This window comes from Ochotona curzoniae, unplaced genomic scaffold (genome assembly GCF_017591425.1).
Source record: "Ochotona curzoniae isolate NIBS_2020 unplaced genomic scaffold, NIBS_Ocur_1.0 contig_21, whole genome shotgun sequence".
Lineage (NCBI taxonomy): Eukaryota > Metazoa > Chordata > Mammalia > Lagomorpha > Ochotonidae > Ochotona > Ochotona curzoniae.
In genome coordinates this window covers 605,082-1,181,797 of record NW_024465322.1, presented here as the reverse complement: position 1 = coordinate 1,181,797, position 576,716 = coordinate 605,082, and the positions used below count along the sequence as shown (strand labels likewise).

Genomic DNA, 576,716 nt, shown 5'->3' with positions numbered 1-576,716 from the left:
AACTACACACCTTTTTAAATACACCTTTGGTTCCAATATCTAATTTTCTATTTGTGAAACCTAGAATTGGAGTTTCCACATGGTCAACTCAGGGCTCATTGCCTCTTGGGTTTGTACAGCTAGAGAATGCTATTGGCTCTAGATGAGCAAGAGAAAAATTTTAAATCTGCACACAAAGCCACCGTTCTAAAGGTGCACTGAGAAATACAATTACCTCTGTGGCTCAGCACTTCTTGCAGCTTTTTGAATTGATGAAGCAAGGCAGTATTATTTCTCCAGGGGCTGGAGAGGGCAGTTTACAACCACCATTCTCTTATGTCTATAGCATGTGCAAGATTCTGTCCTTTCCATTTCAACTGCATTTCTGCCAACAAGCTCATCCCCCAGGCTTTACTTTAAAGGTTTATCCGTAGTTGAAGTTGGGGTTGGACCACAAACTTTGAAGGATGAAAAGCCCCCATGAAAATCGGCCGTGGCTCTCTCCTTACAAATGCACCTGGCATTCTCTCCCAGGTCTTGTGCCTGATCCCTTTAAGTTTGCTTTGTGCTGCTGTAACAGAATACCCAAGGACAGGTCATTCATCAGGAGCAGCAATTTGGTGGCTCACAGTTTAGGAGGGAAAGAAACTCAAGAGCCAGCAGCTGCATCTTCCTGCTGTCACAGAGTATTACGGAAGGGATCCAATGATTTGAGAGTGAACCCCTATAATGTAAGGGCAGGACCCAGCCTCTCACCTGCCTCCATTAGCTCCAGGCGTCTTTGTCCATCCTTCAGGATTAATCATGTATCGAAGGGAACTCAGTAAGATGAGTGAGTGCACCAAGTTCGAATCACCAACTCCGGAACTCATCCAATTCCCCAATAGACCAAAAAAATAAATAAATAAATAAAATCGTTGGCCACTCTTCTCTGGAGGGGTTTCTTTAGGGGAATTCCTGATCATGGCAGGGAAATTCCTGGTTTGGGAAAGAAAGTAACTCCTACTGGCATGTAACACAGTCAGACTAACGGAAGCCCATCTGGCTGCCATAAATTCCCAAAATAGCACACCGTCGCCAACTAAAGCAAGGTTGTAAGCACCACTGGCCAACGAGGAATGGAACATAAATGGGCATGTCTCTCTTGGCCCTAATTTTTAAATATTTCTTTTAATTTTATTGGAAAGTCAGATTTACAGAGAGAAGGAGAGGCAGATCTTCCATCCGCTGCTTCACTCCCGAAGTAGCCGCAACAGCTGGAGCTGAGCTGAGCCGAAGCCAGGAGCCAGGAGCCAGGAGCTTTTTCCAGTTCTCCCATGTGGGTGCGCAGGGTCCCAAGGCATTAGGCCATCCTCGGCAGCTTTCCCAGGCCATACGTAGGGAGCTAGATGGGAAGTGGAGCAGCCCAGATACAAACCTGTGCCTACAAAGGGATCCCAATACATACAAGGCAAGGACTTTAACCACTAGGCTACCATGCTGGCCCCTTGTCCCCAATTTTAACCTTCAAGAATCTTCACCCCTAATTCCTCAAGAAACCTGGGAATTAAGCAGTAGCTACATGGCCCCTTGCTCTGGACTTTGTGGTAAATACCTACTTTTTTTTTTTCTACCAGCCTGGTGTAACTGACTTTTTCTTCATTAGAAAAGTGAATCCAAGTTTGAGCACTCTGTATCAATCCCTCCAGCTAGTACGGCAAGTTGTACTGCAACACGGGAGAGCACACACTTGCTCAAAGAGCAGGGAGAAGAAGTCCTGAACTCATCTTTGATAAGGATGCTCTTCCAGAAATAGCAAACCCATAACCACGACAGCGGAGTGTGTGATTCTGCCCTTGTGACCTAACTACCTCTTGCAAGCCCCACTTCTCCACACGGTTGCACTAAGTTTCCAGGATGAGAGCAATGGGAGCTACCTTCAAACCTGGGGCTCGGTAGTAGGTTTGACATGGTGTGAATAGGTAGGTAGCTAGTTTGTTCTAAGGGGAAGTCTTACAACCCTGCGATGGAATGTTTGCTGCTTAACTTGTCAGACAAAAAATAAGTCTACCTCCCCCAAATGCCCCATGGCTCATCTGGAACCAAGAAGGGGAGACACCGTGGTTATGTGGATGTTAAACTCCCTGTGGAGGTGCCATAAAATTCCCAGATGGTATAATGTGTGTTGAATCAACTGACTCATAAAAAAGGCTGAGAACAAGGGAGAGCCTGTTTTTTTGCTCCGGTGGGATTAGCTTGTTTTCAGGTTGCTTTTCTTTGTCTGTCTCTTTGGGCAACTCTTTGGCACACACAAGGTGGGCCTTTCTCCATGTGGGGCTGCCCACATTCCCACCTAAACCTATTCTTTTTCTCTTCTCCTGTTAAATAAGTCCTGTCCCTTGAGCTTTGAGCATTACAGCATCCCGCCTTGAAAGCCCGACCTCTGTGTGAGGCAAGAATTTCAAATAAAAACTGAGATGCCCAGGCATACACCTGCTCAACCTTTCTCTCTCTCAGTCTTTGTTTCAAAACTTAAACGAGCCATACCTTTTTCTATCATTTTTTAAATGCTACGGTTCTGTAGAGCCTTTAAAATGAAATGTTGATGTTGCATATTTTATGTCACTTCTCCGTTTAAAATAAGTGCATTATAAACTAAGGTTCTAAATTGTGAACGTAGTACATGTTATTATTTGTGGTTTTGGCTCTGTCACTGTGTGTAGCACCTTGGGCAACCTCTTATGCTTTTAAGTTCTCATTTTTTTTTTCCTCTGTAGAATTGGCGTGAGTCAGGAGGTATTCTTTTTTTCTTTTTTTTTTTTTTTAATTCTAGGTGGCGTGTCACACACCAGGATTTTCTTAGTGCTGACACAAAAGAGACCCACACAAGCATGGGTTGCTCCCATGAAGCGCAATCGTCATCATGGGTAGACAGTGGGCCCATGTGGGACAGTGGACAGAAGCTTTGCCCGAAAGGAGAAGGGGGCAGCGAAGGCAAGCAGGGAAAACGTGCCTGGCAAGCCCTCCAGCTGTGGTCCACTGTGGAAGAAGTGGAGAGAGAGTCCCTCCCTGTTGTTGGTCTTTTTTTTATGAGACTGGGGGTATGAAGCCCCCTGGGAATTTCATGGCAATTCCACTAGTTCCATGTGGAGCGGAGTATCCATATTTCCACCATGTCTCCTTAGGTTCTCCATGGAACAGCACTTGCATCCTGGGGAAGGGGGCATTTTTTTTCCCTCCACAAACAGAGGAGGATAGAATTACGTGTGGGTTTGACTTCCAGCTCAATATACCTAGCTGGCTGCCTGTCTATTCTGTAACAGAACGGAGTGGTGATTTTAACAGGCTCTGGCAGCTGTTAGGGTACAACGCAAAGCGATCCTATGTAAAAGATTATAATACCCTTTGAAGGTGTTTCTTTTTTGTCATACAACACCCTTTGACATCTATAGAAAAAGGCAGCAACCATAACTACTTTTCTTGATTTTCAGATAAACTCTGAGCTTCTTCCCCACTGATGTGCCTTGGAATTCTCTGCCTTATGTGTTTTTCCAGAGTTCTGACTATTTCTGGCTCACAAGTCCGTAGCTCCGCTTTGTTGAGAGCAATGCACCCGGTCCCCACCAAGGAGCAAGAATGCTTTTTGCTCTACCAACCCTCACCTGCTGACTCTGAGCTGCACAGCAGTTAGCATTGTTGGCAGCTTCTGGGTGAGCCCTTTTGTGCTTGAAGAGGAGGACAGATTCCTCCAACTGATGTTGCACAGAGCTCCGAGTGAGGCGAGCTCAAATGCAGCTTGACCTCTGTGCGGCTCCTGGCTCATATCCTGTGTGGATAATGGCAGTATTTTCTTGTTTAAACAAATTTCTCCCTCGTCCTACTTTTCTGGAAAATAATGAAGTTAAATGTTCTATAGACAGTAGAGGAAAAAAAAAAGGGGGGGCACAGGCAAACTTAATGTTGATATCCACGCCTCAATGTGTTCCTACCAGCTATTGGAATCCTTCAGCTTCTTAAAAATGCACATATTTAGAACATGTGTCAGAAAAGTTGCGATGATGATTGAAGAAGGTAAAATTAAACCCTGGCATGGAATAAGCAGTGTCTCACGTTAATAGATCGTCCTCAAATAAAATGAAAAACGTACACTAGGATGACACTGGGCAGTTGCACTCTAACCAAAGGAACCTCTAAAAAATCGGTAGTGTTCACACCGTTGGGAAACTTCTCTTACTGCCCTGACAATAAATCTACTGAAAATGTGATCACATGCTTGAGCACAAGATTTCAAAGATTAGGAACTTGGAAAAGTTGAAGGAAGAAGATTAAACAAAAAGCAACTTTAAGACCTGCTGAATAATTCATAATGTGGGGAGGGAGGTATTCATAAAATGGAAAAACTAATAACCAGCTTGGCAGGATCCATGATGATAATCACACTGAAAGAACATAGGAGACCAGCAGAAAATGGCACTACAATCCCACTCCAGAGATTATTGGCACTTTTCAATGAATACTTTCAGATTCACACTTCACACCAACCACCTAGGATTCTCTGAGCGTACCAGATATCATGTATCAAATTCTATTTTTATACCCAAATATACACACACTTTGATTTTTTTTTTTTTTTTTTGGCATTTATTTGAGACACAGTAAGGTTTTCCACTTGCTGGCTGCTCCCCAGTGTGGCTGTTGTATGCGAGGTCTGGTGGAAGCTGGGAGTCAGGTACTCAACGTGGATCTCCCACATGGGCAACAGGAGCCCAGTCCCTGAATTCATCACCTTCTTCTTTCAAACAGCAAGAAACTGGAACTGAGAGTAGAGCTGACCTCCAACCCACATAATTCAATGTGATATGAGCGCAGCTCAACTTTAATAGGAGGACAAATGCTTACCCCCATGTAATATTTTTATACATTCTTTCGTGTATTTGTAATGCGATTTTTACGTGTTAAATCATATTTGCATGAAGCTGGAACAAAAAAGATACCTTTGTGGCTAAAGTCCTCACCTTGCACACGCTGGAATCCCAGCGGCCATACTTCTCATCCAGCCTGGTAAAGCAGTCAAGGACGGTCCAAAGTTTTGGGATCCTACACCTGTGTGGAAGACCTGGAAGAAGCTCCTGGTAGCTGGCTCCTGGCTTCAGATCAGCTCAGCTATGACTCTTGCGGCCACTTGGGGAGTGAACCAGCAGACTGAAGATCTTCCTCTCTGTATATCTGACTTTCCAATAAAAATAAATCAGTCTTTAAAAAACACAAAAACAATAGCTTTGAGGAAGTTAACAGGTAAAAAAAAAAAGGACTAAAAAAGAAATGAAAACACAGAAACATCACGTGGGCATGTGGAGAACTGCGTTTATACTGTACATGTATTAATCATAGGATGACTCATGTTTAGTTTGTAAGTGGATTTGGGAAACACAAGTGATTGTAATTAGCAAAGTAGGAGGCTAATAAAGAAGAATCATGCTTTAGATCTTTTCTGTTGCTCTTACTTCTGAGTTCATGAAATGCTTTCAGAAAACTTCTCCCAGATCCTTTCTGGGGGAAATTTTTAGCTTTGTAACCCTTCTCCTTTTTTTACCCTTTTCTTTTCTCTTGTAGTTTTGACTTCTCTTTCTTTTCCTTGGTTCCTCCTTTCACAGGCAGAAAGCTTCAACACATGAGAGAACACTGTATATGCAAGTAGGATGGAAAGGTTTTGATGTTGAACTGAGACCACCTTTCTGTTTGGAGGCAATCACTTTTGATTTTTCTATTCATGACTCAAGAGATCCAGTAGATGGTACACATATGTCAAGAAAAGCATTCTTGAAATCCTCCAAGGTAACTGAAGTTCCCTCAAATTGAGCAGAAAAGAATGACTCATCGACAGAGAAGATTGCTTTTTGGAATCTTTTCAAATGGGAATATGTGCTGGGAGATGTTTCGGGAGAAAAAGAAATATAATTGATAAAGATCATAGAAGTCTCAACGCGTGTGATAACCACTGCTTCTTGATCACAAAGAACATATGTATGTCAAGGTTTTTGTGTACTGCGTTTTCCAGAACCCTGCTGCCTGCAGGTGGACAGAAAGGACTGTCCCCATAACGTTAAGGGAGATTCTGTGCTATTGTTATCGGAGAACTATGCCATCCATGTTTCCTTATGCACCTGCCCTTCTGATGTAGAGTAGTATTTCTTCTTTTTTGTTGTTGTTGTTGTTGTTTTGAAGATGTACTTATTTATTGGAAAGCCAGAGTTTCAGGAAAAGAGAGAATTTTCTGTCTGCTGGTTTACTCCCTGTCAGGAGCAGTTCTATTACCTTGGGGCAGGATTAAGAGCCTTACTCCAATCTGCCTTTCAATGCTTCATTCTTATGTAAACAACACACTAATTGAAGCTCTACTTTGTTGCGGACCTCACCCACTGATTCACACATTTCACTTTCAGCACTAAGTCTCTAATCGTCCCCCTAGGCGAAGGTCCCAGGAATGTCTTAGTTTCAGTTCGGAGGGTGTTTTATAACTGCGCTTATGACTTCACAGTCCCTGAGGGACCATGAGGGAAGAGAGCTGGCCATCTCCCAAGCCAGGGTGGTGGTAGTGAGGTGTGGAGTTCTCTTAGGCTCCAGCTCAGAGCACCTGAGTCTTGTCCTGTAGGAGTTAGGAGTCAGTGGAGAGCAATTTGCCTGTTCCAACTGAGCCCACTTTTCTAAGATCTATTTATCTTTATTGGAAAGTCAGATATACAGAGAAAAGAAGGGACATAGAGGAAGATAGTCCATCGATGATTCAATCCCTCCCAAGTTGCAGCAATGGCCAGAGCTGAGTCAATCCAAAACCAGGAGTCTCCTTCCTGGTCTCCCACCATGGGTGCAGGATCCTAAGGCTTTGGGCCATCCTCGACTGCTTTCCCAGTGCACAACAGGGAGCTGGATGGGAAGCCGGCTGCTGGGATTAGAACTTGCACCCATATGGGATCCCGGCGAATGCAAGGCAAGGTCTTTAACCACTAGTTTACTGCACCAGGTGCAACTCAGCCTCTTTTCATGTCCACTGGGACTCTATCTCTTCTTCAGCTTTTCTTGTGGCTCCTCCTTACAGACTGGAAGATGAGGGAGAGCAAACATTATCTTGTTTTACACCCATTACTAGCTAGCTTTAGTTCACAAGCAAGTTTTGACGTGCCTGTCAGGACTGCACCTTGCTGTATGTTACACACCGTTATACTTCACTAACTCAAGTTTTGCACGTTTCACATACAGGTTAAGGCAGAAGGCAGGGGCTTCATCTGCGTTTCCCATGTGTGTAGCAGGGGTCCAAATCCTTGGGCTGTCTCCCACTGCTTTCTCCAGGTCTTTATCAGGGAGCTGGAACGGAGGCGGAGGCGCCCAGTCTTAACTCTCAAACAATAGTAAGATCTCCATATTATTATTTTTAATTAGACTTTTACATTGCGTTATTTCCTTCCTTCTCCTGTCCTTGTTGTGTCACGGTACATTTGCATAAAAGAAAGTTAAGCCTGTAATAGTGAAATGGATGACTATGGAATAGGAGGAAGGAAGGGGTGTGGAGAGGCAAGGTGCGTGAGAACCTGTATTGAGAAAAAAATAAATCTTTGTATTTTAAAATAATAATAATGGTGATGATGATGATAAAAACAACTGGAGAAGCCTAGACGTGAATAGGAGTCCATTTGGGATGCCAATGGAGGGGGTGGCAGCTTTTCTCATTATGCCACAATGCTAGCCCCCAAGTAAACCTTCACTGACCTCTTAACATCTCCGTCATTTACACAAACCCAAAGAGCTATAGATTTTGTACAATCCGTCTAGAAGTCTCCTCGCAGCACGTCCCCCAGCAATCGTTTTCGACGGGGTCTGAAGTCACAGAAGACGCCTGTTTCAGAAATGGCCTTGTCCTCTTGTATCCTTTGTGTATCGTTTGTGTAGTCATTCTATGAGCACCACCACAAAGTGGCTCTGCCCCGCTCCTGAAATGTCTGACTGGCAATCCAACCTTGTTTTTTCTGCAAATTCTTTCTTTCCAACCAAAAGAATGTGAGAATTTCCTCTTGGGATGGGTCTTTTGACAACTGAAGACAGCCAGGGAACTCATTCTTGAACTCTTTCTTCTTTGTTCTGCAAGATTTTAATTTTTTTTTTTTTTTTTACCATTTTAAAAAGCTGGATTTCTAGGTACTTCCATCATTTTTGTTTTGCAAAATAGAAATGTTTTAGAACACAGCTACATATTCTAAACTAAGATTACACACGAATGCCAAGTCATCTAAAAACTCAGAGTTCAAAATAGACAATATATTTGTACAAATTTTAAAATGTTTGCAAAAATTGATACCAAAGTGCCACTTTTCTCTGCCTCATTTCATTGTAATGCAGTCAGCCCGCCGATGTCTCTGAGTTCAGAATGCTTATCAAGTTAAAACATTCTGCGAAGTAAGGAATAATCTTTTGAAACGTTTTAATATCCACCAAATGACCTATTTGCAAGTAGGCAGTGAGGGGACTGTTGTTGGTGTAAATTATTTCCACCCCCACCCCCGGGATGATGACATCAACCCTTCAAGGAAAGAAACCCACATAGAAACCCACATGCCTGCTTAATGTAAGCCATACTCATTTGCTAATGCCTTTACCTAACAGCAAACTGCAAACGTATTTGTTTTTTGTTGTTATGTTTTAATTCCTAAGAGCCACAGCATGCCTTGTAATTGACTGTCGCTGTCCTGCAGCGATGGACTTGGTGCACGGAGCCGATAATAACACGCGTGGACTCTGACTGATGGTCAAAAGCCGAAGTTTATTAGGGGCATCAGACTTTATACTCTGAAAGTCCGTATGGGGTAGGGGAGGAAGTATCGAGCTCATAAACAAAACCATCAACTGTTTTCGCACTCTAGATTGGAATTCCTTTTGTCTTGTATATCGGGCTAGGTGTTCTCATTTACATGCTGTTTACTCGACCCGTAGGAACTATCTCCCAACAGGTATACAAAAGGTAGCCATTTGGTTGTTTTCATGCAAATACTGCCCAATGAACTGCAATCCTGTGCTGCTGGCCTTCCAGGGACACAATGTCCTCCTACAATTGACAATTTAAAATTTAGTGTTTCTTTTCCAAGTGTCTAGTGAGTGCAATGCAATAAATCATTTTATGTATTTTTATTTATCCATCATTTATTTGACAGAGACAAACAGCCTTGCCATCTTCAGTTTCACTCCTCCAATGCCTTTCACTGCTTTAGAGGCTGTTCCAAGCTGAATCTGAGAGTTGGAAACACAACCCAGGACCCATTGCATGGACAGTTACCACTGTCTCACAATCATGCATTTGCAACGAGTTAGATTTGGGAGTTGAAGACGGGACTCCAAGTCAGGCACTCTGATATGGGCTATAGCATCCAAACACCATCCCCATAGACCATTTTAAAATAACTCCACTTCATAATTTAAGTCGAAATCACAAAATCAGGTTTAAGTAAATAATCCTTAACCTTCACTGTGCAGTTATTACCCAAATTCCGCATCTCTTATTAACATTGAGAGGTCTCTTCAGAAAAAGGAAAAATGTGTGACAAAATATTCACTGCAAATATTTGCTGCAGTGCAAGTACTGACCCATGAGGTTCACATGCCAATTGGCATGTTGGTCCCGTACGCTAGGACCTGGATTTGATGTCCGACTCTAGCACCTGACGTCTTCTCAACGCAGCTCCCATCAGCAAATAGTGATGGCGGAAGTGTTGACTCCCCGTCACCCACAGGAAAAACCTGAATTTAGCTTCTGGCTCCTAGCTTCAACCTGGGTTAGCCCATGTCCATGATAGGCATGGGGGGAGTAAACCAGTGAATAAGAGTTCTGTGTCTCTCCATCCATTTACCTGCTTTCAAAATAAAATATAAAGCAAAATACTTGAATATATTAGGACCCTGTGTGTGTGTGTGTGTGTGTGTGTGTGTGTGTGTGTGTGTATTCAGGTGTATTGAGAGAGTCGGGTCCTAAGCAGATTTGGAGTAAGGTTACATATCCTGTGTTTTTGTGTTAATACTGCTATTGTTGTTCACTGTTTAAGCACACATGTGCATAAAGCCAGCCCATAATCCCATGATGCTTTTTAACTATATTCAGCCATTTCTTTGCTTTGCTGGATAGTTTCCGTTTTGTTTAGGTGTGCTTTAGGGAATCGTGTACTCTATGATACAGTGACCTCTTCCCAATCACTACAAATATTGCATTTACTTGAAGAAACATTTCTGCCTTCACAAATAATACATGCAATCAAGCTATTTGTAAAACATAACCTTCCCAGAATAAAACCTTTTTTGAAAAGGTATTATTATTATTAATTATGATTATCATTATTATTATATACTTGGAAACCAGAGTAACAGAGAAAAAAAAATGGCCAATGTGCATCCATGGCTCCAAATCTTACAATAGCCATGACTAAGCTGTGCTAAGCCCAGGAGGCAGGAACCGCATCCGGGTGTCCTACGTAGAAGGTAGACATCCCACGCCTTGGGCGATCCTCTGCTGCCTTCCCAGGCTCTTTAACAGGAAACCGGATCAGAAGCAGAAAAGCTAGTCTCCAGTTTGCATTCTGATAGGAGATGTCAGTGTCCCAAGCAGCCATTTAACCTGTTCCTAAAACAAAAGTCTTTATCTAATATTTACACTGAGAAATGATATGTTGGAGATGAAGTCGCAGATTGCTGTTTTAGAATGCTTCAAGAAGAGTGCGTTCATTGGAGACTAATAAAACAAAACAGAGATGTAACCCCCAGGTTAGTAGGCAGAGGAAATGCACATGAACGGGAATCTGTACAAGAAGAAAAAGGAAGATAGATAAACTATATTTAACGCATAAAGTATCTCCAAGTATTATGTGGCAGCTCCCACATATTTTTAGGGGTGTTCCCTCTTATAGGCTTCCATAGTAAATCCTAAGAGTTGTTCAGGACCAGGCTACTCAAAAAGAACAGAGTGTAAATTTATAATGCAATGGCATTCTGTAAGATAGAGGGGAAAATGAAAGATTTAGAAAAATCAACCCTGCAGTACTTGCTTTACGATGATCAGCATCATCAATGAAAAGATGTGGGAGTTGATGTACTGCTTGGGATACGCATTTCCAGGCGCCACTTCTAGTTTCAGCTTCCCTCTAATTTGCATCCTGGGATGCAGCAGGTGGTATAGCCAATCATCGCTTTCCTGTCATTCACAGGGAGGACGCTGCCTCTGCTCTGGATTCCAGGTCTTTGGCTTGGCTCTGCCCTGGTCGATGCAACTATTTGGGGAGTGACTCACTGGATGGAAGATCTCTCTGTATCCATCTCTGTTTCTTTTCTTCTTTCAAGTAAGAAACGAGAAAAACAGAAGATATTGTATTTTGTTATGGGCTACCGTGCCTCAATCATTATTTGAACTTGGTAGCTATGCCAGAATAAGCGCTATAGCAACAATTCGAGGTGGAGAGAGAGGAAAGAAGCTATCATTTAAAACAGTCAGTGTTGCTATGCGCTCTGTTGGTTCGGATCATCAATGAGTCTCATTTAAATCTAGTGTTTGATTCCTGTTTCTTCTGAGTTTCATGTGTATGTTGAAGACAATCCCCAAATTAACCAACTGAATGATTTACACTTATCTGTGTAAAATATAATAATGAAAAACATTTTGTCAGCCAAGACCATATTTTATATATACTGGCAAATACAACAGGATTATTCTTGCAAATATAAAAGTGACCAAATGAGGGCCAGCAGGTGACACAGAGGGTTAAGCTAGTGCTACTGACACTGGCATGCCATATTAGATTGCTGAGTGGAGGCTTGGGAATTGAGCACCACAACACTCTGCTTGGGAAGGCCACGTGGAGCTCCTGGCTGCTAGTTTTCACCTGGTTTATTCCCATTTGCTATGCCCATTGAATCGGCCAATCAGCAGCTATAGCATTATTCTGTCTCTTCCACTCTTTCTGATTGCCCATCTTTCAGATAAATCATTTTTAAACAACAAGGTGACTAAATGGTCATCTTTTATAATAGGAAATGGAAGTGCATAGAAAGTTTATTATTCGTTTTTCTTTATGTTTATGAAAACTCACTTGCATTGCCTTGGAAAGGAGTTGGAACAGAATCAGTTTATCTGAGTTCTAAAAATGAGATGTCTTGTGACAAATTATAGAGGATGTGTCTCATTGAAATTGGTGGTGTCTGCATTCAGATCCTAGGATGAATACAAATGCATCGTGACCATAAAAGAGAAGGAAAACATTCTGATAAAATATTTTATTATCATTAATAAAAATAAGGATATAATCATGGTTATAAAAATAATAGCTTTATTAACTACAGAAACTTTATAATACAAGTCATAACCACAGTGTTTCCTTTTTTTGGGTAAGCATCTTGCTATACGACAGGCAGCTTATCAATTTTGTATTTACACACAAAACAAAGTCATAATATCCACAGTATTCGTTTTCAGTTTCTTAAAGACAGAAACTTTCTGTGCAAATGGAAATGAACCCATTTAAGTTTCACTGTCAAGATCTGAGTCCAGATCTTGACCCAAGATCAAGAGTCCAAAGAATTCAAGGAGCCAGAGAATTTTAACTTTTCAGGTACTAGTAAATTCTTGATTTTGGACTCATTTGAACATCGCAAAATTTCTTCATTTTTGGAGATTTTTTTTTGAAAGGAGATTTATTTTAAAAATACGTATTTGAAATACAACGTGCTTTTACTCTCATTTTGCTTTTCAAATGAGTTTATCTATAAAGAGTGAGGTGTAGTCCATTAAAAGTCATTTTCTAAATAGTAAATCAATTTAAAGCTCTGTATTCCAAATGCTCATTAAAATTTTTTATCTCATCATGTCCATATGGTGAAATCAGCATTTAAGGAATAGAACGCTGAGAAAAAAAAATGTCTGACAGCAATTTCTCATTTCTTGACAGTGTTCTTTTCAAGAGAACGTTGCGGCTAAAACATTCGCTTTGGAGAGTACCATTGGTACCAACAAGAAGTATTCACAGGAATAAAGGAAGTACAATTTTGCTATCATACGCCATTACCATTATTTTTCTTGCCTTCCAGTGTTTCACAGGTCCCATAGTTGGAAACACTTCGAAAGCAAGCAAGAGCCTGTTAATACTAAAGATGGACTCGCTGTAAACCCTTTTACTGGGGACCTGCCCACAGCAAACAGGTAGAAGTCATTACACATTGTACAATAAAATTAAGGAAGCATACAAAAAGATTGTCATCCCTTCTGCACGGCAGAGGCCTCGTGACAAATACTTAAATTTGACATTTTAATTCCCAGGAGACATAACAAAATGTCTACCATTAGAACAGCATATAACCATTACCTCAACAGCCAAAACAAAACAGCATTTAAGAGATCCTTAATGTGGATGACACCAACTCAAATGAATTTTTTTTTTTGGATGACCTGGGCATTTACATTTTATAACTTTATTCAGGAAAGAAGATACCCAATACATAGCATCTTTCAGCAGAGAGAAGACGTGAATATTTCACATCCAGCTTTTGTTGTCGGCTGTGCCCAACACCCTCTATTACAAAGGAAATCCAAAGACAAATTGCTTTGTACACCATATTTGATGGTTTATTGATGTAGGTGTTTTCATTTGTCAATAGAAAAAGAAAATAAAAGGTCTGAAAATTTAGCTGCACCTTATGTTTAGGCCATCTCTAACTCTCTTTCCAGGGAAACATGGAGAAAAAGACATGGAATATTTGGAAATATGAGTATTTAAGATGATTGCATTTTCATAAAAGTTTTACAAATATCATTTTTATATGTGACTTAATACAACGTGGCCAGTTCAACAAGAGGAAGGGATGAAACGTAAGGTTTTGACAATATACCTTGGAAATGGCAACATTTCCAGGAGAGCAAGACAATCAGATAAAAGAATAAAAATTGGCAGTAGGTTGGCTGTCCCTTTGCTTTTATTTCCCATCTCTTGACCCTAGGATTTTATCACTAAAGAATCAAATGAAAAAGGCACAATTCATATAAGATTTATACTGTATAAACCTAGCGCTCCAGTGAATTTTAAAACGTGTTTGCTCAAGATTGAGCAGAGAATGCTCCTGGGACAGTATTTAGATCTTTGCCTTGACAATAAATCATTGCAGAAGATCAAGGCAAAAAAAAAAAAAAAATAAGCCCACAGCATTCCGATTATGTGCTTGAAGTTCTGTTGTTCTGTGCAGAAAGACTTGATGAAATTTCAGAGCTATCCTATTACTTGTTGTCATCACATAACACAATAATAAATATGGCAATGTGGCTGTTATCATGCAGAATACACAGCTTACTTGAGTGTCTCCTACGGCACCAGGAAAGAATTATGTCAAATGGGCTAAGAAATGAGGCTAGGTTGATAAAATACAATCAAGATGAAACTCTAGATAAACTCTGTTTTCTGTCCTCCCTCTCACACACTTTTTCCCTAGCCTTGAAATGAGCTTTGTTACTTTCAAAGATTTCCAGCTTGAAAAAAAAAAATATCCTCTATTTTTTTCCTCCAAGATTATTTCTTAATGGATGACTTTATGAAGAACTATTTACAGAATTTCGAGAGATAAAGAAATTGTCCTCTTAAATAATGTTTAAAAAAAATATACAGATAGCGACTTTAGTGCCAATCTCAGCAGCAAGAAATGAACCTATTTAAATACATTTTTAGGGACCCAAAACACTTTCAACTTCCTCAGTAAGATGCACGGCCCAAGCACTTAAGGAAGATAGATGAATAAATACCTTGCATACATATTTGGCCCTAAATTTGCAGGAAAGGAATATTATAAATACACATATCATCTCATTGCTTTAAGAGTTAGAGACAATAAGAAATAGTCAGGATGATAAATACAGGTAGACACCTAGAGTTAGTGTCATTTGTGGGGCCACAATCACATTTGAGATGTCCAAAAGCTGGGTCAAGTCCAGCTAAGATACAAGTTGCGCCATGCACCTGCCAGTTTTTCTTAAGACATCGAATGGCCTTCGGAACTTCTTTCTTGAAGAAAAAATGAAAATAAAAAAAAAAAAAGCAGGCACATACTTCCATAACGTTTGGAGATGACAGCAGCTAGGTCAGGGTCTGACTGTGGTGTGTACACGTGGGCTGTGGGTTCTAGGAACCGTGTGCCCGGGCATCAAGATGGCGAGCTGCCTGATGCAGATAGAGGAAGGATCCATAGTATGTGACATTGGAAAGGTAATTTAAGATTGAGTTACAGTTTGTGAATACAAGGTGTTGATTTATTTATTTTTTTTTGAGAAGGCTAAAGTGTTCTTTAGTTATTGGTTATTCGTGATTAAGAAGCTAACCTTGGTAAGCAGTGTAGAGAGATAAATCTTTCTCATTAAACCCTTTATCATCCAACAATGATAACTTTGCTTATTTTTTTTTTTAAAAAAATTCCATTCAAGTATCTTCAGGAGATGTGTTACTGCACTTCCGTGTACCTTAATTCACTTCAACATTTACAAAATAACACTGATAAACAAAACAAAAAAATCCATATATATACACATACATATATATATATTAAAGAGTATGTTAACAAACATGACACTCAAGTAGTTGTTGTAGGATTGTTGTGACTCTTTCATTCCATGGCCTCTGCAATGCTCGTGGAAAGAGAGCTGTGTTGCTGGACGCCTCAGACACACTTCAGCTATGGCTGTGGCACCTTATACGTTAATAGAATTTTGTGTATCCACTTTGCGTAATAGGCGACTCGGACAAAGATACCCGGACGATTTGGAACGGCACAACCACGACCAGGGACGATGACGCCAAGAACCAATCTCATTTTATGTTGTTCACAAACAAGTGGGCCGCCGTAATCCCCCTAGAAGAGGAGCCATGCAATCAGAACAAACTAAGGTTTTAGAAATAGAAAGACTAATTCAGCAGCTTTATCTTATACTGACTTGTATTTCAGCGACGAACGGATATGAAAAGGAATAAGGGCAACTGAGACGAGCAGAGATTCAAATCGCTGTGCTAAACTTTGTTCTACCGAGTCTGCCAACAGGCAAAAAGTTTAAAGTGCTATATTATCTGTGGTAGTCACTTAAGAAGTACTTGCCTTTTCCAAAAAAAAAAAAATAATAATAATAATAATAATAATCAACCATAAAATGTCCTTGGTTTTATTGGGCAAGAACTAAAAATTAACATCTAACCATTGATATCACTAAAAAGGCAGCTTTCATATTTATTTTACTCTTCTGATGCTCAAACTATGTCAAACATCGGAACTATGGAAACTGTAGCAAATGGACAAATTCCTTTGTAACAGCATAGTTTTAACGACTGAACGCCTACTCCAGTTCCCTCCCCTAACCCTGTCCCAGGTAATTTTAACGACTGTAAAAAACCTTACTGTTAATAAAATAAAAGTGTTTTTCCTGGCAATGAATGCTCTTCCATTGGCTGATGGTGCAAGTAGCTAGTGTATTTACTTGCTTTCTGAAGTACAACTTCATGTCACGGAATCCCTCTCTTGTGGCAGGCGACACCATCGCACCAACAGTATGTGTAAGTATATATATTGTTACACATATCATCATTGCAGCTCTGTCATACCTCTTCCAAAGAGCATATAGTTTCCTAAAACTGCAACAAGCGCTTTTGGTTTCCTGCAATGAACAAGAATACTCGGGACCATTGGAATGTCTCCCCATCAGGGAAACAAACATCCCAACCTTTGCCAAAAAAAAAAAAAAATCATTGTGGAAAGAAGAGAACCATCAACACTTCTTGATGAGAAAAAAAAAAAAAAATCAAGGTGGAGATGATAAAGCCTGGCATCGCACAGCAAAGCGGAAGTGCTCTGTCTCACAGCCTGTGCAGGAACCACGCCTCACCGCATCACCAGCAGGTGCAGGAGTGGCCGAGTGGCCGAACATGAGAGCGCCCAGTACCACTCACTTCAGAGACTCACCGAGTGCGAGGCTGTTGTTAGGGCACAAGCATTGGGTAAGATTCTCTTTCAACGCCTAACTTGAAACAGGAGAGTCAGGTGCTATAGAAAATGTTTTGAGTATTTTTTTGAGAAGTGAGAGAATAGATCTGAAAGCCAGTCTTGTGGACAAAGGTAAAAACCACGAAAATGGTGAAGTAAGGAAGCTGAGTTGGCGTGCATAGTAAACCCGACAAAAAGCTGTTTCTTTCTGAGAAGATTCATTGCATCTTCATCGGAAAGTCAGATACACAGAAAGCAGCAGAGACAAAAAGGAAAATCTTCTGTCTGTTGATTCACCCCCCCCCCCCAAGTTGGCCGAAACGGCTGGAGCTACGTCCATCCAAATCCAGGAGCCTGGAGCCTCTTTCTGGACCCCCTCGTGGGTGCAGGGTCCCAAGGCTTTGGGCCAGCCTTGACTGCTTTGTCAGGCCACAAGCGGGGCCACTGGGACACAAACCAGCACCCTTATGGGATCCTGGCACATTCGAGGTTAGATCTTTAGCTGCTAGGCTACCGCACCAGGCCCCAAAAAGCTATTTCTGTGAAGTGACTGTCTAGTTGCTTTTTTGGTAACTTCACAGAAGCTCGGATAAGCACCCGACCTTCCCGGAAGTTGTGGCAAGATTCTGTGCAGCCAGAGAGAAACATCTACGCAGCAGAAACATCATCGCTCACGAGACGTGATGGATTTCTCTGCCTTTCTCTCCCTCTCAAAATGTACTTTTTTAAAAATGTTTTCATGGTAGAATCTTCACCTTCATAAGTCTTTTGCCAGAAGGACATCAGATTTGAAAGCGTTTATACACACAAAATCTAACAGTGGCATTTCAAAGTCATTTTTTGACAACGTAGCTCACTCAATATTTCCTTAGCAGAAATAAAAACCTCAGAGCATGCATTTGACACCTGCGATGCCCCAGGTCTCAATCGTTCACTTACACACCCTTCCAAGAGCCATGCTTGTTTTTTTTTTTATTTGTTGCCTCATGCCTTGCTGTCCTTCAATCCCACAAGCCCGCATCTCCAAGGCCTGCAGAGCAAGTCTCTTCCGTCCAAAATGCGTCTAAAATAACCGCTTAACAGCTTGTCTATGTAAAATTGCGATAGGAACGCTGCCAAGTTGAAAGAACGGTTGCCTAACAAAGCAAAATATCCCAAATTCTTCCAGTCAACAATCTTTGACCTTTAGTTTAGTTTTCTTTTTGTTTTTTTTTCTAAAGAGAGTTCTTTTGGATACTGCCACAAACGCCAACTTAGCCAAAAACATGTTGCAAAGCTTACAACGAGGCATGTATATTTTAGCAACACCGTTAACGCGGATCACTTAGGGAGAATTTGGGGGGAAACAATCAGATAAATTGAGAAAAATGTCACAAAAAATGCGAGTTCGTATAAAAAATGGAGTTGGATATTTTTAATTTGGACGGCTTTCCCTCAGGGCTGTGGTTTATCGGGTTAATGTCCTTTGCAAAACGAAAGGCATCAATTTTCAGCGAATAATGTATGGGTTGAATGCGACCGCCTGGGATCCCGTATGGGCACAGGTTCTAATCCTGGCAGGTCCACTTCCCATCCAGCTCCCTGTTTGTGGCCTGGGAAAGCAGTCGAGGATGGCCCAAAAGCCTTGGGATCCTGCTCCTGTGTGGGAGACCCGGAAGAAGTTCCTGGCTCCTGGCTTCAGATCGGCATAGCATCAACTGTTGCGCTCACTTGGGGACTGAATCATCGGACGGAAGATCTTCCTCTCTGTCTCTCCTCCTCTCTGTGTATCTAACTTTCCAATAAATCAATAAATTTTAAAACAAAATTGAGGATATGCTTATGTTGACCTGGGAAAAATACATATGCAGAAAAATTTAAAAAGCATGTGGTGTTACACTATCAATCACTGGCTATTGCTTAAGGAACTTCTGTTGTACCTCACAGGGTCCTGAGCCAATCTTCTCGGCGCCAGCGCATATCTCAGACTCCTTGAGAGTCACTTTGCCTTGATGCTGCTGTGTGCATTTGTCATTCCCCATGATGTAGAGATGAGCCACTCGCAGCAGGTCATCAGAGTTGATTACTGGATAGGCGCAAAAACAGACACGGTTAATGAGCACGCAGACAGGATGACAATAGAGAAATCGCTTCACGCTTTCCAACCAGCTTACATCCGGTGTAGCCCCAGCCATACACACTGCAAGCGGTCTTTTCAGGAATTGTGCATCCATAATTTGGTAGATCAATTGTACTAACAAAATCATCCAGGATGGCAGGCCTGAAAGAGAGAGAGTAAAACCCATCAGTAACCTCAAACGAATTCGAGGAAAATTAGCATTTAGATCATAGTGCTCGTGTTTAACCTATTTAGAAAAGCGCCTTGCTTCTAAAAAAAGAAGAAAAAAAGTGGGAAGAAATATCTAATAGACAGAGAAGAAATATGGAGTAAGTCATAGAAAAGTGAGTCATTTATCGGGTAAGCGTTCAGCTGTATTCTTTTTTTTTTTTTTTTTTAAAGATTTATTTTTATTATTTTTTCATTGGAAAGGCGGATATACAGAGAGGAGAGACAGAGAGGAAGATCTTCCGTCCGATGATTCACTCCCCAAGTGAGCGCAACGGGCCGATACTATGCCGATCCGAAGCCAGGAGCCTCTTCTGGGTCTCCCACGTGGGTGCAGGGTCCCAAAGCTTTGGGCCATCCTCGACTGCTTTCCCAGGCCACAGGCAGGGAGCTGGAAGGGAAGCGGGGCTGCCGGGATTAGAACCGGCGCCCATATGGGATCCCGGGCGTGCAAGGCGAGGACCTTTAACCACTTGCGCCACCGCGCCGGGCCCTCAGCTGTATTCTTAAAGATGAGTGTTCTTCATTTGAAAGTCATCACAGAATTACACACGATATTTCAGTTTCAAAACAGGCTGATCAGAGCATTGGCCCAACTTCACGTAGCCAAATTCGAAATTGTTTTAAGTGCAACATATCCAAATGCACACACATACACATATATGTACCGGAGATGGTACCCACGCCTCCAGAACATCTAGGCCAGTGGGAAAGAATTTTCATATAGCTAAAGAAACAACTTTAATGATTCTAATCCAGCTTGAGTCAGAAAATGGTTCCATAGGAACCCACCTCGCAAGCTTCAGTAAAACCAGGTCGGATCCTTCCGGCCCGTACACCAGCTGGGAGACATTGAGAACCTGCCTACGCTTCTCATCGCCCCTTCCATGGACATCGTGAATTCCCAGCCATGCTTCGTAATCCTTCAAGTCTTTGTTTCTGGGGAAGAATAACAATGACAATGTAAATACCTAATTACAAATTGTGTAGCGTTATTCGCATCTCTGCTTCATTACATTTGCTCGTAAGACCAGATCAAAAGATGTCTCTAGGGACTCAACCCCGCTCTTGGCTGTGCTTCTTAGAGTGTGAGTCACTTGTGAAAAATCCTCACCTGATTTATAACTTAGTGCACATACTGTTCTGTCTCTATGATTCATATATCTGCTGCATTCAAAAAGGCTGAAGTTTAACACGGACAAAAATCAAACTCAACTTGATGAGAAGCAGGGAGTTAGCTTATGCAAGCTCATTTTTGTGGGTTGACCATACGTTGGAAAAGAGGGGCAAGGACTGGGAGAAGACAGTGGATAATTCTGACAGCGTTCTATCCTGGCACAGTGCGTGTGGGAGGTGAAGCCATAGATGAATCTAGAATGTAACCAGTTCTTTACTGTAAGGGTCATAGGCTCTGATCACAAAAAAGATAAGATATTCCCCAGTATGAAAAGTCCAAAGAAGTCAATACTATTAAAATCAATTTGAAAAAGAAATGATTGCATTCACCAGCGCCCCCCACCCCACTGCTGTTGAATCGCTATAAAAAGAACATACATTTTAAGATTAAATGTAACCATCAAATTTGTCCCAAGCAAATAGTACTTTCAAGATCACCTGACCTGGAAGGGAAGCATTGTCTCGCAGTGAGCACCCAGCTTTCTTTTATCAAAGATCCTCCACAAATATGTTTATTTCTAGGGGAAAGAGGAAAGAGAAATGAGCAAACGATGGGCAGCAAGAGTGGCCAATTCATGCAAAAGCTGTGACTCTGGTTGCCAAACATGAATAGACTGGAAAGGAACACATAAACGTCCACCCAGTGGAGCAGTCATCCTGTTCTTAAAAGTGTTTGGTCATTGCAGCAAATACTTTTCTCACGTCGTGATCATCATCTTCCGAGATCAACTTTACTTCTGTATGAAAGACCCCATATTCATGCACTGTTGTCCGTTGCTGACACACGTACATCTAGCTTTGTAAGAGAAAACATATGCTACAGACCTAGGAAAAGTACAAAGAAAAATATAATCGCCTGGGCTTGCTTTAAATTCAGCATTTGGCTATAAGAAATGCAAATTTAACCTCTTAGTAAAACCCCAGAAACCATTCAGTGGTAGCTACATATTGTTCTGTTTCTGGATTGTTCTTTTCCTAGCCTGAATTTATATTTCAATGTTAAAATACAGCTGAGCTTGAATCAAATTCTTTATTCCATGTAGCATCAGCAATATAATGTTTCATTTATACATGGAAGGCAAATCATCAAAGGGAATTCCATAAAATGTTTATGGAGAATAACAAGTTCTAGGACACATATTTGCTGATACCCCAGATCTCTAAATTCATACTTTCTTGGAAAAAGGACATGTTTTCACAACTTACATTTCCAAGGAGTACAGCTGTTCAGTGCTCAGAGGGTCATGGAAGTTTCCCAGACCGAGCCCACAAATATTTATGACTTTTACCACACAGGAGGATAAGAGTATAGATTGGCTTTTAATTTCCTTTCCACTCAATATGTTGTGTTTTTTTTTTGGAATAAGAACTAAACAGCTGTTGTTATTAAAGAACTGGGATTTTTAAAGACAACACAAATTGAAGTATATAGCTCTCCAGTGGGTTGGGGAGGGAGAAAAGATTGGGGGCTGTCATTCCTGCTTTCCTAAGAATGGGGACAAATCAAGGATACGCCTTGATTTGAGAATCCTTCCTCTAATGTCAAAAATGCAGAATTATGGTTCAGTGGGCCTAGAAGCTGGCATGCCTACTGCAACAGCTGTGGGCCTGAATATTGCCCAGGTCCAGCTCCTGCCTCTTAGCTTCCTGATGAGGCACACGCTGGCAAACTTTGGCGTTCTTCCAGATTTCAGCATCCCTACTACCCGCGTGGGATGAGTGGATTGAGTGCCCGGTTCCCGGCTTTAGCATCACAGTCCTTGAGGGCACTTGGGTAGTCAACCAGCAGATAGAAGATCTCTCTATTTTGCTTTTCTCTGTCTATCTGTCTCTCCCTGTTTCTATCTCTGTGTATATGTGTATGTGTTTCTCAATTAAATATAAGGAGAAAAACAAAGTAAAGGCTTTGTTTCTTGGGGCTAAGAAAAAAAATCACAACTCACAGATGTGGATTCTTAAAAAAGAATTATGTAATAAGGAAAATTACATTTTTTGAACTTTATTGAATTTCCATAATAAAGTATATTTTCTACAAAAAAAGGAAATTAAACACTCCCAATCCTTTATTCTTTATTTGTGTCTAGTTTTTTTATCCAATCAGGTTTAATATTCTGGTTAGCTTCCCAATTCTATTTCAGTACCATATTCCTAGGACAGTTAAGCTATAATTATTAGATAAATATTTATGAAACCTTTCAAGTAATTTCCTGAGAGAAGAATGTATGGAAGGAGGTCATTATACTATTTCCTACAACGCTTGGCACCCTCTAAAATCCTGTGCATTCAAGAATATAAACTCCACATTTGCCAGAAAGTATGCACTTCGGTTTCAATTGTTGCTATTCCATTTGGATAACATGGTGACTTCAATTATCTACTTTATTCTGGAGGACTAAGGGTGATGGGATAAAGAGTTAACTGCAAGAAGAAATATGCAAGTTGCAGTGGATATTGGTAAGACACAGGTTGGGCCACCTGCATCCCATTTTAGGATGTGTTAAACTCTATTGTTGATTTCAGCTCTCTCCTAACACCAATGCAGCCAGGAAACTCAGTTCTCAGGGGCTGATTTCATGCTGGCCCAAGCCAGGCTGTTGTAAGTATTGGGTGAGTGAATCTGTGAATAGCAACTCTCTCTGCATCTCTGCGTGTTTGTGTCTTTCTGCCGCTCCTAGAAACGAATGCGTTTTTAATGGGGATTTAAATAAATAAGTAAAAAAAAAAAATCAATACCTGGGACTCTGAAGATGAAGGCAATGTTTAGGCATAAAATGTTGAGAGTGTAGGCTACAGCATGTAGTGGAAACAACAGCACTTGGAGAAATATGGGATATCCAGAACACAAGCAAAAATGTAGCAGGAATTCAGGTGCATTTGGAAGTTATATAAAGAAGTTATGAGATATATATAGCTATATACATCTGGGTGTGTGTACCCAAAATATAACTATATATATAAAACCACACAGAGAGGAAGATCTTGTGCCTGCTGGTTCACTCCCTAAGTATTCCCAGCAGCACGGACTGAGCTGATCTGAAGCCAGGAGCTTCTACGTGAATGCTGGGTCCCAAAGGCTTTAGGCCATCTTCTCCTGCTTTCCAAAACAGGGAGATGGGTGGGAAATGGAGCAGCCAGGACATGAACGGGCACCCATATGGGATCCCGGTGCTCTCAAGGCAAGAATTTAGCCACTAAGCTATTGCACCGGTCTCTTTGTATCTGATTCTTACAGCATCGTTACTTAACTTCCGAATCACAGTTTTACTTTCAAAATGGTTTTATGTGAAACCTGCTATTGATTATATTTTTTAAATTATTGAGCAATAGAGAGACACAAAAGAGAGAGAACGGAGGGAGAGAGAAAAAGAGAAACAACTCCTTAGTTGCTGTATTCCTACATAGATGCTCACAAATGGGCAGGCGTGGGATCCAGGAGCTGCAATGAGGCCCATCACTGGAGCCATCAAGTGTCTCTTCATAAGCAAGATGGATCGAGAAGCAGGAGCCGGGCCTTGAACCCAGGCAACCAGGTGTTGGGTGCGAGCAGCCTGGCCACTGTCTTAACTGCTAAGCCGCACGTCCATACCTGTCACTGATTTTCAGAAACGCTGGGACCTAGACATGTTAAGATACTTTTGTCTAAACTAGCTACCATAATGTCAAGCCCTTGCAGGTATTAATAATAGATTGCTAACATTTTTCGTAACGAATGCCTTAGAATGAAAAATTGCCATCTTTCATTGGAATGACCAGGGAAAATCAGAAGTTAAAAATAAATACAAGGTCTGTGATTTGATCATACTTAAACACGATAAAAATGAAGCCATGATATCCTAGATTGAAAATGAATAGAACATACACGAGAACCATAGCGGTGACATTAAGGTACGTGACAGTCCTCTGGCTAGCTGTCTCCTCTCAGTAAGAACCAGGGCATCCCTTGGAATAAGAGTCAGGGGCAACAGATCCAGGGCTTTTGTAAACACCAAAACAGGCAGGAATAATTACCTGTGTTTCAAACTAACCATCCATCCCACATTTGTTCTAGTTGGAATCCCATTGACAACTCGCAACTGCTTTGTTTTGGCACAAGATATCACAGGATCTGAAACGAGAACCGCACACAGCATTTTGAGATGCAACATGTCTCTGGCTGCTTCAATGCGACCCCAGCCAGACGAAACAAAATACTCTAACACCATCTGAAGAGCAGTTAGGACAGAGCGGATGTTACGTAACCACAGTGCCACATCAAGCCACAGACGTGCCATTCTCATTCTTCTGTTAGCGAGTGACACGTGAAAACGAATCAACTCAGGGCAAACAGGAATGCTGTGAGAATGACAAGTGGCTTTGGGCACAGTGCACTAAGAACAAATTCTCAAGCTTCAAGCTGATGTTGTACCTGCCTGAGCATCCTCAACATAAAGTGATAATCATTCGTAGTAGCTATTTCTAAATGTTAATAGAAACCGATAGCCTGAGGTGGAAAATCTGTTGTTACTTCCGAATTTACACAGTAGGAATACGATTATATTGAAATGCAGTACCAGCTTTAGATTGATAAATATTGTGCTCCGTTTACATAGCTAGTGCATCGAAACCATTTATCCGATGACATGGTGCAAACTTATTCAGAGTAGTATCTAGATTCCTCCAGAGGCTCATCTCACTTTGTCTCTACCTCTGCCCACAAACTAGAAGGGATTTCCACTGCTCCCTCAGCCCCCATGGGGCACAGCAGGTACTCTTTGAGTACCATCCTTCATCCCCAAAAAAGCAAGTGAGGATCAAAACCAAATCTCTCCCACAAGATTCTTCACTAGAGGATTACCGGAACCTCTTAGATGATACAATTCTTTGCCCAACAGACTTCCAGTCATGCAAAGAACTTCAAAGAGAAAGCAGAGAAAAGGATCCAGTAGCACCCCAGTCTGCTGGCAAGTTTTCATTCTGTCTCTAACTCCCTGATTCCTTTGAAGGATGGCATAGATAAAGGTGGTAGGTTCTCTCTGCTGCACCTTCAATGATAAGTAAATGCAAAGGCTTCTTTCACAGTCCTAGGTATTGGTCACAACTGACACATTTCTGATATAGAATTGAATTCTGTTATCCAGTGTGAGCTCGCCTTAAGAAACATGACATCATCCACACATAGCACTCAGCCATGTTTAGCTGAAAATGCCTCAATTCATCCTTATGACAGGAGTCAACAGCTATTTTTTTTTTCACAAAGAAAACGTCTTTCCCGGCACCCATAGATTCAAGTTGTGAAGGTTACTTACGATCTAAATTAACTATCGTGGGAGAAGTATCGCCTTCGCCTGTAAAAATAAATATGCAAACATTTACATGCTTCACATACAGACGTTTGTACTATAAAATAAATGTGTTGAAGCTCCGCTTTTCCTGAATTTGGGCCACTTATATAAATATGGTTGATGTCTTATGAAAATCTGAAATATAGTCTTAGTAATTTTGTACTAGAATGGACAACATTCTAAGAATGTGCCTGTTAGGATTATATGAGGAGAGAGCCCTATGTTTGGGTACTCGGGTCTTTGTGCGTGACTGCGTACCAGACGGTGGTCAGAGTCACCTGGCTAGCAGCAAGAAGATATCTTTTCGGCTAACAAACTCAAGATTGTGCCAAGCAGGAGTTTCAGCAAATGGATTTAATGCTCAGTATTTTTATTTTCAGTTGATGGAGGACAATAGAAACTGGACACACTGCAGAAATGTCTGCAAAGAAATCAGTGTCACTGATGGAAAACGAAGAAGAAGAGGAAAAGAGTGGAAACTGCACAAGAGTTCTAAAGCCCCACAGCCTACCCCTTGTTCATGTGCAACTAAAAGAGAAAGGCTCGGACGATGCTAGGACTGGGAAACATTTTATATAGTGAAAGCTGAGGTGCAAGACATTTCCTGGAGTGAATTGTCTGCCTGTACAGAACTGGGGGCACAGAGTTGAGGCGGGGACTGTCCACACTCAGCTGGCCGCGAATCCCATCAATGCCCTGGACTCGAATCAACCAGCAATAGTCACGTGCATGGATTCTTAAGTCAGATTCTTTATGTAGGCTTGCTTAGCAGTTACGGGATACAGAAGAGTTAATATTTGCTTTCAAAAGGGCTTTTATTTATGCTCAAGTTTCCAGAAAACCTAGGTTTCTGAATAAATCTGGAATTTTGACAAAGCACTCTATATTATTCTGGTATGCACTTGAATGAAACTTGAAATATCTACTTTATAGATACTTATGGTATCACTAACACATTTCATTTTCCTTGTGTTATTTTCTGCACCATCATGGTCACATTCTATAGATTAAAAAAATGTGATGTAAATATGATATCTGGTGCAGCTGAAATTTGGGAAAGGGAATCGCATCAATGACAAAAGTTTTATCTATGGCAAAGCATAGGTGTGTGTGAGTGTGGAGTGTGTGTGTGTGTGAATATCTGTTTAATATCAAAAATAAACATGCGTATTTCTGAAAACATAAAAACATTTTTACGATATTCTTGGGGTTGGACTCAAGTTTAAATCTTACGAATAACATTTTTCTCCACGCAAACATCTACGTTCCCTTCCATATATTTATATGAAAAGGTTCCATCACTCTGTGATTGTTCACATCATTGTATTCCTTGGTGCCTGAAGCCAGTGTTGCGATCCAGCTCTAAGCCAGAGCAATGTAACACTGGCATTGAGTATCAGCAGGTATGCTTAGTTGGAGTTCTGGCTGCTGCATTTCCCATTCAGCTCCCTGAACCTGGGAGGCAACAGAAGATGACCCAAGTGCTGGGGCCTCTATTATCCAAGGAAAGATCTGCATGGAGTTGCTACTGCTCTCTTTGGCCTGGCTGTTGTGGTCATTTGAGAGCAAAACAGTGCTTGGGTAAGATTCTCTCTCTGTCTCTCTCTCTCTGTGTCTCTCTCTCTCTGTGTCTCTCTCTACGTCTCTCTCTATGTCTTTCTCCCTCTCTCTGTCTCTCTCTCTCTGCCAATCTCTTCCCATCTCTCTCCTCTTCCTCACCCTGCCTTTCAAATAAGGGCATAGTATATGATATAGGACTTTACATACAAAACAGCTCAATAAGATTACAAACTTATGGATAAATGGAAATAGCAACAGAAGTTAAGTTTTTTAGTGCTTAATCTTATGCAATAGCGCTATCCTTAATAGCTGATATTTCCGTTGTACAACTTAAGATGAAAACAGAAAAAGAATCTTCAGTAGGCTAAGTGACTTGCCTAAGACAGTTACAGAGTTAGTGAGCTGGAATTCTTTCTCAGAAAGTTTGAGTCGAAGCTCTTAAGCACCGTAGTCTCAGAAGTTAACACTAAAGATTTCTAAGACACAGGAAGAATTCAGTATTTATGTAAACATACATAGGCACTTTTAATTTTATTTGGCATACTTGAAAATATATGTTAATGTATAAATATTCTAGAAAAATAGGAAGGCATCTTTTGTAAAAGAAAGGTACAGTGTGGAGATGGTTAATAGAGTTGTCACAGTTAAATAAATGATAAGAACTCCAAACTCCTAAAGATAAATTTTAGTAGCCTTTCACCAGGAAGAAAAGCCTAAATAAATCCTGACTATAAATACTGGTTGCAAAATGACAGTGCAAAAATATGTATTGGAATTAATGTTTGATATACATCGAAATAAAAATGAGTTATCTGCAATAGCAATTAATCAAATACTAGCAACACTCTAAACTCTTTCAACAGCACATTACTGACTTTCAGTTTTAAAATACTAGTGGGAAAGTTTTTTGAGAACTTCGAAATCGTAAAATCTGTGTTCCTTGAGTTTAAGAACCAAATCACATTGTCCTGAGGTTCAACAGAAATTTTACTCTCTCCACAAGCTAGATTGGGCAACTGTGATTCTTTTCCAAATCAGGAATTCTGTAGGGAAAGTAATATGTTTAAAAGCCAGATAACCAACTTCTCTCCCTTTCTTATTACATCACTGCACATTCTTTGGAGGACTTGTTTGTTTGTTAGTTTTTGTTTTATTTAAATGGCATAGAGTCAAAGACAGAGTTGTTCCAGCCAGTGGTTCATGCCCCACAAAACCTACAATCACCAAGGCTGGGCCTGGCTCTGAAACCTAGTGCTCAAACTCAATCTGAGTTACTCGCATTGGTAGCAAGGAGTCAAATCTTTGGTTATCATCTGCTGGCCCAAGGATGTGTGTTAACAGACAGCTGGAAGTGGAAGCGGAGCTGGAAGTGGAAGCGGAGCTGGAAATGGAAGCAGAGCTGGAAGTCAAACCCTGTCTCTTGTTGTGGAATGTTCTTGGCCCAAGCAGAGTCTTCTCTCTTGGGACAAATGCCTGCCTACCCTCATTGTATATTCGGTGAATGTTTATTACTTGTTGGCTTAAATTCGTTATTAAAGGAGCCCAATATGGTGGCCTAGCGGTTAAAGTACTCTCCTTGAATGTGCCAGAATTCCATATGGGCACCAGTTCTGATCCTGGCAGCCCCGCTTCCCATCCAGCTCCCTGCTTGTGGCCTGGGAAAGCTATCAAGGATGACCCAAAGCCTTCGGATCCTGCACCTACATGGGAGACCAGGAAGAGGCTCCAGGTTCTTGGCTTTGGATCGGCTGAGCTCGTGCCATTGCAGCGGCTTGGGGAATGAATCAACAGACGGAAGATCTTCCTCTCTGTCTCTCCTCCTGTCTGTATATCTGTCTTTCCAATAAAAATAAGTGCATCTTAATAAAATTGTTGTTAAAAATGTTTAGCAGACACATAAAAGTTGCAAGCATCTGTAGGATGTCATATGATGTTTTGATGCATACTGGAATTATGAAGACATTTATAAACCTATCTTTCAAGATCTCACTTTTAAACAGAATAATATTAGCATTATCAATTTCCCCTCTACCATGCAATACAAAGTTTTTTGCATTGCTCTTTCCCTTAGTATCTGCTAACCACCCTTTCCTCATTCTTCACTCCCTTTTTCCTCCCTAGCCTGTGATTGCTGTCTTTATCCTGTTGACTTCTAAAAGATTTGTTTCAAGCTCCTCAGTTATAGAGACCTCACAAAAATATTGCCGCAGCAAAGCTAACATTGAGAAAATGTAAGATTTTAATCCTTAACCTTTGTGGACGACATTCTCTGGGAAGCAAAGCCCGCTTGTTGATTTTATCATCAAACATGGAAGATATTTTCCCGGAGAGCACATTATTAGAATCTACGCAACTTTAATATGGGAAAAGAGACACAATATTAGGGGGAAAAAACATTAATTAAATTGAAAGGATATGATCATACCGTATGATATGAAAATATAATAGGAAATAGCGTTTCTTTGCAACTATGGATGCTGAATTGTATTTTGTTGTAAAGAATTTCTAAGCTTTTAGAAACAGGTTGAGCAGTTCTAAGTCTTAATCAAGGGCATGCTGGGTCAACACCATATGCAACTCTTTTTCCTTTTCATGCTGCAATTGGATGAAACATGACTAGTTAGCATTTTTCTTATTGTGACAGAAACCACCTTGTTCATTTGACCAGAATGATGGAAAATTTGGGCACAGGTTTACATTTTTTTTTTTAATAATGAGCATTTCTGCAGCCGAGTGCTTTTGTCTTATTTAGTTTTAATGGACATATAACAGCTTCTATATAGGAAGTACAGCGTGATAATTCCGTGCGTGGGTATGGCATCCAGGGATTCGATCAGAGGAACTGGCATGTCCATTTCTTTTTTTATGACGATGACTTTGCGGTCATGCTCAAGTGGCTGGCTCCTGGCTTGCCTCACAGGACATAAGAGAGTCTTACCAAATTGAAAGTACGTATATTCATTGAGGGCATACTGCCATGCGCGTCCGTGGTTCTGGAGATATTTTTGATGGTTGTAATTTGGAAAAAGGAATTGTCACTTAGCATACCGTGGCTACGCAAGTGACATTAGCAATGCCCTCCGCTGCGTTAACATAATCTCTCCTGACATATCAAATTAGCCAATCGAATGTCGAGAGAGTGGAGGCTAAAAGTTTGCGCTCCTTACGAATATTTCTGGTATCTTTGATACAATCTCCAATGTGATTTCCAGAGAGAATTTGTAATGTGTTTCTGATCATCTTGGAAGATTCTTAGCAGAGACTGGCTGAGAGTTATGCTATATTCAAAGCTGCACTAGAAGCCCAAGGTCTGATGAGGTCTGATGGGGCTAGACAGTTTTTTCTAGCCTGATGGTGTCAGTAACTCGGGTCAATAATTGCTTCTGGATTGCAAACAGGATTCTTTCTTAGAGGAGAACATTTGCTTTAAATATCAGTAAAATTCTTTCTTTTCTGGAAGGCAGAAGAGGGATACAGACTGTGTGTGGTGTGCGTGCGTGTGTGTGTGTGTGTTATCTGGAGAGCATCCTCGTTTGGGATCAATGCCAAACGTCCTATATTATTTATTTTTCTGATTAAGTTATCGTTCTAAAGGAGACACAGCACCTTTAATATATGCCAAATGACACTCAGCGCGGTGTGTACTTACAGCGGGAAAGAGGGCAATAATCCCAAGGGATCAGAGGGTTCCCTGTGTAGCACCAGGGGCCGTGGGCATCATCGTCGGGATTCCGGCAGTAATTCTTGGTCAGCTTACTGGCATCTGGCTCCCAGAAGATATGGCTGCAGAAAGAACAAGCTCTGAGCATCACAAGCCACTTAGGGCACCCAGGAGACACTGTTGTATAACAAACCATCATGCCAACCCTTTTCTTTCCTGGTGGATACGACACAAAATTCACAATACCATGTAAATTTTCATTACTTGGTTTGCATTTTGTTTGGTTGCTATTTAGAAGCGCTCTCTTGTTTTCTTGCGTTCTTGCTTCCTTTTCTTCAGATGTGTTCATCTCATTATTAATTTCAAAAGGAAAGTGACAGAGAGAGGTGATGACAGAGAGAAAAGAAATCGCATATCCACTGGCTCACTCCTGAAATAGCTACAGCAGTCAAGGCTGGGCCAAGCCAGAATAAGGAGCCAAGAACTCACCTTGGCCTCTGAAGTGCGTGGCTGGCATCCTAACCATTTAACCCATCACCAGTTGCCTTGCCAGCTGATTGTGCAGGAAGTTGGATAAGCCGTGACTCCCGCTGGCACTCCAATATAAAATATAGGGGTCCCAAATAGTCGATTATGGCTCTACACTCAGCAGGTGTTTCATTATGATACGTCTTATCCCTTTATTTCTATTTAATGATAGCATGACAACAATCTCTCTGAACACAGACATAAAGAGTGAACATATGGCAAAGATGAACATGGCAAAAACACATTAGGAGATGCAGAGAACTGTACAAAGCATCTCTTCACGTGTGATTGGCATATTGACTTATCACCAGCAGGATTAGTCCAAAAATGTAGAAGAGATACTGGAAAGGACATGATAATGTAATTAAATTCTGAAATCTCAGCGGCCATATAGTCATATGATTTCCTGAGACAGAAATCAAGTAGCAGTTGGTGTTCAAATTTACAACAAAGGAAAAGCAAGATGCTGTATTTTCAGGCCATGATGCTTCGTGTAGCCTGAGCATTTAGATTATCTTCAATCAGAGAAGGTAGACATCCTACACAGTTTCAAAACTGTATTTCGGAGTTTGTTTCGTGTTCCTATTAACTGACACATTTGAGTTCACTGATGTGTCCTTGTAAATACAATCAGAAAAAAAAATCCTGCACAGGAATGTGCGCTATTTTTCCAGACACAAGTTCTTGTCCCAATAGTACAAGCAAATGGTCCTGAATGTGCGTCAGCATCTTAAGATTTTACCATGCTACCTGTGCACACACTGAAATCTAGAAAGTCGAAAGAATTATTCTGATGCCACATGGTCCCATGGCACTTCCAGAATGAAACATCCCAAACCACCATGCCCTTCATGCTTGCATTGTTTGTTTTCCAACTTAATCACTTATTGTGAATACAAGTTGCTTCCAATGACTTGCACTGATTTCCAAACATCAAAGCTGAACTCAGTGAATTACAAGTTGCTACGCTTGAACAGCCCTTGCATATTTCCCATGGTGTGCTGGTACACCTTGATCTGGTATTCCTAGCAGAGTGCGGGTTAGGAGTGGGGGAGTCAATATCTGTAGCTGTGGCTGATTTATGTGTCATAAATCCTTCCGCCAAGAATATTTCAAGCTTCAGATGTGGGGGGGGGGGAAGGCAGCATGGGGAGTTTTGGGGATAATAGTTACAGAATCCATGAGAGCTAGGACTGCCCCCACTCGCCACTGCGTGTTTCCAAAGGAGGCTTTTGCAACAACAGGGTGAGGAGGGCATTTGGCACGGGGATTAAAATGTGACTGGGACACCTGTATGCCATATGTTGAGCTTGGAGTTGAGTCTCTCCTCCAGCTCCCTGCTAATGCACACTCTGCAAACAGGAGTTGATGGTGCAATCACTTGGATTCTTAGAGTTTGAGTTCTGGGTGTATGATGTTCTGGTTGCTGTGGGTATGCTGGAAAGTAAATCAGTAGTTGGGACATTCTCTCTTTCTCTTTCTCTCTCTCTTTCTTTCTGTCTCTCTCTCTCTCCCCCTCTGCCTTTAAAAGAAATACATGAATAAAATTCTAAATAAATAAAAGAGCAGGTTTAAATTAAATTAAAACATATTTCAATCACATTGTTTCTTTAAATTCATGAGTGAATTCTTTTCATCTGCAAGTTTTTTACACCCCATGTGCCGTGATCATGGAGGTTTCTTTCCCTGAACACACTGGCCAAATTTTAGCCTTAGAAAGTAGAGATTTTTTTTTCCAGCACAAATAGATTCCTCTAATTTTGTGAAATTAAGATCAAACCAACACAAAGCGCTTTGGTAATAAAAAAGCTTGAGTGAATAAACCAAGTATCTACAAATATGCATATATTCACATTGATTTCTCCAAACTACAGCTAATGATGAGACTATAATAATCATAGAATGCACACTATGACATCACATCCATGACTTCAATATGCATTGTCCCTGGAAGGTATGCGGTTGCCTCCTTCAAGTGACTGTATCTTCCTCAAATGTGAAACCAAAGATGTGCCCCTTTTTTCATTGATGTGATACACAGTGCAGACAGAAAATTTATAAAGATACATGATGCATACAATACATGGTGTATATGCTGCATAATTAGACATTTGCTACGAAAAGAGTCAATGTTACGAGCAGTTGTACAGAAAAGTCAATCTAATGTTTTATCAGCTTATGCTGGATATATAAAATAATAGAAAGAGACAGGAATAGGTATGCTTTCTGATTTCACTCCATCCTCTATAGGGAAACAAAAAGATCTACACACCGATGCAAGTCTTCCATATTCTTATCCCACATGGAACATGTCAGTCCAGATCTCGTTTGTGATAAATTGCCCATATAATTCTTTCCATTCCCACGATAACAATCTAATTAAAAGAAAGGGAAAAAAATGTTTTTTAAATTAGGGAGGATAAAACTAAGACTCTTCTTTAAGTGTATGAAGATTGACGTACACTGAAAACAAATACTCCAAAATCTGTAAACATAAAGCAAGTTTAGAGATGGCAGATGAAAACACCTGTATTTCCAGCCCAATTTCTTCATTAAATTGGGTGCTTGTGCAAATGTATTATTATTATTATTTTAGTGTTTATTTACTTGAATGGCAGAGAGAGAGAGAGATTGTCACCTGCTTGTTCACTCTACAAATGACCACAATGGCCAGAGCTCATTTGATACTGATCCTATTCTGTTCTAATCTATTACCAAGCCACAGACTGTTAAAAGGTTTACTTATTCATTTGCTTTTGTTTTAAAATATCTGTAAGATTTATATATCCCCTTCATCGAACTACAAAGTGAGAGTGTAAAAGAGAGAATGACAGAGAAGGAAAAAAAGAAAGATCTTCCATCATCCACTGGTTCACTTTCCTAAGGCCACATGGGCAGAGCCAGGTCAAAGCCATGAGCTCTGAACTCCAGCCCAGTCTCTCAGAGAGGTGGCAGGAGCTCCACAACGTGGGCCATGACCAGCTGAACTCCTAAGCACAATAAGAAGGCACTGGATCAGGAAGCTCAGCAGGTGGCACTTAGGCAGGTACTCAGACATGGGATGCAGGCATTACACAACTCAGGTGGCATCTTCATGTGCTATGCCACAAGGCCAACCCCGGAAGTGTCCATCTGATCAAAAGAAATGTAATTTTAAAAAAATGTGTATTGCACTTCTGTATTTGAAAAGAAATCCTCATACTTTTAAGCAAACTATTTATAAGGCAACTTTACGAAACTATGGCAGGTTTTTAAAACACTGTAGATTTGACTGTAAATGATTATCTGGAAGTATATGTCTGTGCTAGGAGTGGACATTTGAGGCACAGGCTAAGGTGTTGCTTCCAAGGCCGCTCTGCCATCACAGAGTGTCTAGATTCAAATCTAGCTCTACTTTCAGCTTCACTTTCCATTCACCAACAAAGTGCAAGACAGCAGATGAGGCTTCCTGTATCTGGGCTCCTGTTTCCCAAATGACAGGCTCAGATAAAAATCAGGGCTCCTGGTTTGTCATGACCCGGCCCCAGTTACTGCAGGCATTTGTGAAGAACAATATGAGAAAATTTCTCAAAAAAAATACAGAAAACAAAGCAAAACCACTATATGACCTAAAATCACATTACTGGATATATATCCCGTCTACCAAAATGACAGCTATAACCGTACGTCCATTGCAGCGGGATTCACAATAGCTGAAAACATGGAAACTGTGAGTTGCAAAATGATGACGTGATAAAGAAAATTTGGTGTGCATATGCAATAGAATGCTACCCGGCTACTGAAAACAAAATCTCGTCCTGCACAATTCTATAAATGGGACCAGAGATCATTACGCTAAACAGAATAAACGAAGCACAAATGCTACATCATCTACCTTTATATGTGAATTGTTAGAAAGTCTGTCTCAAAGAAGCTGAGAGTAGAACGGTGACTGCCGGAGACTCAGGAGGAAAGAGGGGCTGGGGAAATGGACGGAGGTTAAGCAGCAGGTGTAACACTGCAATCGCTAATGGGAATAGTCCCTGGCGTTCCATTGCATTGCTCCGTGATTACAGGTAAAAATAACACCCTGTGTGTTCTTTTAAAGGTCAGAAGAAAAGAGTTCGGATGTTTCTCTCCTTCAGCAATAATAAATATTTCAGGAGATAGACATGGTCCCCCTGATTTGCACATTGCACAAGGTACACATGGTTTGAAAGTTTACAAGGAACTCGCTACATAGTACTTTTTGTATGTGTCAGTTACAAATAAAACTACTGAAAGATGATAATGATAGAATAGAATTCCTCAGGGAGGTGATTATTTGTAAGAAAGAGTGACCAAAAAAAAAAAAAGGAGAGAGAAGGAAAAACAAAGAGCTAGAGTGAGAAAACGAGAGAATCTTCCATCTGCTAATTCAGTCCTTAAACGCCCCACAACAGCTGAGATAATCCCGGACTGGAACGAGGAACTCAGTCCAGGTGTTGCACATGGGCGATAATGGCCTTGGCCATCAAGTACGAAGCTCTCAGGTGCATCAACAGCGAGCTGTACCACAGTAGAGGAACAGAACCAGAGAAAAGAACTCAGATACAGAAAGTGGCGTTCAACGTGACAGCTTTACCTGCTGCACAAGAAAACCCGCTTCTAAATGAGTGATGTCATGATTTGCTAAGCAAATACATCGCGGAAGAAATACAATCAGATTACTTGAGTCTTACATGCTCATATCCCTAGATGACATTTAAGGGCTCGCTAAGGCACGTGGACTGAAAGAACAGATAGGATAGGATGCGACATGGACAAAATAACTTAGTCATTGCAGTTCCTGATTAAATTGCTTTCAAAAGCATGAAGTTGCAAAATCCACTGCTTCCATACACAAGGAGTCTAATGGTTCAAATCTTTCCCCTTGAGGGAAGCACTCTGGATTGGTGAATTAAAGTCACTGCTTCCGACTCTGCCATCTCAAATCACAATGTCAGCTTAAAGCCTGTCTCCTCTGCTTCTGATCCAAATTCCTTGCAATGCATCCTTGGAGGCAGCAAGCAATTTGTCCAAATACTTGTATCCCCACCAGCCACACCGAACATACAGAAGGAGCTCTGCTCCAAGCAATGGCCTTGCACAGAACTGGCTTTTGCAGCCATTTAGAGAGTGAACCAGCAGATGGAACTGCTTAATGTACTATTTTTCATTTGATTCTGCTAGCATGCAAGTGTGCATATGTGTGGTTTGCTGGGAGGTATTTATCATGAGCAACAATCGCAACTCCAATAGAATGCACTGAGTTCTCCCTCTCCATTTCACTGAAGAATTGCACGTATCGCTTTTTATTTGAAAGACAGACACAGAGAGTTCTCTTGTTTGCTAATTTACTTTGTGAATGCACTCAAATGGGCCAGGCTGGAGCCAGAAGCTTAGCTTGGGTTTCGGAGATGTACGGCAGGGATCCAAATTCTTGCACCATCTGCTTTTGCAGAGTGCACATTGGCAGGAAGCTGGAAAGGACAACACAGCTAGGAATTGAATTTAGGCACTTGACTATGGAATGGGAGTCCCCCTGCAACACCCTCATCTCACTTTCGGATTTCCTTTCGCCCGTAGCGAGCACTCTGACCATGGAACATGAGTGTTTTCTCCTTTCATCATTTCTAAAACACATAAAACAATGTCAAAGCTGCAAATCGTACTACTACCAAACCTAGTATTTAAAATTCAAAAGTGTACTGGTAGTTATTTGAATGCTACAATGTACTTCAATGAAGCTGTTGTAACAAGAAATTATCTGAATATTTTTGCCTTCTCTGTGACAGATGAGACAGGTGTACTATCATATTATTTGGTTTAAAATGTCTAGGTATGAATTGTGCAACAAGATGCTTTGGAGCTTTAACTCTATCTGGAAAATTTGGAGCTATATTAGCATCGAGATGATAACAAATTCCTGGCTTTCTTGTGTTTTTGATGGAATAGATTTTTTTTAGTAAATCATGTACAATTTCAATAAAATTGTTCTATTGACGTTTTTCTATCTATTCTAATCAATTTAACTGGACTGAATGTTTCTAGCATATTAACCATTTTCATCTGTATTTTTACCTGGTGCAGAATAATCCCATGCCTTCTTACTCTCTTGCTTTGTCATTTTTCTTTGGATAATTACCATTTGTGTGTTTTTGTATTCTCTTTTTCTTGAGTCAATTAATTGGTTACTATCAATATACTTTTTTTTTTTTAATCCTTGACTCAATAATTTGCTCATTCATTGCATTTTCTCTACTTCCGTAGGGCTTTACATTTGCCTTTTGTGAATAATTTAGGACTGAAATTAACCATCATAGTTGAGATTATGTAAAGTAATCTTGGTTAAAGAGTCAGAATTTTCAGAATGGCATTGTGGTGTAGCAGGTTCAAGTGCCACTTAGGGTAGCCGCACCCTAAATCGGAGTGCCAATGAGAGTCTTGGCATTTTACTTCAGATCCAGCTTCCTGTTAATGAACCTGGAAGGCAGCAGTTAATGATTCAATCGCTTGGGTCCCTGCCAGCCACATAGGAGACCCAGATGAAATTCTTGGCTTTTAGCTAATGGCTTTGCCCATCCCTGGCTATTGCGAACATTTGAGAAATAAATCGGTGAGTGGAGCTCTCTCTGACTCTGCATCTATGTGTGTGTGTGTCTGTGTGTGTGTGTGTGTGCGCGGATATGTTTGTCTTTGCCTTTCTTACTCTTTCCACTTTCAAATACATAAAATAAATAACCATTAAAAAATCTTAACTTTCCATTCATCGGACACCAACAAGCATTTAGACATCATTATAATCTGCAGCAAATCATTTGCCTTGTAAACCTGTTTCAATATGGCTTCCTAAAACAGTTGTCTTCAACAGAAATTATATTTCCAAGTACACTAAGGATTTATAGCCATTTTGATTTTCCTTATTTTTAGGGTGCAAGAATTGAGTTTTGTTTGCTGTATAATCTGCAATGTCTAGAAATAATCCTACCGTTAATAGACACTGAAATAAACAGGTGCTAAGCAACTGAACATACCAAGGAAATCCAAGTACACACTTGTTTTTCTCTGCTAACCAGAAAAATTTGTGACTCAAGAAGCCAATCCCTCAGCAGTTAAAATGTACCCTGATTTGTACTTGTTCCTCTAGAATTGTGTCATGCCCACGCTACAAAAGATCAACCATTACCTTGTCCACTTGACACGTCACATTTTGGAATCTGGGAGCAGTAGCCAACTCGGATGTTTGGGTCAGTGGTGAAGCACCAGGGTGACTCAGCCCCATCTGGATTGCGGCAATAATTTTCTCGCAGGTCCCTAAGGAGAAGCACATCCATGTAAATTGAGTTCTTACATGGGTAAAGTCAACAGTACCACATTTTGAGAATCCCAGGTTAAATGCTGTTTATAAATACAGCTGCAAGTTCTTGCCCTGAGGAAAGCGAAGACTTATTTTAAGGCAGTATACACAATGGATATTTCCTTAATTCTCAAAATAAATGCTGTCACATGTTAAGGATCTACCATAGGCAGAAAGTTCCACACAAACTTTACGACTCCATAAAAAACTAATAAGCGATCATGACATTATTCTACGTGGGTGCAGGGTCCAAGAACCTGAGCCATCTGCTAGTGTTTATCACGGCATATTACCAGATAGATGCGTAGAGCGAGGAGCAGCTGGGACACAAACCAGTGCCCATGAGCGGGAAAGCCGGCATCACAGGGGATGGTCCTGCTTAGGCTTTTGTTTTGTTTTTTAATTACAAAATAATTCTTGACATCATTGAATCCTTTGCAAACATTCCTGCAAAACTGAAGCCTAAGGAAGTTACAGAAAAATCTAACCACAAACTTATCGTGGTAGTCCATTGGCATCTCTATGTTAGTGATGTTTTCATTGCAAATGTATACTTCCCAGTTGAAAGACTGGCTATGCTCGTGCCCTCTCTATTTAGAAGGATTTAGGTGGTTGACTAACAAAACTAAAGGGCACATAAAATAAAATTTGGGATTAATTATTCAGGCTCCTAAAACACACTCTCTAATAGTAAGCATGCCCATAGGTTATTTCTTAGATAGTTGATTAGTAATTTAACACGGTTAATAATCATCATATTGGGCATCATAGTACTTGCATCACTTAGCTTTGATCTAAAGTACTGCAAAACCCGAATGGACCATGTAAAACTGAAATATTGAGGAAGAAGCTTGCTTTTGGTTAAAAAGAGAATAAATAATGTCAACCAAGTCCCTATGGATCCTGTCACTGCGTTATTCAAGGGTGTGAGAACAACGGGTTTTCAATAACGAGGGCCATTGTAGGGTAAGAGTTCATGGTTATGACTCATGGTCAAATTTTAGCATTCTTATAAAGATATTAACTAGCATAGATGAACAATCTCTACTATTCTTGGACACATCTAATATTAATGCTTGAAAAATCCATGTCAATATAAAAGGCATTAAGTTTTATATACACTTCACATATTTACAATTGCATACATATTTATGGATTTACGTACATTTTTATGTACTCCTGCTCAATTGAGTGTTTTAAACTGTTTCATTTAAAGTCAAGTAATTCATTCATTAAAGATGCTTTATTACAATTCTTAGGCCTGCTCTTTAAGAGCAGAAGAAACTCGTTAAGCTGTATTACATTAAAGAGGAGTCAAGGTTTGCCCAAAATTTTGCTTCCTATTTTATTTCCCTTCACTTAAAGAAATAATTATTTGCAGCTACTCAAATGAGTTGATGATTCTATGATTCACTCAGATTTCTGACAGACTTGCTCATTAGAGTACTACAGAAACTCTATTTGTAAGTGGACTAAATGTTGTAGCAAATCCAGTTTAAGTGGATCCAAGACACCTGATCATTTGAACTCAGTGTAGCAGATCATAAACATGAGAGTGACCCCAGCACTTGAACAAAAATGGCAATCAAGGGTAAGCTTATTTCGCTTTGAAAATTTCAAAACCCATGTTTAAGAAGAATATTCCATTCAGTGAAAATGCCTGTTATGAAAAAAAAAATGTGTGGATTTCATGCACTTCTTTGTTCTAAAATAAACTTTCTAAATTCCATCTTTTCTACGAATTTTCAAACAAAAAAAAAACCTCTCCTAGGAAAGAGAAAATCAATATTCAGAACACGGAGTCAAATCTTGTCAGTTTAATAAGAGCAAAATTCACTATTGCTGACATTGTCTTTGCCTATTCTGGTCCAAGAACCAATCTAAGACAGGAGAGCTAAAATTCAGTAAAATTTGACAGTAAGACATTTGATCAATACGTTACAATGGTAAGGCTTATGCATTAAACTCCTGCAAAAAAATATTTTTCTGAGGAAGTTCGTCGTGTATCATCACATACGCCGTTGAGTATTAGTCGCTGTCAAAAGTTAACAAAACGTGTGAATGGCATTTGCAGCTGTCTCTTTCGTCTCTTTCAATTACTCTTCTCTGATTTTCTTTCCTTTCTCTCTTTTGGTGTATTTCTTGAGGTGCGAGTGGGTCAGGAATGGAGAGTGAATGGTTAGTAAGGAAATGAGAGAAATAAACCTAGAAGGACAACCATAAATTTTGTTATTCTAAAATAATGAAAAACAATCTTAACAGATGGCCACTTAGTGTCTTAACGAATAAATAACCGAATTAGCTAAAGCACACACAAAGTCCACAAAACATCACCCTTCTCCAGTGGATGGACCAACCTGTATTTATGTGCTCTGCCCTAAAACGTTAGAGTGTCTTATTAAAAGCCAATTACATAAAGCCAATAAATATTATTTATAGGTGCTAGTTCAGGAAACATCGTGACTGACATGGGTGTCATAAATTTGAAAAGCAATCATTTGATTTTCTTCATAACAAGGTGGACAATTTAAAAACACATGGCACGGTGGCTGTGTCTGTCCAGCAAAAATCACATGGTCGAAAAAACAATCTAGCCAGCAAGAAGAACACAGCCAAGGAATGACCAACACTCAAGGCCTGGGACTGATTCATTTTTACTTCCCCAATGAAACTCCCAAAGCAGCAGAAAATGTTCATATGAGCTTTGGAAAATCATTCTGTTCTTGCATACTTCTAAGGTCCCCAACTCATGAATCCCAAATGCTCTTGAAAGTTTAGAATATTTACATAGTAGGAAAAAATATATATATATATGTGTCATCATCCCCTCCTCAAAGATAACCTGCCAATTGGAGAAGGAATAGTTTGACCAGCGAGATATCTTCACCGTTCTATCTCATTGCGCCCGGAGCTTGCTGAAATGGGTGGCAGTTGTTTCCTTTACTCACTTGCACTTGAAGTTTTCAGGTGTTACGTCGTGCTGGTGCGGGTACTGGGAATCCCAACGCTGACAAGGAATTCCATTCCAGATGGTATTGGCGGTTCCTCTGTAACCTTCCCCTTGACCTTGAACGCATTCAGTTGTTTCCATAGGGACGTCGGTCTCATTCGTGACACTGTGAGCTATTGGTAAAAAGAAGTGGAACTTAAAATGACATCTTTCCACATGTCGTCTACCTGCTTCGGTTCATTTGTATCTGTGCCACCAGGATTTTTCTGTCCTTTAATAATTTTTAATGATTAAGTGGAATAAGAATACCTCTTTCATTATCACACCGAATTAGTTTATACTTGAAGAGTTCCTTTAAGACCTGGAACTTACATACATGGAACAAGCAGTATTTTTTAAATGATGATGTGATTATTTCTAAAAATCAGATGGCTCAGTTTTACAAACAGTAATGCAAGTATAAATTTCTCCTAACATGCAGAATACATTCCACATTGATTGCTAACTTGGTAGCATAAAAAAAATTAGTTTTGTTACAAGGTTCCATATCCTATTTTTTTTGCCATCTCCAATTGTAACATGCCCCACACCCCACAAAAATAATAAAACCTTCAGACTAATTGTAAAAATAAATTTTCACCAAAACATGGACACTCCAATTTTTGTTATTTTTAATTTCTTAAAATATAAATAGTACTTCTTTTTTAAGAAGATTCTTTTATTGCAAAGTCATATATACGGAGAGAAAGAGACAGAGGGGAAGATCTTCCATTCATTGATTCACTTCCCAAGTGTCCACAACGGCTGGAGCTGCGCTGATCTGAAGTGAGTAGCCCGTAGCCTCTTCTGGGTCTCCCTCACAAGTGCAGGGACCCAAGACCTTGGCCCACCCTCGACTGGTTTCCCAGGCCACTAGCAGGGAGCTGGATAGGAAGCAGGGCCACTGAGATTAGAACCAGCACCCATATGGAATCCTGACACATGCAAGGCAAGGACTTTTAGGCAATGAGTTATCATGCCATGCCCAGTAATACTTCTTTGTAAAGATTTATCTCAGGTTTGTTTGAAGATGACAGGAGAGAAAGAACAGATCTTTCATCAGTTGATTTACTTGCAAAATAACTACAAAAGCCAGGGCTGGGCCAAGTTAAAGCCAAGAGCCAGGAATCCCAATCAGCTTTCCAATACTGGAGCCTGGCTCTAAGCACTTCTGCCATCTCCCTCTGCTTGCCCAGGCACATTACCAGGCGGCTGGATTGGAAGCAGAGGAGCCAGGACTCATGCTGGAACTACAATATAGGATGGCGGCATTGTAATTGGCAGCCCAGAAATCTGTTAATGGTCTGATAAAATCAGTTCACATCTCCAATTATCTTTGCAATCCAAATGGTCATTCAAGATACCTTTGATTAAAGCTCATGATTTAAACTAGTAAATTTCTTTGATTCACCCAGTTCTCTATTTGAAATCCCTACAACCCTTACAAACCAGAATTTAGAATTCAGTGTACCTTCAGAGATGTGTGCCACTCATGAAAGTTTTGACAATTGATAAAAACTTTACATTTCACTAAAAAAGTATTTATCTCAAACAGTTATGAGACGGAGTGTTTCATAGCATTAAGTTCCATAAACTAAACTGAGGCAAATTAAGAACATCCTGGGCCCAGTGTGGTAGCCTTGTGGCTAAATCCTAACCTTGCATGCCCAGGATCCCATATGCATGCCAGTTTGTGTCACAGCTGCTCCACTTTCTATCCAGCTCCCTGCTTGTGACCTGGGAAAACAGTCGAGGACAGCCCAAATCCTAGGAACCCTGCACCTGTATGGGAGACCTGGAAGAAGCTCCTGGCTCCTGGCTCCTGGCTCCTGGCTCCTGGCTCCTGGCTCCTGGCTCCTGGCTCCTGGCTTTGGATCAGCTCAGCTCCAGCCATTGTGGCTATTTGGGGAGTGAACCAACAGATAGAAGTTCTTCCTCTGCTCTTTCTTCTCTTTGTGTATCTCCTTTCCTTATAAAAATAAATACATCTTAAAAAAATAAGCATAACCGTATTTGTAAGTTATTCTGTGAGGATTTTTGAAAAAGTGGGAGATTATTTTAATCACCACCTCAGCCACTAGGATATTTTATATGCTCAGATTTCCAGTAACTCTCTGTCGGAAAACCTTTCTACAAATCATTTTTAAAAATGTCTCAATTCCTATATATTTGCTTTAGGGAATGAAAAACGTAACACAAATAGATTGTTAAAAAGAAGTTCAGATGGAGTCAGGATATACCCTGGCTTGGATTTTGTGATTGAGACCCAATTGCATAGAACATTTAGTAAAGGGTGATATATACTATGTTAGTATAGTGTATATTATATTAGTATTATATTAGTATAGAGTGATAGACTAGAGCGATATAGAGAGAGTATAGGTGTCTCAAGATACTTTTACCTGATGCTGGCAGCTCATCCTGACTCCCAGCCTCTAAGACAGTTAGGTAACATCAAGCACTTTGACTCAATCTACAGAATCCTCTTGTAATAGACAAGGGACCAAGGCACTCACCTTTCGGGCACACACCTAGCACTTCTGTCAAGACTCAAGAGTCCTTACATTGGATAGGGGCAGCCATGGCAAACACACACTGGACTTCCTTGCCTGAACCTCTCAGCTGCTTTCCTTTACCACTTGCTTATGTGTGTTTTTGTGGGGCTTGTCTACTCGTGCGCTCCTCAACCACTGTGTACCGTGCACTTGCAATTCACAGACCAGGTCTCATGAAGCCAGGTGTCCCCTAGGGCTACTGGGGCCAGATGAGGGCCTACCACATATTGGAGAAGCTAACTCGAAAGTTGAACCCATCAGCAATGAACATATTCTAGTCCCTGGACACACGCATGATTTTCAAGACACCAGCCAAAACAGCAGAAGGAAAAGGAATACGGTCCTTAGAGTACTTAGTTCAGACTTTAGAAACAGGTCCATGTGAAGACAACTCCACATTGTTAGCACAAGCTGAGGAGGTGGGGAGGGAGGAAGACACCTGCCTGCAATAGCAAAGGAGAATTAAACATGGGCAACCATTTCTAGAATGCGTTGGGAGATAGATGCATTCTAACAGCTTATGTTACAATTTCAAGGCAAGCATCCGAAAGTTGTAATCTGTTAGAAATGATCCATGATAGTGAATCTTTGAAGCAACACATAGATACTTCGATTGAAAACTGAATATCCTGTATGAAAAGGGAGAGAGGTGGGCAGTTAGGTTAGCAGGTAACATACCCGCACCAAAGTAGCTGAGTTCAACACCCAACTCTAGTTCCTGACTCTAACTTCCTGCCAGAACAGACCGTGGGAGACATTTATGAGTTTCTGTTGAAAGGCAAATCCAAATGACAAAAAAAAAAAAAAACCCATATAAAAAACACTGAGCAAAATATTTCACAACGGCCTAGACTTCCAACTGGAATGGATTAGTGAATCACCATTAAGACAAAAGCAATTATAAAACCCTGTGACAAACAGCCTTTTCTGAACTTTTATTACTATGTTTTAAAGCCTTCTAAAAGTATACATTTGTCTTAAAAGTCACTAACTATTCACAAAACAGCAAAATGATGAGATTAAAGCTCAAAGTCCGCATTTGATTGAAGTAACGTGGATTGTTTGGATTTTAATCTGGAGTAGTAAACAAAATCTTTTGGAATTTTGAAAATCACAGAAGGCAAAAAAAAAAAAATGACATCACATTAATGAAACCACAATATTCCCGTAGACAAACAAAACTTTCTATTAGTAGTCTCTCATCAAGATGTCAGGAATTTAAATAGTAGTACCTTTATTTTTGTACTTTATTTTAATAAGCATTTAGGGCTTTAACATAGCCAGCCGTAAGAAGCTGGTGCAGTGACAGTATAGTGAGTTAAGCTGCAGCTTGCAATGCCAACTTCCTTTATGGGAGTATTAGTTTGAGTTCCAACTGCTCTGTTTCCAATCCAGTCTCCCTGGTACTCTGCAAAAGCAGCAGTTTAGGTCCCAACAGTTTAGGTCCCTGCAGTTTAGGTCCCTGCCAACCATCTGGAAAGACTCAGATGATGGTCCAGGCTGAAAAGTTTAGCTTAGCCCAAATCTGGGTGGTAGAAACATTTAGAGAGCGAGTAATTCCAAGAATGGAATCTCTCTCTCTCTCTCTTTCACCCTCTCTCGCCTCCTCTTTCTCTCTCCCTCTCTCTCTCTCACCCCCTCTCTCTGTCTCTTTCTTTTTCTCTCTTTTTCTCTTTCTCTCTCTCTCCCCGTGTGTGTGTGTAACTCTGCCTTTCAAATAAATAAATCAGCAGTTCACCTTAATAGATTTTGACAGTTTCTCTTTTCCCTTTGTTTTGATTCACTGAAAATGTTTCTCAGGATTTTCAGCCCCAAGAAGTCTTGTTTTTATTGAACCGCAAAATTCTTTCTAAAGTTGGTCCATCGGTATTAGTCTCATTTGACATTCAGCTGCTAGAGGTGACCCCATAAACATAAGTGACATAATTCCAAAGCAACAATGGATGAGCCACTCACCCTGGGGATAAAGATATATTGGTACTGCAGGGTCACTGAGTGGCTTTCATTAATAAATATGAATTCTCATGAAGACCTCATGAAACATTTTAACAGATATTAACTGATGAGGACCCCGACGAATGCCCATAGGTCCTTTCGTTGCGCTCTCCAAACATTCTAGCTTTGCTACTCACATACTTCCTATCCAAACAACATGAATTATTCTTAAATTGCAGTAAAACAGATCCCTGTTCCTGCCCTACAATATAAATATCTAAACGTGTTGCAAAGCCAAAACAAGATATTTTGGGATAACTAATTGGGTAAAGCTCATGAAATGCCGGGGAAGCATTCCTCCGCACTCATGAACCAAACGAAAGAGGTTTTGCAGCGTCTCCTTTGGCCAAACCCAGTGTGGAAAAAAACAAAAAAATCAAAGAAGCATCTTCAAGTGTCAGCTGAAGCTGATCAAGTTTAGACAAAGCAAACACCAATTTTTAATACAGCATCCCACAAACACAAATAGTTTTGCAAGTATGTCTAGCAAGTTCGCTCAGAAAACAGCAAAAACTTTTCCGAGAATTCCTCACGTATCGAACACTTTGCCAGGGGTGTTAGTGGCAACCACACTTTGCATTCAAATGCCAACATATTGATCTGATCCTCAGTGGCCCAGGAATGAAAACTATGTTTTGCTTTGATGATTGGCACAAAGTTTTCTCCTTGGAAATGCTTTCAGGGACAACACCACTTGCTGCTAAAATGTTTCCTGTCCTGTGCGGCCATGATCAAATGCAGGGGTATCTCGTGGAATGTGAATTTCATTTTGCTCTTACGGCTCTGCTGGAATCTGATGGCTGTCGTGAGTGGAATGGAGCCTCAAGTTCTAGAGAGACTGTTAACTACATTTTAGTATAAACACCGTGCTCCCTTCCTCCAACAGGTGTAAGTCAGTAGAATAAGATCAGGGATGCAGGTGACCACTTTTTTGCTGTGAAGTGCTGACCAGAGCTTTCAGGGAAGCCACAGGGCTCTGATGAGGGTTGGGACCTGCCACTGGAAGGCCCCAGGGTGCAGATGGATTGTAAAGTCACACCCGCACTGCTTAACCTTCCCCATCCTCCATCTCACCCCTACTAAAAGAAAACCTGGATTTCCATGTGAAGACAAGATCTAACTCTTCCTTTTCTTATGTTATGAGTGAGTTGTTTCCCAAGCCAGTGGACAAATAGTTGATTACTCACTGCTTTTTACGCTCAACTACTGAAGCGCAAGTGAAATGGGATTTTCTTTTTTCTTTTCTTTTTTTATTTATTTATTTTTTAAGATAGTCCCTGGAGATTGAGAACAGTGCACAAAGCTACTCTCTCATCAACAATTCCTGTGCTCTCAGGCCGTGAAGGGCAGGACCAGGCTCGTTGTAAAGAGCTTCTTGTTTTAAAATTGACATGGGAAAATAGTAAAGACCTCCAAAGTACAAGCTTCAAATTGCTTACACGTTTGTTTTCCATGTGCAGCCAGGATTTGTATCTGAAACGTTTCTCTGGACTTTATCCAAGCCTCTTCTAATACAAAATGCTCTGGAGACATGACTTTCATGAAAACTCTTCAATTCTATAGCGCTATTCCTTAGAAGATGACTTGGTAGGGACCTCCAAGCACCAAATTTTTCCCCTAAGGAAGGAGATCAATAGCATTGCTTTTGCATGACTCAGAATACCATAAGATTTAATTTCTATGGATCTGCTGGCCTTGGATGGATTCACAAAATCCAATGAGACCATCAACTCTCTTTGAGACAGAAAGTGATTTGTGAAAATTATTTTCCAATGTACACAGTAAATTTTGAAAGAAAACAGTCTCTTAAGACACTGTCAGTGTCCATTGGTTACTAAGAAGCCGCATATTCTGCAACTGTTACCAAAGGCAGCATACAAGTCTGCTGATTCTGCCACAACAAAACCTCATAGACTTGATGAATCAAGCAATAGTAATTGATTTCTCATGGTTCTTGAAGCTGAGAAGCCCAAGACCACGGGGCTCAAGCCAACAAGCTTCCCAGTGGGAATGCTCTTCCAGGCTTGCATATGGCTGCCTCCTTGCTATGCTGAAAGACAGAGATTCCATATTCTTTTGAGGCTACCAATCCCATAAGATTAGTCCCAATCCTTTTGATCTCACTTACCATTAATTGCATCTTAAAACCCCTGAGTCAACAGATAATCACATTTGGGTTAGGACGTCAGCATAAGAACTGGATCAAGATAAGGCTCAGTCCATAGGAGTACATTGAAAAAGAAATCTTACCTACTAAAGATCTTTCTAGGTCACACTTCAAAAATAGCTGTGGAATAAGAAAGAAGGAAAAAAAAAAAAAAGAAGACAAGGCAAGACTGACTTAGATTGGTGGTAAAAGAAAACTCATCACACCAAGAAACAATAAAGGATCGCACCAAACTCAGGAGAGAATGAAACCTGAGGATGACCAGGGGAAGAGGCGTGGAGTAAAATCAAGAATACTCCAAGGAGGCTGGTGTCTTACAAGAAAACGAAATCTGTATGTGCAAATCAAGAAGCACATCCAATTGAAATACCTTTAGTTTCTAGGAAGGTGGCATACATATTCAATGTTTCAGCAAATGTTTCTTGATATCTGTTTATGGAAAAAGAGGGAGGAAGAGGAGGAGGAGAAAAAAACAAACATGGGCCTTGCTTTGCTGGAGTTCCCACATTTGCATAAATGCACACCCAAGACATTGAGAAGTACCTGCAGAAGAGGGAGATATAATGAAATGTCATGAGAAAGAGAAGAAGGCATTTAACCAAGTAAAAAGCTTAATAAAGAATTGATAATGGATGGAATGACAACTTAATTGGAATCTGAAGAAGTGCCAAGTAGGCGAGAAGGGAAGAGGAAACGTTTTCCATCCTAGCGAAGGCAAGAAATGTGTCACACCGGCACAAGGGAAGTTAGGAGGTTTAGAAAGAAAGCCATCAGGGCCAGCCCGATGGCTCCATGTCATCACTAATGGGTCATCATATAAAAAAGGGTGCAAAAGTCACAGTAAGCTATCGTTCTTACGTTTAGATTGGCTACTGTCAAGAAGACTAGGAAAGGAAAGTGCGGCATATTCTAACATGTGAAACCTAAACAGTAGCTGACTGGAAAGCAGAGTAGTCGTTGGGATAAGCTGGGTAAGAATAACAACGGGAGAGACGGATCTAGGTGGCTAATAGACATCAAAGCACCTCTGGTTGGAAGGAATAAGTGCTAATGGTTGACAGCGTGGTAGAGTGAAATCCGACTCAACAACAATGCAAGGCATGTTTGATGAAGAAACAGAAGAGTGGGCCTCAAGGGTTCCAAGCAAAGCAATGACAAGGAACGGGGAAGCATTAGTTACCCCGATTTGGTCCGTATACAATGTATACATCTATGAAAACATTGCAATATTTCACTATATAGCTATCAAACATTCATATTCCTTTTTGATATTTAAGGTGAAAGAAATGGGGATGAACTTGATTTCATCTTCACACACATCTGCTACGTGTGTGAAATTATCACTACTTAAGCTATGTAAGTATAAACTATTAATTTAAAACTTTATGTAAACACGCACACACAGACACAGACACGCACTTCAGAGCAGAATTTCTGGATGGCTTATGAAGTGTGATATACCCAAAGACTGAAGGTAGAAAAAAATATAAGACATAATATCTTCTATGAGGGTGACATGAAAGGTATTTAGCTACAATGTCACCGATTTTCCTATTTTCTTAAGGAAGAATGATTTTTTTTTTTCATTAACAACTTGCCTATTGACACCCAAGGTGGTTGTCTTTTTATTGCTAGGAATGAATACAATGAATACATTTAATAAAATTTTAGAACCTTTGTTTTGCTAACAGAGTATTCGTTCCCACGACCCACGTTAATAAACTGGCTCTCTTGAGAATGCTAAACCATGTGAAAGTGTCCCAAAAGTGTGTGGATTTGTGTAACTAGTCAATGAGATTTACCATGGGACAGCAATCACACAAAAAGATGTTTAAATACTGGTGACGCCTTGAAGCTCACTTTGGAGAAACATAATTAGTTCCAACCAACATTGTTATTTCTCTGATATGAAGTAACAGGATAGCATCAACTGTTATTCAGAGTACCAATGTATTTTATGGGGGAAAAAAAAAACTAAGAAAAGCCATGTTTTATTATGTTACTGTACAGCATTTTCAATCCTGTTACACATTTGCAATGTTGGAAGATTCCCTCTGCCCGGACCTCTGTTAAGAGTTGCATTGCTGGGATATTTGTGGGCTGCTCACATTTAGGCAGATTGTCTTTCTGGGAAAGAGAGATGAAGGCAGATGCAGAAGGCTAGATTACTCTGACACGCGTCTCTGGGACGACAAGCAACGACCATCCTTCACTATGAACACCATACCAATCCTAAGACAGAAGCTTAGAGGCTAAACGGCAGGTACGCATGCGAAGTTGGTTCAGTCAACAAAAACTGGCAGCAGTATCCAAACTCTGACTCCCAATAAAGCTTCAGCTTTTGGTCTACTGCTTCTGCTAGAGCCCTGCACACTCAGTCCCCACCATAAGCTTCAGTCTGTTCTCTTCTTACCACGAAGAAAAGCATTTGATAAACAGTGGCTGCTCACAAAGCATCTGTATAATAAATGCAATAGGCAGGGGCCAACAGCCCTTTGGATATTCTCTGCGTGCTCTGTGGAGGGTTGCATTGAGTTCAGGCTTTCAGCATCCCTATTCACTGGGGATGTTCCATGACCTTCTAGAGTGGACTGAATACCTTCTAGAGAAGACTGAACTTAGATCCACCGGAAACACAACAGTCAAACATCTCCGCCTCACGTTGGCTGGAACTAAACTTGCTCTGTTTCCTATTCTAGCACCATCTTTGGCCAATATTTGGGCCACAGAGGAAGAGAGAGAAAAAGAGAATGAAGGAAAGACACTAAGAAGTCTTCCAAGAACTCACACGCTCTCCCAAATAATTTCAACAGCCAAGGCTAGGTGAGTCCACAGCCAGGAGCCACGAACTCCTTCTAGTCTCTCATAAGCGGAGCACAAAAGCTTGGACCATCTTCTTTCCCAGCCTCATTAGCACATAGCTGGATGGGAAGTGGTACGGTCAGATTTGAAAGTGTACACATCGGAGTGTCACAAGTGAGTTGATCCGCTGTGCCACAACACCAACCCCCTGCATTCTAAATTTTTCACACTCTTCTATTTCTCATCTTCTTTTTTCTAATCTGCCTATTACCTTGATGCACAGGACATCTTGTATATTGGAGAGTCTTTTCTGCCTGACCTCATATTTCTCTGAGAGGCTTCCATATGTTGAAAGTATTATTACTTTTCTCATTTCCTGTTACCATGAGGATCTGAGAAATAAATTCACCCAGATACTAAACACGTAGACATACACACACACAGCAAATCCACACACCTATACGTATATGCTCTGCGTAGCATCATGCAATGATTTTGTAGTTCACAAACTTTAGACACCATTTTTTTTAGACTGCTATTTTTCAGGGCAGGACAATATGGCAAAATCCAGAAGGCTTTACAGACCAGTAAAGCTGGGAAACTTGGCAAAGAAAAGGAGCATAAGGTACTGCATTTGCTTAACCACTGAGCAGCCACTGCGGCTCAGGCAGCGGACTTTGAGAAAGAATCCAGGTCAAGTAGAAGGAATGGTTAGGAGGAGTACCACGGGAGCAGCTTTCGCATTTCTGTACTTCTCTGGATCCCATGGACAACATTTTGGAGATCTGTGTTCTAAATCACATGGGAAGCAACAACGCACCACTTCCCCCAGCTTTGTTTCTTGTTGGTTTATTCATTCCCTATATTTCTCCCGACTATTGGATGTAGCCCCCACACTGAGGAGTGATTCCACACACGCAAGCCACACCCCCTTTTCTACGGGCTCTTTCCTTCAAGAATAAATATTTGCTGCATACGGTGTTTTGAACCTCTTCCAAAATAATGGTCCTCTGAAAATGAGAAAGATAAGGTAGGATAATGTAACCTATTTGACCTGCACAAGTTTAAGCATCAAGTAAAAAAGAAAGATGCTAGCCTGTCTCACTAATAATCGCCTGCTTAGATCTAGCCCGTGAAAGGAAAAGGAAGCAATAAATTTGACCCTAACTTACCACACATTTTAATTGCACAGTACTCCCAGGGGGTGTCAGGGTCAAGAGTATAACACCACGGCCTCCGCTTGCCATCGGGGTTGCGGCAATAATTATCATCAAAGCCCTTGTCCGGGTATCTGCAAACCACACCAAGAAAATTGTCACGTAAATCTGCCTGGACACACCACCCACTCCTCAGCTCGCAGACTCACTCCCCTGCTATTTCGGATACCACTAGCTGCAGCAGGAGGACTAAGCTTGCCCTGCAGCAGCTGCTCACCATTGATTACTAAGTGTCCCCCTTTGCATGTTGCACACAGCATAGTCCGCCCTGGTTTGCTAAAACACTAGGTCCACTTGCTACATGTCTATCCGTTGAGGTGCCAAGCTGAGCCCCTCCCCACCTCCCTTCCTTAGTGAGCCTCGGCGAAGGACAGCTGACATAAACATGACCTCGTGTAGAATGCTCATTAAGAAAGCAGCTCCTCTTCTGGGGCAGGCTTAAAGTTCAATAGCCCTGTTAGCAAGGATAGCTCAGTTTCTGAAACAGAGCCTCTGTGGGTCATGCCCTTGCCACCGCCGCTGCAAGAGCCCAAGCTTTCTCTCCAGCACACCTCTTTGTAAACCCAGTCTGCAACTGGTGACTTGATACTAATTGCTAACATATCCCTTCCCTCTCGCTTTCGAGAAACAAAAACACGCATTTAAAAGATACACCAAAAAAAAAAAAGTCTTTTAAAGACACCCAGGAGTTTCAATTGCAGCTAAAAGAACACCAACAAACCAAAAAAAAAAAAAAAACAAAAAAAAAAAAACAGAGGTAGGAGAAGGGAAGCAAATGCATCTTCTAGCAATTTCCACGGACACCTGGGGATGAAGTTTCCTTTGTGTTTATTTGTAGTTTCATCTCTTAGCAGAAAAAAAAAAATCCTGGCTTTTTTTTTTTTTTAATTCAAAGGTGTTATGTGAAATAAACTTGAAACATCCTTGACTTAGGAAATGGATTAACTCAGAATTTACTCATGGAAAACCAGACAGATTTAGCTGCCTAACTTCGTCACATTGCCACCCTTTTTGGCAACGTCAGAGTATACTAAGAGCTAACACTATGGCATGCGAAGCAAGGCTTTGGTGGGGATGCTCGCATCTCTTAGCAAGATTGCCTCAGCTTGGACCCACCTCCACTTCTTATCCAACTTCGTGCTGATGCACCTGTTTGGGCAGCACATCACTGTCTAAAAACTTCCACTTGGAAAAACATAAGGAAGCCTTGGACCTCCCTCGCTATTATAATAAGCGTTTGAGGAAAGAGCCAAAAGAAGGAAGTTTTCTCTTCCTGTCTCTACCTTCTTTTCTTTCTCAGTCACTCTGTTTTTCACATAAAGAAATGCAAAAAAAAAAAAAAAGCCTTATAATACAGCAGGAGAGAGCAATCGCAAGAGTTTTGTTCCACCTTCGTTCCCTTTCCACGGACATGACCTAAATCAAGGTGTGAGGCTAGAGGACCCCAGTCTCTGGAAGAAGCTGTCTACAAGGAGACCTGCTATGAGTCACAGCAAAGGCTCCCTCCCACAGCAAAGGCTTGTCCAAAATGGCCATGACTAGGCAGCCCATCTCATTGCTGTCATTTCAGGAGAGAGAAGGGAGCCTCTGTGAGGAGCATCCACTCCGTACTCCGCTAATGGGTATCAACTTCAGGACGAGCCAGATTTCAGAAATTCTTCATCTATTCAGCCAAGGTAAGGATTCTATACACCTAGATCTCACTATTGAAACTCTTTAATCCTAAGACCATATGCTGTCACACACACACACACACACACACACACACACACACACACACACACACGCAGGCTCCAATTCTGTCAGTCGAATCCTAAACAATCAGAGAACAGAATATCATCGAAAGAGCATGTCTGTGGACATCTATCATGGAGCCAATAACATCTCGCGAGAAGAATCACTGGAAGCTTGAGTCAATATTCTTTTACCTTTCGGGCAAGAATTTGTGCCGATGTGGAGTTTGATGATCCCAGCGCTGGCAAATCTTGCCTGTTTCTGTGTGATCCATGGGGCCTCGATAACCTTCCCCATTGCAGGTCATGCATTCAACTAATAAAATTAAAGTATGGCACGTTAATGGTTTCTGACAGCAAAATCAAGAACACCCCTGTCGCAGTTAAAGACTTGTAAATCACCTGTTCCACAGATTCCCAGCATCCTTCTCTCTTTAAAGGAGACCCTAATGTCCATCCCCAGTGGCAGAAAACACACCTTGCAGAAGCTTTCATATGATTTAAATGGGATTTGTCTAATATGTGTCAGACTGAATGACCTGAGTGCCAGGATGCTGTCCAGTTAACTCTTAATAACTGTGCAGACAAACATACAGAAATTAGAAATCTAGACTCTGGGAGTTTTTGCATCATTGTCCAAAATGTAAGGGTTTTGGTGTGTGTATTGTCAGTACAACAGTGTGTTCCTGTCCCCCCCCCCCCCACTCCAAGCACACAGGGAGGAATTTCACAACTTTGATGGAGCACGGATCATACGCCTACAGATAATGCCATCATCTGGACCTACCAGAATGGAGATGACATTCAGCTACATCCCGATACAATTCAAATGATGCAGACACAGTTTAAGAAGAAATCTCTACTCCTTTGTCTTAGAGAGCCTCCATGTTGACTAGCCTGGAAATATGCACATTGCACATTTTTATCTAGTTTAGAAGATGACCTGCTCCTGAACTCCTGATAACCATTCTTTTTTTTAAAAAAAAAATTATAAGTTGGTCTAATTATTCAGGGTCTTCCTGGTCATTTTGGAAGGTCAATTAATTGATCTGAATGACTTCTTCTGGCACAGTGAAAACTCTGAAACACCTCAAATAGTGGAAGTTAGACTTTTAAGATGCGTAGGCTGATTTGGAGTATACCCAGCACCCTGTGGAATAGAGCATCACTTGGCTTTCCTACAAATTCAGCAAATTTCCCCCAACACATCATTTACGTCTTGTGATTCCTGATCATTTAATTCTCGCGAAAGCAGGCAAAGAGATCAATGGTTAATTTTGTCCACCAGAATCTGAGAGAACACTTGTGGTCATTTCGAATGGAATCTTAAACTCCTCGCTTTGGAAGCTTTGATTTTTAGCATTGAAGAGGACATCGATAGTGAATTTTCTGAAATGTGTGTGACCGTTTGGCTTGACCCATCTAGTTCCTTTCGTGTAAGTTAATTCCTGAACTAAGACAAGGGACCAATTCAGCTTCCCATCAATTGATACTGAGGTTTCCCAGACTACAATCAATAAAGATCTGAGAGCATATTGATGGAGGCAGTCAGGTCAGCCAAGGTCATTTCCATATTGAAAAATTTACCATAGGCTATGCATCATCGCATTTCAATTTCCCATTTGAATGAGGTATGGATTTATTTAGTTCGCTTTCCGAAAAGAACGCATGATTTGATATCTTCAAAATGACGGGGTGTTGTCACCGTCTTTTGTTCCTTTGCATCGAATGAAGCGATACAATAGAATAGTGTCACCACATACAAAGCCTGAACACCCACCAATGTTTACTCTGACGTAACTCTCAGGAATCACGCCACATATATTACGTTTCCTTCAGCAAATGCAATCCTTTCTAAAAATGGCAGTTAGAATTCTTTTCTGAAAAGTACAATGAGCATCACTACAGAATGCTGGAATTGTAGATTGCTAACAATTTTAAGAAAAAGTGATCACGCTAACGAAGCAGATAACTATTGGGGTCTCCTTTCCAGAATGGGTGTTGGGTTGATGCTTCCCCCACTGTGTATGTGGAGAAACATCATCTTCCGTCCTTGCAAAAGTGAGAATCCTGGTGCAGTGGAGCTGGGCCATTCCCTGGGCTGCAGGTGGATGCCCAAGTTCAAGGTGCTTGCGCCTCACTCTGAGTAACAAATTTGTAGGTAACATTCTCTATCCTAAAAGTTCTGCTTGGTCATAATATTATTTTTAAATATAAGATCGGATTTTTTCCCAATCTTTGAAGGGTGGAAAAAACGGTTGGGAATATATAAAGGAAGAAAAAGGAAAATAAAATGGTTCAGAGCCATCCATTAAAACAGTACATTTCTGTAAACTAGGGCGTGATTTGTTTGTACAAAAATATTAAAAAAAAATGTTAGCGAGAATAATGTTGGATATTGGAAGGCTACTGGAATGAAATTCAAAATTTTCTATGATAGAATTTGGATACAAAAGACAGCATGGTGCATATACTTTTTTATTATTGACTTCATGCTTTTGATGCATAAGATCTAATTAATTGGCACAGTGAGGGAAATAAGGTTTTAAGGGGACTTACCTAAGACAAAAATGCCAAACCTGCATCTAGAACACAGGTTATTTCATATTGCCTTTGACCAACGTATTTTGGACCACTTGCTACAAGTTTGGCCAGACTTGAATACAGACTGAACATAATAATGTTTGGAAGTCGATATTCATGCTGTTTGCCTCCTGTGGTGCTGCTAACAGATCTCACTGCAGGAGGAGAAGCAGAAAAACTGAAGATAGGCCACTAGCTGGGTTGGCTTATCCAATCAGGGTCAACAACTGACCCATAAATCAAACCATCAAGTTAGCCATAAAAATTATCTCCAGAAAGCCAAATTTTGACCTCCCATTTCCTTTGCCAGCTTGCATAATTCCGAAAAAAAAAAAAACAAAACTTGTGCGTTTTCTCAGCTTAAGATCAAGCAGTCCAGGTGGGAATCTAGTCCACCTACTACAGGAAAGAAATAAAGATGGAGGATGCAACAGAAGGGATATGAGGATCACCTTTTAGCTCGGGCAGGGTCAATATCTGACTTAACCATCCCAGCAAGTGCCTCTAAAATAACAGCAGTAATCAGACACACTAAAATGGGAGCAGGGGCACAGTCCCAGATCACACAAATTCAGTCTAAGTAACAGCTTTTATGTTCAATAAATGCAGCATATTTTTGAAGTGTAGTTTTGGCCTACAAGGTAGGAAGCAGTCCAAAATGCCACATATAAACTGTACCCTATGAAAAGTAAATTTCATAATTTCTCATTATAATGGGCAACAAAATTCAAACATTGTTAGCCATGTTTCTTAAGCACAAACTCCAAAGTGATGTGGATTTTCAGACTAAAACGATTCTTTGGAAAGATCCAGATCAATTATTCATCACTTTAGTTTTAATGCCATAAAAATAGTCTCGCAAATGATTTCCTTCGCAAAATGAATGTTTAGGATGTAGAATTACAAATTCACATTTAAAAATAATGGTTTTTATTGAAATCCATGTTTTCAAAATTTTCACTCTAAACCCTATAGATAATGTTTTAGCAACACTGGGATTTTTTTTTTAAGTACAAGATACTCAACAATAATGATTATGGCTTGCAAAAATGCGATTACCTGAACATTTCATGGTCATTAAAAATGGCATCTGCTCCAAATGACAAATGATTCTTTTACCTTAAATCCCAAGCAAATGCAAAAGCAAGAAATTGAATTTTATATACCTCAGATTTCCATAACTTTTAAATTAATCAATTCTTTCTTTCTTTAAAATGGCACATAATAAATTACAAACAGCATGATGTTCTGATATTCACACACACACACGTATATAAATAGTACATTGACCAAAACTAGCCAGTTGGTATAATATGTTCATATATATGCATACACATATATGCAATCTCAATTATTTGGGATAAGAAATATTATGTCCATTGTTAGCATTTTTAATATATTAATATGAACTGGAGACACCATTTTATACAAAGTTATTTTTCTAACTTTTTCCCTTATGCAATTGCAAGCTTCTAAATATGCTAAAACTTAATTTGCATTCACTTGGAATATTGTCTTATTTCAGGTTTAAATTAAAACAAAATGATGCTATTCACTGGAAATCAGTTACCTTCCTGAACCAAAATATTGGACAAATTTCAGTTGAATGTTTGGCCAAGAATTGAGTGCAGTGGGGCCAGCATTGTTGCATAACTTGTTTAAGCTACCTCCCATGATGCTGGGGCATCCCACATGGGCACTGGAGCCACAGATACCCCACTTCCAATCCAGCTCCTTGCTAATGTGCCCACAAAATCACAAAAATATGAGCCAATTCTTGGGCCTCAGTGAACATGGGAGACAGATAGGAAGCTCTTGTTTCCTGATGTTGGCCTGCTCTAGCCTTAGCAGTTTCATCTATTCAAGGACTGAACTATCAAATGGGAGATCTCTCTTTCCCTTTGTCTCTGTTTCTCTGTCTCTCTGGAACTCTACCCTTCAAAAAATATCTACATATATTTTTTTAAAAGTAACATAGTAACATTTCAAAACAATTCTGTTCTTTATGCTTTTTTCAAAAGAATAGTTCAAAATTTTGTCACAGATATTTTTCTTGGCTAAGTTCAAGCATACAGAGTGACTTGATCATGGTTATGCCACCCATAACGATGTAGCATTTCAAATTTTCTACTCCATAAACTATTATTTATAGGAACATATGGCCCAGACATGAGACCATTTAAAGTGCCTGCTTCATAAATGTGTTTTAGTAGAAATGGATATCATAAGTCCAGGATTTTGTATATTTTGCAGTGTCTCTTTTTAAAATAACCATGTTTTCCCTCCTAATTGACTGACCATGACGATTTGAATTGTCCTGATTAAAAGCCAACTCAAAGTGTTCCTTTTATTTGAAACCTAAAGCTATCACAATTCAAGTTACACTCGCTAAAAAACGTTTAGCCTAAAAGGCAGGTGTTGATTCTGTTTTCCCACGGGAGGGTTATTCTACTCTTGCCAGACATCTAATTGTTTCCAGAAACTGCCGATCTGCAATGTTGAGTGCCACAGTTGTGCAGGGCACCAGGAGCCATTAATAGGAAGGAGCAGTCCCTTCTGCTAAGGATGCCGTGACCCGGAACTACAAAGGTATCCTACAGAGGCGCAGCGTGCCACAACCGGAAATAATATCGTTTCAGTTACGTCTTCTCTAGCACTCGGTTCTAAAACTCCTCTTGCACATTTAGATTTACCTTTGTGTCTTTGGACGACGTCTCTTTTCTAAATCAGGGGCTGGAAACCCACATGCCCACAAAGGACAAGGCTCCTTATGGAAATGCCGAGATCTTTCCAACTGGACTAAGTTACTTGCTTTTCAAAAAAACACTCCACCAGGTCCAACGAAAACAGTAAGTATATTTGTCGCCCGTGATTTTCAATTTCAGAACGTTATGGGTGCATATGTTCCTAAAAGCCGGGACTCCTCTTGCCATATTGCAAAATTTTACAACACATATTAATTTACAGACTTAGTCATACAAACCAGACTTGTGCATCACGTTATCATAGATAAGTTTATTATTTTTAAAAGAAGACAATGAATAAATTATAGGGAACAGGACACGTTATGGAATGGAGAGCAGGATTGTACAAACAAGAGATGGGACTGGCTCTAGCACACGAAGGCAACGGTTTTAAATTAACCAACAACAGAAAACAAATCCACCTTCTCAGTGACAAGTATGGCCTTTGCTGCTTTATGTAATAAATATCAACCTAATATGAAATTAATATTCATGAAGGAAACACTGCAAAAATATTTGATTAATGGCACACAGTAATATATCTTACTATAAAAAAAAATGCACAGCATCCAGACAGCTCCACACCAACCCCGAGTAGCCTGAAAACCTTAATTTTGAATAGAATATAATCTGCATTTCATTTTGATTTTTTGCAGTTTTAGGGCTTCCGACAGAACCGAAAAAATCTAGCTTTTCAGTAGCTAGAGAACTAGCAAAAAATAAAATCACATATATGGCTGCAATGGTTACTCTTGCAGCTTGCCAGGCACGCAAATTTCCACTGCAAAAATGAGGACGATGCCCTATGATGCAGAGCAAGAGCTAAGAACACAGATGTGGTCCTTGGGTGCCTGCGTTCAAGCTGGCCGGGATCCACTGCCTGGTCCCTGCAGATACTTCCCTGAATGATACATCGAGCCCATGTGTTGCCATCAATTCTATCCACTCTAGCAACATACACACAGAGATGTCAAGCTTTCATTGTCTTCAGGATGCGTGTAATCATGCCAGCACCACCTCAGAGTGGTTTGGGCAAAAGTTCTGCAGAAGCAGGTACCGAATGAATGAAAGTGGCCTGACTAAGCGAGCCATCTTCCATTCATCTCCTTGCATGGGACGGATAGAGCAGATAGGGAACTACGTGAGCCCAAGACAGGAGGTGACCTGGCTCCTATTTCTGCTCTTCCCAGAGGCACATGTCAGACTATGTTGGAATTCCGACTGACAGCCGTCTCCATCACTCTATATTCATCTGGCGGTAATCAGATGCTTTTGAAAAAAGAGTGTGTCAAGAAAGGCTCAAAGAGTGATTTAGAGTTGCACTGGAATAAACAACACGTATAGGGTGATTGATTTGTTTCTGTTCATTTTTAATGGGAGTTACAGGTCTACACATGGGGAGGGGCGGGGATTGAGTACCCCACGTGGCATTCAGGTTCATTTACCTTCGGAACATTGAGGAATGTCACAGACTTCGTAGCGTACCTCCGGATTGCTTGTGAAACACCACGGTCCGCCTTCCTCCCCTCGAGGGTTCCGACAGTAGTTTTCCTGTAGGTCTTTACCGCGATAGCTCGAAGGCAAAAAGCTAGTTTTAAAATGATAATCATTACAGTATAAGAGCATGCAACTTTACGGTCGGGCTATTGATTGTACTAATTACCAGATACGTTTGTCCTAAAAGTGGAGAAACTGGATTCTATCTTATATCCCTTTAAATAAAAACTTCAATTCTGCCATTTTCCTCCATTCTTAAAATAGCTGAATCTTGCTTTCACCACAGCGCGTGCACCTGTTCATTGTCAAGGTCAGAACACGTTATCCTTCGCGTTTGCTAGTGGTTAAAGCATACTAGAGCTTAACTCAGTTTATTTAAGACAGTTTCGAAGTTCTACTCAATGGTAGCAAGTGGGGCTGAGTTTCTTTAAGAAGGAATGAAGACGGTATCAATGGGACTTTGAAACCTCCCTACTGAATTCCTTATTGGAGATTATTGCTTGTTCGTTTATTGTTTTGAAAAATACCATCCTCTTTCTTCTCCACCTGCACCCTGCTCCCTTGCACAGTTGTAAAACACACCGATGAACTAACATTTAAAAAAGGATTCCGGAACTAATGAAACCAGAATTCAAATTTCAGTTCTTTCTCTTATCAGGAGACCTTGTTAGGCAGCCAGCCTCCGGGAGCCCGTTAGCTTACCTGGACTTGGACTTTAAGCCTAACCAATCACACGCGTTATGCCGGATGTAGATTTCCTGGGAAGTTCAAAGATGAGGGCGCACTTACTGGCTCTTAACACACCCTGCTTCTTATTAGGCACGCTTCACCTGCCAGGATCTACTCTGTCCTAAGTATTCTGTTTCAAATTCTGGAAAAACGGTGATGGCACTTGGGTTCTCCCATGTGCTACCTCCCAACAGCAGGCTAGCTACCCCATCTGGATCATTGCAGCATCCCTTCCTTGCACGTGAAATTGTCACTAGCATCGAATCTTTCAACCCATCAGAGAGACAAGTGCTTTTATTGACTTTTTCCTCGGCCCATGAATCAATATGCAGCCGTAGCCAATAGTAATACGCTTTTGAATCCAATCGCATTTTCAGCGGTCCAGTTTGGTTTTGCTACAAAACTGTACTTACACTTTTACTAATCTCTGACAGCTATAGGGTATTTAAACACCAAGGAGTTCAGTCTGCGAATAAAAATGAATCAAATGTCCTCTCTACTCAATATAAATTCTAGTTAAGAAATTGTCTCTAATGTTCTGACACAGAATGAACGGACATATATGAAATATTCACAATATTTTTCAGAGAAATTCTTTCACGTAGACCTGAATGTTCATTATAGGCAAGCCTTGAGACATATAAATTATAGGCCAAAAAGATTTTAAATGACCAATTAGAAAAGATCTATTATTGGGTCCGGCGGCGTGGCCTAGCGGCTGAAGTCCTCGCCTTGAACGCGCCAGGATCCCATATGGGTGCCGGTTCTAATCCCGGCAGCCCCATGTCCCATCCAGCTCCCTGCCTGTGGCCTGGGAAAGCAGTCGAGGACGGCCCAAAGCCTTGGGACCCTGTACCGGAGTGGGATACCCAGAAGAAGTTCCTGGATCCTGGCTTCAGATCGGCATAGCATTGGTCGTTGCGCTCACTTGGGGAGTGAATCAGCGGATGGAAGAGCTTTCTCTCTGTCTCTCCTTCTCTCCGTATATCTGACTTTGCAATAAATAAATACGTCTTTTAAAAAAAGATCTATTATTAAATAAATTTTTTTAAAGAACCAAACACATATTGTAGACCATTAGGTGACTCCAAGATGCCATCAGATCATAAGTATATATGTTCATTTCCCTCCAGTCCATTATGGGGGAATGAAGATAATACACTAGATTATATGATTTACTAAATGCATAATGCAAATAAAGCTTATTATATTTACATGGTTCTTATTTATTTGCAAAATTATTATTTAGTCATTGTTATTTATTCATTCTTATCTATTTGCAAAAATTGTAGCCACTTGTGTTTCATCTTCCTTTTCACTCTTACCATCCTTCTAGAATGTTCTAGCAAGCTTTTGTGGGTGCAATGTTTAAAATGCATTTTCTTTGATTTTGAAGACTTGACGTTTGATGGGAAATTGATTTGAAAACGCTCGTTTCTGTCTGGCAGAATCATGCTTGACTTTTGCTTTCTATATTTTCAGGAAGCCGTGACAAACTTCAACTCCCAAAAGAAAATTCCACTGCAACTGTCTTTTCTGAAAAAGTCACTGGTGCACTAGCATGGAAATAGTAAGTTATCATTAACCACAAATGCAACATGGATGTTTCCTAGGCACTGGCGACTGAGGCACGACACTCCTCCATAGAGAAGTTACTAACTCCCAGTGTTTCAGTTTCTTCATTCACAAGATAAACGGACTAAACTGCATTTCTGCACAGAGCGGTAATTCATCTGAGATAGGAAACTCCATCGTGGTTTTATCACAAGGTCAACAGACATATACTCAATATTAAAAAATGGAGAGGGGTTTTTCATTTCATATGTACACAGAGGCACACACACACACACACCCCTTTCCAGTGGAAAGCCAAAGAGAAGAAAGAAGCAGTGAATGAACCAATCAATAAATTAGTAGGGAACACACAGATAGGAAGGAGATGGAGGGGAATCAAAAGGAAAATGGGCAGAAGAGCTTTCCCACCAAAGTTTTAAAAATGAAGAGAAAAAATCTCCCTCTTGGTTAGTTTTTGCTGAGGGCTGATGGGCTATGTGGATGATTTTCTCATTGGTGTAGGAGGTTATTCCAAAAGGTGTTAAAAAACAAGTAGAATCAGGTACGTTTTTACGTCACGCAAGGTGTTTGGATAATAAGCAGTTTTCGCCAACTTTCTGAAAACCCCTTGCATTTGACCTTTCGCTGGAATAAGCAAGGGGTTTAGGCCACCAGAGGATGAAGTCATTCCTGCATTTCTCACTTAGCAGTGGTCACTCAACAGGTGCTTATGAGATTCTGTTACGACTCACAAGGCCCTCCCCAGCGAGTCGGCTCCGTTCTGAGTTTGTGTTTGCATGCCTACTATTTTTAGGTCTTTGTCCTTGCTGCTAGCAAGGCTTTCAGAGAGAGAGAGAGATAAGTGCAAAACATTTCAAATTGGGTTAAACCCAAATATACTTTGAAATCTAAACTAGGTCCTCTGGGTGCTAGCCCCCCTTATCCCTGTTTTAATATAAAGCAATGTTCATAGCAAATGTGATCCACCCCATCATGCGGTTCATTAACGAATACTGGGTGGCTACTGAAGGGTATAGATGGAGATACTGGGTCACCTGGTTTTCTGGTTGAGCCTCAATATTAATTTTCCCATCTATCATCATCTCCCAATCATGTTACTTGCAAACTATTCCTCTAAATCACTCCTCCAGAGAGAGACATATTTCTCTTTCCAGCCCTCATAAAATGAAGTTTTAGTTAACACTTCATTTAAAAGCGTTAAGCCAACCTTCAGCTATTGCAGTCTGCTACTAACTGAGGGAAATCGCATGTTGCTCTTCTTGAATGTACGAGAAGATTCGGTTGACGCAAAAACTCCGTAGGACTGCAAACCTACATATCACAAGGAAACCTTCGCTGCTAGCTTAGCTGAGCAGACTTGGAAGCCAGTTCCCAGAGAGATCTATTTCACATCTGCTCCTCTAACAAGGAATTAGAATCATACAGAATTTGGGTTGCAATAAGACCTCTACTAGGTCAGTCCAATTCAGTCTCCCATAGTAGGTCGGATTAATTTCAAATGTTATTCTTTGGTTCATGAAAAACTTAGGTCTATCTATTGAAACGAAACGTCTCTTCTCCCCCTATGCAATGTGTGACACCTTGGAAGCCCTTAAAAGGACAAAACCAATTGTATATAATCTGGAAGGTAAGGAGAAGACCTTGTTTCGGATGTACCCTATGTAGTTGTAAGTAATACATTTGGGAAAACTAAAGTCAAATCAAATCACAAAATTATGCCAAAAGAAGGGAATGGAATACCATGTGAATTCATCAGGATGCACTCAGCAGCTTCTTTGCCAAAAGAAGCCAGAGCATGTGTTCTATCGATGGGCTAAATATTTCATACCCTGGGGTTGTTAAAAGCATGTGTTATGGACTAATATAGGCAGGGCACATATTCTAATGAAACCACTTACTGCTTGTCTGTAACCCGGAAAAGTCACAAAAGCATTTTGCACTTCAGGAATTAAATAGTCAGGTAAATTCTTTGGTAAGATACTTGGCCCATGGTTAATGGGAGAACTGTTTTAAATTGATTTCGTTCCTCTTATAATTATTTCTGAAATAATTCCTGAAAACAAATTTCTATTTGGTACCTTGGCAGGCATTAGATACGTCTGGTTTTGTTGTTGTTGTTGTTTCTATCATGAGAACTCACAGTGTAATAATCCAAAAGTTACACTGTTTTCAGGTCTTTAAACAGAATCCATCTGTCAACAGTAATCATAGCCATCCACTTCAGACAAGGCATCTACCTCGGGTGGATCAAAGAAGTCTTTTCCAGTCTTTCAATGGCAGATGCAGTGGAGAAGTGGGTGGTTTCAAGGTACGAACAAGCTTTGAGTCATGATTCTCAATGTGCAGTGTACTTTGGTAACCCCATGGGGAGCTGATGAAAGCACCGATGCCTTATTTCCCGTGGTGATTTCCTGATCTGATGGAGGAGACCTATGCTGACGCATGGGCGGCAGGCTTCCTCAAAAAGGGGCAGTTGGAGGTGATGATGTGTAATCAACTTTGGGATCCGCTAAGTGGGGAGAACACTCAGACTCTGATCCCTTTGCACATTTCCACAGCCAACTTCAGCAGCCACCTGGGGCTGCATTTCCTCCAAGGGTAAACGGAGGACGAATGAAATTTCCATTAGGTCTTCACAAATACTATGACCAACACATCAAGGCACGGAGATCCTAACAAGGCAGATGCTAATGACAAACGCATTCATCTTTTTCTAGCTGTCCGTGATGAGTTCCCATTTGTTGGAGGAAGGTAGCGTGGGACTTTAGAATTACACTGGATGAGTCTTCACATTATTCTTACCTGTGCTCGTGTGGTATCATGGAGTTCCAGGGCTGACATTTGATGCCACTCTTAGTGGTGGACACTGTCCCTTTGTAGCTGCCCCCTTTACCAATGATGCAGTTTCTAATGTAGTCTGCCAAAAAAAAGAAGAAGAAAAGAAAAGAAACAGGTAAAAAAAAAAATATGCTGTAGCTATGTGAAACATGTGCTGTCCGGCGGAAGAGGATAAAGCTACAATAAGATGTCCTTCAAACTGGTATATAATTAAGGGGTTTTCCTAAGCCATTTCATCTTTTCCCTACGGCTTCTTTCCAAATGACATATTCCAGAACAAACCAGAACAAATGAACGGAGCAATGATCGAGTTTTAATTTTGTGAGTAAATACTGCGGCAGTAACTAAGATCATTTTCTGTCCTGGCTACACCTGTGATTTTTTTTTTTTCTAATAAACTGACTTAAGAAAATATTAGACTTAAAAGTAAAACCAATATTGGGGCCCGCCGCTGTGGCCTAGTGGCTAAAGTTCTTGCCTTGAACGCGCCAGGATCCCATATGGGTGCTCATTCTAATCCCATAAGCTCCACTTCCCATCCAGCTCCCTGTCTGTGGCCTAGCAGAGCAGTGGAGGACGGCCCAATGCTTTGGGACCCTGCACCCACGTGGGAGACCCGGAAGAGGTTCCTGGCTCCTGGCTTCGGATCAGCTCAGCACCGACCGTTGCGCTCACTTGGGGAGTGAATCATCAGACAGAAGATCTTTCCCTCTGTCTTTCCTCCTCCTCTCTCTATATATCTGACTTTGTAATAAAAATAAATAAATAAATCTTTTTTAAAAAAACCCAATATTGAACTCATAGTTTCCTAACGTAATAGAATTAATCAATGGTCCTTAAGTTAGCGAAACTGCAAGGTTACCGTTTTTCAGACTTTTGCTAGTGTTACTGCTGCCACGATTCAATCCTGCAAGCTACATATCCCTATCTTATTTGACAGTGCGTGCCATTCACACACTTGAAGAAAGATTGGAGAATGGACTCGGATTCGTTCATTCATTATGTACAAGCTGCAGGTTACTGGAGCATGAAGCGATGATTTTATTTTTTCATCATAAGCTTCCGTTTTACTTCACTTTGACGTTGATCTTATTGACATGAAAACATCCGAATCTAGTATCCAAAGGTGAAGGGAACCAGAATGTTTGCTAAAAAGAAACGTAGACTATAGTTCTCTTTTCACAGATTCCACATGAATTCTGTGATAAAAGATTCATGTACTGAAATCCATATGTAACACTCTACAACTCTTACATTCATATAATCATCTTTCAAATAAAATAAATGCCTTGTCGACACAATTTCAGATCACCAGAGCAGACAAATTAGCATCTAGTATGATCTCGTGTCCTCTGGTAAAGATGTTTTAAAGTATACGAACAAGGCACAGCTTCAACTGTTTTCCAAAGTGTCCAGATTTTTATATTATCGGCCGTTGCCGTCATCACTTAGAATAATCATGTCAAGTTGTTGAGGCATGAAATAATTAGTAAGTTCAAAATTTGCCAGAAGATATTTTGTGCGGATCCCTACGAGGAAACTTTCTAAAATTAGGATGCAGAAAATCAATTCTAGGAGATACTGCTAGAAAAACCGAAAAGATGAGGAGGGACGCTGGATTATGGAAGGCTTAGGAAGTGTTCTCTTTCGTCTAAGATGATGGACTGGCTTTATCTGTCTTGATGGAGAAAATGGCAGCATCATCCATACAGCAAATAATATTTCAAAAATCCGTTGAAAGGTGTAGTTTGGCAGGAAATGATTAATATGCAATTTGTACTTCATTGCCTGATGCGGTAGTTAGGGTAAGGTCAGTTACCTTTCTTCTCATAGAGGTCGAATTGATGGCCAAACTCCTTTTTCACTCCACTGGACATACTATTGAAAGGAAACCAGAGGCATCGTTTTCTTGTTTTATCAAAAACAAAGGCCCTGTGGAAAGAAAAAAAAAAAAAACCACCTGAATGAGACATTTGATTTACCCAAGAACGCAATATAAAGCAGATGCATTTTTTTACTTACAAACATTAATCTATGGAATAATAAAACTTACCATTTTGGTGACCAAACAAGAAAGAATAAAGTTAACTTTTTGCAGCTATACATTGAAATATCAAACTGAGTTCTCCGGCTATTCTGAAGCACTAACTGGGAAATGAGGATTACAACAATTTGGGGTATTTAGGAAAACTACTTTTTGCCAAGTGCATAGCAAGTTGGAAATGTTATTTGCTATATCACGATTAACTTTCAATACATGCAGTTGTATTAGAAAAATTACCAGGCCCCGTGTGATGGAATCATGGTTCAATTCTCACCTTGTATATTCCAGGATCCCATATGGATGCTGGCTTATGTTCCAGCTGCTCCACTTCCCCTCTAGCTCCCTACTTGTGGCCTTGGAAAGCCAGAAAGAAAAACATGGCCCAAACCCTTGGGATCCTGCACCCACATGGAGGAATCCGAAGAAGCTCCTGGCTCCTGGTTTCAGACTGACTCGGCATCAGTCATTGCAGCCATTTGGAGAGTAAACCAGCAGATTATTGACCTATCTCTCTGTGTCTCTCCTCTCTCTAAATTTGTCTTTCCAATAAAAATAATGACCACCCTCCATCAGGGTACGGCCATGGTGGCAGAGAGGTTTAGAATAAGGCTTGCAAGTCAGCAATTTAAGTTGAAACTCTGACTGGAATCCCTACTAGTGCCACTGCTCCCCAGATCCCCACGAATGCTCCTGGGAAGACAAGTAAATGACAGCTCAAATACTTAGGCCCTGCCACCGCAGGAGAGATCAGTAAGGACTTCCTGTCTTCCAGCTTCCATCTGGACCAGGCTATTAGAGACCAGTAGGTAGAAATAAACCTCGCAAGTTGTGAAATCAAGGAAGTTTAGAAATATTTGCATAAATATCACTTTTTTTTCAGTGACTAAGCAGTGAAACTTATTACACACTACAGAAATCTTTGTAGGAGGACAAGGTTGCTGATTTAACTCAGTGTTTCCTAAACAGACTGCTTGCATAAGCATTTTAATTTCAAAAAAAGCTATCAAGATTACAGAATGTAATGTTGTTATCAAAAAAAAAAAAAACGAATAGCTCAAGAATGACAATGCACAACCATGATTTTCATTACAGTGGTTTCTGGGTTGGTCACTACACATAAAATGATCGATAGCAAGGGGTAAAAATATATATTTTTTAAGTGATTCCATCTGGAAATTGGGTAACAGGTTTTGCAGTTTACTGATGTCATTAACTCTTTTTCTCTCATTCCACTGCCATGACAAACTCCTCTCTATCGGCTTTTACAGCTCCAGATGGAGTGTGGGCAGTTGTTAAATTCCGAAGATCTGCATCTCCTTCTAAATGCAACCATCGCCACCACCCCAGCCTTCTTTTCAGAAGCATCTTCTTTTCAAGAGTGTATTTTGTCTGATTTCTAGCTGTTTAGCCCTGCAGTGGGGGGTTGGGGAAAGGAAATCCATTACCAGTGACGGAGTCAGGGCTACAAGAAGCAAATCTTGATTCTCTGCTCTTCATTCATGCGTTTTGATTTCTTGTAGAGCTTAGAATGTAGATATTCTGGTCATCTCTCCTATTCAACCAGGAAGGGCTTGCTCTCAAGATGGTCAACCTGTACCAGCTCAATTCCCAGATGTTTTCATACGAATCCTTTTGGAATTTTTGAACAGATGTGTGTGCGTGTGTGTGTTTTCATTGCTTTTAAATTATTTCAGCCCAAATGCCAACTTTGGTAAGTAAGAAACAGTGATTTATTAGGGATTTCATTTTAGAATATCGCACTATGTCCACTGAATAACTTATTTCCAAATACCCCCAATACATATATAATCCACATAAAAGTACTATGTACACACACAGATAATCCACACACATATGTATATACATGCACACATATATTTGAGGATAAACAGATGAAGAAAATATGATCATTTCTGGGCAGAATTTTAGAACATGTGGCTTCCTGCATAAATAGTCATAAGCTTGGAAACTCAATATCACTTAGCTAAAATCAGTAGGCAAATATGAAGCCTTATATCCATGGGCTATGCGAACATTTAATTAATAGCATCCCCTCTCTTCACTAAATGATACCCAAAGACAACTTTTTTTTTCTCTAAGTATAGGCTGACAAATGTGAAAATTGTCCTGTAGTAATATTTGCTCACAAATGGGTCCAAGAAAGGCAATTTTCAAAGGAAAGGGGCATACAATGGGGCATGGATTGCCATGCTCCCAAGGCAATTCCTCTTCTTGCAGAGGTAAGAAGAGAAGAAGCAGTGCAGACTCCAAGGAGGAGTGAAGCCCATCTCCATCCTCTGCCAGGGTGGGATGCTCAGGAGAGCTTGGGCAGTTATAGCAAAGCCAGGACTGAAATAGAAACATCCCGCAAAATATCCTGGCAAAGTTGATCACTCCCTTGGGGAGGCAACATTCTCCAAGTGGCAGCCAAACTGTACTGCAACGTGCTGCACCTTTGAGCCAAAGTCTGCGGAATTCTATGTTCAATCCTGTTCTTAGGAAATGGGACAAAGCAAGAAATGAGAGAAAGGAAAATGTGCAAAGGTAGAGCATGTTCAGGAAGAAGACGAGGAAGGCAGTAAGTTTTGTTCCAGCAGGCCGGAGGCCACTCAGGAGACAGTGTCACTTTTCCATCTCAAAACCACAGATTTTCTCCTGGTGTACAATTCTGATCAGAGTTGCATGCATGCCTCCCTGTGAGGTTTCCTGGAGAGGATAAAAGAGAAGCACCTCTCTGTGGGTTAGTCTCGGGACTCTGAATTAATTGCTCCATGACTTTGCACCTGAGATTTCATCATCGCATTTCCTAACTTCACCTAAACAGCCCCTGCTTTGGCTGATGCCCAGGCGATCTTTCTAGGGTTTCTTTTTATTGTTCCTCTAATTCCCTCAACACCTTTGATTTCAATCCCCGTAATGATACAAGTTGCACTTTAATTTTGGCTATTCGCCCAATTTCTATTCTGAACATGTCTACATTCCTCTAGCAAGAGAAATCAGTTTACTCTGAATAACTGATTGTAAAAGACAAGAGATAAAAGTCCATCTCATCTGGGCATCGTCCCCCAGGTTCAATTTTTCATACAGAAGCCAAGCCTCTTTGGAGTTCAGAAGCTAATTTTTTGGGGGGATCTCAAAGCATATTTCCACCACTGACAGTTAAGCCTTCCACTGAGATGGGTTTCAAACTAGGGGTCACACAATTTTCAGGATAAATTACATGGAGTAAAACAAACAGGATTATAATGTGCATATGCCGAATTCGGGAAATCGTCCTACGAACAAAATTAAGCCACTTACTTGCAAGTGAATGGCAGTCCTTTATTCCTCACACATCTGTTGGCACATTGGTCAGCGCTGTTCATTTTTTTAGACTTTATCTTCAAGAGTGGGTCTTCTTTGATAAGGGTCGTCTTGGCTGACTTCTTAAATTCATGAAGCGTATTTCTTCTTTTCTTCTGTCCCTCTGAATACGAAAGTTTTAAAAAAAAAACACATTTAGGAGAAATGTTTTTCAAGGGCTGCTAGTGGAAATACAGACTCTGAAGAATCATCTGCAAGATGAGGAAGCTACCTGGCAACCTAGTCCTCCAGGGATTGGAGGCAAAGCTAAAGAGGGGCGAAGTCCTGTAACCAAGGAGTTATTCATCTACATTCTATGCAATGAAGATGCTTTTAATAAGAACAGGACTTATCCTAAAGAAGCAAATATGTAATCCCAAAGAAAAAAATGAGTAATAGTTCATTCTGCATAAACGATATGAAAGCCACAGGAATCTCACAGCGTGGTTGACATCTTTCACCTTTTCTGCCACGGATCTTTACGCAAGCTATGGCGTGAGCGCGATAAGCCGGTTCAAAGACTGCTAAGAAAGTCTTCATTGAAAACCGTGCAGCAGACATTTCCGATTTGTTCTTGAGAGAATCGTAAGCAGTTTAGATGTTTGGCCTGATTTTCTCACTTGCTGCATCAAGATTCAATGTTCTTTGGGCACTACCACTCCGTACCACTTGTCTGTTTCTTTGGAGATCTGGCCAAATGCTGTAAATCAGCTGTATGTGTACCTTTATCATTCCATTTACCAACACCCATTCTCTTCATCAAAGTACAAGGCTACTCTATAGCATGAGGCTTCCTGGCGTGCAAATATATATATATATATGCATATTTATATATATATATATTTATATATATATATAACCTGAAAACAGAACTAAAGCATCATGTGAGACCTAATCTTATAGATGAGTATCAAGAATTTGCTTCTTTTTCTGAATTTGTCCAAAGTTAGCTGGGAGTCAATCATGCGTCCTCTTCGTCACCGTGCAGCTACTGGCTAATGACAAGGGAGGGAACCGTCTGCCTTTGTCAGTGCTTGGCAAGACCCTGATAACCAAAGGCATGATCGAAGCGCAGGCCAATTAGCTCATCACCTAGAGCATCTCATAGGGGAGAGCTAGCTGCCTGACTCGAGTGTTCCCATTGAGAGCCACACCGCGTTTATCTGAGAATTGCTAAAGTATGTATGGACACATGGTTTGTAAACATGCCGTAAAGATGGGGTGGAGAGCTCCCCGCACAAAAGACACTTGGATGGCAGACCGGGAAAGCATTCCATTGTCATCATATGTGGTGAGATGTGTCAGGACACAAGGGTGAAAGTTTTTTTTTTGTGCAGAAAATGTGACAATGCGGAGAGCAGAATGAGGATCTGAGACTGGCATCACACCACGGGCGTTTGCCAGCAACCACTGGCTCCGGTTGGTTTATTGAGCATACAGATGCTGCTCATTAATGTCTATTCTAACCTGGAATTCAGAAAAAAAAAAAAAAGAAGAAGAAGAAAAGAAAAAAAAAATCAGAGAAAATGTGAGGTCCTCTAGTTGCCTGTTCTTGGTAAAACTTTAAATCACCATCTCAAAAAAAAACCACAAAACTATGGTTTCCTGTAATGACGCTGTAATAGTTAACACCCCCCCCCAACTCCCCCACAAAAAGCAATGGCTGTGGCACAACAAATACAACTTAAAAGACATTTTAACAGCAAAATTCAATCACCCTAATCATCAATCAGCATGTTATTTATGGAGTGCAGAGCAAATGACTCGCATACGTTTGAGAGACACGTGATCATTCCGGCATCCTTATTAACTTGCCAAATGACTCTACCTGATGACTTAAACTGTTAATTACTCAATCTACTAAATACAGCTTTAAATTCACTTTGAACTTCAGGGAGCTGTTTAAACTGGGCTCACCAAGTAAATATTTTGAAAACAATTTGGACCAACCCCCCCAAAAAAGTGACAAATATGCAAAGTATGAGCCTTCACGATTTCATTCTTTAATTTATGGCAGAAGAGAAGAAACTGTTATTCTCCCAAGCAAAGGAGGCATAATTGGTTTCTGTCACAGAACTATGTTAATGGCACAGAACTCTCTCCACTTAAGAGTGCCTCCTTCTTTGACCTTGCAGCACTATTTTTTGGCATTGCGAAACATTACGCAGCGTAATGGGCATTTGATTTCCTATCTGAGTACTGCTCCAAAACTAATACCGGTTTTACTTTTTCTTTGCTCAACTTTTTTTCCTTAGGAAAGCCGGTATGCCTTCGACTAGGATACAAATTAAAATACACTATCTCCAAAGATAAATTGGATAAAATACGCCCCCATCTCGAAACATCCGTAAAATATCGAAGAAATTACTGGCAGATACACACACACACACACACACACACACACACACACCTGACAAAATTGTCTATCCACTGAAATAGAAGAATTCATGTGCATATTCTCATATATTTAGCTAATTCTGTTAGCTAAAACTACAAGATTAAAATTGACCTGCTGTGTCATGCGTCACTGTTTCCATCTAAAGATCAAGCAGCATTCTGAGAACAAACAAGTCTATGGTTTTGCTTTCTTAGATATTAAAGAAAAATGCAAGGCTTGTCTGAGACTACGAAAACGAAGGACGACCAATCAGAACTAGATTCCCAGAACTGCACTTCTCACTACGTCAGTCGGTCATTTATGCCAGGTAAAGAACCGATTGCTTCAAAATATGAAGTTGGAACAAGCCGTACAACAAGGAATCCATGCATTTTTCAAATGATTGCCTATTCAAGAACTTTTCCAAACAGAAGCCGTTTGAAAACAGCATCTGAAAATAAAATCCTTTTGCTGAAAATAGTCTCAACTGTCTCTACCATATGTATTAACAACTGATGTTAGTTTTACTGAAAACACTTAAAAGCCTAGCTTAATTTGGGAAGAAACTCAAAAAAATATCATTGGATCCGATTTGGCTCTACTATTGTGTGTGTGTGTGTGTGTGTGTGTGTGTGTGTGTGTGTGTGTGTGACTCTTAACTCAAGTTTATAAACAAAATATTGAAATGGAATCAAAGGGTGAGAGATCACCACAAATTTGTCATGCTTCCCTGTATTTTAAATTGCAACTTCTTTTCCCTTTAACACAGTATGGGAAAAATATTCTGGAAGTTATATATCCTGAAGAACCTTAAGTATTCATTTTGCGGGGGAAAAAGTCATAAGGATTGGTGAGAAAAATCTGCATAAGAGAAGCAAGGTCAAATGTATCAAGGTGCTTGAAGAAAGACACACTTCTCCCTCTGGTCCCTGGCCTCACACTCATTTCTCTCAATACCTCATATATTTTCTTCTCAGTGTGGACTAAGCATTGACATCAAAGGCAAGTCATGCAAGAAAAGGATTTGCAGGGTGTGGAAAGAAGCAGAAATCTGGCTGCACACACTCCAAGACATGCCCCCATGATTAGTGATCAACCGTTCTAAGTGGCAAGATGTGAAGATGAAAGTATACAAATATTTCATGGATAGCAATGGTTGTGACTGGAGATTTTTTTAATTTCCCAGGGCCAAAGATTACCCATAGGACTCCTATTGTGATTCCTCAAATCAACAATGGCCGTTAGAGAACGCCTTCTTTAGAGAAGGCAACTGGGTCACAAAGATGTCAAGAAGAGATAGCAGCAGTTTGAAATCCAGTGTGGGTGTGTGGAAGGAAACACAGCATTTCCTTCCCGGAAATTTCTAAAATAAAATGAAGCTTTTATGAGGTTAGGAGCCTCCTTACATGGCTTCGCCCTCCTCCCCTTTCTCTGTCTCCTTCTCTTCTTCCCCATCGCCTCATTCAGGGTCTCCAAGGTTGCTGTCTGTGTCTGCCTACAGCTATTCCTACAAGAGTGACCGGTGCACCCACTCTGAAATGCAACTTGAGTTAATCATCCTGTCATGACCATCACCATAGAGACCACATGTTTAGCACAGCACCCAACCCTAGCCAGTCTCCCCACCGTCGCCATCCCAATAACCCACTCCCTCACCCAGGACAAGTGCCCCCAGCCCCCAGTAGCTAGCTATCTTCAGTTGCTGTTGAATCTCCTTTCCAGGCTATCTCTTCATTTTCTCACCTCCTTGTGTTCACATACTTGGTCACCCCTGACTTAGGTCCCAGCCATGCTGCTGACCATCGCCTCTGAGCTCCACAATCACCTATTTCATTTCCCAAAGCCTTCAGTAGGGATCTCAACTATCATGTTAACTTATAAACATAAGTGACATCTTCAAGTCTCAGATTCCTCTTGTAAAATGAATCCTGAGCTGCCAGTCCTATCAGCATGAAGTCAGCCTTGCTTCAGCACTTGGTCCCTAGCATGTGCTCAGGAAGAACAGGTTTCTTTCCCACTCACGCACCTTGACTTCCCCAATGTCTCTTGGACACCTGACGCTCACTGGATGCTTCTTTTGCTACAAAGAATTGGCTGATTGTTCCCAGTGTAGGTGGCAGTGCACAGAGGGTCATTCAACAGAGACCAACCCTACAGGGTTGTGTCCACAACACTAAATATTCCTCAAGAAACTTTTTAATAAAGTATTTCCATGGTATATTCTGTTCATTGCTGTGGTCAGCACAGCACGTGATTCATTTGTAAACATTATATGAGTTTAGATTATGTAATAATACGGATTCGTTGACTAAACTAAAATGCATCCACAGCAAGCTAGAACAAGAAAAATTAACATTTAAATGTTCGCTACTCAGATGACATCATCTGGGGAATAATGATGGGGGGAGGAACAGAGAGAGGAAAAGCAGGGGAAGGGAAAGACTCCTACGTCTATAAAACTATTTATCGTGATAAAGAGTAAATACAATTTTAAAACAAAACACAAGATAATCGTAAAAAAGCAGAGGAAATTTTGTATATCTGTTCTAAGAATGTCACCACATTCTCCAGTTGGAAGCTTATTTGAAAGTACTGTTCAAATAAATTCGCCACCCAAGCAAAAGTTGAGTCCACCTCTGATGACAACGTTAGCTTCATCCACTTCAAGAATTCTTCACAACATGTCTGTATTTCTCAATTGGCTTCCCCCTGTCTGCCAGCACACACATGGGCTCATTTCTCCCTCGACTCAGGAAACACAGTCATTTCAACATCAGCCAAAGTGAAATATAATTACAGATGTGTCTGTTCTGCCAAAACTCAGTCATGCATGCCAGAAACAAATAGATGTTGTCCATGGTTGATCTACTGTTTGGGTTTTCCACACTTTCCTTCTTTGCTTTAACTCAGACAATTCCAGGTAAGGGTATTCTACTTCAGAACAGCCAATTCGTCATCTTTTCAAAAGGAAAGCCATCAGAACCTCAGCCAAGATTTCCATTTAGACTCGAAATCCTGTACACCAGCAATGTTCTAGAAAAATCCATTTTTAAGACAGCTCATCTTCAAGAAAGACAACCTGCTCAATCTGAACTCAGTGCTTCCACCACCTCCAGAATTTGACCCAAGTGCTTTCAACAGGCCCTTTACAAACTCTGTCTTTTTTTTTTTTTTCACACAAGGTCCATTTCACCAAGTAGAAGAAAACCAAATGGTTGGCCTGAGTTTCCTTAGCATTTAGCAAATTCTTGGCATTTTCCACAAATTGCGCTACATCAGAGAGTAGATCAGAGGTCTGATAAATTTCACATTTAGCTTAGCTTATCTCAAAAGATGCACCAGCTGTCCATTTCTTTGCAAAAAGTCTGTGTCTACCATCTGCCCATTTATTCTATCATTTTTTTTTTTAGTTGCCCTGAGTCTATGGTGGTGTTTACCACCTCTGCTGTTGTCACCCTAGTTACCGTGGGGGTGATACAACCAAATACAGAAGTTTCCTCTTGTCCTGATAACAAGAGAAAACTTTTTGCAGCTGCAATGACATCTGTAAAACTCCTGGGTGCAGGAGCTGCAAAGCAACTTTTTCCCAAACCTGCAGAGTCTGGGAAGAGAAAGCATGAGACTGACAGGAGCCCTCAAGTCATCCAACATATCTTGCTTGCCATGCACTGCATTCCAAGAGTTGGCATGCACTCCCCGCAGAGGCTTCCTCTTGAAGTTCTGCGACGCGCGTGTTACCCAGAATTTAATCTGTCTCTTCCTGAGACAGACCTGTGCAAAGTCACACTCTGCCCCCACAAAGGGGTGACGGTGTGGTGCCAAGTGGTGGAAACTGTCCTCTGATAAAAGAGGAGCCCCTGTCAGACTCACACCTCTCCCCCAGTTCAGACCAGACCCCCGTGTGTTCATCCTTAAACTTGCCCAAACCCTGCAAAATTGCAGCCAGCGTTCAGCACCACAGGGTGCAGGGGTGGCCACTGCGGAAGGAGGAGGGGAGAGAATGGGGGGGGGGAGGGATGTGGCACAGTAGGGATGCTAATTATCATCTTAAATGCTTTGCATCAGAAAGAAAAAGAAAGTCAAGAGAAAGTACTCCGAGAGGTTTGAAAAGCCCATTTCCCCCCTACGGAGTTGAGAAAGGATGCTGAGAGTCGGGTCAAGGCAGAGTGAGGGAGTTGAATGGCAAAGTTAGCAAGAGTTAAGATCGTCATCATCATCCGAATGAGAAAGGCACACTGACCTGCATACGGGATGGCAATGGGCAGCAGCAGCAGATGCAGCAGGACCTGCTGCAACAGCAAGACTGGCACAAGTTTGGACACCCACATGGTGTTTCTGGCGGGGCTGGCGGATCCCACTGCCGGAGGTGCCTGGCTGAGACAGTCCTGTTCGCAGTCAGTGCTTCCAAGAGCCGGTCAGTTCGAAGCTGCTTTTTATTGCGATGAGCTAAGTTTGTTGTGTGATTAACTGGAAGGATCTGGGTCTGAACTCCCTCTTACGGTAAGAAACTGTTTAACACAGCCCTTTACTCTTCTCCAGCCCCTCCTTCCTCACCCCCTCCTTCCCCACCAAACACCACCAAACAGACCCTGGCTCCCCCCACTCTCCACCCCGCCCCCCTCTGCTTAGGAAAGAAACTTACAAAGAGGAGGTCACCTGGCCAGAGGCCAGCTTCCATTTGGAAAGCCAGCTCCAGATCCCAGTGGCTCCTATCCGAGTCGGAAGGGAGGAGCCAGGCTCAGCCCAATAGCCCAATCCAGGCACAGGCAGAGGACCAATTCGCTCAATTGAGACTGCGAAATACATCAGTTTACAATATCTACTGGGGAAAAAGAGGAAGGGGAAGCCGCTAGGAGGGAAGCAAAGGGCTGTCTTTCACCAAATGTCCCTGAGCTCCTCCTCTGTCTAGTGTCACTGTTAGACCTGTCTGAATATTCTAAACCCTGACACAGGCCCCCCCCACCCACCCACCCACCCCAGGGATTTTTACAGACTGGGAGAGAAGGGCGGGCCGCGGGGGGGAAGCCAACTTACTCAAGCTAAGCCCGAGACAAGTGCAGGCTAGGTAGAAAAAGGTGGGCTAAGGAACCAATACGGTGTGGCTGGACTCTTACTGAACGGAAACCAACGAAACAAAGGTGTCCGTGGAAGAACTAGCAAGGTCGGAACAAGCAGCTTTTCTCGGAAGCTGTGCTAATGTCCCAGATCAGCACGAATTTGCCCCCAAGTGCAGTGTTCCCGGGACGCAAAATGCACTTCACTTATTGGGCACTGCTTCCTCTGAAACAGAGAGATACCTTGTCCGTCTCCTGACCCTGACCTTGGACTGCCTACGCTCGTGTTCCTGTCTCCCAGGACACACACCCAAATGCATGCAGAATCTGTGCACTTCTTTTAACTTATGTCCACTTGAGTTCCTGAATCAGGAGGGTACCTCTCACCTCCGGCTCCAAGTCGCTCACGTCCACAGCCCTCCACTACGTGCAGCTCATCACCACCACACACACCTCTCACTCCATTCCACCTCTGCAGTGCAAGGTGGATGTGCCAATGACTGTGAGCAACAGGTTGCTTGATTTCTGCCGGATGTTGCAAGAACCTTACCCTGTGCACCCTGTGACAATCCGGAGCTTCTGCCACTGACTGTCTGACGGGGAGTGGGCAAAATGTGCTAAGGATAGTGAAGCCAGAGCCTTGAAATGCTGCACAGAAGTGGCCGTAAGCAAAATTAAAATCATCTGCTACCACGATCCGCCTTGTGAGTGCTGCTCCACCTCCCGTCCCTCCCACACTCCTCCTCCCCTCCTCTCCCTGCCCCCTCCAGGCTCAAAAGCCCACCTGCTTGAAACTCGGGTCCTGAAGTCCAAGGTTATCTAAAGACAGGGATTACGACAAGTCCTTTGGAGGGTTTTCCTTGCATTGCCTTTTCCTGTTGCTCACCGTGCCCTTTTCTCGCGTTCTCCTTGTAAAAGGAGAACTTGAAAATCATTTGCCAGCCTCTCCTTGGCGTGCCAAGCAGCCAGTTTGCACTCTTTTTTTTTTTTGTCATCATTGTGCTTTGAGGACATTGTGCTTTGCAACTATTGCTTGCCTGACCATGACCCCACTGGATTTTGTGTGTGTGTGTGTGTGTGTGTGTGTGTGTGTGTGTGTGTGTGCTTTATTAGGGGTTAATGCTGTTTCAAGCTAACTGATGCCTCTGTAAGGAAGTTCTTGTAGGTACTGTTCACTGTTGCGACCTCCCAGAGAAGGCAGGGCCGCACGCAGAGTAGCATGAAATTAGGACAAAGTCTGGCTAAGACAAGTGATTGAAGGTAAGTAAGAAAATGAAGTTTATTAGGTTGCAAATCCAAAAGTATTCTGGTAGAATCACTTTGTTGTGTTTTTTTTTTTAAATAGTGCATTGTTTCTTTGAAAGGCAGAATAAGACATAAGCACAGAGAGAGAGTGAGAGAGACAGAGAGAGAAAGAGAAAGAGAGAACGCTTCCACGGACTGGCTCACATTCCAAATGCCCAGAACAGCTGGGCCTGGGTAAAGCCAGAGCCAGGAGCCAGAAGTTGCATCTACCCGCCTCACATGGGTATTAGAAACCCAGCTACCCGAACCTTGACCCGTCACCCCCAGTACAGATATATTGGAAGCAGAGACAGGATTTGAGTGAGGCACTCTGTGTAAGATGTGACATCTCAGAATGTCAGCCTTGCATCGGGAAAAAAAAAAATGTTTCATGTCCCGTGAAACATGGCGAGCACACTTTTCAAAAATGATGCATTCATATTTTCTTCAGTCTTATTTTTTTTTAATCTCCTTTTCTTCAAGTTTTTATTGTGAACGGAAGAAGGGGAGCGAGAGTGCTTTCATGTGCTGATGCATTCCCAAAACAGCCACCAGGGCCAAGAATGCAATTCAGTTCAGCTCTCCCACGTGGTGGGTAAGAACCCAATTGTCTCAGCCATCACCACAGCCTCCCAGGGGACACATGACCAGGGGGCTGGAGCCCAGAGCTGGGCACCGAATTCAACAACTCCTGGATGACACATGGGCATCTTAACTGGTGTGGTTATTGCCATGATGGAAGTCCACTCTCTTACTCCTTTTTGCCAGTCACTACAATTGTTTTCTCTTTATTGAAATATAGTTCATAAGTACTGGACTTCTGGTGTGTCTAAACAGGATGTTAAGTACTCTAGAAGACTTTTATTCCCTGCAATCAATAAGGGAATAATTATGATTCTCCATTTCTTTGTGGAGGAAACAGGTTTGATAAGCCTGCATTTGGCTAATCACACATACGAGTGCACACATAACACACTTCTTGTCTTCAAAAGCCCGAGTTTCTCAAGCACCAATGACAACTGTAAAAATGACCATGGAGAACTGGCTGACCTTGGGATCTGCAGACACTAATACTGTACGCCTTTGAATTAGTCATGTCATTCATGAAGAGTTTGGCACATGCAAGGTGCCATTGTGTTTGCAGCTACCACTCCTGTTGGTTCGGTTGCGTCATAGGCTGGTTTCAGATCCCAGATGAGCAACATATTACAGGTATCCCCAGTCTCCTAATGATCCCATTTTCCAACCAACAAAATGAAACACTATGAGTACATGCTGGTAATCATTTAACCATCTCCTATATATTGTTTCACTTTCTCTTTGCTGTTACACCAGAAAAAAAAAAAAAGTGGGGCATGTCTATCCAAGAGATATGGTTTGTTGTCATTAGTGATTTAAAGGAATGATAGCAATCTTGCCTGGGTTAACTTGTTAACGTATTATGGTTCTAAACCAATTATCAATTTACTGCTATCAACTGCCGCATCAGATAGAAATAGATACAAGATGAGGAGCTTTTCAATGTGCCTGCCAGCTCTAATACCAGATAATCAAACCCTTTAGTGGTTCCCATACTTCCATACCAGGCTGGCCTTTCACATCTAAGAAAGGTGTCCCTGGGGCCAGTGCTGTAGCACAGCAAATAGAGCCACATGGGCAATGCCCACATCTTCTATCAGAGCGTCGGTTCCAGTCCTGGCTGCTCTGGTTCCAATACTACCCAACTACCACTGGCATTCATGTGGCTGGGAAGGCAGCAAAAGATAAGCCAAATACTTGGGCCCCTACAATCCCCCTGGGAGACCTGCATGGAGCGTCTGGCCCCTGACTTTAGCCTAGGCCCTCCCCAAACAAACCAGCAAATGGAAGCTACATCTTTCCCTCTGTCACTCCTCTGTGAGTCTGACTTTCAAATAGATAAAATAAAAATAATCTTCAGAAAGAAGAAAGAAAGAGGTGCCTGTGTAACCTTTGGCACTGCTTTTCCTGTCTATGCAATTTTGTCATCTCATTTTCTCTGTCTTTGTGGCCTCTGTCTTCTAGGTCATCATTTTTCCTCTGAATATCTCACCAAGAAGGAAGGAAATACTCTTGTTAAAATTAAATTCAAATGTCATCCAATTTTGCAATTCGGGTCAGACAAGAAATATTTGCAAATGCATAAACCGAAAGCATGTTGCAAATAGGCAAGACGATATCTATTTGTAAAATTATGGGTAGTGGACACAACATCCGTATAAAAATCTAGACTAGGCAGCTACATATTCAAAGACAAATGAATTGAGATAAAGCAAAAGGAAACCTTTTTCGGTGCTGAGTGTCCTATGGGTGTCTGGGCCATCCCCGCTAGGGCACAATGCAGATACACAATAGATCATTGCTTAAGATTCTGTCTGGGAATCCTGCCTCAGTCTACAGTTGGTTTGCATGCCATTAACTGGTCCATTCCCTGGGAGAAAAACAAAGTAATGACACCTGAATCTGTCCATACAAAAGATAGAATAAGGATGCCAGATATGAGTGGTTAAAATGCTGCCTGCTGTCTGGATTGAAGTCTGGGTTCCACTTCCTAGTCCAGTGTCCTGCCAACACACATCCTGTGGTATAACAGGTAATGCCTCAAGCACTGGGGCTCCCACCACCCACCACGGATGCCCAGATGGAATTCTAGGCTCCTGCTTTTGGCATGACTCAGTAGTCATAGCTGTTATAAGCACTTGAAGAGTGAGCAGCAGATGGAAAATCTTGGTATCTTTGCCTTTTTTTTTCTTCTCATGACTCTGTCTTTCAAAGAAATCAATATTTTTAAATGATCCAATTAAAAGCAATTGGCAGGATTGGAAGGGTGTGTTGACTTAACCTAAAGTGGTTTTCCCATTAATTCAACCTTAAGTATTCAGGAGACGGCTTCTCACGGTCATCTGGTCAAATTATAGGCTCAGTAAGCCACCCATGACTTTTGCCACACTCCCAGGAAGTCTATTGCAGAATTTGTGGTGTGACCACAGTGCAGCATCCAGGAACATGACAGCAACAGTGTAAGTACATCATGATAGGGTAAGAATTGTCATGCGCATAAAAATAGCAAGGTTATTTTTTTTCTCTAGAAATATGCTATATATACTTAAGCAGAAATAATTCCTTTTCATGTGGTCACCGCATGCTATAAAGCAATAGCATGATGTATATTAAAAGAAGTTGTCCCAGGGAAGGCATTGTGGCATAGCAGGCATAGCCACCAGCAGGGGTGCCAATATCCCACATTAGGGGTAGATCCAAACCCCCACTGCTCCATCTCTGATCCAGCCCCCTGCTAATGACTTCAGCAAAGCAGCAGAAGGTGGTCCAAGTGTTTAGACCCTTCTAACCACGTGGGATGGAGCTCTGGGCTCCTTGGCTGCAGCCTGCGCCACTTGGGGCTGTTGCAGTCATCTGCGGAAGATGAACAATGAATGGATGAAGCATGTCTCTCTGGCTCTGACTTCCACATCAATGAATCTTAAGAAAAGCAAAGTGGGTAGAGCGGAACAAATTCTAAACTAACAGACAACAACCGATCTGTATTTTCCCTTTTGTAAGAGAAGGCAGAGATTGAGAGCACCAGGAAATCAGAGCTAAAACTAGAATCTTCGCTTTGAGCTTTGTGAGTTGGCAGCGGCGGATTCTCTGAACCCAGGGGCCCTCTTGAGGAACACCCCTCGCTATGTGTCAGGCTGGCTTTTATGGATGTGCACGTGTGGGCTGTTTTGTTAGATCTGCAGGGCCCGCAGACTTATAAAGTCTAAGCCCCCTACACCTGGTGTGATAGCAGTAGTTGAGTCAAACTCAGCAGTTTGGGTATCTATTTCTTTGTTCTAGGGTCGGAAGCCGACGACGATAAAATCAATCATGTAAGATAATCGAAATAGTCGCAATATGATGTTATCCAAGGCAACTGTTTAATCCATTTGTTTTGCATCTTAAATGTCACGTCATAAACTCGAGGGTTCCCTTTTATTATACGTACATGTTGCGCGTTTATTGCAAACTTGGGGATATCTGAGGCAACCCCGTTAACCAGATGGCATTCTGAGCCAGGAATGGCTTTTCAAAGTTGGCGGGGGTGGGGGCGGGAGGCAGGCTCCCCTTTCTGGAACTCAGTATGCGTGTGTGTTTCTTTATCATACCTTAAACTGCACACATTGTATCTGATATAATAACCTTTCTTAGAGATGATTGACAGAGCTGTGTAGCTAATGCTGGGATGGTTCAGTTCCATGTAATGTATCTTCATGATTTTTGATAGAACAGAGCTATTTATAAAGTTTGCGGGATCTGTCACCATTGGCATGTTAGTTTTTATTTTTATTTCGTTTTAAAGCTTTATTTATTTTTATTGGAATGTCAGATATACAGAGACGAGGAGAGACAGAGAGGAAGATCTCCCGTCCGATGATTCACTCCCCAAGTGGCCACAACAGCCATTGCTGAGCTGATCCGAAGCCAGGAGCCAGGAGCTTTTTCTGGGTCTCCCATGCAGGTGCAGGGTCCCAAGGCTTTGGGCCGTCCTTGAATGCTTTCCCAGACCATAAGCAGGGAACTGGATGGGAAGCTGGGCTGCCAGGATTAGAACTGGAATCCATAGGGGATCCAGGCACATATAAGGCAGGGACTCTAGCTGGTAGGCTACCAAACTGGTGCCTATTTTTGCTTTTTATAACAATGAGGGAACACATCTTTTTTCATTAATAAAGTAGATATCTTTTCTATTATCCTCAGTCCATCTTCAATGGACAATGGTCTATCAGCAGAAGTATTTCTCACATTTAGGTCTGTCCTAATATTTTTTTTTCTGGGTTGTGTGTGTGTGTGTGTGTGTGTGTGTGTGTGTGTGTGTTGTCCCTGCACCATGTCTTCTGAATTTTCCAAAATGTGACCACAGCGTCTGATAATTAATCTAATTCTAACAGTGAGTCACTGGAACAAACGTTTGCATCTTGTCCATCTTTAACTCACAATTGGTGGATGATATGTTGTTTTTATATTCTATCACTTTATATTTCTTATTATGGATTTCTTTCTTTGCTAAATATAAACATGGAGACAGCCAAAGTCTAGGCCAGCTGGTGCGAGTCATAATCATACCACAGACTGAGAAAACTTGGACAAATTAAGTCACCACGCTCAACTACAGCGAGGTTATAATGAGGGTCAAGGGTCAAGACACTTACGCCTTGTTAATTACATTAAACCAGTGTGATCAGAATGCATGTACAACATACTTAGGAAACATCCTGCAGTTTGAATTATTATTCCCGTTGATATTAAAACATTTAAGATTCTATTTTGGTCATGTAATCTCAAAGTAACAATATTTAAATTACAATGCAGAGCAAAGACAGGAACTTGGACTAATCATATGAGGAAATACTTTATCATCTAATAGTTATTTATTTCATTATAAGATATCTTAAGTGGATATTAGCATGAAAGACAAGTGGCTAAAATTCTCATCTTGTATCTGCTGGGATCCCATATGGACGCCGGTTCGTGTCCCAGCTGCTCCACTGCCCATCCAGCTCCCTGCTTACAGTCTGGGAAAGCAGGTAAGGATGGCCCAAAGCCTAGGGACACTGCACCTGCGTGGGAGACCTACAGGAAGTTCCTGGCTCTTGGCTTCAGACTGCCTCAGACCATTGTAGCCACCCAGGGAGTGAAAAGACAAAAAAATCTTCCTCTTTGTATCTCCTTTTGTCTTTATAACTGCCTTTTTAAATATAAAAAAATAAATGCATAAATAAATATTTTAAGTGACTTACAACATGAGTTTAAATTTTTCATATCTACGCTGGTTTGCACTAACATCGGGAAGCAGAAAAAATTACACAGCTCCCATGGTATAAAATATTGCTAGTGACAAAAGATAGATATCTATATAAAACAATGTAAAGACGTAAGCTGTTTTCATATATTCAACTTTGCCATCTTGATGTGCAACTGGCATTAAAATAACACTCTTGAAATGACTTGATGGAAAACAGCATTCAGAAACTAACAGCTTTTGTATATTACATCATGAAATCGGTTATAAAAAATAGAAACCAAACACCAACACACGTTGTCCCTATTGACTCAATCACTCCACATGTTTATACTTTTATGTAATTTTTCTTTTTTGTTCAAAAGAACAAGCTACCCCTTCTTAATAGGTCCACAGAATACTTCATGGCTAGATAGTATCCACTTGTAACTCCGAATCCAGTGTCCATCTGATTGATTCCTTTTGAAAAAGATGGATTTGCTTTTATTGGAGAGTCAGATTTACAGAGAGAAGGAGAGCCAGAACTTCAAGCTGCTGGTTCGTTCCCAAGAGACCGCAATAAGCCGGAGCCAATCCAAAGCCAGGAGCTGGGAGCTTCTTCTGAGTCTCCCGCACAGGCGCAGGATCAAGGCTTCAGTCTGTGCTCAACTGCTTTCCCAGGCCACAGGCAAGGAGCTGAAAATGAAGTGGAGCATAGGGGTCGCAAACCGGTGCTCTTATGGGATCCTGGAGCATGCCAGGTAAGGACTTCAGCCACTAGGCTACCACTCCAGGCCCAATCTTTTTGATTCTTACAAGCTGTTCAGACTTTGAACAGGCTTTATTGATTCTCACATAATCTTTTCATCGTGTTGTCTAGCGTTTGCCTTCAAGCAGCATTACGAGATAATAGGAAAACCCCTCCTTAGCTGATTGACACATGCGCACATATTTATATGCATATATGTTTGCCACCCACATGACTGCACAACTAAAACCCATGCATGAAAACCACTGTAAGTTACCTTGTATTACTCCGAGGACAGTCATTTTATCATACAGCGAATTGCTAGATTCGCGTGATGGAAACCTCCCAGTTTACGAAAGAGAATGAAAGCAAGCAGAGTTGTATTTTTCAGAATGCCCATGGATTCTCCTTGCCTACTAAATGTCCTGCTCTGCTCTCCATACACTCCCATGCTCCTTTTTTTCTTTCTTCATCTTTCTTTTCATTTTGCAATGGCATTCTTTCAATTTGTTTTAGGGTCACAAGCTCAACTTTCTAATAGTACATCTTAGGAACATATGCACATTAGAAATTAGCTTTGATAATTATAACACCATGCAAGGTGAGGACTTTAGCCGCTAGAACTTATAAGCTTTTCATAGTTACAAATTTATTAGTTAAACATCCTCACCTTGCATGTACTGGGATCCCCTATGGGCCCCGCTTCCCATCCAGCTCCCTGCTTGTGGCTGGGGAAAGCAGTTGAGGATGGCCTAAAGCCTTGGGACCCTGCATCCGTGTGGCAGGCCAGGAAGAAGCTCCTGGCTCCTGGCTACGGATCGACTCAGCTCCCGCTGTTGCGGCCACTTGGGGAGTGAATCATCAGATGCTAGATCCTCCTCTCTGTCTCTCCTCTCTGTATATCTGACTTTCCAATAATAAATAAATAAATAAATAAATAAAGCTTAAAGCAATTTTTGACTTGAAATAATTAGATATTCCTGTAACCAAAGACATAAATTCAAATTTACCTCCAAATGTCATCTGGTTCCGCCAAGTTAACACATTTTCTTTATAACCTTAGTATTTTGCATTTTTGGAAGATTTTCCTCCCTGTCTCTGCTTCCCTCTGTAAATCTTGATTTTCCCATAAAAATAAACAAATGTAAAGAAATTGCTTATTTTGATTTAGTGAAAGTCGGAGCATCAACAAAAGAGGAAGCGAGATCTATCTTCCACCTGCTGGTTCGCTTCCCCAAATGCATCAAACAGCCAAGACGAGGCCAGACTCACGTCAGCATCCTGAAAAATCCATCTCGAGCCCCCCCGCCGAGTGTTCCAAGGAATCAAGTACCAGAATCACCTGTTACTTTCAAGGATTCCTTAACATGAAGCTGGATCCAAAGTGGAGAAGCCAGGACTCGAACAGGCACTCTCCCCCTTGATGTGCCCATCCGTGCATTCATCCATGCCTCAAGGCCCACCCTCTTCACGTATCTCTATTCTGCCGTGGATGCTAGCCCCAACAGAGCACTCTACTGAGTGTGAGAAGTCACAGTGAGGCTGTGTACTGTGGCTGCCACAAGAACCCCACGTCACAACCAGGTCTGAGTGCCTGCCTGGACCTTGGAATTGCGCTGTCCCACATAGCAAAGGGGACTGAGGAAGGTGGTTGGGAAAGAGAATGTTCTGAATTGGGCAGGGAGGTCCATTCCAAGAATTCCAGTTGTCGGAAAAGGAGCCCTTTCCAGCTGTGTTCAGAGAGCTTTATAAGAAGAATCTAAGAAATCTGAAGTTGTTGAAGGAGACCCGTGGCGTGAGAATGGGAACATGATTTGCCAAAGATGAAAAGGAAGAGACCATGTCCACGTCCTCAGAGGGGACTACGCCAGGCTGTCACCCTGATGTCCCGTGAAGCCCACGGCAGAACTGGACCTCTGCTACCAAGAGCATCATGGAGCTGTGGTGCTCTAGGTCACTAAGCTTGCAGTACCTGAGAACAGCAAGACACCTGTGGGCATGCATGCCTTGCCTCCCCAGGTGTGAACTCCTGCAAGGTTAAACTCAAGTCTTGTCTTGCATTGCATCTTTCCAAATCGCCTCTTTCTATGCACGGTCCGTAGGAAGCATTCAAATGAGTATTGATTTAGTGATCCACAGAAGAACTTTCTTAGGAAGCACTCAAATAAGTATTGATTTAGGGATGCACAGAAGAAATTTCTGTGCTTTTAGAAACTGTTAGATTGTTTTGGGGAAATCTTAACTTCAGAGCGGTCTCTTGTTGGCCCGTATAATGATGCATCAATGACTCTGGGAGAAAATGTTTGGCAATGCATTGTTTATTCAAGTAATCAGGCGAAAGCACAAAAATTACACTTGACATGGCAGGAAGATTGGCAAACAATAGTGTTGTTTTGAAAGACAGAGATCTATAGCCCTGAAAGGGGAAGTTGCAAAACTGTCTTTTTCCTTTATCTGTTCAGATTCCTTCGGAAGGAGGATTTTACAACCAGTGTTATCCTGTTTGGAGACATCTTTCACGTCTGGCACCCATCCAGTCCCCTGTTCATCTGATATCCCAAGGCTTCTCAGAGGCTCCTGTGGGATGTGGACTCCAGTAAAATGTAACTGAAAAACCAAAGTGATAGTGCAAAGGAGTTGCCAAATAGCTTACTTTCAAGGAGCAGAGAAATGGTTATAGGAATTACAACAAAGCCTGTCAAACACAAACGGGCTTCGCTAAAAAATCTTAGGCTCATCCTCCAAGATCAGAGGGTGGAAAAGGAGTGACTCAGACAACTTTCTCCCTCGAAGAACTCTCTCCTTATTGACCCACCTCAGCCTCACATGACTGTTGTATTTATACATCTTATTATCAAAAAAAAATTTCATATGTGAACACCTGCTCCGATGTATGCACCTGCTGGGAAGCCCCATGCATAAGCAGTGAAAAATCTAATGTACAAATGGGGATGAGATATTCAGAGAAATAAGCGACATATTCTCAATCCAAAGGAGGAATTGTATCCTACCAATTTGCCTAACAACCATAACCCAGAGACAGCCATTGGAGGGTTAGACGTTATAATAAATAGATGTTTGCTGTATTCCATTTTGTATTTGTTCATACAGTATATTTCTCGAGACTTTGTTTTTTGTTAAGACTTATTTCTTTTTATCGGAAAGGCAGATTTATAGAAAGAAGGAGACACAGAAAGATTTTTTGTTCATTGGTTCATTCCCTAAGTGGCCGGAGCTGAGCTGATCCAAAACCAGGAGCCAGGAGCTTCTTCTGGGTCTCCCACACACGTGCAGGGTCCCAAGGCCTCAGGTCCTACTCCACTGCTTTCCCAGGCCACAAGCAGAAGGCTGGATGGCAAGTGGAGAAACAGGGACACAAACTGGCACCCATATGGGATCCGTGCAGATGCAAGGCAAGGATTTAGCCACTAAGCTATCTCAGCAGGGCCCATTGCATATGCTTTTCAAATATATATATCATAATAGATGTGTCTTTAGGTACTAGTATTATCTTTACTTTATAACTGAAGCACTAAGTGAATTGCAACCACTGATTCTATGATAAAAGCGACCTTAAATCAAATATTCCTCTGGGGATGGGGGGGGAAACAAAGAAAAGACACGTCTTGTTTTATGATATTTCTTTCAGTTACTCATTGCCAGCTCTCCGGTTCAACCTTTCTCTTAAACCAGCAGATCCACAGTAGACTGGAATCCAATAGACAAGAACCAATAGGGTTCTGATGATCTCTATAGATGAGTTTAAAAAAATATATCAATTGGATTTAATCATGAAGAGCCTGTTTGGCAGGCTATAATACACCCCAAAACTGGGAAAGAACTGTTGAGACCCCCTGAAGTGGGTACTGTGGGTGCAAGCATGATATTTCTACCCAGATTCCAATGATCTTTTTCCAGGTCTTACTCCCTCTCCTGGCACAGTGTCACTTCTTCAGATAGCCTTGTGAAAGTTGGTTCACATATTTTGTAGGTCTTTAGGAACACTAAAATATAAACTGTACATCAATATATTTTACGGCAGTATTCAAGCGATATAGTAAAGCCATTCCCACATAATAAATCCTCAGAAAGGCAGTCATTTGAAAGTGTTATTTTTCCATTTAATCTGCTTTTGAACCCATGCTTGTCAGGGTATGTCAGCTCCTATAGTTATATATAATTTTATGGTATGATATTAAAAGGCAAGCATCTGATCGTAGGCGGTTTGCCTGCTCTTCAAAGCTGAAATCTACAATAATTAGGAAACGTCCATCATTAAAATGAAGATATTGAAAATGTGGAAATAAAAGCTGTTACAGAGACAGTCTATAAATCGCAAACATTTCTTCGCATTTAAAACCATGACTCCTTGTTGATCAAGCGATATAAAAAGCAATTATAATGCCATTAAGAGCAGGAATAACTGTCCAATAATGTGTTTTAAATGAACTAAATGACACGTTACACTCCTCTGATAACTACTCCGTGAACCCCTGATCTCTTCATAGTTCATAAAAGCAATATACACGGAGTTGCCATACCTCACTAAATTGATTAAGATTTGGCAGAATGCCCGTGCGAAAGGAATTGGGGGAAAAAAGACGAAGAAAAAGCAAATCCTGTTGGAGAAGGAAATCTAGAATGAGGCACAAAAATAACTTATTGAAGTCAGGCAATGGAACCAAAGCAAGTTGCAGCTAACTGGGAAAATACTGTGGCCCAGGCAGCTACAATTCCACTAAAAACAAAAACAAAAACAAAAAAACACAAACACACACTTGCCTGAGTCCGAGTTCGGCTGGTTACAGCAGAGAAGTACAAAAAAATGAGGGAAAGAGATGAGAAGCAAGAAAAAGACACGGAGCTGCCACCGAGCAGTGAGCTTTCCGCTGTTTCTGCTGTTCGTTGAATTCATGTAGGATTTATGTTTATGATTAGATTGCCTCCATGAACCGTGAGCATAAAATAATGGATAAAGTTGACCAGAACAAATGCTAAGGCAACAAGTAAGATGTCCTTCAAAATACAGACTAAAGAAAACTCATGAAAGCGGCCTTTTAAAATTTCTGTTTTCTGTGCTCTAACTTCCGTGTTATGAAGAGTTTGTTTAAAACATGAAAAAATGAGGGCCCGGCGCCGTAGCCTAGCGGCTAAAGTCCTCGCCTTGAACGCATCAGGATCCACTATGGTTGCCGGTTCTAATCCCGGCAGCCCCACTTCCCATCCAGCTCCCTGCCTGTGGTCCCGGGAAAGCAGTCAAGGATGGCCCAAAGCCTTGGGACCCTGCACCCACTTGGAAGACCTGGAAGAGAGCCCTGGCTCCTGGCTTTGGATTAGATCAGCTCCAGCCGTTGTGGTCTTTTGAACATTCTGCAAGAGTAAAGATGTGTAATGAATCTGTCTGTTGATTTTTTAGTGAGGTTGATAGAGGCTCTGTGAATTTTCGGACCAAACTGGACGATAGGTGTAATCACTTGCACCTTGCATTGTGAATGCTTGCAATCACTTGCCAGCATCGAGTTTCCATGGCTGGAGAGATTTTCACAGTGACATCTGAGCAAGGCTTCTGTGTGGCTCAAGCCATTGGCTCCTCTGAAAGGACCCGCAGTCATTGAGCCAATGGGAAAGGGGGTTTTCAGCCTGATCCTGTAAGCCCGGCACAGCTCATGCAGAACGCTGGCAGCCTCCTTCCCATGCTCTGCCAACAGCGACTAGAGCTGACCAATGACCAATGACCAATGACCAATGACCATATGCATCAGGAGAGGAGCTCTTTTCTCGGGGCTATCATTCCCACTCGTGGAAGTCCAGGAGAGGATCTTTTTTTGCAGAGGTTGCTTAATTTGTTTTTTCTTTGTTGTTGTTGTTGTTGTGTTGTGTTGTGTTTTTAGCCAAGTTCAAGGCCAGGGAAGTGTATGGCCCACAAAGTAACCCCAGCACTTCATGCCAGAGGAATTTCTGACAAAATGAATGGTTTCAAATGCAACAGCCTGCTGACCAAGTTCCCAGCTTGCAATCTCCTTGGAATCTACATTCTCAGATTAACCCTCAGAAAAGAAGGGTGAAAAAAAACAAAAGTCCATTTTGAATCCGTCTTGCCTACCCTCTTGTATGCCCCAATCTTATGAAACCTCTAGGCAGGGTAAGCTAATTTAGACCACTAGATGTGTGGCCACGCTTTAACGTTCGTTTTCAATGTTTTTCCTTCCAAATATAATTTTCAAAGAATGTAGGGAAGAGAGTTTAGGAAAGTTTCTTTCGAAATTCAAATTGAAAACGCAGCAGAAGGCACACGGGAAGTTTGACTGACTAATTGAGTCGATGAGATGCAAAGCGCTTTGCCATAATCAGTGAGTTTCAAAGGAGGGTCGTGGGTGATTGACAGTGTTGGCCACTCTTGAATCTACCTCCTGATTGGAGGAAATAATTACAAGCATGGAGAAAGAGACCCTGGACTCTTTTTTTATTTTCAGACTTGATCTGGGAGAGGAAAGATTGCAGCAGAAAAATGAGCTTAGAAAACCCCAGCGCCTATAAAACTGTACTACATAATATAATGTAAGCAACAATAAAAAAAAAAAATATTGCCATAAATTCTGAAAACTCCACTTGGGGAAAGGAGTAAACAAAAGCTCTCGCTATATCAACCACATAGATTTTTCTCATTTCCCTTTTCCTCTATTCATGGACTGAGCACCTGTTCTGTTCCAGTTTGGGAGAAGAATCAAAGATGGATGCCAAGAAAACCAATCGTGTGAACTGTCATGGTGGATATGAAGTTTTCAAGGAAAGTGATTGGGTACAAAGAACAAGCTATATTTCTGGACCCAGGGCTGCTGGGATAGACTTGTGGACACACATGTGAGCTAGTCTTCCAGCTGGTTGAGACAAGGAGCCACAGGATCCCAAGAATTCTTTAACTCCTGGTAGTCTTTCAAGATACTGGCCTAGAAGAAAGGGAATTTGCATTTGTCTGCCATGGGTGCTGCAACCCTGCAACAGAAAATGCTGGTTTCTTTTTGTTTTCCATCTCAAAGCCCCTAATCGTGAATTCTTGTTCTCATCCGTCTTTGTTTTCAAAGAAAAAGAAAAGAGAAAATGAAACCTTGAAAGATTCCCCGTGTATTCCCAGATCTATATTTCTCTTAATGTCCCCCAATTGCCTACAGCAACTACTAAAAGATATATTATGTAGTTTCTGATCATTTTCCTATCATATATCCAATGTATGACTTTCTTATAGGTTCTTTTGAAGTTCAAGAAACAAATATATATATATTTGGCATTTCTAACTGCAATAGCCCAGTCTCTGGATTCAGCTGGAGAAGGTTTGATACAGGACTGCAACCTACAACCTTGACCCGTCAGTGAGTCAATTATGCTGGCTTGCCCTTGACTTTCTTCAGGTGGTAAACAGGCATTATGCTGTTGCAAACCCTAGGTGGCTGTCTGGGGAGTTAACGAAACTATATTTCGATTTTAGCCTGGTACCTTTCACATACTGAGCCCTGAGGTGGTTTCAACTACTGGTATCCTTGCTTTTCCAGGAAAGTCTTACCAGTAGAACCCTGTGGTCGACCAGTTGAACAGATCCATGCTGTACATTCCTTGTCCAAGACAAAAATGAAAAACTTTTCAGAAAGTCACCCCTTGACAAGGACACCTTGCCTAAGCCAGATGGGAGGGGATTAGAACATCTTGAACGGAACTGGCTAAAGAGAGAGAATGCTAGACTAAACAACGCTTCCGGTGAGGTAGGAGCGTAAGCAGCGGCCATGGAATCCACAGTTGCTCTTGATCAAGTTGGATGAGCAGAGGATGATATAGTCCAGCTGCCATCCTTCCCCACTTCCTTCTCTATTCCTGTGCCAGGCCCTGTACACACAGAACGCGTGGCATTCTACTCCAAGGCATTTTCAAAAGGTTTCTCTCGGTGAGCATCGTCCAATAGTGATAGGTGGCAGAATTAAACTGGCGGTAGCAGCAAGTGCCAAGGATCCACGCAGATCCACTGAGTCTCTCAGAGTGGAGACTGACTCATGCCCTCTGCCGCGTGTTGAATTAGAGCAACAGATGACACGCTGTGAAATGCTGAGCCCAGCTTTGGTTTGCTAAGTCATCCTACGTATGCAAGAGACCTTTCATAAAGAAGTAAAATCTTGGTGACTTCAATCCAAGTGCAATATATAAAAACAAAGTCAAATATCAACCGTCCACTGCGGAGAACTGTTACCACATTTTTCCTTATCTCAGTTTTTTGCTGAACACTATTGGGGGCGCAGAAGAGAAGAGAGAATGCTATTAGTTTTTCAATATCCTCCTTATTTGAACAAGAATCCTAAGATAGGGCTCCGTCACTCATTCGACAAGTACTTGCTGAAACCCTTCCAACAGTTCTAATCCGCTTGGATATATGCCAACAGTTTCTGAGCTGCCTTTCTGTGCCAAAAGTTGCTCAAGTAACTCCCCCCGCTTAATAAATCGAATGACCCAAATCAGAAAGTATCAGACCCATTTTGCAGCTAAGTAAACCGAAGCCTCAGAACACTCAATGAGTTCTTTTAAAAAAACGCACAGATTCGGAGTGGCTTTAAACATACATGGCACACATTAATAGCCTGAGCTGGTTTTGAATTCTTAGGATTATTTATTTAAAAGTGAGAAAGAGAACTCTCCTACTAGGATGGCCCCCGACAATGCTTGCAATGAAGACCAGGGCTCCACTAGTGAGAAACTCAATCCAGACCTCTCCTAAGGGCGATTGGATCTCAATCATTTAATTTCTCATGGTGTCCTCTGAGGGTCTGCATTAGCAGGAAGCTAGGTGTGGGAGTCGCCGCTGATGGCAAACTCAGTGTGCTGACAATACCACAGAAGCCTCTTAACTGCCAGGCCACACCACCACCTCTGACGCTACTTTTCATCCCAACAAGAAGGAGTGCTTTGCTTTTGTGAAGTTCTCAGCTGTATGACCCCCAAAACTTGGCTTTCTTGTGAGTTTAAACAGTTGGTATTTACACGCAGCGATACATTGCAACAATTACGGATTAACGAGCACCTGCCATAGTGCAATTTTAGAGACAGTCTTGATTGCAATACTTGCCATCTATATCATGTTCATTACTGATTTTCTTTTAATAGTCACTACATTTCGGAAAGATTTTCAAGCATGTTCTTTAGTTCAAGTTTCATTTTTCCCCCTTGTTTTTTCCTTACACGAACATGCTTCCGTGTCTGCCAGGTAAATTTTACTATGGCCATAGAACCGCCTGGAAAACTTGCATACAGAGGCTAGAAAACGCCATATTCTAGTTCATTGGACCCAGAAGACACTATGAGCCCGAGCTTTTCATTCCCATTTGAATTCTTTCAATCCTTTCGTGTAGCCTTCCCTAGCCGTGTTTCTCATCCCTGACACAATGCAGAAAGGGGTGTTAATGATGAGGTGTAAGGCAGCTGTCCTGCCCAGTGTGTGCGTTTCCCAATTGCCCAGCTCTCCATCCAATGTATTGTTCTTCCATTTCCCAAATCTAAACTTGGGGTTCTTCTTCCTAAGGATGTTCTATCACCGGGATGGTCCTTAAGCAGCTTTTAGGGGACCCTGCCATTCCCTTTCCTTTGGGAGCAATCCCTATTCCCAAAAAATCCCTACTCCCAAAAAATCTGCCTGAAGTGGATCCTTACTTGGCTTCGTCTCCTTCTGCCTCAGCTCCCTTCTTGTCCTTCCAACACGGGAGGGAGTCTTCCTTCATAAATCACTCATACCTGGCCTGTCGACTCAGGCTCTGCATGATTTAATCCGAGACAGATGGCATCTGTTTATTATTATTAATATTGTTGTTGTTATTGCTGTCATGATTGAATTTTTGCCTTTCCATTCATTTCCCTTGACTAAGGCTGCAATAGTCTTATCTTAGGCTACATTCCTCTCTCCTCCTGGGATCTGGACTTCAGCTGGCATCCACTGAGCTCCATCCACTTGAGATGTTAGAAAAGTCTCTTCAATGCCCCGGAGATGTCTTATCATTTCACATACATCGGTTCTTAATGCAATTTCCTGTCTCCCCCTCCCATATTAGTTCTGTAACCAAGACTTACGCATTTTGCCTCCCAAGTAGCTGTTTTTACTTGTCACAACTGTAGTATTGTATTATTTTATGTTCTGTCCTCTACTCCTAACATTACTTTCCTAGCATTCTACATTATCTCAACGACTCAAACTGATCCTACGGCAGAATGATCCAGAAATCCGACCATGTACTTTCATTGCCTAGAAAACGCTGATAACTTTCCAAAGTCTTTGACTAAACTCAAGCTCTGTTCAAAGTCTTCAATCTTGACAAGAACCCTTCAGGCACCAGTAAGGATGCTGACGTATCATAACAGCATGCCAAGCTTTGATGCCAGTCTCAAGCTCTCGATTCCAACTTGTTGGCATTGTGGACCGCTGGGACACGGTGGTGGTAGCTGGAGAAGCTGGTTTTTGCCAACTTCATGGGAGGCATAGACTGAGTCCCCGACTCCCTGTTAGTAGTCTGACTCTACCCTAGCTATTGTGATCATTTGGGGAGAATAAAGCACTCTGTAGAAGCTCTCTCTCTCTCGTTGGCCAGAGCTGGGCCAGGCAAGTCAGAAGGATAGAGCCCCTGGCTTCCTCTGTGGGCGGTGGGGATCTGGGACATTTTCTAACATTTTTCCCAGGAACATTAGCAAGGAGCTGAGATGGAAATGAAGCAGCAGAGACTCCCACCAGAGCTCACACTGAAGGTGACCACAACACAGACCCCCTGTTCTCACAATTTTTTGTTGCATCTTCTGATCCTATTCCATAGCAAACCAATCCACTCCACACCATGCCAAAGTTAGTCAGAACCTCTGACACCTTCATAAATGCACCTGGAATTTTGCAGCGAAACGTCTAGGTACTGGCTCCTCTTCCCAGAATACATGACTACCTAGTTTATCTGGCTTCTGCTTCTTCTTACCTTCCACTTGCATAATTTATCACTGTCACTGAATTACCTCTGACTTTCTAAGACTAAAGTAGTTGACCTCCGTCTGCGTTCACTGGGGCTTGTTCAAAGTACTTTCACATGGTTTCACTGTATGTTGATCTCTCGCTTTGGACCGAGACTCTGGAGAGTGAAACTTTATAAGCTGTATTTTCTTGCCAGGCACATATAGGTGTGTATATATATGTATATATGGTGAAAAGAGAGGTGCTAAATATTTCAGGAGCAAAGATGAGTGTATTTTGAGACGGTTTGATGCCCATCCTCAAACATATATTGAATTCTGCCAAACTATTTCCTTTTAAACGCAGAAGAAAGTTTATCCGATTCTATCCCAAATTCCAGAATGTTCCTTAACAATGTCCTTAATGTAGCGCACCTGCCATCTGTTTGAACATGCTATTTCTCCATGTGAAAAGGAATTTCGCAGACAGTCTGATAAACCAAGAAGCAAACAAAAAGCCAGGAACAGAAATCATGCCGGTGGGGCACCCGTCGGCGTTCACCAATGCAGACTCTGCTTTGCACACGGTGCTCATTGAGGACCACTCCCGGTGGTTGGAACTATCTTTTACATCTCGAGGGGTACATGCTCCCACTCCAGGTTAAAGAAGGTAGCATGGAGAGGTCTTGAATGCCTCTAGCATCCTCAGTGACCAGCAATCACATCAGGCTTGGATCCTTGGAGACATTGTGGGGCAGGCATTTGGTTTAGCTGTTAAGTTCCCCCACTGGGGCCCTCTGCATCTCCTAGCAGAATGCCTGGTTGTCATCCAGCATCCTCTATTACAGTGTCTGGTTCCCGTCCCTGCTCCTGCGCTGGGAACCCAGCTTCCAGTGAATGCGCATCCTGGAGAGTTAGCAGATGTGGTAACTTAATTATGGACTCCCTGCCATACGTATGGGTGACTCAAACCAGGATTTACAGCTGCTGGCTTCTATCTGACTGTCAGGAAGATTTAGCTACTGAACCAGTATATCAGGAGAATTCTCTCTCTCTCTGACTTTCAAATACAGTAGAAAGTTACAAACTTTAAAATACTCCATTAAATGATCAACAAGTTACTGTAGATACAGTGCAATTCTAGATTAAATGTCTCATTCTCAAACATCTCATTAAGAAACAGAAAAGAGGTCCTGGAACGATAGCCTGGCATCAAGAGTCCTCGCCTTGCACACACCAGGATCCCATATGGGCGCTGGTTCTAATCCCGATGGTCTGCTTCCCAGCCAGCTCCCTGCCTGTGGCTTGGAAAAGCAGTTGAGGGTGGCCCAGGACCTTGGGACCCTGCATCCATGTGGGAGATCCAGGAGAGGCTCTGGGCTTTGGATCAGTTCCACTCTGAAATAAAATCCTTAAAGAAAAAAAAAAAAAAACACACACACACACAGAAAAGAGGTCCCAGTGCAATAGCCTAGCGGCTGTGGTCCTCACCTTGCATGCACCAGTCGGTATCCTGGCTACTGCACTTCCCATTCAGCTCCCTACTTATGGCCTGGGAAAGCAGTGGAGGATGGTCCAAGGACACTGCACCTGTGTGGGAGACCAGGAGGAGGTTCCGGGCTCCTTGAGCCTGCCTTTGCATCAGTACAGTTCCAGACATTACAGCTGCTGGTGGATTTTTCTCTTATCTCCTTTTCTCTGTGTATCTGACTTTCCAATGAAAGTAGATAAATCATTTTAAAGGGAGGCAGGAGAGAAGAAACAGAAGATTGTAGATTTCATGATTTGAAATGCCATTATATGTAAGAGAAAGACATCATTTACCTTCCACTTTATATAATTCTTCTTTACAATCTTTTTTAAAGATTTATTTATTTATTGGAAAGTCAGATATACAGAGAGGAAAAGAGACAGAGAGGAAGATCTTCCGTCCAATGATTCTCTCCCCAAGTGAGCACAATGGCCGGTGCTATGCCAATCCAAAGCCAGGAGCCAGTCTCCCACACGGGTGCAGGATCCCAAAGCTTTACGCAATCCCTGACTGCTTTCCCAGGCCACAAGCAGGGAGCTGGATGGGAAGTGTAGCCACTGGGTTTAGAACCGGCGCCCATATGGGATCCCAGCATGTCCAAGGCGAGGACTTTAGCCCCTAGGCCATGCCGCAGGGCCCACTTCATCTAACTCTTAAGAAAGAGAAAGTTGACTAAACTGCCTTGTAAATATCAATTACTCTCACATGCATAGGAACTTCAAAAAAAAAATTCTGGAAGATACACATTATTAAAAAACACCCGCCTGACTTTCAAATTGCGTGTGTATTTTTACGATTTATTCATTTCTGCCCATAGGTATTCCTTTGGAAGGCAGAATGACCAAGGGAGAGCTAACGTGAGGACCAGTAAGAGCTATGAGAACCATACAAATCACTGCTCAAATACAACAGCCACTCCTGGTCCAGGCAGAAGCCAGGGGACTGGTATTTCCTTTATGAACCAATTTCAAAAATGTTTGGTAGAAAAAATACATTTTCTGCCTTAATTTCTTTCTCACGTGAACTTCTTTCAACACCCTTGACTTGGTCAATTTTGCTGGAGATGTATATATGTGTTTTTGGAAATCAAACTCCTGAAAGCACTTAAACCCTCCAGATTTGAATGCTAACAAATTTAATCATCCCTATAAAATTTATTTTTTCTAACCCTTGTTTCTAATTGAAAAGAACTTTTATATATATATATCATATATATTTAATATATATATTTAACATATATATCATATATGTTGATGGAAAGGGAGATATTTTTAACAAAAATTCCATGGTGGATATTGATTTCCATAAGTAACACTTTAAAGAATTTCCTCTCTCTGTTATGCTAAAATGCAAACATTCGGATGTCTTGTAGATTTTTCAAGAAGCTCACGGGGTGTAAAGAAATGGTATTTAAATATTAAATATTAAAATACAGATGCTGTTTAGAGAAAAACAAGCAAGACGCAGGAGGAAATGCATTCACTTTAGAATCATAGGAGTGTGCATATTTCCGTTCGCCTGGAAAGAAAAAAAAACATGATTTTTGTCAACTACTTTATGCTAAAGTCCTAGGTCGAAAAGTTTAATAATATGTTTCCACTAATTAGACAATGGCTCAAAAGAACATCTCAGGGAGACATTTCTGGGTTGGTTAAGAATTCTCCTTTTTGCTCCAAAACATGAAGCAAAAATGTAAATAAAAGATCAAAGGCTTTCCACAGCTGGCTGTGCTGGGCCCTCAGTCCACACACCAGGCCTCCCGGAGCAGTTAGCCGAAATCACATTTAATGGCTTACGCCGACTGTCCCTTGTCACCCTGCGAAGCGTTGTGGAGGGGTTGTAAAGAAGAAACAAAAAAGCGAGAAAATATCAACAAACTTTCCAGGAAAACCGGAGGATCATACTGATTGGGGGCTTTAGAACTTCGTTGATGCTGAATTACCAAATCCTTATTGCAGACGATAAATGTAAACTGTTGAATCAGTAGGGCCTGTCCTGATTTTGCAAATCGAGCCACAGGAAGTTACCAAGTAACCCTGATTCACCTTGGACGCACTCTGTATCGCCAATCTCTCTTTCAAACAGGCGTGCAAATCCAAGTCGTTTGCGCAGGATCAGAAGGGAGTTACGTGTTGCTCATAGGAGACGGTTTTTCTGCCTCATTCATGGAATCGTTTCCAAGGCCATGGTGACAAACGTGAACTGAGTTTTGCCGGAGTATAATTTTTAAACAGAGCTGCAATGCTGCGATGGGTGGATGCTACAGGCTGAGAAAGAGACAGACAAATGCCCTTGAAGGGGCGGCCTGTACTGCATCTGGCGTCTGTTCTCCTAGAGCGAAAATAGCTTGTAGACCACCAGTAATTTAAATTGTACCCTGTTCCAAGGATGTTTGACATATGGTCCCTTTGGAAGAACTAATGCAAAAAACCGGCTCTAACCCTGGAAATCGGGTTACTACACACTAACAGAAGGTTGCAATTAACCAGTATCAGAAAGGTTAACCTGCAAATTTCTCTCTCAGATACAGGCTAATCTCATTTGTAAACCACTGGATGTAGTTACAGGGAATGCAATAACAAGGGTTACAATGTTTAATTTTGATTTTTTTTTCCCTCCTAGGAAGAGTAAAAAGGATGAACACACACTGGGAAGTTAAGATTGAAACTTTGTAGAGAAGTGAATGATACAGAGAAAAACGCACAAACACTCTAGAGAGAGAGAGAGAGAAAAAGAGAGAGAATAGATTTCCCCATCGAGGTCACGATATGAATTTTAACTCTAGTGAACATCTTTGAAAGAAATAACACTTTATATTTTATGTTTATATTTAGTTTTTATGCCATAATTCTTACTCCATCATCATAATTTCCAAGAAGAGGTATGCAAAGAAGAGACCCATTAGAATACTACATGATGGAGACCCGGGAGGGATGGGGTTTAACCCCTGTCATTGGCAGATGAGACAACCAAATCTCTGATCCCTGAAGCAACTTGTCGCAGTGGGCACAGCCAATCTAACCAAATGTGAAGCAAGAATCCATTTTTCTGATCCGAGGTCCTTTTTCTAACGCTGCAACGTCTCTTCTAAGCTAAACTGCATCTCTAAACGCAATTGATCGAATCTGGGCATATTGAGCTACAAGGTTAAAATAGCAGCAATTCAACTTTGTGACAATTTTTTAAAAATTGAATAGAAATTCCATCCTAGAATTAAAAAAAAATGGGGTGGAGGAAAGGGTGGACAGCAAAGAGAGAACATAAACCAGAAAGAACTTTCTGACTACAGAAAATAATTGGAGTGTAACACATCAGCAAATTGTTCTTATGAAGCATTTGGCTTAAGAATTAGCTTCATTTCCTGTGTACTATTTACTCTGATACCCTATGAGTGCTGGCATTCCCCACATAGGCATATTCAGACAATAAGCAGGAATCAAAATGGTGTTTAAGGTTTTTACTCTGTTAGCCAGATGGAATGTTCCTGGATCAGACACTGCATTAAGGTACACTGAAATAAAAATGGAACCTGACCTAGGGTACTAATTTATATAGCAGAAATAGAAAATTCCTTGGTGAATGACACACAAATGCGTAGCTCTGAAAATAGAAGATTTGCTGCAATGTCTCGCCATTTCTCTGTTCTCCGTAGGACAACACCAATTCCCAGTAACATCACTTCTTCAAACATTTCCTGGGTTTTGTTTTGCCTGGTTCTTTTTTTAAAGATTTGTTATTCATTTTTATTGAAAAGGCAGATTGACAGAGAGAAAGAGAGACGGAGAGAAAGATCTTCCATCCACTGGCTCATTTCCTAAAGGCCATAACAGCTGGAGCTGAGCTGAGCTGAGCTCAAGCCAGGAGCATCCTCTGGATCTGCCACGTGAATGAGCATCCCAAGGCTTTGGGGCAGTCCTTGGCTGCTTTCCCAGGCCACAAGCAGGGAGCTGGATGGGAAGCGGGGCCTCCGGAATTCGAACCCGTGCCCATACTGGATCCTGGCATGTGCAAGGTGGGTACTTCTAGCCACTGGGATATCATGCTGGTCCTGGCTTGCCTGATTCTTGAGAACAGAAACAGCCTCTATCTGCAGAAAAGTCAATCATTCATGTATTTCCCTCACATCGATATGAAATATTGAAACAATTCAGGGCAGCGTTAAATTCTGAAACAGCAAATACTGTTGTATTAAAGCCATTTTTAAAAATTTGTAAATGAGATATTCAAAATTAATAAAAACCAAGCAACAAACTTGGTACTAAAAATGTGACCAGGTGCCTCAAATACATATATCCACATGGCGAAGGCAACATATACTTGAAGGGCATATAGCAGGGCCGCTAATAAGAAAGTTAATAACCTTTGTAAGCAACATTATCCATAACTGACAGTGTTTCTTTTTTCTTTTTTCTTTTTTTTTTTTTTTTTAATTACAAAGTCAGATATACAGAGAGGAGGAGAGACAGAGAGGAAAATCTTCCATCCGATGATTTACTCCCCAAGTGGCCGCATCGGCCGGTGCTGTGCCAACCCAAAGCCAGGAGCCAGGAACCTCCTCCAGGTCTCCCACACGGGTGCAGGGTCCAAAGCCTTTGTGCAGTCCTCTACTGCTTTCCCAGGCCATAAGCAGGGAGCTGAATGGGAAGTGGAGCCACCGGGATTAGAACCGGCGCCCTTATGGGATCCCGGGCGTGTTCAAGGTGAAGACTTTAGCTGCTAGGCCATGCCACAGGGCCCTGACAGTGTTTCAAGATAAAATATATCAGGACATGCTTACTATATCCTGAAATTTTGGCATACTTTACATAAAATAATATTGCTGGAGAATGGAAATTTCGAAAAAGAAATTAGAAAGATAATTACTATGAAGAAAAACATAATACAGCAACTGCTTTGCACACGATAAAATTAATTTCCTAAAGAGATCTAGGTTACCTTTCTTTTTTGCAGAAAGTCACTCTCAAGGGAATGTGTCAAATTTTGCATCCGATTTCTTCTTCGAGATCTGGAAAGAAACATTCTTCAACGGTGAAGTGATAAGCCAGCAGTGAAATCCTAGAGACAATTGCTACAGCCCCATCGCTTCAATGGATTCACCCATATTTCTCTCATCTCAAAAAATATGGGAAGGAATAAATACAGTGCAAGTGCCGGATTAAGTTTCAAAAATAATATGTGCAACGTGACTGGTGCCTATGTGGAGTTCAAAACCTGATGACTAATATTATTAATGGGACTGGAGTCCATGGGTCCAATGTAGCATGGGAGAACCTTCTGGAAATGGCAAGGGAGCAAAGATGCCACGGTTTCGCTAGGTTTGGCTCCAGCAGACACGAACTTGGCAAGAGCGGATCATTTGTACAATTCAGCATTACTTCCACGCAGGTGCAAATGCATGATTTAAGCACTTATAAATAATCCTGGCTTTACACGCGGTTGGCTACGGAAGACGGACCTTTAGATTTCCGTGGGATTTGTCATTATGGTTTCAGTGCACGAAAGCCTTTGGAAGTGTTGGGAACCAGGGATAACGAGAAAGACGGAAATGATGATGTCAGCGGTAGCTTGAGGTATGTGAAAATAAAGTTTGAAAAACCTATTCCCACACATGGTGAGCATTTACATTTTAAAAAATAATACTCCTGTCTAATACACTCCGATTAGCATCAACATACAAGAAATAACATTTTTCAGGTTATTGGATAAGTAAGAAGGAGTATAAAATTGAACTACTTGGGCCCAGCATGATAGTGTAATGTTTAAGGTCCTCGCCTTGAACGCGCCAGGATCCCATATGGGCGCCGGTTCTAACCCTGGCAGCTCCACTTCCCATCCAGCTCCCTGCTTGTAGTCCGGGAAAGCAGTCGAGGACGGCCCAAAGCCTTGGGACCCTGCACCTGCGTGGGATACCCGGAAGAAGTTCCTGGCTCCTGGCTTCAGATCAGCATAGCATCGGTCATCGCGCTCACATGGGGAGTGAATCATCGGATGGAAGATCTTTCCCTCTGTCTCTCCTCCTCTCTGTACATCTGCCTTTCAAATAAAATAAATAAATCTTTAAAAACAAAATTGAACTACCTAACTCAAAAGTGATGTACTGTCATAAGCCACATGCAGTGATCAACTCAATGGATATGGAGTCATATTTCAAATACTCACTAATTGTCAGTGGGACCATAGATAAAAATTAATTACACCAGCATTTATCCACACCGATGAGCCTCTCATTTTGGGTCATCTTCCCTTTATTTTAGTTAGTTAGTGCTGCCAATTAATCCATAAAATTCTTTCAAAACAAGGACACAGGGCTAGCCTGGTGACACAGCATTTGGACCTGCCACCTGTGATGCTGGCATACCATATTGGAGCATATCAGTTCAAGTCCTGGTGGCTCTGCTCCGATGCAGTTCCCTGTTTATGTTCCTGGAGAAAGAGTGGAGGGTCCAAGTGCTAGGATCTATGTCACCCAAAGGTGCCAGGAGACCCAGACAGAGTTTCTGGCTCCTGGCACTGTTATGGCCCAGTCCCTGCTTTTGTGGCATGAACCAGTACAGGGAACAATCTCTCTGTCTCTCTCTCTCTCTCTCTGCCTTTGAAATAAAAAATAAGGAAGATAACTAAACCGCTGCTATTTAAGACATACAAGGGCCCGGTGTTACAGCGTAGCAGTATAAGTCCTCACCTTGAACGCACCAGGATCCCATATGGTCGCTGGTTCTAATCCCAGTGACCCTGCTTCCCACCCAGCTCCCTGCTTGTGACCTGGGAAAGCAGTCAAAGATGGCCCCAAACCTTGGCACCCTGCACCTGTGTGGGAGACCCGGGAGAAGCTCTTGGCTCCTGGTTTCAGATCAGCTTAGCTCCAGCCATTGCAGCCACTTGGGGAGTGAATCAGCAGATGGAAGATTTTCCTCTCTAGCTCTCCTCCTCTCTGTATATCTAATGTTCCAACAAAAATAAAGAAATAACTCTAAAAAAAAAAGACTATATATCCCTTTTTTGGTTACTCAAAAATAGATGATTAGTTCCTATAATTTATTTATGACAACAGTTTAACAAAGTCATCCATAATTTTTCTAAAAAGGTAACATGGCTTAGATGGAGAGCTTTTAAAAAAAGATGTGTTTATGTAATGCTAATCTATTTTAAAGGCAGAGTTACAGAGGTGATATTGAGAACTAGAGATCTGTATTCACTGCTTGCTCCCCAAATGATGGAAACACCTGGAGCCAGAGTCAGGAGTCTGGACCTCCATCTGGGTCTCCCCGATGCCCTCTTGTGCTGCCCCCACAGACGTATTAGCATGGAGCTGGATCCAAAGTGATACAGCCTGGACTTGAACAAACACCCATATGGGATACCTGAATTCCAGGCAGCAGCTTAACCCGCTGTGCCACAGTGCTGGCCCCAACCTCGGAATTTTAGGCAACAATTTCTGGTTTGCTTCGTTTTGCATCCAAGTACATTGTAGGTGACTTTGACCAAAGCACCCAACATCTCTGAACCCCAAGTAGTCTCCAATCTTGGGTGGACCTCTTTCCGAGCGCTGGTTGTAAGTTTCCAATAATACAAACAGATCAATATTCTCGTCGTATTTAGAAGCTTCATATTCTACAGCTGTGAATCCTGAGGAATCCGTATATGAATGTTTAACATACAAACGCACTACTGACTCATTTCTCACTTTAACGTTTGGAAAATAAACATGTTTTCATGAGCTACTAAGTTGTAAGTGAGATCTGACATACTCCAACTTTTGCAATGCACAGTTTTCATTGGAACAGCAACAGACTTTTAAATACAGGATTCTTTTGGCTCCAAGGAGGTAACTTTGCAGATGTGAGAAGCAAATTGGCGGTTGCTTTTACGAAATGTACATAGACCCAACGTGCGTAGTCGCCCAGGTTTCCTGTTCACCTGGTCGCATTGTTGAGTCAGCACTTAGCTGTGGCCATCCTGAAGCTTTTCGCAACTTTTCAACAATGGATGCCTCATACTTCTCACGGAATCCCATAAACTGTAGGGCTTTTCATTCTTATGTGCCTTTTTTTCTTCTGTATCAATTTTATTTTATTCTTCTCGTTGTTTATTTTCTCTCTGATTTTATTTTGCTTCTTTTGTGCAATAGCAGTTATCTCTCCTTACCTCCTTATTTATTTATTTATTTTTTAGAACTTTCTTTGCTCAAAATGAACAGATACAGAGAGAGAGAGAGAAAGAGAGAGAGCAATCTTTCTCCCATTGGTTCACTCCCCAGATGGCTGTAGTGGCTAGCCTTGGGCCAATTTGCAGGAGCCAAAGACGTCGACTGGACCTTCCAGGTGGACAGCAGGGTAACTTGCACCTGGGTCATGCCTTTTCGGGTGATTTAACAAGGAATTTCACAGGACATGGAGCTGCAGGGACTCAGACTGGCACTCCTACGGGAGCCGACATCACAGATGATGGCTTCTCCCACTGAGCCACGGCTCTGACCCTTCATCCCTTCACTGCTTGAGGAAGACAATACCCCTTGTGCACCTGTGCATATAAAGCACGCGACTCCCGCTCCTTAAAACACAGGGAGCGTAGTCTCATGAATTGATCCATAGGAGAATTTCAAATTAAATGTGGTACCCTTTTGCTTTCCAAATTAAGGACATTCTGTGGCACTTAGCTAAACAGAAATGTTCTCTGGGGCCAGCAGTGTGGCATTGTGGGTTAAGTTACCAGCTAAACATCAGAGTATGTGTTCAGGTGAATTCTCAAATACTCATAGAGGAGACCAAGATAAAAATCTTACTTCCTGGTTTGGCTGTTCCAGCCATGTGGGGAGTGATGAGAGATCTTTCTTCCATTCAAATAAATAAAGTGATTCTTAAAATAGAAAATATACTCCTTTAATCCTTCTCTTATCACATGCATCTAAATAGAATTTTTTTTCCAGAAAAATCTATCTTCTAAATGATTTCTTTTGTGTGTAGTAACAATGTTTTTTTTTAATTAATTACATTGTATCATGTGACACAGTTTCATAGGCTCTGGGATTCCCCCAACCCCTTCCCCTACCATCCCTCCATGGTGGATATAACAATGTATTTTTAGAGGCTGAGCAAGTCAAAGGAATTTCAAAGACCTCACGAAAAAATGCCATTAAAATGTGAGCTTAGTATGATGTGAAAACTTTGAAGTTCATGTATTCTTCATATAATACACATTTCCCGTCTATTATGAAAAAATGTTGCATGTAATATTTTCAGACAAGAGGAAACTTTTAGTTCAGCTTTTCCGTAAATGTTGTCAACCTCTGTCATGTAAAATGTTCATTTTAAATGTTGAGTGGGAGAAATGTTGTTTTGTTGCTGTTGACGTTGATTTTGCTTTGTGTCGTTTAGTTTCTGTTTATGATGTTTGAGCAGCTCAAAGGAAAGCACTTCGTAAATAAGGGCGCTCAAGGTCAGAAACTATTGGAGCAATTCAAGGTCAGATAGTTGAGAATTGGTTGTTGGCCTGGGAATATGTTAGCACCCGTGTGTATCCAACATGCCTGGTTGAGAATCCCTTCCTCGAGGGTTTTCATGATAGTAAAAGCAGGTCAAGGTCAAGGATACAGAAAAGGTTGGAGAGGCTGTGAAGGTCTATAAACTTAAGCTTCATTTTCATCTGTGTTTGCTCATGTCAGAAAAGCTTTTGTATTCAAAAGTGGCACTGTGGCATGGTGGGTTAAGCCCTGTGAAGCCAACCTTTAATGTGTGTGCACATTTCAGTCCTGGCTGTTCCACGTCCAATTCAGCTCCCTGTTAACGCACCTAGGAAAGAAACAGAACATAACCCATGTTTTGGAGCGCCTGCTTCCCATATGGCAGGTCTGGAAGGAACTCCACGCTTCCAGCTTCAGCTTGGTCCGACCGTATCCATGGAGGACATTTTAAGAATGAATCAGTGGATGGATGGTCTGTCTTGCTTACGTTCCCTCACCCTCCAACTCAGCCTTTCAAATGAATTTTAAGAAAAAGAAATCTTCAAGAGAAAGAAAATCGAAGTGCTCACATTTCAAATTTGAGCATTTTATAATTTATATGATATAAAATATATACATGTGATTTTCCCAGTACCCAGTAATTCAGTAATTTAAGGTATATAAATTACTGAATTCTTTCAATGTAAGCAATAGAAATATGATTTTAACTTGTAGCAAAATAACATAAGAGTCTTTTAGGCAGCACTGCACATAAAGAAAGGGTTTCTTTCCTGGTTGATTCCTTGAACACATGTGTTCATGAATTCTCTACCAAAAAAAAAAAAAGTCTTGCCAGAGAACCATTCTGTGGTTCCCTTTCAATTTTTGAGGGGTGAGTCCTTAGCTTTTTGTGTCCCAAAATTGCGAGTTTCCTCTCTTTGTCTTCTTCCTTCTTGCTGCTTTCTGCCCTAGCGAAGGAGCCAGAATCCAGGAAGACTCAAATTGGCCCACAGAATGTTTCATGTTCTTCTGAGAGAATTTGTCTCTTGCAAAGATCCGTGCTCTCATCAGATAATCCAGTTTCACTTCTGGTTCAGCATTGCTTAACCCTATGTATCTAGATCTTGACTTTATACTATCTAGAGGGTCCCAACCATGCATGTGATGGGAAAGATATGAAAGAGGGAGAGGATGAGGACAGAAGTTGAACAATGGTTGCCTCTGTCAGGTGGCTACTGTTTCTGAGCAAAATAGTTGTCAGAGAAGCCAGGGCAACAATGAAGTGGCACTTGGTAGTTCAGATACTGGTGCCCAAGGTCAGCAAATTTTCTGCTATTGAGACATAAGCCGACTCTTGTGGCCACATGAACAGAAAGCAAGGGGACCTTCTGGAAGTGTTACTGCCTGACCTTGGTGAAGTGCTACTGGTCCCAGCCGCTAAGATGTTATGACTGATTCTTCCTTCGCCCCTTTGGGATATCCTTACATTGCCCCTTGTCTGCCTAAGTTACCCACAAGCCTAGTGGAACCACTTCCTTACCATGTCACTTAGGAAATAAGCTGCTGTGTCAATGCAAGCCTGTGAAATGCTTGGGCCCTTGGCACTCCCATGGCAGATTTGCATGAGTCCCTTACTTCTGGCTTCAGCCTGGCTCAGCTCTGGCTGTTACAGGTGTTTGGGGGAATGAATTGGTAGATGGAAGATTCTCTCTCTCTCTACGTCTTTCTCACTCTCTCTCTTTCTCTTCCTCTTCATCACTCTGCCCTTCATTTTTTTTTTCACATAAGAGCACCCTCTATCCACTCTTCTCTTTCTCACATAAAATAATTAGTTGTGAAAACGTAAGGTTCTATTTAATGCAATAAACTAGTCTTTGAAATTCTTTCTTCAGATCTTTAGACCTGATACTTGCAGGTACGAACATTTCGCGTCAGTAAATCAGATTTTCATGAAAATGTGCATCATTCTTTTTTTTTCACTCTGATTTTTAATGTCATTGGACCTTTTCTTTTATATTTTAAACTCCTCACTGACACTCACGGGTGATTAATGACTCATGGCCTTGTGCTGCCTTACAACATGAAAGTCACCGAAATGCCTTTTCCCTGGAGAGGAATTATTCTATGGAACAATATCCCCTACCTGGTGCACTGAAGTCCCAAAGGTTGGCTGTTAAACTCACAGTTGTAATTGGTGAAAAAGTCCAGAATGCCAAGTTTTGAACTGCTGGGGATTTTATGCGCAGTTTCATTTTACTGGAAACAATGTGTTTCTTCTCTGCCTTTGCTTGGGAAGAGCTCGAATATGTAGCAGAAGTAGCGTGCGCTTGAACTCGATGTTTCTTTATAAGTTCAGATGTCTAAGTGAGAAGTTTTCAGTTTTGAAGTAGTACTGGTGATATGAAAAAAACAGAATGATTCAGGCGTGTATTTATCTTCACATTTGTCTATATTTTTAAGGATTATTTTACATATTTTACGAAAGGCAGTGTTACAGAGAGAAAGGAGAAGACAGACAAAAAGGTTTTTTACCTTCTGGTCCATTTACCAAATTATTACAATGGTCCTGGCTGTGACAAGCTAAATTCGGGAGGCAGGAACCCCACCCGGGTCTCCCACACTGGTGACAGGGCACATGTCTGTTTGGGCCACCACCCATTGCTTTCTCAGACACAATAAAGGAACTGGATCACAGACAAAGCATCTCAGACTTGAACCAATGCTCCAATGTGAGCTGCTGACATCACAGGCTGACCCGCACTGTGCCACAATGCCAGACCCAGACTGTTCCTCAATTCCGATATTTCCGTAAAGAGAACTTTCGTATTTCAACATGAAAGAGAATTCAGCCTAGGCCTCAGAGTTGCATTTTGAAATGGTGAAGAATATCAGGATATCATGTACTACTGCATGCAAATGTGTAGTCCTTGGCAAAGAGATAGGGTGCACCTGTCATTCACAGAATGCAGAGACTACACGCCTTGGTATAGGTATAGAAGGAAAACCCAAACCATTAGTCATGCAAAGTCTAATGTAGACATTCCTGAGGCGTTTGATTCTGAGAAATCCTTGCCACCATTCCCCATCATAAAAAAAAAAAAGGAAAAGCTGGGCCCAGCGTTGTAGCTTAGTGACTAATGTCCTCATCTTGCATGCACCAGGATCCCAGATGGGTGCCGGTTCTGATCCCAGCAGCCCCGTTTCCCATCCAGCTCCCTGCTTACGGAATGGGAAGGCAGTTGAGGACGGCCCAAAGCCTTGGGATCCTGCACCCCTATGGGAGACAGGGAAGAAGCCCCTGGCTCCTGGCTTTGAATCAGCTCAGCTCTGGCAGTTGTGGCCACTTGGGTAGTAAATCAGCGGATGGAAGAGCTTTCTCTCTGTCTCTCCTTCTCTCCGTATATCTGACTTTCCAAGAAAAAATAAATACCTTTTAAAAACAGGAAAAACATTTTTAATGAATCTCTCAATTAGTAACAATTGTGCTAGTCTTCCACTGTTTTGATCCTACACAAGGTACAAGTAATATTGCTTTTACACAACGAGCAATTGTAACCATTGTACTAAGACAAATGCATCCTACTTCCCACTCAAGGCATTGTGAAGGACCAAAGCATATGACTACAAAATAGAGAACTCATCATAAATGTGTTACATACTCATAGAACGTAAGGGAGACAAACTGGAGCAGAACCTCCAACGATGGGCACAGCTAAGAAGAAGAGCAGTCAAAAGAAAGAAAGAAAATAATTCACATGAAGCTGTGAAGCAGAAATATGGCCTCCAATGTGAGCGAGTGGGTAGCAAAGCACTCCCTTGAGTGGGGAGCGGACAAGTAGACTTAAAGACTGGGGCATCCCTCATGTTTTCAGACCGGCTAGTGACTTTTGAACATCGATGGACCACTGATGGGAGTCCAGAGTGGTGGATGGTGGAGTACAGGCAAGGGATTCATCCTGAAGGCTCTTCCAGTCATTTACATCAGGGTGATGAAAGCCTGGCGTAGTGAAGCAGCTTTGGGAGTAAGAGAGAGAGGGAACGCAAAGATGCAGGAGTGATAACGCTGAGCAACAGGTTGTAATGAGATGCTGAAGGAGTGGAAACAGCATACGAGGACTGCAAATAATCTAGACCCTTCCAGTGACATGAGAGAAACGGGGTGTAATTAGAATTTGATGAGTTTAATGTGGTCGAGAGACAGTGCCTTTCTTCTGGAATCTCATTTATTCAAGCTTAATCACCAGATAAGAGTCTCAGCCATTTTGTTCGTCACTTTCATTTGTACTTTAGGAATGAAAGGTTGGTGTTTCCCAAGTTTATACAAAGAACCCAAACATTTTTGTTCGCATTGTACTTTTTTATTTATAGGAAAAAAAAAAAAGACTGGCTGGTGACTCCGTCCATAATTTTAAAACTTTTTGCTGTTGATGTTTGCATTGTGTGTGATTTCATAATTGGGTAAAGATGAGAAGCTATACATGCATGGTCATATTTGTATGTCATTGCTGTCTGCGTCCACAAGACAGCTGTGGGTTGGGATCTTGCTTGTCATCACTGCAGGTGCATGGCTCAGCTGAGCTCCTGAAAGCCACCACGTCTCCAGCTCACCACGTCTGCCCCCTGCATCTCCTGCTCTGGAGGCCTGGGGAGCTGTGTAATACAGCAGAAGCGATGGCTGTGTGAGGAAAAGGAAGGCCTTGCCTTGGAGGAGGGTGCACTGGTCTTAACTCACCACAACATGACTCAAGTCCTGGGCTGCCACAGAAGCCAAGTGGCATCCAGAGGCCAGAAAGAGGAGAAAGAGAACAGTAGAGAAGGAAAATAAATCAGCATTAAAGTAAGGAACACAGATTAGGACTCTTCCATGCTCCAACTCTGTTCTGCGGTCCCTCTTTATCAAGTTAACACAGCATGCCTATTTCTCAGACTTTAATCTCTGATGCTGAAATTTGACTGTGTTTTGTCTGCTTGCCTCCTGGTTTACAGAGTGCTGAAGGCAGTGTTACCAGTTTGGACTTGGTCATTACCTTTAGAAAATCGTCTATCACCATCTACGTGGACCCAAAGAGATGGAGCAGTGAGGAGTGAGAAAGTCTTGACAGCCTCTTACCTTCCCAGACCTCAAAGAACATTGTTGTAAAAGAGATCAAGGCTATTGCCAACGTGAAGATCATGCCAGCTACTGCTCGTGCCCATTTGCTACTCCTTTCACAATACACGATGCACATTGATGTGGTCTGTATCCCCCAGTCTCATGTGTTGATAGCTTGGGTCCAATGTGATGGTGTTAAAGGCAGGGGGCATCATAGAGTTGGAACCTGTTGGAACGTCGTTAGGGCTTGCTGAGGTCACCACTCTTGAGAGAAACTTAAGTTCTCATTGGAGCTTAGCTTTCATTGGAGCGGGAACAGCTTTATACCAGAGCAAGACAGGGTTCTTTCTACTCCCCAGCTTCCTGTCTTACCAAGTGATCTCTCTTTTCCACCTGCACACATGTGGGGGGCCAGCTATTGCCATAACCAGTTGGGTTTGGGCTTCCAGTCTCTCAGACTTTGAGCTCAGTAAACCTCTTTTCTTTATAAGTTATCCAGCCTAAGTAATCCGTTATAGTATGAAAAAAGGAATGAATACAAGACATTTTTGAACAATTTTTTTCAGCACTTAAAGCTTGTTGCATTTCTCTGTTCATAATGTGTATATTATTTAATCCTGAAACTAGACTCAATGATTGTTTTCTTTATTATGTGAGATTAAAAATTTCAAATATTCTCCGCAGTTTTGTCTGGAAAAAGAGCTCAACCAAAACATTAAATTAGGTAAAGTGCTAACTATCATTATGATGATATGACAGCTCTAAAATTATATATTCTGTCACTTTGTATCACAAATGTTTGATAGTAGGGATCACGAAATTAGGAAACTGGACCCCTTTAACTTCTCATGGATTAACTATTCTTAAATGCAGAAACCTGATTTTATAAACACTTAGGGAGTTTTCCTCTAGTAAGTGCAGGCATTTCACACCATAATTAAGCCACCACTTGACATCCCCACATCCCATATTGGAGTGTGCAAGGCCATGGTCCACTTGCATTATCCATTTTAGCCTCCATCCAACATCCGCTCTGGGGGGGTAACAGTTGATGGCTTTGAGTGTTTCAGTATCTGGCTCCCATATGGAGACTGGATTAAGTTCCGGGTTCCTGTCTTCACCTTGGACCAGCCCTGCTGTACGGCAGGCATTTGGCTAGTGAACAGTGAATAGGAGACCAAATTTTATGTCACATTCAAATACATGAGACAATTTTTTAAAAACTCCCCAAAGGACAGATACCACATATTCTCTCTGATGTAAGACAACCTTCTTTCAAAATGCAAGCTCAACAGAGACAGAGGTGAGCACGTATAAACTTATAGTTATTCACAGGATAATTACTCAGTCTATTATTTATAAAGGAGGCAAGTATATAGTGAAATGAGGCTATGTCACAGTATGTATCTCTACTGCTGAATCGGAGATGGACTCTCGATGAAACTGGTAAGCATCTCTTGATAATAGGATGCTGGACTTTATACCGTTCTCTATACCTACAATGTCATGATACACTTCAAAAGAATGATGGACTTGGGCCTGTTTCTGAAGCACTACACTTTTCGTAATAATATAGGGGGAAAGCACGGAGAGGGCGGCCAGGAAAGAGTGGATAGGAAGGGTGAAAGAGGAAATCCCTGAGCCTAACTGCCATAGTGGTATCCCGTGTAAGAGCAAGTTCAAGTCTGACTTGTGCCACCTGTGGTCCACTTCATGCTACTAGCCTGGGGAAAGAAGTGGAAGGTAGCGCAGGCTATCCAAGTCCCAGATCCAGGGAGAGAGACTTAGAAGAAGCTCCTGGCTCCTGGCTTCAAAGTGGTCCAGAACCAGCTGTTGAGTTATCTGCAGAGTGAGCCGGGATAGGGAAGATGTTTCTTCTCTCTCCCCTTGTCTTTGTGTGTCTGTGTCTGTGTGTGGATCTCTCCTTCTCATTTGTAACTCTGCCTTTCAAATGAATACATCTTTTTTTTTTAAAAGTTAGGTAAAAATAAAACCAACGTTTAGAACCATAAACGCGTAGATGGACAATTCAATTTTCTTGAAAGATGAGGCAGTGCATCCCCCAGCTGCCCTGGTTTCCCGGGCACTCGATGATGGCAGAGCTTCAGTTTCTTTGCCAGTTGCCATCTGCCACGTCTTTTAGTAGCATGAAGACAGCGCTAGCAGAAGCCATTCATAGGAAAACGCTGAGCTGCCTGGCTTTGTGAGCATAAAGGGATACATCTAGATTTTGCAAGGAAGTTTGCAAACAGTTTTATTCAATTTACACTTTTTACTGATGATTGCAATTTCACAGATGAAAAATGGAAATTTGAATATTCTAATTTGTAACCTTAGAAAATGACTCGATACCAGAAGTAAATTTAAAGATATATATGTCAGGCTTGGCACGGTGGCCTAGTGGCTAAAGTCCTCTCCTTGAATGCGCCAGGATCAAATATGGGCATCAGTTCTAATCTTTGCAGCCCCGCTTCCTGTCCAGCTCCCTGCTTGGGGCCTGTGAAAGCAGTGGAGAATGGCCCAAAGCCTTGGGTCCCTGCCCCCATGTGGGAGACCCAGAAAAGCTTCTGGCTCCTGGCTTCAGATCGGCTCAGTTCTGGCCATTGCAGTCACTTGGGTAGTGAATCATCAGATGGAAGATCTTTCTCTGTCTCTCCTCCTCTTTCTTTCTATATATCTGACTTTCCAATAAAAATAAATAAATCTTTTTAAAAAATATATATATATATGTATGTTGCTTGCTTTTCACTGTTTTCTGCCTGCATGCAAAGTACTATATTAACACATTAATTCAGTTGGACATTAGTTCATTTTATATATATAGTTAAAAATGGAACTGGCACGCAATTTAAATTGAAGTACAAATTTTACTAATGGAACCATATCACATTTGAATGCTTATATTTTCCATTTTAGGAAGTTTTAGATTCTGCTTAATTTTGTTATGATTTCTATAGTCAAAACACGTTGTCCTATTGGTCACAAACACCCTACTATGTCTCCAGCACTCACCAACCTTGAAGTAAAAAGAATACATTCCCTTTACTCCAGAGTTTGGCACACAGAATTCTGTTGTGGAAACAGAATTAATTGTAAGGGATTAGTCTTGATCATTCTCAGATTTACCACGGTCTAAAAGCGGATGAGTGCTAAGATGTTTAGACCCCATATAGAGATTGATTCAATTCCCAGCTCAGTTCCCAATTCCATTGTTCCTACTAACGTACACCGTGGAAAGCAGCAGGTGCTTGTTCTATAACACAGACCCATGCTGCCCACGTGGGACCCTGGCTGGACTTCCAGAACCCCGGCTCTGGCCAGGCCCAGGTTGAACCAGAAAATCAAAGATTTCTCTCTCTCTGTTCCTCTAACTTTCTATTGAAAAAAAAATCAATAAAGATAAGAAGAAAGTATACAAAACCAGTGTACAATCAGCTTAGCTTCCAGTGGGAGTCAATTTATTTCCCTTTGCCTCATATGTGGAGTTAAGACTAATAATGGTCCCTAAACTAGGCATTCGGAGTCAGCATTCACGCATCCACATGAAGAGTAATGTAGACATAGTGAAATGGAGTCAAGAAGGGCTCCGAGAAAGTTTAACACGTCCATGGGGAAACTGGTGGGTGGAAGCTTAGCACAGCTTTGCAAGCTGCACCAAGTACCCAAGTGCACGTATGCTCAACCATCCCTTCCTTCTTGGGACTGGGAGGCACAAGCTGTGGTTCAGAGAGACCTCTGTGCGTTTTCTTCCAGTGAAACTTCAGCCAATACATGCCAACGAGGTACCCGTGAACGTAAAAGAACAATGGTCCTTTCTGATTGCATATCTTGCTCTCTCCACCCACTAGTCAGGACACTGGGGGCATGGCCGGGCTCCTGGCTGCCCTCGGCTGTGCAGGATGGAAGAAGCAGTGACTCCGTTTCCCATCAGCTGGTTTATAACAGTCTCCACTCAGCCCTCAGCTGGAAGAATGCACGGCTGCAAGAAAGAGTCATACTGTTTGGGACACCTCCCAAAGCATATTAACCTGAACATGAAAAACATTGTAAAGAGAGGGGAAATCCTAGAAGCCCAGCTCGCATGGCTCTCTTGCAAAGCTGCTCTAGGATCCTGGCAGCCTGCCAGAGGGCACCTTGCAGACTCAAGGGAGCGTCTCCCTCAGACTCTTTTTTTCAAAACAGTTTCATCTGGAACCGCACTGACACAACATGGGGCTGAGTGTAGCCTTGCTCAGAAACGAACCCTGGGAGTGGGGAAGTGGAATTGCACATGTTGTCACACCAGAAATGCTGAAGTCAATTTAGGGAACTCAGCCAAAACTCTATGGCAAAAAAATACACTTGCCTTGGCATAATCTTGACATTTTGATGATTTCTAGAGTTGCCTTTGCCTATGAAGTAGAGAGACTGGTTTTTAACTCGGTGCAGAGCCATGATTCTTGTGCAGAATAACGATCTCATCTCAGGGACTGGGGAGTGAAGACTCACCACTGCCCTTGCCCATAATTGAGTGCACTGCTGTGTACATCATGCAACAGTCTACCCAGATCATGTGGTCCACCCCCATGTGTGCTCCGACACGAGGATCACTTGCTGAGACAGCAGGACTATTTTTAAGTATTATTTAATAGTCTAAGTCCTTTTAAAAAAAAAGTTGGCGAGACAGAGAATTCCTCTTTTTAATCACAAAGCAGACAATGTTTTTCTGGAAATTCTCACCAAATCACCAAGTATAGCTAGCCCTAGGTTCCATTTAGCTTTTGTCCTAGTGCCATCCAAAGCCAACGTCAGGTGCACATCTGAGTAGCACATACGTATTAGCACATCCTCCAACATCCAGTGAGGGCCTGGCATTCCTAGAGTCTCCCCATCGTAGCTGACAAGGGACACAGGTTGCTGAATGAGCAGGACAGCCTGTTCATGTTACCGTCCAGTAAATATTAATACTAACCCAAAGTTCAACTTGCACTTGTTATAACTCAGGACGTGGAGCCTTGTGGCCAGCGATTCTGGCCTTTAAGAGAGAAGGTAGCTGCCGAGAGACTGGCTGCTGCCAACGTTGTACCTTCTAAAATGTCTCAGGATTCAACAGGTCCCTTAGGCAGTCATCTGGTCCCTATTAATATTAGTATCTTGGTCACAAATAGTGAACCACCCTCCATTTCATATATATGTATAGATAAACAAATTTCTCTCTATGGATAAGAGAGAGAGAGCATATTTTTATACAAAGTCTCTCTTCTTTTTCTCATGTTTTACTACTTTGGTCTAAAACTTAACATCTACTTTTTATTTGAAGCTTGAGGCAAACCTATCTCTAAATCCTTCCCTGAGCTTTGAGTAAGATCAGCTTTATCACCACAATATGTAAGTTACATCCATATGCCTCATAAAACATATTCTTACTTGGCATTTTATCTTCCCAAATGATTTTTGGAAATTGTTTTTCCCCATTTTAGTCTCCATGGTCCAGGACAAAGCTGATTTCACTACCTCATTTGGGGGAAAGCCATATCACCCAGGACCAAGCCCATCCCAACATTAAATTTCTCAAGCTACAACAATGAACAGCAGAGGAGAACAAATTATGCAAATGGTAAAAAACCAAATTCCACTTAGAAATAAATGTGAATAGTTTAAGCTACAGCATCTCTTTTCAGATATTTCCATTTCTGTGTATCATTTCAGTCTGAGCGTCTAATTTGCCACTGCCCATTGGAAGTCTTCCCCAAAACAAAACCATTCAACGGGAAAGAATAACCAAGATACCAAGAAGAAGAGAATGTGTTCTGTGATAGGACTTGGAACACAGCAGGCACTCCATCTGTGTATTGATGAAGGAAGGGAGAGGAGAGAAGTGGAATGGCTATGTTTACATACGTCGTTTTTCTTGTTATAACCCCAGGAATACCAACAAAGGTGCCTCAGCTGCAAAACAAAGCATCAAAAGTCACTCGTGAAAATGTAGTATTTTTCTAATCATTGTGCTGAACAGTAACTGGTCCAAGTGGGTCACGATCCCTCGAGATTTCCTGAAAGCAGCTTAGTCAATCTGGATGGATATTTACTTGTTACCATCCAGTGATATCCTGCAGGTCCGAAAGTTATTTGAAATGCCGTATGAGATGGCGTCTGCCTGTGCCTTGGGGATCAAGTTTCATGGTCTAATCAGACTCACCATTAACAATCTTCCTTGGACAGAGCTGAGCTAATATAGCGTGATGAGAGAGTGTTGGCCGGTGGCTCCGGCAGCTCTGCAAGTCTCCACATGTGGATTCTATTTTCAGAGCCATGATTGATTTCTTTTCTGACCATGGCAAACCCTCCATTCTCCCAGATGATGCTTATCAGCAAGCGATGCCTGCTGAACTCATTTGCCAAGAAGAGGTGACCGCATTTCAGAAATGTAAAATGATTCAATAAACAAGTTTCACTTTTTTTCACCACACTGCTGCTCGGTCCGTGTGATATATCACCGGATCAAAATAAATAGTCCCATTGAGACAGTTGTGAGAAATTTTGAAAATTGAATGTGTTCTTAGTACAGATAGCAAGCGCTTTTGACCATTTGCTTTTTCTTTCTTATATAACTCTTGGTATCCTTGATATCTCCCTATAACATACATCGATAATATTTTCAGATGGATTGCCTTTAAATTTTCTCCCACTGGTTTGCCATGACTTGCCCGCTGCTCAGACAAGAAGAGATGAGTATTAACTAGACATGTATTGAATTGGCTTATTGACTCTTGAAATCGATACCATTGTCATCAGTGCCTATGTGCAATTCCCAAATGTCAACTACTGGAAGAAGGGAGTGTTCATATGGGATTCATTTTTTGTGTGTGTGTGTGCTGATGATATACAAAGTTGAGCTAGCTTGCATTGAGAAGAAATAGCCCGGGCTATGGAAAGTTCCTGAATTACTCCCACTTGTACCTTCAGGTCGATAAATGGAACAGATGACCTGAAGGAATACTTCACAAGCGGCTCTTCTTACTAGAGAATATAAGCAAATAAAACACAGTAGTCAAAATTTTTCTTTTCCTTTCCTCTTTTTTTTTTTTTTTAATTTGTAACTAGAGTTACAATGACTCTTTAACCCTGTGCTCTAAGCACATGGAATGGCATGAGCATTCATTGTTTCCTCAAGGACTGAAAAACACATTGCCCGTGACGTTGTGTAGGTTCTGAAAGTCTAAGGGGAAGTGCAGGGGACTGTTCATGCAAACACTCAGTGGCCATTTGTCTCATTGATCAAAGCTTGTTCCATGTTCCCCTCTGGCTTAGGACTGGATGGCTGTGATTTTGATTTTCTGATTGCTTTACTTAGTGTAGAATATTTTCTTTTGTCTTCCATTTTTTTTTTAATTTTGCAGTTACTTCCTAGACTTTGACACAGCTTGCTAATACGATTGCGTTACCTCTATGTGTCTTTCCACTCTTTGTCTTTCACAATTGCGTGCACCTGCTTTTGCTTATATCATCGTTTCAAATTATTTGGTCTTCAATGTGATTCTATGTTTTAGTTATCAATGCTGTTTTTGTTTTCTAGCTCACATATCTCTGCCTTTGAATGTATTTGTACCTCTCCTTTCTTCAGGTCTATCTTGTTTTGTCTATTTTCTCCAAAAAAAAAAAAAATGCTTAATCTTTTGCATTTTGTGTCAAAGCACATACCATTAAAGTGTAATGCTATTTTTCTGAGCTCAAATTGAGCTCTATCCCACGTCATGGTTTTACTTTGAACATTTTCTATTCTGAACAGTAAATAGAGTTATATGTATGTATGTTCATCATGTATATTACAGAGGCTGGAGACTTTGGTAGTTGCATTTGGAATGCATTGCCTAAATGTGCCATATTTTGCGCAAACATTCGAAAATGCTTGAGAGGTGGGCACTGGGTGCACTGGTTAGGGCTCCACTTGAGACACGTCCAATCACCTGTTGGAGGATTTGCATTGAAGTTCTGAGTCCATGTCTCTCCTCATGGTTTCAGCTTTCTGTGGCTAAGCATGTTGCGAAGTAGGGAAGAGAGCGCGGGTGTTTGGGTGTCTCCCACACTTGCAGAAGACACTAGATCCTGGATTCGGCGTGGACTAGTCCTGGTATGTGTGAACTGTTTTGGAGTGAATCAGCAGCTAGATCATCCTTTGTCTTCCTGCCTTTCAAAACAAAGAAACCAATAATAATAATAATAATAAAGTGCATACACAATTTCAATAAATTTGGAGAAATTATAATCCTGTGACATAACATGTCGTCATATATATTTAGATCAAGCTTATTCGTTGTATTGTTACATGTCTGCACTCCTATGCTTATTGAATTTGCTTTGAAATGCAAGATTTTTTAGTTGGTTTCCTCGTTTTTCTCTGATTAATTTTATGATTTGTTTTTGCTTCAAAATGATTTAAGCTTTAACTACTTTTCCAAAAGTAGTTTAAGAAGATTTCATCTTTAAAGGTTTAACCTTTTTTTTAAGATTTATTTTTATTATGTTTTTATTTGAAAGGCGGATATACAGAGAGGAGAGACAGAGAGGAAGATCTTCCGTCCAATGATTCACTCCCCAAGTGAGCGCAAGGGCCGATACTATGCCGATCCGGAGCCAGGAGCCTCTTCCGGGTCTCCTACGCGCGGGTGCAGGGTCCCAAAGCTTTGGGCCGTCCTCGACTGCCTTCCCGGGCCACAGGCAGGGAGCTGGAAGGGAAGCGGGGCTGCTGGGATAGAACCGGCACCCATATTTGTAATGACAAAATTTTGTTCAAAATTTGTGCCCTCCTTCTTAGTCTCTAATTTATATCACTCTACAATTTCATTACTTATCTTTGTCTTACCTCGATTTATTTCCCTGATTTCATATTCCCTTTGGCTTCTTCTAGATATAAAATAATTTTTAAAAAAGATTTATTTACTTATTTTTATTAGAAAGGCAGATATACAGAAGGGAGGAAAGACAGAGAGGAAGATCCTCCATCTGATCATTCGCTCCTTAAGTGGCCGCAACAGCCAGAAATGAGTCAATCTGAAGCCAGGAGCCAGGACCCTCTTCCAGGTCTCCCACACAGTATCCCAAAGCCTTAGGCTGTCCTTGACTGCTTTCCCAGGCCACAAGCAGGGAGCTGGATGGGAAACAGGGCTGTTGGGATTAAAACCAGCACCCTTATGGAATCCTGGTGCATTCAAGGCAAGGACTTTAGTTGCTAGTCTATCACGCGGGGCCCTATAAAAATAAAAATTTTAAAGAAATGTTTTCAGTAATTCTGAATATTCTATGAGGTTTTTAGCGTTGCTTTGCATATTATGTCCTTTATAATATGGTAGCATTTTTTTTTTTCATTGTGAGCTGGCGATGTCTTTTTCTTTTTCTTATGTTTAATATGAGTTATAACTGAATAACTCATCCCAAATCAGTGTTTACATGAACTCTGCTTTAGTTGGTTGTTTTCCTCTCTGAGAACTGTTGTGGTATACTTCAAAGATACAGGAAGCATGAGGTCTGATTATTACTGCCTTTTGTTTTCTCTATATTTAAAAACTCTCAGATTAAAGGCATGAATTCTTCGTTGAGGCTGTGGGTGGACATGATGGGTGCACTTGATCTTTTCATTATCAATAAATAAAAAGTAAATCGATTCATGAATTTAGAGAGAGAGAGAGACACGCTGAGAGACGTGTCTTTGATCTACTGCTTCCGTATCCAAATGCCCAAACAACATTCAAGTCTGGACAACGCCTACACCAAAAATTAGGAGTTCACACCCTGTCTTCCACATGGGCTCAAGGGGTCCATAGACTTGAGCCACCGACTGTTGCCTTCACAGGCACAGTGGCAAAGAATTGAATGGGAACTCCAACAGCTGGGACTCCAGCAAGCGCTACACCGTGGGATGCTGGAATTCCGCACCTTTGCCTGCCTTTGTCCAAAATACCTCCTCTCAATCAGCGGAGAGACAAGCAGGCAAACTTTTGTAAGCACGGTAATATGGCCCCCTGTGCTTGGGTGCTTGCACAAACACAAAGGTTCCTGTCTAACTCATGTTCATGCGCTGTATCCGACATCCATCTTCACGGTTGTCCATCCTTTATTCCTGTTGCCTCTGCACCCTTCCACCTGTAGGGAGACAGCCTCACTCACGTGGAATGAATGCTTCTTAGGGTGAGGGTTTGCCTTCTCTGCTTTCACTGTCTGTCTGTAGGAGGAATGAATGGCTCTGGAGAAGAGGGCTGCCTGTTCTTTAACCTGAAATAATCTCATTTTCCACAGCTCAATCAAAAATCCTGGGTGGTAAAACGTCCTCCACGAATGCTCTCAGCATCCACACTCGAGCAGCCACCACAACATACATAGCCTTCTGAAAATATCCTTTCCAATCCGCCTTGCCCCAGGATGAGGATGGAACATTCCAGACTTCCCAAGTGTCAGGTTATTTATTGATTATTATTATTATTTTTAATCTTGAAATGTCTGGAAGCTACAACGTTTGCAAAGCTGGAGGCAAAGCTCTTTCTTTAGCATTGGCCACTCTCATTTGTCCTGGTCAAGCCAAAATATCATTTTCGTTCATGTGGTATTTAATTGTGAACAGCAAGGGCTGCAGGATTTTAAGGGTCACTGGGTCCAGATGTTTGGTCATTAGTCACCACGGCATAGCCCTCCTTCAATATAATAAATATGGATAAAATAAGGAAACACTTCAGCCGTCAGCAAGATTAGTGTTCAAGACTAATAGGAGCCCGATTTCGGCTTTTTAACTCGGCTCACATTTAACCCTTTGAGGGCAGGGGCGCTCGGGTGGAGTAAATCTCACTTCACATTGCTGTAACTCTCTGAAGTTTATATACCTTCATTAATGGCATGTCCACTCGCCCAAAAGTGCAGGCATGCTTTTAAGTGTTTTAAGAGTTTACATCACACTTCATATCTTTTTCTTCATAGCACAGTGGAATGTTTAAGAAGGTGCTTATGTTGGACAGTCAGCTAATTGTCCGATAAAGCGATCCGTGTCCATGACAAGGGGGACAGCCTATTTAGAATAGTTTATTGGGCATCTTGGAGAGTTCTACCCTCCAAAGACCAAAAACACAATTTTTAAAAATGTGGTTTTTGTGTGTGTGTGTGTGTGTTTGCTTTGTATTTCTTTCCTTTCATAGTTACAAAGAACTTAGAGCAGGTACCCTCAAATTCCTTCAGACTTGGCGATTTTCATCCTGTTGTGGTAGACATGAACAGCTGACATCCCAGGCCGTCAGGAAGTCAAGCTATCACTACGATTTCTGTAGGTTTCTAAGCATGCCGTGTTTGTGGCTTGCGTTTTAATAGCATCATATGGCCATTCAACCAACACTAAATTTCCTATTTTCTTTTTTTATTTTTTTATACGCTTTTAAAAATTTCCTATGTTCATCTGGCTAACTCTGCCTAACTATTCTAACACATTTTGGAGGAAAAAAAAAGAATTGATAGGTTTATTGGCTCCAAAATATGAAGGAATTAGTCTGATCCTTTTCACAGATATTCACTGTATTCGATGATCATAAATATTTATAATGTCTATGATTTCAAATACTTTAGGAAAATGTTATTTTTATGTTATTAAATATCTCTTCAGGCTGGGGTGGGTAGGCTCATGGGGACCTGGTGTGGGGGCTTGCAGGAGGAATTGGGAGGATGGCGAGAAGGGATGTGCAGGGACCTGGGGGCTCCCACCCTAGCAGAAGTGAGCCTGGGGTTTTCTGCATGTGGTTGATACCTGACGAGGGCAGGGCAGGGGAGAGCCCTAGCTGAGCAGGCTGGTATGGCATGCTGGTGAATCATGCATGGGAGATGGGGAATATGCTTGAATATTGGTGCATGTTGGGGTGTGGTCCCAGGCCAACACATAGACCAGGAGCATGGGTCACTATTGGGTGAGCAGAGCTCCAGGCCAGATGTTACCGCACTGGAAGACTGGGCTTGAAGCTGGACTGTGGAACCAATGCGTTCACAGTCTTAAGGATATGGGGATGGGATGTGGGAGAGAGGGCTAACACTGAGGGAGTATGTTGAAAGTGAGGAATGACTTAGGGAAGACTTCTACTACCCAGGCAACTATACTTGTAGATAAGCGAGGGAGCTGAAGTCGAGCCCTTTGCAGGAGAGAAGCTGGAGGAACTTTCTGGGTCAGACTGATGCACCCACACACACACGTGGAAGACCTGAGCTGGGCTAGTTAGCATCAACCACCCTGGACCACCTCCCAGCCCTCAGATGCACATTGAGTGCTTCGGGCATACCTAGCAAGGCTAGAGCACAGCACACTCAAGTGAGTGTCAGAAAGAGACAGGAAATGTTAGGCTGGCCCATGACACTGATTAGCACATGGCAGAAGCAGGTCTAGGGGAAGATTTTGTAGGGGCATAATGTCACTATTGGAATATCTGATGTCCAGTGGCTCTCCTGAGTGTACACCCTGTGATCTGGGTCCATCCGGATTGGCATCTCATTGCAAGTGATTCTTATTGATTAGACAACAGAGAGGGTTGGGATGATCTGACTCAGAGCCTGCCTCTCCTCAACAGAAGAGCGGATTTAGCGAACAAGGCTGCACCTGTTTTTGGATGCCATGTGGGATTTAGGGATTTGTTTTTCTTTTGAATCTGAGTTGAGTATGCAGACTGGGTACAACCTCAGAGTTGGAGGCCCCAAGTCTAAGATAATATATAGAGAGCAAAGATTAACTCATGAAAAATAAGTGAGGGATGCACGCAAAATACACGCAATCTTATATTACACATCCAGTTGTGTGAGAGGAAAAAAATATGTATGAATATACTTATGATTTTTAGACTAAGCAGATGTTTCTACTTGGCAGAAGAAGCTCCCATCATGAAATAATAACTTTTACTGCCTAATTATAACAGCTGAAGGACTTCGTACACAAAGGTATTAGTTGAGTCAAGGCTGTCATTCAATGAATGAGACACTGTGAAATAATATGAAATATGAAATAATAATGAAATCATGAAATAATAATGAACAAACGTCACACAAATTACACATGTATTTCTACTTCATTACTTCAATTGAGAAAGCATATATTTAACTCCTGCCGTTAGAAAATATATCTAGTTGTGAGCTCTTCTGTATACCTAAGTTTTATTTTTAAAATATTTATTTTATTTATGGGAAAGCTTAAATCAGAAAGAGAGAGACAAGGAGAGACAGAGATGTTTTCCATCAACTTCTTTGCCACAGCCAAGGCTAAGTTAGGCCATAATCAGGAGCCAGGAGCTTCTTCCTGGTCTCCCACAGGGATGGTGCAGAGTGCCAAGTAACTGAATCATCTTCTGTTGCTCTCCTTGGCATATTAACAGGAAGCTGGAATCAAAGTGAAAAAGGCAGAAATTGAACTGTCCTCCTTCTGGGATGCCAGCACTTCGGGTGGCAGCTTTACCTATTATACCACACCACCAGTCCCGCCTTTTTAAAAACTATTCTCAATTTAAGGATTTCCTTTAAATTTGCAGAAAACCTTCTATAAGAGTAAGTATCACTCATGTATGAAGAGACACACTTTTATGGTTCAATGAGAGCTGCTTGATTTCCGATTTCTACTTCGACGAGCTTGGAAATCGTCATTCTCAATATGAAAAAAAAATCCAAGTGAACTGAAAGCAATTATTGTGAGGTCAACCAAAGAACTGAGGTCACAAGGCAAATTGGAAAGATAAACAGGAAGAATGTTGAGACTCGGAGCTCACCAGGAATGGAATGTTGCAATTGGAGTCAGAACTCTGGGAATATGTCATACACCTGCAGCTCATGCGTCCATGGACTAGTTGGAGACTTGAATGTTCCAAGGGATCTGTTTTTCCAGGAGATGATCATATTTTTGTGAGTTTCACCTCCAGGTGTCCAAGCACGATTGTACCATAAAAACTGGAGAAAAAGAATTACTTCTCTTTGCCAGCGTGGTGAGTGTAAAAAGGAACCCCGAATTATGCCCCAAGCTTTCACATCACTTTTTCGAGGTTGGCTTCTATGAGCTATTTACTCATAGATTACTAATTGATTAGGACCTGACCAACGTGAAGGAAGGGAAATTTTCAACTCAGCCTGCCTAAAAAGACTGAGACCTCTCTTAGGATTGTAAAAAAACCTCCCTGCCCATTTTGCCACATCAGTAAGGTCTCTTCTAGAACAACAGGAACACAAGCTAAAAGAACCACAAACCTCAAACCCTACTGAAGCAGGCTACAGAAACTGAAAAAAACCACATGAAGACAAAAGCATACACATAAAAGGAAATCCCAGCCTCTAATAGCGCAACTATTGCAAACATAAGTGCAATAAACATAAGCACACGCTCACCACCAACAGAAAAATACAAACCCTCATACTAAATGCCTATAAATATCAGGAGGGTTTCCTGGGCAATCATGGCTGGTTCTCGACAAACAATTACAAGGCACGCTAAACAGCGAAGCTTGCATTCCAATGAGACAAAACCAGATATATAGAAAGTATTACGTGGAGACTTTAAGATGCTGTGATTACGGTTCTAAGATCTGGAATGGAGAAAGTGAACAACATGTAAGGACAGGTAGAGAGACAGAGATTCTGAGAAAGAACACAAAGGAAATTCTAGAGATCAAAAAACATCGTAGTTGAAACAAAGAATGCCTTTGATGGGTCCATAAGTAGAAGACACAGCTTTAGAAAGAAACCGTGAGCTTGAATATATGCCAAAAGAAGCTTCTAAATTGAAAAATGTAAGAACAAAAAAACAATTGAACACAGTTTCCAATGGCTAGGATAATTGCAAAAGATGTAGCATGTACATAATAGTAAAAAAAAAAAAAAAAAGAAATAGAGAAGAAAGAAAGCAGAATGTTTTGATATAGTGATGGTTCAGAACTTTCCAAAATTATAACAGATCCCACAACACACATCAAAATAAGAGAACAGCAAGTAAAATAGATGTCAAAAATTCAATATTTGGAAACATATTCCTACTGGAAGAAAAATCAAAGACAAAGAGAAATCATGAAATATGTCTTGAAAGAAAGGCCATGATGTGTATGAGATGTGGGGAGTAGAATTGGGGTCTTATTCAGAGGACACAGAACCACACGAGGAAGAAGAGAATGCAAACTTTCCAACATACTGAAACAAAAAATATCGTACCAACTCAAAACACGATAGCTTGCGAAATTACCCTTCAAAAGTAAATGAGAAAGAGGCACTTTTTCAAACAGAAAGTATGTCATTTCTCATGAGCAAATATGCCTTGCAAAAATGTCAAAAGTTCTTCAGAAAGCGAAATTACATAAGCCAGAAACACATCTATTTACAAGCAGGATGAATATTAAGAAGAAATAAGTGAATGTAAAATGAATTTTTAAGTTTTTATTATTTTTAATTGTCCTAGCAGATAACAATTAGCTCAAAATAATGACATCAATGTGTTTAATAATTATAAAGTGTAAGTAAAGCAAATGAAAGACAGTAGTTTCATATAATCCTAGAGGAACGAATACGAAAAATCCACTATAAACCCATAAAGCAATATGGTATTATTTGGAAGGAAAGTTTGATTGTATCTAAATGAATATCGCAAACAATAGGAAAAATACAGGTTATAACCCTTTCAAACCTACGTAGTAGTTTTTTGTATTTAGCAATGGTTATAAATTCACCTTATCAAGTCAACCTAAATATTATCTAGTTAAGAAAATCAAGGCAGGTAGAAATGAGTTACATTACACAACTACCAAGTCGAGGATGTGTAATTTTAACCCATCTCTGTAGATTTACAAATATATGTGTAATCAGTTCGTTCATCCAGCTTCCCCATGTGTAAGCAAAGAGCAAATTTATAATGGATTGATCTAAGAAAAGCAAAGAGAAAATGAAAAGATATGAACAGATATTATTTTGCAAAGAGTGAATATAAGAAGTGTGTATTAAAGTAGCAGATGAATCCTACGTATTACACCAGGGTAGCAACGTAAAACAAGAATTAAAATTACTTTAATCCTTTCTTCAAAAACTTTTTAAATGTTAAAGTTTACTGAAATTTGATATTTGATGATGCTTATATAGTTGAGAAGGATGCATGCCCGTGCTGACCACTGATTTTGTGGGAAGGGTCATGGATTAGGGGAAAGTGGATGAGATGATTTGATTCCAATTTTCTTTTCTTCCTGTGTCTAGGGGGAGGGGGAAAGGAAGGGAAGGGAAGTAGCTGCACCCAGCATCCTAACTGTATCAGTACCCAGGGATGGAGGGACAGCAGCCCGGTCAGAGAAAAGCCGAATAGCCATCACCAGGCCTGAACACAAGAACACAAGTTCTTGGACGCCTGCTACTCATAAGAAAGAAGTTCATGGAAGTCCTAGCTCTCAGCTTTAGGCAGAGTCAGAACTGGCTCTTGTAGGAATTGGGGAAATGGAATCTCTCTCTCTCTCTCATAAACAAACAAATATAAAATTTTTTAAACAATTAAATGATGATAAAAGGGCACAGCCCAAACAAACAACAACAACATCAATAAAAACAAAAAACCGGTGGCCAGGGGCCAGCTCAGTGGCATGGCATGCTATCACTCCACCTGGCAGTGCACCATCCCTTTTGGGAGATGGTTCATGTCCTGCCAGCTCTAGTCCTGATTCAGTTCTCTGCTTATGGCTTGGGAAAGCAGCATAGGATGGCCCAAGCCCTTGAACCCTTGGGCCCCTGCACCTATGTGGAAGATCCAGAAGGGGCTCCTGATTCCCAGTTTTAAATCAGCTCAACTCTGGCCATTGTAGCAATTTGAAGAGTAAACCAACAGATGCAAGATGCCTTTGTCTGTCTCTCCTCCTCTCTGTATAATTCTACCTTTCAAATAAAAATAATGTTTTTTAAAAGTTCTATTTCCGGGGCTACTGCAGTGGCCTAGCAACTAAAGTCCTCACCTTGAACGTGCCAGGATCCCATGTGGATGAGTTCTAATCCCAACGGCCCCTCTGCCCATCCAGCTTTCTGTTTGTGGCCTGAAAAAGCCGTCAACTACAGCCCAAAGCCTTGGGACCTGGAAGAAATTCCTGGGCCCTGGCTTTGGATTGACTCAGCTCTGGCCATTACAGTCAACTGGGGAGTGAATCATCAGATGGAAGATCTTCCTCTCTGTCTCTCCTCCTTTCTTCATTTCTGACTCTGCGGTAAAAATAAATAAATCTTTTTTAAAAAACAGAAGTTGTATTTTTTTGAAGTGATATATGCATTTCTATGTTTATCTTTTAATTTTATTATTATTTTATAGTAATAGTTCCATAGGTTCTGGGATTTCCCCTCACCACTTTCCAAACCCCTTCCCCTAATTGATTTCCCCCATGTTGTTACATTGGTATAGTCCTTCGTAGACAATCACAAGTCCATTATTCTGCTTTTTACGCGTAACCTTACACTGTAGGTATGGACAATGGTCAAGATATATTTATATCAGTTTCTCTGGGAGTTCATCTTGGGTTTGGAAGTAGGGATGCACGCTGTATTACATCTACACAGCTATTTGCAACACTTTCTATTCCACGGTTACTATACTTCCCCTTAAATTAAAAGCCACGAACCAAAATCAACAACAGGAACAGTAATAAAAATTTTACAACATCACAGAGTTAAATAATACGTGTCCATGGGATGAAAGATTCTATACATGTCTGTTAACTCCATTTATTCTCTTGTCTGTGTGAGATCTGTTGGTTCCTTGTTGAATTTCTGTCTGATTAACCTGTCCATTGATGCTACTGGGGTGTTAATATCCCCACTATTATTGTATTAGTATGTATAGCTCCCCTTAAATTCATCAAGAATGGTTTCATGTAGCTAGGTGCCCTTGTAGTTAGTGTGTATAAACTGTGGTTGTTATTTCCTCTTGCTGAATTGTTCTCTTTATCGTTATGTAGTGCTCCTCTTCATGTCTTTTAGTGTTTTTCATGGTGAACTCTATATCATTTGCTATTAGAATAGCTAGCTATATTGGCTGTGCTTATCCTTTCCATTGGCATGAAATGTTTCCCATCCTTTTACTTTCAGCTTTCATGTTATCTTTGTTGATTAAATGAGTCTCTTGTAGGCAACAGATTAATGGGCCCTGCTGTTTGATCCATTCTGTTAATCATATTTTTTGGTTGAGGAGTTTAAGCCATTCACATTCAAAGTTACTGTTGATAGATTTTGATTTGGTCGTGCCATTCTCGTGTTGGGATCTTTGCTTAACTTTGGCTTCTTTTGTGTATTTGAATGGGAAGGTCTTCCACTTTGCCATTGTTGAATGTAGCTAACTTCTTTTCTTTCTGTCTTCAGCACAGTTTTGATTTGAGTTTCTGCGGCTGGCTTAGTGCTAGTGAAGTCTTCCAGCTTTTTCTAGCTTCTTTTCACTGTTGAAATATTTTATTTCATTTTCAAACATAAATGAGAGGTTTACTGCAGATATTATTCTGAATTGACAGTTTTTTTTTTTTTTTCTGTTTTAGGAGCTGGAAAATATCACTCTCATCTCTTCTTGTTTGAAGGGTCTTTTTTTTGAGAAGCTAGCAATGAGTCTAATTGGTTTTCCTCTGTATGTTATCTAATCCTTTTTATGTGCCTGCTTCAGTGTTCTTTCTTTATGTTTAGTTGAGAGAAGCTTGATGTGTCTGAGCGAGGATCTTTTTGGATCGAGTCTGTTTGGGGTTCTCTGTCCTTCCTGTATTTGGCTTCCCCTTATGTCCCCAGTGTTTGGGGAGTTCTCTTTTATAGTTTCATTAAATACTTCCTGCATTCCTGCCTCTCTTTCCATGCCTTCATGAATTCCTATAATTTTGATACTCTCTTTTCTACTGGTGTGATTCAGTTCCTGGATTGTTTTCTTAGCTTTACTCAAATTCTCTGCCCTATGTCTGATTAATTGCATGTTCTCAAGTAGGTTACAGTCCAGTTCTGACATTCTTTCTCCTGCCTCATTTATTCTACTGGTGAGGCTTTCAGTAACCTTTTAATTTTGCTCTATTGTATTCTTTAGTTCAAGTATTTCAGTTTGGGATCTGTTTTACAGTTTGCATCTCTTTGTGGTACATTCCTTAAATTCCCTGAATTCTTGCCTTTGTTTCTCATTGTCTGTGAAAGGATTTATAATGATTTTTTTTCTTTTTCTTATTTTTTTGTATTCCTTGTCTGAAAAACCCTCAACATCTTCACCAATTGAGATGGCCTTTTGCTCATTTACATTGCTAGTGTTTTTTCTGTTTCTCTTTCCATGGTCTTTCACATCTGTGGGCTTTCTTTTAAAGCCATTTTTTTTTTAATCTTTCTATTGTGTTTGTGCCTTTTGAATTTGTGGATAAGCAGGCTCTGGCCTGTCTCTGCAGTCAGTGCTGCGTTGGCCATTTTCCTCAGCTGTTGGTGCAGTGTTTCTCTCTGTCTAATCCCCCGTCCACAGTCTGTGAAGGAGGTGAGCCTGTGGATTTATTGCTGATGTGTCTGCTAAAACGGCTAGTGTGCTCAGAAAGTTAGGTCTGGCAATAGTTTTCCAGCCTCAGAACTCCTGAGGGGCTGCTCAAGTGCGCCACCAAGTGGTTCCTTCTGCAGGTGTGTGATCCCCTGCGGATCTTCACATTCCCAGTTTTGGATCTTGGCTGCTTTCTCCCAGGTGAATGAATCTAAGCTTTCCTTGGGTTTCACTCTGGAATTCTTGTGGTTAATCCTGACCCAGTTTCTGCCCCTCCCAGGGACCCAGTGTCCCCTTCTCAGTTAGTTCCTGTATCTCTCCAGGAGGCATAGGGTACAAGCATAGGATCAACTCACAGTCAAGCTAGCTTGATAAACAAGCTCTAACCAAACTTAGCCGTAAAACTTGGCAACCATGCAGTGGAGTCTCAGCCATTCACAGCAGCTGGACCTCCAGCCAATCACTGATGGACAGCTGCCCAAACTTGCTCAAATAAGGAAAATTCAAAATTGCACCAATAAGATGATTCTTGCTTGTCATTTCCTGTTTGATTATTAGTATTATTATTATTTATATCATATTGCTCATCTCCTTGTGAGTGGGATGGTCTCAGGCCCCTTCAGTCCAGAATGCTGCCAAGTTCTACAACCTTCTTACTCAACTGAACCCTTCTTGAGGAAACCTATTCCCCAAATGTTAAATGTGTGTGGCTTCCCCACAGGAGTCCCACTGTGAGCTGTCTGAACAGTGTGTGCATGTGTGTGTCTAATTGATGACATTTCTATGAGAAACAATTAGCATTTTTCTGCTTTAATTCTGAAGTGCCCTTTAAAAATTAAGAAATGAAACTGTATGTGTGACACAGAATATAAATTTTATGGAGAACTCATCTGTTTTTATGGGTTTTTTTTTTTTTGACTGCCCAAATTAAGTAAGACTTGCAGTCGTAAAACATGCTTGGTCAGATTTTTTCCTGTATCATCCTAATGGGTTGCTGGCAACAGAACAGGAATTTCATGATATGAAAAGGAGCCACCACTCATTCTACTTAAAACAATCAACTAGAAGATTTTAGTCAAAGACCTCTAAAGGTCATTGGCCATACAGCATGAAAAGCATCTTCAGGGAAATAAAATTGTTTTTACCAGGTAGTATCCTCTTGATGTTGAAAGCGTGTTCTTCATTTGAACACCCTGTGCTCTTGGTAGTAATGCATTTAACCAAGTAAGCTTTTGCACTTCTATTGCATGCAGCACAAAATTCACCATCAAGTCTGGACACATGGTAAACATTTTTCGATAGCATGGGTTAGACAGAATGCTTCAAAACTCACTCACACAACCAAAAGTTTCCCCCACGCCTACCCGTATCAAATGGTTTGAGACTATTGTGTTCTTGTAGTTCCTATGGTCTTACCTACTCAGAGCCTATCTCACTATCTGGATGCCTTTGGCTGTAACAAGCATAATAGTGTTGTCCTGGTTTAATATCTCTATTAGATTCTTTACGGTGGAAACTACTGGTTTGTAGGATGTGAGAGACATTTTTATTATTACTTTGAAGTGTTCTGTCCCTACACAGTGGATCTTCCTCCTAATTACAGAAAGTCAGTGCTGCCTCGTCTTCAGCTCTTACATACTTTGCATTGTCTTATAAATTCTCGCTGTAACTCAATGAAAATATCATGCTTCTTTCCCTGCATGCCACCACTGTCTTCATCATCAGTCTCCTTGGGGTAGAGGGGTAAACTAATCCAATTTTCTAACATGCTAGTTAGCTTATAGTTTCAACAGTAGAAGAAGTGAGTTTTTTTTTCACCATACCATTATTAACACATATGCACAAACACACACACACACACCCTTGATTAAAACCTTTGAATTAAGATACACACTTCCATTCTTGATCTTCAAGTTTTCATCTCATCCTGGGCTCCTGTTAGGCTTACAGTAGGAAGCATCAGGGAATATTAAACATTCCTTGGAAACAGTTAACAGTGGATAGGCTCCATGCCTTATTTTGCCATTTTTGACTTTGTGAGGTTGCCATTGAATGATTCAAGCTCTCTAAGCATTCGCGTCCTCATTTGTCGAGCGAGTACAGTATTAACTTCCTCAAGTTCTGATCAAGTTAAATAGGTAAAGGGTACTCAGAAATGTTCATAGAAAATGTACATGATGAAAAAGACTGTATGTATACATTTGTCTCAACCTTCCACATGAATTGACCCATTTTGCGGTAACTTTTCAACAATCCCACCCCTTTGTACAACCAAGGGCATTGAGGAAACTGTGATATTTAGAGATTTCTTTTTCCCATCACGATTGTGCTCAATTCCCCTTCGGTCAGCTGGGGTTGAAGGACTAAAATCATCTTTGCTGATGCTTCTCTTAACTTTGAAAAAACACTTCACATCTCTGTTTTAACCAGCGGCCAAAATGCAAGTAAAGCAAAAAAAAAAAAAAAAAAAAAAAAGATATGATATTTGCTAGAGATTTAGATGGAGCCCACAGACTAATTTGGATCCTCGATGCTTAGTTTCCTCTTTCATGGTGTCTGTAAGCAAGATGATAAGTAAAGAGAGATACAGGAAGTGTTTACAGATCCCTTGATTCTCTCGTGTTCATTAACTGGGCCATGGCCGCTGTCCTTTGAAAAGGCCAAGGTTCATGGTCCTGTGTTTTAATTGCATTTCACTCTTTCTTGCTCTTCCAGGAGCATCCCCTCTCTCATTGCTGGTGAGATTTACAGCACTTTTCGTCCACGCTCCGCTCACTAATAGGCAGTTGCAGGAGGACTCCCAGGAGTCTCCCAAGGAAACACGAGCAGTAGGCAACTGCTACAGCTGGAATCCTGTTCCACTTCAGAAGCTTCCTAACAGCATTCTCAGATGTGTGAATATCCATTAGTGACCCAAGGGGATTACTCCTTGGCACCGAGCTCAAGTTTATGAGACGGCTCTGTGACGAGTGTCCGTTTTCTTAAGCAGACAAGTACAATGAGGCACCAGGCTTGGAGGCTGGTGCACACGGAATCCAGCGTGTGGGAACAGAGCGCTCTCTCCAAGAGCAGAATTCTAAAGGGAAATTATAAAACTTGATCTCAGGGTACGTAAGTTGAATATTTATATTGAGTAAACACGCCAGCATATTTATCAAAACATTCAAGGGCACGAAGGGTGAGCAGTGTGATTTGATCTTCCTGTGTCTGTTTACCCGGATGGTAATTGACAGGAAGCAAGCCTGAACTTTCACTTCCTGTTCACTGTATCTAGAGCAGACAATACTGGAAGGATGACTCAGTGGCTTCGACAGCGACGCGCTTTCAGGGAAAGCTTCCTGATTTCACCATGTCTTTTAAAAATATTTCTACTTTTCCTGCCCACTCCCAGTTTTGGCCTCAGCTTCTCTTTTTGCAGCCACGTCTCTAACCGCCATCCCCTCGCTTCGTTGCCGCGCTCCCAAAAAAATCCCCTTCCGTTTCAGATTAAAGGACAAATGTTGTGAGTCAGTGTGCTTCTGGGGCAGAAGGGGTTCACGAGGGTTTGTTGTTGTTGTTGTTGTTGTTGTTGTTGTCGTTGCAGAAACCCTGTCTCCGTGATTACATTTGCATGATCCATGAGAAAAGCTACTGCAAGTGCAAGCCACACACACAATGAAAGGACAAGCAAAGAGAAAATCCTAGGGCTAAATGTCTAACTAAATCTGATATCAGCTCAGGGAAAGAAATGCAAGTCATCATTTGCCCCCCCCCAAAAAAAAGTTTGTTTCCAATAGCAATAGATGCTATTTAATATGAATTTCGTAAATACGAACGTCAGTGCATTTACAATGAACGCCATTTATCTGCCTTGAATTGATCTGTGAATGAATGCATACAAGAACCATGAACCATTTCATTTGAATTAGCAAATTTGGAACCCAAGAGGGATGGCGGTTGTGTTTATGAGGAGATGGGTATTCGAGTTTCACCCATTAGATCACATTTCACAACCTTGGCTGCACATTAGAATTACCTGGGGAACTTTCAAAAAAAAAAAAAAGTTGCCCGAGTTCCACCTCTAGAAATGCCGATTTAATTGGTCTGTGGTGAGCCTGGTATGGGCATTTGTGAAAAGCCCCCCTATATTAGGTTCTGATGTGGAGCCAGAGTTAAGAATCACCACCTATAAAGAGGCTCTCGGAATCGCTAGTGTGTTAAGGCAATGAATGTCGCTTACTGATGTCTTTAGGGAGTAGAATGCATTGATTCCACAGTCAACAATGTTTGCTAAGGCATGACTAGATAGCACGCAGTAAGTTAAGGGTTCTTGATGCGATCGGTGAACACACACAGGCTGTAGGTAGGTCAGCGTCGATCAAATAAAGCAGAAATGATTATGAAATCACACCTCTGGCAGAACGTGTGAAACATATAAACCGTCGTCTTCACTGGTTCAGACCCCAATGGCCGAGCTGAGGCCAGGCAGCTGGCTGTCCACCCAGGCCTCGTGTGTGAGTGACAAAAAGACAAGTGGGTGGGTTACCATCTGCTGTTCCCCAAATGCGTGAGGAGCCAAGACTAAGACTGGTACTCTGACATGAGTTGTGGACATCCCATTTGGCAGTTTAACTGATGGGATCGCGACACCTGTCACATTAAAAGTCTGTTCAAGGGCCCGGCATGGTAGCCTAGTATCTAAAGTCCTCGCCTTGCATGTGGGCGCCGGTTTGTACTCTGGCTGTTCCACTTCCCATCCAGCTCCCTGCTTTGTGGACTGGGAAAGCAGCAGAGGACGGCCCAAAGCCTCGGGACCCTGCACCTGCGTGGGAGACCCGAAAGAAGTTCCTGTCTCCTGCCTTTGGATTGGCTCAACTCCAGCCATTGGGGCCATTTGGGGAGTGAACCAGTGGATGGAAGATCCTTCTGTCTGTAAATTTGACTTTTCCATTAAAAAAAATTAAAATAAATCTTAAAAAAGAGAGAGAGAGAGAAAGTCTATTCAAGCCAGTTTCAGACTGGACACAATAGGAGACACTAAAACTTAACGAACAATTCGTATCCCACAAGCACAAAGTTCTGGCACACGGGGCATTCCATCAACGACCTGCACCTTCTCCTCCATCTGAGGAATTATCCACTCACCGATCAAAGGACCACAGACCCGTAGTTTTGAAGGCAATGTACTCATATTCACAGCTTTAACAGCGTCTATCAAACAGCAGGTTCTTTCTCAAATCTGGGAACGGGTATCCAGGGTTCCAGAGTTTTACTAGCCCTGCAAATGGCTCTGCTATAGCTCATGTTGGGAGTCATTGGCTTTGCTGCTTGGTTTTCTGAGGATTTTTTTTTGATGCTGTTTGGAGGATCTCCGTCCTCTCGGCTGTATCTCTCATGCACGCGGATTCTAACCACAGCGAAGCTGCACTTCAGGAAGGTCGATTTGGCAGTGCTGTTAGATTCAACAGGGAGGGAAATTGGAAATTTAGAAATGAGTTATGGTCTTGATTTATAGGGCTGACTGTGGATGAAGAAATAAACGGTCCCCATGTAGAATACGGAGCAATGATATCCTGCTGGAAATGAAGGCAACACAAAAGGCCTCTAAGGTTTTCAACCCAGTTAGCCGGAGGGAAAGGGGCTTAGAGTAATGAACACAGAATCCTGTCCACGCAGCTAGGCTCATCTCTCCTGTCTGTTGCCATGGTTTCCCTTCTTTCGAACACATTCAGAACATTATAAACATAATTCGCAGAGCGCATTATAGTTCCTTCCCATTTTTCTCAAGCTCACCATTTGAGAAAACATTTGTGCCCACAGCCGCTGCGAGTCTTGGCAGAAAGTCCTCTGTGGAGTACATAATCCCAATAAATGAGGTCATGCATCACCACGAAGGAATCATTTTTAAAAGATGGTTGAAGCCGTTTGATTAATATTCACTTTGATATCTCAGAACAATGGCAGGATGGAGTGAAATGACCCAAAACACTCCAAGTTCTGTCTCCACGCATATCCCAACCTCATCTCTACCCCCAAATAGGATTTTATCATGGCTTCATTCAATCCAGTCCATTCTTAATGGGCGTCCTTTTACTTTCATGCATACAGGTCCCTGTTTTTAGTTCATTCTCTGAATTTTTGATAAGCTAGAAAAAAATCTGGTAAGCTTTCCACTTCTTATTCTGATGAGAATCAACCTATGTAGTGGAATCCACTTTTAAAATTTATTCAGTGGGCCCGGCGCGATGGCACAGTGGTTAAGGTCCTTGCCTTGGACACCCGGGATCCCATATGGGTGCCGGTTCTAATCCCGGCAGCCCCACTTCCCATCCAGCTCCCTGCCTGTGGCCCGGGAAAGCAGTCGAGGACGGCCCAAAGCCTTGGGACCCTGCACCCGCGTGGGAGACCCAGAAGAGGCTCCTGGCTTCGGATCGGCATAGCATCGGCCATTGCACTCACTTGGGGAGTGAATCATCGGACGGAAGATCTTCCTCTCTGTCTCTCCTCTCTGTATATCCGCCCTTCCAATAAAAATAAAATAAATCTTTAAAAAAATAATAGAATAAAATTTATTCAGTAACATTGTATGTTGACATCTATCTAAAAACTTAATTAGTTAGGGGCCAGCCTAATGGTGGTTGAGATGAAGTCATGACTTGTAACACCATCATCCCATATGGGGGGACCTGGGATGGGTGGGAGGCTAGCTAGGGCTTCTCCCTTTGTTTCTCCCCTGACCCCAGATACAGGGGGAAAAATGGTATTAGTGTGGAAACAATGATCTTACCCCCTTTCTGTAGCCCTTGACCCTTTGTAGCATAATCAACTATGTAAGATTATCAAAAAAGAAAAAAGAGAGAGAGAGAAAGAAAACGTGATAAAGCCCAGTGTGAGGGGGTGATTTGTTCAAAATCTTTGTCAAACAAGTTGATAGGAGTTATATCCCACTGTAGCTTTCAGATTTGATGGGTATTTGAATATGTATATTTAACTTCTTCCTTTTAGCAACCAAGTGTATTCCACATATACAGGCACAAATTGGTAGACACACACACACACACACAGAGGCATGCGTACAGAGGCAGAGGACCGCTTAAGAACTAATTTATGAGTAACAACACTTCTTTGTAGCTCAAAGATTTGGTAGCCTGTTACATTTACAAAATGTGCACACTTGCTTGAGAGATGTTTATACACTGATAAGTCAGCAACAAATGCATCCATTTCCACATAAAGCCACATAAATGAAACATATCCTAAATGACAATATACAAAACATTTACTGAGACTGCCGCACCATTGAATATTTTCCAAGTTTCGCAAATTTACTCTTGTTAGAAAAATAAAAACCTAACAGGCATGCTCTTTGAGTATCGAAAGCAAAACGAATATACACATTTGAATTTTTTAATCCAACCAGACTCCATAGTTGATATAAGGGAAATTTTGGATATCTCAAAATAAATGTATCAGAAGATAAAAATCCACATTACTTTCATTGTGGTGTTCATTGTTGCTTTGATTTCCATCCTATTTCTGGACCGATTGTCTGTGATATTAGTAAATATTTCATATAACTCATGAAGACTCTGTGGTGGTTAAAGAAAATGTTTGCCTTCCCCCCAATTTTTCGAGATAAGGACATATTGTACTTTGCAATCACTTCTTTTATTTTTTATTTTTAAATATTGATTGACTTTCCTTTGGAAGAGAGATTTACAAAGAAAAGGAGACATAGAAAGGAAGATCTTCTGTCTACTGGTTTACTCCCCAAATGACTGCAAATGCTGACCCAATCCAAAGGCAGGAAATAGCAACTTCTGCTGTCCCCCACGCGGGTGCAAGGTCCCAAGGCTTTGGGCCGTCCTCGACTACTTTCCCAGGCCACAAGCAGGGAGCTGGATGGGAAGCGGGGCTGCCGGGATTAGAACCAATACCCATATGGGATTCTGGTTGTTGCCAGGCAAGGATTTAGCCATTGAGCCATTGCACCAGGCCCCTAATAAGTAAACATTTTGAAAATTCAAAAAAGAAAATTTCAGGTTGTTTTGTTAATAGAGAAGCCATCAGACAGGACCCCAGAGTCAGTGCCGAAAATAACCTTCATGATGAATGTGTTTTAATTAGACCTACTTCTACGAATGTCCTGCAGGGGGCTCAAGTTTTTGTCCTCTGCAACTGCTTGACTTGCTGACAACTAGACACTACTGGTAATTAAATGTAGACCCAGTATAAACACAAGAAACCATAAATCAAATATCTTCCTTAAAGTAACAGTTTATCCTGTATGAATTTCCAAAAAACTTGGAAAGTGTTAAAACAAAACAAAACAAAAAAATAAACTCCTTCCACTGGACTTGGTCATTGGTGTCTTTTTATCATTATCGTGAAGGTTATTTTTTTTTTATTATTTTGTTAATTAAGGAAGGTTCCCTCTGTTTAACTGCAGAAGTCCCTACCTTGATCTAGCGTCTCACCCTGATAACCAAATTACAGCAAAGCAAAACTGGACTCTATTCTTTTTATTTGTACACATTATACAGGATGCTTTGCAAGCTAAATGGATTTATAATTGTGGATGGAATCCATGGCATTTTACTGCTGAAATGATAATCTACATGCAGCTTGATTTATTTACAAAGACTGCCTGAAGAAACCACAAAGGGTTATCAATATGTTGTAGCTTCGCATTCTTCGCTCATGGCAAAGAGTTTAACACCCATACGTGCTTTCCGCTAATGTTAAGTTAAATGCTAGTGCCTTGTGAAAAGAAATAAAATGTGTCCAGGTTAGGTCTTCAGGAAAAGAAAAAAAATAAAAGCTAATGCTTGGAGTTTTACCATTTGAGAATGTTTTTCGTTGTTGTGGTTTTTGTTTCAAACACATAAAAGTTCCCACTCGGTCCTTAGGGATACACTCGTGACAGCTCCCCTGCCTTATGCCTGGGTGTCCCAGAAGCACGAGGAATTCTGCAGTGTCATAGGATCCCCCACGCTGTGTGCTGGGTTTAGGCAGCACGCACGCGAGGTTCCATTCCATTTGTTACTGTGATAGGAAAGTGAGCGCATGGGACTCCACCTCTGGACTCGGCAGCTCTCTCAATCCTGTGGTTGCATCTGGTTGTGCTGTTGGAATCGCATAGAGCCCTGCGCGTAGCTTACAGGTTAAGCACATCTGAGAATGTTGTAAAGTCTTCAGATCTCTCGGAGGGCACTTAAACGTTTTATTAGGAGACCGCCTGTTATTCTTTCTGTGGTTTTTCTTTCTTCACGCTCGGATCTCCTGGTACGTCTTGCTTCTGTGGAGAAGGACCGGAGAGTATGGCATGTCCTTCTAACGGGAGGGACTGGCAAAGAAATGCGTATGTTCCCAGATCTGTCACGTGTGTGCTGTAACGGAAATGCCCAACTGTCCTCATTAGATACAAACCATCAGAAATAGGTTAACCCCCGGGAAGCTTTCCACTTGGAAAGAGAGAGAGAGAGAGAGAGAGAGAGAGAGAAAGGCCATGTGTATCATTTTAAAAACCACACATTCTATTTATAATCTCTAAGAAATCTTTAGTTGAGTCAAAAACATTTTCTCACCAAGATTCTTTTGTGCCCCCAGATCTCTCCTATCTTCCTCTTTCCTCTCTCTCTTCTCTGTTTTTCACACACACACACAACTCCCCAAACTTCCCCAATGTGTTATGTCTCAGCTCTTCTATCAAGTGACATACTGTTTACATCCACCTGCATCTTAACAATACTATTATCACTGATATGAGGCAATTTTTTTGTTTTGTTTTTGCTTTGAGAACAGGTGAAATATGCTTTCTACATTTTATGCACTATCAGGAGAAAGAAAAGAAGATATTCAATACCTGTCTGATTTTTTCAATCTTCATGAAGAATATAAGATGAGAAAGACACCAGCAGCTTCTTAGCACCCAAGAGAGTCAAGGCTTCTAAGACGAATAACAGCCAAGAGTAGGACTTGGGCAAGAGCCCCAAACAGCAAAAGGGGTGAAGCATCTGAAACAGTTTATTCATATGCCCTTGTCTTCAGCACAATGGTCCAGGAAACATTACCCTTCAACTCTCTTCAGGGGGATGCACAAGGAAAGCTTGCTTGAACATACAATGTATGCAGATGCGTATGGCTTGAACAAAAGGGGCCCTTCCACTTCCCACCTGCCAGCATGCCGGATGCTCCCCTAACCCTGGCTGTGAAAGCCCTGGAACGATGTTTTTGGTGTTATAGGTTTCCACTGGTTCCTTTTCTCATGAGAAAATACAAATCTGCTTTGAGCAACTCTTGCTCGAGACTGACTCTTTGGCAACACCCCAAGCAAACAGCCGACTTGTGTTGGCTATCAAAATATCATGAGTTATATCCGTGCACATTTACAGATACGTATAAGAGCTGCATAACTTTTCTGAGGTCAGCTACCAGTTTAAAATGTTTAATATTTAGTGAGAGTGTATACATATGGGTTTATACTAATGTTTTAAAGTAAATATAGACATTGTGATATATATATATATAATCCTTCCTGAAATAAAATGATGAAATTTCTCAATCAAAAATTTTTTTAAAAAATTGTGAGTTAGCACTTTTACCTGTATTGATTTTTTTTTTGAAATATTGTCTGACATAACCAGCATCAGTGATGCAGATCTTGTCAAAATAAGCCTCCTTGAATTATAATAATGTCAACAGTACTAAGGAGTGTTTTCTAGGTGAGGGTATCTTTATCTCCAATAGCCAACCATAAGAGTAATGGTTCTTTAAAGCTCTTGTTCCCTTCCATGGTTTAGGGTTTCTTGTCCTTGTAAACCCCTCCCTGCATAAATACATTCCAAACCTAGGTCACTCTCTCAGAACACTGAATCTCATCTCTTAAAGCCAATCAGGTTGTATTAAGGCCTGGCTCTGGTTCCAGAACGTGGTAGGAACAAGCATTGGCCTTTATCAGGCCTATAGAGTCATCTGCCTGTTTCTGCCGCCATTGTGGAAGCCATGTCAAGGGCAACACAGCAAGGAGGGAGCCCAGGAGCCGTGAAATCCGGAGCAGACTGTGATGGGAGCAGTGTCTATATTGTACGGAGTCACTGAATTGGGTTGTGCAAAATGCCAGCAGGGTTATATGCAACTAGTTCTAGCAGCCTGAGCTAAATATCATGCTAATTGTCAACCATTTTAAATAATAGAAAAAAAAAACCGTATTCCATCATGGATTACAAAAAAAGAAGTGCACCTCAGGGAGCGAATATCCACAGTAACATCTCCAAGTGCCAGAAGAGTTTGGCCATATTAGCAAAATTATATGCATGACTGTATGACTATTTGTGTACATGCAAATGCTTAGGACTTAGTCATCAGATCTATTGTGCCCAGAAAGAAAGTCAAAAGTCTTCAGGATTACAAGTTCTTAGGGTCTCCAAGAAACTACGAAGAGGTGAAAACCTTAAGGAACGACCTGGCAGCTCATAGTATAATCAAGAGCCTGAACGATAAGGTTGCCACAGCAGCCAGCAGCAGCACCAGGATTGTTCCCTACCTAAAGGACGTGGAAACTGAGAATGGACGGAAACTTAACGCAGCTCCAAATAAAATGTGTTAGGCCACCAAAGCTGGTTAAGCTATTGAATGCAGAAGGCTGTACTTTGCTGAACTCACTCCTATTTAGAATAAAGAAACTTCTCGTACAGGATTTTCAGGTCCTGTAGAAATACTTTCTAGAAAACAAACCAAAAATCGACAATAGGAATCATTCTACTAAGACTGAAAGTGAATTCCACAAGGGGTGCAGCCAGATGACAAGTACGATTATATGGCACAGTCGAAAAACTCGAATAACATATCATCATCTAATCTTCTGATTTACAAATGCAAACAATGGTGTTTTTGCTTAAGCTGCAAACGAAAGGCACACTAGCTAAAAACAGTAAGAAAATGTGGACATTGAATATCTCTGTCCCTATCATAGCTGAACTGTAAGAAAGAAAAGAAGCTTCTAGAAGGAAACTTAAAGTGTTCATTGCGAAAACAAAGAGCCAAAACAAAATGGAAAATTCACTAATTTATGCTTTGGAAGAACTGGACCAAACACATGAACGCCATCCTGCAGAAAGCTGGAATTTAACCGTCAACAGCACTGACTCTGAAGCCAGCGTAGCACCGAAAGTAAGACAAGCAAATCTAAGGGTCCCAAGACTTGCCCTTTCGAGGCCATGGAACAAGCTAGCCTGAAACCAGTCCTTGTGTCCCCATGCAATGACAGGGCATCCATTCCTGTGCCAGGACTTTTGTTGCAAAAAATCTCAGAGGAGAAGAAAAGAACTGCCAAGTTTTTACATAACTTGTGGCACTCTCGGAGCAAGTGAGAGTTCCTTCACAAATAAGGTTTAGGAAACCACACTAAGAAAGAGAAAAAAATTGCCATCTGAGACACTACAGCAGAAGTCTCTGGAATGTTTGATTGTAACCATGCAGTGTCTTCAATGCTACCTCCCCTTCTAAAGGTATCAGTCTTGAAGTTTTTAAGATTCACCATAAGCCAGCAAACTTCACCTTAACCTGTTCACATCAGCAAAGACCCTACTATCTCTCTGTAAGTTTGCAATCACAGACCCCTGGGGTGAAGATTTCAACATAACTTTTGGGGAGACACACTTCAACTCACAAATGACATCCAAAACCTTACAGTGATTGGAAGAAAGGAACAGTTAAATATATTTTGACAATGGGATGCTGGACTTTCTAACATTGCCTAGACTTACAATGTCAGGATATGTTTCAATAGGAGAATGATGAACTTATGAACTTATAAACAGTAGTATTACTGTTATAAGGGAAAACTAGGTGGGGTAGGGGACAGGAGCTCATGGGAGGGGAAATCCCTGAGCCTAAGGAATTGTTAAAAAAAATAATAATAATAATCAAAAAGAAAAGAAATAGGCAGATTCCGAAAGGACGTCTGGTACAGCAATTAACGTACAGTTTGGCATGCCTGCATTCCATATTGGAGTTTCTTGGCTCAAGTCCCAACTGGGACTTTCTGATCCCACATTCCTGCAAAGCACGCCTTGGCTGTAACGGTGATGGCTCAAACACGTGCATTCCCGCAACCCACGTGACAAACCTGATTAAGTTTCCGATTTCCAACTTCGGCCAAACATTTTGAAAGTGAACCAACAGGCAGGATCCCTCTGCGTCTCCCAGTCTCTGTGTCTCTCTCATTTGCAAAATGCAAAAACAAAAAGATACTCAGAATCGGATACTGAAATTTTGGTAATTTCTCTGGATACAGCTTCAACAGGATGATGATGATAATGATGATTGCAAAGGTAGGTTACAGAGGGAGGGAGAGACAAAGATCTTCCATCGGCTGCTTCACTCCCCAGATGGCCACAACAGCTGGAAATGAGCCGATCTGAAGCCAGGAGCCGGGAGTCTCTTTCAAGCCTCTCTGTGGATACAGGGACATCTGCTGTTTCTCATGCAGTTAGCAGGGAGCTGCATTGGAAGTGGAGCAGCTGGGACACGAACCGGAGCCCACATAGAATTCCATTGTTTGCAGGTGGAGGATCAGCCGACTGAACCATCACACCTTTTCCCTCTGGTTATTGTTTAATCCTGACTCTTAAGAAATGAGGAATGGTCCTATTCTGGCACAATGATTTCATTTTGAATAATGCGTCCTCAAAAATAATTGGAAATAGGTAAAAAAAAAATAGGTACAATGTGTACAATATACAACAAATGTCTTTAAGATGCATATTATATGTTATAGCAATTAGGCTATTTATACTTATTTTTAGCATCTAATGCAGTTCTAATGAAATATTTCATGAAAAAAACAATTAAATGCCATAGTTTTTTCTTTTTATTGAACGAGGTAGTTGACACGTTGCACTTAGTCTTAGCAAAAAGACTGAGAAACAACAAGAAAACTCACATGATTTTGCTAGGTGGCGTAGACTTTTATTTCTCTCTCTTTTTTTTTTTCGAACTTCCTCCACTGGGCTTACACACGTGTTATTTTTATAAATCAAGAAAAATAAATAAATAAATAAGACACTGCTGTTGAAAAGCCCACCAGCTCTCGTGGCCAGCGCAGCTGCAATGACCTCTCAGCTTTAGTCAATAAACCCATATCTGTTCATCCGCTTGCTGATATCTGTTTTCCTGAATTGTAATCATGTCTTTCCTCAGGCTCTTTTGATGAGCGATGTTATTGTTTTTTCATGTCCTACTGAAATAATAATGAACTGCTGGTGATCAGCGACCTGCTGAAGTAATTAGAGATGATTCTGGAAAATATTGACTTAGAAAAAAGTTCAGAACGTTACAAAAGCCTAACACGCTCTAAGTGTCTTGAGGAATTAGACTTCTCTCACACACACGCAACACAGACTCACACCCACGGATGGCATGACAGCAGCGCAGCCGAGGGAGGAGGTCAAAGAGCAGGAATGATGGGAGCCTGCCAATCAGAAACCGAGCAGCTGAGGAAGTGAAATCTACCCACAGCATCGCTGTGTGCCACGTGACCAAGCAGTGCCCGTTTCTACTTGGAATGCCAGCATCTCCTATCACAGGAGGTGCACTCAAAACCTGGTTCTACTTCCACGTCTAGATTCCTGCTGATGCGCATACTGGGAACCCGTGTCGTGGGATGCTGGCCACTCACATGGGAGATATGTACTGAGCTCCGGGCTCCAGGCTTTGGCCTCCTCCCATCCCTGGTATTGCAGGTACCTGGAAAATCAAGCAGCAGAAGGGAGATCCTCTTTCCCCATCTCTGTCTCCATGATGTGTTTGTATGTCACCCTTTCTCTGTCTCCCTCCTTTTCAAACAAATGAGAATGTTTTAAGAGTTAATCACGGCCCAGCGTGACAGCCTAGTGGCTAAATCCTCACCTTGCATGCACCAGGATCCCATATGGGAGCCAGTTCATGTCCTGGTTGTTCCACTCCCCATCCAGCTCCCTGCTTGTGGCCTGGGAAAGCAGTAGTGGATGGCCCAAAGCCTTGGGACCCTGTACCCATTTGGAAGACCCAGACGACACTCCTGGTTCCTGGTTTTGGATCAGCTCAGCTCTGACAACTGCGACCACTTGGGGAGTGTGAACAAGCAGACAGAAGATCTTTCTCTATTTCTTCTTCTCTCTATAAATCTGCCTTTCAAATAATAAATAAATACATGTAATGTTAAATGTAACAGAGTATTTCCAAACTGTATTAAATTCCTACAATAAAACATCTTTTTTTCATTCCTTTCTTTTTTGAAAGGCAGAGTAACAGACACAAAGAGAGAAGGGGAGAATCTTCATTAGCTGATCCACCGTCCAAATTCCTGCCATAGGCAAGTTGAGCCAGACCAAAGGTGGGAAGTACACACTCCGTCCTCAGCTCCCACATGGGTGGTCTGGACCTGAGTACATTGGCCACCTTCGACACCCTTTGCAGAAAGGTTGGTCAGAAGTGAAGCATCTCGGACTTGAACTTGCATTCTTCATGAGAGTGTTGCAAGGAATGCTGCTGTTGCAAGCAACGGTTTAAACTGCTGCACCACAATGCTAGCCTATGCTTACATTGTCTTCATTTCAATAAAAAGTATAGGATAGCAGCCCCCATGGCGTGCACATAGGGATGGTAGTTTATTGCCTGGTATGTGTTGAGTAGTCCCACCGATCCAAACAAACCAATCGATTGACCTGCAATGCAGATATCTCCAATGTCATCAACAACCTGAAATGTAACACAATATTGGGAAAAAGTAGGTTAACTGAAAATAACTTACCAATAAAATAAAATCAATAAAATAACACAGAGTTAAACCTCAAAGGGAAATGGCAGACCTGGGAGATCCTAATTTATATTCAGTTTCGCAAAGCATATTTGCCTTTTCACTAATATAATGAAGTGTCCTCGGCAGAGTACTTATGAAGGGAAGAAGTTTATATGGTTCACAGTTTTGAAGACTGGAAGTTTGAGACTGGACACCATCACCTGTTTGAGCACTGATGAGGGTCTCCAAGCAGAGGCGTCCCAGCAAGAACCACTACCAACAGCAAGCCATCCCAGCACACAATGGGAAGCCAGGCCCCACCCCTAGTCATCCTAAGCACCGCCCCCTTACTTCTTAAGGGTTCCACACCAGGTCTCAGCTGTGCCACCTGCTTCAAATAGTTGAACTTCTGAGGGACAAAACATAGCAAAAGAGGTTCCCAAAAGACCTCAAGAAATAAACAACAAGCCAACCACCGGCCAATCAATACCTTTGCCACAAGCATGCACCTTGATGGCTTCCGGGACATAACACTTTTTCTTTCGATGAACCAGAAATATCAGTAATAGGATGATAAAAGTCTTCCATTGTATCTGTGAGGCCTTCAGAATCACAACACAAAACGTATTATGGGAAAGTTCCAAAACACTTCTGCACGAAAGTTAAAATCACCTTTTGCTTCCACTTTTCCATGACATTCCTCTACGTATGTTTCGGTGAGTTCAGTTGCATATAGATGAGTCAGCAACACGTGACTACATTGACACGCCATTGCTTCTACACCTGCTGCAGACTTATCCTAACATTGTAATTTTCAAGCCATGAGTAATTATCAATAAGAAACTTATATAAAACAGATGGATTTTTTAACCTCTTGCTTCCTTATATTTTCTGAGATTTTTATAATTAGCCTTGTAATAATTTATAACAGCAAACTATGAGGAGTGAGGCAAAGCATTTAACGCTGAGACATTCCAGCTGCTGATAAGAATTGTTCTTTACAGTGTCTAACTTTGCAAAATCTTAAAGCATTTGCCCTTAAAATAAGTTTGGACAACAAGCAGAACAGTAGACATAGCATTGTTACAAATTCTCACAAAGTGATGAAAACATTTTCATTTCATATTGCTATCCATGTAATAAGACAGAGTAGAATTCCAGTCTCCTTTAAATCCCTGGACAACTTTTAAGCACTTACATTTAATAATTATAGTAGTGCCTGAAGTAGCTTTATTCAGCAAAGATTTATAGAAGCCCTATTTTTCCTAGGCATTGCTCAGACGTTGCACATATAGCAATGAAGAACACAGAAAAATTCATGGCGTTCTCATTCAAGCAGAAGAGACCGATAAAGAAGTGAGTTATATAGTGAATTAAAATGATATGTTCTGTGCAGGAAAAAAAAAAACAAAGCAGGAAATCCTAAAGAAACCATTTCAGAGGAGCTAGTCGTACAGTTCTAAACAGATGCTCAGTGGGTCAGAGGGGGTGTGAGTTAGATCTCATTTGCCCACCCACGTCCATCCTCCATATTTCTCTGTCTTTGTCTGTGTGATTCATCAACCAGACAGCCTTGTCCTTTGTATTCACTGGCAGGAAATCAAAGGGAGAGTATCCTTAGCTATTTATTTATTTAGTTATTTATTTGTTCCCCAATCCGTTGCAGATTGTTATTTGGTGGTGGTTGTAGTCTACTTTCCTAGCCGTAGTTCACTGGACAACTTGCACTTTGTGGTCCCAGCTCTTACCCCCAATCCCATCACGTTCTCAAGGATGGTGTTTCCATTCAGTAAACCTTCCCACGTGGTTCCCCTGCTGTGTCCCTTGACTGCTCACACCTTAAATAATTCCTGTATTAAGATGGCCTTTTGAGCTTATTCTTTCCTCCTTGATTATGTCTTATGATTTAAGTTTGGCTGCGTTTGGTCCCAAGAAACAGATGTAAGTTACACGTGGAGCCAGTGCTTTCATATTTGATGGAGGAAAATGGGAAGATCTTGTTGAAATCAAGTGAGGCACTGATCATTTGTGGCTTGCAATCGTATTAGGATTCCTCAAATTATCACTAACAGTGCCACAGGATTGCGGGTAAAAGGTGGGGGCACTGTCAAAAATTTTGGTAGTAAAACCCGTCATTACAGTGATAACGATAATAATGAAAACTGTTTGCTTTCTCTGGAGCAAATGTCGGAGCATGGGTGGAGAATCAAAACCTATTAAGGAAGTTGCAAAAACATCATCTTGTGTAGTTACAAACAGCATAGGTAACAGACCAAACTCAAGCCTGCCTGCTGTGTTTCAAGAATTATAATTCCAGTGACACAGATAACACCTTCAGATCTTTTCTGCTAAGCAAAATAAGCATAATGGGAATAGCACTCTGAGGGGTGGTAGGGAGACATTTGGGCAAGCCTAAACAGACAAATAGAAATCGCTACAAACACAAATGCTTCAACATTTATGATAACATTCTTCTGCCCTATCCTCACAGGCAAGAAAACTCTGCTTGTTATGGAAGACTTTAAATAGTTTCACTAATAATAAAAAGTAAAAGACCCCATTCGATATTATACCAATTTCTCTTGCCTACAGGCATGTATGAAGATATATTTTAAAATAACTCAACATAAAAGTGTATAATCCACTTCATAAAATAGATTAAACACAAAGGATCTGGCCTATTTGCGGTGTGATGAGTTTTGCCAAATCAAGAGAAATTAATGATTAGAGTACTAGACCAAAGAGGATAAAATATGATTGATGGAGCAAGATGTAGCAAAGCTCACCTGGGATATATTTAGAATGTCATTTCATGCACCTGAAAGCAGATTGAATCATCTCATTGGCTCACTAATTGAATGAAACTTGAACTCCATGGCGGAACTTTCAATGAAGCGAGAATGTTATAATTCCTAGGGTAGCAAAGGAAGAAGAGGTGAGGAGTAAAATGTTAGACTGAATCTGCTTGATGAAAGTTATTCATCTCTGCAGGTACAACAATGAAGACTAAGCCAGAGACGATGTGACTGTGTGTGTGTGTGTGTGTGTGTGTGTGTGTGTGTGTGTGTGTGTGTGTGTGTGTGTGTGTGTGTGTGTGTGTGTGTTTTACCTGAGTTTACTTCTCAGTGGGACCGGGGATCCTTGCCTAGCTTATCTTCCCAGCTCATCTACTTAGAGTCGGAATGGACACAGAACGACCTGATCATGGAGAAAGGGGTAGTGTCACAGAAAAACTCTAGCTGAACTTTCTCTAAATGCAGTTGTCTACCCCAAATAGACACACTCCACCTCCGGGAGAATTAGAGATGCTCATTGCCATTAATATCTGACCTCTGAGGTGACCCAAGGTCACAGAGACCTCAGCAGACAATAAAGAGAGCAATAGTGGGCATTTTTTTCCCCTCTACCTTTCTGCCTGATGAGTTATCATGTAACAGTGTCTGTTTCCCAGACCCAGGGATGCTAGCTCTGGGTAGGAAATGCCTCTCGCCACAGGTGAGATGGTTTCTGATGAAGTTCTTCATATTCAGACACCAGTTCTGTCTCCCTTGCGCTTCTCCAGGGGGTGACAATAGACTACAGCTGCCACTAATTTCTTTGGTGATTACTTCAGCCTTCCAACACATTTGATCTCTTAAGTTGGCCAATGAAGGGTGGCCTTTTGGCTCAGCTGTTACGCGTGGACCCTAGATTGACATACTATATAGTGCCTGAGCTGGAGTCGTCCTCTCTCCATTCCAGCCTTCTGCCATTGTAGACTCTGAGAAGCAACAGTACCTGGCCCTGACACCCTTAAGGAGACCCTGCACGTCTTGTCTCCTTTCTCAGGCTCACCCAGTTTGGGCTGTAGCCATCAGCTGAATCAGCTGCCGGGAGACTCTCTTTCTATTCTAGCTCTCTACCTTTGAAATAATTCAAAACAAAATTGCATTTTTAAAACAACCAACTATTTGAATCATCAACCATTTCAGCCAGACCATTACCAAGTATTCGAGGAATGAGACCTTTACACGTATGGCCCAGCAGAGAGATATAATTGAAAACACATACTTACGTATAGAACAAGTCAGAAGAACAGAGCAGACAGAATCTGCTGTGTGATAAAAGTACTATTAAGAACTTAAGATGCTCTCAGCAAGAAATAAACCATTGGAAGTTTTCAAACAGAAAGGTGAGATCAGTGAGCAGTTCCCCCACTGCTCTGCTGAATATACACCAAAAATAAATGTCTAAGAGATAGTTGCAATAGCATTCCAATAATCTGAGTCTCAGGTGATGGTAGCTTGGGTCAAAATGATAGCTGTGGGATGATGAAATGCAAGCGTGAGTGTCAGTATGCTTGAATTGTGAAGATAAAGTCAATATTTTTAAAATTTATGAAAATTCTCACTAGCAGATTTTAATTGTTCTTTTCATAATTTTATTCCTTGTAGGATTGCACAGAAAAGTGAGCGTTTAAACAGTTAAGATATTCTTTCCCATCTCCCATCAGAGGACTTGAGTTTAATTTCCGACTGCAACTTCCTGCCATGGTAGACTTTGGGAAACATCAGGTGTTGGCTCACTTTATGTGGGTTCCTGCTGCCCCATGGGAGACGTAGGTTGACTTCATTACTCCTGGATTCAGCCTGGCTCAGTCCTGGCCCCTGCAGGTGTTTGAAAAGTCATCCGGAAGCTAAGAGCTCTCTCGTTTTCTCTCTCTGTTTCTCTCTCCTTCTCTCTGCATACATCTGCCTCTCAAAATAAAAAGGCACACAGGCTATCTATCTTTCATTTTTATAACACTATGTAACAAGAAACGGCAAAAAAAACCAATCTGAATTGTTTGGTGATGACCACTTGGTCTATAGCACCATTCATCCAACGGGAATGATTGAGGCATTTCCCAGGACTGTGGAGCATAAACATATCTGCATGGGGAATTTTCCAATATTCAAGTAAGAAGTAGTACATGTGGTTGAGTTGCTGACGTCAAAATGACAACGTGTCACACAGCAACAGATGTGAGTCTTCAAATATTCCATAATTTAAACACATTTGCTTAGAAGTGTTTTGATTCACAGTAATTAGAATCTGGTGTCTATTCTAAAAAGTCTGAGACTGAGTAACATGGCTTCCGCCTTACATAACATAAAAATGAATGGCAGTAATAGATGTGAACATATCGCTTAAGGCTATGTATTCCTTAAAAATTCACTGATGTTACCGAGACTGCTCATTCAAATGTGCCAGTGGATATAATTCATACACCTAATTCCTTGTACACAGGAAACATCATGACCCAGATTATAAAACTCATATCTCTCTGTGGTGCATTTGATTGAACCGAGACCCTACAGTCTGTTGTCACGAGAAATGAATTTCAAGTGATAATTCCATATTACTCATTAACCAATACTTTAAAAATTAACTGAAGTTACCATTACATACGGAGTAGACTAGAACATGTAATGAGATCTTGTTAACCCAGCATGACAGAAGACAGATAAAAAGCACACAGCATAGACAGTTCTCATTTTAATACAAGTATATTCTCCTCTAAAAGCAGCTGATTTATAGCCAATAGTATGCATACTATTATTATATGCATACAACACATAGATTTGTATATGAATAAACACCACTTTTGCTTTTTAAAACCGCTCTGCATGCATTGTAAACACTACTAATTTATCCTAAGTTAGAAATCTAACCAAAGTCAATTGAAGCAGCCAGTACTGAGGTTTTAAAAATGAAGATTAAATAACCAAAAGTTTTGTTCAACATCTCTAGAATACCATCCAAAAAATGCAGTCCCTAAAAGAGTATTAAAAAAAAGGAGTGGATTATAAAATCTGTTTAATGAAATTATAACGGGAAATTTCCCCAATTTGGAAGAAGATATGGACATTAAATGCAGGAATCCATCAGAATCCCAAAGGGACCCCAGCCAACACCTGTCTTAACCTATGCCATGAGGCTGGCACCTAGATGTATGTTCGTTATACCAAATGTTCTAACCATGAAAAGGTATTTTATGCCAACATGCATTTATAGAAATACATATAAATATATGCATATAGCTGGAAAATATTTTATAAAATGTATATTATTAAAATGTTTATGGAAAATGTATTTCATGAAAAAATATCTACGCATGGATTGCAAAAATGTTTACTTCTCAGTTAATCCAATTTGCTCTGAAATATTTTGACATCTCTTCCTTGTATCTACAATATGATGTCATCAACGCACTTTAATAGACTACCAACATACTGAAGATTTTTATTTTGTCTTTCAAGTGCTTAACAGGTACAAGAGTTTGGCTCAGCAGTTAAGAAACCCTCATGAGAAATTGGTGTGCCTTCATTCAATGCCCAGATCTGGCTGCCACTTCCAACTCAGCTTCCTAGATTATAGATGCTGACAGGCAGTGATGATCATTTTAATACTTCCATTCTTGCTACTGATTCGGTAGACCTAGGCTCCATCCCTGGCTGCCCGCTTCCAACAGTGTCAACTACTGTAAACAGTTGGGGTGTGAACCAGCATATGGGAATGCCTTCTTTCTCTCTCTCTTTCATTGTGTGTGTGTGACTGCTTTTCAAGTAAATGAACACATTTTTAAAAATAAAATTATAATAGTTGCATTTACAAACACAAGATGTTACTGAAGTTCTTAATTATTTTTTGTTCGTTTCTTCACGTTTATCTCGTATTTGAACAAAACTGCCTTTGGGATTTTGATCCCATAAAGATTTGTTGAGAGATGAGCGTTGCAGGATCTGAAGACATTGTGGGGACCCCAGCTCTGTCAGTAACGATGTTTCATTTCCCAGCCTTGGGTATTCGAGTGTGGCTTTGTACCTCCCTCTAGCCCAGGCAGAACATCATGGAAAGGCTTGTATGAAAGAAAAGATGGAATTTTTTTTTTCTTTAGCTTCAGAGGTGGGCGTTGTTATGCGTAGAACTGCAGATGGCAGTTCTAGCTACCATATGCAAAAGCCCATCTGTGGTTCAACTTAAGAAATAGCACTAAGATAGAGAAGAAATCAGTGCCTAGCCATTGATTGTGTTGATGGATTACAATCAAACTGCAATCTTTGCAGCTAGGAGAAGGCTGCTTAACATCAAAACGATTCATAGCAGAATACCTTTTTTTTAACAATCCAGCATTCTTGAATCCTATGAAATTGTATGATGCTGTCATTGAAACTGAAAACGAATTAGTACATATGAATATAGCTGAGTGTGTTAAGGAGATAAATTAAAATAGCACCGATTATGAGATATTATTAGGAGTGGGGTTTGAGAGCATCGGGGGTGGGGAAAAGTGAAATTCTTTTGTATCATAGACTGCATTTTTTTTGTGTAGAATCAGCGCTTCTTGTGCCGATTGTAATAACATAAGAAATGTAGAACTACTTAAAATAGAGGAAGGTGATAAAGGCCGTGCTTAACAATTTAAGGCAATTTCAGCCAGATTGAGAACACCAAACCTGCATTTATACTAGAAAACCATCTATGTGTTATTTCTTTTTTTTTTTAAGGTTCATTTTTTATTTTTATTCGAAAGGCAGATTATTCAGAGAAGAAAGACAGAGTGGAACATCTTCCATTCATTGACGCACTCCCCAAGTGGCCGCAACGGGCTGGAGCTGAGCCGATCCGAAGCCAGCAGCCAGGAGCTTCTTCCAGGTTTCTCACATGGGTGCAGGGTCCCAACGCTTCGGGCTATCCTTGACTGCTTTCCCAGGCCACAAGCAGGGTGCAGCTTGGGAAGAAGGACCACCGGGATGCAAATCGGCACCCATATGAGATCCTGGTGCGTGCAAGGTGAAGATTTCAACCACTACACTACCGCGCCAGGTCCATGTATGTATATTTCTAAGTCGGATTTTGCCGTCAGATTAGAGTTACAATGGACATCACATTATGACCCTTTTTGGATTATTTCAGCTTCCAAACACAATGAGTCAATCTCAGAGTGGTAAGCCATGCCTCGAAGACTAAGTTACAAATTTAACTCAAGTTCTTTTCTCCATGACTGTATTGGAGCCTTTGAACAAGAAGAAAAGGAGGTGTGTGCTGTCAGAAGGAGAGGTAAAAAAAAAGAAACTTTCTCTCTGTAAACTATTGGGAGAGACGCCAGAGAGCCAGGTCTACACCTGGATGATTTCAGGTAGAGACCAATTGTGGTCCGGTATCATTTAAAGGGTGTGATTTTGTGCAGACCGTGCGTGCCAGCCCTATGGGTCCCCTGCTCTGTGGCTTTTTTTTTTAATGACGGACACGCATGCAGAAATTGTCAACACTGTGGATTTGCGGTTTCAGGAAAACGAGAGTATGGTATGTTTTCTCCGAAGTCGCAATGAATGTACTTCCTATAGCAAATGCTTCTGCATTGTTTATGATCACTTGAGTCCATTCCAGATCCAACCCTGCTGTGCTTCGTTATCGTTGGCGTTGTTTGCTTTGCTCAAGGACAGCAAAGGATGTATTGTAAGTGGAAAAGATCAGCATTTTGGGGGAGATTCGTAACCTGGGTTTGAAATATTGATTGTGTCATTTATAAACTTTGGGGATCCAGGGCAAACGGCTTCATAGTTTGTAATAGGAGAAATGGGCTTCTAACATTGAACATCGAGAGCTTTTGCTAGAGTTGTGGAGGGTTTGACACAAAGTCATCCCTCGGTCAGCTGTGGCCTTTAAGATCATCTTTTCAACCAACATCCAGTTGAGTGACACTGAAAGAGTATCGTTGATGGACAGTCCCATGATACACGGCGACAGAATTAGGGCAGTGTCTACAATCGTGCATTTTCATTAAGCAATCAAATTAACCTTCAGCAAGTTGGGAAACGTGTCGTTGTTATTATAGAAGTTTTAAAAGTACGGTTTACTTGATACCTCATCAATTCTAGTAGTAGTAGTTAGGACTACGGTCAAAATCAGCATAAATACTTGAGGTGAATACCATATATGAGCCCCATTCAGATCCTAGCTACTCTGAACCCCAGGGAAAGCAGAAAAGGAATGAATACCAAACCTGCATGGATCTGGGAAGGCAAAGAACTATGGCCTAAGAGCTTGGGTCCCTGCCACCCCTGTGGGAGACCAGGATGCAATTCAGGGTTCCTGGCTTCGGCCTGGCCCATCCTTGGATGATAGGACCATCTGGGAGGTGAACTTGCAGATGGAGTATTTCTGTCACTCCCTGCCATCTGACCTATAAATAAACAAGTAAATACATTTTTAAAAGAGTAAAGAAGAATCAGTGTCAGCAGCAATAAAAATGTGAAACTAGTAGAGGTTGTGCCAATGGTGCAATAAAAATGCAAAAACTAGTAGATGGGTACAATTTGCTGAAATTACGAAGTTAAAAACATCCATATCCCTATGATGGCCTGAAAGGAATTGTGCAAATTTCGCTGCAAAATTTTTATTAAAAGTTTTTTTTTTTCCAATGTATGATTTGCCTTCAGCTGTAATTAACCTTCATGGTTTTACAAGGTTTAAGCTTTCTTCTGAGACTATAGCATTAAGTGCTAGGCAACTGAAACAATTAAGCAATAAGATAAATTAGGATGTATTTCTTGAAGAACCAGAAAGTTGTACTCACATTGATCTCTGATGTATTTTTAAGGTTTTATTGACTTATTTTATTTATTTGAAAGGCAGATGGGAAGTAGGGCTGCTGGGATTAGAACCGGCACCCATATGGAATCCCAGCACATTCAAGGCGAGAACTTTAGCCACTGGGCCACCACGCAGAGCCCCATCCTCCTGCTTCTTACTCTTGGTGCTGCAGCCCAGCCTCACCTGGTCCATGCTCAGACACAACTCCCGATTGGTTCTTCAGGTGCCAAGACCTAACCCAGCTTATCCCACCCTCCTCTGGCTTTCACAAGCACCAGCAGGTGCTGGAGTCTAGCTCATTCTGGTATACCCCAGACCCCTCCACATCCATGCCAAGTGACACTGCAGTCATGTAGATTGTCACCTGCCCCCCGCCCCATGTTGGCTCTTGCACTCACCAGTGGGAGCCACAACCCAGCCAAGCGCCCCCTTAGCTCTCCTAATTAAGCCTGTTCCCGGTCACAGATTTTGGTGTGTGCCAGTGGTTGTTTTGACTTTGCTCAGCATCGCCCATCCCCTGCCCTTGGTCTTTGCATTAGGTGCTGTAGCCTGAGCTGTCCTGGTCTCTCCCCAGGTCCAGTTTTGCATTGGCAGGTGCTGCAGCCTAGTCCTGCCCACTCTATTCCCATCCTTGGTTCATGCAAACATATAGTTGTGATAGCGTAGTCCAGCATGTCCAACCTCACTCCTGCACCTGCCAGTGTGCTAAGGTTTGCCTGGCCCTGCCTGGTCCAACCCCTCCAAAACCAATCCACAGACTTGTCAGCAGTGGAACTGTTGCCTGATCTGACAAATACCCAGGCTTGAATCATGTGACTTCAATTTTTTTTTTTTTTTTTTTTTTTTGTAAATTCCCCACAAGTTCCTCGTAGTGTTCTTTCATAGTCATGGCCATGGGCTATCAAAACTGATCTGGCCAGGCAATGACACACCGCTCCACTGCATCTAATATTATAGAGAAAGCCCTGGTTAGCTCAGTAAATATTTTCCCAATAAACCATCGTTCCTGTTTTGCTGATAAGGGGACTAAGGTGTTCAAATGTTCTGAAAGGAGTACAAACTTCCTCAAAGAGATGGAGGAGAACCAAGTTCTACTGCCAGCCGTTCAGACTTGGTTCTGCTTTGGCCGTGGCACGGCTACCATCAACACCTGCAGGATGCCATTGCCTTCTCATGCAGGTCCCCCAGATGTGTGACAGATGCTAATTCATCATAGGGTCCTCCGCAGCTGATTCTTTAATTCCTCTCAACAGCATGATGCATTCATTGGCAATGGGCTACAAGTGGCATTCAAAAGAAATCTGTTTTCTATCACAAAACTAAGAGATTCTCTGTCTCTCTCTCTCTCTCTCTCTCTCTCTCTTTCTGGAATAAAACTTGTGTTTGTTCATTCATCTGCAGAGTGGGGACACCTCGAACTCCTGACTGTACTCACGTTTTATGAAGACCATTGGTCCTTTATATCACCGCAGGAGATACAATTTAGGAGTTGCTGATTCTTCTCCATAGAGGGTGTAGCTGAATATGAAAGTCATCCTCTCCGTGAACTTGTACTCATTTTGTAACCTTCAAATATTTTTCCTCAGGGTGGAAATTTCTCATGCTTGATCACAGCCCAAAGATAATTTCGTCCTGAAAAAAAAAAATACACTCTATCTTTGTTCATCTACAAGGCCCTGTCCTGGGTAGGGAGACATTTTGAAAAAAGTAATACATAAAAAGAAGAAAGAAAGAAAAAAAGAAGAAGCACCACACACAGTTGAAATAGTCCATGCATACGATCTTCACGGAGGCGTATTCTCCAAGGAGCAGACACGTGAAATATGTTTTACAAATCGCATGTTGAATGGAATGCATCTAGTATGAGATCATAAAAATTCTCTGGTTCTTTCTTTGAAGTCTGATGTTTTAAAAATAATGCCAATACTGATTTAGGAATCTTTTACAAGTGTAGAACTGTGGTTTGCTTTTTTGCTATGTCTCTTAGAGGGATAATCTGTTTCCACGGAGCACTGTTCTGGAAAGCTCTCTTTCCCCACCCCACCCCCCCACCACCACCACCTCTGGGCAGAATCTGCTCACATCTGTCCCGAGTCCTAGCTGCCATGTGAAGTCTTTGTACTTTTTCAGCCTGCAGCCCGGGAAATGACTGCCTGTGTGGGCAGATCCACCGTGCCTGGCTCTTAGCTGCTGGGTTCCACAGACTTCAGGATTCGGGAAAAATAAAAGAAAGCAAGCAAAGAAAACGAAGAAAGTGGAAGGGGGGGGAACAAAGAAAAGCCAGACCATCCATTGCTTTTGTCAAAATACCATCTTCTTTGAGGATTTCGAAAGGAGCAGAAGTTGCAAGATAGACTCTGAGGCAGATAAGAAAATAGAAACGCTCTTTTTCCTTTATAATTTTCTCCGTGTAACTCCAGCTTTCAAATAAAACAAATCTTTAAAGAGGGGGTGGGGCAGCACCGCAGTGTAGGAAATAAACTGTCTTGAGGCCAGGAGCTGACATGAACACGGGCTTATGTCTGGGCTGGTCCATTTTAGATCTAGCTCCCTGATAACGCACTTGGGACAGCAGCAGAAAACGGCCCAAGCGCTTGGAGTACCTGCTACTTCCCGTGGGAGATCCGGATGAATTTCCTGGCTCCTGGCATCCACCTCATGCAGCTCTCCATGCTACAGCCATCTGAGGAGTGAGTCAGTAGATGGAAGATCTCTGTCTCTCCCTTTCTAAGTGCAACCCTGGGTTTCAAATACATATGCAGTTTTTAAAGAAAAAAAAAATTTCTTACTTGAAAGAGTTACAGAAAGCAGGGGAAGCAGAGAGATTTTCCACTGATGGCTTATTCCCCAAATGACCACCATGGCCAGAATTGGGCCAATCCTATGTCAAGATCCAGAAGCTTCTTTTCTAGGTCTCCCTCATGGTCAAAGCAGACCAAGGACTTGAACCATCTTCTGCTGCTCTCTAGGCCATTAGCAAAGAGCAGGATTAGAAGTGGAGCACTCAGACAATAACCGGCACCAAATGGGATGCTGGGCTCACAGGCAGAGGCTTAGCCTGTTGTGCCATGTTGCCAAACCCGTACATATTTCTTTAAAAAAAAAAAAAAAGGAAAGGAAATCAAAACCCATAGAACCCAAAACCAGAGCCGTGTTAACATCATTCGAAACAATTTTATGACAATCAAACCACCAATGCGCTCACGCAATGAAAATTATCAGAATTGTTATCTCGTTTTCGATTAATCATCAGTTCAACCCTTCCGTGCAGATGAAACCTCTTTCAGTGCAGAAACACGAGCCAGAAAGGAATTCGCTGAATTTCCCAAAGTTCCAGAGATGGAACGCTGCTGCTGGGATTGGCTCGTGGGATCTCGGAATTTGGCTCATAAACAGCCCCTGGATTGAACGGGACCGTCCCATTGCTAAACCTGATTGAAGCATTCGGGGTGTGCACCTGAAGCCATCACCCATTCCACCGAGACCGAACGCTGTAATTCATATTGAGCCCTTTCTCAGAAGAAAGTGTGGGCAAAGTCTACTGTTTGGAGGTTTTATCCCTGCAGCACCCTTTCCTCCATGACAAACCAAGACGTTGCACTTCATTATCCAGTAGAGTGACACGTGACTGGGTCTGCCCTTTGCATTCTGTCACTGCCTTTCACCTCATCAGAGGATCACTGTAGCACATGGCGAGGAAGTGATGTCGAATCTGGAAGTTATCTTTCTTGGGCGCCTGGCAGTGCCTCCCTTCCAGAGGATATCAGACCTCTATTTCCCAGTTGGGAATGCAAGCTCCGGAAACACAGCCGTCACCCCATCACCGCATGCCACTCTCGGTTGCTGGCTGCAGAAAATGCTCCCTCCTGTTTATTGTCTGTGGGAGACAACCGCATTTGCTGAAGGGAGCTGCAGAGGCGAGATGTACAGATATGACACGACACTCTCCCTTTTCCAAGCGCAGCGCTTTGCAAACTTCCTGTTAGATTATCTGAACAATCCTGAGCTAACAACGGTGCCGGCGGGGGGTCTGATCAGGTGCTGGTCTAGCTCCCTAATCTGTAAAATCCGGAGCCTGTCCCTCGGGGCAGCCTTAGAAACTTTCCCTGCCTCCAGGAGGAATCCAAATACACCCCTGTGAGAACCCATCCTGTCATTAGCATTTATGGTCCTGAGATAGCGTGGCCTAAGCCTGTACTGAGAAGAAAGAAAAGTATAAATCTTAATTATGAGCTTGAAGCTATTGAAAAGCTAATTTAAGCCTAAACCAATTTCCCTAAGAGCAGTTGTAAATTGAATCAACTTTTCTTTTCCTTTCTTTTCTTTTTCTACGAAAGGGAAAAAAAAAAAAAATTCTGGCTGGGTGCCCTACAGCTAATCTATATGGTTATGCCATGTGGTTGGGAACAGGAAACACCTGTCTCACTGCCTGCTAGCACTCACTTAACATGATCCTTGGCAAAACAGTTTTTCAGCCTGAGCTCAATTCACCAGAGGTCATTTCAATGCGGACTATCTCAACTTGTATTACAAACCATCAGTGTTTCACAATTTTCAAGCACTTTTTAGTTATGAATCATGATACAGTCACCAGAGGTTTTTTTTTTTTGTTTTGTTTTGTTTTTTTTAATCTATGGTCCCAGGGTCCTCTAAAAGAGATCATTTGCAAATTCAAATTCATTGGGATTTCCATCCCTAAAATAGCTTCTTTTTGCATTTTGGTCGTCATGGGGGAGTGTATCTTGAGCTTGCAAAATGGAAAGTGCCAGTTCTAATTTTTTGTTTTCAAAAAGCATAATAAACAAAATCCTTCAGACATTTCTTTCTTTTTTTTTTCTTTTTTTTTTTTTTATAGTACTTGAAAACAAAATCCCCATACTTATTACCCCACTCAGGTTCAGACTTTCTCACCGCTGATTAACTGTGATCACAGAAACACATCCTTCAGGTACGCTAGCAGTTCCACTTTGGAATGGGTATTTGCTTTTTTTTTTTTTTTTAACATCACTGAATCTCAAAAGAAAAGGATTGAGTAAATGGATGATCTTGTGTTTCCCCAACCTAGGAGGGCTGGAAGGCAGAGATTGACTTTAAATTATTGCTTCCCCCAGGCCAAAGGCAGAGATAGCTGGATGGGAAGTGGAGCTGCCGGGATTAGAACAGGCGCCCATATGGGATCCCTCGTTCAAGGGGAGGACTTTAGCCACTAGGCCACGCTGCTGGACCCCCACAGCTCTTTTCACCATGGACTTCACTGCGCCTCTCCAGCTTGCGTACCAAAAACGATCATTTCCATAGCCAAACACAGCGTACTCTTGGTTCGGAGCTAGGATGCTAGAACCATGGAAACCAGATATGTCCCTTTTCATTCTCCACAGTGTGCTCCATGGAAAGGTTGGTTTGCACACAGGATTAAAATAGCACCGGTTCTCAATGGGAATAAAAACACGTCTTTTACATAGATTAAAATTTGACAGCCTACTTCAGAATGATTTTGTGATTCATCGATATTCCTTTGTGTGTCTGCGCAAGGAAAGAAAGGCCACCAGGCAGACAATAAGACAAAAGGATGTTTTCCTAGTTGAGATAAAAAATGCTCCAGGATTAGCTTCCCATGCCCATGACTCCTGCCAGACCTAGAGAAGCTTTGAAATAATGAATCTTTCTAATAATGAGTTTGATCCCTGGCAAAGGGGGAGTTAAAGGATAGTGGCTGCACTGTGTCAAAAACAGATACTAAACATGAGTTCTTGGAGTGTAAGTCGTACTTAATAGAAGTGGAAAGAGCCTGATGCGATAGCCTAGCGGTTCAAGTCCTCACCTTGAACATGCCAGGATCCCTTATGGGCGCCAGTTCTAATCCCAGCAGCCCCACTTCCCATCCAGCTCCCTGCTTGTGGCCTGGGAAAGCAGTGGAGGACGGTCCAAAGTCTTGGGACCTTGTACCTGTGTGGGAGACCCCCAAAGAAACTCGTGGAGCCTGGATTGGAATTGGCTTAGCTCCGGCCATTGCAGCCACTTGAGGAATGAACCATCAGACAGAAGATCTTCCTCTCTGTCCCTGCTCCTCTTTGTATATATTTGCCTTTGCAATAAAAAAGTCAATAAATCTTAAAAAAAAGAAACAGATAGCCAGGAGAACAAGAACATCAGTTTGTCCTTCCACCAAGAATTTGCCAATCTAAATAGGAAATTGTCTCAGACTTGAGATGATGGTCTATTACCATAAAACTCCAATTTGAAGATGCAAAAGGAGGCCGAAGGAAAGCAATGTCATTATCCTCCTGATAACATGTTGCTTTTTCAGTGAAAGGAAATATGACCCATAAGGTGACTGGAGGACATAAAATAAAAAAAATACTGCCTAGACTGCTAGGCTAACTTCGAGTTATTTTTTCTCCCACGATAAACTGATTGATTTGGACAATCCACTGTGAGCAGATATCTAATGAGACTCTTTGGCTACGGAACGTTCCCCAGTTATTGCAACCACTGTTGACAAGGCTCTTTTAGCGGTGTGATGTCACTCCTTGCTCCAAGGAAATCATTGTAAAGGATACTGGATAACAAAGATCTAGTTAGAAATTCATTCAACATCCACACCCCCTTCTCTTCGCAGAGACACAGGAAATGCAAATCCCTCTGAAGAAATCCCTCTGCTGATTTTACTTGGTGAATGGGTTGTCTCAAAGCTTTAGAGATCAATAAAAAAATAATACGAATCTGTTTATTTTGGCATTTGAGGGCCTGTATTTCTAAATTACATTCAGTGTGGGAACACATTGCCAAATTAGTTCTTTCAATCCATGAACATGGGGAGTCTTCCTAGTTCATTTTACTGTCTTCAGTTTGTCTCATGAATATTTTCCTATTTCTACTGTAAAGCTGTTCACATTCTTACTTAGTTTTATTCCAAGTATACTGCTTAATTTTTTTTTCTCTGTAACTACAGTGAACGCAATTCCTCCTATAGTTTGTTTGCAAGAAGTTTGCTATTCGTGTATAAAAAATGCTAGCTATTTTTGTGCAATGATTTTATAGCCCACAACTTTGCTTTCAGCTGCAGACAGAGTAGTTTGGTTTGCCAAGCGACCAGGTTTGTGGAAAGAAGAAAGTGAAAGTACCACCCCAGGGAATGCCGGGAGGTAGGGTACCTCTTGAAAGGAGAGAGAGTTCCAAAGGATTGAGGAAAGGCCTTGGGATTTTAAGCATTCCCTGACCCCCTCCTTGTTGGGTAGGAACCTACAGGTAGAAGGTTCCCCATTGGTGGTATCTTAACCAGTTAGGAAATGGCTGGGCAGTTGTTTACCGTGCTCTTGAAGGTGTAGCCACGATTTCAGCGATTTCAGCGGGCTTGGAGGCTCTCAGGTCACCCTCTTTGAATCCCACATTCTACTCCTCTGGGATAAAGGGTGAAGACTTGGTCAATCAGATAAAGGGGCCCCTGAAGGCATGGGATTCACAGAGCAATAATCTGGCTCATCCACATTGCTCATGAGAGGAGTTTGTCCTCAGACAAGGTTTCATCTTCTGGGCCATGTGGATCTTGAAGACCCCTGATTGCGAAACAAATAACAAGAAAATTGCGAGTACCGGGTGCAACTATAGCAGACTTTCGAATACTATTCCTGCTAAGCACTTATTTAAGGCACTAAGGGAATCTGCTCTGGCCAGCAAATGATTTTTTAATTGCAGCCCTGTGAGATGCAATTCCTGCCCGTAGAGCCAACAATTTGCTTGCTGAATTTATAGTAACAATGAAAAGCTGCAATGATACTGGGTGACATAGGTGACATAGATGGCCCACATAGGACATATTTATCTGCAGGTGACTTTTTGAAAAGCAATTTCAAATCTTCTAGTGGTCCGCAGGTGTATGTCGGCTTTGTCCCCCATCTCGACCCCAACACTACAGCAGGAGCCCTTTCCCCGCCTCCCCCCATTTCCCCTTTTCGTAAATAAATTCTGCTTTGCAAACTAGAGTTGCCATCATGACAGATTGGGCTGCTGTGTTTCACACTGAATCCCCTCCGCAACACTAGCGGGGAAATTTTGTACGGATTGCTTCTGCAATTCATCTTGTTCTCAAGGTTTTCCTCTGGGCTGCATAATAACTGTTGGCAGCGTCATGAGCCTTTGCCAACATCCTATGTCTTTCTGAGGAGGTTAGGCTGTTGTCTTACAGTAATATCACATCTTTCCAAGCAGGTCAGACACAGCCAGAAGTCATTCAGAGGCTCCTACCTATTGATCAGGATTGTAAGTCTGACTGTCCAAAGATTGCTTATTTCTTTCAATTCTCCAAGACAGAAAGGTTTCGAACCAGTCGCTCTGCACAGCAAATTCTGCAACCCGCACCACTCGAAGAGGAAGCATCGCTTTTTCCCTCCTGCCAGGATAAGGCATGGAAGTCTTCTAAGGCGTTGGGATAAGGAGAGCAGGGCTTCTCTGGGGGAGTCACTTGCATGGGTGTGGTCCCACACGAAGGAAGGCATACTGACCTTGTGAAGTTTTTTTTTCTGGTTGAATCAGGCCGTGTGGCTCCAATCTAAGTCTTTCCCAAGCACCGCATTAGGCACCGGGGAATATATGTTTACCACAAAAGCTTGATGGATTCTTTCCTCAACTAACATAGAGATGAAAATCTGGGGGCCCAGAATGATAGCCTAGTAGCTAAATCCTTGCCTTGTATGAGCCAGGATCCCGTAAGGGCACCGGTTCATGACCCAGATGCTCCATTTCTCATCCAGTGCCCTGCTCATGGCGTTGCAAAGTCTAAGAGTGTAAAGGTTAAATCTAAAGATCTTAAGGGAGAGTCCCAAGGTCTAAAGCCCTAGGACACTGCACTTGCGTGGGAAACCTAGAAGAAGCTCCTGGATCGACTCAGCTCCAGATGTTGCAACCAACTGGGGAGCGGACCAGCGGATGGAAGATCTTTCTCTCTGCTTCTCCTCCAGGTGAATGTGAAAAGGAGAAGGAAGAATAAAGCACCTCCCAAGAGAGAGCCAGGAGTTGGGGGTGGGGTGGGGTTGGGGCTCTTCGTTGAATTTATGTTAGCTTTTAGTCTTTCATTGAGGTCTTAAGGTTTTCATTTAATTCTTTTTCATTTTGAAAATCAAGAAGTCGGATACCTTTTCCTGTTAGCATGCCATACATTGGAGTAAGCCTCAGCAGCTCAGGCTCTTTTCCATTGGTTTTGACAAAATGAATTTCTCTGGATAAATCATACTTGTCCTACAGGCAAAACCAGGTGATTCCTCTATCTTTGGCTTCTTTCTCTTTCTGATTATTTTGCACATTTCAGAAAGCTGGCTTAGCTCTTAGAGTGCTTGATACACTCAATACAGGTGAAAATTCTGTTGCCAAAGAGCTTGCCTGTAATTCCTCTACTTATAACATTGCCAGCATCATACTGGATTACTTTGTGAGCGCTTGGGAACATTTATGAGGGTATTTTTCATATAACAGACAGTCCATTGATGTCTATAATATCATACTACTTGTAGATGTCCCTGGTTGTGGCCAAAGCCACTACTCCATGTCATCGAGAAATTCAGAAAAACATGTATGATTATGTATGTCATCTTGGTAAATTCACGAAAATGATGTTTCCTTTCATTCCTCTCTCTCGGGGAATTAATATTGTGACAAAATTAACAGTGCACTGATAGTGCATATTACCCCAAACAATATACAGATGGAGCAATATCAAAGTTATTATGGAACCACGAAAGTTCTCGAATAGCCGAAGGAGCCTTGAACAAGAACAAAGCTGGATGCACCATCTTGTTCGCCTTCAAATTATAATATAAAACTAGAGCAACGCAGGTCTCACTGTCACAAAAGGAAAAAACCCATGGACCACAGTTCAGGGAAGAGACCAGAAACAACTCTATTCAGATAACCACACGGAGGAGAATAGCATTTGTTCCTTGTCTTTGCACCATATATAAATTGGGTCAAAAATTAATATGCAGGACTTGAAACTATAAAACGACTAAAAGAAAACACGAGGAAAAATATCCACGATATTGGTCTGCATAATGATTTGTTTAGATATGATGCTAAGTATTAGGAAAAACAAGACTAAACCAACAGGAGTATATCAAATTAAAAAGCTGGGCCCAGCGCGGTGGCGCAAGTGGTTAAGGTCCTCACCTTGCACGCCCGGGATCCCATATGGGTGCCGGTTCTAATCCCGGCTGCCCCATTTCCCTTCCAGCTCCCTGCCTGTGGCCCGGGAAAGCAGTCGAGGGCGGCCCAAAGCTTTGGGACCCTGCACCCGCGTGGGAGACCCGGAAGAGGCTCCTGGCTTCGGATCGGCATAGCATCGGCCCCGTTGCGCTCACTTGGGGAGTGAATCATCGGACGGAAGATCTTCCTCTCTGTCTCTCCTCTCTGTATATCCGCCTTTCCAATAAAAATAAATAATAAAAATAAATCTTTAAAAAACAAAAAAAGCTATAGCGCACGGGTGCAGGGAGCAGGGCGCACTGAGGGGCCAGTGAGGGGCGCCAGTGTGTCCAGCCATGGTACCGGGATGCTGAAACGACAGGCTCCCTGGCTTGGCCTTTCCTCTTGCGCCTCACACCTCAGAGCAGAGTAAACTGGAAAACTGGCATGGGTGGAACTTACTCAGTATATTACTTTAGCGGAGTTCATTTCAGAAGCAAAAAACAAATTACAAGGATCCTACTGGTAAAACTCCAAACTGGGAAATGAAAAGCATCCTTGCCCGGTCCGCGGAGGGTGTATCCATCATCCTTGTGTTGTGGAGAACTCTCCAGGGTGAGTGTATTGTTCTGGGGAAAAGGTTCCCGTCGTCCATAGGAGGCTAATGTCCCGAGCTCCTGGCAGGTCTCCTAGACCACGGAGAAAGTCTGAAAGCTTGAGGGGGCGACTCGCTACCAAGGTGACGCTGCTGAATCTTCTCCAGTTGTATGTGCGGATCCAGGCTCATCCAACTGCACCATCCGCATCGTGACGGCAACTCATTCATGGAGACAACGCAGGGAATGTCAGATCTAAGCCAACCCAGGAGAGGGAGGAGAATTTGTGCAGGTCATTTGTTTACCAAAGAATGATCTAATAGCTGATCTAATAGCTAAAGAACATCTCACAGTGAATGCCACAGCCTCCTGCTATGCTCTGGCACCGAAGCCGATGAACGTTTTATATTCAACTTGCTTGATGCTAGATCTGAAATGAGCTTTTTCATAAAATAAAAGCAGCACAGAAAGCAAACATATGTATACATCGCAGAAAAGGAAGCAATGGAGAAAATAAAAAAGCACGACAGAGACTAGGAGAAGGGGCTGGCTTTGTGGCAGAGTGTGCTGGCTCACCATCTGAGATGCTTCCATTCATTACATGTTGGGATGCTAGCTTGAGTCCCAGCTGTGCTACTTCCTGCTCAGCTCCCTGCTGATGTGCATGGGAAAGCAGTGAAGGATGACTCAAATGTCTGGACCCCTGGCACCTGACATGATAGACCTTCTGGGTTCCTGGATTCTGGCTTCCCTCAGTCTTGACCACTGTGGTCACGTTGGGAGGCAGCCAATGGATTAAATGTGTCTCTCTGTCACTCTGCATTGCAGCTAAGTAAAAACACAAATAAAGGAAAAAGGAGAACATGTTTTCAAACCACATGTCTGATATCAGGTTAATAAAGAAATAAATAATTCAACAAATGAATAATTCAACAGACTGAGAACTGGACAGAGAAACTGCATGCATCTCTTTTTCCGAGGAAGACATAGGAAGGAGCAAGAATGAAATTAACAATGTTGAAATGTTATTCATCATCAGAGAAATTTCAAGGGAAACCACAAGTGATCCATCACTTCCTTGCGGTCAGAACTGCTCTTATCAGAAAATGGAAAGATAACAAGTGTTGGCAAGGGAGAAGCGAAAACAGAGCCCCCGACACAGTTGGTGGGAATTGGATTTTGTACACGCAATGTAGAAAACAATATGGAGTATCCTCTTAAAATGATGCAGCTAGCAGGGCAGCCAGACATCCCGTTACTGTGTTCATCTGCAAAGGAAATGAAATCAGTGTCTAGAAGGGCTGCTTGCGCTCCGTGTGCACCCATTATTCACACAGCCAAGCCATGGGATGGACAAAGAGAACGTGGCATCTACCATAATGAGATCCTACGGAGCCATTTTTTTTACAAGGACATTCTGTAATTTGCAACAATGACTCTGGAGTGAAATAAGCCAGGCACAGCAAGACAAATATAAAGTGATCTCATTTATATATGGAATCTAAAGAAGTGAGATGCATGGCAGGACAGAACTTTCCCCAAACAGAAGTTTGGAGAAAGTGCAAGCTGGGGGAGATGTTAGTCAAAGATTTAAAATGTCAGCGAAACAGAATGATTCATTCGAGAGATCTGGGACCAGACACGGTGACTGCAGTTAACAGCAATGTCTCCCTGAAAGTTCTCGAAGGTCGGTTAAAATGCTCTCACTAGCGAACAAATAGTGTGTGAGGTAACACATATGTAAATGAGTTCTCCATTCTTTCATACACACAGATTTTAAAATATCATACATATGAATTTCTTGTCATTTCAAATGAAATAGGGCCCAGCATATTTGCCCAGTATCTAAATGCTCATCTTGCACACGCTGGGATCCCATAGGCATGCCAGTTCATGTCCCGGTTATTCCACTTCCCATCCAGCTCACTGTTTGTGGCCTTGAAAGGCAGTAGAGGATGGCCCAAAGCCTTGGGACCCTGCACCTGCATGGGAGCCCAGAAGAAGCTCCTGGCTTCTGGCTCCTGGCTTTGGATGGCTCAACCCCAGCCATTGTGGCCACTGGGGTTGAACCAAAACATGAAAGATGTTTCTCTCTGTCTCTCCTCTTTGTAAATCTGCCTTTCCAATAAAAATAAATAAATCTTTTTTTTCCAAAAAAATTGAAATAATAAATTAATAATAAAGTTAGCATGGACAAGGACAGAAAAAAAAATTGGATCAGTTGGGAGAAAAGAAATGACCACATGTTGAAACTACGAATATTTGTGGGCATTAGTTCCCAGACTGGTACCATTCTTTGTACAGTGTCAGCATAAAATGGACTTTCCTGAGCACAGGCCGTGAGCAGCGAACACATCCAACCTCTCTCATATGTGAGCAGGAACGGTAAAACAGACTTCAATTTCGACATGGGTGGAGGGTTCATGAGCCCCAGGGGTGGCAGATCTGGCAATGCTTGGCACACGAGGTCCAGCTTCTTGGACTCGCCTGTAAGAACATGTCCTACTTAACGAAAAAAGGTGGAGCAGTGGACACAGGCCCTGTATCAAAGGAGAATCTGACAGCACATGTGGCGCTATGGCAGAAAAACAGCATGAACTGGACAACTACCCCAAAGATGACAGCAAAAATCTTGGTGAACGGAACCAATGGACATTGGGAGCGTGACATTGTCCTTGGGTCAATGAAATCAGCATTTCAGAACTATCCAATCCGCTTGGACAGAACCCTCAGAATATGCACACATTGAGACGCTGGGTTGATACGAGGTGGCACTTCCTCATCCCTGGGCACTGGGATGTGTGGAAAGCTGTGAGTGGCCACCCTTTCCCCCAGGAACAACAAGAAGAAATAGCAAATTTGGAAGCAATGAATTCACCCGATTTTCCCTAAACCTCGATCCTTCCCACCCTGATCAATCCTGTAATCATCAATCAATCAATCAATCAATCAAATGAAAAAAAAAAAGTGCCCTAGTGTGAAAAAATTCTGAATCTTGGTCCTTTTCATCAGCTGCTCCAACAGACTTTCTGGAAAATGATACAATGCGTTCCGCCACCACAAACACTTCCCACTCCCAATACAGACACATAATTATTTGAAATCAAGTTCTTTTTCCATGAAGGAACTCTGTCATACAATTCAAATGAAAAGGCATTTTTAAAAGATTTCTTTATTGTTATTGCAAAGTCAGATAAACAGAGAGGAGGAGAGACAGAGAGGAAGATCTTCCATCCAAAGATTCACTCCCCAAGTGGCTGCAATGGTCAGAAATGTGCCCATACAAGCCAGGAGCCAGGACCTTCTTCCAGGTCTTGACTGCCTTCCCATGCCATGAGCAAGGAGCTGGATGGGAAACAGGGCTGCTGGGATCAGAATCGGCACCAATATGGGATCCTGGTGCATGCAAGGCGAGGACATTAGCCATTAGGCTACCGCTCTAGGCCCGTGAAAAACCATTTTTTTTAAAAAAATAGGTATATGGGGCCCGACGCGGTGGCGCAGTGGTTAAGATCCTCGCCTTGCACGCCCTGCTTCCCTTCCAGCTCCCTGCCTGTGGCCCGGGAAAGCAGTCAAGGACGGCCCAAAGCTTTGGGACCCTGCACCCGCGTGGGAGACCCAGAAGAGGCTCCTGGCTTCAGACTGGCATAGTATCGGCCTGTTGCGCTCACTTGAGGAGTGAATCATCGGACGGAAGATCTTCCTCTCTCTCTCCTCTCTGCATATCTGCCTTTCCAATAAAAAAAATAATAAAAATAAATCTTTAAAATAAAAAGGTATATGTTAAGTTTTATTTAGGAGAGCTTTATTTTGGTGGATAATTCCCTATGTACTCTACAAATAGTAGGATGAAATCTCTTCTGATATTATAAGTTCATTTACATCAACTGTCATTTTAGAGGAAAATAGGAAAGATAGCATAAACTTCACAAGCTAGGGAATATTTGCATTGAATGACTTGAGAGTTTATGAATACACCTTGGAATTCCAAAGCCATTTTTGAATTTTACTTCTCCACAGACAGTCTTGACACTTACTGATACAGACAAGCTTTGACACGGTTTCAAAGAAATGTCTCGAAAGGTCTGGACTTCCTTGATGTAAGTCATCCTTAACTGGAGACGAGGCTGTGAGAATTCACTGTTTCTGTTTTTTAAGTTATATCTGGGAGACTCCGGATTTTTCTGTGGCCTGCTGTCCATCCCAAGATGGTCCAAATTGAATTTTTGTCAATAATACAAAAATCCAGACATTTGACAGAATGGGAATAAATATTTGAAAACTACGCATCTGAAAAGAGATTCTAGCTTAGCGTATATAAGGAAGTGAGAAGGCACAGTAACAATGAATCGAAAATTCAGTTAAAAGTATCAAAAATATTTTGATGCACTAGAGAGCCAAAATGAATCAAATCATTCAAAAATATAGATGAAATGGTACTATAGGTATGTAGGATAAATACATTTGCCAGGCACTGGAAATGACAAGTTACAGCAAATAGAATCATAGAACATTTATTCAAGGTATGACATTGTTTTAAGTCAGGAATGATCTGTGAACTTCTTTCTTCTTTGTGTCTTTCGATATAGAGCCTCATTTAAATGTAGGGACAGCCATAATGGTACAGTCTGCCTCTCCTTTCCGAGTTCCAGCTCTGCTCCCAGTATTCCAATCTTCTTGATGGATTCATCTAAGCAGGATCTATGAAGACCGATTCTCTTACCGCTTGGCTCATCTTCCATGTGTCTACAGCATCAAGGGCTATATCAAGTGGAAACTCAGTGTTAGCAACTCGATTCAGGATTTCACATTATTTCACGAAATACATCTTTCGATCAAGCTTTTCTTTCCTCACCTTCAGCAACTGCCAGAACCCACATGCTTGGCCATTGGATGGTGTCGTTTAATTCTTGGACGGTTTTCTTAGATGTATTCAGTTCCTCTTCCAAATTGCTGACTGAATTTTCCTGTGTAGTGTCTCCCAGCTCTGAACTTTCTTCTGTCTCACTCATCCTATTATGAAAACATTCCATTGCATTTTTAACTTGCTATATCGTATACCTTATTTCTATGAATTTACTTGGATTGTTTTAATGCGGCTCACTCTTCTACAACATATTCCTTCAACTCCTGCATATGTTCTTATTATTTCCAAGGTGTTTTTACAGTGACTTTTAAACATTTATTACCCAACACCTTCTCAGCGTTCTCCCTTCCAGTTCTTGAACTGACTTCTGTGAAGATTCTTCAAGTTTTTTTGTGCATATAGAATTATCATATTGATCTAATTTGACTTTTCTTTTTTCATTTTTTCACCCTTCTATTAACTAATTACTCTGCCTAAAAAAATAATAAAATCTAGTTTCCTATTAAAAAACAGCTATGCCAGTGAATGCCCTTGTCTGATTTCAGATCTTACAAAAACTTCTTAGTCTTTTTCCATTAATAATGATGTCTGTGTGTCATATATATATTTTATAGGAAATATATGTTTCCTACGTAATCAATTAATTCAACATTTTTATCATAGAGTGATGCTGAATTTTATCAAATGTTTTTTCTGCATTTTAAAATATTGAGACAATCCGTTTTCTTGTCATTCATTCAGTTACTGTGATGCATTAAATTTCTTGATTTGCATATTTTGACTCAGCCCTACATCGCTGGTATGAATCTCGCTTGATCACGATTAATAACTTTTTTTAAAAGATCTATTTACTTATTTGAAGGTCAGAGTTATAGAGGAAGAAACACACAACAACACAAATACACAAAGAAAGAGAGGGGTGAAGGGGCGAGAGAGAACCCTCCTGCCTACTGATTTCATCCCCAAACAGCCAAGGATATCAGTAACTATTATACCAGGCTGAGCCAGGAGCCAGGGGCTTCATTCTGGTCTCCCCTGTGTGTCCAGGATTCTGAGTACTTGAGCCAGTTTCCACAGTTCTCCTAGGTGCTTTATCAGAGTTAGATTGGAAGTGATGTCCATGTAACTTGAGTCATCCCACATGTGGGACGCCAGCATCATAAGCAACAACTGAATCTAATGAGCCACAACATTGCACTTGATGAATGATCTTTCTGCTGTATTTTTGGATTATATTTGCTGGGATTTCAGTGAGAATTATGTCATCATCTGAGATATTGGTCTATAATTTTTTTTTTCCTGTGTCCAGTTTGGGAATTGAAGTACTGCTTGTCTTATAGAATAAGTTTGGATGACTCTTATTCATTTGAATTTTTTTTTGTAATGTTTCCCCCTCCAAAAAAGTTAGAGTTAGTTTAAAATTTTGGCAATGACGAGTACTGAAGTCATCTACTTGGAGGTTTTCTTTGTCGATAAATCATTTATTACTGGGGCACTCTCATTATTCATTCATCATTGGTCTGTCCGAGTTTTCTATGTTCACCATTGTTTGATTTTGGTAGATTTAGTGGTTCCAGGAATTTATGCATTTCTCTCACATTTTTCAATATATTGGTGGTTAGTTGCTCATAATATGTCCTAGTGATATTTTATTTTTCTACTTGTAATTCTCTCCTATCATCCGTGATTTTAGTTAGCTGAGTCATTCTTCTCTTTTGTTGACTCTAGTGAAAGATTTATCAATTTTGTTTATTTTTAAAAATTTTATGCGATGAAATTTTTTGTCTCTGTTTAATTATCACTGTATAATTTGGAAGTATACTTAAGCAAATATGCAAATGTGTATGTTTCAAATCACCTCGGTGAATACCGATAATTGTGCTTTCCTAAGTTGCTTGAAGTTAGGAACGTGTGCCTGTGTCTGTTTGATTGTTTTTAAAAATATTTCATTAAGCTCTCCTGCGCTGATTATTTTGAAATTGATTTCAATTTGTAGATCTGCATTGGTCTAGAGTCTATTACTGGCGCTCTAAGGTTTCCTTAATTGCCTGTTTTGGTTGTGGTTCAATTTTTCCATTTCTTTAGCCTTGTGTTGGTTTCTTGTGTATGTTCTTGAGTTTATGGTTGCACTACAGTGGACTGTATTAACCAATGCAACTTGGAAAAATTGTCTCAATCCTGGAGCAACAAAACCAACAACTTCTCAGAACTGTCCGAACCATTCAAACAAAGCAGCGAGACCACCCTTCCCTGCATCCGCGTACCCAGGGCAACATCACTGAACCCACTCCCATCTTCCAGTGCTGATGCATTTTGACAACAAAGAGTGGTCCTCTGTCTCTCCTCCCCTGTGGGCACAGGAGGAAAAAAATGGAACACGTGTCCCACCCACCTACCCTAATCAGAGGCTCACATGGGCATTTATCCCTCTCAACTATGTCAACAATATTATAAAAAAATTAAAAATAAAAGAAGGGTCAAGCGAGGCTTCAGCCATGTTTATTGGAGACTTGGGGTGTTCCTGGGGTGGGAGATGGCAATGCAGAGATTAATTCTGACAATGGAAGCCGGTGTGCCAGGTCAGAATGGCTCCTATAGGTCTTGGGCACCACTAGCATTTTATCAACTTCCAGCGTCCATCAGAAAGATCTCACAGAAGTGCTTTTGTTCAGAGATGGCTAAGAAGTTATTCTTGCTGTGAGCCAGATGAACAATTGATCTCTTATTCTTACATGTTCGCTATGCTATTCTGTTTAATGCGTCAACCTGTTACTTACATTGAATTATTTCTAACTATATGATCAACCTTGATCTCCCGGGATAGATTCAACTTGTTCATGATAGATACATGGCAGTTTTTACAAGTTGCAGAGTCCTTGAGCAAAAATTATGCGATGAAATTTTTTGTCTCTGTTTAATTATCACTGTATAATTTGGAAGTATACTTAAGCAAATATGCAAATGTGTATGTTTCAAATCACCTCGGTGAATACCGATAATTGTGCTTTCTCTGTAAGGTGTTTAGAATTTATACTTAATTTTACAGAGAGACTACTAAATATTCCTGCATCATGACTGATTTATTTGTAATTCCTGTAAGTAACAAATGCTCTATATACTTGTCTGCATTTGTTATTATCAGTAATTTACATTTGCTTATTTTAACATCACACAGTGGTATAGGACTAATATTTCCATTTGATTTTGCGTAATAATACATCACTTTAGCTATTGTTAAACATTATGTCGTAAATTGTGTTGAATCTCATTTCATGCATTTTCCATTTATGTTGCTGAGATCTTCTATCCAATTTTTGTTGTTTTGTTTGCTCATTATGGAACTGAAGTGTTTATACATTCTAAATCAAGACCCTTACCAGATATATATGATTAGCAGGCATACTTTCCCAGTCTGAAATTTGTACAATCTCAACAGTGTCTTGTACAGGTAAGTTTTTAAAAAGTATTGCTGTGTGCTGTACTGGCATTTTATTTCAATGGATATTGCTGAGGTGCTAATTGTCAAAGCCAAAGTTAGGAAAGATTTTTCTCCCAGGAACAACTCTGTGGCATGGAGGGTGTACCTACAGCACAGTTACCCCACATGGGTACCACCTTGTATGTCGTTTTCTCACGTTCTGATCCAGCTTCCTGGTTAGGACCTAAAAATGGTCCTAAAGCTTGGGCACCACTACCCATGCAGATCTGGGCAAGACAGGGAAGATGGCTCGAAAGTTTGGGTCCCTACTGTCCAGGGAAACCCAGCTGAAGCTTCAGGCTCCCAGTTTCTCCTTAGCCCACCACTGGTTGTTGTAGCTATTTGGGGAGTGAACCAATGGGTTCCCTGTCTCTGTCTCCATTCTCTGTTTCCCCTTCATAGCTCTTTCAAACAGAATAAAACAAATCCTCCCTCCAAAATATTTTTTTTTGTCCAATACATTCTTAGGCATTTTATATTTTAACTTACAGTATCAGTTTTTGCTTAATTCATCGAAGATGATTTCCTTTCTTAACTTCACAGACATTGAGGTCTTTCACAGCACTGATGGGCTGTTCTATACCAATTTGGCTTAATCTGATTAAGATCAGTAGCCTAATAGAGTTCTGTTTGCTTTTATTCTTTCTCCCCACTTCTGTCCTCATTTCTCCCCTGTTTCCTCCCTTCCTCCTCCTCCTCTGTTCAATCAATGAGTGAAATTTCTTCCTTGTACATTTCTTAATACTGGGCAAGCAATACATTTGCAATGAAACAGTTTTGGTCACGCAATCTTCAAACCAACAACGTACACTCGCAAAAGTATCATGGAGTGTTTCACAAAGCAAAGTTCTTATTTGGCTTAAAAACATTTCTGTATGTTAGCTGAAACAATATGCCTCGCCTACACTTTGTCATAAAATGTGCATTAATGATAGATTAACCATATCCCTCAAAGGGTATAAAACGAATGACTTCTTCTTAAACAAAAAACGAATACACAGAGTACAGTTGCTTTATTACCTGACACATTTTAGAAGTAATTTTTCAAACAGTTTCAGTGGCCAGGAGCCAAATTCTATGCTTCAGGTGAAAAAAAAAATCTATCCTTTTCAAAATGAACAGTATGGACTGGCAGGTTCCTGAGAGGAGAGAAATGTTTCGTGTATTTTCTTTGCTGTAAGTACCACTAATGATGTAGCTAAACTGCAAAATATAAAAAGAACCCTTTTGTTAAGGATCTGTTGTGCTTCGCCCCTCCATTAATATAAATGCAATCTGTACTCACAGCAAAACACAAATTTAAAATGAAAAGGAGTACCGTGTCACATCAGTCTTGAAAAACTTACTTATGGCTCCAGCAGATGGATGAGCCTCAGAATAAGGAATGTCAACTAGAAATATGTTTTCAGCAGGAAAATAATACGTGTTTTCATTTTCTGGCTTAAAATATTGCCATTCTAAATGATTTTCCCCCAACGCTCATGAATATACCATGCATCTGATATCATATCAATGAATTATGAAACTACAAGCTGCTTCACTTTTCAATAAATGAATAATGAACTTGAAATCATGCAATAAATTCACATAATGCGTAGCGCACGATTAACTCTTTCCAAGCTAAGCATTTTTAAAATCATATATTCATTTCTTTGGTGGTTGTGATAGGGACTTTAAATATAATGCAATGTCCTCATCTAGGTTTACTGAGGATTAGTATTTAAAGGCAGCACACAGATATTTGGTAATCACAGCCACAGATGCAAAACACTGAGCTGGGAGGATGCTCATAGAATTGTTGCTCTGGGGGATGTAAGAGAGAGAAATGTGCTGTGTGAAAAGTTGAGGGATGGGAGGAATGAGGTCAAGGTAGGGATTGCCTTGGATGCTGGAAGGAAAAAGTCGAAGACGAGAAGCCCATATACGAAATTAGAGAAAAAAGTAACACGTTACAGCAGGGTGAATTAAGGGGAACAAAGGTGGCCAAAGATGTCAACACCTTCAGTCCCAGAATGAATTTGGATGACTTAAAAAAAATATTCATTTTATTTCATCGAAAGGCAAAATGGCACAGGGAGTGAGAGAGATCTTCCATGCCCTGGTCCATTCTCCACATGACCACACAGCTGGTGGAGACCCAGCTGGATGCCAGCAACGCCTTCTTGGTCTCCCACATGGATGGCAGCGGCCTAAACACTCGTGCACTCTTCCGCTGCCCTTCAAGGAGAATTAGCAGGAAGCTAAGGCAGAGTAGCTGGCACTTCAACCTGCCAACACGCACGGGATGGCAGCATCTCCAGGGATGGCCGAATCATCACGCTACAGTATCAGCCCTGATGACTGGTTTTTCTATGTGGATTTCTTTTAAAAGGAGATAGAGAAATCAACAGCCAAACATTGTGTGTGATGTCGTTACGTTCAGTCCATTTATCTTAATTATGAACCTGATGGACCAAAATGTCTGATCCTATTTGTAGAAAGGTGATTTAGTTGCATGAGACATTTTTTTTTTTTATTAACTGAACTTAACCAGAACAGAACGCATTGTGGAATGAATGATCCTAATAGTGGCCTTTATTATTGATGATAAACAATGAAACGAAGGTTAGTCAAAAAACTATCCTGTTTATTTAAAGCCAGAAAGACAGTCACACACACACACACACACACACACACACACACACACACACACACGTCCAAGACAGTGAGAAACAGTGTAAGCATGCTTGGGTGCTCATTCGCATCTTTAAGTTCAATCTCAGAATGCCAGGCCAAGGCTGGGATGTGAGAACTTGATTTAGATTTCCCACTTGAATGACAGGATCACCCGGATGAGCTTCAGTGGGAAGCCGGAACCAGGAGCTGTACAGAACAAGAACCAAGACACCGCACAATAGGAGGTAAATAGCCCAGACTCTGCATCCAACTAGTTTTCATTTTTGAAAAATTGCCCTGCATTCCTCTTTCTCCCAGTCCCTAGCAACTTTGCTTCTATACCCTTTTCTTGATGGTAATTGCATTGTTCTTGTGTGGCATTTCAGAGCATGCGTGCCCTATGTAATGATCGTATAAAATGGCTTATCTATCACTTGGGATGCATCCTTTCTTTATCCTTGGGATAACTAAAGCCCTCTCTGCTACTATGAAATATGCCAGTGGTTGTTGGCAGGTAAAGTTTGCCCTATCATGCTGCAAAACATTAGAGGTTGTTATTTTTCATATGCAACTGCATCTTCTACCACGAACCATCCTCTCTCCATTCCTCCCTCTCCTACTCACTGCTCAGTCTCTGGCAATAATGGGTATCTGCTTTGACATCAACTTTAGCTTCCGCGTACAAGTGACACTGGCACTTCCAACCTGACAAAGTAACCACCGGTCCCATCCTTACTGCTGTGAGAAAATGTTAAGCTTTTTCTGGTTGAATAATACTTGCACTGTGATCGCACGCTCTATTTCTCCTACGTGCTCACATTTGATTCCATGTTTTGGCATTTCAAATGCATCTTCAATAAGCACACAAGTATAGGAATCTCTTGCCATATTCTTTCCATGTCTGCTGCATGTATGCCTAGTAGTGGGGCTGCTTTTCATTGCTCCCAGGAAAGCGTTCTCTATCAGTTTGTTGGCAAAGGGGGAAAAAATGGTGCAAAGAAACACGACGACGAAATACGCCTAAGAAAGAATTTTGATAAAGTTTCTAAGGCAAGAAGTGTGGACGTGATCAAGATGACTGACAGAGGAGATGAGGGTCTCTTGGGAGTGACTGAGATGAATTGGTCCAGGAATGAAGCCAGATGTTCAAAACTACAAATGTTATCCACCTTGCAGTTGTACGTAGGGGTTTGCCTGCTAAAATGCCTTGATCAAACATGGGGGCCCAGCTTCTACTCATGGTCATTGATGCAATTCCATCTACATGTAGGTATTTCGGCTCCCTCTCCAAGGATCTCCAAGACAAACAGACTTCCATTGTATCCAACGCCACAGAAATGCTGCTGAGAATGGAACCTAACCGATTTGTTCTTGAAACTTAATATACTTTGCTGTCTCATTGTTTGCTATAAAATAGGAGAAAACATGCAAGCATTAGAGGTGTAAGATTTGCAGATTTCAGACATTCTTCCTTGTTTTTTTTTTCCCCCCCAAACTACAAAGATCCTTCAAAAACCCTTCAGGAAAATGGAACTCAAAAGTAAGGAAAGTACTTTGTTGCCTTTTTTTTTTTTTGGTGAAATTCATGAATATCAGAGATCTTAAAAATTCATGAAAGATCTATTTTCATGAAAAAGTATGTGTGGATTTCGTTTTTGTTTTCTTCGCATCAAAATGGACTTCCTAATCCATTTCCAATGAACTTGTGGGAGTCACGTGGTCTGTAATGGTCTGTAATGAAACGTGTAAGCATTGCATATGCCCAGGAAATGCTTCTTGCAAAGTGAGTTCCAAGTATGATGCAGATTCCCAAAGGCACGTGTGAGCCACGAGGAGATGCAAGGGAAGGTTGTAAGTCCAGGCTTGCAACTGGAAAGACACTTCTGTATTCCCAAGTTTTATCTCCACAAACCAGAATTCTTTGCCCTGAAAGACCCGCTTTTATCAAAAATACTTACGACTGAGCCTTCTGTCACTCTCATCCTGATACTAAGAAAAGCAAACAAACCAAAGCCAAACAAACTTCCAAACGGTGTGGTGACTTTAAATGATAAACTTTTATTCTGAATATACTGTTTTCTGGACAAGATTTAACACAACGTTTTCTGGGATTATAAATATTTTTAGAACGGTATCATACAAATTTTTACAAAATGTTTTCATCAGGCTAGCGAATTTGCACAAAAAAAGTGAGTGTCAAGAGAACAAAAAGAAAGGGGGAAAAAAGGAACTCGTATTGACAAAAGCCACTTGGCCTTGCGGTCAGTGCACAAAGAGCATTTCAATAAGTGGTTTGTAAAGCATGATGCAGCGATCTACAGCACAACAAAGGAGACACATCTGCCGAGTCACACCGCAAACTCAGCTGGCGTCTCTATGAACCATCATCCCATTCGTCCCAGTGGAGTTGCTTTGAGATAATTATTAGGAACTGGAGATGAACAGATGAAAACCATTGGCAGGAGTTCTCGCATCTTGAAAAATTCTTGAATTTCCATTTATTGATCTGCTCTTTACAGAAATCTACACCGAGTAATAACAACAGGAACGTTCTGCTATGGGAAACAAGTTCCGGGTAAGAGAGAAAAATGATAATAATAATAATTGAAATTTGGGTAAGTGAAATCATCTTTCTAGTCTACACCAAAAGAATTTACAACATCCACTTTGTCGCACTACATCAGACTTGATATCAACGAACGCGATTAATGAAATAGCTTAAGAGTTGGAAATGAAGACATGGAACTTAAGCTTTGGTGGAGACAAGACGAAGATTTAAATGAGATGTAAATTACAAGAGAGCGTCAAATAAGCAAGTAACACTTGGGTTGAAAAGGTCACTTAAAAGGGATACTGCCTATTTGAACCCCGTAAGGCCAGTTTTAAAGTTCGTAAAGGAATATTCTAGGAAAACTCACAAATGGCAGCAACACTGATTTTCGTTTCGTTTTCCAAGTTCAGCAAGAATGTCTCAAGCAATAGAAACATGAAAAAAGATCATACTAAAATCTCATAGACCCAGAACCTAAAAATCTCTTCCATCAAACTTGCTAACTATGTCAATGTTAAAAATCGGTTACAAATATGGACCACGATGGTGTTTGGCAGTAACGCTGGTTGTTCAACTAAAGATCTAAAGAAACGATGCATGTGAAAGTCCTTCCTGTTTCCTTAATGCCAAGGCAGGACTGAGTTTTGACTTTGCTTGGGTAACGAATAACATGAAGCTACATGAACTTCGCAAAAATTACGTAAGTGAAAAAGAGTTTGATTTTGTTTTATTGATCTCTTGTACTGTGGGTCTTTGGGAGTCAATATGAAAAACGGGCTACAATTTAAGTTAACAACAGAGCTCACGCGGAAAAACAGTAGTAAATTTAATATAGCAATTTGGTGGGATGAATATTACTGTCTCTTCAAAACTGAAAGTATGCGGAAGGCAAGAAGAAGACTTCGTATCAGTCAGGAGGAAAAGTTTTAGGCAGACAGCACGTTGTTACCCAATTTATTTCCACGTACAAGGCTGTCATAGGACATAACCTCATCATAAAACAAAAAAAAATATAGAGAGGTTTATAGCAAATCCCATGCATATAAATTTATCTTAATGGCAACAAAATCAATATAGGGCCCTGTCAAGAGATGCCGAGTTTATCTATGAATAATACAGCAATAATGCAGTTGATAAAAACATACTCTAGAACTGACATTAGCCACAAAAATATATTTAATAGACTTTAAACATAATGTGAAGGTAGTCTGTTGTATGCTGGAAGCAATTCAATTTTTTTGATGTGTGTCATTTATATACAGAAACTATCGTTTTTAAATTTTGATATCCCCTTCTCAACACTTGCACGATTTAAAATAGCCTAGCAAAAGTTACAGTAGGTTTTAAGTATTTAATTAACAAATAATGTCATTTAAACGTATCGTCAATATAGTGACAAGTTCTGTATCTTCTATATTGCCTTGGTGGATTCTAAAATGTTAATACCAGTTATGAATGAATTTACAAAATGTCAACAACGCGTAGGAAATGTAACTGATGTCAAATCTTAGAACAATCATTGGCAAAGTGGTTTCATTCTCCCACCCCATCCCCATTTAAATAAGAAAATCTTAAATAAGAAAATTTACACAAATGGTACCTAGGGCATATTGGTGGTGGAAGGGAATTACAAATGTATAGAAAGCTCGAAACAAAAACAAATGCATCTTTTAAGCTACAATAAAGAATTAGCTCTACCGTTGATGTGTGAAGTAAGCTAAAGCATGCTGGATGTTACGAACTTGACTTAAAAATAATCTATTATAAGAAAATTTCCAGCATATATACACACACCAATTATTTGGCATGTTTGAAAAATGGAAGAAAATGCATTTTACCATAAAAAATATCTGCATACTTTTAGCCTTCAATAAAATCATCCTCTATGCCTAGATTTATACATTCACTGTTTTTACTCCCTCTTCAAATACTGTTTGCTCCTGAAAATAATTTTTTAAAAGCACAAATAATACTCTGCTCTCATATCAATTTCTAGTGAAATATCTCATTTGCTACCCTAACCACTTTCACCTAGGAGGCTGTATAAAACAATTTTTATTATTCACCATCAAGTGTTCGCGTGCACACAGATAGATTCAAGGTTTCCTATTTGTTCAGATTACTGCAAAAAAAACCCTCATCCAACTGTATGGAAATTCTGGCCAAACAATGATATAGCATTGAAAGTGGAGGGCCACAAGCAGAAATGCTTTCTGGATTGTACAAGCTACTATTGAAATGAACAAAGAGGAAACCCAGGCTGAATCTTCATTGAGAACATATATGTAGCTTTCAAAAAAATAAATGTGTCAAATCTGATTTATGTACTTAAAATAGCTGTCTGTAGGTTCTCAGGCAAAAGCACGAATCTGTACAAAATCCGTGAAATTCACATTTCACCATTGACCTACCCCAATCATTCAGCATTTTACAGTATATTCAGAGTAATTGAACAACATTGGAAAAGGTGACTTAAGTGCATTTTTACTGCAAGGTTCAGAGTCTTAACATCACCGTAATGTCACTCAGTTAACTTCTCAAAGGACTACTACACTCTACAGGAAGAAAAGAACAAACCGAAATTTAGAAGAGCAGCGGCAGCAGCAACATGCAAATATCCTTGGCGACCCAAGTTCATGGATCACCAGAAAGACGTTGTCCCCTCCCCCCGAGAAGCTTCTTACAGCATCTTTAAATATCTGACTAGCACTACCTAACTGTACCGTGAGCAGCACGAACACGACATCAAAGCATTTTAAGGGCTTTACCACTCCGGAGAAAAGAAGTCACGCGTCCAAATTTCACCCTCAAGCACCTGTAGTCGGACAATGTTTTAGCTGTTCTTTCAAACGTCAAATCCGGTACTCCACCGAAATTCAATTGGTTAGCAACCGTGTTTTTATTCTCGGCAGAGAAGCCATTCTTGATAAGGCATCTTATTCACGGCTTGTTTTTTTTTTTTTTTGGTACAAAATTAGCCATTATTCATATTTCCAAAGTCCAATTCTGATCATCTCTTTAGAGTGTATTGTTCTATATACCCGGTGACTACTCAAAACAGGAAGTATCTTTTAACAGAAGGAGCAAAAGGCAAAAAGAATTGTTTTGTTTTTACCCAGAGATTTTGGTTTTTTTTTTTTTGGAAGAAACGTAGCAAGTCAAAATTCTAGGTCAACATCAAGCCATTTCTTTTATCAGCAGTTGTCTGGGGAGCCCTTTTCCACGTATTACCAACAACGCCAACAACCAACTCTCAGGTTTTCCCAAGAGAGCACATAGAGAATTTTTGCTTTGACGTTATACATAAATGATGCAAAATTGAGGACGGAACACCCTGACATGCAGCCAGTGAGTGCCTGATGGGTCTGCGCCGTCGAGCCAAGCCAGGGTAGAGGCCCAGCTAATGGTGTGATTCAAGAGTTGACCCTATTTGAATGTGTTGAGGAGTCATGTTGTGGCAGGGTCGGGAGTTTAATGACATACATTTGGTTTCAGAAGGTCACAACGGCCAGTGCCTGGTGCCAGACAGCAGCCACAGGAGCCCAAATTGTATTCCGAGGATAGACCAGAGGGAGGGTTTCAGCCCAGAGACACCCCCACAGTCGGTATAATCCTCCTAGCGGAATGAGAAAGAAAAACATGAACACCAGTCAGTAGGCTATTTTCCAAGATAACTCATTTTTTTTTCCCCCCACTTCTGAACTTACCTTTTCAAAGTGCTTTCATTACACCTTGAATAAATAATACTGTCATAGGCTTTATTGTTGGGTAAATGGAGATAAAACCATGTCCCCAGCAGAACTGGACAAACACTTTCAATGCTTAATTGTGGACTCTGATGATGACGGAAACGAACTCTTCCAGGATAAATGCCATTTTCAATAACAAGAGCATACCAATTCGCAATCTAATAATCAATATCATCTCAATATAATGGTAACAAAACTCATCTCTCTAGAATCCTAGAACCATAAGCAACGACACAACCCTCAAAAAACACTTTCTCCAAGGCAAAACTATAAAAGAGAAGTTTGCTTGAGAGGGCGTGATGCTCCTAAGGCTAAATGTTCCTTCCATCGGAAATTAACAGAAGAGGTTTGATTCCATCCAAAGGGGAATCGGGAGTGAAGGCATTCGCCATACGATGGCCAACTTCTGGATTTCAGTAAGACTTGGCTAAAGTTTAGCCTAGCAGTTTCAAAGACAGTTTCTGTTGAAAAGGTTTGGGTCAGCTTTAATGCTCCAACAACTCTGAATGGAAACAATACTCAAACAAAGCATTGCAGCACCGTCACACACACGCCCGTGAGGTGGGGACATATGGGTACAACCAAGTAAACACAGATGGATTGGTAAGTAGATAACTTATTCGTGCACGTTCATTTTTATGCAGGCGTTGACGTGTTTTAGCAAATGTGTTTACACGAACAATACAATTTCTCCAAGAACTGGCTGATTTTATTCTCCGATAAAGGAGCTTTGGGTTTGTTGTTTTCTTTAGGAAGACAAGTTCTTACACGTGTGGGTCAGGAGATCTCCCTGGATCATTTGTGTATTAAAAAAAAGTGCTTGTGGGCCTGGTGCTGTAGCATGGTGGTTAAACTCCTCGCCTTGCATGCACCAGGATCCCAGATGGATGCCACTTCCAACCCCGGCAGTCCCAATTTCCATCCAGCTCCCTGCTTGTGGCCCGGGAAAGCAGTCGAGGACAGCGAAAAGCCTTGGGACCCTGCACCCGCGTGGGAGACCCAGAAAAGGCTCCTGGCTCCTGGCTTTGGATCGGCTCAGCCTTGGCTGCTGTGGCCGTTTGGGGAGTGAACCAGCTGATGGAAGATCTTCCTCTCTGTCTCTCCTCCTCTCTGTATATTTGACTTTCCAATACAAATAAATAAATCTTAAAAAAAAAAAAAGTGCTCGTGTTTGGCGCTTCACATCTGTAGCCTTTAACTTTATCCCCTTTTGAGTTGCAGAATACAAGCACCCTAGATTTGGACATTTTTAGGTGAATTGGAGATGATTTCACTTCGTTGGTGGCCCGGTGGACCGACAACTGCAGACAACTCTCACAATATTTTGATTCCTAACATTTATGTTTTTTTTCACATTGAAGGTTTTGGAGAAAATTTTAGACTTCCTTTGATGTCATCAAGTCAACAATCCAATTGTATTAACAGGATCCAGTGCTCCGGGCGATAACTGGATTTCAAACAGTTAGGAACTAAGCGTTTACGCCACTGAAACCACCTGCTCGGGGGTCACCACCTGTTGCTCCTCAAGGCCAGAACGATGCCCAATGTGGCTGTGGCTCATCGGAAGCTTCTGTTGCCACAATGGGCTAACACTATTTTGCACTACTGCCTTTTCCTAGCAAACAATAATTTGAAATTGTTACTGCACTTGACTCATTTCTATTACAGTCACAAAGATAACAGATAAACGACCCATGATCAAAACGTATAATATCTTCAAAAAGTTCTACATCAGTGGTTGATTGTCTGTCTACTTTTCAAAGGAACAATACAATTTTATTTCAAAGAGCTGCACAGATATTAAGTCGACAACTTAATACTTGGAGAAAAAAGTGCTCAGTTCTGTCTTTTGCTTCATGAAAATCAAACAGCATTTTCTCTTTTTGGGAATTTTTTTTTTGCAATGAGACATCATGATTATGTCCGAATAAATCTTTCTCTTTTCTTTCAGATAGCATGCCTGGTAGCTACACAGCCTCCCCTCCCCACCTTCCTCCATCAGTTCAGTCCTTTCATAGCAAGGGGCATATCTCCATCTAAGCGATTCCCTCATCACTGTATACCTAGAGACCAACGAAGGAAAAATACAACACATGCTACTCTGGTGACACAATCTTAATGATGTCAGAACATCAGAAAGGAAATTTGAAAACAAACAAAACTGAACACACATCAAATCCCTAAAACACCCGGGAGTAACACAGACTTTTTTTTTTCCCAAAGGTTAAGAAATGATACTAGTTTGGGGAAATCATAGCAGCATTAAAATAAAATGAACCCAGAAACGCGTGTCCTAAAACATAACACTTAGCGTATCCATACGGGAAGGGTAAAATCTTACAAGTTACTTAAACGCGATTGACAGAAGAAAATTTAGAAGGTCTTATTCAGCACAAGGCACTTAACACAGTACTCGGGAAAATGCAATACTTGGTACATGGTTTCTAATTCCAGGTGAGCATTTCTGCAAGCAAACTGAAATGTCCAGCTCTGTAAGTTGGCATGTGATAAAACATTGATGAAACATGCCATGTTCTTGGTGTCCATGTTGATTCCATCATGTACGCAAACATCTACGTAGAAATCAAAGGGCAACTGATGTGTCCCACTTAGGGTTAGAAGCCTGGACGGTATTTGAAAGCAGCCCATCACGAAGCCACAACAGCCCTGAGAGCTGAACCACCTAGTTTCGGGACATTGATTCTTGTGGATTTAGGACATGCGGGTTATGCCATACAATTTCAAGGCCAAAACGAAACCAAAGAAAGCGAAGAAAGCGACTGACCAGCCACAGCACATGAAAACTTGCAGTGACATGGAGAGAGGACCTGACGTCATGGTACAGGCATGACTTGCCGTGCATATAAGGAGGCCCTATTAATAACGGGCAGAATTGCAGGTACAAGAGAGGGGAAATGAAGCAAGATGAGAAATCAAACAAGATGAGATCTGTGCAATTTGCAGGCAGTGAACGGCTACTGTGAGCCTCCAAGCAGAACAGACTCCTAGCCACCATTGCAGGCAGGCTCCTAACACGCTCCACAGCTACATAAGAACACAACATGGCACGGACACACAAAGCTACCACGGAGGTTGTGCTTGGACACACACACTCCAGTGCAAAATTGCTCAGTATCTGAATGCTTGCTCATGGGTGACTAGGCCAAATCTTTTCAATTCTTTGTCCTCAGAGGTAACGGAAACAGTCGGACCTAATAGTCCCTGCTGACTTTCTTGTTTGTTCCTGTTTTAATTGATGTTCTCTAACTGCAAAAGATACAACTGAAAATAGCTTACCGCTAATGGGAGAATTGTAGTTATGCATATTTGAGCAGATAAATATTTATTTATTTATAATAAAATAGATTTATTTATTTTTTTATTTTTATTGGAAAGGCGGATATACAGAGAGGAGAGACAGAGAGGAAGATCTTCCGTCCGATGATTCACTCCCCAAGTGAGCACAACGGCCGATGCTATGTTGATCCGAAGCCAGGAGCCTCTTCTGGGTCTCCCACGCGGGTGCAGGGTCCCAAAGCTTTGGGCTGTCCTCGACTGCTTTCCCGGGCCACAGGCAGGGAGCTGGATGGGAAGCGGGGCTGCCGGGATTAGAACCGGCGCCCATATGGGATCCCAGGGCGTGCAAGGCGAGGACCTTTAACCACTGCGCCATCGCGCCGGGTCCAATAAATATATTCTTAAACAATACCCTGAGAATGTGTATTATTCAATATGTGTTCTGAGACGTTTCCCTAGAAAACCATTCAGTAGACGATGCTCTATGTGATGACAGGCATTGAATGTTTTTCAATCTTTAATCAAATGAACTGTATAAAAGACCTTGCCACATTTCAAACAACAGAAAAAGAAAATCAAGTAGCTAATACAAATCTAACGTTTGATAGGATCATAAAGCTTTGTAAAAGACAGTAAAATTATATATATAAAAAAAGAGGACCTTGTCTGAATGGCAGCTTATTACATATGAGAAGTAATGCAAGCTGATAATGTGATAATAAAAATTTGAGAATTGAGGACTGGCATATAAACGAAGGCAGACAACACTCAGGCCATAAGTAACATAAAGTGTGAGCTATCATTTTACTAAAGTCTTTAAGCTATTAGATATTAACTATCTGCAAATTGCCAGGAACTCTGCTTGAAAATACAATTGCATGGGAAGGACGGATGGAAGCAACTGCTAAGTTTATGCTCACCATGAAAACTGCTGAAACGAGAAGAACAAACTGTCTACCATTGTGACAGACACATTAGGCTAACGAAGAAAACTACAACGAAGACATGATGGTTGAGCTAAAATCGCCATTTATCGCTTCACATCCTTGCGCGTAAAGACCCTCAAGCTGTAGTCTTTCAATGCCATGGAAGTGTCACCTTACCAGCACATTATTGTCAAAGCAGACATCTGGCCCTTTGCGGTATCTGGGTTGCTTCACCATGTCGCAAGGGTCCGGCCCATCAGCTAAGAGACTTGTTAAGGAACAGCCAATGACTCCGTTCTCCCATGATGAGAAACAAACACATTATACTCATTTCTCAAAAATGAGAACCAGGCCATTATGTCCATTCAACTCCACAAGTCAAGCAGTTAGGAACAGCAGGGACTAGGAATAGAACAATCAATCTTCATGGTGGCTCTTCACACTCAAACCAAAATGGATGAGGGGTCCATTTTGCCATTGGGAGTCACCACACACTCTAATACGGGTCCCTTTAGGAGCATAAATTGCGCGTCAGGGTTGAACCTGCGCTCTGGAAGAGGGTCTGTTCCCACCATTTCTAGGGCAAAGGATACACGTCTGTTCGGCTTGGATGAGCAGGCGAGTGTCACAGGGACACGTCCCCTTGCTCTCAACCATGATGAATATCAGGTTGGTGTTCATGAGTTTTTCCACATGAAAGATTCTGCAAGACAAACATGAAGGTATCACAGAGAATGAAGCATCTCCTCCGGGAATCTTCCAAGAACTCTGGCATATTAAGACGAGAGACGGGAGGAAGATATATGTGCATCGCCCTTGCAAAGAGCTCAACTGCAAGTGTTATTTTCAGAAGAGAAATTGACATGTCTTTATGGGTCTGCCTAGATTTTCTCTTTCAACCGAACACTGAAAAAATTTACAACAGAGGGCATCTTCTGTGTGATCTTGGTTTCCCAAAGGCTAGTTTTTCACTGCACAGCCAACCGGAATAATTGAAATCTTTAGGGAAAAAAAAATTCCACTTTACATGGCTAAAGAACTGTTTTTTTTTTGTTTTTTTTTTTTGCTGAAAATGTACCAAAATTTACGTACTTTATAAGCAGAAAACACACACGCAAAGAAAAATGCCTAGTTAGCGTGTCCAATTGTTGTTCAATCTTCTGCGAAGGCAGGGACGACTTCTGTTGTGTCCAATAAGTTAAACCCAATGAAGATGAGGCTCCAAATTTTAGTTTGAACTCATCTGATTGGAGCTGAAGTCGCCACATGTCGCTGATAACTACTGCCCTGAGCAACGCAAGTGTGGAAAGAGTGACAAGCTTCAAGTACTGTCTATCTCATTTGTTCAAACCACAAACTCGCTCCTTCTTTTAACCAACATAAAAAAAAAAAAACAATCACGAAAAAGGTAACTTCTTCATGGCTTCATTTTCTTTTGAAAGAAGTGGGTGATTTTTCTCAGTGAACGTGGGACACAAACATATGCAAATAAAAGGAAAACCATGATTGAACTCGAGGTCTTGCTGATCGTATCCTTCCATTGAACTTATTATCGAAGGACACGTTGCTATTGGTAAATTGCAGTTGCTGAAAAGCCAGAGGACATGACACTTTGCTGCAGTCACTCTAAATATAAATTGCATTTCCTGTAACCCATACCCGGATAAGCTAATCTCTACACAAAATCATCTGTTTTGTCCTGAATTCATACTTGAAACTTCCTCTATTATTTTTTAATATTCTATGTCCTTCTTTGACATAGAGGTTTAGTAAATCTACATGATAAGATATTGACTATTTGGGCCCAGTGCAACGGCTCAGTTGGCTAAATCGTCCACTGGCAAACACCAGGACCCCATACGTGTGCTGGTTCAAGTCCTGGCTGCTCCACTTCCCATCTAGCTACCTTCTGTGGCCTGGCAAAGCAGTGGAGAATGGCCTAAGGTCTTGGGACCCTGAATGCATGGGACACCAGGAAGAGGTTCCTGGCTCCTGGTTTAGGATTGGCTCAGCCCTGGCCATTGCTGCCTCTTGGGATTTGAGCCAGTGGTTGGAAGATCTTTCTCTCCCTCTCCTTCTCTCTGTAAAATCTATATTTCCAATAAAAAGAAATATTTAAAAGACAGTCCCCCCCCACCTCCCTGTTGACTGTGGTCCTTGCCTGGCCAATGGGGCTCTCAGGGCCAGATGACACTCCCCCTTACGGCTTGATTCTCACAGATCCCAATACGTGGACTAACCTTTTCTTCATCTTATTTTTCTCTTCTAGCCATGATGAGCAAATAAATGATCTACCATCCCTTCAAACTTGTACTTTTTTTTCAAGCAATTTATCCATAAGTTTGGTTCTCAAATACTTGATACTTACAACACGATTCTCGTAATACCGTGATATTAATACAAATCGAATAGACTCAATGGATACATGGCCGGTATCGTTCAAGTTTGTAAAACCAGGTCATAGATGCTGACTAACAGAAATGATGATCTTACGAGATGATATTTTCTCCCAGTTGCTTCAGTTATGAATCAAAGAGAATATTAAATTATTCATATCAGATAAAATTAGAGGTAAGACAAACAAGAAATTCACCATATTGTGAAAAGCTGTGTAGTGACATCATGTTTTAAAATCATATTAGAGCTGGAATTATCAATCTAATTATAAATATATTAAGATATTATTCTGTAACATCATATTAGACATTTTTAACTCTAATCCCCTTAGACAAAAAAAGTTAAAGTAAAAATTCTTTAGGCTCAGTCTAAAACGACAGATTGACCATGCACTTGTTATTATTATAATGAAAGGGGTAACTTGCATAAGCCTAAATTAATGTGAAAACTCATTTTTAAGTTTATTTTTAAGGCTGCAGACCAACTGAAAATTCATCCCCAAGAGCCTGTTAGCACATCAAAAACATTTTTCACTTAAAGCAGCCCTTCATCTCCAACTCTGGTGACAAATCTCCCTTACGTCTCAAACAATGAGAAAAGTGGATGCAGAGCTGTAATGAATAAGATTATTTCAGAAACAAAGATGCTCCTTACCTGGAACAGTTGCCACAGTCCAATACTCCACTGAAGGATTTACTGTCGTTGTCGAAGAAGTACTGGGTCTGCTCAGTGATGCAGCTCTGCTTTGAAAGGGAGGCAGAGAAGTCTTCATCTTCCATCTCCACTGTGGGGAGCCAGGCAAGGACCACAGTCACCAGGGGGGACTGCTGTCTGGCCCCAAGAGCCCCATTGGCCAAGCAAGGACCACAGTCACCAGTGGGGGAGTGTCGTCTTGCCCCAAGAGCACCATTGGCCAAGCAAGGACCACAGTCACCAGAGGGGAGTGTTGTCTTGCCCCGAGAGCCCCATTGGCCAGGCAAGGACCACAGTCACCAGGAGGGGACTGCTGTCTGGCCCCAAGAGCACCATTGGCCAAGCAAGGACCACAGTCACCAGTGAGGGACTGCTGTCTGGCCCCAAGAGCACCATTGGCCAAGCAAGGACCACAGTCACCAGAGGGGAGTGTTGTCTTGCCCCAAGAGCCTCATTGGCCAGACAAGGACCACAGTCACCACGGGGGGACTGTCGTCTTGCCCAGAGAGCCCCATTGGCCAAGCAAGGACCACAGTCACCGGGGGGGGGGGACTGCTGTCTGGCCCCAAGAGCACCATTGGCCAGACAAGGACCACAGTCACCAGGAGGGGAGTGTTGTCTTGTCCCGAGAGCCCCATTGGCCAAGCAAGGACCACAGTCACCAGGGGGGGACTGCTGTCTGGCCCCGATTTATCCATAAGTTTGGTTCTCAAACCAGAGCAAATCAAAAGCAGAAGGCAGACACCTTGTCTGTGATACAACAGGACCCCCATAATAGGCACCCCCATAAATAGATTAGCATAAATGAACTCATCTACATAATAGCTTCACAATAAGAGCCATGTGACCCAGGAAAGTTTCTCTAACATTAGAAAATATTTTACAAAAAAAATTTCACCTTACAAAATTGATGGATGAACTCAATCTCGATTATTCTCTCTCTGTCTCTCTGTCTCTCTGTCTCTCTCTCTCTCTCACACACACACACACACACACACACACACATCTCTTGGAGATTGCCGGCAGATCAAAAAAAAAAATCGTTTGCTAATTTTAACAACAACAACAACAGCTAAGTTTCCACATACCTGCGTCAAGGAGCCTTGGAAACGTCAAACTCAGAAGAAATTGCTGAAGAATAGACCTGAATTTTAAAAGTCAATCATTGATAAAAGAGTATGCACTTTCTCACATTAATATAGTCAAAACAGGCGTAATTTTCACAATGCACATATGCTTAAATACATATCTCCTTTGCATTTTTTTGGAAAAAAAAATCACAAATTTAGGAACAAACGTTTCCGTAAAGGGTACAAAATATTGTAACTGTCTTTTTTGAATTTGTCAAAGAAGTCATGAAGAAATGCTCAGGATGGGTCGATGGAGACATACATGTGTATACATGTGTCAGCCATGTTTCAATCACTTATACATATGGCGAATGTTAATACGCATTATTATACGGAAGTGGTAACTCCAGGACGGAGAATGTTCATATTTCAGTGTGTAGGTCTTACATCCAGGATTTTTATTTTAGTTTTGAAAATTTTGACATGGGAAAACACAGCAACTCACCTTGGGCTGGTCAACTGCTATTTGCTTTATAAGGTAGAACTTCTTTGTCAAGATGTAATGTGAAGATTAGATACCATATGTTTGCCTTGATTTAACCTGTAATTTTTTGTTTGGTCGTTTGTTATTTTTTGAACCTGTCATTGATACTGTCTCAACCCAGATGTTTCGAAGAATGGAACTTGCATTATTTTTAACATATTGTTTACCCAATACTATGTCAATTAATTCCATAATGTTGTATATTGATACTGAGGCCTTGTTGGGCCTTTTAACTGACCGGATCTTTACTCTGTTAGACCTATCTTCAGACCATAGAAGGTCTCCCCAAGAGGCCACTGAACTTATCTGGACAATAAGACGCTGAATTTTATGCTAGGCATGTGTTTGCAAGCAATGAATCTCAACTGAACTTGAACTATGGTTATGCAACAAGGTGGAGGAATCCACCATGGGGGGAGGGGTATGGGAGGGGTGGGGGGAATCCCCAGCACCTATAAAACTGTACTACATAATACAATGTAAGCAACAATTAAAAAAAAATAAATAAATAAAAATTCAAAAATCAAAAAAAAAATTAAAAAAAAAAAAGATGTAATGTGACAATTACAAAATGACTTACTTTACATGGAAAGGATCGTAGCTCACTTTTACAGGAAATGATGAACTGGGCTACCTGTTAGTTCTATTAAATATAGATTCTAGTAAACAAATTTAATATAGATTCTATTAAACATAGAATCACTGGGAATGAAATCCATTCCAAAAAAAAAATGAGGAGGAAGAGGTCACCATGATGGCTCATTGGCTAACCCTCTCCCTTCAAGTGACAGCATTCCATATGGCTGCTGGTTCACATCCCAGTGCTCCACTTCCCATCCAGCTTCTTGCTTGTGGCCTGGGAAGGCAAAGCAGGATGTCCCAAGTCCTTGAGACCTGCACCTTGCATGGAAGACTCAGACAAGGCTCCTGGCTTCAGAGGGGCTCAGCTCTGGCCGTTGTGGCCATTTGGGGGAGGGGGTGGGGGACGGGTAGAGGAAGATCTTCCTGTCTCTCCTTCTCCCTATTAGTCAGCCTTTCAAATAAATCTTAAAGAAAATGAAAAAGAAAAGGAGAGCATGGGGACCAAATGGAGATTTTTGGGCATAGATAAGATAAAGACCATGAAGAAATTCACAATTACTATGAGTTTCAGAAAACTTATTTAAACACACAAATATGTGCACACACACACACACACACACACACAATCACGCTTGGACCAGAAAGCTATTGTTGAAAGAAAACAGATTTGCTAATGGAAAACATTGCCAAGTTAGTAAAACGATGGAATCACTTAATTCCACCTACAAGGTCCTCAATTTAAAATGAATGCTTCAGTTTAACCTTGTGTTAACATTTGTGGGTTAGGAGTGGGGAAACTATGGGCAAAGGTGCAGAAGGGAGAAAGAAGACAGGGCGGAAGGAAAGGAGAGTATGGGGCTGATGAGAAGACCTCAACGAGAAAAGTGACCTTCCAACTTCGCACAGCGTCTCAACGTCTCACTTCCACAGGTGACAGGGCGCAGGTGGAGGTAAGGGAGGAAGAGAGATTGCAATAGTGGCAAGAAAGGACAGGATCCTTTCTAGTCAAACAAATCCCTCCCCAACCATGCCAGCCATTGCATTTATTAGTCAAGTGGGAGAAAGCATAGCATGCATTTGATCAATGTGTATGTACAACTAGTTCAGAAATTAAAGAAATATACACTCATTTTTGTTTTTGTCGGATCGTTAGGCTTGAAACTGAAGGACTTAAAAATGATACAAAGAAAAAGTTTGTACACGTGCATGGAGAAAAGATACTTCTAAGGAGACCAAACATTTCCATGAGAATAATACTGCTTTCATACGCAAAGCAGAATATCAGCATGAGCACGTGAGAAACGATATGGATATGACTTGTGCTGGCAAAGAGAAATGATAAAAAAAAGACATGCTTATAACAATTCGTCCATCACAAAACCCACACTTTCACCCAAAATCCTAACGATTACAATATGATATACTATTCTCTCGCCACCCATAAACCACACTTCCGACTCACCAGGCAGCGGCAGTCGCCCACCATCCGATCTGCAGTATGTCTGAAATTGATGGCTACAACACATAAGAATGGTGACATTACACTCAATTGCACAAGGGGACCTCCCCCTTGGAGAGGAATTGATCAGATGGAAATACTACTGACCACATGAGCAGAGCGGTGCCCGGCTCCTTGCTTGGGTGCCGCCCCAGGCTCACACACTGACTGGTAATCGTAGGACTTGTTAAAGGCATAAACTGATATATTAACCAGGTGTCTCATCAAGCTCGGATCAATCTCGCCAAAGAATCTTCCGATCTGATAAAGAGAACAGTCATAAGATCCAGTTGAGTATTTAAACCGAACGTAAGCGACCCGAACCGATACAGTGAAAAAAATAATAAAAATAACCCGTAAACGAAAACAACTTAGGAATTTAAAAAAAAAAAAGATGATAAATCTACATGCATCAGTATGAAAGAACTAAAATGAGATTAGATACTTTCAGTTCAATCACTCTGCGTCATCTTTTAGTTGCAGAATAAATACTTTTAACTTCGGTCAATTTCAACAATACTTGAAAAAGTCTTATCATGCTGTTCAGAGAATACACTTGGAACAGACAACATCTCTGTCACCGCAGGTACACACCTGGTTGGTATAATCGTCATGATTGGCCATCAACAAAAACCCACCGTCATCTAGAATCACGCAGTCCATCACCTATCAACAGAGAAGGGAACCCATCAACACATTCGATTTGGGAGGTAGCCACTGTCAAATGGCTCCCCTTCTATGCTTACAACAAAATACGGGAGAGAAATGCACTTACCTCTCTCTTCTTTGGAACAAATGAGGGCGGTTTTACAGAGGATTGATTTGTTTTGGATTGAAAATCAGATTTAATAGAGAGGAGAGAGGTGCTCCACCTGCTGGTTCACTCTGTAAGTGGTGAGAGTTGGGTCCATTCGGTGCTAGACACCAGGACCCCTCTCTGGGATTCGCACGCAGGTGCAGGGCTGCAAGGACCTGAATCACTCACTCCCTGTTGCTCTCTCAAGCCATAAGCAGGGAGAAGCGATGGACAAGAGAAACGGAGTAGCCAGGACTCACTTGGCCTGCTGTGCCCCCGTTCTCGCTCCCCATACCCAGACATTTCAAGTTGTCCACAGAAAGAAAGCATCCAAAAAGAAATTTGTTGCAGTGTGCAAAAGTTTTAAATCTTGTGCCTAGTAGGAATCCTCAAAAACTTTACAGAAAGTGGATAATGCAAAAACAAAAACAAAAAAACACACACACACATAGATTTCAAAAACTTCTGCAGCAATATAAACCAATTCTTGAATTCCAGTTTGTTTGAATTTCCCCAGAAGCCACATGTATTCAGATGATTACAGTATCAATCTGAATGACAATTCCTATACTGGCTGCTCCACTTCCCATCCAGCTCCCTACTAAGACTCTGAGAAAACAGTGGAGGATCGCCCAAAACCTTGGGACCCTGCAGCCATGTGGGTGATCCGAAAGAAGCCCCAGGCTCCTGGCCTCGGAACAGCTCAGCCCTGGCCACTGCAGCCATTTGGCGGATCAACCAGATGATAAAAGATTTTGCTTTTTCTGGCTCTCCGTCTCTATAAATCTGCTTTTCAAATAAAAATAAAGTAAAAAAAAAAAGTCTGATTAGGTGGTTAGAATTCTGAAGGAAAAAATATGAAACCACTTTTAAAAGTAGAAGTATTTAAATTTAGAAATTAAAATCATGTAAGTTCAAATTCATGTACGTAAATTAATTCACATTCCTATAGTTTTTTTTCAGAATTTAATTCAACTTTCTTTTATCTTTTTATCATGATAGTCTACGCAGAGTAATACAAGAAAAGAAATTGATAATAATATTCTTACATCACTGTTTCTTTTGCAGTCACAAACTGGACCAGCACACTGAAAAAGGAAATAAAATTATATCATATTTTTAGAATGTCTGATTTTAACTATCTTATATAGGCGTAGTTCATACAATATTTATATATAGAAATACTGGAGTAATTCACTCAACATAAAAGTAAGACTTAATAGCAGTCTAGTCCATCAGGAAATAACTTTGCCATTAATATTAGAAAATATAAACTAACAAAAAACAAGACCAAAATTTTAAGTACTAGAAAGCTAAGTTAGCAAATGCCATCAAAAATGCAAATTCATAATTGCCCCAATTAAAGGCGGCTAAAAATTTATTTTTTTTAATGTACTGGAAACAGTAGCTTTAGCTTTGTGATTTAATTTTCAGAATCGGGGTAGCCTAAGAAATTTTTAAAAAATGATCTTACCGGATCCCTGATTGAAGTTTTGGTGAAATTTTCGATCCAGGAATTTACGTCGATTTTAATCCCAACAACTGAAAAATCAATTTGAATTTAAGCACATAAGTATAGTACTATCTACGCATATGGCAGTTTATGAAAATTAACACAACAGCAAATAAATGTTGCATTCAATATCTTTTTATTGAGTTTCCTGGGGGGTGTTTATTAGCGTTAAGGAATAACGCTAAGTTATTAAAGTATTGTACCACCAGTAATTTATATTGACAAGATGATTTATAAATTAGCTCCCTTCTGGCCAGCAATCAAACACAGTAAGCTAAAACCACAATCATAATAACGGTAGTAATGTCAAAAATATCCTCATAAATAGGACTTCATTCAAGTGGCCAATTTTAAGAAGCTCCGGTAAATTTCAAGACTACAATCACTGATGGAATACAATGGCCCCTTTAAGCAACATTAAATCATAAAATTAAAAAAAACCCACAAGCTTTCATTTTGCTGTAGTCACTCCAGCCCACTTCCAATTCTTGCTTATTTCACTGGCTCGATTTATTTATTTATCCATTTATTTGTTTTTTTACTGAAAAGTCTTTCTTTGCATCTTTTGTTGAGTGTCTCTGACAGGTCTCTACTGGATATATATGCCATGCAGTAATTTCTCCTTCAATGAAGGAAGTCAAACCTTGGATGCTGAAATTATTACAGATGTGTGTGCCCTTGGCCCTGTATCTTTGTTCTGTATTTCAGAGAGACTTCCTGATTTAGATTCCTGGATCAATCCTTTGTTTTAAATTGAATATTTGGAATCTTTCTGTTAAATAGATTCCACGAATGCTTCTAACCAATTTATAGAAATATTTCCTTAAAAAAATCTCTCTATATGCATATATTATAGTATCAATTTGATTTTATCTCCAACTTGATATCAATGAATTATATCTTTTTTTTTTCAATTTACTGCTTTGCCTACACCTTTTTTTTAGATGACTGATGGTATTCAGATGATGCGAGAGTATAACGCCATACTTAATTTTTCAAATGTCTCTGTGTATGCTTACCTGCAGGTTTAAGAAGTTTGCCTTGGATATATATTTCTACAGCTTTGCTTACCATAATGCCAGACTCATAGGCCCCGGGTCCACTTTCTGAAAAAGAAAAAAAGAGAGAGGAGAGGAGAAATGAGAGAAGGAAGGGGAGGGGAGGGGAAGAGAGACAGGAGGGAAGGGAGGACAAGACAGAGGAAGGAAGAAAAGGAAAGGGGAGGGAGGAAGAGGGGAAGGGAGGGAGGGAGGAAGGAATGGAGGACGGAGGGAGGAAGGAAAGAAGGAAGGAAGGAAGGAAGGAAGGAAGGAAGGAAGGAAAAAAGGAAGAAGGGAAGGAGGAAGGAAGTGAGGGAGGGAGGGAGGAAGGAAGTGAGGGAGGGAGGGAGGGAGGAAGGAAGAAAAGGAAGGAAGGAAGGAAGGAAGGAAGGAAGGAAGGAAGGAAGGAAGGAAGGAAGGAAAAGAAAGAAGAAGGGAGGAAGGAAGGAAGGAAGGAAAAGAAAGAAGAAGGGAGGAAGGAAGGAAGGAAGGAAGGAAGGGAAGGAGGGAGGAAGGAAGGAAGGAAGGAAGTGAGGGAGGAAGGAAGTGAGGGAGGGAGGGAAGGAGGGAGGGAGGAAGACCTAGCTGGATAAACTGAGTAACAGCACTAATTTTAGATCAACAGATTACAGATGCACAGTGTGTCTTCTTTCTTGGCCAACCTGGCTAGCTTGGAGACATGCATTTCGTGGTTTGACGGGACTTCTTTTGCGATCGGAAGCATGTGCACAAAACCTTGGCTTCGCCCCGTTACGTAACAGCCTGGGCATGTGGGTGGCAGAGGTGAGCAGCAAGTTTCCTCTTAGACGCTTCAGGTTTTTATAATAGAAGGATTCCTCGAAAAAGCTCTAAAATTCTCTGAACTGCAGCTTCCGCGTTTACAAAAATGCAAGAAAATAAAATCTGTTCTCAGAGATGCTAAGAAATTAAATTCGGAGTTTTTTTTGGGGGGGGGAAGTTTCCAAATAGGTGATATTTTATCAATATTTCCTGATGTAATCACTCTTGATAAGAACATAACCAGTTATTCCACTTTATTCAGGTAAACATTCTTCAATATATTTGTCTTAGTGGTGAAATGAAGGCTGACCTAATGTGTTTCCATTTACTACGCATGCCTGTTAGAAAGATCATCTTGGGCCCGGCACGCTAGCTTAGAGGTTAAAGTCCTCGCCTTGAACGCCCCAGATTCCCATATGGGCGCCGGTTCTAATCCCGGCAGCCCTGCTTCCTATCCAGCTCCCTGCTTGAGGCCTGGGAAAGCAGTCAAGGACAGCCCAAAGCCTTGGGACTCTGCCCCCTTGTGGGAGATCCGGAGGAGCCTCCTGGCTCCTGGCTTCGAATCGACTCAGCTCCGGCCATTGAGGCCACTTGGGGAGTGAATCATCGGCTGGAAGATCTTCCTCTCTGTCTCTGCTCCTCTCTGTATGTCTGCCTTTCCAGTAAAAAGAAGTAAATCTCAAAAACAAAACCAAAAAAAAAAAAGCATCTCTATGCTATTAGGCAACGGGTTACAGTGTCAGAGTGTAACCTGGTCAAATTCCTTACTTTTGTTTCTTGTGTTTTAGGAATTGTTGTTCTGGTCAGTGAACAGAAAACACGTTCCTTTGGGAGAGAGCAGGACGCTGTAGTCATTGGCTTTTGAAAAAAAAAAAAAAAAGACATCGAGAAAGCTGAATTCCAAAGTCACATACGTACTGTTAAAGTAGGGGGCCGTGAATACGTAGTTGTCATTGTCAAGACTCCTTTTGTAAAAGCTGTCCTCATACGTCTCCGGGTTCTCCTGCCAGTTTTCTCCGGCCCTGAAGAGGAAACAGCCCATCACTTGGATTCTTCAAGCCACCCAATAACCTCCTTTTCCCTTGCAGGACACGAGGAAACTCGAGCGTTATGTGTGTCTATTTCACGTCTATTTCGGCAAGCCGGCGGTAACGGACGCCACAACTGCTACTCCTTACTAAGCAATACATCAGAAAAATACCAAGAACCAGAAAACACAGATTTCTGGTTTATCCTGCAGCTCCATGAGAAAAAAAAAAAAATATCTGACTCTTGTCTAGTTTTGCTGTGCTGTTTACGATCCACATTTGGGCGAGAGTTAAAATACATCAAAAGATACGGGAAGTGATGACAAGCCATGCAAATATTGCCACTGCCTAAGTCATTCTGTTCGTTTAGTTTTGCTTGCGTCTGCGGGGAGAAAAGTCTTCTTAAATACCTGTAAGTCTCAATATCACTGAAAAATATTAAGGAAATCACGTTTCAGGATGGAGTTGTTGACACAGTCAATGGCTGACAGCAACGACACCATTGCGCTCTACTAAAAAAGACGGATTTTTCCGAAGAATTATATTCATCTACAATCATGTAGACTGTTGCCCTGGTCTTGTCTAACGTATTTCTTTTTTACAGATTTCATTTGGACTTACTCTTTCGGATAAACTCTGGTAATCCCACCATCAGTCACAACAAACCGAGCTTTCACTCCCTTGCTGGAACATACGAGAAAAAAAAAAGAGAGGGGGGGAGGCAGAAATGTTGTTATTTAAGATATTAAATATTTCTGATACAAAGAGAAATAAAAGAAATTCCTGAAAGAGAGTAAGCCAAGTTAATTGAATCACAGATGCAAGACTATGCTGAACAACTGGCAGATAATGGGAAGTAAGCCCTTAACCCGCATTTTCCTATTAACATACTGTTGATCAATACCATGTCAATGAATGCCATAAGGTTGTAAATGGTTGCTGATGTTATGTTGGGGCTGTTAATGGATTGGGATGATACTCTGCCGCCTTTACCTTCAGACCAGAGATGGTCTCACCAAGAAATCGTGGAACTCACTAGGATAATAAGACGCTGGACTTTATGCTTGGTAAATACTTCCAATGAAAGAACCTCAACTGAATTTGAACTGTGGTAACGCAGCAAGGTGGAGAAACCCACCATGGGGAGAGGGTTCGGGGACGGGTGGGGGGAATCCCAGTGCCCATAACACTGTGTCACATAATGCAATGTAATTAATAATAGTAATAACCAAAAAGGGAATGATTGGCTCATGGAGACATACACAATCACGCCTACTGAACTTGGTTTATGCACATTGAACGCGATATATGTGCAAGGGACTAGTACAGACACACACTCACGGAACCGGAAAACGCAAATTCTCAGTTACTGTCAACAGGGCTAAACGGAAACACGGAATGTATATTTTTAACTGCCAACGACAAAGACTTACATATTTTTCTGCTTACTCCAGTAATTTTGGACAAGTTCGTTCGTAAAGCCCGCATCCAGCAAGACTCGGTTAATCAAATCGGTGTTACCTAAAACAGAAACCAAGACCCCCTTCAGCCATACTCACATAGCTTCCCAATGAATATAATCTTGGAACAATTCTATTTTATATTCCTGTGTCGTTCTGAGATTTTTTTCAGATATAGATAGAATTAGCAATGCAAATACCAAATGCAAATGATGCAAATCAAATACATCGCAACACAGTAAACTGCCATAAGGATATCCGAAATATGCATCATTAATATTGGTCATTAAGATCCATGAGAAAACACACTCCCTTCATTTTAATTTTGTTTTTTTCTTCTTGTAGACTAATACAGTAATTCCAAACGATCACCATGTTTCAAGGATAATTATATAAATATATTCACTTAGAGGTTCCCTATGTATCGCTATTTATCTTACAGGATTGTTAACCCTGAGAGTGTCAAAAATATGACACAAGATTTATTTTAATTTTTATAAGGAAAGGCATTTCAGTTTTTCCTCATTTCAAATATCTGCATACAGAACAGCCCTAGAATAAATCTGATTTCATGAAAAGATTTTTTTTTTTAATGAGGGGAAGTAAAGTCTTCACAAAGCAATTATCATTAAGTTTTTCATTTCTGGAATAAGAGCCAAGCAGATCAGCCCAAGTTCAAAAGTAATGAAAAGAATGCATGATGAGGACGAAAAGCATTTTGTAAGCTTTCTTATAAACATCTGCCTTCTTTCTCCTGGTCCCTCTGTCCTCTGCCCATGCAGTTGTGAAACAATTTTATGTACCTTCTGAAATCTCATATTTATGATGAAATCTCCTTTTACATACACACAAGGAATCTACAGTTTTATTTAAGTAGCCTTTCATTATTCGAAGTGTCAATGGGCGAGACAGTCTAGAAACATTTCAACTGGATTTAACTTCTTTTTCACCTGAGATTAAAGAATCAGTTCAATCCGCACAGTAGACAGCGTGTCAATTACAATATTATGGTAAAATCGGAATCACTTTATTCCATTGGAAGAGTAATTATAGGGTTCACTGTCTCCAATTAATCTTTTTATATAGAACAAAATAGATGCGATTCTTCCTCTGTTTTCTAATATAAATTACAGTTGCAAGGAATGATATGATTTTATTCACATTTTCATTTCCCTCTCTTCCCAAAATCTGTCTCCAAATACGTTTCTTCGCAGCCGGCTGCACGTAAGAGACAGGCATCAACATTAACCTTCACCATGTTTTACACAGGCACAACGCGATTTAAAAGGCACGAGAGACCAAGGAATAAAATACAGACAAAATAACTCGCTCTACATCACAAACGTTAAGGAAAGTTCATACATTAATTTCCACCTTAGGTGAGAACCACCATCTCACTCATGGATGAAGAATTTTCACAAAATGAAATTAAACTGGACTGTTCTCTCTGAACAATTTTATTTAGGGACCTCAATCAGTGGCAAATACCTTCCAAGTTTGGGCATTTGAGAACAAAATACACAACATCTGTTAAAGAAAAACATGAAAATGAAATAATACTTTCACAACGGTCTCTAAACAATATCTTATAAGTTCTCAATGCTTCACATGGTTCTAACTGGATTATAGGTGAGGCAAATAGTGACCAAAAATAAAGACTGAGAATAGCAACACTAAATGATTCATACCAGAAAGATTGTCTACACGTATTTAAAATTTCCTAGATACTAGAGGCCTTGAAAAATCTTTTTTCACACTCTCTTTGGAATGACTTCAATTTTCAAGGTGTTCTGGAAAATTATTGTATGCATTCAAGACAAATATACAGTGCTCAGAGAATGACTCGAGTTTCATTTCTCTGGAAGAACTTTCTTTAGCTTCATTAAAACGGAAAATGATAGAAGTTTATCTTTTGGAGATAAAAAGTTACTTGTGGCAAAAACAAATGAAACGGCAGAAAAGGAAAACATTCAATGATCTTGTGCTTTCTTCTTGCAACTATGTTGAGTCCTGTCAATTTATGCTCCTCCACACAGTAAGAGATTATTGTAACACGAGATGTGACAATATAAAGAGTCTGATCATTTCTGATATAATCGATCTGCAACAATTACCATGAGCTACTAATATATATACTTACAGGATGGGTTGTTCGGAGTTTTTCTATCAATAAACTCATTGAAGTTTAAAAGAAATTCAGTGTTATTATCTGATGGTTTGAGATCATTGCAGTAATCTCTGGGGGAAAAAAAAAACACCCATAATTCAGGATGATTGGAAAATCAAGATTTTGCAGAGTATCAGGAGATAGTTAAAACATTTTTCTACTAGCTGCGTGCATTATTTAGATGGGGACTATTAATAATGGTGGCCTACTTATCAGGCTTTAGCTTGCTTAAAATATTGGTAAATGAGAAGTCGCACCGTTTCATGTGTTACCCAATAGCCTTAATTTCGGAATCTAGAGAAATCAAGTATGTTTTTGTATCAACTGCAAGATTTTGTTCCGGTGCATGAGACGTGTTCCCAACATAGTTGGAAAAAGAGTGAGTTACTTTAGCAATCTTTGAAGCTACCGTGGCTATTGTGTCTTGCTAACACATCACAAACCGATTATGTATAGTCTGTTGAAGTTTGGTTGTAACATCCAATGCCAAAATAGTGTCTCTAAATTTCTCATGTTCTGTTACATTCAAATGCCACACCCTGCCATGTACACTGAGTGACTTTTCAATTGCTTATTGCTTTGTAATATAAACGGGTTACTTGGAAATAGGGTCTATGCAGACTTTCCAAACTGTAAGACATTTCCCCATATTTTAAAGTTATGTTCAAAAACTTCCCCATTGACCTCGCCATTCAAGGCTATGAAGTATCAGGATACTCTGCTCGCTCCAAAAGCGATTCAAACGAGTTCAAAACTTCACTTTTTGTTTGGAAGTCTAGAATGTGATATTGCCAACCAACTCCTGACTTTCTTCCAAGCGAAAACCTTGCAGATTTTGAGAAGATGCTTACGCCAAAGTCTGGATTGACTATTGTTCATCTGTCCTTTGCTCTTTCAATGAAAAGTTTTAATAAGGAAAATCAACAAAATAACAAGAACGTGCACCAGTCAGGCCCCTACTGGTTCGCTGGTTTGGTTTTATTTGGAGGGTTACAAGTCACTTGGGGACTCTGGGCATTTCCAGTTGGATCTCCCGAGATATTAAGGCTGCTGTACTTGTGTCTGACAATACAACCAGTGACGGGCTCCTCTGGCATACTGGTCCTCTGCCGGCACACGTGATACAAGCTCACAGACCCAGGAAGCGAGTCTACTGGAAGATGGTGGGACAGCGTACTGGGTATGTACCTGCTAGGAACAACAGCAGTGCAGGGGCTGGTGGCCCACAGAAAGTTCCTGTGCCAATGCTGGGGAGGAGGTTTCCCTAGGCCTCGGAGGGATTCAGGCTCAGTTAACGACACTGCGTGCTATGGTGCATCCCAAGCCCCTGCTGGCCAACTCTGCGACACCCATTGCCTGCACACTTCATGCACCGGGCAGCGGGTCCCACTGGTGACTGCCCCCCGGGGGGCTGCAAAAAGGGCCAAGTGGCTTCCAGGAGGAAGGGATTTTAAGTTTAGAAAAACAAACAAAAAATCCAGGGGGAGAAAAAGTGAGGTAAGGAAGAGAATGACTCATTGGCTGTGCTGTGAAGGCGTAGTTTGTTGAGTGAGTCGGCTTCATGGTTCCAGTCCATGGCCAGCTACAGAGTTCTGAGTAAAGTCCACACCAGACAGGCACAGGAGCCCTACCCCTCCTGTCTTACCGAAAAACATATAGGAGTTTACTATTCTAAGAAACGAGGGAGGGGGAGAGAGGACCAGGGGAAAGCTTTCAAAGGCAAATTTTAACCACAAGATTGTTATTGTGTTTCTATTGAACTTTTTTGCACAAACTAGGCAGCTGCTCTGTTGGATGGGTCCTGATGACGAGTGTGGGTACCCTGGGACCGGATGGCAAGACCTTTGAAAGGTGTGATAAAATATACAGATTACTGGGAAGGCAGCACAGAGCCTTTGGATTTTATCGAGCAGTTGTGAATCAAGTTTCCTCATATGTAGAAAGTATTTACGGAACAACAATGCAGTTGGGAATTAGAAGATACATTATTAGGCTAGGGACACGAGTTAGAAGGCAGCTGTAACAGGTTAGATACGAGAAGGAAGTGACAGAGGCAGCTAAGATGGACACATGCACCTGATACTCATTGTCTGATCATTTGTTAGGAACCAGCTATAAGCCAAAGGGAGCCAAGAGAATACATAGATTTCAAGGTTACACCCAGGAAAGGATGCCTCATGGAGGCAACGCTGAGAGAACTTTCCAAGGTGGACCAATATTTCCAAAACGCTGAATTTGAAGCCAGTGAAAGATGCTCTTCTAAGTTTTCCATATTGAAACAAGTAGGATCAACATAAAACGTGGAAATCGATCTATCGTTTGAAATTGCAATGCTGGGTCCACCAACCACTTCCTGTCATTGCAATGCTCTGTCCATAAAAGACTTCCTGTTCATTGCTTTCAGGGAAGGAGGCAGATTGGGAGCCATTACCCTTGCAGGTGGGCAAGGACTCCGGGGGCACGCAGGCAGTCTCCAAGAAGAGGCCCATGAGGCCGCACGCCCCATGGCACTCGTGGGTAAGTTTATGAACGAATCTGAGTATGCAGCCCAGGAGAGAATAAGAGTCAGAAGGAGGAGTTGGAAAGATCAGGCAACAAATGTTGAAGGAGAGAGTGACCCTCAGCGTCCAGCTCTCAAGGAAATGCAACTCAGAAAAACTTCCCATAGGCAGTCACTCACAAAGCCAGGCAAAAGTTTTGACCAACTGAGTTCTCTGAAGTTACACAGATCTCCAAACTTTAAAAACTGTTTTCATGAAGGAATAAAAGTCCTCTGAACTTTTTCATGAAATTTCTGAGAGTTCTTAGAATAATTCGAGGCCCATAAGTGACAATCTCATTAAGCTACTGTTATCTAGTTTCACTCCTTTGATTACAATCAACAATAATTTTCAGTATTCTATGTCTGCTGGAGAATAAGTGAAAGCTCATTAAAGACTGCTATGAGATTATTAGTTTCAAATAATTACAAGAAGACAAAAGAGGTAAGGATAAATTATGCAAACATACGAGGCATAAATAAAATTAGGAAAAAGAAATGTTTATTGGAAAGGTGACATGAGTCAGTGTTGCTGTATTAAAATGATGTCAGGGTGGAAATTTAACTTCCTGGTTAAGTCCGTGTGTCTCATGTCTAAGTGCTTGCATTCGGTTGCTAACTCTGACGCCTGACTTCAGCAATTTCACTGTCAAAGTACAAGTGGCATCTCCATTCGCTGGGTGCCAGCCACACAGGGGAGGCACGTTACCCAGTGTGGAGCCCTGCCTTCAGCCCCTTGCGGCTGTCATGGCCATGTGAGGAAACCATATGGACATATGTGCATAAATACACATATGTTTATCTATAACCGCATATATGTATACCTATGCGTATGGGCATTGAGATAAACACACATAATTTCCTGTATGTGGGGATGAGGTGTGCTGGGGTTTAAAAAAAATCTCATAAAAATGCATATTATAACAAAGTATGCATAAATTGCTTTTTTTTGCGCCCAAATAAATACTTTTCAGTTTTTACAAACTTTCTGAAGTACCAGTATATACACACATATATGTATGTATCAGTCTATATTCTCCATTATTGCTGGATGAAGTAATAATACTATAAGAAAAAAAAATCAACATGTCTTATTCATCACTGTATATGGGAGTCATCACACAATTAACATTGCTAATTGTTCAATAAGTATCTAATGAAGACTGGAATTCTGCTTCATTTTAAATTTGTTCCAGCATCTGGTACAGAATTATCTCATAGTAGTTTTCACCCCAATTCAGATTGTGTTTGCAGCCTTACCAATGCATACAAACCACAAAAAAAGAGAAAAAAAAAAAAAAACACCAACCTTGGTGCCAGGAATGTATAGCCAGACTCTTCAAAATTATCAGGTTTCAACGTCTCTGAATCTGAAAAGGTAGCAACAAAGGATTAGAGTAGCAACCTGGAGTATACCCTCTGGGAGTCTACGAAAGTACGAGAAAGTACTAGAAAGATTATCTTTGAAAATAAAAATTAAAACAGAGAGTACTGACATCCTAAAACCGAAACACATCCATGGATATGAAAGTCCTCAATGCTTCCCAATATTATAACAATATCATAACAGATTCCATTCATCGTGTGTACTGCAACAATTATATCAAAGGAGAGGGTATCATTTTGCCATTTACTAACCTTACTGTCAACAAGATAGCGTTTAAGAGAACACGGATATTATTGGAGATGTTTTATTTAAATTGCAGTGGGAAATTTGCCAAGGTCAACAACGAAGATGATTTTAGTAAACTCATTGGTGTCTTTTGTGAGTTAGTAACATTCTTCGTGTTAGGTACGAGTTAGTAAATTTTTGATTCTGAGTAAACAAGTGGGATGTGAAACAGATCGTATATAAACCACCAACATACTCTTTGCCCACTTGGTGCTGCCCATGTCTGAGTGAGCATGGAGGGACAGCTGGCAAATGAGAAGCACAGAGGAAACCATCCGCTAGGAATGGAAACAGCAATAGAAACACCGAGTGCACTCGACAAAAGAAACGGAGCAACAAGAAGATACTTGCCCTTCATTTTGCCCTTTTTTGCTGTGAAAATCCATCGGAAAGAGAAAGCAGGGAAACAAACAAACAAAAAAAAAAGAGGGTAAAGCAAAGGGGGTCACAAGCAATATTTTATTCAATGACTTTCTTGAATAAAAATATTGTGCAGAGATCAAAGGTTCATTTCGGTACAGCTGTAGTCTGGAGAAGCGATACCTCGTTTGGAAGACCGGAAAGCAAGGCCTGTCCATCAACACTGATCACCCTCTCTGTCCTGGGGCTAATCATAGGGTCTGTTTGCAAAGTGGCTGATGCAAGTGCAATAACAATTGTTAGTCTATAGACAAAGCACTTACCAATCACCCAAGACTCGCTACTTATCCCCTTACATGTATCAAGTAAAGAACTCGCTCATGCAAAAACAGCTGGTTGATAAAAGACCATCATATCTATTCAGGGAAAGCGCAAATAGAAAAATATCCTATGACCACAAAGTATTGTGGTACCAGGCCAAGAGGCAGCAAAACAGAACTGATGGGGGAAATGAGAGTAACCGAAGCCATAATAAAGTCAAATGAAAAAAGATATATACTTTTTTTGTGTGTCTTAAATTCATCTTCATAAAAAAAAAACTTAGATTATTACTATCAATGGAGGATGTGCAAAGGATATGATGGTCATTTTAGCTAAATTCAGTTGTCCAAAACAAAATTAAAATTAAGAACGACTTGCAAGAAATATGCACTACTGTTGACATTCCAAAACGATGCTTAAAGAAAATGAAAACCAGTCGATTAAAATTACCGGGTCATTAGTTTTAATTACGTAAAGGATGTTAATTGCCAAGCACAATATTATTCTGGCCAATGCAAAAAAAAAAAAATTAAAAAAAAAAGTGAAAGGAAGGAAAGATTAGAAAAAGGAAAAAACTTGACTGTGCCACAAGCAGAAAGCATGTTGAAAATTAGCATGGGAAACACTACTGCGCCAGCTAGCAGATCCTGAGAACAACAGCTACAGAGGACACAGCACAGCGATGACTCTAGGAGCACAGAGCAAGGCAGGGGTGGGACGGAGGGACTGCCAGTGACGGTGGAGTACCTGCTCATATTCTATCCACGTAGAATATTTCTTGTTCCTTGCATGTTTGGAATGGGTTAGCATCATTGCTGTAGATTTGGCAATCACACCTACTAAAATGTGTCTCAGCCTTGGGTATTTGCAAATCCAGGTGAATTTAAACAATGGCTACTAGGAGACAAGAATTAGATCCTGGGGTTGCTTTCACAGTACTTACATCTGGCCTGAGTTATTGTCTCTTCTAGTTTGGCTTTTATATAGTAAAAACTGTAGGTTGGTAACACCAAGGCCAAACTGCAACAGAAACAAGAGAAACATAAACACGAGCAAACAGCAACGAAACAAAACTTTACAAGAAGAAAGAGACATCAAATTCGTGGGAAAAAAATCCAAAGACCTTCCCTCATGCGGAAGTAAAAGACATATTCCTTTGATGAGAAAAATGCGTTTGGCAAATCCAGTCCTTGATTTCACGTTTGCCATCCGGAAGCGCCCAGCTATGGTATAGGCAACCAGAAAAGATATGGGAAATAAGCTACACCCATCAATTAGCTGCTGATGGAACATCATGGTCCCTATTATACTTCCAGAAAAGACTGTAGTTAAATATTCTGAATTTTGGCAAAATGGAAGAACGCTAGGGGTGGGTTTAAATCAAATAAATAAATCATATCAACTGGATACTTCCTCCTTAACGTATTATATGCATAAACTGCTTTTATCAGACACTATTATAATACAAATGGAGGGATCAACGTTATCATCAAGTACACAGTTAAGGGGTCAAATCGTTTAAAACTTCTCAGAGCTTGGCAAGTTTCCCCGTTGATGAGCTAATTCAGATCCCTTTTTCATCCCATAGGTTCTCAACTGTGTCGCGAGATCATGGTATTTATTGGAAGTTAATTGGCTATGGAAAGTGTCTTTTATATGGTAGATTGATTGAACAGCAAATACACCTTGAATTGGAAGGCTCGATGGAGCTACACGGGCCTGATGGAAGATGTCCACACGGCAGGTTGAGGACTAGTGTAAACATTCGCCTGAATTCAGGATATTTCAGACACTATGTATGCCAGACAAGCCTGTCATTAAATCTCTTCTTACTGACTGCATGTAACTTAACATATTTTGAAATTGACAATGAAGGAAATGCATCATGTGTTGCAACAGTCCAATGATGTCAGAACACGAGGTGGCCTCTAACACAATGTACACACGTGCTTTCTTCTGTCCCCACACTGGCTAACACCTGTTAGGACACAAGCAAGTACCCCATATCCACATTTGCAGGATAAATGTTCTATGCTTTGTGATGAATATAGAAAGCAAATTGGGAGTGATGTATGACAAATATGAAGGTACACTTAAAAAGTCCAATGTAATTGCTTTCCTGAAGCCATAATTTGGCTTTCAATGTTTACTTGAAATAGTATTACACAGGGAAAGGTGTGTATTTCTAGGATTTTTAATTTTTCTACACATTCGCAGATTTGTTCACTGCTTGACAGCCTACTGGCTAAATCCTCGTCTTGCATCCACCAGGATCCCATTTGGGTGTCGGTTCCTGCCAACTGCTCCACTTTTCATCCAGATTCCTGTTTGTGGCCTGAAGAAATGGCAGAGAATGGCCCAAAGCCTTGGGACCCTGCACCCACATGGGAGACCTGGAAGGGGCTCTAGGCTCCTGGCTTCTGATTGGCTCTGCTCCGGCCATTGCGGCCACTTGGGGAGTGAACCAGTGGATGGAAGATCTTTCTCTTTGTATCTCCTTCTCTCTGAATATAGTTGCCTTTCCAACAATAAAATAAAATAAATCTTTAAAAAATTAATCAAACCTCATGCACTCCTAACTTTGGGGATGGATACACAAAGTGTAACTGGATTCTGTATTGCTTATAAACAGTATAGAACAGAAAAAATACAAAATTTCAGATTTTCTTTGAGAATGTAATTGAGAAGAATTCACTTCGTATACAAAAAAAAAAAAATTATGTAAGTCAGCCATGCAATGAAACTAACAAATGAGTCACTGCATGTTACTTCCGATCCCCAACTCTTTCTCCATTGTTAAGTAATCCATCACCTTTCCTTTTGGCAAAAGTTCAAGGAAACAGATTTAATGAAGACTTATCTAGGAATGTTATAGGTGGAGCCAGACGTTAAAGTTAAAAGAAGAGATGTTATCAGTCTGAAAGTCAGATAACCCTTTGCATTCGCTGGCCACGTGTAGAATGTAGAAGGCAACTGCTGAGTATTGGGACCTGACCTCCTGCCAATTCCTCTCGTGGGAAACGAGGACACTTTTATGGCGCCATCAGCACTGACTGCTAAGAGAAACTACTAATTAAAACCAATAACAGTCTATCATGCAACTGCCACAGTGTCATTCTGCAAGGTTGAGTTACACACGAGATACCATAAAAAGCACTTGTATTCCTTGAGGAATACAACAGTTGCGTCAAAATTGGTATATCAAATGTGGTCTGTTGAGTCTTCGCTTGTTACTTGTTACAGCTACAATCCTCCATAGATTGCCACATCAGAGCTTTACCAAAACTTGGACTCAACAGTGCTGTCAAGGGCAATGTTTGTGGTCTCTCTCCCCACACAAAACCAATAGGCAAAGATTGCATTATTCCTCTTGAAGTTCAATAAAGTCAGTGACCATTAGTTGGACAGTAGAGCCCATATTAAGCTTTTGTAACTCTCTTAAACACGGTACCTGATATAGACTATACCACAGTTTCAACTCACTTATCTCCGTAAAAGACAACACTTCGTTAAGAAACAGCAAGCTTTCTGCTAAGCATCAGTTGCTATTTTACAAAATATGGCATCTTAGGAAAGCCAAGGCTTAGGGACACAAGGTCACCCGATGTAATGTGGTAATTTAGAAGGATGATGTAATGATTCGTTAAATCAAAACCTATCTTTTTTGTGCCGCTCGGATGTGACATTTTGTTCTAAATGTCTGTCAATTGGCTTGAATGGAAGTTCAGAGGAGTGTTTATAACGGAAGTAGGTCTGGCCCAAGTATGAAGATTTGGGGATACAAACATGCAAAAAATGGAAATGTTGGGGGGGGGGAATCTTTGCAGAGAGGGGACTTGCGCGGTGACACAGTGGCAAAGACAACAGGGAACATACTAGAAATGTGTGATGTGAGAGGCAGTCTTCGAAAACTCCTCTTAAGGTATCGGACAGTGGGAAGAGACTGATGTTTTCGTAAATGGGAAGTGACGACTCAAGAAAAGAACATTATTTTGCCTGCACCGTTGGAACGCATTATCATTGGAAGCATGAGAGGGGCAGGCATTTGTGAGACAATTATAAACATTTTAGAGAGCAGTATATGATAAATGAAAACAGGACCAAGTCGCTGAGAATTCACAGTTGGACCAAAGAAAATGCAGCTTTCCCAGTGTGTGTTATCTGAGCAACCAAGGCACATGGCGCATGTCCACACTGCCCCAATGGACGCGTCTCTCAAGAGACACAGCTCTGAGATCTCTGCTCCTTTGTTGCCTTCTGGCAAGTCTATGTCAAAATGTAAAGGTGGCGGCAATCCAGGAAGAAGGGTAAAAGGCTGACTTCAACATCAAGATTGACAAAGTGCTGGGATAGAAATAGGAGACAGGATCTGTCGGGGGCAATACTGAAAATAATGGAAATGGTTATTCCGTTATTTCTCAATCCGAGAGTATGTCTTTTAAAAAGTGCAGAAAGAATAACACGCAGTGTGTGAAGACAGCCCTGTTTCTCTCCCTGCGTGAGTATTTATTTCTACATGTCATTTGAGGCACCCAGGAGGAGACAGGTTCCTGCGACGACACACTTGACCATTCTAGACTCCTTCCGGAAGTCATCTATATTTTACAAGGAGTTGTTTCCATTGGGAGAGCAGTTGTTGATTCCAATATGTAATTAGGTGCCATATTAATTGCGGTCCACCCAAGTCCACTCTCCCATGGTGCAACAGAAAGTTCTGGGTACCACTGAATGATTTGGACAGAATGAGGCAGATATTGGAAATCTTCCCGAGGTGTAAAGTCTTCAATTTCCTCAAGCTAAAATCATTCAATTCTGCGTATCTTTGCAGGGTGCTTCCTACGAGCCTCAGGCAGCGATCCCTGTTCCTCAGAGAACTCAGAAATGAGAGATGTGCAATGCTGAAAGTGTAGGTGTGTTTTTGCACACGTTCTTGTGTGTGTGTGTGTGTGTGAGTGTGTGAGCATGTGTGTGTTGAGAGTTATGCAAAACATAACGCACGAGTAATTTCTGCAGAAGCCCTTTCTAAGGAGATGGAAAGTGTGTAAGGACGGGAATGAAACGATCGAATAACGGAAAAGCCATTGTCAGCAGGATTGCAAATACAAGGGGCTTAAAAGAGCAGTCCCAGAGTTTGGGAGGAAGAGCAAGGAACGCAGTATGGTTTAACTAGAACGAGTTCAGAGGACAATCTGAACGTTCCAAGCAGAGAGCTGAGGGTGAGTGAAGTCAGGTCATGTAAGCCGCTGGTAGCCATGTCTGTCTTCCATAGCTATGGAAAGCAACCTGGAGGTTATCTTCCATTTACTGAACTGTGGAGTTCAGCAAGCACCACCGAATCTGCTTCCTGGGGTTAGAGACCATGAATTTCCGGTGATCTGCCAATCAGTGCGTAATTTCTTTAGGCGCCTTTAGCTACACGCACAGGAGCTGTGCGGAGCTGGTAATTCCTTGAAAATATCGGTGTCCTTAGTCTGAATATGATGGAGTAGACAGTGTGTGCAAATGAATGAACACAGGAAGATCTAAGAAACTTCTGGAGAGTGAGGAAAGGCAGAAAGTCACAAAGAGGGCAAGGCAGTGCTAAGTTACAAGTTTCGTGATTCAACTGAGTCCCAAGATATTTAGAACTGGGTTATCCCTGCAGGATATGGCAAACAAATCGGCCAATGGGCATTATGAATACATCTCAAGGTTTATGCACATGTTTGCAGACTTGACACTGAAAACTGGAGAACATCAAGATCACTCTGAAACAACCAAGGTAAGGGCAAGGCGAGATCACTAGAGAACACGAGATTTAAAACATAGATTCTAGCTTCCAGAAAAATCTGTGTCAAGGCCACTCAATTTGTGGTAATTAAAAACTATGACAAGCCCAAAGAGAACTTTCCATCAATTTAAAAAAGACTCATTTCGAACAGAAACACCGAAGCACGTCATTTTGAAACTCATTTTAGTAAATAATTTTTTGCTTTACTGTGGCCTGCTGTGAGCATGCCATCAACAGTTTGAGGGGCAGCGATCTGGGCGAACACAGGATTTAGTAACGTGCCAGGAGTTTAAATAGGAGAGGAAGTTGGCTAATAAATGTGTCTTGATATAGTAATATGAAGTTTGAGAAGGAGATAGGATGGGTAACGGAAAACACATCACCCACAGGCCTGCGAAGGAATAGGAAGTGAGACAACAGGGAAAGTGGCGAGCTCCGAGGAAGAGACAGAGCAAGAAAGTAAAGGAAAACTTTTGCAAACATTGAAACGGTGATGACGCAACATGAGGCTGTCCCGTTTGCCCAGGGCCAACTCATGGGAGAAATACTGTCCACAGCAGGTAAATTCTATCAAACAAGCACTTCCTATCACGTACATACATATGATGAGATAACCATTTCTAGTTGATAGTGAGTGACAATGAAAGGGGAACTCGGCAGAATTGCAAATCCAAAAACGGCTATCGGATTTTTTTCAACGTGTGTTTTTTTCCCCCAATGTAAATACATACATTTTATCAAGCAAGTCTTCATTTCCAAATTGTATATGGAACGTTTCTTTCTAGCTTTGCCATCCTGAAGACCCTGGCCTTTATATTGTATATAGGTAAGAGCAGTGTTCTTGTTGAGAGTTGTAGCACAATAACTTAGGAAAATACAAGCACAATATTCACCAACTGGAAGAACAACCCTTGAACATGAGAGGAGGGGGCCACTGAAGGATTTTCCCACAATGCACCTAGCATCATCACCAATTACCTATAATCTGTGCTGTTGACCGGGGTCCACGTGTATGTCCTGTTGCCCTTGTCGATGTATCTCTAGAAAAAAGTTCGACACGGTTACTATGGCATTGTTTATTTTTGTCCAAAGCATTTATCTATCTACGAACGGATGAGAGAGGGAGACAGAAAGAGGAGGAATGAGGGAGAGAAAGAGCCGGAGGCCGGGGAGAGAAAGAATTCTCCTGTTTTCTGACTTAACGCTGCAAATGCTTGCAAGGGTTGGGACAGGAGGCTGGGAGCTGGGACCTCATGCCTGTCTCCCACATGGATGGCAGGGATCAAACCATTCCAGGCATCCTGGCTGCTTCCCAGACTGGACAGAGCCAGGGAGTTGGAAACGGGACCTGGAAAGATGAAGGGCACCCAGGCACCTTGCTACAGGATGTAGGCATCCTAACTGGGATCTTCACTGTCAGGCCAGTACATCTTTATGAATTAAAATGAAGAGTAGAGGGGTAGTATTTACTGAAACAATCTCTGTCAATTAAATATCATTCATCACAAACGCATTATTGATTCTATTTTACATTTACTTCTTCTGCTGTATAAGTGCGAAGTAAAATTTTAGGACTGAAATGAATATGCAATTGAAAACGTTGCTGGGCTCAAAGTGCAAAATCTTGAATTTATGACAATTTATTATTCTTAATACTTAAACATTTTCTGAAAGCTAACTTCGAACTTATAAACAAAGAAAGTGCATTATTTGAAACATACGCATTATTGGAACATATATATGTTATTTGAAACCTATGTGCATTGTGTAAAGTTCCAACCAGGTTAACTGTATCTATGAATTATTTAGCCAGGGCTGCTAGAGTATGTTTCTGAGTAGCAGGTAATGTAAAAAAGTTGAAACACTCAAGTCTGGGATCTCCTCAAATGAAATTTCTTTGGGGATTTCTTCAATCGAACTGCTGATCTCAGAACAGCAACACATGAAGAGAAGGGCAGCTCCCATGGTCTAACCATGGAGTGCACGTGTCAGAGCCGAGCCTCCTCAGTGGCTCAGATGGAGCAGTGGACAGCACATCCAGTGCCCATGGAAGATATGGCAGCCCATTCAGAACCTGCAGAGGACATCTGGTGCCATGACACAGGACAGAGGACAGAACAAATAAACCCTCTACTTAAGCCATGTGGATTCTGGAGAGATTTTATCGTGCTTGAAATGGCAAGACTGGCAGCAATTCAGAATGTTGAACTACTGAAACCACTAGAGCAAGACCCTCAGAGCATGCCCCCCACATCAGGGACCTTAGGATGGGTGGGAGGCTGGGTGGGGCTTCTCCCTTTATCTCCCCTCTTACCCCAGACACAGAAAAAGAGAGAGAGAATGTGGAAACAATGGTCTTCCCCACCTTCCTGTAGCCCTTGACCCTTTGTGCCATAATCAGCTATATAAATATTAGCAAAGTAAAATCATCATTTAAAAAAAGTTGTAACACTCAGTGTGTGTGTAGATCAGGGACTTGGCAAGCACAAGTCCTATCCTTATTGACCGTTAGGACTAACGGTTTAGAATCCTTGGAGGAAACACTGAAATCTGCCAAGGAAAAGAAATCTAGAGATAAATGACTTCAGCTATGGATTAATGGTAAAGTCTTCATTCCTTCTTCCATTAGACACGTTGATGGCAAACGTGTAACATTCTATTTTTTTAAGTCATCACGACTTAACCATCCATCACATCTCCTGTATGTCTGGACAACACACAGTTACTACAGAAAGCTGGGGCTTCATGCGCGAAGCTGTATTACAATCTCATTTAATGTCATGTTTCATTGGGGGAAAGTTCTGTACTTCCAAGGAAGATAAATCAAGCCAGCAGAAGTAAAGAAATACAAGTAAAACGACGTAATTAACCGCTGGAACACGAGGATTAGGGCCTTTGCATGCATCAATCACACAGAATATCAACTTTGCAAATACGAAATTCAGTGTTCCATTTGTAGCTTGATTTCAAATAGTGCCACAAAATTACATTGTACTTTATGATAAAATAGACACAAAATACGATTTTAATAATATATAGTTAGCATAATACATCAAGATTACTTATAGATACAAATAATGTAAATAACAATTCTATAACAATACAATAATATACTATAATTATAAATAGAAATCATATTATAATACTTTATATAAAGTAGATATAAATGTGGACCTTAAATAATCCTTACCTCATCTTGGGACTTAACTAGAGTTCTGAACGTTCTCTCTCCACTTTCTCCATTTATCATCTTATTTCGAATCTAAGGAAAAACGAGACAACTACTTTAACACAGCAACCAAACTGAGCTGCCAAAAAATAATTATTACATGCTAGTTTTTCAAGATTTGGACCCTACTTAAACAGGATGAATCAGATGAGGTGGGCTCTACCCATAACTGTGGTTTTCCCGTGGAAATTTTTTTTTTGTCACTACATCATGGTCATTTTACAACGATGAACATACCCCCAATGAAAATTTTTTTTCAGTCACTCATTAATTTTTTGCAACGTAATTAATAAAAGTATGGTCAACTGCCTTATGGGAATGTGCGTGTGAGTACAGCACAGGATTAGCCATTCATACAGAATGCCAACTGATGCTAGCAAATTTTTCATGTGAAATGGGAATTTTGGAGAATATTGTCTAATTCTTGAGAGTTTCTGTCAATATTTGTTCTATCTGGCTGTCCGTGAAAAAAAAATCTAGGCAAAGTTACAAAAATTGATTTGGATGTGGTATAGCACAGTTTCATTTCTTTAAAACATCACAAATGCTTAAAAATAAAGTAACGCCATATTTATTCACAAAAGGTGATAGCTTGTGGCACAGCAGGTTAAGGTTTTGCCTACACTGCAATGGTGATCCCTGGCTCCCCCACTTCCCATTTGTCTCCCTGATAATGAACATGAGAAAGCAGCAGAATATGGTCTCAAGTTCCTTTGTCTCCTGTCGCCCACTGGGAGAGCCCGATGGTTCCTGCTGCCTAGCTTAGGCACGGCCCAGTCCCGGCTGGGGCGGCCATTTGGAGAGAAAAACAGCTGATGCAAAATCTGTTTTTCTGTATCGTCCTCTCTCTGTAACTCTGCCTTTTAAATCAACAAATCAACCTTAAAAGACAAAGAAAACAGAGTAACCCCAAACCAAACAGTCCACCACAAATGGTCAGAATTTTCTTCAACTTACTTTTCATTTTATATAATCAATAATTTACATTCAGCTTTTGAAAAGCGCAGATGACAAGTCAACTAATGCAGTGTTGATAAAATAATCTGTTGTTCTACGACAAGGGCTAAAAGTTTAAAGTGTTTAAATCAAGTATAAGTTAAACTATATTGTTACAAAAAAAAAAAAGAAAGCAAACGCGGTGATCTTTGCATAGATCAGAAAAGGAGCTAATACATCTGGAAAAATCTTAAATATCTGAACTCAGAATGGACAGGAATGATTCTACTACCAATTGGCTGAGTCATCTTGGACAAACTGCACCATAACCCAATCATCGGTACAACACATATAATACAATATCTATTTCAAAGGATCTTAGGAGTCTGTGGCTTACATATGAAAGTGCTTCCAAAAGTTCATGGGAAAAAAAATGGAATGAAAAGATAAGTTTACTTGAGGGAAACATTATTTGCAACCCACACATATTTCTCCATAATGCCCATGTTCCAATAACTTCTTGTAGTCTTTGATTATTTACCACCCATGGTATTACTATTTTTATTATTACGTGCTTGTTACTAGGTAGGGTACCATCAGAGGATGCGGTTTTGAAACACCAAGGAAATGGGCTGTGTGGTGTGTTCCATTGCATAGGGCAACTCTTCTCATTGCTAATCATGTTCGCGGGTGGCAGGAGCTCCTTTAACTTTCCTTCCATTTCCAACCATTTTCTATGGTTGAAATAGGATCTAGAGATCATTTTTTTAAAGAGAATAGCTAGCATTGTACCTACAGCTGCTGAAAGCCCAACACATGAAGGTACTCAACACATACTGGAGAATGGATGAACGTCAGCCACCAAACCAAGGAGCGGAGTCACCCCGGCCGATGCTCACCTCCACTTTAATATCATTCTCCAACTCGGCATCGAGGAAATCCAAGGTTACTGGCTCCTGAGATTTTGGATTCTACACAGAAAACAATCATAACTAAATATACATAACATTTGAAAATGATGCTGCATATAGCAATTGAATATTTCAATGTACAATTCTGTAAAGTCACTTACCTAAGAAACATTATTAATGATTCGTAATGAGGTAGATACATTGACAAACACACACAGGCATATATGAAATTAAACAGCTGCAACAAGAGATTGATTTTGGGTGCAGCAAATTTTTTACCAATTATCAAGTGAAGATAGCTAAATTTAAGAGTTGTATTAGATTCTACAATCGCAAGCTATATGCAAGTATGATTTTTGGAAATGTACTTAAAACTTTCTTATATTGCAATAAAGCAAAACAACATAGCCACTGGACAACTTACTTGGCAGCAAAGCTAAGACAATGAGAAGCATACTTTGAAAATCTATATTCTACAAAGAAACAGGACATTGAAAAAGTGGAAATGCATTTAAAAACTAGGTTTCGATTTGCTGAGTAAAACAAACACTCTTAGACCCTACTGTTTGTCCTGAAAAGCAAACAGGGAAAGTTGTGCACTTGTTTTCTATATTTCAGAATTTTTATATTATATTTTAATCATTCAAATGAAGATAATATTTTTTAAAGATAAAGTTTGCGGTCGAATCAGACGGACCTTAACAAAGATTAGCTACTGCAATGAAAATCAAATGAGGATGGCAATCTCAGTGTTCAGTCAATACTATTTTCTACTTCATTCCTCCTGTTCCATTTTGTGAATGTGTAATAAGAAGTTTGCCATGGAGTCAGGCATGCTATTTATGTCATTTCATCCGATGGTATTATTAGCCTGCCAAATGTATTTCACATGATGCTATTTCAACTTCACAACCATTCGATGAAGACTCCTGAACTCCCACAAATTGTCAACCTTTCTCATCCCTCTTCAGCCTCTGGTAACCATCAATAGACTTCCAACTTCTGTAAGCACAGAAAGACCCATGATTGCACAATTGCACTCCTTTATACACTCTAAACATTTCTGCAGTATTCAAAATAAGTAGTAGATTTTCAAAGGTGTGAAAATCCCATTCATCATTTGGCTAGCATCTTTGCCTCAGAAAAACACTCATGGTTAACATGTTTTATGAGCACAAGATAAAAAAAAGTAATATCAGAAATCCTTCTAGTATTTTGTTTAGGAAACAAAAGCCAGAAGGTCCCTCCCCAAAGGGCACTGCCATTTTCATGGTCTATTTCAGAACCATTTCCTGGGGTTCCCTGAAATGAATCATCATCCAAACACCATCATGTCAGCAACAACAACAACAAAAAAAACATAGGAAACTCACCACAAAGGAAGGCCAAAACAATCAAAATGATAAAATGGAAAACAGAAATCAGAATCTTGATCTTACATGCAATGGATAACGCATAGCGCGAGAAGACCCAAACAGCATGCATGGAGCAGGCGTTATCAGGAAGCATGGGCAATATGGAGGTCATGTCCCAATCCAGCAATGCAAAGACACAGACAAGAAAATGAAATCATAACGGAACCACGGCAGGGCAGAACTTGGAACGTTTTCAATGGCAAGCTGGCTGACCACATTTTCCAAAGTCCCTTCAGAGACACGGTGACTGACCTTCCTAAGAAGTTCATTGCTAGGATCATTGCTAATAAGCCCAGTAGTTGGGTCTGATCCTTGAAACAGCTAATACTCCTCTTTGCAGAATCTGACTATGAATGAAAAAAATGGCCACAACCATTTACGACAATCAAAGGCAGAATGCCATCTTGTTAGCAAATTTGAAATTGATAAAAATAGCAGTGGTGTTACACATAGTTCATAGTGGAAGAATTATCCCCTCAATTGTGACCTTTGTGGAAAATTACGTGGTTTGCTAGTTTGCCATTTGGAATTTTATTAGGATGAAAACAAAAAATAAAACAAACCATTTTCCAGGTTGCTTATTTTTTTTTTTAAGAAAAACATGTCATGATATTTGCATGCGATATTTGAGATTGATGGAAAAATAAAGTCATTATAATGCACATGACTTGGCGAAGTATAATTTAAGATATTAAATCAAAAGACTCATGCAAAGATTAGCAACATAATTTAATACATCACATACATATAACATAATTTTAATCTCCATGGAAATTAAGAAGGATACAAAGACTGTCATATGTGAAGTCATAAAACTCAAGATTTTTATGAAAGGAAACTCAAGCTTCTACAATATTTCAAGGACTCTGTGATTCAGAACATGTTAGAAGGCTTAAAAATCATTAGGTGGAAAGGGATCTACCCTGGACCAATTAAATCATAAGTTTTTAGGAAATGGGTTGGTGGTCAACACATACAGTATCGTAGCACATTGAATATGCTGGATTTTTTACAAAAAAACATGATTAGTTCAATTCTCCCTTGCAGATGAAAAAATGAAAGAATATGTAATTATTACTGTGCAAGAATACAGCGACCGCTACTGATGAAATCAAGCCAGTTCACTAATTCATAACGTAACAACCCCCTTGTTAATCTTCTCTTTGCCTATCCCAACATCACCAGTATCGTTTTAGGGAACAGTAAGCAAATGGGATAGGTGTTTGACCTAGAGGTTAAGGGGTCAGTTAAAATGTTCCTATACCCCACATCGATGACTGGGTTCTATGCCTCACTCTTGCTCCTGGCTACATTTTTTCTGCTAACGTGAACCCTGGAAGACACTGATTGGTTCAAGTGCTTGCAATGAATTTGCCGTAAAACAAAAATTCACATTATCTAACTGCAATTCTGAATGTCTTATTGAGTGAAAGGGAAAAAAAAAAACTGTGAGTAGATACGTGTGCTTTTTGGAGACTGTCATAGAAATTGTTTATTTTCACTTAGAAGTTAATTAATTTTACAAGCACATTGTCAGGATCACGGGAACTTGATGTTAATTTTCAACTAATACCATCCATGTTTTTAGAAACCATTCCATGATTATTCTGATTGTTAACATAATGATTGCATAATTTATTCAGCAATCTTGGGTTAGCCGATGAACGCACGCTGATATTTTTGCCCCAGTTAATGGCCAGTCTCATGCTTGGGAAGCGTGGCGTTGGGAAAAGAGTTTGAATCATGGGCTTTGAGAACGTAAGCGCCATCTCCACTCTGAACACATGTAGAAGCACAGCTTTGTCTGCCTTGATTCGCAGTTACCTGCACATTGGGTCTCCTTTTCCTGACATCAACTGTTGGTGCACCCACGCCAACAGGCTGAAGCAACACAGAAATGGTAACTCATTCACACTGCCTCTCGACACAGGTGAGCAAGGCTTTGTGCCACACTCAGTTTAGGTCCCAGAGTTCCCTGACTGGAAACAGACCTAACTTATGGAATTAGACATTAATTAAATACTGACAACTAGTAGAGTTCGTGATGAAGCATCAAACGAAAGCTTCGACATGCATTTCATGAATAAAGATGTTATGCTAGACAAATCCATTTTGTACTTTGGCCTGGAAAAGCGTGTATTTGGGAAATAGGAAAGACAATCCGTCTCAGCTTTTCCCGTGATTCAGGGTTAAGAATGTATAGATAGAATATTTCAAATACACTGCTAACATTCCTGCAAATTCATACGTTGCCATTCTCACTCCCCAAGGCGATGACTGTATTAGCAGGCAAGGCCTTTGGGAGCTGGGTAGGCTGCAAGGGGGAAAAGTCCTCCTGAACGGGATGGATGCTATAGGCCAAATGTGTGTCATGTACTTGAGCACTGGTCATCTGCATTTGTCAATATCTAAGATAATTTGCATTCTGTCATCCTTTCATGCAGTCTTTCTAGCAAGTTTTGAGGCATGGCGCCATTACTCATAGAACAGAAATAAATTCTTTATCCCTTGTACACAGCGACAATTCATAACATGTTGAGTTTGGATCAAAACAAATACATGGACTGTTTAGGCAGTTCTTCTCCAAGGTTTGCTAAAACAAAGTATTTTGAAATGCATTCTTGTTTTGTACTTTAAAAAAATAAAATGCAATAAAACACAAAAGCTAATTTATAATCTGGAAAAAAAAAGTCACCTGAGTTTTAACGGTGACTTCTGTAGAATTTATATTCTCCATAATTCTACAAATGTTAATGACTTGGTTATTTCACATGAGCTACATAAATATACATTATCATCATTCAACTAGCAGTAAGACATTTTCTACATAGGAATGGGCTGTTGGTAGGAGAATGTAGTAAAAGGGAAAACCTTTTTCAAATTAAAACTTGCTTTCCCTTGACTACAATAACAACCTAAGTTGATATTACCATCAATTGACGGATTTATAGATATCCACTATAAATGCATTATTTTTGTTCTTTTTTTTTTCATTTGTCTATGATATATTTTAGTTCCTATGAGTGGGAGTTCAATTCTACCATCATAAATTTGGAAATCTTTCCCCCAAATTTATCACATTACATTTTTAGCCTTACAAACTACTTCAGTTTGAGGAATATAATTTAAAATATACTGGCTATTTAAAAAAACAGACGGCCATACTGGAAATTTTCCTTTGCAATTTAAAAAGATCAAGTCTTTCAGCTTTGGCAAGGCTGACACACACACACACACACGATTCTATAAAGGAGTCAACAGGCCGTGTTTTCTGAGACTGCGTTAGCAATAATGCAAAAGAAAAGAGTATTGATGCAATCCTTATACAAAAACAATATAATCATGGGAACGTTGATTAGCCTAGTGTTTAAGATGGGGACATCCCATATGCAGAGTCTGGCTTCCTGGACTCCCTCCTGGTGCATGTTCATTCCAGTCTCACGCTAAGACAGAGATGCTGGTGATGGCTCGAGTAACTGGGTTCCTTCCACCCACTTGGGAAACCAGGCTCAAGTTCCTGCCTCTGACCTTCCACCTGGCTCTGGTCCAGCCATGATGGGAATTGGGGGGCGGGAGTAAAGGGGATGGGAACTCTTTTCCTTTGTTTATTTCTTCTGTCCTCGTTCATTTTATCTGTCTCCAGAAATAAACAAAATTTCAAAATCCATAATACCAGAGTAATATGTTAAGACATAGTAATGGGTGAGGAGCAGCTGTATTTGCTTAGCTGATGTATTTATATCATAAGGGAACAATTTCTATACAAAAAAGGCCCAAAGTGAAAGTTAACACAGAAAATTAATCCATGATATGTAATACTACTTAGCATAGCAAAATAAATTGCACTTAATTTATTGCACCTAATATGTTTTTGCATTCAGTATCAATGCTTCTTAATTATTGACTTGGCCACTATTTCGATGACACAATTTTAATGCATGCATCATTTTTTCTAACACATTATCAAAATTAAAATTCCATGACTGGGAAGGAGATAGCACGCATAATTCTGTATGTTTTTAAGTGTCTTCACTATGCTATTTCAATGTTAAACCACAACTGAAATATATTAAATATTAATACTAAATATTCCCATATTTAGTCTAATTTTACAGATCAATATATTATGGTGTCAGTGTTCTGTGAAAAATTAATGCACAGTGAGATGAACTGAATGTGCTAAACCATGAACATGTTCCAGATAATGGGCCAACAGGCTCATGGTTCATCTATGGAATTTTGTTATCCCACTGATAATAAATATTTCCCATCCATGAAGCTCCTCTGTTGCATTTTGATTTGGGAATTTCCTGTATCATTTTACAGGAAGGCAAGAGGCAGAACGAAAAGCCTTGGAGATGGGAAGTCTTTCTCAAGAGTCTACTCCAAGAGAAGAATTATGGGAAATGAGGCCTGAGCTTGCGGGAACATTACTAATCTTTTTCAAATTCATATCAAATATGGAGAAGTGTCCTTCTCTAACAGCCTTCAGTGGAAGGACCAGTGGGTTATCAGGGCTTCCTGGAGACAGGAATGTTGGTTCAGCCATATTGGAAAGAGATAAAGGAAAATTGATGGTCTCGCTATCAAATTGTTTTCCATTTTCAGTCTGGCATGGTGAATGTAACAACAACCATCCTATCAAGAATATTAATCATACACTCTAAACAACTTATATACATACCTTTGGCTGAAGGTTTGGATGTAATAAAACATAACCGTTAGGATCAATGGCAAAATAATAACCATTGGGGCACAACTGAAAAAAACAGAAAAAAAATTTTTAAAAAGTTTACATAGAGATCCATGCATCGCCCTAACAAATCTATATTCTTTTAAAAACCGACCAGGTGAACATTTATAGCCTGTTGAAGCACAACATGGCATCAGTGGATTCCAAGAGTGCTTTCAACAGACTTCCTAGCTCATACAATTTCACATAATTTTTGAGAAGTAACTGGGTGCTTGTGGTCATTTAAAGGAAGACACAGTTTTGAGACAGAAAGGTTACCCTAGCCCATCTTACCGTAAACCGCGGTGTAAGTCTTTTAATATCCTCCAAGGATACGTCAACTCCCATCACACCGAGGATCAACTGGTTCTAGAAAAAGATGGCAAAAAGTGAGTCCGTGTCACACCAAAATGTATTCGTTTCTACAGAATAATTTTATACATACACGTATTATAGTGCATTTTTACATAGATACAGCACACGTGTGTATTTACTCTGTACACATATGTATGCACATGTGTATATGCATTGGTATTGGTCGTTAGTCTGACTAGCTTAAATATAAATTCAGTGTAGAATGTATGATTGCATTGAAAGCAGGTACGTCACTTTATTGTCAACAAAATCCTCAAAACACTCTCCGGAAAGCCTATCGCTTTAGTGTTAATGAAATCCTCTCAACACTTTTCCTACCTGCAGCTTCGAACAATGGGCATCGCAGTGTTCGTCGTGAAGTTAAGGACATGACCTAGAACATTCTATGGGACACAGCGATCCTAACCTTTGGGATCAGAAATGCTTGCATGAGTATACATAAAGTATAATCATAGGAAATACAGAAACCATACACTTGATTTCTGCCATCGTCTAGATCTGCAAGGCCATAAAAGACCCAGATACCAGAGTACCGGACTTGCACCTGTTGCTGCAGGAATACACGATTGTAAGAACGTGGGGGAAAACAATGTGTGTTGGGGGCAGGGGACAGGTGGAAGTGGGAATCCCTGTACTTAGGGAATCCTATCATGAAATAGACATATACATATATATATGCATATATAATATATGTGTGTAAATAAATATATATAATAATCATATCATGAAACAATAGTTATGTATATATAACCTATGTATATACATGCATAATATATGAACACACATATAATACACATATATAACACATGTGCATATTGCACATATATGTGACATGAACACGCATACATATAAATATATGTAAATAAATATCTATGAATATAAGTGTGTGTATATATGTTGATTCTTATATAATATATATATACACATATATAATAAAAACCACATCGTAGAAGGCCTTAGAGGATTACTACTGAACTAATTATATGACAAGTAATAGATTTCAAACAAGAAATTCACTCCTGTTTTCTATGCCCACGCTATTCCATCAAGTTCACCAGAGAATTCTAATGACTTGCACACAACAGCTAAGTATAGCAGACTTTACTAAACCTTAAACTAGAGGCAAATATTCCTTCAAGTCAGGAACATCGCACTAGTTACGCAAGAATTATCTAATATGGAAAAATGACAATCGTAAATGACTACTTTCTCAAATTCTGAACTAAGCTAAGATACAGAGTGCAGGCTAATGTTGAAATCGTAAGCGTTTGAAACATAACAAAAACATAACGAACCATAGGGAACATTTCATTGCATTGGCAGTTCTACAAGGCAAGCACTTTAAGAAACGTGTTATTTTTCCTGTATCTTAGCAAACAGAAATGACAGAGAACTATTCATTGAAACCACATCTTGAAGTTATAGGATGATGAATAAATTATTGTTTGGGAGTGAGGGTGGAAGGGTTTAATAAATGCATCGATGTAAGTGATACAAAGACCACCACGGCTTTGGTCGCTGGGTTTTTCTTTCTGAGCTCTAAGCCTCTATCAAATGTTTTTTTTTTTAAAAAATGTGCACACGCTTATTAATGTCCATTTGCCATATAATTACTCCCAGCGTCTGACTTTGTGTTTGCACAAGGTCATGGTTGAATAGAATTAAGTTGAAACTGTGCTCTAGGGCAAGAGTGTGGCCTAGCACTTCCTTTTTCCCAGTTGGTTATCAAGGAGGCCGCCTCTGCCTCTGACCTCTGGCTTCACAAGACAGTTACACTGTATGCATTTGCTTATAGAAATAGCTGATCCACATGGCACTTGAGCGTCAGAGTTTAGCATGTATTATGATTGATTTTCTCCATTAACTTTTAACCTTTAAGTTCGTCTTATTTTCAAACTGGCCGGTTATGTTGAAGACCGGAAGGGTTCCAGTAATGACAAGTCCCAGTTCCTGAAAATAGATGCAGAGAGAGAAAAGGCAAAGAATGAAAGCTACAATTGAAACTTGGACAGATCACATTCATTTTTCATATTTAACATTCATTCTGTAGTCATTGTAGAGAGTCCAAGAATCCAATTACTCATTCTGCACTATCTGTTAAAACTTAGTTTTTTAAAAATATCAAAACAAAGCTGCTGGAAAGAGCTGAGATTTATTAAGCAGCTATTCAAGCCTGCAACACATAAAATAATATTCCATCAGGCCACTGCAAATAAAATGACAAAAAAAAATCAGTTTGTGCCAATGACCAAGAATTAATACCCATTTCAATTAACAATGCCACTGTATGTCACAGGGGCTTCCTTCCAGAACAGAGCCACATTAAAATCACTTCAATGATTGATTTATCCTTCTTTTTTGTTGCTTCATTGTTAATCTTTCTAAGCCAAAGAATTCAGACTTAATCACAATCACAATGTGTAGCTCAATAATGCGGTAAGCAGGAGACACCCAGTATTAACTCTTAATTCCTGGGCTATTTTAGATAATGCGTGTTACTTAAGAGATGTAACATATCAAATAACCTTCAAAACAAGCAGTACTCCTTGACAGAGCAAAATGATAAACAAAAGACACGTGCATCCATCAAATTTAGAAGCGCAGTCATGAAGTGGTTCAGCATATCAAACATGAATCTTAGACACTTATTCAGCTTCCAATTTATACATTCACGAGCTCTATAGAAACTAGTTGAAACGGAATGCTCTTTCAAGTGAAGTGCTACTTTGCCAAAATATCACTGGCAGACTCAGTCATTTCACACACACACACACACACACACACACACACACACACACGTATCACTGGAATTTCGTGTTACGCCTGAATTTTCAAGAAAATATTTTGGGTAATTTTAAAAACTATTGTTAGAAACTGTGAATTCTCAGTGTCCCCCCAAATCCAAATCTCACGGAAAGAATGGTTTCATGGAGCCTGTAATTCATGGAGGCTGCATTTTCTCTTTTACTTATTGAGTAGTTCGAAACATGTACCCTATTTTGGGGGCATTTGACACAACTCCGGAGAATAAACACAGCTACCTTATTTAATGCTTGTTTTCTTAAACCTGTTCTTGATACATTTTTAATACAAAGAGGCTCAAGTTATCTCCCAAATAAAGTAACCTTCAAAAGTTTTGCTTCTCTACTGCTCCCTCCACCATCTCCCCAAGCAACGACTGTTCAATACACCCACTACTTCCCCAGTTTTTGGGTAGAGTTTCTTCATCTCACTACCATGGCAAGAAACACCTGCACTCAGCCGGAATGTCGCCGACTTGTTAACCACACCTCATTCCACCTCCACGCATGAAACCTTTTTGAAATTCTAGAGCTTTCTTCTGAGCTTTTCTCAGGATGACGGTTATTTTCGGTCTTGAAATGATTGGAAATCTGCCCTTTTTAATAAAACTGCTGAGATGACTGGCCTGTCATTCAAATCTGATGCTTGCGGAAATGTTAAAACAAGTAACTACAAATCCGCAATGGGCCCACCTATTCCCAAACCAACAAGAAGAATGTTGTATGTATGCAGTGAATAACCAATTCAGGTACTCCATGCGGTTTCCCCTTCTTTCTTACTTTGAGTTTCAGCCTGGAGTACATTTAGAACCCGCATTTCCTGCCCGTCATGTCATTTGTGCTGTTCGGGACAAAGGTTACCAGCAATGTGGATGTGTGGGTTAATGAACTTCTGGCCATGGAAATCACAAGGGGAATGGTGTTTGACTCCCTCCCCCGCCATGGTACACAGTCCTGCAATGGATGTGTAAAAGGGAAGCATCTGGCCGTGGCTCTAGATGGCTCTGTGACCTTAAGTACATGAGCGATGTCAAGGAGGAACGCTGGACAGGAATTTTAGCTAAGGCTTAAGGGAAGCAAGCTGCATATTATCTTTCTTAGCATGCAAAGCTGCTGCTAATAGTGCCTCTTTGGCTCCCAACTTCCTGCATATGTTTGTTTTATAAGAACAAAATGATAAGGAACTCTAAATGGATTGCGTTTTGCCCCCAAAGGCTCATCATTGCCTCTAGAAAATTAGTAACGGCATATAATTGAATTCCAAGTAGGGGAAAGGGTATTCGATCAGCAGTTACTTTTCCAGGCTCACTCTTTTTGTTCGTTCCAAAATATTTAGTAAGTCACTTGCAAAATGTTCTCATTATGATTACAAATATCAATAATACTAACCACGATCATTTAAAACAATTTTTAAATCGGGATGGTAAGGATATTTCTCAACTTCCGTCTCATTGGTATCTTGGGTTGGATAATTATTGTACTACTTTTAAATATCTATTTTCTTTTAGCTTGAGTGGAAGAGGATGGGAGAGGAGAGGAGGAGGAGGGAGGGGAGGACACGCGAGGGAAGGGAAGAGTCTGGGAGGGGAGAGAAGGGGAGAAGCCCAAGAACAAACATCTCCCATATCTACTTGATTGATCAAATGCCCACAACGGATGGGCTCAGCTGAGGCCAAGAGTCAGGAATTCAGTCCAGATCTGTTACGTGGCTGGCAAGAACCCAACTACTCATTGGAGCCTGAGTGTACACTAGCAGGGACATGGAATTGGATGTGGCGCTGGAACTCAAACCCAGGCACTCCAGTCTGGGATGCTGGGATACAGGCATCCCAAGTGGCACTCTGGTCATGGCACCAAACACCTGTTGCCGAGTCATACTCTGCTGTGTGTATGTGGGATGATGGGATCCTGCATGCTTATTTCACACCACGTTTCATCACCTCGATGGTAATTTCATTAAAAATGTCCAGCACTGACTCTAACACAAGAATTTACACGTGAAGAAGTGATTGAGTTGTGATGGCTTCTCTGTACGGAGAGATTGTTGCTTATCTAACTGCGTCCTATGAGTCCTGGAGGGTATGGTTACTGTATCGGAGGTCCCATATGCTTGAACTGTACATTAGTACAATTTTCTTCAGCATTCTTGCTCAACATTCATAGAAATACCTTCTCATTGACATAACTTTCAGCACAATTTCTACAACCCAAAGTCAGAGACTTATTGAAACGTATATACATTTGATGGGCTAGATCGGAAACTGCACATTCTGAACACACCAATGAAAAATATTTTGTTTTGTTTTTTTTTTAAGCCCTTCCACATTCAAACCTAGGTTTTTATGTAAGTTAGGCTGTAGCAAATCAGCTTGTGCTAGAAGGAATGATCAACATGATTGAATGAAGAGAGAAAGAGAAATATCACATACGAAGAAGTCGGCTGTGTGTCTTGGTTCAATACCCCAAACTCTTACCAGTGCATCCAAGTACACATTCGTCCATTGGACTTGCTTAGCTTTGTCCCCTGCTAAAACCATTGGTCTTCCCAGCACATCTAGGTATTCCTAGTGATATAAAAAAATACATAAATAAATTACATAACCAAATAAAAACACTTGTAGTTGAAAACTAGTGTTAAAAAAAAATCTCCTTACAGCAAAACATTGAGTTAACTCTATATACAGAATCAAAAGAGAAAGCATGTAGTTGGATACTGTATATCCGGTAATCTAAATAAAATAATATTTTGCTAAAATGATTAGTGTGATATATCTATTCCAGTTCTTTTTTTCCGGTGACAGTTAGAACATGGTTTGAGGTTCAATTAATAATAAGCTGTTATCATTTACTGCGTGGAATCGCACAAATATGAAACAATCACACACTTGCTTTTATATCAAATATTATTGGGGTGAAATTCAAAGTCCCTTTAAAGATGTCAGAAAATGGGTAAAATACTGTGCCACATCTAGACAGCAGGCACTAATGCAGCTGGCAGCTGCGGTTACATTCCAACCATTGTGTGTGTTCAATTGTGTCTTAGCCTAGTTGCCATGCCCTTGGTTAGTTTCAAAATCAGCCAGAGGTTTTCGATCCTAATTCATGAATCTTTCAAAATGATACATATTTCAGTGAAATTTCTGCATTTTACCAAAAGCTAGCCAATATGTTGTCAGCTGAAAGAGGTTTGGACAATTCACTTTCTGTTATGACATTATTTGAAACAGATAAATAGGTTTCCAAAGCACTACTTGGGAGTTAGCCAAATGTTCATAGAGTCTTATGTAATTCATTCAGTGGTACTCATAACTTAAACTCACCTCAATGGTCCGTATTGTTAGCAGATCTGATCTACTCATTGGATATGATGTTTTTACCATACAAAAAATCACAATATACTTGTATGCATAACTTTTAAATGAGTTTTGGATTTTTAAAACTTTCCTAAGACAAAACCAACTCATTACCGCGGCATTCACAATTTTAACATAAACGCAGGAGTTGAATCTTTTTTTTGTTTTCCACTTGCAAATATTTTCTTTCTATTGAGCATTTTAAGCTGGGAATTTTATGCTCTGAAGAACAACTTCAACAATTTTTAAATAACCATACCTGAGTGTTAATTCTTATTGCTCCAATAGATGGAATTTCATAATAATAACCTATAATATAGAAATAGATATATATGTGTAAACATTACAATACATAAGAAGACACCGTAATTATTTTACATGTTACTACAAAAAAAAAGGATTTTTCACTTCTTAATTGAGTAAAAATGAAATCATCAATACTGATGATAAAGCAGAAAATATTTGGTTAACACACAGCCACAACACATACAGATTCGGTGAGAAATCTTGCTATCCTGTTGATATAATAACAAATGTTACAGAACAATAAAGATCCTGGTGTCATTAAAACCATGCTTTTCACCAGAAAACTGTGGAAGATGCAACTGGATATATATAATATACCTATATATAATAATTATTGTATTTACTTCAAATATTTGCCTGAATATTACTAGTAAAGTAAATTCAGATTCCTTTTGCTACGCTGATTATGCAATTCCTATTTTACATAACTTTTTTTTTAAATTTTGGGTCATATTTTTTTTTTTCTGAGTACAAAGGAAATACGACCTCCCTGTATAAAGCTTCAGTTTTGTAGGCTTATTCAACAAGATGGTGTATAAAACGATAGTTTTCTCGGATATTCATGTCACCTGCTCATATCTAAATTTAACAACATCCAGACATACTCGTTCCTAATTTTTCACATGAGGTAGTCGTTGATAGGCACGCTAAGAATCATTAAATATAACATCTTTTTATGAATGTGCAATAACATGACAGAGCAGAATTTTTATGTAATGTGGTGCTCAAGTCAAACTCCGTGTTAGTTTTCTCTGCTGAACTCATGTGCACAACTTGATTCTTGCCTTCAGTCCAATACGAGTTACCTACGACTTAGAGGATTAAAAACGATACTACATAATTCTGAAAACAGAAAACAAGTGCTTTATCTTCCAGTCAACTGTACTTTAGAAAGTTACCTTTATTTTCACAAGCCATCCATTGAATAGGCCCTCTGTCGTAATTGTGTTGACCGACTGAGAATGTGAAAACGCGTACCTGAGTAAATGGAAACACAGGTGCCTGTAAGGCTGATCACAGTTTTCTGAACGTCAAAACAAAATAATGTGGGAAAAAACTGAAATCTAGGTTTTAATTAAAAAAGAAAAATTAATACGACAAGAAAAAGTGAGGCCAATGTAAACTTCAGGAAAGTACTAAAGCACAGAAATCACATAGTTCACCTTAAACAAGACTGCAATTGCTAAATTAAATGAACACATAGGTAGTCCGTGCTTTATCTGCTGCCCAAGGTTTCATTAGTAGAAAATGTATCTTTTGTGTCTAACTCAAACTCACCCGTCTCAACCCATTATTGCACACTACACATCCAGTTCCTGCCCAGAGTACTTCCCTATTCCATGGGTATGTTGCAATCACAAAGAAACAATAAGCAAAAAGTTACTTAAATCAACTAAATCTGGTGACGGTTTTGCTACTCTCGCAGCAAGAAAACATTTGGGGTGTATTCAAAGAACTACGCTCATGTAAGACTTACTCTCTAGAAAAGATGTTTGGATGTATTAACAGGTATTGTTAAATCCTTTAGCCCCTTCCTGGGTTTGTAGAGAATCCAAATATTACTGCTTGTAACATATGATAAAGTCTGAAAATATTTTAAAATTCAATTGCTATTATGATTATAATTATTAAGATTATGATTATATATAAGTTTATATAAGATTATATTATACATAAGATTATAATTATATATTATATATAATTATATATAAGATTATATTATATATAAGATTATAATTAATAATTATATATAATCTTAATACATTATATTATAAGATTATATTATATTAAGATTATAATTATTAACTATGAAACATTGAATTTAAATAATATTTGGGGACAGAGAAAAGTGAGAGAGTAAGGAATTCCTATAAAACTGTATCAAAATATAAAATAAAATAAGCAAAAACTATAACAGTATAGAAGATACATTCTCGGATGTCAACAAATAACAATGGGCTATTCAACATATATTGATCTTCCACTATTTAGTATCATAGCGAAGCAAATTCCAATATTTGCATTTTTTTCCAAAGACAGTTACAGAGGATATCAACTTTCTAGAAATAAAGTTTCAAGAACAATGTTCATTTTATGTCGATTGAGCATTTGAATTGATGTTTTTCATTTTTTTTTTGTAGAAAAGTATCATTCTTTGAAATGTAAAAAATTTTCTATTTAATGTAAAACTGTAAAAGTATAGTATCTTCATAAACAGTCATAAGGCAATTGATCTGTTATTTAAGTGTGCCCCGAGTTTGCTGGTACAGACAATGGCAAGGAGTGCAGCATCCCATTGTCTAGATGCTGAGTCGCCCTGCCATCCCATTGTCTAGATGCTGAGTCGCCCTGCCATCCCATTGTCTAGATGCTGAGTCGCCCTGCCATCCCATTGTCTAGATGCTGAGTCGCCCTGCCATCCCATTGTCTAGACGCTGAGTCGCCCTGCCATCCCTTTTTCCATACTTTATCCCAACTCTTTCTCTGGGAATTCTCATTCTGCTGCAGCCATTTTTCTACTTTCCATTTTTTTTTTAAAAGTCCTTATGAAGCGCAGGGTGAACCTTCTAGCAGCAATTGGAAAGTACATCTCATTGCAAAATTTAGAAAAGAAAAAGAAGCGGAGAAGGGTGGGTGGCAGTAAGGGAGGGAGGCTGGGCAGAATGGGAAGTTTCACTATGTTTTTCAAGCTATATATATATGAAAGACATGAAACTTGTGTCCTTCACTGAAATTCAAAAATAATACTAAAAGAGAAAAAGATCATAATTGTTTCATTTAATTTTTCAGTTGGGTAACTTTGGGGAGCTGTCTGTATATCCTTATGCAGCATTGTGCTTACCTAGCTGATCTTCTTTCCAAATGGAAACATTTTTTCTAAGTAGATTGGCCACCCTGCCTGATAATTTAACTGTCACCCCTAGCACAACCATCTGATGAACTCAGGGCAAGGAAAAAATAAAAATCCAGAGGGTCTTTCATGACCAACATGAGAATTGAGGTTCACTTTCACATGAAAGTACAGCTTTAATTGTTTCTAGTTTCACAGCCGTCTTCTATTAAGATATTTTCCATGAAATAATTTTTCAGTAAAAACAGACATGCAGAAGGCTAAATGAGTGATTATACCTACAACTGCGGGAGACAAGCATTTCTAGCAACTTGACAGCTGTCCTTATGTTCCTACCAGGCGGCTATTTTGACCAACAGACCAAGCACGCACTTGACTTAACGACAACAATGAAAAAAAGTTGAAAAAGCTATGTTCTTTGCTACAAAAGTTGAACTCCCATGCGTTTGCTTGCTCGGAGCTCTGGGTGAGTTGTCAAAATCAAGTGACTTGGGACCAGGGTTGAGTTTGCAAGTGTAGATTCTGTCACACTGAATTCCAAACTTTTAAAAATATGGTAATAATGTTTTTTCCTCTCTCTCTCTCTCTCTTTTTTCTCACACACAATCTTGTTGATTTCAACATAAGTTACATTCACCAAATCACGCCTGTACTATCAACATAGAATTTGTTATCACCTATCTCAATTTAAACTGGCATGGCTGAAGATATTTTTCAGATGCTATTTTTCAGAAATCTTTTTAACGATTAAAGAAATCTTGAGAAGTATAAACGCAAACCTCTTTCCATAATTTAGCTCGCTATTACAGGATCTGTTTAACACACTCTAATGAATCCTGTAATAGGGATTTTAACTAACTGAGTTCATTACTAATTGTAATACACATCTTTATAGTAAAACACAAACCTGGTCTAATGAAAAGAATCTTCCTCTGTGTTAACTTACAACTTGGGATGGTACGGGTGTGCCAACCCTTCCGTTGTGTAATGTGTTACTGCCACCGTGTGGAACAGCCAGTGAACTAACTCCAAAATCCAGAAGCCAAATTCCAGAGCCCATGATTCCCAGCCGCTCTTCACACATTTTCCACTTTAAGTTTGCAGTTGTTGTTTTGTTTTGTTTTTTAATGAAAAGCTAAAGTGGTTTCTTGCAATGTGTTCAATGTAAAATCTAAATTACAAAATGTTCTGATCCATGTGCATGTGAAGAATTCACTTCTTCTGTGCTTGCATGATTTTATAGAAAAACAGATAAAATGACATAAAAAAAAAAAATAGCTGCAGGACCGGGCCTGCCATACCTCGGGTTAAAATGCTGGATGGGTTGCCTACCGTCTATATCCGTATGCCTGAGTTAATAATAGATTTTTTTAATGTTTGGGTAAAGGAGTGTGTTATATAGGGTGGAGAATTGTGGGATAATTTTTGTGTGTATATGAATATATAGTGTTGAAAGTTGTGTTTATGTTTCCTGCTAGTGTACACACTGGGAGGCGGGCCAAGATGGCTCCAAATAGGTGAGACTCTGCCACTCACGTAGGAATCCCGGATAGAGAATCAGGCTGCCAGCGTGGGCTTGCTTGTGTGAGAATTTGGGTGGTGGGCCAACGAGCACAGGATCTCTCTCTCTCTCTCTCTCTCACTCTCTCTGCACTTCAGCTGAGCCAATATGAAGCCAAGAGCTTCTTCAGGGTGTCCCACACACGTCTTGGGGCTTTTGACCATCCTCAATTGCTCTCCCAGGCCACAAGCAGGGAGCTGGATGGGAAGCGGGGCTGCCAGGATTAGAACCGGCACCCATATGGGATCCCGGTGCATGCAAGGCAAGGCAAGGACTTTAGTCATTAGGCTACCATGCCGGGCCCGTTTGAAGTTTCAAGTAAGCAACTTATTCACTTCAATCCAAGATTACATGTAGGCAAAGTTAATGCTCAAGCAGGTAGATTTCTACTTGTTTGGGGTAGTATATTTATGATCATGACACTCAACCCAAGCGACAAACACAACGGACATTTTCCCAAAAAGCTAGCTGTTTCTCAGCTAAGGTATATCACTTTCAGATAAACTCTGATTTCAAAATGTTTGCCTCTCTGATGGTTTTCAGCACGGGGACACATCATATTCTCAATTGTAATCAGCTTGGACACATTTTTTTCTTATAATGCGAAAGTAGTAGTTTTTGAAAGAAGTAACACGGGTGGCTGGTGTTGAACAATGGGATAAGGCTGAAATAGTTCCATGCCCCAGGAATGTGAGTGATCTGAAACTGTGGCCTTTGCAAAGTGTGAACAGAGCCCAAATTTGGATAGTACAGTGTATAATTTTTATAATTTGGGCCGTTTCGTTATAGTTAAATGGCATGGTAAGCTTTTTATATTATACAGACATACTTCTTATTGTTGCACACACTTCCGCAGGTGGCATAAAGCATTCTTAACAGACTTACGACATTTGTCCTAAAAGCAATGAGAAATCTGATTCTTGGAGCATTCTTAGCTACAAAAGCATGCACACAGCAGAAATCAGAGGAGCGTATGTAGTGAAATGAACCAATACATTAAAAATTGGTCTTGATTGTAAGTATACATAATTTTACATTCAGTTGCTTCAGAAAAAAAAAAGAGTTTTTTCCTCTGGACAGAGTTTTACAATTTCAATCTGACATAATAAGCCTAGCCTACTCGATTCGAGATTACATTTAGTTCATAGAAGACGTTGTTACTTAAAATTCTATTACTGATTTGTTACTTATAATAGAACACTAATTTACCATTTAATCCTACATTTCGGACTTCTGTTTTGTTTGTTGAAGACGAAAACACTTGTCTTCAATTAAGAACCCCTCAAAGCCACAAGGTCAACCTATTTAAAAAAAAAACAAAAACCACAGACATCTCTGCTTTCCCAGCAGAATCCCGTTACTGGAAACTGTTGCCTCCTCCACACTTATCAGCTACCCCAAGTTCAAGTTTAATTTATAATAGGCAAATCTCCAAAGTGTCATGGAAATGAGTCTATCGAGAAAGGAAGCCAATACAACGGAAACAAAGGCTTTAGCTACCAAAACATGTCAGGAAAGTTTTCTCAGAAATGGGTTTTATTCATTTACTCGGTGTACCAAAATTTTTGGCATGACGCCTAAAAAAATACTAGATTGGGCTAGATGGTTTAGCGTGAAAAATCTGTAATGATTGCGTAATTTGCAGCTCTACCAGAATCGGGAACATTTCCGGAGACCACATAGTTTTTCAGTGCTATTCAGCATTTGAAAGTTTGTAAGTTCACATTTCACGACCAGTTCCTAAAACATAGTGATTTGAAAGCGAGCTGCAACCTACAAAGCTTTGAAAATGCACCATGACGTGTGCAGGCTCTAAGGATGGAGAGGTTGGCCATGGAACTAGAGGAAAGAGTTGTCGGTGGCCAAATAACGGAGCATCACTGCAGCCACGGAAGAAACTGACAAACATTCAGGAAGATTCCATTCACAGGAAACGTAGACAGGCGATGACTTAAATTCCTGTTTCTACCACCTGCTATTTGTAAGAGCTTAAGCAAGTGATTTTTTTTTTCCACTTCAGGTTTTCTAATTTCTAAACTGGGGGTGATGGTGATAATTTTTTTTGATCATTATTATACTGGCCAATGAAATAATAAAATGCAAAACATTGCATTGAGAAACCATCTCCTCAACAAGTGTTAGCTACGGGAGTAAAGATGGCAGTGACAGTTGATGCCACAATCTCACGAGAGACTCTTTCCCATCGGTAGATCACTACCAGCCTTTCCCGCCTCCAGGAGAAAACAACGAACCATCCGGTACTCAAAAGCAACAGGTTTATGGAGAAGCAAATTTGATTTGTCCTATGAAATCCAGCCGAGGGCTGTGACGAAAACGGGTCAGTATTGTGCAGAATGCTGCTGTGTCCTTAGAGGACACGTCCGTGGGGGGTTTTGCGGGGTCTGGCAGAGGCAAGAATCGAACTGGCATTTGTTGCGTTTGTTGAAGCAAACAGGATGAGACAGCTGTGTAAACAACACATCAAAACAGAGCAGCCGTGTAAGTCAGGACGAGTGGATCTGAAGGGATTGAACGCGTGTGTCTCCCCTCCATGTCCTTGATGGGGTACAAAGCGTGTTCACGGCCACAGGTGTAGTTTCAATTTAGTGACAATTCTGTTTCTGTCACCTGTTAACGGTGGTAGGAACTTATTAATATTTCCATATTTGCCCTAACTCTTTGGAGAACCCCCATCCATAACAACTTCATTTATATTTCATTATATTAGATGGCTTATCAATGCTTAATTTCCTGCTATGCCTAATTTTTTTTTAAAGATTTATTTTTATTTTTTAAATTGGAAAGTCAGATATACAGGGAGGAGGAGAGACAGAGAGGAAAATCTGCGCTCTGATGATTCACTCCCCAAGCGGCCACAATGACTGGAGCTGCAATGATCTGAAGCCAAGAGCCAGGAGCCTCTTCTGGGTCTCCCACGTAGGTGCAGAGTTCTAAAGCTTTGGGCCGTCCTCAACTGCTTTCCCAGGACACAAACAGGGAGCAGGATGGGAAGTGGGACCTCCAGGACATGAACTGGTGCCCCGATGGGATCCCAGTGCATGTAAGGAGAGGACCGTAGCCACTAGGCTATTGCACCGGGCCCACTTTGCCTAATTTTTAAAGTAGATTTCTTCGTCAGGTATGTTATAGAGAAAACATTTGCATACCTTTAATCCACAGTCCAAACATAAGGCAAGCCTGCAGTTTTTAATGGTTTCATCTTAAAAGAAAACTAAAGCTACTGAACTTCTTTCACTTACATTGAGTTGTATTGGACAGCTGTCTTATTAAACACTTATAAGTATATCCAATTAATTTATCATTTCTTCCTTGCCAGTTCACAGTGGGAGCATCTTTCTACAGATTTAAAATATGACCACGATATTCTTACAGCTCATGAAACTAGCAGACACCAGCAAATCTGAAGTGTCACTAGCCAATTTACAATCTCATATAATCTCTGTCTCATGGGGCCTGGAATTGATAAGAATTTCAACATACAAAAAGGGAATAAACGATGCAAATAATAATAAAAAAAATATTTGAAAACAGGGTGCTGAAATGAGAATAAAAAGGACTGGGGGAAGAAAATTCTTCAAAGGTGTGCACAATTTCCCACTTTAGATATACACTCTTTTCACAAGTGTTGCACCCCCAGCACACACTTTTCCACCATTTTATTCTGCTCTTTCTACTGTTACTTTAGAATTTTTATATTATTCAGTTAGAATATATTTTTGCCTCTTCACTCTGAGCATAAAGCTCAGCATTAGAAAACGATTTTCCGGGGTGCATTGCTAAACATTTTCCCCAGCTATGGGACAGCATTCCAGTATCTTTCGTGTGTCTGGTCCTGGTAACTGTCTTTCAGACCTCCCGTCTGGTGTCACTTTGACCTTTATTTATCCGTGAGAGCGCAGTTTAGTTTTGGCACCATTTCTAAGGAGGACTGGCACACACACGGGCGAGCTCTAAGGAATGGCCCCTGCTGCGGGTAGAGATCGGACCGCGAACATGTTTTAATTTGGAACAGCTGTGAGAGATTAACATGGATTCTGTTGTGACGTGGGCTCTATCTACAAGCAGGTAAATTAATTCCCGAGAGGAGGACGTTACACAAACCATCCCAGGCATTTTTTTTTTCCGCCCCCCTCCAGTTTCTTAGGTCTTTGGGTCTTGCTAAACCGTGCTGTTGAGCTGTGGCCTCATGCATCGGTTTTGCCAACAGACCTCACCTTACCCGGGTGGCTTGTTGTAAGTACTTTCTGAATCATCCGGATGAAAAACGGACGTAAAATGACACACATTCGGTAGCCCCAATTTCGTCGAGCAAGATGCTTGGGGCTTAAGTAACAGACAAAGAGGAGCGTGCGGGTCTTTTTTCAAGCTCACCAAACTTGCTGTTAAACTTTGTCATTTTTTTTTTTAATTCATTGTATTGTGATAAGAGCAATGAACATGAAATTTATCCTTTTGTCATTATTATCAGAAACAATGTCCTACGGATTTCTGGAACATATTCATCTTGCAGAGTTGCAACCTGACTCCCAGTGATTCATAATTTTTCATTTCTATCTCCCCAGCTCCTGGTAGCTACCAATCGCCTCTCGGATTCTATGAGCTTAAGCGATATCAGATATACCGTGTGTAATCGCAAACACGCCATTACTCATGCGTCTATCTGAGACGACTCATTTCCTGGAGTGCCTTCAAAGTTTCATCCGTGCTGTTGTATTTTGCACAGCTTCCTCCTTCCCAAGGTCCCATTGCAGCGCAAGCACATAGCGCGTCTTTCTCACACGTCCACCTGCCTCTGACTGTTGAGGCTGTTTCCGTCGATGGCGCCTTTTGAATGGCGCTTCCGTAAGCACCCAGCTGATGCTCAACGTCCTGACGTCATCGCTTCGGAAGTGACGCTGCTGCAACGTATGGGAGTTCTGCATGGGATCCTTCGCGAAGCTCCATGTTGCTCTCCACAGCAGTTGTACCATTTGGATTTTTTTTTTTAATTTTTTTGTATTTTTGTACTGTTCTGACACCAGGTAGTGTCACCTTCTGATAAAAGCCATGCTGACAGCTGTGGGGTGACATGTCTTTGTGGCTTGGATGTGTATTTCCCTAATGACCAGTAATGTTGAAGTATTTAAAAAAAAAATATATATATATATATATGTCTGTCAGCCATTTCTGTGGATTCTTTGGATAAATGAGCACAAGACACATAGCCCTAAGTGATTAAGTTTGCGGGGCGATTCTGTTGCTGCTGAGCTGTACGGTCCATTACGTATTTCACACATCAATCTTTTATCAGACACAGGAGACAGTGAGCGAGAGAGACAGAGCATACTTCTGCCAAACCATCTGACAATATGAAATCATATTCTTTTCCTCTCTTTTTAAAACACTTACTTGGTCCACACGTGTCCCTCAAACATATACCAAAGAATCCATTAGAACTAATACTTGGCCACAAGAAACTTTTGAAACACTGAACAAGCCAGTCCAAAAAAAAAAGCAAATAAGCATTTTACCCCATAATTGATTCTCGTGAAATATTAACCATACTTTTGGTTCATATTTGGAACCCTAAGTAATGGCTTGAATTTCCCACTATATGTTTTAATTGGATCCTTTGTGTTTTAAGGGAGCTGGGGGAGAATCATCGCCCTGTTATAGCAGGCCAACTCTGATCGGCAGGATTATTATCAAAGACATTCTTAGTGGTGATCAAAGCTGATATATTCCACAGTGACAGCATCCTCCTGGGTCTCTCCCAGGCTTTCCCCTTGCGCTCAGAGAACCATTCAGACCAATTCCTTCACACCCTAAAATCCTGTTCTTCCTGGCTTATCTGGAACAGCACTCCTAAAACAATATGGAAGGATTTGTTGGCCAACATTTCTTGGGTCAGTTTTCCAGGAAGAGAGCAGTCGCTCCTGTTGCAAATTGCTTTTTTGTTTTGTTGTTTCATTTTGTTTTGATTTGGTCGATCTCCCAAGTAATACTGTAGGGAATTTTCTGTGAGCTTCGGAAATTTGGTTATGCTTACCATCTTCAATCATGAAATGATGTCAGAAATTTTACCTGGGAAAAGCTGGTGTTGTTTCTACGTTACCACTGCCTTCTGATTTTATTGCTTGTAAAACACACACACACACACACACACACACACACACACACACACACACACAATTCTCTATCATAAAAACCAGATAGGTCTTCTTGGTCCAAATCATTTGTGATGATGTTAATTACACTGTTCTTGTGAATCTCATAAAAATAGATTTGTTTTCTATTTCAGCTACTGCTTTCTAATCTATGATTTATTGAACTACCATCAGGACACTAGTACGGTCGATCAAAAATCGTCTTCATCATTCCTATCCCTTAAAAAAAAAAAATACCGCCGAGATGAATATTGGAATTAAAGCACCTCGTTGCACTCACTTTTTTGTCTTTATTATATTTGGCGAATATCTCTTGGGCTCTCTCCTCTCCCCCATCTGTGAACAGCATGATAATCTTGTTGCAGTTCGCCCTGGACACATTATACTGTTAAAAAGAATAAAAGTGGTTATTGCTGTGTCATCCATAATAAAACACAGTGCGTAGAAAGTCATGAACAAAGAGGACACGCAGCTGTCATGCACCGGTGGAACCACCTGCTCAGTGAGCACTTTCTTAGAGCTTGTCCCTGGCTCAGTTCTGTCCCCACGTCCCCTGACACCCTCGCCTTGCCCCTGCCGCTCCCTCCCCCATCTCCAAGCGCCTCCCCACACTGTCTCACTCCTCTGAGGTTTGATCAAATGCCATTATCTCAGTGAGATCTTCCTTCACGAGGAGATTTAAAAATTCAACAGCTCTTCAGACTGCCATTTCTTCGATGCATTTTACCCTCTTGCCTTCAGCACATGTTTTATTTCTTTACGTGGGTTTTTGATACTAGAATGTAAGTTCGAAATTGGCAAGAGATTTTCTTTTCCTTCCGTGTTGTTGCCCTAGCTACAAGATGCCCTTTCTACATCGGCCTCCCTCCATAATTCATTCATTAATGCATTTTAAACGAATGAGTGACTATCATGTCAACCTTTTGTTCCTATCATTTTTCTATCCAAAACAAAGAAATGATAGCAATCAAAAATGTGCAAGCCCTTTCCTAAACATTTGCAATATGCTTCTGAACATTTCTCCCCTTGCTGTTCCTTCCGCTTTGTTGGCCTTGCATTTGCACAAGGACGGTCCCTGATTTGCTATGCCTTGCCATTCTTTTGTCGGTGCTGCACCCTGCCCCCAGAACACCCTGCCAACCTCCCTCCTTCACACCCACAGAGGCTCAGCTATCAGGATTAATCCTTGTAAACCTCAAGGTCTCCCAAAGAGAGGAATTTAAGATGGATTAGCAAGGAAGGCTGTTAAAATGAACAACTCATTCACGAGGCAGGATGGTGTGCGGTCTTCAAACGATGCTGTTGGCTTTCCTTTTTTGTTGTAAATGTGTTTATTGAAATGCCGGGAACAGAAGTCTCACTGGTTTCTGCACGCTCTGTTACTTTGAAATGTCAATCTCCGGGCTCGGTGCTTGTCCAAAACTGAATGTGACCCTTGCAGGTAATTTTTAATTTTCTCATAACTGCCTTACAGAGGGCAATCACAAATTACTTCTCGTACGACATTCATTCAGCTGTTATCCAAAATGTTATCACATGAATGTGAGAGGGATCCACTTAAAAAAAAAAAACATGGAGCTAACATGCATTTTTTTTCCATCATTTCTTCCGACCACAGTGTGCATTTTAATGTTTGTACACACTTTCATTGAGCGCAAGTGCATTCCAATTGCCCAACAGCCTCATGGGATTATGGGATTATGGGGGCGGCATGGAACACAACAGCCTTGGCCTTGAAATGACCAATGTTGATTTTATTTAAAAAAAAAAAATCATGAATTCTCCTTTGGTTTTCAAGCTCACTGAAGATTGATCTTCTCAAAGTACATACGTCCATTCTCTGTTGTAAATATTAAGGAAGACAATATTTTACCCTATTGATGAAAAGATCCTGCTTTCATATAATTCCCCCTTACTGAACAGGCCGTTAGAATACTGGCAACACACGCTAGTCAATGAGGCACCGTGGATATTACTTGGTACCTCCAAGTACCATCTCTAACTTTGAAGATACCCAACCGGAAGTTTGATTCTACAGAAAGTCTAAATCAAGATATTTTCACAAAGGATCTGCAGAATTCCTTTATTAATGTTAATTCTGAGATGACCTGTCCTTTTGATGTGCATGGAAAAGTGGGTCAATTATTATGTACCGAAAGGATTATTCTGTAAAAAAGAGAAAGCAAGATTTTTTTTTCCCCCACAGGACATGGTTTTTATCTTTTTTACGTTTTGGAGGTATTATAATGATGAAAGTCTCCAGATAAGCTAACAGAGTAGGTCTTGTTTAGAATCTGCATATTTGTGTAAATAAAACAATACACTTTTCTCAGGGGAGATTATCATTAGGCCACACGCAAAAACACAACTCTGGGAAACTTTGTAAAATGAGTGAGCGTGCCTTCTCAGACCTAGAGTAAGACTGAAATATGTCACAGCAAGCTTTAGTGCAACTGTCCAGACAATCGCACGGCCACAAACTATGGACCCCACTGGCTTTTAATCACTTAATCTAATATAGGTGTTGCACTGTTGGCTCCGTGGATGAAGTCACTGCCTGTTTCGGGCTATGGCCTGGCTCAACCTTGGCCATTGGGCCATCTGAAGTGTGAATCAGCAGGTAAAAGATCCCATTCATTCTCTTTCTTTCTCTCTTTCCCTCTCTCTCTCTGGCTCCTTCTCTCTCTGAAATCCACCTTTCAAATAAAATTAAAATCTTTAAAAATTAGGTTTATTTTTAAAGTTTAATCATTTTTTATGTTTTTTTTTCCTAGATGCTAATTTGAAATGATTTATTTAAAAGAATCACCAGGAGCATCAAAGTAAATGATGGACATTAAATGATGTAAGATGCTGAAGAATACATAAAAGAGAATCCAGACGCGCTTCAAATTGACTAGTAAGAATTGGAGAATAACGAAACGAACGGATGAAGTGATAATCCTTAGTACAGCGGGGTGGTACAGCCGTGGATTCAGCAATGGAAGCTGTGCTTCGTGCGTACATCATCTGTGACGGCGCTATTTCAGAAACCTTCTAAATTAAAACCTAGGAACAGATTCTTGCTGGACCTCCTTGGAAAGATCTTTCAGTATCTCCATCGTTCCGTCTTTCTCTGGGTTAAAACCTAGAAGGAAGTAACTCTTAATTTATGAGAGCCAGTTTCTCGGGGACTTCGTTAACTCAGCCATCACCGCTGTATACCGCAGTGGAGCTGGAGTCAGGCTCGGGGGCATTGTCCCTTAGCCATCACCACTGTATACCGGAGGGGTGCTGGAGTCAGGCTCGGGGGCCTCATCACTTAGCCATCACCACTGTATACTGGAGGGGAGCAGGTGGCTCCTGGTCTGAGATTCAAACCCAGCTGCTTCGATGTAGGGGTATTTTATCAGGTACTACCTGAAGGCTCATACCTTCTCGTATCCTTTACTGGGGAGGGGCCAATGGTGGCTTTGGATGCCTGCCTATGAATCAGAGAGGCTGGAAATGAGACCTACTTCTCCTTTGGACCGAGCTTTCTGCTAATGGGAACCCCTGGGAAGCATAAGACGATGGCTCCAGTACTTAGATCCCTGCCATTGATGGGGGAGACCGAGCTGGAACTCCTGGCTCCTAGCTGGAACCTGGTGCTGGTCCCATTTTTTGCGGGGGCATTTGGGGAGTGAATGAGTAGATGAAACATCTCTCTCTCTCTCTGTTACTCAGCCTTTCAAATAAAAGTAAGTGCTAATTAAACACAGCTTTCTATGGGACTAAACGATGCCCCCATATTCAGTTTGCTCTAACGATCTTAAAGATAAACATCGCAAGGACAAAAGCTGGGAATGAAACTGTATTTTATCGGCAACCAGTAGTGAGCCTGGGAGTTGGCGTGGCCTACACAGCGAGGAAGACTCTGAAATAAGCCCTTGATCATCTAACGACAGAGACCTGAACAGTTGGGAATGAGAAGCGACAACCTAACAACACAGAGGAGAAAACTGGCGAGGCGAAGACCCAGGAAACTCAACTCTTGACTTAGAATGAAAGAACTCTTATTGGATTTAAAAAAAATACTTTATATTCCTTTGCTAGAGGACCAAAAAAAATCTCAACATAATAGCCTAATTTCCAAGTTTGAAGCTTTCCATTTTTATGAAGGAAGAAACAATATTTTTTTGAAAAATAGAATTCTTTTCCTATAAGACAGCCATGTTGAGTATCTGTTTTTCTGTTTCTTTTTTTTTTTTTTTAAGATTTATTTATTTTTATTGGAAAGTCAGATATACAGAGAGGAGGAGAGACAGAGAGGAAGATCTTCCGTCCGATGATTCACTCCCCAAGTGAGCACAACGGCCGATGCTATGCCGATCTGAAGCCAGGATCCAGGAACTTCTTTCGGGTCTCCCACCCAGGTGCAGGGTCCCAAAGCTTTGGGCCGTCCTCAACTGCTTTCCCAGGCCACAAGCAGGGAGCTGGATGGGAAGTAGAGCTGCCGGGATTAGAACCGGCGCCATGTTCCATCTCTCTTGGGTCCCATTCAATTCAGGGGAAGTTGGAATCACCTGATCTCCTCCCAGCACCATCCAGTCAGCTGCCATACCACCACGTGGGCTCTCTCCCCTTCAGTCTGCACACAGGGCCTCCAGGGCGCTTCCTCCAGTGGCAGCCTCACTCTCAGACCGCCAACTGTTGTGCCGGAACATCTTACAAACTCACACCCCACCCCATCCCCGGCCAGTCTGTTCCACCTGGGCTCCTACACTGCTTGTGTTCTGGGTCCCGCCAAACCACCCGACCTTCCATGCAACGATGCGCTGTTTCCTGTTTCTGTACTTCGTCCACTCTGCCCTCCCTCACCTGCTCTTCGTTCCGAGTATCATTTCCAAGGAGATGGCACGCCGTTCTCATTTTCACAGAGCAGTCAGACCCCTTTTTCCAGGCTGTTCCAGCATACACACACACACACACTGCATGGTCTGTACGGGGCACATTTCCCACTGCGCTGTGGATGAGGAAACAGCATGCCATGCTGGAACATCTTGGGAGCGTCAAAGGAGTTCATCCTAAGAGAGTTCATGGCCGCTGGGAAGTGCCAGCCACAGCGAGAGCCACAGGCTACGCCAAGGGCGGTGTGCACGCCAGCTTCTGATAACAAAACCGTGGATTTTCATGATGGTGCAGGGCAACCTTCCCCAAGAATGGAATTTCCATTCTGGGGTTTAGCATCCTGTCTGCTTCATATTTAGGCCTTTCTGCACAGAGAGACCCAAAGCAGGTGTCTGATTTGCGGATAACTCCAGTGATTAGCTGGTGACCGTGAGCGCCCCTTTCCGGATCATAGTAACGGAGACAAGGAAAGCAAGTGACGGAACATCTGGGCGAGTTCCCCAGGGCTCATTGCAAAGTCAATGAAACGATTAGCCGACGTATAGCATGGGAATAAAATATCTTACAGCGAAAGAAAAACCGTATTTTTGCATTGTGTGTTTGAATTTGGGAGTTAAAAGCAAAAAAGGATGGAAAGATTTCCACTCCCCAAATGCACCACTCCCTTCTCTTCTAACCAAACAAGAAACAGCACCGCTGTCCCACCCTACAGAGTGGTTTTGAAATTCAGATACAATGATTCAATAAGAAAACAACATAGGATGGCTACTTACATTAAGCAGCTGCTCAAAGGCGAAACTGAATCCCTTCTTATAATCCGTGATCCCTTTCGCGGTGATGTTGTTCACTGCATCTTTCAACACTTTCTTGTTCCTCACATTGGCTTGGACGAGGTGCTGAAAACAGCTTACATCCTGAGCATTGCTGTTAAACTGTAAGAGATTAAAACAAAAGGAAGAAGAAGTGAAAGAAGCATCTACGTAAGTGAACATTAAAAGCAACCCACCCAGCAATGGCAACCACCAGCTGATTGGGGCGATGGACGGTGCCAGGCCCTGTACTTGTTAGCACATACAAGAAGCTTCTTTGGAGATCTTCCTAATCTAAATGCTGGACTCGGAACCCTAATGAAGAAAAGAGAGAAGACAGAACAGGTCAACCAACCAGCTCAGCTAGGATGGACTATGTCCATCAGTGGATTTTTCAAAGACCTCATAGTGCTTGGAGTGGCAAGACTGACAGCGATTCATAACTGTGGCAATATCAAAACCACTTGAGCAAGAACCTCAGAGCATGCCCTACATCCGGGACCTGGGGAGGGTGGGAAATTGGGTGGGCCTTCTCTCTTAATACCCCCTTTAAACATGAAGGTAACAATATGGAAAACATACTAGTATTATCCACTTTCCTGTAGCCCTTGAACCTTCTTACCCTAATTAACTATGTAAAGATTGTCAAAATAAAATTTTATATATTTAAAAAACAAACAAGCAAACAAAAAGCAACCAGAGCTAATGGATTAGCAACAGCGCACTAAGACACGGAAGCCATTGTCACCCGTGTCCCCAGCCCATCCTGCCTGTCCCTCGCACTCCTGTGGCCTGATTCTTTCCTCCTCCTCAACTTGAGACTTGAGTTACATAAAGGAGAGCCTCATTTTTAAAGTTGACGAGCACGCAGGAAATAAAACTCCAAAAGCAATGAAACAGATTTCAAATCCAGAAATACTTGGAGATGCCCGCTCAGGATGACTGCCCAGAAGGCAGGGGAGGAGTTTCACATTCCAATTGCCTCTTCTAAAAAAGAGAGAGAGAGAGAGAGAGAGAGAGAGACACGCGTGGGAGAGACAGCGCACTGAATGACAAGGAGAGATGCTTAAAGATGGTGACGGTGTGGTCCTTTTGGCGGGGGGGCGGGGGGGCTGATATTGAAAAGCAAGCTGTGACCCCCACACTGACAATCTCAGAGAAAATCACTCGGGGGGCCTCTATGCAGAATCCTTGGAGACAGGGTACCACAGCGACTGAACAGTTTTGCTGCAATACTGTTGCCAGTGATGAGATAATGGGAGCAAAAAGTGAAAGTCCCAAGCCCTTGCCCCCAGCAAGTAATTACACAGACTTCACATAGAGGACTCACTCTGCAGTTACAAAGTAACTCAGCAAACGTAACAGCAGACCTCTTGCAAACCAGTTTAGGACACTGAAATGAGTAACGTCATCTCATCCTACAAAACGCTGTCATTTCTGTAAACTCCCTAGGTTACTGATGTCCACAATGCCACACCAGTAAAATGGCAACCGTCACCATCATCATCATCATCGTTTACAGTCTCTTGCTAAAACGCAGAGAACTGGCCAAACAAAATGTTGAGGATGTCCTCAGATCAAATACACAAAACTCAATTGCTCATGAATTCATTACGAGTGAGTGCATATTCTTAGAAATATAATGCTTTGGGGCCCGGCGCGATAGTGTGGTGGTTAAAGTCCTTGCCTTGCACGCGCCAGGATCCCATATGGGCGCCGGTTCTAATCCTGGCGGCCCCGCTTCCCATCCAGCTCCTTGCCTGTGCCCTGGGAAAGCAGTCAAGGATGGCCCAAAGCCTTGGGACCCTGCACCCGTGTGGGAGACCCGGAAGAGGCTCCTGGCTCCTGGCTTGGGACTGGCTCATCTCCAGCCGTAGCGGCTGCTTGGGGACTGAACCATCGGATGGAAGATCTTCCTCTCTGTCTCTCCTCCTCTGGATATCCGCCTTTCCAATAAATAATTCTTTTAAAAATTGAAGTAGAATGCTTTATTTTTTTCTCCTCTGGAGATGATGCAGAATGACAAGAAGCGTTACACAACTCACCCATCCGTTAGCAGTTACACACGCACCACGGCAGACGTCAGGCTCACGTATACATCCGTGTACTTACACGTGCCACGTGGCAGGGAATTTCAAGATTTTCATGAGAAATGAAGCAATAATACACATTTTCTGTCGAGCGTATGAAGCCTCCTGGTGTGGGAGTACTGTGTACTCAGAGTCCTAGAGATAATACTTAGCCTTTATTTGAAAAATCCCTGCCAGGGACTAGCCCCACACTGGCTCTCGTCTGAGAATGCACGATTCCTTCCAAACAAAGCCACGTGATACTGCGATCCACAGCGCAGCATCAGAGCAGAGATTCCTAACTTGGACCATGAGCACTGGAGGAATTACACGAGGAGGGAAAAAAAAAATAATAATCCTTAGAAATGGCATCGCCTGTGGGTCATAGGGATGCTCCAGAGACGATGGAGCGAGAAGATTCCAGAAGATCGTCTGTACAAAGGTGTGGGTACGGCTCTGGTGGAGGAGGCGGCTGGGGAGTTGGGAGGAGTGGGTTTTCCTAAGGGAAGGAAGGCGGTAGAACTCGATGGCAAGTGAGGACAGGTGTAGCGAGTCGAGGGACAGGCAGGGACTCGGTCACACTAAATCTAAACGAAACGCGGAAGAAGTGGCACGTTGCTTAGGATCTTAACCCACAGAATGGCTTGTTCTAGAACGGTAAGAGTCTACTCCGGCTGCTGTGTGGGAAACAGACCTAAATCGAGGAAAGAATGTAAAAGGGAGAGATCAATTAGGAAGCTCTCCCAGGAGTCTGCCTGATAAGGTATGAATCACACGCTAACAAAGGGGTGGGCGGTGGGAACTCCGGGATGTCTAACCAGCCCTTTTTCTGCCTTACCTGTCTCAACTTCAGCACAGTTTAAAATGATTTGAGCTCCGGAAAGCTGAGGGCGGCCTGAAGTCAGGATGCACTGCGACAAAGATGCTTTCAGACAGCCATACGATCTCAGAAATGTGGGCAGGGTTTCCGCTCTGTACAACACAGCCATCCTGGAGCACCGTATCACAAATGAGCGTTGCACCTGCCGTCAAAGGGCTCAGGGATTAAGAAGGCTGCTGCTGCTGCTGCTCTTGTCACCTGCTCTTCCTGAAGAATCGGGCTCTCATGAAGGCTAGCATGGCTGGCGGTGATGTCAACCTGCCCCAGCAAAGCTAAGGGGGGCAGACTGGACGTCCTAGTTAGGGCAAGTTCTTGTGGAGATAGGAGGGGAAGTAGGAGATGGGAGCCCCTTGGAGGATAAGAGGAGAGAAAGTGTCTCTAGCGAAAGACAGGGTTCGTTCGGAGACGGAAAAGCTGCAATCTGTCCACTGAACTTAGGCATCTTAGGCAGGAAATGTCTCCAGGGGCGGAAGCAGGTGGCAAGGCAAAGTTTCAGGGACCTTAGATGGGAAACAGAGGAGAAAAAAAAGGTGGCACCTGGAGGGTGAGCCAGGGCCCAGGGGTCATTATTAGAGGACTCACAGTGAAAAGACTCAAACGCAGAAATAGATAGAACATTTAAAAGGTCGTTAGGAAGGGGCTGAGGAGTTGGTACAGGAGGGGCCCAGGCCACACGCCAAGGATGGATGCTTAAAAAAATGCATCTGGGGCCCGGCGCCGTGGCGCAAGTGGTTAAAGGTCCTCACCTTGCACGCCCGGGATCCCATATGGGCACCGGTTCTAATCCTGGCAGCCCCGCTTCCCTTCCAGCTCCCTGCCTGTGGCCTGGGAAAGCAGTCGAGGACGGCCCAAAGCTTTGGGAACCTGCACCCGTGTGGGAGACCCTGAAGAGGCTCCTGGCTTCGGATCGGCATAGTATCGGCCCGTTGCGCTCACTTGGGGAGTGAATCATCTGACGGAAGATCTTCCTCTCTGTCTCTCCTCTCTGTATATCCGCCTTTCCAATAAAAAAATAATAAAAATAAATCTTTAAAAAAAAATAAAAAAAAATGCATCTGGAATTCGGTAACCAGCGAGCTGAGCACAGTGACGGGTTGGACGGAAGATGGGTGCCAAGATGACAGCTACTGTGCGTGGCTCTGCCGCCCTCGATGAGCAATGAAGCATGGCGAACAAGAGGCAAGGTGGCCTGGCCTGTTGTGGCATGGGTGGTTAGGTCATCAGAGGCCAGGATCTCGCGTGGGAACGCTACTGCACGTTGCAGCTGTCTGATTCCTTATCCAGCTTGCTGCTTATGCAAGTGGGAAGATTGTGGACGAAACCACCCTTTGCCCAGGATGGGACCCACAGCCAAGCATCCCCCCCAATAGGACGGTGGGGACCACACAATTCTACCTTAGACACCCTAAAATTCTGGACCAAAGAAATCTTGGTGGGGTCATCTCTCAGTACCTCAAAGGCCAAGAAGTGGCCCACTGAATCTTGACCCATCAGCTGGTTCTGGAATTTCTCCCCACACCCCACAGATGGTCCCTCTCCATGGACTCTGAATTTTTACAAAGGCAGACACGCTAAGGTTATTTAGTGTAATAATTGTCATAGTTTTTAAAGGGTAAAATGGGACATCGTGTAATTAATGCCTTGGCTTTTGAGTGTTTGTTTGATATCTAAATTATTTCTGAAGCATGGATTGAAGTTATGCGTCCCTTCTTTCTCTGATATAAAACAAATAGGGTGCAAAACTTGGGGCTCAAGCTGTGTGGATGTTTGAGAAAGCAAATTGGAAATCTATGTTTTGGAATGTGGCTTCTTTTCTTAACGAAAAACACCCATAAATTAATCTCACAGTATATAATTAGAACAAAACAGTATACATTCACATTATTGAAGATATACTTAATGTAAGTTAATGAACCAAATTAAGCTAAATAAAATTTTGCAAATCAGGCAAATTACTGTATTAGATGCTATCCACACTTTGGCCACGAGATGGCAATGCAGGCAAATAAAGGAGTCCAATTCTATTTCAATCTCACATATATATTCCCCTCCACCACTAGCCGAAAATACTTCTGCAATACTTCCATTTTAGCATTTTTCACATGAAATTTGGACACTGGGAGATATATAAAACATGATTATTCTGAATCTGACATTCAAATGAAAGCTGACATTAAAATTCAAATCTATGAACCTATTCTTTCATTCATTCATTATATAAGTAGAGAAGCAGGGAGGTGGGGGATACACAGACCCCGCGCACACACGGCTCACATCCTTTGGTTCGCCCTCCAAAGCACCTGCAGCTACGAGGCCAACTAACAGCATGGATCTCACAGGTGGAAGATGGAGAACAAAGCCCTAGACCGTCCCAGGCCAGAAGTCCGTTCCTTTTACGCGGTCATAAAACAATTCCAGGAAGATCAGTCAATCGCCAATCAGATAAACACTCACTTAGTTACATATCTTGTAAAGTGGGGAGTTGTGTATGTTTTCGGTTTTAAGATTCATTTATGGGGCCCGGCGGAGTGGCCTAGTGGCTTAAAAGTCCTCGCCTTGAATGCGCCAGGATCCCATATGGGCGCTGGTTCTAATCCCAGCTGCCCCGCTTCCCTTCCAGCTCCCTGCCTGTGGCCCGGGAAAGCAGTCCAGGACGGCCCAGAGCCTTGGGACCCTGCACCCATGTGGGAGACCCGGAAGAAGTTCCTGGCTCCTGGCTTCGGATTGGCATAGCACCGGCCGTTGCACTCACTTGGGGAGTGAATCATCCGATGGAAGATCTTCCTCTCTGTCTCTCCTCCTCTCTGTATATCTGACTTTGTAATAAAAAATTTTTAAAAAGAGAGAGAGAAGAAGAAGAGATTCATTTATGTTTAAAGGCAGATTTGTACAGAAAGAAGAGACAAATAGGTTTTCCATCCGCCGGTTGACTCCTCCAAATGGCTGCAACATCCAAAGCTGGGCTGATCCGGAGGCAGGAGCTTCCTCTGGGTCTCCCATGGGGGATGCAGGGACTCAGGCCATCTTCTGCTGGCTTCTCAGGCCATAAGCAGGGAGCTGGATTGGAAGTAGAGCAGCCGGGACACGAACCGGCGCCCACACAGCATGTCGGCACCAGCAGGCTGAGGACTGGCCTCTGATGCCACTAGGCTGGTCCTGTAAGTACTCATTTATAATTTATGTTAAATAATCTGTGTTCGTGTTTCATGGTTTATTTTATTTGGCTTGCCTTATGTCTTGGTATTCAGTCATGTTACAGTGTATTTGCCATAGTACTCTGAGATGATAATTAAACTCAGCTGCATCAGGGTACAACCAGCCAGCTTCCCCCTTTGTTGAATAATTAAGGCTTCGTGATCCATTCGTTATAGTAACTTAAGAATTAGGACAGATCTCTATAGCTGAGATGCCTTTACTGTGTGGGGCAGGCTGGGCGATGAAACCCGCCAGCTTATACAAAGTCTGGGGCACAGAGGGCTGACTCTGCCGGGTAAGGGCCTAGTACCCACTGCCACACGTGAGATCTGGGTCTGGGAGTGGGCTTGAGGAGAAACTTGGGAAACTTCCCTGGTGGCCCAGAACACCTGCTGTGAGCATGGGATTCAGACCTAGGTGTTAGGCTCGAACCTTTAGCAATCGTGTGGGTTGGCTCTGGAGGGGAGTGAGCAGGCAGGGCCATGCCAACCTTAGCCCACTGGAGGAGCCAGGCTGGAGTGTGGGTTATGTAGGCTAGGCCGTTCCACCTACTGGTTTGCATGAGTCAGGGATGGAAGCAGTCTGGGTAGGGGGAGGCTGCAGCACCCGTCAACAGGGCTTGAGATTGAGGGCAGCTCGGGACAGGTCAAGCTCAAATGGCAGAGGCCAAGAAAGGGAGTAGGTTATGCTAGGCTGGGTCAGAGCAACCACTGCCACCTGCACAAAATCTGTGGTCGGGAATAGGCCCAGTTGGGGAGCTAAGGGGACACGCTGGCTGGGTTGTGGTTCCCACTGGTGAGTGTGACGGCTGCAATGGGGATGGCGATCTGGGCTGGACATGGCTGTGGTGTCCATCAGCATGGCTATGCCAGACTGGGGTAGACTCCAAGACCCACTGGTGCTCATGAGAGCCAGGGTGGGTATAGGACAGGCCTGACTAGGTCTTGGCACCCACGGAACCACGTGAGAGCTGTATTTGGGTGTGGCTGGGCTTGGAATGCCCAAAAATAAGAACCGGAACGGGTGGGGGCCGGTTGGGCAAGGCTACTGTTCCTGCCAGGACAGGAGGTGGACTAAGTCCATCAGGGCCAAGGACCCACCATGTGTGCATGACACCTGCCACTGGGAGGAGATCTGATAATGGAGCTTGGCGAACCCCTTTCTCAGCATGCAGTCCCTGCAAACGAACGCTCAACCCTGCCTGCTATTAACACATTCTCAACCATCTTTTAATAAAGCCCTTGGCCATCTGGGCATAGGAGGTTTATTCTTTCCCACTCCATGATTCTCAAGACGCAACGATCTTCTCCGTATTATTTCTCATACAGATATTTTTTTCATGACCCTGTGGAAATCGGAACGCCAGCTTCCAAAGGCAAAATTTCACTGAAATAGTCAAATAAGTGTAGCGCGTTTGATCTATTCCTTTTTTTAACAACACCGTGGTTCGCAGCCAATCAATATACCCATGATGCGCATGCTAGTTACAGCTCGCCACATGGAAATTTTGCCCTTATGGAACAAGATACCGCAGTTGCAAGGCAGCGATGGCTGTCGTCTGTGTCCTGATAATTCAAGTGAGGGGACTCTGACCCAAAAGGCGAGAGCTCACGGATCTACCCTTTGTTGCAAATGCTGGCATCCAGCGGTAGACACTGGATGCAGTGGTTAAACGCTCAGTTAAGATGTTCACACTCCATGCCAGGGTGCCGGAGTTCAGCTGCCAGCTATGGCTCCGGATCCCAGCTTCCTGTCCATGCAGGCCCCGGGAGATGACTTCTCAACAGTTGGGTTCCTGTCCCCGTCTACTCCCAGTCCTGTCCCAACACGGGAGATCTGGACTACCCACCCCAACCCCCCACCCCTCTGGCTCCCAGGTCTGCCCCCCAGCTCCACAGCCGTTGAGGATACTAGGAGAACATTCCAGAAGGATAAGAGATGTTTGTTCTCCTGAGCTCAAATAAATCCATTTAGAAGTTAAAACACAATCCTGACATCTCCATAGCACCTGCTACGGTTGGCCCGAAATGATGTCCATCCAAGAAGAGCAACTGTCGGTTAGCAGGCCAGTAGACGCAGTACCATTAGCATAAAGCCACCACACTCCCAGAATCCCATCTAACCCTAATCCTAGAGAAAATAGAAAGCATACATCCAAAAGATCAGATGAAGAAAAACGCTCCAGAGAAAAGCGAAGGAGAAAGGCAACACAGCAGAGGATCATCAACCTGCTAGAACAACCAGAACTAGAGTGAGATCCTGGTGGGCTTCCTGACAGCGTCACACCTGAGCAAAGAACTCAGGAATCTGGGATAAGAACAGCCCACTGCCCAGAGAAGGAACTGTCACATCCCACTGGCCTCCCAGAGCATCTCCGGGGATAAACCAACCCCCCCCCCCACGCTCCCATGAGTTGGTTTCCAGTGGTCCACGTCTGAGATTTTTAACCTCAGTGAAAGTGAAGAAGTTAAGTCTCCTATTGTTTCCCAGCAAACAAAAGGATAAATGCAAGCCCTTCTCATCAGAACAGGAGGAATTTGGGATTCCATAGGGATAGCTGGACTTCCCCGAGCCCCAGTTACAGCAGGGCCAGAGGAGGGAGTCCAGGGGTGGTCACCTGAGCAGCCAGGGAGCTGTGTTCCAGAAAGAACCCCCCAAATGAGGAAACCCTTGCGCTTACAGGATGGCAGCTGGCCTCTGCCCCCTGCCAGAGAGTGCCAGAAGCTTCATTTCCACGTGTACTCACGCACTGGCACGTTTAAAGTTGTTGCTCAATGGCTAGAAGCTATAAAAACTAGAAAGCGTTTGCAAAGAAACTATCAACAAGCAAACATCAGCAAAGACATTGTAAAGAATGATGTGTGTGCTCACTTTTTTAAAATGGGAAATGGGGACACTTTTGTAGACGGACCAGGATCAGAGAAGCTTCCAGAAAGAATGCTGATTGCAAGGTCCTTCAGCAGAAATGCAGAATGCGATGATATTATTATGGAAGAAAATACGCGGTTTCACCGGAATGCCATCCGTGTTTGTTTGTTACCAACAGACATTTTCCGTGGGTTCTCCCCATTTTCCGTGGGTTCTCCCCCACGCTCACAAACACATCCCCGTTTCAGTGGCAACATTTGGGATTTTCCCTGTAATTGACAACGTGCTGGGATTGAAGTGCTGTTCCCCCAGGGAACCATGTAACAAACAAGATTTGGTGGGAGCACAGTGGCGTTGTCTCCCAACAGCAGCTTCCCCTTCAACAACAAAGAGGAGCCCTGGGGAGAGCAGTGATGCCAAGCAAAGATACAGCGTGAGTCCGGCCACCTGATACGGAATCTAAGCATGTCATTTACTGTTCTTAAACACAGAAAGAAATTTAGATACCCAAACGTGCAAAAAAAAAAAAATGAGAGGTTGTTGGATTTTTCTGCTCTGGCTGTTTGAGACAGCTAGCTCTGCACGGGAGTTTAAAAGAGATGCTACTGCGAGTCAATCGTCGGATGGCAAGCCCTTCAGTACCAGGATGTAAAGAAAGGAGGTAAATGGGGCATAAGAAGGAATTCTACGTAAATGTGTCCACTTACGTCACTTACGCGCCCAAGTAAAACACAAAGAAACTCTATCAACAAGCAAACATCAGCAAAGACAGTGTAAAGAATGATGAATGGGAAATGGGGACAGTTTTGTAGACGGACCAGGATCAGAGAAGCTTCTATGAGAAATAAAGAAATAAAGTGAGAAATAAAGCTGAGGCAATTCTTTTACATTTAAAAAAAAAGAATGTAGCTGATACTAAATGAATCTTGCATCAATGAAAGAGTATAGGAAGTCCGATCAAAGCAATGGATTCGTGGTATCGGACATAAAACCAAACAGAGAAGGTGCAGGCAAAAGGTAGACCAGATGTAGGTGCCTGTTTGCCAGTGTGATGTAAGAGTAATTCATTCATGCATGCTTTATTTCAGCCCAGCTGTGGAGCATTGCCTTGTAGAATCTCTCCCATGAAACAAGCAAGCACCACTCTGCTTTTAGAAAGAATTATGTCTAAAAAGAAGCACCTCTCTTTACTCACATGAGCTAACGCTTTCCATCTTGTTTTACGATCTACTTATGCCATGTCTCAAAAAAGAGCCAAAGGGGAGGGGCAGAGTGGGAATGTATCCTTTCTCCCTAACTCAAAATGATCCACGTGGGAATCCATACCTCCAGTCCTTGCAACTGTGGGTTTCGCGGAAATGCATCTGCTAAGCATGTAGGAAGAGGAAGGCTGTTAGGCGGGTACACAGACCAGGTTCTAGAAAGATCTCGCTGAAACTGAGTCTCCAGCTACTTCCGAGGCACTAGGGGCTTTTCAGGCTGGCAAACTGGTATGCAAGCAAAACGGAACAAAGCCATTCCACTGAGAGTGCCCAGGTCTCCCACTGACCAGGGGATTATCATGGGGTTTGTGATGACGTAACGGGGACAGGGGACAAGGCGCTGGCTCAGAAGACTCACTCTAGCCATCCGTCTTGGGTGGTAACTGCGCAAAAGCTCCTGTCTGAGCGAGTACTCAAAACACGGACCCATAGACTCCTAACATCAATATTTTGGTCATCCCACCTCTCCAGACATCATTGTAAGAGCTTCTAAGGGAGGTTAAGAGGGCTGGTGGAGAAAACGAAGAGGATTATAAATGACGACGACCTTGGTTCTAAGCTAAGCCAACACACCATCAAGATGTAGGCACCTTGTTCATTTATCGCAAAGTTAGTATTGCTGGGTTGTCTTTCTTTAGCATCCCTGGTTGGGTAGGGCGGACACTGGGCTCCCATTCACAACAGATGCCTGACTTTTTATTTCCCAGGGCTCTCTCTTGTGGCCACGATCGGCTCTGCTCATATACTGGGAAGGCTGGGACCCAGCTCTGAGCTGGGAGTTTTCAGTAGAATGTTGTATAAGCTTCCAGGAAGACTCCACAGAGGAAGTTCATTTATGGCAAATTAAAATCCTCAACTCTTTTGGAAATGTTTCCAGATAAACTCCTTACACCTGAACCAATGAGCGAGGATCACTTGGGGACAACAACCACAGCTGACATCCCTTAGTTCCAGACACATTTCACTAGATTTCTCAAATCAGCATTGAATACGCTTGGAAGCTCTTCCCCTTGGGTCAGAGAAAGTATTTTGTCAACAATCGCATCGATGCCTTTACCTCAATGTCTTTCTCGATCTTATTAGAGAGATCCACCACTTACATTTTTCTTCTTTGCGCTTTGCTGAAGTGACTGGAAGGCGACACATGGAATCATCAGATTGTAAAAATCGGGGTGACCCGAATCAGAGATGTACGCAGTAGTGCCGGCGTGCTGACAAAACTAAAGGATTCCTAAAGGTTCACATGAAACAGACAGAATTTCGGATGGAAAAAGATGGCTCTCGCCACTCCTTCCTACGTTAGCTATGTCCTTTGGCGCATGTAGAGTGAAGTATTTACGCCATGGAATACCTGCGGTGTATCCCTTGGAGTTTATCATCTAGAAGATCTTGCTTTCAGGGGCTCACGCCTTGCAAGGTGTTCAATCCTGGTCCTCCTAGCCACCCTTGCCCAAGAGCATCCCATTCAACGCTTTCTAGATCTGAACTTGCTTCCTGGTACACTTAGTGCCATTAGTCTCACTACCTGGAGCTGCAGTTGACAGGGGATGGATGGTACCAAGCTCTGCTCTCTTGTTATCCTTTGGTTATTCTTCCAGGGAAGGCAGTAAAGCCATCACAAACCACCAGCTTCAAATTCTTCCTCAGACACAGATCCACTGTCATACGTTCAATCCAGAGATACCCTCACCACAAATGCCTCCTTCTCGACAAACACAACTGGGATATTTGCATCTCAGATAGGAAACCACGTCCACCGCTAAATGGAATCTTTGCTGTAAATTCCAGGAATTAAAATGAGACACGACAGGGCCCGTGTTGTGACACAGAGGGTTGAGCCACCACCTGCATCCCCTTAGATGTACTAGGTTGTGTCCAGTTGCCCCAATTCCCCATCAGTTCTCTACTGACGTGCCTTGGAAGGCAGTAGAGGAGAGCCCAAATCCTCAGACCTCTGCCATTCTGATGGGAAACCAGGAGGAGCTGTACATGAGACAATGCAACACGGATTTGCTTCCTGGGCATCAGAATTCAGTAGTGAAGAACAGAAAAGTCAAGAGGAGACAGACATGGGAGGAAGCGGTCTTCCCGTACTCACTGAAGCCACGTTCACAAAGTCGTCATCGGAGAGGGTTTCTAGCATCTCGGAGACGGACGTCCTGATGAGTTTGAGCGTCAGCCCACTGACGCTTCCACTTCTGCGAGGAGACAAATGGGGCCACACCTGTCACCACGTACATCACCAACAGCACAGTAAACAGACTGCGTACACACTCTGGCCTAACTCGGGATCATTTCCATTCCAGGCAAAGGATCATGTGGTCTTTGCAAGAAAAAAAAAAAATCAGTAGAAGAAAGTATGCATTGATATTGTAGAAATGAGAAGAATTCCTGCTTTGGTTTTTTTCACTACATATGCGTTTCTAAGCGCAATGATAAAAGTTACGCTGTCAGTTGAAGACTCGAAGATACGGATTAAGGCATGTGTATTCATTCGGAAATTGGGCATGAAATATCAGCCTTGTTAGGCAAACTGGAAAACAGGTCTTCAAATGCCAGCAGGCACTGCTATTGTTCTGACACTAAGTCCCAAATCCCAAACTATTTCCAAAGACATGCTTTACCTATTTGTTATGTTCCTGTTTTCAACCAGTCAGGGTCATGGCCATCCCATCTTCTCCTCCCTCTCCCATTCATCCTACTTCATGGTACCCACGGGTGTGGTCTCCTTTCCAGCACCTGCTCTCCTCTCTGACCAACATGAGCATCCTGAAATAACAGCTACTCCATCCAGCCCTGCCACTTCTTCCACACGCTTGCCAGGCACCGATTCTGGAAGCCTGTTCGACCACAGCTCCTTTCCCACATCCGTCTCGTAAGATCTTAGGCACACAGAACGGAGCCAGTCGTTACCTCCTCCAGGTCTTGCTGACCCTTGACCTCAAAGTTCTTTTCTCTTGTAGACTGCTTAAGCGCTGTGTGACACTTCAGGTCCATTCACTTCTTCTATCGTTTTAGTCGGCCAGTAATGGCGTTTTGCTGTCATCATGGGTTCGAATTAGCTATGGGGTCAGAGATGATGCTTGAACCATCTCTGTCTCTTCATTATGCCATTGCACGTGGAAGTCGGTGGAGAAAAATCTCTCTCAATGTGATGGAGCACAGACGACACTTTTTAAGGTTTAATTTGGCTCCGCCTGCCTACCTAAGCCCAGATCCTATTGCCTGGTGACACATGCCCCATCACTTAGCTCAGCCAGTGCAACTCCCTGCAGAGTCTGCTCAGTCAGGAGACCAGCTTAGCAACCTGCAGTGTGTTCTCTGCCCCTGCACAAATGTCTTTCTCTTGCTAGCTTTTATAAACATCAGCCCAAGAAACGGAAGCAGGAGACCTCGGCTCCCTGTCTCCAAATATCCTAAACCATCCTTTCCCCAGCCCCAACAAAGCTTCCCCCTTGACGCTTAACACTTAACAAAACATTTTTTTTTTTTTAATTTGAACAAGAATAAAGCCCATACAAGCCAGATTAGCAATGCTCTCCCCCGCCCCAGTGGCCCTTGGCTGGCTTCTGCTGTAAAAACTCAGCCCCAGAACTACATTCTTGCTCTCAGCCACGTGTCCACTCCATGTGCATGTCAGCAGTTAGCCAGCTCAAAGTTCACTTCAAGAGATGCACTGAGGCTGTGAGTTCCCCTCCCGCCTCCTCCATTTTGCCCCTATTTCCTGAAAAAATGGTACTTCAGTTCCTTACATATTTCCAATCTAAGGATATGCCTTTGGTTTTCAGAAAGTGATTTATTTCTGGAAGTTACCATTCTCCCAACAGAATGATTGTATTATCATCTAGATTGACACGTAAGATGAATAGCACGGCTTAGCTTCTCATAAAAGACCTCAAATCATTCAATAATGGCCACACCCGGCTAATGGGACCTTTAACAAACACAGCATTGTAACACGCAGCACACTCACTCAAGCTAGATTTTTTGAACAAGCAAATTGAACTTCTTAATTTCAGATCAGGCGGATGAAAATCCAAATGTTGATATTTTCTTGTGATAACGTTTGCCTACAAATCATCGTATTCTGTGTCTTCCAACGAAACAAGAGTTGTATAGCAATGTACTTTTTTTTTAACCCTTGGAGTGGTTAGACTTTATATTTTAATTCTCTGATAAGACCACAGGGGGAAAAAAAAAGCCTCCATTCAGAATATCACTTTTTCAGTGGCCTATTTTTGCCACATTCATCCTTATTAGCAAGGTGTGCTCATAAGCTCATATAGTTAACTTGAACCATTGAAACAGATAGCTAAATTGACCATTACAAAGTCTTGGGGACTTTTCTCATGTATCAGCATTTCGCTTAAAAAAAAAAGTCTTGCTACCGATATTTAATATTCATTTCTTTTATGATCAAAATTCCTACAGAATAACTGAATCATGAATGACAAAGTGCCAGCTAAGTGAATCTATTACTGCTTTGTGGAAGGAACTGCTCCGCATTAGCAATCTTGTGCTTTGGTATTATTAAAAATATAAAGCAAAAGCAGAAAAAGGAAATCCAAATATCCGGATGTTAGATTCCACACCACTGTACATTCTTTTTATTCTGTGGGAGGCATTTTAATTTGTTTTGCTCGATGGCTTTTTATGCAGCTAAAAGTCAAGATAATTACATCGGAGGGTCTTTTTCACGTAGCAAAGATTTCTTAGTCTAAATACATGACTGCTATTTGCTCATCTTCCCATTTGCACATTGCATAAATATGGACTATTTCAGTACTCACACATCCACCAGAATAAGCATGTCTTTAGGGGACGCGGCACCCTGGATGTACCTGAAACAAACAGAGAAGCACGTTTTTCTCTTGCAAATTATCATGCACGAATATTTGCTGAACCAATATGTACAGGAGGTAAGGCATTTTTTCCTAGCACGGACATATTTCTATGCTGTCTCCGGAGACAGAAGTTTCATGGGATGGAAGACAGCTGAAGTAACAACAGACTTGTCAATATTCTAAAATGTGAAAAGTAAATGGCTTAAGAACATTTAAAAACACCAGAACGACACAACAAATTGATAAGAGCATTAGAAATCGTGAAATGTGGGGCCCGGCGCGGTGGCGCAAGTGGTTAAGTCCTCGCCTTGCACGCCCGGGATGCCATAGGGGCACTGGTTCTAATCCCGGCAGCCCCGCTTCCCTTCCAGCTCCCTGCCTGTGGCCCGGGAAAGCAGTCGAGGACGGCCCAAAGCTTTGGGACCCTGCACCCGCGTGGGAGACCCGCAAGAGGCTCCTGGCTTCGGATCGGCATAGCATCGGCCAGTTGCGCTCACTTGGGGAGTGAATCATCGGACGGAAGATCTTCCTCTCTGTCTCTCCTCTCTGTATATCCGCCTTTCCAATAAAAACATAATAATAATAATAATAAAAAAGAAATCGTGAAATGTGTGAAGGCGTGTTGCCTGGTCTGAGCCTGATTCGAACCCGTGTGTCCCAGCGCACACAGCTAGCTATCCTGGACTGCATTTCTCCATATTCATCCAGGGCCTTTTGCACGTCACAGTCTCCCTTCTAAGAAGCCTGCCAAGTAACTGATCAACTGATGCCCAGACAGCACGAGGCACTGACAGAATCTACCAAGGCATGAATGCTGATAAGACACAGTTTAAAATGTGTGCCCGCCCTTGTTTCTCTATAAGAAAGTGAACTAGCAAGAACTACAGGTGCGTTCCCGTGAGGGCAGAGCTAGCCCCTGTCTGCCGGTTAACACTGCACCCCGTCTGTTTTGTAATGAGAAATGAAGAGGTCAGGACACCAACTGCTCCTCCTGGGTGGGAATTAACTTCTAGTTTTCTCCCCCAAACGATCAAAGCCTGAGCCTACATCATGAGCAGTCGTTGCCTGCATGCAAGAGCCAAGGACATTCCGGAGTAATACGAACAGGAATGAAACTTGCCACTTTGATGGTTAACATCCGTGGTCAGTGAGACTTCCGGTGTAAATTTTTTCCTTTAAATGTGCTTCTTAAGTTTGGACTGAGTCCCATCAAAAAACAAGAAATAAATACTGTCCAAGAACAAGGGTTTTCTGAACTGAGTTATCATACGGCAGTTTTTAAAATCATACTAAGGCTCCTGGCTTCAGATGGCTCAGCTCCAGCCATGGCAGCCACATGGGGAGTGAACCAAAGATGGAACATTTTTCTTTCTTCTCTCCTTCTCTTTGGAAATCTGCCTTTCCAATAAAAAATAAATCTTTTTTTTTTTTGAAACCTAAATGATATTAAGGACGCCTCAACAATAGTCATTCAAAGGCTCTGATATAAAAACAGCACAGTACAAAGAATTATGTCGATTATAGTGAGAACTCGTTAAAAAGATCTGCAATGGGGCTGACATTGTAGTGTAGCACGCTAAGCCTCCGCCTTGAGAGCCAGCATCCCATACCGACACAGGTTCTAGTCTCTCACTTTCCCTGTCTATGCCTCCCTCTCTGTAATTCTGATTTTCAAAGTAAGTAAATACATATTGCAGGGAAGTGTATTTCTACACCGGAAAATCATTAGCAATAAAGACGAATGCGATAGAAGTAATTCTAAGAAGAAAGTAATACTTATCTCTCGAGTACAATTACGAATTGGTAAAGTTTTGAGTTAGGGGAATGAGCTGTTTTAGCAGAGAGATACAACTTTCCCTGGGGGCGGAAACAAAAAAAAAAAAATAAATAAACCTAAGCTAGATAAAGGTAGTTAGGGCAGTTCTCACCTTGGGGCCAATGCTCATTAGTTCATTGCCAAAGGCAAACTCTGCTGGGGTCCATCTGATCTTAATGCTCCCAGCCAATGGGGAGCCTTTCAATGGAAATCTAAGAGGGGTTTATGGCTGAGACTGAATACAGACCAGAACAAGTCTGAGTGAAGAACATTGGCAGGTATTCTCATTACCCTCTGGAAATGATGCTTGCCTGTGCCCTTGGCTACAGGCAGGAAAATACCCAATGGAGCACATGAAACAGATGACATTTATCTGGACAAAATCCTAATTTCAAAATGACCTACATTTTTGATTTCCAAAAATAATAAATAAAACCCTCTTTCCCTCTTCGGCGTTTTCATGGTTGAACATGCTTACCATGGTCTCCTGCGCACATCATAAAGATCAATCTTGTTTGGCGTTCTACTATTATCAACCCAAGGAGAAGCTAAAAGAAGAAGAAGAAGAAAGAAGAAATACGTGAAACCAAAATAGCGGATGTAACTCTATCAAAACCAGCGTCTTACTGAAATGTCACTGACATTCAACTTGACTTATTCACGTCCGTGTTCCGATGGGAGACCCCAGGCTTGTGTACTCAGCTCTTCTCTTTTTAAAAAACGGGAAACAACACATCAGCACGGAAGTGAATCACCATAGCTCAATCTGCTCATCACATCATTTTAGAAACAATGTTTAGGGGGCCCAGGGCAGTAACCTAGTGGCTAAAGTCTTCGTCTTGCATTCGCAGCCATCCCGGACAGGTGCCGATCCATATCCCGGCTGTTCCACTTCCCATCCGGCTCCCTGCTTGTGGCCTGGGAAAGCAGTCAAGGAAGGCCCAAAGCCTTAGGACCCTGCACCCTCATGGGAGACCAGGAAGAAGTTCCTGGCTCCTGGCTTCAGATCAACTCAACTCCAGCCATTGTGACTATTTGGGGAGTGAAACCGTGGATGGAAGATCTTTTTCTGTCTCTCCTTCTCTGTGAATTGGACTTTGCAATAAAAAATGAATAAGCCTCAGAAACAATGTTTAGGTGAAGAGTTTTCTAGGTGTTAATGTAGATATTTTTCGCTCTCCGGTAACAACACTTACAGTGCTTCGAGCTATTCAATCCTTGGGGCTTCTGTTCTGATCCAATGCCATAGTGCCTTGGCATCCATACATTTATTGGTTTTTTTGTTGTTGTTGGATTTTTGTTATCTAATAGCACGGTTTCCTGGCCTTCAGATTCATACACGTGGTGATGAAAAACTACATTTATCTGGATTCCAAGGGTATTGCTTGAGTAGCTTTAATGGTTCTGAGATGCTGTTGGTTTTGTTGCTCCAAGGTTGAGAAAAATCCTTCCACAGTCCACTCCAGTGTGTCCACTCACCTAGAAACTTGCTGCCAAAGCTCAGCCAGGAAAGTTATCCAACCTGCTCTGTTTGTTTTCTCTTCATGCACTCGCCATCCTCTGCAGGACCAAATGAGCTGGCCACCGTGTCCCCCATAAGCACCTGGCCATGTCATCCAGTGCGCAGGCATCAGCAACCGAGGAGGCCCAGTCCCAACACATACAATCCAAGCTTGGACCACACATCCTATGATTTTCCCTGTGGCTGCAGTTTTGAGTCCAGTGGTCAAAATTTAGGAGTGCTCCAGGCAACATCACCTGGGTTGACCCCAGACCTACCTGTTGCATGTACCAGCCAGTACAGGGTCTGTTTCAGTACATTACCGGTATCATCCTACGTGTACACGGGTGATTGTAGTTGCCTAATCAGTTCTACCCCCAACCCCATGCCTATGCAAACCTATTGATTCTGAGCCCCACCCTAACCCAGCCCAACACAGACCTGACCCTTCTGCACACCAGCGGGAACTATAGCCTAGTTGCAACCCCCAGTAGGTCCACCACCGGCCCCAGTTCCTGTGCATGCCAGGATATACAGCAGACTATCCCAACCTGGCCAGACTTGTCCCAACTCTCTCTGGTGGGTGCTAGAGCCAGCTATACCTGTTCCAAGGTTCTCATGTGGATTAGCAGGTGCCTCAGCCTAGCCCAGACTGTCCTACAAACACTCTGGCTTTTGCAAGCACCCAAGGGTGCTGGAGCCTAGTCCTTTCTGGCACACCCCCAAGTTCTAGCCAGTGCACACGCCTAGGGATGTTGTAGCCATGTTCAGCGGGACCTTCTCCATGCCCTGTACTCACGCTCACCAGTGGGAACCACAGTCTAGCATGGACATCCCCTTAGCTCCAATACCAGGCCCACCCCTCAGGTACAGAGCTTGCACTTGTCATTGGTGCCCAAAGCCAGCCTGAAATGGCTGACCCCTATGTTGGTTCTTGCTATCAGATGCTGCAGCCCAATGCGGTCTTACTTGCCCCCAGCCCCGGCTTTCGCTGGTGGGTGCTGCAGCCTAGCTCTGTACAACCTGCCCCATCCCTGGCTCTAACGCAAAGTGGTAGATAGAACAGCCTAGTGTGGCATGGCCCACACCCCATCCTAGCTCCTGGGTAGGCCAGTGTGTTATGCCAGCTCTGCCAGGTCACCACCCTGAGCCAATCTATACATCTGTCAATAAGTGGAGCAGCCCTGCCCTATGTATTCCACACCTAGCCCTAACTCGTGCTCACCAGCCAGAGCTATGGCTGGCCCACTTGGGGAATTCACTAAGTTGCACCCACAAGGCCCACTCCAAGACCCAGATCTCACACCTACAAGTCGGTGTTAGGTCCATAAGCAGCATAGCCACCCCCACCCCCTCCAAATTTATCCTTTGTGTATTCTGGTGGATGCCGGCCCCACATCCAATTCTTGGGTGCACCTGCAGCCTGGATCAGCCTGACAGGGTTCCAATCCCAGTTGCCATTAGTACCAGTGAGTTCTATGGTCATGCCTAGCTCAACCCATCACTATTCCTAGCTCTCACATAAACCACCAGATACCACGTCCAACAAGGCTAAACCCACATATCCTCCACAGATTCTGCATCCAGATCTGGTTCTCTAACCCGCTGGTCAGTGTCATGGCCCAGCCAACATGGTCTACACCCCGTCCCGGCACTTACTGGTGGGTACTGTGGCCTAGTCATGCCATGCAGGCTCCCCATGGCCAGCTTTCGTGTGTACCAGTGGGTGGTGGTTGATGCTAACTAGTCCAGCTCAGGTCTCCCACATGGATGGGCACATGAGTTGACACAGAAAGGCTCCTTGGCTTCTCTCCTACAAAGCACTAGGTCTCAGCAGCTTCATTTACCTCCAAGTGCAGTGGCCTGCTCAGGGGAATCCTTCTAGAAATCGTTTCTCACCTGTAATGTACCCCTTCAGTGATCCCAAAATCCACACGTCCCCAAACCCCTTCCCTGAGGAATCCACAGCTCCCACACCTGTAAACATACAGGTTCCCCAGTCTAATCCTTTTGGCTGGGTGACATGCTGGCCTGGGGCCCTGCCCACCTGCCTGGGACCCAAACACACACACGGGTCCCCACACAGGTCCCACCAGCGTGCTGGCCTAGGACCCCACCCACCTACATGCCCAAGACTTAAGCATATGCATGAATCCCTAGCCCTGGCATGGCAGTCCACTGGCACTAATAATAATTTTATGTGAAAAAGTGTGTCAAAACAGATTTAGTTATATGATTCTTAGGAAAACGCCTAATTCATACGATTGATATGCCATAATTGATTGCATCCTTTTCTTGATTGAGGGAATTTGGAAATTACAAAGGATTTTACTCAGTCAGGTTTCTTAATCAGCTGAAATAATATAGCCAATTAGAATCTGTCAAAAGGATCTACACACCTAAACCCGTTCTTGATTGTGAATATCTCTTATTAGCGGCGATATTATAAAATGACTTATTCTTTTCATATGACTAACTACATTTACATGAAACAGTGGGTTTAAATATAGAATTCCTCCCACAGCCTTCTACCAACCCAGTAGGTGTATCTGAAATGGTAACTCCGTTTTAATTCTTTGCATGAGAGCTGGTGATATCAAAGCATCAATATTTTTTTTGACAGTAGACCTAGAATGATGTAACAAGACGCTGATAGACAAATCAATTCTCTTACCAGTATTCTCCATAAAATCTGACTCCTCGAGTTACAGTTTAGTAATGAATAAAAACTTTTTTTTTAATTTATAAAGGCAAATTTACATAAAGACGGAGGGAGAAAGATTTTTCCATCTGCTGGTTTACTCCACAGAGAGCTGCAATGGCCAGAATTGAGCCGGTCTGAGGCTGGAGCCTCTTTCAGGTCTCCCACATGAGTGCAGGGTCCCAAGGACCTGGGCACCCTCCACTACTTTCACAGGCCACAAGCAGGCAGCTGATGTCCGGACATGAACCAGTGCCCATGTAAGATGCTGGAGCTCAGGGCCCAGCGGTGTGGTCTAGTGGCTAAAGTCCTCACCTTGAACGCGCCTGGGATCCCATATGGCACCGGTTCTAATCCCGGCAGCTCCACTTCCCACCCAGCTCCCTGCTTGTGGCCTGGGAAAGCAGTCGAGGATGGCCCAAAGCCTTGGGACCCTGCACCCATGTAGGAGACCTGGAGGAAGTTCCTGGATCCTGGCTTCGGATCGGCATAGCATCGGCCGTTGTGCTCACTTGGGGAGTGAATCATCGGATGGAAAATCTTCCTCTCTGTCTCTCCTCCTCTCTGTATATCTGCCTTTCCAATAAAAATAAAGAAATCTTTAAAAAGAATAAAAAAGATGCTGGAGCTCAGAGGAGAAGGATTAAGCCTGTTGAACTGTTGCACCAATCCCACAACTAAAAATTTCAAGCAATCACATTCCACTCACTGCACTATGCTATGCAGCTTATGCATTTATAGTTTCTCAACTTCAAATGCTCTCTTACCTTGCTCTCTAAAAACAGAGCTGCAATCTTTAAATATCGTTTACATCTTTCTCCCTAGCAGGCACAGTGTTAAGTTTTGCCAGAAGATGATACAAAAACAGACTCTGGGTGAGAAACTGATTTTTTTTTTGCTTACTGGCTGTTTCGCGTGCTCACATGCACGCGGGTTCTGCTGTCTGCCTCCTGCAGCGGATGGGGCTTCTCAGAGCGACAGGTTCCCCAGACTCTCCAAGGCTTCTCCAGCAAACTCAGCTGCTCCAGACCTGGACTCCTGTCATGCCCTCATCCCCCACATCTAATGACCAGCAGGACACATAGGTCATTTTCACATAAAGAACTTCCAAAGAGAGGACCCGGAACCCTAAAGGTTAGCTTTCTAGCAAGTCCCTGCAATGTGGCTTCCAGGGCCTTTGTGCCTCATTGGTCAATGGACAAGGAGGTCGCTCTCAGGCCAGCACCTGATCCCTGCGCATCCCGTGTCAGCTGCAGGGACAGTTATAACTTACACAATTCCATAGTATTATAACTGGTACTCAGGTATGAGTTTAAGTTCTTTACGCTTCCAGCCAACCCCACATTACTCCAATGTCTGTCAAAATGACTAATTCATTATGCAAAAAATAAGCATTTGATGTTCCAAGTACCAAGTTTTCCCTCGCTTTTGATGGAACCAAGACCAACATGTAAATGGGAGACTATATTTGGGCTATGACATGCCACGGAATTTGTATCTCAATGACCAAAAAAGTTCAAATGTTAGTTATTGCATCTCGGATAATTAGATATTTTCCTAATTTGAGAGTGTTTATATTAATAGTGATTGATAATCTTCAGCTGGAAGTTTTCACAAGTACTCTTTCTTCTCCTTTTTCAAAACTTCCGTATCAAAATCTATTACTGCAGTCTCTCTAATTTATTCACCATTTAATTCCTTCATGATCTGTGTCTCAAGATCAAGTTCAAGATGTGTGAGGACTGACTGCCTGGACAGAGTTCAGTGTTCTAAGATGCAAGGCACTCACTGTGCGCCCAGGGATCACACTGACAGGTGTTTTTGAACCATCTTCCCTCCTCTTCTCACTCGGGTGGCCTCCACCTGCAGTGGGTCCTCGGCCATCTTGATGTTGACTGTGACCGTGACATACTAAACTCTGGCCAGAGTCACATACAGTTGAATGAAAGGCCCTGTGTTATTTCTTAGAAGGGAGCTGTTTATTCTCTGTCCCTTTAGCAACAATACAAGCAACGACGATGGGTCCCGAAGGCATACCATCCTCGGACGAGGAAAAAGATTAACAGCAGAATCCCTCCTTCGTGTGGTCCTACTGCCAGCCCCAGTCTCTGATTTTCTTGGGTGCAAAGTAAGCTTTCGGGCCCGGCGCGGTGGCGCAAGTGGTTAAAGGTCCTCGCCTTGCACGCCCGGGATCCCATATGGGCGCTGGTTCTAATCCCGGCAGCCCCGCTTCCCTTCCAGCTCCCTGCCCGTGGCCTGGGAAAGCAGTCGAGGACGGCCCAAAGCTTTGGGACCCTGCACCCGCGTGGGAGACCCGGAAGAGGCTCCTGGCTTCAGATCGGCATAGTATCGGCCCGTTGCGCTCACTTGGGGAGTGAATCATCTGACGGAAGATCTTCCTCTCTGTCTCTCCTCTCCTCTCCTTTCCAATGAAGAAATAATAAAAATAAATCTTTAAAAAAAAAAAGTAAGCTTTCAAAGTTTGAAGTCAGAATCATTTAGGGTTTTCTGTAATTACAAGTCCCCATGCACTAGCCTATAATAATTATTAGCATAAAAAAAAGTAATTGACTTCAATTAAGTGTTTGTTTTTAAGGGGCAGGTGCTGTGGTGCTGACCGGCAGGTGAACATTTGAAGTACCAGCATTCCATTGGACCAGTTCAAGTCCAGATGCTCTGCTTCCAATCTAGCTCCCTACCAACGTGCCTGGCAAAGCCGTGGAGGATGGCCCAAGTCCTTGGGCCCTTATATCCACAGGGGGAGACCTGGAAGAAACTCCTGGCTCATGGTTTCACCCTGGCCCAGCCCTGGTCATTGTGACCATTTGGGGAGTAAACCAGCTTGTGCAAAATCCTCTTTCTCTGTATCTCCTCTCTCTATAACTCCGCCTTTCGAATAAGTTATTCATTAAGAAAAAAAAAAGTTTGCTTCTATGATGATCCAAAGTTGAGTTAGACATGTCCACAGATATCAAGATAAGGAAGGAATCTGACAGATACATACAGGATGTCTGAAAGCAGAGTTCAGAAGACTTTTGTATTTTCTTCCAGTACACACACCAACAAGGAAATGCCTCATAGAGGTTTTCTACCACTAATGTTTCATGCATTCGGTCCCTTTTTTTTTTAATTTTATTACCATGATTTTGAAATGAGCAAATGAAGCCATGGCAGGAAAGGGCAACTGGTGAATGAGACATCTGGTAGACACCCTTGGCAAATGAATTACACTTTCACTTTTTCTTTCTTACGTGTGTGGGTAAATGCAACCAATTATTTCGAAAGAGAAAGTACTGCCTCATTTGGCATTTCCGTGTGTGGCTTATTCTTAATTATAATCCCAATTACTGCAGCGGTTGTTACAATTGCAGGAGTAAGTGAAACCAGCGGTCAGTAGCCACAGTTTCTATGATGCACATGGACTCGCGAAGCTGTTAGTGAGCGAGAGTGGTTTTAATAGCTTTAAAGTACATTTATACAAATCAATGAAGAACTTGAAAAGGGAAGAGCTTTTAAGGTAAACTGATTTTCCAATAAACACATGAGACATGGGCTCCAAATCTGAAATGCTTTTTAAAAAAATATCTATTTTTTTTTCCAATGGCAGAGTCTGAGTCAAAGAGAGAAGGGAGAGAGAAGACGCACAGAGGAAGAGAGATAGAAAGAGATGAGAAAGGGGGAAAAGAGAGAAGGGAGAGAGAAAAAGGCCAGGGAAAGAGAGGGAGAGAGGGAAAGGGCTTTCATCCCCTGGTTCATTTGTCAAACAACGATAGTAGCAGGGCTGGGTTAAGCTATGGGTGCAAAGACCCAAGCAGCTGGTCTTTTCCATTGCTTTCCCAGATGCATAAGCACGGAGCTGAATTCCAAGTGGGCCAGTGGGGACCAGGACCAGCAATCATATGTGATGCCAGAGCTGCAGGCTGTAGCTTAATAGGCTCACAGCTCCTCCAACTTCTGGGTTGTTTTCATAAGATTCTATTCATTTACTGGTTTATTTCATTGGAGAAGTAAAAAGACAGGACGGAAATTCTCCTATTCACTGGTTTGCGCTCAACTCCCCACGATATCGTGGCCGGGTTGGCCAAAACTTGGATTTGAGAAGGCAATCCAGATGTGCCACATCATGAGAGGGACTCACCGAATGTCATCATCACCACCTGCCTTTCAGCTTTCCCATTTACAGGAAGCCGGAATTGGGCACGGAGCCCAGTACAGGATGTGCACTTTTGATTAGCATCATAACCAAGAACCAATTCGACCAATGTCTGCACCGTTTTTTTTTTTTTTCAGAGTTGCTTATTTCTTTATTTATGTGTAAAGACTTCTTTGTTTTTATTAGAAGCACAGCTTTGCAGACGAGAGAAGAGACAAAGATCTTCTGATACATTCACCAAAATGGCCACAATGGCCAGAACTAAGCCAATCTGAAGCCAGGAGCCAAGAGCTTCTTCTGGGTCTCCCATGCAGATACGGGGGTCCCTAGACTTTGGGCCATGCCCCTCTGCTTTCCCAGGACATTAGCAGGGAGTTGTTTGGGAAGTGGAGTAAACAGGATATGAGCTGGTACCCATATGAGATGAGGATGCTTTGCAGTAGATGAGTTAACCAAGCCAACATGTCAACCTTATTTTGCTTTAATTTGTACACATGAAGAGACTTCACCAAGTTTTTGGAAAATGGAATTATAGCATTACTTTGGTATAACATTAGCGATGTTTCAACACACGAATATATTATGCAATGATCAAATTATGACACACAATGTATTAAACATTTCTCATGTCTTTTTGGTGACAACACCCAAGAATGACACCAGCTTATTCTGACATGTGCATTTCAATGTTGCTAACCACAGCCACTCTGTTACACTGGAACTATGTGTCAGATCCAGCCATGATTTGGTACCTGTGAGTCCGTCTCCAGGCTTTGCCACTTTCCAAGTCCCTGGGAAGCACCATTACACTGTGCACACGCATGAGATCAGCTTGGGTGTCACAATTACCTATGACAAGAGCTGTCTGAATGACCAAGGCAGGTCCGCTCATCTACCCTGTAAGCACAGGCTGTGGACGTCAAAGATGCTACAGGCCCGTCCAGTCTCGGCCGATGGTATCAGCGCCACGTGGGAAACCACGTCATTCCATCAACTCAGGAAATAAGCTTGGACAACGCGCGTGATGTGGTCAAGGTAATATAATGTTCTGGCTGGCGTCGCGTTACTGCCACATACATCCACCAAAGGGAGGAGATGGGTCCTGAGACAAATGCTGGAGCCCAACTATGCCTAGGTGACCAAAGCAGCCATCTTCAGTGCCTTCTCTAAACACCGTCATTGTATCATGTCAGCTCTAGAATTTTCTGTTTTGGAAGCTGATATTCCCACAATCTTCTAAGCGGTCTTATAAGTGAAGAACACGAGAGTGGACAGTCACCCCGACTTTGTCCTACATCTGGGAAATAGGCCAAAGAAGTGTATTTAAGGACTTTCTTCTTTTAGCAATGCCACAACTTAACTACCGCTAACCTCTTCTGCTGCTATTTTCCTGGTATGTTCTTTGCATTTGCCTTTGGTTTGGGTGGGTGCTGTTACTTTTCTCTGTCAAGAGAACATCTTTAAGTGTCATCTATAGGACAGGTCTGGAAGAGGCATATTCTTTAGCTTTTCTTTACTGTAGGAGAACTGCATTTCATTTTCAAAGACAAAGGAAAGCTTTGCTGAGTACGCTACTCTGGGCTGACAATTTTTAGCTTTTAGAATCTGGAATAGGTCGCTCCATTCTCTTCTGGCCTGTAGAGTTTGTGTGAGAGATCAGCTGTGAATCTAATTGCCATTCCTCAATATGTCAGTTGATTTTTTTCACGAGCACATTTAAGGATCTTTTCCTTATGTTCGATTGAAGAGGGCTTGATTATCACGTGTTGTGGTAAGGGTCACTTTCGGACAACCCTATTGGGAGTTCTGTGTCCTTCCTGTATTCTGTTTCCTGATTATTTCTCCAGATTAGAGAAGTTTTCCTTTCTTATTTCATTAAATACACTTTTAAACCCAGCTTTTTCTGGGTCTACTAGAACTCCTGTAACTCTTCTATTTGGCATTTTAATAGGGTCTCTTAATTGTTGAATACCTTTTTACCTTGACCCAGGTCTGCTTCCAGCTTTTTTGACTGCCCACTGTGACTAGAAATATCTTCCAATTCTGAGATTCTTTCTTCTGCCTCGTTCATTCTACTACTAAGATTTTTGACTGAATGTTTAATTTGCTCTATTGCATCCTTCATTTCCAATAACTCAGCTTGATTTTGTTGCATTGTTGCTATTTACTGTGTGGCATATTCTTTAAATTCCTTCAAATCCTGTATGTGCTTCTTGTTCTTGAGAAGAAGCTTTATAATGAGTTTCATGAATTCTATATCCCCCATCTTTTCTATGTATTCCTCAGTTAACTCTGAGCTTGGCCAAGGTTTTTGCAGGAGAGCCTTCAGTAATATTCATTTTGCCCCTGTCTCTCTCTTTTTTTTTTTTGGCTCTTGGTCATTGTACTTTTGGTTAGCAGATTCTTCTTCTTAGGGCAAGTCCTAAGGAGATCTCGTGCTGAGGCTGTACCATTGTCTGTGCCAACTTTCTCCGACTTCCGGTTCAAGCAGTTCCCAGGATGAGGAAGTCATCAGATATCCTATATAGCTAGGTTGTTGGTGGTGATGCTGATCTTGCCAGAACCTATTAGCTGGTAGGTCTGAGGCCCTCCAGGACCTATTTTTACCCATAGGATGACAAAGTCAGTATCATTTTCTTTGTGGGACCAGTGCATTGCAGTGAGCTCAGTGAGTCTGCTCCCAGCACAAATGCATGCACAGCTCACTGTTATCCTTGCAGCCTCATAACCTTTGCCACGCTGTATAAAATGGTGGCAAACGTGGAGTTTTTGATCTGCTGGCTGTTAGGTCTAGAGGCTACCCAGGCCTAATGTAGACAGAACCTGTAGGATGCCATTGCAGTGCAAAGCACTGAGCCAGAAATGAGTTTGCATCCGGCTTAGGGTATATGCAGTCCTGTCCCAAAGCTTTGACCTCCCTACACAAAATGGTGCCCCATGTGGCTCTGGTGGGGGTCTGCACTGTGAAATCCACCCTGTTCCCGTACCGCTTGTTTGGGGTTTGTTTCTCTCTCTCTCTCTCTGCTCCTAACTGAATCAAACAAATCAGCAGTATAGGCAGGTCTTTGCCTGGGTTCACCTGCTAAGCTCCCAGTGCATCACAGACTGCCACTCACTGACTCCCACTGGAGTATACAGTCACCACAACACCACACCGTTGTCTCCCCTACTCTGCCATGTCCTTTGGTCTCTGGGTGCCCCTCTGCCATCGGCCTGTGCTCTCCGATTCCCTGCAACGTGCCCTGTATGTTTCACTGTGCCTGATGATTCTCTGTCTGTTTCAACGTGTCCTTACACTATTCCATCATCGCAATTTCCCCTCAAGTAGTTTCTAAAAAACTCTCTCCAGTGACTCGCAGAGCAGTTAGGCCTTTAACTCAGAACTGTTTGGGAGATTCACAATAACTCCCGGTTCCAGACACATCCCCAGGAAGTCCTGTGTGTGTCCCCTGGCCTGTCTTCACAGAGCAACCGTTCCAGTCGCTAAGCGAGTGATTTCAGTTTACAGGGATTTTAGAGGCAGATAAGGCGCAATACCTGTGCCTTAGACAAGCAGTGAAAACACTCAGCATCTTAAAAATACAGGAGAAGTTAGCAGTACTCACGGGGAACAATGAAGTCGGTGCTGAACTTTGCATCAAGCTCTTACCTGGATAGTAACGGGCCAGGCCAGTGGCACTGCCAAACACTTGCCACAGCAATGAAGGGTCTTCCTCTCGATTTTTTTTGAAAACTTCATCTAAGGCACTTGTCCAGTTGAGTTCGTTTAGCACAATTGTTGCTAACAGAAACAAAACAAAATAAAAAGAGAACCAATGAATTCAAATGCGTGATAAAACATGCAATCTGTCTTCACTTCCAAATAATACTACACACTTTTTCCACTGCTTTATCAGCGCAGGGATTATCAAAAAGTTCAGAAGAGAAATTATTTCTTCCAAGGAAATATTATTTGACCATCGCAGTGGTGGCAAGGGAAATTTTTGTGGTGGGAGCCATCTTGTTTGTACATCGTGGAAACTTGAGTAGAACCCCTGGGCCTCTTCCCACCACACTGTGCTATAACCTCCCTACCTGTAACCACCAACAATTTCTCCAGATTTGTGTCAATTGGCCTCTGGTGGGGAAATTGCTCTGTCCTGAGAACCACCAAGACATAGAGGGACCTGAGTTCATTGTCTTCCTCATCCTCAACCCAAAGATGACATCGGGGTGAAGTTCATGGATCACCGTTCTGAAGTATGATGGGTTCCCCTGGGCTACATGATCATCAACAGGCACATTGCCAGGGTTCAAAATAAATAAATACATGTTTCTCACTGAGGTTCATGGATTAAGCGTACGCAACTGCAAAACAGTGCATATTTTGAAAAGATGCTTGCAATATTGGTGGTAAAAACTATCAACATGTTTATGAGCAACGACTCGACTTTCCTCGCTGCTTCAACTCGTAAGTGAATTTCAACATCAAATTAAAACTACCCATTGATCCTGGTCATTTTTACAAATCATTCAAGACAATGAAAGGGTGGCAACTGTTATGTGAGACAGAAGGGTTAAAATAAATATACAAGACACTTCATTGGCTAAAAATTAACTTTCTCGGTACTCAAAATACATCACGGGGTGAGCTTTTGGTACCCTGGTTAAGATATGGCTTGGGATGGCAGAATTATTATGGGGGGACTCCTATACTTAGGACAGGAGGATTCCTACATTTGCTAGTGTTGCACAGCCAAGGGGTCTGATGCTGGGACCCTAGCACCCACATCCAACAGCTGGGTGCAGTTCCGGGCTCCTGGCTTCATGCTCACCCAGTTCTGACAGTTTCCCATAGATGGCCAGTAAGCCACTGCTGGTTCTCTTTCTCTGTCTTTGAAAGAAATAAAAGAAATACAGGGAACAGTGCAAACAAGGAGACTGTGGAACGGTTCTGGGACCAGCATCTTGACACACTTCTCATTACTGAAAAACCAGCAAGACCATCTTTATGGATGTGACTATTCAGAAAGATCGGTTGTGTGTGTGTGTATGAATATTCATGAGCTGGGTCAGATCCATAGTGCATCAGAGATAGCAGAAAATTCATATTCAAAAGCATGACCTGGTGAACACTAATTGGCCGGTTTTATGAAATTTTACATTCGTATAGATTCACCTGAGCTGATAAGCACTATCATGAATATTTATTTTACAAGAGAAAAACCTCACAAAAAGAGTGACACTGTATTTTTCAAAACATTCATGAGTTGCATAGTAATATTCTACTGAACAAATCATGCATATTTATGACTCAGATAAGACTTCATTAGTCCCCGATCTATTCTATTTAATTTCCTAGACTCTAATATACATTAAGCCACAACTAATATCTGACTACTTGTAATAAGAGTTTGTTTCCAAGGCTGCTGCTTTATTCTTGTTTTTAATTCGATAGCTGAAAAGCTACAGAACAGCAGGCACCGACGCACGGATTGGGAACTAGATTTTGCTGTATAGAGAGCAAGGTCAACTCTACAAGTGTTCTCATGATGGCTGTATGAGAGGAGTCATTCCTGACGTAGACCGCAAAATATTTTTCTCAAAATGTGTTCATCCACAGATAAACCGAGTACGGAAGTTAGACACTAGGAGTTGAACTGAAGTCGTACTCAAAATCAAACAAATGCTAGATCGTTCACCTGTCCCTGGAGCGGGATTTGTACACTTAATGACACTTTATGTATTGTAGGCGGGGAAGGTCACGGCTACTTTCCTATGCCTGTGTGTATTCCCATGGTTTCCGCATACAGTCATTATTCTGTGAACCATCATCTTTATTTGAACATCGACAATGCAGACATCAACAAATCCAAAGGCTCTGCTGTGGAACGCAAAAGTTGTAGACGCTTCAAACTTTTTGGAGCACGCATTCTCCAGCAAAATTCACCGTCTTTTACCCAATAAGTCTAATTTAGAACATTCAGGCCAAGCAAAAAGTGTAGGAATAGGGCTCTCCTTGAAAAAAATGTAGAGCAGGAATTTTACATGTATAATGGCATCCAAAGGTTTTGACACACCCGAATTAAGGTGTAGACAAAATTGCTGAGTTAGAATTTTTTTCTTTTTCTTAAATCACAGAGAAACCAGTAACAGATGCGAAAGAGAAAAAGTAAATCGCCAAAGCAATCCAGGGAGAAGAAATACTTTGTTTAGATCATGTATCACGTCTTGGTTTTTGGCTAAGATCAATACCATTCAGACCATTCATTATCCGCCTCTATTTTTTTCTTTCTAGTCCAGAATAATCTTTAACTAGTAAACATATTTTTGGCTATCACAAATGAGTGAAATTTCTTTTTCTTATTTTTTTCTTAAATTAAACAGTTGGTTCAGAATGACAAAGCTATTGGCCATTTCCCAGCGTTACCAACAGCATACTAAAGATTAATACTATTGTAATACCCGAGTAATGTGCAAATGAGGTAGTAACAAATCCTAACACAATGCTGCCCAGGCCAAACCAACTTTACATCATTTCCTAAGTCTTAATTTGAGCCCTACTATTTTTTTTTATATCCATATATTGACAATTGCTTTTACAATATCTTCGAATTTACGAGCAGGGTTTAAGGAATTTTTGCAAGTGACAATTCTGGTTACAACCAGATAAAAATCCAAGCACACCATGCAAGTCAAATGTTATTCTTAGCAGAGCCTACAATTACGTACAGTTCCATAGTTCAGTCAGTGCTTCTAAATTGGATCAGTTCTCAGTCTTCTCTTCTTGGCATCATGGCTTTGAAAAGGAATCGTCCAATTCGTCCATGATGAAAAAAGGCCAAATTGGTCCTTGGTGTGGTAGCCTAGAGGTTAAATGGCTCGCCTTGAACGTTCCGGGATCCCATATGGGCGCAGGCTCGTATCTTGGGGGCAACACTTCCCATCCCGTTCCTTGCTTGGGACCTGGGACAACAGTCGAGGATGGCCCAGAGTGTTGGGATTCTGCACCCACATGGGAGAGCCGGAAGAGTCTCCTCATTCTTGGCTTCAGATCGGCTCAGCTCCGTCTGTTGCAGACACTTGGGGAGTGAACCACGGGACAGAAGATCTTCCTCTCCGTCTCCCCTCCTCTCTGTATGTCTGACTTTCCAAAAAAAATAAATAAATCTTTGAAAAAAAAAAAAAAGACCAAAATCTGGGGAAAATCTTAGTTTCACATAGTCCTAACCTGTATGACAAAATTATTCTGTTTATATACATAAAGATGCTATACTCAAAAAAAAAAAAAAACGAGTGAATTTCTGCAACCCTGATATATCAAAGATCAACAGGTCACAGAGCATATAGTGGTTCATCACTATATATTTATTACAAAACCTGTAGAGTGCAACTATAATCCCTTAAGTCATAGGCTTTATTTTAATGCACAGAACAAGAACGAAAGATTGAATTCATGCAGGACTACTGATATAAAATTAGTGCCCAAACTACGTTGCATACAAAACTTCCAAGACTAAGTATCTTCTTAAAGAGTCGGATGTATTTCTTGATGAAAAATAAAGCATTTTATTCAGATCAATTTAGTCAGATTGATATTTTTTCTACGAACATGTCAATATTACATAATGCTATACGGTATTGATAAAATTCTTAAAAGCCTTAATTCTCTCCTGCCTTAATTACGAATGGAAGCATCAGCGTGCACTGCGATTAGAAACACATAAATGTATTTTTTTTCACTGTAGAATGCTTATCTGTTCCAGTCTAGCCTTGACCCTGCACTTGCAGTCACCAATGGATTTAGCTAAGCATTGCATGGCTACATTAAGTGTCAGATGAGTTCCCACGTGCTGTCGAATTTTACGAAATGAAGATCCTTATATTTGTGATGAAATTCTATTCTGAAAAAAAAAAATGAATCTTTTATACCTATTCAAGGACAAGCCTACGAAAAGCACTGAATGCTTGGGAGAGCAAACCTTGACATGAAGCCTCTATTCTGAAAGACATAACAGGGTCTCCGTGAGAATGGATTCAGAATGCTGCGCGCACGCTATTTTTCATCTACTTCGTTTTCAAAAACATGGCCTTGGCGCTCAGCTGTTTTCTCTTGCACTGCATCCTGCTGTTTGGTCTGGCTATTCAGGGGAAGAAAGAGAAATCTAATTTGCAATAGCACAAAAGATGTACCCTTGTCGGCTGCTATGAACTCTTCTCAAATACATGACTCGCGTATCTTGTTTATGACAGGGAACGTCACATTGTTAGCAATCTCTAAATCCAATTTTCTTCTGCAAACTTCGATCAAGAAAATATTTCACCACTGTGCCCTTCCTAAATGTATATGGGATTTGAATACATTTATTAAATTATTCCAGGTTCAAGGCCTTAGCATGCACTGAAGGTTCTATATGACTGTTTGAAAAAACTCAACCTTACGTATGTTAATGATAGCTTGCTTCTTTTTAAAACTAGTTTTACCGAAATATTGACACATACAATTGTCCTGACTCCAACTTCCCTGTAATATGGATCTCAAAAGACAACAGTAATAGCTCAAATGCCTGGGTTCTTGCCATCCATGGGGTGGATTAGGATTGAGTTCATCTCTCATTACTTCCATCCCACTCCAGTTGCATCCCTTGCAGGCATCCAGCAAGCGCATCACCAGCTAGGAGCTCTCCGCATGTAGGTCTGTCTTTCTGCCACTCAATTCTATTTTAAGGGAGAAATGTGTTTTACTTCTGTGAAAGGCAGTGTGACAGAGAATGGGGAAAACAGGGAAAATGGGAGAATGGGAGAAAAAGAGCAAAAGAAAGAGAGAGAGAGAGAGAGCGATGCACCTTCTGGCTCACTTCTCTAAATAGCCCCCACAGCCAGAATCGAGCCAGGCCAAAGCTGGGAGCCTGAAGCTTAATCCATGTCTCACCCATGGGTGTCAGGGGCCTGAGTGACTAGGCCAGCCCCTGCTGCATTGCCAGCAGCATCAGCAAGCAGCAGGGACTCAAAGTGGTACTCCAGTATGGAATGGGGATGCTGCAGGTGGCAGCTTACGGTGTCACAATGCTAGCCCATCCAACAGGTGTTTAAACATAGAAGGCACTTTGGCTCTCATTAACAAATAAAGGTCAGTAGTATTTACTAAGCACCCATTGTTTGCATATAGATGACATTTTTTAAGCGTTATCTCATTTAACGTCTAGAATTCTGCTGCTAAGTGGGATGCACGTATTTCCTTCTTTTTTAGATAACAAAAAATAACAGCTAGGAAGTCAATGCAGACACAACACAGGAAGAACCACAGAGAGAGCATTTAAATCTGCCTATATAAACTTTCTCAAATTCCCACGGCCCACACACGTATTTAGCTTTACGTTTTCATTGTATCTGATCGCTCGGAAATTTTAAATCCAAGAAATAAAAGTGCCTATTCCTAGACTACAACGGTTCTGAAATTTCCATTTCAGTTCCAGAAACTCAAGTAACCCATTCCGTTCCCTTCTTTCAACAAGCAAGGGAGGATCTCAAAGCTAATTGTTAATTAGCCATTAGAAATGTCACCCTCGTCTCCCCTCTCCTTCTTTGGGCAATCACCAATTCGTTTTGGTTTGAAATCCTGTTAGTATGATTCTAAACATAGCCCGCATGTTTTATGTATACGGCAACTGCATGTCACAGTCAATAAGGCGGTCCTTTAGAAAAAGTTGTGTTTCACAGATGCGCTGAGCCAGATGTCACTAATTTTATTCCTCAAATATAAGGGGAAAAAAATGTTAATAAGAAGAAATCCAACTGATCCAATTAGGTACACAGACAAAAGAAGTCCATTTTCCCGACTCGCCCATATGCATGAATATTAAAATGAATGAGATCTTTTCAGTGGATTTGGCTAATGGCATCTCATCTCATCCCAATGTAAATGAAAGATTAATAAGGCAGAGGGAAATGGGGAGAGCAAATCTAATCTCTGTAATCCTGTCTTGGGCACCAGAACTCGCCTCCCATTGAGGATGCGCTAGCAGGTTGGGAGCACAGGGGGACTTTGATGAGGAGATAAGCCCTATTCCCGCAGCTCACGGGATGCAAATATCACTTCTGCAACCCTGGAGCCGCTGGGAATTCTGGCTCCTTGAGTTTCCTGGAAACGAAGGGCCTGGCCACACACAGCTGCTCTCCTATTAGGAAGGCTGCAAATTGGGCAACACACAAAAGGAACTAAAATAATAATAATAATAATAGTGTCCGCTTTATTACTAAAGAAAATAAGAACAATGCAAGAATGCAAGGAGCAAGTGTGGCACTAGAAACTAATAGAATGTCTATTCAATGAGCGATTTAATGCCACTTTAAACCAAATTAAGATTCTAAGATCTATGGGAGGAATGTATGGATTTGGGGTAAGAAACTAAAATCTATGCATCCACAAAGTGGTCCAAGTATTTCCAGTGCTAAGATGACAAAAGCAAATAAAATATTAGTACAGTTGCTAGCCAAGAACATCGGTCACAATTCTTTGCAAACCATTTAAGCTTTGGTCTTCTGTCACTTTGTTCATCTAAAGTGTGAAGACAATACAATTTACACCGGGGATTTTGCGCAAGTCACAGGGCTGGGGTGGATGGCAAATGAATTTCTCGATGAAAACTTTCATTATCATCCTTGGCTAGACTTAACAGCAACAAGAAAAAATTGTACTGCACACATCTTTCGGATGCGCCTGGCTTAACTTCCCCTTTTACACATCAATCTTGCCACTTACACTCTTTTCTTTCAATGCAAACACACCAATGAGAATGCAATTCTCTCTGGGCGTTTTATATAAGGCCACGTGACTTTTGCCTTAAGATTTTCTGTTAGAAGCAGACAGATAAAATAACTCACTTTAAATCCGGGAACATCCTGTAAGTTAGACTTTTAAACTGCAAACGTTGCTTGAAAGCTGAAAAGGATAACACAGTTTTAACCGTTGGTACCTCACAAAATTGTCTCCGTTAGATATTGGAGTCATGGTACATAAAATGTTTATCGGTAAATTTAAATGAAAACTGACACATCTTGAAGTCCTTTTGAAGAATATTTCGAAGTACGTAGCCTAAATTGTAACCAAGTAGCTTTTAAAATGCCCTTTAAAAGGACTGTGTTTGAATATTAAAGAGAGGGGAAAAAAAAAGAATGCCATTTTTCAAAAAACGTAGGGAACAGAAACGAAGTTGGTAACAAATGGGAATGAATATGCAATTTAGCCCAAATTTATAGGACTCCAAATCGAGGGGTTTCAATTTCATGTATTCTGCAGATTTTTTTTGTTGGCGATGTCTTGTTTTTTTCTTAATAACTGCTTTTTGATAACAAGTATGTGAATATATGTAGAGCAATCACGGACTCCTCACATCCCTGCGACTTCTCACACACTGCCAAAAGTTGTAATTCCACCTTGCAAAGTTTTAGTCTCACTCACCTGTACTTTTCTCACCTGCACAGTTTGGGCAGAAGAGCCCTTTTTGAAACTCCCTACTTGTTGCTTAGTAACTGTACAACGTTCCCTGCCTATATCATTATCATTTTTATCTTTTTGGTTTTCGTTCACACTCAGCATTTAAAAGATTTTTTTTTTTTTGAAGCTTCAGGATGGAGTAATTTCTGACCCTGCTGTTACATGCTTGGCTATGTGACCGGAAGCTGGTCCTCGGTCCTTGTCACTCTGCCCTAAGACAAAGAACACGTACAATGCCTCATCTAGCTTTGGCTGCCACGAAGAAAACAGTGTACCAATCTGTGCACACAAACAAACAAAAAAGGGTGTGCCAATCTGTGCAAAAACATTTTCAGAACATGAGACTATGCTAAACCAAAACCCATGACTATTATAACAGCAGCCTTTAATGTGTGTCACACTTGCATTGACAAAGTAATTTACAATATAATATTCCCAGATGTCACAAAATCACACCACAGTGATGGAGGGTCAATTAAGTATAACAGAGATAAACTGATGTTGCTAAAAGGAATACAATTATACAGGATCTAATAAGTATATGAGATACTCATTTGCTCGCTCGCTCTCTGTCTCTCTCTCTCTCTCTCTCCTCCCTCCCCACACCCCCTCTCTCTTTCACTCACACACACAGACACACTCAGGCTCCTGCTGAAAATGAGAAACCGCAGCTAAGAAACACAGACTAAATTAGATGTGGGAAATCTTGCCTTTGCTCTGAGATTGCCCAACCGAAAAGGGAATTCAATGTCTCCATCCCAATCTGGACTGCTGAACTCACAAAGGAAGCTGAAAAGGTACGGAGCCGACTAATGAGATGAGGCTACGGGAGGCCAGTAACAAGGCTCCAGGGGACCAGGGTGACTGCCAATGAGCCACACCGCTGGCTGCTCAAGGGTGTGTGCCAACCACTTGGAGAACAAAGAGTAGTCTGCTGATCCCAGGATGGAAAGGTCAGGTGCACTGAATACAGCACAGCGCGGGCAAGTGAGCTCTAACGGAGAGCCGGTATCTTTTAGACTAAATAACACGCGCTGGTTGAGATTGGGAAAGAAAAACACACTAAGCTAAATAGATTCCAGTCACTGTACCGCCGATGACTACACACAATCACAGGATGAAAGGGAAGGAAGGAATTCAAACACCACTTCTAAGACAGTAGGAGATTAATAACCTGGTCTACTGTCCTTGTGCTAGTATTTCTCGTTTTGCACTGGGTCGAGAATTTGGCCACACGCATATTTGCAGTATTTGTAAAACAAGAAAAAAAAAAAACCTAAAGATTTCTGGTCTGACAACAAATACTAGAAGACAGTGAACAAGCAAACTGTGTCGCTTCTAGCTCCAACCCATCTGCCCATTTCCCTTACGGAACAGCCTTCCTCGCTTTGGTCTTTCCTAGTCACCATTAAGTAGACTCCCTGCCTTCCAGTTTCATCTCAATGGCGTCCATTTTTTCCTTCGGCCACCACGGTATTTCACTTGGCAGACGTGTTCCCTAATTGGAAGTCTTCTGTCCCGCGTTAAGAGCAGGTCTTCCTAACTTCTACTCACCTCTCCAGTCTGAAATCGACATCTTTCCCAAGCACGAGGAGGTGGCGCCGGCATCAGGCTTTCGGCCATCACTCTGAAGGATGCAAGTTTGACACCTGCTTCCCACATCATTGCACTGTAGCTTTCCATTCGTGCCTAGTCATTCAGATTCACATCACCTTCATTTTCGGGGCTGTTTCATGTTCTATCCACAACCCCACACCCCGACGCCAGCTGCCGACTTATAGCATAGCATAAAACGCCAGGCCTATCTTCCCACAGGTTTTCTACACAATCCGTGAAAGTATCGACCCTGTCCTGGTTTCTTGAGTTGATTCTATTCTGAGTACCTTTAGAAGAGCTACTTCATGTTACGTACCCCTCACCTCATGCCAAGCCTAAAATATTGCGAGAGTCACAGTGGAAAGTGACAGAGCTCTTTCGAAGGCAGAGTTGTACCAACCTGAGCAGACTACACAACTAATGAGCTTCCCATTCTTTGGAGAACAGAATGGAGGAACCATCCTCTGTGATATCCAGGGCTGTCATGAAAATTCAACTATTATGCTCTACTTCCTGCATAATAGGCACTCAATGGTCAGTGATGATTCATAAGAATAGGGACCAACCACCTGTTGGTAAATACTGAAAGAGTACATTGATACATGAATTCTAAGTCCTATAGGTTAGATCATATCTTAAATTTAAAGGTAGCATTCAGGGCCGGGCATAATGGCTCAATGGCTAACTGGCAAGTGCCAGGATGCACTATGAGCACTGGATCATGCCCTAGAAGCCTCATTTCCAACCCAGCTCCCTGCTTACAGCCTGGAAAAGCAGCGGAGGACAACCCAAAACTTTGGGATGCTACACCCACTTAGGAGAGCAACCAGGAAGAAATACCTGGCTTCTAGCTTCGGATCAGCTCAGCCATGGCTGTTGTAGCTTTTTGAAGGGTAAACTAGTGGATGAAGTATCTTTCTCTCTGTCTCTCTTTTTCTCCATAAATCGGATCTGCTTTTCCAATACAAAATTTTCAATTTTAAACAAACAAATAAATAAGGTAATACAGCAAAGGATAGAAATGTTACAGATTTTTCACTTGATAGACACTGGACCAAACTCAACTTTTCTTCCCTTAACATAGAGTGACTGGGAGGGCAGCATGTGACCCCCCCACCCCAACATCGCGAATGGGACAGCTGGGTGACCCTCCTCTTCCAGACAGAGGAATCTTTTAACAGAAATATTTTGAAGACTTGGGTATAAATGCTGCTGCCTGAGTTTTATGGAACATGATTAAATTGCTAAATGTCACTTTCCAAAGCTTTTAAATAAAACATCTCTCTGACACTAACACTAAACCAAACCTAACCCTAACAAAACACTAACCCTAACCCAACCCTTACGCTAACCCTAATAAAATCCAACCCTAACCCAATCCTAACCCTAACAGAACCCTAACCCTAACTGAACCCTAACCCTAACCCAACCCTTACCCTAACAAAACCCAACCCTAACCCAACCCTAACCCTAACCCAACCCTAACCCTAACCCAACCCAACCCTAACCCAACCCTTACCCAACCCCAACCCTAACCCAACCCTAATCCTAACCCAACCCTTACACTAACCCAACCCTTACCCTAAACCTAACCCTGTGTGCTTTATTTCCTCATCACCTGCTCATTTGGGACTCTTGATTCTACATCACAGCACCTCTGCACGTCCCACTCAGCCTGATTCCAGCTTTCTGGCTCAACCTGAGTTGCTGGCATTTGGTGAATAAACCAGCGAATAAGATTTCCTCTCTCTCCCTCTCTCTCTCTCACTTGCTCGCTCGTTCTTACTCTTGCTTTTCTCCCCTCCTTTCCTCTCTCTTCCTCCATCTCTCTCTCGGCTTCTCCATTTCTCTCTCTCTGCCTGCCTGTGTCTCTTCACCTACCTTTGTCTCTGCTTCTCTGTTTCCTTTCAAATAAATAAATACAATTTTGAAGGAGAATCAATCAACAGGACACTTTAATACTTACTCCTTTCATTTCACACACACACACACAATACAGACACATAAGCTCAGCAGATTGTATCTGTTCACATTTGGTTTTCACATCTGCATTAAAATAAATGGACTGATTATAAACCCCTGTCTATCAAGAGATCATACAAAGAAAAAGCAACACCGAAACCAATAAAAGCCCATTATCTTCAAATGCATTGTTTGGAATTCTCTTTGTTCGTGATCGTTACTGGCCCAGCTCAAGTGCCCAGGCCTACAGTGCCTGCAGCTCTTGTGTGGAGAGCACTTTGCCTAATGCTCGCCACGTGAATGGAGGAAAGGCGGCCTGCTTCTCTGTTAGAGAGCCTCACGAGGCAGGGCTCCATATGACTGTGCCATCCTGCACAACTACCAAGTTCAACCACAGCGGTCGCCTTACCAAGACACTGCGGCTACTGCGTGGATCCTCCTGGACATCTACCGCATGGCTCTCCCGTGCACTTGATTTTGTGCAATGATCAAAGCTCACGTTGGAGGATTTGAAGACAGGAACACCAAGCACCAGGGGATCACAGCACCAGACTACATGCCAGACAAAATGGCTGAGAAACACAGCAAAGGGCTAATCTCTGAAAATTTCAACTTTGCCGTTTAGTAACATTTAATGATCCCAGAGGTATTTTACTATAGCAGAAAAATAAGCCCATGCTTAGGAAGCTTTCCATTTCCTTTTGACAAACAATTATGATACAAACACCGATGGTGTATAGAAATGAATTCACCATCCTTCCCAAAATATATCCGGCTTGATACTAGTCTTATTCTTGTGACGAAAAGAAATTTTAACCTTCTTGTCTATATCAAAGAAGTGGGGACCTTTCGTGGTATCAAGTGGCTTATATTATTTCCAGTAAGATAGCAACGTTCTCTTTTTTGCCCATTTACTAAATGGGAAATCTTCCACCTTTTTTGTTAGAATCAAAAGTCCACACATTTTACGATTAACACATTGCTTTGTCATCTTGCTTTGAAATTTTTAGATTACATGTCTTTAAAGAAAAAAAGTGATCCACTTTCTTAGATAAGGGTGTAGGCTTGCTGTGACTCACTAGGAATAACAGATCATACTATTTTGTCCTCTGTTTAAACTTATGTGAACATACTATGTGCATAATCAATAGCATTAATATATGCCGAAGGCATTCAGTTTTGATACCCCACCCACCACCGACCCACTTCTAAAACTTTTGTCTGAGTTGGCGAGTCAGAACAGAACAAATGAGTCTAAGTGGTTGTTTTTTGTCTTTTTCTTTTTTCTTTTCACTTTGAGAAATTCTAGAAGCAATGAGAATGACTCATGTAGGCTTCTCTGGAGTGTACTCTGTCCAGTGATCTTTGCTACCACTTGGAAGCAACTGTATCCATCATGTCATAAGAAATGTTTCTGTTTTTAAGCCAAATCCAACACCCACGTATGTCTTCTGCACAGCCTCTTCCTAAAGCATCATGGCGGGCAGCTGCTGACTGCCTAAGGCCCTCATGACAACTCCCAGGCCGAGTCAGAGGCTCCTGGCTTCAGATTCGTGTAGCTCTATTCCATAGAGAGATTTGGGTAGTCAGTCAAGGAGCAAAAGATTCTTCCTCTGTCACTCTCTTTCTCTCTTTCAGACAGAAGATCCGCTCTTCCATTCTGCCTTTCAAGTCAATGGAAAATTAATAGATACTTTTTTTTTAAACAGATTTATGTATTTTTCATTGGAAAGGCAAAAGTGAACTAACAGGTGGAATATCTCTCTCCTTCCTTCTCTGAAACTCTGGCATTCAAATAAATAAAATTTGGGAAGAAAGAAAAATGCTTTCTCTGAGCTCATTAACAAAATTTCAACACCTTCAAAGTAAATGTGACTTCATATTCAAGTTTTCAGATAGTATATTCATTAACATATTAAAGTCTATCTCAAAACCAGTGGCACGGGATTCATGTTTTAAAAACCCACTTATGATCCTACAACTGTGCCAAAAGAACTCTGAAAAGAATCTAGTCAACATTAAATGAACCTCACTTCATTAGCATTAGAATAATTTCTTATTAATTCCTTAATTCATCAACTCCATCTTAACATCTTTGAAAGAACTGGTTGTATTCTCAATTCCATGGGAGGACCATGCTCCTCAAACAGCCACAATGATCAAAGCTGAGCCAATTCCAAACCAGCAGCCAGGAGCTTCTTCCAGGTCTCCCATGCAGGTGCAGGAACCCAGGACTTTGGGCTGTCCTGCACTGCTTTCCCAGGCCACAGGCAGGGAGGGAGCTGGATGGGAAGCTGGGCTGCCAGGATTAGAACCAGCACCCATAAGGGATCTTGGAGCACTTTAACCACTAGGCCACTGCCCACAAATATTATTTTGTAAAAGATTATGTTTTATTCATGAACTTTAAGAATTGCATATGGCTCAATCTGAATAACAAATACAGACGAAATCCAACCTGACTATTTGCATAGCTCGCAGCCGCATGCTTTTAAAATTGGATCTTTGCATTTTAACACAAGATAATCTTGAAGGCTTTGGACCATTCAAACTTTTTCTCTTTTTAATAGAATTTTAAAAATATCGTTTAAATACTTTTAGCTCTCGAGCAGAAAAATGAGAGCGAGATTTGATCCATGAAACAAAATGCCAGATGATTAAAAAAAAAAAAAATGCTCACGTTGATTTCCAGCCATCCATTTTCTCTCCAATTCTCAATCCCTTTTTAATTTGCTGTGAACAGTGCTGTCAGTCTGTTTGGGGAAGCTACTCTAATTTAAGATTTCATTATTTCCTTTCTTCAACATTTGAATGGCCTGCCACTTGTTATACGCGTTGTCAAGGCTAGCCGAATGCACTTGTGATCCAAGCTAACAGCTCATAGAAGAATAGAGCCGTGCCCATGGCCTTCATCGTGCTCCGTTTCATTTTTTTGGAAAGCAAAATAACAGCGAATTTTCATTTGTATTATGCACACCACTCTTAAAAAAAAATATGGCGCTAACTGGATTTTGTTTTACAAAACCTTGACTATTCTTGATCAGTAACATTCATCGAATATTTTCCCTGTAACGGTATGACTAAAATATTGGAAAAACAAGTAGAAATAACACATTTCATAAGTTTGGATGATACAGCAATTCTCCCTTTGGTAAGATCACTGAGAGATCAATATCAACGACAAGAATGTATTCAAAGATATGTGATGCTTGTATTTCATTATAAACGCACTAAAAAGAATTCTCTGATTTAGTTGGCTTACATAGGATGGTATTATTCTCCTGAGCTGGAAAGCATGGGTACAAGACGAAAACTAACCATACATATTCAGAATTTTTTTTCTTTTTTTAACTTTATTGGGACCAGCAGTTTGCCTGCATGTTACCCAAAGTAATAGGCCTGCTTCTTAAGAAGTTTTAAAGAGTAATTTTTCCACGAAATCTACAAAGCCGGAGTTAATAATATTTCCCAAACGTATTTGAGCAACAAACCAATACTCTGCTTGAGATCTTGACATAATTTGATTAATTATAGCACAGTGTAGATAATGTGACCTGTTCCAATGAGCTGTGCTCACGAAACAGTAGAATTAGCACGGATTAAGGCCCTGTCATAGATATCACTATAAAACAGTTCAGCGGGCCTTTGAGACCTGAACTACAACCTTATTTTTTTACAAAAATCTAAGATATTAAAATATTCTATTGGTTAAAAGAATTCTCAAACTCCAATTAAATGAGGAGAAGCATCACAAATTCAATGAATATAAAGATATTCTAGAGTTCATTCAAATTGCAGTGTTTGGTCACAGAGCAATAATACTTGCATGGACCAGGAAAATAACCTGTCATTTAATTCAGCGCCATCCTGGATATCATGCACGGGGATCTGATCAATTACACGATCCATCAAGTCATATTTTTTCAAGTCCAAACGTGTTAGTAACTACACATTTCAATCTACACTGGCAAAGCCGTGTGTATTGACTATATCATTGACGCCCATAAAATTACGCATTTAATTACCCATGACATGTCTTACAATTGTAAATGATTTGCTTTTCCAATCAAATGAAATTGTAAATTATTTGCTTTTTTTCTATTCACTCATTGAGTGGTAAGCAGTAGTTCACTGCCTGGGCGCAGTGACCTCAACATGAAGGGTTGTGGCTGTCACAGCTGTTTAGGGAGTAAAACAGCAGCTGGACAATCTTGCTCTGGATCTCTTCCTGCCATTGAATGGAAGTCAGTAAATCCAAAAAATAAAAAGTCGGGGTCATTCAAATCCAAATTTAATAGTCCTATACTTCAAAATCATATACCAAATGATAAAGTATATAACAACGACATCAGCTTTTATTTTTTCAGTATAGTCCACAGCTATTTCTTTGAATAGATTTTAATTTATATTTTTATTGGAAAGGCCAAACCGGTCATATGGGCGCCGGTTCTAATCCTGGCAGCTCCACTTCCCATCCAGCTCCCTGCCTGTGGCCTGGGAAAGCAGTCGAGGATGGCCCAAAGCCTTGGGACCCTGCACCCATGTGGGAGACCTGGAAGAAGTTCCTGGCTCCTGGCTTTGGATCGGCGCAGCACCAGCCATTGCGGTCACTTGGGGAGTGAATCATTGGATGGGAGATCTTTCTCACTGTCTCTCCTCTTCTCTGTATATCTGCCTTTCCAATAACAATAAATAAATCTTTTTAAAAAAAGAGAGAGTCCTTGTGTACACTGGAGCAGGGGTGGTGTCTGGCACTTGGCTCCGGATCCTAGCTCCAGGTTCCTGACTCCAGTGACGGAGTACCTGTCATCAGGTGGGTAGCCTGTTTAACCTTGACCGTTGGTCCAGCAGACAGGTGCAGGAACCTGAGACCTGAGCCTATCAATGCAAGCTAGTGCCCCCTCTTGCTTTTGCTCCCCTAGTTGCTTTCTTTAAAAAAAAAAATTGTTTGGAAGACAGAGTTAAATAGAGCGAGACATAAGTAGAGAGAAGTCTTCAACCAGGCGGTTCACGCCTAAGTGACCAGTTATATACTTTGGGCTAATCCAGGTCAAAGCCATAAGCCAGGGGGGTGGTGGGCTTCCTCTGGCTCGCCTCTGCAGGTGTCAAGAGCCCAAACATTTGGGTCATTTTCTGTCGGTTTTTCCCTGTCAATATCAAGGAAATGGTTCAGAAATGGGGAAACTGGGATACAAACCAGATCCCAAATGGTGTGATGGGGTCATGGGCGGTATCTTTCCATGCCACGCTACAACACTGGTCCACTCAGCCTCTCCCTGTGTGTGTGTGTGCGTGTCTGTGTGTGTGTGTATTTTTGTGTCCACACTTGCCTCTTCAATAAATAAATTAAATATATTTTTAAAAAAATGTCCAGCATTTGACATAATTTATTAAACTGACACAAGACCAGTGCGAGTCTTTGGTTTGGATCTAGCTTCCTGGCACCAGCGTGGGAGAGCAGGGTGGCAATCCTGGCTGTTGGGTTGGGTCGGGCACAGCCTCAGCCATGGCGGTCTTTAGTGGGGGGATGGGGGGCTGCACCACCCATCTCTCTCCCTTCTTTCCCACACAAAGGAAAGCAACCTCTCTCCCTTCTTTCCTCCATCTTGGCCTGTTTCTCATCCCCTCTGCTGCCGTTCTAGCTTTCAAACAAAAATAAACAAATGCTTTTTTTTTTAAATAATAAGAAGGAAGCATTTCCTATGCGCTGAACTCCTTATGTTAATTGCCACAAGCAATGCTCCCCGCAATCCAATCAGGTGTACTCATCTGCTCTGTGTGATGCAGATGAATAGCCAATGAATTCACAGGACAAGGATTTGTACCCACTCTTGGAAGGTTCTATGTCTTCATCTATGTATTATCCGTAATAAGGTGCTCATCCTTACCGTAGGTCTACATGTGTTTGCGGTCGTAGCATTTGGGGAAGTTCAGAGAATTGTCTATATGAGTATAAAATTATAAGAATTATTGGAAGTGAGCAATATTTGAGGGCCCAGCGCTATAGTCTAGAGGCTAAACTTACATGTGCCGGGATCCCAAATGGAAGCTGGTTTGTATCTCGGTTGTTTCACGTTCCCATCCAGCTCCCTACTTGTGGCCTGGGAAAGCAGTAAGGATGGCCCAAAGCCTTAGGATGCCACACCCACATGGGAGACCCAGAAGAGGCTCCTGGCTCCTGGCTTCAGATCAACACAGCTCAGGCTTGGGCATCTTGGCATTAAATCAGCGGATGGGGGGGGGGTGTCTCTGTATGTCATTATAGCTTCTCGAATAAAGAAATAAAATCTTTTTTTAAAAGCGGAGCTGCATATAGAGTTTGCTACTATATGTTATTATAATAGCTCCAAGTGGAATCTCAAATATCAAATGCAATTTTGGAAAAGAAGCACACTTCATGGCCCAATGAAAAATAAAAGGCAGACTGGCTCTGCATCTAATTCCAGATACGAAATAGACCTAACAGTAGGAGCTGAATCAATAAGGATGCAGAATAATATTTAATTCTATGAAACACAAGAATCTAGTGACACAGCAATTTTCTTCCAATAATAATTTTTGCAAAATCATACCACTTTCAAAATCTTCAAATAATGCACTTTTCCAACACAAAAATGGAAACACGATAAAAAGACTAAAACAATTTGACATTGATAGAATTTATGTTACAGAGACACATGTAGCTACCTTGGATTTTATTGTAAACAACAAATCTCTGAGCCAATCTAAAAATATATACATACATATTTTTAAGAAAAACTTTTTAAAAAGATTTATCTATTTTGGGCCCGGCATGGTAGCCTAATGGCTAAAGTCCTCGCCTTGCATACACTGGGATCCCATGTGGGCCCTGGTTCGGGTCCCGGCTGCTCTACTTTTCATCCACCTCCCTGCTTGAGGCCTAGGAGGGCAGGACAGGACAACCCATGGGTGCAGGTCCCAAGGCTTTGGGCCATCCTCTACTGCTTTCTCAGGCCACAAACAGGGAGCTGGAAGGGAAGTAGAAATGCTGGGACACGAACCCACGCCCATATGGGATCCTGACACGTGCAAGGTGAAGATTTAGCCACTAAGCTATCATGCTGGCCTCTTTTCAATCTTCTTGTGTCTAAATTACACAATCTTTTTGTGTAATCGTTTTGTAAGCTTATAATAAAACTAACACGGGCCTGGTACCATTACAAGAACTTAAATATGCAAGTATATTTTATCCTGAAAGGGTCATTCAAATTGGTCACCTTAACCTTATTTCACGCACGAGAAAATGCTTGTCCAGAACATCGAAGGATTTGTCCAAGAAAACAATGATACTGAAAGTAGAAGCCAGGACACTGTGGCCCTTAAGCCAGGCAGCCCTGGCCACCAACACGCTCCACAGGCCCCTGTCATTAAAGCCAAGATGAGAAAGTGTTCCTAGAAAATGTCAAGTAGCTATTTTCCCCTTATTCTTTTGCTGGACCAGAAGGCAGACCAGCAGGTGTGTTGGGGGGATAGAGGGAGGGCTGGCTTTAGAAAGAGCAGCACTCCCATTAATGCTTAGTTTCAGGTCACAGCTCATCCTCCCGAATGAAGAGGCTGTGACAGAAGTCTTCGAGGGCTCAGGCTCTTCATCGCCAACAAGTGGCTCAGACACACACACATACACAGCCGCTGTTCATTGACCCGGAGCCGAGTTGACCCTAGACTTTCCCGTGACATGTAGATACAGCTCTCACATGGGCTCCCATCCTATCTATTCAGAAATGGGCACAGAGGGTAAGAGATGGGATGGGGCTTCGGCAGACATCGCAATTCTTTTACTTACATCCTTCGTAGATGTCAGTGGGGATATGCACAGCGGCGTGCTGGTAGGACACCTGGCGTCCGAAATTGGCATCATCGATGAAGACAGGTTTGATCCTCTGGCTCCCCGGCTCACTGTCATTTTTCTCAGGCTATACAGGAAAAACAAACAAACAAACAAACAAAACCAGATAATGCAATTTTGTTAGAAAGAGCTACAAACCTGGCTTTAAATACAGTCTTCTGTTGGCATGGGGCACACCTATTTTTCACTCCGGTTGGCACTCCCGTGGCAGCCACCGTTCAGGGCAAACATGGACACTTCCGGAAGGAGTGACCCAGAACTAAACTCAGTGCTTCTGCGAACAAACTCTATGAGGATGCTCTACAGGTGCAGCAACAGCTGGCCAAAGCCCCCCGGGGGGTGGGGGGGGGCAGGTGCTCTAAGGATAAGAAATTCAAGGAACTTTGTGCACTAGGGGAGCCCTAGCCCTTTGTCCCTCTAAGTCTCAGGGGCTTGTTAACAGGTGGGATGACGTCATGACCACCACCAGGAGAGAGATTTGATATCCTGACTAGGAAAATAAAAACTGCTGGGCAGAGTTTAGCAGGGTGAACGTTGTATCTTCCATGGCATCCTTAGAACAGTAGCTTCCTTCCCACTACCTTCAATCCTAGAGTCATCGAAATGACCCAGAGCCTTCCTCCTTAAAATACTTACTCAAGTAAAACTTTAAAAGCAAGTAACACGCCTTCAAATACCATCGGGTTAAATCATCCCTTAATTTTTTTTTTCAAATTAATTAATGCGTTTTATAATTCCATGATACAATTGCACACGCTCTGGGATTTCCCTAACCTCTTCCGCAAATTTCCCCCCTCCACCCACGCACTGATTCCCCCCATATCATTGCCATAGTACAACCCTTCACACTCAGTTCTAATTCCATCACTCTGCTACTGAAGTGTACCCTGGCACCGTAGGCATGGACGATGGCAGAGAGCGCAGGATCCTGATGCCAAAATGTACTGAACAGTTTCCTTGGGAGTCCATCTTTGATTTGGAAATACAGATGTGTAGTGCATTGTACCTTCACATCTGGATGTGACAGTCTGTATAACACAGTTATTCTACATTCCCTTAGGTGAAAAAGTTACAGTACAGAATCAACAACAGAGAGAAAAATACAAACTTTACAACACAAAGCTACATAACATGCTACTGAACGACCAATGTGTCAATGAAAAATGCAAAAAGACCTTCCTGAAGCAATGGATCCTGGCCTGTGACCCATGAGTCAATAAGGAAAATAATAAGAAAAGCAAAATTTATTTTTGAATGAATACAAATAAAAATGTCAAACTCCCTGAAATACAGCCAAAACAGTATTGCAAGTGCTATTGATCTTGTAGGTTGCCTGAAATTTGCCTTCTATCAGACAGAATATACGATCTTTTTCCTTTTGGGATTTTTATAAGTGAAATTCACAAGTTATGATTCTAAATTGATGTTGTCCAATTGAGGATAACTTTTGGTTTGACGCTTAGTGATATATATGACAGCAATAAGATAGCAACAAAGGATAATATTTTTTTTTTGCTTATTTTTCATGAGTACCAACCAATTTAAGAAAGAAGCGGTAAACACGAAAGAGACCCACTGCAGTTCTAAATGCAATCACTCTAACTTCAACTGATTCATTTCCACAGGTAGGAATTCAGATCCAAGCAACGAGGCAGACAAAGCCTACAGGAATTCAAAGCCTCGGATTCATTTCCCATCTACTGGAACCAGGCATGTACTATGAAATTACCTCATTGCCCTCTTGCCAGCAGAAAGCTGGCAATGCATCCGAAATGCACCTGTTAAGACTTTTTTAAAACTTTTTTTTTCAGTTGAAATCGATTTCTTACAATTATTCTCTATATTTAAAAAAAAATTTGCAAGCTAAGTGCTTCCACACTCAACAGCAGAGCATGGCATGGATTCCTAACTATTCCATTTCCCTGTCTAGTTTTGTATCTGTTGACGTACAAGGAAAAGCAGGGGAAATTGGCCAAGTTTGAGGCCATGCCATGCCTCACCCGAATGCAGCTTCCGGCTCCTGCCTTTGACAAACCCCACCCTGGCAGGTGCAGGCATTTAGGCAATGAACGAGCAGGTGGATTCCCCCACCCCACCCCCGCCATGACTCCTTTCTCTCTCTCTTCCCTCTTTTCCCCTCATTTCTTTTCCTCTCTCTCTCTCTCACTCCCACTCTACCATTCAAAGTGAAGCCTCTGTATTCAGATCATTTATTTTACAGTTTTCCATGCCCCCACAGTACCTCCCTCGGACAAAACAAAGGACAAATCATGTGTGACGTCACAGTCCAGGCACACAGGAAAACCAACGGACAAAATGAAACCGAATCAGGAGAAAATTGAAAATATCACAAGAGGGTGGGGGCAAATTATTAAGGCTAAATGTTTAGGAAGAAGTGGTAGCACAGAAATTTTTACTTCCACATTAACAACTCCAAAACTAAAGTGGAATTAGAAGAACCATAACATCCTTTTCGCTTTTGAAAATATGATACCCCTTACTTTTATAATTTTGGAAACTAATACATTACTTTTATAAGCATCATCTTTCCTAGAAACTATATTTACATCTATTTCTCGCAAACTTTAGAGCCTTAAAATTGTATAAGATTTTGTACGTGTTTAAAGAGCGAGTAAAAGTTCATTCCAAGTATGACTTAGGGTTAGGCATATGTGAATATGGTCAAATATTTCTTTCATTTCATCTCTCTCGGGAAATATCTATTGGCAAAGTGGAAAAAGATAAGTTATTTACCAATACTAATATGCATAGAATGTTACACTACTGAAAGCCAACAATTATGACAGCTGGATTACATTTTCACCAAATATAATGATAAACAATGTACATGCATGCTGTATTTGTTGTAAAAGGTAGTTTGAAAAGTGCATAAAATGGCAAAGTGGAAAAAGCATATTCACTGTAAAATATACGAAGTTCAAAAGTGCTCGCTAACCACAAATGAAAAGTTAAAAGAAATGTACTCATTAGAGAGAGGAAATGAGAGGAGGTCTACACAGCAACACCAGCAACATCACGGTTGGCTTTGTGGTTGTGACAAAACATCTACTTGTAGCTGAAAAATCTGCTTCATTTTATTTGAAAGGCAGAGTGACGGTAAGGGGCGAGAGAGAGGAGAGGGGAGGGGAGAGGGCTATCTTTCATCCCCACACGGATGCAATGACCAGCGATGGGTCAGACCAAAGCCAGGATTTAAGAACTCCATGGTCTCCTAGGTGGATTGCTTGGGGCCCAAACCCCACCCACTGCCTCCCAGGCACATGAGCAGGAAACGGGATCAGAAGCAGAGGAGCACGAACGGAACTGACAGCCTGATCAGAGACACGAATGACAGACAGAAGCGGCAGTTTAACACCTGTGTCACATAAAAACACACGGAAAAGTTGCTTTGTCCCCTATTTCCTCCCAATCTTACCGTGGGCATGCGTGGTTTTGGTAATCAGAAAAAAAAAGAAGTTACTAATTTTGACTCTTTTATGAAGCACTGCATTATTCTACTTAAGACAAAAATCGTTCTTTCCTCACAATGCACTCGTACTGAACAGGATCAAATGCATTTGATAGATTCTTCCATTTATAAATTATCATATAAGGGGCTTTAAGGAACAACTTAAAAAAGAATCAAGTATTTCTTGTAGAATCATGTGTTAAGACTCATTTTAATGCACAGCTGCTAAATACATGTTCTTTGTAGTTGACACGTAGATAAAAATACAATGACTTCCAAATGCAAATACTGCTTCTAATACCACTGTAATTCAATTGCTTTCTTTGTATCTATATAACTTCATTGAAATGGAGCAAATATCAGGCACAAAGAGATTGATTGACTTCGTGACAAAACAACACAGATGGTCTAATCTGTTAAAGCAGCAGCTCAAACCAATTATGCATGTGAAATATTAAGATTTTTTATTTTTTAGAAATAATAAAAGAAATATATATAAGAAATAATAGTTTCTCATATCTCTTGCCACCATTATTTAGTCAAATCTCTCTTGTGAAAACCACAGGCTTCCATGTATAATAACTGTAGGAAACCCAGAGCCGGTGAATTCCATATATCCAAAAATTCAAAGGAATTTGATAAAACGCAGAGCAGAAACATGAGATGCATTAATCTCAGATGATTCTTCTAAGTACCATTTCAGTAGTTCAATAATAAATGAGAACACCCGGACACCGAGTGAGACACAGCTAATGCTTGGCCGGTGGGACACCGAGTCCTACAGGCAGGATATGTATAACTCTACCGTATTTGGAAAGTCACAGAGACAATTCTAAAACAGAAACAAACTGTTTTTGTCTGTGTATCTCAGACAAGGCACACTCAGGGTGCATACTTATTGCTGATTTTATTAAAATGCATTTAGTATCAACCTATAGTAAATAAACTTGTTGCGTTATTTAGTTAGTTTAGGTGTCTTATTATTCTTGTCCTTCATGTAAACTTGAAAACAATTCTGCTTAGAGGAAAAACGTTGAAAACTTGAATGTTAATGGAGGTCACCCAAATTTTGGTGATGGATATGTGCTTTAAAGCTTGCACAATCAGTTGGAAGAGGCTTACTGATCAACTTTATTCACAGCATGTGTGTCATGGCCATGGCTTCGCTTTCTCCCTGCCATCTCCACTACCTTTGTGTCCCATAAAACTGAAAAAAGACAAGAGTTGACACTGAGCAAAAACCCATTCACTAAAATGTCCCACAGAAAGTCTCCAGTTGATATTTCCATCTACCACTGAATGATTGCAATCAGTGGACTCCACTATGACGAACCAACATCTTTAAGAACCAGGGCCTATATCCCATACATATGATTCTTTAGCTTTACGTGCATATATTGCTGAATTTTCAGCACTGCATAATTTTTGTTGCGCAAATAGTGATAGCCTGAGCTAGGATCTCCAAATTCAACCCATTCAATCCGTAGGTTGACCAAAACTCCACCACTCGCAACGTCCCCAGCTACCTCCAGGATTGGACTAGCAGCAGAAGGCTGATCCTGGAATTAAACTGGGACCTAAGTCCAGGAGCTGAAAGATATGGGGGCCACAACTGGCCTCTTAGGAGCAGGGCTGGTCCAATTCCTTGCTCTATGTTTTACAGCTGTTTCATGGATGCTATTTAAAACTGGGCCCTATGACTTTTATGATGTAGTAATATTGACATTATCATTGTGTTGCTTATATTCCATATTCCCAGCAGCTCTAGTTCAGCTTACTGCCAGGAGAGTCAGTGGGTAAGGAGCTCCCTGGTCTCCAGTCACCCATGGAGAAGACCTGGATCGAGTTTGGGGTTCCTGGCTCCTGGTTTGGCCTGGTCCAATTCTAGCAATTGCAGCCATTTGAAGAGTGAACCAGAAAATCCAAATCTCTATGGATTTATTTTATTTGAAAAGGTAACAGAGATAGGAAGAGATAAACACTAAAGAAAATGTATCAATTATTGCTGATTTTAAAGTTTTTTTTTTAAGTCCCAGTGATAGTTTCAATATCAAAAAATGGAATACAGAACAGGCCTTGCAGCATACATCGTAGTCCCAAAGGAATAACTATAGATAGAATGCATAATATCAAAATGTGTGAAGAGTCTATCTTTGGGAACAGTCTAATAATGGTGCGTGCCTTTTTTCAAAAACAGACTTCTTTAATTTATTTGAAAGGCAGCATAACAGAGGGTGAAGGAGAGATGGAGACAAAGAGAGAAGACATCCACCCAGTGGTCACAGTCGGGCCAGGTCAAGCAGAAGCCATATATCAGAAGCCATGCAGGGGACAGGCTCCCACGTGCTGAGGTCATCTTCCATCAACCCTTGCATCCTCAGGTGCAATAAGGGATACGGCTCAGTGATGGAGCAGCTGGGACTGGGAGCAGGGCTTTGAGATGGGACACTAGATTCAAAGGCAGCAGCCCAACCCACTGAACGCAAATCGGAAATGAACGTAAGTTTTGATATTATGGTGGATGATATCTTTTGAAAACATGGTCAGGGCAAAAAATGCTTTAAAAAAAAAAAGAGGAACTTTGCAAGGTGTACAGATAATTGTACTCTTTTGATATTTGAGGCGAAGATGGGCTAATTCACTCAACTAACACCTTATCAAAGATCAAACTGAAGACGTCTGTCATAAATGCCACCTGCATAAATTTCAGACCAATTGTAAGCCAGTACTTAAAGTGTCTTTGCAAGAGGGGCATGCATCCAATGTTGCAAGTCATTAAAAACACATGTGGCTGAGCTGCTTATGAAAGTGGGCTCTAGGGCCCAGCGAGATGGCATAGCGATGCTGGGATACCATATCATCACTGGTTCTAATCCTGGCGGCCCTGCTTCCCATCCAGCTTCCTGCTTGTGGCCTGGGAAAGCAGTCAAGGACGAACCAAAACCTTGGGACCCTGTACCCACATGGGAGACCTGGAAGAGGCTCCTGGCTCCTGGCTTTGGATTGGCTCAGCTCCAGCCTGTTGTGGTCACTCAGGGAGTGAACTATTGGACGGAAGATCTTCCTCTCTGTATATCTGCCTTCCCAATTAAAATATATAAATCTTAAAAAGAAAGCAGCCTCTAAAAACACAAAGCAGTATTCCTGGAAGAAATTGAATCTTATTTACTGTTTTCTTAATTATACATTCTTCTTCTGCTGAACTAAGGTACTTGAAGTTTATGGAGCCACACAGTTTATTTTGCCTATTGAAAAATCATCAACACTGCAACAATTGTCAATGACAAATCTGGTTGCGTAACACACAAAAATCAAATATGAGCGTGGAAACCACAAGGAGGTATTATCTCACTCCTCTTGAAGAGACTATTAAGAAATGCCGGCAAGGATATGGAGAACAATATGGAAATTCCTTAGCAAGGGAAAAGGGCATCTAGCCTACGGCCCAAGTTGCTTGCATATGGATATATAATCAAGGAAATGGAATTAAGATAAGGAGTTAGGAACCTGTAAATTCCACCCTTACAGCAGCCTTACTTGCAACAAAGTATATAAGCAATTACAGGGCCCGGCGCCGTGGCGCAGGTGGTTAAGGTCCTCGCCTTGCACGCCCGGGATCCCATATGGGCGCCGGTTCTATCCCGGCAGCCCTGCTTCCCTTCCAGCTCCCTGCCTGTGGCCTGGGAAAGCAGCAGAGGACGGCCCAAAGCTTTGGGACCCTGCACCCACGTGGGAGACCTGGAGAGGCTCCTGGCTTCGGATCGGCATAGCATCGGCCGTTGTGCTCACGTGGGGAGTGAATCATCGGACGGAAGATCTTCCTCTCTGTCTCTCCTCTCTGTATATCCGCCTTTCCAATAAAAATAATTCTTTTTTTAAAAATAAGCAATTATGGTGTTCATCAACAGATGAATGCATAGTGGAATATTATCCAGTTTTTAGGACTGACCTTTTATAATGGAATTTTGTCATTCGCTAAAAAAGCGGAATTTATGGACATTATACCAAGCAATATGAGTCAGACCCAGGGAGATGCTGCACCCTTTCATTAACATGTAAGCTTGAAAGTCAACCCTGAATATAGAATAGTGATGAGGAAAGAGAGGTTAGAGCGAGCCTGCTTGGCAGGTCCCAAGACACAGTAAGGTGGGAAGAACTTGTTCCGGTGTGCCCCAGCCTGGTGTGGTGAAAATCATCCATCAATCATAAAGAACCTGGAGAGTTCCAAACATAAGGAAATTAGAAAGGAACCCAAAATGCTAATGACCCTGATTTGATCTGTACTCGCCGTACACTAAATTGACTCAACTTCTCTTTCCTTCTCTGAAAAATATGAACACAGTAACAGCATGTTCCACCATGAATTATTGTTCCAAACACTGTACTATCTACACAATATTTCCGTTCATTATGAAATCAGTGTTAACCCTTCGAATCCAGTCTAAACACGCTCACGGACCATTATTCACTTATTTCTCATGCACAAAAAACACAGGGAAACACTGACTACGCCAGATGTGACGTATGAGGAATTAAGATTCTACCTCTATGACGTCATATCTCTGAAGCTCCAGCCTAGGTCAACACCAGAACCTGAATTAAAGGCTGCGCAGCATAAAATAGGTTTTCCTTCAATAGCAGAAAAAAAAAAAAGTCTGGATTTTGATAACTTGTTTAGTAATTAGAATCCATTTCATGGCTATTTGATTTAAATTCTCCCTGCCTCACCCGAGAATCACATTTATTTCCAGGAAATAAAATGAAACCATGAGAGATTAGGCTTTGAAAAAGACATTTAGATGGGACATACGAGAGAATTAAGTTTAATGAAGACAAGACTTTGGCTAGAAAGAAAATAAATAGCAATGTCACAGGCAAGGGAATTCAGCAGTCCAGACGTATGTCCAAAGCAGGTCAGATTTTCAAGAGGGTCAGTAAAATAAAACGCAGCCAGTAACTCAACTCAATTTGATGACCTGGGAATTCTGGATTGAACTTATTCCATTTGCAGTTTCTTCAGAAACATAGATCTTAGGTTGGGCTAATAATGATCTAATTTCGATTTGCTTACTTGGAGATTAAGAAAAAAAAGGTCTCCCTAGGGAATTTGATTCACTAATTTGCATGGAACGTAAGGACTGATTGGGACAGACGTTTCTAGAAAAAGCTAAACAAATCATGCCAAGAGTAAGCGACACGAAGGAGAACTCGCCCACAGCTTTTCCTATAGTTGTTATCAATAGATGTTTTTTCATCTTGACTTGAATTGTTCTTTCAAAAAATACTTGAAATACCAGTTGACTTCTGCATGCTGTCATATTTTTTTTTCTAATCGTATTTGAAAATGCAAAGGGAAGATTTTTACTTTGTGCATGTATTATCTTGAGTTTCTCACCAACACGAAGCTACGTCCCTAAAGAAATAAAATAAGATAAAATACAATAAAATAGGGAGTGGTGTTGTGGTGCCTGAGCTGCCAGTACTCCATGGCAGAGCTGGAGTTCAGATCTCAGCAGCTTCACGTCCGATTCAGCTTCCCACTAAAACGGTTGGGAAAGCAATGAAGAATGGCTCACGTGTGGGAGCCCCACTGGGACAGACTGGGATGGAGTTCCTGGCTTGCAGTTTCCACCCAGCTTGGCTGGTCACTGACAACATTTTAGGAATGACCGAGTCTACGAAAAAGTCTCTCTCTCTCTCTCTGCCTTTCCAATAAATAAAAATCAAATCTTGCATGGCCACTAATTCTCCAACATGAGTTTGGGTTGGGATCTACAGGAAAGGACATTGTCTAATTTTGCTTTGTTTTGTTTTGGTTTTTGCGTGAGCTAGAGAGGCAGACGGAGGGACACAGCAGGGACAAACAAAGCCATCCGCTGTGATGCCACAAACGCCTGCAACATCCGGGGCCAGGGCTTGGAGCCGAGATCCGGGTCTCCCACAATCCCTGGGGCCATGACAGGCGCTGGCAGGAAGCTGAGACGGAAACCAGGTACGTAAGACACGCAGGTGGATGTTAGCACAGATGAAATGTTCACTCCCACATACCTGCTGTGATGTTTTTCCTAACCTCGGAGACTGTCCCCGGATGCGGTGAGAGCAAGGGACAGAAGGGACAAGATGGCGCAGTGATCTCCCAAAGTCACTGTCATCTTCTGAGCAACGTCAGATACAGAGAGGAGACATACACTTATTTTAAAATATAATCATCCTGAGTCCAGCACAGTGTCTCAGGCTCATTTCTCGTCCTGCTAGCGCCAACATCCCACATGGGCTGTACGGGTCCCAGCTGCTCCACTTCCCACATAGCTCTCTGCTTATTATGGTCTGCGAAGGCAGCAGAGGACAGTTCAGGTACTTGGGTCCCTGAAACCAAGGGGGAGATACGGAAGAAAGACTCCAGGCTCCTGGCTTCAGATAGGCTCAGCTTCTGTTGTTGCAGCCATTTATGGAGCGAACCAGTGGATGGAAGATCTCTCTGTCTCTCCTTCGCTCTGTAAATCTGCCTTCCAAATATTAACACATGAATTTTTTGTTAACAGTCCATGGTAAAATCTAACTGTTGAGATTCCCTCCATTAAACTTGTTTCCAAGCAATCCTGAAGCAGAAGACACGTGGCTTAAGCATCACATAAGGATATAAACACATCCGTGCGAACACCTGTAAATGATACTGGCATTAATATGCAGATTCAACATCCATGATCTACAATTAGTCCATATGCTGGTGGAGGAGAGGAGTGACAAAAATAAGCAATAGTTGACTATCAGCTATTAAGTCACAAAAAGAACTAAGTTCTGGTATTTTCTTGCATGGCAGATAAACTAGAAATAATGGTAACGCTCCATGCATTTCAAAGAGGACAAAAGAAAGAATTTTTAATCTTTTCAAAAAATGAGGTTTCCAGAAATAGTTGCTTATGCTAACTGAAACATTGCCCAACGTATGTGTGCACTGAAACACCCACAATACCCCATAAATGTTACGACTGTTACATGCCAATTAAAAATAAAATATTTTGAATACTCAACTGAATAAGCAATCACACCTTGACAGCACGACAATAGATTTTTCTAGCTTTGCCTAAACCCGCAACGTCACGATGCACTTACAAAACAGAATGTTAAGCTGGGAACTGTTACTAAAAGACTCGACTCCTATAATTCCATGGATGAAAACGATGGAGGGGACAGTGAGGAGCAAAAATGGAGAACCCCTACGGCTGCAAAACCATATCAGGAAAATAATAATAACGATAAAACATGTAAAAGGAAAAGGGATAAAACTCATATGCCACACCTCAATTTCCCAAACGTTTGATAGGGCAAATCAAAGTTTGTATATCTGTGCCAGAGTGTAAATTATCACAGCACTAAAGCCACAGTTCCACTGCAAGTTGCTTAATACAGTCACAGGAAACAGCTCCTTTTATGCCCCATTAAGGCCACGGAAGGCTTAAAGAAGAGGGCATTCTTTGATACAAGGAGGATTATCTTAAATTTCCTGTAAGATCTTCTAGCCTTCCAAGAGAATTGTGGCTGGCCAAATAATTTTGTTTCCTTACACCTGCATTTCCAAATTGCAAGAGGAAATTTGGTTCAAAGGACAACATGCATAATTTTCTCATGCAACTCTGCGGCAACATGAATTCTGTTGTTTATTTGAGTTACTGCTTTGGCTAAATCTGGCTGTCAATATTTATTTTATAGCCACAAGGTGGATATAAGTAGCGTTACCCTATGCACAAGAATACAGATATAATAACATGCCCTTGACCAAACGTCTTAAATCAGAGTCCTTGAAGTCCTTAATCACATCCAAATTCTTCCTAAATTAGGACATGCATCATCGTTATAATGAACAAAAGCAGGAGATTAGAGCATGCAAGGAGAACAGGAGATTCCAATGTGAAGGCTGATTCCAACAGGACACTAACCTCCTTTCTTCTTGAGTTTCGATCGAATTATATTATGAAAGCCACTCCGTCATGCCATGCCACTTAAATGCGACCCTCCACTTAGCATTTCCACTTTCCCTTCAGCATGAGCATCCAAAATGCATCCATCCAAAAGCATCATGAAACTATTTCTTTTAATGACACATACAGGTGTGAAGTTCAGTTGACCATACAACAGGGTGGGGGAGTCTGTCACACCCAAAGGTATTCAAATTCACTTTGTTAACATCGTTTAAGCCATCAAAATATATTCATGTCCATGGCTGAATCTGGCCTTGCTATTTAATGGAATTTCACATTTCCTTGAAACACTTCAGCAACTGGTTTTCAGATTCTACTCATGAGCTAAACATAAAACTCTATTTGAGGCTGCTCTCCCAAGCAACCGAACTAAATGTTTAGCTGTCTGTCAAAGCTCATGGACACCCTTCAACAAGTTTCTGTTATAAGTGTTCTTGACTTCGAACAATCTCTGTCCGAGACAGTGCAGGTTTTATTCATCTACAATTATATTCAGATTTCTTTGCATATTTGCCTCCATTATGCTTTTTTAAAGATCACCTCTAATCCACACACTTTTACTTAAGCTTTGTAAATATATGCATGCGTTCATAATTCTGCGTTTCGCCACCTGTAATTTATTAACCATCTCACCGTCATTTCTCTTCATTTCTTTACACTCTGAGTTCTCCAGTTCACTCTGACGTTCCCTGACTCACAATAGTAAACTTTCTAGTTTACCCACACAGGAACAGGGTTTTAGCGTGTTTTCTCTGGAGGATTTCAGTTTGGTTTAAATGTCTTTAATTTCGAAAATGTACTGGAAAGCGGTGAGGGAGAAGTGGACTAGAAGCTTGGATCATTCTGTCCAAGCTTTCTATTTCTTCTTCCCATTTCTGGGGGGGAGAGGGGAGACAGGCTGTTCCCAACCTCCCAACCATCCCAGTCAGTCCCCGAGGATGGGGAAAGGCCGTCTGATATTGACCCAGAACCCCAATGCTGCATGTTCTGAAGGTTCTGCCCAGGTGGATGTGATAGGTTCAAAATGCTGTCAATCTCACCTACCTATGGATGAAGCATCCCTTCCAACTTCCATAAGTTGACACCATCGATCTTACAGTCTCCAATTGCCCACGTTATTTGCTGTCGTCGTTGGACTGCAGTAGTTGTCCATATGTTCTGTTTACCATTCTCTATTACAGACTAGATGTTCTCTGCAGGCTCAATGGGCTACCATGCCCGCCCTATGCACCATGGTCTGCCATCCGGTACTCCATCCTATACACTGGGGAGGAGACCAGTTCTCCTAGGTGGGCTCATGGACCTGAGTCCATGCTGAATCCCCCACCCTGTGGCTCATAGATCCAGCAACCACCTCACAGGTAGGCCCATGACCCCAGACCATGTGACCCCTGCACTGGTTGGACCCCCGTGCCTGGGGCTCATGGACCAGACACCCACCAGCTAGGTAGGCCCTAGTACCTGGCACAGGAGACCCAGGGCACAGCTGCACCCACCACCGCTGAGGCTCATGGGTTCACACCTACTACACAGGTTGGTCCAAGGCCCCAGGCCATGTGTCCAGGACCTGCTAGACCCCCAACCTCAGGGATCACAGACCAAGCCCCCACCATACAGGTGGGCTCAGTAACCTTGACCAGGAGAACCAGGCCCTTCAGGGTTCCCCACTCCTGGGGTTCACAGATCCAGCAACCACTGCACAAATGGATCCAAGGGCCCCCTCCGTCCCTGGCGTTCATATACCCTACACCCACCTGCCCCAGACTGGCATGGCTCATCTTTCCTTGGCATCCACCAGTGGGAGCTTCAGCAGCCCCTGTCCCAGCTCGAGTGTGAACTGCCTGGTGACACGGCACAACTCAGTCCCTCCTGCACCCCACCCTGGTTCTTGAACCTGCCAGTGGATGTTAAGAACTGTTCTGGCCCTGCTCACCCCCTGACCTGACCTGCAGGTATGCCATCGGGTACTGTAACCTGGTCTGATTTGGGCTGCTCCTTGCCTTGCTTCTTGCACTTGCTTGCAGCGACTGAAACCTGACAAAGGAGTTCACCAGACTCTTCTATCTGGTCCGTTGCCAGTGGCAGAGCTTGGCACATACTGGTGGGTCCCTGGTCCAGGCTGACTTCTTTGTCAACCTGTTGTCCTGGCATGCATGGCATCTTTGCCCAATGCTTTGTGGTTCTTAATGTCGGGGGTTGCAGCCCAGCCACACCTGGTCCTTGCCTAGACACAGCTCTCACATACTTCAGCAGGAGCCAAAACCTAGCCCAGCGCATTCTACACCTTTCCCTGACGAGTTCCAGTAAGGGCCAGAGTGTAGACCCAGAACACACCCGTGCCAAGGCATACTGAAGCCGTGTTCAACCCGGGACAATGCACCCATTTTGACTCTTGCACACTCACCAGTGCTGATTCCAACCCAGCCGGTGTGTCCCCTTAGCTCCCCCAACCAGGCCTGTCCCCATCCACAGTTCTTGCAGGTGGCAATGGAGACTGCTATTCCACATGAGCGAGTCCACATATTCCAGTGCAGTTTCTACCCCCAGACCTGATTCACTCACGTATTTGTCGGCTTCACGGCCCACCCTCACCGCGCCTGCTCCCTTTTCTGATGTCCTCTGGAGGGTTCCACGTGAAACCCTCACGTAGAGCGAGTGCCCTTGTCCATGCATCTCCCCAGCTGCAGCCACACAACTGGAACAACTGTGCCCTCCGCAGGGACTCGTCTGAGCTCCGCCCACCAACATGGCGGCGGTGGGCGGAGCCAGAGTCCTGCGCATGCTCAGAGCCACCGGGCTCCACCCACAGCATGATTAGCCCTGGAAGAAGGCCTGAACTATCTCAGGATTTGCCCACTGCCTGCAAGTGGTGGACAGAGCTGGGATCCCAAGCAGGAAACCTGGCCCTGCTCAGATTGCCCCAGTTGCAGCTACGGGGCTGCCAAGACACCCCTGAACTCCTCGTCTCCTATCTCTTGCTCTCTGCTTGTCCAATCAGTGCAGTAACAAACAATAAAAAAGCAGGAACGCACTTGACTTCGTCAATCGAAAGATGTTTCCAGCGTTTGCATATTAAAATTACGCGCAAAGTAATTTTAACTTATTGCAGTCAGAAGTATCCAAAACCAGTCGATGCTCGTGCAAATTGGAATTCGCACGTGCATCAGTCACTTCGAAATTTTTAAAAATGCCTTATGGGAAAATGACTGTGGTGCACACATTGCACCATGAGGACCAGTTGTTGCACAGTTTCTAGGGTACCCTTCACATTACAGCTCATTTACACGGTTGAACCTGACCTGTGCGGTTCCAGCAGCCACTGGCTGGGATGCTGAGGTATGGTATGGTACGCTCTTGGCAGGATGCAAACGGCTGGGATCTGACATCTGTGTTCAGCGTTGCTAAGGGAATGCATGGGAGTGAAGTGAAGGCTGTCTACTGAGGAACGGATAAATCACAGTGGGAGTCAGCTATAAAAAAAAAAAAATACGTGGCATTTCTAATTCTGACAAACCGATAAGACACTGCCGTCAGGTGCTCCAAAACCCATCACAGTTGACTGTGCCTTAACCGGTTGCCTACACTTTTTAAGATTATTATATTTTTTTAAAAGGTAGAGTTGTGCCCAGCGTGATAGCTCAATGGCTAAATCCTCACCTTGCAGGCACCATATGAGCACCAGTTGGTTCCCTGGCTGCTCCACTTCCCATCCAGGTCCCTGCTTGTGGCCTGGGAAAGCAGTTGAGGATGGCCCACAGCCCTGGGGTCCTGAACCCATGTGGGAGACCCAGAAGAAGCTCCTGGCTCCTAGCCTCAGATCAACCGCAGCCATTGCGGCTGTTTAGGAAACAAACCAGTGGAGGGAAGATCTTTCTGTCTCTCTTTGACTTTGTCTATCTGATCTGCCTTTCTAATTAAAAAAAAGCTGGCTAGCCAAGGAATGGACAGAACAATGTCAGTTAACAGAAGGCAGCCCCAGGGCAGGCTTCATGTCCACATCTTCGGAAAAACGCGGTCTGCTGGTTGTGCTTGTTCTAGAACACCGATCATGCGAGGACGCCAAAGCTGTTCTTGACATGGAAAGTGCAATTCGCAATACTCACGTCAAGATCATCCTTCGCGTTGTAGTAGACCACTTCGTTGCTCTGCAAGGGAAAGAAACGAAGAGCGCATTAGAGAGAAAGCAAAAATACTGCATGGGCAAATACGGTGGATAGCTCTTCTGAATACTAAACATCCCAAGAGTATTTTTCCAACAGATCTCATAAAAATGCTTAGCCAGTATTTGCTGAGGGTATATTGAAACAGCGTTATCAGTGGCACTTAGAAGGACAACACATCTAGGATTGGGAAAAATATGTCAGTGTAGGTCTGGGAACCATTCGCCAGGAAAAAGTAAATTGATCGAATGAGCTTGTCAACTGCATTAGACATACATGCATGTCGGCAATAGAGATAACATACATGTAGAGACACATACACATCAAACGACAAAGGTAACATTTAAGACGCATGGAAGACCGATATCCTAACTCTTTTTAACAAAGGTAACACTTAAGAAGCATGTAAGACAGATATCTTAACTCTTGTTCAAGACCAGAACTTGAAAATATTGATGTACTGTGGAGACATGGATGTATGTGGTGTCAAAATGATCATTGCACAAATGTGTATCCATAGCCTTTGTGAAACTCATTCCAAAAAAACACACAAGAGAAATAGAATTTCTGAAGCCAAAAACGAATAGATTATCTAATGCATGATTATTCTCCTACACTCTCAAATTGGCGAATTAGCACTTTAGCCCGAACTGACTTAGAGAAACACTTCTTATGTCAACATTGCTGAAACACATCAGAAATACAAACGTATTACGGTTATCAATTGGGTTCCAAAAGGAACGTGGAAAAGAAAGAATAAAAGGGGGGGAAAAAAAACACTACCAATCAACTTAGAATTATTTTCTTTGAACAACGCAAAACGAATCCACTTGTCCGAACCGCCTTCTCCTTTTCACTTCCTTAATTTAGGTAGACGTACCAAGCTTCCAGGCCTTCAGTTGAATACTTTGGAAAAATACATTTATTCCTGTGCTACTTAAACATCCCCCGACAGTTTTTAAAAATGCTTTAAAACGTATCAATTAAGAGATGGGAATTGTGGATTTCAGACTTGCAGTGCTGGCATCCCAGACAAGCACAGGTTTGAGTCCTACCTACTCCGCCTGCAATCCAGCATTATGCCAAGGAAAGCCCAAACTTTGGGCCCCTGCACACCAAGAAGAAAATCATTGGCTCTTTCCTGTAACCTGGCCCATCCCTAACCTTTGTAAACATTTGGAAGCTAAACCAGAAGATAGAAAGCTAGAAGATATTTCTCTTCTCTCTCTATCACTCTACAATACTGTCTTTCAAAAAAAATTATTAAAAAAATTCAAATAATACTGAAAAGCACAAAGAAGATTTCAACATTCCATAGATTTAATAACTTCGGATATTTTTGCATATTCAACTCATAGGTCAACATCCCACATCAAGATAAATGTTATTAGTGTCTCAGACAGGGTTTCCTGAGATCAAATAATGTGAAATTCATGACACAGTCACAAAATGAGTAAAGACGAGCAATTATTGTGTGAGAAAAAATACATAATAATTAGTTTCTCTTTTATGCAGAAGTCACAGTAAGAAAAATACATGGATGAATGTTGTTTGATACAAAGATATATGCATTTTTTAGAACAAAAAAAATCTGGAGAAATAAAAGTTTAGTTTTTTTTTGTTTTGTTTTGTTTTGTTTTACTGAATTGTGTCTTAAAAGCTATTAATTGTTTGAAATATTAGTGGTTACCATATAGGCAAAAGACTTCATGGTGCTTAAGTTTTGCAAAACAATAAACAAAAAGTTAAACATTGCTTTTCCCTCAAGACTTCACAGAGCCTGTATGTAGCATTAGACGTTATAAATCTTTGAAAGCATATCTTGCTTTCTTTCCAAATTTATTCACAATAGAAATCTGTCTTTGAGCAATATCCATAATACTAATTTTTACAGGACTCTATGAAGACTAACCAAGCCAAAAAAGATAAATATTAAAATATGACTCATAATTTTTAATGATACCTATGCGTTTCAATTCGTTTCACTTAGCACTTTGTTTATAAAAGACAATTTGAACGTGCAAAATTCTAATTCCTGAAGCATTTCCGTAACGATTTTCCAACAAAGTTAAAACACAGAACCAAAACTCATTACGTACCAAAAAATGAGAGAATTTTCGGAATTCAGCTGAGACCCAAATCTAATTACTAGTTTGTTGATCAAACACCCAACTTAGCAATTTATACGTAGGAGATAACCTTCAAGTTACAATATGCATTCCAGCAAAAATTAAAAAAAAAAAAACCTAAGTTTATCTTCAGTTGTCATTTTCTGCCAGCCTTTTGCAAGTATTGGCAAAACGGACATATTTAGGAAACCGGTACTTTCAGACAATCCAAGATGATCATTTTAAGATGGTCATGAATTATTTCTAGGTGCACAATATAAGCTAAACCTATCTGCTTTTCCCCTGAAGGTAAAATAATGGGTACAATTGAAACAAATAAAATAGTCCATGTGCATGGGATCACATTTGATTCCTTGTCCTACAGTTTCCCCAAAATTGATTCATCAAATTCCTTCCCATGGGTGACACGGGACTTATAACAAGACCTAACATTATTTATTATTCGACCAAAGATGAATAGTGTCTAAACACTGTTGAAAGGGGTGCATCCACAAAATTCTTGCATGACCTCAAGCTAACGATTCTTGAAAGATCTATTTCTTTATTTATTTGAAAGACAGATGGAGAGACAGAGAAGGAGTAAGGGAGGGAGAGAGGAATCTTCCATTTGCTGTTCATATTCCAAATGGCGACATTAGGTGGGTCTGGGTGTGTGGAAAGCTGGGAGCCAGGAGCTGCAGCCCAGTCTTCACACATGAGATCTCAAGTACCCTAGCCCCCTGCTTGTCACTTTCCTAGGGTGTATCAGCAGGGAGCTGGATGAGCTGTGGGGCCACAGAAATCTAACAGCTTCCATAGGGAAGTCCTTGTAGCTTGTCACAAGGTAGTTTAACACGCAAGGACACAACGTCAGCCTCTCAAACTAAGTGTATTGATTCTGTTAAGATAAACTGCATCAAAGGGAGAAAAATGATTGAGAATTTCCACATATCATCTTTTCTTTTTTTTTTTTTTTACTCATGGTACACTGTCATTTAGCCCTTCTTTCAGAAACTACACTTAGCTTTGAAAATTAATGCTGAATGTGTGTGCTCTAAAGTTTGAATTTTAGACATCAGAACAGGACTTTTTGGATCTGAGATAACATACAATTGTCCTCATGACTTTTTCGAATCAAACGGAAGAAAAGTGTGTTAGGCGTACAATCCTATTGGTTGTCAATCACTTGTACTCCTCTCTGTAACTGGGTATTTTATATTCCTACACTTCAGTAGATCTTGCTTAATGTTCATTTATGACCAGGTCAGAAAATAAAAACAAAATGCAAAAATATGACTTTGGGTAGGTGGCAATAAAAAGATAGAGCAATGAATCAAGTCTGTGTGCTTAGATAATAAGGTAGCAAGGACCTTAGTGGAATGCGTATGTCCCACGATTTAAAACTAGAATTATTCTCCTGTGTCATAACACTCACATTTAAAAAGGTGATACTGCTTGTGGCATAATAGTATGTTTTAATCTCACTTTCTATAAATATAGCTTATCTTCTTGAACCCCAAATTTTTCATTGCTAGTATGTCCATTTCCCATTTCCCATTTTCTTGATCTCCTCTAACAGAAACAAACTCAGCCGACCAATTTTCGTAAGCATAAATTCATACAGAGCATCTGGATCTGATATAAATATAAATTGGCACTTAATCTGAACATCCACTCCACTGATCAGGCAAAATGGCGTTTAAAACAATGCTAAGCATTCAACTAGCATTTCATTTGTATAACTATTTGACAACATTTTTCAAGTCTCAGTCCATTATGTTTTGTATAGAACACTGCAATGGTTTGTAATCCTTGTTTATTTTGTTGTAGAATTAGTCAGCTAAGAAACGAAGTGATTTTTTTTTAAATCATAATTCAATGAGCCAGCAATTCTGTTCCAAATCACTTTATTTACAACTATCTTCTCCACTCTGTAAGGTACCTGTAGCGATGCCAAACTAAATTAGTTTTCGCTAGAGGAATCCCAGTAACGGAATTACTAAAATATATCCACAAGCAGAATTAGGATAGCAAGCGACTCTCAGAAGTAAAGGCAAATGAACACCCAATCAAACAAGTTCTGTTTTGAGTTTTCCATAATGACGAACTTTAGCTAAAGTGGTTCCGCTAACAGACTATCAGGAGAAGTTTAGTTTAATGATTGTTAGAAAGAATTGTAAGTACTAACGGGGTAAGCATAAAAGGAAAGACAAAATCTGAACTGAACTCTGTTGCTTGACTTTGTTCCCATCTCGTTTAAACTTCATAGAGTGCTATCTTGGGGTCCCCGAGTCAACAACGGGCCACCTCTCATTTATTTAGCAAGTACTTTGGTGACCTCTTGCACAGTAAATGCTGGAAAACAGAAAGAGGAATAATATCTACAGCCCGACCTTGGAGAGCCAGTTGCCCACCTTCAACTCAAATATGGAAATCAATTGATGCAGCTGTACCAAGCATGTTGATCTGCTACAAATGAAAACCAACTCTGAATAAGGTTTGCATGGCATGACCACCAAACCCAATCATCGGCGTTCTTTAAGAAAAAAAAAAAAAAGAAAAATTGTATGCATGAGCCTGGTTGGATGGCTCAGTGGCTAAATCCTTGTCTTGTGTGCACCAGGATCCCACATGGGCACCAGTTCAAACCCTGGCTGCTCCTCTTTCCACCTGATCCTTTGTCTGTGGTCTGGGAAAGCAGCAGAGGACAGCCCAAAGCCTTAGGACCCTACACCCATGTGGGAGACCAGGAGGATCCCAACTCCTGAGTTCGGATTGACTGCGGCCACTTGGGGAGTGAACCAACAGGTGGATTATCATTCTGTCTCTCCTTCACTGTGGAAATACGCTTTTCTAATAAAAATAAATAAATCTTTTTTTTTAATGTATGTGGTATGTATGTAATGTACATATTATAGTCAGAATTACAGAGCAAGAGGGAGAGACATAACAAAAGCAAGATTAAAAGTGAGAGCATGTTGTGCACATGGATAGAGGGAGAAAGAGAATATCTTCCCTTTTCTAGCCAGGAGAAAGTGGCTGTCATGGCCAAGGTTATGCCAGGTCAAAACTAGAAGCCAGGAGCTTCATCTAGGTCTCCTACTCGGGTGGCAAAGGCCCAAATACTTGCATTATCTTTATGACATAATCCTGGTCATTACTGGGGAGCTGGATTGGAAGTGCAGCAACCAGGAGCACAAACTGGGTGGTCCACAAGGGATGGCAGCTTTCCCAGCTATGCCACAACACTGGTTTCCCAAACTTCGAGTTTTCCAGCTCAGTGAGAATTAAGAATTTCAGAGAGCTGAGAAATTTCCACCATGCATCAGCTTTATTGTTTGTTCTTCTTAATCCCTTGCCTGTCACTCAGAACTGTCTCAGTCTCTTTTTCCAGAAAAATATCAACATCATTTAATACTTTAATTAAAGCTACGGCACATAAGCTAATTAGCTTAGGCAGAAATGATAGAATTGGTTCATCCCATTTCTCTATTACGCTCAGCCTAAATGTTTTAATGAACATAATCGAACATGTCCACAGAAAGAATTTCATACTCAAAACATTCCAAGAGTTCGGTGGATTTCAGTCCATTATGCATAGCATGATGCAATCAAGCCAGCTATAGCCACAAACTAGATTTGTGGATTAGGGGGTCTTTAGAGAGCTATTTTTCATCATTTAAGTACCACCAGATGACAAGAACAAATTGTTTTGTTTCTGATTTTTCTACCAAGCAGTTTAGTTATTTATTATCTCCTTGAAGCAAATTCAGCCAAATGGTCTCTGCTAATATAATAGTGCTGCTTACTGAAATTTAAAACATCCCTTAGCAAGTTGAGAGATAGATTACTTTTGTCTCCCAGTACCTACTGGGCATCAAAAATTAAATCTTGGCAAAACAGACCATTCCATCTTAGAAATCCTGGTAAACCTTCATGCTAAAAATGTAGATTGTGAATGACAGTTCCCTGCTTGCCACTTTCTAATGAGAGTTGCCCTTTGATGAATAGCTGATGCTAAGAATCTGAGCCATATATGCAAAGCTTCCGTGCATAAATACAATGTTGCCAGGATAAGAGTCAAATATTGAAATTGGGAATTAGGATATAAAGTCAACAGTGAAATACAATCAGAATGCAGAGAGAAAAATCTAACACCCTGTCAAATTTCCTTTTTCTTGGCTGTCCCCCAGCTCCCTAGATGATCTACAGCTTGATATATTCTGGGAAATTGTATTTTCTTTAACAGGAGTTTACACACAAAAAAATCTCCCTCTTATTGTCATTTTTATTACATCTTAGTTACAAATTGGAAGTGAACTGCTTGACCATTCACGGGACTCATTAATAAAAATGGATTACATCATTAATAGCTGAGCCATTTGCAATTCAATTTTTTTATTGCTATATCCAGAGCCAATTTTCTAGATACTTGAGCAAGCATATGCACATCACGATCAACTGTGTCCCCCACTGTAAACCTATGAAGTTGCAACAGAATGGTAGCACGGTTGGAATCAAATACCTCGAACATATGTGTGGGTGTTCGTTGCTAGGGCGGCAGGAGAGAATGCAAGCAAATCTTTCCAAAATTAGAATCCTTGAAAAAAGCCTTTTTTGATGTCATTGTATTTGTGATTTAGAATACACACAACTGCATTTAAAAATGAGTCATTGCATTTGTGTTATGTGTCAAGAGACGGTAAGCAAGCCAACTGAACGGAAGAGTTGAGCACACACCAGTTCTGACAACCATTATTTTATGTGCAAGAAGAAAAAAACATATATGCATATGTAGAGAACTTATTTGTTAATTATATTTAGTATTACATGTTAATCAAACTGGCCATTTTGACTCCTCCATCAATTGGTTTTCTTGGAGTTGCTTAATTCATGTAAAGTGTAAATGTTCTTCAAACATTTCACACACAAAAAAATTGAATTTACAGGTAGTTTATTCACTTGAAAGTCTTTTGAAATTTAAGCATATTGTTTTCATAATATTATTCCCCAAGAATTTTTGTTGATCCCTCATACTTTCTTCAAAGATTCCATTCACAGATTCAACCTTACTAAGGGTTACTACTTTTCTTTATTTTAATTTTTGATAGGCAGATGGTGAGAGAAAGAGTTGGATCTTGCACCTGCTGATTCACTCTTCAAATGCTAGCCACAGCAAGGGCTGGGTGGAGCAGAAGCCAAGGCCCAAGAACTCAACTGGAGTCTCTTCCTTGTAGAACGTACATCAACGGGAGACTGGACCCAAAATAGAGCAGCAAACACATGAACCAGGCTCTTGGCCATGAAGGCATGAGATTGTCCCAGCCACCTACCCCCCTATCATAAGCCTGTCTCCTCTTTTAAATATAAAAGATAAAGTGAGGGCCCGGCGTGATGGTGCAGTGGTTAAGGTCCTCGCCTTGCACACCCGGGATCCCATGTGGGCACCGGTTCTAATCCCAGCAGCCCCACTTCCCGTCCAGCTCCCTGCTTGTGGCCTGGGAAAGCAGTCGAGGATGGCCCAAAGCCTTGGGACCCTGCACCCGCGTGGGAGACCCGGAAGAGGTTCCTGGCTTTGTATTGGCTCAGCTCCAGCCGTTGCAGCTGCCTGGGGAGCGAACCATTGGATGGAAGATCTTCCTCTCTGTCTCTCCTCCTCTCTGTATATCTGACTTTCCAATAAAAATAAAATAAATCTTTAAAAAAAAATAAAGTGAATAGTTAGAAATAATAGTAAAAGGAAGCAATGCAGATGAGAATCAACGAATTGTCCCATTTGCATCCTGTCCACTAGATGGTCAAAGCTCTATTGAAGCTACATCCCAAGCTTTATCGATTCGAAATACGATTGCTACTCCTCCATCTTCGTAATACAAACTTCTTTCACTCCTGACTGGGAAAGTTTCAGCGCAAGTTTCCTTGTCCATTCCAACACCCAGGCTGTTTACTCTCCTTAGAATTACACAAGCAGTAAATCAGTGTTACTTATGTCTCCAATATTAAAATAAACATGCAAAGATTTACTTTGGTGGGTATTTTTTTTTCTTTTACATATGCAGAAACTTCATATCACCTGATTGTATTTGACTACTGAGTCCTGCCACCTGCCTCCTCTGGCCACAGCAACCCTCAGGTACCTAAGTCTATACGATAGCACGAGTCCCTATGGATATTTCTCTAACTGTAATAACAGGTGCAGCAATAATTACGGTTGAAAAAAATCTCTGTGTAAACCTTCAGCCCTCCCAAACCAAAGGCTATCTCTATCAGTTGACCGCTTGGTTACAGGACCAAAAATTCATTCTTTTTCACCTTAAGCTAATACATAGGCCTTGGGTCCCAGCTCCCACAATTAACAGTGCCATTAAAACAACACGCTCCCAACGCCCTTTTGATTCTATTCCCCTGTAATATTCTCTCTTTCTTATGTATCCATCTTCTCTTTCATCACATTTGTGTACTAAATATCTAGGCGTGCCCTATCGTGAAAAAGCCTATCAGATTAAGACAATAATAGCTTCAGCAAGAGATCAAATTTTTCTTAGGTCTTCCTTGAAAACTAAATTATACAGATTAAATTACAGCCCAGAGCGATGGCTTCGTGGCTAAGCCCGCATCTTATATGTGCAGTGGTCCCATATGGGTGCTCATATCTGTTCCACCAGGCCTGGGAAAGCAGTAGAAGATGGCCCAAAGTCCTTAGAACTCTGAGCTCATGGGAGAGACCTGGAAAAAGTCCCTGGCTTTTGAGTTTGGATCAGCTCAGCTCTGGGTGTGGTGGCCACTTGCAGAGTGAACCACGAGACAGAACATCTTTCTCTCTGTCTCTACTTCACTCTGCCAACGTGCATTTCCAATAAAAATAAGTAAATCTTTAAGAGATTAAATTACCAAAATTTGAGTAAGCACAATGTTTTATCACGTTACATTCAGAAATTCTGAGTACAGCAACAAAAAAATCCCACACATGCACAAATATAAACAGCTTTAAAAAGTTTCCAAAAAGCTAAAATGTAAATCATTTTCACTCTTACAAGAAATAAAGAGGAATTCCAAATGGACCATGATTTTTAGAGTCCCTTGATTCTTGAACTTCAAAAGAGATCAATTTGTATTAAACATTAAGGGTTATGCCAATTCATTTCTTCATCTGATAAACTTTAGAAAGGAATCTGCCTTTAAGCTGTTTTGGTCCTCCAAATGGAATCAATAAATACACGACAAACTGTAGAAGAAAAGTGAAAAGCATATTAAAAATATATTATCTCCTTCAGGCACTGCATCTCATGGGAATCTCAGTCCAGAACTGAACACATTGATAAGGTTAAGAAATCTGCTTTAATCTCCTTTAATCTACGCCTTCATGAAGCACTGGGTAGAAAATACTAAAGCATTCCAAATTGTTTTTAACCATTTCAACCTACTGGCTTGGAAAACCTACAGCTCTTCTTGACGCAAGATCAAAGTTCTTGATTAAGAAACTATGTGATCCTCTGGCAGTAGAGTGTGTTTGTGCGATGTTATTTTTAATTATCATCTTCAAATTAATTGCTATCAATCTACGAAAATAGATGGTCATGCAAAAAGTAAAAAAAGACTAACATTACATAATGTTCAACTAACTACCTGATTTAAAATAACCTGGCCCAAATCAAAGCCTCCAAAGGACATTAGGTTGGTAATCACTATATAAGTTTTAACTATTTCTCACTGGGGATGGGAGTTATGTAGAATGGAATAGATAAGAGAATTCAAACATGCAGTTTACATGTCTATCATAGGATAAGCAAATATACAAATCATTTAAATCATGAAAAAATATTTTGATGTCTAACACGTATCACATTTTCAAAGAAACTAAACTGATAAAAATTTCATCAATCTTGTTCCACGTGGCTCTTCGCCTTCCCCATCCTTTTTGGTATTCCAACCTCACTTCTGATTACTCAATGCGTTTCAATACTCCAGGTGAGACAGGAACCACCAAGGCAAATACAGCATTGTTTAGCTTGCTTATCACGTTTTAAGTCTTTATAATGTAGTAGTCTTCAAAAGCAAGCTGCTGAAATTGTAAATGAGACCCATAAAACTTTTCAAAGAGATAACTTTATATTCAAAGACATTTCAACGCAACGTGGCATTGAAAGATCCACTACACTGGTCCATAAAGATATTGAAATTTCCTTTTTTTTTAATTAATAATGAATTAATGTTATGATACAGTTCCAAAGGCTCTGGGATTTAAACCTCCCAGCCGCATCACATCCCCTCTCCGCACCGATTTTTCATATTTTATTACAATAGTAGAATTCTTTGTAACCAGTCCTACGTCCAGTTTTAAGTGTATTCTGATATTGCAGATACGGACAACGGCAGACTACAACATCGCACTGTCACAATATATTTTACAGTCTCATTGGGAGACCATCTTTGATGCATAGAGAGGTACAGTGATGGCATCGCATCTCGATGTGATTAAAAAAAGGAAATCTACCAAACAATTAGGTCAGTTACTTGGTGTTTTCAAAGGTATTCGTATGTGCAAGCTTCTGTGTTACATATAGATAGATACATTGTGCAAATGCGTGTAAATATGTGTATTGTGTATGACATGCCTGCATATCATTTGCATTATGTACACACACAAAAGATTTTGCAATTTATTTCCTTTTTGTAGTATTTTGAAGTCCCCACCTTTAAGAATAAAGCCAGAAACTCTCAACAATGAGACTAAGAAAGAACTCAGGATATGGAATAGGAAATAGGAATGGAATAGCGTACCAAGGGAGGCTATCTCACCTTAAATGAAAAAAAAAAAAAAAGCAAAAGAATACAAAAGGTGATATGCACTTAGTGATTGCTCTTCTAGAAAGTGGAAGGAACTGCGGAGCAATGGGGAAGGTACCGTTCTATCTATTGGAACTTTGCAGTATATTCACATGTACGTAGGAAGCTTTGCTTGCCATGACAGCTTCTCCACGTCTAAGCTGGATACCCTCCCAGGACCTCGCACAGCACACTCTAATATTTTCCTCCTTCACAAATCAAGAATAACAGGAGGCATCTCCATGGCAGGAACAGATGATTCTATGATCACTGGCATGGCTCCTTGGGTGGCACACATACCCACAGCAGTGGCGCAGTGCATGGGTGCAGACAGAAACCCTGTTGGTAAGTTAAGTGCTACCCAGCCAGGTCAGCCTGTTTCACAAACCTGTGGCAAGGGGGCTCCTGTGGATTTGGCTCCCCCAAAGACAGAAACAGAAGCTCAGAGCAAAACTGGACCACAGGTTATTTTTTTGTGTGAAAGGGGTTCTTGAGGGACATCAACGGGAAAAGCTACAGAGTGAAGAGATAAAATGAAAAATATAAGACAACAAAGGAATTTAGTTCTTACTGAGGCATCTGTGGGGCTCAATTTTTCAGAGAATCTGTTATCAAAAACAAACAAACAGTCACAACCAAAGAGAGAGTAATACGGGCTAGGTGTCCTTCATGGAGGACGAACTCTCCAGCAAAGTCCCGAAAAGCTAGGATTTGCAGATCCTGGGAATGGGACACGCTAGTGCCTGCGTGACAGCGTGTGTGCGTGTGCATGCGTGCATGCGCAGCCTGCGTTGCACCGCAGTGAGAGGACACCAAGCCTCTGATGGAATCAACAAAAAGCTTCAAGCGCTGACCAGTTCCCATGGTGGCTTCTCCTGCCTTTGATCCCTTCTCTCTGAAATGTGGAGCTAGACTCCTGTGTTGTTTGTACGCACAAAACAACAGGAAGATCTGGTCTTCAAGTTTACATCCCTGGTGAATAATGAATAGATTGTAGACATCTATCTGCTTTGAAAGAAGCAAAGAAAAACCTCCCCTCCTTTTCTTTTTCTTTTATTTGAAATCTCATTGACACATGCCGTTGCAAGAAAATATAACTACGCAACCTTTCAATCACGATTTTTCCTTTTGTCTTGAAAGATGAAGAACAAGTCTGAAAAATGATAACCATGAATCTATGGGCAGACTTTTTTATTCAAAGAAAACGTCCTCAAATGAGCTTAGGTCATCAGTCCCTTGAAATCACTCATGAAGGAGCTGGCATGACTCTGTCACTGTATGTATTATTGACATCATTCATTAATCAAATGAAATCACATTCATTTACACTTAGGACAAACAGATATCATATTTTTTTTTTACGGGGATAAACTGCGGATTAAATTCGCATTACACTGCCAGAAAAGCAATTTTGCCAACAACATAAAAGAAGGTTATTGCAGAGCAGACACAGAGAATAAATTCAAACATCTTCGAAGCACTTAATCGCTCTGTAAAGAAACGAAAATTCTTCGCACCCTATATACCTCATTAGCCTAGTTTTAGTATTTAATTAAGTTATGTTTCAAAGAGCTGCTTAATTCCAACTGTTCACTGATTCAAATATAACTTGACTCTAATTAAAACATGCACAATTGTTCATTTCTGAAAGCAACAATTCAAGTGATTTTCAACAAATCCAAAACACTCAACAGAAACTCAACTAGAAAGTCGAGTTATATAATTTATTTCAGCTGCTTGTCTAAACTAGATAAAGGGGGAGTGAGAAGAATGAAGGGCAAAGAAAGGAAAATCAGTGGCCCGTACTTTCTGTCTCAGACAGGTAGCCATAAGCTATTTCAATTTCCATAGTGCATCATTTTTAGAAACTGCAAGGCAGTTTCAGAAAACTCAAGATCTGCATGAATTTTCAAAACATCATTGACTAATGTTTTGAATACATTATACATATGGACTAATGTATTTTCTTGGTACCAAGAAAAAACAGAACAATGCAATCAAAGTTGACTGGATGACCGTTAAAGGATACATATTCAAACTTTTAGTCCGGTTATTTTCTTGTAGTTTACATGGTATAGCCGTTTAAGAGGCAGAGAGAAAGGGAGGTGGAGAGAGAGAGAGAGAGAGAGAGAGAGAGAGGGAGAGAGAGGGAGAGAGAGAGAAACTACCATCAGTTGCTGTTTCAGTTTTCAAATACCCAAACGGCCAGCGTTGGGCAAGGCCCAAGTTAGCAGCTGGACTCTCAACTCATGTCTCTACCGGTTGGCACAAACTCAAGAAGTCCAGCCATCATTTGTTGCCTCCAAGATGTGCATTAATCAGCAGGATGTTGGATTCAAAGTGGACTCAGACACAGGCACCCTGAAACAGGAAGCAGGTTTCCCAAATTACGTCCCAACCCTTTGGGTCAATCGCTGTGACAATTCAAGCCTTTTCTGTGGCAATAAACAAACAGATGGATCAATCCAAACTCGTTGTGTTTTCTCATGTAGCAATTTGGCGATGAATTCCAAATGCAAAAGTTACATTGAAAATCAAATGCTACAATTCATCAGAAAGGCTTTTGCAAAATGTAAGGACCTATGTATAATTAGTATTATGTAATAATCAACATCCTTTAAAGCGTTTTACACAACTTTCAGGAAGGTCATTATTTAGGTACCCAAAATATATTCACTGCAGTGATACAACTGTATGCATAAGATAAGAGAAAGTTGAAGCATCAAATAAAAATTGACTAAAAAATTGAATTCTAAGTAATTGAAAAGAGGAGCTGAGTGTGTTACAAGAAGATTAAAAGTCGCACCAAAAATGAAATATCAGTCATACAAAGCTGGTGTCACTGAAGTTGGGTGGAAATTACTGCAGACAAAGCTAATTACGCCACTGTCCTCATCTTCAACTATGATTTTAAATGTGCTGATGACCAAAGCAACACATCAACACACTCATTTTTTGATCCTATTGAGTTCTTTTAGCACAGATTTCTGAAAGATATTTTATACTTAAAGAATCATAGAACTCTAAAGGCACAGGCAGGTGAGAAAAACAATTTGACAGTGTTAGCACCTAATTCAACTTTATAGACACAACTTCCTCCTTGCAAAATCACACCTGCTTTTTCCTCTCGAATTTTGCCTGCTTCTACGTATTACTTGCTTAGTAAAAGCATCTCAGTAATGGACAACATGGTGATATCCATGGGTGTATTATTAGTGCAGGAATCTGTACCATGTCATGCCATACTAAGCATAAACATTAAGATGTACATCGTTGCTACGCACAGATGAGAAGACTAAGGTTTGCATATGGAAGCCAATGGCTCAACATCTGTAAACCCTGAACTAGACATGGAAACACCAGTGTCACTCACATCAAGGCTCATTTTCTAGTGTGACATTAGGACAACACGCATGTTAACTGGACGTAGACATGAAACATGGAATCTGCGGGAAGGCAGTTTTTAAATACAGAGCCCTCAACTTCTCCAACAAAGATGCTGCCTGCCTGCTGAGCTGCCCAGCAGGTGGATTCTGTCATCAGCATAAACAAGTTAGTTCTACAAAGCTTGAAAGTGCTCCATCCTTGCCTCCACCTCCTCAATTCTCTCTACTGTTATTGTCTCTGACAATTGAAAGCAGACACACAAAGGATGCAAGGAGACAGAAAGAAAGAAAATGACCAGTATGAAGGAAGGGTGTAGAATGACTAGAGTCTCCATGGCTCTACACCCCATCACAATAGGTGGGGACGGTTAGTTAATATCTCAGCAAGAAACACTGTCCTTAGATAAAAGTGGTCTTCAGTGGGGCACATGTACTCCGACATAGTCAGTCATCATACAGTAATTACATTGAGTATTTTCCTTGCTCCCTCATCTCCTTTTGTTTTTTAATCATTCAATTTCCTGGTGGAGAAAAGTGGATGTAAAAACATCAGATGAACTTTTATATCATGAAAGACGTACTGCTAAGACTGAGCATTTCAATGGCACACCAAAATGTAATCACATAATGGCTCATGTCATTAATGGAGTATGTTGGTACACCATGTGGCCAACTGTATTTTCCACATGTGTGCTTTCCTGCTGAAAGCCTTACAATCAGGGCCCAGTAAGGCCTATTTAATTACTGGCTTTGTCAATTTCCTTTTACTCTGGTTTTCTGTTTACTCTGGCTTTCAGTTATCCCAGCAGGAGAGCCTTCTAACCAAACAGTCTGGCCACGCAAATAAAACCCCAGGGAAAGTGGATGCAGTTCGAATTAAAGAACTGCTATTGATCAGTCTTTCACAGGGAGAAGGTGGTCAATCCATCGATACGCAACTCAGAAGTTTGTCCTTTCGAAGTTTCTAACCAGCTTTCACTCTACACCTCCAATAACTTACTATACATGTTTTTTCCTAAAAGAGGAAATCATATATATTTCTCATTGGAATCAACTGCATCTCTTCAAAAGCATATTTTTAGAAACTGAGAATGGACTAAGACAGAGGGATGAGGGAGAGAAAAGATCTGGTTCGCCCCCATATGGCCACGATGACAGGACACCAGGAACTAGCAACTCCCTTGCACGTGTCATGGGCCCAAAATCTTTGGGATGCCTTCCACTGCCTGTCCAGGCTCATTAGCCAAGAGCCGGATTGAAAGGACAGCAATCAGGATGAAAAATTCCACTCCCATGCAGGATGCCCAGTTCCCAGGCAGCACAGCAGAGCGCATCACAGTGCTGACCTCACAATTTCCAGATCAATAATACAGAAACCCATTTCTCACTCCCCAGTGGAGAAAATCGCATACGTGATCTCAAACCATAACCAAGTCGCTCATTGTTTTCTGTTTCAACTGCTGCAAGGTGAGAAGCTAAAAATGCAAAGCTTAGTGGCTTTCTCTTTGTGGCTAGATCTCTGCCAAAAGTTGTATTATGAAATGCATTACAATGGGGTGTGAAAGTTGTCTTAAATGTTATAGCTTCCACAATCTGAACTGACTAGCAGCAACACCGTTAAGTAGGTCTACTGTAAGACCACGCTCAGACAGTTGAGACTGTGAAATCAGTATCTTGATGAAAGTACCATACGCCACAGTAGCCTTAAATTCTACATCTCCTGCAGACCTTGGAAGCTGCTAGAAGGGCAGGCTGCTCCGGCATTCTCCAACATGGCTACGACTAGCAGTACGATGGGCTATCTCCATTCTAAATTCACAAAACCAGCACCAAGGCCAGATGAGGAGCTTGTAGTTAGATCATGTCTTTGATGTTGTTAGCACTGTTCTCCTTCTGAATCACAGAGCACAGCCCACAATCTTTAGTCATCAATGAGATATCCTTGACATTTTGAGGGTACTGAAAAGAGAATCAATAGCAAAAGTGCCCCAGGATGTGTGCCATTCATTCATTCATTCCAACATTCTGGAGCATTCTCCTGTATTCGCTCTGTATGAATGCATGTTGAAAAGCAAGGTTGTGTGATTATGGTATGCAATATGATTTTTATGGCTAGTGGATTAAAAGCATGCCTGGTCTCTTCTAATATGCCCACTTAGCAACCCAGAGACCTGGAATAGAGGGGAAAAAAAAATCAAGGGATTAAAATTTAGTTTGCTAAATGAGCAAGATAATTAAAAAAAAAAAAAAAACTTCTAGGAAACCTAAGGATGAATAGTTGTGGGATTAAAACAAAGGAAAAACTGATATTACTAACTGATATTACTTGTCCATTTGAGTCATTTTTCTTCTAGGCAAAGAAACAGACTTAAGTCATCTTGAATATATGCTTCGGTCATTTACACTCAACACAAGGAATCTAAAAATAGAATTTGACTGCGGACCCATCAGACATTATCTTTAGACTTAGGACAGCTTGGATTCTGTGGTGTGAGCTATCCTCCAAAAACCTCATTCAGAATATCTGTGTCTTAGATTGTCAAATAAAAGTGTCAACTGCAAAATCTGATAGAGTCAACGCATTTGGGAGTGATAAGGTCACGGTAGCGTAAAGTTCCTATAAGCATTGACTGTTCCTGGAGAAACTAAGAAAAGTAGATATGCTGTCAGGATATCTGACATAAGGGCTACAGCCCACGTGAGAGCAGCAGTTCAAATCCAGGCAGCAACATTTCTGATCCAATGCCCCACTACTGGTTCTGAGAGGGCGACAGGAGATAGCCCAAGGGCTCGGGCCCTTGTCACCCATGTTGGAGACCTGGATGGAGGGCTGTCCCCTGGTTTTGATGAGGCCCAGCCCCTCCCTGCTGTTTGGGAAGAGAACCAGCTGATGGAAGATCTCTCTCTCTCGCTCTCTGTCTACCTTCTTCCCTCTTGGCTTAAAAGAGCCAGGCTGAATATTTGCATATCTAGCTATCGGTACAAGGCAAGAATATAACTTATCAGAGAGGATATCTTCATTCTGTACTGCTATTGTTACATTTCACAGATGTTCAAATCGAAATATTTTAAACTGTTTCAGAAAGGAAACAGCACTTTTGTGAGCACACTGGGACTCCGAGGAACGGAGCAGGTCTGTGTGCACGCGAGCTGGTTAACACAGCTAAATGATTCAATATGGACCACGAAGAGCCCATTGCAAAGCAAACAGGGGACCCTGAAGACAAGAGAAGTGTATGAACTACCGATCGCTTATCAACAATTCCTGTTTCTTAATCCAATTTACTCTCCATTCATTCACTTATTGCCAAACTTAAGAGCTGCAAATTGAGAGACCAGCCTGGTGGCAGGGTGGGTAGAGCTGCTGTCTGCATGCCATATGGACACTGGTTCCTGCCCCTTCGAGGACACTTCCAACCCAGCTCTGTGTTAATGGATTAGGAACAGTCGTAGCAGGTGCTTGTCCAAGTGCTTGAGATCGGGAAGAAGCTCCTGGCTCCTGGCTCCTGGCTCCTGGCTCCTGGCTCCTGGCTTCAGGCAGGGTTAGCCTTGGCCTGTGTAGACACTTGGGTAATGAACAAGAAAACAGAAGATGCTGTGCCATCTCTCCTTCTTCCTCTATAACTCTTTCAAACACATAGACAATACTTTTTAGAGCAAAGGTACTGCATTTTGATTCATCATTTTCATTTTCATAATTAACATGCTGGCCAGTACCGGTTCATCAAGCTTTACTGAATCCCATGACAGGGCATATGCTCGTTGGTTGCACAAGTTAATTACAAAGGGATCTGCAATTTCGTGATTCCAGCTCCTATGGAGGCAACTGAGGGTCTTGGCGGGAGGGTGCAAGGTGGAATTGTGGGCAAAAACCAAACCAAAACAACAACAAAACAACTACAAAAAAATTCAGGATTCAAATAGTCTCAGTGTGGAAAAGCATTGTAACAAGAATGATTTTTTTTTTTTTTTTGCAGTGTAACGCCGTCTTAATTTTGGATCTAGTCATTGAATTAACATAATAGGTCCTATGATGCATACTATTACATCGGCATTCCTTGACATTCAGCAATTTCAGGTTCTTTTGATTATGTTGGTTTTTACCCACCGTAATCAAAGGCAGATGTTTGCCATTTATCATTTAAAATCTGCACGCCTGGAAAAAACTTCACACTTTCTATCCTGAATTTTGGCAAACGGTACCATTTTGCTCATTTTTAAAATCTGGTTGGTTCAAGCATTGCCTCGATATGACCGTTGCTGTTGTTGCTAACTACTTCCATTTTTTCCCACAGGCACTTCGAGAAAAGTCTTATATTTCTTTGTAAACTTTGGCTTGCGACACCTACGTTCTATGTTCTGATAGCTGCCTGGACTTCGGATTTCAATTTTTGGAATTTGCTCATCTCAGCTCGTTCTAAAAAAGTTAGTGTCAGAATAAACATAACCATAGTGAACTGATGGACGCAAAAGCATGAATTGCCCATGTGGAGACGAGGACTCTTGCAAAAAGTTTATAGAACGTTGGCATATGACAAATCTACGCATGGATTTTGACCCGAAAATAAACTGACCTTTCGATTAATTTTTTTAATGAAATTTTTAAAACTATGATCATGTGTTGGATCACAACTATAGAGTTTATGTAGTTTAAACCGTTGGATCTATTCAGGGTATCTTCTGTTTCCATATTCATTTTAGCATAATTTCTTTCTAGATAGGAAAAGAATGTCATAGGTCATTTTTTTTAAGTTTCCCTTATATTTTTATTTTTCATAAACTAGTTCCAGAGGCCCAGGGATGTCCCTTCTATCTTCCCTTGCCACTCCACTGTTCTCTCCTATATTACTGCAGTAGTATTAGCCCTTCAAGTCCCTCATTTGAATATCATAGTTATTTCAATTGGGATTGCACTAAATATGCAAACTGCTTTTGGTAGTATGCACATTTTCGTGACATTAATTCTACCATCCCACAAACATGAAAGGTTTTTCTTTTGTGTGTGTGTCCTTGCCTACATTTTCTTAGTTTTTTTATTTATTTGTTGCAGCTCTTGTGCATAATGAATGGAACTAACTAAATTTCTTTCTCAGCCAGGGGACAATGGCTCTTGACTTTGTGTGTTCATCGTATTTCCTGTAAGTTTACCACAATAAGTTACAATAATTTCTTAGTAGTGTCTGGTGGACCCCGTATAGATGGAGCCAAGCCCTCTGCAAAGGGATAATTTGACTTTCAAACTTTCCAGTTTATATCTGTTTGAATTCTTTGTCTTGCCCATTTCCTTCCACCTTATTAAAAAAAAAATTGACTCAAAAAAGGATCAAGGATCAAAATGTATGACTTGATATCATGAAATTATTAGAGAAGAACCTCAGGGAAACTGCAAGATATAGATGTGGGCAAACACGCCCAGGGCATAGATCATGAAAGCAAAAAATAAACAAATAGGATTGCAGCAAGCTATCAAACCTCTGTGCTGCAAAGAAAACCATCAGCAAAGAGGAGGGGCAGCCAAAAGAACGGGAGAAAATATTTGCAAATTACACAACTGAGACAGGAATGATAGTCAATGTATGTATAGAACTCAAGAAACTCAGTAACTACCCAACAGTCCAATCAAGAAATTGGCAAAAGACATGAGCAGATGGTTTCGAAAGGAAGAAACACAAACGACCAACAGACACGTGAAAAGAAAAACATTTAGGTTCGCCACCTTTAGGGAAATGTAAATAAAAACTACAATGAGGTTTCACCTAACCCCAATTATTATTATTTCAACAAAACAAAACAAAAATGTTAGAGAGGATATAAGGGGAAAAAATTGCTGATCCACTGCTGAACCAACGTACAACCATTCTGGAACGCAGGGTGGAGATTCCACAGGTATCTGAAAGTAGATTTACCATATGACCCAGACTTTCTACTCCCAAACAAAATGAAATTTACAGGAGTTATGCTACCCTCACGTTTATTGCATCTCAATTCACACTAGCAAAGATATAGAATCAGCTCAGATGTCCCTCAATAGATGACTGAGTAAAGAAATGTGGTGCATATAGACCATAGAATACTACTCGGGCATTAAAAAAAATAAAGGAACCTTGTCTTTTGCAACAAAATGGATGCATCTAAAAACTACTGCCTGGGCAAAATAAGAGAATCTCTAAAAGACAAATATATCTTTTCTCTGGTATGTGGTGGATGACATGGAGCATAAAACAAAGTGTAACGTGGCCTTGTGGTCTCTTTACTCATTGAATATAATGATTATTGGCAAATTAAGCTTGTAAGAATAGAGTGGATTAAAATTATGTCTGTGCTAACAATGTTGAAGAGGAAATCTGAGGTTCTGGGAGCAGAGGGGACAAAGGAAGTGTCTTCTTGAAACTGTTCCTATCTGTGAAAACAGAAAATGTGTTCTTTTTTATTTAAAAAATGTAAAAATGGTAGCTGAAATCAAATAAGCAAAAAAGAAATGGAGACAAAGGGATCAGATTTTTAGGCAGAGATTCTCAAATGTATATATATATATATATATATATATATATATATGGCTTCACAAAATAATAAGTAATTTATTCTATATTTTATAAGGAGGAACTCATTTATTTCTAGGGTAGAGTCACATAGGAAGACAAAAAATGAAAGATAGAGACCTTCTGTTGCTGGCTCACACCGCAAACAGGAGTATGTCAGGAGCCACGGACTACATCTGGATTTCTCATAAGAGTTCAAGGTCACCTGGCACTGCCCTTCCCAAGTGCACTGGCAGGGGGCTAGACGGGAAGTGGAATGGCGTGAACTGCAATTGTTGCTCCCACGTGGGATGGCAACATCACAGCCAGTAATGACACCAGTCCCAGCCCACATACACTTCAAGAGTCGCTGGAGATCTTTAAACATGAAGTGAAATGAAAGGATGCTTGCGGGATACGTCTTCACGGACTGCTTAATTTATACATGGCAGTGCTGACTTCCTTTGTGATGCTTACTCAAGGTTTGACATCTTTGATTTGTATTATGATGCAGAAATGACTTCTAAAACCACCAGCTCCCTTCCTATGCATAAGTGGTGTCCAAAATTTTCAATAAGATATAACTCGGGTAATTTGGAGATTAATGAAAGTCTGAGTTTAATACTCATTAGACAGGTGCAGTTTGGAACCAGCGAGTGGCTGTTACCATTTTTAGTTTAAATACCAGTGAGGCTAATTCTGGGGTCTCGTCAGGGTACAAATTCTTACAAGCTTGGCAGCATTTCCAGGAATCTCTCAATAATTTAGCATTGCTTTTATATCTTAACCCTCACACCCGTTGGTAGCAGTTGGTCCTAAAAAGGAGAGACACAAATTCCACCCTCCCATCCCCGAAAAAGAAGCCTGATAATTTCCCCCCCTCTTCCTTATTTTCATGGGCGATGGGGAGATAATTTACTCAGCCTCACTTATTTCCACATTTCCAGTACTGTATGTATAGTATTTTGGCATGCTTCCTATTAATATCCACTGTACTGGCTCTGGTTTCGGTAGAAACAATAAAAAGTGAAATAGAAAGAACATTAGGAAATACTAAAGAAGTATTAAAAGTTCAATTTTGTATGTGATTTCAACATAGAAAACAGAAGATGTGGGCCACTCTGAGTGGCCCTCTTCTCTCCACAAGTTCCCCAGCTACAGGAAGAAGAAAGGAGATTGGAAGGCAATGTGTCACCCAACTTCCCCCAACCCTCAACTCTCCCCATCCAATCCTTGGTCCACGTGGGCATACATCCCACTCAACTCTGAAAACATCATCAAAAAGAAAGTGAATTGCTAGTAAGAATAAAAAAAATAAATAAAAACTTGGGAAAAACATGGGTTTTCATCCAGAATAACTAACAATTTAATACATGTGATTTTTATTTCTCCTCTGTGGTTACAATGTGCTTGCCATGTACATTTCTTTTAGCATGTATACATGGACAGAAATAGTAAGGTACTATGAAGTATCTGATATTTTCAGAGTTTCTGAATACAAATGATGTTGCATTGGACCCCTTTTAATCTGTGTTGAGGAGAGGACAGAGTCCCTAAACTCTTCGAAGATGTAATAAGAAAAACACTGCTTACGCTAAACGCAAAAATGAATGCTCAACTGAGCTCGCTTTTAATTGCCAAAGGGCAGTCTTAAAAGAAGTAGAACTTAAGAAAGACTAAATCAAGCCAGAGTCTAGAATGATTTTCATGATCTATTAAAGACTCTTATTCACTGAATTAGCCCGTGGCTCTTTATCTCTGAAAAATCAGTTCATTCATATTGCAGATTCCTATCAGGTTATAATTTAGAATAATATTTCTCTTCATGCATACGAACCGAGACAAATACAGCTTATTTTCCCATGCTGCATAGTCACAAGTGTTTGTGCTGTAGGAATGATTCAATTTCATGAAAGGAATAAAAGTAGACGAAATGATTAAACATCTGTTTAATAGCACTGCCGGTTATGTCACTTATAAAAATGCAGCATTTTAAGTATGACAATTTTAAAATGGCATCTCAAAGCGTGACTTGGCAAAAACAATTTTTGAAAGCTACACTGAAGAGTTAAATAAGCCTGCTTGGCTTGCAACAGCATTCAACTTCCCTGGGAAAATAGCCATCTTCTAATTTATGTCTTCTCTGAAGCTATAACTGCAAAGAGCTCTTGAAATGCTTTATTTACTGGCCAATTTCTAGGTGTCTCCAAACAGCTTGCACACTAACAAGCTGACATTAATAAGCCCTGTGTAAAGTTCCTAGTTATTAAAAATCCAAATTAGGCACTCCTTATGTTTATACATGTGTAGGGACAATTAATATTGCAAGCTTAGTTGAAAGCGAAATTGCTTGAGTTAACCAACCATTGCAACGCAATCAAATGAAATTTCAGATGCAATTGGAAAAAGAGCTTGTGTCATAGAAATAATAGCAATGATTTCGCTCAGAGCAGTTTATCCAAGTCTTTTCTTTCTCCGTCTGACCTTCATAAAATAATCCATCCATCATAAATGACAGAAAATGTCACTTTGAACCCTCGGAAGTGACCTGGACACGTGCAAGGCAGCTGGCGCACACAGCTTATTTACAAATATTGGTTTGCACTTGTAAATGCATCGACTGCATAAATCTTAATCCATGGAGAGGCCACAGCCTTTGTTCCCTCAGTTGTGTAATTCTGCTGGGAATCAAGAAGCTCGGAGGGGGAAAGAGAATTCCACGACCCCTTTGTTGTTGCCAGCATATCGCTGCCTCGCCTTTTGTTCTTGCTCCTCATGAAATCTGTCTATATTACACGGCCGGCAATGTTAATCACCATTTCGCCTAAGCCATACGAATGAAATTTGCCCACTTCCACTTGAGGCATGAAGCCGAATATCAGATTTCTTTTTGAAATGTTAATGCTCCTTTTAGGAAATGACTTCTGCCTTCCAGATCATCTTCGTGCTAAATTATTAAAAGATGGCATTAAAGGTTGATCGCATGGCCACGCATGCTTAAACACCCTCAAAGATGAAAGGATGACGAAGTTTTAAAGCAGAGACTTTGGAAAGAGGGCTATCCTTTAACTACACATTAGACCACATTCAATGTCGGGTGCAAAGATGGATAACATTTGCAATGTTTTTGGTTTTTTTTGGTGCATTTTCCTAAAATGGGAAACCTAATGTTGACCGTTTCGGATTTCAGCTCATGAATTCGAATTTTGTTCCGGCATTAAGGAAGTGTGCCTTGCTTTCTGACTTTTTCCTTCTTCGAGTTTGGGGATTAGGAAAGCTGCGCGCAGAGCTGTTCTCTCCAAAGCGGAAGGTCATCCCAGCTCTTTGCAGAGCCACTGCTTGTTGGTTCTCAAAAGGGAGACTTCTGGCAAAAACGTCATGTGCAGCTGACACGGTGTAACATGGCAAATAACCAACGCTCAGGGTCCTGTGTCATCCACAGGACGGGGACCTGAATGGCTTTAAGAGTTTTCTCACTTTTACAATTCTTTTCTCTTTCCCTGTTGATGTTGATCAGCAGGTTCCTAAGGCCTAAGTACACTGTGAGTAATGGAGGGGGAAAGGAAGGACAGAATTTATTCAAGAGTTCTCCCACTTGGTGAACACACATTGCTGAGAGGCGAACACTGCTGAGCAAACCACTTCCTGTAAGATTGAGGGATGAAGGAATTGTCCACAGGATGTTCTAAGAAGTGGGCAGGGACTCACAAGCAGGCACCGAGAGTATCGCCAAGGGGGTTACGTTTCACGGTTGATTCTTTTCCCATTTTGACATATCACAAGGGTACAATTAAAATCATCGATGCATCAACAATTGTCACAATCATATGAAAAAATGAAAAATGATACGCTAGCAATGGCGGATGACTTGTTTTCAATACAACATGATAACTGCTAACATGCATTGGGTCTTTTTGTGTTATACGTTGTGGCTCCCCTTTACATGTAAAAGGAAAAAAGGGATTGCCAAAATGTTAATTTGGTGTTGACAACCAACACTCAAGGTGTTCACAAGCTACTGGGGAGAGAAACATTATACACAGAAAAACAAACAAAAAACACACAGTTAAATGAGACATCAATGATACGAAATCATAATAGAGTCCTATTGGCTATTCTGTCTACATCATTACTCCCTAGAAAACAGAAAAAAATACACAATGAATACATCTAATTAAAATACTGCCAATTTCCTCCAACGCAAATAAAAAGGCATTCAATCACTACATGTATTATCTACAAATGACAGGAGTTGATTTTGTGCAGTCTTCATGCGCACCAAGTTCTCCAAGTTATGCAGGATATAAATTAACATAGCCCCAACTCTATCTTACTAAAAGAAAGTGAACTGTATTACCCAACTTTGCAGATATTTTCCATTGCTTTTACAATGCCTGTTCTTCTATGTTGTAAGTCATTTCCTTTCATATGACGATGCACAAAAGGCATTTATTTGCACAATTTGGTGCTTTCCTTCAATTGGAGAAATTCACAATTACTCTAGTTTTCCTGTGGCTAAAAACCAGTGACTACTTTCTAAACCTCTTCCTTGTACTGGCAACGATGGCAAAAACAAGCACCCTAAGAATCACACTGCATGAAGACGGATGAGAGTTTTTCAAAATGCCCGAACACGTATTGAAAAGGGAAGTTGATTTTGGTGCAAAAATTGTCTTGAAATTAAGGTCTCGCTTCCCCATGACACACATTGTCCATGGCAATTGGAAGACCAGGTATACGCATAACTCAAAATCACCTTTTCTTTAAATTCCTTTTCTTTAAATACCTTGTGATATTGTTCAAAAATTTTTCCTTTGATAATTCGACATCAGAAAAACACAGACCAAAAGCACACATTTCCTAAGCCTCAGTTGCGTGGAACATCGTTTTCTTATATCCAAATGTGAGTTTTTGTTTTGTTTTGTAGCAGAATATTAAACAGAATAACCCATTTAACCCACTCTAATCCTTCTTAAATGTGTAATGGACCAACCTAGTAGGGCTGGGTAAGTATAATATATAGTTGTCTTTTTTTGTGGATTTCAATGAAAGAATATATGGAAGAGTAGATTTTATTTTCTGGGCTTTTAATTCTTAATTTTATTTTCTAGTTTTCCTTAAATGGTGTCAAAGCTTTGCATAACTTTCAAAACAAAATGAATTTCCATTCACACGAGAAAGAATATTTTCCGCTACTTCCTTATCACAATGCAGGTCCATAATGGTAGAATTTTCAGAGGAAATGAGTTTTCCATTTTCTTAAGCAAATCAAGAGTCCAGCATTCACTTTTCGAATTGACAGATTCACCAAGCCGAATTTTTTAAATTATTATTCCAACTATTTAAGATTCTTTTGCTCCCTAGGACGATATGATAGCTTTATTGGCTTGAAATTTCCCAACTGGTATAATAAATAAATAAGTAGATACTCAGAAAAAAAAATGTGTAATGGGAAGCGTGTTAGAATCCCAGGAAAAGCCGTGTAGAAATTTGCTATGATGAAAAATCAAAGAGATCTTCACTATAGATAAAAAATCATTCAAATCTGTGACAGAAATACTGAGCTGAGATTCAAGGTCTGATTCTCCAGTCCTTCCTGGCTGTACCAGCATTAGGGAATCAGACTCCTGGCGCCTCACAATGTTTATAAAAAAGACGCATGCAAAAAGCTAACATCTGGCCATCATCTCCACATTTAGACCCGAAAGGAGAAAAAAATTACTCCTGGCCAAAGGAAACAAGTTAAATTTTTAGCAGGTTTCGCACAGTCAGTTGCAGGTGAACCACAGAACTTGCCACGAAGGTGATTGCAACGGACAGACGTCTAAGAAGTTGCAAATACACAGCTCTTTCCCCACAATACTGCTTGTGACATCCAGAAAGCTCACATACTGTCATTTCATGAAATGGACTAGTATCTTTCAATATGGAGAAACTTTGCAAGGGGCTTTAACATTTTTTTTTTTTTTTTACAAAACGTACAACACGAGCAAGCACACTTTTAATTCCCAGACACTATGAACTCAAATACATTTTTAAAAAAAGCAATGAATAATGGCTATTTCTGTTCTCATACCACCTTCAAAACCCATCAGAATGGATTTGTGGAAATCATGACCAGGCCCGTGCAAGATGCGAATCTACTGAAACCAAGGAATTCAAAAGGGTTCTTACTGCAAAATCTTCCCTCCACTGGTGGGCTGCTTGCACCTTCTCAGCTTCCAAGGCCAGGCGCTGCAAAACAAACCAACAAACAGGAATTGGAATTCATGTGGCTAGACGAACATGCGAGCATGTGGCTATTGCATACGGTGCTTGGGGAGGGATTCCTCATTATTTTGGGAGCAAACAAACAGGCTCCTCATTTATTAGTCAGACATTCGAAATCAGGAGCTTCTTTCCGGTCTCCCACATGGGTGCAAGGGTCTACATCTTTGCGTCATCTTCTGATGCATTCTCAGACACAGTAACAGAAAGCTGGGTCGGAAGTGGAGCAGCAGGGACTCGAACCAGTGCCCCTGTGGCGTGCTAGCTTGCCAACTACGCCACACTGCCACACCCAATAGCATATATTTGCATCCGTGGAAAGGAAGTGGCACTGAAAGACTAATAGTATGTGCTGGGATTTGTACTAGACACCTTTTTAATGGCATAACTTTTATACTCCAAACCTCAAAAATGTAATCAATTGTATTCCAAAATTATATATATAAAATCAATCTCCTGGGTTAGCCAACATGTGAAAAACATGCTGAGGTAAGCAGCAGGGGATGCAACGAAACAGCTGTCACCTGCTTGCCCTGTGTCCCAACTGGAGCACAGAGCTCACAGCAGAGGTGACCTGGAACCTCCCTACACAGCACAGCTGAGAAATGGTGGGCATAATGAAGGAAATACAATAAACATGAATGCGCTAAATTCATTTGTCAATCCACAGGATTTATCTGGATTGACTTTGAAAGGCGTCATTCTTAGAGTGGTTGGTGGAATGACGTCATCCGTGATTTCTCAGCATGTAGTCTTTCTAAAGAAACCTGCTCTACACTGGACAGGAGGGTCATCTGTGTAGACCAGTTGTCACATGGGTGCACTGACTTCTATCCACAGAGTACAATCATCTACCCATTTTCAAAGCTATATTTAGGTCGTAACCAAACAGCAGTTTGAGAATCCTTAGTGTGAACTGAGAGCAAAAACTCCCTACCGTGTGCTTTAAGGACAACAGTTTTAGCTAACAGCTGCTAGGCAAACACAAAGAACAAGAGGAACTACTTCTGCCTAAGAAAGACGCAATGTCTTATCCATAGCAAAACAAGACCCACTAAAGGAGATTTTCAGGGCATCAATGAGTTCCACTGAGGTCTTTCATCCTCAGTTGCATGAGAAAGGCAGTTTAAAACAATCTGACCTCCATGGATTATGACATAAATAGGACCTACGCTGAATGAGCCACAGCGACAATAATCATCGCGGATAATGTCTAAAGCAACACAGTAACAGTGGGAAGTGATTTCTTCTTTCAAACATTATGTAGAAAACTGTAGGGGGCAGACATGGCTAGACAGAACGGCACCCACCAGCATATGCGTGGGCTGGAGAGTGGGCCTGGGTTGAACTAGGCTTCAATGCCTGTGGTCATGCAGGAGAGCTGAATCGGACGTGGGCCAGACTGGACTACCCTGTGGTACATCCTGGCAAGCATGGGAACCAGGGGTAGGGGACTGACTGGCCTGGTGGGGGTTATTGTAGGTCGCTCCGACTGGGTTGCAGCCCCCCATTGGTTTGTGTGAGGGTCAGATGTGTGCTGGGCAGAATCAGGCTGGACTGCAACACGCAGTGGGTTGAGATAGAAGACAGGGCTGGAGACAGAACGGACCCAGCAATTGCAACCACCTGCTGATTGGGGGCAAGAGACTGTGCCAAACGCTGTACTGACATGCACAAAACTGAATCAGGTCTGGGATCACTTCAGATGAAGTTTCTTTGGGGATCCGCCCCCCAATCGAACTGCCAGTCTCAGAACCCCAACCATGAAGAGAAGTGCAGGTTCCATAGTCTGACCATGGGGTGCAAGTGTCAAAGCTCAGACGGAGCAGTGGACAGCACATCCAGGTGCACATGGAGAACATGGCAGTATATTAGAGTCTGCAGAGGACAACTGGTACCACAACACAGGATGGAGTACAAAACAAATACGCCAACTACCCCAGCCATGTGTCGGCAGTGCAAGTCTGGGGAAAGGGAGGCTCTAAGTGGACTATGCCAACCAGTGGATTCTGCAGCGATTCCATCATGCTTGGAGTGGCGAGACTGGCAACAACTCATAACTGTTGAACTATCAAAACCACTTGAGCAGGACCCTCGGAGCATGCCCCACATCAGGGACCTGGGATAGGTGGGAGACTGAGTGGGGGCTTCTCCCTTTGTCTCCCCCCCCTTACCCAAGAAACAAACAAACAAAAAAGTTATAATCATATGGAAACAATAGTCTTACCCACTTTCCGATAGCCCTTGACCCTTTGTGCCCTAATCAACTACGTAAAGACGATCAAAATAAAATAATTCCAAAAGAATTCATCATGTATAGGGTCAGTGTTGTCAGGAAGGAGTTAAGTTGGCACTTGCGCTATCTGCCTCCCATGTAGGGCACCAAGCGGGATCCTGATTATTCTACTTTCAGTCTAGCTCCCTTCCAGTGACTGGAGGAAATCAGAATACGCTCAAGTGCTTGGACGCCTGTGAGCACATGGAAGACCCAGAAGAAACTATTGGCTTTGACCTGCCTCAGTCCTGGCTGTGACGGTCACTTGGGTGGTGAAGCAGTGGATAGAAAATATCTCTAATTCTGCCTTTTAAAGAAATGTAATAAATCTTTCAAATTATCTGTATTTGGTCTCCAAATTCTGCTTTTGATTCTCTATGGCATCTTAAGCAATGACGTTAATTTTGGGATGTGAATATTTATCTATCTATTTCCTACTTTGTATGACAAAATATCTGGATCCCATCAACTGAGTCAGGTTTTCCTCTGAGTCAAAATGAATATTGTTGAACTTGACAATATTCATATATATATGAATAGCACTAATACAAATGTATATATATATTTAATTTAATAAAAAATATCATCGAATTTTGAAAAAACAGATAGGCAAAAACACGACACTGCATATTATTTTTAAAGGTTTATTTAGTAGAAACAGGAACTAGAAAGAAAGAGACAACGTCAGGAACATCAACGGTATTTTCACTCCTCCAGGACATGTGACAGGCTGAAGCCTGGGGCTAGGGACTCAATTTGGGACTCCAACACGGGTGACAAGGAACTGACCCCTGAGCCACCCCTGGCTGCTTCCCATAGCGCATTCTAGGACAACGGAATGAGAGCCACAGCTGCGACTTGAACTAAGACATTCAGATCCATGAAACACATTTTACTCTCAAAGTTTGACCTTGGTATCTAAAGTTTAAACTTTGTATATCTGCATTGGGAGATACAGAAATAAAATCATGGAACAACACACTATTGCATCGTCTTCTCTGTTCATCCCATGTAAAAGCATAATACTGATTTTTAGATACTTTATCTGTTTGGGAACGACACAAATAATTACTGATAGAGCATTTCCTTTTGGCAAAATCTACTTGCCCATTGCACGTGGGAAATGTTATGCTTTCTAGAACCTTAAAGACTCAACTTCTATTCCAGGCAAGTGGCATTTTATTTTTAAAGCCGATAGCCATTAAATGTCATAAACGAAATGTAATATATACATAATATATATGTATAATGTATATTACACATATATCTGATATAGGCATATGTATGTATAAGTTATAAAATGACTTCAGAAAAAAGGAAGTATTCTTCCTCATTGAACTTCTTGCATTGCACAACACAGCAGCAAATATTATCACCAGACAGAAGCAAAGAACATGGCTCGGCAGGGATTCCTATGAAGGGAACTTGAAATTTAACTTGCCTGTACTAACATAAACAGGGAAGGTTCATTGAAGCCTGTATTATAAATGACATAGCATTTGTAGATATGCGACTAGTTCAGATATGGATAGATAGCTAGATACAAAATATGTAATGGTTGTGTTACTAATGCATGCCTTCCCAGACAGCTATGTGTTTAAATATTAAAATATAAAATTAGTGTTTCAAATGTCTGAAGGACTCACAACTTTCACCCCATAGGCAGCCCTGATACACTCATGCCTCAAGACAATCAGATTTCTATAAAACCCACCACATGTGTTATTCCCATGAACACGTGACAGCAACAGCACTCAAACACTGACAGAAATGGACCTCATGCTAAAGAAAAACTTCCCGGAAAACTTATAAACACTGTGAAAGATGAAGAACAAAATGGCAACCGCAAGGGGAAAAAAAAGTGATATGTTCGTTTGGAAACCGATTTTCCATTTGTGTTGTCACCAGATCCTAAAAGATGACTGTTTGTGAAAAAACTCTGGATATGCAGCGGGCTTGCAAGAAGAAGAAGATAAAAAAAAGAGAAGACTAGAAAAAGAAAGGTCTTATCAGATAAGAAAAAATCAGCTCCCTTGAGGGCGTCTTCATTCTGAAGGCTCAATTCTTATCATATCTTCATTCTTTTTAATAGCATTGACTTCGGTCTGGCGATAGGAAAATCTAACAAAAGCTGCACAGTTATGCAGTCTATAGACATAATTTTATCTCTGCAGCCAATAGCCAAATAGATTGTCTCTTAGAAACGCTCCTAGAAATAGCTTGCTTGGCAGACAGAATTAATCCATATTAAAGCTGAAAAGAATTTTCTAAATATTTAATTGTAACATTTTTTTTTCCTTTTGATATCCTTGAAAGGAAATTGTCACACATCATAGGACTGTCCAGCGACACTTCCGTAATGTTGACACTCCTGTGAAAATTCAGGAAACGACTGAGAGCCACCATTCAAACACATACCGCTAAATTCCCAATTTTTTTTCGGGTGCTGTATGCAAAAAAAAAATTTGTCTCAACGAAAGAATAATAGATGTCATTAAAAGAATATTATAACTAAATAAAAGATGCATGCGCTATGCTATGAATGGCCAAAGCATTAACAAGCAATAAGGATTAACAAATTAACCTATTACGGCTATGTAGATAATGTTAATTATCGCTCTTGAACCGGCTGAAATTGACAAAATAGAATCAAGGATGTAAAACGCTAATCATTGGCAACAGTTGCAACACGTAAATGAGAGTTAGATAAGAGCCACAAACTTTCGCTCTGTTTTGCTCCTCATCACAGCTAGAGTCTACACCACGCAGAGCTAGGTCAAAGTCATAGGCAGTCAATAAAATGAGCTCAATATTTTATTTTTTTTTTGCCAACATTTGAACAAGAAGGTGACCGGAAGTCATTAGTTCCTGGCAAGTATGGGGGAAGAGGTAGCCTGTTGGATGACGTCACAATTCCTCAGCACTTCTTGCGCTGGTGGGAGCCCCCGAAAGTCTCAACAAAAAAAACCCAGCAATTCCTCCAGGAACAGGCATTGTGACAGAAATTCTATTTCAACCGCAGCATGCTCTCTCTAAGAACCTTAACTATGCGATGGGGAACAATGCAACTTATGCGAATTCAAGCGAACATCAATGTCAGTAGACTTTCCTAAAAGCCTTTTGGCAACCTGTTCTGTCCTACCGAACCCAGATTTTACTATGAAAAATCTTAATGTTACCTGTTATACTTGCTGTTTCTGAGAAGTAGCATTGAAAAAAATCTCTATTCAAAAGCAATCAGATTCAAACCTGAAACCTCAGGTTAGAACCTTAGAAAACCTGAGCAGATCAATCAAAACCGATGGACTTTCGCACATGGCAATATTGGAAAGCTGGAAACTTACATATTCCTGCATCCCTGGGCTTCAAGGAAAAATATCTCGAAGTATGATGTGCTTTTGGTTTTATTGCATTTACGGATATAAACTTGCTATGCGTAAGCCTTTAGAAAACACAAATACAGGCATACTACCCTCTGTGGTGGTGGGGAAGGCCGCTAGTTCAGGGTCAAGAGCCCGGAAGACACTCCCTCCCCCCATCAACGTGGTCCCTCCTGTCCACCTCTGATGCTCAGCTATCATCAACTGGACCCTGAGCTGGGATGGGATTGCAACAAGAACCCCCTAAATGCCCACAAGAGGCAGGGGCTCGCTCTCTTGGTCACATGCTTTGGTCGCTGTAGTATTCTTGGCCTCCCCAGTACCTGCTTGCTCTCTGGCTTTCTGTGGACAGAGTCCAAGGACAGGTGGCCCCTGGGCATGGCCCCTGTGTGTGTCCGTATTCCTCCCCCTCTGTTCACTGCTTGACTGAGTGAATGAAGGTGTGAGTGCTAAGGTGCTTGGTATTTCTAATGTGTGTACTTTGGGGAGTTCCAGGCCAAAAGAGGTGAGGCTTAGCAATAGTGCAAAGTGGACAGAGAAGCCAGGGAAAGGTGAATGTCTGCAGCTCTGGAAGTGTGTCCAGGTTGTTCGTTGCATGTCTCTTAGGATAACTTACACTGCTGGGGAAGCTGGAACATAGGCCTTCAGTTTAATGGACAGGTTTCACTGTAATGACAGTATTGGCACATGGACTAGTCTTTGCTCATTTCTAATGAACCCTGTGATCACCAAGCTTGGTTAATGAAGACTCTTTAATACATTCTAGACCTGGCTGGTGGGATTTCTCACACCCTGTAACACCCTGTAACATCACAGAACCCTAACATTTGGTTCTGTTAGCTTGACATACACCAGGTTGCTCGTTGACGCTGGGAATGTGGAAGAAAACAGGCTTTGATTCGCAAAGCGCAAATGAAGTAGACCTTTGTTGCTCAATCCCTGGGCCGCCCTATAATTTGAACGTGGGGGTGGAACGTACAGGTTCACAACACGCACAATACTTATGGCCACTTCTGATAGTGTGAGGAGCTAAACGGACGAATAGGTCCCTGTTGGGATGAGAAAAGGGGCAGAATCCCTTTAAGAGTGGACCAAAGGCTTCCTTCGCCCCATAAGTAAAGAGAACCAACCAAAGACCCAATCCTGACAGTCCTGTCTAGTTTCTGGTCTAATGAAGAGCCTAGCAAGACAAAACGACCAGTTCCGCCATCTGACGGGCTTTGGTTTGGTTTCGTGTTCTCATATCACGAGCAAGCTAGACAGGATCGCCATTCCCACGTGATCGGCTGTTTCGAGGTTCCCCTGGATTGTGCATAAAATATCCCACACTGGGAACTTTTGTTGGCTCTTCTTCGTTGGAAACCCTCTCGGATTGCTGCGGCAGGAGTGTTATGGCTTTAATCTTGCTTTGCTCACTGCCCCATCTGCACTGATATTCTTCCAGTGTGGGAGACAAGAAGCGAGCTTGCCTTCAGCATTCCCTTAATAATTGGAGTTAACGAGATTTTGCCTTTTGGGGAAATTTGGATGATGGGAAGGCGGGTCTCAGTCAGTCTAGCGGCTCCTGCAAGGAGTCGTTAGTTTTGGCTTAGGGCCCTGGGTACCAGGGAGAAGCATCGACGTGACACTGCACTTCAAGATGTCACCTGCAGAAGCCATACATGACCTCATGGGTCTTGGGATTGGAACCCCATGGGGTCAGCTGACACTTTCCATGAATGTGTGGAATTATTAAGAGGTTGATCTGACAAATAAAAAAAAAAAACCCAGCTTCAAGCTATGGGAGGGAGACTAAGATGGCAGGTGTCTCGAGGTGGACAGTATCTAATAGCTGCTCTAGAGGCTCTTGCAGGCACTAGGTTACATACATGTAGGTCACATGTACTGGAGAGTGTCTGCTTTATGTTGTTCTACAAGTTACATTACTAGAAGGCCGATTCAGAGTGTTTGTGACACATGATGGTTAAGGGGCTGATGTTCCACGGCTGAGCACCTGGGTTCCACAGCTCGAGCTCTCCTCATGTAGTCAGCATCGACAAGTCACAAATCACCCTGAAAGGCATCTTAGCCGCCTCCCTTGACCAAGTTCCCTCCCCAGCACAACCTCTACTGACATTGGATGGATGGAGAGCTGTTCTTCGAAATCTCCTAAAAGGTACATGGCATCGCTATTGCTGAATCTTCTGTAGAGCTGCGTTCAGGCTCACTGCCAATGGCAACGTCACTGACTGCACGAAAGGGAAGGATTTCCTGGGAAGAAAGCTTAGCTTGAAGCAAGTGATTTTGATGTCCCCCCGTGTACCCTCACTGTACTAACAGAACGGGCCCTTGTGTGGCTAGATCTTGCTCCGTGGGTGTCTTTCCTGCCTTCTGCAGGCCCCCCCCCCCACACCATCACAGCACGTTTTGAGACTTTTGTTTTAATTGAACAACACAATACAGGAACACAGAGACACGACCCCAGTCTCTTTTTAGACACGCGCCCTTCTCTTCACTATCACGACAATCCCAAGGTGCTTTCCAAATACACAGAATTGTTTTAATGTGATTGAATTTTAGGTTAGGAAATCATGGCTCAAATTTGAGAGACTTTACCCAACCCTAAAAATAACAACAAGCAAACAAAAACTGCTTAGTTTAGCACCAGTGGATGGAGGAATAAAAGTGGGTTTGTCTTGTTCATGGTTTCTCATGAGGAACAGAATCGGCCAAGATCCATAACTTTTCATATATAAATAAGTGCAGATTGAATAAATGCATGAATACATAGAACTGATTCAGACTGCTTGGAAAAGAGTGTTTATGTAGGAATAAAGTATGTGCCTGACTCAAATAGCAAGGTTTTTTGTTGTTTGTTTGTTTGTTTGAATCGAGGGCATTGAGTTGGGAATTGGGAGTTGAGACCAGATGAGCCTTCAATTGGAAAAGTTGTCCACTTGCTGAAGCCTCAGTTTTCACATATATGAACCAAGGAAAGGAAAGGGGAAGAAGAAAAGAGAGGAGGGGAGGGGAGGGGAGAGGAGAGGAGAGGAACAGAAAGTGACTCAGCCGCTCGGGAAGGAGTCTGGCATCATGCACATGCCCCTTTCTGCATCGTCCCTCTTCTAGCGCATGCGCTGTCAAGGCAAGCACGGAAACAACCTTCGCGCCTCTATAAATACAGGAATGATGACACTACAGGAAAACTGTCACGATCCAAATCTTCATTTGTGAGTATAACAGGCCAAACCACACACACACACCTCACCCTCTGTGCGAGGCCGGGTAAGGATTCAGATGAGGAATTTTTTTTTGTTTCTTTTTGAATGCAATCATGCTTTCCTTACAATTGATGCCTTGCCAGAGCATGTGAAATGAAGAGTACCATCCTACAGACTATTTTTGTTTCTGCTGTGAGGTCTAAGGGAGTGTAATCTACGCAAAACAAATAGATAAAACCAGCTGAAACGAAGCCAGCCAGCATTTTCTTTTTCTATTTGCAGCCTAGTGAAAATGAAAAAAAAAAAAAAAATGAAACATTTGGAACATGGATTCTGGCTGATGGTGACGGAGATGCCAGCCTGGATCTTCCATATTCAGGCAACGCTTTCCGAAATCAACCAGAAAGCTTCAAGTCTAATCTTCAGAGGTATAATTAGCTCCGCAGAATTGGCAGACTCTTTGAAAACAGAAGGCAGGGTAAAGCAGAGAGCCACTGGAAAGAACAGCAACACTCCCCAGGCAACAGCCAAAGTAAATAATACATGGCTGATCAGTATCGTTAGCTTTTTTCATTATTATTAGTATTATTTTAATCTGTACAGCACAAAGATGAAAGATGAGTTGGCTGCAGATCGTTTTCCTGTCGGCATCACACTTTGCACCTGCAAAGAATGTTTGCCTGGGTACCACCAAGCAACCTGGACCTCACAGAGAGGACTTTCCGCACTCCAAGACCAAACAGAAATGCTGAATCCATCCCTGACATCACTCCTGGAAAACTTTGAAAACACCGTATCCGTATCGGAGGGTGATATTTGAAAGAGAGTATCAATATGGGATGAGATGAGAAAACCTATTCTAAAAGAGAAATACAAGGGACACAGATCAATAAAGCATCCCACTGCTCTTACCAAACGCCGTCCTGTATGCAATCCACCAGACTGTATGCAACTGTTTGCTCTCAAAAACAATGAAAATGACTATATTTAATGCAGAGAATTGGGGCCTGGCGCGATGGCCGAGCGGACAAAGCCTTTGCCTTGCACGCCTGGGATCCCACATGGGCGCCGGTTCTAATCCTAGCAGCCCTGCATCCCATCCAGCTCCCTGCTTGTGGCCTGGGAAAGCAGTTGAGGACGGCCCAAAGCCTTGGGCGCCTGTACCTGTGTGGGAGACCTGGAAGAGCTCCTGGCTTCTAGCTTCGAATCCACGCAGCTCCAATCACTTGGGGAGTGAATCATCGGACGGAAGATCTTCCTCTCTGTCTCTCCTCCTCTCTCTATATATCTGACTTTGCAATAAAAATAAATTAATCTTTAGAAAAAAATATGTATTTATTTTTACCGGACAGGCAGATATACAGAGAGAAAGAAATGCAGAAAGAAATATCCATTCGCAGTTCAGTCCCTAAGTAGCTACAACAGTGAGTGCTAAGCTGAAGCCAGGAGCCAGGAATTTCTTCTGAGTCTCCCACGCGGGTTCAGGGTCCCAAGGTTTTGGCCTGTCCTCCACTGCTTTCCCAGCCCACAAGCAGGGATGCAAAAAGTGGAGCAGCTGGGACACAAAGCTGTCCCAATATGGGATCCCAGCAGATGCAAGGCGAGGACCTAACCGCTAGGCTACCGCACCAGGCCCAGACCGCGTTTTTGTGTACAATATCTTGCATACTATATGGCACTGAATAATGTATATGGCTGTAGATTACCCCTTATTATAGCTTGAGTTTCAAAACAGCTTAAGTTACTAACTTTCTAAATCAGTGGCCAGAGAGAGGCCCATTGTTTCTCACCACATCAAACAACTTTTCAGACAAGCATTCAAGGTACTGGGGACAACATATGAATGTTAGGGGGCCCGGCGCGGTGGCGCAGTGGTTAAGGTCCTCGCCTTGCACGCCCGGGATCCTATATGGGCACCGGTTCTAATCCCGGCAGCCCCGCTTCCCTTCCAGCTCCCTGCCTGTGGCCTGGGAAAGCAGTCGAGGACAGCCCAAAGCTTTGGGACCCTGCACCCGCGTGGGAGACCCGGAAGAGGCTCCTGGCTTCAGATCGGCATAGCATCGGCCATTGCGCTCACTTGGGCAGTGAATCATCGGACGGAAGATCTTCCTCTCTGTCTCTCCTCTGTATATCCGCCTTTCCAATGAAAAATGGAGACAATGAACTCCTTCTGAGGATGGTGGAACGGTTCACCTGTTCTAGCGAGCCTAGTGGTATATTTGCAAGGATGAGGATGCGTGAGGCTGCGTGCAGGCAGGACTGGAATGCCTCCGTTCCAGTTCCCGAGACTCTGTTTCTGGTCCAGCTTTCTACACGTGACCTTGGAAGACACCAAATGATGGCTCAGGTACTTGGTGTCCTGTTGCTGTCATGGGAAATCCAGGAGTCCCAAGCTCTCTGGCCTTCCTTGGCTAATTTGGAGATGAACTAGTGGATAATGTTTTCTCTCTCTCTCTCTCTTTTTCTCTCTCTCTCTCTCTTTCTCACACACACACACACACACACACACACACACACACACACACACGTCTGTGTCCCAAACACTTCCCTCTGGAGCTCTCTGCCTCTCAAATAACAGTTCAGAAATGTGTTACAAGGAAATCTTCCCCAAACAAACAACAAAAGTGACACTTGGGTCAACATCCCTTAGGAATTAGGAAGGGGGAAAGAAGAAAAAAGATCCTTGATTTCATGGAAATCAGATTCCAACGGGATGGAGTGGTACCCTCTAGGAGAACTCCAGCACCCCCCTGTCCGGCCCCCCTGTCCGGCCCCCTGTCCTGCCCCTTCTGTCAAAACAGGTTTCTTTCCTTTACCCTAGGCTACCACTGGGTTGTAAACTATTTATCATTCCTGTCCTGTCCGCTTAATTTCTTTATACTTCTGAATAATTTATTTCTGAGTTTAATGAACTTAGACAAGCTGCCAATGTGATGAGTGGGCTGTCTGGAAAAAAAAAAAAGGGTGATATGAGATAGCAGGCAAATATTCTGTTTTACTAATGTTGCTATGGAAACCATCTTTCTTTTTGTTAGTACAATGGGGACGGATGAGGGTGGCACATTTTGCGGTAGATAAAATCGTGTAAAGTTTGCCCCCCCCCTTTCTTTTGCAGAGTTTCTCCTCCTAGGAGTTTCAACATCTAGATGATGTGCCAATCAGTCCATTACATTTATAAAATCTGTAATAAACCAATATTTTTAAAGACCAGAAGCATCGCTCACTACCACTTGGAAAAGAAATATATCACTCCGGCTCTCCCTTTGCCTGGAGAATGTGGGGTTTATTTTAACTGTAATAAAATTTTCATTAGCACGTTAGCATTGCATGAGCTTGTTATTATTTTTCTTAGTCTCAAGTGAGTTTTAATGATCTCAATCAAAGCTTCCAATAAGTCATTAGCAGAGACTCTCTCGGTAACGCTCATGCTATCATTCTAGAATGTTCTCCTCGTCCTTCTTGCCTCAGACTGCTAAACAGTGACAACTGTCAAGTTCAATCTTGTCAAGTATTGCATTTTCCACATGCACGCCATTCTCTTTTTGCAAAAGGCTGTCACTGATTTGCAAGGCACAATGGGGGGGGGAGGCGACAAAAAAGAAAAAAAAAATTTTTTTTTCTTCTGCTGGTTTTCTTCCCAAATGCTGGCAACAGCGAGGGACGGGTCTCACGGAAATGCCTCGTGGTCTCCCACGGGAGTTCCAGGGACTCGGGTTCTGTGCCGTCCTCCGTTGCCTTCCCACCTGCATTTGCAGGCAGTGCGTGGAACGGGTCACGCGGGTGAGACTCTAATTGGCACGCAGAAAAGCGAAGCGGACACCCCAAGTGGGAGTTGCGCTGCCTGTGGTACACGGGCACCCCGTAAATTCTGTGGTCTTGGCAATCACCTGTTGGGTGTATACAATTTCTTTCTTTTTTTTTTTTTTTTTAAGAAAAACTAAAAGTTTGTGTAAGGCAATTCCGTGTTCATTACGAATAACGGAAGCCGAAATAGGAGCAGATACTTAAAATTTGCAAAGTTTCCATAGAGTATCTCGGTTAATCACGATAATCATGAAGCATGCCTAAATCCATCACAATGACAAATATGTAAATGCATCATAGTGAAAAATACACACGCATATGATACATGTTTTAGATGTATTGACATGTTTTCTGAGCAGACCCCTTTCTCAATACTTGACAGGAACTAATCCACCCATCGTCCCTAGAATTTTACTATATACTGGAATTGAGCCCATTTTACAGATGGGTAAGCAGACTTTGGCAAGCTTAAGCCCTCCCTGAAACCACTGGCCCCTAGTTGGGACAGGAGAATGAGTTTGAGCAGAGAAACACATTTCAGAAAACTTGCCCTTTCCCTTCCTGATAAATAGACTTTAAAAAATAAATAAATAAACCATAAGAAGGAGTCATTCTTTCTCTTTTCAGAGCTCCAACTGAACTCCTGTAAAATGTCTCCCCAGTGGCCCAGCACAGTAGCCTAGTGGCTCAATCCAGCAGGGAGCTGGATGGGAAATGGAGCTGCTGGGACTAGAACTGGTGCCCATATGGGATCCTGGCGCGTTCAAGGCGAGGACTTCAGCCGCTAGGCCACGCCGCCGTACCCAACGCACCTGTTTTCAACCTGGTCCAGCCCCACCTGTTGCAGGTCTTCACAGAATCAACAGTACATGGGACAACTCTTCTTTTCCTTTATTCTTTTATTTTGTTCTTTTTCTCCTTGGCTTTCAAAAACAAATAGAATAGAAAGAATGTGTCATGTCTGAGGAAAGCATGTCAGGGTTGGAGACTGGCAAGCCATGAGGAGTTATCCAGCATGATTCTTACAGAAGGAGACAAGAGGGAAAAGAGATAACTTGAAAAAAATAGCTTTTTATTTGAAAAATGCAACTTTGCTAAATTGAGTTGCTACTGAGCTGTCCGCTAGCCCAGCTGTTGGGAAAAATAAAAAAAGAAAGAAGTGCCACATGAGGGGTAATCATGATTTTTGCATTAGGAAAAATTCAGACTTTGTTTTTAAACAGCACGGATTTAAGGATTGCACAGGAGCCACAAACTTAACTGCAGGTGAATTTCCAAGGATGTTTCAAAGTTCTCGCCTTTCCCTGTTACATAAAGTTTGCAATCAAAGAGTCGAGTGTTCACTCCCGAGAAATTGCCACTGTGGACCTCTTCAGTGGAAGGTTGGCAAGATTTTATAATTGAAAGCAAACAATCCAAGTGGGTAGAATGGTATTGTTCTTTGCCTCCGCAGAAGGACGCATCTGCGTGGCAGGATTGGATTACTCTTGCTCGCCGCATGAAAAATTCAGTATATCAATTAGCTTTCCTTTATCCTGACTGTGAGCCAACATTTAATTGCTTCGTATCCATAATTGTATTAGCTATGAATAAATTGTTTTGGGGGGGGAAAAAGTTTTCTGTGGCACAAAGGAAACTAATTACTCCAAGACAATACCCAACCTTCGCCATCAATCAAACATACAGGAACGCACGGCCACCTAACGAGGATTCGACTTCATTAAATGTCCCCAAATCTCATCTGTAATATTAAAAAAAAAAAAAGCCAATTCCCAGAAAGATAAATTTAATCAGCCTCCAATAGTGGCTGGATTAGTTGACAGCAACTTTCCCCATTATCTGGCTGCAATTCTTGTCCTCTTCAAACTCCAATACCATTCTATCAAATATTCTGTGATAGTGCTTGGGGCAATTTTCAATAAAAGAGGGATCTTCACAATACCCTTAAATCCATCCCCATTTCCTCTCGGCATCACGGAGAAAAATCAATTCTCGCACTCGTGTATTGCTAGAGACTGGAAGGAACGCCGGAGGTCATTGGGTCTGTCTCCCGCACTTGACAGAGTCAAGCCACTTCGCATGTAGAATGTGTCTTGGCATTGGAAACCCAGTCAGAGCAATCAAAAAAAATATTCTTGGGAAGGAAATAATGAATGATCTTCCACATCTATAAACTGTGTTCCATTTTTTATAAGTGTAGCTAAGTCGTTCGCAATTCATATGCAGCCATTAATTGGAATAACAAGAAACACGGGGATCAGGAAGAATAAATCTAATAAACCTTGGATGGCTGAAGATCTGTTTTTACCCCATCTCTACCCAAACTCTTGATTGCAATGATCCCTAAGGATTTCATTTTGAAAGGATTTCACGTTCTTTGCAGGTACAAATGCAGACAATCTCTTCCACTTGCTGGCTCATTCCCAAATGTCCCCGACTGCAAGGGGCAGGCAGACCGGGATGAATCCAGGAGCCTTACACTCCATCTGGGTCCCCCACATGGGAGGCAGTCATGACCTGCTGCTTCCCAGGGTGCACTGGAGCCAGATGCTGACTGAGGCAACAGGGATGCTGATGCTGACAAGGCAACAGGGACTCCAGCCCAACCACTCCTGCATGGGATGCAGGTATAAGAACCAGACTAACCACTATACCAAAGCTCGCCCTCCTGGAGAAGTCTAAAGAAAAATACAACAGCTGAAATCATAAAACTGTTCAATGGATTCGCCTCTACTATTCTTAGGAAATGCGCTGACTATATTCTTATGGACAATATGTGTTGTGTATGTTAAGACAGATTTTGCACTTAATGTAAAGTATCCTGATATGCAGAATTATTTCACTCTAGTTGATGCCCAGTTTGGGAAGTAATTCTTTAAAAGCTGTTAGTTGAGAAGACTGTGGCAGTGTTCGCATCTCTGATAAAAGCTTTGAGAGCTTCCCAAAGCGATCCGGATTGATGAAGCTGCTTTTCAGTTAAAAAAAAAAATAAAAAGGTGTTTAATTAGGCTGTCTCACACTTCTGGAAATCTGAAAACCTAATCACCACTTTCGAACTCAAAAACACTGGCAAAGTTGCTTTGAGTATTATCTCCTAGGAGCCTGTCTGGTTGTTTTTTTTTTTTTTTCCTTCTATTCATTTCCATCTTCTATCGGGGAAAACTTTGACTTGACTTTAAAAGGGTTTTTGTTTGTTGGGTTTTTTTCCTAATGAAAGAATTCCAGGAAAGTCAAAGCAAAACAAAATCACAAGATTGCGAGGCACAACGAATTTCCTCTTCCTGTGCGTCTTGGGGAGTTACTGTGTGCGCATGTGCACCTGTGAAAAAGTATGAACCGAGACAAACACATCAACAACACAGATGTGTCTATATCAAAAGAAAAGACTACCAGAGTCAAGCTGAATCACGTATGTCTTTCTCTCAACCGGGATTCATGTCCAACCCAGAAACACACACAAGAAAATGATCGGATTTCTCAGTATCTCCTAAGAATCAACATCTTATCTCTTCCCCTCCAAAAAATCTAAGGAGCCACAAGGAACTCTGCAAAAGTCAGATTTTTTTTCAGAAATTCATGCATTCGAAATCCAATTGACTTTTCTCTACCCCTTTTCCACCTTAGTCTGTCCCGAAAGATTTGGAACTTTCAGCACCCAAATTGAGTTGCTACCCCCAAGAATATGACAAGAATGTGACTCCAGAAGTCCCATTGATCGGTACTCTTAAAAGCCAGTGTTGTGGCGCAGTGGGTTAAGCTCAAGACCCTGACATTCCACATTGGAGTGGCGCTTCTCCTCTTGGCTGTTCAGCTTCCCATCCAGGGCCCTGCCAACATGTCTAGGAAGGTACCAAGTGATGGGACACGTTCCTGGACTGCTGCCTCCTATATGGGAGGCAGCTCCACTTCCCTTCCAGCTCTCTGCCTGTGGCTTGGGAAAGCAGTCAAGGACGGCCCAAAGCTTTGGGACCCTGCACCTGCATGGGATACCCGGAAGAAGTTCCTGGCTCCTGGCTTCGGATCGGCATAGCATCGGCTGTTGCGCTCACTTGGGGAGTGAATCATTGAACTGAAGATCTTCTTCTCTGTCTCTCCTCCTTTCTGTATATCTGACTTTCCAATCAATAAATATTTTTTTTTAAAGAGACGTTTCCATAGGAGATGTGATCACAGGGGAACGCAGAGAATATAATAAATCAGTATAGTTGAAGGAATCAGGCATCAGTCCCTTGGAAATATTTTGGGGGATCAGTGTTGTTGTCTAGCAGGTTAAACCACTCCCTGTGTTGCCAGGATCCAGAAGGGGTGCCTGATTGAAAAATTGGCTATTTGAAACAAAAAAGCATAAAGTGGCATCAAATCACTAAATTCAATAAAAAAAAAAAAAATCTTTTCTTTGCAAGGTAGAAAGATGGGCAGAACCTCTCCAGCAAAAAAAAAAAAAAAAAAAAAAAAAAAAATTAGCACTCAGCTTCATGGATACTTGGTGTCCAACCTCTGTACTCGCCAATGAGTCTGAACAGGCTTTCAAATTCAGCCAGCTCTTGTTTTTTGGGGGGTGTGCAGTATTGACATCCACACAGCACATTTGGTCTGTATTCCTTGGAGATCGGCTACGCAAATGATTGTCCTTCTGTCCAACGGGGCCTACACTGAACTACATAGAAAATATTACTCAGCTAATGGCATTTTAATAATAACTGCTCGGGAATATAAAGAATTGTTTTACAAGGTCGCTTTCAAGTCACCTGCTAAATTGGAGCTAGCATTCATTTGTTTTCATTCCTAAACCCTCTACCTGTTGTTGGGTTGTTTTTTTTCCCCTGCTTCTCTTTATTCATGAGTGATGTGCTGATATCAAGGGGCCTCACAGGGAATTAACCATAAAGTTCACGGTCAGACACAGACAAGGAATGGAATTTCTACCTGGGTTTTGGCCCCTCCTAAGTCAAAACATGAAATAAGCCAAAAAAAAAAAAAAAAAAGCAGCACAATATTATTCATGTTAGACACCAATCGGAATGTTTCTGGAAAATTTTCCAGCAATACACATTTCTCCATCATTGCCTTCTTTGCTTATTCATGGCCACGTGATCAAGAAAAATTAGTCTCTGCAACCATGTGTGTCTGAAATCGTCCCCAGAAAATTGACAAATTTGTGGCATATTTGAGCAGTTTGGAGAATCAACAATAATGGTACCCATGACAGTCTGCCAAATCTTGTGAGAGGTATGGCTCTGACCGACTATTTTGAAGCGTAAAAAAAAATGTTAGCATGCATGAAATAAATATCTCATTTATTCAGGATCCAAGGGAACCAAAGAAAGACCATTTGCTAGCGTTTCACATTGGCACAGTTGATAAAAAATATATACAACACTGAAGCAATCGTGAAAAAATTAAGTGCAGTATATAATTTTCTGCATCGTTATTTTTTTTGCAATATTTATAAAAATTTGCAAATTTATTACATTTTTCATTCTCCCCTACTTCATCCTAAAATTCAGTATTGGAAGAGTAGTTAGGGAAAAAAATGACTTAACCGACTAGCAGTTAGAAGTATACATTTGATATGCTTTCACTTTTTTAAAAAAGATTTATTTATTTTTATTGGAAAGGTAAATATACAGAGAGGAGGAGAGACAGAGAGGAAGATCTTCCTTCTGTTGGTTCACTCCCCAAGCAGCCACGACGGCCGGAGCTGTGCCGATCTGAAGCTAAGAGCCTGGAGCCCCTTCCGGGTCTCCCATGCGGGTGCAGGGTCCTAAGGCTTTGGCCCATCCTCGACTGCCTTCCCAGGTCACAAGATGGGCGCTGGATGAGAAGCGGGACTGCTGAAATTAGAACCAGTTCCCATATGGGATCCCTCGACATTCAGGGTGAGGACTTTAGCCACTAGGCTACCACACCTGATCCTTCCACTTTAAATTTTGATCATCAGCTTTATCACTTAAAAGTTCATTTAGTGACAGTGAATCAAGCCAAGACCATACACGCTGAAGAACAGATGCTTTCACAATGTCTCCTTTATGATGTATGCGTTATCAACTAGATGTCATGAACTAATGGTTCGTATCAATAAAACTATAGTTACTATGCACTGGGGTTTCTAGGCAATAATTTGGGCATGAAAACTCTGATTCAACACTGTTGTTTGGATAATGGTTCCAATCAAATAAGATGGCCATTTAAATGTCTAATATTATCAGACATCAGTAGGGACCGCGTTAGTGTCTCTGCTGAATGTCCCATGGATTCTTTCACAACCTGGCAGCAGCAAGTGGCCCGAGCCCCACCATCCTGCCAGGAGCAGGAGTTAAGGAGATGGGTTACCAGCTGCCATCAGCAAACTCCGATTGGCCAGCCTGGCTGACATGACTCTGGGCGTCAAGAACAGCACAGGCGCCCCTGTGACTGCCCCAGCAACCCCCCTACAAGAGAACAAACCTCCTTTTGCTTTTTGAGCCACACCCCCCCCCAAATCAAATGACCAATACATTCACTTGTGGAATTTATACAGATTTAAAGACATATGACTTCATACTGGCATAGTAAGACGAAGGAGGAGAAACAGAAGATGAAGATTCATATCTTTAATGATACATGTGTGCAAATCATGACGGGGTTAGGGTTAGAGTTGGGCTACTCCTACAGTGATTTTCACTGATTTTTCTTTCAATCTTCATTTAAAAAAAAAAAAAATGAGTCAACTGAGTCCAAGCAGAAACATCTGATGCCTACACTATTGCATAAGGAGACATATTTGCATTGCGACCTATTCCAGTGCAAAATGAACTCTGAAAACAACGCCAGAGACAGGCAGGGACAGCCAGCACAGTGATGTCTGGCAAAGGGTCAGGTCAGGAAGAAAGGAGAACAGAAGACGGACGATGCTCCAAGGGGGAGGAAGCACTAGAAAGCCTGGAATGGAAAATAACCCTTGAGAGTCTCCAGAAACAGACAATATGACAATGCTGGGTAATGGAAGATGAGCACTCGTGGGCAGACTCGAAGTTGCGTCATGAAAGGAGTCGTGACAAGCTCTGGAAGCACTTTAACAACTTCCAGCAAAGTGAGTTTTTTTCTTTTCTGGTTGTTTTTAGTATCTTTAAGTTAGCGCACTCTGCTTCCAGCATCTTTTCAGAGCTGTACTTAGCCACTGCACGGGAGGAATACATAGTCTCCTAAAAGAGAGAAAGACGGCCACCATCCTCAGAGTGCGGAATGCTTGGATGGAAATGGGCAGTGTACCATAGGGACGTGGAAGTGAGAATTTAAAGCTAAATGAATATGTGGCAACAGGGGGTGAGGGCCTCCCTAAAACAGTGGCCTCTGGACTATGTTTCTTTGAATAAGATTGATTTATCTGATACAGAGAGTGAGGAAAGGGAGAAGAAGAGAGAGAGAAGGCAAGATAGAGAGACCGTCCATTCACTAGTTCACTTCCCACAACAGCTAGGACCAGGTCGGGCTAAAGTTAGGAGCGTGGAGCTCCACCTGAGTCAACCACAGGTCCAATGGCCTTTCCTCCAGTGTTTCCAAGGCATGCTAGCATGTTAGCAGAAAGTTGAACTCCCCAGCTGTAGGCAGCTTCCTGGGTTGCCTTATATAAGTGTTAACTCTGTACTTTGCAAGTATTAACACTGCTGGGAAAAAAAGCAACCAGTAGCTGGCAGGAATTCGGGGCCTTGTTAATGCCAAACTTCTTCTAACTACACCAGTATGCCAGCAAACTTGCTTTAAAACAAACAAAGTCTGGGTTGAATTTGCAACCCCCGTTCCCATGGAGGGATGGCTGCAGATTGCCCAGGGAAGGGGGTCAGGATGTACTGGCATGGGAGCAACGGAGGGCATGTTTGACAGTAAAGAAAGGACATCCGGGGTCTTCCACAGACTGAGCCACTGTACTGACAGCTAAGTGAGGGAGCTGAAACAGAGTGGTTTAGAGAGAGAAGACCAAAAGTCATGTCTGGGTGAGACCAAGGCATCTGCCCACACGGGAGACCTGGACCACAGAACTCACCTGACTGGGATCCACCTGACACTCTGAGAAGCTGGGGCTGGAAGGAAGCTGGCCTAGGCTAGGTTGTCGTATCCACCAGCACATGCAAGGGCCAGAACTGAGAGCAAGCCATACCAAGCAAGGTGGCTGTCCCCACTGGCATGAGTGAGAGCCAGGACAGGGTGCAGATCAGGCTAGATCGGACAGCAACATCGACCAGCTCACATGAGGATCAGGTGTGGGACAGACTGTGCTAGGCTGCTACACCTATTAGTGAGAACTGAGATTGGAGGCAAGCTGGGCTGAGCCCGGCTCTAGCACCTGCTTGCAAATGCCAAGACTAAGGATACGCCAGCTCAAACTGGGCCACAGCGCAAGCTGGCACACATAATACTTGGAGCAGCGACAGGGCCTGGTATTGAAAGATCAGACTCCTTTACCAGTCTGCTGCTTCCATTGCTGAGTGTGAGAGCTGGGACTGGGAGTAAGCCAGAGTGGGCGAGGCTGCCACACCTCTAGTTCACATGAGAGCCGCAACAGATGTGAGCTAGCCTGGCTAAGCTGCAGCACCAGCTGGCAAATGCTTACGACTGGATGCGAATCATGCCAGGCTGAACCACAGTCCCTGCTGGCAAATACAAGAGCTGGGGCTGGGAATTTGCCTGGCACAGACACTGTGTACACTCTCTGCTAGGCTTTGTTTCAGACTCAACGACCCAATTCTCTCTGTCTTTCAATCTCTGGTTCTCTGTCTCTCCACTTCGCAAATACAGTGAAAGTAAATAAAGACATACTGTTTAAGAAGACACGCTTGTCCATTATTCAAGTAGATCCACAACTGGGTGGTTCCAGTGACTTCTGTGGCCCCTAGCCCTCCCATAATGAGCACGTGTGGATAATCAGAAAGAGCTCCGCCACAGCCTTGGGATGCACTGCAGAATCAGCCCCAAAGAGCAGACTGAGCCAAGTTCAATCAATTCGCTCCATTGATCTCCATCTTACTACTACAGGTGCCTTTGCTAATTCTTTGCATTTCAATAGATGTACCACTCCAAATATTCTTTTTAAAAGCAGCTAATTAAAAGTCGAACGGAAGAAAAAAAAGAAAAACGCACTGGATACGCTTTTACCCGGAAGTTGCCCATGACTGTCTAAAGGGCAGTCTTTCCGAAGTTACGGTGCTTCCATTATCATGACTTTAAAATATCTACTTTACAAAAAGTGACACGAATACGAATTCTGTGCACTTCTCCGAATTATTGAATCCCAGTCTATTATTTCTAGAGCCAACTTTACAAGTTCTATGGGACTCAAATTAGCTGTATTTAGTGCATACTTCTTACTTGTTGGCATACGGACACGCAAAACATACGTACCGCATGTTAGTTATTTAAAACAGTTAAAGTTTCTAGTTAGTATAATACTAATATTATTACTACGCGCAGTTAATTCCTGCAGCCCGGTTTTGTTTTTTACCGTGAGCTGAAAACACCAGAAGCAAGGAGGTATCTTAGGAGGTTTATTCCAGCGGGGCAGGAACGGGACTGGGTGCTGGGGTGGCAAAGAGGAAGGGGAGGAACGCCGGAAGGAGAAGAGAGAGAGCCTCATGGGGGCCCTTTTCATCACTCAGGTGAGTGTGCAGGGAGGGCGGGGATTGGGAGGGATTGCGGGCAGACCCCAGGGGATTGGTACCTGAGACTGTCACAGGTGATTGCCTAAGAATGATTGGTAAGGGGGCAGAGTCGGGGAGGGACTGGGAGATGGGGGTGGGATTCTCAGGTGAGATGCCGGGTTACATCTGATTGGTGGACGGCTACACTGGCACGGATTGTATGAGCTGTGAGGAAGAAGAAATGGCGCTGGGTCCAGGGTGGGCTACTCAAATAACTCCTTACACCACATGCATGTGTCTAGTGGTCCACGCATATTCAAACGTGTTCATAATTGCATCATTGCTGCTCAGAGAATGCTTTTATGTATTGAGGTTGTTTACAAATATTTTATTTATGTATCTATCTATTTATTTAAAAGGCAGAGTTACAGAGGGAAAGCGACAGAGTTCTTCCATCCGTGGATCCACCCCCGCAGTGACCACAATGGCCAAGGGTTCTTTTCGGGTCTTGTTGGGTGTCAGCGACTTTTTATGGGCCACCCACATGACTTCCAGTGGGCTCACCTCTCCTGCTTTGTCAGGCACATTAGCAGGCAACTGGATCGTAAGCGAGGCAGCTCCGACATGAACCAGCACCCATATAAGATGCTGGCATCTCAGCGGCAGTTTAACCTGCTGTACACCACAAGCTGGTCCGTGTGGATTCATCTTTAAAATTCTGCTTCCCAGGGCAACTGTTGTGCCAAAATGACTTACACTTCTAATGGGGATTTGTGCCTCTGCCTTCACCTCCATTTTTGCACTCAACTTCCTGTTGATGGCATTCAGACTGAAGTACTTGGGTCCCTGATATCCACATGGAATATCAGGACACAATTCCTGGCTCTTGGCTTTGCCTGGGCCAAACTAGGACATTTCACTCATTTGGGAAGTGAACCGACAGATAGAAGAGATTTCTGTCACTTTGTCCTTTAAATAAACAAATAAAGCCGTTAAGACTCATTTGTGTCTGAATTAAATAAGTGTAACGTAACCATGACATAATTTATTTTATGTCAATTACTTGATAAGACAGATTTGCTTATTGACTCACATGACAGATTAACAGCAAGACACATTCCTGATGTACTATTTCGCTCCTTAAAGGGCCAGGGCAACCCTGATTGGACCCAGCTAAAACAACAGGGACAGAATGCCATCCGCTGCTCTCTCAACTAGAGGCGTCAGCGACTCCAGAACTTGGGTCATCCTCAACTGCTTTTCCAGGACTGTGACCAGGGAGCTGGGTCAGAAGTGAAGCCGATGAGACTTGAACCAGTTTTCATGTGGGATGCCAGTGTCTCGGGAGGTGGCTTCACCCACTGAGCCACAAAGCAGGCTCCTACTTACAATAACTTCCAACAAGTAGGAGCAAAATATTTCCAAATTTACTTTTGTAACTTGTCATGGGGGGTAAAAAACTACCACGAAACAGCAAGCTAGATATTTTGACACAGAAAAATAAGTTCCATTCCAATGAAAATTTACATATTCCATAATAGGCACATTTAATTGTTTTTTTTTTAAAGGACAGTTTCCATTCTGCTGCTTCAGGCGATGCCTGAGGCTTGTTATCTGCTGCTTTTCTAGGTTTCAGCATAGCAGGAAAAAAACGGGTGCATTTGGTGTCGATGTAATAGCAGGATGCCAAAATTAAGAGAGTAAAAATTATTGTTCCCATGGTGACATACTCAGAAGGAAAAGAAGTGGAGACGTCATGTTTTATATGCATGTATTACAGCTAAAAACTAGGGCAAGAAAGTAGTCCGTTGTGATCATTCTAGTATTACTTAGAAATTTGACACATTTTAGCCACACGATATGGACGTATCCAAAATGGAGTAAAGACATTGGCGGAAATTTCAACATACTTATGAAATGATGGAAGGTTTCTTTCCTACTTCTTGTGAATGGCAGTGGGCTCAACCAAGGTCTACCAGATGCTCAGTCCTCCACTGTTGGGAGAATCCTGAATTCCATGGTTTGGATGTAAGTGGCTTTGACCACCTTGGGCAAATGACCCAAGGACATTTGGCCAGTGTCTGGAAGGAGGTACTGCAGCCCTCGATGGAAGACTTCACCCAAGTTCTCAGAAGGGAGAACTGGTCAACCTGGTCCCAGCCTAGCGTTCCATGATCATGCCCAAGTCACCCCCTCCCTGTGTCTGAGTATTCTTCCAGCCTCTGTATTTGTCCAGTTGTCCTAAGACCTCTCCCGGGAGACCACCTGGGGCAGACTGGGACAGTCTAGTGGATGCACTAAGCATGAACTCAAAACTGTAACATTTCTTTCATCTCCCAAATATCCTGCTTTCTACGTTTAATTAGGAGAGGTCGGAGGCTTTGCAAAAGAAACAGTGGGTTGCTGTTTCATTTGGAGACAAACACACAATGCCTTGCAGGCTCCTGCCTGATTCCAGAGCAGAGGCACCTGCGACCCTTGGCCCTGTGCTGCGGTCCTAATGAGGGCGCACAGACACCTGCGGGCAATGCCAGAGGTGGCGGAAAGGGTTCCAGAACTTGCCGGAATTTAATAACCTCTGCAGGGATTGTTCTGAAAAATCGCAGGCTTGTTTCAGAGGGAGCAGCCGTATGCTCATTGTGACTACCTCTATCGTTCTAGGAGATCTCAGATTCTTTTTTTTTAACCCCCCTTCCACAGATCGTCTTCAGGGATTCCACGCATACACACAAAAACACACAAGATATATTGCCAGAAACAGTAACCGAGCCTCCAACCCCCACCTCCTTTCTTTATTCCAGAAGTGGGAGAAAAGCAGCACTCCCCCTACTTAGGAAGCTTACAAAGCTGGCTCGTAGCAGCAAGCAGCAACATGTCCCGTTCTGACTTGCTGTGAGCTTGTACCACAGACCTCAAGGGCAAGGAAAGGTGACTTCCGCCTACACGGGGACAGCGACAGAACTGAGGCTTTGTGCGATAATGCCAGATTTCCGAACAATGATGAGACTTCAGATCTGATCGTTTATACTGCGGTTTTTTTTTAAATGTTCAAGAACTAAATCTGCATTGCCGATATACACACAGATAAATGCAGGTGCATAAGATCCGTTTACGTTCTAGATCCGGACATGCACACGTATTGATTTCATAGCATTATTGATCAGTTATCACAAAAACACATCATTTGCAGGATGCAGCGGTGGGGGCAATGGGCCTTGAGGGTTCAGACACCAATTAGCAAGTCTACTTCCAACATCGGAGTATCCAATATTCAATTGTTAGCTCTGCCTCCTCAGTCCCACTGGGACGCGACAGGTGGTCACTTTAGCGGCTGAGTCTCAGACACTCATTGGGGCCAATGTCACCCCTCTCCCCTGAAATAAAATCACTACAGTCAAAAATAAAAAAATAAATAAATAAATACACACACACACACATATATGTTTCAGATGAGTTGTTCAATTGATCAAAAATTTTCAAGTTTCTACCATATCTCAAAAACATGCAGTCACACGGAAAAGTCTGAAAACAATAACACGATTGAGTGTAACTTGTCATGTGTTTTTCTGGGAAACACTCCTTAATGAGCCAAAATTAAATCACTTAAACTGAATGACCTGGTGTAACTATGAATATTCTACGCCTGTAAGGTACATAATCCCCCTAAATGTACTTTAGCAAATGTTATTTTGAAGCAAGCCATTGACAATAATTTTGCAGCCACTTTTTATTGGAACTATCGCCAGTCACAGAATGATCCAATTTGATCCGTTGCTAGTCATCCAAGTAAACCTCATCTACACAAAAATCTCAGAAAGAAGGGTATGTTCAGGAGCCCTACTGGATATCGGATTATAGTCAAATAACTTTGTATTGCATCCATGAAAATTGCTTGGGGTATAGAGTGCAAGTTTTTGGAAATCATAAAATTAATTTGCAACAATTTCCCAACAAAAAGTCATTTTTCGGTACTGCACCAATATTCACACACAGGTGAGTATATAACCTCTCTCTCTCTCCTCTCTCTCTCATCTCTCTCTCTCTCTTCGCATATACAGCTTTAAAGAAATACCTGCACGGTATATTTTAACCCATTATATGTGGGAGAAGTAAAACTGGGAAATGGGGGCCATTTCTAGCCCCTCTGCACGGCTAATCCTTCCTGCTCCCTGTGAAAGGTGTCGTAAATCTTTGCCCACCGATCCATTGCATCTGGCATAGGGGTTTGGTAGATGATTCGTCAAAGGGATTTCTGTCAGACTGGGATGAACATGTCCTAAAAATTCCCCCGGGGGCAATTCATCATAGCACGAGTTAGAAAGTGTAAACAGAGGCGCAAGTGGACCTTGGTAGCAAAGTGAAAGCGAGGGATGATGGGTGAACCGAAGGCCATACCTCATCTAACAAAAGCAGACGACTACAGTGAACGTGTCAATCAAACTGCCTTCCTGGAACCGTCTCAGGCATACAAAACAGGGAAGGAACACATCGGCTTTTCTTGGCTATTCCCAACAATTATAAGAAGATAGAATCTAACGCTAATGAGCTTGTTTCTGCAAATATGCCAGGCAACTTCTATCTCCAGCTCTTGCTTATAGTACCAAAAGCAAAAACGGGCATTATTTCGGAAACAATGGAGGCGCTGAAATGTTTCATTGCTGCCACAGTTCTCCCCATACAGACAATGCCATATTTTTTGCACTGTCTGGATTCAACAGCTATGGCTTCTTTGTTGCAATAATAATAATAATAACAATAACGAATTAAAGCGGATTTTAGGTACTTTCAGATCAATATTCAGAAACCAATCTAAAAGACATCCCGGCCCCAATGTTTAAGCTTGAATCTGAAATCATCAAGCTAAATTGAAAATATTATAAGATAAAAACTAACAACAGTGTAAATGCCACATGGAAACACTCTTCATGAACGCCAGCACTCATCCAGTGAGTCAAAAGTTATCAACCTAAACGTTAAAACCAGTTTTTTTTTCACTGGTGCTACTGTGACGGACTGTGATTACCAATAGAATCTAACCAATTGGAGGCTGATACAAACGCTATGAAAAAAAAAATGAATGGAAGAAGTAAATAGCATCGGATTCATTGTATTTATTTAGGTGAATTCAAAACATCTTTCTTTAAACTGGTGCTTAGTGTATACTTGCTGGAGGCCTCAATGCTAACTTTATTTGAAGTTAAAGTGATGTAGACAGGAAGACGTCATCACTGAAAGAAAGAAAAGCCCTAGGGAAAATATTACAACTTAAAATCTTCACGTTTTCTGAACTGTGTCCATACGGGGCTTGACTAGAGAACTGGAGCGAACTAGAGAACTGGAGAACTGGAGCTTTGAAACCTGAACATGTCACCTCGCTGTAAAGGTCTCATGGCTTCTGGATTGGATAGTTTGTGTGGAGTTTCCCCTAAAACAGGCTGGGCCCACCTGTGGGTAAATCAGGGTGTGAGACACAGGTTTCTGCAGAGAGCTAGGACTGGGGTCAGGTCAAGGACCCAGGTGTTTCACCATGCGCATGCCTTCCAACCTATTGCATTTTCCCTGTTCCCGGAAATTCATCCAAAGAGCGAAGGCCAAAAGCAAAACCACACAGATATTTTTACAAAACTGCTTCATCATTCTCCTGTGGAAATCTGAAAATTCTGAAATAATATAGAAGGGTCTTCTTGGCATGTATTTAGAAAACCTTCACGCAAGGCTATTGAGGTAGGCATTACGATATAAAAAGCTTTTGTTCATCGAAATATAGACTATCTCCACTGGGAACAGAGAGCTGCACCTTACAAGACTAGCACGAAGCAACATTCCATCACTCGTGCCAGAGTGACAGGGGCAAGAATAGACAAGGGCTCCCCACCTGACGGGCCACCGGATCCAGGAAATCAGAACACAGCATCTCCAGGTCAACTTGCATCTCAGATAGATAAGGAATCAAAGACTGTGATGAGCCTGTGCAGTGCAATCTGGACACACACATGCAAAAACACATGCGTTGTTGACCTGAAATCTAAATTCAACGAATACACTGAACGTCATGGGGTATTCCTCCTCCAAGAAAGAACGGGAAGACCCGAGACTGGTTTCAATTCCACCTGCTTTCAATTACAATTATAAAACTGCATGCGCCTCTATCACATAGTTGATTATGCCATTCCCCTTCTTATCACAAAAATATACTTTCCCCGTGCTGCCGTGTCAGACTCTAATTGTATGGCAATAGTCATTTGTCAATCTCATTTCCTGGCACCCTCTTGCACTAGCTGGATCAGCATGCTGGAATTATGATAAAGATTCATCGATTTATTTATCTGAAAGGCAGAGTGACAGAGAGAGAGAGAGAGAGAGAGAGAGAGAGAAAATATCTTGCATCCACTGTTCCTTTGCTCCAAGGGCCAAGGTTAGGCCAGGCTGAATCCAGGACCTGGAACTCTATCCAGTCCCCAACGTGGGTGGCAGCGCCCCAAGAACCCAACCATCATCTGCTTACCCCCAGATCCGTTAGCAGGGAGCTGGATGAAAGGCAGCTATGGGCGTGGATAAATATCACCTCAGAGTAGCCCTGCTAACGGCATGCCAGCCCAGGACCGCTTTGTAAAATTCACAACTCTAGAACATTCCAGGGAACCATCATAATACAGCCAGAAGTGAGAGTCCACCAATACAGGGGAAACCACTTCCTGACACTCGACATAGGCATGTCTTAACAAAACACTACTGCCTCGAAACCCGTTCTGGCAGGCTCAAAAGCAGTAATGCGCCTGGCACGGTACCCTTGCAGCTAAAATCCTCGCCTCATTGAATGCAATGGGATCCCATGAGGATGCCAGTTCTAATCCCGGCAGCCCTGCTACCCATCCAGCTCCCTGCTTGTGGCCTGGGAGAGCAGTCGAGGACGGCCCAAAGTCTTGGGACCCTGTACCTGCATGGGATACCTGGAGGAAGTCCCTGGCTCCTAGCCTCAGATAGACTCAGCTCCAGCTGTTGCGCTCACTGGAGGAGTGAACCATCGAATGGAAGATCTTCCTCTCTGTCTCTACTCCTCTCTGTCCATATGACTTTGCAATAAAAACAAATAAGTCTTCAAAAAAAAAAAAAAAAAGCAGAATCAAGCTCCTTTCTGTCTTGCATTCCCCCAACAGTCATTCCTTCTTTTTAAATTTTTCACCAAAGTAAATCATGAGATATTTCCTTGTGAATATTCCAAACTTTGCTTTTTTCAAAAAAAAAAAGCCAAACTGGCCATTTCTTCTTCTTTATACGTAAAACACACTGAGGCATAAGATATTGCGACACTAAGACATTTCATTCTGAAGGATGGCCTCATTTTGTCAAATGTTTAAGACCATACTTGGGGGAAAAAGAAAAATCTAGAAGGAAAGCACACACACACAAAAATGCCCTGGAGGAAAAAAAAAAAAAATTTCCCTAAGTAAGCACCTAAAAAGTTAGCAAATATTTCTAATGAACCAAAACCAGATAGAAACTCTAAAACGCTTGCTGCGAGGCTAAACAAATATCCAATCGAGAAGAAAAAAGAGTGAGAGATTCTTCGAGCACATTCCAAGATGTGGATGACTCAGTGAGTTGCGTTTGACAATACGAGCCCAACCTTAAGCATTTTTCCTCCCATCGCCTGCTTCCTAAAGCCCTGTTCCCTCTTCTCTCTGGGTCTTTGACGAGTTCCCCAGACCACAGAGGCTCAACAGGTGCTCGGTCTAGCCTAGGCTATAAGGGGATTTAAATGCGAACTTCTCAACTCTGTCTTTTTTCCAGCCGTGTAAAGCCACGCGCTTTGAACGCAGCTCAAGTAGCACCTGCAAGGTGTCAGCATCGCGAGGTTGTAAGAGCAGGTGTGGGGAGCCCAATCGGAGCAGATAACCATCAACATCTTTCCTTCGCCTTACGCTGGTGAGGCTGGCTCTCACATACGCAGCTTCCCAGCCAGGCTCACGTACATTTCAAGTCAGCTTTAAACAACTGTCACTGAAGAGAGGCAGTCAGCTTTTGCTTCATGTTTGCCTACAATTTTAGCAGCTTGATTTCAGGTATTATTCAGATTTCTTCAGGGTTGTCAAAAATACCAAAACTAGACCCGGCGGTGTGGTCTAGCGGCTAAAGTCCTCGCCTTGAACGCGCCCCGGGATCCCATAGAGACGCAGGTTCTAATCCCAGCAGCTCCACTTCCCATCCAGCTCCCTGCCTGTGGCCTGGGAAAGCAGTCGAGGACGGCCCAAAGCCTTGGGACCCTGCACCCATGTGGGAGACCCGGAAGAAGTTCCTGGCTCCTGGCTTCGGATCGGCATAGCATCGGCCGTTGTGCTCACTTGGGGAGTGAATCATCGGATGGAAGATCTTCCTCTCTGTCTCTCCTCATCTCTGTATATCTGACTTTCCAATAAATAAATAAATCTTAAAAAAAAAAAAAAAACACCAAAACTACCAGGATTTGTGATTGCATTTCATACACAGGAAACATGTGATCACCAGGACAAACACACCTCTGTCTTGATCAACTGAGTACATTTTAAACAAATTAAAGAAAGCTATTAAAATTCACAAAAGTTTGTGAAACACGAATGTGTCAACTTTTTTAAAAGATTTTTAAATTTTTATTGGAAAGGCAGATTTGCAGAGAGAAGGCGAGACAGAGAGAAAGATCTTCCATCTGCTGGTTCACTCCCCAAGTAGCCCTAACAGCCTGAGCTGAGCTGAGCTGAAACCAGGAGCCAGGAACTTCTTCTGGGTCTCCCACAGGGGTGCGGCACCCAAAGGCTCTCGCTGACTGCTTTCCCAGGCCACAAGCGCGGAGCTGGAAGCGAAGTGGAACAGTCGGGATTAGATCCAGTGCCCATGACGGATCCTGGTGTATGCAATGCAAAGACTTTAGCCACTAGGCTACTGCACCAGACCCAAGAGTCAAGTTTGCATCTAGAAAACTAGGTTGTTTTTTTTTTTTTTTCTTGGTTCTTTCTTGATTCTTGCTGTTAGCGGTGTCATCACCAACAACGTGCCTCAGCGCATGGAATTCTGCGGATATACAGAGAGGAGAGACAGAGAGGAAGATCTTCCGTCTGATGATTCACTCCCCAAGTGAGCGCAACGGGCCGATGCTATGCCGATCCGAAGCCAGGAGCCTCTTCCGGGTCTCCCACGCAGGTGCAGGGTCCCAAAGCTTTGGGCCGTCCTCGACTGCTTTCCCAGGCCACAGGCAGGGAGCTGGAAGGGAAGCGGGGCTGCCGGGATAGAACCTGTGTCCATATGGGATCCCGGGCGTGCAAGGCGAGGACCTTAACCACTTGCGCCACGGCGCCGGGCCCCAACAGGTGATGTTTTCAGCCTTGTGTAAGCCATACCAAAAAATGTAGGTCTATTCGACATGATACCTATATAGATTGCCTTTGTAACAAATTTGGTTACTGATCACGAAACAAAAGAACAGATGAAGCAAGAACGATAGATTCCTGTGTTGTGAAGTTTCTCTCTATAGAGCCCTGAACCAGAGCCACAGCACATGTGCACCTGTTTGACACGAGTCTTTCCCTAGAATCTTAAGTGTTTTTGCCAGGATTTTTCAGAGAGCCCGTGTCATTCCTTACGTCTTGATAAAACGAACATTGGGAGCGGTTCCTGGCTTTGGATGACTTTTTATAATAGTTTTGTGTCACCACCACTACCACCACCACGTCACTAGCCTGCGGGTAAGACAAAGGGGCCCACATTTAGCCAAGTCTTGAACGCATGGTCACCGTGGAATCCGAAATTCAGGGCAGCAGCTTCTCTTTATTCTACGATGTAAATATTGTTGACTCATAAACAGCTGTCTAAAAATATTGGAAGTGTTTCACCATTGAAGCCTCTTATAAGACGCCGACGGTGGGCCTGGCGCGATAGCGTAGTGGTTCAAGTCCTTATCTTGAATTCCTCACGATCCCATATGGGCACCGGTTCTAATCCCAGCAGCCCCACTTCTCATCCAGCTCCCTGCCTGTGGCCCGGGAAAGCAGTCGAGGCTGGCCCAAAGCCTTGGGATCCTGCACCCGCGTGGGAGACCCGGAAGAGGCTTTGGACTCCTGGCTTCGGATCGGCATAGCATCGGCTGTTGCGGCTCACTTGGGGAGTGAATCATCGGACGGAAGATCTTCCTCTCTGTCTCTCCTCTCTGTATATCTGACTTTCCAATAAATAAATAAATCTTAAAGAAAAAAGATGCTGGAATAGGGTTAGGACAACTGGAAATAGTGACTATGGGAAACAACAGAGACTCCAGGATACGCAAAGTGTCAAAAAAAAAATATATTGAACCAAGGATGTAGAAAATAAATAATAATAATAATAAAACAGCATCCATGCCCCTCTCTAGTGGAAGAAAGAGCCAAATTATTCATCTTAAATGAGCTCAGAACCCTCAGCCCGAAAGAGCGTGTCACAGGCTAGGAAAGTCGAAATGACTCAGCGATGCAATGGCTGTCATGGCCTTAAAAATGGCTCCCAGAGAGAACAGGAAGAAAGAACTTGCAGATTCTACTGCAAGACAGCCTCCCAAAGGGGAAGGAAAGCAATCGCAGAAAAGCTCAAGTTGGGGTGCAGGTATCGATTCCGGACAAGCCTTGAGCCCGGAGAAGGTCCAACGGCACCATGGAGCGGATGAGCGATGGATTCAACTTGTACCAGATTCATGCCAGTTTATCTGAAGCCGAGAATCCAGACGAGAGTTTGGGATTCAGGTTTCTTCACTCTTGGCGGGGGAAGTGTAATCAATTGTGCTTAACACTTCCAGGATTCATTTTTTTTTTTTTTGGATGGGTGCATGTTCATAATTAGTGGGAAGCAAAAAAAAAAAAAATGCTATTTGTTCATAACCTCGCTGAAATTGAACTTTTGATGAGGTATTGTCTGTCTCTTTTGGAAACAAATGATTTGTGTATTTATTGAGAACTTGATGGGGGTGCGGGGTTGGCCTCTCACCTACTAGCCCACCCCCTAAATGAATGTATTGACCAGGCCTGAACTGGGCTGCAACCAGAACCCCGGTACCCCATCAATCACTCACTCTGGGAACAGAGGTCCGGGCAATTGCATCATCCTCCCGGGTCTTCCCGGGCACCTTAGCACGGAGTGGAATTAGAAACGTGGCAGGCAACACTCAAACAGGTGGTCCAATAGGGGATGCTTGCCCTGCTGGGTTCTTATTTTTTAAGAGTGCAGGTTTGTGGAAGGTAGATTCCATGGGTTGCAGGACCCATACCCCATAGCATTCAAATCCTCCCTTAGAGTGTGGGCACGTGGGATGCATTCCACGGTGTCCAGGGGCTGGCTGCAGCTACAGGCAGTGCTAACCCAATCCCACGAAGGATTTTTCCAATATGCACATACTGATGACAAAGTTCCCCTCCTGAATTCAGAATGGGAAGAGAAGAACAATGCCTAATGGTAAAATAGACCCATGATAATCATCCAGTGTCCTTGAAGTGTCAAGCTCCCCATGGATGTGGGTGAAGGCTGCTGTTAGGTCACCTGAGGGTGACTGGGGCACACACACAGACGTCACCTGGCAGCTGATGTGATAACCAAGACAGCTAAATGGAGATGGCTGGCACAGATAGTATCATGATATGCACAAAGGAGTGAGTCATACCCTGGGCGGGATGACGAGGGATGACGTGAGATTTTTTGATCTCACTGCTCAGGACAGCGTGCGATATGTAAGTTTCGAAGCCGGAATTTTCCGTTTGACATTTTAGCACTGCATTGGAAAAGCCATGACCCAGATCGTGGCAAGGGAAACCACAGACAAGGCTGGGATCACTGCATATTGGAGAGGTGAGGGATGCTTGCTGCTCTAAGGAAGGTTCCTATCCCTTCCAACTCATCCTGTGATTGCTGTCCAACAGTCTGTGACCTGATGCATTAGGGATGCACTGCCACTCCCTCTGAGTAGCCCAGACCCTGTGAGGGCCGCAGCTGCAGGAAATGAATTATAGCAACAACCCCCAAGAAGGCAAACCTTCATGAGTTAAGACAACTGCTTTGGGACCTGGCGCGGTGGCGCAAGTGGTTAAGGTCCTCGCCTTGCACCCTCGGGATCCCATGTGGGCGCTGGTTCAATCCCTGTGGCCCCGCTTCCCTTCCAGCTCCCTGCCTCTGGCCCGGGAAAGCAGTCGAGGACGGCCCAAAGCTTTGGGACCCTGCACCTGCGTGGGAGACCCGGAAGAGGCTCCTGGTTTCGGATCGGCATAGTATCGGCTGTTGTGCTCTCGTGGGGAGTGAATGATCGGATGGAAGATCTTCCTCTCTGTCTCTCCTCTCTGTATATCTGCCTTTCCAATAAAAATTAATGAATGCATTCATTTCATTGCTGCTAGCTCGCTCGTCTCTTCCCTGAAGACAGAATCTTATCCCGTGAGATCGAGTGGAGTGGAGCTGGATGGGTTGGTGTTGGTGTTCCTGGCTTCAGTGTGGCTCAGCCCTGGCCGTTGCAGCCATTTCCAAACCAAGCCAGCAGATGGAAGATCCTTGCTTGCTCAATACCACCCTCCATCCTTCAGTATGTTTCTCTCTCTCTCTCTCTCTCTCTCTCTCTCTCTCTCTCTCATTTCCATGTCTCTCGACTTTTTCAGTAGATGAAAAACAAGAAAAAAAAATAGTATCTTTGCAAAGAGTTTCTGAGATGCTTCTGATGTTTGCTTGGACGGAGAACCACAAAGGTCTTTGAAAAGTTCATGACAGATGTTGATTATGAGATAAGCCACTCGTGCGTTCCAAGATTCTCCACACTACTACATTTGTGTAAATTTCAGGTTTTAAATGCAATAGCACAGAACATGTATCCTTTTCCTATGAGACTGCATGACAATAGTAATGGGTCCCAAATCTCCTAAGACATCAACTTGGGAAGCTAAAATTCTACTGTTTTTCATTTGAAGCTATTGTAGATATACTGCTGCCATGATCACTCTAAAAAAAAAAAAAAAAAACCAGCAGTCATCTCTGTGTAATTCACGTTTTTTCTGCTGGAAAATAAATCCATGTGGAACTAAGTTACCACATTGGATAGATATGTTTCACTTTGACACGCAGAAAAAGACTTCCATTTTTAAAAAGTGGCTTTTCTGCAGGTTTTCTTGAATACTTATTGCCCAACAGGGGCAACCACTGTGCCTTTCATGCTAACGGCATTTTAAATGATTGCATTCAAATGTGATGCTAGCAAGAAAAAAAAAAAAGCCAGGTTGCAGAGAGACTGCCAATTTTATGTCTTCTAGAAATACACAGGATAGCTGTGTGAGATGTAATTTGCATCTGAGAATACCAGTATTCATGTAATAATAATAATAATAAAAAAACTTGCTTGGCTTCATTTCATGGGAACTAAAGGAAAAAAAAAAAGCTTGCATTTTAGGAAAGCTAAACTTAGCAGTCTTATATAAGTTGCTCAAGATTGGACCCAGGTCAAATTCATCTTTTATTTAGAAATTAGAGATGCATACTGCATTGTAACTTCATTTCTCAGGGAGGGTGGGAAGGAAATCCCTGAGCCGATGGAACTGTGTCATGAAAAGCTAGATACAGTAGCTTGATGTTTCAAGACTTGGGCAAAATGTGCAAAACCGAGGAATCCTTCAAAAACCACGTCAGCAGCGATTTCTTTGGAACTGTTCCTTTAATGAGGTCAAAGGACGTGGGAAAATTTCATCACTAGCTCAGTGATGTTGTTGTTTCCGGTCCCACAGCAGGGCACTGGGACCCAGACTGAAGCTTTCCCTCCCAGAAAGGCCAGGAAGACATACTAGCAAAAGATAATAAAGACCTAATGTTTACACCGACCCTGGGGACCCTGCCTGCTCACCCAAGCATTCCAGAAAGAGCCCTCCAACCCAAAGGCGGGACTGCAAAGCCAACACTTCTAGCTGCATTAGCAGCACGGCCAACGAGCAGCATACAACGGGTAATCGGAAACACAGTTAGGCCCACTGAGCTCAGAAGCTTCCAGAAGGCTCCACACACTTCTATTTGCTGCTACATGAACTGTACTTGCCAAAGAATTCACACATCCCTTGAACATTTTCCAAGAGATATTTAGGTCAAGTTGCAAAGGCCTGGTTCTCAGAGAAGCAAACGAAGAACTCCACAGCAAAGCATCCCCAAGTATGGCGAGAAATGACTGTGCAGAAATTAGCGAAACAAGAAAACTGTCCCAGGTCTAACAAAAAGTAACTTCTCTGATATTTTTTTAAAGGTTCATCCTCGGGCCCGGCTCTGTGGCCTAGCGGCTAACGTCCTCGCCTTGCACGCCCCAGGATGCCATATGGGCACCGGTTCTAATCCCGGCAGCTCCACTTCCCATCCAGCTCCCTGCTTGTGGCCTGGGAAAGTGGTCCAGGACGGCCCAAAGCCTTGGGACCCTGCACCCGCTTGGGAGACCCAGAAGAAGTTCCTGGCTCCTGGCTTCGGATCGGCATAGCATCGGCCATTGCGCTCACTTGGGGAGTGAATCATCGGACGGAAGATCTTCCTCTCTGTCTCTCCTCCTCTCTGTATATCTGACTTTCCAATAAATAAATAAATCTTTAAAATAAATAAATATGCATCCTCTCCCTCTCACCAACTCCAAGTATAAACAAACAACAACAAAAAAAGATATTAAAGAATATTACCCCAGAACCCACCACCTGAGCTCGAGAAATGATGGCATATTCTCCAATTCTAAAGTCTACATTCAGATTCATAACTATAATAAATATGAAATAAATTCTCATAATAGAGATTTTTTTTTACCTTTCTCCAAGAAAAGGCTTGCTAAACAGTTTTCATCATATTAGTTTTTAGATTACATAACGCAATAACACCCCCCCACACAATAAATTATAATTCTATTAGCCTGTGGTCACAAAGGCTAGAGCTGAGCTGAGCCGAAGCCAGGAGCCAGGAGCATCTTCCGGGTCTCCCAAATGGGTGCAGGTTCCCAAGGCTTTCCTCCAGTGCTTTCCCAGGCCACAAGCAGGGAGCTGGCAGGGAAGTGGAGCAGCTAGGACATGAACCTGGCATCCTTATGGAATCCTGTCTGACACAAGGTGAGGATTTTAGCCACTAGGCTATGGCACCAGATTCAGTGCTGACATTTTTTTTCTTTTTTTTTTTTTTACTTTTCTATGCTTGTGACATTTGAGCATTTCTCTTACATGTGTGTAAGGCTGAGCAGTATCCATATATTTGTTTATAAAACAAATTGCTTTCCAGAAATGAGTTTGCCAGTTCTATCGATTTCAAGGGTCACCACTATTAAAATGTAAAACCCAACAGCACCCCACATTTAGGATACCATTCTCATTTGGCCAAAACACATCACATCTGACCCAATAAAGATTCAAACGGTGAACGGCTTTCGCAAAACGATGTGAATTTTAAAGCGACACATGCTCGCTTTTGCACGTCGCCAGTGTCCGAAATCTCAATCATTTGCAACAGCAGACTGAGTTCAAGTCTCGCGTGGGAACAAAGGAAGGAAAAACACCTCGCTTTTCTTGAAAACGTATGTATCATTGCATATCTTGTGCAACGGACATTCTCCAGTGTCATTTCGATTAGCATTGCAAACCATATCGTGATGGTTTTCAATGTCACAGATGGGGAATCTAAGGTTAAGACACACTCAGGGTCACGCAGACACCAGGGCCAACACAGCCCATACGATTCTGGCCACATTTCAAATGCACATTCAAAAAAAAAAAAAATTAACCTGATTCTTTGGACACCTTAGAACTCCCATCGAGCAGACGCATGCAAAGATTTAAAGCCATTTCATGAATTTCTGACCATGAAGAAATTAACTGAGAAGAAACCTCCCACGAAAATTTACTTTAGGTGAAAAGTTAGTTGCGAGGTATCTTAACATGTTTTCTGGATAAAACTGAATTCCAGAGATCACGCCACCACTGACCTAAGGATATTTGCATGTAAGCACTTCTACAACCTCTTGCAGGCATTTTGTAAATCTTACTCTTCCCTTTTTAAAAAATGTTCTTAATGAAGACAGAATATGTGCAGAAAATGCTATGAATTAGCACGGTTCTTTAACGAAGTAGACGGATTCATATAACGCTCTACATCAAATCACAGAAATTAGCAGCAGCATCTTCGAGGCACCCCTGGTGCTTCCAGCATCTTTTTTATCTAGCAAAGCCCTGAGAAATTCTATATGACCTTTACGGAAGCATTCATTTCACTGCTGCCAGCTCGCTCGTCTCTTCCCTGAAGACAGAATCTTATCCCGTGAGATCGAGTGGAGTGGAGCTGATGACAATTGGAGCGTCCATGGGGCGACCTTTGAATCTATCACAGTGAGGACACACACCTTACGCTGCCCGGCCTGTTTCTCCTCTTCCGCTCCTACAGTCACATCAGCATCAAAAAGATGCAGTTTCTGGGCCCGGCGCGGTGGCGCAAGTGGTTAAAGTCCTCACCTTGCACGCCCGGGATCCCATATGGGCGCCGGTTCTAATCCCGGCGGCCCCGCTTCCCTTCCAGCTCCCTGCCTGTGGCCTGGGAAAGCAGTGGAGGACGGCCCAAAGCTTTGGGAACCTGCACCCACGTGGGAGACCCGGAGGAGGCTCCTGGCTTCGGATCGGCATAGCATCGGCCCGTTGCGCTCACTTGGGGAGTGAATCATTGGATGGAAGATCTTCCTCTCTGTCTCTCCTCTCTGTATATCTGCCTTTCCAATAAAAAAATAATAAAAATGAAATCTTAAAAAAAAAAAAAAGATGCAGTTTTACTAAAATGACACGCACATAGCAGTTATATTTGCATAACAGGATTTGGTCCTGCGTTGCTCACTGCCGTCTCTTTTTTCATATTTTAAGGAGAGAGATATATCCATAAAACAATCTTATATAACTTTTCACATGCTACGTTGGAGAGCAATTGTCCCAAATGCTGATGTATTCTTTTTTTTCACGGGTAGAAGGTTCTTCCTGTAAAAAAAACAAAACATAGAAACCCTCCAATTCGCCACTCTTTTTCCCTGATAAGCCATTCCATCTAACTACAACTATCACTAGAAGGAATGTTTGTTCCGTTTCAATTAAATTATCAAGTGACAGGTGCATTCGGAGTGTGGGAGTCGAGCCTGGCAAGTGAGACTCCAGGGGCCTAGTTTGAAGTGCCTGGGTTGGATTCCGAGCTGTAAAGCCTAACTCTAGTTTCCTCTTGCTGCAGGTGCTGGAGAACAGCTGGGGCAACTGGATGCCTGCCATGCAGGTAGAAGGTGAGCCGGGTTCTTGGGATCCTGAACAGGATGCTCCCGCATGGGTGCATGCTAGCTCTCTCTCTGTATCTTGAGGAAATACATTTTAAATGTAAAATATGTATATCCTGGGCCGGCACGATGCTCACTGGCGAATTTTTGCCCGCAAGTGCAATATTCCATATAAACACTGATGGTGTCCCAGCTGCTCTATTGCCTATCCAGTTCCCTGCTTATCGCCTGGAAAAGCAGTAGAGGCTGGCCCAAAGCCAACACAGCGTGGGAGACGCAGAAGAAGCTCCTGGCTCCTGGCTTCAGATTGGCTCAGTTCCACTGTGGTTGCTGTTTAGGGAGGGAACCGGCCGACGGAAGGATTGTTCTCTCTCTCTCCTTCTCTCTCTCTCTCTCTCTCTCTCTCTCTCTGCCTTTCCAAAAAAAAAAAATAATAATAAGGAAATCGTTACAAACAACATGCAAGCCAGGTATATACTTCGTGATATCAGCATCTTGAATTCCTACGAAGCTCCGTAAATATTCGGATGTAGAATGTTCAGAGTCGGGGCTGGTGCTGAGGCATGCTGGGTCAAACCACTGCCTCTACCCCACATGGGCACCAGCTGGAGCCTCAACCACCTTACTTCTTCTGCTCCAGCCACGTCGTGTTAATGACCTTGGAAAAGCAGCGAAAGAAAGCTTCCATCCTGCGGAAAAGCTTCTGGCTCTCGCTTTCAATGCATCCCTGATCCAGCTGTTGTGAACAGCTGGGGAGTGAGCCAGCCTGATGTTGGAAGATCTCTATTTTACCCTCTTTGTAATTCTGACTTTCAAACCAATAAGTAAGTTTTCCTTCAAAAGGTTAGGACTTAACCACCAAAGATACACAGTCCACGTTATCCAATATATTCCTACACAACAAATTTCATGGATTAGATCATATATAATTAAGACAAAATAAAGGTAAAAATTTGCTATGCCACAAATGTGGGTGCATTTAAACTAAACATCATAGGATAGGAAAACTCAGATACTATTTTTTTTAAAAAAAAAATTGTGCATCTGACCTTATGCCGAATAAACATTTCATCAACGCCTACACGTACTGTCTGTTGGGCTAATTTCATGGTTTTGAAACAAATGTTTTGGAATTTTCAAAAATGCTCTAGGAAAGATTCTTTAATTGAACTTTTTGCATGTGACCACAAGGGGGCCACAAGCATCGTCTTTGAATTTTCAGATAAGCCAGGGAACCGAGAAAACTGAATAGGAACCAGCCAGTTCTTGAAAAATCACGTAGGTAACATTCGGAAACATTTATCAACAGAAAGCTGTGATTTTGAAAAAGAAATAGAAAACATCTTGGCTTATTCCCTAGATGTTACAAATTTGAAGGGGGATTTTTTTTTTCTGTTTCTATCTCAAAAAAAAAAAAAAAAAGCCACATACCTGTATGTTCTGAACAGACTTGGATTAAACAAGATCATTATTAAATAGAATGATCTATGAAAACTAATAAAACTGGGTCGTGCCATCATTGCCACCGTTCTCACTCTACAAACAAGTGTATCCTTCTTATAGATGCTAACCAAGTGACTTCAGGAGAAACTTAAGATTACAGTTACCCAAGCATGGTTCCTAGACCAAACAAACAAACAAACAAACAAACAAAAAACAATGCCGAACAGTGTTATGGTTAAATCCAACCCCTTTTCCAATTCCTTCAGTTCAATAAGTTTATTATCTCTGCACAAAAAAAAAAAGGTTAAAATATTTGACTCCTGAAAGAGACAGCGTACACTCTGGCTGATGGAAAGCCCACGGTCTTGCCCGCAGCCCACGCGAACACTTCATTTAGTGCATCTGGAAGAGTAGCCAGTGGATTCTTCAAAGACAAGTTTCTTCTCCGGGGTGAGGAAGAATTTTCTGGAAGCAATGGCAACACCACTCATTCCCCGTGTCCTGCGATCCTTTTGGATTGCCTGCGATCCGTTCCGTGCTCACAGGCCAGTTGAAATTCTACCATACAAAATCAGATTTGATGGCTGTTACACCAAAAGCTGGAATAAAGGCAATACGAATCCTTTAAGAATACTCATCAAATTTCTCTTGTGAGTCTTTTAATTTTAAAGCCCTCTTTTCCACTCCCTTTCATAAGTCAGTCTCGTGCTTTCATAATACCCAGACTGACTTCATGTGTCCTGGTTTTGTCCCAAATGACAAATAGCATTGGCTAATTACTCTCGTGGGTAGCTGTTAGATTTAACCAGACAAGGGGACGCCGTTAGCTTGCACGTATTTCTAAAATATTCCTATGTATCATCCCAGGTCTGTCTCTGAACCAAAGCAAATGATATTGCCATGACTCATTGCTCACCCATCTAACGGCTCCCTGACTGGCTGTGTCCCAGAAATTATGGATAAATGTTAGCTGATGAAGCCGCTTAAGCAGTGAAATGCTCACAGAACATTCTAGAACACTCACAGAACATTCTACATGGTTACACCATGCCATGCTAACAAGATACTTTATGTAGGTCTTCCTAGTAACTCCTGTCGAGTTACAAATAAATACAGAATCAGAACATGGGACACTCCACTTGCTAGGCAAAACAATGTTTTCTACACTCTTTGGAAGCCTCTGGACTCATGGCTTTCTAGAAATGGAAGCCCCTTTCCCTTGCAATAGGTGGGGGAGCCCACCTACATTAGTAATAGCAGTGACCCATAGTAAGCTTTGACACTCATATCCCACACTGGTCATTGCTGTCCTCAAGTCTAACGCACGCACAAAATCTTCCCTTATTGTTCTTCAAAAGACCTTTAGCAAGCTGTACTTGACATTCACAAGAAGGCATACTCTCTCTCTGATAATGCTATTTCTTTCTTTAGTTTGAAATTAAATGTGACACCCATAATGTAATCTCTCCATTAGCCAATTGCATGCGGGGGGTGGGGGGGGGGAATGACTTAGAAAAAGCATTTTCTTCACTGATTTAAATTAGAATGGGACTTCAGCCATGGCTACCAGAAGCTTGCGTCTCCCTCTCAGTAGGATTTCTTATACTGGCTTTTTCTAGAAGTTTCTAATTTGATGACATAGCGAGTGAAGACTAAATAATAATATCTTAACAGTTTTACTGAACAGCTTATTTAATAGTTTTGTTTCATTCCATACAATGAAATTGCCAATGTAAAATCAGTGATTGTATTCCAAAATTTTAAATCCTCGTATCAACAAATACAATCATGGATTATTACCTAATTAACAAGAACCTTAGAAAGGACATATATTCGCTGGTCACTGGTTAAGTCCACTTATATTTCTAACTCTGTATTTTAATCTAATTATGAATAAGACTATTTCTGAGTAGGTCTACTTAAATCACATGCAAGCACCTACAAAAATCAAAATTATGAATTCCTAACATGGTGCTTATATTGAGCATGCTTTCAAGCTTTTTTTTTTGTTCTAGTAGCTGCACTTTTCCAGTCTGCACAAATTATTCAAAAGTCAGAATAAGGGAAAAAAAATACAAAACAGGTTCAAATCTTTATAGAAAAGTGGGGGGGGGGGTTTATAAGTCCCCCACTTGTGACAAAATTCAAAATCTTCAACCTGCTGGATCTTCTGGTTCGCTCCCGAAATGCCCGCAGTGGTCAGGGACTGGGCCATGCCAAAACCAGGATCCAGGAATTCCATCTGAGTTTTCACACGGCTGGGAAGGGCCACACACTTTGGCCATCCGATGTCACCTTGTCAGGCCCGGGGTCAGAGAGCGAGATCAGAGGGGTAGAGCCAGGACTCCACCAGGCACTCTGATAGGGAATGCCAGCAACTACAACGCTATCCCATTAGTTCTTAAAACACGCTTACATTTCACCTAGGAAGTCACTTCCACATTTTCGTTAAAAAGTACCCGGCGCGGTGGCGCAAGTGGTTAAGGTCCTCCCCTTGCACGCCCGGGATCCCATATCCTATTCCATATTGCCCAACAGCAAAGCTAACTAGGAAAAGAAGGTTAACACTGCTGGAACGTCCTCCAGGCCACTTAGTCATTTGAGCACCAAGTTTCTGCAACTATTCTTTCTCAATCCCCATGCAAGCAGAAGAATATTTTGAAGCTGGAAACAAACAAACAAACAAAAAAGACAAAGTTGAAACTGCCATAATACACGGAGCGTGACAGGGCTGAGATGTTCTGCTCATCTAAATACCATTAAAGTAACAGTCAGTGGATTTTATTGCACCATAGCGTGCAGTAACACCATAGCGTGGCAAGCTGATAACACATGACTAATAAGACATGCAAAATATTTCATCAATTACCTAGATGGTCTGAAATATTCACTTTAGCAGGTAGTACTGTAATCAATATAAAACTTCAGCGATCTCAAACAAGACAGAGTCTACTCAGCAGCCCCAAGGATCAAACTTATTTCCAGTGAGCTTTAGAGTTTAAATTTACTGCCACCAATCCACTCTTCTGTCAAATAAATAGTTTCATTTGGTTTCAACTGGTTTGGGGGGTCACTTCTTTCGAAACAGATCCCACTTTTTCTTCCATGTACACCAATTTTCTGGTATTCCATGTTTCATAGTAAAAGCCACGAAAACAGTAGGAAAACACAAAAAAGCTTCATTTAGATTACACAGCAAGTGTTCCTTCTGCTAACGGAGTCGGTCGCTTCTCTGATAGCTTTCCTTGATTTGTCTGTTGTATCTTATTCATGTAGCTACACATTCCAAACCCATTTTTTAAATCAGGCTGAGTCTGAACTGAAAGCAGAGAAGTATTTCGTTAATGGAAGAAAACTGTGACAATGCAAGAAAAACAGAAATGTGCCTGTTTTTGTTAAATGAAATTCACAAATATGTCTTAAAATCACATTTAGCATGACAGGTAGAAAATAAACATTATACCAGGAGAGCGTTTTTCATTGCAAAACCACGGAATCGAATCTTCAGGAAACGTTCTAAAACAGTCAAGAGTTCTGTAGCTAACTCTACATAGAAATGCTATCAAAACATTTCGATAACATTGAAGTGGACGCTTGTGTCCCAAATATCTGTATAAATTTTCAATCAAAACATAGCCGATTGTGTTGTACGAATATTCTGTCTTGCGTGAGTCTTTAATGATGGTATGTGAAGCTAAGTTGTTCATTTTGCTTAAAACCTACCCACCTTCTCTGCCTCACTCCCCACCATCCCGGTCGCCCTAAACACCATTTGAAAATTGTATCTAGGGCCCGGCGCGGTGGCGCAAGTGGTTAAAGGTCCTCGCCTTGCACGCCCAGGATCCCATATGGGCGCCGGTTCTAATCCCGGCAGCCCCGCTTCCCTTCCAGCTCCCTGCCCGTGGCCCGGGAAAGCAGTCGAGGACGGCCCAAAGCTTTGGGACCCTGCACCCACGTGGGAGACCCGGAAGAGGCTCCTGGCTTCGGATCGGCATAGCATCAGCCGTTGCGCTCACTTGGGGAGTGAATCATCGGATGGAAGATCTTCCTCTCTGTATCTCCTCTCTGTATATCCGCCTTTCCAATAAAAAATAATAAAAATAAATCTTAAAAAAAAAAAAAAGAAAATTGTATCTACAATAGACATTGCTAAAAATGGGGGAGAAGGGACTTGGGTGATTTCAGGGACAAATTCTTTCAAATTCAATGTTTCAGACAGAGTTTTTATGTAGTAAATATTTAAAAAAATATATCACATGTAAGATTGGTCCTTATCTTCCCAAACAATGAAGACACATAATTCTTAATTAGAAGTGAGCAGTCATCCAAATATTTATACCAGTATCACTCGTGATTATCAAATTACCTTTAAAATAGTCAACAATGGCTCAACACTTGCTAACTGACACACACTAAGATGTTTTGCATAAATTACCTTTTTTAGTCCCTATAAGAAACAAATACACGGGCCCAGCACCATGGCTAGTGGCACAAGTCCTCGCCTTGAATGCGCCGGGATCCCATATGGGCGCCGGTTCTAATCCCGGCAGCTCCACTTCCCATCCAGCTCCCTGCTTGTGGTCCGGGAAAGCAGTCAAGGACGGCCCAATGCTTTGGGACCCTGCACCTGCATGGGAGACCCGGAAGAAGTTCCTATATCCTGGCTTCAGATCAGTGCAGCACCGGCCATTGTGCTCACTTGGGGAGTGAATCATCAGATGGAAGATCTTCCCCTCTGTCTCTCCTCCTTTCTATATATCTGATGCCTCGGCATCCTTCAGGGCATCCCTGGAAAGGGAGCCCTTAGCGCAGGGGCCACACCCAACCCTTGACCTTGAGTCCATCCAGCTTCAAACAGTGGATGCAGGACTTACCCGCATTCTGTTCTCTCTTTGAATTTTTAAAAACGCTTAGTGGTGCTTGCATTTAAAGGTCAAACTTTGCGTTTTTCAAAAGAAATCTCACAAAGGGAACAAGAACCAAAGAAAAAAAGATTCTCAAAAAAGACTCTTCTGGGTAGAGCTCGGTGCTTCCTGGATGGAGTAATTTATAAGTAGGACCCTCTGGTGTTTCATTTTGATTTCTATCTTTAAGCGAGAAGGGAAAGCGATTCCATGCATTAATTAACGTGCACATTAATGAGATAATTTATGGGATTTATTCTTTTTTTTCAAAGGCACTGAATTTCTCAAGGGAAAATATTTCAGAGAAACAAAATACATTCTTCTTATGAATGTTTCCATTTTCCATCTCAAAGGCAAAGGACATTTCATATGTACATTCATTTATTCGATTTTAATTAACTTAAATGCAAATCTTTATGACATTGAGAATGACTTATCCAAGCCTACCCACAAATCACTTTAAGAAAGAGGTTCCTTGGGCCAAACAAGATAGCCAAGCGGCTAAAGTCCTCGCCTGGAACGCGCCAGGATCCCATAGGGGCACTGGTTCTAATCCCGGCAGCTCCACTTCCCATCCAGCTCCCTGCTTGTGGCCTGGGAAAGCATCGAGGACGGTCCAAAGCCTTGGGACCCTGCACCCACGTGGGAGACCGGGAAGAGGCTCTGGGCTCCTGGCTTTGGATCGGCACAGCTCTGGCCATTGCATCCACTTCAGGGAGTGAGTCATCGGATGGAAGATCTTCCTCTCTGTCTCTCCTTGTCTCTGTTTATCTCACTTTCTAATAAAAATAAAAATAAATCTTTAACAAAAGAGGTTCCTAAACTCCCCCAGGTGAAAAGAAAAATAGTTCATGGAAAAAAACTATTTAAAAGATTAATTCTATCTGCATTTTCAAATGCTCTCTTTATTTTTTTCCATGCCTAGGTGTCTTAGTTGTCTGCAGCGTATTAAACAGTGCCTGTTTGTGTCACATGGAATCAAAGCACATCTTGAGCTGTTGAACTGAAATACTACCACGGTCAAGAGCTTAAAATTCACTGAAATAAAAGGAAAATGAAATTAGACATAGTGTCTGAGCGGGTGAAGGGACGAGAGAAGAACAAGGAAAAAAACCCGAAACACAGAATGGGGACAAAAGCAAGTTAATCACCATAGAAAAACAAGGTCACTTGGAGAATATTTCGTCTCCGTGAGAATAAATCTCTTGACTCGTTAAGAATCTTCACGCATACTCTCCTCTTTCAACTTTCTTCCAAGGAATGCAAAAACTTAATAAAGGTTTAAAGGTTCCCACATCTTCGCCTTATTTGATGATAATACAGCTATACTGCGAAGGACCAGCATCGCCTACAGGAGCCCAGTTCCATTTCTGCTGCTCCGCTTCCAATCCAGGTTCCTGCTAACGTGCTTGGGAAAACAGCAGCTGAACACCCCAAGTGTTTGGACCTCGGAACTGCTGGCTCCTGACTTTGCTTGGGAACGACTCTGGCTGTCGTGGCCGCTTGGCAGGCGACCCAGGAGGATGGATTCCCCGGCTCTTTCTCTCCCACCACTAGTGTGGCTGTCAACTAAATCAAACCTTTACAAAGGGGACATGATGAGCAGCTGTCATGTCTATCCATGTCACGCAAGATGAATTTACGTTAATGCAATGAGCAAAGTGTAACTGGCAGGCAAAAAAAAAAAAAAAAAAAGAGAGAGACCTATGACCAGTCAGTCCCCTTCAAAGTTACTGTCTTTAAAAACACTGAGTTTAAACCTCTCTGTGTGGGCCCGGCGCGGTGGCGCAGTGATTAAGGTCCTCGCCTTGCACGCCCGGGATCCCATATGGGCACAGGTTCTATCCCGGCAGCCCCACTTTCCATCCAGCTCCCTGCCTGTGGCCTGGGAAAGCAGTCGAGGACAGCCCAAAGCATTGGGACCCTGCACCCGTGTGGGAGACCTGGAAGAGGCTCCTGGCTTCGGATCGGCATAGCATCGGCCATTGTGCTCACTTGGGGAGTGAATCATCGGACGGAAGATCTTCCTCTCTGTATATCCACCTTTCCAATAAAAATAAATAAAAAATAAATCTTTAAAAAACAAAAAAAAACTCTCTGTGTGCATCTCCAACTTTGCAACTTTAACATACACACACACACACGTAAACACGATTACCAGCATGATAATCTGGTTTATCATAATAATGATAAAAGGCACTGCCCGTCCTAATCATATGAATTAGATATAGGACAAAGAGTCTATGACCATCACTGACTCTCCCACTTGGCAAATGTGGGAGAAGCAGAAAAGGCAGCAAAGGTTTGGAGCAGGTTTTCTGAGACTCCTTAGAGCATCATTCAGGATGTCCACTCGAAGATACGCAGTGGCACCTGTACTGAGGGAACAGGGCAGAGTGCCGCAATCCAGGGCCATCCCTTGGCAAACCCACCCCCGCCAGGGAAGATTAAGGCTTCACGGTGGCAGTGGCCAACCCCCGTCTTCCTCAAACGGTTGTTATCACAGGTGAGCCAGGATTCTCTGCATCCCCATGGACTCAGAGCTTGCGCAGTGGCGTACTGAGCGTCTAATTTGTTTTTGTCTTGGATAAACCCCAGGCTAACGCTGCACTCCTGCAGAAGTCTCCGCTCCACAACTGAAATTCCCTTTTAATGACTTCCAAAGGGAACAGAAGCCTTCAGGGTGGTATTTCCACACATGTAAGAAAACTCTAACTGCGAACTAACTGGAAACCACGTAGAGTAAATCGGCTGAGAACATTCACGCAATGAATGAAAATGGAAACCCAGATTTTGAGGAAAGACAAAATATTCCTAAATACTCAGCAACTTAGAAGGTTGTAAACTTCCCAGAGATGTGGGGAAGGGAAAGAGAGAGAGAGAAAGAGAGAGAGAGAGAGAGAGAAAGAGAGAGAGAGAGAGAAAACCTCTTTAGTAATTTTGCCAAAATCTCTTTAGGATGGTTGAGGGGAGGTTGCTAGGATACAGCACGCTCATTGCCACTTTGTATGCCAGCATCCCGTACAACACTTGTTTCCTCCTGCATCTTCTTGCTCTGCAGCTTCCTGCTCAAGCATCATGGGACACAGCAGGTGCGGGCTCAAGTATTTGGAGCCACGCCACTCAGGTGAGAGACCTGTCGGGTGTTCCTGGCTCCTGGCTTCGGCCGGGACGAGCCGTGGTTGTTTGCGGAAAATTTGGGAAGTGAAACAGTAGATGAAAAAAAAATCTCTGTCTGTCCGACACTGTCATTTTGTCTTTCAGATAACTGACTCGAATAGAAAGGAGAGAGAAGGGTTCCAAATCACCAGTATCGCGAATAAGAAACTGGCAGACTTCGAGAATAAAATATACCAGTGTTGATGGCTAATGGCTAGCAGTTTTTCCCTCTGGGATAGCATATGTACTTATGTACTTATGTACATTTCTTTTCCATGCTAGTTGGCAGTTTATGATAAGCATTTTGTTTAAATTTGTTCTGTATTGGTAAGCACATACTTAGGGGTACATTAGTAAAAGTCAGGGTTTGTATGACACGCATATATAAAACATATACACAAATAACCCATATACATACAAGCATGCATACATATGTAATAAATATACATACTGGATCGTTATTCAGAGTGAACTTATTTCCCAGTGTTAGGGTGAGCTAGGCCTCTGGGTCCAACAGCCCTCTTTGTTTTCCAGGTTTTAAGTAATGGCAAAGGAGCCAACGTTGTGTTATATTTCAGGTTAAACTGCCATGCCAACATCCCATATAGGCACCGGTTCAAGTCCTGGGAGCTCCCCTTGGATCCTGCTCACTGCTAATGGCATAAGAAAAGCAGCAGAGGGCAGGGTGCTGTAGCCTAGTGGCGAAAGTCCTTGCCTGGCATGCACCGCGATCCCCTATGGGCACTGGTTCATGTCCCAGCAGCCCCGCTTCCCATCTAGCTTCCTCCCCGTGGCCTGGGAAAACAATCGAGAACAGCCCAAGACTTTGAGACTCGGCACCCACACGGGAAACCCAGCAAAGACTCCTGGCTCCCAGCTTCAGATTAGCTCAGCTCCGGTCATGGTGGCCACTACGGGAGTGAATCATCGTACACAAGATCTTCCTCTCTGTGTATCTGACTTTCCAATAAAATAGATAAATCTTAAAAAGAAGAAGAAAAAAAAGCAGAAGATGACGCAAGGGCTTGTGCTAAATACATGCTTATTTATTCTGCACATACTTATTCTGTAAGCACTTCAAGCTCATAACACACACACACAAAAAAAATGTTGAGCAGCAAATGCCATTCAGCTTTAAGTCATTCACACCTTTATTCACAGAAGTAAGCATTTTGGACTACGCAGAATCACACTCAATTTGTTCATGTGCGTATAAAGTTTGATAATTACAACTTGATCTCTTCAAGCAATATACAACACTATTAGCTGCCAAGTATTAAATAGAATATAAGAGTACCGATACTTATTCATACTTCGTACATGTCACTGTGACTATTTCCCAAAATGTTCTGAAAATGGTGACGATGCCGGGCCATACAGAGTAATGTTGGCTGTGCGTGGCGTATAACCGCTGTGTAAAGATGGTAGTGGTGCGGAATTAGCAAAATTAGATTCTATCACATCTGAATTATGAGTGTATTGTCCCATGTAGGAAACTCATAGCTTACAAATTACAGCCAGAATGAAGACGGTCCTACTGTCTCTTAAAATGTACGATGATAATCTCACTTAGAAAAAAAAATAAAGATTACAAAGGACTGAACTCATCAAAATCTGCAAGCCATTTAACATTTGAAGTAACAATCTCAAGTGAGAAAGATGACACAAAAGAATGACTTACTTGGTGTGTGCTTGGGTTACAGTGTCCTCATTGGTAACAATGTATGCCACGTTTTGGTCACGGATAACAGCAGGGGGCAACATGTCATGAGAGATGCTATCGACAAGGACGACAGTGGCAACAAATATACGTGTCTGTGTGAGGTTGTAATATCTTTCAGGACAAACACAAATAGAGCTTCTGTGAGTTTTAATCAAGACAACTCTTCCTTTCCCCCTCTTTCTGTGGCTTGCATTACCAGGTAAGCAAAGTGGCTGTAAAAGCTCCTCATAAGGGCTGACACCCACCATGAGGTAGAATGCCAGCCTCCTGGTCAAGAGTCCAAATTTTTACCAACAATCATATACATTAACCATGTCTTGACAACGGAAACATATAGCCAGTGCCAGTCATCGACTTTCAAGGAAAATGCATCTTGAGATTATTTCCATATGTCATTGGCAATTCGATGCACAGATTTAAATCACACCCCTTGTTTTGATTCAAAGCCAACGCAGTACTATGCCTGAAACACAAATGCAGACACTTCACTCAATGATGACATCACATTCAAACAATGAATGAGTTAAGGTGTGAGAATAAAAGCTCTCAGGCACTCTATAAATCCTACAACAAATGGTCAAGATAGAATAATGAAATTCATATTCTTGCGTATCTTTATGTACATGTCCTCCCATTGATGAAATCAAGTTGGTGAATTACAGCAATTCTTAGTCATTTGGACTGGTTCCCTGCATTAAAAAAAAAAAAAAAGATATATATTTGTCTATGAAATCTCAAAATCTGGGAAACCCTTGGGTAAGTTCGGCAATCAAATAGTAAGACGAACACACTGACCTAGGAAGTATATAGAGTTTAAGAATATTGATCTTGGTGGTTGCTTTACGCTAAGAAAAGTAAGATGATAGCTTCTGTAAACTCCTGAGCTGTAAGGCAACAACCAGCCAACTAGAAGAAACGACAAATTAAAAAAAAAAAAAACAAGACAACAACGGCTGGTGCAAGGATAGCCCAACGTTGACAAGGCTTTCGAGAGCGGTTCAAGCCTCTCACTTTTAGTCAAAGAAAAGAGGTTTATTCTGGGACCGGAAAGAGAGAGACAAGTGGTTCCAAATAAAATTTGAAGATGTCGGACTTGAGAAAGGAAGGACGTTATCCTATCCCTTCTTCCAACTGGAGAAATCAAGCACTCTCCACTCCAAAGAGAATACAAGAGCTCTCTGAAGAGTTAGTACAGAACGGAATTCAACGATACGTCTAGAGTGAAGTTTTGGAAATCCATGCATAGCGTTTTGCCTTTGAGACAGAAAATCATGGCTCGCCTAGTGTGAAACACATGTACCCCTGCCCAGTTCAGTGGAAAGCTACACACACTGTTTTGCTCCGGGAGAATTTCTACCCATCAATAGTCTTTGCAGGCCCGCCATCCCAGCCCTTGAGCTCACATACACTTCGATTCTGTGCGGTTTTTACAGAACAATTGAATGCTCATGGGGCATAATCACCTCTATTCTGACAAACTACGAGTTCTGGTTGAAACCCCGAAGCTTCACCCTAAACAGTTAATGGAGGAAAACACGAAATATATCAGCACGGTTGCGCTCTTGAAACTATTTAAATATTAATCACACCCTCGTCTCCCAAAGACAATGCTTTCTCTTTTCGTTCAATAAGCACTCATCTGACCTAGTAGGAGAATGCTTAAGCCAATATCTTTTTCAAGTGTGCTTTCTGATTATCCGGAGGAAACTAAAAATTTTAAAATCATGTACCTGCTTGGTGAATAAACAGAGAAAGACAGAAAGATGAGGAGGTAGATAGGAGAATGGATAATAGATGTGTGTAGCACCGTTGGCTCTTTGGGGGTTCGGTGCCACCTACCCAATCACCTATCCAATCAAGCACTTCTGTCTGTGGCCTCCACCCAAATAAGACTCAGTGCTGAAGCTCAATCCAAACTGTAGTGTTTCAGCTTTATCTTAAGTCAGAGCTATCCCAGAGCCCTTTGCCATTGCATGCTTTCCTGTCACATTCATATCTGAACTATTAGGGAGCTATCCCAGTCTCTAATGTCAATATCGGTGTCACACGCTAAGTTACCAAGACCTGGCATTTCTCAGTATTTGGGGAGTGAAGCAGCAAGCAAAAGCTACCTCTCTATGTCTGTCTCTCTCTCTCCCTTCCCCTTTCAAAGTTGAGAAAAATCACTTTTTTTTAAAAGGTATCACTCACAAATAACTATCAAATGACTACATGTGAAAAAAAAGAGTTTCGCATGTGGTACAGTTCTCCAATTCTCAAAGGAACACTTCCTGCTGGAGGGGAAACTATTTGTGGTTTCCAGTGACAGACTGGGCTTCAGAATAGTTCTGCAATTGACCAAGGGTTGCTTGTTTGGGTAGAAAAAGATTTTGTTCAAGGAGTATCCATTGCAGAAATGACCTTTAACACTTACACAAAAGGCCTTCGAGGTGTCCCAAACACACTGCTCTCAAATATTTTATCTGTAAGTAACATTGGACCGAACAACTTTAATATACTTCTTCAAGGTGGATGTCAACATATCTTGAATATTTTAGGGCGAGTTGATGTAGAGAGACAAGAACTCTGGGACACATCATTGCGTTGAGGGGAAGAAATGCTTTAAGCATTTGGCTCCGGATGAATATAGAATTTCAGTTTGCACTTGATTGGCTAAACCTGAATAAATCCTCTCTGAAAACATTTATGCGTTTTATGTATGCATTTATTTACTAAAGAAAAAAGAGAGAGGGAGGAAGGGAGGGAGGGAGGGAGAGAGAGAGGGAGGAAGATCTTCCATCCATTGGTTCACTATGCAATAGGCTGCAAAGCTCAGAGCTGAGCCAAGCTGTAGTCAGGAGCCTGGAATTCTATCCTCGTCTCCCAAGCAGGTGGCCAGAAGGAATTTAGCCAGCACCTGCTGCTTTCTAGGCCACAGTAGCAGAGAGCTGAAGCTGAGCTGGAACGACCACGAATCAAACGGGCACTTGAATAAGACACACCAAGCAGCGGCTTAACCCACTGCAGGGTGAAAACAGACATTGAAGGGCATCTGTCTTCTCAACAAATAAACGAAGGAATAAATAGATGTATTTGCTTGGTTAATGATGCAGTTCCATTGCCTCTGCGAGTTCCCCTCCCCGCACCGATTTCCTCTATATTATAACAACAGCGCAGTTTTTCATACGCGAGTCCGGCATTCTGCCATCGAAGTGTATCCTGATGTTATGGACATGGGCATTGGCAGAGTGCAGCATCCTGGTGTGTCAACATATATTTAACAGGTGCATTGGGAGTGCATCTTTGGTTTGCAAGTAGGGATGCATACCGCTCTGTACCATCACATCTCGATATGATAGTCTCCATCATACTGTTCCTCCAGATGACTGTATATGCGCATATTTCTCTCTATATATATGTATCTGTTGATTTTGTATTTTACACGAAGTTGCCTTAATCAGAGAGAATATATGACATCTGTCCCATCGGGATTGGCTTATTTCAATGAGCATAATGGTCTCTAGCCGGGACCACTTGGCTGCCAATGTTTAAAGCATTGCTCCCAACTCAAAAAAAAAAAAAAAAAAAAAAGCACAATCTGATAAATTACTTAGGAAAAAAAATATATAGCAGATGGTTCAAAGCCACAGAATCAACCCTGAGATTAAAATGATCGCAATCGAAAAGTCCGACATAAAAATGATTATTTCAATACAGTAGCAGTACTTGGAAATAGCTCAAGATAGATCTATTTTTACAAAGACACGGAAATGCGTGGCATCTACCTTGAAAACCCCTCCACGTCATTATTGCTCATTTTTTTAAGGGTAAGAAGAAAAACGACAGGAGAATCTAAGACCTGCTTGCTTTTTCCTCTAATCTAGAAGAACAAAATCTACAAGCAAATGGCGAACAGAAAAACGAAAGGCTGTCCCAAAGTTCTCTGGGCACCATGACACCAGCACGATGCCTATCCCACAACTAGATTAAAAATAGGCACAAAACATGGCTACGTTCCTCTCAAAACCTGCAGAACCGTCTCATTTCCCATGACTACGAAGGGTCTCCCTGTTTCCCAAACCTGCAGTTGGGGCTGTAGAATTGCTCTAATCAGCACATTTTTTTTTAAAAAAATGATGTTTGTTTACAAATCTAATGCTTTTGAGAAAACAGTCATCGTTTCTATCTCTCCTGCTTCCCAACACAGCATCCTGGTGACAGGTGCTTCCAAACTGTTTCAATGTCCCTGGCCAAATTAAAAAAAACACACACACACACACTTAATGATGCCCGTGTGTGTGTATTTATAGTTCTAATCATATCTATATATCGACAAAGTAGCTCCCCTTGGTAATTATATTCCTATTCAATATTAATGAATTACTGGCTGAAAGGCAGCTTTTATGCACACACACACACACACACACAAAGATCTGTTTTGTACAATACAGTGTGCAGTGTAATTATGCAATCACATTGTGTTCGCTTCAACCTCAATAGTTCCAATGTGTTTTTGTGTTCTCCTCTTAAAAACTGCAACACCCTATGCTTATTTTTGCAGCCTATAGGAGAGGTATCATTTATTGTGAAAGAGTGGGGGGGGAAAAAAAGAAAAAGAAAAGAAAAAGGCAGCTTGGTGTGGCTCTGCTGTGTCTTTGACTAATCTGCAAGCCACCCACTTTAGCAGCTCCTCATAAATAATTCAAAATTTAATTATGCTGCCAGCCTCTGACCTAAAGAGAAATGAAGAAAGAAAAGCAAAAGAATGGACCAGCGAGCGCATATCGGTTGAATCAAACGGTGCCTCCGGTAAGTGACTTAGCATCTCAGGGCTCCACTTTGCGCCTCCAGATGCACCTGCCGCCTCATCACTGATTTTTTTTTTTTTTTAATAAAATCAGCGTCAGCCTGAAAACACAATTGGTACCAAACCAGTTACTCTTTTTTTTATCAAGAGTAGATTTGTGGTCCATTCTCATCCCTGTTTTCCAGAGCTTTCTCGGCTCCTTTTGCCAGATGGATATCTATAGACGTACGCTTAATGATCAAAACAGACATCCAGACTGTTAGCGGACTCTCTGAAGCGGGCATGTTTTCCCGCTGTGTCCAATTTCGGGTTCTGTGTTTTCTCCTGGAAAGTGACAAACCAGATCTCTTTATATTAAAATAAATAAATAAATAAATAAATAAATAAAATAACGTAGTATTCTTCTTCTTCCAAATCCGGGTCTTTGCCAAACGAAGGACTGGCTGAACAGACTTTTGACAATCTCACTGCATCTGTCACAGGGAACCCTGGCCAAGGTGGATCTGACAAGCGATACGTGGCTGACCGAGCTTCTCTCGCCTAAAAAAAAAAAAAACATCTTTTTAATTGCATCAAGGCTCCGCATCCACAGTTGAGCATCTGCTCATTAGAACCGGAGCTCTGTGTCTCAAATCGCGATGCTCGGTCTCACTGTATAGTTTTTTTTTTTTCCCTAAATATTGTCTTACACTTTTCCTAAAGCAATGCACGCTGAGTCATATTGGATCTAAGTGCCCTGGAGTCAAAGGTAACCCTTGCATATGAATGACGTATTCCTTTTTTGATGCCCCGTATGGATTTTTGGTGTCTCACACGGACCACATTAGGGCTTTCATTCAAAACACACTGAAATCCCAATTTGGGGCAGCTTCTTCTGGCCGATTTGGAGAGTCCTCTAAAGTAGATTTCACCTGTTCTGGGGTCTTTTTTTTTATCTTTTCTGAATGTCTATCTTTAACTGCAAGACCTTGGAAAAGCCATGGACAGTACGCTGGAGTCCATTTGCACGTGTTACGCATCTCCGATTGTTGCGTCTTTTGTAAAACGGTATCTTCTTGACAACAGCCTGTCTTCACTTGTAGTCCTTTTTCTACCAATTTTTCAACAATTTCTCCTCTTTCTTTTTCTTCGCTCTGATCAAGGATTTGATTCTGAGACTTGGATGACAGCACAAAAAGTTACTGCTCTATTTGCTCTAAACCCATTTTAAAGGTTGAATCTCTAGTCTGTGATGATAAAACCCACAGAGGGTGATGGATTTGCTCTACTTAGTTATAAAACGGCAGCCTTGATTTTGCGCCTGGAATTGCTGACAAACTTTTATGCAGACAGTCATACCGGAGCCATTGAATCATCAGGAAAAAAAAAATGACAAAATACTTCTATTCAAAAAAATCACTTTGGAAAATGACAAGAAAAAATGACCTGCCTGTAAGTATTAATGAAATACTTCTCAATGCTGTGTTTGGAATCCAGGTTTTGAGATAAGATTTCCAAGGTCCAGGGTCCTACTGCTGGTTGCCAGGGGAGGCCCTCCTAGGCTATGCATAACATAGCCTGGCTTTCCAAGAGCGTATCTAAAAAAGTGCTTTCCAAAGACTCCAGAATCAGAAGGATTGTGTGTGTGTGTGTAAGAGAGAAAATAAAAGTGAATTTATTGTTATTTCCTTGAAAAAATATGCCATAACGATTATAGACATGAACTCGAGGTTAGTTTCAGATGAAACCCGAATTCTAGGAAAAATGGATCACCAGCAGGTCACTAATCTGTTTCTAAGAAACAAACAAAAAGTGTGAGACCTTCTTCCACGCTCAGATCGATCGTGACAGCTCCACGACCTAAAGAAGATTCCATCCAGAAAAATCTTTGCCTTGTTCCCTAGCTAAGTGTTGGATCAAGAAGAATCCAGTTCTTCTGAAACCAAGAGACTCATCCACTAGAAACCGCCCCACAAATGCATCCCATGATCTCGTCTTTTGAAATCCACCACCCAGGCAGATCCAAGGCCAATGTCAAAATCACAGGAAAGATCTTTCATAATTTCAAAAAAAAAAAAAACCTAGGGTCCGGCGCCATGGCCTAGTGGCTAAAGTCCTCGCCTTGAATGCATCCCAGAATACCATATGGGTGCCGGTTCTAATCCCGGCGGCAGCTACACATTCCCATCCAGCTCCCTGCTTGTGGCCTGGGAAAGCCTGCCGTTGCACTCACTTGGGGAGTGAATCATCGGACGGAAGATCTTCCTCTCTGTCTCTCCTCTCTGTATATCCGCCTTTCCAATAAAAAAATAATAAAAATAAATCTTTAAAAAAAATAAAGAAACTTTTTTGGTTGGTTTGTTTTTACAGATCTGTAAACCGTGTTATTCATTGGACCGGTTCCTATGACTTATTTCTGTTGTGTCACCATTATGAATGCTCCAGCACCAAGCGAACTGAAAATCAAAACACGGGCCCAGCGCCACGGCCTGGCGGCTAAAGTCCTTATCTTGAACGCACCGGGATCCCATATGGGTGCCGGTTCTAAACCCTGGCAGACTCTGCAAAAAAATAATAATGATAATGGCTTAATCAGCCCCCTGCTTCTTCTTTCCACTGTGGCAGAAATGAAATATTCACAGTCACCTGGGCTGCAAAGCAGCAGTCCTCGAATCCCGCACAATCTTAGAACATCGGCTACTCAACGAGGTCTCCATCAGTGGCAACACAGTGCAAAGAAAACTCAAGCTCCCCGAGCCAACCTCCTCTCCTCAATTTCTCCTCCTAGGTAAACGCTGTACCCCAACGTGACATTCCAAGCATTTATTCCTGTCTGTAGTCTACAGTAAATGAAATAATTCCCCCGATTCTACAGCAAAGTTCACCGCCATTCTTTATCCAGTAAAATACCTTTATTCCAGTAAAATGTAGATTATAACCATAATGCTATTCTATTCTGTCGTCCTCAAATGCACCTGTTCTTTTTTTTTTAGAAGATTTATTTATTTATTAGAAAGTCAGATATGCGGAGAGGAGGAGAGACAGAGAGGAAGATCTTCCGTCCGATGATTCACTCCCCAGGTGAGCGCAACGGCCAATGCTATGCCTGTCTGAAGCCAGGAGCCAGGAGCCTCTTCCGGGTCTCCCACGCGGGTGCAGGGTCCCACGGCTTTGGGCCGTCCTCGACTGCTTTCCTGGCCACAAGCAGGGAGTTGGATGGGAAGTGGAGCTGCTGGGATTAGAACCAGTGCCTATATGGGATCCTGGCGCGATCAAGGCGAGGACTTTAGCCGCTAGGCCATGGCGCTGCTGGGCCCAAAATGACCCTATCCTAATGGACTCAATTTCACACCTGCTTGCAAACTTTCAATTTGCAGATGTGGGTCTTCAGACAAGGATGACTACTTCTAGCCTCACAACTGAAGGAATAGCAACAGAGTCCTAAGTTTGAGTAAATATATTTACTGTTTCAAACAGATACATAGTAAGTTCTTCGGTGCTCTCTTTTCGATTCCTATTCGGGAATGAAGTGATGGAGATAAACGTCCATTGAAAGTTTCCAAAAGAAGCAAGTTTTGTTCTTTTTCAATACTTCTTTTTGGGGGAAAGTTAGACTTTTTGGGAGAAGGGCAGACAGTGGTTCTAGCATCCGCTGTTTCACTCCGCAAATATGTGCAATGCTTGAAGCTCAGCTGATCTGAGTCAGAAACTCCCACATGCGTGCAAGATCCCAAGCTTTTGGAATTTGGCCTGTCCCTCCCTGCTTCCCCAGGCGGGAGCTGGTGCGGAATTGAGGGAACCAGGACTTGAACCGGCGCCCATGTGGGCTGTTGGCACCACGCTCGGAGGCTTAAGCCTTTGAGTCACCACCCCAGCCATCCAATTTTTTTTTTTCTTTCTTACTGAACCGATTTTTAACTTTTTCTAAATAAGGAACATTTGTCATTTTTTTTTTCTAAATAAGTCATGTATAGAACCCAAGACAACAGATGATGGATGGATGGCGAGCAGAACTTAATGTTATCTTATCATTTCACAATACTCAAAACTTATTAAACAGATGTTGAACAAGATTAACTTGTGAGAGTGAGCTTATCAAAGGGATTTTCTCACACCATCATCCATTCAAAATAGAAATTCTGTGATACCTGGATGAATATCAAGTAAGCTGTGGCATGGTGGCATTCCAAACTTTCAAAAACAGTGGTTTTGACAGTAATGGGTTAGGATATATGAGAAATGCAAAACAGCTTTTACTAAGGGACATTAGTACTCTGGGTGGCATGGTAATAGCATTAGTCACCAAGCAGCATTAGCAGCTATAATAATAGGTACATATGTGTACATTTCATAGGAAGAATGGAAATTAAGGTATCACAATGTTGGGCCTGGCGCAGTAGCCTAGCAGCTAAAGTCCTGGCCTTGACCAAGCTGGGATCCCATACGGGTGCTGGTTCTAATCCCGGCGGCCCCGCTTCCCATCCAGCTCCCTGCTTGCGGCCTGGGAAAGCAGTCTAGGACAGCCCCAAAGCTTTGGGAATCTGCATCCGTGTGGGAGACTTGAAAGAGCTCCTGGCTCCCAGCTTCGGATCGATGTAGTATTGGCCGTTGCGCTCACTTGGGGAGTGAATCATCGGACGGAAGATCTTCCTCTCTGTCTCTCCTCCTCTCTGTATATCTGACTTTCCAATAAAAATAAATAAATCTTTTTTTTTTAAAAAAAATCACAATGTTAACATACCAGCCTATAGCATTGAAAGCGTTTATTCATTCCCTTATATGTCTGATATGATTTCTTCCAAAGTAGAATTCAGTCATGATAACACACAGCAAATGCTCTTCTGGGAGAACATATGTCAGCTGTCCCCAGGCTCCTCTCCCAGCTCCTCCTGGACACCGCTGCACTTTCTCATTAAGCTCCTGCCACCTGGGGCCCTTCTGATCCCCCAGAAAACAAAAGCTGCCTCTGAAAGCCTGTGGCTTTCCCTACCCACCACCCCCCTGCCACCTTCCCGACAAGGCATTTACCAGTGGGCGCATGGCTGAGCGGATTCCTCAAACAGAGAACAGCCCGCACAAGCATCAGATGAAAAGCTATGTCCCTGGACTTGGCAATCGTCAGGGCACTTTCTTGACAATACTAAACTCTCTGTCTGTTCCTGGCTTGGCTCCCTTCATTCTTTCAAAAGAGACGACGTCACAGTCAGAGAACTTGCTTGAGGCTAGGAGCGCTCTAGTTCCGGAAGCAAAAATCGCCTAGAACATAGCAGGAATTCAGGACCCGTGTGCTGAGTGAGTGAGTGAGTGCTAGGAGGACCAAGCCAGACTCTGTATCCTGTCTCCCCTCCTGGGTGATGAGTTCTGAAGTCTGTCCGCTTTCCCTCCATCCCTAAATTCTATCCCTGCCGAGCAATTCTTGCATACACGTTACAAAGAATCCAACAGAGTGGCGATGCTGTGTGACAGCAATCTCTCTCTCTCTCTCTCTCTCTCTCTCTCTCTGTGGCACACTCAACGGGTACTCAGATCCCAAACGCCTGAGATTGGCAATTATTTCTGTTTACTATCTCTGTTCTCTCAACCGGCGCCTTAGAGATGTTTAGGGAGCCCCAATTGTTGCTCAATGTGTGCATGAGGAATAGTTAATAGATCTTGCTTTGTGCACGCAGAGAACTAACCCAACGTGAGGGGATGGCACTCGCCACTCCACGCAAGGACACACACTGTGACCCGAATTGGGTACCCATAAACAGACTGCTGCACGGAAACCGCTTGCTCATGAACCAATCTCACAGGCACACATGAAGCAAATTTGCTATGAAATATACACACAGCTGCACCATGTGCGGTTCCCCATCAGGCAAATCAACGCTCTCGTGCTCCCAATTAAATCACAGGGTAAATTTATGACTTCATTGCAACATCAAAATTGACTTAGATCCCCGTGGCGCAATCCTCGCTTCTGCCAGCCACCTGCGCCCCCGAGAGGAACGGAACTAATGTCGCATTTGGTACTGGTGTCTCAAGTCACCAAAATTGCAATATCACTCCCTCTTTTATAACCACATCGTCGAACGCACATCCATCTCAGAGCGCGTAGCCAGCACTGCTGGCCCCTCGTGGAACACCCTCTCCTTAACTTCTTTCTTCTGCCTGATCCGAGGGCGCAGCTGTTCACCCAGGCTGACGAGCAGCCCCCCTAGCAGGTTGCTCTCTGATACTATCAACCCCAGACCTTACCTTGTAATTATCTCTAGGAGGGGGTCTTCGTGCAGAAATCTCCCAGCTTGGCTGTACTTTCCGCATGCCCTCCTACGGGACAAAACGCTATCAAGTTGGCATGACACTGCTATTTCCCTGGGAAACCTATAATTACTCCCCGTAAGCAGCGCTTCCTCCTGCCGTGCTGATTAAAGGCCGCACACACTGGAATGGTACTTAGATATTCACGCGTTTGTTTCATCCGCAGCAGTGTCGCCGCCACGCACACAGCAATCACTAAATAACCGCTTTTACATGATGATATATTTCATCTTCCACCGACAACATAATGAACGGCTTTGGGCAAATTGAGGAGGTCAAAAGGGACTTTCTGAAGTGTCATGAGAAATTCTCACCATAAAAGGTGAACCATCCCATGTTCTCCACTTACAATCTCACTAGCAAACCACGGCACCAGCGCTCAGCGTTGCTCGGCTCTGGTGGTGGCTTCAACTCAGTCCAAACCTTAGTGCGATTCAACCACAAATTCTCCTAATAAATAGGTCTGCTATTTAAATCAGCTTCTCAGTCTCTGTAGCCCTTCAACAGGACGGCCAGGAAGGAGCGAACGTGCTGCTAAAACCATATTGGCACTTTGCGATGAAATTAAAACAGTCCCCAAATTAGCGACCAACTTCTTTTCAAACTATCTCTTCGGCATCAACATTGCAACGATTGAAAGCAAACAGCATCCTACAACTTTATGAGATTGCGTAGACTAGGGGGTCGGAATTAAAGTCACATCTTAGACAATCAAAGCGATGCAGGAATGGGGGGGCTTGGCCAGAAGCTTTTGTAAAACTCGCGCTTTCCCCACCAACATAACCGCAGGAGTTAGTTCTCCGCGGTTTCTAGGAAACCAGGAAAAAAATCACCTGACATTTTGCCACAGCGCCGGGCTCCCCGACACGCTGTTGCCCTAACTTCAGCCACAGAGCCAAACTTTTTCCCCAGGTAAGCTCTGCAGAAAAAAAATTTCGCCAAGGATTTTAGTTCATTGACAATTTTTTATTATGTTATTGGGGGGTGAGGGGTGTCAAATGACATAATCCATATTGGCAAACAAACAAAAAAAATTGGATTTTCTCACGAAGGTAGTTCTGTTGTGATGGACGTGGGTTTCCTGGTCCAGGGAGTGTCTGCATTTTCACACAGGAGCAATCAAAGGCAATGAGTGTTTAAGGGAGTACAGGAGTTTTCCAGCCTTTTTCTTAGGCAGGCTGAAGTATCCAACACATAGATACGTGCGCATGAGTCAACACGCACAGGCAGATAATACGAAAGGAAAATTTTGAATGATGCACGCATGGAAAAGTCTTATTTTCCAAAGTCTAGGGAGCCGAAAAGCTAAGAGACAAAACTCGGAGTTCAGACAGTGCAAAGACACCTATGGCATTTTCCCATCCTGTTAGTACCTCCCCGGATACAAGTTTGCTATGAGACATTTTAACAATCACAAAACAGCACAAGTTTCTCTCCTCCTACCCCCAGGCTAGTAGCTCTGTTTTTCCTATTTTAGACTTTTTCTCCCTGTGTTTGTTTTAGCTTTTTTTTTTTTTTCCTCAAAAGTATCTAAGAAACTAGTGCCGCTGTGGGAGGAGATAATGACCAATGAGCTGCATCATTATCTGCAATTCAAATGCGAGTTCTCCCCTGCTTATAATTAAGAACCAATGGCAGATGAGAAGATTCTAGAAGGTTCTAGCCAGAGGAGGCTTTCATGCCATCCGGGGCTACTCCATTTATACAGAACTGCTTTGCTTTAGGTCAAACTGCAAAGAAATATAAGAACAAAGACAAGAATTGATGCTAATCCTTTGGAATCCAGTGCTCTGAATTTCCATGGCAACAGGTACATCGATTGGTTTTGGTCCAGCTCGGACACTGGACATCCAATTGAAACAGGTGCCGTCGTGATGGAATGTGCTGCGTTTGGAAACAGCAGCATCTAGGAATAAAATACGATTCCTTGTTAACTGACAGATCATTTGGGCATCATTCCAACTACCACACGACCCAGACACCCTCTATTTTTTTTTCAAGATTTATTTATTTTTATTGCAAAGTCAGATAGGAGAGACAGAGAGGAAGATCTTCCGTCAGATGGATGGTTCACTCCCCAAGTGACTGCAACGACTGGAGCTGGGCCAATCCAAAGCCAGGAGCCAGGAGCTCTTCTGGGTCTCCCACGCGGGTGCAGGCTCCCAAGGCTTTGGGGCCGTCCTCAGCTGCTGTCCCGGGCCACAAGCAGAGAGCTGGATGGGAGGCAGGGCCGCCGGGATTAGAACCAGCGACGATATGGGATCCTGGGGGCGCGTGCAAGGTGAGCACTTTAACCACTACGCTATCACACTGGGCCCCAGGCCCCCTCTGGTCGGCAAGAAATCGGTACTCCAAACAAATGGGACACAGGTAGTGAGGGCCACATCTGAGCTTGGGATAGATGGATGCACCTGTGCAAGTTGCTCTGCACAAGGCAAAGTTGAGCGTTCATCAACCCAGCCTGGAGCCTTTACAAGACCCTTGTACGGACACGAAGACAAGGGAGCAAGGTGGATCTTCCGCTGAAACTATAATCTCAGTGGCCACTCCATATGACAACAGACACAACCTTTCCACAGAAGTACTCTCTGCATGACTGTCATCATCAGAAGATACACTTTCTCAATTAAGCACCTTGGTGGAGATTACCAAGTCATGATACGTCACATGTTGTCTTTGATGTAGACTTTACGTAAGATTCAATGAGATGGAACATATTTCATTTTATTACAGATACTCCAAAAGAGGGAAAAAAATCAGTAAATCAGCAAATACCAAGTGTGCAAAATGTTTATTCTAAACAAATGGGTTACTTTTATAAGCTTTACATCACTATGATATAAATACTGATAAAAAACATAAGTATCAATGTGAACTTCAACGCAAGGTTAAAAAGATTCACATGTTTCAAATGCCATATATATTTTAAAAACCCAATAATGCCATTTTAGCAGATTCTGCTGGGTCGGGAATATAGCAAAGCAGTTAAACTGTGTACTTGGGACCCCCCACCACCACCACCACATCGTATCAATGTACCCAGTTTTCTTGCCCTGGCTCCATTACCCATCACAGCTTCCTGATCATGACACACTGGGTGGTACCCACACATGGTACAAAGTTGCCACTCGTGTGGGGAACCTGGATCAAGAAGCCAGCTCCAGCCTGGTCCACTCCTAAGAGAGTTCAGCCTCTGGGGAATAACCCAGTAGAAGGAGGGTTTCTCTCCATTTCTTTCCCTTGCTCTTTCTCCAACATAAATTTTAAAAAAGAATAAAAAATATTAATCAAAATAGTCAAGTTGCACTTTCTGCACCGATCCCATTGGGATGCTGGTTCATGTCCAGGCTGCTCCAATTCCTATCCAGCTGCCTGCTTGTGACCTGGGATAGCAGTCAAGGGCAGCCCAAGGCCTTGGGACCCTGCATCTGCGTGGGAGACCCAGGAGAAGCTCCTGGCTCCTGGCTTCGGATCGGCTCAGCTCCGGTACTGCAGCCACTTGCGGAATAACCCAACAGAGGGAAGATCTTCCTCTCTGTCTCTTCTCCTCTCTAGATACCTGACTTTACAATCAAAATAAATCAACCTAAAAACAAAACAAAAAAACAAGAGTCTTTAATTGGTTTCTCCTTTCCTTAATCACTTGCTAATCAAATCATGGTTCATTTATTATTTATCATCATTACCCTTTTGAATATTGTCCCTCATAATAGCCGCCCTCAAAACCAGGCCAGTGGCAATTAGAACTCATCTTGCTGTCTTTGTTTTTCTTTGTTCTGTTAAGACCTGGTACCCAGTTCTTGATGCACAGGTCCATTAGCATGTGGCAAATTTAGGCTGCGTTTCTTATTTTCCTTTTGCATACTCAGAGTTCCTTGTTTATTTGCAGATTTGGATTTTTTTTCACTGAGGTCGAGCACTGCCACTCGTTGGGCTGAAGTGTGGCGGAGCGGGTAAAGCCTCCGCCTTGGGTGTCAGCATCACAAACGTGCACCTGTGCATGGTCCAGCTGATACATGTCCCATCCAGCTCCTGCTAACGGCCTGGGAAAGGCAGCGTAGACAACCCGGATGCTTTGACCCCCTGCCGCCCACTTAGAAGACCCCGAAGAAGTTTCTGCCTTTGATGTGGCCCCACCCCGCCCAGGGCATCCGCCTAGCTGGAAACTCCTGTCTTCCCTTTCTGATTTTCAAATAAAAATAACTAAATGTTTCAAAAAAAAAAATGGACACTATACAATCTTCTAGCAATTTTGCATTCTCTTTTCCCTTCCAAGTACACTCTGTTGCATAGTTATGTTTGTTTTGTGTTTTCTTTCTCAGACACAACAACTGTCCTGTCTGCTTCGCCGCACACACTTTTCGGGGGCGAAAATGCAGCAGAGCAAAGAAATGAATATCAACTTCGGAGCTCCCGAGGGAACAGACCCAAACTCTCCAGTGATAATATTAAAACACACTTCCTACTTTCAGACCTAGGATATCATAAAATGACTGCTTAACGATTCAGATGCCATGGATTCCGCGCGCTGTCTTTGACGGGCCTTTTCAATAGGATGCCGACAACTACAACGATGAGAAAACTGCCGCCCCTCTCCAATGACGAGTACCCACGTACAAAGCTGATGGCCATGGAACGAAAAACAGAACTTCTTTACATCCTTGCTTACACCTTAGTTCCAGAAGTTTCCACACGATGCTTACGACAGCATCCTCTATGGAGGCCAGGCTTCCCACACTGGATGCTTAGGGGTGTTATCTGGCCGTAGTGTGGGTTGCTGGGAATGCATGAAGTACCGCATTCCCAAAGATTGATGGAGAGCACGTTCCATGCCATTGGGCAAGTGTTCTACACTTGTCTAACTGACATTTACTCCGACCTCCACACTGTTTTTACGAATCCATACTTCTCAAAAAGCCAGTTTCTAGTATTTTTTTTTTCATATCCTCCCAAACTTACCTTATAAGGGATCTGAAGAAAATTCAAAGAGGAGAGAATGATTTAGGGAATTGAAGGATGGAAGAAAAGCTGCGTATTATGAGCTGGGTTTCTGAAATGCATAAATACATACAAGTGTGCACACACACACACACACACACACACACACCCCTGAAGGCTCAGCTCCATTAAGACGCATCAAATTGATATATTTTGCCGAGATTAAGACTTGTTCCTGCTTAAATATTTGTGCCTGCTGAAGACATCGGTTTCATATCCCCTGTCTGTAAGGAATCTGACGTTAATTGAACAGGTTTTCTGGCAGTATTCATTTTAATTATGCAGAGCAGCATGGAGCTGTTCCTGATTTCCCAGCTGACAACCGGGACTCCAGAGGAAAGCTGCCTATGGTTTTATGCTTCTGTGAACACACTGGGATACAGTGAGTCAATAAGCTTAAGCGTACAACCCTCCCGCCCGTGACGCCAACCTCCGCCGGGGTGTTGCAAATGAACCCTTTAAGGAGGAGTTCAGAGGGAACCTGGAACGGAGACTCATGTCCAGGCCACGGTGCTGGGGATCACGACAGCGACGGATCTCAAAGGAGCTGCAGGGAGAACAGATCCCTGCTGTCATGAACACAGCGCATGGTTAAATAATAAATCACGCCATGGAGCCGGGCTGCACGCAGCCGCCACTGGCTCTCAGCAACTCACCGCGCCCACACAGCACAAATATTTAGTTGCACACAGTGGCGTGTCTCGGTGGCACCCAACGGCAGTAGCTATCTAGCTGTCCTTTCCAAACGAGATGTGGAAGTGTGTTTGTTTAGGATGCACCAAAGTCAAAACGGTATTATTTGAAATAATCGAATGCAAAAAAATGTGTATATATATATATATATATATATCCAGTGAAACCTATTTTTACAACCACAAATGTATAATATCCTGCAGCATGACTGTAAGAGGAAAGGCCCAACATATGCATAATTTAGTACAAGCAACTTTTATACCTCCACACAACTCTTTATTTGCTTTTGTAGCATCAGAGCAAAAGGCATGCTGTTGACAGTCTTGTCTTTGCTCTCAGACACGCTGCCTTAGGATACACTCAACTCCTTGCCTGATTCAGTGGAATTCTGCATCTGTTTATGGGTAGAAATCTGTAGAGGCTTAAAATTCTGTACAAAAACAGGTAAAATTATAAATGGAATTGACATGGGGGGGACAAAAGTCAATCCCCCCCCAAAAGGAGATACCCATACATTGTTAATTTTCAGATATGAAAAATTAATGGTCTTCACCTAAAAAAAAAAGGCAGAGGGTATTTTCACAAAACTAAACCAGAAAGAAAAGAAGAATCACTCTCTCTCTAACCTTGACTGATGTTCAGATCGCTTACACAGACTTTCAGTAAATGCCCATGTTTGTGCTACTGCCAAGTTTAAACCCCAGTGAAAGCCTGGGACTATAGGCCACAGTGAGTTTTCTCGAGCAAAAGAAGGTTGTATTTCTAATATACATTGTTATAAGCTGGCAGGCAGTGACAACCCAGTCGTGACTGATGCAGCAACTTTACCAGTGACATTGGGTAAATGTTTTGGTGGAAAACAACAGCCCTGGAGGAGAAGGCCCATCACATCTTGATTACCCAAACGACTACATAGCCAGCGCTGAGTCAGACCGTAGCCAGGAGCCCAAAACTCTACCTTGGTATGCCCCACATTGATCAGGGATTTAAGCATCATCTGTGGCATCCCAGCATGCTTGCAGCAAGCTGGGTCAGAAGTCAGGACCCAGGCACTCCACTATGCGATGCTGACATCACAGGCAGTGGCTTAAGCTACGCTGTACCGCAAGGCTTGCCGTCTACGCCTCAACCTATTCAAGCATCGCGAGAAAATTGCTGTAGAAATCTACATTAGAGGGTATCCGCAACATTCATGCTTTCTCCACCACGCATGCTCATGCAATCCTCTGTTTTCTCTCTTGGCTTTTCCAGCGGAAGTGGTCACAGTTTTCAGGAGCAAACATTCAGTCTTGACCTAATTATGATAACGAACATTTACTTACAACGAATCAAGGTAGTGGACGGTCATTACATGTTCTTTCTTTCCTAACTTGGTAATTTCATGGAGTCTCAGGTTTTCTAAAGGAAAAATCAAGCACTAGAATACAGCCAAACACACCGGGCAATACCGCTGCTTCCTGCTTTCCTTGGGGACATCACTTCTGAATCCCTCCGCGATTTTGCACCTGCTTGGATTCAAATCCTATCTCTCCCCTAACTCCTACCTAATAAAAAATGATCTTCACTCTTCCAACTTAATATTCCCAGATTTGAAAAATCTACATATCCATTGAATTGCTTTCTCCTTTTGTTGAAGTATTTCTGAGAAAATTTGCACGAGAGAAAAATAGGAGCATTTTCTTACTTTACGTTTTTTCTCACTTTTCACTCAACGGATCGTTCGAGCGGATATGCAATTTGACTTTGGAAACAAATGTCCCTCTGAATTTTGAAGCTATTTCACATTATCTTGAGCAGCTGCTATGATTGAAATGTCTATTATCTTTTTGACCATGATACCAATGAAGTATCCTTTATTTTTTCCCCCCGTAGCTGCCATGCCACTTCTTTAATATTCTTATAGCTCTTCCTAATACTCCATTCTTCCACTGTCTTTCATATTTATTTGTCCTTTTAAAAAAGGCTCATTTACTTTTATTAGAAAGGTAGATTTCTAGACAGAAAGACATAGGGAATTCTTCCATCTGCTACATCACTCCACAGATGGACACAATGATCAAGACTAAGCTGATGCAAATCCAGGAGCCAGGAGCCTCTTTCAGGTCTCCCACATGGGTCCCAAGGCTGTGGGACATCCTCTGCTGCTTTTCCAGGTCATAAGCAGGGAGCTGGATTGAAGCAGAACAGCCACGATAAGAATCGGCACCCGTATGGGATGTTGGTGCCGCAGGTGGAGGATTAGTTTGTTGAGCCACAACGCTCAACTCTATGGTTTTTGCTGTTGTTGTTGTTTGTTTGTTTGTTTTGCTTTTGAATTTCAGTTTCATGTTCATTACGTTGGGGACATTAGACCTGGGCATACATAACTTAAATAAATCCTTATGTGACTACACGAGTATGTGGTCGTAAATGAATGATACAACGATAACCACACACAGGCACTTATATTAACACACGTACGTGTGCTTGCACACACGGAAACAAAAGAATATTCTTGTTCTTACCCTTGAGCCACTTTATTTTTGGACTTCTGGACTAACTGCATATGACTCTGTCTACTATTTTTTATTTCTTTCAGACAATGCCCTTGACTTTAGCTTTCTGCCCTTTTCAACATTTTCATTTCGGTTATCAATTTTTACATGCTTTAGAGTTTCTATAAATAGCACTCTGATATCTAAGCATGTTGACCATGGCTTCTTTTGAAGTTGTCTTCTGCTTCCTGAATAGCCCGTTTTTCCTTTTTGTCCCCCTTTTTTTTTTTAAATCTCATTTGTCATTTTGACTTCTCAACCTTTTGAAGCTTTCCTCAAATATCTGCAATTAGCATCTACCTAAAGTTAATACTCAGATACCAGAAAGCCACATTTGGAATGCTTCATTTTCTTGATTGATCTGAACAACATAGAGAGACACAGAGATGGAACCCATCCACTGGTTTACTCTCCTGACGCCCACAGGGTCGTGCCAGGGTCCCAGGCATGCCTGGCAGGACTTGGCTGGGGTATGTGCTCAGCCGTCGGCTCGGTCTCCCAGGATCAACCAGCAAGATGATGCATCCAAAACAGGAGCCACAATCGACTCTGACCATGGAATGGAGCCTTCTGAAAAATCCAACTGAAAGCCTCTGATGGCCACACCATGTCTGCTCTCGGCTGAGGATCCAGCTGCTTGGTTGTTAGATCCCAAACTATTTGTCATGGCAGGTTCTCCTTCTTAGAACAGGTGCTCCACAAAGGAGGCCTCTACCTGCCTTTAATTCTGGCATTCAGGAGGTAATGATCTTAGGAATGCGAAATCAGCTCAGAAGTACATATCTCATTCAGTTCCACCTGCGTTGATACCTCCTGATTATCCTCTCTCCTGTTGCCTCTAAGCCCACAGCCTCGTGAACTCAACTCGGGGCTGACTTAATGAGATGGATCAGCTAAATGTACTTCTCCAAAACAAATTTTTGTGTCACTGACCCTATTTGGCCCCCTCATGAATCGAAGGCATTCTATGGCTCCAATTTCTAGAATCTTCTAGAATCTTCCAGAGTTCCTCGGTGTGCATCCTTCAAACTTACTGTTTCTCAGAGCCTCTGGATCAGACGTCACTCTTAACTCTCAAGGTTTGCCACGATTCCTTTGATGGTATTGTGGTCTCCTTAAACTTTGAAGCACACACAGTTCGCCTGTTTATTTTTTTTAAAAAATTCATTTATGTATTTGTTCCAGAGGCAGACCTTCATGGCCGTGGCAATAAATCAACAGTGTTTGAATCTGGGAAGTGTACATCCTTAGCTGTTGCATGGCCGCAGGGAGGGAGAGTAAGGGCGCCGAGCAGCTCACTGCCAGGACAGGCCAGGTTCATTCAAATGTCGGGACAAATTCACAGCTTACTGAGCATCAAGTTCAGGTGCATCCTCTATGTTTATCTTTGTAGCCACACTCTGTCGTGAACAAATCTGCCTTCAGCATCCAGGTAGTTCATAAGAAGAACACTAAAGCTGATTTGAACTGTCTTTCTTGGGAATTTCCACATCTCAATCTCATTTATTAATCTTGCTTCTTTTCCACAAATGACGCAATTATGGGACAGCATCCCTCTCGTTTTTGTTTCTTCTTGAAAGGCAAAGGGAAAAAGCAACAGAGAAAGGCCTTCCCCCAGCTGGTTCACTTCCCCGATGCCTTTCCACACACAAGGTTGGCCCGGCTGAAGCCAGGAGCCGGAGGTGCCGGCTGCAGCTCCCAAGTGAAAGACCGGGACTGAGGTTCTGAGGCCATCACTGGCTGTTTGTCGGGGAGCACGTGAGCAGAGTCAAGGCCATAACCCAGATACAGCGACACGAGCTGTCTGCAGAATTGTCCAAACTTCTGCATCAGATGCATGCCCTCGCCCTCTGTCCTACCGAGGCATGCTAAGCGAAAATTTGGACGTGCATGACATTTCAACTGTAAAACTTAAAATTAATGAAGACACTTCCTCAAAACAACATATTTTAAATTGATGGCGAAAAATTGCAAATTTTTTTTTAGCCATTTATTTTCATTTACTTGAACGACAGAGAAGGCAAGAGGCCTTCTATGCACTGGTTCATGGCCCTCACAGCAGCACTGACCAAGCCTCGCCCAGCCTAAAGCCAGGAACACAAAGTTCTTATCATCCAACTTTGGGACTTGTTCACTCCCCAAATGGCTGCAACTCCCAGAGCCGAGTGGATCCTAAGCCAGTAGCCAGGAGCCAGGAGCTTCCTCTGGGTCTCCTACCTGGGTGTGGGGTTCCAAGGCTTTGGGCCATCCTCGACTGCGTTCCCAAGCATCAAGCAGGGAGCTGAACGGGAAGTGGAGTAGCCAGGATACGAACCGGCACCCACATAGGGATCCTAGCGCAGGCAGGGTCACGACTTTAGCCACAAGGCTATTGTGCTGGTCCCAAGAGGCTATTTTAACTGCATCTGTTTGCCTACCTCTTTTGATGTTAAAATAGTTCGACTTTGCTTTTTTTTAAAAAAATATATTCAGTTTACAAAAATTCAATAATTTGCAAAAAGAACAAGAACAAATTTAAGTCAGTTCCAAATCTGGCTCCAATTTGTCAATCTTTTTAAATGCTAAGTAAAACATGCAACAGACAGAAGACTTGCCATGCTAATTTTTATTTGCACACACTATTTCAGGAGAGAAAGAAAAATCCTGAGACATTTTGGCGGGAAAATGCTTAAGTTTAACACTTTACTTTGCCCATTTCCTCAAAGAGCTTACAGAGAAAAAAAATAAGACCATATGGTCTATCCATTAAGTTGCCAGTTGCACCCCCCGATTCCATATTTGGGGTGCAATATTTGAGGCCCAGCTTCCTGCTGATATACACTCAAAACCCAGTTTTCATTTGGCCAGAAATTTGGGGCGTGGACAGGCAAATGGGAGCATGGATTCTTCTATTCGCAAATAAATCAATAGAAATTATAATGCAAGGTTGATATATAATGTTTTTTTTTTGTTATGGTTGAAATAACTTCTATCAGAGGAAGAGGATTCAGATGTTAAATCTTAGTAATAATTAGGGAGCTATTGGTCCAGAAGAACAAAACTTTCAGGTACTCAGAACGTGGTAACTGTGGTTAGCAACAACAATTTGCGTTCTTGGGGCCTTAAGTGTGGCATAGCGGACTGGGCAGCTGCCTGCCAGTCCTGGCATCCTATAAGGGCACTGAGTCAAGCCCTGGATGCTTCCCTTGCAATCCAGCTCCCTAATAATGTGCCAAGTGCTTGGGCCCCGGCCACCCATGTGGGAGACATGAATGAAGGCTCTGACACTTGCCTGGCCCAACATTAACCACCGCGGCCATTTGGGAATAAACTAGTGGGTTGAAGCCCCACCCACCCATTCTAATTAGCCATTCAAGTAAATCAAATTTAAAAAAAAAAAAAGACTAGTTAGGGCTCTTTCAAGTAGAATATTTGGAATGTTCTGACCAAAAGTCATTATGCATATGTCAACCAGTTCGACGCAATATGCATATTTCAAAATATTATGTTGTATACCATGAAAATAGATAGAATTTGGATCTGTCAGCAAGAATTAAGTATACCTGTGAGATAAATGAAACCAAAACAGGTTGACTGGGGCCTATTTTTGGTTGAGAAATTGAGGACGAGGCCAACTATCTCGAAACATAAGTAGAAAAAATAAATTATGGCTGAACTGTACTTGACTCAGACATGGCCCATGGGGGAGGGAAGCGTGTGGCTGGACACACAGCAGGAGACGTAGTTCAGCAACTTCCGGTGTCCCAAGCAGCGAGTCACTGTCATCCAGGACCCCCTGGGGACAGGGCAGGTGAACAGGTAGATGTTGAGCAGAAAAATGCTGTCTTTCTAAATGACCCTGTTTAGATGGGGTTCACCGCTCTGAGCCCAATCGCTTAGCTCAAGGTGTCAAGCAAAAAAGGGGAACCTCCAGCAGGTACCCTTACCAGCCAGCTAGGCTCCACGCTGTCACAATTCATTAACAAGTCCCATCATCAGAAACCCTCTTGTAATCACAGGGAAGATTCTGATGCATTTAAAGAAACTGAGGCCAAAGTGACTTAGTTCACCTTTCTCATTTTACAAGTGTCTGTGCCTTCCATCAAATATGCATTGATTTTAAATGTTGCTATTGAACACTCCCACCCCACCTTTCAACAAGCTACTCCATGCTCTCAAGGCCCTCCTAGGCTTTGCACATTTCTATGGCTTCATTTGTACACTATTCTAATTAAACATATGCTAATTTGCTCAAAAGCCCATAGAAAATGGAATCAGAAGACAACTTTATTGTTGCAAAAGATACTTGAAAATCATGGATACAAATAGCTCTGAAAAAGCTCATGGGAAATAGAGATTACGAAAGAAAAAAAGCATGCAATCCAAACTTTTGGACAACAAAATAAACACATTTTTTTTCCAATCTGTTTTTCAACTTCTTAAAGTGTTCACATATACTTTTGAATATAAATTCTTACATCTCCAGCACTTTTATTAGATGTTTCGTAGGATTGTAATAATACGCAACTTGATGGCACACACCAACGTACGTGCAAACGTTTTGTAAATTTCAGGTCTAACATACTAAGATTTCTTGGGACCCAGCGCCATGCCCTACTGGCTAAAGTCCTCACCTTGAAAGCACCAGAATCCCATTTGGGCGCCGGTTCTAATCCCGGCAGCCCCACTTCCCATCCAGCTCCCTGCCTGTGGCCTGGGAAAGCAGCTGAGGGCAAATCAAAGCCTTGGGACCCCTGAAGAGGACCTGGGCTCCTGGCTTCAGATTGGTGCAGCGCTGGCCGTTGCGCTCACTTGGGGAGTGAATCATCGGATGGAAGATCTTCCTCTCTGTCTCTCCTCCTCTCTGCATATCTGACCTTGCAATAAAAATAAAGAAATCTTTTTAAAAAAAATGATACTAGGATTTCTCACCCAAAAAGAATTCACGCTAAAATATTTCAGGCTGTGGAGGAAGGGGTAAAGTTGACAACCGTGTGAAGTTGATGACGTAAGACTGAGAAGTTGAAGGATTCTAACACACAGTAGAAAGATTGCGTTAATATACTGGACTAGAAAGCAGAAGTTTGGATGTTTTTAACATGTTAAAATGTTCATTGTTTCTGGAGACAGAATGTAATTGGACATTGCAAAAAATTGTACCAAAACATCATCGTTTGCCCCTGAATATGTACAATTATGCATCTCAAAAAATTCAAAACTAATTGATGAAAACAAGTGTATGACTATCTCATTCAATAGCACAGCCTTGTTCAACATTGCTAACAGATCTCATTTCTTCTGAAAGCCAGCCCAGACTACATACCAATGCCTGGATTCTAGAGTTAGGAAGAATAATCGACTGCCTACCTATCATTTGCATTCCATAGGTCAGTTTAAAGAAGAAGCACATTATAAATTATGTCTTAAGGGCACAGCACCGTGGCCTAGTGGCTAAAGTCCTCACCTTGAATGCGCCGGCATTCCATATGGGCGCCGGTTCGAATCCTGGCAGTTCCACTTCCCATCCAGCTCCCAGCTTGCGGCCTGGGAAAGCAGTCCAGGACAGCCTGAGGCCTTGGAATCCTGCACCCATGTGGGAAACCCAGAAGAAGTTCCTGGCTCCTGGCTTCGGATTGGCATAGCACCAGCCGTTGCACTCACTTGGGGAGTGAATCATCGGATAGAAGATCTTCCTCTCTGTCTCTCCTCCTCTCTGTATATCTGACTTTCCAATAAATAAATAAATCTTTAAAAAATAAGTAAATAAATAGATAACTTATGTTTTAGTAAATTAATGGCTTAAAAGGCAACTTTACCATAAATTAAATGACACCATTACCAATGATTGGATACAAAGAATTTAGCAGAACAGCAAACGAGATGGCAATGCAGAGTGCCGTTATCATTAGAGAATAAACAGCATGTTTACCACAGTGAGAAGCGGATTTTCAGGGTCCATTTGTGCTACAGATCGCCTTGAGCTTTGCACCCTAGCTGCGTTCTCCGCAGTCTGATCCAGCTCTTAGGACACCGCGCGGCTCATGGTGAATAACGCAGCCTCTGCAGAGCGCATTCCTGCAAGGTGCTTGAGGCCAGCCATGAAGAATTTCAGTCAAAAGCAAAAGGAGTAATAAACTATGCGGGGAAAAAAAAATTATATGTTCATTTGCCTGAAGAAGCAACCTTATAGCCAAAGGAGACCCAAAACAATTTTGCACGGTTACTCTTGTGGGTTATATATCAAAAGTAAAATGTATTGCTAAGGGGTAATGTTAATTTTGGAATCAACCAACATACAACTGAGGTTTTAACCAAAATAAATAAATACATAAATAAAATTAAAAAGTTCCTCATCAAGTCCATTAAACATACTATGAAATTCAACCCTAATTAGAAAACATGATGCAAAAAAAAAATCTGCATTTCCATACAAAGAAATGTTTGCAATGCCTGTAAAATCATCAATAGTGCAGGAATTACCAACATGGGTGTAAATTTTTTAAGTGCTCCACTCGTTGAATGTAACTCCAGAAACAAGCATCAAATAAAGATTTTCCTCAACCTGAGAATTTTTATTTTTAAAGATTGATTTCTTTTTATTACAAAGTCAGATATACAGAGAGGAGGAGAGGCAGAGAGAAAGATCTTCCGTCCGATGATTCACTCCCCAAGTGAGCGCAATGGCCGGTACTGCACTGATCTGAAGCTAGGAGCCAGGAACCTCTTCCGGGTCTCCCACACGGGTGCAGGGTCCCAAGGCTTTGGGTCGTCCTCGACTGCTTTCCCAGGCCACAAGCAGGGAGCTGGATGGGATGTGGAGCGGCTGGGATTGGCAGCAATTTATAACCGGTGAACTATCAAAACCACTTGAGCAAGAACCTCGGCGCCTACCCTACATCTAGGACCTGGGGAGGGTGGAAAATTGGGTGGGGTTTCTCCCTTAATACCCCTCTTTAAACATGAAGGAAACAATATGGAAAAAATAGTCTTACCCACTTTGCTGTAGCCCTTGAACCTTTTCACCCCAATTAACTATGTAAACATTGTCAAAAAGATAGTAACAAAAAGGAAAAAAAAAAAAGAACCCTGATCCATATTTTCCAGAAAAAAAAAAACATAAATGAAATGATGTTTTTTTTTTTTAAATTAGTAATACCCATATAATCTCACCTTTGGAAACACAGGTTAAATATTTCACTACGGTTATACATATCAATTACAGATGGAGGTAACCGCAACAAAAGCTAGCAAATATAAATCCTATCAAACATGAAGGAATTGAAAACCATCCGAAGAAAAACACTGAAATCCGATTTACATATTGAGATTTCATCTCAGTTGTATCACTGAGATGATTAAAAAAAAAATCAAAGTAAATTGCATATCCTAATAGCCTGACCAAATGTTTTAAGTGAACACTTTGATGAGTATCTTTTACTAAGAATTTTGAAGCATTAAAATTTTAAACCTCTTATCTATACTACACGATGCATTTTTTGCCTACCTGTACATGGGTTAACGAATGGTTTGTAAGAATAGCCTGATCAGGGCCCGGCGCCATGGCCTAGCGGCTGAAGCCCTCGCCTTGAACGCCCTAGGATCCCATATGGGCGTCGGTTCTAATCCCGGCAGCTCCACATCCCATCCAGCTCCCTGCCTGTGGCCTGGGAAAGTAGTCGAGGACGGCCCAAAGCCTTGGGACCCTGCACTCGTGTGGGAGACCCAGAAGAAGTTCCTGGTTCCTGGGTTTGGATTGGCGCAGCTCGGGCCACTGCAGTCACTTGAGGAGTGAATGATCGGATGGAAGATCTTCCTCTCTGTCTCTCCTCCTCTCTGTATATTCACCTCTCCAATAAAAAAAAAAAAACACCTAAAAGCAGAACACACACACACACATATATATGTAATATATCTAATATATATATATATGCATATTCTACTTGAAAACTGATACATTTGCTTATTGTAAAATCTACAGTTATAAACTTAAAATGGAATCCCTGTCAATAGTTAACAATAGTTAAAAGGAATCAATAGTAACTAAACTGTCTGAGTCACACTGAACACACGGCTCCAATGGCAGTGCTGAGCACCGAGTCCTTGCTTAACTTCATTCTTCAATGAGAGCAGTTCCTTTGCATGTGGCTGCATATCATTGGTGAGCCAATTATTTGTATTCAGCACAGAACGTCTTTTGTTTTGCTTTTTTTTTAAATAAAGCTTTTCTTTTTTAAAAAAAAAAATTATTTATTTATTAGAAAGTCGGATATACCGAAAATAGCGATCTACAGCAGGACCTTGGATGTTGCACTTCTACCTTATTCATTTCATGCTGCCTCGAATGATTTGAAAAGAAAAGAGAGAGACCAGGAAGAGAAAGAACAGGAATGGAAAGGGGCAGAGGAGGAGGGGAAGAGAGATGAAATAAACAGATTAAGTATAGAAAACCCCACAGTGCATCCAACACAGGTGAAGCAAATGAAGTGTTGGAAGAAACACTGTCCTAAAACTTGGCGCTATAGAACTTTCTACACACATCCCCGAGGAAAGGTGCGCTACGGCATGGACACTACGCCAATGATACGTGTGGAAGGATTTAGTAAGGATAAAATCATTACACGCCAATACAGTCCTCACCCAGGGACCCAACAGATTGTTAGAAGTAGCATTGCCTGTCTGCCCTCGGGTCTTTCCTGAGATATTTGAGATTTCAAAACATTTTGGTGTGTAAACAAGAATGTCACCGCTCCTTACTGAGAAAACTCATTGCAATGGATGCACGCAGCGAGACAAGGGAAGTTATTCACGAAGTTGTCTCCAAGTCACATTCTGGGAACGTACTTTGATCTCCAGAAACGCCGAGCTGAGAAAATCTGGAGTGAGCGGTCACTGGATGAAAATGAAAGCTTGTGCAAGCATCCAACTTAATACTGTGAACTCCAAACAATGGGTGTTAAGAAAGTTCTGAGTATACAGAAGCATCATACTTCATTAAATAAATGAGTTATTTAATTCTTCTCTTGTTTTAACAGACCACATTATGTTGCTGTGTAGCCGGGGGAGGCGGGGAGGATAGCGTAGCCAACAATGTATAGTTTAATAAATTCTCTGTCCACTTGCTGGTAGAAAATGAGCCATTGGTATTTATTATCAGCCCTCTGCGGTTCGAGACTAGACTGCCTCAGAAAGGGCAATGTCACAGTCAGGGCTGATTGGTTCCCAGCCCATCTGCAAACACAGGACGGGCTATAATTCATGCTGGGGAGAAATGTGTGAATTTTCCAGGGAAAAAGCATGTCTTCTGTACCTAATGCGGGGGCTGTCAAGACACACGGGTCTTGTCAGTTTCAGGGGCCCTGGAGCCAGCAGGCTCGCTCCCGCTCAGCCCAGCCAGCTGGCTGGCTGCCCACGGCTGAGAGATCACACACACTAAGCCAGGTGAGGCAAAAGCATCTGGAGTCTTGCGCTTTCTGGAAAACCAATCTGGAAGACAGATGTTTGGCTCACCCAACCCTGTTAATTCTGACCTTACTACGTTGCCAACAGCAAAGGCACTAATTTGCAGAGGGAAGCATGAGTTTTGGATGTTATTATAATAATGAGAAGTACAAGTATTTCAAATCAAACCCTACATAACAAAAACATATATTTATTCCGCTGGGCAAAGATGTAGTCGGGTCACTCCAAACGAAGAGAAGAAAGAAGCAAATACTGTAAGGAATCAAGATTATTATTTCCTTGAAGAAAGATGTAAATAATGCCCAATTTTTAAAAAAAATATCAATTCTATTTATTCGCACGAAAGAGTGACAGAGAGAGGAGACACAGAGAGATCTTCCATCTGATGGTTCTCCCACCCAAATGGCAGCGAAGAATCAGAGCCCAGTCCAGGCGGAAGTCAGGAGCCAGAAGCCACAACTGGGCTTCACATCTGGGGCCCAGGGGCTCATCATCCACTGCCTCCCAAGTGCACCGGCAGATATCAGGATCAGAGGCAGGTGGCAGGTTAACCCACTGTGTTACAACACCCGTCCTTCAAATTCTTTTTGATGGAGTTAGAATGATAATTTGTCAGACTATCTTTAAACTTTTGATTCTGTTCTCTGTGGTTCGAGATAGAGAATAAATACTGATGATTTCCAACAGATAATATGAAAGACATTTACAGAGGCTCATTAGATTGTGAAATTGCATAAGCATGTTTGTTTAAATTCATGCATTTGTCAGAGACGAGGAAAAAGAGAGAGAGAGAGAGAGACTGACTGACAGACGGGGCTCCATTCATGGGTCACATCAGCTGGGGCTGGGCAAGGTCACGCTTAGGACCTGGAAACTGGGAACTCCACCTGGGTTTCAAGCTGAAACCTACTTCTTGTTGGATGCTGGGTGAATATTATCCTTGGGCAGATTTTACAGCCTCTAAGAAGATAACAGCTGACTGTTGAGACGCATTTGATACATCTGTCTGAAACTTACATTTGATAACATGTGTGGAGCCTTTAACACAAAATCTAGCAATAATGGTGGCTAAACAAATGAGAGCCATCATGATCTGCCCAGAACACTGCGGTGTGATGAGCTGATGACAGCTCGCATCAATCCCACAGTCCCCAGCCCAGCAATTCACACGGACACACAGCAAGTGAGATATTCTAAACCGAATGCCAATCAACTGGGACTTACGTAACAGGATAGAGAAAGATCAAATAGGTCTAAGTTGGACAAGGGCGTAGATGTCAGAGCTAACTTCTTCAAACATCAAGTCATAGCGATGGATTCCACGACTGTGCAAATTGAATCACTAATACCATTAGGAAAAAAGAGAGCCAGTCCTCTGCTTCTGATGATTTAGAAAAAAATATCCCTTTTCTTTGGTTTTATCTTCAGTTTTCTTTTGAATATCAGAGTGACAAAGGAAGAAAGAAGGGGAGCTTCCATTGGTCAGTTCAATTCCCCAAACACCTGCTAGGGCGGGGCCAGGCTGAACGCAGACTCTCAACCGTTTAGACCACTGTCTGATGGTTTCCCAGGCATCTTGGCAGGCACTCGGTTTGGAAGCTCACCTTCACGCGAATCAAAGAAAGCTGTTTCTATGTTTTTATTCCTCTACAAAGCACTGTTTCTATGTTTTTATTCCTCTACAAAGCAATATCAACTAGCACATTCAGACTAGAACATTTTTGTTGAGAAAGGTTCACTATTTCTTAAAAACATAGCAAAAATATAAGAGGGTGCAAAAAGTTCATGGAAAACAAAATTAAAGGATATTCGTTCATAATTTTTCATTAATGCATATTGCCCAGGAGCTCACAAAGATATTTTTCAATGGGTTTATTCATTTGAGAGGCAGTAAGAGAAACAGAGGCAGAGAGAGAGTCCCCTCCATGGGTTCACTCTATAGACTCTAGGAATGGCGGTAACTAAGCCAGGACCCAAGCTTGAAATGAGAAACTTATTTCACGTCTTCTTTATGGATAGCCAAATAACTGAACCATCAGCTCTGCCTCCCAGGGTACCCATGAGCAGGAAAACCTTGTCAGGAGTGGGAGCCATTGATCGAACCCAGATACTCCACTATGGACAGTATAGCCCTCATTAACCACCAAACTAACCATTTTCCATGAGTTGGGTTTTTTTTTTTTTTTTGCAAATGTCTCAAACTTGGATCCTTCCAGTGTCTTTGCAACCACCTGTAGGACAACCAATCAGATCTGCTTCTGCCTTCAGTTCTGCAAGTGCCATGTTCTCAGAGCACGCATGCACTTCACCAAGCCACCCGTGTAGCAGTGCCTCTACATAAAGCATGTTTTCCCAGCCGAAAGCCAACGTAAACTTAGCAAAATGATATTTTGCCAAAGAAATTTCTAGTGAAAGCTCTTCCGTGTCTGAGCCTTCCACTAAGGAATGAACTGCCCTAGATCATTCAACGTGCTCTCCATCTTAGAGGTGTATCTGACAGGTACCCTGCTGACAAGGCGCTTGGGTTCAAACAGCCTTTGGTGCTGACACTGTATCTTTCAATGGGGTGGGAGCCACCAGACACAACACTGCGACATTCTCGAGGTTTTTGTTATTGATTTTTTCTTTTTAATGTTTAACCTAGCCTCAAATTCCTACCATTTGTAATTCCTGGCATTACTGTAGACGAAAAAATCCAAGTGTTGTGGGCCAGGCAGCATGACCCAGCAGCCAAAGTCCTCGCCTTGAACACACCCTAGGATCCCATATGGGTGCCAGTTCTAAACCTGGCAGCTCCACTTCCCATCCAGCTCCCTGCCTGTGGCCTGGGAAAGCAGTTGAGATGGCCCAAAGCCTTGGGACCCTGCACCTGTGTGGGAGACCTGGAAGAAGTTCCTGGCTCCTGGCTTTGGATTGGCACAGCATTGGCCGTTGAGTTCACCTGGGGAGTGAATCATTGGACGGAAGATCTTCCTCTTTGTCTCTCCTCCTCTCTGTACATCTGACTTTGTAATAAAAATAAATAAATCTTTAAAAACAAAAAATCCAAGTGCTGTGGAAGGCTTAAGTAAAATTGCTGCCATGGGATGCCAGCATCCCATATGAGCATGGATTCAAGCCCTCTTTGCACTGCTTCTGATCCGGCTTCCTGCCAATGATCTGCGAACAGCAGTACAAGATGGTCCAACCCTGGGTGTTGCGGGTATTGGGGAACGAACCAATGGATGGAAGATCTACCACTCCATCTTCTGCTGACTCAGCCTCAAAGACAGGTGTTTGTAGGCCTTTCTTTGCCTCCGAAATAGGCGGAGAAATTGGCATCTTCTTGGCTGGCAGTTGGCCTGCGCCTCAGAGGATCTCCTTGACATTCAGAAGGCCTGCTAACTGTAGCTGGTGTCTAATTCAAGATTCTAGTCGTGATATATTTAAAACACTGAGTTTGGAGGTTGTAAGTCTTAGAAGCATCAGCCAAAAACCAAACCAAAAGGGACAAAAGTATCTTACAGACTTAGAACTCTATCCAGTTGGTGAGGCCTGGGTTTCAATGAACCCTGTGAGGGCCGAAAAGACCAAAAATATGTCTGTGCGAATACTGTGGAAGAGAGGAAAGGGTGAGAGAAGGATGTGGGGATGGGTGGCGGGGGGGAGGGGGGAGTAAAGACCAGGTAAGTGAGGGAGGCGGTACTATCTTCTTGGAACTGTCTTTTTGCAACACATAAAATCTGTTCTCTTTATATTTAATTGAAAAAGTGAAAAACAGAACTCCACGAGGCATTGTGCTATTGGAAACCTCTAACTGGAAATACATCCCACAGGTTATGGCCACATTTTATTTAGAAGCTACACTAGCTGCACTGGATCCAAAGCAGGCATAGAAGATGCTTCCAAGCGCCCACAAGAGGTCATGATGCTGACTTGCATGGTGCCTTAAGAAGCCCAGTAAGGTCCAAACAGTACGTCTTTTTTTTTAGTAGCAAGAAGCAACTAAATGAGAAAGCTATGATTAGAGAGCCCAGGGGCCTCATATGGAAGTACCAAGTCCAGCACCCTGCCTCTCCACTTCTGATGCAGCATCTATGAAAATAGAAGATGGCCAATGCTTGGGCATCTGTCAGCCACGTCGAAGACCTGGATGGAGTTCCTGGCTCCTGGCTTTAAAACTGGTCCAAACCTCAGCTATTTGGGGCATGCGGCAGCAAACACACCAGCACAAGCACCTACAACTTCCCCTTCTCCCTGGGGAATTCTGCCTTTTAAAAGAGTTCTGAAAACAAAATATAAGATGCCAAGTCCCAATCACTCATTCTGTATAAGCTCTGGTGAAGTGACCTGCTCTTTCTTAGCTTCAGCTCATGCTGAAAATTAAAATGAGCTAATAATGTTTTCATGTCTAAACTAATGACGGGGTACACGAGAGAACATTCGACATTTTTGCAGAAATACTTAACTGAGTTTGGAGTCGCTGGCTGTGGAAGATTGAACTAAACACTGACTTTCCTGGAGCGCTCACTTTGCACATCTGTAAAATGATGACAATTAAACCTATCGTGCAGAACAGGATTTGGGTTAAAAGTATCCAGAATGGATCTAGCAAAGTGGCCCACAACAGACGTTCGATAAATGCCAATTATTCACTCACTCCCTTCTGTCAAACTCCACAACAAGAAACCAACTCGTGCATTCACACCTCTACATGGTTATTACTTAAGTTTACCTTCTTAGATTTCTGACTTTTCCCATAATTCCTTGCGTCTCCACTCCTCCCTCTAAACTTACACTCCATCCTCATAAAAAAAAATGCCTGTGCACTTGAACTCTTGATTGTTAAGCACTGTAAGACCCTGTGGAACATAACTGACTTTTTCAAATACTTCAAATATGATTCACTAATCCTGGAAGATCTTTGATGTTTACAAAAGCTACCCTGCCAATTCCCCAGGTCTAGATTTACTGCACAACCCTCTCATTATACTATTAATATTACGCCAGGCCTTGTCGGAGAAAGCTAATTTGGGGATGTCATTTGTATATCAAAGAGTGAGACATTATAGATTTTTTTTTTCCTTTTCCTCTGCTTTAATGAAAATTTTCTCCAGACTATATCCCCTAAAATTAATATTAAATCTTGGAAAAGGGCATGAATACAGCTGGTTAAATACACCTGCTAGTAAGAGCATCTCAACTTTGTGCCGAGGCAATGGGCCAGAGAAGAAACTACATTTGATATCCCTCTTGAAATCAGAGGGGGTCCAGCAAGCAGGACACAGGAGTGGCAGAGTTCAACACTTGGAACTCTCTTGAAATACATACTTACGTGCAGAAAAACAAATCCACAGTGTGTTCAAATCTCCCTTTAGCTGACATGAATTCATTGCATTTGAATACGACATCACACTTACATAAAGGCCATCCATAGGTGTGCTGCTTCAAGTCCCAGCTGCTACACTTTCAATCCCACTACCTGGTAATTCACTTGGAAAAGCAGTGGAAGATGGCTCGGGTCCTTGAGCCTCTGCAGCCATGCGGGAGACCCAGAAGAAGCTCTTGCCTTCTGATTCTAGACTGTCCAAGTTTAAACCATTACAGCCATTTTGGGAGGGGTGAGCAAGTAGACAGATCTTTCTCTCTCTGTCTCTCTCTCCCATCCTACCCTCCTTCTCTCTTTGTAACTCTGCCTGTCAAATAAATAAATAAATCTCCTAAAAACTGTTCTGCACCTCAACTGTTGACATATGCCTTGTTAGAGTTATAACCCAGTTTTAGACTATCCTAAAATCTGCCAAGTTCAGCAAAATTATGCTTCAACACTATAAACTGCTAAATACTAAAATGAAAATAGACATGAGACAGCTGAATAGTACCCTACAGCCATTTTAAGGTGTATAGCAGCCGGTGCTGTGTATAAATTAAAATAGAAATATGAATGAAGTAGTCGCAGGATGTGGTTAAGAACTTGCATTTTTTTAACATATTAGTTACTCCATACCATGTCCATTAATTCCATAATGTTGTAAATTGTTGTTGATGTTGTGCTGTGGCTTTTAATTGATCGGGATGATATTCTGCCAGCTCTACCTTCAGACCAGAGATGGTCTCCCCAGGAAACCGCTGAATTTTACCTGGACAATAAGATGCTGGACTGTATGCTTGGTATACGCTTGCAATGAAAGAATCCTGACTGAATTTGAAATGTAATACTACAACAAGGTGGAGGAACCCGCCATGGGGGGAGAGCACGGGGAGGGGTTGGGGAAATCCAAGAGCCTATGAAACTGTGTCACATAATGCAATGTAATTAATGATATATATAAATCATTTAAAATCCATTTATCAACTTAGTATCACTTTGCAACCAGACACTTCAGGAGGGGAATCTGGTCAACTTCTGTGTCCACTCTTGAAAGTTCCCTGCATAATCGCACCTTGACCCGAATCCTCAGCTCGTCCACAGTAATTCTGGAAGTGGCAACAGGAGGCTAGCTATAGAAGACCCCCCCCTTTTTTATTTTCAATATAAATACACACTCTGGGATTGATAGATGTTCAAAGCTAATTTGATCCCTTCTGGGGTGGGGGGGTCAAGTCTGGTGTTTTGTTTGCTGTTGTTTTTGCAGATACCGAGGACATCCAACCAACCGCAATGCCGCACTTCACACTGCAAGCTGGCTGTTATTCCTCAGTCCTTCAGCGCCCATTCACCTATGCTTTCTGCTAAATTGCCCTTGTCTCTGGCGCAAAGCCCTTTTGAAGAAAACCCTAGACCAGTTCTATCCCCCAAACACACTGCTTCACGCGTATGCAAGGGTGTGCCACTTCGCACATCCCCTGGCCTCAGCGCCTCGCTCTGAGCACCCCCAGGCAGGTTAGCAAATGCAACTCGAAGTCATCTCAACTGTGCAGAACAAACAGCCGGACACTTGGTCACTTGTACAGCTGGGACTCAAAGGGAAATAGCTTAGCCCCGAGTTATCTTGTTACAGATCAATACACTAACACGAAAAAGATGTGTGAGCCTACTACGAACATACTATTTCACGTTCCTTCCAAAAGGATTTTTTTCCTGTTGTGGCCTTTACCCTGCTTACGTTTCTATGCTAAGGATTAACTGTGGACTCATGCTCAATGTATACGCATGCGCACGCACATGCGCACACACGCACGCACATGCGCACACACACGCACATGCACGCACATGCGCACACACGCGCGCGCACACACGCACATGCGCACACACACGCACGCACATGCGCACACACGCACACGCACGCACATGCGCACACACGCAGGTCTTCAGTTGCTCCCTGAAACTTTTAGGCAGCAAAGATCGCACTTCTAGCAATTGTTAGGAAGATAAATCTGTGTCCATTGCCAGCAAAGAAGTATTTGTCAGTCTAGATAAGTCACTTATACTAGCTTTCTCTCACTGCTTTATTCTTCTTTTTGATCAACCAAAAAGTGAATGCTTCAGCGTGATTTCAATTTTCTCTGCCCACAGACCCTACTTTAGCTATATTGAATAATCCCCCCGACTATGTTCTTTTTGCAGTTTTTGTTTTCTTTGCGAAGCAAGGAGCAGGAGAGCGATGTTCTAGTTGTTGCTTTGCTGCACAAATGCTTGCACCAGCCAGGATGGGACTAGCCTAAAGCCAGGAGCCTGGCACTCAAGCCAGGTCTCCCACACAGATGGCAAAGATCGAACTGAGAAAGCATCACCAGCTGCCTCCCAGGGTGCGCACTGACAGGAAGCTGGAATCAGAACTCAAACCAGGCCCTCCGTTTGTCAGATTTCAGCATCCCACGCAACGGCTTAACCCCTGTACCAAATGCTCCGCACATAAATCATGTATTCTGTTCCCAGTAAAAACCCAGCAAAATTTTCAAATTGAATGTACATGACCCAAAGCCATCTTATTCTTGCACGGCCAAAAAATCCCATATGGGCACCAGTTCTAATCTCAGCAGCCCCACTTCCCTTCCAGCTCCCTGCTTGTGGCCTGGGAAAGCAGTCAAGGATGGTCCAAAGCCATGGGACTCTGCACCTGCATGGGAGAACCGGAAGAAGCTCCTGGTTTTGAATCGGCACAGTTCCGGCCATTGCGGACGCTTGGAGAGTGAATCAACGGACGGAAGATCTTCCTCTCTGTCTTTCCTCTTCTCTGTATATCTGACTTTCCAATAAAAAGTAAATAAATCTTTTTTTAAAAAGGAAATCATCTCTCAATGTTCTTATTTTCTCATAGTCAAAATTCATACAGTCCTTCTACCCTAACTATAAATGAGTATGTATGCCGACCAATATGAAAACTATATAGTAGAAACAGCGTGTTCAGATGTTCTGTATATGTTGCCTCCAAACTAAGAAAGTATAACCAAACTTCTTGCCACCATTTCAACTCCTGATAATTCTGAAATATTACTGTTAAGTCCAATCACATTCTATCTACATTCTATCACATCTGAACCTCCTCTCACAAAGGCAAGTCAACAACTAATAGTGAGATGCATACATTTTCAAAACACATATTTACTTTCATTAAAAAGGCAGATTTGCAGAAAGAAAGACCTTCCATCCACTGATTTACTCCCCAAGTAGCTACAACAGCCGGAGCTGAACGTATCCGAAGCCAGGAGCCAAGAGCTTCTCCTACACGGGTGCAGGCTCCCAACGCTTTGGGCTGTCCTCAACTGCTTTCCCAGGCCACAAGCAGGGAGCTGGATGGGAAGTGGAGTAGCCGGGATATGAACCGGTACCCAACATGGGATCCAGGTACATGCAAGGCAAGGCTTTTAGCCACTAAGCTACTGTGCTGGGCTAGAAGTGTGTACATTTTTATTTCTTCTTGAAGTTTGTAGAAATTTCACCATGCTTCCTTCAGCATTGCTCTCACTTCCTGCTCCTTTTTTAATTACTTCCTGTTTTATCACTTCTCGGCTGGGGCTAAGATCAAGTGTAATTACTTCCTGTTTTTGCGTTACAGATCAGAAATCCAATTTTTTTTTTGTTTTTTTTACCAAATTTTTCATTACTATTGGCCAATACAGAATTGGGAGACACTCCAGCACACAGCTAAAGAAATGCAAGAGAATTGTAATGTAGATAACAACCTACTGTATCTAAGAAAAAAAAAAGTGCTTGGTTCTTGGAAAGCATTTATCATGTTCTCCTTTTCCATAAGCTAATTATTCAGCTAAATATTAAGGTTCATTTAAGAATTCGATGATGCTTCAATACTTCAAACTTCACAGTAGATTGAACCAGTCGTAATTCAAGTTAGCAGGGAGACATAAGTTTTAATTGGAGAAGTGTCACTAGAAAAGAATGTTTATGATAACCTTGACCCGAATCTCTTTTAGACAAATGCGAAGAGAACTCTGATGACCAAGCCGACCCCTTCCTTGGCGGTGAACAATAATTATACTGACTCGCTTTCTCCCTCTCTCTCAAGAAGCAAAGCTACTCTTGAATTGCTAGTTATTATTTACAGACACATCAGCCTACTCTAGGCCACAAGGAATGTGCAATGTGAAACGGTGTTTTTTGTTGTTGTTGTCAGACATTGTTTGAATTGAGATTCCTTAAGAATAGTCCAACAATGTCAATGGCATAGCTATCAATAACAAAGCCACAGGAACTCGGCCAGTAGTCAATTAGAAGGCCAATTCCGGAAATCAAACAATAGTGCAGAAATCAGGATGAGGGTTGCATGGGGAGAGGACGACTAAAATGGACAGGATGCCGAAAACTGAATTGCACGCTTGCCTCACGCCTTGCACACTCACGGTGAAGAACCTCGGTCATCCGAGTGTCTTCACTCACAAAGTCAAAGTGAGGAAGGGTGTGCGTCACGCATGCAATGGAATCGTCAGAGGGACAACATGAGTTTATACAGCTCCCTTTCCACAACACCATCCCCGCTACTTCATGGTAACGCTCTAGTTGGCTATCAAAGACAGGGTTGTGAAAGAGGTTATGTGTGTACTTGGCTTCCATTTCTCAGTTCTTCCTAAAGCTGGTTCACGGAGCAGATCAAAAGAACGTACAATGTGAGCAAAGAGTCAAAATAACCGTTGACACTGAAAACTGAAAAATTAAGGGAAGAGAAATGAGAGAAAATATATGATGGGATCCAAAGTATGAGGCAAAAAATTCTATTTGAGTTTTGAATCAGTATATAAAGTATATAAAGCCCATTGCACAAGTGTTTAGTATAGATATCGAAAGCAACCATTCCAACAAGAAATTTAAAAAGTTCCACTGCTCATCCGCTTTTTCAAAAACATAAATTTTCAGAGATGAAATTTGAGACAAGTAGGCCGTAACAACCAACCCACCTGATTGTTCTTTCAGATTTTACATCTATGTTTTCAAAGTTATGCTGATAACCCTGATTCTAAGAATAATAAAGGTTAAAATTCTCAAGCTCAACCTAAGGTCAAAAAGCATTTCAATATCACCAAACAACTTATTTTACTGGGGAAAAAAAAAAAAAAGATGAAAATGGTTCATCGGTATACATTCACTAAAAAAAATGAAGAGCATTCCAGAATATTCTATGAACTGGAACATCCGATTCTTACTTAGCGTGGGTGAACTGTAGTTTACCCAGCCTACCTAGTCATCACTCCTGCCTTGTTACAAAGAATCTGGCTGTGGAACAGGTCACAAAGCAGATCTTGAAGTCAGACACTGTTGAATTGGAATCTTCTAGATCCTGACGTTCCAAGAAGGTCTTTCAACAACAGGCACCAACATCACCTGGGGCCTTAGCAAAAAAAAAATGTGGTTATTTCTCGCTCAATCTGCTACAGAAAAATCTACTTTGTAACACAAGCCAGGGTGTTCCGAATACCCCTTACAGTCTGAGCTCGCCCTAGCATGCTTTATTATCAGGGGCATTTGGACAAGACAGCAAACGCAAAGACCTACTTTCCTCACGGGAAACAGAGACTAATAACAATTTCCAAATCACAGGATTGGTGCAAGAAATAACGACAAAACTCTACCTAGTGAATACTCAAAACATCTACCCAGTATTCAACGTTACCCCTACCTCAGATTTGTGTCTTCACACATTTTAAGATTATACTTATCCCACTCTGAAAACAAATCAAAGTTCCTTTAAATCTAGATGTTTCCCTGAGTATAAGTGTGCAAGAAAATAGAAAGACTTAGTCATGCCATTTTGAATTCATTTACTATAGAATGGTGCACCTGTTTCACTTCCGAATAACGTGTTTCCTAGTTTGGTGGAAACAAAGAAACCGTGTAAAGAATGTAGTCTGAAAACAAACCCAATCTCACTCTCCAACATCAAAACCAGAATAATCCCCAGACTAGGACTCACTGAGTAAAGAAAAGTCTTGCAAAACTCCAAGAGTGGCCGCCAGGACCAACCCCCCACAGGGGGTGTCATCCTATTGAATGGTTTGAAACACAAAACAGAAAGACTGGCTAAAGGGAAAGATTGTTCTGGCTCCGATCAGAGAGAAAAAGACACTCAGAGAATACCAATCCTCCACGTGGTCTGATTCAAACTCCCAGTAGGTGTTTCTTTGGCTAATTACCTGCAGAATTGAAAGTTTAACTAAAGAGTGAACGTCAAGAATGGTCAGAACTGCTGGGACAAAAATCTGCTTTACTCAATGTCTAGGTCAGCCATCGGAGTTCACTAGGAGCAGTAGATTATTTAATAATGACCGTGGGAAGACAAGCTAGGGGAAAAAAAAAAAGTGATTTCAATTGTAGCTTCAAATTATATGCTAGTGTTGTCACCTAAAAATGGACCAAGTACTCGTATGTGAAAGACAACGTTTAGAATCGCATAAAATAAGGTCCACTTACAAGAGACATGCATGACCTCACGTGAGAAAGGAATGTTGAATTTGTTTTTAATTTCTAAAAAAGGATGGCACAGAGAGGGCAAGGAGACAACGAAAGAGATCTTCCATCTGCCGGTTCACTCCCCAAATGGCCACAAGAGCCATGGTGGGGCCAGATGAAAATCAGGGAGCCAGGAGCTCCATCAGCCTAGTCCCCCGCATCAGCCCCGTTTGCACCAGTTCCCATGCAGCTCCCTGCTCGTGGCCTGAGAGAGAGTCAGGGATATCCTAAAGCTTTGGGATCCTGCACCTGCAAGGGAGATCTGGAAGATGCTTCTGGCCTCGGATCGGCTCAGCTCTGACCCTTGTGGCCACGTAGGGACTGAACCAGCAGATGGAAGTTCTTTCTCTCTGAAACTCCTTCTAGCTCTAGAAATCTGCCTTTACAAGAAAAATCACGAATTGTGTAAAGGCATCACAAAATACCGAAAGCTGAATGACAGCTTGACTTTGCATTCAAAGTAAAGATTCATCTGACCAAAATACACAACCAAGAAAATGACGAGGCACAAGCAAGAAAAAGATATTTTACAGGGTATGATATGTAACTAAAATAATGACCATCAGTGCTGCCTATCATAGAATTCAAGTAAATACAGGGGCATGCGTCTTTACGCAGTGAATGAAGTCATGTTTGGGACCCACATGTGCCTTTCTGGAGCTCTGGTTAGATTCCCAGGGGTCTGATTCCTACTCAGCCCCCACCTTACGGGCCTGGAAGGCGGCAGAGGACAGCTCAAGTCCTTGCACACCTGTGATCTGGCAGGCGACTGGCCGCCTCTTGCAGCCAGCTGTGGAATGAACCATTGGCTAGGAGGTGTCTCCTTTCTCATGCTCTGCCATTACAAATAAGTAAACTTCTAACATACACAAACAAAAGTGTGTTAAACAGATGAACACGGTTCAACGAGGAGGCAAGAGAACGGGGAATGAATCAGTAACAGGTGTCTTGTCTTAGGACTGTTGAACAAAGAGTCATGTCCCATCCAAGGAATTGCCTCTGGTAAGATGTCTGACGTGTGGACAGCGGCCCAGTGAGGACAAACATTCAGGCGGATCTCTTCACTGAGGCAATCCCACTGTTTTGCATAAACCACACACCAGGCACTTCAGCAATCTTACTTTCCTGTGATGAAATCTGCTCGAGAAAGTTCAGCAATGACACTGATGTTAGCCTGTGCGTAGAAACAAATGCAAAGGATAATTTGCCCAAAGAGAATAAATGTACCATTTCAAGTGTTTCCTCGGAATGCATTCCCTCCCGCTCCCCACCTTACTTGCAGTTCAGCTTTTACGACTTTAGTAACTCAACAGTCAATTGTAGCTAAAAAGGGTTGAGTGAACATTTCAGAAAGAAGCAATTCAGAACTTTTACAATTGTGATGAAATCTTGTTCTGTCTCATCTGAGATATAAAGGATGTCTCTTGCCAAGGGATTTTTCTACCATCCTGTTGGTACCGAAGCCTGTTATAGGATCAGCAGACCAAGGGATCACCCACGGTCCTTGGTACCCAGCCTGTTTTAGCATCAGTGGATCGGAGATTGGCGCGGCCTGTCAACCTCACTGTTAGCCTAACACGACATTACTACGGCCTCCACGTTCCCCTTGCCTTATGTCCGCACGCGCCACCTCACATCACCACGAAAAGAAGAGTGAGAACAGCAAGGAAGATGTGCTGAGGGTGAGACATCGGTGATGTAATTTTCCTGACAATATATCATAACGATTCGATTCCATTAGTAGCAACGATTGGCCCTCTCTCTGGCTAATTTATAAGATAAGCTTTCACATGGGCCTGACATGACAGTAAAACATCCTGGTCCACCCAGTCAGCCTGCAGGACAATAGATATCCAGAAAAACTGAGCCATCTATCCTGCACATTTCTACATATTTTTTGTCATTATTTCCTAAACAACATTGCATCACCACCATTCATAGAGCATTTATCTGGCGTATGAAAGATGTGGAGATATTGAAAGTAAACAGGTGTATGGATTCGATGCAAACACAAAGCTACTCTACATCTGTAGATTTGGGTGCTCATGGGGGGGTGTTCTGGAAGTAACCCCTGGAGGTCCCAGGGATAACGCATAAAACTCATTGCTCATTGCTGTGCCCAAATCCAGCACCAATGGGAGGGTTCGCAAAGTATCCGCCATGGCTGAGGGATCGTGCCAGAAAATGATCTAAAATTAAACTCTGGCATACAGATAAATTCTAGCAGCATAATGGCGATGAAGAAACACAAGTTCCCAGAGAATATGTATACGGAATCATACGATTTTAACACGGCTCAGAAACAAGCAAAATGAAAATGGCTTTGTTTGCCAAACCATTCACGTCAGACTCAACACATCACACCTCTGAGATATCTGCCACTTTAGCAAGGACAGCAGGATAGGAGAGCATGGGATATTAGGAACGCCGCTAGTGTTGGCAGATCTCGCGTGCTAAGATAGGTAAGCAGGTGCATCGGTTACTAAGTACATCTGAGTATAAATAGATATAAAAGTCATTGCATCCACTATTCCTAGATCACACTGTGTAGTGAAATGAAAGCAGACATGAACAAATGAGTGTACAGCAGAACCATATCCACCGTACAGTTCCCAACGTAAAGCAAACATTCTAGAAGGAATGAACAGATACAGCGAGAAGTCGTAAAAGATGCGTGCGGACTGCAAAGCGACCTCTGGCCCAGCTCGCTCAGGAACTCACCACCAGGGCTTTCGATCTGTTGCTAAGAAGCTTCTCGATGTCTCTGGCTGCGATTTCCACCAGCTGGCGCGCGTTGTTTGGCTCCACAGTGTACAAATCTTGATATTTCTCATAAATCTGCGTGAAAGGAAAAGGAAAAAAACAAAATTGCTAAGAAGAGTAATTGCTTGTTTGGCTCCCTAGCCCCCCATTAGACTAGATTTCAAATTATGAACGCTGATTACAGAAACCCAACCCCTTTTCTTTCTTCATCATGATCTTTTTGAAGAAAGCTTAAGGAAACAGACATCTGTAAACATAAATTTGCTTCAAAACCACCAGCCTGCCGAAATAGCGGGCTGTTAGCAGGTTGCATAACACATCCAGGACCACAACGACTTGTCCGCGTATTTCTGAGGTTTGAAGCTCTACATTTGTCTCAAAATCCCCCCTAGGAACCGGCGGGCTGAGAGCAAGGGAGCTCAGAGGCGCCAGGGAAACACGAAGCCCTGCCTGAGGGTGGCACCTGCAAGACTCAGGAGGCAGACAGAAAAAGGAAGAAACGCTGTGTCCTGGAGGATGCGCTAAAGGACAATTCCCATTTCTCTCTCCCCCTGTGGGATTCTGAAGCTACCCAAGTGGATGCTGCTAAATCAGAGAGAGAGAGAGAGAGAGAGAGAGAGAGAGAGAGAGAGAACAAGAACCCTATTGTTCTGCCTGACAGCACGGGGAAACTTGAGAAGCCGCCCCCATGCAGAGGAGCCACAGGCCATTAAGACTCCAGTCTGGAGTACAGCTCAACGCTGTTGATTGATTTATTTATTTTAGTTCAAACTTTGCGTGTTCTAAATTAGTGGATCAAACTAGAATGCAATTAAGCCGATGGCCCCATCTCCCTGAACTGTCAGGTGCAGCACCTTGCTGGCCAGGGGGGGTTTGGGGGGAGGAAAGCAGAGGGGGCGGGGAGGCACGGCAGCCTTTGTGGCTGCAAGAGCTGAGCTCCAAGGAAATCCCTTGTGCATACAACAGATGGGATACGCACGCATGACTAAACCATCTTTGAAAGCCAAAACCTGGCAGGCTTTGCCTGTCTTGTGAGAAGTGAATCCAGGCACACACAGAAACCAGCTCAACCCTGCTTTGGGCGGGCACAGCTCCAACATGCTGCATTACTCCCAACAGGTCGCACAGCCTGGGAGAAGAGCCGGGCTCAGGTGTAAAAACGAGCATACCAGCTTCAAGCAGACACTGACACAGAATAGACTAAGGTGTATCTGCTCGGTGATGGAGACCTTATATTTTGATCAGGATACAAGTTAACACCACCGAAGGTCTAAACGAAAATTGGATTCCTCGGTTTCATTATTTTAGTCGAGCTGAGACGTTGGCGACATGCATTTGAACTTTGTCTCACAAGTTTTTATTTGAACTCTTAAAGGTGCATTTGTTATGTGCTGTAATACAAAATTAGATTCTTCTGGAAGTCCCGTGTATTAATACACTCCTTTCACTAGATCAGGGCAGGACTTCAAACAGTGTATTTTTAAAATATATATTTTTAATATATTAATATTATTAATATAATTAGTTTATATTTATTATATATTCTATAATATATTATATATTTTATTATAATAGATTCTATATTATCAAATTTAATATTAATTATTAATATAAGTATTATAACATTAATTATATTAATATGTTAATATATTAAATATGTATTTTGAAACATATGAATTTATATATTATTTATATTATTTTTATAATTTTTAATATATTATTCATATTATATTTTATTTTATGTATTATGTTTATTTTATATGTACATATATGACATATTTATAAATTATATATTTATTTAGATTATATTTATATATTAAATTCATATATATTATAAATATATATTTTTTTAATTGGAAAGTCAGGTATACAGAGAGGAGGAGAGACAAAGAAGATCTTCCATCTGATGATTCACTCCCCAAGTGACAGCAACAGCTGGAGCTATACTGATCTGAAGCCAGGAGCCAGGAACCTCTTTTGGGTCTCCCACGCGGGTGCAGGGTCCCAAGGCTTTGAGCTGTCCTCGACTGCTTTCCCAGACCCCAGGGAGGGAGCTGCATGGGAAGTGGGGCCAGCCAGAAACTGGTACCCATATAGGATCCCGGCGTGTGCAAGGCAAGGACTTGTAGCCACGAGGCTATCGTGCCAGCTCCTCAATTCCTATTTTATTCCAAGAGTAGGCATGCAGAACACGCCACTGCAAAGTTCAGACTTTCGCTGAAGCCTAGTTTCCGGGATAGGAATTTTCTGAATGGATCCACTGATGAGGAATACAAATAGTTAAACCACAATGTCTCTTTAATCGATCCAGGATATTGAGTTCTTCCCAGCAAAGCCAATGGAGACAATTGGTCTGGAATGTAGTTGTGCCCCACACCATTAATAACATGTTCATTTCTCTATTCATGTCTAACCTCTTTCCTGTGGCGTAGGGAATACAATAAACTCCGCAGTTGGTAAAGATTAGTTTAGAAGTATAATTCATAGTTCATGCTACGTCATTTATCTAATCACTATCCACATGTCAGACACACTTCTGCTGGTGTAAAGAAGGGATTATAAATCAGAAAAAGGGCCCAGCGTGGTAGCCTAGTGGCTAAAGCCCTAGCCAAGCATGCCCAAGGATCCCATGTGGGCTCCGGTTTGTATCCTGACAGCCCCGCCTCCCATCCAACTCCCTCCCTGGGGTCTAGCAAAGCAGTCCAGGACCGCCCAAAGTCTTAGGACCCTGCACCACCCGCTGTGGGAGACCCAGAAGAAGTTCCTGGCTCCTGGCTTTGGATTGATGCAGCATTGGCCATTGTGGCTGCTTGGGGAGTGAATCAGCAGACGGAAGATCTTCCTCTCTGTCTCTCCTCCTCTCTGTATATCTGACTTTGTAATAAAAATAAAATAAGTGCTGGCTCACAAACTTTAAATACAAGGAGTCTCTGACTCCAGAGTCTAGAGCTAACACCAGCTGGGTTTGTTTGTTTAGCAAACCACAATTGAAATGCTTTCTGTGATAATTAAACGGATGAAAAATCAGATCGCTCCTCAAACAAAAAAGCAAACAACAACAACAACAAAGGGTTCTGGTTTGAAAAGATGCACTATTCATTGTTGTTGGGCCAGTGACTACTCCTGGATCTCAGAAAGATTCCTGATTTGCTGCATGAATAATCTTCAGGGCACAAGGATTCAAATAGGTTTGTAAGATGACACGATCGAATTTGATCGTATAACTACATGTGAATTCTTTCGACCACCAATATAACAGATGCTGCTGTAATATTTAACATGGAAATATATAAGTGTTTAAAATGCAGTCTGAGTGGCCTTTGGACCTAGCACTCAGGAAGCAGCGTAAGATGTCAGTACCCCCTATCGAAATCTGTGTGTTCGATTCCTGACCCCAGCTCCAGGTTCCAGCTGTCCGCCCATGCAGGCCAGGGTAGGCAGTAAATGATTTGAGTAACAGTGGAACAGAGCCATGTTGAATTCTGGGCTTTTGCTCCTGAGTTCCGAAACTGAATATGCAAAAATCATACATTTTATTATGTTTTAAAGATTTCTTTGTTTCCATGAGAAAGTTAGATACACCGAGAGGAGGAGAGACAGAGGAAGATCTTCTGTCTGATGATTCACTCCACAAGAAAATGCAACGGCCAGGGATGTGTCAATCCAAAGCCAGGAGCCAGGAGCCTCCTTGGGGTCTCCCACACGGGTACAGGCTCCCAAGGCTTTGGGCCGTCCTCAACTGGCTTCCCAGGCCACAAGCAGGGAACTGGATGGGAAATGGAATTGCTGGGATTTGAACTAGCACCCTTATGGGAGCTTGGCACACACAAGGCAAGGATTTCTGGGCTACCACACTGGGCCCTAAAATAGTACATATTAAAGTAATTTCCCAGAAATCGAGTCTTAGATACCTCGTCTTACACCCAGACACCAAGCAGAAAAATCAAGAATATTCGAGAGAATATTGGAAAGGCATTGGGACTCAGAATTGAGCAACCCATTCACTGGCCTCAAAAGGCTATTTGGAACTGAGGCACTACACGCCATCTCGTTATTGCCATGAGGACAGACTTCTAACATATTAAGGCTATATTGTTTGACCTTTTTTAGTCAGTCCCACTCTTCATTCTGGGCGAAAGAATGGATGCTTGTGAACAAGTTCTCCAAAGAGAAACTTGGCCAAAAGTACGAGCATCAAACCTTAAGCTCACTCATGGTTAGCAGCTATTGCGATTTCTTGAATATGCCGAACATTCCCAACTTCTGCCATGCTCACAGCTCTCTTCCTGGAGGTGTTGTCCTTTTGACAGCCCCTGAAGGAAGGAGGGGAAGAGCCCAGAAGGTTCCATACAGATAACTGGTGGGAATCCAACTCAAGAACCCAGGACACCTGCACCACGATTGACTCCAGATCTACAATCAGCGGGCTTCTGGGTCAGTGATTGGAGAGCAGCCAGGTACAGAGATCTGTAAAAGCAGGGTTGGCCCTATCAGCCAATGACATTTTCTCACCCTAGAACGGCTGTTGGTGAATACATCACGGATCAAGGGCCTAAAACGGCTGAGCCGGGGAGATCAGTAAAAGGAAAGTTGAATTAAGATGAACTTCGACACAGAAGGGACGGCTGCGGCCGACAAAGCCATCATCTCATCTCAGATTCTGTAAGCATACGCTTGTTTAACTCCAGGAGTGAAGTTTGCAAATGATCAGCCCACTTCAAAATAGATCCTTACAAATGAGAGAGGACCAGAGAGACGACAGGTGGACAAGAAAGCAGCCTTGGATGTGAAGAAACAAGAAAGGAAAGAGGCACGGGCTTAGCAGATGCTGCGATCAACAGAACTGCCGCATATGAAGCCAGTTGTGTCGACTGCCATGAGAAACAATGAGTGAGCTGTGGTTAGGACGTCCCGGTTGAAAGTCCACAGCTACGACTGGATTCTGGAACCTTCTCTCACGTTCCCTTCCACTGGCTACAGTCTTAACAAGAGTTCTATCATCCTCGAAGTGATCCACCACTCATCAAACCGAAGTCCCAAAGAAGAAGCCACCTTTGGACACTATGATTCACAGTATTTATTAGTTATCACTCTGCACCTGCAGGTCACCAACCATTAGCATCTCCAGAATATGAAAGAGGAGCGCTCGTGTCAAAATTGTACCGTTTCCCTCAGGCATCAGGAAATAATGAAATTAGCTCAGAGTCATCCTTCATTAACATCGCCTTGGGGTGAGGTCCTAGGAAGACCGTCTAGACAGCAAAGCTATAAATATCGCCATGGACACGCACGCTGTGTGAAAGTGAAATGAGCTGGAGGAATAAATGTGATTCTATCTCAGGACAGTAAGAGTGAAATTCAAAAAAAAAAAAAAAAGTTATACTATCTCCCACCATCATTCTTCCTTTACTGTTTTGGTTGACTAAAGTCAAATGCATGTTTCTTCAAGGCTAATTCAGCCAACATGACATATACCCTCCCCCCAAAATGACTCCTTTCATAAAACCACTCAGTTCATCTTAGTTGAATTTCACAATGTCGAGTGGTTTGTGGATTTGTTGGTCTTTACGAAGTGTTCCTAGGATTTTTTGAACCATCTGATCCCTAGCAACAGAGAATGTCTTATATTTCAAGTTGTGCCAACACAAAAGAATGGCATAGTATTCATGCTTGGTCACTTCGAAGATTCCTTAACTAAAGATAGTTTTATGATTCAGAGCTGGGATAAGGTATTTCTTTTCACTTACATATCTGATCATCTCAGCTGGCCGACAACAGAAAGATATTGAGATGCAATATGGTTCCTCCATTTAAGGGTGAGGAGTCACTGGGGACTCTAATATTGCCAGGGCAAGGGTTCGGTTCAAATAGCCGCTCTTTTTGATCCACTTGGGAGACCTTCAGTAAGTTCCTTGCTTCCAGGCATCTGAGGAATGAATCAGCAAATGGCATCTTCCTGCCTCTGCTTCCCCAATCCCTCTGCTTCCCAAATAAACAAAACATAGACATTAAAAAAAAAAGTAGAATTTATCCACAATGAAAATAAAAATAAACATACTCTACATTAGGGACAATAGCTATTTGAAAAAGTGAATTCGCTGGCAAAAATAAAGCAGTATTTGCTGGCTCCTGATTTTCTTTCATCTAACCCGTTGATGAAGGGAATCGCAAATAATGGCATGCTTCCTTTGCAAAATTAATTTGCTTTTATCTGTTTAAAAGGCAAGAGAGAGGGACATTGATCTTCTGTTTTCTGGTTCATTTCTTGAATGCCTGCAAGAACCAGAGATCAGGCAAGCCAAATTTGGGGACCAGGAACTCACGCCAAGCCACCCACACGGATGACAGAGACTCAGTTACTTGAGCTAGTACCTGCTGGTCCCCAGATGCACACTGGCAAGAAGCTGGACTCAGAAGCAGAGCCAGAAGTTGACGTTTCATGTACAGGATACAAATATCTTCGTTTCTACACCAAATATCCACTCCAGATATTACCATCTCTTAAACAACAGTCAAATTTTCTAAGCATTCTATTCTTTGTTTAGTATACTGCCAGTTTAGCCAAGCTGAGTAAATAAATCATACTGACACTGGTGCGTTGCATTAACCTGATATAGTTTTAGCAAATATAGGAAACTGTAATATTCATCTCAGAAGATGCAGGGTATTTTGTTCATGTCATTTGAAAAACCACATGCAATCCTCTATAGCTTCCTGTTGAGTAAGTTCTAGCCATTTCTCACCTAGACTTTCAAATTTAAACACTTGTGATCTGATTTTGTTATTTTTAACTATATGCGAATATCCTCTCATTGTGATATCTAATTTACATTAAAATCATGACTTACTGTGTATTTCCTATTTACCTTATTTTTCATTTACCTTAACCAGTTTCAAGAGTTGTAACATTTTTGTCTGTTTTGTATACCAAGTACACGCCCAGCACAATAAACATTGATGGCAAAACTTCACCCCTGAATACCAACACTGACTACCGCGTCAGGCCTCGTTCAAAATGTGAAACATAACATACAAATGGTGCACCCCTTATTTAAAACTAAGTATTTATTTTGGACAGAAGTCCAAATAACAGCACTAACACTGTTGCTCTGTGGTTCCATGATAGACTACAAAGGCAACAAGATAAAAGTTATACTCTGATTACAAACTTATAAACAAGTAATCGTCTTTGTGAAACAAGATATCAGCATTCTAATGAAGGAACAGAGACGATTTATGCCATCAGAATTCTGGATGAACTAAAGTTGGAGGGACTGTTCTGGAAAGATGAAATCATGACCACGCCGTTCAGGACATGTGTACCGCAATAAAGGAGAAAAGAAATTAGAATGTGAGTGACACAAGGAAAGATTAGAAAATAAAGATTGAAAGTTAAATTGAGTCATGATTATGGAGGGATATAAAAGTCAGGAGATTGGTTTGTACCTTATTTGGCAGTGAACTTCAAGCTCTTTTAAATTGTTAATACCTTAATCAAACCTCTGGTTTCTCTCACTCTGAACTCATAAGAAGAATACAAAACATGTTTGTTTCCGATAAGTATCACCTTGAACATATACTTGTGTGTGTGCCAGGATATAACTACACACCAAATGCACGCACGCATTTTGGTCAGATTCCTAAAATTCCACAGTAATTTTCCAGTGACGACAATATCCAGCTAGCATTCTGCTGCCAAATCCAAGAGTTCCCTTGCTCATTAATTGCTTTCTGTTTGATATGATACAGCTGCCTAGCTGAGACCACATCTTATTTCAAATAAAGCTCTGTTATAGGAGGACGACATCAGAATGACCGAACCAGAGCACGCAGCTAATTGTCCTTGCTGGACGAATGAGAACATGAAGGCGACACTTGTGATGGACATAGCAAAGGCACAGCAGGGCAACCTTCATGCAGAATACAAAGAGATGTACAGATAGACAAGAGTATATATATATATATATATATATATACAACTGTAATAATATGGGGAAAGATGGTGGGAGGGCAAAAGTTGGAGGAAAGGGAGGGAGAGGGAAGAATCGCTGTACATACAAAACGTATTAAGAAAAATAATAATAATGAAAATTAAAAATCCCTTTCTCCAGGGCTCAGCATGATGGATCAGTGGCTAAATTATCACCTTGCAAGAACCAGGATCGTGTCTGAGCAGCTCTGCTCCCTGCACGTGGCCTGAGAAAGCAGGGGAGGATGGTCCAAAGTCTTGGGACCCGGTATGGGAGACCCAGAGGAAGCCCCTGGCTCCTGGCATCAGATTGGCTCAGTTTCAGCCACTGCGGCCACTTGGGGAGCGAACCAGCAGATGGAGGATCTTTTGTCTCTTTTTTCTCCCCATAAACCTGATGTGCCTTTCTAATAGAAATAAGCAAATCTTCAGAAAATCCCCTTTCCTAAAAAATAAAATATCTACTATTAGAAAAGTTGCCTGGGCTCAGCATTATGGCAAAGTGAGCCATCATTTGGGACACCTGCTTCCCGCCTCTGCGTGCTCGGACTCCTGTATCCTACACTGCGTGCTGGTCCTGAGTCTTAGGCATCCCTGCTTCCACTCCACATGCCTGCTAGTGAGCCTGGGCAGCAACTGATAAAACACTTGAGAATCTGGTAGCTGTGTCAGAGACGACGATGGAGTCTCTCACTCCTGGCTTTGACCTGGCTCAGGCTGGCTAACTGCAAGCCAGATGGTGAACCAGTGGCTGGAAGTAACCTCTCGCTCCCTCTTCCCCAAGCTCTCAAACACACACACACACACACACACACACACACACACCTGCATCTTTCCTCTCATTGTCACTCCAGTTTACAAGCAACCTATCAAGAGTGGAAGGTGTTTCTCACAGTGGTTTAGGATACCCCCATCTGATACCGCAGCGCTTGGGGTTGATGCTTCAGTTCACTCCTAATTCCAGCTCCGCGCTGAAGTGTGTGGTGAAAGACAACTGCGACAGGTGAAGTGGTTGGATCCCTGCCACCCAAGCGCAAACCCTGAATTTCCTTCCTTGCTCCTCGCACTATGGCCCAAGAAGTGAAGTGCCACTTGAGAGACACGCTGCCCCCGCATCCTGCAGAAACAGGTCAATTCTCAGTCGTCCCCTACCCATCCAGCTCCCTGCCATATGCCTCGGAAGGCAACAGAGGATGACCCAAGGGCTGGGACAAGGACACTCGCATGGGACACCAGGAATCTTGCCACCTGGCTTAGCTGTGATCGTTGGAGACATTTGAGGAATAAACCTTACACCTCTCTCTCTTTCTCCTTCTCTGTCACTCTGCCTTTCAAATAAGTAAGGATGGGTCTAGTTGAGATGAACTCCAGTGACCCCCACCAGAACTGCCCCCAGTCCTGGTTTTTGCACATGTCAGTTTCAGCTGTGTCCAGGCCTGGCCCACCCAGCATCCCATCCAGCTCTAATGCACACTCGTAGATGCTGCGGTTTAGTTCAGCTCAACGCGCCCCCAGATCCGGCCCCCATGTGTGCCGACAGGTGCCGCCACCTTGTCCAACCTGGGCCACCCCTGGCATTGGTTCTTCTGCTCACCAGTGACAGGTACATGCAGCAGGGGACTGCCCACACTTCTCCTGCCAGATATGCTCCCAGCCCAAGATCTTACAGCTGCCAGGGGGTACTGTAGTACAGCCACACATGACTTGCTCACAGTCCCAACACTTTTCAACTGGTTCTGTGGCCTAGCTCAGCTGGCCTGCACCCAGTCTGGCTCTCATGCATGCCCACTGGTACAGCAGCCTAGCCCATCTTGCTGATACCAAATCTTTAATAAGTTTCTAGACAAAGCTCTTATAAGGATGGTATTCAGATAAGTATTCACAATGGCCTCTGTAACCAACTGTCCTTTTCTCTTCTGCCCCCTTCCACCATAAGAGACTCACTGGGCAGATGGCTGCACAGTTCAATATCTCTCTTCTCTGTCTCTCTTCCACTTGGATGTGATTGTGTGAAATGGGAGCGCAATAAGTCAAACCTTAATGATGATGTCTCTCTCCCTTCTCTTTTGCTTTTACAATGATGGCTGAGAAATAATAGCGCCAAAAGCAAACAGCTTGTTCCCCAGTACAGAAACCACGCACTGAAAATGGCAGGCCATCCTGCCGGCCCCAAATTCCTCACCTCCACCTTGCCACGAGGGAGAAAATGCTCTTCTTGTCTCTGTCATGTGGTCGGAGACAAATGACCGATACCTGCTTCAGTTCTGGCCATATGTCAACAAATATTGTATATGCAGTGTAGTCCCAACCCCAACAACTCTAGGATTTTGAATCTTCTAGACAGATTACAAAACTGACAATGAGAAAAGCCAAGGCAAGGGCTTCACACACAACTTTGAAGGTTTTACTGAAATAGTCCTTATACGCACAGCCTTTTCTTCTCATACCAACAGGAATACAGGATTTTAGATTATGCTTATAAATTTACATCTCAGGCTTTCCTTCTATTTTTTTTTTCTTTCATAAAGAAATTCAAACGGAAATGCTCATCGGTGGGTAATTACTGATGGTTGGACCTTGGCTTTGTATCTGTCTTCAAAACAGCAACAACCAGATACGCACATCTTTTACCTAACTGAAGACTTGCTTCCTCTTTCTGAGTATCAGGGGGATTAACAAGGCGGATCGGCATAAGAAGTGATCTGGCCAGGTTTGTGGAAATGAAGGCGTGCGTGCACCAGGGGCTCCCCAAAACAGCGGGTTCCAATTCTCAATCTTCCACCCCGAAACTGTCATTTCTCCATTTGCCTCTCATTTTGGCTGGAGTCAGTAAGCGCCCCCACTTCCATTAATGGAAATGGTTTTAACATAAACATCAACAAGAGATAGTTGCAGGAACTTTGGCAAACTCCATAGTTGATGCAGCAGTTCGCTGACCATGCTGCATCCTGCCCTATCCTCAACCACGTTCCAATGCATCAACTTACACGGCTTTGCAGCAATCAACTTAACTTGATGAGAAGAACTCAGACACTAAGAATGGAGACTGGGTGGGTTTTTTTTTTTTTTTGGCGCTGACCCTGGTGGCCTCTGTAGTGCCTGGGACACAGCCTACACTTAGCCTGTGTTCTCTGAAATTAAGCACGATCATTGCTACTCACAAGGAATAGTTTTTCAAATAGATTCCTTCCCTCACAGACACAGGGTATCTGTCTTCTGAAATGACTATGATGAAAAGTGTTTCAGACCAGAGATGTGTTCACATGTCTGAATATTTGCATCTACATACTTTGGAAAAAAAAATAAATAATAAGGGAGGAAGAGAAAAAAAAGCAGGGGAGGAGAGGGAGGGACCACGATGGTTCCAATTCTGCGTTGTGAAACATGAAAAATCTACTCATTCTGTATAGATTTTTTTAAATATTAAATGCATATTTCAAAGTTTAGAAAAGCAAAAGGAAAATAAAGAAAAGGGAAAATTATGAATAGGGAAAAAAAAGTATCTTAGGGAGGGGGGGACCCCAGTATGAATAAGCATCGGTTTATGCGGGTTGTACGCAGTCCGGAGGCAGTCTTCCGCAGCCTCTATAATGGACCTGCTTTTCTCACAGACACCCCATCTCCTGAGCTCAGGACGGACATGTTTCACTCGGGGCATCATGCTAACTTTCAAGTTTTGCATCTTGCATCATTTGGGAGCAGTCGGGGCAGCTCAGTCTGCATTTAGGATTGCGTAAAGAAGTACAGTGGTGTACCAGACTAACACCCCGTCCCGTGATGCCAGAGCACTCTGTGGGTACCAATGGAAGTCCAGGCTGCTCTATTTCCAAGCCAGGTCTCTGCCTATAGCCAGGGAGAGCAGTGGAGAGTGACTCAAGTCCTTGAGACCCTGCACTCATTTGGGGTCTCCGAGCTCCGTGGTGGCTTAGCTCTGGCCATTGCAGTAACTTGGGCAGTGAACCAGTGGAATGGAATGCCTTCTTACTCTGTCTCTCCTTTTCTCTCTATAAAATCTGCCTTTCAAGTAAAAACAAATATTAAGTCAGTCAATGTGGGGCAGGCACAGTGGCAGAGCAGGTTAAACCGCCATTTGGATGTTCATATCCAATGTTGAAATGCCCATCCACCTTCTGACTCCTCGGTTTTGCATCCAGCTGTCTGTTTGTGCAACCCGGGAGGCAGCAGATGATGGCCCTACTCTTTGGACCCTTGCCAGCCACATGACAGACGCAGAAAAGTGTCAGGATGCTGGCTCCAGCCTAGCCAAGTGCTGGCTTGGCAGGTGTTCGGGGAGTGAATAAGCTGACAGATGATTCTGTGTGTGTGTGTATGCTTCTAACTTTTCAAGTAAATGAAAATAAATCATTTTGCAATTTACACATAGTAGTAAAAAAAAAATTTCTGGACTAATTTTTGGATGATCTGTTTCAAGATTCCTGGTGACGCTTGGTTAATAGCAGTAAGCAAACTGGACAATCTACTGTCTCCCAGAGAAAGGCAGTCCTATATAAATGGAACATCCTCATTGGAAAAGCTGGGATCCAAAGAACTCTTGCTCAGAAAAGTCCTTCATTGTCCACAGGATGCAACAGCGTAAAATGCAGCTATCCTAAAGTCATTGGCTAAAAGTGCCTTCAGGCTTGGTGGGTTAGGCCTGTGGGAAACTTAAATGAGTTGCATGCTCGCGGCTACAAGCCATCCCTAAGCTATCTCATAACGCGTGTGCAAGCATTCCAAAATCCGAAAAACAAAATTGAAACTCCAAGCACTTTGGGTTCCAAGCATTTTGAATAAAGGATATTCACCTACTCAGATACTCATGGCTCGGCCCTGAAACTGCTTTAGCCCATTTCACCCCATTGCCTCATCACATAGCTGGAGGCAGGTGCATTATTCAAGAACACCAAATCATTTCAGATTGCTACACCCCCTCCACTGGAGTAGAAGCAATAAGACTCTGAAGAAACCACGTTGACTCTTGGGCAAATCTTGCACAGCTAAATACGATCCCTCGCCTAAGAAAAAATACTTTCAGAAACTATACACAGATATTTATACACTTATAGACAAAAAGTATACATCTATGTATACAGCCAGTTTAGAAATCATAAGAAAAAACATATTGCAAAGTTTCTTCATAACATGCACTTGTAACAATATAAACCATTTCAATGACCGACCGTGGCCTCCAGACATGGATCTGAAGAGTGTTTTTAAAAATAACATTTATTTGAGGCTGGCATAGTGCACGTGCAGTAATATTCGGCCCTGTGGGGTACACATCCTCTATGGGCACTGGTTCATATGCCAGCTGCTCCACTTCCCATCCAGCTGTTAGAGTATGGACTAGGAAAGCCACGGAGGCCGGCGCAAACCTTGGGGACCCTGCACCCACATGGGAGGCCAGGAGGAAATTTCTGCCTCCACGTTTTGGGTTAGCTCAGCTCTAGCAGTTGCAGCCATGTGGGGCGTGAACCAGGGGGATGAAATACCCTCTCTGCCTGCCCCTCCTTTTCCCTCTGTAAAATGTACCTTTCAAATGGAAGATAGTCTTTAAAAACATTAAAATCGGGGAGAATCAAGATGGCGGAATAGGGTAAGGACCCGTTTGAAGAAACAGACGTATTAGCCAGGGTGAAGCAAAGAAGCCACCTTGCAGAAAAATGGGAGAGGACCAGAAGGGGAGCAGAGGGGGTACCTGGAGACTGACAGACACAGGAAAGCAGTGGACACAATGGCGTGGCGGTGCAGTGACTGATGCCCCAGCGGCATTCAGCGAGTGACGATCCGAATTGCAGCGGCCGCAGAAGCTCCAACAGCAACAAGGTGGGAAGGGACCTTTACTGGGAGGGAGCTGAGAAGGTGAGAAGGTGAACCCCCCCCCTCCAAAAAAAAATTGCACGTCCTACTGGTCTGTTTGATTTGACCAGAAGCAGAGACAGAGCGACCCGAACGGAGGGAACAGGGTGGATTTCACAGCCCAGTCCGCCCCCAGAGCCAAATCGTGCGCCATTTTGCACAGTGTAGCTGCGCATGTGCTGAGCTGGGAGCAAACTCACTGAGCTCAGTGCATTGCCCTGGTCCCGCAGGGAAAATAATACCGACTGTGGCATCGTACAGGTCAAAAATAGGTCCGTGTGGCACCCAGACCTAGCGGCCAACACGTTCCGGCAAGATCAGCACGGCCCACAGGTTCCAGCAAGATGAGCGCCACTAACAACCTAGCTGTATAGGACACCCGGTGTCTCCCTAATCCTGGGACCTGCTCCAAACAGAAGTCGGAGAAAGGTTGTACAGACAATGGTGCAGCCTCAGCACAGTGTCACAGGAGGTGGAGAACTGGAGAGCCAAGAGCTGGAGCTACAGAGACCATGGTGAAAATCTAAAATAAGAACCCAGACCTGGAACTCGCTGCAGGGAGTAGCACAAGTGACTGCAAACAAAAAGCCGTGTACCAACTGCAATACGTAAAATCAAACTGTAGACCTGTGGGTGACACAGCTTAGAAACCTGCCCCAAGGAGAAGACTCTGCTAACCAGAAGTTCAATGATCAAGAGCAAAAGAAGAGACAGAGGCACAATGAATATTACTGAAAATTCCCCTGCAAAGGAGCAAAAGCTTTTGCCAACCTCAGAGTTAACTGAGGAAGACATCAAGAAAGTGGGGGACACTGAATTTAACACACTTGTTATAAAGCTTCTTATCAACAAGGAGAAGCGTGTAAAGCAGGCATTCGAGGAATTCAAGAGATTTGCCACACTGGAAATTAATCAAATAAAAGCTGACATATCAGAAATAAAGAATACAATAGAGAAAATTAAAAGTACAATGGAGAGTCTCCAAAATAGAATGAAGGGGACAGAAGAGAGATTCTCAAAATTGTTTACCCCTGTCACTAGGGGTAAACAAACAAAAAAACTGGAAACAGAGCTGGGTCAAGCTAAGTATTCAAGAATTGAAAGACACTTTTAAGAGTTATGGGAGTCATAGAAGGTGCAGAAAGAGAAGCTGGAATTAAAGGTGTATTTCATGAAATAATAAAGGAAGATTTCCCTAACCTAGAGAAAGAATTGGGAAACAACCTCCAGGAGAGGCACAGAACTCCCAACAGGCTTGATCAAAAGCAATCTTTACAATGACACATGGCCATCAACCTCTCTTCAATGGAACGAAAGGGAAAGATCCTTAAATGTGCATGGGGGAAAAAAAATCAACTGACATATAAAGGAATGCCGATTAAACTCACAGGAAACTCTACAGGCCAGAAGAGAATGGAGCTACACATTCCAAATTCTAAAAGCAAAAAAAATTGTCAGCCTAGGATAACATACCCAGCAAGGCTTTCTTTTGTCTTTGGAAATGAAATAAAACTCTTCCACAGTAGAAAAAAGTTCAAAGACTATGCCTCTTACAAACCTGCCCTACAAAGGATACTTAAAAGATATTCTCTTTTTCTCCCTCTCTCTCTCTCTCTCTCTCTCTGCCACTCTACCTTTCAAATTCATACATTAACTCAATCTACCAGAAAATGAACTAAGATCTACCCTTAAAGAACGGAGGTTTGGTAAGGAAGTTTCCTGAAGTTTCACAGACGTCACTTCCTATTTGCAAAAATCACCTGCCCCAAGTCTCACTCAAGATCTGCCCATTAGGCGGCAATGAGTACCAACGTATACCTGCAGCGCCCAGGAAGCCAGCTCCCAAGCAGACAACACTACAAGGCAACTGAACGGAACGTTGAGGGGTAACTCACATCAACAAGCTGGTTGACTCCACTTGCTGTCTTGGCCAGGGTGACCAGGTCTTCTTGCATCTTATCTACCCATGACTTGATCCTGCAGAAATCAGAGAAAAATCCATTAAGATGTATGCATGAAGAGCCACATACTAGCACACATTCCAACAAATGCTTGCTGCACGGAATTCACCCGAACTGCCTTGCGTTTGACTCGGATCCTCCCCAGACACCACACTGTCTACACTCGCATTGCAGAAATCTTAGAGGGACCGAATTTTGACTCTGATCACCTCGAAGAGTACCGAAAACACCTGCAGATCAAAATGGGGAAAATGGCATTCACAACTTATTAATGAGGATAAACCTCAACCTACTTTATTCTTCCAATTTCAGAAAAATGAAGCATTCAGAAAATAAAACATCCTAAACTACAAACTTTGTCTTTTATCATGTCTTCCAAAAATAATGCAAAGGGCAGCATACTAAATGGTGGCTAAGTGAAAAATGCATAAATTTGTGTACTACGAGGCATAATCAACCTTACCAATTTGACAGTCTCTTCTAGTCTTAAAAGTTTTTCTCACTTGGTTGAAAGTACATTATCTAAAGTTCACATCGTCTACACTTATAAATACTTCTCCTTGCCATTCCAACTACTTTGTAAACATTTTCTTTCTAATGGCTACTTAATATTCCAATATTTCTATATCATCTATTTGACCAATATCTCTTCTTATAAAATAAAAAAATAACTACATCATCAGCTTCCAAGAACTATAAAAAATATCAGTATGTAAAACGGAAAACTCTGTTTTATTTCCTTAACGAGGTTTCGAGTTACAGGATGAAAGGAGAAATTTTAAAGCGGTACTTGGATGGTTAAAATTCTGATTAAAGGATTCAAGTTCTAATATTTCCAGACATTGAGGAAGACGTTCAAAATCTTCATGGAAAGCAAATAATATGATGCCTGAAAATAAACTTTGCTTTAACTTTCATCTTTCAATGAACATTTTGAATACCCTTGCATGTCAATGAAATGCATATCTGAAAATAGGAGCTACAGATGTCAGAATATTTAATAAGAATCTAAACAGTATTTCAACTGTTCCTTGACATTAGAACATTGCCAAATCTCCAACAATTTGTCATACTCAAATATATAAAACTTAATTTGTAATTTTTCACAGAGTGAAATTTCTTGTTCTCACGTTATACCTAACCCTAAACCGGATTTTTTTTTTTTCTGATCAAATACAAGAAAGTACTAGGAAATTAGTAAGAATAGAGGGGGAAAAAAATCGTATTTGAATTTGAACTTCTTGCTACACATCTCTTTTATTTGAATCGTGGAGATGCAACCGTATGCATTTTTCTCTTTCGAGACAAAACAATTCCAAATCGCGTCAGGCGGCCAATTTTTTAAAATATGAACTGAAAAGCACAGAATCGAACTCAAATATGAAAGAGTAGCATTTCGTGGAAAGGGAGTTGAATGACGTGATGGGAACATAAGAAAAGAATGATAAGCAGATGAGCTCCAAAGAAAGGGGGAGGAAAACCTTGTTAAAAAGAGACTACATGCCTTAGAAAAAAGTAAGAAGATTTGCTTTAGATGTGACACGAATTCACTAGGGAGCAAAATACATTACAACAAGGAATACCTTAGCGTACACACAAATAAGAGTGTTCATGCTGTATGGTTGGGTTAAAATGGTTTATCAAGACAAAAAAAGCAATCAAATAGGAATACGGAATAAAATAAACATTTGTAGAAATGTTGATGTGTCATCATAGGCTCCTCTAATGCTTACTGCTACTTAGGAACTAATGTGTATATTTGGAAAAAATAAAAACTAATATTCGCAATACTACTATTAGATAAGTTTAAAGTGTGGCCCATTTTTTTTTAAAGATTTATTTATTTATTGGAAAGTCAGACATACAAAGAGGAGGAGAGACAGAGAGGAAGATCTTCTGTCCAATGATTCACTCCCCAAGTGAACTCAACGGGCAATGCTGTGCCGATCCGAAGCCAGGAACTTCTTCCGGGTCTCCCACATGGGTGCAGGGTCCCAAAGCTTTGGGCCGTCCTCGACTGCTTCCCAGGCCACAAGCAGGGAGCTGGATGGGAAGTGGAGCTTCCAGGATTAGAACTGGTATCCATTTGGGATCCCAACGCGTTCAAGGCGAGGATTTGTTCTAGTGTGGAAAGCATTGAGAAGTACTTAACATGTTACAGGGCTGCTTCATGGAACTGGTTTCCTGCCTGCCACACGCTTCACAGGGGTCTGCATCAGGACCCCTGCTCCCAGCATCACAGTGCCCAGCACTGGGAGAGCGAACCAGTGGATGCAATGTGTGAACAATACGTATATAAAAACAGATTTATATACATAAATAAAATAGATGCATGACTCTATTTACCTAACTTCTTTCTAGCATCTCTTTCTCCTTGTCAAATAGATAGTAAAACTCCTTTAAGAAAAGGGGCAATGGGAGATAGAGCACAGAGAGAATAGAAAAGACACATCTTGGATACAGTGATGTGTGTACACTGAGACACACATGCTGGAATCCTACCTGAAGGCAATTCTCTCTCGATGCCACTATTTTTTTAAGAGATAATCTTATTTTTAACTGCAGAGGGGTCAGAAGCAGGGTGATGCCCTGGGGAGCTGGGATGGGGGTGGAACTAAAACATCAAAAGATCTGACAGTCTGACGAGCTCCGTTGGGCTGATATATAAATAGCTTATTCATAAATCTGAAGGAATAAGATCAGATTATTTCAAAAGTCAAGTGTCCCACTTGCTATAAATATTCTACCGATGCCAAACTGCTCCACTCACAGTGCTCTCTGGCTGGATAAAAATAGGATTAGCAAGCCAAAGACTTACTAACGTTAGACAAGAGATGTCACCAAATATGCATTGCTCCCAATGACACGGATAGCGACATCGTGTCATGTGTGTGGTGTGTCATAGAGGAAGGCTTCGTATCTCGCATGAAATCCTAGGATTCTTCTGCGAGACGGGTACCATGCCAGGAATGTGCGTTTCTGAAATGATTCCCACGTGAAACCGGTTTCAGTGACACGGCTGTTCCGTTTTCTCAAACTGTCTCAGAGTGGGGGACGGACACGCCTGAGGATGCCAGGGAAAGTTTTGCAAAGTACGGCAAAATCCGAATCACTCAAGTTTGATCGTTCGGCTGTCTCTCCTCTCTGTATATCCGCCTTTCCAATAAAAAAATAATAAAAATAAATCTTAAAAAAAAAAATAATGGCTTTGTACTGGCCAGAAATGACTCCTTAACACTCCACTCCCAAAGAGACCTCTGTTCTCAAGATGCTGAGGGGCAGTCAGCAGCTGAATCTATTGTATGGCAAGTTCCTCGTCTCTGTCTCTCTTCCTCTCTGTGTCCCTGACTTTCCAATTAAAAATGAGCATAAAAAATGAATCTTAAAAAAAAAAAGTCACATGTACTGATATACTTGTCTTCTGTCAATGATATTTCTCCAATAATAATTAATTCCTTAGGAATACACATTCTGAGAATCTGCGCCATAGTTCAATGAGTACCCGTGACCTAGCGGCTGCTATATACAAGCCATTAGAACAAAGTATCTAATTTTCATAAAAATCTATTGAGGTAGGGCCCAGCGCGGTAGCCTAGCGGCTAAAGTCTTTGCTTTTCCCATTACAGGATCTAACATGGACATCCATTCATGTCCCTGTGGTCCCACTTCCCATCCAGCTCCCAGCTTGTGGCCTGGGAAAGCAGTCGAGGACAGACCAAAGCCTTGGGACCCTGCACCCGTGTGGGAGACCCGGAAGAGGCTCCTGGCTCCTGGTTTGGAATCAGCTCAGCTCTAGCCTTTGAAACTGCTTGGGGAGTGAATCACCGGACAGAAGATCTTCCTCTCTGTCTCTCCTCCTCTCTGCATACCTGACTTTCCAACCCAAATAAATAAATAAATCTCTTTTAAACATCTACAGGGGTACATACTATTTTACAAATGGCAATTTTAAAAAATTACAAAACTGAACTCAGAGGCGAAGGCGCTCACCTAAAGTCACAGAGCGAGTAATTTTTTCTTTTTTTTTTTTTGTACTTTTCTGTTTGAACTAATCAAGTACAACTTCCTAAGGGCAAACCTGGGGCACACACGGGCTCCATGGACTGCCCCCCCCCCGGGGGCTCAGACATCCTGCATCCCAGCGCTGGGCTGGAAGTCGGCTCCACTCCTCATCCCAGCTTCTTGCTGACGCACCCCCAGCGTGGAAGTCATGATGGCCGAAGCACTCCAGTAACGTCACCCATGAGGGGGGGACACAGGTTTAATGTGGGGTCCCTAGCTTTGCCCTGGGCCAGCACCAGCAGCTGTAGGTTTTTAGGGCATGAGCCTGCAGAAAGGAGATATCGTGTGTGCGCATGCGTGTGTGTGTCTTTCAAATAAATAAAACACGAGAGTAAAAATGTCTTGAATATGACTCTTCTAAACCATCTCACGTGAGAAGTTACCTAAAGTTACAAGACAAGGATTGAAATAATTGAGGAAACTCAGATTTCCTTCCTGAAAAAAAAAAATCACCCCCCCCAGGTCAACACTGTGGCACAGTGGGTTAAGCGGCCGTATGAGAACACTGGCTCAAGTTTCCACTGCTCTGATTCCACTTTACCTTCCTGCAAATGTGCCTCGGAAAGCAGTGGAATATGGCCCAAATATGTGTAACCCTGTCCCCCCTGTAAGACACCTGAGTAAAGCCCCCAGGTTTTGGCTTTGGCATGTCCATTCCTAACCACTGTTGCTACTTGGGGAATGAACCAGTAGATGAACAATCTCTTTCTCTCTCTCTCTCTCTCTGTAACTTCGCTTTTCAAACGGATGAAATAAATGTACATCCTTACTGAAATGTTACCAGTCATCCTCAAATGAAAAAATGTTAAAGTTTTCATCAGCATGGTCAGCCCCATCTCACCCTATTTATTTTTCTTCGTGGCCAGAAGCTTGACAGTTCTTCCTTACATGGCATGATGCCCACGGAGAGGCGGTCTCGCGTGGCTTAGAACCTACGCATGCATTGGACTGACGAGTACCAGGTCAAATGTGGAGACCGAACTGACAATGTTTCTCTCTGCCTGAGCAACACACCTGTGGCCCGGCTGAGGGTCTGAGCTGCACTTGCCAATGAGAAGAGCATCCCTGGTGTGGGGGTTACAGCCAGCATCTTCTGTCCCCTTCTAGTCTAAGTCAGAGATACCTGGTGACCTTTGCCCTAGCGATGAACACATTATGAGTTAGCATCCCAGAATCCCACAGGGGGAGCACCTGTGTTTGATGCTAGTGGCGCATCCTGGGTACAAAGTTCCTGCTGATGCAGACGCTGGGAGCTGGATGTTACCTCCAGGAGTCCCTCCACTGCGAAATCTGAGTTGCGCTTAAGTTCCCATTCCAACCCTGGAAGTGGTTGGTATCGGAAACCAACAGGTGCAACCCTCTCTCTCTCTCTCTCTCTCTCTTTCTACATTTCTCATTTTTTATTCATTTCCCTACCTCTCAACTATTTCTTTTAGGAAGTAAAGTGCAAGATATGGTTCATGTCTCTGTATAGTGGATGAGAAGGCCTTATGCAAATCTAAACCAACAATAATACTTTCCTAGTTAAATCATTAATACCAGGGAATTCATTATTACCGACAAGAAAAAGAAAGCGACCATTGCATCAGGTGTAGTTTCCTATATCCTGGGGTCAATGACAACAGGATGGCTATTGAAATTTAAATGACTAATACAAAATATGAAGCAGTGCCTAATACACCAAGGCTTATCTTTGGATCATGAACGTGACTGTATAGAATGTCAAATTGGTATTACCAATCCTGTCTTTCACAGCTAAATGCATTACTTGGCGATTAGAAAAAAAGCACATTGAAATTAGATCACATGAAACCGCTGGAGAAACACCTAAGGAGAACAGACCAAGCCTTGTGCAAAGGATTTTTCACTCAGCGCCTGCAGGGTCCACACCCATGGAACTCACGCCTATGAAACAGAAAAGAACCATGAGGCAGGCAGACACATGAATTAAACATCAACTTTATGGATGAATTGTGGCAGGCTCTTAATTTTTTTTTTTTTTTTGCAGTATTCGTCATCCTGTCACTGTTCTTAGGGCTCCATTTAGCACACACGCCCCAATATGGATTTGGAGTGGCTTCCAAATGGAGCACCCTTCATTGTCACGCTCGCTGGAGTTGAAAGATTTTTGGAAGCTGAAGCTGAATCGCTTGTGACTCAGCAGCCTCCCCCAGACCTGACAACTCTCCCTCCTTCCCTCTCTCTCTTTTTCTCTCTCTTTCTCTCTCTCTCTCTCTGTCTCTTTCAAATCATTCCTTTGCAGAAGACAAGCTGAATGGTTTGCCTTTTATCGAGACTGACCTAACACAAAAACAGTTTGCAGGCAGCCCATCAGAATTCAGGCCACTGTTGTAAAGCAACAGAGGCAAAAGAAAAATATCTCCAGCATTCCTGCTGCTGCTTCTCCGTCTTCTAGGCTCTCCACAGTGCATTTCCCAAAGCCTTCTTTGGAAAGGGAGCTTAGCCCCAGGCAAAGCCTCTTGCAACTAAATATCTAAAAGAGCTTCTTTCTCCTGTGTGGCAAGCAACAAACATTGTTTCCAGATCCGGAAGGTGCAAGAGGAAAAAAAAAAAAAAAAACCCACTTTGGATTTCAACCAAGCTCTTAGCGGAGATGTCCCCAGGCAGTTTTATGGTGGTGCACTTGACAAATGATCCAGCGGGGGCTCCCAAACTTGTCCTGTGACCAACTAAACCCTCTTCATTTGGAGGCAAAAACCATCTGAAACTCTTTCTGCACATAAGGGGCATTACGGTGTGTTTATTTAGTGAATTTATAGATGGCTGGAAATAAGACCTGTCTCTCACATACACTTAACACTTCTGTTTATTTTCTGTTACAACGATTATTCTTGCCTTGACATTGCCATGTAAAGGGGCTGACACCGCGATCAGCACGATGCAGGCATTCCATATAGGATCACTGGCTGGAGTCCCAGCTGCTGGGCTTCCAAGCCAGCTCCCTGTTAAAGAGCTGGGAAAACAGAAAAACAAAAAAAAAAAAAAAGATGCTTCAAGCATGTGGACTCTTCCAGGGAAGTCCTAGATGGCTCCTGGCTGGCAGAGTTCTCTGGGCAATGAACCAAGGGATGTAAGATCTCTCTCATTCTCTCTGTCACTGTCCTTCAGATAAATAGACAAAGCTGTGTATTTATTTAAAATAGCTGGGAAGCCCACGGGAAAGAGGAGCTTCGTGAGTCGCAGCCACATTCAGAACTAACATAGCATAGCCGCTGTGTAGAAGAGAAAAAGCATCAGAAGGAAAATAAAATGGAAGGGACTGAAAGAAATTCAAACGCAAGCAATGTTAAGGAAGACAGGAGGAAACCATACCACAGGTGCTCATTTAAAACAAAAAATTACCGTGCAGGGGAGCAGTGGGCATTGTGGCACAGTGGGTGAAGCCACCGTTTGGGACACCCGATATTCCGTGGCAGAGTCCCAGCTACTCTGACGAAGATCAATGTCCCTGCTGATGAGACTGGGAGTGAACCAAACACATGGACGATCTCTCTCTCTCTCTCTCTCTCTCTCTCTCCTCCTCGCTTTTAAAAACATCTTTGTAGAGTTTCCTCTCTAAAGGAGAACATCCACTCTTGTAAATTTGTAAAAAAGAAAGAAAAAAACCTCCCTCCTTAGACCAATCAAAGTATTTTTTAAATGCATAACTTACAAACAACACAGTGTTTAATACGCTGTCATTCGAATATTCATCGCAGTTATATGGTATAGACTAAATAACAGTCTTTATGCCCAAATATGATGGAACCTCGGGGCCTGTTTCACATGAAACTATGAAACTTCCATGCAAACAAATCAACAGGAAGCACTTTTCACTGAGATTCAGTTTAGTGGGGTTTTTTTTTTAAGATTTATTTTTATTATTTTTTTTTATTGGAAAGGCGGATATACAGAGAGGAGAGACAGAGAGGAAGATCTTCCGTCCGATGATTCACTCCCCAAGTGAGCGCAACGGCCGATGCTATGCCGATCCAAAGCCAGGAGCCTCTTCCGGGTCTCCCACGCGGGTGCAGGGTCCCAAAGCTTTGGGCCATCCTCGACTGCTTTCCCGGGCCACAGGCAGGGAGCTGGAAGGGAAGCGGGGCTGCCGGGATTAGAACCGGCACCCATATGGGATCCCGGGCGTGCAAGGCAAGGACCTTAACCACTTGCGCCACCGCGCAGGGCCCCAGTTTACTGTTCTAAAAAGTCTGTTCATTCATCTTTATAGCTCAACTACATCGTCTCCGTGCAGGCAAGAAATTCAAATGACATGGGTTTATGTTGCATAGATCGGTGACCGATCAATACACGATGGGTGATCGGCTTTAAACGGGTCATGAGGTCGGCTTCCCCGCTGAGCAACGGAGTTCACGTTTGAGCATCTCTAGATTATCTCTATATTGATCTGAACACTATCGCAACACACACAATTTTATGATTGCATTGTTCTAAATACTGAACAGTCACGCACAGACAGGATACTTCTAAGCGTTAAGCTGGCAGTGTTCACATTTTTCTAGAAGCCTCTAGGTGGCCAAGAAGGAAAACAAGGGCTGGGATTCTGTTGCCTGATGGTGCGGTCCTCCCAGCGACCTCCTTCATTAAAAGTGGGTGACAGACAAGAGCACTGGGCGGTCAAGTTCACTGGGAGGAGCTCCCCTTGCTCTCTGTAATCCCGTCTCAAGGCTTCCATACACCTTACTCTTTTAGCTCCTAAACTGAGGATACTTTCATAGGAGACTCTAGTAAGAAAAAAAAAATGTTAAAAATAACTGAAAATAACTAAAAATAACCATCTTCTAGACACTGCATCCCTACACCCCCCTGTGCACGCGAGGACCATTATTTTGAGGAGGGAGACATTTAAATGTTCTGCTTATCTTTCTATAGATCCAGTGTGACCTTGGAAAAAAGCAGGTTCTGGTCAGCACCTGCTGCTTTCTCAGCATACCCTACAATTCCCTCCAGGTATCTTCTCTCAGGGTGTTAAGCCCCAGGTATCCAACTGCTAGAGGCTTTCCTGACCATATTGGCTACATTTAGAACTTAGCCCCCTACCTTTTTGTCTTCCAAATCAGACTCCGGTTGTTTGTCTGGACACTCAAGACCTTCCAATTGGTTTTGTTTATCCGCTTGCTTTTCCCGTAGAAATTAATCAGCACAAGATCAGGTCTATACCACTGAAATCAACAACACTTAGCTTTGCACTTGAACAAAACAGTTACCCAATAAAATATTCATTGCAAAAAAAAAAATAATAAGTGGCTAATTCTTTGGGGGGAGCGAAAAGAGTGATCGAACTGTTACATCAGCAAGGCATGAATGATAAACAAGGCTTCTACTGGGAAAAGCATAATCTTCAACCCAACATCTTCTGCTTCTGTCTTTACTAAAAGAATGGGGGAGAATGAAGGAAATTCATCTTGGTTGAAGCAAGGGCCATAAAGCTGATCTCAAAAGTCAAGTATACTAAGAATGACCCCTTCCGATGTCTGGAATTGTCACAGAAGATAGCCTTAAAATGATTTTAAAACAAAAAATCAAAGGATTACTGGTTCCCTTTAACAACAAAAACAAAAAAATCTAGGAAATCTTTTAGGAAGGGAGCCACTGGCATCCCCAACTTGCAGCAACTGGATGTCCACAGTTAGGCTCCATCCATAAGACACCTGCTGGGTCCACTTGCCAGAACAGCCTCATCATCTGGCGTCTCCTTTGATGGTGACAATGCAGCCGATCCCTTGCGGAAACTTCAGCCCAAGGGTCTGTTGGCTACTGGCACGAGGACTGACAAAGGTACATGATGAGGGCGGCAGCCACACTGACTGTGTACAAGAACACGGAAGGAGCCCTCTGATACTGCATGTCTTTGCCGATGCCTGACATAACTTTTCAAAACTCAGTAAGTTCTGTGCATCGGGAAAGCAGTAAAAACCTAGATGATTTCCAAAGTCATAATCAGGATCTGAAATTAAATAGGAAATAATACATCACAGTGTTTGGGGACTTCAAATAAATGTATTATTTTGTTTTCCTTTTAATTGCTAAACTAGCAGCTAAAGTCCTCACCGTGAAGGCGCCAGGAATCCCATATGGGCACCGACCGGTTCTAATCCTGGCGGCACTTCTTGCCATCCAGCTCCCTGATCGCGGCCAATTGAGGACGGCCCAAAGCCTTGGGACCCTGCAGCCACGTAGGCGACACGGAAGAGTTCCTGACTCCTGGCTTCACATGGGCACATCTCTGGCCATTGTGGTCACTTGGGGATTGAATCACCGGACGGAAGATCTTCCTCTCTGTCTCTCCTCCTCTCTGTATATATTTGACTTTGCAATAAAAATGAATAAATCTTTAAAAAAAATTGCTAACCTATCCATATTAACACCAAGGATTATTTCACTATAGTATTTCATGTATGCTTTAACCAGCCTGTTTCCTAGACATGTGTCTGAGGGCTCACCCTCTCTTACTGGACAAGCACAAAAGAATTAATTAAAGCCCAAAGACTTGGGGATAGAACTTGTCACAATTCTGATTGGTCTAAAACGCCAGGGGACATCACATGAAATTACCTTTTAAATGTTTTATAAAGAGCCGCAACAAACTGCCACATTCCATACCTCCCAACTTAACTGCCCACTTGCTACACATATTTGGGCCAGCCGTCATGGCCTAGCGGCTAAAGTCCTCGCGTTGAATGCTCCGGGATCCCATAGGAGTGCCGGTTCTAATCCCGGCTGCTCCACTTCCCATCCCGCTCTCTGCTTGTGGCCTGGGAAAGGAATCCAGGATGGACCCAAAGCCTTGGGACCCTGCACCCACGTGGGCGAACTGGGAAGTTCCTGGCTCCTGGCTCTGGATCGGCACAGCATTGGCTGTTGCGCTTACCTGGGGAGTGAATCAGCAGAAGGAAGAGCTTCCTCTCTGTCTCTCCTCCTCTCTGTATATCTGACTTTGTAATAAAAATAAACCCTTAAAGAAAAAAAAAAAAAAAACACTGTCAAACTTCAGAGGCAAATGACAGCGATTACTGCTTGGCATATGACAGCGATGTATTCAAAGTTTAGTGAGCGTATGCCAATTCTCCCACATTCCATTTTCTTGGCATTTCGCTCTGTCACGGTCAACTGCAAGGACTCCAGTATGCTCCTCAGGAAACCACCTAGCTCAAGCTTCCTCTGCCTCCAGGACTTCCGCAGGTCTTCTGCACAAGTTTCAAAAGATTTGCCTCTCGGAAAGGAAAAGTTTCAAACAGGAGGAAGGGGGCGCAGAGACAGCTGGGTGCACACGGGCGGAGACCAAAAAATTATATTAAATAACATATAAATTTGGCTAGTATAAAGTATAAAAAATCAACCAGGCAAAAAATCTCATTGTGTACAAAGTCATGGCAAGATCCTGTATAACATGAAAGAAAATGTTATTTTCAAACTTACTAACATAACTCAAAGAGACACTTGCATTCAATCTCAGATGATGCCTTTTACAGATAAAATTTCCAATATCTGATAGCTTTTCTGGAGGCTTGGTATGAGTCCTGAAAGAACGGGTGATGAGGATTTTCCTAGGTCTGGAATCAAGCGAATGTGTTTGCGGAAGGCATAATTTTTTCATATTTGTTTAATTTTTTGGGATACAGTGCCACAAGCTCAGGGCTTTCCCCTCCCACCCATGCCTCCTCCCCTCCCTCAGGTACGAGTTAGAAAGAGAAATACTACAAACACGAACAAAAAGATTAGCAAAACTGAGAACTGAATAGCTTCTAGAATGTACTAGACCGCCTTAAGCCACTGCACTCTTTCGGCTGTGAAGATGTTCTAATTCAAGCTACCATAATCGACCAATCTTGCCTTACTGTGTGGGTAGCGTGCTCGTTCCTTCTTCTCATTTGTTACAGAAAACCACACAGTCCACACAAACTGTGCACACACACAGCAGGTGGTTAAACACGAGCGGTCCCCTCCTCCAGCAAGCCCCCCGTCGCCCGTTAAGACTCCTTCCTAAGAATTCAATTATCTGTGCTGTCACTTTCCTCCCTTTTTAATTGTTACAGGGTCTCATACATAATTCAAAATTTTTATTAAAACGCATCTTATTGCCTGATGACATAGCATGAGGTGTCAAGCGAAACGTAGCCGGCTTTCACCTCGACCCACCCACTGACATTAATAAGAAATGAAAACCATGCCTCAGCTGGCTGAAAGGGTGCTTAGAGCAGGCAATAGCAACATATGAATTCACAGACATAATACTTGATTCCTCGGTCCTCCACTCTACTGCAAATCTTTTCCTATTCCGAGTTGGAGTTCTAAATAGCCACCATTACCCACTGCATACACCTAGGCACCGGTGTCTCCATCTTATAGAATTAGTTTATAAAGCATTTTACAAAACATCTGAAAACAGAAAACACCATTGGTATCTGAACACATTGAGCGGGAGAGGAAGTTATCATTTTAATCAGTATGCCCTCGATTTTAATCAAGGAGCTATGTTCCAAAGGAAACAAGATGGAGAAAGACAAGCTACTTTACAGAAATCTTATTACCCTTGGGAAGTCCTCCTTCTGTTGCCAGCGGGAGGTTACCAAGGGTCACTTCCCAAGCAACTGGCCACGGGTGACATTCAAGGCAAACCAGTCTCAATACAGCACGCTCCTAAATGCCTCTCTCCGAGGCAAGGTAAATGTTTTAAGGTCGGAAGAACACAATTCCTGTCTCACTGTTGCCTGCTTGCTAAAAAGACAGGTCATTTAGAGCCTCCGACATTTATAAGGGAATCTTTCTTGGTCTCCCCCTCCTCTTCCAACGTGATACCTCATTAAGCATCAACACAAAACAATACAATGGAACAGATGTACCAGTCATTAATAGGAATTCCCCATTCTCCTGCCAAATCAAGGGTCTGAGGGAGGGCTCTATTTATAATGGGTACATTTAATTGCCTGAGAATTCCCCAGAGAAATGTACAAATGGATCAAGACACAGAACACGTGAACATATCACCCAGGGGCCCTCCTTTGGAGCCTAGATCTGTGCTTTGCCACTGTGACATCCACACTCCTAAGAATCAAAACTGGAAACAATAAGTAGTAACAAATCATGAGGAAAACACATAAAGCTAAACGAAAGGCACAAGAGATCCGATTGAGCAATGCCTCTGTAAAATCGTTCCATATTGCACTCCTTTTTTTCATAATACTCTTCCTTTTGGCATTCAAAACATAACAAACAACCCAAACGCCCTGCAAAATGTAAGAGTACGGAGGAATGACTTCTTTCGGCAATTTGCTGTGAAACATTTGTCACACAGAGCCGATTCACAATTACCGCAGTTGCACGCGTTGTTGATGAACTCAGCTTACAGCTAGCGTTAGGGGAAGCGAGCCAACCAATTCTCCCCCCATCATTACACAAGACAGAGTCCAGACCGTTGACACAGTGTAATAACGTCTTTATTCCTTTGATGAACACCCCTCATGGCTATGTCTGCAGTGTAGCTGACCAAGGCATTTCAATGTCTCTTAATGTAATCAGAGGAAGAAGGGTGGGGTAGAGTATGCTAAAATTAAAAAGAGACAAGTATGTGACTAATTTTTTAATCAACATAGCTTTTTAAAATTGCATGGTAATGTCACTAAAAATAACAAACTTTCACATTAGTTACAAATTATGAGGATATTAACAAGAAATCCCATCATGTCTTCTTAACTCTATTAGTTTTATGTATGCCAGGTTAAAGGATGCTTTTCCTTATGGTAACAAAATCTTCTGGTCAAGCTTTTTTTTTTCTTGTTTTATGACACTGTTTAATAGGCTCACGGGTCTCCCTCCCTCATCCCCACGCATCTCCCCTCCAGTCTTACCATGGATTTCTTTAATGAATTTTTACAAGTCCATCGTGCTGTGTGGCTCTATGTTGAACTTAAAAATCAGAAAAGAGCCCACTTCCGTAATTTCCAACAAGCAAAGAACAATTCTGTAAAAGGATATGGAAGCTGTAGACCACGCAGCTTCCAAAACTCCTCAAAAAAAAAAAAAAAAGACTTTATTTTTCTGCAAATTTCTTGGAAATCCATATGCATTTTCGTCATAAGTATACACCTCATTCAGGCTCACAATTGCACTTTGTATTTCCACACCATAATCCATAAGACTTCGATGGTTATTCAAAGTAGCTTCTCTCTCTCTCTCTCTTTTTAAAAAAGATTTATTCATTTTTATTACAAAGTCAGATATACAGAGAGGGGGAGAGACAGAGAGGAAGATCTTCCGTCCGATGATTCACTCTCCAAGTGAGCACAACGGCCAATGCTGTGCCGATCCGAAGCCAGGAGCCAGGAACTTCTTCCAGGTCTCCCACACGGGTCCAGGGTCCCAAAGCATTGGGCCCATCCTTGGCTGCTTTCCCAGGCCACAAGTAGGGAGCTGGATGGGAAGTGGAGCTGTCGGGATTGGAACCGGCGCCCATGTGGGATCCCGGTGGATGCAAGAGGAGGACTTTAGTGGCTAGGCCACGTTGCTGGGCCCCAGCAGCTTCTCTCTTAAACCCCAATTAGTCCAAGCCCCATTTTGGGACCCTGTTAGCTGGCTGCTTGCATTTCGAGTAAAAAGGATGACATCATAAGAGACCCCGGATGTGTCCAGTGCCACAAGGATTTGCCAATCCACCATCTGATTTTTATTGTTGGAACTGCAGGTGAACAGATCAAATGCCTGCCCTTCTGCTCAGAAGGATGCGGAGTTGCAGAGCTGGGAGCTTGGGGCCAGCTCCAGTCTCCCTCTGAGCAATGTGCTCCCATTGTCTGGGCCCAATTCCAGAGCAGGAATGGTGAACACCACTTCATGGATCCCTCAACCAGAGCCTGCTTTGAAAATTTCTCCTAACTCTGTAGTTGCCGCTGTTTAGATCCTAAGCTTCATGAACTTCACGTGTTCATTTTTCTTTTTGCTCTGCAAGGATGCCTACTGCTATGGCCGGGGTCTGAGCTGTAATCCTTTGTATATAGCTTAGAAAATACACTCACTGCTCCCCCTCGGCAGGATGATTGATTTCATTGTAGATTCTTCAAATCTCCTGCAGCTCCAAACAGCATGTCCCTGGGGATCCTGGGGGTGACAATCAGTTACTGGTGCTGGTCCTGGCCCTGGGGCTCTGGATGCTTAATGACAGCAAACACCCCTGCCCCGTTGGGGGAACGGCACCACGCGCCCGTGTGTTTCTGTGCCAATTGGAGCCGGCTGTACAGAAAAGAGGTGTCACAAAGCAGTTCCTGAAAGCAGCGGACATGGTGCCTCCTGCGAGATTTAAAACATCTGGTCCTCTTTCCTGTGCGCAAAGTAGATGGCTGATTTGGGTCTAATTCAACAGCTGGGAGTTTTTACTAAGAGATGCGGTTGGATCGCAAACTTGATCCAGTTTACTTTTAAATAATCATCTTGCTCCACATCTTCAACAGCTCAATAAACACTTGTCATTCACAGGTTCGTAAATTTCACCCTATTGTTAATCCTAAATAGAAAACAACCCGGAACGTGCCAATAGCGGCATACTCAGTAGACACCCGCCCCCTTGTCCTTCTCTCTTGAGTACAAAGCTACTGTGCTCTTCAAAGAGGAAGAATCAAGAGGGAAAACACAAGCTTTGAATAAGAACTACAGATTCCGTTCACGGAGCGTAAACAATTGGTACTCAAAGCAGCGGGCGACTCATTAATTCAGTAGGGTCACCCATGGTTAAACTTCCTATGGCTAAAGAAAGGTTTCGCATATCTCACGCAAGCATCTCTGTGTCTAATTTATCAGCCTGCTTGGGGGTTAGAACCTTGAATCTGAATATGCGTGGCATTTTCCTGGAGTACCGAACCTCAGTTTTTTTTTGTTTTTTTGTTTTTTGCCTTGCTACCAGACTTTTCAGACACTGACAAATACAATATTTGGCTTTCCACCGCGTTGAGCTCGTTGTTTATGAAAGAGAGCCTTATTCAACAATAGCAGGTGCACGCTTTTAAGAAAAATCTCAGAGGCGTTGGAGGAAAACATCGACAAAAACCCACACAAATTCAAGGAGGAACGCTGAACAGTGAAATGGAGGGTTATCCATTTCCCAGCCACTTGTGGATTGCTTACCGCATTTTGGCATGCTGAGATAATTATATACACATGACACCGTATTAAACCTACTGTTTGCCTACTTCCGCACCGTGCTCTCACGCAGGCATCATTGATTAAAGCTGCTACACACACACACACACACACACACACACACACACACACACACACACACAAAATCTAATTCTTATTAGAGTGAATCCATTATTCAAATATTGTCCAAAAAAAAAAGTCTGGATGAATTGTTCAGAACTGTCAGTTTCCCTCCCTAATAAAAATTGATTTTCTTTTATATGGGTCATGTAGTCAGCTTTTAAAATCGAGCATCTCTTGCCAAAAAAAAAAAAATTGAACATTCCAGCTATTGATTAAAGCTTCAGAGTGGCTTTGGAAAATATTACATTCTCTTTTCTTTTTAGACCGGGACCGGTACAATGGTGGTTATCTCCTGGACTGAGCTCTCCCACTGGCTCGTCCTGGCCTCTATGCTAGTTTCAGAAATAGTACGGCCGGGATGTCTCTTAGCAATTTTGAAAAAACTGCCAGGAATGCAAGCAGGAGATGGAAAAGATAGTCCTTCAGGCACCTAGTGAGTGTCTGCCATCTTTCTGGCTCGTTTGAGTTCTGTTTTGCACAAAACGTGAGCATGCTAGGTTCCAATTTTAGATTGATAAGAGGTCATCTACAGCTAACTCAGGAGCTTAAAAAAACACTGCAAGGGGCTTTGGGCAACTTGCACTGCTTGTTAAAGCTGCACGGACAAAACTCTTTGGAAAAGCTCCACAAACAAGAGGAAGTATACACGCGTGTCTAGTTTTTTCTTGTAGTCCCTTCTAGAAACACCAAAACACTTCAATCAAGATAAAAAGTGCAGTGCACTTCATGGAAACCATGATTCGACGAGCTGCCCTGTAGCATTTAAACCAGCAATTATACTGCCAGAAAGTCCCATCTGCAGAGTGTCAGATTATATTTAATACAGACTAGCTCTCCCTACCACTGATCTCAGATCAGAAGAAATTGAAACACTACCGTGTAGAGCCCATGGAACCCTGGAGATTCTCTCTTTTTTTACCTGTAAAACTTGACTTTTCTGCATTGCCTTTCTCTTACTTTTTTTTTTGTAGGAGTAAATAAAAAAAAACAGATTAAAGACTTAAGCAGGTGTAATAAATCGACACTTGATAAACAATTCTTATAACTGGTAAACGTATGAGTGATAAGAATCTCAATTATTTGAAAACTTAGTTCTGTCTTAGTATCTTTCAGGAAAGAACTGATTTCTGATTGGCACACACAGTAGGTCTACATTTCTGAAGCGTTTCGCCTGTGTCTAATTCTGTCGTGAATTCTCTGGACTTGCTAAAAATATCACACGACTAATTATTATCCTTCCTAGAATATGAGGCCCTCGTATTAGTTAGGCTGGCGGCCTAACTAATTTCTTTAAAAGTCATCTAATTTGCCGATAAGCTGATGAGGCCACATTTGGCAAGGAGTTCTAAAGGCCACAGCTGAGCTGCCAGCTAGGGTTGTGTCTCCACCAAGATGGCGCCTGCTGTGTCCATAACCAAACTGACTTCCTTGATTGGGGTTATTTTATTGATAGGTGTGTGTGTGTGTGTGTGTGTGTGTGTGTGTGTGTGTGCGCGTGAAAGAGAGAGAGCATGTATGTGTTTATGAAAGACAGGGAGACTTCTTACTATATCCAAGCCAGTTATTCTAGATTTGCATTACACACTTAACGATTAAGGGTCCTTCGCAATAACCTAGCGGCTAAAGTGTTCGCCTTGCACGTAACCAGAACCCATATGGGTGCCATTTTGTGTCCCAGCTACTCCACTTCCCATGCAGCTCCCTGCTTGTGCCCTGGGAGAGCAAAGAAAGATGGCCCAAAACCTTGAGACCCTGCACCTGCATGGCAGACCGGGAAGGAGCTCCTGGCTCCTGGCTTCAGGTTGGCTTCAGCTCTGGCCATCGCAGCCATGAATCAGTGGAGATAAGATCTTTGTCTCTCCTTCTCTCTGTAAATCTGACTTTCAAATAAAAATAAAGCTTTTTTTTCAAAATTTAAAAATCAGACCGAGACTGTATATTTGTTGGACTGTCTTTCAAAACAGGAGGTAGTTAGAAGCCAAGGAAAAGAACTGGCCCTTTTTTTAAAAATTTCATTTTCCCCACCTATCTCCCTGATCCCTTTCATTAGGAAGGGAGTGAGATGCTTTTTAGAATTACAAGTTCATGGTCTATCTCAAGTCCCCAGGGGCTAGCAATTCTCAAAGCACGATGCCAGGAAGTCACATTCAACATTTTTCCATATAAGGGCTTGAAAAACATTCGTTTCTCCCCAGAGAAAGCATTTCAAAGACAACCTTGGTGAACCAGAGAAGGGTCTAATATTTTCTTGGACCACTTAGAATGTCAAGCAGCACTTAGCCAAGCCTATGCTATCGTTTATGGCTGTTGGGGCAACCCTCTGCACTGATACTAGAACTCACGTGTCTGTAACATCTTTTCAGAAGGCTCCATTTAGGAAACCTGCTCAAGAGTGCATTTTTTACCGCCCCAGGACAAGCATTGCTAATTAAAAGGTCTGACCTTTCAACCGTAGCCACTAATTAACTATTTAAATGATACAGGGTAAGCCATGCCATAGAAGGTTGCAAGATGCAAATAAATGTTTCCTTTCACTCCACATCCAATTTTATTCCACCGATGTCTACGCATTTGTTTTTTCCAGTTTATTTTTGTAGTTCTTCTTGGGGTAAGAGTGAGAGCTTGATTTCATCTCTGTTTCTGTTTTGGTCGGTTGGTTCGTTTTCCAGTTGTACGTGGTCTCTTTCAGTCCATCTAGGAAATACATAAAAATGAACTTTCTTCTTAAGGATCTCCCGCGCTACACCCAGGCTTTAGCAATATTCCGCCAAAGTCAAAGACATCAGTACTAATTAGTACCTGTGCCACATCTTATTACCCTGCAAGAACCCTGCTTCTCAACTCTGTGTGATACAAATCTCATTTTCTCACCTCCAAAGAAGATGATAAAATGATTTTTAAGACTGATTGGAAGCCTTCAAAAAAAAAAAGCGTCTATAAAGTGAGCTTTCCGGAAGTTCGTAATACCTACTTTATGCCCATACTTTTTGTTGTTGTTGTACCAGTCGCCATAGGGGGAAAAATGCTGACATATAAGGGGGGACAAAAAAAGCATTCTTTTACTTCTACATCATCGTATAAATGTCACGAACTGAAAATGTGATTTTTAAGTATGATACTAATTGAAAACTGCAACTTCAGACACTTGCTTAGAAAAAGAGCGTAGGGCGGAAATGAATTCAGCTAATAAACATCTCCACTGAGTAATTCAATTTTCATAAACTCCCATAATCGAGCAACTGCTCAATGCCTACTGGTGTATATTCATAACACCCTTGGTAAGTAAAAAACATATTCTCAAATCTATGGCAATGACCTTCACCATGACCCCAGAGAAAAGTGCAATAGGCTGTGAGCGAAACTTTGAAACCCATCCCTCCAGAATCTGAAATTTATGTGTAGGGCAAAGGTTATGAGGCCAGAGCTAATCCTGCAAAATTTCTTTTACTATTTTATCCCTCAATTTGTTTTTATTGGAAAGGTAGATTTGCAGAGGCGAGGAGAGACAGAAAGAAAGATTTTCCATTCGCTACTTCCCTCCCAAAAGGGCTAAATCCATGAACCAGGAGCCAGGAGCTTCCTTCAGGCCTCCCACGTGAGTGAGTCCCCAAGACATTTTGAGCTATCCGCTGCTGCTTTCCCGGGCTACCGCAGGGAGCTGGATCAGAAGTGGAACAGCAGGGGACACAAACAACACCCAGAGGGGAACCCAGCCCTTGCAAGTGGAGGATTAGCCGGTCAAGCCCCTAGTTTTACTAAATCCAACTGTCGTTTGCCCCTTAGCTATTGCAGATTTTAATCTTACAAAATCCAGTTTATTGATGCTTCAAGGACTCAGGCATTGCAGTGTCATACATATTAAGACTCCGCCTTCATTTATAAGCACCAGGAAAATGACTTGACCCTCCCACACACCCAATTAGTATTCTAACTGCATATATAAATTGCAATTTCCTTCCATTCTTACATTAGCTTGGGAGAAACTCAAGATTGAATGCTAAAAGTCAATATTACGAACTACATAGAAGTCAATATGACTACATCAAATCCTATGGTTTATGAGTTTGCATTCAAACGACGTTGCCTTTTTATTTGTACCTGTTTTCTCCCTGTCTTTAACTTGGTGTGATGTTATTTGCCATATAAATCCCTTTCATTCATAACCGAATAATAATCATACAGAAACACAGGATTTTCCTGTGGATTGACTTTATCACATTTGAGATAGACACGTTACGGAGAACAATAAAACTTTCAGTCTTGATGAAAAATATTTGATAAGGTTATCATGAACCCTCCACCAACAGAAAAACAATTGGAGCTGAAACCGGGTTAAACACACACTCGGTTCTCCAGAGAGAGCGTGAAAAAACTAGCCAAAGGAATTCGATGCTTTCCTGGGCATTTTCTTCCTGGCCTCTCAAACTCAATGGAAGCAAAACCGAAAGACCAACAGAAGCATCTAATCCTCACACCGCCTCCTGTCAAGTGGGTGCTTTTGTCTTCATTGTCTGAAGTCACTCCCAGATTAGTTTGGGACTTGCCGGAACATGCATCCTCAGCAATGATCCCAGGCTTGTCCCATTCACTTCTGCCCTGCACCTGCTCTTTTCAAGTGTTGTGCTAACAGAAGCGTGCGGGCCCATTCACAAACACCATTCAACCAACTGCGGGAGGAGGAGCGGTGGGAGGAGCCAGCGGCCTCTGGAGGGGAGAGAAGGAGCCGTGACCCTTTAAATAGGAAAGTGACCTTCTATTTATCACTGGTTGTTTAAGTAAGTGCAAGGGGACCACCTCCTTCATAAGATGCTTTGTGGTACCCGGACCGTGACATGGCCTGAACCGGTGTTTCTGAAAGGATTTGGTAGGCAATTGGTATTTAAGATGAATTAAGTGACACGCTTAGACATCTAAATGCGATGCAATCGGTTATACGGCCAATGCTCAGGGACATTTGTTCTGGTCCCGAAAGTGGGGTAAATAAAATTTGGAGACATTTCTATGCAAAAAAAAAAAAAAATATGTATCATAGCATAAAGTTTGGGATCCCGCTACCAACTTGAGTCTATGGAAATCGCCCTGTGATTTCCGGTCAAATAAATGAGTTCCACAGCGGTGAAGGAAGAACCCGTGCTGAAAATATGTAGTAACCCCCAAATCAGCCAAAGTTGCCACAGAAAGCAGTTAAGGGTCCCACGGCCTTTATAACAGCCCTGATCAGAGCGCTAATCAGAATGCATTTTGAGACTTTTTTTTTGCCACTAACCTAATTTGCACAACTTGTGCCTCAGTTTCTCACTACGATGTGTAGGTCACTGATCTATTCCCAAAAAGAAAGATTGACCCCCAAGTGGGATGTTTTCCTAGCAAGGAAGAGGGCAGGCAGGCCTGCCAGCTGGCCCAGGACCAGCCTGCACAAACCCCTGGCCCCTTAGTCCTGTTCTTCCCTTGTTAGCCAGAGAAAACAGCAAAGAGAAACAGAGTTGCGAAGAATGGCCCACTAGGAAACAAAGAGTTGTTTCAGTAGCAAGGTGGAACCCACAGGGAGATCCCAAGGGATGGGCGGTATTTCAAACAAGGCCCGGAGGGGACAAACTCTGGAGTTTGGATGGGGTGGGAACGCCTTCATCTTCACAAAGCCAAAATGAACCAGTGCTGAACACATGTCACGTGGTTTCCTGGCTCAGCCTTGCTCATCTGAGCTCGCTTAGGGCACACCCCCAACTCCACAAGAAATTCCAAAGCTTCGCACGAGCATTCCTGCTTTGAATTTAGTCCTTTCGATGATCCATTCATGATCATTTACTAGTATGCACATGGTAGATTTTCATTTTATTCCAAGTCTCGCTCACACTACTCAAAGCCACCAATTGTCAACCAATGTTGACAATAGCAAATGCTTACAAGGTACCCCTTCACACTAAATAAGATATTACTTATCAGAAAAAAAAAAAAAACTCATGCTTTCTTATGCAAACGGAAACAGCTGCCGGCAAAAGACAGAAGTCTATTTCAAGTTCATGTCTCCCTTTGTAGAGCGAGGATTTCAAGTTTAAAATGTTGAGATACTGAGAAACGAATGGCTGCTTTTCAGTTTTACTAGGCACACACACACACACACACTCACACGAAAAAAAAAAAAACTCCTTTGTCATGCTTAATTTCACCATTACGATTACATCAATTGAGGGCATTGCAATTTTGTTTTGAATACTGCAGACCACGCTGCACCCACTGGGCTGACATAAGCCACCTGTTGAAGTTCCAGACTATGGAATGGTTTTCTTTGAAGATGGCGCCTTTAGTCAGATTCCTTCGTTAGGATGGAGCCACACGACTTTAGAAAAGACAGACCACCTTTCTCCACCAGCTGTGGATGGACCACAAAACAGCCAAGGCAGGTCAGGGAGGAGACCCATTCCAGAGATAAAATCGACCAACACCATATAACCAAGGTCTATTGTACAAGTATTGTGTAAAGTTTTCCGTTCATAGCAGTCCATGCAAATTAACACACGTTTGAGCCGCAAAACATTTTCAAATTTAAAAAAAAAAAACAGACCATTAAAAGGCAAACAAGGAAAACCTTTTTTTCCAGAGAGAATCTTACAAAATTAAATAAACATTGCATTCAAAGTGGCAAGGTTTTTCTTTTTATGGCTTATCTGTTTTCCCTCTGCATAAATGGCAGAAAGGGTTGGTTTCTGAAAAGATAGGCTACTTTTCGAACAACTTGAGTCCAATAGAAGATCAAAAAAAATCAACAGAAAATGTATTTCCCGAGTGGAAACATAGCGGGCAGAGCTCTCTTTTACTAACTGTTGCTGCTGCGAGACAAAGGAAAACCCTGGAACACGATAAGAATCGGTTAGTGCGAGCAGATGAAGCATAAAGCATGCTCCTGTTATGTGATGTTTTTCACCCTTTAGTCTCCGGCGAAATGCAAGGCCAATGTAAATGCTTTATGCGCTGGCCACGTTAATGGCTCTCCGCTGCTTCCCCAACAACTCTTCAAAAACTTGTCTAATGCACTAGATGCTGACTCTCAGATCCCGCTGCGCCTCTCCAGCACCCTAGGGGGCTTGTGCTTCCTTCTTTCTTCTCCTTTAACCCCTGCTCCCGAACAAGCAAAGAGACTGGCGTTTACGCCCCACTGCTGCAATAAAGAAGCACAGAAACGCAAACTGCCATGGACCCTAACTTTGGAAGGCATGGTTACCTCTTCAGAGAAGCAGGCTTCAAAATACACATCCTGGTCCCCAAACCTCTCTCTGCCTCCTCCAGGGCCTATGAATGTCATAGCATCTGATGGATGCCGCTTTTGAAAAACTGTTGCCCCCAAAAACTGTTGGTCAAATATAGGTGAAATAATTGTATAATATCTGTTACTTGTGGATTAAATGGGCTTTACAGGGCCCGGTGGCATGGCCTAGCCGCTAAAGTCCTTGCCTTGAGCATGCCCCGGATCCCATATGGGCGCCGGTTGTAATCCCAGCAGCTCCACTTCCCATCCAGCTCCCTGCTTGTGGCCTGGGAAAGCAGTCGAGGACGGCCCAAAACCTTGGGACCCTGCACCCGCGTGGGAGATCCGGAAGAAGTTCCTGGCTCCTGGCTCTGAATCGGCATAGCATCAGCCATTGCACTCATTTGGAGAGTGAATCATTGGACAGAAGATCTTCCTCTGTGTCTCTCATCCTCTCTGTATATCTGACTTTCCAATAAATAAATAAAAATCTTTAAATAAAAAAAAAATAAAATAAATGGGCTTTACACACTGGGAATCTGTTGTTTCGGATCAAAGATACTGTTTGAATTCTGAAGAATTCACTTTTTAAAAAGATTTATTCTTATGGGAAAGGCAGATCTACAGCGGGGAGGAGAGACAGAGAGAAAGATCTTCCATCTTCTGATGCACTCCCAAAGTGTCTGCAACAGCCGGATTTGAGCCAAACTGATCCAAAGCAAGGAGCCAGGAGCCTTTGCCAGGTCTCCCATGTGGGTGCAGGGTCCCAAAGCTTTGGCCCGTCCTTGACTCATGGAGAGCTTGGGGGGCAGAATGATGGCTTGCTACCCACGCGTGGGGACCTACCTCGATCCCACCTGCAGGCCTCAGTCTGGGGCACTCCCCAGCCACTACACGCATCTGGAGAATGACTCAGCAGATTCAAGTAGGTACACAAATGTGTGTGTGTGTGTGTGCGTGTGTTTCTCTGTTTATTTGCCTCCTAAATAAATACATTTTGAAAAAGCTGCATATGATTTTAAGTAATCGAATGAAAATGATTAAACTCATTTCAATGTAACAAGCGTATGTAATTCCTTATCCATTAACAATCAAGCAAAAATAATTATATCTAAGCAATTAGATTATCATCCTCCAAACACACACGCGCGCACACTTAATATACATATTAGATCATAGCAGCAAACAAAAGATATCATATAAAATGTATTTTCGGGACAGACTTGACCAAGAGACCTATTAATTATTGCACTTTAAAAGCACTGTATTATTTTCAACAGTTATACATCCTTCATAAATCATTAAAAGCTGTTTCGCTTTTGGCTGTTCTTTAATACACAGCCATGGACAACAGTGCTAACGACGAAGAAAATACCCGTGATAGGGGCCCGGCGCGGTGGCGCAAGTGGTTAAAGGTCCTTGCCTTGCACGCCCGGGATCCCATATGGGCGCCGGTTCTAATCCCGGCAGCCCCGCTTCCCTTCCAGCTCCCTGCCTGTGGCCCGGGAAAGCAGTCGAGAACAGCCCAAAGCTTTGGGAACCTGCACCCGCGTGGGAGACCTGGAAGAGGCTCCTGGCTTCTGATCGGCCTAGCATCGGCCGTTGCGCTCACTTGGGGAGTGAATCATCGGACGGAAGATCTTCCTCTCTGTCTCTCCTCTCTGTACATCCGCCTTTCCAATAAAAAAATAATAAAAATAAATCTTTAAAAAAAAAAAATACCCGTGATAGTAGCTCATTCAATCAACTGCGGCTTCTTTACAATGTAAGTTTTAAAGCATCTTTCGCTGTAACCCCAACCTTCTCCGACTCTAAAAAGTGTCATTGGGGTCAGCATTGTGAAGCAGTCACTTGCACTGTGCCACCTGCGTGCAATGCCAGCTCCCTGGATCAGCACCAGTTCAGCACCGGTTCGAATCCCAGCACCTTCTGTTAGAGGCAACGAAAATGTTACAAGGTCTACATGTTAGAAGTGGTTTGAGTAAGTCAAAAGCAACTTGAATTTCAAGGAAAAAGAAGTTTTGACAAATAACTTGGGCCACACTCCCAGGCTTAGGCTGTGAGGGTCAGTGGGTCTTTTGCGTGCACTGATAATAGTAAGAGCCAAGAGCCTCTGGTCCCCCACACCCAGGCTCAGGATGTAAGTAAGGGTCAGTGGCCCTGATAAGGGTAAAAACAAAATAGCCCCATGGTCTGTATTTCATACATATCTTACCTATTGCCTTGCGTCTGTAACCCCTTAGCTTAAAATAGTTTTATCTTGTCATGATGAATAGGGACTTGAGGCATTTCGCGGGCCTTTAGTTGATCGGAATGTTTCATATTTGCTTTGAAATGATCGGAGTGTTTTTCGAGGGCACGGGCTTTGCTGTAACGGCCAAACTGGCCTATAAGAATCTGGCTTGTCCCTAGCTCAGGGTCTTGCTTCATCCACCGGTCCTGCGTGTCCGTGTGAGGAGCTCGACGCTGGCTAGCCAGCTCAATAAACCCTGCTTGCTGATTGCATCCACGTCTGGTTCTTTGCTATTCAACAGAGGGGCGATTTTGGACCCTAACACTCCAATGTCCCATCGTGGGACCTGAGGATGGTCCCATGTCCTCAGGCCCTAGCGCCCACGTGGGCAATCCAGAAGAAGCTCCTGGCTTCAGACTGGCCTAGCTCTGGCCATTGTGGCCATTTGGGGCATGAACCAGCAGATGAAAGATCTCTCTCTCTCTCTGCCCTTCAAATAGTCTTTTATTTATTTATTTATTTATTATTTATTTATTGGAAAGGCAGATATACAGAGAGGAGGAGAGACAGAGAGGAAGATCTTCCGTCCGATGATTCACTCCCCAAGTGAGCGCAATGGCCAATGCTGCGCCCATCCAAAGCCAGGAGCCAGGAACCTCCTCCGGGTCTCCCACACGGGTGCAGAGTCCCAAGGCTTTGGGCCGTACCTCGACTGCTTTCCCAGGCCACAAGCAGGGAGCTGGATGGGAAGTGGAGCTGTCGGGATTAGAATCGGCGGCCATACGGGATCCTGGCGCGTTCCAGGCGAGGACTTTAGCCGCTAGGCCACGCCGCCGGGCCCCTTTCCCTTTCAAATAGTCTTTTTTTTTTTTTTTTTTTAAGATTTATTTTTATTATTTTTTTATTGGAAAGGCGGATATACAGAGAGGAGAGACAGAGAGGAAGATCTTCCATCCGATGATTCACTCCCCAAGTGAGCGCAATGGGCCGATACTATGCCGATCTGAAGCCAGGAGCCTCTTCCGGGTCTCCCACGCGGGTGCAGGGTCCCAAAGCTTTGGGCCGTCCTCGACTGCTTTCCCAGGCCACAGGCAGGGAGCTGGAAGGGAAGCGGGGCTGCCGGGATTAGAACCGGCGCCCATATGGGATCCCGGGCGTGCAAGGCGAGGACCTTTAACCACTTGCGCCACCGCGCCGGGCCCTCAAATAGTCTTTTAAAAATGTCATTCTCTTGAGTGTTCTTGTAGATGTGAAACAATGTGAACACTGAATCGGTGGGACTCGAACCTCTGTACAACACACATGTGACTGTGTGGCTTTGTCAGGTTCAATAAAGCTTCTTCAAGCTTACGCACTTGAACTGATGTTGGGAAGTGCCGAAGTGTGACAAACTTCATATATGAATTGTTCTATAGTGATACGATCATTCAAGCATGTCTATTTTCACGGTTCTTCATTCATTCAGAAGTGCAGGAGGCAGAGATAACTAATGAGAAACATGTTCCATTTCAAAAGAATTAAGGACAGGGCCCAGCGCAGTAGCCTAGCGGCTAATGTCCTCGCCTTGAAAGCGTCAGGATCCCATATGGGCACCGGTTCTAGTCCCAGCAGCCCTGCTTCCCATCCAGCTCCCTGCTTATGGCCTAGGAAAGCAGTCAAGGACGGCCCAAAGCCTTGGGACCCTGCACCCGCGTGGGTGACCCAGAAGAGGCTCCTGGTCCTGGATTTGGATTGGTGCAGCTCTGGCCGTTGCAGCTGCTTGTGGAGTGAATCAACAGACAGAACATCTTCCTCTCTGTCTCTCCTCCTCTCTGTATATTTGACTTTCCAATAAAAATAAGTAAATCTAAAAAAAAAAAAAAGCTAAGAACAGTAGTAGTAAAGGTTGTGTTATCCTTTTAGCTTTATGCAAGTAAAAAATAGCAAAAACATTAAATACCACATGAGGAGCAAAAACTTCTGCAGATTTACCGTAACATTTTCTAAATTCTAATTTAGATGAGATTTCATCTCTCCATCTTTCAATATTCCTACTGGCAGAATTCCCATTGCTTTCTCACAAAAACAAGAAGTATTGATTTTTCTAACTCATAAACTCACTGCAAATTAGCCAGGATTCTCGAAGCTTCTTTTGTTGGTCTCAATGAGAGGAGGCCATGGTTTATTTTTATTTTCTTTGGCTACTTCCGCAGTGCATGAAGGGAGGGGTGACAAACTCCACAAACAGATGGGGTCGAACATAAAACCCAGATTATGTTTTAACCACCGGTCTTCTGTTCTCAAAGCAAGACTCCCCAAAACTGAAAAGAATTCCGCGCTGACTTTTCAGTTTTCCTGGAATTTTTCACTCCATTCGCAGGAGACCTGGAAGGTCCCAGTGCAGAAGACACGGAAGTAGCAGGAGCAGAGCCTGAGGGCGGCAGGGAACAGCTACACACAAGCCAGGGTCATCAAAGTACAACAAAGTTTCAATTCCACCTGCTGCTTCTGGGGGTGGGGAGGGGACCCCTGCTGACAAGCAACAGGAGACTGGTCAGCTTTTCCCTGACCAGTACGTGACTACACTAAGTTTACTGGAAAGTAACAAAGCTTAGGATACCTCTTTAAGATGTAACACTCCAAATTTCAGATCCTAGAACAGAAAGAAAGAGAAAACTGTATAATTAAAAAAATAAAAAGGCAAGCCACCAAAAAAAAAAATAAGACAAATAAAGTGCATGGAGGGTTTCTTTGGCCTCTTATTTATTTCTTAGTGGTTCCCCAGTGGACTCGCGTCTTCCGGACTGGCCTCCTCCGCTCCTGTCTTAGAAGCAAGAGTGCCAAGTGCAGGGCTGGCCCACTCAGTGACTCAAGGATCTGGGGCAAGCCAAGGAAGATGACCCACATATTTTGATCTTTGCACTCCCTTGGGAGACCTAGTAGAAGTTTCTGGATCCTGAATTTTGCCTGGCCTCGCCCTTCTGGGGGCCATCTGAGGAGTGAACAAGCAGATGGAAGATATTTCACCCCCCTGCTCCCTCTCTCTCTCTCTCTCTCTCTCTCTCTCTCTCTCTCTCTTTCTCTCTTTCCGTGTGTAACTCTCACATAAATGCAAATCATTAAAAAAAAAATGGCGATAACCCACGGCTGTGTGCCAAGACTCGGTGTTTACGTGGAGTAAAAGCAAAGCCTCATGGGAAAGTTGAGCAGTCTCCCGGCTCCCAAGTAATTGCGCAGCCTGGAGTTGAGACCGAGTTGAACTCCGATTGACTCCTCTGGGATCCCTTAGAACAGATTTTAAGGACTATGTCATCAACAAGAAGTCACCAATTAGCAAAAAAAAAAAAAAAAAAAAAAAAAAGCTAGCAAAAAAGGAATAACAAAGATGTAAGATGCTATTTTCTATAAAAGCACAACGAAGCATTACTGTAAATGCCTGCAATTGCAGAAGGTTTTCTAAGCCCAGCCCCACACCCTCTGCACAAAGGACTTTTGAATAAAACATCGAGCTATTTTTTTTTAATTTTTTTAAGATTTATTTATTTTTATTGGAAAGGTGGATATACAGAGAGGAGGAGAGACAGAGAGGAAGATCTTCTGTCTGATGGTTCACTCCCCAAGTGAGCGCAACGACCGGAGCTGAGCCAATCTGAAGCCAGGAGCCAGGAGCTCTTCTGGGTTTCCCAAGGCTTTGGGCCATCCTCGACTGCTTTCCCAGGACACAAGCAGGGAGCTGGATGGGAAGTGGAGCTGCTGGGATTAGAACCGGTGCCAATATGGGATCCCGGTGTATGCAAGGCGAGGACTTTAACCACTACGATATTGTGCCGGTCCCTAGCTATTTATTTATTTTTAATATTTATTTTATTTTTATTGGAAAGGCGGATATACAGAGAGGAGAGACAGAAAGGAAGATCTTCCATCCAATGATTCATTCCTCAAGTGAGCACAACGGCCGATGCTATGCCGATCCATAGCCAGGAGCCAGGAACTTCTTCCGGGTCTCCCACGCGGGTGCAGGGTCCCAAAGCCTTGGGCTGTCCTCGACTGCTTTCCAGGGCCACAGGCAGGGAGCTGGATGGGAAGCGGGGCTGCCGGGATTAGAACCGGTGCCTATATGGGATCCCAGTGTGCAAGGCGAGGACCTTTAGCTGCGCCACGCACCGGGCCCCCTAGCTATTTATTTTAAAGACAAATATAAGGAGAAACACAGAGAGAAAATCTTCGATCCACTGCCTCACTCCCCAGATTACCCCAATAGCTGGGGCTGGGGCTAGATCAAGCAGAAGCCGGGAGCCAGGAACTTCATCCAGGATTCCCATGTAGGGGCCAGGGGTCCAAGTTCTTAGGCCACCTTCCTTTAGCTTCACTACACGTATCAGCAGGGCAGCAGCAGAGACTAAATCCACACTCTGATCTGAGCAGCCAGAATCACAAATAGTGCCTTTCTCCTCTGTAGGGCAAGGCCAACCCACCACCCTCCACACACAGCTATGTACAAGCTAAGTATTCTCTATAGAAGATGCTGTTGAAATGACTGTTACAAAAACGGGTGTTCTAAAAATAATTTTCATGGAAATTATGTAATTTTAAAATTTTGATTCATTTGCAAGAGAGAGAGAGAGAAAACGCCGAAAGATTTCTCTCTGCTGGATCAATCTGGCATCATTTAGCGCTGACCACTCCCAAGCCAGATGCCAGAAACTTAATCTGAGTCTCCCACCTGAGTGACCAAGGGCCACACACTTGACCCATCACCTCTGACCTCCCAGGCACGCAGAGGTGGTCCAGGACCGGAACCAAAGCACTTGGTCCAACATGAGATGCTGGAATCCTACGCTACGGGTCTGCTACCGCAACAAGTGCTCAACTAGGAAATGACACCTTTTTAAAATAAGCATTCTTTTTTATGATGCAGTAACTTCGGTTTCTAAGGATGCTTCCACTAGAAGTCAATGCCATTCTGAGAGTCATTTCTTGTCTCCTTCTGAGGTATATATAGACAGTGTCGAAACACAGGGGGAGAAAAACAGCAAAACCATGCCAAAAAGCTGTACCGATAAGACAAACAGTCCATTAAGAATCATCTCCACCAATCTCTCAGCAACCATTGTTTATACTGTACTCATCAACAGCGAGCAGCACTCACAGGTCATCCGACCATAAAACCACCCAGAAAATACAGAGGACCATGGTAATGGCAGGGCGTAAGCCAAAGGTGGATTTAGAATCCAACGATCCATTCACTACACCAACATATACCAGACTGAGGAGAGCTGTGTAGACTCACTGTCTTTACAGCATCTTGGGGAAAATTCCCCATCTTTTCTAACCGGAGGGTCAATCCTGGCTTGGCGTTGATCTGGCTTGGTCTCCGCCTCTCCCTCAGAATCAACAAACTCCGATTGGGAAAGTCTCTTATGACACACACTAAGTCCCCGATGAGATGCAAGTACCACGTGATAATCGATGAGTAACAATGTTACCGTGAGCCAAGACGGAACACAGCACAAAGTCATATGTTTGGCTTTTGAAAATGGTAATTGTTACTCAACAACAGATTTTTTTTTTCCCCTCTAACAGTGTTTTTTCACACAGATCTCATCCATGCACAAGACAGTGGTTGCAGAAGCCAATGAGGTGGTCCCAGGAGAGCCTTAAAAAAAACCTGTGAGCCCAGAAAATCGAAACTCCCTCCACGACTCTAATTGGTCAATCCCTTCTCACAGCAACTTCTCTTTCTTAAATGTTCCTTTGTTTAAAAATACTCCTGTGACGTATGCCATGTTCAAATGCTAACAGGTTAGCATGAATGCACCTGCTAGCATGGTGGAGAGAATTAGTAAATGAATATATGAACACTTGGTGCCTTGGGGGAAAGAAAAATTGCGTTTTCTCCCATGCCAATTCAAGAAATCTACTCCGAAATATTTCCATTTGGACTAAAATGTTCCGTTGCTCCTGTAAATCAGTAAGAAACAAATTTATTAACCCTAACCTTAAAAAATAAAATTGCCTCCCCCTTTTTTTTTTTTAGTTAATATTCTGGAGGTTACATCCCCTGACCGTATTATCAACAATCTCTTTCAGGAATTTCATAAACTGAAGGTGACAGTCCGCTAGCTGGATCCTGAAGATTCAAATTTAATTGGATGGAGGGAGGGGGAAGGAGAGAGGGAGGTAAGAGGGAACAGAAAAGCGATGGAAATGAAGTTCGCCTCGCAATAAGGCATCCGGCCTTGTTACAGAGACACAGCAATGGGTACAATCTGGAATGGAACGAAGGCAACGCGGAATGCATTCTGAAAGCTGCAGAAATGTGCGCACCTTACGCTGTGGCTCGGGTGACCTCTGTCCGTGTTACCGAAACTACACACAGAAAGGACAGCTAATGAGATATTCATGGGCCTATGAATTTAACGATCCATAGTTACTGTAAAATGTACAGTGTGTGGGTGAAACGGTCATTTTTTCAATCAAACCATTGCTTACAGCTGTGTCTATATCCACCCTAAACCAAGGTCGTTTTGTTTTTTACTTGTTAAACTTGTTATTTATGGTGAAGTATGAAGTCTTTAATTTCAATCTAAAAGCTAAGGAAAAAACAGAGAAGGAAGATGGGGGGGGGGAGGGGAAATGATGTCCTTGGAACTGTATCTACAAATCACATTTAATCTGTTCATAATTAATTAAACTGTAAGAAAGCATTATACGCGCAGTAGAGGATTAGAATTAAACCTTAACCCGCGGCTATCTTATTTCGATGGTAGACACAAAAGATTTCTGTACATTTTAGTCATTATTGTAATGTAATTAGACAAAGTTGCAAAATTACTTCAGCAATGAAACTCTATGCATAGGAACACATGTCCCTACTTAGAACATCCCGGATGTGGCTTTGTATCAAAGCCTGCATTGTAGGCGTAAAATAAGTTGCAAATGCACCTTTACCATAGAAAGAAAACCTACCAAACCAAGAGGTATAATTATAAATGTTTATTGTCTTCCATTCTCCAAAATGAAACCGTCAATATGTGCTTTAGCATAACCAGACACTGACTTCCTCATACAGAGAGAAAATGGATACACGATGTCTTACTATATTCGAGACTGTTGATTTCTAAAGTGGTGTCAGGATAAAATACAACAGCAGCAACACTTTACTGAAATAAGCAGGAGGAACACCAGAGATGGAGCAAAAAAAAAAAAAAAAAATTAAAAATGTTTAAAAAGGTGCCAAACATCGATGTCGAAAAATAAACATTTATTGACTCTCTGTGTTCATAAATGTCCATTGCAAAGGGACGAGATGGCCACCCTCTGCTGTTACCCACAGAAACTCAGGGGGGAAATTATGCAACTGAATAAAAAAAAAAAAAAGTGTGTGACTACCAGCTGCGATAAGACGAGGTCTCTCTCAACACCCACTCTGAGAGTCGGGGGAGGAGCCTCCGAGCAGCAGGATGCACTTGTGGGGTGAGAGTGGGGGGAGGAGATCCCCAAGCCCCAGGGCGCATTCCTGGAGTGAGAGTGGGGGAGGAGACCCTGAAGCCCCAGGATACATTTGTGGATTCTTCCAGCCTTTGACACAGGATCCAGCTGTTTTTATTTTAATGTACTCAATACTCTTTATAAAACTTGAAATAGCTTGCAAAAAAAGAAACACACACACACACAAAGGTTAAGAAAGATGCAAGGAAAAAAGGAGGTAAGGGGGAAAGAGAAACGGGAGGGAAAAGAAGGAAAGAAAAAAAGAAATAAAATGTAATGACCTATATTCGATAAAATCTGTGCTTAGAGACACGGATTTTAAGAGCCAGGTCGAACCTGAGCCAGCTGGCCAGCAGACACGTTTTTGAGAGCAGGGAATGCTGTTTGCGAAAACACACAGTGAGACTATTTCCAAACGGGTTACAAGTAGGTAGCTCATGTTGTTTAGGGCTTCTCGGCTTTTCTTGGTTATTTGCTTCTCTTCCTAGGATTCATTCCTTCCCAAAAGGGTTTCTGAAACTCAGGATGAAGCCCTCGGAATTCCTGGGCGCAGGAATCCATTCTCCCGAGAGGAGCTGCAGCTTAGAGGGTAGAAAATCAGCAACTTCTCCATGCTTGATTAGACGGAGAGGGAGGGTGAGTCTCTAACTGCCCCCTTTCGGCTCCAGCCAGTGATGAGGGCCACCTCGTGCCTTGCTTGCATTTGGCATGAATTACGGTAAGTGGTTTACTTTCCAACGATTCTGTGAGTAAGGTCATAGTTCACTTGGTGGGTTACTTAAAAAAAAAAATTAATGATGAATGCCTGTTACGTGCACCGCCATTAGTGGGGATGACAGGAATGAGACACTGCACAATGGAAGGAAGGGGAAAGGGGGAGGGGAGGGGAGGGGGGAAAGGACACTTGGCAGGCACCAGTTGAGTGCCAAAGTCATGTCAAGGTCGCATTCTGACTCCCGGGGGATCTGTTTTCCTTCCACCCTGTGTGTGTTTGGTGCTATGAAGTGTGTCCCAATCATCAGGCGTTCTCCCTGGCTTTCCGCTCTTCGGATTTTAGACGTTCTTATGTGATAGTACCTTGGTATAACAAGGCAATGTAATACAGGCATAGGTTTGTCCTGGAAAGAACTTGCCAGCACACATCCTCTCTTCAGAGCAGGCAGAGCAACGCTGCAGCTATTTCCTTCAAAGCTACCAGGGGCGTTCTAGAAGGGATGAAGGAATTGGGCTGCCCACGGACAGGAATAAGTACGTTCCGCTAAGGGCTCTTGGAGCACGCAGACCCGTCTGATGGAGCATCCAACAGCCCGTGTATTGGCCTTTGTTCTACAACCCCTCACACTGGGGTCAGTATGCGGTAGGCTGCGCCCATTTTCTCAGCCTGTAGAAACAGGTTAGACCAAAAGTAAACTGGATTCTAGCAGGCAAGTCGCTCACCTATCGCAAATTTCCTTCACTCCATATTAAAAAAAAAAAAAAAAAGCGAAAACATATCCCCAGCCTTCGTTTAATCCAATTGTGGGAGATAGTCTAGGTGAGCATGCTAAAAAAAAAAAATTACAGAATAAAATATTTTCTAAGATTTCCGTTTTCTGGAATCACAGAGTTATTGGTGTTTTTGAGTAACTTTGAAACTTTTAAGTAATTATTAGCTAGCATTTTTCTCCATTTAGTTCAAGAGAAAAATACACTGAACTGCTTAAAGCAATCTCAAGGATTCATATCTATTTTTCTACCCGGGGTTGAAAATTCCCTTCTTGGTATGAATGCTTGCCCTAGTGGTAAAGACGCCTGCTTGCCATCACAGAGACATCAGCTGGGCTCCTGGCTCCTGGCTCCAGCGGCCATGCAGGACATGTCTTCAGAGACAACCATGATATATGCAGGGGTTAAAGGCGGCCATCCACAAGCCCAGCGGTGTGGCCTAGCGGCTAAAGTCCTTGCCTTGAACACGCCGGGATGCCATATGGACGCCGGTTCTAATCCCAGCAGCTCCACTTCCCATCCAGCTCCCTGCTTGTGGCCTGGGAAAGCAGTCGAGAACGGCCCAAAGCCTTGGGACCCTGCACCTGTGTGAGATACCCAGAAGAAGTTCCTGGCTCCTGGCTTCAGATCGGCATAGCACCAGCCGTTGCACTCACTTGGGGAGTGAATCATCAGACAGAAGATCTTCCTCTCTGTCTCTCCTCCTCTCTGTATATCTGACTTTTCAATAAATAGATAAATCTTAAAAAAAAAAGGCAGCCATCCACACGGGGAGCCTGGGCTTCAGCTGTAGGACTTCTGTGGGGTAAATCACCCAGCCCTAGTGTTGTCTCTCTCCTAAATACCAATTTAAAATGAAACAAAATTGAAAAGATTCTTTCCAAATGTACAGTCTCCCCTTACTCAGCGTTTGCTGTATTAAAGTTTGGTGTCACTTTTATATGATGCCAACTTGTGGGTAAAATCGCATAGATTCCAAATCTGGAATTTTTTTTTTCAAGATTTATCTTCCTTTTATTGGAAAAATTTAACAGAGACAAGGAGAGACAGAGAGAAAGATCTTCCACCTACTGGTTAACCTCCCAAGCGGCCGCAACAGCCAGAGCTGAGCCAATTCAAAGCCAGGAGCCAGGAACTTCTTCCAGGTCACCCACTAGGGAGAGAGTGGGTCTCAAGACTTTGGGCCAGCCTGGACTGCTTTCCCAGGCCACAGGCAGGGAGCTGGATGGGAAGTGGAGCAACTGGGATTAGAACCAGCGTCCATATGGGATCCTGGCGGCGCATGCAAAGCAAGGACTTTAGCCACTGGGCTACCGTGCTGGGCCCACCCAGAGTTTCTTCAATTTTATGGTAAATTGTTATTTTGAAACCTGGTTTACTTGGCAGTAGATCTGCTGCTTCCTGTATCCAAATAATAGAGACATTGAACTATGGTAAAACCAAATTTTAAGCTATTATTCAAAATACTAAAACGAGTTCACATTGGCAACACAATATACATGAAGGCAAGCCAACATTACAAGAGCATAAAATTTGATAACCCATAATTCATACCAGAAAGATCCATTTAATTTATAGCTCTTCATTGAAAACAAAAGCCTAATCAAATTCCAACTAGACATTAAAAATTCCCAGTCTCTCTCTCTCTCTCTCTCTCTTTCTCTCTCTTTCAGATTTACTTTTTCGGTTAGCTCCAAGGCAGAGTGACAGATGACTCTCAGCCAAATGATGCTATTAGCCAAAGCTGGACCAGCCCGAAGCCAGGAGCCAGGGGACTCCTTCCAGGTCTCCCAAAGCAGCGACTTGGGTCCAAGTACTGGGCCATCTTCTACGACTTTCTCAGCAGCATTACCAAGAACCTGGATTGGAAGCGGGGCAGTCAAGAACTGAACCCACACTCTGCTATGGGAGGATATGCTGGCTTGGCCCCCCTACACCACCCCACCAACCCCTCCAGTCACATCCTGACCCTGAGCACTCCCAATGCCTTACTGGTCAAATTGTACATGGAATTCTTCATATCTTTCAAGAACTCTCAAACAGGGGTGCCATGAATGGCCCCTCTGGCACACTTTCAGCTGCTGGCTACAGCACCCCAACCCCCCAAGACACCCGGAAAGGTCCGAATGGGCAGCTACAGCCAACAGCAGGAACTGCGTGCCCTGTCCCCTACCCCTCAGTGCACCCTGATTATTATTTCTGCTTTGAAATCAGACTCCATGCACAAATGGCTCTTCATTCACTCTGCCTTAAAGTTTTCTCGCTTCCATCTTTGGCACCTGGCTCTCCAAGTACTAAGCATCGCACGTGGCTCACTGCATTTTAGATAAAATAACACACACACACACACAAGAAAATAGAATCTTCCTATATGAACCCAAGATTCTATTTGATCTTTGATCAACTTGTATTTAGACTTTTGCCTATCGCTCTTGCCTTAGCTCTTTAATCCCCTGGCTTGTTTTTATTCCTCTGTGTCATCTTGAATGTGCGAAAACCTTTTAGCCTGGGTGTATTCTTTTCTTTATTTATGCGCGAGCCAGAGACAGAAAGAGAGCGTGCCCTCCGCCCCATCTGCTGGTTACCCCCTAACGCACCCACAATGGTCCCCGCCAGGAGCTGAAGCCAAGAGCCCAAAAGTAAATTCAGATCTCCCACACGGGTGGCAGGCATCCAATCATCTGAGTCATCGCTGCCCACCGTCCCCGCCGCCCCGGGATCCGCAGCCATCAGGCAGCTTTTGCAGTCAGGCAGCACCCACCCACACCCTCTGAGAAGCGGGCATCCCTAGAACAAGCCCCAAGCCCACCCCGGAAGTGATTGTCCCGAGGACAAATGTGGATTCTAGCTAGCAGTGAACAGCTGCCAATGCAGAGATCCGTGCTGGCAGAGCACGCCCACTAGAGGAGAGCCGCACGCAGAGACAGGGCTTAATGAGAGACTGGCACAAAGAGCAGGGTTAGTGGAGAAGGTGGCAATGAACTCCCCGTGACAGCCAAACTTATGAAGCCCCGGAGACCCAAAGATGTGAAAAGCCAACTTACCAAACCGGCACACGAGTGGGGTCATGCTTTACATGAAAGACGAGGGTGGCTTTGACAAGATGAAAAAAGACGGAAAAGACAGCTCAAGGGCAGGACATCAAACAGCCAACCCACCACGGTGGGGAACGTGGCAGGGGGCATCACGGGTGGCACCTGGGGGACAAGATCAGACGGGCACAGCAGGGGGCCAGGGCAGAGGCTCACCAGGGGGCTGCCCCACTCACTCTCCGACATCTAGCCATGAAGCCATCCCTTAAACGTGTAGACTGTGCAAGACCGAAGCTGAGCACCCCACGACTAGCAAAGCCCAAGAGAGGAAATGACGGCTTCAGAGTGTCCTGTTAGGACGCAGAGAGGAGAGAACGCAGCTGGGAGAGAACTGCAATGCCTTCCTACAGCCTTTGCAAGCATTTTAAAAAGTCAGGCCATGGGCCCAGCGCAATAGTCTAGTGGCTAAAGTCCTCGCCTTGCGTGCACTGGGATCCCATATGGGTGCTGCTTCTAATTCTGGTGGCTCCATTTCCCATCCAGCTTCCTGCCTGAAGAAACCCAGATGAAGCTGTAAGCTGCTGGCTTTGGATTGGCTCAGCTCCGTCCCTTGCATCCGCTTGGGAGTGAATCACCAGACAGAAGATCTTCCTCTCTGTCTCTCCTCCTCTCTGTATATCTGACTTCGCAATAAATAAATAAAGCTTTAAGATAAATCAAAAGCGAGGCCATATGGCATGGCTGCTATAGTTTCTCTTCTTTTCTTCCTTCCTCCCATCCTTCTTTGGGTCTTTCGTTTGTACCTTCCCTCTTTTGTGTAGTCATTCTTTAAAAAAAAACATCTATTTATTTTTCAACAACAGGAAGAAAAATAGAAATTTACAATGCCATGAAGTTAAATACCACGCTACTAGATATGACAGTCTCCATTACACAGTTATTATACATTCCCTTAAATGAAAAGCCACAAAACATAATCAATATCCGGAAGAAAAAAAAAAGAAATTAACAACACCATGAAGTAAAATAATATGCTACTGAATGACTAATGTGTCGCTGAAGAAATGAAAAAGAAAATCAAGAACCTTCTTGCAGAAAATGATGCTACTGTCTGATCTGAGTCATTGAATAATTTAATCAGAAGAAAGTGTTTTGAAGAGATGAAACTAACAAAAAAACATCAAAAACCATGAGATGCAGTGTCTGCTGATTGTTGTTGGTGAAATGTGCCTCCTGGAGGCAACAAATAGAAGGGTTTTGTTTTTGAATCCAGTCTATTAATCTATGACGTTTGGTGGATGAGTTTAATCCGTTTAATTCAGGGTTAATACAAAGAGGTGGTAGTTTGGTTCTGTCATTTTAGCGGTGGGCTTTTCATTGAAGGGGATGTACAGTAACTGTGTCATGGAGATTGTCATATCCAGATGTGAGGATACAATGCAGTATGCATCTCTACTTCCAAAGATGGGCTCCCAATGAAACTGTTTACTGTATCTTGACAAGAGGATGCTGGACTCTCTGCCGTTGTCCATGCCCACAATGATGGACATATGATTGTGTATGGGGAACTGTACCATAGTAATAATATAGGGGAACTCAGTGAAGGGGAAGGGAATTGGGGAGGGGGTAAGGGGAATCCCAGGGCCTATGAAACTGTATCATAAAATGATAATAATAAAAAGAAGTAAATTTTTTTTTAAAAAAAGTGTAGACAGAAAACAAATTATTTATTTTTATTTATTGGAAAGTCAGATATACAGAAAGGAGAAAAAACAGGAAGATCCTCCATCTAGTGAGTCACTCCACAAGTGGCCATAACGGCTGTTGCTGAGCTGATCCAAAGCCATGAGCCACGTCTCCCACGCAGGTGCAGGGTCCCAAGGCTTTGGGCTGTCCTGTCCTCGATTGCTTTCCCGGGCCACAAGCAGGGAGCTGGATGGGAAGCAGGGCTGCCGGGATTAGAACCGGTGCCCGTATGGGATCCCAGTGCATGCAAGGCGAGGACTTTAGCTGTGCTGGGCCTTTTGTTTAGAAAGAAATAATTTTCATTGTTCTGACAATGGAAAACAAGGTGAAAATTCGAATCTGACACCCCCACATCATATCTAGCTGACCTATGGTTATTAGTACGCAATAAAATAAAATGTTGGGGCTTCATAAAACTCTCTTGGGCTGCCAACAATTTACACATTTGTATTATTTGTGTCTTTATCTTTATTGGAAAGGCACAGTAACAGAGAAAGATAATAGGAGAGCAAAAGTGAGAGGGAGAGACAGACGTTCAATGACCGGTTCACTCCCCGAGTAGCTGAAACGATCCCAGGCCGGGCCGAACCAGACACGGGAGCCAGGAACTCCACCCACAGTGATGCCACGTTGGGACAGGGTCCCGGGTGGATTCGGAGGAGATGCTGTTTGCGTGGCAGAGCTGTAGTCTCTTCACTACATATTGAGTGATGGTTCCGGTCCTCATGCTAGACCACCTTAACCTCACCACTGTCCAAAGAAAGGGCTTGCACTGACCCGGCGGAAAGCACGTGGTCTGGGAAGATTTGAAAGCCATCTAACGTCCCCCTTCAATGTCCTCACATGGCTGATGCAGTCTATTATTGCCATACTGTGTAGGAGAAAATATTTTTAAGCCTTACGTCAAAAAAAATGTAGAAACATTTTAAGGCTATTGAAGACTACGTTAGCACCCAAATCCATCCACCGCCTTAACCAGATGTAGTAACAAATTAAATATGCAAAAAAATAAGAAAATACATCAAGAATTTCTAGTAGTAAAGGGTGTTAGTGTTAACATACCAAAATCTCTCGATAGTGGAGCAGAATTCACTTCTGTTTCCCTCATTTTTGCCTCCTCCATTCCCACTTTCCAGAATTGAATCAGTAACAAAAGACATCAAAAAAAAAAAAAAAAAAAACCAACAACAACAAAAAAACAAAGCACAGTGTGAGTTGTCCCCGGATGGGCCTTCTAAGCAACATGTTGAAACTCCAGCCAAACTAGAGATCAGATGAGGCTGTCAGGGCCCAGTGACCTGAAAGAGCCTCGGGCTTGGCCTGAGGAAGATACAGGATGACAGGTGCAGGCAAAAGGGCCTGACAGGAACATGACCAGCTATGCATCTGGAGTGGGAACAGAGGTCAAAAACACACTTAGCTTCATCTCACTGGATGTCTGTGGGGTGGCCTCTTCCTTTGCAGATCCCAGCGCTGGCTGGGCCTTTTCCTAGTCTCAGCGTCACCTCTGGTTCAGACCCGTTAGAGCAGAATCCTTCAAACAATGAAAGCGTTCAAGTTTCCAACAATCATTATTAGTGAAGGCTTCAACAGAAACGAAGTTCAGCGATGGTATAATAACTTCATGTGTCTTGCAAACTTGCTTTGGTGTGCGTCCCAGAAGTTGACTAATCGCTAATGTCACATACCACCTGATAACTTTGTGAATTACCTCATTGTTTCAGACCCTATTCATTTTTCAACTGCAAAAGAAAAAAAAAAGCGAAGCATGAGAACCGGGCCCTACGTCTCCGGCAGGGTCACTCTGCAGTCACCAGCCAAGCCATGTGCTGCTGGCTCAGTGAGTCCAGAGGGAACACTGCTTTGCCAAATATGGTCCGTCGGCGTACTCAGAATGTAGCATCAGATTCCAACATGTGCGGTTGTCACTCAAGTACTGAATCTGTATTTATTTTGGGCAGTTGGTAGAGACTGAATTAGAGGAAATCAAAGAACCTTGCTGACCTAGCTGATTGAAGGAGTCACTCTCACGGTGCAAGTGTGCTTAAAATTCATTAAATAAAATTCTAATGATAAGAATAGAAATTGTATTGAGGTCACATGTAGCCCACAATATTAGATTCCTTGGTAAAAGAGGCGTGTTTCAATTTTCTAACTGTTGCTTTGGGCATCGTTGCTCTTGGGGGTTTCTGGACACAAAACAATCCTTGATCAAAGACAATAAGTGTTCTCATTTTAAACGTGACAGCCAGAAATAACAAGAAAACGGCCCACCGGTACACATTTTTCTGTTTAAACTTATACGCAATCAATGGATCAAAAGTTTAACAGACGAGTCCGCAATGACATAAAAGTCATGTTTTAAAAGTAGACATCTGACTTAAGATACAAAAAGAAGGTAAAATTGCGTAAGCAGAATCATAGTTCCAGACCTGGGGGAGATTACTTCTAAGTGAAAAAAGTTATATCTCTGACATATATATATTTATATATATATCATATATGTTTCAATATATACTGAAAACATTTATATTTCGATATATGTCATATATATAAATATACACACATATGTCAATATATGTTATAGAGGGTTCTGCTAGTTCCATAGCTAGCTATAGCTATATGTTGTTCCCAGCTACTAGCTATGAAAATGAAAGACAAAATCCAGCAATGCACACCATGGCTCAATGGACTGTAGAAAGGCTTTGTCTGGAGCCCCAGGACTCCCAGGACTTAACGCGTGCCCATGTGTTACGCACTGCAGCCTGTCACAGCCGCACAGCCGGCACTAGTTTCGCACTGTGGCCATTCTAGCTTGAGCAGGGTCTCTCAGAAAGCTTTCTCCGAGCATCAACAGGGAACACCACATCTTCCCTTCTGCCCACCTGACGCTTACAGTTCTGATGCCCCTGTTATGGATAAGAAAGGGAAGATTCTTCATTGTGGGGGTGCCCTGGCCCAACTATCATGCTTTCGTTTGCACTTTACTGCTCTTGATGAATGAGTTGCTTCTTTGTGGTTCTTTTCCACTTTAGAGAATGTGTAACAAAAGATGTGCGATAATTACATCAGTAAGATGCTTTTGCAAATCCAAGCGCTGGATCTGCATATAAAAAAATAACGATCAAATATTCGATCGGGCGCTCCTCTGCAAACAGCCAAAGGAGCCAATAAGACAGAGCTGTAAAGGGAAAAAATTTCAGTCCCACCAAAGCATGTAACAGCTGCCTAACAGGTGTCTTCAACTCTGCTCAAGCAGGAATAACCCAAGTGCACAGATGTGCTAGCTGTATACTCAGTGTGTGAGTTCACCTTGACATAGCTACAATAACACACTGGAAATCCAAAGAGGCAACGGAAAAGGGATTAAACATCCAAATGCAGGCACCTACACCTGGGTTAGTTCTCCTATCACTAGATAAAATAAAATTTGGATGCACCAGATAGTTCGTACGATTTCTAAATATCTGTACAATGTAATCTCTATTTTATTATTGTTTAAGGTTAAGTTAATCTTTTTTTGACGAAACTAGCACAAAAACTACCAATAATACCAACACATGACAAATCATTGAATGAGAATTTCTTTTAATAAAGACATTGACCTGGGGTTGTCACTGTGATGTGGTTATACCATTACCTTCAACTCTCTTGGGATCCCAGCTCCTTGTTCCAGACCCACACCAGGCATTTGCAAAAGTGAACCAACACCCAAGAGCCAAATTTCTCTCGGTCTCTTTCTTATAGTAACAACAAGTATTGGCAGAAACATGCATGATTGTATCTTCCAAAATATATTTAAAGGAAAAAAGTTGGCATTGACAAAAAATGGTGTCGAGTTTCAAATATGTTTACGGTAACAACACTGACATATGCATGGAAAATAGGAACAAGCTTGGTACATATGACCATTTACGCATCCTGCCTATAGATAACACTTGGTACTCAAGGGGGTTTGAGACTTTGTTGCAGAATATTAAGTCCTTTGCCTTTGTTGGACCAGGGCTCGGGACGTACAGTTACAACACAGTATTAAGTATGAAGAAGACCCAGGAAAACCATCCTGTGCTTTTTAAGGTCAACTTTAACATTGCATGATCTCTAACTGTTCCTCAAAAATCCTCAGTCGTCAACAAAAATAACTCCACTGACATGTAAATCTGGAGGATAATTCATATAGTCGCCACTACAAAGACGAATAGTAGGGCACAGAGTTCAGCAACTGGTTGTTCTTTGTTTTATATAGTCCCTCCCAGGATCTCTCAAAATATTACTTCTCTTTGCAAATCTAGAAACACATCCAAAATTGTCTATTTCGTGGTCCTACACACCAAAGTGTCTCAACAGGATGTTCTGTACTGTGAATGAATTTATTTCTGCACTTACAGTACAAATCAGTGATACTGGGAGCATAACTTATAACATGGCGCCCTACATATCAACTCATGATGACAGAAGTGGTTTCAAGAAATACATAGGAAACAAACATACGGGTTCCAAGAGGACCAACAAAACACGATACAGATGCCAGATTCTCACCTAAATGACCACTGCTTCTCCCTGTGGGCAGCGTCGATGGGCAACAGAAAGACCACTTAGACCAACTCTTACACCACTAGAAGACTTCTGTTTCGATTTCTTTGACAGTAGTGAACTATACCCATTCTTTCTTTGCTTGCTCTCTTTTGCCTGTTCTTGCCTGCCATTCTTTTACTCCGCTGAGTTGAGACCACATGGATTATTACAAAATCCCTCATGGTCCCCCATGTAGTCATAGCTGTCTGGAATCCATTAGTGTCACAATTAGGCACATAACATCTCCATCAGCGCCCAACTATCCAACAGGCTGGTTTAACAAGATGCTGTGCTTTTTCATCTCCAAAACGTGTAGGATAGTACACTACACCAAGAGAACTCTCTAGATTAAATGCATTCATGAATGCAACTCCATGTCCAGGAAACATGCAGAACACACTTCACGTTCAGTAGTCTGGGAATAAGTAAAATTCTTCATTGAACCAACACACCTTATAGGTACCTATCTGGATTTGCGTACTCAAATGCATCACCCTTTCAAAGAAGGTCAGTGCTTCTCTACTTCCATCAGGATAAATACAGTTGGGTGAGGGGTGAACATGGCACGATGGCTCAATTAGCTAATTCTCCACTTCCAAGCACTGGCATCCTAAATGGGCACTGCTTTGTGTCCTACCTACTCCACTTCCCATCCAGCTCCCTGCCTGTGGCCTGCACGGCCCAACTTAAGAGTCACCTTAAATTCCAGCATCTGGGGCTATCATTGTGCTAAAACTGGGCAGGCCTCTGGACCCCTGCACCTGTATGGGAGACCCAGAAGAAGCTCCTAGCCCCCGGTTTCGGATCAGCTCAACGACCATTTGGGGAGTGAACCAGCAGATGGAAAATCTTTCTCCTTTGCCTCTGCTTCTCTCTAAATCTGCCTTCCCAATAAAAAGAAATAAATCTCTTTTTTTTTCAAATAATAAATGAAAATCTTTGGAGACCAGCACGTGCAGCTCTGTATCTCCCAACCTTTTTTTTTCCTCTTCCCATTATGCCTGCATGAGAGGCAGCCCAGCATAGCAAGGAGAGCGCTGCCAGCCAGCCACATCAAGGCGAGACTAGCAAGTATTACAGGAAATTTGTTGACCCCATTTTTCACTACCTAAAGGAATTAAAACCAAAGAGAAATAAGCATAACAAGAAAAGCGCCCTTCGACGAACGGCCTGGACTCTGCTGAAGGTGAAATAGAATTTCTTTTCTCAATCCGCACATTTATTTTCGTGTAGTATTTTGCTCGTTCTGACCTCAAGCGGCAAAGAGTCAACCTATTGTGTTTGCGCCTAAATGCTACTCATCTTTCCTGAGCTCAGATCAAAAGCATCCCTGGTACCCACACAGCTTGAGATAAATGTTCAGAGCTGGGATGTGGAGGGAAGCAAACCAACAACCAGGCAAACTCCGCAGGTGTCACCCCTAACCGAAAGCCTCGTTGACCACCTGAGGTCGGGGCCGTCACTGCACTCACCACAGCACCACTGCGCACTGCTGTGGCTTCTGCAATGCCACTACGCCTGTCAAACCTTTCACAGCCCAAACCTTTGAGATGCCCACTACTCATGACTCTCTCCGAGGTTTCAAATGTGTAACTTTTTGAAACTTCGACTCTTAGCACAACCTTTTCTCCCGAGTTAATAATATGCCCAAGGGCCTGGTGCAGTGGCCTAGTGGCTAAGGTCCTCACCTTGCATGGGCCAGGATCCATAGAGTCGCCGGTTCTAATCCCAGCAGCCCGGCTTAACATCCAGCTCTCTGCTTGTGGCCTGGGAAAGCAGTCGAGGACTCTGCACCTGTGTGGGAGACCCAAAGGAGGATCCTGGCTCCTTGCTTCTGAATGGCTCAGCTCCAGTCGTTGCGCTCACTTGGGGAGTGAATCATCTGATGGAAGATCTTCCTCTCTGTCTCTCTTCCTCTCTGTGTATCTGACTTTCCAATAAACATGAATAAATCTTTAAAATAATAATAATAATATACACCAGTGAAATCTCCAAATAATTGGTTCTCTAGTTTCCTCAAGCATAACATTTCAATAAGAAGAAAATGTGAACACCAAAAAACTGAGTCTGTTAATATGGCCTAGCTGCTTATGGTAGGTCCTAAAATGCAACTTCTCATCCATTCATTGCAAATCAAGAGCAAGTTCTCGAATCCACTTTTTTCTTAAACATTTGCTATCACTCTTGTGCCATTATCTAAACAACTCTCTTTGGCTCTGATGGATTCGATTGCAGTTATGGGCCTGCGGAGTTCAGGGGTCCGAAGGCAGCAAGCCACACCCAGGCTAGGGAACCGCTGCGCGGTGACTGGGCCAGCGCGTGAGAGCAAACCAGAGCCGAAGCGCTGGCAGCGCAGCTCTAAAAATAAAGCGAGGAAAGCACTGGCAAGGCAGAACGAATTCTTTAACACTTACGCTCTTCTATTTTCGTCGGCTGGGAAGCAGGTGACCTCAGCCACCAGTGCTTCGCTGTCAGAGGTGAGCCTGGGTGCTCCGCTCGGTTCATTCCAGCTGTTACCATCACAAGAGAACCTGGTCACCTTTCAAGTCTGCTCTCTCTCTCTCTCTCTCTCTCTCTCTCCTAGGATTACATATGAAAAATAAGCTCCTTTGATTATCCACTTGTCTACTTGACACGGAACATGTGGCATTCCCTTTACGTTATTCTGGAAAATGCCACGTGGATGTGCAGCAGAAGCAAGAGTGGAAGAAAACCATTCCTGGACCAGCAAATGGCTCGATCTGCTCATCCTTGGCCTACGAGTGCCAACATTCCATCTGGGCACCAGTTCGTACCCCAGCTGCTTCACTCCCACCCAGCTCCTTGGGCCTCTACACCCACGTGGGAGACCCAGCAGGAGTTCCTGGCTCCTGGCTTCGGATTGGTTCAGCTCTCGCCATCGCTGCCAGTGGAGGAGTGAACTACTGGATGAAAAAGTTCTGTCTCACCTTCTCTCTGTAAATCTGTCTTTCCGGAACAATAAATAAATCTAAGGGAAAAAAAAAAAAAAGGAGGTTGGGGAAAGAAAGCATTTCTTTAACTAAAAAGATACAACATGCCCCATCCCGCAATGCCTGGCTTCATCTCTCAGCTCTGGAGCCAGATTCCAGCGTTCTGCTAAGACGCAGCAGGAACGGTTCAAGTGGCTGAGATCAGAGCTTGCAGGTCCAGCCTCTGCTGGGATTTGCAGAATGAATCAGCAGATGGTAGAATGAACTCTCTCTCTTTCTTCTCTCTCTTTCTCATGCTCAAGAAAAGAAATACCAAAATTTAAAAAAAAAAGCAGGTATGTTAAGAGAAACTTTAGCCTTGCTAACACAGCTCTTTGTGTTCCCAACGAAGCTTGTCCTATGTTCAATGTATTTCCAATGATCTGATGCCCAAGCGGCTCTATAGAACACAACGTACTTGGGCCCGGCGCCGTGGCCTAGTGGCTAAAGCCCTCGCCTTGAAAGCGCTGGGATCCCATATGGGTGCCGGTTCATGTCCTGGATGTTCTGCTTCCCATCCAGCTCCCTGCCTGTGGCCTGGGAAAGCGGTCCAGGACGGCCCAAAGCCTTGGGACCCTGCACCCGTGTGGGAGACCTGGAAGAAGTTCCTGGATCCTGGCTTCAGATTGGCATAGCATCGGCCATTGCACTCACTTGGGGAGAGTGAATCATTGGACGGAAGATCTTTCTCACTGTCTCTCCTCCTCTCTGTATATCTGACTTTCCAATAAATAAATAAAATCTAAAGAAAAAAAAAGTCACTTTTTTCAAAAGCACAGGCGTGGTCTCGCAAGCACTGCCTCTCAGCCCCTGTCTTATCTCACCGGGAGGGTTGGAGACCCCACTCACAGCCCCGTTTTTGTGTGGGGCAGTATTTGTTGCCTGGAACTATTCAAAGTCTCGGCTCTTGTTCGATTCTCCAAGAAGCAAAACATGGCTTGCTAACCTCCTGGAAAAAAAAACACACATTGGACTCTTGCTTTCTAGGTTAGAAATAACCAAATCTTGATATCAATGTAGAAAATTACGCGGACATGTGTGTTTTAAAAAGGCGGAGGGGGCAGGTTTGGCTGAGTGATTGAGACACCTGTTCAAATGCCTTGACTGTTGGGAGAGGCTGGGAGTGCTACCCAGCTCTACTACAAGATGCTAAATTTGCTGCTGATACAGACCGCGGGAAGCAAGAGTGAAGTGTCAAGTCCTTGGACCTCTGCCACCCTTGTGAAAGACCCAGACTGGGTTTCCAACCCCCCCTGGCTTTGACCTATCCCAGCCGTCACAGCGATAGCTATGTGGGGAGGAAATCACCCTTTCGAAACCTCAAAGAAATAAACAGAACTCAGATGATTTATTTCGAGTGAAGATCATCCCTCTCACTTGAGATGATCCACATATCTTGTTGCACGTGGGACGAAGAGAAGAATTTTCCAGATTCTCTCGGAGATGTCAACCAACGGTTAGGAGCAAGCCCTGCGAGTCATGTCAACAAGTTTTAACGTTTGCTTAACACGGATGGGTTCAGTTCACTGGAGTCATTTTACCTTAGGAGACAGAGCAATGCTATTTGAATTCATTTCTTCTACTTAATTGACTTTTTTGATGTTTCTTTTGATATTGTATAAACAGTGCAGAGACAGAGGGAGCAATTCCTGGAATCCTTCTCAAATTTGCCCGCCACAGCCAGAGATGATGAAAACGCGAGCCCGGAACTCCAGGTGGATCTCCCACGGGTGTGGTAGGACCCCTTTGCTGAGGGCACAGGAAATGGGGGACAGGAAGTGGAGCAGCCACCACTCCAGCCTTGTTCTCTGATCAATATCGCCCATACCCCTCATGCTGCCCTACCCTCTGTGCCCAGCGTCCATCCCTACTCAACCCTGGGAACACCACGGGAACATTTCTTGTAGAACTTTTCCAGGCAATTCTTAGTCGGATATTGCTTCATCAATTGCTTTCTTTACCTCCTCTATTTTGCCTAAGGAACATTTTTCTTCTCTGTGTCAAAGGGACTTTGCGTTCAATGTATTCCTTTATTTAACACGTACTTATACGAAACTGGGTCATCACAAAGTTGGCTTCTACTCATGCGCGGATTTCTCCACCGGGGACCAGTGCACCTGCTACTGCAGGGATCTTCCGGCCTCACTTGCATTCACCTCACCCTGTGACCCACACCTCCCAGCAGAGCTCCAAGACAACTGCTGACACAGGCTTTTGTCGCAAGTCCCACATTCCCCAGAAAAGTGGATAGAGCTACTTCTAGTTTGATACTTTCTGAAAGTTTTTTCCTTGCAATATTCTTTCCCAAATGGCATCGTCTTCAAAAAGTCCTGACTACAGTTCAGACAGTTCTTTTCTAAAAGACAAAGCCATTTAGACAAAGCAAGCTTTCACACGGAAGATGGAGACCCTGAATGTGTTCGCTGCCATTTACAGGTGTTCTCTCAAGCATCTAAGATACAGACTTCTTGTATGAGTTTCGTTTCTCCAGGGTAAATGACTACAATTTCTGGAGGCCGGAAAGACAGACGGACTCCCAAAAGAGTTCACTTGCAAAATGACTCCAAACCTGGTCCAGAAATTCAGATAGCCAATGATTGGTCTGAAAACAGGACCATCGTGTAACGCAGCTCCAGGACAGGGAGGCTGCCCGAACTTAACTTGCTAAGTCTGCAGTGACAATTCCACGCGACTGACTCAGCTTTCTGGATGCCGGGACTCTGAGAGTCAGCCCTCAGCAGGGTCAAGCTTCCCTACCCAAGCTCTCGGGCACGGTTGGTTCCAGATCTTACTAGTAGAATCTCTAGATTCTCTGGCTCGTTGGCAGTGGTACCCCCATTCTCCCCTGGCAACATCCCATCATGTGCCTGTGCCGGTGCTGTATTGATTAGGAACCTACCCTGCTCCTGATTGATTGACTCAATCATTTGAATTCATTACAATCATTCAAGAGCCTATTTGCAAGCCAAGTCGCATTCCGAAGCTCTGGGGGGGTTAGAACTTCCCTCATGCAAATTTGAAGGAAACACAGATCGGCCCATAAAACGGTCCCCTGGCAGGAACGAGCAGCCATCCCACCAGCAGCTCCCCAGTGAGTACTGCTGTTGATATCAATGGCTAGTGAGACATGGCTACTATACCCATTTGCTTAGAACTCTTCAACTGCTCATGAGATATGATATTTAGTAATTATCTCATTTTTTTTACTGCACATAAAGAAAGCAGTGGACCCAGAAAAGCAAACCATGAGAAGGACTGCTCCAGCATCATGGCTTAAAGGAGTAACATAGCTGCAATCCGGACATATAAAAGTTTATCTGGGCCTGGCGCGATAGCCTAGTGACTAAAGTCCTCACTTTGCACCCACCAGGATCCCACATGGGTGCCCGCTCATGTCCCAGCAGCCCCACTCCCCATCCAGCTCCCTGCTTGTGGCCTGGGAAAGCAGTCGAGGATGGTCCAACGTGGGAGACCTGGAAGGGGCTCCTGGCTCCTGGCTTCAGATTGGCCCAGCCCTAGCCATTAAGGCTGCTTGAGGAGTGAACCATCAGACGGAAGATCTTCCTCTCTCTGTCTCTCCTTCTCTGTATATCTACCTTTCCAGTAAAAATAAATAAATCTTAAAAAAAAAAAAAGAAGCTTCTTCAACGCATGCCACATATAGACATGGGTAATATAGAATAACACTTTAAAGGTGACAGATGGCACAGTGAAACACTTGGATGAGAAGCTTCCATGCAGAGGACCCAGGATGTGTGATCTGAACCCGCACACTTGAGAGAAGGAAAAGGCAGTGTTAGCAATTGGGCTCAACAACAGGTAGAAACCTAAAGCAGCCCAGTCACAGCCAGCACCAAAGTCAGAGTACATATGAACCGAAGCACGATAAATGCCGGCAGGTGTGTGACGGAGTGGGCACATTCCTGCAACAGGAAAAGGCAGTGATGATTTCCCCACGTGGGAATACTGAGAACCTTTTTAAGATTGATTATATTTTTATTGCAAAGGCAGATACACAGAGAGGCGGACAGAAACATCATTCCATCCACTGGTTCTCTCCCTAAGTGGCCACAACGGCTAGAGCTGTACCGATCTGAAGCCAGGAGCCTCTTCCGGGTCTCCCACGTGCATGCAGGGGCCCAAGGCTTTGCGCCATCCTCGGCTGCTTTCCCAAGCCACAAGCAGGCAGCTGGATGGGAAGCGGGGCTGCCGGGACACGAACCGGCGACCGTGTGGACCACGTGGGGCGTGCAAGCTGAAGACTTTTGCTACTCAAGAACGCGAGAAGCACACTGAAAGGCACGAAATTTTGACCGCAGGAGGAATACAATAGGTAGACATTGTGTAGATAAGATGATGGATGAGAGAAGTACAGTAGAGCATCAACGTGAAAAGGAAACGCCCACCCACCAAGAGGCTCCTTCTAGCATCTTCCAAGGTGTAGCCGAACGCTGCAGAAACACTTCAAGAGCCCCATTCAGCCCAGTCAACGGGAGAGATCAACTAGGACATTATTTCTTCGCAAGCAGAGGAAGAGGAAACTCAGAAATGACGTTTTTGAGAGAAAGCAAAGCAAAAAAAAAAAAAAACCTACTTGCAGAGCAGCGATTCTGCATCTCCACCTGCCCTCTCGGAGCAGTGTCCTCCCAGCTCACCCAGCTCCCTCTGCTTCGGCACAGCACCATTCTTTGCTGTCATTCTTCCCCATGCATTGCCCTAAAATAGAACGAATGGTCTCGGCCTCCAGCAGCAGGAGCTGAGCTGAGAAACACCCGGGTTGTTTTTTTCCATACTCCTCAAGATTCCTCTGGTCCTCCAGCTCAGCACAATCCTATGAAATTTCAACGTCACACCTACGACAAAACGCCATCCGGATTCTACACTTTGTCCCGGTAACGCCCCTGTTCGTTTGAGGAGTTCTATGCAGTTTCTACTCTCTGCAGAAAAACCTTTCCTGTTGAGAAAATCTTTATTTGTTTTTTTTTTTGCCCTGCAGCTGTGTGATGCATGGCAAGCACCCCCTAGCTAGAGGGGTCTGTCCGTGTTAATTACAGCGTGCCCCCAGGTCACACTGGCAACCATCCAAGTCTTGCCCTCATCCACAAAGCACTCCAGGCCACGCACACAAGAAAAGCAGCTGCTCTCTCACTCCCACTCCAGACCCAGCAGGGAAGAGCAGACCCAAGTAGCCTTTCGCCAAACACGCATTTGGAGGTTTGAATTCTCCTTCAAGGAACAGCACACATCTCCAGGCACACGCGTCTCCGTTTTACATAACGACGCATCCTGCTTTACTGAGGCCCTGAATAGTATAACGGTTTCATCGGGGAAATATTTTGATCTCAACACTCTACCTGTTTGAACAGTACACTCGTTCTCCCGGAGTAATGAATACGAACTCAGGGATGTGACAAAATCTTAGCAAAAGGCGAACACCCCGGCACGAGTGTGGGGCTGAGTCAGAAACACACATAGGCAACAGGAAGATAGTCTGTGCAGAATCAACACGGCAATTGCACCAGAGCAAATCGGAAACAGGGGAGCAGGGGCTGGGGTGGTCTAGTCCCCCCACCCCCTCCCGGGAGACACATGCCGAAGCCTGGAAAGCTTTCTGACAGCCAGGACTTAAGAGGGCCTGTAACTGGCATGTACTGGATACGGGCCAAGGAAGGCTGCTAAGCAGCCGGCCCACAATGCACAGAACGGTCCCTGAGCCCCAGTTCCCAGAACTGGCTGAGTCAAAACGCCTTAGGTTATGTGGGAAAAAAATTGTGCTTTTTCATAAATTCCATGTGGGGATGCCAGCTCTCACAGGGACATTTTTAAGAAATATTGATGGCTATTTTCAACCAAGTTTCCCTGATGCGATTTTTCTAAGTTGTCCAAATGAGGAGAAGCAAATATAAAATCTATCACTTTGTGTCTGAGCAGAGACCAAGGAATACACAGCCTTCTTGGTCAAGACCTATAGCTACAAAATGTAAAACTAAACTGGGCCCGGCGCAATAGTGTAATGGTTAAAGTCCTCGCCTTGCACACCCCGTGATCCCATATGGGCACAGATTCTGATCCCGGCAGCCCTGCGTCCCATCCAGCTCCCTGCTTGTGGCCTGGGAAAGCAGTCGACGACAACCCAAAGCCTTGGGACCCTGCACCCGCGTGGGAGACCCAGAAGAGCTCCTGGCTCCTGGCTTCGGATCGGTGCAGCACCAGTCATCGCGCTCACTTGGGGAGTGAACCATCAGATGGAAGATCTTCCTCTCTGTCTCTCCTCCTCTCTGTATATCTCTGACTTTGCAATAAAGATAAATAAACCTTTTTTTTTTTTACAAAAAAAAGAACGTCTTAGTGTAACTGCCTTTGATAAATATGTCTTATGGGGAACAAACTTCTGACCAATCATTCAGAGTAACCGAAAACAGAAAAATAAAAAAAGCAAACCACTGCGCGGGTTGGGGCGGGAGAGCGTGGGAGTTGGCTATAGTTTTCTCTAACGCAGGTTGTTATCACTTAGTTCTCTCAGTATGTTGCCAAATTATCTTTTATGGGGCCTGGCGGCATGGCCTAGTGGCTAAGGGCCTCGCCTTGAATGCACTGGGATCCCATATGGTCGCCGGTTCTAATCCCGGCAGCTCCACTTTCTCTCTCTCCTCCTCTCTGACTTTGTAATAAAAATCTGACTATATAAAATAGAAATAAGAAAAGATCTGACCTTCTAATTAAAAAATAAACCTTTAAAAACAAAAACAAATTGTCTATTATGGTCCAAGTGTATGTCCTTTTAAATCCCTTCTTTTTTTTTTTTTTTTGTATCCTACTGATTGTCATCCCTCCCCCATAACCTAACAACACCAATATGCTACTATCTAATAGTCGGTCAGGCAGCACTCCAGCTTTGCTGTTCTACAATGCGACAAGCACTCACAGAGCTTCCCAGCCGGCCATGCTGGGCCTCTTCCAAGTCACCTTACAATGGCATTCCACTGCGCCACCTGTGGCAAACCGTCGCACTGGTCCACACCTTCGGTGCTCGCCATAGAGTTCATCGGAGGCCCAGGAACTCGACCCAGGACCCGCATGGGATAGCCGAGACCCAATCGCTACTCCATCCCTCAGGCTCCCGGCTTTAGCGGGAAGCTGGAATCGGGAAGCCGGCATCAGCAATCAGGAATCCAACGCAGGCATAGCCCAGAGCGTGAGACGCAGGTGTCCCAGCACAGTCTTAGGCTGATGTTGGAAAAGAGGGGAAAGCCGACCACCCCAAAGTTTCTTTTCTGACACAGTGCATGGCAGGGTCAGCCACGGAGCAGCAGACTCGAATGCTCTACTAAATGGAGGCAGGGACCAGGGGGTAGAGATTTTATTCCTTGCACTTCCCTTCAAATGACATGTTCGGAAAAATCCTATTTACCCAACAATTTATGAAATAAAAGTTTGCTTAAAATGACCACAGGGGTCAGTGCGAAGTTACGAGTGCACCCTGAAGGCGAGATTCGGTCAAGTGCGCAGGGACGCAAGAGCGAGGTACGGCCTTGCAAAAAAAATATTGGATCTGCCCCGGCCGAGGCAACCATTCACGCAACTTGAAATTCACCTCTAGCAGACTGGTGATTAAGTTGGCAACTTTGTATGGCCCACAAATGATGTTCTAAATATCCAAATGGCTCTTGGCAAAGGCCCCTGAAAGAAGCGCTTGTGGGCAGCGCAGGAAACGACCCAAAACCATTCATAATGGCAAAGCTTACTGATTCCGTGTGAGGTTTAGGAGCCAAAAATAACTGTGAGTCCAAATAGTCACACCCTATTTTTGGGTCAAACTGTGTAAGTTAAACCGAAATAGCCACCTGAAATGTATCTAAGTGATCCAATAAACAGGAGGAGAACCGCTCAAGAGTGCCTTAGGACACGCGATGCTGATCTTCAAATCCAGTGTATTTCAGCTGTGTGGGGAGCCCCTTGCAAACACTGGAGACAATTGTCCGAGAACCAGCGCACAGAAACAGTACTGCTCAGAAAGCGAAAGGAGGGCCCGGCACCATGGCGCAGTGGTTAAGGTCCTCGCCTTGCATGACCCGGATCCCATATGGTCGCCGGTTCTAATCCCAGCAGCCCCGCTTCCCATCCAGCTCCCTGCCTGTGGCCTGGGAAAGCAGTCGAGGACGGCCCAAAGCTTTGGGACCCTGCACCCGCGTGGGAGACCCGGAAGAAGTTCCTGGCTCCTGGCTTCGGATCGGCATAGCATCGGCCGTTGCGCTCACTTGGGGAGTGAATCATCGGACGGAAGATCTTCCTCTCTGTCTCTCCTCTCTGTATATCCACCTTTCCAATAAGAAAAATAATAAATATTTAAAAAAAAAAAGGAAGCGAAAGGAAAAAAAATGCATCAGATGAATACTCAAAAGCGTCATGTGGCACCAGCGTCATGTGGCACACGCCTTCGAAGATGCCACAGAGCGCTTAGAGCGGGCTGGCAGACCTCTTGTTAAGGCAACGCTTGACCCCAAGATGAAAGGCATTGTCCAGTTGTGCAATTGTTTAGTTTGGCACACTGCATCCTTTTCACTATCTTCTACAATGAAATCTTGGAATCTGGATGATTTTTCATACAGGAAAAGTATGTGAGATTTTAAGAATTCAGGGAAAATTCTCCATAGAGCTTCGAAGCTCTATGGACCGAATATACTTCATAAAAGTTATTAGAGGGGGGGAAAAAAAACCGTACAGAGGAGACTCAACCTGCCTCGGGTATGGGTGAAGCTGTTTCACCTTTCTTCCCGGATGTGTGGTCTTTGTAGCATCCATTTGGACCTTGACTCTGTATCAGCCCTGGAGGTCAAGAATTGAGTGTGGCTAACGCACTGAGATGGTCACCTACTCAGCAGGTGTCGCCATCACGGCCACCCCAGAGGGCATGGGCTGCCGGATCCCAGCAAAGAACACTGTAAGCGAAAAGCATGCCTGCTGAGGGTCTGCAGCACGCGGAAATCAAATGTCACGCTTCTTTCAAATTAAATATTATGATCGCCTCCAGAGAAAGGGCCAGTGTGAGCTAACAGCTAACGTGGAACGGAACATTTCAACCGTAAACTATGTAATGGGAGAGCACGCCATATTCGCTCTATGCCATTTTCTGGCTGAAAACAGTGACTTTGTTACCTTAAATATTCAAGCCAATGAAACCAGAGCTACTGAAACTGCTCGTTCCAATGGCCAGGTCACTGAAAAAGTGCAGAAACAGAATATTCCAGACGACATTACTGTAACTTGGGCATGTAAGTTCAAGACTGTGGAACTGTTTCAAAACAAGATGTATGTTGCATGTATGTTTAAAGATTTATTGTTTATTTGAAAGGCAGAGTGACAAAGAAGAAAGAAAAAAGAAAAAAACTGGGAAAAGAGCTCTTCCACCTGCTGATTCGCCTCCCAGATGCCGGCACCGGGCCAGACTGAGGCCAGCTGGTCTCCCTGTGCATGACAGAGGCCCAAGTATTTGACCTTCACCTGGCCGCACCCCAGGCACCTTATCAGGTAGCTGGGTTGTTAAACAGAATAGCTGGGACTCCAACCTGGTACTCAGACGTGGGCAACCAGCACTGCGAAGTTGGCAGCTTAACCCACTGTGTTGCCACACCTGGGCCTCTATGTTTTTCCGTAGGTTTTTTTTTTAAATTTCACTTTTCAATTAATTGATTTTCACCGCACAGCACCAAAACCCGGAAATTCGTCATAGAGATGAAATTTGCTAGACAAACAAGACCTGCCTCTGTAAGCAGGATCGGTATAAAAGCCACAGAATCACACGGTTGCTCTGGCCATGGTCCCCTCGTGATAGAAAAGTCATTAGTGCTAAAAGGCAAATCCTCAGCAAATTAGATAATCGGCAGTACTTTGAAAATTAAACCATGAGCTCTGAATTATTCTGCAGGACACAACACCTGTCTATAGGAGAGAGGTCTCCTTTTTTTAGGGTGAAAATTACTGAGTACTCCATACTTAATTTTGTAAAAAAAAAAAAAAAAAAATCATTTTTCTATTGAAAAGCAGAATTCACCGCAACCCGCCAAATTCTATTTATTAAAGAGGAAAAAAAAATCACCAATATTTCATAAGGGAGGTATCAGAGAACATCACTATCCTAGCTGGATATTTATTCTAATCATAGAAGCTGATTGGGACTTGAAGGTCGACCTTGTGTATAAAATCAGGAAAATGCACACCATTTCCAGAACGGCACAAAATAGGAATCTTCATTGAGAATTATCTTAATGCTTTGCATGTTAAATTGTTTTACAATGTTTCCGAACATATTCATGGACAATGATACCATCCGCCAGGGTATAGCAGAGCCAGAGAAGGTGAAAAGTTCAGATAATAATGATGGCAGTCTCATTTATGAACAGCGAGCCAGCAACTGGAATGTTCTTTCTCTACAGTCTGGCTCAGACTCAACGTCACTAACCACAGTCAACTGAGAGGCCAAGGATGACGCGTCATTGGCTGTTCCAAGTGTTTCTGAAGTTTCTGAACAGGTTCAGTGTTCCAGCTTTGGGTGTTATTATGATGCTTATCTAACGAAACAACCTGGAGAGCAGACAACAAGATGGCTCCCTGCGCACCACGCCTCCTCTAAACCACATCCCCATCTCGCTCTTCTCCGACACGACTGATGACCAGCGACTACAAAAGGGTGTCATTCTCACAATTACGTAACCAGTCCTGCAAAAATGAAGACTCTGGGTAGGAGAGAGACCCCCAAGTCCTCTGAATTACTCAAGAGCGGCCCAGGTGGTCTAAGTGAATCTGTTGAAGGCTCCGAGGTGGTTGACGGATGCTGCTTCCAACCGTGACATCTGTATTAATAGGCAACATCCGCAGAAAACACCAAACCACGCCCAACTTGTCTTGCTGAATTCTGAACAGGGATTCAAGGTCTCCACGCTATAGGCCGTGCCCTTCCAAAGCTTTGGTCGGATTCCTTTTGAACGTGAAATCAGTGAGCAGTTCTGTCTTTCTTTTGTTAGCTCTGATCCATCTCATGTTTACATTCGTGTTGCATACTGAAGACCACTTCCAACTTCCGTCATGCCATCATGGCCTGTCCACTAGAAGAAAATGTATCAACTGGGAGGAACAAACGACCACATCTAAGGGGTTCTGTATTTGTGCCAGTTCTAGACCTTAACACACTTTGCACTGCTCTATAAATTAGCGCTGATATTTAAGCCAATATAATCAACTTCTGTCCTGTCACTGAAAACATGAAATAACCAAGGGAACGTAAGATATAGTACTTGCTGCTCATCTTACAAGAAAGAAAAATTATTCCATCTTACAGATAGCATTGCTATATTACCATACCAGTGCTTGGAAACTCGACATTGGCCATTTCCAGGCTGTTGGCAATATTTACTACAACTGTACCATCAGGTGAAAACAATGGCCTTTTTCTCAGAACCAAAAGCATCAGATGACATTGGGCCGCTAAAATGGCCCCTCTGCACACACACAAATGCAAATTCTTTATTACAGAAATCATCTCAGAGCCTAGCCAAATACCACGGTCAGCAGACCATTAGGTAAGAGCTAAGAGTAAGTTTCTGAGAAATATCTGACGAATAAGGCAGCAGATCTCAGATGGCGTTAGAATTACGCGCTGGAGGCTAACGAGATGCAACCCACAGAGCCTCGGGTGGGGGAACCGTGGAAGCGAAAAGGAAACCCAAGGTGCTCATCTCCGCTCCATTGTCCCACTGTTCATCATCTTAGACTTGCTCAGTGCGTTCTAAGTGTTCATGCTTTGCATGATTCGACAATGGCAATGCTCCCGAGAGTCCAGTATGGTTAAATCAACCGGAAGTTGCCCAGCTACAAAACTGTGGGGTTTAGCTTTGAGCCCGCACTGTCCAGGTCGATGAGATAACTAGAGCCAGATGTTCAAAAGCACCCATTTGTCATCTCTTCTCTAGCTCGAATATGGTGTCGATTATGCAACATTTCTAGGAAAAAGGAGAGGATGAGCCACCGCTCAGATATTGGAAATTTACTACAAAGATGCCAGCACGCCACGTGGCCACTGTTGAGAATCATCGGGACACACAACAGTCAGACGAAAGAACGCAGGAGGATGAGACACCATTCAAATCCAGGAAACTTCTGTGTGCTGGCAAGAAGCTGTACTAATCTGGTTGTGGATTCCATGGGCAGCTGATACAGTTTGTCATATTTTCCAGTGATACATAAACCAATTTCAGATAAAAGCCATTGCGCGGGGCCCAGTGCAATAGCCTTGCAGCTAGAGTCGTCGCCTTGAGCGCTCCGGGATCCCATATGGGCGCCCGTTCCCGGCCCAGTGGCTCTTCTTCCCATCCAGCTCCCTGCTTGTGGCCTGAGAAAGCAGTCGAGGATGGCACAAAGCCTTGGGTCCCTGCACCTGCATGGGAGGCCTGGAAGAGGCTCAAGGATCCTGGCTTCAGATCAGCACAGCACCAGCCATTGCAGTCACTTGTGGAGTGAATGACTAAATGGAAGATCTTCCTCTCTGTCTCTCCTCCTCTCTGTATATCTGACTTTGCAATTAAAATAAATAGACCTTTTTTAAAAAAAAAAAAAGATTTTTTTTCATGCTGTATGCAATGGCTTAAAGAAAAAAAAAAAAAGATTTAGTTTATTTTAATTGGAAAGGCAGATATACAGAGAGGAAGAGAGACAGAGACGAAGATCCTCCATCCGATGATTCACTCCCCAAGTGAGCGCAATGGCTGGAGGTGAGCCAAGCTGAAGCCAGGAGCCCCCTTCCGGGTCTCCCACATAGGTACAGCATCCCAAGGTTTTGGGCCATCCTCAACGCCCCTCCCAGGCCACAAGCAGAGAGCTAGACGGAAAGTGGAGCTGCCAGGATTAGAACTGGCACCCATATGGATCCTGTGCATTCAGGGTGAGGACCTTTAGCCATTAGGCTGCTGCACCGGGCCCATGAAAATCTTAAAAGCCACCTGAGGATACTGAGCAAGGAACCATCTGGTATATTCTCTCTCTCTCTCTCTCCCCTCCCCTTCTAATATTCTCTAGGAAAGACTTCCCTCCAGTATTCTGATTTCTTTAATGCAAAGGTCGTAAGAAATTCTGTCAAGAAAACGAAATAAATCTTAATCATCTCCATACTCAACTCCACTGCAGGATAAGCCGCTACAGCTGCAGGCTGCAAGTTAGAAGAAGAGACAATATTTCCCACCCTTCCCTCCACAGATTGAGTGGAAAACACAAAACGCAAGTCGCTGTCAGCCTTGCATTTCGGCCTCGCCATTTTCCTGAAAGTTGTGGAATCTGTTTCTCCTCTAACACCGTACAAACATCAAACTCGACGAACTTGACTTTCCAAGACCACACAGCAGCAGGGTCGGACCCTTGGGACCCTCTGACGCTTCCCAGCACACCAGGCTACCTCCTCTGCATTCTCTCAACTTTCAGGACACAGACTAAGGTGGTCCCAGCTCTAATGCAGCTCCCGTCAACACGCCTGGCGAGTCAGGACACACACATGCCACAACACAACCCCGGGGTTATGTGGGAGACGGAAAACGGCAGGATGACAGGACTCAGCAGCAAAACTTAAAACGACAAGCGGCGAGAAGAAACCACCTCCACTGTAACGACCCAGGAAGTCCTGACGAAATGGACGCTCCTGGCTAGAGATGAAGGCACTTGGGCATATTGCAAAGCATCTTCAGGTTTGCCAGCGTCTGCTGACAATCAAGATGGCGGAATAGGGTAAGGACACGTTTCAACGGACGGAGGAACATTTCATCAGGATGAAGCAGAGTGGACGGATTTCAGGAGATAGGAAAGGACAGAACAACAGCAGAGGGGTACCTGGAGACGGACAGGCACAGGAAAGCAGCGGGCACAGCGGTGTGGTGTTGCAGTGACGGATACTCCAGCATGGCGATCTGAACTCCACCAGCAACCAGGTGGGAAGGGACTTTCACCGGGAGCACGGGAGGTGAATCCAGACAAAGAACTGTCCATCCTGCTAGTCCATTTGATTTGACCAGGAGCAGAGACAGAGCAGCAAATCTCAGACGGGCAGTGCGAGAACGGAGTGGATTTCACAGCCCAGTCAGCCCCCCTGGAGCTGAATTGCGCGCCATTTTGCATAAGGAGGAAAGGGCAGAGAAAGGACCGAGCACGCTCTGAGCGGACAGTGAGCTTGTTTCTGACTCGGTGAACTGCAACGACGTGGCATGCTGCGGGTTCCAGCCAGGGCAGGTCTGGGTAGCCCCCGGATCTGACAGCCAGCAGATCAAGAACTGTAGTGGTGGTCCGTCAGGCGCCATTTTGCACACTGTGGCAATGGCTTTGGGGGACTGCAGGGGACAACAGTGAACTGCGCATGTGCTGAGCTCGCGAGAACTCGCTGAGGTCCCGCAGGAAAATAATACCGACTGTGGCACCGTACGGATCAAAATAGGTCCGTGTGGCACCCAGACCTAACGTCCCACAGGTTCCAACAAGATCAGTGCCACCAACAACCTAACTAGATAGGACACCCGGTGTCTCTCTAATCCTGCGACCTGCTCCAAACAGCAGTGGGAGAAAGGTTGCAGAGACAACAGTGCAGCCTCAGCACGGTATCACAGAAGGGTGAGAGTGATGAGCCAAGAGCTGGGCTGTGGAGACCACGGTGGGTATCTGAAATAAGAACCCAGACCTGGAACTCGCTGGAGGTTGTGGCACAAGTGGCTGCAATCAAAGTGTTGTGTACCAACTGCAATAAGTAAAATCAAACTGTAGACCTGTGGGTGACACAGCTTAGAAACCTGCCCCAAGGAGAAGACTCTGCTAACCAGAAGTACAATTATAAAGAGCAAAGGAAGACAAAGGCACAACGAATATTACTGAAGACTCCCCTGCAAAGGAGCAAAAGCTTTTGCCAACCTCAGAGTTAACTGAAGAAGACATCAAGAAAATGGGGGATATAGAATCCATAAGGCTCATTTTAAAGATTCTGATCAAAAATGAGAAGCTCATGCAAGAGTTCAAAGAATTTAGGGCCCGGCGCGATATCGTAGTGGTTAAGGTCTTCTCCTTGCACGCCTGGGATCCCATATGGGCACCAGTTCTAATCCCGGCAGCTCCACTTCCCATCCAGTTCCCTGCTTGTGGCCTGGGGAAGGAGTAGAGGACGGCCCAAAGCCTTGGGACCCTGCACCCACTTCAGAGGCTCAGAAGAGGCTCCTGGCTTCGGATCAGCTCACCTCCAGCTGTTGCGGCCGCTTGGGGAGTGAATCATCAGATGGAAGATCTTCCTCTCTGTCTCTCTTCCTCTCTGTATATCTGCCTTTCCAATAAAAATAAAATAAATCTTAAAAAAATTCATCTATTAAAAAAATAAGAGTTCAAAGAATTTAAGGAAGCAGTAAAGCAAATCAAGGCTGGTATATCAGAAATTAAGAACACAGTAGAGCAAATTAAAAGTACAGTGGAGAGTCTCCAAAATAGAATTAAGCAAGCAGAAGAAAGAATCTCAGAATTGGAAGATATCTCCTGTCACCAGGGGGAAGCAAACAAAAAGCTGGAAGCAGAGCTGGATCAGGCCAAAAAAAGTATTTAAGAATTGTAAGATACTATTAAGAGGCCAAATATAAGAGTTATGGGAGTCCCAAAAGGTGCAGAAAGAGAAGCTGAGTTTGCTTATTATTATTTAATGAAATAATCAAGGAAAACTTCCCTAATCTGGAGAAAGAATTGGGAAACAAGACCCAGGAGGGACACAGAACTCCCAACAGGCTTGATCAAAAGCGATCTTCACCATGACATATGATAATCAAGCTCTCCTCAATTGAGCATAGGAAAAAGATCCTGAAATGTACACGTGTAAAAAAATCAATTGACAAATAAAGGAAGGCCAATTAAGCTCACAGGAGATCTCTCACAGGAAACTCTACAGGCAAGAAGAGAATGGAGTGACATATTCCAGATTCTAAAAGCAAAAATTGTCGGCCTAGGATAACATACTCTGCAAAGCTTTCTTTCATCTTTGAAAATGAAATAAAATTCTTCCACAGTAAAGAAAAGCTAAAAGAATTTGCCTGTTCCAAACCTGCCCTACAAACAATACTTCAAGATGTTGTCCTGACAGAGAAGAAGAATAGCACCTACTAAAACCAAAGGCAAACGGGAAGAACATCCCAGTAAAATGACAACAGAAGACTAAACCAATGAACAACCCATTCCTAAAATTACAGGACCAAAGTACCAGCCATATATTTTTAACTCTGAATGTAAATAGTTTAAGCTCAATCAAACATCATAGATTAGTAGACTGGATTAAAAAACAAGACCCATCTGTTTATTGTCTGGAGGAGACACACTCCAACAAAGATCAGCGGAAAATATATCACATGAGTTTTGTTGTTTTCTGTTGGTTTCATCTCTTCAAAACACTGTCTTCTGATTAAATCACTCAGTGACTCATAGATCATGCTGTGGCATCATTTTCTTCGAGAAGGTTCTTGATTTTCATTTCTTCAGCTACATGTTAGTCATTTAGTAGCATGTTATTTAACTTCATGGTGTTGTTGATTTCTTTTTTTCTCCTGGATGTTGAGTTTGTTTTGTGGCTCTTCATTTAAGGGGATGTATAGTAGCTGAGTAATGGAGACTGTCATATCTAGTAACATGTCATTTAACTTCATGGTATTGTAAATTTCCATTTTTCTTTCTATTTTTGATTTTGTATCATGACTTTTCATTTGAGGGGATGTACAGTAGCTGTGAAATGGAGAGTAACATCCAGATGTGAGGATGCAGTGTGGTATGCATTTCTGTTTCCAGACAAAGATGGGCTTACAATGAAACTGTTTGCTGTATTTTGACAATAGCATCTGGACTCTCTGCCACTGTCCATACCCGCAATGATGGACATATGACTGAGTATGAAGAACTCTATGTTAATAATGATATAAAGGAACTAGGTGGGGGAGAGGGAATTGGGGAGGGGATAAGGGAATATGGAACTGTACCATAAAATGATAGCAATAATAAAATGTAAAAAAAAAATGAAATTTTTAAATCTACAATTTATTTTTATACAAATTTATATAATTTCATTAAAAGAATTATAGAGAGTAAATCCACAACTCTGTATCTTAAAATTGTTAATAATGTGGGTCAAATAAATGTTACTTTTTATTTTTAAAAAACTTTTAAAATAATGAAGAAACAAGAGTGTAAAAAAAAGTGTCTCCTAAAAAAAAGTGTCTGCATGACTCAATATGCGAACTATCCTCATGTAGATTTCATTGAATTCATTGCATTTGCATTTCTGATAAATCATTCCAGCAACATATTCCATGAAAGTTTGATGCGTTCCCTAATATGTCTACATGTGCACCACACAAAAATCATATTCGTAGATGGCAATGATTTCTCTGCCGTTAGGTTGGTGGCACAAAAGGAAACGGACATTTCCTGGGCAGCTCTGGATGGTGGGGTACACCGTCAGATTCCTGGGGACACTGTGACACAAACAGGGACTTGAGATCAAACGGGCCCCACCCTCTATCATGGCCGCTGACACCCAGGGCCCCAGCTGGCTCTTAGACACCACACCGACAGGTCCCATCACATGGGCCAGTTTCATGAGATGAATGACCTCATCTAATTATCACGCATGGTTTGCTCTGTGGTGGGCTGCCAGTCCCCCAATGTTTATTTATTACCATTGAGAATTAGTATAAATGTTAAACAATGACTCACCAGTGGACCTTGACGTTCACGCATCAATCCCCGGGGAGGGAACCAAGCTAACACGCGCTACACAATAAGATGCGGCCTCATGAAAGCTAACGCCCCCTTTTTACATCTATGTTGACAATAAAATCAGGTGCTTGGCGAGACAAATCAAGCTTCTGGTTGATTTCATTTACATCCATCTGCCCATCCCCCACTGGACCAACCCTCCCCAGGCGGCCCCGGGCCACAAACCTGGGGGGCCTCCCATCATTCCTGCAAATTTCAGTCAATGCTAATATAATGTCACAGCAAAGGCGACCTGTTTTGTTTTTTTTTTTCCCAAGTGATAAACATTGTAAGAACATGACAGATTGCTTTCCGTGGCCAAAGCCAAAGCGACTAGCATGAAAAGAAGGTTCCTGACCCCTTGCAAAGTTGCTGCGTCGAGGCTCAACATTAACTTGTACTGGCTACTGTTAACATGCAGTTTTATCTACAGATCGGTTTTCGCCACAGATCGGTTCAAATTTGCAGCCACAGACTTCAGCCAGTGCCTGATTTTTTTTACCAAAAAGAGGACAGTGGTTTTGCATCAAGTTCAGCTCCATTTTTTACGCAATGCGAAGTGCTGGAGTTGAATGAGAGTCAACTTCATTCAGGTGAAAAAGGTGAAAAAAAGTCCTTTTGGGGTGTACTCTTGACAACTTTTGGCTGACTTCTACGTCGGTTGCTAAAAACGCAACTGCTCTCAATTTTACTATCTTTGTACTCACCCAGCGTATTAAGTTCGAATGAAATCATTTCTACAACCACCACGGGCCGATGGATTTATTAAAGTTCGGGCATTGTTTTGAAGCTGAAAACAGGTCTTCGATGATAAGAGCTTGTCAGTGGCAGAATTATGACTTTTAAAAATAGATCCCGCTCTCCTGGAGCCCAAGAATCATCCAACCGGTGCTGGCTGAAATGCCAAGATGAAATACCACAGCGGTTCCTTTGTGGGGTTTCTTTCTTCATGGGCCCCTTGAGGTCACTGGTTTTTGTCCTTAACCCTGGGTCAGCATACTTCCCCCATCCAAGTTCACTTGCACTTAATTGTATCTCCTTTCTCTTTCATGAAGAAAGGATACATATGGTTTTAGGGAGATGCATTTTTAAGGCCAGCTGAGCTTTCCTTCGCCCATTCACGTTTTTTTCTCGTGGCTCCAATGATGTATTTGCACAATAATCTGGCTGGCTAAACCGGGTATCGTCAACCCATCATCTCCTCAAAAGCAAAAGATCACACTTGCAGCAGCCCAAACGCCCTCGGAAGAGCGCCCCCTAGAGAAACAAGCTTGACCACCGCGCCAGCATCAAGCTTCCCCATCACAGAGTGGGGGCAATGAGGAAGCAACATGCGTGTCAAAGTCAACAAGTCCCAGGTCAAAACAAGCCGTGTAGGAGCTCTACAACCTTGATGTGGCCGGCGTCGGTGCCCTGATCAATCCTGACGGAGCCAAGAAGGCGTACGTGCGGCTGGCTGCTGATGACGATGCTCTCCGTGTTGCCAACGAAATTGGAATCATCTAAACTGCGTCCAGCTGCCTAGTTCTAGATACGCTTGTCACCATTAAAGAAAGAAAGGGAAAGAAGAGAAGAAACAAAACAAAACAAAACAAAACAAAGCAGTAAGATGACCTTTAGCGCCTATATCGTGGTGCAGTGGGTTAAGCGGGCATCCCGCAAGGGAGTGATGGTTTGAGTCCTTGTTGCTTGCTTGCCAATACAAACACCAGCTAACGTGCCTGAGAAAGTAGCAAAGGATGGTTCAAAGAAGCCGGAGCTCCATTACCCATTGGACAGATGAGCACGGAGTTTGAGCTGCTGGCTTCCTGGCCTGGTCTGGTGGAGCCCTTGCTACTGCGGCCATTTGGCAAGTTAAGCAGCAGATGGAAAATCTCTCCTCCCTCTCTTTCAAGTCAAATAAACAAAAGAATGTTTAACACAAACAAACGAACACCAAATCAAACGTTCCCTTTGTTCCACAGATGGAAGAACAGCTCTGCTCTTCTCTCGGTGGGACCACCGGAAGCTGCGGCTAGGCAAGTTCATGGCTGCTTGCACCACGGTGCTCCTGATTAGGGCAGCCAAGTGCAGCAAAGGACTCTAAACCCTGTTTAGGAGTCAATATTAACTCCTGAGCAAATTCCCAAGAACTTCTCATTCTCTCAAGTCTTCTTAACTCTAAACAGTCATAGCAATACTTCCTCAAGGGATGCTCAAGAGCAAGAGGAAGAGCCCTTTCTTCTCCTGGTTTCATTTTCATTCACACTGCTGTCCTATTTCTCTACCACGGCACACCATACGCATCTGCAAGATGACAATCTTTCCTGCAAATAAAGTCAATGAACAAAGACTGAGGGCAACCATATGTTGCTGTGACAACAGCCAGGAGCCCCAAGCGGTCCTCAGAAACAGAAGAACAGGAAACTTCCTTCCGGACTTGGGAGGGGAGCTTTCTCTGGTCCTTACTTAGTTCCAACTTGGGATCCCCACCCTCTCTTGCAATGACCATCAGGGTCGATCCAGAGCATACCCCCCAACCCTCGAAAATCAGATCAGATAGACAGAGAGCAATAAGGAAAGCTTAGAACAGACGGGGAAAAAGTCAGCCTGGACTCCCACATACCTTACTAGGTAGGACACAAAAATCAGTTACTCCTCACTAAGGTATGGAAGATTTCTCTGCACACCCCTCCTAAAACTGTTCCGCGCTCCAATCGTTAACATATGCCTTGTTAGAGCTATAAGCCTGTTTAGACTATCCTAAAATTCACCAAGTTCAGGAAATATCATGCTTAAATAGTCTAAGCTGCTAAATATAAAAATGAAAACAGACACGAGACAGTTCAATAGTACCCTATAGCCATTTTAAGGTGCATAGCAGCCGGTTGTGTATAAACTAAAATTGAAATGAGGTAATCACAGGATGTGGTTAAGAACTTGCGTTTTCTAACATATTGGTCACTCAATACCCTGTCAATTAACTCCATGATGTTGTAAATTGTTGTTGATGTTATGCTGTGGCTTTTCATTGGAGGGAATGATATTCTGCCAGCTCTACTTTCAGATCAGGGATGGTCTCCCAAGGAAACTGTTGAATTTATCTGGACAATAAGATGCTGGACTCTATGCATGGTGTATGCTCGCAATGAAGGAATCATGGCTGGATATGAACTGTAATACTGCAACAATGTGGACAAATCCACCATGGCGGGGAGGGCAAAGGGAGTTGTTGGGGGAATCCCAGAGCATATGAAACTGTGTCCTAAAACAAAACAAAACAAACAAACAAAATGTTGCTGTGACCAGAAAGAATTTGTGGAGTGGTAAACTACAGTCTAGAAACCACCAAGCAAAGTGAAATGCTACAGGCTACATGTCTCAAAATTTGAATTTGGAGCCTGGCGCAGTAGTCCAGTGGCTCATGTCCTCTCCTTGAACACGCCAGAATCCCATATGGGCACCGGTTCTGATCCCGGCGGCTCCGCTTCCCATCCAGCTCCCTGCTTGTGGCCTGGGAAAGCAGTCGAGGACGGCAACCCAAAGCCTTGGGACCCTGCACCTGCATGGGAGACCCGGAGTACCCTGGCTCCTGGCTTCATATCAGAGCAACACCGGCTGTTGCGGCCGCTTGGGGAGTGAATCATCAGACGGAGGATCTTCCTCTCTGTCTCTCCTCCTCTCTGTATATCTGACTTTGTAATAAAAATCAATCAAACCTTAAAAAAAAGAAAAATAGAATTTGTTGTTTGGAACCTTTCTCCAGAGCCATCTCCGGTAAATTAAAATTGTACCCAGCCCTTATTCGGACCATCTGCTGCGCTTCTCAAGGCCGTTTCATATTTCAAAAGTTCCTTTGTAAGACATTGTTTCCGTCCTGATCCCCTGCTCACCTGCCTCTGTGACCACACTCTCCCATCAATCACAGCCTCTCTGGGTCCTTTCATCTCTCTGCCATTTGGCTGGCTTCCTCTGTGCTTATTTAGTTATCTGCACAGCCCTCATCCATCCCCAGAGGATCCCCCAAAGCCTTGGGACCCTGCACCTGCATGGGAGACCCAGAAGGAACTTTTGGCCCCTGACTTTGGATTGGCTCAGCTGCAGCCATTGTGGTCACTTGGAGAGAATCATTGGATGGAAGATCTTCCTCTCTGGCTCTCCTCTTCTCCGTATGTCTGACTTTCCAATAAAAATAAATCTTCAAAACAAAAAAAAAAAGCCTAACACAGAACAGAATATGTTTCTTTAAATCATGCTTCCTCAACACACAGTGAGCTTGAACTTGATCACGCTCTGATGAATCTCAGTCTCAAGTCAGCTTCAGCCATTGCGACTGACTGTCTTCCCTGGGGACTCTGTTCCTCCGGTTATTTTTATTCATAGCAGGTAACTCGATGCATTACACAATATTCACTGAATGATGATTAGTTTAATTGTTGATCTGAATTCTGTTGGATGTTACAACTGTCTTGAAAGAGATGCTGCGGGTTGCCATCGTGCAGAGGGTGAAACCGTTGCTTAGAACGCTGCAGCCCATCGCAGCGCACGGGTTCGAGCCCTGACTGGTGCATTTGGAACCCAGACTTTTGCCACTGGATCCGGGAAAGCAACAGAGGATGCCTCAAGAACTTGAGACCATGCAGCAGATGTGGGAACCCAGGAGTCCCCGTGTCCTTGTCTCAACCTTGCAATGCCATGCTGTTGTGGACATTAGGAGGGGACCAACGCATGATATCTCTCTCTCTCTCTCTCTCTCTCTCTCTCTCTCTCTCTCTCTCTCCTTCTCAAACAAATAAATAAATAAACCATTTTTTAGGAGAGTGTAAATTAAAACTATTTCTAAGAATGAAATGTGCTATTCTCTTAAAGGGCTGACTGACCTCAAGTGCACAAGCCACAAGGTTGCCACCTACCTACCAATGACTTCCTTTCTTGTAATAAAATGGAATAAATTCGCCAAGAGAGAACCTGTCAGCAGGGCCAGCTTTGCATATAAAGATATTCTAATACTGCTCATCTGATAAAGCATTTCCCTCACATTTGATTTTTTTTAAAAATAAGAATTGATAAGTTTTTCTGTATTCTAAGATGCAAAACACTTTCTCATCTTTGGTCCCTAAGGTGAATTCTTGCATTTGAATATGTCAGTGCCTGGAAATGACAGTTAATATCCAGTTCACATGGAACGTGGCGGAAGAAAAGGAAGAGGATGAAGATGGTAAAGCATCGTTCCATCTGGTGTCCTTCACAGGATTTCGACGGTTCCCCACTCTCTGTCCGAATCCCATGCATGCATTCATTATTCCTCTTAGCATTTCAGCTCAGCGCCAGCTGACCACCTCTGGGTCTCTCGAGCCCATTTATTGGACCCATTCCTCTTTGCAACTGCAAAATAAAGCATAATGTGTAGCCATCCCTTTATGTAACCCAAGAGTGGGTGCCTTAGGAAAGAATTTTTTTTAGCTTTAGCCCCTCATTACTCCCTGGGCTTGTGGGTAAATGTCCCAAAAATGTCTTGTTAAGACTGCCAATTTGGTGCAAGTGTTGGCAATGTGTTACAGACCTGCAGAGATCTCTCCCTGTCTCCCTTAGAGGAAGATGGTGATAAACAGAGGTTTCCTTGAAACAGTCAGGAGGCCTGAAATGAACATCTGCACACAGGAAACCCAGTGGGAAAGACACAAGAAACCATCCCTTGGCTTGATGTTACATACAAATAATAGACTAGGATTAATAGTAATTGCGTGTGAGAGAAAGAGATAGGGACAGAGAGAAATTAAAAATATACCCTTTAAATAAAAGAACATAAGAATTCTTTTTCACTCTCTGCCTGGATTCCACCATCATACATTTTTAATTTTTCAGATGAATGAAATAGAGATGGTGAAATTATTTCCCAGATCATTTAAAATGGCCAGCGCCATTATTTTTTTTTCGGCTGTCATCTTTTCTGGTTTAAATTTTTCCTCCATGTAGGACTTTATTTTCACTGTATCCTAGTTTTTATTATTTTTTTTCCTTTAATCCACATAGCATATGTCAAAAAAAAAAATCAGCCAAAGCAAATGTTAAAATAGCATTTAGCCAGAAATAGCCCACATTCATATTCAAAATGAACTGCACATATTGCTTCATGTACAACAGCCCAATTGTGAATTATTGAGATCGACCATAAGAAGGTGCCAATTTATTGAGGCCACAAGAACAATCTATCTTTTTCTCGCTTATAATCTTGCTAGAACCTGTGCAACTAAATGGCAAAATTCAAAAAAGCACTGGATAGTTTCTTGACTCTTTTAAAAAACCTGCCACTGGCCATTTATTTTGTGCTCTGAATTCATTCAAAAAATATATACAGCCAACCATGCAGAGATTCTTACAGATTATTGCTTTACAAATAAAACTTTAAAATAAGGATAGTAATGTCACCATTAACTCTTCAAACTGCCAAAGTACGCCACGGCTAAACGGCAAGAATAAAATTATTTACTATGCAAAGAACTCTGAAGGTATCCAACATTTCAAACGCAATGATTTCTTATTCCTGGTTGTTTTGTCCAAAAGAAAGCAAAACTTCTTTTGTCACATGAACCCCATAAGTTCAAGCTGCCTGAATAATAACAAGAAATCATTTGATCTTTGACAAGCTGTTCTTCATTCTCAAGGCATAGAAATGCTTTTGAACGAGACCTAATCCCGGGAAAATTGTGTGTTGGCAGAAATCTTAAAGCAGGAACACTTGTTAATAAATTCCCCCGCAACAAAGCACTAGGAACTTTTTATAACACACGCACACCACAAATACATATGTGTGTTGGCACACAGAAGATATTACGTAAAGTTTTTTTAAAAAAAGAAGAAAAATGATACAATTGAGACAAGTTAATTGCGCAACATGTTTTGACCCTTAAGAGCTAGGCAGTAAAAACAGAATTTTTGCCTTCTGTTAATTTAATGGGATCCATGCTGTAATCAGTCACCTTTTTCTCTCTCCTCTGTAAACAAAAAGACACCAACACTTTTATGTGTTTGTGCCCAGATTAGAAACAGGTGCATCCCGTGGCTCAGCTTCAGATCTCCTGGGAAGCAAGTGTGGGCCGGGCTTGGGAGCAGCTCTGGCCCTGCTCAAGGACAGCCCAGGAAGGATGGCTCGGTGCACACACCCAGTGTCACTGTCTGACACAGCCCAGACGCTCCCGGTAAACACGGTGTGAACACAACAGACCCGAGCTCCCCCAGGGGTAAACAGCTTACAGGCGTTTTGGACACCCTCCCAGGGACAGTTTTTTCAGTGCAATAACACAAGGTTGTCACTGTTAACAACAACAAAGCCTGACTTTTTACAACTAGGGAGACCAAAAAAAAAAAAAATCAGATTCTTGGTTTCAAAATTCCAGGCCCGATTTGTTTAGAACTGTGTGGTCCTGGATGTCCGCCTAGGTGAGACGCTAACACGGATCACCCTGCATGATCTGCTAAAATACGTTTCATTTTACCCAGTTGATGCCCAGATTAAAGCTACAGGTTGTAGACACATCTTAAGGAGTAACAGGTGAGTTCGGAAGAACAGATTGTCATATCTGTTTCAAAAAACGGGGACCAGAGGTGAAACTTCAGGGAAGTGATTTTGTGATGATATTCCAGATAATATACATAGTAAATAATAATACAGTTTACTAAAGGCAAGGGTTTTTAAAATGATTCTTAAAATTCCTAAATGCACCACCTCTTAGAGACATACTTAAAGGAGCAAATTTGAATATGTTTTATGATTGGCATTTATCATTCATGCGTTTGCAAAAATACCCTGTGTATTAGAATCCCTGTGATACTTAAGCACATTTTATGGTTACCAATGTCGGGGAAATGACAAAAACATATCTACCCAGCCAGGATTCTTTGAGCAAAGAGTGGTAACATTTTAACTTTTCGAATGAATCACCTGCTACATATTCTGATTCGAACCATACTGAGTTTCAATTCTTGCATCTTTCCAAAAACCTTTTTTTTTGTTGTTGTTGTTAGATTCTATTGATTCCAGTCTGGTTCCTTCAAATGCCGAGCCAAAACAATCCACACACACACACACCTATAGATCTGTCATTTTGTTGCTATTTACATGAAACAGCGTATTTCGAACACCTGTAGAACATCAGTCAAGAATCATGGGAATAAACTTAAGAGAACAAATGAAAGGACTAAGAAAGGGATTACTAATACTCATCATGTTTTAGGTTCATGCTTCCTAATTTCGCTCATATTTCAGCATAAAGTACATTTCCTTGCGCGTGCAGTATGCATCTAAAACCCAAGTTCACTTTTAACACATGCAATAGATGCCATGATACCCAGAAATTCCTTTTCAGTAGCTTTAAAACACAAATCTGCCCACTAATAATAATAAACCAAAAAGAAAAACCTACATCCTAATTATTGAAAAACCCCAACGTCCCAATTTTTTTCTGAAAATCTATCTTTATTTTCTGTAGATACCTGTCCTTCTCAAATATTTATTTATATCTTTGTATCATTTTAGATTAAAATCCCCATTGCTACATGGGCTTTCAGCCAATTATTGATGATTGTCCTTTTGGTACAACTGGCAGACACAAAATAATTATCCTAGCTGTAATGTTCATAAGAATAAATTTGCCAAAAAAAAAAAAAACAAAGGGTCCTAAAATTAAAGACAGATTTAAATGAACATTTTAATGCTGGGCAGTCATACAAGCAATTCTCAACTTTAAAACTTAAGTTTTTTCCAACGTATGTGCCTTGGAATTTTAAAAAGAGCTACCTTTTTGGAAAACTAGCTTTCAAAAATACACTGCAACATGCACGTTACAACATAAAAGTAATATATTTCCATTTAAGGATGCACCAATACCCACTGGTTGGTTGCCTGCATGTCACATATATATTCCATATTTTATTTAGACACACATTTCAAAAAGGAAACACTTCACCGTAAAAAAAAAAAAGAATCATATCAAAATTACTTTGAGGCAAAAAAAAAATCATTTTGATGTTAAAAAAATGTAACTACTTAATCCAGAGAAGCCATTGCCTTAGCATTCATGCTAAACCAGAAAGCCGAAGGTTAAAGATTTAAGATGAGAGTAAGGTTTTCTTAATAAAACTTAAGCAATTCGTGCCACCATAAACACCCCGCTTAAACAAACAAGCAAAAAAAATCTCTTGAAATTCTGCCTTCTAATCCAGGGCCAAACCCTAATTATTGCCTAATTAATTTTACAGTGTATTGATGACTGTCTTAATATTGCTTTTTCTCTGGAAAAAAAAAAAAGAATTTACCAATGATTTCCAAAGAGATTTATATGGAGCAGCACAATTTGCCTGTGGTCACAATTACAATTTTTTGCTGTCAGTTTTGATAAACTTGAAAATTTGCCAAAAGATTTGAGAGCCTCCTGATAAATATTATAATTTGAAATATGTCTATGCAAGAAAAACAAATGGCACTCACTACAAGTTGATCAATGCTTTGTTCATTTTGATGTAAAGCTTCTTTTTTTTTTTCAGAAATATCAACTGTCACTTCCCTTCCCCTTTTAAACATGGGTTTTATTAACTTTTCAAATACATCATTGAAGGTGCAGCATCTTTCCAAATATACTGTTAATATGATCTGCAGAAAACTGAGCTAGCTCAACCAAATATTTCACCAAATTCCTAATACACAAGCGAACTGATATCTTATGGAATTTGAAAATATCTTGAATTTCCATTGTTTAGAAATGTTTCAAATCCTCTCAATTGTGGCGGGCCAACTCTCCTGTTACTCCACTATTTATATTATGTTTCCAGTCCTAGGAATCAACTTGAATTTTAGGAAAGCTTTTCCTGCGGATGGCCTTCTTACAATCAAGATTTTCACATGAATATTTTCCCAGGAAATGTTCAGAAATAAAATGCTATATTTTGCTAGGCCATCAGTTTTCCCCAAAGGGTGGAATGATAGATTCCCTCCAGATGACAGAAGAAAAAAAAAATGACGAATAGTCGGTTACAAAGCAACACTTCAGAGATGTGAAATCTACATATCTTTACAACCCCACTGTTTCCTGGGGAGCCATTTCCGTACCTGACATACAGTGCGAGCTTAAGGTTAGGCTTGCCGGGCCCATCTACGAAAAGGACTTCAAAAAGAAGACGTGACAAACTACGATTTCTTAAAAGGAGTAAGTAACGTGGAAGCGTCTTTAGGGCAATTCTTCCTCTTTTCGTGTTTAAAAAAACAACACCGGGCTGGAACATTCTGCCAATTCAATGAAGATCTACAGATAGCATCCACCCTTCTGTCGCTTAAAAAAAAGAGGATCTCCCATCATTTTTTTACGGAGGATTATCCAAAAGCGGTACTGTAAATCAATGACAAACGTGTGTGTGTGTGTGTGTGTGTGTGTGTGTGTGTGTGTGTGTGCGCGCGCGCGCGCTGGGTGTATCCATAAATATAGAGAGAATCTCCCCGGGTTGAAATTTGCGGCCTCCAGGTTCCTGCAATGACACCTGGTGTAATAAATGCTTGAACCTGTTTCCTGCGGGATTTCAAGCGCTACAGATGCGCTGTGAACATCCACCTCAAAAAACTCTAATATTCAAGGCTCGGCCGAACCAAGCCTTGCAAAAAATTTCCAGCAGCACGAATACCGGGAAGGCTACCTTGGGCTTTGTGTTTGTTATGTAAAATGCATTAAAAGTGACTCATGCACTTAAGATTACCTACTCCGAGAAGCTGGGAAGTAGCTTCAAGAACTAAAATAAATGGATTCCCAGCATGCCCGATACGCTATTCAGCGCATTTTAAAAATACGCGTGTATTTATACCTGTCCCTGACTCCCATGCTTTTCTGGCAGCCTAAGTGAGGAGATCCGGTATTTTTCATTCCTTTCCTATCGGGTGATTTCAGCTTCCTTTAAACAATCAGATTCCAAATAGGAGCGAGGGCGATTTTTTTTTTTAACCACGATTATTATTTCAAAGTTATTTTAGAAATGTTAGAAAGGGGAAAAATAAAAAAAAAAAAACAGGCAAGATGGTCTTAAAATAGTCCGTGGGAGAAAGGGCTTATCCATCGTGGGAGCGGGAGCTGCAACTAAGATGAAAGCTTGGGGAGGTTTGGGGTGCACGGCCCCGACACCTGCGACACACACGGCCGACTGGCGCGGGCGGCTCCGGGAGAAGAAGAGCGTTCAGTTAACCCGGGACCTGCTAGAGTTAGAACGCAGCAGCAGCAGCAGGCACAGAGAGCATCCCAGAAGGGGGGCCAAGTGCAGGAGCCGCCCTCGCAGCCCTGGCGAGCCTGCCAACACTTTTTTTTTTTTTTTTTTTTTGCAACATCCCCACTCGGAAAACACACAAGTTTGTACCGAGCCGGGCATGGAGTTAGAACGCGGAGACCTGGCTGCAAACTTTAGCCGCTCAACTCCCCCAGTCGCCACCACGATCCCTTCTCCCGTAGCAGCGGCAAGGCGACGATGGAACTGCCCCACCACCACCACCACCCCTCCGGCGCCCGTTCCCAGCGACGGCCGGGCCCCCCTTGCGCGCAGCAGGGCGCATTCCAGCCGCCAGCCGCGCCATCCTGTCCGGAGCCCAGCGCGCTGCACCCGCCGCTGGTCCCCGCCCCGCCGCCACCTCCATCACCACCACCTCCATCACCACCACCACCACAGGGCAGCCGAGCCCCCAAACCCCGGCCTGGCGACTTACGTGACGGCCGAAGGGAACGGCTCCTCGGACGAGGGCCCGATGAGCAGCAACGACGGCAAAAGTGTCAGAGTCAAGGCCAGCAGGCAGCCAGCAGCCATCTTCACGATCCAAGATCAAGTCCCACCCCACGGCACCCTTGGCCCGGCTTGGGGACCGAGGGCGGCGCGCTGCCCCACCGGCGACGGAGAGCGCCGGCTAGCCGTGCGTCCTTCGGGAGCGCACGGACCCGGGGGGCCGAGGAGATGGGGAGCAGTCGGGCTCGGGGCGGCGCCGGGCTCCGGGGAGGGAGGAAAGGGGAGGCGGCAGACGGCGGGCGGCCCCCCGGGCTAGAGCGCGTCGGCTGCTCCGCGCCGCTGCAGCCTTGCTTCGGCCGCCATCAAGGGCCGACTTTGGAAACAGACCTCGGCGGTGGCTGCGGGAGCCCGCGCGCGCACACGTTCCCCCCGCCCCGTTTTTCCTCCCCGATTTTATTCTCCCCGATTGCCAGGGCGGGGGCGGAGGAGGGGCTGTGTGGGGGGTGGGTGGGTGCAGGGGTGGGGTGGGGTGGGGTGGGGCGGGGGCGGGGGTGGCGGCGGGGAGACACTTGAGGATGGGAGCGGGCTGGATCTGGCCTCCTCCGGCAAGTCAGAGGGCGGTGACCGTGGGTGGGCGGCGGGCGGAGACGGCCCCGGAGCTGCCCTCCTCCATACAAGGCAGGCAGGAACTCCCAAAGTCGGGCTGCGGAGGCTGGGGCCGGCAGCCTGGCGCTGTAGTCTTCGGGAAGGGTTCTTTTTATTTTTATTATTTTTTATGGGTTTTTTTTTTTTTTTTGCGCACGCACTTGGGGGTTCGCCTTCTCCCTTCTCCCGGGAAGCAACAGCCAGCCACCGCCTGCGTAGGAAGAAGAAGTGATTTGACAAGACATGTATAGGAAGGTTTCTAGTGCCGTGTGGAAGCTGTCTCTACCAGGTGGCACAATTGGCCGGCGGTGCCAGGCAAGGGGCTAGGGTGCCCATTGAGCCAGCCTCCTCCCCGCGCCCAGGTGCTGCTAAGCTCACCTGGGAATGGGCAGAGAAGGGACCTGGTGCTAGAAAGAACGGGGGGAAAAAAAAAAAGAAAAAGAAAAAAAGGTCTCAGACCTTCCATTTGATTGGGACGCATTGGCAAGGGGGACCACCAGTCAGTCCAGGGAGGACCGCGCCGCTGAGGGTTGCCTCTGCAACGAGCCAGGGCTGCTGCAGGGGACGTTAGCGCTTGCACGGCCACGGGCTTGGGCAGCTGGAACAAGTGGTACAGTGTGAAACACACCGGGGAAGCGACGGAAGGAATAAAGGCCAGGGAGCGAGATGGAGAACAGCCGCGGCCCCCCTGGGCTTCACCTCCACCCTTGGGGGAGGGAGGGGCGTGGCAGGTGCGTGGGCCTCGGAGGAAGGACGGAGCCTAGGTGGGGGGCTTCCACGAGGCCTCGGGCGGGGCGCCCAGGCGCTGCTGCTGGTCTCCTCCTCACGGGAAGGACCACAAAGTGCTAAGAAACACCTTGGCCGGGAGGGTACAGAGAGGGTAGCGCCTGATGAGAAAAAGTGACCTTTCCAGGTGGGATAAAAAGCCATCATTATCAAGTGACACTTAGATTTTTTTTTGTTTTGTTTTGTTTTTTTCATCTGCCTTCCTTAGTTCCAAGAGGAACTGCATGGAAGAAACACCCTGATTAATTCGAGATTGATTTTCCTGTCCTCTGAAGGCAACCGCTGCAAATAGGGACCGATGGATGAGGAGCCCTATTTTAAATATCATACCATGTTCCTCTCTCTCTTTGTCTGTCTCTCTTTCATCTTTATCTAGCTCTTTGTTTCTTTCTTCCTACTCTGAGTGGCTTCACAAGAGGCCCCCCACCGAGACACGAGACTTAAGTTTGTTTTACGTTGGCCAGAGAGAATTTGGCAGGCGGAAATGTCCAAGGCAAGGAGAAAGTAAATGGTAATGCGATTGAGAGACAGGCAGCGCCGACAGGGTATTTTATATAACCCAAGAAAGCTTCTCCAAATTAAGATAACTAAACAGTCCAAACCACCCTTTTACATATATATATACACACTTGACTTCTAATAGATTCAAACGCAGGTTTTCTTCTGCATCCCGAGAGTTAAGAAACGGAGACTTAGACAAGTTTCGTTGGTGTCCGAGCGATTTGTTGGCATCCTAACAGCCTAACCACCTCTAAAACATCATCATCATTAGTTCAGGAATGACTCCAGACACCCCGCTGTGGCACACCACCACCATCAAGCTTTCCGTCTTTTGCAGGAAAGGCTTAAAGAGTAAAAGAATGTAATAAACTTCCAGAGAAGGTAAGTCAGGCTTTTTTTTATTATTATTATTATTAACTTCGTTGGCCTTTGAGCCAAGGCTCAATTTCTTGGGATCTGTGTGATGGAGCGATGTAGTCTGCAATATTGGAGGCTGTTGGAAAACGAAGATTGCTTCTACAATTCTTATGGAAAGCCTCGGCGCTCAGCTAGGCGCCTAAGCCATTCCTTAGCACGCTGTTCTTCCGAGTTGCTTTGGCTGATACAAACATATTTAATGAGAATATTCAGTGTGGATTTATTTCTTGGGTATCCTAATTAAAACACGACCTAGCTCTGTGTCTCTGTTGGGTTAACCCTAGCCTACTACAGTGCTTGTTTTCTCTTGTTTGGGGTGGGGAGGGGAATTAAAAATCAGATTATATACCATGCTTTGGATAAATTTCCCAGAATTTCTCATTCATGATTTTTAAAAAAAAAGATAATAAAATTCTGAAATTGTTGCCAAGAGCTAAGGGTTGCAAGAAGTCCCAGTCGTGCCTACTTTAACAGAAAACAGTTTGCGTTCCTTTTTGGAATTTTTTTAAATTTTTATTCTTATTTTCGGTTTTACAATTGTGTGGAAGCAGGACTTCCCCCTCCCCCTGTACCTGTTCTCATTGTCCCCTCTAATTTACAATAACATAGTCCTTCAGCTAACAGAAATATTTCCATTATAATTCGTGCAGTATATAGGAGATTTTTGCATACAGATATTTCTGGAAGAAAAATTTTAAATGCGATTTATGCAAGATACATGTCCAGTAATTGGTTAATTTTACATTTACCTCCATGAAAGATGAAGAAAGAACAACATGAATCCAACAGTTATGAAATATTTATTCTTACTTTCTTTATTGTTTTCAGTTATTCTAGGAATACTGGTGGCATAAGATTCTACGTTGTTGCATTTCTATAGAATATGTTTCCATATACATATGAGGGTTTTTTTCTAGTTTTTGTTTTTCGAATTCCTTGGATGGCTTCAAAGATAAGACAAAGTCATTTAATCAGTATGGTCGAATTCTTTCTCTTTTGAATCATGCGGTACAGTGAGTTTGCAAACACTGAATTCCCATGACTATGGGCCACGGATGTTACAAAAACAATAATTTCCCGCTTTTTAAAGGCAGAGCTTCAGAACAAACATGTTGAAAACACGGACAAAGGTCTTTACTCGCGTATGTGCATGGGAAAGGAATTTGAAAAGCCATACTCAGAAACAGGTGGGATTTGAGAAATATTGTTCTTCCATCCACAGACACAGGTGTATCAGAGAAAGGCAACATTAAAGACACAAAGCTTCCAATGTCCCATTGCATCTCCTTAGGGACATCTCAGGTGCGGGGAATAAAAAGAGAAAATTCACAAGTTTAGTTTCCCAACCAGGAGGTTGTAGAGAGAACTTTTTTTTTTTTTTTAAGATTTATTTCTTTATTGGAAAGTCAGATATACAGAGAGGAGGAGAGACAGAGAGGAAGATCTTCCATCCGATGATTCACTCCCAATGCGGATGCAAGGGACGGAGCTGAGCCAATCCAAAGCCAGCAACTTAACAGCCAGGAGCCAGGAGCCTCTTCCGGGTCTCCCACGCGGGTGCAGGGTCCCAAAGCTTTGGGCCGTCCTCGACTGCTTTCCCAGGCCACAGGCAGGGAGCTGGAAGGGAAGCGGGGCTGCCGGGATTAGAACAGGTGCCCATATGGGATCCCGGGCGTGCAAGGCGAGGACTTTAACCACTGCGCCACCGTGCCGGGCACAACTTTTTAGTTTTTAAAAAGCTATTCAGGGCCCGGCGCGGTGGCCTAGCAGCTAAGGTCCTTGCCTTGAACGCTCCCGGGATCCCATATGGGCACCGGTTCGAATCCCGGCAGCTCCACTTCCCTTCCACCTCCCTGCCTGTGGCCCGGGAAAGCAGTCGAGGATGGCCCAAAAGCCTTGGGATCCTGCTCCCGTGTGGGAGACCCGGAAGAAGCTCCTGGCTCCTGGCTTCAGATCGGCATAGCATTGGCCATTGCACTCACTTGGGGACTGAATCATCGGACGGAAGATCTTCCTCTCTGTCTCTCCTCCTCTCTGTATATCTGACTTTCCAATAAATAAACAAACCTTAAAAAAAAAAATTGCGATCTCCTAGCATGCTTCTTCTCTACTGTAACATTAGAGCTGCCTGTTTTGTCTGGCTTTGATTTGGAAGTTAAAGGGCAGAGCGATGCGGAGTCTGTATCCTTGGGCCTTCACGGACACAGGGAAATAGAAGACGCAGTCATTTCTCTAGCAATGAAAACACGATGGAAAGCGGTTCGTGAGAAATAGATAACAAAATTGATCTGATCAAACCAGTAGCTATGCAATGTATTCCTGGGGTGGCGTGCGAAGGCTGTTTGTTTCATTTGGGAATCTTTTTTTTTTTTTTTTAATTAGAGGCAGTCTCTTCCCATGCGGGGTACAGTGGACACAGTGCAACGCCAGGGTAGCTGAGATTTTTCTATAAACATTTGGATGTATTAATGGATCAGATTCACCTCCTGAGTTTTTTATTGAGAATCCAAGAAAAAAAGAATAGCTCATTACCATAAGGTAATAGACAATCAGTCAGCCTGTTAAACAGGCATCCTTGTACCACAAGGCAATCTTTCTAGAGGTTTCTCCCTCTGAGGTGATAAAATGGGAGAGAAGAGACCCGGGTCCTGGTGCGGTAGCCTAGCAGCTTAAGTCCTTGCCTTGCGCACCCTGGAATCCCTTATGGGCGCCGGTTCTAATCCCAGCAGCCCCCACTTCCCATTCTGCTCCCTGCTTGTGGCCTAGGAAAGCAGTCGAGGACAGCCCAAATTTTGGGAACTTGTTCCCACATGGGAGACCCGGAAGAAGCTCCTGGCTCCTGGCTTCTGGCTTCGGATCAGCTCAGCTCTGACCATTGTGGCCACTTGGGGAGTGAATCAGCCGACAGAAGATTTGCCTCTCTGTCTCTGCTCCCTCCGTGTATACCTGACTTTCCAATAAAATTAAAGAAATATTTAAAAACAAATAAAGAGTTCCATTTTTTTTATTCACAGCCATAAATTGTAGATTAAAACCATGACCTGACCATTCTTACCAAGACTATATAGGACTATATGGACGTATCAGTGAACTGGAATTGAAATCCTATATTGTGCTGATAAATGAATAAACTAGAGATTATGTGAGCATCTATCACAGAGGAAAAATGGGAAGTTTTGAATTTAGAGCTTGAGAACATTTGGGAATCTGTATAGGGCAAATAATATCTAGTAACATATTTTTCCATAAACTGTACAAGATAATACAGTATAAGTCCTAAGCATTTCTCATCACTTAAAGAAGAACAATTACAATGTTTTCATAACTAACTTAGTAGTATTTCAACCCTATCTCTCTCTCTCTCTTATAATATTATTATATTATTATAATATTATTATATATTATATAATAATAATATAAATATTATATTTATATTATAAATATAAATATTATATATTATATTTTAATTATAATATAATATAATAATATATAATATAATTGTAATTATAATATAATTTATAATATATTCATAATTGTAATATATTATAAATATAAATATTATAAATATTATAATATAAATATAAAAATATAATATAATTATATATTATATAATTATATTATAATATAATATATTATTATATATTATATTATTATATAATTATATTATAATATAATATATTATATTATATATATACATATCTTTCAAACTAAGGGCAGAGACTTAAGCAATTTTATTGCAAAATGGAGATTTGGAGGTTGATTCTGTTCCGGTCACATTTCATGTAGCTTGCATTCTAAACGATCCGAGTCAGAATCTGCAACAAGAGCAAATTCTTTCGGTTGCTCGTGCTACATAAACATTGCCAATTCTGTGAAAGTCTCCGTGAGTCTCTCTGCAAATTCCTCGTATTCCAGATCTGAGGCCTTCCAAAACGACAATTAGCCAGCGCTGGGTACTTCCTTTTTACACTTCCGTTTTGTTTCTCAAAAGATGCAAAACTTTTCCCCTTCAACTTAATTGCCACGCAGGGCGGGGATGGAAAGACTTGAATTCATCTCAACAAAGGCACAAGGGCTCATCAACTTTCCAGGGGGTAGAAAATTCAGGTCCGTTTTGCCTTTTTCTTCCTCAGTTTGGCGAGGCTGCTAGCTCCACCCCTTCCCCACCCACTTCTTTTGACTTCTTTTTCTGAAATGGCAATAGTTCAGGGGCCTTCACAGAGGGACATGTTTTGGAACCCTGAAAGTAGTAATTGAGAAGAGGAAGTAGGCAAGTTAGGAAAGGCCCTGGTGAAGTTTCCCCGGGGGGATGGAAGTGGAAACAACGAAAAGAAACAGTTGAACCAAAGGATGTTAGCTCACATAATTCAGAAAAAAAAAAAACACGATGCCAAAAAGAAGGAAAACATAGAAACGTGAAAGTCAAACTGCCTAAACAGACCTGGTGGTGCGCGGAAGTGAAAATGCAGCATGACCCAGTTTACTGCAATGTTGAATCGACTATAATTTTGATTGCTGAATGCATGTGACGGATCTTTAGGAGCTCGCGATTTTATTTATTGAAAGTACGAATCATTGTTCTAAAGGCATTTTCTAGTTTGAAAGTAGGACATATTGCCTAAATTCAGCGTGTAACTTAAGGGTTTTTTTTTTTTTGCACATCAAAGGGAAGATGTTAGATGGATGTGTGTTCCAGAGGTTGAGACGCCAGGGGGAGCTACATCCTGCCTCAGCATGCCTGCATCAGGTCCCATCTCTTCTAAGTTCACCTTGCTGCTACCGTAGACCTGGGGGAGCAGCAGAGGATGGCTCAGGTTGCTGTGTCCCAGGAGTGCCTGGCTCCCATTTTCAGCCTATCCTAGCCTGATGGGCGTTAGCAGGTAGCTGAATGAGAAGTGGAGCAGCCCAGACTTAACCGACACTTCTATGGGATGCAGGCGTGGCAAGCGGAAGCCTTGCTTACCATGCTACAGTGTCATCCTCCATAAAGTTCATTTTAAATCCGTTTTTGAGAAAACATGTAAAGCATCTAACAAGCGCAGCTGTTGTAGCATAGGCTGCAAATTCCTCACGCACTCTGTACACCCAAAGGCCACAACAACAGCGCATATGGTATGTGAGATTTTATTTGGACTCCGGAAAGGAATCATCCTAATGCATTGCATATGGCATTTTGTTTTTTGTGCCTAATAATTTTATGGTAAATCATTCATGACCTTTTATGAATCTACACTCTTTTCATGTCCAAGCTCCAGAACAACTTGTTTAACTACAGCCTTCGCTAACAATAAGAAGTATTACATGGGGTTAGGAAGATAATCCGACAATGAATTCGCTACTTCAATAATGAATTTGTTCTCCCTGAAAGACTACAAAATGTTCATGAGCTAACCATTGAGTCATGGGTCTATGACTCCTTCTCGATGGCTTATGAGTTCATAAGAAAATTTCAGCTGTCATATTTTGGGCCTCCCTGTAATATCCACTATTTTTTTTTTTAGGTGGAGAAGGGCAGTTCCTTATTTATTGGAAACGCAGAGTGACACAAAGAGAAGAAGAGAAATTTTCAGCCCACTGCTTCCTTCCGCAAATGGCAGCAAGAGCTGGTTCCTGGACCAGGCTGAAGCCAGGAGCCAGGAATTACATCTGGGTCCCCTCCATGGAAACTTGGGCCAGCCACCTGTGCTTTCCCAGGCAAATTAGTAGGGTGGTATATTTGGAAGAAGATCAGCCAGGACCCAAAGAGGTACCCTGATACAGAATTCGCGTGTGGCAAGGGATGGCTGAACTTGCTATACCGTGGCACCTGCCACGTCTTCCTGTATTCTTGATCTCAGACAGTGTGTTGTTAAAAAAAACTCCTCCTTGACTAGAAATGTTTAGGCAATAGGTGTGAATGTGTTTGAAAAGACACAGTATATCTACAAAGCTTTGCCACTGCTTTAACACCCCGTGTCATACACTGTAATTCTCACTCAGACGTTTTATAACTGAGAGATGGAGATAAAGCTTTATAATCTCCCTACATTTTGGTTTTCAATTTATTAAAAAAAAGAATGAGGGTAAAGCTATGAAGATGAAAAGATAAATAAAAAACAAGTGGTCCTACAAGACCAAGATGTCTCCCTCTTTAGGGATTTCACCGTGAACTTGACTGAAGAGCTAGCTGAAAGAACAATGAACAGGTGTGTTATCAGCACTGGATGAAACTGAACATGTTATGGTGCTCCAAGAAAATACGACTGTTTTACTTGTTATTTTGAAATTTGTATATTTTTTGATGTGTATAACATGTTATTACACCAGAGATCCATAAAGTTAGAAACGTTTGATTTAGAAAAAAGAACTGTAGGAAAGAAACTTTTTTTCTTTGTATTTTGCTCTTTGTTTTTTCTGCTTTAAATGGTTTCTTTATATAATTTTATTTTTAATATTGTTTACATAGTTCCAGGGATACACGCCCTTGTGGGCCTCTGATTAGGGTAAGGAGGGGAGGGATGGAGGAAGGTGGGTGCAAAACACATTTCAATCTTTGTTTTTTTCTCCTATATCCACAGAGGAGGAGGGGGAGAGGGCCACTCCTTGTTGCCAAACATCAGCACCTGGGGATGGGGGATGGTCCTTTGGTGATGCTCTAGGACCCCAACATGCAGAAGAGTGTTCTCAGGGTTTCCATGGCCCTGAGATGTTGTCACTTTCATTGCTCCAGGGTTGAGAAAATCCTCCAAAGGGCTACTATTTGACAAAGTCTGCCTTAGTGCATCCACAGCCCCAGGAATTGCTGCAAAGCACGGCCAGGAGCGTGATCCAACCTGTTCTGCTTTCCATCCTCTGACAGGCAGTTCACACCGCATACTGGCCTAGATAAGCTGGCTGTCATGTCCCCCATGTGCTTCTGGACATGCGGTCCATTGCAAAGGCATCTGCAACTCACGAGGACTAGTCCAGTCCCAGTACATGCACTCCAAGATGCAACCATATATCTTGTGATTTTCTCTGTGGCCGAGGCCTGAGTGCAGCGGTCCGGTCAGGGAGCCCCCAAAGAAGCCTTGGATGGGGATAATTTCACACTTGACTCTTCCATGCACCTGCCAGTGCAAGGTCAGGTATTCCTGCCACCTGTACCAGCCAGGGCACAGATGAGCAAATGCATCATGTGCAGTTTGATCAGTTCTGCCTCAGCCCCATATCTCACATGAGCCAGCGGGTGTTGCATGCCAGCCCATGACACAACCAGGCCTCATGTATACCAGCAGGTGCCAAGGCTTAACTGGTGCAACCTTTAATAACCCTCAACAGGCCTTTCCCTGGTCCCCAGTTTTTGTGTGTGCTAGCTTCTTCTGCGGCCTAACTTGGCCCACCCAGCTCACATCCCATCCCCTCTCATACACATGTGCGTGATACAGCTTAGCTCAGCCCAACTCACCCCAGACCTGGCTCTCACATGTGCCAACAGATGCCACTGCCTTGTCCAGCTTGGCCTTACCCCAGTTGTGGTTCTTGTGCTCACCAGTTGCAGGTACAGCCTAGCAGGGAAGTACCCACGTTTCCCCTGCCAAGATATTGCACCTGCCCGCAGGTACTACAATTCAGCCTGATAGGACTTGCACCCAGTCCCGGCAAGTGGTTTTGATAGTTCAACAGTTCTGTATTGCTGCTGATCTTGCCACTCCATTCACATTGAGAATTTTCTAGACTCCACTGGCTGACACAGTCCACCTTAGAGTCTTCGTTTGTCCACGTATTTACTGCCAACACTTGACTGGGATAGTTGGCCAATCTGTTCTGTCTTCCATCCTCTGCTGTGGTACCAGGTGTCCTCTGCAGGCTCCAATGTACTGCCATATCATCCATGTGCATCTGGATATGCTGTCCACTGCTCTGACTGAGCCACTGAGGAGGCCCACTTCTGACAAATGCACTGCACGGTCAGCCCGTGGAACCTGCAATTTCCTCCATGGTTGAGTTCTGAATCCAGCAGTTCAGTTGGGAGTTTTCCAAAGAAATTTCTTTGAGGGGATGAAACCTGATCCCAGACCCGATTCTTGTGTGTGCATGCCAATACAAGGTCTTGCACAGTCTGTCGCCCCAATTGTTCTCTGTGCACACTGCTGGTTGCAATTGCCGGATCAGTTGTCTCCAGTCCTGTCTTCTGTGCAAACTAATGGTCGTTGTTGCCCCGCCCAATCCTGCCCACTGCACACTCGGCCCTCTTGTAAACCAGTGGGAGCTGCATCCTATTTGGAGCAACCCACAATAACCCCCACCAGGCCCAATCCTGCCCTAGTTTCCGGTCTTGCCAGTATGTACAGCAGACTGGCCCAGTGTGTCCCACATCTCATTCAACTCCCATACATGTCAATGGCCATTGAAGCCTAGTTCAACCCAACTAGACCCCTATCCAGCCCACACATGTGCTGGGGGGTGCCTCTCTGTCTAGCCATGTCTGTTCCAGTCCTGGTTCTCATCCCCACCAGAGTAGCATCCCAAGAGGGAGGTGCCTACTGTGTCCCTACTGGGTCCACTCCCAAAACATGTACTCTTCAGGTGGTACTGCAATTTAGTTAGACACTTTAGCTGATGCTGTGGCAAAGCCTAACCCTCACCCACTCTGGCTTATGCATGTGTCATTAGATACAGTCTGCACAGCTTGGTTTGTCCTCGATCAGCTTATATGTAGGTCTACAGATGTTATAACCATGCCTGGCCTGGTCTGCCCCCAGTCCCAGCTCTCGCACTCACCAGTGGGATTAGTGGCTGAGCAGGGGATCTCCCTGCAGACCCCCCTACCAGGTTCGCCCACTCTCCCCAGAGTATCACAGTCTAGTCCATCCCAGCCAGCCCCCAGTCCTGTCCCTAGTGTGATCTGTCTGGTATTGAGGCCAGAACTGGCATGACCCAAACACCATTCTGGCTCTCAGATTTGACAACAGGTGGTATGGCCTAGCCTGGCTTGCCCCAAACCTGAGTCAAGGGTAAGTCCATGGGTACAATAACCTGGCCTGGTCCGGGCTTCTCGCTTTCTTGATTCTTGTGCTTACCCACAGGAACTGTGTCCGACAGAGCAGTTGCCAAAACAAAAACAACAAAAATTATTCCTGGGACTACTGTTGCGGCATAGTGAGTTAAGTTACCCTGCAGGGTTAGCACTCCATATAGGAGCTATTCTGAGTTCTGGCTGCTCCACTGGAAATCCAGTTCCCTGCTAATGACCTGGAAAGCAGCAGAGTATGGTCCAAGTGCTTGGGGCCCATGCTGCTCATCAAGAGGCCTACAAGATACTCCTGGCTCCTGGCTTCAGCATGGTCCAGCTGGCTGTTAAGGTTAGATGGGGACTGAACCAACAAATGGAAGAGAGCTCTCTGTCTCTGCCCCTCCCTCTCTGTAATTCTGCCTTTCAAATAAATAAAGTCCTAACAGAAAATCATTTCCAAAGCCAAAAAGTAATGTAATACTTCACTTCATAAGAAGCTAGGGATAATAAATGGGTTAATTCTTATTATCCGTTCTATACTTCCAAGTACTTATATCCATAAAATTTGTTCTTTTGTATACCTCCTTTTAAAAATGCATATGCATATTTATATAGTTATCTTTATTACAAAAATAGTCCCAGCCTTGGAGTTGATTTGACAAAATTATATTCATATATAACCTAAATCATTAAAAATAAGAATTGATGGAAGATGATGCTAAATTACATCAAACAATGTATCTTAACTGGTTGTTACTTTTTAAGAAACATTCAACAGAGCAGTTAGCAAAATAGACATTTCTGTGCCTAAATAGCTATATATTTCGGCACTGATTAAAATAGAACTGATTCTGTACTCTTGCTGTGGTTTTCATAAATTTTTAAAAAATTTTTAATAAAGAAAAGCTGAATTCAACTCTACAATACTCCCAATTACATAGGTGATTATTAAGAAGGAGTTATTTGTTTATTTATTTGGGGAGGTAAGAAGCAGAGAGAGATGATCTCTTCGCTGTGTCTCCCTCTTTAATGGCCACAAAAGTCAGAAGTGGGTCAGGAAAATGTAAGGGTCAGGAACTCCATACGGGCTTCTCATGTTGATGACAAGGTCCTCAGAACCGGAACCATCATCTGCTGACTTCCCACAGACATTAGGAGGGAGCTGAACCAAAAGCAGGGTTATCCCAGAGTCAAACGGGTCCTTCCACATGGGATGCTGGCATTGTGGGCAGCGGCTTAACCTGCCCTTAACCAGCTGGCTTAACCAGCGGCTTAATACTAGCTCTCCAGGAAATGCTGTGTTATAAGACACTGATTATAAGACATAGGAACTGTCCAAGGTTAATAGCGAGCTGGAGAAGGAAGTTGGATTTTGCTCATTTTGTGTCCATTACAGACTTGCGCGTCACCAGCAGACTTCTTCCGATCGATTACCATTCGAGGAACCAGCCTCTTCCCTGCTTGAGGCTCTGCTACCTCTGGGACCCAAGCAAAAGGAGAAAGGGAGCCTGCAATATTGTCAATGGGCAAGCAATATCCTCTTTGTTCTCCATTTACCTTTGGGGTGAACCAGTTTTACGACCCAATCTAAATGCAAGTGATTTTTTGTAATCTCATGGAAAAGCTACTGAGGCTGGCCACCTACATTTGGGTAGCAAACCAACCCACTCCCTCAGACTCTCCTTTAGCTGTCAGAGTACACACTTCTTTCTGCTCCCACACAGAATACGGTCCATTTCCGTAAGCCCTTGTCCCGTTTGGAGTCTCTATCCAGATCCACATGAAGGTTCTGTGTCTACATCATGTCCATCTTTCCAATGGTCTCCGCAATTTAGAAGTTGACTGATCCCATCTCATTCCCATCACCACACACCTACAAAGATTGCTTCAGCGAAAGGATTTCTAGAGCATTTCTCATTTGCAAAAGGAACACGTATTGAAACCCAGAAGCTCCTGTTCCCCAGCAATGACAACATGTTGCTTAGCAGACACGGGGCAAAATATTGATTCTTGCATGAGATCTCCCAGAGCAGTCTCCATCCGTCCTTCTCGATTCTTGGTGTGAGCTGTACCTTCCTGTTCATGGCAAGTTTGCCCTTGCCAATTATCTTTTCATGACTGCAGCTGTCAGAGACAGTAGGGACCATTCCTAGCGGAATAAACAGAACAATAGCTCCCTAACAGGCTTTCCATCCAAATCCTTTAAACCTGTGCATATGTCATCTAACGTGGCAAAGGAGAATAAAGACTGCAAGTGGAATTAAGGTCTCTCCCGGACTCAGAGAGGAGATGATAACCCTGGGTGATCTGGGTGGGCCTAGTATAATTAGGAGATCCTTCTAAGTGAAAAGGAGATAGGGTGAGCATCCGGAGGAAGGTTAAAATGTCATAGCTGACATTTATGATAAAGTCCAGTATTAAAGGATGCAGTGGCCCCTGGAGGCTGGAAAAGCAACAGGACAGACGCTCTCCCTGGGCCTCCACAGCCCCGCTGACATTTTCATATTAGCTCATGAGATCTGCGTTGCATTTCTGAACTCCAGAATGAGAATCAATTTGGGCTGTGTTGAGTCACTGTATTTTGGATAATTTGCAACAGCAGTGGTAGGAATTTCTCTATGGGCGCTCCATATATTTTAGTCTACGGTTTCAATTACTGTGGTTTTTTTCAATTACTGTGGGTTTTTTTGTTTTCTTATTTATAAAGGTCTTGTTCACTAAGGCTCCGTCTCCAGCGAAGGAGAGAACCTTTTCTTTAGGAAATGTGGTTGCACATCCTGGGAGCTGGGGTACCAAGCAGGGAAGGTTGGGTAGTAACAGAAGTGAGTGCTTGGGCAGGCAACCCAGGTGAAGGTTGGGAACACACAGCTGTCCTTTCCAAGATGTGGGAAGGCGCATCCTCACACAGCACTATGGTCTTTGTCCCTTTGGATCTTGCAATTTGATCAGGGAAGACATTAAGCAAGCAACACATTTAATTACAGAAGCTGACAAGTGCCGCGGATGAAACATACAAGAGGATGTGGAAGAGTTCCATGCAAGATGAAGCTGACTGAGGAGTTACTAAGGCGTTTCTCATAGGAGACTGCACAGGGGGAATGGCAGGTGATGCAGGAAGACACTCCAGGAGGAGGCGAAACTCAGGAAGAACTGACGTTGTTTTCCTGGTGCGACAAAAGGAAATCATTTGCAGGATATCCCAAATTCTTTCCAAATCCAGACATGAAAGTCACATCTGCTTAATAAGCCAGAGCAACGGACTAGAAGTCTGGAGAAAGAGGAACGGCAGGGAGGAGGGTTCACTCTTCCACTTAAGCCCCTGAGACTGTGGCCTTGGCCTGGCGATGAGATCGCTGTGGACCACAGAGGAAGCAGCGAGGTCTCCATGATCCCGCAAAGCTGCCATTTGACAGGGAGAGTGATGGGAAGGGAGACCAGAGAACATTGCCCAAACATATGGCCAGATTAAGAAAGCTAGGATGGGGTCCAGCATGGTGGCCCAGTGGCCTGAAGTTCTCGCCTTGAACTTGCCAGGATCCCATATGGCTGCTGGTTCTAACCCTGGCAACTCCACTTCCCATCTAGCTCCCTGCCTGTGGCCTGGGAAAGCAGTCGAGGACGGTCCAAAGCCTTGGGACCCTGCACCTGCGTGGGAGACCCGGAGTAGGCCCCTGGCTCCTGGCTTCAGATCAGTGCATCACCAGCCATTGCACTCACCCGGGGAGGTGTCTTCTCATCGGACAGAAGATCTTCCTCTCTGTCTCTCTGTCTCTCCTCCTCTCTGTATATCTAACTTTGCAATGCAAACAAATAAATCTTTGAAAGAAAAAAAATCTCTGAAAGTTTCAGAAAGTGTAGCAAGGTTTTCCACAGAAAGGGAGGGACAAAAGTGACAATGCAGGCCCTTCCGAAATGGTCAGACATTTAAAAATCTTGAAGTGCATATAGCCTAAGTGAGGGGGAAATATTGACATACACAAAACGTTATCGAGTCTTCAGCTCCAAAGTTGCCGAGTTCACCTTCCCCAGCACTTGGTCACATATTCTCTACATTCTAGGAGGCAGAATCGCATGAACATGCAGGAAACATAAGGTAGACCTCGACTTCCAGCAATTCAAGTGGTGGAGAGAGAGACAAATGTCTTGCCATGATCATGATGCAGACGTTCAAGAAAAGAGAGAAAACACAGAACAGAGAAGCAAATGCAGGAAATTCTCCCAGAGTATCGGAATATATATATAAAAAAAATGGAATGGAAATTTTAGAGCTAAAATACACAGCCAACTGAACATCCAAAGACAAGATTAGAAAACTGCAATACAGGCCTAGGAAAATATTCCAAGTAAAGATGAGGGGGAAAACAAAAAAAAGGAAAGCTACATATTCGTGTTCAGTCCATGTGTGGGACAGTATGGAGAGAAATCTCACACACACATGGTTGGACATGCAGGGAGATTAAAGAGTGCTCAAGAGAACCTTGGTGTAACATGAGCCAGAAATTTTGCAGGTGCTGAGAAATTCAGTCAAGATCAATTAAACAAACAAACAAGCAAGCAAGTGCATTTAAGCACATTGCCGGCAGGACAAAGTTTACCAAAGGAACATGTGCTAAAATACCAGTGTCAGGCTTCAGTCAAGACAATTCCAACGGAGAATAAGGGAGGGGCAGTGGGAGAGGGGAAAGAGAAAGAGAAAGAAGAAAAAGGGAGAAAGGGCAAAGAGAAGGGAAAGGAGGAGGAGGGGAAAGATAAGGATGGAGATAAGGGTAGGGACAGACAGAGGAGTGAAGGAAGGGGAGGGAGGGGAGATGCTCATTCAAATGACCTTAGCTAGAGAAGAACCAGGGAAAGCATTCTAGATCCGCTCTGAGAGTAATGGAAAATTTGGAAGACTTAATAGAGGAACAGCACAATCACACAGCAATATCCCCTTCCTAGTTCTGACAAGGATGGATGAAAGAGAAGAACAGAGCAAAGAGGAGAGACCAGGAATCTGATAACTGGGAGCAAAATATATTGACATGAGAGGGGAGTAAATCTGGACCAAGGAGGTCCTGAGTTCACGGAGCAAGCCTTAATCCTGGGTCTGCCAACGCCGAGTGATGGCTGATGGGTTTTGGAATACCGGTGCTACGGGACAGCAGGGAACCTAGGTGAGCATCAGTGGTCCAGGCTGGTCCCTTGGTTTCAATCAAAGAGAGAAAGCTATAGCAATCCTGAAGTGAAACCAAGAGGTTTCTAGCAGAGGAAGTGGCAAGCAGCAGGCTAGCCCACAGCCAGAGTAGCACCTGTGAGCGGATTTCAGTTCCTCTTTAATAGATTCGCACAGATGCGTGTTACTCTCTGCCTGGAATATTCAGCTTATTTCTGGGAAAGGGTGGTGATTGCCAGAAACCAAGGTCCTCCCCCCCCACCCTTTTATTTTCTTTTTACAGGCTTATTTGTGCCACATTGTACATGATATTTGCAAGCAATACACTGGCCTAAGTGGAACAGGTTTTACCGTGTTACCTGGTCACAATGAGGGTACAGTGAGGTTGGAGAATGGGAAGGGGTTAATATGGATACTATGTTGGAGTCATCTAGTTTTCATCTATTTCTTGTTACTGTGCAATCTTTGCACAGTACTTTCATGGCCTGCTTTCCAGCTGGGCAGACCAAAGTTACTGGAGTAGGGCAACAATACGTGATCCAACAGCAATATTGATTTGCCGCATGCCATTTTGTCCATTATTTTGGTTTTAATCTACCTCCTTTTTTTTTTAAAGATTTATTTATTTGCATTGCAAAGTCAGATGTACACAGAGAGGAAGATCTTCCTTCCGATGGTTCACTGCCCAAGTGACTGCAAAGGCTAGTGATGCGCCGATCCGAAACCAGGAGCCAGGAGCTTCTTCCAGGTCTCCCACGCAGGTGCAGGGTCCCAAGGCTTCCGGCCGTCCTCGACTGCTTTCCCAGGCCACAGGCAGGGAGCTGGATGGGAATTGGGGTTGCTGGGATTAGAACTGGCGCCTGTATAGGATCCTGGAGCATTCAAGGAGAGGACTTTAGCCACTAGGCCGCCACGCTGGGCCCTAGTCTACTTACTTTTAAAAATGTCAGCTTCTCTAGTCATCATGAAGATAAAATATCTGACTCCAGAATATGAGCGAGCCCTCCAGGCACCAATGAGACCCCGCCATCTTGGACCCCGCTCTGCTTCCTGCTTCTTTATCTCACGGCTGGTAAATTTCACGCTGTCCCAGTTGCCCACCCATTGGCTGTAACCTCATGGCACTGCACCTGACAGCCCCACTCATGCATTTTTCTGTGTCTTTTCCTCTATTACCCGGTACCCCACCTCCCACCAATGCCCTACAGCTCCGACAATCCAATCCATCAATGGCTCCCGGCCACCCTCCCCTCCACTTTCTCTGCCACATCTCTCCCACTGCTTGCGCTGCCCCTTCTCCACCTAGCTACTCCCCTGTTCTCTTTCATCTCGCCCCCTTCCCATAGCCTTGCAGCCCCATCCTGCCTCCATGGCAGGAAACATTTCCCTTTAAACCCTTCTTCCCCTCCCCCGTTCCTACTTTGAATAAAGAGCCTCCTAGGTGCCTCCCTGTGTCTGGTATTTCGGCTTGTGGCTGCAAACTTATCCTGAAAAGAGGACTTAACTGCGCATAGATGCTAACCTTTGGTGCCATGGCCTTGGGTGCTCTCCCAACACTTGGTTGCCTGGCACTAGCATCAGGGCCGCTACTGGGACCCAATCCCAGCTGTCAGAATCCATCTCTATCTGCCTGCTGGTTCCTGGATCCATCTACATCTGGCCGCACTAGCATCTGGATGCATCTGGTAGCGACTCAACCGGGACCCTGTCAGATCCCCCACCCCTGGGGTCATAAACCTGGCACCCACCTAGCAGGCCAGCACTGGGACCCAGGCCAGGCGACCTGAGCACCATGGGGTCCCCCACCCCTGGGGCTCATAAACCCAGCACCCATCTTGCAGGCAGACTCCAGCAATCAGGACAGGTGACACCCGAGCCCCACCACTTCTCCCATCCCCTGGGCTCAGGAACATGGTCCCCACCACGCAGGTGGACCCCGGGATCTGAGTCAAGCTACCTGAGCCCTGTCAGATCCCCTGTCTCTGTCTACCTGGCACCCACTGGGCCCAGGTTGGAATGGCTCGCCTCACCTCAGCGTCTGCAATCTTATTGTGCATCCTGGCCTAGTCTAGCCTGTTCCCCTGTTCCAGCTCCTGCTGCTGGATGCTGCAGCCTATCCCAGCTCAGTCTGACTGCTGTCCTTGTCCTAATGTGAACTGGCTGGTGCAGCAGCCCGAGCTGGCTCCTCCTGCCCCCCGCCCTGGCTCTCAGATCTGCTAGTGGGTGTTATGTGCTGGCCATCTTAACAATGGGACCGATACCGGATGCGGTAACCTAGTGGCTAAAGTCCTTGCCTTGCATGTGACAGGATCCCATATAGTCGCCAGTGCTAATCCCGGCACTTTCCCATCCAGCTCCCTGCTTGTGGCCTGGGAAAGCAAATGAGGATGGCCCAAAGCCTTGAGACCCTGTACCCTTGTGGGAGACCTGGAAGAAGCTCCTGGTTTTAGCTCAGCTCCAGCCATTGCAACCACTTGGGGAGTGAACCATCTTCCTCCCTGTGTCTCCTCCTCTCTGTATATCTTAAGTTTCCAATAAAAAGAAAATACATCTTTAAAAAAAATTAAAAAACAAACTTCCCCATGAAAATAGCTCTGGGCGGGGAGTAGCAAAGCCTAGAAAGTTCTGTAGTCATCCAATTTGAAAAAAAAAAAAATTTCACCAGGGAACCACAACCCCACCCCTCAAAAGTTTAATCCCCTCGCTCCTGGAGCAATTCAGCTAACTTTCTTGCAAAAGAACAAAATACCCATAAAGGGAGAACGAGAAAGGACAGTTTAAGGAAGCTAAATCAGACAGGCAGACAATAATCGCTTGCTGTCTGGGCACCATGATTTTCGGCCTCATCATTAAGGAATCAGGCTGTCTGCCGTGGGATCCCTGCCACTTAAAAAAAAAAAAAAATATGTAACTTCTTCAAGTTCCCTGGGATTCTATTTGCTTTGGTTCAGGAATTCAAAAGAAAAAAAAATACGCAAGCAGTCATGGAACCTGTCACATGGAGTTATGGCAATGTTTAGCTGACTTAATATTCTCTCCCTACAGCTAAGAACGTTGTCTGGGAAATAGCAGCCATTCCGTAAACATCAGCTTCTCTGTCATCGGCCGCCGTCATTGTTATTTTACTGCTCATGCTCTTGTGTCATCATGATCAACATTTCGCCCTTGTTTTCCGTCATTTCCCTTTGGGAATTGCCATTTTACTCAGACCACTTAAGTGCTTTTTTCAGTCCCCGCCCCTCCCCCCTTTCCCCCGCTCCCCCGCTTTCCTTTCCTTTGTAGTTCTGTGTTTTCAATCATTCTAAATAATATCTCGTGGATATCAGGGAACGTTATAGCAGGCTCTAATGTGTCATAAGTAAATATAAAACAAGCTCGCCCCGTATTCACTATCCAAGCAAGAAAAAGGGTGTGGCTTCCCCGGGGCACCCTGGGAAGCCTGGCTTGCCTGGCTTGCCTGGCTGGGGTTCCACCAGTCTCCCTTCTTATTTACCATGAATGCACTATTTTGAACTTCTTAGCACTCTTTGTACATTTGTAAATATTTCATCTTCTCTGCCAGCATTTCTGATCAATACATTGTTTCATGTTGCCCTGTTAAAAATTTATATGAATGGAACTTCATTGCTGGTCATCTTCCATAGCTTTTGTTTGCCCCAATTTTATGACAACACGGGCATGCTGGGCTTAGTTCTAGAATGGTCATCTTCTATCGTGGGCCACGATTATAACGTGCAAGTCCATTTCTAAGTCCTTTTGTCAATTGTGTTGTTGGTAGAACTATGTGACTGAGTTTTTTTTTTTTATAAGTTCCAAGGTACATTAAGAGGTATGATGTATTTTCATGATTCCAAATATTTTTTTTTAAAGATTTGTTTATTTCTATTGGAAAGTCAGATATACAGAGAGGAGGAGAGACAGAGAGGAAGATCTTCCATCTAATGATTCACTCCCCAAGTGACCACAGTGGCCAGAGCTGAGCTGATCTGAAGCCAGGTGATGGAGCTTCTTTTGGTTCTCCCAAATGGGTTCAGGGTCACAAGGTTTTGGACCATCCTTGACTGCTTTCCCAGGCCACAAGCAGGGAGCTGGATGGGAAAGTGGGACTGCCGGGATTAGAACCGGCACCCATATGGGATTCTGGTGCATTCAAGACAAGTACTTTAGCTGCTAGGCCACCACACTGGGCCCTGTGTGTGGTCTTAATTCTCTTCTTTCCTTGATAGTGCCCACATGAACAGCCTTGCACATTTTTTGGTTCACATGTTAGAGAATTTCCCTAGGACAAATTCTGAAAACACATTATTGGGTAGCTGAATATGTACAATTTCGCTAAATAATGCCACATACTTTTCATTAAAGCTAAGACTGTATAACTGGTTACTACACTTAAGTTAAAGTTGCTTTTGTTCCTATCCCAGTGGAGACTTCAAATGAAACTTACCAGGAATTCAGGAATAAATGTTGATTATACTTTATTAAAGATGCATTGCTTTATTGTGGTCAGGCAATGGTTTCATCTTTGAAACATCCGATCTTCTACAACTTTGAGACTGTCGGACGGAGAGTCAACCGTGCTGTTTACAGAGGACTTTTATGAGCTCCATCTTGTGGGTATAAAATTCTTATGGTTCCCAAATATTTTTCCTTTTCTTTTTATTTTTTCCTAATTTTGTTTTTGATGATGTTTATGTAGTTGATCAGAGTGGGAAGGGTCAAGGATCAGGGGAAAGTGGGTGAGACCGTTGTTAGACATTTTCTTAAGAGAAGTCATACCCAGCTTTGCAACTGCTGTATTCCCCAGGGGATGAGAATCTGCCACCTAATATCTTGCCAGGGTCCCCATTGTGGAGGGTTCTGAGGGTTCTGTTCACATGTTTTGATAATTCTGAAATACTGCCAATATCACTCTCCCATGGATAAGAAAATCCTTCTAAGGTTGACTGGCTGCTATAGTCCATGTGCAGTGGACCATCCCATTGGGACTTGATAAACATCATTGAGTCTAATTCAATCCACCCTTCAGCCCACACTCATGCCAGCAGGTGCCACCACCTGTCCAGCCAGGCCCACCCAGTCCTGGTTCTCATGCTCACCAGTGGGAGCTGCAGCCCGTCAGGGAGGAGTCCACAACCTCCCCGCTGGCCCCACTCCCTGTTCTGGATCTTGCACTCTCCAGATGGTTCTGTAGTCTAGCTCAACAGGGCTTGCCCCTAGTCCCGGCACTTGCTAGCTTACGCTGCAGCAAAGCCCAATCCACCTATCCTTATTCTGGCTCATGTTTGTACCAATAGACACAATTGGATAATCCACCTTGGCTCTCTCCCTAACCTACAGTTCACATACAGGCCAATAGATGTTACAGCCCTGTCCACAGTTCCAGCTCTCACGCTTGCCAGCCTGAGCGGTGACCCAGCAGTAGAATCCCCACTACTCCCCTATCAGGCTCAACCCGCTGCACTGGTCTCATGTTTTGTGGCTTGTCTGTGAGGCAGTCCAGTCTAGCATGACCTATTTCACCTTGACATTTGCCAGCGGTTGCTGTAGCCTGGCCTGGCTCTATCTGCCCCCATTCCAGCTCATGCTGACCGGAGTTGCTGCCCAACCAAGCACAGTCAGTCCTTGACCCAGCCCTAAAGTGAACTGGTGATAAGGCCTGAACCTGACCTGTTTCACACCCCATCTTGGGCCTCACATCTGCCAGAGAGTGTTATGAACTAGCCCAGCCTGGCCCACCCTCATGCCTGAGCCACACCTATGCTGGCAGGTCTGCTCTGGGCCACTCCTTGCTTTGGCATTCTGTGCTCCTCTGCAGGGACTGTGCCCTGACAAAGGAGTTTCCCCAACTTCTCCATCAGACCTCCTCTCAGTAACAGATCTCTTACACACCAGTGGATCCTTGGCCCTGGCTGACTTAGTCCACCTCCTGTCCTGGCAGGAACAATGGCCTTGCCCAACTGGCTCATACCAAACCTGGTTCTTACTGTTGTGTGTTACAGCCCAGCCAGTCCTGGTCCATGCCTTGATGCAGCTCTCATATGTCCCAGTGGGAGCAGAAACCTAGCGTAGCCCGTCCCATACCCACTCTGGCTCTCATGAGCACCAGTGGGTGCTGGAGTCTAGCCCAGTCTGGCATGCCCCAGAAACTTTCCACACCCAAGCCGAGGGACACTGCAGCCGTGTCTAGGCCAGACCGCACTCCATAGGGTCTGGGATTTCCCTACCCTTCCCCAAATTCCCTCCCTCAACTGATTTTCGCCATATTATTATAATAGTCTAGTCCTTCGTAAGCAGTCATAAAGTCCATCAGTCTGTTATTTACGTGTGTTGTAACACTGCTGCTTCAGACAATGGCAGACTGTCCAGCATCTTATTGTCAGGATAGATCTGTTGCATTGAGAGTCCATCACTGATTTGGAAGTGGAGATGCATATTGCATCGTATCTTCACATCTGCATATGATAGTCTCTATCATACCGTCACTATATATTCCCTTAAATGAGAAGCCATGAAACAAAGTCAGTGACAGGAACGAAGTTAAAACAAAAAATGTACAGCAACATGGAGTTAAGCAACATGCTACTGAATAACCAGCGTGATGATGAAGAAATGAAAAAGAAAACGCTAAAGCTTTTTGGGTGAAATGATGCTACTGTGTGGTCTATGAATCAATGAAGAATTTGATAAAAGAAACTATTTGAAAGAAATGAATGCAAAGCAAAAATATCAAAAACCCGTGGGTTGTAGCAAAAGCAGTGTGGAAAGGATTATTGATCTTACAATTTGCGTGAAGGCTGCTCAAGGTTGATTCTTTTTTACTCATTTATTTTTTATTTTTTTATTTTTATTGGAAAGGCGGATATACAGAGAGGAGAGACAGAGAGGAAGATCTTCCGTCCGATGATTCACTCCCCAGGTGAGCGCAACGGCCAATGCTATGCCAATCCGAAGCCAGGAGCCTCTTCCGGGTCTCCCACGCAGGTGCAGGGTCCCAAAGCTTTGGGCCGTCCTCGACTGCTTTCCCGGGCCACAGGCAGGGAGCTGGATGGGAAGTGGAGCAGCTGGGATTAGAACCAGTGCCCATATGGGATCCTGGGCGTGCAAGGTGAGGACCTTAACCACTGTGCCATCGTGCCGGCAAGGTTGATTCTTACATTTGGGTTGTCTGGACCCAAATACTTGAGCTATCACTGTTGTCTTTCAGGGAATGTATGAAGAGGAAGTTGAAAAAGGAAGCAAAACTCAGACTTAACTTCAGGCATTTAATATGGTGCAAACTCAACACATTACACCAAATGCTCACCAAAGACCATTTTACACAGGAGTCCCTGAGGCTTCCTACATTAGAAGTATAAAATTTGATGCCATAAATAAGGTTCTCAGAGAGACTAGATAATAGCTATGGAGAATTTTCATGTCAGAGGTTTGAGATGTCCTCCTGATGCATGTATTTAATATACATTGAAGCAATTGCTGACTATTTTGGTGCAAAAAGCTTTGCAATCTGTGCAACATTTTTCATCATGTGCAATTCCATGAAAAAAAAAATTTTTTTTTTTTTTGCATGTGTGTATTGAAGATGGGGTGGGTAAATGAGGACTGCGTAGGAAGCAAGCTATCCTGCAAAAAAAAACTGTCAGGCCTGCAGAAATTCCACTGGGGCTGCCAAATTTGCATTAGTCCCGCCCACAGTTGGAAATGTCACTCCACCTTCTCTTTGCCATCTGCACCACCACCTACTGATTCCTAAGTCTCCAGTCTGAGGACAGAAGCAATCTGTCGGCGACAGGCACACTCAGAGTCACCCCCCAAACACAGACTCAAATGAAAAATGAAAAAAAAAATTATTAAAGTTGAGTCAAAGTATCTATATATGTTTAAGAGTCTCAGCTTTGTCATCATGGAGTTTTCCGGCTGGTTTCTTGTTCCTGGATTCCTTGTACTTTTCAACTTTATACAAACAAGACCACAGGATGATGGTGGTCTAAAATCACTTTCATGGCTGTGTAGCACTCGACCTATGTGCATTGCGTCATGCGTGGCTCATTGAATGATGCAGCTGTGTTTTTTTTTCCCACTGATTATTAAATCATTCCTGAATTCATTCATTTTTTTTTTGAAGCTGGACAAAGATAACTAGAGAAATCAAAATACATTCTTTCCGTTCCTGATGGTCATGATATTGCACAATGTTATCTAATAACACTGTGGGACATATGCAGGATCTGTGATTTTCTGGTGTCAGGTTTAAAAAGGTTAAACAGAGAAGGTAACTTGTATTCAATTTAATAGTTTGGTTCAATTCATTATGTCCAAGAATTTATCATTTTGCCCCGTACTCAGCATAAAATTACTTACTGTGAGAATTCAGATTTTGAGTACCACTTTTGAAATCCTATATCTATCTCACACTTGCAGCACATGGCGGTTCGGATGAGCTGCACTTCGAGTGTTCATTAGTCCCACGTGCTGAGTGGCTGCTCAGTTAGAGCACACCGACGTAGCAGGTAGATGATACGCAATCACGATGTCAGAATGAAAAACAACAACAGGGAGTCAACATGTGGTAAGCGTTATGTGGGGTGATTACGGGGAGCCTGGCTGGTGCTAAGACACCAGCAGATGCGTCAGAGAAATCTTGGTCTGATTAATGGGTCGACAGGCGCTACACCTGCAAGACAGAAGCGCCAGGAGGGAAGAAGTTTCTCAATCCAGCCACAATGAAGCTCTGAAGTCATTCATACAGGATATGAACGTTGAATAGGTGTGACAACTGACTGTATCTAGGGGGCGAATGTTGAAGAAGCCATGGGCGTGCGGGGGATGGAATGACTCTGGTGTTAGGAAAGGAGATGATGGCCAGCCAGGAGTTGAAACGTCAGTGGAAGCTGCGACATGAGTAAGTAGCATTGGCAAGAAGACAAGGTTTCCCAGATAAAGCGTAAGGTTGTCAAACAGCATGGCAGCAGGGCTGTTTGTCGTAGCTTCCTCAGGCTGAAGAATCATGTATTTGTGGCAGTGATGGAAAAAGAGAGAAGAGCGACCCTTGTTCACCCTTCTATGGCCTTGGTTTCAGTGTAGATGAGCTGCCATCGAGAAGTAGACCAATGCCATGGTGAGAAACATGGTGGGATGGCCCAGCTGCCCTGGAGACATTTTCAGGATGGAAGTCTGTGGGCACGAATACCACTGTGAGTCCTACAATCCTAGCCCTGTGTGATTTTACATGATTATGTTGGCAGGATTGGCACCCTTATAAGAAAAGGAATAGCTACCAGTGCTGGCATGCAGAAAAAAGCCACAGGGCAAAGTGAGAAGCTGTGTACAAGGGAGGAAGAGAGATTCTGAGAAAAGAAACTTGTGTGGTTTCAACCTTTTGGATTTTGTGACAACAGCCTGTGGTAATTATGAAATTCGGTAGACCAAGTGGCTTAAACAGCTAGACATTTATTCTCTTCTGGTTCTTGAACGGAGAAGTCTGAGACAAGGGCCCCAACATGATTAGTTTTTTCTTTAAAAAGATTTATTTATTTTCATTGCAAAGTCAGATATACAGAGAGGAGGAGAGACAGAGAGGAAGATCTTCTGTCTGATGATTCACTCCCCAAGTGGCTGCAATGGCTGGAGCTGAGCCAATCTGATGCCAGGATCCAGGAGCTTCTGCCTGGTCTCCCAAATGGGTACAGGGTCCCAAGGCGTTGGGCCATCTTCTACTGCTTTCACAGGTCACAAGCATGGAGCTGAATGGGAAGGGACCTGCCGGGATTAGAACCAGTGCCCATATAGAACCCTGCTGTATGCTGCTAGGCCACCACGCTGGGCCTGATGATTAACTTTTAATAAAGTATCATTTTATACCCCTACCTTTTTTATTTCACTTCACACGAATGGACTGTGAACTTAGAAGCAGCTGAAATGGAGTATTAGCCTCTGAGTGGAGACAAGACAAACTCCTAACACCGCGATGAACAATTGGTTTGAGTGAACGTTTATTGAGACAGACAAGAGGAAAAGCAGCTTTGGGACAAGGAATTGAACCAGCTTTCGAGGCTGATTTTGGCGGGGTGTATACTAACTTTAAGATTTTAACCTGAAATCCAAGTGGAAATATTAATCCAGCGATTGGGTATGCTTGGTAGAATTTGAAAAATGCATTATGGAGGACTATTTTGTAGCAGAAAATGGGTACGCATAGATCTCACACCCCAGCCCCTGGATCCACATCCTCTGTAATGCCTCATTCCAGGTGCATGTACTTCTAAGCTCAAAGATCTCTATGTCTCTGAATTCACCAATCTTCTATGGTCCTGGGGCTCCTTGCTTGGGTGTTTACGGTAATGACATGGACGGCCTTGCCAGTTATCTCTCAGCTGTTCTGTAATGCCTCCCCGCATCCCGTCCTGAAAACCTGTCTCAGCTGTCTCCCTCAACAGGTGGGAAAGCATCGTTTGCTTGATATTTCTCTGTCTTGCAACAGATCGGAGCACTCCAGATGGGAGATCTTCGTGTGCTCATGGAATTTAAACAATTTAGGAAATCTTTCTGAAAATAACATGGGGTTTAGACAATTGAATTGTAAGGGACGTGGAAAATCCCACTTAGCACTTGACAGTTGAATGGTGCTTCTTTGTCTTTCTTTAACAACTCTGATCCACCTCAAAGGAAATGGAAGACTGGGGCAAGATGACACAGCATACAAAGATGAAAGAAAAGCCCATTAACATATTTCAAAGGATTATTACACCTATGGCATGTGTGAGGCTGCATGAAAAAAATTACTCCTTTTAATTTATTAGAAGCATCTTCTCACACTGATTTTTATCTCACTCACTTATTACTCAATTAAGAAAAGAAAAAATCTACAGAGCACCTGCCAGCCCCAAGGTGCCACCCTGGGCACCACACACAGGAGAGTGAAAGAAAGCAATGAAGATATCGCTTACCTCGCTGAGGAAGATGTTAGCAAGAAAAAACTAGCATATTGAGTAGAGCAGGAGGCTGCCTGTCTCAAGCTAAAGGAAAAAGGCTGTGAGTTTGGTCAGTAAGGATGTGTATTGTTTCGATGACATGAGGTTGAATGCTGGAAAGGCTACAGCATGATGAATGGCACAGCCCCCCCCACCTCAGCATTTAGCGAAATTCTTTCTGCTTGATGCTTTCAGCAAACGCGCCAGTCCTCTTGCCTGGATGGCCCCGGCAATAAAGCTGGTCTCAGGTTTCATTCTCAGATAACAATATCCTAGGAATAAAGCTAAAGGAGCATTTTTAAATTTAAAGAGTGAGATATTAGAAGTGTAATGTCCTTGGTCCGGCGCGGTAGCCTATGGCCAAAGTTCTCGCCTTTCATTGGCCACGATCCCATATGGACGCTGGTTCTAATCCCAGCAGCTCCACTTCCCAACTTGCTCCCTGCTTGTGGCTTAGGAAAGCAGTCGAGGACTGTCCAAAGCCTTGGGACCCTGCAGCCATATGGGAGACCCGGAAGAGGCTCCTGGCTGCTGACTTCAGATCAGCTCAGTTCTGGCCATTGCCGCCACTAGGGGAGTGAATCAAAGGACTTAAGATCTTCCTCTCTGTCTCTCCTCCTTGCTGTATATCTCACTTTCCAAAATGAATCAATAAAATCTTATAAAGAGGAAATGCAATGTCCTGTCCCTAACAAAAACTTGATTTAAAATTTAAAATGTTTTGGATGATCTTTCAACTGTTTATTGTGGTAAAACTCATTTAACAACATTTGCTGTTTTAATTTCTTGAAGTGTAACAATTCATTTAATTAATACTTCTGAAATGAACTGTGTCCCTTTAATCTGTGGACCACCCTTCTCAGCCTTCCATTCCTCAGAAACCAACATCTTCCCCCATCCCTCCCATCCATCTCTCCATCTCCTTCCTTCCTTCCTTCCTTCCTTCCTTCCTTCCTTCCTTCCTTCCTTCCTTCCTTCCTTCCTTCCTTCCTTCCTTCCTTCCTTCCTTCCTATCCTTCTTTCCCTCTCTCCTTTCCGTTCTTCCTTTCTCCCTCCCATCCTTCCTTTCTTTTCTCTTTCTATTGAAGCAAGGACAGAGATCACGCTGCTCATGGCCCAAGTGGTGGAGACTGAATCCCAGGACTCTAATTTGGCTCAGGCAGTGTCTTCGCCGCTGCACCAAATGCTTACCCTCAACTTCCTGTCTGTACTTAAGACTTTTTTTTTATTTGAAAGACAGAGAGAGAGAGAGAGAGAGAGAGAGAGAGAGAGAAGAGCGAGCTTGCCTCTGTTGGTTCATTCTCAAATGGCTGTCACAGCCAGGGCTGGGTCAGGCTGAAGACAGGTGCTGGGAATTCCACTTGGGTAACAGGGATTCAGGTACTCCAGCCAGTGCCAGCTGCCTCCCAGACATTAGCATGGAGCTGCAACTGCAGTGGGATAGCTGGGACTGGGACGGGGACTGTGTCTCTAATACGGAATGCAGATACACCAAATGGAAGCTTGCCCTAGTGTTCCATAATATATGCCCTTTGTGTGACTTTTGACAACTCTAAGACAGGCAGGCAGTCAAAACCGTACAGTATTGTGTGTGTGTGTGTGTGTGTGTGTGATTGGTTTATTTCACTAAGCATGATTTCCCCAAAGGTTCATCCATAGTGTAGTTTCTTGTCACGATCTGTCATTTTATTATATGTTTTCTTTATTTATTTTTAAAAAGATTTAAAAAAAATTTATTGGAAAGTCAGATATACAAAGAAGAGGAGAGACAGAGAGGAAGTGGAACCGTGGAGATTAGAACCGGCTCTCATATAGGATCCCAGTGTGTGCAAGACAAGGACTTCAGCCATGAGGCTACGGTGCCAGGCCCTATATGTTTTATTTTGAATGGACACAGTAATTATAAACATTTATGGATATGGTAATAACATCTCAAAAGATGTATACAATGTGTAATGATTAGGTCAGGGTAATTGGCATACCCATAATTTTTTCTTAAATTCTTTTCTTTCTCCTTTGTTTAAAAATATTTTTAAATTTTGTGATACATTTCTATAGGCTCTGGGATTTTCTTTACCCTCTCCCCAAATTTCTCCCTCTCCTCTGCTTTCCCCTATATTATTATAACAGCATAGTCTTTCGTAAGCGGTCACAAAGTCCATCAATCAACTATTTCAATGAGCTTCATATTGCGATACCCATCATTTGTGAGAGTCAGGTCCCTTGAAGAATTAGGTGGAGGAGGGCTAAAAACCAGAGACACTAAAATTAGTTTTGTCCTATAAGTCAACGTTAGCAGAAGGACCCAGGGAGGAGCTACCCAGAGACAAAATTCCATAGCATCTTGGCAGTCATGCGACATTGTGTTAGAGGATCGCTCGGCGATCACCACCGTGAGAGCAGGTTATAGAATTGACCACTGGCGTTGGCAAACTGGATTTTGACGACTCGGACAGCATGTTTGGATGGAATCAGTTCAGGGTTGGTGCTGGTGCAGCTGAAATGACATCATTTGGGGCATCTACATTCCACGTTAGGGGTCCTTCCAGTCCTAACCTGCTGCTTACTGCTGAGGCATTCTATGGGCAGATAATGGCTCAATTAGCTGGACCCCTGACAGCCGTGAGGGAAGCTTGCATGGAAGTACGTGGCCTCCGACTTGGCCTAGCTTAGCACGGCTTGCTGTGCTCACCTGGGGAGTAAACCAGTAAATGGAAGATCTCTGTATGCCTCTTAAATAAATAAGAAATGAATAATCATTAAATAAATACGCCTGTTCTGTCTCATACTCTGTTTTATGTAGTCCCAAATTTCAGATATGATAGATGCCTAAAATCCAAACAATTTTAGTTTAGTAGAACAATAATAGTATAATGGAGCAACAGAATAACAATATAGAATAATCATGAAATAAAGGAATAATACACATTTTTACTCTAATGCGGCTTTCGTGATTAGCCATTTTGTCTAATTTTATGTTTTGTTTATTATTTTTTTGAGATTACATATTATAAATTTATATGACAGTCAAGGGCTTACTGTCTCTACTAAATAAGAAGTTCAAAGTTAAGGGTAAAAAAAATATATAGCCCCGCCAAAAAAAAAAAAATAGGCAAGAGATATAAGCAACAATCAAATAAAAAGATGTTCAATTTCACTCACATGCAGTAAGTTTTAGAAGAGTCACCCAAATCATTAAAGCCATGTTTAGCCAGCCATTCTAAACCACTGGATTCCACCTGCTGTTGAGAGTCATTCCGTGTGGATCCTTCATCTCTGTCCATCTTGCTAGTGGAGAGACCGTTAGGTTTTGTCCTGGATAACCTGCCCAGGGATGTTTGTATAGAAACAACCTTGGAAGCGGGTGAGCAAAAGAAAGGTATATTTGCCATTGTGCATGAATAAATGTAGTGTTTTAGGGGGCGAAGGTTGGCCAGGCTTATCGTCGGATATAAATTGTGTGTTTATGCAGTTCAAGACTCCCCTCCACTGATGCAACTTACCACATGTGTGGGTAACACCTGCCCTGCATTCTGGTATTCTGTGGTCAGCTGATGCCAAGAGTAATAAAATGCTCTGGTTTTGACCCAGGATTCTCTTGTCTTCTCTCGTTTGCTATAACACTGAGACAGGACAACTTGGTCAATTTTGAAAATACGGTAACAATTGTCACGCTTGGAATGATTTGACTTATGTTTGTATCCGGTAAGCTAAGTGGTGGATAATGAAAACTACGTTATCGCCAGTTTTTAAGAGTTAGCTTAATTATTAATTATCCTGTTACATAGTTATGTCATGTAGCAGTGTCTAAACAAGTCCTAACTAAATGGTTTTGACTGCTATTTCCGAAAGAAAAAATGTAGTTACTTGTTAAAAAAGAGGTAAAGTGAATTAGCTTAAATTGACATAAGCGTTTATAAGAGGCTTTCAGAAGATCCTCACAGGTAATAGCAAACTTCTGCAGTTTATATTTTGCTTTCTTCTTGAGCGAGGAATACAAATGGAATAATGGTATTCAAAACTGACACATTGGTTCCTGTGAGAAACGAACAAAATGCTGCATTCTGTTTGAAGACACGTGGTTTTAAAAATATATGATGATTGATTTTAACCTCTCCTGCACGATCAAAATAATAGAGAATAAGAATTTGAGAGAGTACAATGTTTTAGCTTCAACCTTTACAAATAATAATAATAATAAAAAGATAGAAGCTAAGACATCAAAGAGGATCACCTCATGAGCTGTATTATCAGGATTCAATTTTGACTTTTTTGTTGCCTGTGAATCCTATTTTTTTTTATTGGAAATTCACATCTACAGAGAGAAGGAGAGACAGAGAGAAAGATCTTCTATCTGCTGATTCACTCCCCAAGTAGCTGCAATGGTCAGAGCTGAGCTGAGCTCCAAAGCCAGGAGCCCCTTGCAGGTCTCCCTCGTGGGTACAGGGTCCCGGGGCCTTAGGCCATCCTCTGTGGCTTTCCCAGAGATCCTCTATGTATTCTCTGAATACCTACAACAATACCGCTAGACCAGGCAGAAGTTAGGAGCTGGGAACTTATATTATTATTATTAGCTACAATGGAGCTAACATTTTCTGAAATATTGCAGATCAGTTACTTCGAACAGAACAGTCATTATTATGGAGGACTGGCAAGCTGGGCTCCTTTTTTGGTTCATAGCTGCTCGGTGGAAACAGCTGAGATGTGATAGGGGCCACTGGGATGGCAGGGAGCCAACTGAGTCCTCAGCCACTTTCTTTGAAGGTGTACACGGGCAGGAAGTTGCTGTCAGGACAAGTAGAGCTGGCTCTGTAACGCAGGCTCTCTGCTGTGTGATGTAGCCAGTTACCCATCCCGTAAGACTAATTTTCCTCAATTGGATATGCATCATTATTCTATGGCAAAACATTGAGTCCCCGTTTCCTCTTACATGAAGGACAGATGTCTGAAAACAGGCATTTAAAACCCTCTGACAATCTGGATCTACCTTGCTTGTCAAAACGTTCCCCCTACACGATTTCCCGGCTTGTAGAATCAAGCTGAACAAAATCCTATGCTATTTACTCAAGATTTTTATTTTTTTGTATATGAAAAGCATGCGCAACAAACTTCATTAGAATATACCCTACTGAAATGTCGAAATGACAACTTCAAAATTCTTTAATTATGCTATGCATTTATAAGCTGTCACATTCTCTTTGTAAAAAAATCTTCTGATACTTTTTGTTTGATCAGCGGGAAATGTTAATCACGGTAATGATAATGAATGCACCACTGCATGTTTTATAATTTTTAAAAAAGATTTATTCATTTTACTCTGAAATTCAGAGTTATGGAGAGAGAGAGAGAGAGAGAGAGAGAGAGAGAGAGAGAGAGACAGAGAGAGAGACAGAGAGAGATCTTTCGTTTGCTGGTTCACTCCCCAAGTGGCTACCCCAACCAGAGGTGGGCACGCCCGAAGCTGGGAGCCAGGGGTTCCTTCCAGCTGTCCTCATTGGGTGCAGGGTCCCCAAGACTTGGGCTGTTTTCCAAGCCCATGATCTCTGCTTTCAAATAAATGAGTAAATCTTTCAAAAGAAAACTTATGCGGCAATTACAGTTTTATTTAAAGCTAAGAGACTGAAGAGCAGAAATTTGCTAGTTGCTTGTCATCACTTAAATAAAGTTAGAAATAAACTCTACATCCTCTGATGGTCTAATGGCCTTGTATGGGCTTTGCAGTCTGAGGTTCCATCAGTGTTGTGTTATTCTATGATTTTTTTGTTGTTTCCTTAATTTCTAAAAAAAAAAAATACATTTATTTGAAAGACAGGTGACCAAAAGAAGAGATAGACAGAGATCTTCCATTCCCTGGCTCCTTCCCCAAGTGATCATAATAGCTGGGGGTGCGTCAGGGCAGAAGCCAGGAGCCTGGAATTCCAGCTGCGTTACCCATGCAGGTGGCAGTGCCTCGGGCATCTGGAGCACCAACCATCGCTTGCAGCTGGCTCATCGGGAGGGAGTTGCATCTCATCTCAGACAGGTAGAACTAAATGGGATGCTGGTGTTGCAAGGATAGCTCCCCTATGATTGTCATGATTATGTAAAAAACAAAAGCATTATATGTAAAGAACCAAATATCATGCTTATTAAATAAATGCTATCATTAAGTTGCAATTGAAAGGATTTTAATGGCATAGGTTAATAGAATTTACAAGCTAGAAAAAGCAAATGTCAAAACTTCTACTGAAAACGATTGTCAGGCCTGGCATCATGGCTCAGCGGCTGAAATCCTCAGCTTGCATGCAATAAGATTTCATGTGGCCACTGGTTTGTGTCCTGGCTGCTCTGCTTCCCATCCAGCTCCCTGCTTGTGATCTGGGAAAGCAGTAGAGTCTGGCTGAATGCCTTGGAAGCCTGAAGCAGTGTGGGAAATCTGGCTCCTGGCTTCAGATGAGTTCATTTCTGGTCATTGTGGCTACTTGGGGAGTGAACCAGCAGATGGAAGATCTGTAAGTCTGCCTTTTCAATTAAAAAACCAACCAACCAACCAAAAAATGACTATCAAAATTTTAATACCTAAGGCAATATAACATAAGAGAATGCTTCAAAAAGTCAGTGCAAACATGACATGAAAGGTGTGTTTACATGAATTTTGAAGGAACAATTATGAAAATCCATACATAGATTTTTCACGGCATGCATTTTCCCTGAACTTCTTATGTATATAAATTCAATTTTTCTGCACCAAAATAAAGCTGCCTTTGAGTTTCATTTGCCCGTGGATTGTTGGCATCCCCTTGGGCAACATTTAGATGGGAAAATACGTACAAGCCTCAGGATTCCATGCAGAGTCCCCCTGGTTGTTGTGGAAGTTGATGTGTGACCGACAAAGACCCCTGCCTGTCTTGTCTTCCTCTGTGTCTCTCTAACTTATGAAAAAAACATAGCAAAGAGTTTCTAGGACTGAAATACAAAATTTGAGAAAGAAGCCATGTATACAAAATAGTATACTTTTTTACCCAACATTTAAAATAGCAGTTTCAGGTTCAAAAGAAAGGATTACCACTTATTTTGATATGATCAGGTTGATTTAAATTAATTGATGGCTAAATTAGAGATATTGTAGAACTAGTGGAACTTTTGTGAACTTCAAAACAGTAAAACTGAGATTCTTCCTAAGTTACAACTAAACATTCCTCATAAGCAAATTGCTCGTAGGCGTCTATGCATGGTTAAGCTTGCACGACAAACACACGTTGAAAGTGATCGTTGCTTTGCTGAATCGATGGGATTTGTCTAAATGACAAATCATTGTTAAAACCGAAACAGGAAGTATCTTAGGTCTCAGCTGACTTTCAAATGAATTCTCTGAGGCTTGTGGAGCAAAAGGTAGACGTTTAGTGTGGCTGTGCGGATACTGTTTGGAATTGTTGTGTGCCTTAAATGAGAGCCTGACTCTGAGTCCTTGCTCAGCTCTGCGTGCCAGCTGCCTGCCGATGCGCACCCTGCGATGCGGCTGGCCATCACACAAGTGCTTGAATTCCCAGACCCCATGCAAGTGATTCAGACTGAATTCTACGCTGCTGGCTTCAGCCTTGTCTCATGGTGGCTGTGGTGCACAATCAGCACATCAGTGAATAAAAGATTTCTGTTCGTTTCTCTTTGTTCTTCTCTCCCTCTCTCACTGCCTTTCGAATAAACACATGTAAATTTTTGAAAGATGGCTTAATAAAATTGGGTGGCAGCCTGCCTGCCAACAGTAAAAATAGAAGAGCATGATTTTTTTTGGTTGTTTAAATCATTAGCTCATTTGTTCATAAATTACCTCCCAACATAAGGAAGGCTATTTTTCTTATGATCAAATAGCGTGTAAGTAAAGAATGCTCTTAAATGCAATCCGTTGTCACCTGTTGAGTGAGTGACATGCTTTTTGCAGGAATATTTGTTTATCTGGCTGAAGCGTGGCAGCGTTTTTTCTCTTCACCCCCTAGTGGTCTTCTCTAATACTACATTTTCCTTTTTTATTCATTTCACAACAGCATCTTCCTTGGTTAACACAGTGCTAAATGACTTAATATCTAATTCCATTCTTTGCATTTTTTTATAGCCTGTCCTAAGGGTGCTACGATCACAATAATAGAATTAAAATAAGTTTGCCTTATTCTGTTTGCACTCTTAATAATTCTTTTTAAAAATTTTACTTCCTTTTATTATTATTATCATTATATGATACAGTTCCATAGATCATGGAATTTCCCTTCACCCCTCCCTAGTTCCTGCCCCCTCATTGAATTCCTCTATATCATTACGGTAGTATAGTTCTTCATACACAATCATATGTTTATCGTTGCAGGCATGGACAATGACAGAGAGTCCAGCATCCCATTGTCAAGACACAGTAAACAGTTTCATCGGGAGTCCATCTTTGTCTGCAAGTGGAGATGCATACTGCATTGTATCCTCAATCAGGATGTTAGTCTCCGTTACATAGTTACCGTACATCCCCTTAAATGAAAAGCCACAAAATGTAATCAACAACAGGAAGAAAAAAAAAGAAATTAACAACACCATGAAGTAAAATAACATGCTACTGAGTGACTAATGTGTTGCTGAAGAAATGAAAAAGAAAATCAAGAACCTTCTTGCAGAAAATGATGCTACTGTATGATCTATGAGTCATTGAAAAATTTAATCAGAAGAAAGTGTTTTGAAGAGATGAAACTAACAATTCATGAGATACAGTTTCCACTGATTGTTGGTGAGATACGTCTCCTGTAGGCAACAAATAAATAGATTGTTTTTAATCCAGTGTACTAATCTATGATGTTTGATTCATGAGTTAAAGCCAGAGTTCATATGAATGGGTGGTAATTTGGTCCTGTCATTTTAACAATAGGTTGTTCATTGATTTAGTCTTCTGTTGTTATTTTACTGGGATGTTTTTCGCTTTTGGCTTTGGTTTTGGTGGGTACTATTCCTTTGCTCTGTCAAGAAAACATCTTGAAGTATCATTTGTAGGGCAGATTTGGAAGAGGCACATTCTTTTAGCTTTTCTTTACTGTGGAAGGATTTTATTTCATTTTCAAAGAAAAGTTTTGCTGGGTACATTATCCTGGGCTGACAATTTGTTTGCTTTTAGAATCTGGAATATGTCACTCCATTCTCTTCTTGCCTGTAAAGTTTCCTGTGAGAGGTTTCCTGTAAGTTTAATTGGTATTCCTTTGTATGTCAGTTGATTTTTTTCCTGTGTACTTTTAAGGATCTTTTCCTTATGTTCAATTGAAGAGAGCTTGACAATCATGTGTCATGGTGAAGACCACTTTTGGTCAAGCCTGTTGGGAGTTTTATGCTCCTCAGCTCTGGCTGTTGTGACCACTTTCGGGAGTAAATCATCAGACAGAAGCTTTTCTTTTCTCTCTTCTCCTCTCTGTATATCTGGTTTTGCAATAAAAATAAATAAATCGCTGTTTTTAAAGTCTCCTACTTAAACAAAACAAAACAGAACAAAACTCCACAATGGCCTCAGCTGAGCTGATCCGAAGCCAGGAGCCAGGAGATTCTTCTGTCTCCCCCACGGATGCATGATCCCAAGGCTTTGGGCTGTCCTCAACTGCTTTCCCAGGCCACAAGCAGGGCACTGGATTCCCAGGAGTTGCCAGGGTTAGAACTAGCAGCCCAAATTGGATCCTGGTACGTACAAGGTAAGGAATTTATCTGTAGGCTATCATCCCAGACCCCAAAGTCCCCTACTTTATTCTGATGAATTATGTTGCCATTTCCCTTATGAGACAGTAGTGGTAGTAAGATCATCAACAGTAGCATGTCATGCTAAAACTATTGAAAGTTGTCCAGGACCACATAGAGTTATAAGTTATAGCTGCCGTGGAATATCTAAACAAAGAGTGAATTTGTTGCAGTACTGGGGCATCTCACTGTGCGAAGAGAATAAAAGCAAAAATTTCCCAGTGCCCCATCACAAGAGCTCAGGTCCAGAGACTAGGAAACCAAGTCCAGTGAATGGGCTGTCGTGTTTGAGCTGTATTGTTGGTGTCAGTCAGCAATGGTACTAGAGTCCATGGACAGCACATCTCAGGGCTCACACTTTGTGCGCTTCATTTAAGGATATGGACAAAGTGCCAAACTGCAGACAGTGGGGAAGGAAAAGCAGGATGAAACTGAAGGACAGAATGCTGGGAGGGAAACCGCATGGTACCTAGGGAGGAGGAATCAGCTCAGAGGAGGTCATGGTGACATGCATGATGCCGGAGAGTAAGAAGTCCTTTTTTAAGAAACGAGTGCTTTCTGAAAGCTGACAAAGACCCTTCAACCATCATGTTGAAGCAATTGCTTAACAGTTCTTCATCTACCTCTTCAATGTCTCTCTGCAGTTTAAAAATCTAAGAGGCAGATCAGGAACAAGTGCTGTGTGCATGTAAGCAATTTCATTACTTTTGAACTTTTCCAGCTCTTTGGTTTAAGAAATGTAATGACTCGAGACACAACAGAAAATACTGAGAGAAGGTTCGAGACAGGGACGTCTCAAGCTGACATTTAATATTCTCCACAGCCAAACCCAGACTTATTTTTACAGTTCTGTCACACATTTTCAAATACCCTGGGAAATAGGTCTGCTTGTCAATTCCAGCCATGCATAGTGCCTTCTTGATCCTCAGCCTTTGTTGGAGTCACTTTCTCCCTTATCATATTCAACTGTGACACATCCTTCAAGTGCCAGCTCAGCTCACTCTTGGGGTGAATAATCTTATCTGGCTGTCATAGATCAGGAATAGCTATCTTGTGTCACATCTTTCTGGAAAATCACATCTATTATCTTCACCAGAAATTGTCATCTATTCCCTACAATATCAATGGGTCAACAATAGCGATCTCATGTCATAACTTTTGTTGGAAATTGCATCAGTCATATTTCACACGAATATGTCACATACTTGTAAAATACATTTCTTTAGAGTCAGAAAAACATTTTTATATGTCCAGAGCAGTGTTTTTTTTTTGACATCTTTTGATTAATCAGTAGTTTAGGTTGCAAATAACTTATACAGATAAATCTAAGTAATTGTGATGGTCTCCATTTTTGATGGGTTTATCAAAGTATCCATGCCTTTAAACAGCACTGAAATTCTATCCAGCTAGGCAAGTAGCTCATATCTGCTTACTGATTCTGAATGAATGTTCTTCTCTTACATGAGTTGATGTAATTTAATATCCTTCTGCAATCTGAATGCCAGAGTGATGTAAATTCTTAAAATGATGAATTGTCAAAACCCTCACCAAATTAATTTTAATGTTGATATTAGCCATGTTGCAAAAAGTTTTTTCTTTTAGTTTCCTTATGTTAGATAAGCTCTTTATATTTCTCTGGATTTTCCAACAATCTACAGTTGCTGACAGATCATCAAGGTTTTGGCTGATTTTATCTAACTCCTTGAAAGAGCACTATATTTGTTAGATTAAAAATTACCATTGTTGCTCCAAATCTATTCGTATAATGATTTCCATGGAGTCCTCACACTCTAGAATATTTTAAAAGATGCATTTATTTGAAAGAAGGAGTTTGCGAGGGTAGGGGACAGAGAGAGAGCTCTTCCATTTGCTGGCTCATGACCCCTCTTCTGGGTCTCCCCCTTGAATGCAGGGGCCCAAGACTTGGGCCAACTTTTTGCTACATTTTTAAGGCACTTTAACCAGGAACTGGATGGGAAGTGGAGCAGCTGGGACTCAACCAGTGTCCCCATGGCCGGTGGCTCAAGGTGCTACCATAACACTGGCTGGTAGAACTTTTTATCCAAAGACAGTACCATGTTTGTTAATTGCAGTTTTCTTTCTGTAAGCTTTAGTGGGATCCTATTGTGCCTGAAGAGCGACTTTCTCACACATGCGTGCACACAGACACACACAGACTGCAAGATTTAGCTAAGTTGAGTTGTGAGTGTGTGTGTAAGTGCATAATATAATTCAAAATTTGCCTTCTTGATTGGTGTGTCTAACCTTTTATAGCAATGATTTTAGAATGACATTGAATAACTTTATCACTATTCTTTATTAGCTACTGGTGTTTTTTGATTCATGCCATTCCTGTGCCATCGAGAATTTTTGCAGGCAAAATTTTGAAGCTTAGAATCTTTCAATTGAAAGGAATATCTAGAGCTTTTGAAGCTCTGCGCATTGATCTGAACATCCAGTTTAACCAGTCACTTCATGTAAGCCTACTTCTTGGTGATTTGACAGTTACACATGAAACTGTTTATTGTGTCATTGTCGCTTTAGGATTGTATAGAATTATCTGATTTTAAGTGACAATGTACTCATTGAAAAAGCATAGTATTCATTTAGTTTTCTACAAAGCAAACACATGGGCTTTTTTAAAAAAAGAATTATTTGTTTCTTTCAAAAGCAAAACAACACAGAGAGAAAGAAACACAGAGATACTGTCTCTTCTGAATATCTTCTCCAAATGGCCACCAAGGTTACGGTTGGACCAGGCCAAAGCCAGGAGCTTCATCTACATTCCCCACATGGTGGAGAGGCCCAAGCATTTGGCCCATCTTCCACTATCTTCCAGGTACGTTAGTAGGAAGGTGAATGGGAGCAGAATAACTTGGACGTGAACCAACAATTTGATGCGCCGTCCTGATGCCGTTAGTGGCGGTTTGACTCAGCTTTACAAAGCCAGCTTCTGTAAACCCATAAGCTTTAAAAGTCCTAGGTAATTATGTGCATAAATGTGGCCAGCATCACTCCACAACTACCCTAGTATGTAAATGTATTATGTCGTACAAAGTTCTGATATCTACAAGCTTATTTCGCTGCCACTAACTTCTCACACATGGTGTCTTGCTTTGCCAGAAAAGGACATCAAAGAATCAAAATAAAAATAGTTTTCATCCTATCAAACATGACATAATCTCACTCGGCCACCTTGGCTTTGTCCAAGTGGCCCCTGCTCCCAGCTAATGTCATCTTTCTGCATGAATCTCTTGGGGCTATACAGTTAGTTGAGTTATTGCACCAGGGATCATGAATTTGATAAGGATTTATGGATGGCCTCCTTCTATTGCAGACCAACCAATCCATTGCTAAATGGGTGTCAATTTCATAGGTCCTGTTAGTTGGCAGAGGTGCCATGACAAAACATCACAACCTGGAAGGCTTAAAGAGTAGGCCATTATTTCTTCGCAATTTGGGTGGCTGGGAAAGGTGGGCTTATAGACTGTGACATCACCAAATGTTTCCTCTATCTGTGTGGGCCATCTTGTGTCTCCTTGTATGCCCTGATCTATTGGCTGGTACCAGGTTAGGCTTCCTCTCCATTAGCTGAGCTCTGTATTTATTTATTTGAAAGGCAGAGTTATAGAAATAGAGAAAGATAGAAGCCACAGAGAGCTCTTCCATCTGCTGATTCACTCCCTGGATGCCGGAAACATCCAGCACCGAGACTGAAGCCAGGAATCTGTTTAATCCGGTCTCCCCTGTGGGTGGCATGAGCTCAGAGATTGAGGTCATAGTCTGCTTATTTCTTCCAGGTCACTAGTAGGGAGCTGAACTGGAAGAGGGGGCAAAAATGGACACGAACCAGCACACATGTGGTATGCCTGTGTTGCAAGCAGTAGGTTTACCATGCTGTGCTACAATGTTGGCGCCTGATTAGTCTTAATTACCCTTTTAAAGCTCTTGTTGTGACACGTGGCCATGTTATGTGGTCCTGGGGCCCAGGACTTCAACATACCAATTTGAAGGGTATACAGTTCTGTCCAAAACACAAGTGCTGGGTCACCCAGCAGGAACAGTGAACAAAAAACCAAATCTAAGTTCACTTTGAGTCATCACACTAAAGCGTGAACACCTCTGTGATCCTATGCCTGAATATGGTTTGTATACGCTATGGACAATATGTGTTTGCTTACTCTTATCACTTCCTACCTAATGCAATGAAAGCATGTTCTCCTGTATGGTTGCAGCTGAGCAACCATTCCTGTTTGTTTCATTGCCATCTCCCCAGTAGGTTGTGCTTGTTCTAAAACAAGATGGCTTGGCCATAGATGAGGCACCAAGCAAGCACAGTGATTTCCAATCTGTTTTGTAGAATCCTCTGGGATTCATTAACTCTTGGTGTGTATTCCTGAATACATTTTACCTTACACATAATTATTTTACAACGAAAATGAGATCCTATCCATTCCCTTTGGGACAACATTGGAAACCAAACACTTTCAGAGATGCCGTTGTGTTGATTTATTCTTGAGGGTCCCTTGTAACAATGCATCTTTTCTCACCTCTGGGTATATCTGGGTATAAAGCTTTTTTTTTTTTTTTTTTTAAAAACTGAGTGATACTAAGATAGTTCTTTGGCTGCTGGGTTTAGAACAACAGTTCTGACACTGTGTGCTTTCACCCCTTTAAAGTCTCCTAGGGAGCGGCATGGTCAAGTCCATGCCAGGAATGTTCTGCGTTTCCTGGGGCGCCTTCTCTGGATGGCACGCTAGACAAGTTTGCGAGCACCTGCTAATTGATCACCTAGCATCATCACGGTTGGCTAGTTCGTTTAGTTTCATTTCTGATTATCATGCGGAGGGATTCTCATACAGATCTACACTTGCTTATTTCTTTGTGCCATGAGAAAACCTGGATCGTTCGGCTGTCTGGAGGCAGAATCCACTGTACGACTGAATAAACAATAGAAGTTCTGTTTTGTTTTCCTTTGGAGGGAAGATGGGTAAGGTGGGCAATCCCTTTATGTCTGAGACTCAGGCTCGCTACACTCACCTGTTCCATCCCTCTTGGGTCTCCTACCGTTTCTCTACCTCTTTGTCCTGGGGCTGAGCACGATTCCAGGCCTTCATTCCCGAAGTATTACCTTACAGATGTTGTTGTAAGCAATTTTATGGAAGTTTTGATAATATTGATCAGAAGCCAGGTTGGATCAAAAAACCCAAAGAAAGGAAAAACTTCAAGCTCAGTGTCAGACTTTGCTGTTGTTGTTGGCTATTGAATCAGCTTTTCCTTCTGACAGACTTTCTCCCTGGAAATAGGTGTCTCTGTGTACAAGGCTGGTTCTCAAACCTTTTCTCTGGATAACTCTTCTTTCCCATCTGTATTTTAAATGTTTTCTACACTTTCAGTTGCTGGAATGATAGTTAAATAATTTCTTCAACTTTCCTGGGAAAAGAAGTCATTTAATAATTATGTTGTTCAATCTTTCCCATAGATCATTTATTTAAATAGTAAATGGAAATAGTCCACACTTTATACTATGTTAATTTTTTTCTTTATAAGGCAGAAACAATTCATCCAACATGTTGTAGAATACCGTTTGTAGTATTTTATGACATAAAAATCACCCATAGGGCCTGGCAGAATAGTCTAGTGGCTAAATCCCCCCACTTCTTGCATGTACCAGGATCTCATATGGGTGCCGGTTCTAATCGCTGCAGCTCCACTTCCCATCCAGCTCCCTGCTTGTAGCCTGGGAAAGCAGTCGAGGACGGCCCAAAGCCTTGGGACCCTGCACCCGCGTGGGAGACCCGGAAGAGGCTCCTGGCTCCTGGCTTTTGATCAGCTCAGCTGAGGCCATTATGGTCACTTGGGAAGTGAGCCAGTGGACAGAAGATATTTTTCTCTGTCTCTCCTTCTCTTTGTATATCTACCTTTTCAATAACAAAAAAATAAAATAATTCTTAAAAACATAACCCATAGCATTATGCCTATGCTATTTGTGATGGATGAAGAAATAAATAAAAAATGAAAATTGATGTAACTGTTGATTACCCTGAAGACAAATTCTGTTATCTGCAATCATCGAGTAATTACTGAACACATTCAAAACAACGTGTTAAATTTAAACATCCTGAAAAGCAGAAAAAACTGATTTATGTAAGATTACTCAAAGAGGATCTGGTGGGATGACTCCATTGGCTAATCTTCGCCTTGCAAGCTCCAGAATCCCATATGGGCATCGTTTTTTGTCCCACCTACTCCACTACTAATTTAGCTCCAAGTTTTTTGCCTAGGAAAGCGGTAGAGGATGACCCAAAGCCTTAGCACCCTGCATTCATGTGGGAGACCCAGAGGAAGCTCCTGGCTTCAGATTGGGTCGGCTCTGGATGTTTTAGCCATTTGGAAAATAACCAGAGAACGGAAACTCTAGCTCTTGGTTTCTCCTTCTCCCTGTGAATTTTTAAATTATCCATAAACTATGCATATATCTTTCCATCCTCTGGTTCACTCCCTAAGTGGCTGCAATGGCCATGGCTGAGCTGATCTGAACCTGGGAACTAGGAGCTTTTTCTGACTTTCCTACATCAATGTAGAGGTTCTAGTTGCTAGGCTCTCCTCTGCTGATTTCCTCAGCCATAAGTAGAGAGCTGACTTGAGAGTGAAGCTTCTGGGACATGAACTGGTACTCAATGGGATGCTGGTGCTAACAGGTGGAGGATTAGCCACTGTGTTGCAGTGCATACATCCTAATTATACGACATATAGTATGTTAACTCCTGGCTTTGGCTTAGCAGAGCCCTAGCCCTGGCCGTATGACCATCCCATTCTCTGTCACTGTTCTTTTCAATAGATTAAAATAAATCTTTTCTTGTTAAAATTTGTTTTTTTAATTTAAAAATTTTAAAAATAAATCTTATGTGCAGAAATGGTGCAATACATAACATTTTCACATAACTACTATCTATCTACAGATAGATATGCTTTTTATATATCTTATAAAAATGTGTATGCATTTTGTATTTTTATTGATATGGTTAAGAAGTTTAACCCTGAAATTATCCTTTACTTCTCCACGTATTTCACATTTCTTATCCGATCCCTTAATAAATCATTTAACTCTCTGTTCAAGATATTTTAGGAACCTGGTCCTTTATCATCATGTCCATTGCCACGACCAGCAATGACTTCTACCTTGCACAGGTCAAGGGCACAACCTTTGCCTTGATGTAGCCACGGTTGAAGCTTAGGGGACCCCAGAGCCACACCCACCTTTGACCAACTGACTAAAGATCTAGGACTTCCCACCACCTCCTTCAGTTTGAGGATTTGGTGGAGTACATCACACTTCCCAGGAAAGCTTTCACTTGACTTCCTATTGCATTTGTAGTCCAACCAAAAGGATATCCATCAGGACCAACTCAGAAGTGCAGTATATCCCCAGGGTGTAGTCTGGGGAACCCAAAGGGCATAACTGCCCATGTCCTCTCTTCATGACAGCTTCACATCACACCAGTGGAGAGCTAAATGCACAGGAGTCCCAGCTGGAAAAATTCACCCAAGCTGTGACCATCACAGCCTCTTTGAGGATTTCATCATAGGCACGAAGACTTCAACTGATGGCCACCATTGAACTCAAGCTCCAGGTCTTTACTTATGGATCAGGCTCCTGTGTAGTTCCAAGCTTCAGTCTGCCCTTTCTACATCAGGTCTTTGCAGCCCCCATGCTGAGGCTGCTCTGTGATCTGTGCTACCCGGGAGACTTGCAGTTGTAACCTGTTTAGTATAAAATGTGGAAGACCTTGTGTGAAATCAGTCAGCATACTTCAGGGATCTAGAAGCTACCTCTTAGGAACTGAAGTCAGTCAAGCGTCCATCCTTCTCATCGTAGGCTCTTATAGTCCCATCTTCATATGTTAGCTAAAGTGTTAGCAAAATTTCAATTGACTTGTCCAAATCCTCTGTCCTGGGCTCTCCAATGGATGCACAGCTCATGTATAATCTAACGTTTTGCTGCTGTAGGCAAGGCTCTGTGTGATCTCTGAGCTCATCTCATGGCCATTTGCCCTTCTCACTCTTCCAGAATGATGGAAGAATCCATCCGTTCTGTTACGCAGCCCATCAGCTCTGTTACACAGTCATTCCTGATTTTTTTCCCTCTTGTTTCAGCTTTGGATATTTCTATGGTTATACTCATTTCTGCTACTCTGAACAGCTCCTTTGGGTCATGCAGAGTTTAAACACACCATGGTGTGTCAGCTGAGATTATAGAGGCTAAGCAATGAACAAGTTTAAACGGCTTGACTCCACATGCTTTCATAAACAGATTGTGGTAAATTTTTGCTTTCCAGCTGAGACACCTATGACTTTTTTTGACATCTATTATTTTCTTAAATGAGTCATGTTAGGAAAAAAAAAAACCTGAATTTTTTTTCATCCATTAGTGGATGTATAAATGACTAAAGATCAAATTACTGAGTAAAATGACAAATTATTGAATATGGCTAGCAATTCATATTGGAAATAAAGATAGATTTTATTCTTTATTAGCATGCAAGAGTCAAGAGTGTTAGAGTAAAACAAGTGAAGCAAGTCAGGGAATATTTTGTGTAAAGGTGCGAGCATTTTCGTTTTTGAAGTCTCTGCTGCAACCATTCTGCAATGACCGTACGTAGAACAACTGTCCGTACGTCACACCTATGTAAATACGTGTGACTGGGATCCAGTCTCACTTTGCTTCTAAACGTTAGCAGCAGCTGATCTTATGCCTGTGGGTTATAGACCAAGGAGGAAAGACATTGGAGTAACTGTTACTGAGGTCAAACGGAACTTTCTTAAGGCAATGCCCAAACAAACTGGATGCTAAGGATCATGTGAGATGACCCTCTGTTTCGTTAAATAGTCTCATTGTCCTCGCTGCTGGAATCTGGACTCTTGCTTCTGGAAAGATGGAGTAGATTCTTCTTTCATGTTCCTCCCTCTGTTTACAATGGAAAATCCTGCCGTTATACATCACCATCAGCAGACTCTGAGAGATAGAAAAAGTCGGCAAATTCAAGCTATTGGGTCAAGAGGAAAGACATGGCCAATTCCCTGGGTTGTCTATTGCCGCCATGAGTCCTAGCACAGGAGCAGACAGAAACAGACCCAACAAAAGTTCACCCTCCGTAGTGAACTGAACATAGTTCAGCAAAGGAGCAACATGTTATTTATTCATCTGTGCTTAAAAGTTTATTTCAAAGATAGGATGACAGAGAAAGGTATCTTTCATCTGCTGATTAGCTCTCCAGCCAGAGTGGGGTGGCCAAAGTCAGGAGCCAAAAACTCCATCTGAGTCTCCTGTGTGGATGGCTGCTTCACAAGCATATTATAAGGACGTACGATTTGAATTTAAGAAGACAATAAACATGAGCATTGAGATGGCAAAAGTTAGAAGCAGCTCTCACATGATTTAAAGCAGAAATTTTACAAGTTCTAACAAGAATTTACCCTTGTGTTTGAAAAAAAAATGAAAATAGAAAGGGTCCAAAAAAGAACTCTAGCAAGCATGTAGAAGGAAACAGAACTTAGTGGAAATGAAATATGAAGCTACTGCAATATAAGAAAGAATATAAGACTGTGAACTGTAAGAAAGAGCCACAGACATCAGCCATGGAATAGCAGAAAGAAAAATAGACTTACAGACATGAACAGAATCTTGGAGACCTGTGGAAAATAACAACAGCAAAATGGAAACATTTGCAGCATCGCCGTCATAGAGAGAGAGAGAGAGAGAGAGAGAGAGAGGAAAAGGCAAGACTGAAAATACTCAAACACAGGAGTAATGAAAAGACATGTCTCCAATAACAACTCACAGGATCACAGTCCAAACTTAAAGAGATCAAAAGACCCCTGGAGTTTAAACTCGGGTGAATACCACAAGGTTTATGTCCCAATTCTGTAAGCAGTCCGGTCATCATAAGCCAAGAACTCTTCCATGCATTCTTTTGGACTTTCTTGCAGAAATTCACTCAAATGCACCCATAGGGAAACTCACCTACACTGTGCATGGAATCCCAATGGTCTTTTCCCCATATATCAGTTATTCGAGGCAGCAGCATAGCCCACTCTTTTTTCCTCCTACATACGTTTTCCTTCAGAGGACAGTCCTGAATAGAAAAGGTGGATGGCAATGCAGTAAAGAGCAATGGTTATCAACACCCGCTTTTGATGCGACTGAATGGAGGGTTTGCTGAGAAGCATTTATTTTATGCTCGCATTTCCAAAAGTATGTGGCACATTTCTGATATCATACTTGACGGTTGATCTCCAGCATTGCTAAGGACTGCATGGGTGGGCACTTTTCACAGCCAGCAGCTAATACTAGCGTATTAGTTAACATGGATTGCTCTGGTTAAGTTCAAGCATATGTTTATTCCTACTGACGAC

The 576,716-nt window shown here is 42.4% G+C and overlaps 2 protein-coding genes and 1 non-coding gene across 12 annotated transcripts; all 3 read right to left on the bottom strand.

Annotated features, from left to right (window-relative positions):
- Positions 1 to 15,556: 15,556 nt before the first annotated feature.
- Positions 15,557 to 78,658, bottom strand: HGF (hepatocyte growth factor). Of its 4 annotated transcripts, none has more exons than XM_040971051.1 (18): positions 78,343 to 78,658; positions 71,684 to 71,849; positions 68,159 to 68,271; positions 66,304 to 66,418; positions 61,146 to 61,288; positions 54,569 to 54,689; positions 52,596 to 52,714; positions 41,864 to 42,038; positions 38,745 to 38,872; positions 33,831 to 33,933; positions 31,019 to 31,152; positions 25,774 to 25,812; positions 24,497 to 24,593; positions 20,932 to 21,006; positions 20,105 to 20,251; positions 19,140 to 19,246; positions 18,906 to 19,051; positions 15,557 to 15,867 (listed from the first exon to the last, which is right to left on the bottom strand). In XM_040971051.1, the coding sequence occupies exons 1-18, from the start codon at positions 78,428 to 78,430 to the stop codon at positions 15,691 to 15,693; spliced, it is 2,193 nt and encodes a 730-aa protein (XP_040826985.1). In that variant the 5' UTR covers positions 78,431 to 78,658; the 3' UTR covers positions 15,557 to 15,690. The 4 variants fall into 4 exon arrangements, with proteins under 4 accessions (XP_040826985.1, XP_040827002.1, XP_040827011.1 ...); XM_040971068.1 differs by having other exon boundaries at positions 20,105 to 20,243; positions 20,927 to 21,006; positions 78,343 to 78,604; XM_040971077.1 differs by having other exon boundaries at positions 20,105 to 20,243; positions 20,927 to 21,006; positions 61,146 to 61,273; positions 78,343 to 78,604.
- Positions 78,659 to 186,261: 107,603 nt separating this feature from the next.
- Positions 186,262 to 529,323, bottom strand: CACNA2D1 (calcium voltage-gated channel auxiliary subunit alpha2delta 1). Of its 7 annotated transcripts, XM_040970986.1 has the most exons (40): positions 529,119 to 529,323; positions 452,435 to 452,516; positions 436,670 to 436,786; positions 342,470 to 342,529; positions 315,401 to 315,442; positions 299,787 to 299,916; positions 280,598 to 280,729; positions 269,072 to 269,141; positions 266,724 to 266,774; positions 264,032 to 264,131; positions 251,624 to 251,782; positions 246,262 to 246,366; positions 236,302 to 236,380; positions 235,356 to 235,405; positions 234,218 to 234,307; positions 230,815 to 230,892; positions 228,862 to 228,936; positions 228,520 to 228,594; positions 225,660 to 225,716; positions 222,409 to 222,480; positions 220,535 to 220,606; positions 218,323 to 218,384; positions 212,518 to 212,594; positions 211,245 to 211,265; positions 210,531 to 210,591; positions 206,656 to 206,753; positions 204,489 to 204,576; positions 203,677 to 203,739; positions 202,946 to 203,049; positions 201,227 to 201,313; positions 200,169 to 200,236; positions 199,744 to 199,782; positions 198,493 to 198,564; positions 198,007 to 198,159; positions 197,863 to 197,915; positions 195,293 to 195,348; positions 194,166 to 194,295; positions 191,708 to 191,817; positions 191,292 to 191,374; positions 186,262 to 186,758 (listed from the first exon to the last, which is right to left on the bottom strand). In XM_040970986.1, the coding sequence occupies exons 1-40, from the start codon at positions 529,214 to 529,216 to the stop codon at positions 186,642 to 186,644; spliced, it is 3,336 nt and encodes a 1,111-aa protein (XP_040826920.1). In that variant the 5' UTR covers positions 529,217 to 529,323; the 3' UTR covers positions 186,262 to 186,641. The 7 variants fall into 7 exon arrangements, with proteins under 7 accessions (XP_040826920.1, XP_040826928.1, XP_040826954.1 ...); XM_040970994.1 differs by lacking the exon at positions 211,245 to 211,265; XM_040971020.1 differs by lacking the exon at positions 225,660 to 225,716 and having other exon boundaries at positions 218,320 to 218,384.
- A 31,838-nt stretch (positions 529,324 to 561,161) lies between these two features.
- Positions 561,162 to 561,293, bottom strand: LOC121150485. Its single transcript, XR_005882972.1, has one exon. It is a non-coding gene; the product is annotated as a small nucleolar RNA SNORA16B/SNORA16A family (small nucleolar RNA).
- Between the last annotated feature and the right edge of the window lie 15,423 nt (positions 561,294 to 576,716).

Coding starts and splice junctions, on each gene's coding strand:
- HGF (XM_040971051.1), bottom strand. CDS start 78,430: ATGTGGGTGTCCAAACTTGTGCCAGTCTTGCTGTTGCAGCAGGTCCTG. Junction 24,594..25,773: donor CACGATAGTTAATTTAGATC/GTAAGTAACCTT, acceptor TTCTCGTTTCAG/ATCCTGTGATATCTTGTGCC. Junction 15,868..18,905: donor TTGGCTCAGGACCCTGTGAG/GTACAACAGAAG, acceptor CTCCTCTTCTAG/GGGGATTACGGCGGCCCACT.
- CACNA2D1 (XM_040970986.1), bottom strand. CDS start 529,216: ATGGCTGCTGGCTGCCTGCTGGCCTTGACTCTGACACTTTTGCCGTCG. Junction 210,592..211,244: donor AAAAAAGGGCAAAATGAAGG/GCAAGTATCTTC, acceptor CTACCTTTTCAG/ATTCAGAGACGTTGAAACCT. Junction 200,237..201,226: donor CAAACTTCTTAAACCTGCAG/GTAAGCATACAC, acceptor TTGATTTTTCAG/TTGTTGGGATTAAAATCGAC.